General features: G+C 40.6%; 1 protein-coding gene across 1 annotated transcript; it reads right to left on the reverse strand.

The window, feature by feature from the left end:
- Positions 1-61,011: 61,011 nt before the first annotated feature.
- LOC122807269 (kelch-like protein 25) lies at positions 61,012-486,737 on the reverse strand. The gene is made up of 3 exons (XM_044078371.1): positions 486,539-486,737; positions 225,759-227,601; positions 61,012-68,553 (listed from the first exon to the last, which is right to left on the reverse strand). Exon 2 carries the CDS (start codon positions 227,563-227,565, stop codon positions 225,799-225,801), a length of 1,767 nt encoding a protein of 588 aa, XP_043934306.1. The 5' UTR covers positions 227,566-227,601; positions 486,539-486,737; the 3' UTR covers positions 61,012-68,553; positions 225,759-225,798.
- Positions 486,738-509,643: the final 22,906 nt, after the last annotated feature.

The following is a 509,643-nucleotide window of genomic DNA, read 5'->3' on the forward strand; positions in this document are numbered from 1 at the left end:
TATAACCTAGGTATACACTGATTTTTATAAATAATTTGATGAGCATGAAGCATCCTTTTTGTTTTCCTGTCTAATCTATCCAGCTTGTTTTGGGGCTAATAAATCACTCTAAAACTATAAGCTAGGACAGGAAAAGCAAATTGATATATACCTTGAACTTTGTTCTCAGCTGTCAATGCTGTTTTCAGAATTAATTTAAGTCTTCTAAAATATTCCTTACCGAGTTTTATTCACATTTGTTAATGTTTTATTATTGATCCTTCATCAATTTCAAAATACTTATACACTCCCTCTTGCTCAAGTTCTTTTATATCACATTCCTCTCCCAAATTGATGTTTTCTTGGTGCTGCAGCTTTCCTGGTTTAAATGTTGCTTTTGCACATTTATCAAGTCCAAATGACATTCTTATATCATCTGAAAAATGTTGACTACTTGCAGTTGTGCATTCAGTTCCTCAGCTGATTTGCTATACAGTTTAAATCATCGACAAAGAGAAGATGAAAAGTCTTTATACTTTGTTGCTTTCTGGAAGCAAAATTATAGCCTCGATCTAATCTGTTAAGCAGGCAGTTTAAAGGGTTAAAGGTAAGGCAAAAGAGCAGCGGTGACAGAGAGTCACCCTGGAATATCCCCCTTTGGATTTTTATCCCTGGAATAATAATGTTTCCTTTATCATGGCTTAACTGAAAAGTGGTTTGCCACTGTTTCTTTTTTTTTCTCAAAAATATCTTTATTGAATTATACAATGTAACATAACAACAAAAAACATCAATACATTGTAAATATAGTCATTTTAGGAGTTGATTAAAATTGTACAACATTGTGGTAGCAGATTGCAACCCATTAGGGTAAGAAAAAATAAAATACAACAGTATATACAATATAAACAAATGGTAACCAAGAAGAAAAAGAAGAAGTAAGATTATATTTATATGTAAGAATGAAGTATGAGAACAAATAAATCATATTTAAGTACTAAGACAGGAATAAAACTTTAAAAGCTATTAATCATTGTTAATAATAAGAAGGACCTTCTCAAAAGCTTTATTTTTTGAGCCATTTTTTTAGGGCTTTTTATCATAGTTTTTTGTGCTGCAATGTACGAGTAAGCCATTTTTCTAAAGGTATCCCAATTTAATTTAGTGCGGTCAAGCCAATTTTGGGTAATATAAAGTTTTACAAGAGAACAAATGAATATGAACACATGTGTATCTAATTTAGAAAGATGAAATATAGGTAAATGAAGAATTGCAGTTTCCCAGGACAAAGTAGATTTGTGATAACCCATTTTCTGTAACCTTACTTTCAAAGAAGTCCAAAGTTTATGTGAGTAATGGCAATACCAAAAAATATGCAAAAGGTCAGCTTGAGGAAAGGAACAACAAGGGCAAGAGGGAGACTTACTAGCATCAAATTTATTCAGTTTGAAAGGAGTATGGTAAGCATTATTATTTATCATCATTTGGGTATATACCAATTTCTTGAAAGGGGAGTGTTCCAAAGTATTTCGAATGGCCAAGAGTTTTTGTTCCTCAGTTATTTGAGAATTATGACTCAACCAGACATTGGAAAAAAGACACCACGTGTTTTGTATTATTTTGTTTAACAAATTATACGCTCTTGATAACATTTTCTCAGGTAATAATAGTGATTTGATTATCATGTCTAAATTATTTAGATCTTGTTCACTCGGTTTTATAAGATCGCATTTAGACATAACCACATCTCTTATTTGACGTAAGATTATAGTATAACTACAGTTAACTTTCAATGTAATCCGTAGATTAGCCAAAGTTAAATCCTTATATTTCAAGAGATCCCAAACATTCATATTTTTTATAAGGGGATAGTTAGTTAGATTAAATGGTGTATTATCCAGCATTAGGTTGGGATTCAGGTGGAGTGGTTGAAGTAAATGAAAAATATTGTCAAGATTGATAAGTTTCATTAACTCCTGAAAAGCTTTGATCTTATGTTTTAGGAAATTCGGGATTTTAAGAGTGTTCAGAATATCAATAGAAATGAATGGAATGGCCGCAGGATTTATGTTTTTGGATATAATGTATTGATACCATAACTTAACCCAAATCGGAGACTGATTATGGTGAATATTATTCATTTTAGAAATGGACCATAATTTGTTTGCCGAAACAATCAAATAATAAAGATAGAAATTTGGCAAACCTAAACCACCCCTATCTTTAAGAGTCAATAATCTAGAATAAGAAATCCTCACTGTTTTAGGAAACCATAAAAATTTACCTAATTCTTTATTAACTTTATCGAAGAAAGATTTAGGAATTATTTGGTCTGAAGAATTGAATGGAAAAAGAAATTTGGGAAGAATATTCATTTTAATTATTGCAGCTTTAGATAAAAGTGATACATTTAGAAGTTCCCATCTACGCATATCTGACATTATTGAAAACCATACTTTATTCAAGTTATTTTGAAATGAAGAATGGTTATTATGCTCTATATGAACACCCAAATATTTAACCCCAAAGGTAATTTGAAAATGAAAGTCAGAAAATAAGTAAGATTTATGTGCCAAATGGTTTAAAGGGAGAATATGGGTCTTTTGGGAATTAATGAGGTAATCTGACGCAAGTGAAAACCTCTCAAAAGAGTTAATTATTTTTTTAAAATATGTGATAGGAGTTTGAAAGTAAATTACTAGATCATCAGCAAAAGCAGAGAAAAATACTATAGTGTTGAAAATCCTAGGAATCCTATGGAATGTGTTTTGTGATATGTACAAGAGTAATGGTTCTAAGTATACATTAAAAAGAAAAGGAGATAAAGGACAGCCCTGTCTCATGCCTCTAGTAATCTTTATAGGGGAGGATGTGGAACCATTAATATAGAGTCTGGTAAAGGATTCATTGTATAGAGTGCTGATAAAATTTATAAATGAGTTGGGAAAATTAAAACAGGACATGGTTTGAAATAGAAAATCCCAACACACTCTATCAAATGCATTCGATGCATCAAGGATCAATGCGTATAATGGGTTATTATCATTTTTTGTAAGATGAACAATGGATTCCAAAGTCAGGGTGTTATCCCAAACATGTCTGTGAGACATAAACCCTGTTTGGTCTTGGGATATTATTGATGATAGAACCTTCTTCATTCTGTTGGCAAGAATAGATGACAAAATCTTGATGTCTTAATTGATTAATGAAATGGGTCTATAATTACAAGCGTCAGTTTTATCTTTATTATTTTTTAAAATTAGTATAGTTTTTGAAGTATTCCAATGTAAATCAGAAATGTCATTTAATTTTATATAATTATACACTTTAAGAAGAAAGGGAGCGATAACTGATTTAAAGGATTTAAAGAATTCCGGTGTAAATCCATCAGGACCTGGGGATTTACCAGCTTTGAGTCTATCAATTGACTCAGAAATCTCTTGGAGACTAAGAGGAGCTGAAAGAATGCTTTGTTGTTTTTCATTCAACTTAGGGAATATTAAAGAGCTTAGAAAACTATTTATATGGCCATTTACTATAGAATTGGAAGTTTTAGAATATAAATCTGTATAAAGTTGTGTAAAGAGATGCAAGATTTCCTTGTCCGTGTTGTATATTTGGTTTTTATATTGTATGGGTGATATTTTTGGCCTATCAAAATTTTGTTTTATAATCCTTGCCAAGGTTTTGGAAGGTACTTGAGCCCATTCCGAGTATGTGGCTAACAATCTTTGCTCTAGTATTGAAATATTATTTTGATGTAATAAAATTAATTCTTTTTGAGCCTCTAAAATTTGATTATAACATACGGAATTCGTGTTTAATCTATATTGATTTTCAAGAGACTGAATTTTAACTTTTAGAAGGGTTTCTTTATTATTAAATTGCTTTTTAATATATGAAGCCTTACTAATAAACATTCCCCTTAACCTCACCTTACAAGCAGCCCACTGTATATCATAGGGAATATCTGTTGAGTCTAAATTGTTTTCCATATCCTGAATTATTTCAGTACATAGTTTACAAATTTCTTTATTTGAGAGCAAGTTGTTATTCATTGTCCAACTATTTTGTTTGGATACATGCCCAGAGTTAAAATCTAGATTTAATTTTAAAAAAATTCTAGAGTGATCAGAGAGAAATCTGGGTTCAATAATAAAATCCAATAAAAATTGTGAAATAGAATTAGATATAAGAAAAAAATCCAACCTTGACCATGTATTATAGCATTTTGAGTAATAAGTATATATATCTTTTTTATTAGAATATTTAGTAAGTTGTAAAGGGTCTATGAGGTTATAGTCCAAGATTAAATCTTCCAGAGCCAGAGATGCTTGTTGATTATAAGAAGAGGAACAACTAGTGCGATCAATATCTGGGTTAATTACTGCGTTCCAGTCCCCCCTACAATAACATAGTGATCTTTATATGAGGAGAGTAAATTATATATCTGTAAAATAAAACAATGTTGATGAGTACAAGGACTGTATAGGTTTAATATCAGAAGAGGTTTATCAAGATTATGTATAGTAGAAGTAAAAAAACACCATCTACCCTCATTGTCATATTTTTCTTCAACAATAATCCCTTGAAATTTTTGTTTAATTATGATAGCCACTCCCCTGGAGTTAGAAGAATCCCCAGAAGCTATTATTTTTTTGATCCATTTTTTATGTTCTTCTTTGTACCAGTCTTCTCTGGGAATATGTGTTTCTTGTAGGAAGCATATATTGGCTTGCGATTTATATATTAAATGAAACAATAAAGATTTTTTGGTTTTATTTTGGATCCCTCTTATATTCCAGGAATCAATTATTAATAAATTTGTCATGTAATTATTAAAGGACTGTTAATAGAAATGTATGAAATTAGATTATTTGTATGTAAAGAAATGGTAAAAACTAAGAAAAAACATAACCTAGTCTTAGTAATACAGTTACTCTGTAAAAAGTTATAAATCTGGATAAAATTGACTTTAATATTACACACTTCCTTCTTCCCTACCCCAGTGCCTACCCACCTTATCCTATCTAAAGAAGGAAGATACAAATAACTAAATAAGGGACATATGTATTTGGTTACCAATAACATCATAATGTAAGAAAAAAATTTAAGTAAAGTCTTAAAAAGGACTATAACAAAGTTAACAAATTTAAACATATTTATACAACTATCATAACACAAGATGTCCGACATATACATTCCCCATACCACTGTATAATCAAATGCTCTTGTAAAAAAACTTAAACTGTCTGCGTTAAAGTAAATAACAATGTTAATCTAATATTATGAAAAGAATTTGTAAAAGAGAATGTTGGTGAGACTGAAATAAAATTAGTATAACCCAATATAGCTAGATACTTATATTCATTAATGTATGTGTATCAGCATAACTGTAAGTCTCAAACCATATAAATTAAAAGTTAGTAAAAATATAAGGCATACACATTAAAATGTGAGATATAGTATTTTTGTAGTAAACAACTATTTAAATAGTATGCCTCTAATTATACATCAATATTTTTATCTAAACTAATATGTGGGAGTCAAATATGTATGATGTCTATTAATAATGAGAACACTATCAAATCTAATGTAAAGTCACCCATCAATACTAGAACACATGACTCCCACCTTTGGTTAGACATAACAATATTATAACTAACATGTTAATTTAAATATGTGTGAAAAATATAAGTGGCATATAAATATAAAACCTAACCTGGGTAAACATTCAATTTTGATCTATGTAAGATGCTCACCAAGATGTTTATTAGGAACAACAGATTATCCTTGATAATCATGTTACACAATATTTAATCTCATATTGTCAAAAAATTATATAAACTACTAAACATGCCCAAACATACATCTGTAAGCATGAAATGGAAAAGCAGAAATCCACATAAGTCTCTCCATAAAGTATTATACAAAGAGCAGTTGCTCAACATTACTATTCATTAGGGACCAATAGTAAGCATGTCTGAACTGGTGCATAGCTTTGTCCATATCTGCAGGATGACTACAAACTACACTTTGGATAACATGCAGCAAAATCCTGAAACAATTAAAAAAAAAAAAAATAAAAACAGCATGTTAAAATATAATTTCAAAAGACAACAAGAAATAATTATGTGATTTCCAGTAAAACTGCTTCTGAATGTCAAAAGTGTACCTATTGTATAGAGATCATACCTTAGTGTTTACATGTAATAGAAGTTGGTGCACCATTAAACAGTACATACACAAGTAAAAAAAAAATTTACATTATGAAAAGTATAGAATAAAAAAAAATGTTAATTTGTCAGTGTGTAGCTACAAAAATATAACATCAAAAAATGAGCTGCCGATGTAAGAAAGCATCCATCACAAGAGACTACTGACACTCACAATTATAAAATGCTTTATGAAGAGATCCTTAAAACTATGCGATCCAGTTCAGCAGACTCAACCAGCACTAACCAAATAGCTAGAATTTCAGTGTATTTGTGAACAAGACAACATAAAGTTATTTTTCAATTACAACCCTATTTAAAAATAATACTGCTGGTTGCAAATCGACTTATTTGCAAATCTTAACATCACTCGGAAAAGTAGTTTCAAGGACTAATATTTGTTAGTTAAAAGACCTGACGGCTTATAAAAAGCCATACACACTATAGTAAATAAGGTCAAAGTCAAGATTGCAGATTCAGAGGCAGGACAGCCTCCGCATATACGCAAGCACTATCATGGGCGTTTGTGAAGCTTCATACAGCACGCAAAGTTACTGACCCACCGTGGGTTGGTAGAGTCACTTACGTGCACAGATACAGCTGATAAGGAAAAAAAATACAGTCTCCGACATTGGATATCTGCTGCATCTACTACAACGCGATTTCAGGAACCCAGGAAGACATATGAAAAATGAGCCTTAGATCTCGTTCAGGAACTTGACGTCATCGTAAAGCTGTAAATGAACAGAAAAGTTGTATGCCTGATCCAGACGCGAAATATAGAAAATCTGTCAAGGTTAGTAACACAGTACTGGCTCGAGAACCTGGCAATTTTCCCTCCACTTTGTTTCAGAATATTTTGTTGTTGAAAACAATGTCACTTCACAAACCAATTAATCTGGTGTCTGACAGATACTGTAAAAGCCTAATATTATGAGATACTAATAATTTGTTAGTGCCAACGCTAAATACCATCAAACATATATATTACATCTCATAAGACCATACCGATTTTTCTCTTGGTAAAGTTTGTCACAAGATCATTTTGAATAAAGAATAGATATTAATAGATATAACTTCACCAACTGAACATTAATTGTACTCACTTTAGTTAGAAGAGTTATTATTTTGTAACTGATTCAGGAAGAGTCTTAAATACTTTTATGAAGGTGTCCTTAGCTTCTTGTGAATCAGTAACCATAAATCTTCTGTCATTATGACTGAAAGAGAGAGTATTTGGGTAACGCATACGGAACTTTATCCCTCTTTTTATCAGATCCGCACAGTAAGGAGATCATTTTTGTCTGTTCATTTTTATTTGTGGAGGTAGATCCTGAGAAAAGGTCAACTTATGCTTATTCCAGATAAGATGTTTTTTGCTTTTGGCCGCTTCTAAAATACATTGAGTGTCTTGAAAATTAAGTAATCTTGTATAGATAATCCGAGGTGAAATGGTATCTTGTCTGGCACGCAGAGCTCTGTGCGCTCTTTCTACAGTTAATGTATTTGAAGAAGTCTCACAATTAAGTAATGCCTCAAATATTTGTTTAGTCACTGATATTAGGTTTTGATTTTCATAAGACTCTGGTAGTCCTCTGATTATTATATTGTTTCTACGGCTCCTTGCCTCTAAGTCCAGTAGTTTAGCTTGAATTTCATCAATGAGAGTGCCTTTGGATTTTAGATCTCTTTCAACTGAATCTACTTTGTTTTCCATAGCTATATTTTTGCTTTCAACTAAGTCCATTCTTTCATTAATCTGTTTTAGGGTTTTACCAAAATCAGTAAATTGTTCTGAAAAGCTCTGTATAGCACTTTGAATAGGTTGTAGTGCCATCTTCAAGTCATCTAAATGAAAGTTAGTATCATTTTTATCTTTAGTACTTACTTTAATGTTCTCAGGAGATTGTTTGGAGGTTCTTAATCTTTTAGACCCAGTATCTTTCTCTGGAGAAAGCATAGAGGAGAATTTGGCCTTGGTTGTCTGCGTCTCCATGGTGTCAGAGTTGCCAGCCATGCCCAGGATAGAGGTGTGAAAACAGGATAATTGCCTCAGAGATGAGCTTCCAGAGTGCACGTGTCCAAAGACTGTTGAGGCCAAAATAGTTCTGAAGTAAAAGAATTCAAAAATTGAACTTTTTCCAAAAATAAATAGACTTAATATGAAGGAATAGTCTCAGAGATAGTTTCTGTAGAAAAAACTGTGGAAAAATTTCGCTTAAAAGTTGTAAAAAATAGCCGGTAGTTATATATCAGTGAGGAGCACAGTGAATAGGGAGTAGTCTAGCCGGCAGCCATCTTGGAACGGTTTGCCACTGTTTCATGGTCACTGTGATGTAGCTTATCAGTGTAGGGTGTGTCTTAGACATTTTTAAGCACTCTTTTATCCATGAATGTGGGATACTGTCAAATGCTTTTTTTTGTAGTCTATTCATGCCATACTTAGATTCTTTCCCTTTGTTACAGTTTTCCACTATGACTTTATTTAATAAGAAATTATCCTTTTTTACATACAACTTTCCTTTATTACCCTTTTGTTCTATTGCCATAATTGAGTTTTCTTCTAAATGACTATAAAGTATGTTGGCATCAATTTCATTGTATAGTTTATACATCGTCGGAAGGCAAGTTATTGGTCTAGAGTTTTTAGGGTAGCTTGTAGGTTCACTCTTAAGTAGGAACATTGTTTTCCCTGTTGTTAGCCAGGCTGGTGTCTGTTCAAGGTGCGCATATAAATAGTTCTTACTCATAGCTATATCTTCATGTAAAGATGTTAATACTTTTAACCAGAAGTTAGGTCTACACCTGAGCCTGGGATTTTCCAGTTAGAGGCTTTTCTTAACTTTGTTTCAGTCTCTCTTGCCATTACTTTATCCCATTTCATATCCTGTACATTTCAAGTTCTTATTCTTTCTTTTACTTCTTCTATCCATTTAGCATCTTTATGTTCCACAGGCTCTTTGTGTCGTTGTGGATTTAGAGAAGGCATATGAGAGGGTGCCTAGAGAGGAGTTGTGGTATTGTATGAGGAAGTGGGGAGTGTCAGAGAAGTATGTAAGAGTGGTACAGGATATGTATGAGGGTAGTGTGACAGTGGTAAGGTCTGTGGTGGGAGTGGCGGATGCGTTTAAGGTGGAGGTGGGATTACATCAAGGATCAGCTCCGAGCCCTTTCTTATTTGCAATGGTGATGGACAGGTTGACAGACGAGATCAGACAGGAGTCCCCATGGACTATGATGTTTGCAGATGACATTGTGATCTGCAGTGAGAGTAGGGAACAGGTGGAGGAGACCCTGGAGAGGTGGAGATATCCTCTAGAGAGAAGAGGAATGAAGATTAGCAAGGCTAAGACAGAATATATGTATGTGAATGAGAGGGAGGATAGAGGAATGGTGAGGATGCAGGGAGTAGAGGTGGGGAAGGTGGATGAGTTTAAGTACTTGGGATCAACAGTTCAGAGTAATGGTGAGTGTGGAAGTGAGGTGAAGAAGAGAGTACAGGCAGGATGGAGTGGATGGAGAAGAGTGTCAGGAATGATTTGTGACAGAGTACCAGTAAGAGTGAAAGGGAAGGTCTACAAGAGGGTAGTGAGACCAGCTATGTTATATGGGTTGGAGGCAGTGGCAGAGTTGAAGATGTTAAGATTTGCACTGGGTGTGATGAGGATGGACAGGATTAGGAATAAGTATATTAGAGGGTCAGCCCAGGTTGGAAGGTTTGGAGACAAAGCCAGAGAGGCAAGATTACGTTGGTTTGGACATGTGCTGAGGAGGGATGCGGAGTATATTGGGGAAAAAGATGCTAAGGATGAAGCTGCCAGGTAACAGGAAAAGAGGGAGGCCTAAGATAAGGTTTATGGATGTGGTGAGAGATGACATGCAGATGGTTGTCGTGACAGAGCAAGATGCAGAGGACAGGAAGAAATGGAAACAGTTGACCTGCTGTGGCAACCCCTAATGGGAACAGCCAAAAGAAGAAGAAGAAGAAGATGCTCCAGGATCTTCATAAATATTTCTCCAAAATGTATATTTCTTCTTTTTGGTGGTCTTTCAATTCCTTTTACCTTGTTTTCCAATTCTGTACAAAACTTTTTTAGGTCATCAACAAATTGCTTATTTTGTACTTTTCCTTTATTTTTATCTGTGTATCTTCCAAATTTTTTTGCCTGTGCTATTTTTAGTTTATTATTTGCGATATTTCATAAACAAATCTTGATCCATTATAATACTGTGCATTACTTTTATCACAAATATCTTTCTGAGTATTTTTTGTTGATTTGTTCCCTCTTTTATACTCTTTTAACAGTGACACTTCTTGTCTTCATTGCTTTATAATTTTCTCTGTTTGATACTTCCATGATTGCATTCGATTTCCCTCATCCTTTCCCCTACTACCTTGTGTTCTTGTGGTAGGACTTTATCTGTTATTAATTTGGCTGCACATTAATGCATCCTATTTAATATGGACAGTCCTAATTACTGTGTTAATTTGTTTTATCAAACTTCTAACTTTTTGGGTTTCATTGACCTTCTGCAGTCTGTTCTTTCATTGACCTTAATATGTTTATCCATCTCTATTAAATCAAGCAACTCTTCTCTTAGATCATTTTCTTCTAAACTGAAGGCACATTCTTTATTTGCCATTTCTTGCTGGCATTCTATAGAAAGTTCCAGAGCTTCTTACTGTGCAATATTCTCTTCCATTTCACCCTGTGTCATCTGTTGCTCTTTCATATGGGGAATCATTGACCTATCACTCCCTGACATTGACATGTCAGAGCTTCCATAGTTTCCTATTCTTTCCCATGCTGTATAGCTCCAACTCAACCTTTGCACTGGTTTCCTAAGGGAGGCTCCAAATTATATTCATATGTCAACTGATTAGATGCTTCCTGCTCCACTAGTTTCGACTTAATTTGGGTGTCCATTGTTCTATCTTGTTATGTTGTTATCTGAGTTAAGTTTCTACATTAAATCCTTCACTTTGCAGGTAGTCTATAACCTCAGTTTCTATTTCTTTAACTTCTCAATTACTAATCCTCTTTTCTACTTTTTCTTTTTGTTTTCTAGTTTTTATATTATGAAATCTTCCATATCCAGATGTCTTTGCCAGTATTTCTCTTCTGATATATTTGGTGCTGCTCTTTTTGCATTGATAAGTTTTGCTTTCACTTTTGCATAAATATTGCATCATATTAAATCTGTTTCTCTTTCCCATGTCCATATTTCTTCTTCAGATGTCTCCTGCTCCTCTTGTTTCTCCTTAATTTGGGGACTAGTTACTCCATCATGCTGTGATATGGCTTGCATTAGACTTTCTACACTGAATCCTTCACTTTGTAAATATTCCATAACTTCATCTTCTATTTTTTAACTTCTACTTGGCTAATGTTCTGTTCTACATTCCTTCTTTATGATTTTATTTTTTATTGTGAAATTTTCCATATCGGGGTGCTTTTGCCTATATTTCTCTTCGAATATCTTTGGGGCTGCCTTTTTTGTGTTGATTAATTTGCCTTTCTCCTTTGCATAAATAATGCACCATATAAGATCTCTCTTTCTTTCCCATGTCCATATTTCTTTTTTATGGCCTTCAAATATCTCTAAATTTTGTTCTTAAAATTTTTGCACTTCCTCATTCACCTCTTTTGAAATGGCACAAGGTTTCTTGGTCGATATAGTCTTTTTCTTGGATCTGTGGTATTAATGAACACAAATTTTTATTTGAAGATTCTGACAGTTTTTCTTGTGGAAGTATTTTTCTTTCCTCTAATTTCTCTCTTAATCTTTTTGTATATGTTTTGTCTGGAAATTCTGGGCTTTATGCATAATAGCAACAATACATAATTTCTTTCTTCTCCTCAATAGTCCAGTCTATCATCTGTATAGCTCTTTTTTGGCCTATCAGTTCTTGTGATTTTTATGGACTGCTACTTTCTTCTACAACAGGAGGTCCATCGTCCCCCTGGGCCTGGCCTAAACCCATGGTAGGAATATTTCTGTGTATTGAGGATTCAACACTGTTATCATTTCCAGTCCTGGTACCAATGCACCTATGAGTATTGGGCACTTTTTTATCCTGGGATTTGGACCCAGCTATCTTCTTTATTTTTAACCTACTTCTGTCCATGATATATGCTATATAAAATACAGTCTATATATCAGTGTCATCTTGGTGAGATTTTGTGAAAAACAGAGCCCGTCTCAAGAAGGTACTCACTAAAACTTGAGGATGAATTCAGTTTCAGCAATGCTTCTCTCCTTTTGCTGAGTTTATCATCTCTCCATTCAGACCCCTTTCCTTGTTCTTTACTTTGTAGATTTTCTGATTGTGTAACAGTCTGGACTGTTTTTGAACTAAAGCAGCTTATTATTGAAGAAGGCAAGAGACATAAGAGATTAACTAGGCACTGCTCAAAATTTTAGTTGCTACAAGATGAAAGGCAGGTGTGTAATTTACAGAACATTTACATATGAGAATTTTTTTATAGGGACTAGATAGAGTGGTGGGTTGATTACAAAAGAAAATATAAGACTGTATTTTAATGTAGAATGTTTGTGGCATAACAGTAAAAAAGAAAGTTATAAGAAAGAATGTCAGAAATTAGAGGATGTTATAGGAGGTAATAATAAGAAGACAATGGTACAGCAAAAATAATATTCATGTTGAATGAAACAAATATAAGAGATATGTTATTAAGTCAAAACCATGTTGCTAAATGTAGAAAAGAGGAAATTAATCCTTTCTAAAGTAGATAAAGTATGACGAATATTTGCTAAAGGATTGAATGAGAAAGATGTCATAGTTCATAAGTAAGAAAAATAATTAAAGCTGTGGAATGTTTTTTTGTTTTACTGAAGCTAGGTCTACACAGAAACAGATTAGGCAGGATACAGACTGGAGTTAAACACATTTCTAAAGAAAGAATGGATATATATATATATATATATATATATATATATATATATATATATATATATATATATATAAGCAGTGAAATTACAATTGAGTAAGTGCAAAAAAAAAGCATACAGAGTGAGGAAGAATTGAGTTTGTACAAGGGGTAGATGGCACTTATGGTGTATATGGGATGAAAAGATAGGATAGTATATATATATATATATATATATATATATATATATATATATATATATATATATATATATATATATGGTTATAGTTAAGGAGGTAATAGATTAAATTGCGCAAACTCAAACAGAAAGTAAATGGATTCCATGTGACATTAAAAGGCATATGATAATACATGTCATAGTCAATTATGGAATACTTTAAAACAGTATAATATTTCAGATACAGTTATTGTTTTTGAAAGTTATTTATGAAAATGCAACTACACAGATATTAGCAAATGGTTGGCTAAGCAGAGTGATTGAAGTTAAATTTGTCAGTGATGTTCAATAAGGATGACACTTTTCTGTTTTGTAATAAATACTGTTAAAGAAAAAATACAAAGAATAGGTGTGAGGCAAATTTAATTTACAGGGAGTTAGTGAATTACCTACAATGACGTGTTATGCCAATGATATTGCTATAATAGCTAAAAACAAGATATAGTTAAATGTTATGAAGAATTTGTGTTTTCTTCTGAGGATGGCTGGATTACATTTGAGGAGAAAAAATTAAAGGGTTTGGAGAAATGAATAAAATAGCTGGCATATATTTTACTAGGCATGATACTGATATGTAGATTATACCAAAGCAATGGGACGACTTAATACAAGAAATAAAGGAATTCATTTTTTAATGACATCATCTGACTTATGTTTCCAGAAAAAAAGTGTTTACTTAATACATTCAGTAATATTAGGAAAGCTAAGCTACCCAGATAATGTATTGATGTTTCTAAGAGGACTTGAAAAGGATCCATTAGACATTGGGCCAGATGCCAAAAGGGGGTTGCAGAGAGCACAGCATGCCAAACTAAGATGTCAGCACACCAGCTGCAGACATAATTTCAGAAGATGGGCTGCAAACAGTCTGATTACTTAACTATTCAGTGTAGGTTAATTAAGAATGCCACACAAGCCCATCAGATTCCAAAAGATATTGTGTGCACTCAAAGCAGCTTAAATGTGACAAACTGCAATGCCAACTCTATTAATGAAATCCGTAGTGAACACTATACTATAATGCAAGGAATGGAAGCTATTCCCATGGAATCCCAAAGAATTTGTAACAATAATGAAAAACAATGTTACCTGCTGTGAATGAATTGTACCAGGCTGTGGTACTGCAAGCTTTGGAGGAGGATATGGCTATGAGTCCTACAAGGCAGCTAGTTAGACAGAGATAAGGTTGCAACTAAGCCAAATGTCATATCTAGAAATCATTGACAGGTACTGCCTAGACAGACAGCTGGTACAAGCTGTGTGCAACATGTGTGCCCCACACATGTCTGTGTGGACATTGTGAGGCAACCTCATCACTCATGAAACAAAAGTGTGTCTGAGCCTAGGTGTACTGGCATCTGGAACATACGAATACACATCAGGATGCTGTAGGAGTGTCACAGAGGGGCCAGTCATATCCTGTCAAAATTCCTGACAGCAATGTGCAACAAGATAGATGAATATATACACATTCCATCCACCCCAATGTAGCAGATAACTGTTATGCACCAGTTCTATAACCTTGTAAACTTCCCACAAGTCCTTAGTGCAATAGACTGCACCCACCACCCTATTAAGACCCCCAATGCACCCAGAAGCAAATAGATACATCAACAGAAAGGAGTGGCCATCCCTGAACTGCCAGGTTATGTGTGCAGCAGATGGCAGCATAACAAACATAATGGCAACATACCCTGGAAGAGTCCAGGATGCTGTTATATAGAGGGAAAGTGGCCTGAGAGCTGCATTTCACAAGGTGAAATACCTGACAAAATACTACTGGGTAAGTACAGAAAGACAGTTAGGATGCAAGCTAAGGACATCCCTGTCAACATTATCCATGATGACAACATATATCTTCACTCCCCACAACAGGTGATTGTAGTTATGCATGCAAGCCATGGCTAATGACCCCATACAGAGAACCATCAACCCTGCAGATGAGGCCTACAATAGAGCTCATGAAACAACAAGAAATACCACTGAGCTAAATTCAGATGCCCAAACACATCTGGGGTTGGACTGCAATACACACCTGAAAAGGCAGCACAGATAATAACTTTGAGCACTACCTGTACAATATGCTAGCACATAGCAGTCTTCCAGCTGCAGGTGTGGATGAACTACCCCAAGAACCCCAGATATCTGAAGATGACATCCTGCAGCTATCAGAGGAGGACCAGGACGACACATGGGGCAGAAGAAACAAGCATGGATGATGGAAGGTGCAACCATAAGTCCATGTCCAGGTAACACAGTGTCTGTCACACACCTTTGAGTCATGACAGGCCATTCGTACATGAGTACACAGAGTAAACATTGATGTTCAGGTATTGGCTTACCACAGAGGCAGAGACTGCATCTAATGGCAATTACCCAGTAGATGCACAAACTGAGCATCATGGATAATATAATTCTAACATATAGCAGTATAAACATATAGAAATCTATAACAATATGGATTATCAACTCAGGCCACAAGTGACACAGGTATGCATACAGACTCATAGTGGTGTCAGAGCTGGATCCATCACTAGGCAGTCATCTAGGGACTGCTGGCTGGGGGGTTGCCAGAAAACTTACACTTTTTCTTTAAAGATGCACTCTGCATATGCCTTTAGTAGCACCTGTGCCACTGGAGCAAGTGAACACTGAGAACAGGTGTGTGTGCTTGTGAAATGTCCTAGTTAGGAATGGCAGGTTAGTTAACTTATTCTGGTTCAAACCTTGCACCTTGAATATAGGACTCTAGAGCCTGAATCCTTTACACCAACTAACAAACTGTCATTAGCAGGTGCATTTTCAAGGACTGTTGGCTTTTGGTGCATTTTTAAAGAATGATGACTCCCAGTACATTTTCAGGGACTGTTGAGTTTCTGTGCATTTTTAAAGAATGTCGAATTTCTACATTTTCAAAGAATGTTATGTTTCTGTGCATTTTCAAGGGATGTTGAGTTTCAAGGGAAGAAAAGTTTACTGTTTCTCATACTAAGTCAATCAAGTTTTCAATATATAACTGTTTTGTTTAGTAAATGGCCATCATCAGTGTTTGTGCTATAAATTTTGAAAGTAGTGTTAGTAGCACAGCATGTAGCAAATGTACCTTTCATGCGGAAGACTGTGGGTACTACTCCTACACCATGGAGGTGGAGTGTTGATATTGTAGCCCCCTTTAAGGGGGATGGAGGGTACTAGACACCTCAGTGTGTCTTCCTTTGAGTAAGACACCTAGTAACTATAAACCTGTTGATGGTTTGATAGGCATGCAATATTACCAGTTTACCATTTTTTTTAATGTAACATGAGCAATTTATTCTTCAATGGCAGCAGCACTTAATTTGTATACAAAAGTCATTTGCTAGAAGCAACCTTTTCATTAGTTATACATTGCTTTAATGTGGGATTATTCAGATGACTTTTACTTCTGCAGAGATTGTGTATATTGACTGATAGTGGATTGTAATGACAGAAGTTTGACTGGCCTTTTGTGGTTGAAATGTTTTGTAATGGGTAGTTTTGCCATTATTGGTTCATACATTTTGTTTCATTACTTACTGGAAAAAATGTTCAAAACCTACAAATTTAAAACAAACTGTAACAAATGGTGCTGTATTATACAAGGAATATAATTTAATACAATCAGGATGGTGCATCAAAGAACACATGCATGTATGCATGGTCCTAAAAATGTGTACAAGGGTCCTGTGGTTAGAAAGCCCAAAGGTAAACTTAATCCACCACTGGCCAGATGCATTTAACTTGAATGTGAGTTTCAATGCCATTTAAATAAATGTGAGTTTCAAGGGCAGAGAAGCTTACTGTACATCCTAAGTCTGTTTTCATTCTGACACTGCATTGTTTTGTTGAGCAAATGGCTATCAGTGTTTCTGCTATAAGATTTTAAATAAAAGTTTTAAATATCTCTAATCATTGTAGAAGTAAAAAAGAAAATAGTATGTACACTGACCAGTTTGAACAATGTTTATGGTAAATGGGGAGAAATAGCCAAGTAAACGAAAAATAAGCACCAGAGGTCCAACCAGTTCCAACAAAACTCTCTTTTATTAATGAAATCCATAAAGGCACATTAACAATTCATTAGGATAGCCCCTAGCCTAAAATAATTTTATTAGAAATTCACACTCAGTTTCAAAATCACTATCATCTGAAGTCATTCTACTTGCATGAACCAGTTGCCCTTTCACTACCCCTCTTTTCCGAAATGGGGAGGTGGGCACTGGTATAGTGCAAATGTGAATTTGAAAAGGTCATTTTCCTATATATTTTGGATCTAAAAGTATTGTTAACCTTTTGTATGTTCACGTGTAAATAATTGAATTCTGTAATGTTGAATTCATAAGTGAATTTAAAAAAAATGGTGGTACTCAATAAATAATCTAAAAATTCTCTAAATGTATTCTCTGTACTAACCCATAACAAACATATGCCATCTAAAAAATGCCCATTAAAAACTGCAATATTGCCTGTAATCTGAGTTAAAAACATATTTGCCTTCCCAGTATGAAAGAATAAGTAACAGACCCTTCAGCTGGAACAATAGGTCTCAACGAGGGGTTGATTATATCTTTGTGGAGCTTCGGAATACTGAAAATGGAGGGAACTCTTGGCTTGTCTACATATAAAAAAAATTGTATGTCTGCCTGTCAATGAGTCCGTCCAGTAATAAATCATTTAAGCACACAGAAATCTTTTTATAGGCGATATTGGCTTCATTTAGTGAAACTCTAGTGTACTTACTATCATCACTGAGTATGTCCAGCATTTTGCCTTCATAGGTAGTGTGGTCCATCAATACAACCCCCCCACCCTTGTCAGGCTTCATAATCCTTAAGTTTTTGTTATGCTTGCATTCTTGTAAAATATCTCTTTCTTCCTTAGTCATGTTAGGAATAACCTTATTGTTCTTAAGAACTTCTCTCAACTCATTTTCTACCATAACCTCAAAATCTTTGAGTTGAGGGTGCAAAGGTGGCTTTAAAATACTTTTCTTGACTAATTCATTATTAGTGTATCTTTTTTCTTTCACACAAAAAAAATTCTAGATTCTTCTTTGTGATAAAAAGTTTAAAATAGTAAGTACACTAGAGTTTCACTAAATTAAATCAATATTGCCAATAAAAAGATTTCTGTGTGCTTAAATGATTTATTACTGGAGGGACTCATTGAGGGGGAGAGATATAATTTTTTATATGTAGACAAGCCAAGAGTTTCTTCCATTTTTGGTATTCCGAAGGTCCACAAAGATATAATCAACCCCCCGTTGAGACTCTTTGTCTCAGCTGAAGGGTCTGTTACAGCACCTTTAGCCAAATATATAGACCACAAACTAAAAAAATCTAGTTTTAAAAAGTACAAATATATTAAAGGACTCATGGGATTTTCTAAGACAACTCAGTAACACACTGTATTCTGAAGAATTAAATTTTATTACGTTGGATGTGGTAGATTTAATTATATGTATACCACACAATGTTGGTTTAACATGGTTTGAAGAATCTTTAGTAGGTTCTAAGGACATTGCTTATAATGAATTTCACACATGTTTAATTTTAATGGACCTAGTATTAAAGAACAATTTTATCTTTTTTGAAGGAGCGTACTACAGACAACTCTGAGGAGTAGCAATGAGTGCACATTGTGCCCCCACTTATGCCAATATTATTATTTCATACTGGGAAGGCAAATATGTTTTTAACTCACATTACAAGCAATATTGGAGTTTTTATGGGTGTTTTTTAGATGACATGGGTTAGTACAGAGAATAAATTTAGAGAATTTTTAGATTTATTGAGTATCACCCATTTTTTTTTTAAATTCACTTATGAGTTCAACATTACAGAATTAAATTATTTAGACATCAACATACAAAAGGTTAACAATAGTTTCAGATCCAAAATATATAGGAAAAAGACCTTTTAAAATTCATATTTACAAAATGCCAGCGCCCACCCCCATTTCAGAAAAGAGGGGTAGTGAAGGGGCAACTAGTTAGTGCAAGTACAATGACTTTGGATGATAGTGATTTTGAAATTGAGTGTGAATTTCTAATGAAATTATTTAAGCTAGGGACTATCCTAGTGAATTGTTAATGTGTCTTTATAGATTTCATTAATAAAAGAGAGTGTTGTTGGAACTGGTTGGACCTCTGGTGCCTATTTTTCATTTATTTGTCTACTTTGGGGCACTTTTACCACTTTCTGGCTTATTAGAAATAGCCAAGTAATTGGACACTGGAATGGCTGTGGGGTGGAATACTGCAGGCATACCTCTCAATCGTACTGAACTCCTTGGTAAATACCAGTTTTGAGGGCAAAATTTTGGGATGCAAAGAATTCCCTAGTCGCCACTTTAATTTCTGAATTTCCCAGGTTTTGTTTTTTTGAATGCCATCACATGCAGGGCGTGCGGGATGACGTGCAGACAGACAGCCTGTCAGAATGCCCGAGCCATTACTTAATTTAATTTAACTTTGTCCACGTGTTATACAGTGCTTCATCTTCTCTGGTTCCTCCAGTTAAGGGCTTAAAATTCTGTTTACCTGGTCTTTTTGCTACTTATTGTAGTACTTCAAAGAAACAGCAGTCTGCTGGCAGCACTGTTTACTCACTATATTTGAAGGGAGAAATCTATTAAGTGCGTACCTTTCCAAAGGCAGTGCTCAAACGGCAGTTTTACATTCTGCATTCTAGTCTCTGTTAAGCTGTTTTGCTGTGAGAAGAAATCTGTGAACCGGTAACTGTTCATGTGCATTTCCAAAGGCAGTGCTGTACACTTATATTCTGCATGGGCTCTACTGTAAGTACTCAAATGGCAGTTTTATATTCTGGTCTCTGTTAAGCTATTTTTTGCTGCAAGATGTAAAGCAGTGCTCTACCTTTGTTTACATTACATTCTGGTCTACGTTGTTGCTTATTTCGCCACATTTGAAAGAAGAGATCTGTAAGGCAGGTTTACATAGATTTGTTTTATGCTTACAGTTTAAGTGTGTGTGTGTGTGTGTGTGTGTGTGTGTGTGTGTGTGTGTGTGTGTGTGTGTATAAAATGCCCCACTTAGGTATAACTGGTGATTACGAGAGTTACTCAGCCTCAAACCCTGTACCTAAGGTACATGGTGCAAGAGCCTAAATTCTCTACCCAAACCACCACCACTTGCAATTCAAGGAAGTCCATATGTTTGGCTCATACTTTGGTCTAGTCCTCTAAAATATGTGGTTTCCTGGCAAATCAGTGAGAACTGAATTCACTAAATAGTGATAGAACTTTAAGCTTCAGTCTATCTTTCAAGAAACATATTGTAACACAAAACATTTTATTCGAGCAACTTTTCTAAGATTATACAAGCAATTTTTAAAATGTGTCCCTGGTTTTGGGCCCCCAATACATTTTGGCTTTTTTCAGATTTCTTGTGCTACATAATTCTTCAGGGGAAGAGAAGTTTAGTGCTGCTTCTACTAAGTCTGCTCATGTTGTTGTTAGCACAACACGTAGAATACTTGCTTTTGATGCAGAAGGCTGTGGGTTCTACTCCCACAGTATGTAGATGGATTGCTGATACTGTACTGTGTTGTATTTTTAAAGGGGGTGGATGCTGCAGTCCTTAGAATGTCCTCTTTGGTGGAGATTCCTAGCAATTATGAACCTGTCTTCAGTTTGCCATCCATTCCCTAATGCAATATTACTAGCTTATCTTTTTATGTAACATAGGCAAATTATTCCTCAAGGGCAACAGGTACTTTATTTGTAGATGAAACAATGGAATATAAAGTCTTTATTAGTTACAGATCTCTTTAGTGTGGAATTATTTAGATGACTTTACTTCTGCAGCGATTGTACATATTTACTAATACTGGTGGATTATAGAAGATAGAGTAGACTTTTTTGATTGAAATGTTCTGAATTGGGCTGTTTTGTCATTATTGGTTCATGCATTTTGTTTCATTGCTTACTGGAAATATGTTCAAAACAATAAACTTAAAATATGCTCTAAGTGTGCTGTATTATACAAGGAATATAATTTAATACAATCAGGAAGGTGTTATCAAAGAACACATGTATGTTTCATGTGCAAGCGGCCTATGATTTGAAAACAGCCCAAAGGTAATCTTTAACCACCACTGGCCAGATGCATTTTCTATGAATGTGGGTTTCAATCCTGTTTCAATTAATGTGAGTTTCAAGGGTAGTGAAGTTTTAATACTAAGTCTATTTTCATTGTGAGACTGTATTGCTTTGTTTAGCAGATGTCTATTACTGTTTGTGTTATAAAACGTAAAATAAAATTTTTAAATGAAATCCAGATATTGTAGAAGTAAAGCAGTAAGTACATTACAGTGTTTATGGTAAATGGGGTGAAATAGCCAAGTAATGGGACATTGGACTGGCTGCAGGAGGGCCCATTTGACCATGATTTTGTGAGGGTGGAAGAGTGGCAAACTCAGAAAGCCCCAGGCAGAACAAACTCTAGCTACGCCACTGATCAGTAGGTCATGGAGAATGATTTTTCTAGGAAACTATAACATTCTTTTGCTAAGATTAGAACATTGCCTACCATTAAACGCCCTACTTTTACTACAAGACCCACATACTGCAAGTCACCAAAAACAAAATCCTAAGGTTACTCATCTTCTCCCTTCCCAGTGAACATCATTGCTACACATTAAAGAAATGGTTACCATTTACTATAGGGTCTGGGCCCTGAGCCATATTTTTGTTGTCTGTTCTTCAGTCTGCATTTGAAAGCTGGTATCCCACAATTCCACTGGAGTGGGTGGGGTTACATAATGATGTATGCACATTTTATGTTAATCAGTGTACAGATTTGTACCAATTTTTCATGAGCATTTATCCAGATTTTTGCTGGGGGGCCGGATATATTACCCTGCCTAGGGCCCCATTTGACCATGATCCAGCTGTAAGTAGTATATGTGTGCATGGCAGACAGCAAGGGGCATACCTGTGTGAAACACATTCCTATCGGTCTACTATCAAAACACGAAAACAACTCATGACATAATGTAGAAATATTATCAATTTCACAAGCAACATATATCAATGTAATGTATGGATAAAGTGTAATGTACTAAATGGAGTCACCTATGGTTAGTAAAAATATTATACTCCTGTGGCATTAGACTTCACAACAACTACAGACAGATGACATTGTCAGTGGTCTGCAAAGCAATCATCGCCTCAAGGTAAGACTGGCACTATAGGTCATAGTGAGTAAACTGTCACTGTTACTCTAATGCAGTCTAGAGTGTCCATGCTGACAGCTCACATGGCGAACAAGTCTGTCCCTACTATGTATGGAAACACTTGACCCAAGTTGCTCCACAGATTAGTATAATGAGGTGATGCCAGCATGTGGAGACACTGTGGGAATGAGCATGAGTGCGAACTGACTGGTTGAGACTGCCATACGCACATTAGATGAACCAGCAGTAGAAGTGCTTGCATGTTTTTCTGTGAGGAGAAATTGTTGCCTCAAGGCCTGTTTGCCATCTTTAAGACAGTTATATGCACATGGTTAGATTAGTGTGGAGGCCCACATATGGAGATGATTATGTGGATAGCTTATGCCGATTTAACCCCTCTGCACACCTGTGCAATACCAAAATCTAGGAAATAGTCCCTGTGCCTTATAATATTGTAACACACACAAGTCACACAATCTCCATGCATTTCAATTTAATATACTACAGATAACATATGTGTAAAACAGAAATGTGTGATGGCTATAACTGTAATGCAGTTTGAGCTTAAATAAATGACCTGTGTGAAAAAAAGCAGTCATATTAACATGTAATATTATACATGATGAGCTTATATCAACACAATAAGTACTGAGCAATGAATGTGATCCACATTAGCAGAGAGTATGTGAAAATTATCAATTGAGCAACTTATGGAAAGCATCAGAAAACTTCTGCATCCCTAAGCAGGCCACATACAGTACATGGTAAGCAGACATAAACATGGCTCTTTTTGTATTGAGTCAGTACTTCTAGTATTTGTTGAAATTAAACTTCTTATGGGATAGTGTGAGAGCTTGGATTGTAACAGAAAAGAGAAACTGAAGTACGTAAGGGCACAGTTTGACTTCCGCACTTCTACTTTGGCTTTTCAAACACAGACACATGCACATACAGACACATGCGCACACACACACACACACACACACACACACACACACACACACACACACACACACACACACACACACACACACACAGTGAGAGTGAAGAGTGTGAGTAGAAGAGTGAGAGCGAGCGATACCTGGCAGTTACACACACACACACACACACACACACACACACACACACACACACACACACACACACACACACACACACACACACACACACATTCAAACATGGGAATAAATGCAGCCTGCTGTGCTGTCACTTTCAGTTCTTCTTTCCATCTCCCTAAATGACAAACACACACACACACACACACACACACACACACACACACACACACACACACACACACACACACACACACACACACAGTCCATACCTCTCAATATCTTAGCTCAAGAATTTTTTTTTGGCTTTGTCCCTGAGATCTATAACTACTGTACTGATACCAATCCCACTGGACTACATCTGTCAGAGAACATTGTAAACTGGTTACCTTTATTGTCTTTGTATAACCCACTGTATCCTCCTATCTCAGTATTAGCTCTAGATTGACTGACCACAAGTGATAGCAGAATCAGTGTGAACTAAAACAGTTTACTGTAATTTATTTGGTTATTTGTTTATGTAACGGAGTAGTGAATTGGTCCATATGCATACACTTCTTTTCAATTGCAGTCTGGGAACAAAACAATATGGAGTATCATAATAGGCACCAATAACAGAAACGGACAAATTATAATGATAATTTAGTGTATGAAAAATGAATGTCATTATTTTAGTCTGCATATATTTGTCTGCTGTACCCCAAGGAAGAATTTGGGAACAAGGCTTGTCCCTTCTGCTGTATATTCACAAGACATTTAGCAGGTGCACTCATGTCATTACATTTTAGCACTTCTGCACTCTGCAATCCATCTAGGCCATAGACCATTTCTGTTTAGGCTGGTTTCAAAACCATTTAGAGACATCCTCAAACAGAAATCCCTTCTCATTCTATCAGTTTTGAGAACAGCAAAAGGTTCTGGTCTTTTTGTTTCTGAGATTATGTTATGTTATATGTTATGTTATGTTTGGGCTTCTCCATGTTTGGGCTTTTCCATGAATGGATTTTTAACTGATAGAGGTGGAGACTTATAACTAACATTAAAATATCATCCTCGCCCCCAAGTTGTCCTCCTAGACAACGGCCTTCTTCTGGACCCTTGGAATGGCATCATCTCAAGGCCAATATCACTGTACATTAACGTGCAAGAAACCAGTTGAGAGCACAATAGTCACTTGTGGAAATCTTTGCAAGATTAAAAAAGTCTAGCATTCAGATATTACCACCTTCAAAATGTTCCAATATCTCATAAACATCCATTTCTTTATATAGATCTGTGCCATACCTCTCACTCTGGACACCTAAAATAATGGGGGGGTGAGCAAAGCCCTCCAAATAAGGAACGATCTTAAATGTTTCTCTTAAAATTAGGAAGATCCTAGAGTAACACATTTAGCAATAATATGCATTTTCTGAAGGATATGAAGTCTGAAACTCAAATGTGTCATTATTTACTGAAGCAAAAGTCTAGACAACTGAGAACACACACGCACACACACACACACACACACACACACACACACACACACACACACACACACACACACACACACACACACACACACACTTTTCCAAATAAGTACATTATTGCACTTCATTTCATGGTGGCTGTAGCTCAGAGTGTATGATATACCTTTAAGAAGCATTCCAGTTAGTGGGCACGTGCATATAAGTACTGAGCACATGCAAGCAAGAGTGCCATTTTGAGTGAGCAGCCAGAGTAATAGCATGCAAGTATGTAGTCAGTCAGTTAATTCTTTTAAGTTTAATGTTCCTGCCATTCATCCTGATGTGTTTGTATGTACTAAACTACTTAAACGAACACCCAAGCCTCATTGTCTTATTCTGATGTACAAGACGAGTGACAGCGGCCATGCATATATATATATATATATATTTTTTTTTTTTTAAGAAGTATCAATGAATTCCATAGCAGCAATATGAATGCATACTACATAGCAACCTATGGATATTGTCAGAATCTGTAGTTTTCTGTACATATACCACAGAGTGTATCAAGTCACCAGCAATATATATCTAGAAAATCTGTGAATATATCTTTATGTACCATTCACTTGTGCTGTTAAAATGTGTCTGTACAACTGCATATGGGAAAGTATTACTTGTTAGTGATGCAGGTGTACCCACCTGTATGCATACAGGTCAATCCCACATCCATCCAGTAAGTCACAAACATTTTTCATAAGGCACAAAGTTTTTGATAAATGCATTAGTCTAACCATCTACACATACTTTTTTAAGAAGAAGTGATAACATATGTCTATAAGGAAGGAAGCATTTCCCAATACAGCAATGATAGCAAGTGCAAAAATTACCTTTGCAGCTACCTGTGTCAGGTATAACTGAAAGTAAGGCCAGCTATGTGCATACATCTTTTAAGTCCCATTTTCCCCATGCATAATTAATGAGGATCATTAAATTTCAAGGTTTTGGAATTCCATTAGCACATGTCCATGTATGTTCTCAAAATAAGACACATTAAACCAATAGTGCAGTGTAATGGGAAGATTCTCCTCACAGCTACCCAATAGGTATCTTTAAATCTTCCAATGATCTGATAACATGCCATAAGAGCCACTTTTAAATAGTGATTTTAATACTTTGAAAAGATCAGATCATTGCTGCCTGCTGAGTGGGACCTCAGTAAGCAGTTTATTAAACTGTAACTTATTCAACTTATCTACATTATCATCAAGATGGCTACTTCCAGGAGGCTTCAATGTGTCTGGGCACTGACTTGGATCAAGGAGGAGACCACCCAGATGTTGCTAACTATGTTGGAGTGGAGCATCACATGACAACCAGACCAAGGAACTATGCACTGATCGATATATAGAACCAGACTGTGAAGGGGGCATCAATAACAAACAGAAATATACCAGACTGGAGTGCAAGTTTGTCACAATGACCTGCACTGGAGGGATGCTTCACTGGAAGGTCACGGAGGTGCAGAGGCAGCCAGTGGATGCCTACAGCAAGTGTCACAATCCTACGTATACCTGAACGTTCTAAGGAATTCAAAGATATAGCTGTGTCCCACATATCAGATATACACCTTTTAAAACCATTATGTACTTGTTTAGACAATTAGCTCATCTGGATAATTAACAAGGCAAGGTGACTGTTCTCCCTTAATTATGGGTTTGATTCCCACAGAGTTTATTTATTCAGTAATGTTTTTCACGTACATAATAATGAACATTTTAGATGTTTCTGTTTTCCAAAATATAAGGACATCATTTCACACGTTCAGTATGATCAAGTATCACTGACGCCTATAGCACCTCTAGGCTGCTGCTAACTACAAATTTCTCCATTACTGGTAATACTTCAAAAGTATCGCCCAGTCAACCTGTCCATGTGTGAGCACTAACTCATAAATAACTTCATTAGTCTGTTCTGCTTTACAAAGTGAACAGAAGTATTAGTCCCTTTTGTTTAACACAAGAGCACTGCATGTCCAACTGTCTAAACATATCTTCTGCATTGTAAGACTTGATATCTGGCCATTTTGTGCAGCATAAGGGCATTTAGTGTTTATGGGTTGGTTGTTTTTGTATTCATTCATTATCTGCAGGCATACAGATACACACACGCAATAGTAGTTTGTTCTGAAGAAAAGTCTGATGTTAGTGCAGCCTGTAAAGCAACAGGCCAGCATGTACATATCTTGCCCTAAGTATGGTTTCAAATTCATGTAGGGGAGAGCTCTTATATTGTGACCATTGCGGCTGTCTAAAGGTTTTCAAAATGCTGCTATACATACTACTTATTGCTATACTTACGACTACCTCATTTATTCATTGAATTTCTACAAATATCTCCATAATCCATAATGGTCCACCAAAAGCACTTATTTTACTACATTTTTATATGTAAAGCTTTGAACATACTTGTATAGTTATGCAAAAAGAATGTGGAATATGCTAACATTTGCAAATTGAATTTCATATATAACTGACTCGTTTATTAATTTGACTTCAATACCTTTCTCATACTTATATTTGGAGGGAATGAGATGGTCAGATGTATATTTGTATGGAAAAAAAGAGATCTCCTGATATCAGGGGATAATATGTACGTTGATAATAAATATCTGTACATATGTTATGTCCTCCCACATGGAATACATTACTGTGCATATGATGTACCACAATTTGTAGATGTCAGTTAACAGCAGCTATGTGTTACATGACTGTTCCACTGTCTGAGGAGGTATGAAAAGTTTATAGCTGTGTTTTTGTGTTGTGACCACTATGCTGACATGCATACATGCTTGCAAATTTATTGTAAAGCATAAGCCATAATCCCTATTAGTACACTATCCTTACAAATTCATATCTCCAATTCTTTTAACTGCATTTCCACCATACAAACTCAGGCAAGATGGATTAGCTAGGCAGGTAGGTTTCAGGATTAGAGTGTGGATATAGCTTAGAGTTGCAGGCTTGAAACTCAAGTTCCCCCAAACCGTGTTCAATTATGTTCCAATATGTAAAGGACTGTGTCTGAAACATCACAAAGTGTGTATGGAGATTCTGTAATGTTCTTCAATTTAAAATGTAGACAACCCAAGCTGAGCAATATATATCAATGTTATTACCAATATCATTCATATTTATATTTTTTACTTTTTGAATGTGATGAGTGGACTCAAATTCATGCCCTGGGTGTCAAGCAGATGCACATGCTGGTGGAACAGTGCAGGGAGAAAGGCATGTTGATTACTTTATCTGATGGTATAAATAAAAGAGGGACTCAGGCACCTAGGCAGCAAAACCTTTCTCTGTGGGACATTTGGTTGGGGACACATGGCTAAAGTGACAGCTGCAGAGAAATATGGCTGTTTGCAAATTTCCTGTGGGCAAAGAGAAGAATGTGGTGCCATGCCCACAACTTCAATAACCAAAGGCACAGGGGAGAAAATAATGTCCATAGCCCCAAGGCAACATGAGACAGCAGGCAGTACTGCAGGCATCAGCAACAGGCTGGCCAGTGGGCATGTCAGTTGCAGTAAGAATGCAGGGTACAATGGGCAGTCCCTTTATAATTGGTGTGTGTGGACCACTATCCCCTTCACAGTGTCTAGAGAACATTACCTAAAATGCATACTGGAACATAAATGTGACTACAGTAGCATGGAGGATTTTATCCATGCTGTAGCACACTTTTATATGTTTCAGTAACATAAGCATGTACTGTACAGTGAGCGCAAGACTTGTTACTTCTTCTGCCCCAATGCACTTGGTTACTAAAGCTGTGGGTATGGTAGTATGTGCTTCTCTTTGCCCACAGGGAGCTTGCAAACAGCCATACTTCTCTGCAGCTGAATGTCACTTCAGCCACGTCCCCAGCTAAATGTACCACAGGGAAATGTCTCACTGCCTAGGTGCCTGTACCCATAAAAGAGATGTGATCATTGTTATAGGCTGATATTTTTGCCCTTACCATGTATACTGCTCATAATGCAGGAATACCAATCATGCATCCTTAATGTAAGTGCAATAGTCAGACAATACTTGTGATTACAAGTATGAATTATCTAAAACTATGTTTGCATATCATTTAACAGCAATCCATGCTTGCTGAAGATAATGTTGATGTGTAGGCCACAACCTAGATGATAGTCATTTATTTGTAAAGGATACAGTGCTTGTCACTGTGATGTTTCTCATACAAGCTAATGGTGCTTTGCTTGCTGTTTGTAATGCATGTGCTGGCACACTTATATGTGTGGGTATGATTGTCAGTGATCCACCAGTTGTGAATAGTCTGCCTATTCACATAGTGAATGGGTGTCTGCTGGTCAATGTAAACACTGTTGTTGGTGGACTGTCTGACATGCACTTCAGTTCAACATGGGTATTGCATCTCCCTCCAAAACCTTTGCGGGTTTGGGTAAAATGTACTTTTTTTCCTCTGTTTACAGATACTTGTGCACATAGGCATTCCTGTTCAACATTTTGAACTCTCTGTTACATAATCCGCAAGCAGCATCATGCTGTTTGTGTTTTTCAGGATAGTGATTGCTAGAAATGTATGTAGGGCACTGATACATTTGTAGACAGACAAAACTGTTTGTACAACACATACGATATTTTATGTGTCACAGGCTATCACTGTGTTTACAATTGAGAATTTCTAGTGTGTTGTGTTGCATTCCAAAGACTAATGTTGGGTCAGGTAATAATCATGTTGTCTTGCTCGTTTCTTTTACATATGGCTTTTATACTTCCCACTGGATTGTAATCTCACTATATCTTCATTATTTCAATATGTTCATTGGTGGCTGGCCATATGACTCATTATAAGCACAGACACCTGGAATACAGTTGAGATTCAAACAGCAACACAAATGTGCCGGGCACTGGGCACACATAACAGGACAGGAAACATAGAAGTAGTGATATTCTCTCAGTCAGCTGGCCAATTTACTGAGGCATACATCCCAAGTACTAAATAGTGCAGGTTATGCTATTGGTGTTATGTTGTATCTTCCCAGTGTTGCTTTGTAAGGTAGACTCGTGAGTGTTGCATAACACAGTATTCTGACTCGTGAGTGTTGCATAACACAGTATTCTGACTCGTGAGTGTTGCATAACACAGTATTCTGACTCGTGAGTGTTGCATAACACAGTATTCTGACTCGTGAGTGTTGCATAACACAGTATTCTTGCGTGCTTCTCTTCATATTTCAGATGTAAATGTGACGACTTTGCATATGCTTGTCATGCATAATGATGGCTGATAAACAAGTGTTCAGGTAATGTCAGGATTTCCACTGGTAAGCTGTGTTATGCATGCCATGGCATGGCCTGGAGTAAGCTGCTCATTTTGTGTGATGGATACAGTGGCCCTGACATGGTCCGTATTGAGATCATCCATAAGTATAGATAATAGGACACAAGAAATGTGTTGTGTGCATGAAGAGCCATCCACTAGCAGCAAATCTGTTTAGTACACTTATCCTATATAATAATTTCAGGCCATTTCAGCTGAGAATGTATTTTTAATGATTCCTGTAATGTATGCTGATACACCTTTATACTCATATGCAGATGTTGTGTGATATTTAGTATTATGTTGCAGTTGGTGCCTGACATGCATTATCACATTAGACTTGTATTCAACATTCAACTGTGCATGAGTTTTGGTAGTTAGCATGCTGCTATTGTTGCAACAATTTCAATGTATATGCATATGTGATGTGTGGTACTGACAGCAATGCACAAGCAACATGTTGCCCATATTCCACAAATACCACATTGGTATAGGTATGACTGGATTGCCATGTCATGTATATCCAGTGGAAGGACATGTCTATGCCGTGTTTGACACTTCTCATGCTGTCACATAGGCATTGTGTTTGGTGTGTGTTTGCAATACTAATGCCATATTGTGTCATATGAATGTATCTGATACATATAGACAGTCCTCCTTTTTACTGAATGCATAGACCACAAATGTAATGTTCACGTATACATTGTGGTAATGATAATTTATTCAGTAACAGTATAGCATGCCTTATTTGGCCTATGTTACATTTCCACATCAATTCTTTATTCACATAAATTCACACATTTTGGCACATGGTGTACATATGAAGTGATTTATGTATGTCTCTGAACATATTCGATCAATATAGAAAAAACACTGCAGCTCGGAAGTGTGAGCAGTCACTGACTTCATGTTAATGTGCTGTAATGTTGCTCACATGGCTGTCCTTTGCTCAGTCATAACTAGGGTCAGTGACATATAATTGCAGATATTTATACTGTTGTTTCACATGGGCATGACAGAATATATGCATATGCCTGTTGTTGTGATATGATTACACAACACTATGTGTGATTTATACATGCCCATTTCTGGTGACTATGCAGTCTGCCCATGTGACATACATTGGTTATTTGCTTCAATGTAGTGTGGGCTGAGTTCACCACCACCCTATGTAGTGTACACATGTATTTGCAATGAGCCACCTTGCATATTGTTCTACTTTATCATTTGCCTAAGGAGCTTCGATGACATCTCTTCCTTGAGGTGGGCCCATATTGGCCATCTCCTTCCACCTTTGTAATTATGTCATATATGTTGCTGCACATATGTATGGTAAATGTTCAACTTTGCTGGAATCCTTCTCCATTTTCATGTAGTTGTTTTGTTACAAGGTCAAATCCCAACTATATAGCCATTATACAGATTCAGGACATATTCAATCAAGTTGATGGCTACTGCTTGCAATACATCCTTGTTGTTATACTTGTGTGTCATATTAATCAGTGTACATTGTTGAAAGTCGTGTACAGAACCTAATATTGCTTATATAGCATTAATCAGATTTGTGACCATACATTAGTCATTGGTGTGTGTGTGTGTGTGTGTGTGTGTGTGTGTTTTATTTGCATTGCATTCAAATAATTTTGTTAGGCCAATGAAGGTTATATATATATACACCTACACCTGTGGGTTGTCTTTGACATGGCATACATGTAACAAATGCATTCCATTACACGCCTGGGTTGTGTACATACTTGCATAGGTAGCAGTCAGTTTGCTTCTTACAGTGTTGCTGTTTGGCACTGTGCTTGGTTGTTTCCACATGCATGGTCAGAGGTTCTGTTCTATCCTCTGCTGGTATTCTCTACCATTCCAGGGGCTGCCTTTGCTTATCTGTGATGTTGCTTGGCTTACACTTGCATAGCTGACAGACTAGTTGGATATTAGATTATTTATCCAATGCTTACTGTGATCCCTATTCACATAGTGAATGGGTGTCTGCTGGTCAATGTAAACACTGTTGTTGGTGGACTGTCTGACATGCACTTCAGTTCAACATGGGTATTGCATCTCCTCCAAAACCTTTTGCGGTTTGGGTAAAATGTACTTTTTCCTCTGTTTACAGATACTTGTGCACATAGGCATTCCTGTTCAACATTTTGAACTCTCTGTTACATAATCCCAAGCAGCATCATGCTGTTTGTGTTTTTCAGGATAGTGATTGCTAGAAATGTATGTAGGGCACTGATACATTTGTAGACAGACAAAACTGTTTGTACAACACATACGATATTTTATGTGTCACAGGCTATCACTGTGTTTACAATTGAGAATTTCTAGTGTGTTGTGTTGCATTCCAAAGACTAATGTTGGGTCAGGTAATAATCATGTTGTCTTGCTCGTTTCTTTTACATATGGCTTTTATACTTCCCACTGGATTGTAATCTCACTATATCTTCATTATTTCAATATGTTCATTGGTGGCTGGCCATATGACTCATTATAAGCACAGACACCTGGAATACAGTTGAGATTCAAACAGCAACACAAATGTGCCGGGCACTGGGCACACATAACAGGACAGGAAACATAGAAGTAGTGATATTCTCTCAGTCAGCTGGCCAATTTACTGAGGCATACATCCCAAGTACTAAATAGTGCAGGTTATGCTATTGGTGTTATGTTGTATCTTCCCAGTGTTGCTTTGTAAGGTAGACTCGTGAGTGTTGCATAACACAGTATTCTGACTCGTGAGTGTTGCATAACACAGTATTCTGACTCGTGAGTGTTGCATAACACAGTATTCTGACTCGTGAGTGTTGCATAACACAGTATTCTGACTCGTGAGTGTTGCATAACACAGTATTCTTGCGTGCTTCTCTTCATATTTCAGATGTAAATGTGACGACTTTGCATATGCTTGTCATGCATAATGATGGCTGATAAACAAGTGTTCAGGTAATGTCAGGATTTCCACTGGTAAGCTGTGTTATGCATGCCATGGCATGGCCTGGAGTAAGCTGCTCATTTTGTGTGATGGATACAGTGGCCCTGACATGGTCCGGTATTGAGATCATCCATAAGTATAGATAATAGGACACAAGAAATGTGTTGTGTGCATGAAGAGCCATCCACTAGCAGCAAATCTGTTTAGTACACTTATCCTATATAATAATTTCAGGCCATTTCAGCTGAGAATGTATTTTTAATGATTCCTGTAATGTATGCTGATACACCTTTATAGTCATATGCAGACATCATGTCAACGGGATGTTGCTTAATGTCTGTTAGATTGCAAATATACATATCAGTTTCAGTTTAATGTCAGCTATGATTTTCACAGGAATGTGCAGCCTGATAGACATTTGGTTTTCATTTTTATGGTTACTCACATGCATCACATATGGTGGTACAGTCGACTACAGCTATAACATATTCTAAGGTTACACAATGATTGTTTTCTACCTGATCCTTATGTCACAGTGAGTATGTTATGTAGTCATGTAGTAGCAGGCATGCATATGTACTTTCTGTCTTGTGTTGTGATTCACCTTGACAGAGCACGAGACTTGTGGATACTCACCCATCAGACTTCAGAGACAAGCACATGCCAGACCTTTGCCAGAGTGCTTAGAAGATGATGATGATGAGGATGATGATGAGGAAGTTGGACCTGCATGTGCCATCTTTCCTGATGCACCCCAGAGGAGATGAAGCTAGGCACCCCAACAAGATGATTATTGGTAGTAGATCCAGGAAGTGGTGACTGATGTCTTTTAGACACAGATTAGTGATATGATGGGGAATTTCTTAAGATGTGGGACTCATTCATGGGAAATAGCCTGGGGGATCCTTCATGATTTCTTCCCCATCAGGGTGGTTCCTCAACAACGTAGGTATTGTCTGTGTGATCCACTGTTGTAATGTTGCCAGTATTGTGTTTGCCACATCAGTGACTGGACTGTATATGCACATTTGTGCATGCGTAGTAGCACAGTATTTTGCTTCCATGTTTATGTGATACATGTCCAAACATACTCTGCAGATGTTGTGTGATATTTAGTATTATGTTGCAGTTGGTGCCTGACATGCATTATCACATTAGACTTGTATTCAACATTCAACTGTGCATGAGTTTTGGTAGTTAGCATGCTGCTATTGTTGCAACAATTTCAATGTATATGCATATGTGATGTGTGGTACTGACAGCAATGCACAAGCAACATGTTGCCCATATTCCACAAATACCACATTTGCTAAGGTAGCTTGGGATGACATCTCTTCCTTGAGGTGGGCCCATATTGGCCATCTCCTTCCACCTTTGTAATTATGTCATATATGTTGCTGCACATATGTATGGTAAATGTTCAACTTTGCTGGAATCCTTCTCCATTTTCATGTAGTTGTTTTGTTACAAGGTCAAATCCCAACTATATAGCCATTATACAGATTCAGGACATATTCAATCAAGTTGATGGCTACTGCTTGCAATACATCCTTGTTGTTATACTTGTGTGTCATATTAATCAGTGTACATTGTTGAAAGTGTACAGAACCTAATATTGCTTATATAGCATTAATCAGATTTGTGACCATACATTAGTCATTGGTGTGTGTGTGTGTGTGTGTGTGTGTGTGTGTTTTTTTGCATTGCATTCAAATAATTTGTTAGGCCAATGAAGGTTATATATATATACACCTACACCTGTGGGTTGTCTTTGACATGGCATACATGTAACAAATGCATTCCATTACACGCCTGGTTGTGTACATACTTGCATAGGTAGCAGTCAGTTTGCTTCTTACAGTGTTGCTGTTTGGCACTGTGCTTGGTTGTTTCCACATGCATGGTCAGAGGTTCTGTTCTATCCTCTGCTGGTATTCTCTACCATTCCAGGGGCTGCCTTTGCTTATCTGTGATGTTGCTTGGCTTACACTTGCATAGCTGACAGACTAGTTGGATATTAGATTATTTATCCAATGCTTACTGTGATCCCTATTACCCTATAACACACAACTACTATTGGTCATACACATCAGGTATGACTGCCACACAGCCTGCAACATATAACAAAATAGTGCATAGTTACATATGTATTTCTGCATTTCACCATGGCTAATATGCATCCACACCCTATTTGTCAACTTTCCATTGCCCACCTTGTCATAGCCGGTTTTAGGCACCGAACCGGGCCCTGGGCCCAACCACAGCAAGTTATCTTATCTTGATATTTTGTAACATGTCTGTCAAACCAACAAAAGCTAGTACAGCAATCTTGTATACTTAATAAAGCAGGTAAGTAATAATAACTCATATTTATCTCCTACAAAATTCAAACATCTTTAGTTATAGTATTTTGTTAAGTAACAAGCTTTACAATTTCATTAAATATTTTACCAATGACATAATGCCCCAGCCTAGGTTAAGCCCTGATGGTGGACATCCTCTTCACTAAAATTAACAACATAGCCAGTTTTAGGTACCTGCAATAACTGTGGCTGGAGGGGGCCCCTTAATCATCAATGACTGTGCGGGGCCCCACAAAACCACTGTTGGTTGGGGAAAAATGAGGAGAAAAAATGTATTAAGTTTCAATTATACTCTTTAACCTGAACAGGACTGTGATATGACCCTGTTAGGACAAAGCTGTAATGAACATAAGCAAAGTAAGCACTACAGAGATCAGCAGCCCAGGGTGACTGATCTCATTGCAAACTGTGGAGTTTAAGAAGAGCTGATGCTTGTAATCTTCAGAAATGGTTTCTCTTTCAAGGTTTTTATACATACTGGCAGAACAACTGATACTGTAACTCTCAACATTTTTGCTGAAGAATTCTGTTCAGTGATAAAAATAATAGAATAATAAAGTCTCATAATGAGGAACACATTTTATATATTACTCTAATTCATTTAAAAAGTTACTAGAATAACACATTTTGCACCAACATGCATTTTTAGACAATAAGTATAAAACTCTGATGGCTGGATTTATTGTGACAGAGCAAAATTATGAGACAATTTTCCATTGGCATGGCATGGCCTGGAGTAAGCTGCTCATTTTGTGTGATGGATACAGTGGCCCTGACATGGTCCGGTATTGAGATCATCCATAAGTATAGATAATAGGACACAAGAAATGTGTTGTGTGCATGAAGAGCCATCCACTAGCAGCAAATCTGTTTAGTACACTTATCCTATATAATAATTTCAGGCCATTTCAGCTGAGAATGTATTTTAATGATTCCTGTAATGTATGCTGATACACCTTTATAGTCATATGCAGACATCATGTCAACGGGATGTTGCTTAATGTCTGTTAGATTGCAAATATACATATCAGTTTCAGTTTAATGTCAGCTATGATTTTCACAGGAATGTGCAGCCTGATAGACATTTGGTTTTCATTTTTATGGTTACTCACATGCATCACATATGGTGGTACAGTCGACTACAGCTATAACATATTCTAAGGTTACACAATGATTGTTTTCTACCTGATCCTTATGTCACAGTGAGTATGTTATGTAGTCATGTAGTAGCAGGCATGCATATGTACTTTCTGTCTTGTGTTGTGATTCACCTTGACAGAGCACGAGACTTGTGGATACTCACCCATCAGACTTCAGAGACAAGCACATGCCAGACCTTTGCCAGAGTGCTTAGAAGATGATGATGATGAGGATGATGATGAGGAAGTTGGACCTGCATGTGCCATCTTTCCTGATGCACCCCAGAGGAGATGAAGCTAGGCACCCCAACAAGATGATTATTGGTAGTAGATCCAGGAAGTGGTGACTGATGTCTTTAGACACAGATTAGTGATATGATGGGAATTTCTTAAGATGTGGGACTCATTCATGGGAAATAGCCTGGGGATCCTTCATGATTTCTTCCCCATCAGGGTGGTTCCTCAACAACGAGGTATTGTCTGTGTGATCCACTGTTGTAATGTTGCCAGTATTGTGTTTGCCACATCAGTGACTGGACTGTATATGCACATTTGTGCATGCGTAGTAGCACAGTATTTTGCTTCCATGTTTATGTGATACATGTCCAAACATACTCTGCAGATGTTGTGTGATATTTAGTATTATGTTGCAGTTGGTGCCTGACATGCATTATCACATTAGACTTGTATTCAACATTCAACTGTGCATGAGTTTTGGTAGTTAGCATGCTGCTATTGTTGCAACAATTTCAATGTATATGCATATGTGATGTGTGGTACTGACAGCAATGCACAAGCAACATGTTGCCCATATTCCACAAATACCACATTGGTATAGGTATGACTTACGGATTGCCATGTCATGTATATCCAGTGGAAGGACATGTCTATGCCCTGTGTTTTGGATGACACTTCTCATGCTGTCACATAGGCATTGTGTTTGGTGTGTGTTTGCAATACTAATGCCATATTGTGTCATATGAATGTATCTGATACATATAGACAGTCCTCCTTTTTACTGAATGCATAGACCACAAATGTAATGTTCACGTATACATTGTGGTAATGATAATTTATTCAGTAACAGTATAGCATGCCTTATTTGGCCTATGTTACATTTCCACATCAATTCTTTATTCACATAAATTCACACATTTTGGCACATGGTGTACATATGAAGTGATTTATGTATGTGTCTCTGAACATATTCCGATCAATATAGAAAAAACACTGTACCTTGGAAGTGTGAGCAGTCACTGACTTCATGTTAATGTGCTGTAATGTTGCTCACATGGCTGTCCTTTGCTCAGTCATAACTAGGGTCAGTGACATATAATTGCAGATATTTATACTGCGTGTTGTTTCACATGGGCATGACAGAATATATGCATATGCCTGTTGTTGTGATATGATTACACAACACTATGTGTGTGATTTATACATGCCCATTTCTGGTGACGTCAGCTATGCAGTCTGCCCATGTGACATACATTGGTTATTTGCTTCAATGTAGTGTGGGCTGAGTTCACCACCACCCTATGTAGTGTACACATGTATTTGCAATGAGCCACCTTGCATATTGTTCTACTTTATCATTTGCCTAAGGAGCTTCGATGACATCTCTTCCTTGAGGTGGGCCCATATTGGCCATCTCCCTTCCACCTTTGTAATTATGTCATATATGTTGCTGCACATATGTATGGTAAATGTTCAACTTTGCTGGAATCCTTCTCCATTTTCATGTAGTTGTTTTGTTACAAGGTCAAATTCGGCCAACTATATAGCCATTATACAGATTCAGGACATATTCAATCAAGTTGATGGCTACTGCTTGCAATACATCCTTGTTGTTATACTTGTGTGTCGCATATTAATCAGTGTACATTGTTGAAAGTCGTGTACAGAACCTAATATTGCTTATATAGCATTAATCAGATTTGTGACCATACATTACGAGTCATTGGTGTGTGTGTGTGTGTGTGTGTGTGTGTGTGTGTGTGTATTTGCATTGCATTCAAATAATTTTTTGTTAGGCCAATGAAGGTTATATATATATACACCTACACCTGTGGGTTGTCTTTGACATGGCATACATGTGTAACAAATGCATTCCATTACACGTCTGTTTGGGTTGTGTACACCTACTTGCATAGGTAGCAGTCAGTTTGCTGCTTTCTTACAGTGTTGCTGTTTGGCACTGTGCTTGGTTGTTTTCCTTTCACATGCATGGTCAGAGGTTCTGTTCTATCCTCTGCTGGTATTCTCTACCATTCCAGGGGCTGCCTTTGCTTATCTGTGATGTTGCTTGGCTTACACTTGCATAGCTGACAGACTAGTTGGATATTAGATTATTTATCCAATGCTTACTGTGATCCCTATTACCCTATAACACACAACTACCATTGGTCATACACATCAGGTATGACTGCCACACAGCCTGCAACATATAACAAAATAGTGCATAGTTACATATGTATTTCTGCATTTCACCATGGCTAATATGCATCCACACCCTATTTGTCAACTTTCCATTGCCCACCTTGTCAATTGTGCCATCTGTGTAACTTCCCTCTCCTTGCTGTTTATTTCTGACCTTTGTCTGTCATGTATTGCGATATTTTTTTATATGGGTATACCTGGTGTGATGGCCTTTTCCTACTCTTTCCCTGTATTTACCTTTCCTTCTATTCTTAAAAGAAAAAGCCTATTCCCACAAAAAAAAAAAAAATTGCCACGCCCTTCTAACTGTCCCTCAGATTTTCTTTTTACAACATACCTGTTGCGTGTCCCTCTTCCTTACCTATACGCCATGTCTAACTTTCTATCTCCCTGTTTTCCTGGGTGTGTGCATTACATGTGTTCCCCACACATGTCCAGCACCCATTGTTAGCTACTGTTAGCTATGGCAATATGGCTGTGATTGCCTTTCACCATCATTAATTTTTTTTATTATAAATTTTACAGATTCCATTGGAATCCATAAGTGAGCACAAGTATATTTTATTAATAAATGACTTATGAAGATATCCTATAGTTGTCTCTAAGCTTACTGGAGAGATTTTATTGTAGACATGTTTTTATGGATGTCAGACAGCTTAGACTGTGATATATTTCCATAACTTTGTTAATGGACATCATGCTTTGTGAGAAAGTTTTCACGACTTACGGTGTAGTTGTGACCGATATGCAGTGCACTGTTGCTACTGAGAAACTCTGCTATCCACCAAAATATTTTAAGTTCACTGAGGTATATTTACATGCCACATGTTTATCCCAACTTTTTCATTGATATAGGTGGAATGCACCAGATTCCATTAGCTTTACAGAATCCAGCCCTTTGTTTTTCACACAGTTTGGGATTCTAGACTGAATCCTGTAAAAAAAAAAAAAAAAAAAAAAATATATATATATATATATATATAATATGCAATACAAAAGGTAGACAGGGGGTTGATTTAAGAAGTCCAGTATTTTTTCAGGAGGGAGGGTGGCCATTTATTTTGGGTATTGAATGTTATACAAAAAAGATGTTGTGACTAAAATATTGTGTAAAATATGAACACATTTTTAAATTGATACAATCCAGGAAGTGTAAGATGAAAAAACTGAAGGAGAAGCTGTAAAATATGGATAACATAAAAACATGGAAACAACATGTAACAGAAGTGATAAAAATAGGAAAAGTTGGTATGAAAACATTAATGATAAATGTTATAGAACTGAAGTTTGGCTGAGAATGGAAAGTGAAATTAAATAAGCTAGTATAAGTGGGAAAAAAAGATTTGGGTATACTAAAGAACTTGAAGATTTTCCTTTTTTGTGGAGACTAATAATCAATACACATCCAGTAAAGTCAGCCGTGAAGTGCAAGCAAATATCTGAAAGGTTATGTTAAAAAGTGTAAAATAAAGAACAAACAATTGAGCATGTATTTAGAATGTGAAATATAATACCCCAACAAGAAATGGGAAAGTTTAATCTTACTCATGGAGCAGGGTGTTTGGTCAAGAGTGTGCAACTCAAGTAGTCAAATTGTTAATGTGGAGTAAGCATATAATTTATAATTTACCCCAAACTACACCCTACTGTGTCTATAACAATGTTATTGACAAGTATTAGTAAAAAGCAGCAAATACAAGAATCTGTGTCTATACGTAGAACACAGCTGGGCAGTGTTAAGCAAGGAATTGCACTGCAATCAGGATAATTGAAAGAAGAATAAAAATAACATACTATTACTATAATTCAGCAATTTATTAATCTATATACAAAGAAGGAAAGAAAGAAAGAAAAAAACTATTAAAACGTCTCCATTTACAATGCTTCTTCGGCTCCCGTTGTTCGTTCAGTGTTCTGTTGTTGTTTTTGGTAATTGAACCTTTGTTTTTTCTGGGCACTGATGGTCGAGTGTAGAGAGGAGGTATCCGTGCTGTCAGTGAATCAGTGGATTGATTGGACGGTAGACTGTGGATTTGTGCAGGTGGCTTGGAGTGACTGGAGTGGTGGAATGTTGGACCTGGAAGTGGCTGTTCAGGCTTTTGTGTGTGGAGAGAGCTGGGTGGAGTGGATGGCAGAGACTGGGGGAAGGATGGTGTTGTGGAGGATCGAATGGTTTGTCAAAGTGGAATTGGATCACTGCTGCTGAAGATGAGGTTGGTAGAGTGGATGGTGGATGGAAACTGATCTTGAAGACCGTGGTTGTTGGCCTGGAAGAGGCCCGATGATGGTGACTGGTATCAGCTTGGATGTGTGCTGATTCAGACTTTGAATGTCTGTTTTATTGGACTGTTGGTACTGACTGGTCTTACCAGTGTGGAGATGAAACTTCAGTTGCTGGTACTCTGCATCATATGTGTGTATCTGTATGTGATTTCCGTGCTGTGTTTTTGTTGAAATGGCTTGTGATGTGCATTAATGAGCTAGAAGGAATGTAATTTCATTCAGCTGTTCACTTTTTGGTTGTACAGTGTGAATGACAATAAAGTTTTGCTTTGCTTACTTGTTTGAAAAATAAACATTTTTCTGCTAAAGGGTTAAAGAAGAAGGTAAAAATATAGGTAAAGTAACCAAATGTAATGAGGAACCACCATCTGTTGTTCAAAGGTACAAGGCTGTGATCCATTAGGAGGATGCAAACGCCAATAGATACTGGTATAGCAAAACCAAGAACCAATCCTGCCCCATGGCTGACCAAAACCACTAAGGATCTCATGCACCTCAGAGACAAAACCCTGAAGTCTTACAGAAAAAACAAAAATCAAGACTCCCTCTTGCTCTTTAAATGACTCCGAAAAAAAGTAAAGGAACTAGTCCATAAGGATAAAAGAACATACTACACTAAACTTCAATCCAGCCACAATCTAAACCCAAAAATATTCTGGAAGTCCATCTCCTCCCAACTTAGCCCAGGCACCAAAGAAAATCCATGCCCACATCCTTCCAGGACTCCCTCAAAATAGCATCTTATATTTCTTTATAAACTACATAGCTGACATCACTGCCACCTTAACTAATACTAGCAAAACAAATACTTCCTCACCCAACTCCCCCTCCCCAACTTAACAACACTCCCCTCCCTCCACTAACCCCCACCCCTCCCACCAACCTTACATTACAACCCATTCATACCTCTCAACTGTCCAGATTTGTTTCTGACTTCATATCTTTCAGAAAATATATGGTAACACAAGACATTTTATTCTAGCAATTTTCTAGGTTTATAAGAGCAATATTTAAAACCTGTTCCTATTTTTGAGGCTTTATCCCCCACTATATTTGACTTTGTCCAGATTTTTTGTGCTAAGAGGTTGAGAGCTGTGCAACTCATCTCCACCTCAACCATAAAAAGATTACTTTTAAAGCTTAAACCCTGCTCTAATCCTCCTGACACCCTAGCACCCACATTCCTAAAGGTAGCCACTGATGCCATCACTTACCCCATCAGTAACCTGATAAGCAGATCTATTCAGGAATCTTATGTACCCATTTTGTGGAAAAAGGCTTACATTTTCCCTCTACACAAAGGAGGTAAAAATCATGATATATCCAACTTTCAACCTATTGCCATCCTCTCCCCAATCTCCAAGATACTAGAAAAATGTATCCACTCCCAGATCATGCCCCATTTTACACATAATCACCTCTTATTTCCATCTCAACATGGCTTTTGACCAGCAAACAGAACTAGCACTGCCCTTATATCTTCCTCGACACAGTTAACAAGGCCTGTGACTCAGGAAAAACTGTTGCAACCATACTCCTAGACCTCTCAAAAACCTTCAGTACCATATCCCACCCTCTGCTACTGTCACAACTCTCTCACTTCTATCTCTATCCCACCACTATAAATTGGTTCTCTAGCTATTTTTCTGACAGGCAACAAGCAGTCAAATGGCAAAACTCCTCCTCATCCTACCTCAATGCCCCTACTGGAGTTCCACAAGGCTCAGTACTTGGCTCCCTATTATTCAACATCTTTATCAATAACTTACACACCTCTTTCTACAACGGCGGTGTAATTTAGTATGCAGACAACTCTCCAGTAATCTGCTCAGCTGACTCAGTCTCAGGTCTAGTACTCAAGACACAATCTGCATTCTCCACTACTGAAGATTGGATGACAATCAACCACTTAGTTCTCAACCCAAACAAAACTAAAATCACGATTTTTCACCCCATCAAAATCTACCTTATCACCCAAAGAAACTATCAAAATATATATAGTCAAAATCAATCTTTAATTGAAATTGACCCCCCACCCCCACAAAAACTCATTGGAGTAATCATGGACAAACAACTAAAATTCAATAACCACATTCGACAAAATATCAAAAAAAACATCAAAAGCTGGGATTGCTCTACAGACACAATAAATACCTAACCCCCTCATCTAGAAACAACACTACCATCCACCTACCTTTTCCCCTTTCTCATGTATGGGTCACCTACACTTGTCAAGCTCCAATCCTCCCTAAAAGCCAAACTGGAAGCCTGTTAAAAGATATCTAAATTTGCAACAATCTCCAGACACTCCTCCTACCATTGTAAGGCTCTTCACTCTCTAAATTGGCTAGAACTACCAAGTTATCTTGACAGCTTACAACTTACCACCACTCACAAACTCATCTTTCAAGCCTCTGACTGCCCATCCCTTAATTCCATCTTTAACTCCTACATTCCCAATAGGCCCCTTAGATCCGAGAACATAAATCTTCTACTAGTGCACAAGCCTAAGCGTTCACCTGGGGAACTTATCTTCTCTTTCTCCCTCACCAAAAAGTGGAATGTTCTCCCACCATCCCTCAGAACTATCCACAACCCTGTCACTTTCAAATCTTCTATACACTCTTACCTTACCTCTACCTGGGAATGCTCCTGCACCCAATCCTCTGCTAACTTCCCCCAATAAACTTTTTTTTTCTGACAATAGAAAAATGACAATGTTTACCATTAGCTAATATTTTATCGTTAAAACTTGGTGTAAAATGTCTATGTATGTTATGAATTGCTATATATGTCACATTATGATTTTAACTCTTTATTTTAATTGTAGAACTCTTTTGAAAATTGTAGTATTTCTGTAATGTGCAATCTTTTATTACTGTGGAGCTTTACTCCCCGGGCCTCCATTGAAAACAGGCTCAATATGGCCCAGTGGACTACCCCAGTTAACAAACTGCAAATAAATAAATAAATACATAAACTGACTTCTCAATTCACTGAGCAACTGGCACATTTTTTGAAGATAAGGATGCATTGACAGAATTATGCCAGCTGTCAGCGCACGTATAATTTACTTGAAGTGAAAAGCAAATAAGACAGCTGTTAATGCAATTCAGTATTCATATTGAAATGCAGCCTCTGTATTGCAAATAACTTCTTGGACTGCAACATGTTAATCATAGGTTATACTAGTAATAATCCTGGATGTTCAACATACTTTGCTAAGAGTTTCAGAATGCTGAACTGAATTCTGGAAATTATTTTCCTGGGAACATATTTACAAATATGAGATATCTTAACATCTGCAAGATTATTAATATTTATGGGACACTGTCTGAGTTAAAGGCATGGCTGTATGATCACATACTTAATTTTTAAAAATTTCCAAAAGTCTACTTTACGTAATCCCTAGGATTGTGTAAGGTATACAAATGTTGCAAAGGTGATATCTCCCTTAAACCTTTGTTGCTGTTCCATGTAATATAGAACGTTGTTGTACCAGTACTGCCAGTAAATTGTCTTCCTGCTACTTTTCAGTCTGGAATATTTCTAGTGAGTGCTGTGCCACTATAAATGTTCTCTAGCTGCAAGACTGTAGGTAAAGTGGACATCACTCTGCAAATTATAGAAAGAATCAGAGTACAAAGAATGTCCAGATAAAATCCCTTTTGATAGCAGATCTAGGAGACTTTCTCTCTCTCTCACTCTCTCTGATGCCCTCCTTGTGGGAGGAATAAAGATGCCTTGCTGAAGTTTCAAGAAGTTTATTCAGTTAAGTAGGTAGATGGACAGGAGTTCTTGTTCTAATACAATACATTTAACAAGTTAGTTATCTAACGCCCATTGCAGACAATGGTGGGAGGGTCCAGGGGAAATCAATGAAGGAATATTTGGGAGTTGGAAAAATAAGGAGCCAATCTCAAAGCTTAGAGCTTAGTCCTTTATTTGAATATTCCTGAAAGACCTGTGATGGTTTACCAGTTTAGCACCCTGTGGTACCTCATTCTTAGCTAAAAGATTTACATTTTTATTAAAAAAAATAAAACATCATGAGCTACCACTTTAGAGCTATATTTAAGAGAACACTTTAATCTGAGTATCATCAGGTCCATCAAATAGAGTGGTTTGTAAAATGATTTACAGCTTGATAATTGAAAATGACTGGTTTTATGAGGCTATCACCAAGCTTTCTTAAACTATGATTATCCACAGGGAGGGCAACAAAGCGAGTGTCTCCAAGATCTGCTAGCTAAAGTAATTTTATCTGGCCTAATCCTTTGTGCTCTGTTTCTTGTTAGCCCTGTCACTCTCTGGGCCACAGCTGGGATGTCAGACTTCACTGGAGCTTTCTGGATTACCTCTGTTTCAAGTTGCAAAAAGAGGATGCCATTTCTACAAATGTTGGAGGCAATTACAGATATAATGGACAGGAAGATGATAGGAAGAACTGCTAAAGAGGGAAATTCTTTGGTGACAAAATATAGGTTTTGTTTGCAGAACTCTGTGAAAAGCACAAACAGTAAATAAGTCTCCAGCAGCCAATGGTTTGAAATGTTTGTCTATCTTTTTATAATCCCAAATAAAAGCAGTACAGACATCATTCACTCATTCTCCAATACGCACGTTATCCAGTTCATGAAGAGTTGGAGCCTATCATTGCATTCTGTAGTCACAAAAGCACTGACGCTAATCCTAGACAGAAGTCCACTCTATCATAGGAAGTGTGTATGTCACCTGATTTTGCCTCATATATATAATTTTCTGATAAAATTATTGCACTGGGGATTACAGTCATTCAATAATATCAGACAATTAAGCTTCATAATTCTTACTGTTCACAAACTGCACATTGTTGAAAAACCTGGTTTATTGCTAATGTTTACACTGAATATATAGAATAGTGTTCCACAGACCTCAACCTCATTACCACAATCAATAGAATAAAACTGGAGGGACAGGTTCATAACCCAGAGATTGCCCATGCTATGGAATAGACTTCCTATACATATCAAGCGGAGTGCCTCACTGGCCCTCTTCAAGAGAAATCTTGATGAGTGGATGGGAAATAGAAAATTCACCCCAGGGATCACTCCAGTGGCTCTACTTGACAGAGGCAGTGGGAACAAAGGTCAGGTGGCATGATGCCAGGATAATCCTATGGGCTAGGCTTGTAAAGGCTCCAGGGCCATTAGCCTAGTACACACCTACGAACCTATAAGTGAATGGTTTGGGATTTTAAGAAATGTCCTTTCATAAGGGTTTGTATTTGACTTCTGGCATCTGTGTTGATAAATGATGCAAAAGCATGTCCCAAATGTTTAAGAAGCACATTTATTCAGAGAATGGAAAATTTACATTAAGGCTTGCACAAGTTTTGCTGTGAGATTAATGGGGAAAGATTCAATTTTACTGATATTAACACGGAGACCAAATGTTGCTCAGTATCAATTTTATTACTTAGAGCAGTCAAAACTAGGGTTGCATTTTAAAGTCATGCAGTTGATAAATGATGCAAAAGTATGTCTCAAATGTTTAAGAAGCACATTTATTCCGAGAATGGAAATTTTACATTAAGGCTTACACAAGTTTTTGCTGTGGGATTAATGGGGAAAGATTCAATTTTACTGATATTAACACTGAGACCAAATATTGCTCAGTATCAATTTTATTACTTAGAGCAGTCAAAACTAGGGTTGCATTTTAAAGTCATGCAGTCAACTGCAAATACTTTGAATTTAATCTCAGTATCTAATATCTGAAAACTTACCTGCGGTGGTGGTGCTGCAGTAGCATTGTCGCCTCACAGTAAGACGCTGTCCGGATCGATTCTCAGCTAGAGCGTCTTCTGCATGGAGACATGCATGAATGGGCGTACCATCGTTGAAGGTTGTGCATCAGGGCTGGTAACTCGGCACATAAAAATCAACTACCAATCATTAGTGGACCGGAGTTCCACTGTGGCGACCCCTAACCGGGAAAAGCCAAAAGACACAACAATCTAATATCTGAAAACTTGTGAGTAGCTCATAAAAACAGTGGGGGGAAAGAGGGAGCCTTTTCTTGGTACCTTTTTTGATAAGGAAGATATTTGTGACAGCTGAGTTTGTTAGGATTTTGGGAAAGGGTTGTTTATGCAGTGCTTGGAATAACTTGACAAAAACATGTGTGAGATTATAGCTGGACAGACAGAGACCTGTAATGGATATTCTGGCTATACAAAATTGAAGGCTTAAAAAAAAAAGCAATGATCATTGCAGCTGGGTTGGTCTGAAACTACACAGCTTGGATTATCGTGATAAGTATAACAAACACTTTCGATCTTTAGTAAATGACACTAGCTTAGACAGACTGAATTATTGTTATGTATATATGGTCATTACGATATCTATGGTTAACAAGTTTAGCTTAAGAGGGATATGCAAGACTGAGTCTGCTGCCTTCATCTTATAATGTCGATGTATATTTTGGATTCAGTAATTGCCAAGGAACTTTTAACTTCTAGATAGTGTGAGATCCTTGTTTCACTTAAGAAATACCATTATTTAATTACATCATGAATACATATTTAAAATTATTAGATAGAGCTGCATTTGAACTCTGTATCATCTGGGTTCAAAATAAAAACTCAGTGCTCTTACACCTACTGCCACAGAGTCAGCTAAGGAGCAGGTGCATTTGTTACAGTCAGTAATATCCAAAGTGCTGACTACCATGGCTCTCTGCCTATTATGTTTGCATGTAGGAAAGCAAACCGACAGAAATATCATACTGTTATCACTGAAGCAGAGGCCTGTGTTTGCTCATCACTTAACTATGCAAAAATGGGAAAAGTAGTATAAATACTTTTTAAAGTCAGACAATTTATGCACATTTCCGATAAGGACACCATAGTATAGCCTGCATGAATAAGTACTTCTGAAGTCCTTAAATGTGTAATTTACACTATAGTCATGTGTTACCTGCACCCATGCACTTGAAACTTGGTATCTCAGTACTTGTTCTCAAATATCAACCGCACTACAGAAATAAATGCCAAAAATGTTTTGCACATACCATGTACATCTTTATACTGACAATACACATTAAGATTGTCTAATACTTGCATTAATGTGGACAGAAATCACTCACAAATATGAACAATCAAATATGATCACAAAATATGTGTCTATATGTGACAATGTAAGTGTGCAATGTACACAACATACTGGGGAAAACATGTCTCATTTCTGTTAAATGCATCCGTGACAGCTGTTTGCATACAGCTCATAAAGCTGTCTCTTAAAGTATACCTGCACATTGGAAACAATGGGAAATATTACATCCACACTTTGCACACCACACTCATAACAGAATATGCCACCCAGATGATACAATGATGATGGCATCATCTACAAAGATAACTCTGACAAGGCAAATTCATACTTTAGTGGTGTTGCAGTCATCACATACTGTGTTTTGCAGCTGGGAACAAAACAATTACATGTGTGATAGATTAGCACAACACCCATATTTTGTTTCTCTCTTCACGTGTGTGTGTGTGTGTGCACACAGTCAGAGGAACATCTGTCTGTATCCTGTCATCATCAATCTGGCACCATGCAGAACTTCAATATCTTGACAGTCATACATAGCTACCCAACCATCTCATACAGGCCTCCCAATATCTTCTCCTAAACATCCAATGATGATGTCATCCACTATAAATTGTCCAGCAGCATTGTAAGTCAGACTTATACTGTGGCCCTTGTGTTAAATACAGAGTTCTCTAACTGGTGTGTGTTTAGTCAGAACAGTGTATCCTACAGTCAGCATTACAGTCCCATGGAGTAAAAATATTTTAACAGTCATCAAATGCCCACACATCCAATTCATTCAGGCCTCCCAACATCTTTTCTAAAGCATCCAGTGATGTCATCAACTATAAATTGTCCAGCAACAGTGTAAAAGTCAGACTTGTGCCATGGCACTGCCATTAAATACAGAGTTCTCTAGCTGGAGTACCTTGTTAGGTAGGGGTTCTAATCTCACTGCGGCTAACTGATATATGTGTGTGTGTGTGTGTGTGTGTGTGTGTGTGTGTTCAGTTGGTTGACATTCAATAGACCATTTTACACCAATATGTGAGACACTGCTATTACCATCCTCTTCTTACCAGATAATGCTGATGTCATCAGTTATAAAGTGTTGTCAGACACTATAAAATCCAGACTTGTGCTGTGGCACTTGCATTAAGTACTGTGTTTTGTAAATAGGTAGGGTTTCTATTCTGTCTGCAGTCAACTGTGAGTGCATTCAACAATTATTATAGTGACAATTTTAGAACAATATGCGAGTCCACAGCTATGTCAGAACCTCTTCTGAAGAACTTGCTGTAGCATACATGGATTATGTCATCCTGTACAACATGCACTCTGACAGTTTTCAAGACAAACCTGTGTGATGGCAGTAACATGAACTACTATTTGCAAACTAATTTACCTAAACATATAGGGGTTCTAATCTGACAGCAGGCAACTTGTGCGTATATACATACAACTATCACTTTTGAGACAAATATTACACAGGGATGTGACTACACATCCATGTCCTACACTCATCCCATATATTTTCAGCCTACAATGATGGTATCATACTCCATAAAATGCAATGTGACTGTTACAGGCGTATGTGCTATTGCTGCTGTGACATTGCATTGCATTTATCTCATATACCTATACAGGTGTAATGTTCACATCAGGCCCAGTCTACTGCTGTGTGTGTGTGTGTGGTTGCTGGTACAACATGGTCACTGTATGATCTTTGGAATCACTCTTCATTTCACTATCACTTGGGGAATCTTTGATGCAACTCCATGCACCCATCATCCTCCTTTTTCCTCTGGCCACATGACATCCATCCTGCAGAGGAGTGAAGGATGTCCTTATAACAAATATGTATACACACATCACGAAGCACAGCCCTTCCATTAGCCTCTGTAAGCCACCTCCAGACCACTTTGTGTGTGATTGCCAATTCTGTCATGGTGTGGTAGACATGTTCCCATATGGACAGTGTCAAGATGTAATGCAATACAACAAATATACACATATGCACAATGTAATGTTGACCATTAGCCTAATAACATCTTATAACCCTATGAACAGTTGAGATGTCAATGTTGCTGTCATTGATGTACTATATTGAGGTATGGTTGTGAAGTACAGTTACAAGAGAGTGTTACAATCTTTGATGTGAGCTAATGTATTCCTGGCCATTGCATTACATGCTCCTTCTACAAGAGCTGTAGTAATATGACTCCTGAGAACTGTTGGCATGGTATGGTATACTTTTATGTATACTGTTGGCATATTAGGACATGTGCTGCTGTAGTGAAGATAAACTGTCTACACAATTCACATTCCGCCAACATGATGACACTTGCAGTATGGCACAGCTGTGCATGTGTCTACATACCATCAATAAATGATCTGTGACAGACACCAATATAAATTCATATTGATTACATGGTCACATGTCTCATCTCACACAAGTTTTTATGCTGTGATATTCACAGCCAATGTATCACATGGTTTGATTCAATTGCAACCTTGTGGAATTCATTGAATGTGTAGTTGTGTTGCTATACCCAGGATTTTTTAAGTGGTCGACATCATCATTGTGTGACTATTAGAATTTGTGTCAGACAACGTTCTGCATGAGCCACAAATAACTGCTCTCTAATGTGTCCTCATATGGCATCAGGCCGCTCAAGCACAGCTTGCCCATGAAACACATATAGGCATATGTTGTGCAATTGATATAAGTGCATGACACTGGTGCAGCTGTACGACTGTGTGCATAGTACCAGTATGTGGAATGTGATGAATGACCAAGGTTCTATTTGAAGGTCCTTTCACAAATAATTTATTGCAATAAATGTGAAATGTTAAGGGAAATACACAACTAACCACAGATCTGTACATGGATGCCACCAGACATACCAACCAGAGGAAACAGACAATCCACTAGATGCCAGCTTGTCTCACACATCACTCCTCTGTCCCCACTGGATATCAGCAAAAGTACACATGCAAACATTACTCAGTTTTTATTCTAAGGAGGGCAGCTCATCTATGCGCTCTCTACAGCTAACATAGAAACAATGGGCCCTGACAACATCACAGATGCCTATAGCGTGACTCAAAACATGACCTACCAGACACAGTTGGATGCATACTTCAACACAGCCTACAGCCAGCTTATGTACCCATGGAAGGGAGTACCATCAACATGCATCCTTCTGACTGGGGGTGACCATCACCTGATGCATGGAGTTATCATGGACCTTCCCTAAAATAACACAGGTAATAGCCAAACTGTGTACAAAACCCATGTGTGATTTGTTCAGGCTACATCATGTTTGTTAAACTGTCACAAGTGGCCATAAACACCTACATCACCAAGTGGGTAGACCACTGGATCACATACATGACAGATAAATATGTTGGTGTGTAAAGTGACCTATAGCTAGATAACAGTGAGCAAGTCTGCAACTCAGGGCTCTGTGCTAGGCCCTTTTATGTTAAGACTGACTTAGTCCAACCAGCTTTGTGAAGGACTGCAGATTGTAGACCATCATTGAATCCAAGTGTGATACTGGTATAATACAGACAGTATCAACACACACAAAGGATTGCTGCCACAGCCATGGAGACACAGTAGATAAACAAAACTCACAGGGGGATCAGTTCCATTATAAAAGCAAATAAGCTAACTATAATATAGACAGCACACTCCTATGATCAGACCAAGTGCTATGTGACCTATATGTACACTGGTAGATGGTATGTGGAACAAACACTAGCATGTGCCCACAGTGGTGACTACTCCCTTGTATATAGCACAACTCCTGAGTATGTGAGGGACAACCACATCACTGGGCATTATAGTTCCATAGATCTCAGTCCTAAACACACCAGAAACTGAGTACAATACATCCTTTTTCATGTACCTCCCAACATATCTTCCAGGGATGACTTACTCAAGTGTACCACATTTCCCACAGTGAGGTCCCACACATCTTATCAGCCATACCTAAGTTTTCTTTTTTTACATAACCATTACTGGCTGTTGGTGTGGAACCCCCTTCAGGGTGTTACACAAGATGCATGTGTGATATGTGCTCCTAAACACATAGCTGATTGAAAATATTGATGGCATGGGTTACATTCATGACCGTGTGGATTGTGCCATATATATGCCATTCACATGTGTTAACTAGTCAGGATTGCTTGTAATTTATAATTTCAAATACAGGTTTAACAGTGTCCTTCCTAACACCTCCTGAAGATGTTAATTTTTTAGGAAGGTATGCTCGATTCCCCTCCTAGATTGCTGACAAATCATGGCAGTTGTACAAGTGTGTTCTTCAAAAACCATCTGTGATCACTTGCAATTATTTATTTATTTATTATTTTATTTTACATTTGTTGACCGGGCTAGTCTAGCTGGAGATATTTCCATTTTCAGTAGAGGCCCGGGGAGAAAAGCTCCACATACTTAATAATAATATAAAAAAAAAAAAAGCAATCAGAGGCAATGCCACATACATTAGGAAGGAATTAACGTAACATTTTAAAGTAAACCATTGGGTTAAAAATGTGGAAGATAACATTTACATAACATTTGTTGGCAGAGTAGTAATGTAAAGGAAGAGAGAGAAGATAGGTTATAGGCTAATAGTAGAATATTAGTCAGGGTTACAGCAAGGGCATAACCATTGTAGTTTTAGGTGATTTTTAAGATTAAGTTTGAAGAGGGGAAAAGAGGAAATAGAGGTTAGGTTGGGTGGCAGTATGTTCCATTGCTTACCTGTGGTGGTGGAGAATAAGGAGTCACCAGCTAAGTTGTTAGATTTGGGTATATAAGCTAAGAGTTTATTAGAGGAGCGTAGGGAATGAAGATTATTATAGGGTGTTATAAGATTGTTTAGTCAGCAGTTAGTTAGCAATCACATATGTTATGTCAAAGACATGGGATTAATGGTGGCATTATTCTAATACTGTTCATGATTGTGTGCGCTTATATCTACTGTTGTCCATAAGCCTGTTGCTTTGTGTGCCACTTGATTGAGACCTCTGCTGAAATTACTTTCATATTTAGGCAACTCACTTTGCACAGCTTCGCAGTATGCACTTACATTGTATATGGCATCCTTGATAAATGTCCTCTCAATTGTTCATGTCAAGATGCTTACATCACAAAGAATTCTCTCCACTGATATATCAACTTGATAATATACAATAACGGTGTCATGATATGGCTATACCCATACAGGTGTACACAGCAGTTATGTACTGCATCATGCAGATATGTGATTAGTGTTCAGGCTGCAACTGTCTTGTCTTTGTGGTATACTTGCATCGACATACCTTCATTTACTGTACATTACCATGTTTCATTGGTCCTCTTCCCATGTTCATTCCTACAATTCTTTCCTAGGGAAAGAATTCGGTTGGCCATTGTTGTGGCTTGGCTGTTTTCAGCTATGTGGTGGAAAGTTACAGGTTGGGTTAAGGTAAGTGTGCGATTGTGATGGACGTTAGGGTTAGGGGTGGGTTAAATGAGTTAGGGTTGGGGCACGGGTGAGGTGAGTGTGCGACAGTGACAGAATTTGGGGTTAGGGGCCGGTTAAGTGAGTTAGGGCTAGGGCGCAGATGAGGTGAGTGCGCAATAGTGAGAATTTGGGGTTAGAGGCGGGTTAAGTGAGTTTGGGTTAGGGCACGGGTGAGATGAGTGTGCGATAGTGACGGACATTAGGGTTAGGGTCTGGGTTAAGGTAAGTGGATAGATAGTAGTGTATGTGCAGTGTAGTGTAGGGTTAGATGTAGCTTTTAAGTGTATGTGTGTGGATTGCTTTTTTGTGTGCTTGTGGTGTGTGTGTATTTCTCTGAACAGTGAATTTTTTTCCCTGGGAAAAAAAATTGTTGTTTTGATATGGTTAGGGTTTGGGTTTTGCAGTTCTGTGTTACGGCATTCGATAATGAGCCATTTCGATGATCTAATATAGACCCCAGTCTATGTACCCTTGATCAGTTGCAAAACTTATTTCCACAGTTCTCTGCACTGTATACACGGTCATGTAATGTGTTGGAACTGCATACATTGCTTTATTAAATACCCTGGTAGTCATTGTGGCTTTCCGTGCAATCCTGCAGACCTAGTTTGCCCATAGGCAAACAGGTGCATATGTCTGCAGTTGTTCATGTTACTTTACACGGTTTCCTGGCTGGCAACACTGTTGCTGGTCACAAAACTGTGCTCGTTTACATTTAAGTGTGATGTGCAAGATACATATGCTATTAGCACTGCTGCTCATCGCACAAACACAAACTCCATGTAGGCTTTGCACCAAGCCTACACAAAGTTTACTGAATCTCTAGGTTAGTCTTGCCACCTCCTTGAAGTGAACATCAAGGAAATGTTTTAGCTTGCATAGGTTAGTGTCATGAACTGTCGTGTTTAAATGCCTGAAAACATACTCTTCTAAGCCTCCAAAGAAAATGTAGGTCTCTTCTTTGAATTTTGCAAATATGTAAAAAGAAAAGAGGGAATGGAAGGAATGCATAATGGATTCCGCTATGCCATAGCAAGCAAAACACATTTACCACTCAATTCGCACTTAACTGAGACAACTAAACTAGATTTTTAAATCCTCTGCCCCAGAACTAGGAATAAAGGTATGGTTTAGGGAATCCATCAACACACACACTTCTAAGATTGGAATGGCTGGGAATAATAATGACTGCATGATTCAATATGTCATGCAATGTCTCTGTGCATGAATATAAATGCATGAGGCACCCTGACTGCTTGCATACTACACCATGAACTAGTACTAATAAACAACTGGAATGAAAGAGACTCTGGTCTCATTTTCCCCTCCAGAGCTTTGAAGTTAAGTATCACATTGTAGCTTCACGTCAGTGAAATGCAGCCCAATACTCTGGAGTTCATTTCCCCAGAACCAAGAATGATCCAAGATAGGTTCACTACTCTGATAATGAGGCATCTTTCACTAAAACATATGGCAGGATCTGCTGTAGGAAGGGAAAAATCACAATGTGACAGAAAATATTCTATCACTCCAAAACTTGTGACAAGGATATGACAAAGGGAGAATAGCCATCAATAAGAATCCCTTTTGCAGCCAGCGACACCTCTCACAGGTCACTGCAATATTTATATTACCAGATGTAGTGAAGATGATCAACATTAATCACAAAAGGTATATAAAGGACCAAGTTTTAGCTCTTCACTGCATCCTCAGCCAGTCTGCTAAGGCCATAATCTCTTTTTGCCTTTTCTACAAACCGGAATGAGACACTGAAAAAATATGTTGCTATGCTACAATGAAGACAATCATTTAAGTGAGGGCCACAAAGCACTTAACTCAGTTCGAGACTTGCAAAGTCTATAATTGTGAAATTCCCAAGCCAGAAACACTACCAAGAGTTCCTCAGTTTGGAACATGACAATTCTGTCATCCTGATAAGGAACTGCATGGAAGCCCTTTACCTGAAAGGCCTCCCTACCACATGCCTAATACATTGGTAAGCACTCTCAGCAATCAGAAAAGACCAAATTGTAGCATTTACAGAAAAAGCATTGCCCACTTAGTAGAACAAAAAGACCTGATGCAAGGACCTAGACGTGGATGTGCAAGGTGGTGTACATCATATCATGCAGCCTTCAGTAGCAGGGCATAACCCCTCAGAAATTCACATCTGGAACTTAATGTACAAGATGCATTTGTTGAAGCTAACATCTATGATAGGTTGAAAGGTCCTAGCCTTCTGAATTAAAGAAGGGCAAGAGTGGAACCTCTGGTAGTTTTTCAAAGATACAAGCTGTAAGGGCCCTATCAGGCCTTGTGCAGAGAGCTCTGTGATTATTTAGTTTCTAAGAAAAGCTCTCTCTGACAGGACCAAGAATCTCTAAGAAGTGGCTTTGTGTGTCCTATCAAATATCCACTTGTCCACTATGGTGACTCTCTAGGCTGGGTTGAACCTGAAGAACTGCATCTTCCCATAGAGAGCATTAAACAATACTTATGACTGCAAATGCTGAGCCAGTACGGCTGTGGAACTCTAACTTAATTTTTGAAGATGTTTAGCTGTGGCAAATTAGGTTAACCTCAAAAAAAGCATCCATCACAATGAGGATCTCAAGGACCCTACAAAGTATTCAAGTCCTGGTTCGAGCTTTCCAATGCAGTCGGATAAAAGAAGACTAGCCATACCAAAGACATGGTCAAAACTAAAGAAAAAAAACAGCACAGCTGGGGGCTGCAGGACAGAAAACCCCAAATGTTAATACAATAAAGTAAATTCAAAACATTAGATCATGGGAGATCATTATCGCTTGTAAAGTATCCTTCAGACTTGCAATTTCCACCTACATAACAGCTGTCAGCATTACTGGCATAGACAACATATATGACCTAGGCTCAACTAGTTGCTCATGATTCTGCTGGAGCTACCATGGAGAGAATGGGTGTACCAATTCTGGGGAGGAAAAAAGTCACACCAGGTTAAATCAATGTCACAATCATTTGGAAGAATGCTGTAGATAAAAGAATGGCCATGGGGTGGGTGTTCAGCATACTTCTCAACCTGGAAACATCAAAAATCTGGACTAAGCCCCATGAAAAATAGGTACAAATCTGTATGCTGATTAACATAAAATTTGCATACATAACTATGCAACTCCACCCACACCAATGGAATTGTGGGATACCAACTTTCAAATGTAAGCTGAAGAACAGACAACCAAAATATGGCCCCGTCACAATCTCTGCAACAGTAAAAGTCATCTAAATAACACATTATGTAATATCTGTAACTAATCAAGAGGTTGCTGCTAGCAAACAACTTCATATTTCATTGTTTCATCTACAAATAAAGTGCCTGTTGTTGCCCTTGAGGAATAAATTGCCTATATTACTTTAAATAAAAATGATAAGCTACTAATATTTCAATAGGGAATGGATGACAAACTGATAACAGGTTCATAGTTACTAGGTATCTCCTCCAAAAAGGGCATTCTCAGGACTGCAGCATCTACCCCTTTAAAAGCAAAACACAGTACACCATCAGCAATCCATCTGCATATTGTGGGAGTAGAACCCACAGCCTTCTGCATTAAAAACAAGCATTCTACCTTTTATGCTACTAACAGCACAAGCCAACTTAACATAACTTAAGCAGCACTAAACTTCTCTCCCTCTGAAGGAGATATGCAGCACAAGAAATCTGGAAAAAGCCAACATTTATTGGCGGGGAAGGGGGCAGAAGACAAAGGCCCAAAAACAGAGACAAATTTTAAATGCTGCTTGTATAATAGAAAAGCTATTTTAATGTTTGGCGTTACCATACATTTCCTGAAAGATAGGAATGAAACTCATTATTTAGTGAATTCAGTTCTCATTGATTTGCCAGAAAACCACAAATTTTACGAGGAACAGTCCAAAACTATGAGCCAAACATTCTGCAAAACTTTGGACAGTTAAGAACTATGGTTAACTCCTTAAACCACAAGTGGTGGTGGGATGGGTAGCGAATCAAGGCTCTTGCTATCTGTACCCAAGGTACAGGGTTCTAACCACCAGTTGTACCTAACTGGGACATTTTACACAGACACATACACAGCTGCCATCAAATAAAGCTGCCTGCCAAAGTAAACCAACCTAGATGCCATTAAACAAAGCTGCCTGACAAAGTAAACCAACATACCTACCATTAAACAAACACACATCTACCTGCCATTAAACAAAGCTACCTGCCAAAGTAAACCAAGATGCCATTTACACATACAGCAAATGAAACGTTTCTGCAAGCTGCCATTAAACACACAGCGATGCCTGCATGGAAGGCTTCTGCAAGCTGCTGACAGTGAAAGCTCTTAAGTAAATAAACTCCAAAGCACATACACAGAGTAAAATCCAAAGTAAACCTAGCTGCTGTAACCACCATTAAGTGAAAAGCAAAATGTAAAACAAGCCTGCCGTTAACGTTGCCATTAACACACACAACAATGCATGCATGGAAAGCTTCTGCAAGTTGCTGTAGTAAATAACAGTGAAAATAAACATGAAGCTTGAGCTGCTGTTCAGTCTCCTTTTACACTGGATGATTCTCTCACTTTAGAGAGCTGAGCTGGGGAAAGAGGTGCTGTGCAAGGTCAGGTGCTATTAATGCGATGCGCATGCTAAGTTCTGACTTTGACAAGGCAGGGCAAAGCTTCCACATACACAAGCTGAAAGTAAAAGCCAAAGTAATTACATAGTGAAGCTGTGATGCCTGCACGGAAAGGCTGTTAAGTGAATAACACAGTGAAAGCAAGCTAGCTGCCAAGGAAACGAGTAAAGTGATGCCTGCATGGTGCACCGAAAGCTTCTGCAAGTGGCCGTTATTCCTGTTAAGTAAAAGCAGAATAAGACAATGAAAGTAAGCTGCCGTTAACAGTGAAGCTGCCATAAACAGTCTTTCCCCCTGAAACTGCCATTAAGTAAACATCCAGTCCAAAACAATCAATGAGAAAACAGCTAGACAAGAGTTGAAAGGAAAGCATATAATCATAACACAGTCACAAAGGAAAAATTCCTTCTGTCACACGTCCCTCTTCCTCACTCAGAATAAAATAAGAAATTGCCCAGCAAGTGCATCTAAAATCTGCATCCTGTCAGTTCACCCTGCTCTCGCCGAGATCCATAACAGAACTGCACTCACACATACACCTCTTATTCACTCAGAATAAAATAAGAAACATGTTTCCTACTTCTGTTCAACCTGCTCTCGCCAAGATCCATAACGTGCTTGCAATCCATAAAAACAGAATAGCGCTCACCGCTCGCTCGCAATCCATTTGAATAAAACCAACAGAATGGTGTTCGTAAGTGCAACTGCCAGCCAAAGATAGATCCATTTGAATGTTTCCCGCTTCTGTTACGGATGGTGTGAACAAGCCAGAAATGTGTGCAGTGAGCCCTTGAGCTCAATTCTGACAGGCTGGTAGCCCTGGCAGAGCTGACGTTATCTCGCACTGGATGACGTCAGCTCAAAAACGGGAAAAATGTAAAAATAAAAAAAGATGGGAAAAGTCAGAAATGAAGGGGTGCCACTCAAGAATCATGGCACCCCATTATTTGGACCCCAAAACTCAGTAAAAACCGATTAAATCGGTATGGTGTTCAGCCAACAAGGCACTCATATGGCAGCCCTTATCACGTGTACATGGAATGAGGTACTTGGAGGGGGAAAGGCATTGTGACCCTTTCAGTGATGCAGATAGTATGCCTCCAAACCCAGGGGTGGGGTTAAAGATATGCCCCCACTGCTGGGAAACCAATGATGGCAAAAAAGTCATACCCACAGCAGCCTGGAGGATAGTTACTCTGGACAACTCTTGCACCTATGCTGGGAATACCCTGTATGAGGAAATATATCAAGTCCAATTGGGGAGAGACTTACTTCTGTCTATTGTTCATTAACATCTGACACATACAACTCAACTGTACAGATTTTCACAGAATGTCCAGATTTTTGCCTCATAGTTTTGGTGCGTTCCTCCTAAAATCCGTACTTTTCTGGCAAATAGCTGAGGATTGAAATTGTTAAATAATGACAAACATTTGAGTTTAAGACTCCACATCCTTCAGAAAATTCATGCTAATGCAAAACCTATTTTTCAATCAACTTTCTAAGTTTATAAAAGCAATATTTAAAATCTGTCCCTATTTGTCCCCTGATCATTTCAGGCTTTGTCCAGATTTTTTGCTCTAAGAGGTTGAGAGGTATGTATCTGACATAATACATCAAACTTGTAAATGTTTCCAGTGCCTTATTTCAAAAACCAGTTTCAGGCACTAGTGCAGTAACACTTGGCATTATGCTTGCCATAATACATACTGACCAAGCAAACTGTAAATTGTGTTCTATGTCAATATAACTTCAGCGTCTGCTTAACGGAAACACTATTAATTTTGATTTGTGCAAAGGTTCAAGCTGGATCAGTATCTCTGTAATAAGGAGAACCACACCCTACTTGATCAGCTGTTTTTGAACTGCTATTCACTTCTGTAGGAATGTTTACCTGACAGTACCAGATCCAAAATGACTATTTCAAGAACAGGTTAACTGTTTCAGGCCTACTCTCTGCATGAAACCAAGATCGATCTTGGATTCAGAAATGTCATAGCCAAGGCATTCCAGTCTAACCTAAAGTTATATAAAATCAACACCTTTCTTTTTTACAGATCATCATTTTACATTTTCTTACCTATAAGGATTGTGCTGGCAGATCAAAAAGACTATAAAAATAAAGAAGAAAGATGAATGGCTGAATGCATTCTGAATGCTACCCATTTCTCAAGGTAACAAATGGAAAATAATCTCCAAACAAGTACATTTAGATTAAAAACAGCTTTATTTCAAGTCTAGAACATTCCATCAAAATTTATATGCAGGTTTGTCCTGTAGCATGCCACTGCATTCAGATACATGCTCACTCAAAATGACAATATTGATAACTACTGCCCATAATTCACAAAGCTCTGTTACGACTGAATCTTCAAACAGCATGGCCTGGCATTAGAATGCCCAGGATCCACTGCATCAGAATGTCCAGTGTAGCAAAGAACACAACTCCAAGGCACATTAGTGTAGTTATTCAGATCTAAAGGTCTTAAAACCAGCAAGCGCAGTACAGGTAAGAGCTTTTATAAAAAGGCAAATGTTAAGTTTTGTTTTAGGCATTTTCCTAATTTTTAATTAAAAGAGTTGCAGCACTACATCAAATATGACATGAAAGACACTTACTTCTCTGAAGATTAATGAATTTAACTTTTAGTTTTAGAAATGCCTTACAAGTGTTATTGTACAGACCATGTTCGCAGTCAACAGAGGAGTGATGTTCACTTGCTGCAATGAAACAATCTTTGTGTATCACATCTAATTGGCAGAAAAGAAGATCCAAATGGTCAAAAAATGTATAAAGCACTCCACACACACTAAGTTTCTTGTCCCCCCCCATAAATGTTGCCCTGCTGCTCGTCAGATTTGCAGTTGCAGGCTTAGGGCTGTATGGCTGTAATGGTGAGGATTACAGTTACACATAATGTTACTGATTTCTAAGGGACAATGGTCTAGTACAATTGTGGTTCAGTCATACTGAATGATTACACAGAATGGGTTGGACACTATTTAGGGAAGGGCAACCCATATGTGTGCTGTGCTGCACTGCACTTTCTTAATCAATATAATCTATACCAAGGTTGTATCTTAGGGTGAGTTACAAAACTTGTACAGTCAAACCTATCTGATGAAACAGGATTGTACACTCATGGTCTGCTTAAAAGTGACAATATCAGACACACAAAGTTCTTATTTATTTCTTTTTGTACATTACATAAAGCCCTTTGTTTATGTGCAGAATTTATCTTGATTATTTCTGAATCTTCTGACGCAAAAAATGTTTTATAACAAAACAAACTGCTGCCTTTTGGAGTACATCACTTTAGTGTGTATGTCTGTGTTCATCACAGTGCCTTCAGAGAAAAAAAAAGGCATTACATAAATATCAATGACAAACAATGCACCGTCACTTAGCCAGCCACCTCAAACCACTGTTTCTATGGACATTTAAAACAGAAGACAAAAAGGTGACATATCAAGTGATTTAGAAAGCTTGAGTATTTTTTTGCACTACAAAGCATTGAACTGCACACTAAGGAAAACAATCATCTGAAAGCAGCAGCTAGTACTTTAGAAAATTGTATATATGAACATTTTATATCACTAGTCAAAAGAGAATTTTCTGTTTTACTGACCGTGCTGCTTTAAAGTGCAGTTGTGTAAGAACTTAATATAACAGTAGATGTCCTATTCATCACTGCTGCAGTATTCATAACAGATTTTTTTTTTTTGTCACTGACGTCTGTCCAGGGTACCAAAGCTTTACTTTCTCGAGGATGTACATCTGACGTGACCTCAGATCATGTGTGTTGGGGTATAAAGGTGGATGTACGCACAAGATCCCAACACCATCTCAAAGCCAGTGGCCTGAAGACAACAGAGACTGAAAACTGCTCAGCGAGGAGGGGTGTATCGCAAACAAGTAGGAAACTCCCCCCAAGAAGGGATATGTGTGTAATCTGCAGGTATGAGAGTAGAGAGAAAAGAAAAAGGGAAGGAGTAATGCAACAGTATTCAGCACAGACATCTAATGTTATGGAAGTTCTTACAAAACTATACTAGGTCTTAACTGAAAATCACTGTTGCAGTATTCATGACAGATGGGTGATTCCCAGAGTAGAGAGAGAATGGAAAGGTGAGGTGAGTGGCTAAAGTGAAGAAGAACTGTCCAGGAAACCACAGAGGAATGATCTGTCAAAGGCAACCCTTAATCTGGAGAAAGCATAAATTTTATAGTGCTTCGTGAAGATGTGCACAAAGGACTAAGTGGCAGCTTCAAAGACATACCTGGCATCAGCACCCGTGTCGAGGAGGCAACTGCCCGAGTTGAACGTGCCTTAGGGAAGGAAGGCAAAGGTTTACCATGTTGTAAGTAGCAAAATGAGATGGCCTTCGATATCCAGGATGCAATAGTTTACTTCGAGACTGGTTAACCCAGCTTGGCAACCATGAAAGAAACAAATAATTGGCTAGTTTTTCTTATTTTGAAAAAAAAAAGTGTTGGTCCTAAGCATTATCCTTGTCCCTGTGGAAAATAAGAAAGTAATGAGTAGCTATGAGTGCCTGGAGTTTAGACACTCTGCACATTGAGTTAAGAGCCAGTAGGAGGACAGTTTTCCATATGCAGAATTTTAAGACAGCAGATGTGGCTGGCTCTAAAGGGAATAAAGTAAGTTCTTCCAGAACAAAAATTAAGAGCTCAAGGTGAAATAATTCATTTTCTTGAAGCTTAAGGTACAATATTCCTAGGTGGAGCTTGACCTTTCTCCTGGACATGAGAGGAAGATCAAGAGGCAAACAGGTATTGATGGCTGCCAAATGGGTTTTACTTGATTAGTAGGCCAACCTAGAATGCAGAAAAGTACAGTTGTGTACACTTACTATAAATGCAGATGTTCAAGAACATTCATTGTTGCAGTCTTGACTTGTGGGATTTCCCACTATGAAAGCCCTTGGCTGGCCTGACTACCAGAGTAAGAATTTTCCCTATTCCTACAACTGGCAGATGCCTTAACCTGATGTCAGTATGCTGGGTATAAGTGGAGTCAGCTGATGTCATGGCCTCAGTTATTTTCTTGCCCCTGGGAGTGAGGAGACAATTACGCAAAAGCAAGAGCCAAGAGGAGGAGTCCAAGGTAAATAGGAAATAGTAGAAGCCTACCCTGTAGGCTAGGGGGAAGGACAGAGGGAAATATGACTGCAACAGTGAATACACTCAAACATCTACATTTATGGTAAGTGTACACAACTAAACAATGTACTTCATGTTTCACTGTTGCAGTCCTGACTTGTGGGATGATTCCCAAAGCTGAAAAGAGGATAGGACGGTAAATTAAGGAGAGGAGAGGATGTTTTCTAGGGTAACAGAGGCAAACCCTGTTCCGGACTTGGAAAAGGCCGACAGTGGTAGTGTGTGGTGGAAGTGTGCACTGAAGACCAATTGGCAACCTCTAGTAGTCTTTAGTAGAAACACCTTTCAGGGAGGCAGTAGAGGACCTAGATACCCTAGTGGAATGAGCCCTTACAGCCTCAGGTGTGCTGCTTCCATGACTAACAAAAAGAGATACAGTGAAAGATCCATTTGGAAATGGTCTGCTTGCAGACAGGTTTTCCTTCAGTGCTGTTAGCAAAGGTTACAAATAGCTGATCAGATCTCCTGATGGCTTTGTTCTGTCCAGAGTGTAATGTAACTGCCTACCGACATCTGAAAAAAGCAGAATTCTCTGCCTCGTTTTGTGGGATTGGACAGAATATAGGCAGATGTATTACTTAATTTAAAGAGATTTCAATCACCACCTTGGGCATAAAAAGAAGGATTAGTCCTGAAAGAGAGAGAAAGAGACAGTCAGGGCAGAAGATGAGGAAAGGGTTCCACTGCCATGAGAGCATGGAGTTCAGAAACTCTCCTAGCTGAAGTGATAGCTAGTAGGAAGGCAGTCTTATGTCAGGAATATTATATCTGAAGGAGAGTCTGGTTCAAAAGGAGGAAGTGTAAGCCTTTTTAGGACAAAGGTTTGGATGCAGTGTGGTGTATGAGGTATCCCAGGAGGTCTGATGTAGATGACCCCTCTAAGGATCTGTTTGACATTAGTTAGAAAAAAAAAAAGAAAGAGATCCCCAATGGGGTACTTAGCTTTCTGGAGTTTCTCGCTGGTGTGGACTGACCGATGCATGTACGGGATGTCTGCTTGGGGCTCCGATGGCAAGAAAGAACTGAGGACATGCCACTGACAGACTCCACTTATACCCCAGTGTACTGATGTCAGGTTAAGGAGTCTGCCAGTTGTAGGAGGAGGGAACATTCTTACTCTGGTAGTTGGGCCAGCCAAGGGCTTCCACGGCGGAAAATCCCAAAAGTCAGGACTGCAACAGTGAAACATGAAGAACATCTCAGAGATAGTGAAGTACAATGGGAACACTTGAATGAGAGTGGTTCCAGTCTGCGTTTGTGGCACCAAACTGAGAATCTTGGCTCTGTATGATTTTCTTTTAGTAGTTTCCGGGATAGTCAGTTTTTTTGCATTCAAAGGAATGCCTCCCTGAAGAAGAATTCCTTCTGTGGTTTGTCAGAAAATCTTTTCCTAGATATTTTTCTAGGTTTGTGAGAGGGCCTAAGATTTCTTTTAGCAAAGGAAGTGGATTTGGCAGAATTTCAATGATATCTAGAGACTAGAGAGAGAAGAATCTGCCTGAATTCTTTTGTAGTCTTGCGTTATTCTTGCAGAATTTTGAAAAGACTGTTAACCTGTGGTCCAGGCAAATGTTCAGTGTCCAATGGGGAATCTAAGATTTTAGATTTGAATTCTTCAGGGATGCGCTGTCCCTGCAGCCATGTACACTGTCTGAACACTGAGCCTGCGGCAACAACTCTGGACACCCACCACATCACAGCTAAATTTCATGCTGTGCCTAGCTACTTATGTAGCTTGGATCAGGAGGGGCTGCATTTGCTGTTTAGGATCTGCTGTCTGAGGTTCTGTCATGAACTTATGCAGAGAAAGTAGGTAGTCATTTGTATTCAATAATTAATAGCTCTGAATGAAGAAGGTGTAGAGTTTGTTACCCCACCTATCCATGGCCCTGCTGTCCTTATCAGTGGGAAGGACATTAACAGTGGGAAGCAGCTTAGATTGTTTATCTGAGGTGAGAGAAAAGATCAGCCATGGGATTTTTATATGGGTATTTAATCTCGTTGGAGACCTTATAAAATCCATCTGGTCTTTAAGAGCAGGTGGCTGAGAATCAGATGTTAAGGAAGAAGGGTGAAAGGTGTCCTAATAAGCCCCCAGGACTGGAGGGACTAGTGAAGGGGGATGCAGCACCCATCTCCAGAAGACTGTAGTATCTTTTTCTTCTTTGGATCTCAGAGACTTGCCTTGTCTGCCATTCAAAAATGTCTCGTGTTATGAATGGTTTCTCCAAAGGAAGCCTCTTCCGGGAGTCCCCTTTGCATGAGCAGACCTGCTCAGGAAAGTGAAGTTGCAATTAGTAAACCACAGAATAATCATAGTTTGGCTTTGGATCCTCTTCTGAGGAGGAAGAGTTTAGAGCGTGCCTTTGTGCCGTGGCTGGAGTTAGCTGGGTCACAAAGGAGGAACCTTCAGGTCCATAATATCTCAAGGCTTAAGCCAAGTCCATCCATTATTTTTCTCTGGAAGGCACAGGAGAGGTCAAATGCTTGTTTTTTTTTTTTTTGGGGTGATGTCTGCCTGTAAGAGCCTTTGATGTTTGGTGCCATGTCTCATTTCATTCAATGTACCAGGGACATCTATCTATACAAGGAAGTGAGAGATTCCATGCAAGCCTTCTGAGATAAGACACAATTCATCCAAGGCATCTGCAATCTGCAAGGCCAGTTGGCCCTTGAGAGGCACTTTGATGTACCGAGGGTTTGACCACCTCAGCAGGTATGTCTGAGTCAGAGATGCTGGACTGCAAATCATCTCAGTCTCGTGTTTCTTTTTAGGGGGAAGGCTGATGTTGGAAGCCAGAGTCTCCACCATCTTGGATTGAGCTAAGTGTTTCAATTGCCGAGTTTCAAGGAAGGTATTAAGATTGGAAAATCTCGACCTTTGAGTCTTGGGGACAAATGACTGACACAGGGAACAGGATTTGTAATTGTGATCCAGGCCTAGGCAAAAACGTACTTAGTGCCCTTGTCCCTGTACAGAATCTGCCGGCAGCACTCACACCTACCCTTCATAGCGAACATCTAACAAACTTAAAACACAGTCTAAGAAACAAGGAAGGAAGGTTACCCAAAGGGGAAATTATATGGCAATGATTAATCAAAGCAGCAGTACAAATGACCAAATGTGGATCAGTCTGACAGGTGTGCAACCTGCATTTGGGCTGGTGGCAAGGTAGTCTGAGAATCTTATACATATGTCCACCTTTATACCCTAACGCACGTGTACTGAGGTCAAAGTCAGACATACGCCCTCGGGAAGGTAAAACATTGGCTCTCTGGCCAGACATCAGAGCCAAATCATATCGGTCACGAATACTGCAACAGCGAATTTGGTTAGGACATCATCAATTATAATAACATGAACAAATGTGCTTGAATTAAGAACTGTTCACATTTTAATAAACAGCTTATTCAGTGAACTACTTTACAACTTCTTTTATTTGCCTATATATGGAAAAGTTGTTTTAGGACTGCAGCTACAATATGCCAGTCAAGTCAGAGAAACAGTAACAGAGTTCATCTCTAGTGATATACAGATTGTATTCTTGCTTTAGTTATGTTTTTGTGCTTAGAAGCAAAGCAAAAACACAGTAATAATATTGTGTGAAGTAAGTAAATTTATTATGAAAAAAAATGTTCAAAGTATCCTTTTTGGGAAATGAAACATTCTATCATGTCAGAATGTGCAACATTAACATGAAAACTGAAAATCTGGAAAAATAACTTAAGATCTTCCAGCTGCATTACTTTTGTTACTAAAATATACAGTACTGTTCAAAGTCAGTATACTGCACATTTCAGTACAGAGGAAAAGTAGTCCACTTTATGAACATCAAGCCAAGGATCTGAAATAATCCACAGACCATTAAAAAATGCGAACTATCTAGCAGCAACACAATACAGTGAGTGCATGAACTAAATGCATGCTGTAGTACCACCTTTCTAACGACATTCTGCAATGCACAGCATTGTAAACAATCCAACAAGACTGTAAAACTGAAAAATAATCAGTTGCTATGTAACCACTATATCAAAGGAAAACTTTCAGCAAGAGCAATTCAAAACATTTTTTATACAGAAATGCCTATAAGTTTTTATACAGAAATGCCTACAAGTTTTATTCTCACTGCATTTTGCATTGCAGTATAAAATGACAATATCTACTGGAAACTCCAAATATAGCTCATTCTGAATCCCACTTCTACAACTGCACTCTGCAATGAATACCTGCAGAGCACCCCTTTGCTAATCAAGGGATGCCACCAAGGTAATTTTTATTTAAGAAGCTGTGGTACAGAAAGTCAGCTGGGACTAAGACTCTTAGTTTAGGACATTCCAAACTGCCTGTGAACAGCTTCCCATGCAATCCTCACTCCACTATTATACAGGAGTTGCAGAAAGTGTAATATAGTGTTTGTTGGCAGGATCTTTGCTCAGTGTAGCTTCTGAAAAGATGAAAGCTCAGACAGAGAGACCCAAAGACGTCTTTTGTGTCAGAATGGGAACACGGCCAGATTCAATCACATTGTAAACTCCGGCAAAATGGAAAATAAGAACACAGCCACCTGCGAAAAAAAAAATAAATAAAGGATGAATTAAAATCCGTTCACATCATTGATCTGAGTTTTATACATATATACATTTTAAAGATGTTTTGTACTCTGAACTTGGGTCTGAGCTACTTCTGTAACCATTAACAGTACATGAATGTTTTTTGGCTTCATATCTCCCAGCTCTCTGGCAATATATGCATAATCTTGGCATTAAAAATAGAAAAAGCACATGGCTGATGTGTTTTGTACTTTCTTTGTTAAGAACTACATACTTATATAGTATGTAGGTCCCATGTATTTTAAGGCCAGGGGCTTCTCTTATTAATGTGCACTATTAATTTATTATTTTGGTTTGACACTACCCTAAAGTTAGAAAGAGCATCTAAAACCTTTTACAGAGCACTATTCTGTCTAATAAAATGACAGCATCATCCATGAGATCTAACAAATATCTAACTCTATGTAAAAGCACAACTGTGGGGCCAGTAAATCATCTGAATGCATCTATCTTCAATACAACAAAACTAACAAGAAAGTTAAGATGGGTTTCCTTCAAATTCTGAAATGTTTTGTTTTCCATTGTTAAATATTTTATATTTTAAGTATTTTTCTGCTGCATTCATAGATAAAGAACACCAGCAAGCAGAAATGTCTTTTTTCAGATCCTTAAACAAAAGCAATAAAAATACAGTAAGACAGTCAGAAAACCAGCCCAGTTTGTTTGTATATCAGTCCAAAACAGAAGTTCCATTGCTTAGAATAAAGGGAAGATCAGCTAATTCAAAAACAAATTCACCTAGAATAACCTTTCTGATGAGGAATACTTTTATAATGAAAAATTTACACATCATGCAAGCGTCCATTAATTTTCTGATGCACACAATCCCAGCTAGGGTTGCTGGGGAGCCAAAGTTAGTCCAAGCAAACAATGCGCATCAGGCATAAAAAAAGCTGGAGTTCCAAAGTCTATGGCTCAGTTCTAACTTCTGGTCACTATATGCGTGACATCTGAATATTTTCCAGTGTCTGCATGAGCTCCCTCTTGGTAGTCTTGTTTCCTTTCGCCTCCCAAACATATATTGGTTGACTGATAACACTATACTTGTCCATACATACTACATGCATTCAGTCTTGCCCTTGTGGCTCAGACGTAGCTGAAAAGGTCCACGGACCAACTGACTTATCTGGTTAATAATCAAGATAACCCAAAGCATTTTCAGAGTAGAAGTATTCTATCCTTCCCAACCAATGATTAAAATATCCCATAAAGAAAAAAAAAACACACAAAGCCAGGAAAACGTTTAACATTCAATGTTACAGGCACAATATCACTGAATCGCAGAAATAATCATCCAGATTGGATTTAAAAGTTACCTGCCTGCCTGATAGTGAACAGAGTTCCGAATTCTGCCTGTTCTGTATGTAAAGCACCTGTACTGAATATTAAAATTACCTTCAGGTAATGCCATAAAACATTTCTTGTACCTCATATTCCTTACGACAAGGTGAATATGACCCTAATAGAAAATGACAAAATTTCACTGCTATAGCATTTATAAATCACAAGAATATCTCCCCTTAATAATCTATATTAGAGAATATCCCTTAACCTGTCTTAAGTAGCTTAACATTACACTATAAGAAACTTCTCTGTGTGGAAGATTTTCAGTCCATATATTTCTAGTTAATCACTGTATATTAATCAGAACAGACAATAATAGTAGAAGTAGCGAACGTAAACTTGTCTTAAGTCAAAACAAAACAAAAAGTAATAAGAGAAAATATATAATTGTACAGCATTGCTAAGTATTCGAAAGTAATCCAAGCAAGGCAGGCAGTCGGTTTCCAGTCGAAAATCCTTTACTAAGTACACAGACAAGCGATCCAAGTAAAACAAAAATAAAGTAATAATTTCCTCACAAGCTTTCTAAATATATATATACTTTTTATCAGGCATGGGAGTGGTTTATTGTGTTGTAAAACAAAGTGTTATCAGTTGAAATTTAAGTGTATATTTTGTTTCCATCATCATACATACATTTTTTCTTATTTTTATTTTTTTCTGGTTCTTTTTTCCACTTTATTCAAAATGATGTGTAATAATAATAACTAATTATACAATTATATAGGTTTTTAGGGTTCTTGTACACAGACCTGAAGAAGTCTAGAAGGACGAAAGCGATCTTTGTTAACAATAGGTTATGAAAATAGAAACTGATTTTTACATGTAAAATGTATATGTATATATTTATATATATATTTTTGATTGCCAAATGAACTAAGGTTGATATATTTCCAGCCATGTAGCATATTGTCTTGGATAAAATCACAGACTTAATAATCTACTTAATAATATGGTTAAATAAGAGGTACCACATTATTATAAGTACATAAGGGTTGCATATTATTATGACAGCTACTAGGGTAGGGCAAGACCAGCTCGAATGATGGGGGAAGGGATGTGAATTTAACATGGGTACCAATAACACTTTGTTTTACAGCACAATAAACCACTCCCATGCCTGATAAAAAGTATATATATATATATATATATATATATATATATATATATATATATATATATACACACACACACACACACACACACACAACTAAAATTAACCGCACTCAAAAAAATTGAACGAAGAGAAGAAATTTTAACTAAGAAATGAACTTCGTGACAATAAAAGCATTCAAAAAATAGTAAATCACACCAACAACTCTTGTAGAACTTTAGCGCTTTTGTCCATAGCTCTCAACTTTCCATCTCCAAAATGTAGAACACTCGCCTTCATAATGTGGAACAAATGGGCAAAATGTGGAACACATACTAATGACTTACTAACAACTTCAACTAGGAAGGTCATAGGATGGTTAAAAATGAATTAATATGATTAATTTCTATTTACCATGGATTTCACTTAAAAAAATTCCTAACACTGAATGTGTGACAGACTCTTTCAATGTGGAACTTTGAGGAACTTTGTGGAACATTAACTTTTTAAGACCTCAAATGAGGTACGTTCCTCGTAATGAGGTACACTTGAGAGGTATGCTTTTGTCTTATTTATTATTAAGACTTCTTCAGAAAGACATGTTTCATAAGTATGAGCAACCATTTTCACTTCCTTTATATACATTAGTTCTAGCAGGCCATTTAAATTAACAACAGTTCCTTTCCAATAGTAAAGTGTGAACAAGCAGGGTGTTGTGTGCATTTTCATTAACATTACAATTACAGTTACACAAGGTAAATTAGTCAGACAGTAATAGCCTTGTGGTGCCGTGTGCATACTAAAAGGGATTGTGTGCAAAAAGGGATCGTGTGCAAAAAAAGGGGACTGTGTGCAAAAAGGGACTGTGTGCAAAAAGGGATTGTGTAGGGGAAAAAAAAATTTGGGGGGGGGACGGGAAGGATGACAGTCATGCTGTGATGATTCTAATATAAACACGTAACTTATGAGTCTTTGCCTCTTTGCCTTTGTAAAGAAGGGAACGGAGGAAGGTGGAGGAGTCAGGTAGAGAGTCCTACTATGCTTTGGTATCGGTGTGTGTAGAGAAATGTGTGGGTATGCCACCTGATGGGGGAGTGGGAGGAATGCGGTGTGGACTTGAGGGGGGGCTGGTAGGGGGCCACCCATGACAAGGTGCATATGAATGACAGTGTGTCCCAGAAGACTGTCAGTGCAAATGGTACCAGCTGTGGGCTGGTTTGGATGGTATCACCCCTGGAATGGCTGCGTGAAATAGTGAGACCGGGGGGTATAGTTGGTGCGGTCAGCGGGGGTTAAGCCGGTGATTGGGAGCATGTGTGTAGGGGATATGGGGGAGTCAAAAGTCAGAGAGAGAGAGAGAGAGAGAGGAAACCCATTATATTCACTTGCACAGTTGTAAATCCATTAACACATTAAATCTACTTGCACAATTCTTCAAACCCTCTTGCACAGTTCTTCAAACCCTATCACATTTCAATCTCTATACCATTTAAGTGCACATTTAATGTTCAGTGTCTCGTTGAGACCTGGATAGACAGACATCAGCTCTCAGTTCTATCTGCCATTTTAATTCCCGGACTTGCAGGAATGTGTCCATGTCCCCTACAAATTCTGTTATTTTTTCCAGCACTGTGAATTTAAATCCTGTGAAGTTTGGGCAAATAGCACTGTGTTTAGCCAAGGCATTCAAACTGTCCTGTTTGTGTATTGCTGCAGTGTGTTCTTTAATACTGCTACTCAGCTTCCTGTTCATTTTGCCAATATAGAAATTCCCACTGTGTTCGCAGAAAGCACAGTAGACTACATTTTTTGTGTTGCAGTCATAGTGGTCATGTAGACTGACAGTTCTTTTGCAGTGCGGGAAGGTGACGTTGCTGTTTTTTCGTATGTGTACACAGGCAACACACTTGCCGCAGTCAGACATTCCAGGTTCTGTCGATACTTCGCTCTGTGGGGATGGGCTTTTATTCCTCTCGAATGCACCACCAAAAGAAGAGGTTCATTTGAAACAGAAGTTTGGGGATGTCCCAAGTAACTTTGTCAGACCTTTTTCTCCTCCCAAGATGTCCCAATTGTTGGTGAGGACCCCTCTGATTCCAAACATATTGGTGGAAATTGGAAGGGGGAAACTTGACACCCAGTCCTTTTTGTTCGGTCCGTTCTGTGCCCTTGCTGTGAATCCCTTTTCCAGGATTGGTGGGTACCTGGAGTGTCTGTTCTGTATGATCTCCTGGAACAGGTTGTCCACTAGATACTCTGGGTATTTTCTTTCTAGGAACAAGTTTCTGAGGTAAAAACCTTCCTTGATGAAAACCTCGTCCATAAAAATGAGTCTGGATAACCGGATGAATTGTCCTTTTACAATATTCTTTTTCATGAAATGGGGATGCTGGCTGCTGAACTCTAGATAGTTATTCCGGAAAGTGGGCTTGCAGTAGATGTTGGAGTCAAACTGTCCACTTTCTGGGTCTATAGTGAGGTGGATATCCAGGAATTGAGTGGTGGTTCCGATATGTTCTACTGTGAGGGTCAGGAAGTCCAGACTCTGGAAAAGGGTTTCCAGAAAATTGCTCAGAGAAAGTCGGTCCCCCTTCCAGACAAGAAAGACCATCAATATAACACCTGTACATTAGTGTTGTTGAACCTGGGCAGTGATTCAACCTTATCCATTTCCCAGGCACTGAGGACTAAGTTTGCATATGCTGGGGCCATTTTGGACCCCATGGCTACCCCTTTCTGTTGGTGGTAAATCTTCCCATTGAATTGAAAGAAGTTATTTCTTAATACTGCTTCTGTTAACCTGCATACAGTATTAATCTTAGTCCCACTTAGGTTGGAGTGCCTGTTCAGGTACTGTCTGGTGAGGGTCAGTCCTTTGGCGTGGGGGATGTTTGTGTAGAGTGCTTCTACATCTAGGGTGACCAGTAAATATTCCCCTCCATCCAGCCTTAGTTTGAAGATGTCATTTAGAAAAGCCCAGGAGTCCTTGGTGTAGTATTTGCTGTTCTGTACAATGGGGTTAAGGAAAAAACAACAACGTCACCTTCCCGCACTGCAACAGAACTGTCAGTCTACATGACCACTATGACTGCAACACAAAAAATGTAGTCTACTGTGCTTTCTGCGAACACTGCAGCAATACACAAACAGGACAGTTTGAATGCCTTGGCTAAACACAGTGCTATTTGCCCAAACTTCACAGGATTCAAATTCACAGTGCTGGAAAAAATAACATAATTTGTAGGGGACATGGACACATTCCTGCAAGTCCGGGAATTAAAATGGCAGATAGAACTGAGAGCTGATGTCTATCCAGGTCTCAACGAGACACTGAACATTAAATGTGCACTTAAATGGTATAGAGATTGAAATGTGATAGGGTTTGAAGAACTGTGCAAGAGGGTTTGAAGAATTGTGCAAGTAGATTTAATGTGTTAATGGATTTACAACTGTGCAAGTGAATATAATGGGTTTCCTCTCTCTCTCTGACTTTTGACTCCCCCATATCCCCTACACACATGCTCCCAATCACCGGGCTAGCCCCCGCTGACCGCACCAACTATACCCCCGGTCTCACTATTTCACGCAGCCATTCAAGGGGTGATACCATCCAAACCAGCCCACAGCTGGTACCATCTGCACTGACAGTCTTCTGGGACACTCTGTCATTCATATGCACCTTGTCATGGGTGGCCCCCTACCAGCCCCCCCTCAAGTCCACACCGCATTCCTCCCACTCCCCCATCAGGTGGCATACCCACACATTTCTCTACACACACACCGATACCAAAGCATAGTAGGACTCTCTACCTGACTCCTCCACCTTCCTCCGTTCCCTTCTTTACAAAGGCAAAGAGGCAAAGACTCATAAGTTACGTGTTTATATTAGAATCATCACAGCATGACTGTCATCCTTCCCGTTCCCCCCCCCAAAATTTTTTTTTTCCCCCACACAATCCCTTTTTGCACACAGTCCCCTTTTTTTGCACACGATCCCTTTTTGCACACAATCCCTTTTAGTATGCACACGGCACCACAAGGCTATTACTGTCTGACTAATTTACCTTATGTAACTGCAATTGTAATGTTAATGAAAATGCACACAACACCCTGCTTGTTCACACTTTACTATTGGAAAGGAACTGTTGTTAATTTAAATGGCCTGCTAGAACTAATGTATATAAAGGAAGTGAAAATGGTTGCTCATACTTATGAAACATGTCTTTCTGAAGAAGTCTTGATAATAAATAAGACGAAAGCGCTAAAGTTCTACAAGAGTTGTTGGTGTGATTTACTATTTTTTGAATGCTTTTATTGTCACGAAGTTCATTTCTTAGTTATATATATATATATATATATATATATATATATATATATATATATATATATATATATATATATATATATCTCTTTAGAAAGCTTGTGAGGAAATTATTACTCTATTTTTGTTTTACTTGGATCGCTTGTCTGTGCACTTAATAAAGGATTTTCGACTGGAAACAGACTGCCTGCCTTGCTTGGATTACTTTCGAAAACTTCGTAATGCTGTACAATTATATATTCTCTATTATTACTTTTTGTTTCGACTTAAGACGAGTTTGCATTCGCTACTTCTACTACTATTGTCTGATCCGATTAATATACAGTGATTAACTATAAATATATGGACTGAAAATCTTCCACACAGAGAAGTTTCTTACATGGTTTTGTTTTTGGACCCACTACACTTTAGTGGGTTATTTTGAGACTTCGGGATTACTTGTTTTGAGTAGCTTAACATTCTGATCTTAATTGCTTGCCTTGTGTAAGGTGCGACATCCCCACACTGGGCCAGTAATCAAGGAGCCTGAATCCTCACCACTGACACTGGAGAAGGACGTTCACTTGGAGCAAAAATGGATACACAATATTTCCAGATGCAAACCTCTCTGCATCAAGAACAATTTCTTTTAGGAGCACACAGGGAATACACACAGCCTGGGGTCTGGGTTTCTCTCTGTCTCTCCCCAGTTCCCCAATAAGGCTCCCCACTGGCACAGCTGTAGAGTTAAGTCCTCAGTCAAGTATCTAAGCCAAGTCCTCCAGTACTCTCTCTGTGAAACCAGTGCTTTGTGTCCTTGCTCCAAGTAGCTGACACACACACACTCAGATTTAATTTTCAAACAGACACACACCCAAGAAAGGTTGGCATAGCACTCTACCATCTTTGCCCAGACTATAAGGTAGACTCACTGCCACCAGCCAGTTACTATAAGGCTCTTAAAAGGGTATCCAATTATACTGACTGAAGTTAATACTAATACCAATGCTAATGTTGACCAAGCAGTAAGGCTTTCAGGAGCGGCCAGAGTGTCACAAATAAGTACTCTCAAAGGTTAAAATATTTTCCAAAGGACCAGCCATGGTGAGATATTTAAATATATCTATTTACAACAAACACCAGAGCTTCATCCACAGGAAATATCAAAACAATATAGATGAATAGATTCATACAGAAAAAAGTACTTAACTAATTTCACTATATTTTCCTGACTAATCTAGAGAGTTACTATTCCCTAGTTCACTTACTAGAGCAATGCAAAATGAAGTAGGTGAGGGATCCCTTCTATGTCAGGTTCCTAGAAACAGACCATATCTGAGACTTCAGTCTCATCTAGTATTAAAACATTATTTCTGTACAGAATGACATCACATCTGGTCATCTGACTTATGGTTTCCATGCAACCCCCCATTTCTAAAAGAGGTCAGGATTTATCACATAGGTATCAATAATGCATACACAGAGAGCCTTGCTAAGATCTGCTGCAGCTCCTGGAAGTCATAAAACAATTTCAAAGCTCCACCTTTTCAGAATGGCAGTTAGTTCACCCCAATGACAATGCAGGAAGCTTCCTAGTACAGTTTTTGTCTCTGGCAGCATTCAAATCTGTGAGATTAAATTACTATGCCTAGCCCATAAATATGTTATTTTCTTACTATTTCCCAAAGTCAGGTGGATTGAGATTAACCTCTTCTCTTCCAGTACCCTCTGTTACAATATATACATTTAAACAGTTACAATAATGCATGCACATTTCTTGATGCCCAGCAGGGAACACTGTTCATACATTTTAATACAAGCAGCTTTACCAATACATTTTTCAACGCAAGCATTTGTACAAATCAGTTTAAAATACAAATGACATATGATTCTTTACAAAATTCCAGTTAGCTGTGCTGGCATATGTACACATCCACTGCTCTACTTCTCCTGGGACAGCTGGCAGTGCCTCCCATCGTCACATAAGGTTTATGTATTCTTTCAAGCTTGTTATGCACCCTTATGTTGTAAATACAAAAAGGTTCCCAGAGTTCAGTTAATGGTCTGATAAGACTTAAATGAGCATAAATCAGTAATTTACACAGCCACAAAACAGCATTAGCAGAATGCAATTTTACTTGCATTTTGTGCGTGAAAAGTCAGTTTTTACAATATAAAAATGGTCATCTGCAACCTAGAGTGAGAGTATTCCATAAACAATGCTGGGAGCTTTTCAGTTACTATATATACTGTAGATGCCCATGGTAAAATCAATCTTACACATGTCAAAGGCAATTTTTTGAGGATTAAAACCATTAAAATGCAGTGACCAGTTGATAAGTCTAGGTGGTAAAATGAGTGTGGTGCTTTGAGTAAAGCTAGTGATGATTGCATTGCAATAAAGTAAGGTTTTTATTCACTCTCCTGTTACATTTTTACCATAAATCAGCACTGACATTACAACATTGGCAACTGCAAAGTAATGATTAAAGGCAGTGCACCCCATTTAATCCCTCCCTTTCACACCATTACAGGACACAGATAGTCAAACTGTATTCTGTTACTATGTCTGGTAATCATTTTTGTTCTTTTTTTCTTTTGCTATAACTATAGAGATCGGAATAAGTGAACGACAGAGTAAATCTAAACACATTGCTCTTGCTATTATAGTAATTGGTGTGGTGAGGCATGGCAGTGGATTAAAGCAACAAAGTGAAAAACATTACTGTTGCTACTAAAGTGATTGCAGTGAGTGGTGTCTAGGTGACAACAGAAAACTGAAATACATTACAGTTGCTGTTAGATTAATCAGGGAGGGGGGATATGAGTGAATCACAGCAGCAAACAAATGCATTACACTTCTAGCGAATACTGTAAGGATGTGTGAATGACAGCAGCAACCTGAAACAAAAACACTGATCAGGACTTGAGGGGCATGGCAGTGAATGACAGCAGCAACCTGAAATGCTCTACTGCAGCCATAACAGTGACTGGTATCAAGAGTGTCTGAATGACAGCAGCAAACAGAAATGTAATACTGTTGCCATTATAGTGATGTGTGTGTGTGTGTGTGTGTGTGTGTGTGTGTGGCATCAGCAAAATTAAATACATGTACTGTTCCCACTATAGTGATTGGTGTATGGTGGGCATGAGAGTCAATGAATACAGAAGGATGCCCACTAAATGCTGCCTGTTTTTTTGTTCCGGAGGAGGTGATTATCTGTACCACTCTAGAAGGCAAAGAATGATATTTAGCTACTAGTAGAAATGGAGAGACCAGCAGCTTGCCAAAGGGTATGACAATGAGATAAGGTTTGCCAGACAGATGGGACAGAAGGGTCTAGAGTGGATGCAATGGACGTGGCTACTCAAATGAGGTAGTAGCAAGGGAAAACATATTTGCAAGGCCAGAATGGGGCTACGGAAATGATGCTTCACTTGCGTTGTCTGGCTTTCTTTACCTTTATCAATTCAAGAAAAAGGGGGAAAAAAAGAATAAAGGAATCAAAGGTTCTATTTCTGGACCAGAAAATCCCTGTGGGCCCGCCCCCCCATTGGAGGGATTTGAGTACAGCTGCACTTGAAGGTGGCACTGGTTGGTAAAGTAAAAAAGTCATGGCAAGACTTTTCCCACTTACTGAAAAGCTCTCTGTGAAAAGGTTTAGTGGACCACTCAGAGCATTTGCAGACAATGGCTGAGACTATCCGCACATGAACTAGCTGCCATTGGGATGCAGTTGCCTATTTGAAAGCAACCAGCTGACAGCCCATTATCAAATCCTCATAGCTTCTCAGCTCAAAGGGTATAAACAGGTCCCCCCACTACTGTGGTTCCCTCTATGAGATCTGCTCTTGGGTAACACTAAAGAGTCTCCCAATGTATTCGTCCTTACTGTACTTGTCAATGAACTTGCCAAGAACAAAGATGAATATAGCAGGGTACAAACAAACTAGATGCTTCTTCTACAAAAAAATCTGTTTTTTTACACTGAAGAGGAATACATTGGGAATTTGTCTTTCAAAATCAGATTGTCTAAAGAGAGGAAATATAGAATACAGCCTCAACTCTACAACACTACATCAGCTGCTGGAGTTGCTACTGTTCACTTCAAGTGTGCGTAACAACAAATAATGTTTGTAAACAGCTGCAGAATGACATTTTTAATCAAATTCCTGGTTCTGCAATTTCCCTGGGAAGGCTGCTGTGTGAGTTCACATCCATTTTAGTGAAGGGGCATGTTTTCACATTACCACCGAGCCTCACTCTCAGTTTTCAACTTGTGCCTCTGTCCTTCCTTCACGGTTTCCTTTCCTTCATTTGCTGGCAGGCGTTGCCGTGATGATGACCTTTTTCATTCACTTGGCCCATGTGAATATTTTGGCAGGTTCTTGTTATCCTTGTAATGTCCAGATAGCAGTGTAGCCAGAAGCTTAGAATTTGTATACCAAGTTTACATATCATTGCCTTATTCATTCCAAGTTAAATGCCCTTTGCTCCATGGCATTCTTGAGGGTGTTTTATATCAAAGCCTCCTATCAGGATGCCCTGGATGTTTTTTTCATGAACTGCCTTAGGGAAACTTCCAAACCAATGGATCTGTATATAACCAAGCATATGTCAGTGTTGACTGCCACAATTTGTCATTATTTATTAAAGACTGTGCCTATTCAGGTTGCTGTGCTGACCTTTTGGTTGCATACAGAGTACAAACAATGCTCTTGAATGATCCTTTACTGATTGGAACAGAAGTGTAACTTGTGCAAGGACTTCTGCTGTACACAAACTTTTGTAACTGCACTCTGTCCTCTTAATGATGTTTATGATGAGAACCAGTAAAGCACACTATGTTACTATAAAGCTGTTTATAGCTATTTACACTGGGCACTCAACCACATACATTTATTTTGGTGCTGCAGCCATGACACATCTCCTAGTTTTGCTGCCGTGCCTCTTATAGTTACAGAGATATGGTCCTTAACTGCACAAATATTCTTATATGGCCAAGTCTGGTTATTTGGCATTTAGTTCACAACAAATCTGAGCATACAAGTCTTCTGCTTGAAGAAATGCAGTATGCATCTATTGGTGGGGCAGTCTGTGGATGAAAGCACAAGATAACTGATCACAACAAAGTGATTGTTGCCAAGGTGGACACTATATACAGCAAAAACCTTGAGAGTATTATATCCATTCAAGTGTGTTTTGTACAACAGTCTCAAATTAGTATTTCCTACTCTTTTTCTAGGAAGTGCTGTAGCGTGATGGACATATGACTACTTGTATACAGATTCATTGTTTCAGAGGTGTTGACTAATACACTGAACCCCACTGGGTTGTTGTGCTGAATTTCTAGTCAGCATGTACAGTACAATATGGATTTAAATGCTTTTTACTTATTTGTCATTAAACAGAAGGTTAATTCACATATAGACTTCTGCTGAATGTGAAGCTTGCCTGTAAATGCAATTATGTCCCACTATGCAAGTTAGACAGATATGCAAAAAAACTACATTATATGATGCTAAAAGATGTTCATGGCTATTTATATCAGTTAGTGAAGTAGCTAAATGCACTTTGTAAGAAATATTATAGTGAAACTAGCAGGGAATATATCATGGCTATTCCAACAGTTAGAGACAGTCATTTTTTTGCTATGTACCACCAAAATTGTTGGACAGCCATATGCATACTCTGACATTTGGTTTAATACACATATGCAAATTTTGCATTTTTTCAGGCATATGAACTCTGTATGCATCTGTATGGTGGGGCAGCCTGTGGATGACCACAAGTGATCATTGCTGAGGTGGGGAAAGTACACATTGTTTGACAGCAGCAAACTGAAATACATTGTTGTGATACAGTTTTCACATTTGCATTACTAATGACAAAAGGGAGAATTATCTTGCTAAGATGGTGGGCTATGTAAACCATGGGATGTACATGGCTCGAGTTTCTAAGCAGTTTTCAAAAGTTAAGAAAAATGTCTTTTTTTCCTATTTAACTTAATAAATAAAAAATGGAGAGCTGCTGTCATATATACACAATTCCAGTTATTGAGGACTTGTACATGTTTCTGAGGAAATATAAATATTTTTCATATCTGCCTTGTATCAAAAGGGAAGTGTGGTGCAGCCATGTAAAGGGAGACCTTTATAAGCAGTGGGTGTTGGGGAAAAAACAATACCATACACACACACTTGGGTAAGACAAACAGAGCAAGAAATGTAACTACTTGATGTACACTGCATTACTATTAACATTTTTAACATGGAATTTGACAGTAGCTTTTGCTTATGAATAATGGTGAGATCTGCAAGCTGACAAAAACAGTAGGCAAAAATTTTTTTAGTGTTACTGCGGTGGTGGTGCTGCAGTAGCATTGTCGTCTCACAGCAAGATGTTGTCCCGTTAGATTCTCAGCTAAAGTGTCTTCTGTGGAGACATGAGTGAATGGGTGTACCTATGTTGATGGTTGTATGTCAGGGCTGGCAACTCAGTATGTAAAAATCTGCTGCCAATCATTAGCGGACCGGAGTTCCGCTGTGGCGACCCCTAACCGGGAAAAGCCGAAAGATACAACAACAAAAGGTTAAAAAATATAAAATATTTCCATATTTGCACCAAGCCTGGGACTATGCATGCAGTGAGTATTAAATAAAAACTGGTACTAAAGAGACTTCCAAACTGGCTGCACCCTGATAAGCAACTTAATTTCGGCTCTCGAACAGAAAAAAGAAACAGAGATATAGGCCAGTAACTCGGCCAGATTTAGTAAATTCAGTTGCTGGCTACTAGGTACACTGCCTGGATGCCAGGAAAGAAAATCTGCTAGCAAAGGTGAAGAGAAAACTCTGACTAGGAAGAATCATGCAGCTGTTCAGCCAAAAAGCAGTTCAAGCTCTAGCTTTGGTGCAAGATGTGGTTTCCAGTCATCTAGAGGAAAAAATGAAATGTGCTCAGATCAGACTAAAACAAACAAAACATTAAAGGAGTGTAGCAACTCAAAGAAAAGGATGAAAAAATATAAGATGCTTTAAACAGCTATTCAGATGAACTGATGAAACTGCCAAAAATCACATACTGAAATGAAGAAAAGTCTCGCCGAGTACAAGAATGCTCAAGAAGAGGTGTTTCAAAAAATGATAAGAGGATATTGCATGCAAGGAAAACCTGAGAGTTTCTGCTGTACCAGGAAAACTGGAAGGAACAGACTGTATTAATTTTATGAAAGCATAAATAAGCAACTGGACTGGTATTCCACAGCAGGAATTGTAAATTGAAAAGGCACATCTTATGCATGCTCCAAACCAGGCCATGAAAAAGTAACCAAGACCTACATTAGTAAATATGTAATTGTACCAGCATAAAGAGTTGATCCTGACAAAACTATCAGAAGGATGATGCATTAAAATTGGACTGTGTTGTGGAAAATGGTTATTCACAGTAAATCAGGCAGAAGAGAAGCAAATTTATTCCAACAATCAGGGAATGTCGAGAGGTATGTATGAGAGTCAAGCTGTCATATCCAGCTATCTTCAGGACATTTTTCATGGAGGATCAAACTCATTTCTTGATGCAGAACAGGCTAAAGAGGAAATACAAAAGTTTGTCCAGCAAAAAGTGAGCCAACAAACAGAAGGGGACTCTGATTCTCATTCTTCTGATAGTAAAGTTCATAGAGAGACATAACCAGAGAAAGCTTTTCAAATGTTCCAAAGGAAAATGTCTGAGATGCAGAAAAATCCCAGAAGTTAAATTAGGAGAATAGTACAGTTGTGTACACTTACCATAAATGTAGATGTTCCAGTGTATTCACTGTTGCAGTCATCACATCTGGGTTATCCCTGCCAAGATAGCCCTCAGTCGACCCAAATACCAGAGGCTTAGTATTTCTGCTTCGGTTGCTGTTGCTTCAGGACTGAGGTCAGGTCGTCAGTAGTATAAAGAAATGCAGCCAATACCATTACATCAGTTTTTCTTGCCCTGTCAGGAGCCCCCAAGTGGGAGCCAGGATATGGTGGAAGAACCACACCAGTAGAAAGTAAAGTAAATACCAAAAAGTTCCTTGTAAGGAGAGACAGAGAGAAAAAAAGAGAGAAAAGGGGGATGGAGGGAGGGAAACCAGGACTGCAACAGTGAATACACCCAAACATCTACATTTATGGTAAGTGTACACAACTGTACTATGTTCTTCATGTTTCACTGTTGCAGTCATCACATTTGGGTTGATTCCCAAAGCTGAGGAAAGGGTGGAGGTAGTCAAGAAGACTAGGGGCTGGCTAGGAAGCATGCCCTGGATTTGGAGAAGATAGGCAGGTGGTAATGCTTGGTAAAGATGTGAACAGATGTCCATGTGGCAGCCTCCAGGATGTCCCTGGTGGGGACTCCTCTGAGGAAAGTTGCAGAGGTGGAGGCTGCTCTGGTAGAGTGAGTCCTGACCCCCTTAGGCAGAGGTTTCCCATGTTGCTTGTAACAGAAATGGATGTAGTGTGCTATATCCATTTGGAAATGGTTTGTTTGGATATGGCTTTGCCCTCTGCCCCCGCAACAAAGCTGACTAGCAATTGATCAGTATTTCTGAATGATTTAGTCCTGTCTAGGTAGAATCTGAGCGGTCTGTGCACATCTAGAGAGTGCAGGATCCTTTCCCCCTTGTTTTGTGGGTTAGGGAAAAAGGTGGGCAAATGAATGGATTGGTTGAGATCCACACTGGACACCACTTTGGGCATGAAGGATAGGTTAGTTTTGAGGGACACCCTGTCAGCATGGATGATGATGAAGGGCTCTACAGCCATGAGTGCTTGTAGCGCGGATACTCTGCTGGCTGAAGTGAAGGCCAGAAGCAAGGTTGGCTTCCAGGAGAGAAACTTTAACTCTGCTGAAGATGCTGGTTTGATGGGGGGGGGGGGGGTAGGCTGAGCTTTTCCAACACAAAGTTTAGGTCCCAAACTGGGGTAGGTGCTCTTCTGGGTGGCCTCAAGTTGCTAGCCCCTCTTGGGAACTGTTTGATGACAGGGTGCAAGAAAAGTGGGTGCTCAGTATTGAAATGAGCAGAGATAGCAGAGGCATGAATTTTAATAGAGGAAATGGAGAGACCACGGTGTAGCAGGTCAGCTAGGTAATTCAGGATGAGAGGTAGGGAGGGCTGTGCTGCATCATCTCCCTTAGCCTGAATCCAGTTGCAGAACCTTTTCCATTTGTCAGCATAGGACTTTCTAGTACTAGGGCATCTAGCCTCACGTATAACATCTAGAACCTGTTTACTGAGATCGGTAGCTTGGTCAGTGGTCAGGGAATAAGTCAGGCTGTCAAACTGAGGGTCTGCAGTTGGGGATGCATGAATTCTCCTTCCCTCTGGGTCAGGAGGGTTGGGGTCTGAGGGAGATGCCATGGTGGCAGTGGGGACGGGCTGCACAGCAGTGGGTACCAGTGCTGTTGGGGCCAGTCTGGAGCAATCAGAATTGTCCTCGGTTTTTCCTCCCTTATTTTGAGCAGTACCCTGGTAATGAGAGGTAGTGGGGGAAATGCACAGACCAAGAGGTTGACACAGGGGAAGGAGGGAGTGGGAAGCAAAGAGGTCGACCTTTGGCGCACCCCATTTCTGAGTTATTAGGGTGAAGGCTCTTTGGTCTAGCTGCCACTCGTGTGGGTCCAGAAGATTTCTGCTTAAGTTGTCTGCCAGAAAGTTTAGAGAGCCAGGCAGGAATTGTGCTAACAGGTGTAGATGCATGGCTGAGGCTGTGTGCCAAAGGGTCATGGTGAGCCTGCATAGAGGGTAGGAGTGAGTCCCCCCCCCCCTGCTTGTTGATATACCACATCACAGTGGTGGTGTTTGTTTTGATCAGTAAAGCCACTGGAGAGAGAAGGGGCCTGAAAGCTGTCAATGGGTGCTGGACAGCTAACATCTCTTTTTAGTTGATGTGCAGATGTATTTGCTGTGGGCTCCATTGGCCCTGTATGCACCTGCCATCCAGGTGTGCACCCCAGGCAGTCTGATGCATCTGGGGTCTGGTGGCTAGCTGAGAGAAACAGGCTGTCAGGTAAGTTTGCTTTTCTGGAGTAAGGAATGTCATCTGGAATGCTGTGTCCAGGCTTGCTCCCAAGAATATAATCCTTTGGGTGGGTACTAGTTTGGATTTTGTTTTCATTGATAATTTACCCTAGGGAGGTCAGTAGAGACTTTACAAAGGCCAGGTGTTTGAACAGCATTTCCTGACTGTCTGCCTGAATTAGGCAGTCATCTAATTATGGGTAAATTTGAATATTTCTTTGTCTGCACAAAGCAATGGCGGTAGACAAACATTTTGTGAAAACTCTGGGAGCAGTAGATAAGTCAAATGGAAGCGTAGAGAACTGAAAGTGCAGATATCCTGTCCTGAAACGTAGATATTTCCTGCATGATTCCCTGATTGGGATGTGGAGGTAGGCCTCTTAGGTCTAGGGTGGCTAGCCAAGCATTCTTGGAGAGCATAGGAAGTAGTTGCTGGAGGGTGAGCATTTTGAATTTTGGTATCACCAGGAAGGTGTTTAGAATGGACAGATCACAGATGGGGCACCAGGTGCCCTCTTTTCTGGGTACCAGGAAGAGCCTAGAGTAGAAACCTTAGCCTATTTCTTCTGCAGGCATGTGCTCTATTGCCCTCAGAGTGCAGGGAAAGGATTTGCTTTTTGGCCTCTGCCTACTGGTGGAGGAAGATCTGGGAACCCTTTTGGGGTTGGGAGAGTGTGGAAAGAAAATCTGTATCCCTGGGGCACTAAGTTGAGGACCAAGCGGTCGTTGGTAATGGTGGCCCAGGTGCTTGCATGGAAGGAGAGTTTTCCTCCTAGGGGCAAGTGCAGGTGGGCAGGGGGGGTGGAAGTGGGGAGTCATTGTGAGTTCTTACCATGCGGGTGTGGCTTTGTACTCCCTGGTTTTGAAGTGGAGGAACTCCGTTGCTTTGATCTCTGCATTCCCTGTGACTGTTGTCTGAGGGTCTGCTTCTCTAGGGTCTGGGCTGAACTGACCTGGAGGGGGCAAGAAAGGACCAGTGCTTGGAGGGGGCAATGCCTACTGAACCTGGGTGGCTGGGCCTGTAGGAAATCCTTAACTGTCTGCATAGAGTTTGCTTTTTCTTCCATCTTTTTTAAGACCTCCTCCGCCTTGGTGCCAAATACGTTGTCTTTGTGCAAGGGTGCATCCGATGATTTAGATTTGACATGGTCTGGCAAGGGCTGTTCCTTAAGCCAAGCAAGCCTCCCAAGGACAGAACTGGTGACTGCTGCCCTGCAAGATGGTTCTATGCATCAAAACCACAGTGTAAGGTGTGTTTAGTTACTTGACTTGCAGAATGCATTAACTCTTGTAACTATTTACTGCATAAGCAGGGAAGGATGACATTTTTTTGTTTGAGGAGTTCCATGGTATGTTGCTGAAATTTTAGCATATGGAACTGATAATTTAGTGCTCTGATAGCAAGTAAACAGAGGTGTATACTTTTTTACCCAATCTGTCTAGTGCTCGGGAATCCCTATCTGAGGGGGGGGGATTCTTAGCAGAAGTTGCTTTAATTCCTTTAGGCCCTTGAGAAATGACCCGAGGGTCAGCAGTAGGATTTTTGAAAAGAAATTTGTGTGAGTCAGGGACTCTGTAATAAGACTCAGGTTTCCTGGGAGCAGGAGGGAGGGTGTCAGGAGTCAAACTAGATTCCATGAAAACATCATCCACAACATCCAGGACAGGAGGAATGGCCAAGGGTCTGTGCTGTGGAAGATCTAAGAATTCCCCAAGTCTCTTTTTAGACTGAGGGTAGTCCTGACATGCTCCCTTAAAGTATGAGGGGTTTCTCCAAAAGAAAAGTCCTCGGGTGGAGAGGCTGAAGGAATAGATTGCTCTGCATCAGAATCCTCATAAGCAGGAAGGGGTTGCATGTCTTCATATTCAGATGCATCAGAGTCATCAGACTCCTGTTCAGATAAAACTACTGGGGACAAATCTCTTTCTTTTGGAAGGGGTAGACTGACTTCCTGATCAGCATTATAAGGCCATCTGCCATTTTAAGCATTTGAGACTGAGGCAAGGAAGTGTGTGCCTGATATTGGTTCAGTTTCTTGGGTGTGGTTCATACCCTGGGCCATAAAAACTCGGTAGTTTCTGAAAGAACGGTAGACGTGAAAGAAGTTGTCGGTTTGTGTCGAGAATCGGTAGTGCAAATTACTTCCTTGGAAGCTGGTGCCTGCTCAGCGGCTCTGGACCCATCCAAGACAGATAACCGCAGGATCCTTAGTAGATGAAGAGTTTTGCTTCATACTGGATCCCAAAAGGGTCTCAGTAGCCGCATGTAAATCCACATTAGCAGGTATCAGGGGTGGCGAAAGCACCTCACTGAGGACTGAAGAACTGACGACTAGCTTAATGGACGCGTCATCAGTAGGTATGGACCTGTGTGGTCTGTCTCTGCCTTTATCCTTACGTTTTTTTTTTGGAAAATCTGTCGGATGCCTTACTAAAGCCATATCAGAATTCGAGGACTGTGAGCGAAAATATCTAGCTACAATAAGGGCCCAAAGACATATAGTTCTGGCGCCGAACAAAGCACAAAAGCGATAGCAAGGGACGTCGTGGTCCGGGCCTAAGCAAGTGATGCAGTAAGAATGAAAGTCTTGGTGTGGTATTTGCTTTCTACAGGGGAGACCATTGTTAACTTTTTCTGACATCAGTTAGAGCAAGAAAAAAGGATCCCCAACAAAGTACTTAGCTTTAGAAGACTTCAGCTTCAATTCGGAAAATGAAAAGCAGGTAGCGGCTGACCTGCACTCGTGCGAACTGCTTCTGGCTCCTTGGCAAAAAAGACTGATGTAATGGCATCGGCTTTCTTACTTTATACTACTGACGACCGGACGTCAGTCCTGAAGCAACAGCAGCCGATGCAGAAATACTAAGCCTCTGGTATTCGGGCTGACTGAGGGCTACCCTGGCAGGGATAACCCAAAAGTGATGACTGCAACAGTGAAATGAAGAACATCGGGTGTTCCTTGGACTTTAACCAGAATCTGGGATTGGGAGACTGAGATGAACAGGAAGAAGACCAGCAGTACTGAAATTAGTGAATATATACATGACATTATAAAGCATCAAGCACATTTAGGAAATATGGCTTTGCAAGAAAAAGTGGAAATACTGGACTTTTGTGGACAAACATGTGGGTGACTGAAAAGTGTATACACCAGTTCATGCCATTAACATTTGGAAAGGCATTGGAGGGAAAGGGGAAAAAATAACCAAGACAATTTCTGTTCTTAACAGTATTTGTATAAAACTTTTCATGATATACACTGCATGTTATAGACTAAACCATTGCTGTATGTGATAAAGATACTAAAATAAGCAAGTGCCTTTTTTTCTTTTAGTTTTAAGAAATTAAGACATTACAATGCAAAAGAAGAAAAATGGCTAGGCAAAATCATGTTTAAGTTAATGTGATGTGATTTTGGATTGCTGAGGTGGGCAATGGGGCATAAAAGTATACAGAGTTGATATGTTTTCTCTTACTTTTGCAGAGGTGAATGTCTGAATTAAGGCTCTTGGCTTAATCTAATATTTTTTTGTAGGCAAATGAATTAGAGAGCATTGAATGTAATGAAAAGTTTTCCTTTAACAAATAAATATTCAGTTTGAGAGGTCTGTAGCTAAGGGCAGATATACATTTTACTCTTAGGTTTCCAAGGAAATGAGCTGACTGGTATGTAATAAAATCCAGAAAACTAAGACAAAAGTGTTTTCTGAAAACATCCAAGCTGTTTTTGATATTGTTGGGGGGGGGGGTAAAGGCAATAACAGACAACAATTAGTGTAAGAAGGAGCACAAGCTATAACATGCATCTTAACCTAGCCTAGATTTAAGGTTGTCTATGCTATGCCTGTGTGTGCAGCTGTTGATTAGGGACAATTGCTTCCATCAAGAGGGTTAAACTTCATTATTTAAAGACGTACAGAGTTTTTTTGTGTTTAAGTTAATAGGTTATGGGGGAGTTCTATATTCTCTGAGGGTTTTCATTAAAATAAGAGTGTCTTGTAAGCTGTGACAAATGTTCAAATGCAGATGACAAGAAATAACTCTATAAAATATCATCCTGGCAAACATTAGTGGGTGCATGTAATGCAAAGGCTGTAAATAGGCATTCAAAAAGTAGTCATATACAATAGGTGTGAATATTAACTTCTTATCATAATGCCAACACTAAACATACTATTTTGAAACATGAATCGTCTCAAAAGCATAGCAAAAAGGAAAGAGTACTGAATTACATTAAGAATTGCAGGGTGAAAATAAATAATTCTACAGGAGACACAAAGAAAGGATTTTAGGAGGGATATTCAGCAGAGTATCATTTAAGCCACGGTGGTACAGCAGTAGCATTGTTGTCTCACAGCAAGAGGCTCTGTTAGATTCTCAGCTGGAGTGCCTTCTGTGTGGAGTCTGCATGTCCTCCCTGCGGTCGAGTGGCATCCGAAAGACATGCATGAATGGGCGTGTCTTTGCTGAAGGTTGGGCATTGGGCTGGCAACTCGGCACCATAAAAATCTACTGCCAATCATTATCAGACTGGAGTTCTGCTCTGGTGACCCCTAACCGGAAAAAGCCAAAAAGACAAACATTCAGCAGAGTATCAGAGCCAAAGGAAATTGGGAAAACTGATATTAACTGTTAGAGGAACACCAATAGTGACAGAAGAAAAAATACAATAATGGTAGATTTGTGATAGTAAGGGGCTACTGGAAGGGGAGGAACATTAAGCTGGCATGTATTTATATTCCACCTACAACTGCTATTATGGAGCTTAAGAAAATTTTGGAAGAAACAATCATCTTTCAGCAGGGAATATTACTTTTAGGTGGGGGCTAGAATTTGATTTGCAACAGTAAGGATGTACTTTGGGGACAAAGGGAAAATATAACAAAAGAGGGTAGACCTGAAGAAATATAAGAACATATTTGGAATGGAAGACATGAATTCAGTAGTAAGAACTTAATTGTAGTAAGAACTTAATTGTACTTCAAAGGAATATGTTTATTAATTGGAAGCTTCAACATACATCGAACAGCTATTTCTGATCATGTGCTAATAATAACTGAGATAAGAATGCAGGGTAATGAGGTAAAAATGAGACACTGGGGCTTCCACACCTAACTGTTAAAAAAGAGGGAAATTTAAGGAATGGGTAGTGGAAATTATTTAGAAGTCATTAGGGAAGACAGAAATGTCTTCAGATGTGATAGCTAGTGAGTGGGATAAAATGAAAGTGGAGTTTGAAATATTGTAAAAATAAAGAGGCACAGTTAAGTAATAAGAATTATTTAGAGGGGCTAACAAAAGTTGAAGTATTGCAGAGTAAGGGGAATCTTGCAGAACAACAAGGGGCACAAATGCAGACAGCTAAATAAAAAATAAGGGCATATATTATGGATAATGAGTTTAGAAAGGGCTGTAGCTAAACTTAGAGAGTGTATAACAAGAAAAATAAGGAGACACATTAAATTTCAGAAATTTTATGAAAGTTTGTATAAAGCAGAGATATATGGAAATCAAGAATGAGCACAAATGAAATATTTATGGAAGACTTGAGTATTGTGAAGGTTAGAGGTAGATTAGGCTCAACAATTAACAGTTAAATTAGGAGAGGAGATAAAAGGGTGACTTGTAAATCAATCTTCTGTAAAGTCTCCAGGAACAGATGGTATTCCTAGGAAGTTTGGAAGCTAGGAGGAAAAAAAAAAAGGATCTGAAGGGTTTTGTTTAATGGTATTTTAAAAAGAAGGGAAGCACCAGCATCCTGGAAGAAAGCTGTGGTAGCTGTGATATGTAAAGAAAGTGAAAACCCATCAGCCCCAGCTTCATATAGGCCCATTTCAGTTTTAATGAGGGTTTAGGTCTATAATAGCTATAAAAAACTAGCAAAAGGTACTGCCAAAATTGATAGATATGGATCAATGTATTTTTCTGGAGGGGATGCAAACATTTGACAACATTAACAGAGCAATGATGATCCGAGGGAAACAAAGTGTAAGAAAATACACCTGTTTATGGGCGCGTTTCTGTACTCTTTCCCCTTATTTTCTTTGCCAGTGGTACTAAACAGAAGGCAAACAACAAAAGGAATCAAATTCAAGGATATTACCGGCATTGTAATTAACAAAAGTTGGCTTTATTTGCAGACAATATTATTTAGTACCTGATAAAATCAGAAAAGGACATATCAGTGTTGTGGAACATTTTGAGACAGTGTCAAGCCTTTTCAGGACACAAGAGTAATGAAGATAAAATAAAGGCTATAGCTATAAATTATGCACTCATGCATGAATTGGTCCAGCAATACCCATATTTACGGGGACACAATAAAATGAAGTACTTATGAGTATGGATTAAAAAGTACTCTGTATAGTAGCCACTGACATGTGGGAAGAGACTAAACAAAAGATAATACAAAAACTGAGAAACTGGAAGCTCTTGCTTAAAGATATGGATAGCAAGGTACAAGCAGTGAAAAGGTTTTAGGCCCTTTAGTTTTATATACAGGTCAGGTATTTACAAGGTCAGGTATTTTTTTTATCAAGTGGAGGAAAAATTGTGGACAGCAATTAATAAAGAGTTGAAGGATTTTATCTGGTAGAGGAAAATGGCAAGGATCAAGGGCGATATGCTGACCTTTCCAGCAGAACAAGGTGACTTACAATTAGCTGATTTGAATTAATATTTTAGAGCTACACAGTTAAGGTTCATTATCATAACACAAGCAGAAAGCTATAATTCAAAGTAGAAAGGGATGACAATGAAGCAAGGGGGAGTTCAAGAAATAAGGACAGAATTGCAATCTGGATGCAGAGCCTTATGAAATTAAAACAGGTGCGCTGTTACTTTATGAAGTATTCCAAGAACAATGCCAACACAAAACTGGAGAAAGGACATGTTGCCAATATAGAGATGACTGCAATTAGGGATACAGAGAATAAGTAATAAGGGACTGAAATTTACTGCAGAAAACTGGCAAAGGAACCAAGGTATTGGGAGCAAATATCTAGAGAGGGAAAGTTGAAGAAGACAAGGAGACATTTGGACTAAAGGATAGCTATTGTCCTCCCCATCAGGAATTGACATCGAAATATATGCAAAGGGAAGGGGATAGGGGGGATCCTAAGTGAAAGACGTGCTCTGGTAGAGTTTTCAACTGAATCTAGAACAGAAGCAGTTTAAAACTGGAAAAGTAGTAGGGCATATAAAATACTGCACAATAGCTATCCGAATTGGAGAGGGTTAGAAAACATTGAGAAGAGAGTCTGGATAAGCAAGTCACAGGGAAACAGGACATACACATGCTTCTAATATTCAAGCAAAGTTTAGAAGATTTAGGATGTGTGCTTGTGTTTGCATTGGTAGTTTTATACCCCAAGCAGACTCTAAAGAATATTTCCTCTGGAAGATGGCATAAGTTGGATGTGAGATGACAAAGAAAGCAGTAACTGGGAAAGTACAGTTGTGCAAGATCTTACCATAATAGCAGATGTCCTTCTCTTCACTGTTACAGTAATCTTTACAGTAGGGGATCCTCTAACAAGGGTGGACCAACATCTGGCCAGTATATCAAAGCCTTTAGGTTGCTTTAAGGTATGCCATATGTCACATGTATGATCCCTGCATATAGCGTAGGGCATAAAGGTGATGTCCGGATGTTCCATCCTCAGAACTGAGAATACCAGTAGGAATGTCATTCTAAGGAAAAAAGAGGTAACCAGTATATCCAGAAGAGAAAAGAACCAAGGGGAGGAGGGAGTGAATACAGCAATACCGAAGAGAATAACATCTACAGTTATGGTAAAAATGCACACTACACAACTGTACTATGTCCTTCCATTTCACTGTTGCAGTATTCTTTACAATAGAAAGAGTGCAAACTTCAGGAAGGGGATGGGCAGGAGGATGGACCAGCAGAGCTCTCGGAACCAATGAAGAATGGCCCTAGAAAAGCCAGCTCTATCTCTGGATATCACATCCAACTTACAGTGCTTGGTAAACATATGCACAGAAGTCCAGGTAGCTGCCTCAAGAATAGAGTTAGCATCCAAACCCTTACAAAAAGCACCAGAAGAAGCCACGAGCATACTAGAATAAGCCACAATAGAAAAAAGGCACTTGCCATAAAAGCATAACAAAAAGAAATGGATTTAGAAAGAAATAGTTTGCTTGGAAACAGCCAAACGTAAGGGTCTTGAATGAAAAGAAACAAAGAGGCATGCAGAGTTATGAAAAGTCTTAGTGTTATCCAAATAAAATCGGAGTTGTCTATGCACATCCAAACTCTGCAGCACCTTCTCAATAGCAGACTGTGGACAAGGGAAAAAAGTGTGCAAATGTACACATTAAGAGACCACTCATTCCCCCCTTTGAGCATAAAGTGTCAGTACGAAGGGACAACCTGTCCTTATGGCACACTAAAAAAGGAGGATAAGCTATAAGGGCATGAAGCTCAGACACCTGTCTGGCAGAAGTAAGGGCTAACAAAATTAGTCTTCAGAAAACAATGCTGTAAGGAAGATGAAGCTGTAGGCTCAAAAGGAGCCTCAATTAATTTTTCTAAAACAAATTAAGATCCCAGGAAGGAGGGGCAGGCTTCCTGGTAGGTCTAATATGAAGGATGCCTTTAAGAAAGTTTAGCCTCAAATCTAGAAGCTAAAGGAGGTGAAAAGGCAGACGAGCAGAAAGTGCTGATAAGTGGGCCTTAACAGAAAAATAAGCCAGCCCAGCATTGAGCAGTTCACACAGACAAGACAGAACATCCACAGAAAGTGTATCCAAGTTATGAGACAGACACCAAACAGAAAAACTCTTCCATTTGAACAAGTAGGGCTTCCTAGTTGTGGGCTTCCTAGCCTCCTGCAGGAACCTAAGCAAGTCTTCAGAAAAAAAGTTGTCTGTATGGAATCAAAATCCTATCACCCACAGTGTCAGTTGAAGAGTGGACAGGTGAGGATGGATGACAGATCCCTTTTCTTGCAACAAGTAGGTTTACCCTGTGAGGTAACTTGTGATGACTTCCCTTTGCTAAATGTAGAAGAAGAGGGAGCCAGTGCTGTTGGTGCCGAAAGAGAGTTACCAGCAAGACTTTAGGAGCATTCTGTTGTACTCTGAACAGGACTTTTAGAATGAGGGGAAGGGGAGGAAAGGCACAAAGAAATATCTCCTTCCAGAAAAGAGAGGGCATCCATCTTCCAGACCTGGGATTCTGGCATTAAAATAGGAAGTTGTGTGCTCAGAAGAGAGGCAAAAAGATCCACTTGGGGAGTACCCTACTGGTGGACAATGTCCAGAAACACATCCCTGTGAAGCATCCACTTGTGAGACTGTGTTATGGACCTACTCAGAGTCTGCTACAATGTTCTGACTGGAGGGAATATAAACTAAAGTGTCGCACAATACTGGATAGCTAGTTCCCACACTAGAAAAAACAACCGGCATATGAGACAAGACCTTCCCCTCTTGCTTGCGGACATACCACATCATTGTGGTATTGTCTGTAAATGTCTTTAGAGGCCCTGGGGAGAACAGAGGGTGAAATGCTTGAACAGCCAGCAGAAGAGCTCTCATTTCTGTGACATTGATGTGGTCTTTCCTTTGAGTCTACCAAGGTCCCTGAACCTTTAAAAAGCCAAAGGATGCTCCCGACTGCACATCTAAAGTGTCTGTGAACAGCTCCCGAGAGGTAAGAGGGGGCTGAAAAGTGTGCCCTGGATTGAGAGTCAACTGCTGAATCCACCACTGAAATTCCAGCTTGAGACATGGAAGAAGAGGAACCAAGAGGTCTGGGGAAATGAGAATGCTGATGCCAAACTGACTATAGAAACCAATGAAGTTTTCTCATATGGAGTTTGACAAAAGGGAGCATAGGAATGGTGGAGGCCATAAAACCTAGAGCTCTCAGAAATTCCCTTGTAGCGATTAAAGCCAGAGGAAGAAGAGATTGAAAGACACTGTGATTCAAGCCCTTGGGAGGAGGCAGGGATGCCTGTATTGGAATAGTCTAGATCCTGCACCCCAGAAAAACATGATCCTGTGAAGGAGTCAGAAAGGACTTTTGGAAATTTATAGTGAACCCCAGACTTTGCCAGAAGGAAATGACAAAGTGAAGATGCTACAGTAGAATCTCTGTAGAGGACGCCTGAAGCAGATCTAAGTAGAGAAAGACTTATATTCTCCCTTAGCCTGCAAAAAGCAATCACAGGAGCAAGGCATTTGGTGAATACCCTTGGGACAAGTAGAAAGACCAAAGGGCAAAGCAGAGAACTGAAAATGCCAGGAAGCAACAGAAAAATGTAAAAGCTTCCTGAAAAAGGGATTAATAGGAATGCAAAGATAAGCAGCAAAGTCCAGAGACACTAGAAAAGCCAGAGGAAGCAAGTAGAGGGAAAGTCTGAAGGGTCAATATCAGAAAGGAAGGGACCTTCAGAAAGGTGTTTAAATGAGAGAGGTCCAGAATGGGTCTCCAAGTGCCCTCTTTCTTGAGAACCATTGCTTGTTTCTCTCTAACATAAGATGACAAGCAGGTGAGGTACTTCATTTAGATGCTTTAATACACAGAAACACATCAGGATAGATAGCAGCATCATAAAATATGAACAAATTAGTTAACAGACTTACATACATACATGCTTATATCTCAACAACTTACTACAAAATAGCAGTCAGGCTCGCATGTATTCAGTATTTCTTTTGCAAGAACTTGGCTAGCTTCTTAAAGGTACATTCACACTGATGTACATCGTCCCTCTTAAAAAGATTGCCATTTGTAAAATCAATAGCAGAGTTATACATGCATTACTACAGACATTAGAAACAAAACACAATGTTCATAGGCTGGTACTAGGCTATCGGCTCTGAGGCCTATACAAGCCTAGCCATAACAATTCCCTGGCTATTTCTTCCCACAGTATTTACTTCCCTGGACCCCTGTCAAGCAGGGTGACTGAAGTGATCCCCGGGGTGAATTTCCTATCTCTCATACAATCATTAAGGTTCCTTTTGAAGAGGGCCAAAGAGGCACTCTGCTTGACATGTATGGGCAGTCTATTCCAGAGTATGGGGAGTCTCTGGGTCAGGAACCTATCCCTCCAGCATGTTTTGTTCATTGTGATAAGGTTTAGATCCCTGGAGCGTGCATCTCTGAGGGATTGGGGTTTCTTTAAGTGTAGCATGTCCAACAGCTCTGAGTTTGACATGGCTTTGTATGTTAAGCAGAGATGTCTAAGTTGCTTTATATCTGCGACAGGGTTTAGAGATGTGACCATATCTCGTAACACAACAGTCTGGACCAAATTTAGCAACAGGGACAGTCCACAGTGCACAACTCTTATCAGGAATTGGGACAATGGATAATTCACTCTGAAATAAAGAGTTTTTCACACAGGCTATTTGCTGTGGTATAGGCTCGTACACCGGTCTCAAATGTTTCCGATTCCATCTAAAGACTGCTCTTTGTGATTCCACATTGTATGATCTTGGCTCTGGAAAATATTCTTCAGAACACCAATCCGATCATAACCTTTGGACTTTTGCATCCTTACCACTTCTTCTTGTAAAGGATGAGCGGTTTGCTAGTTTTATTGTAGTAAGACTTCTGGGTTAAACTCTTCAACAGACCGGTTTTCACTGACCTGTTGTTCTTGACACATGGAACCAACAACTGACCACTGATTGGTAATATGGTTCTGGTTTGTCTCGACAGAAGTCTCTGAGCAGGTGAACCAAGATGTTTATCATGAGGAACATTTTCTGAGATTCAGAAAAACATCTCATTTTGACTTCTCTGGTAAATGTTTTTCACTTTGAACTGCACATTCTGCCAAACCATTTGACTGCAGGTACTCAGGGCTACTTGTGACAGAATAAAGTCTCATTCTTCAGCAAATCTTTCAAACTGTTGGCTTGTAAACTGTGTGCCATTATCGGAAATAACTTTATATGGACTACCATGTACTGCAAAATGAGGCTTCATCTTAGTAATGATAGTACTGGATGCTAGGTTGGGAAGTAAGTCAATCTCAAACCAATTATTAGTGTCTACTAACACCAAACAATGTTGACTATTTCAGTCGAAAATGTCTGTGGCTACTGTTGACCAAGGTAGTTCCGGAATCTGGTTTAGCGGAAGTGGTTCCTCCTGTTGATGTGGCTTTGTACTACTACACACAGAACAAGGCAAAAGTGCTCTCTCAGTATCTTGTGACATAGTAGGTCAAAATACTAGTCCTTTCACCCTTCTTTTGGTAGAATCGGTTCATGGATGATGACGATGCAAGACAGCAATGTACTCTGGTTGCAAGGACTTTGGAATAACTATTTTCGGACCTTTCATAATGATACGTTTATCAGACAAAATCTCATCTCTGTATGGAAAATAAGGTTGCATTTCTTGAGGGAAACTAGATTGCTTTGATAGCCATCCTTGACTGATAAAGTGGTTAAGCCTTTGTAAAACTGGATCTGTGACTGTGTGCTCTCTCAACTCATCAAGATGTGTGGAAGAAACATTTTTCACTTCCATGACTTCAAAATCAAGGTTTTCATTTTCATACTGTTCTGTGGTGTTTCTGGGTGATCTGGATAATGTACCAGCAAGATGAAGAAGTTTGCCTTTCTTGTAGACAAGAGTGAAATTATACTTTTGCAATTTCAGCATCACACATTGCAGTCGTTCTGGAGCTGAATGCATAGGATTTCTCAAGTTAGTGACTACAGGTTGGTGGTCTGTTTCGATCTGGATAGGTCTACCATAAACTTAATAATGGAACTTTCAACATGTAAACATAATTGCCAAAAGCTTTTTCTCAATCTGAGCATACTGCATCTCAGTTTGGGCAAGAGCTCTCTATGTGTAGGCAGCAGGTTGACCTTCTTGTAGAATGACTGCACCAATACCAAATTCCAAAGCATCACAGGAAAAAATAACTGGTTTGTGAACATCATAGTACCTGACAGTTGGTGGACATCAACTGCTCTTTGGTGTTGCTCTAACCAAGACCAGGATACATCTTTACATGTCAGCTCTCCGAGTGGTGCTGGAAGTTGGCTCAAGTCTGGAATGAACTTACCTAGGTAGTTAACCATGCCAAGAAAATATTTCAGGGCTTGAACATTGTCTGGAGCTAGCATCTCGAGAATGGCTGCTTGCTTAGAAGGGTTTGGTGGTAAGCCTGAACTAGTAAATAAATGACCAACACAAGAAATTTCTTGCACCCTGAATTTGCATTTGTGTGGATTGAGCTTAAGATTCACTTGATGTGCCGTTTTTAGAACTTTTCTGAGGTTTCTGTCATGCTCTGCTTCATCATGACCTCCTACCAATATGTCTACTACAACACAAGGATACCCAGAAAAAAAATTTGCTCCATTGCACAGTGAAAGACTATACTTGCAGAATTTATCCCAAATGGCATTCTCAAAAATCTGTACCTGCCAAACAAAGTACTGAAAGTAGTGAGCAATGAGGATTTTTTTGTCAAGCAAATTTTGCCAAAATGAACTCTGCATCTAAGAAAGAAAAATACCACCATTTGGCATCAAGGTAGAGACTTCGACTGTGCGCATTGGATGAGGAGGTGTTTTTAGAGTTTTGTTCAAATCTCGTGGATCAATACATATTTTGATGTCACCTGAGCTTTCCTTATGAGCTACCACCATGGAAGATACACATTCAGTTGGAGTTTCAACTGGACAAATTACACCTTGTCACACCATTTTATCTAACTCTGCTTTGACTCTGTCCTACATGGCTATGGAACTTTATGTGTTGGCCTGATAACTGGACTGACCTCAGGGTCTAACTTCATGGAGTACACAACTGGAAGTTTGCCTAGTTTGTCTTTGAAAAGATCAGCATAGGTGGAAAAAAATTACTGGACAAAATTATAGTGTGATTTTAAGCCATCTTGATGGACTTCCTTATTAAATGAAAGCAGTCCTATTTTCAAACTGTCTCTGAACTCTAATAATGACTGGCTGTGTCTCTTGACCACATAAAATAAGTCATAGCTTCTTCCAACAGAGTAAAAGGAAAGCACTACTGAGCCTTCGGTTTGAATTTCTTCACCTCCGTAAGCAACAAACTTTGCACACCTTGCCAAATCAAGCCTTTCACCATGACACACACTCTCAAATGTTTCTGCTGACATAACACTGTACTTGGAACCTGTGTCAGCTCTGAGCTCTATGGGTTTACCATTTATGCGAACAGTACAAAATACTTCATTCAGTGCTTCACTGCATTGACTGTTTAGTGAAGCACTGACACACCATCAACATAAAGAGTAGGGTTGCAGCTTTCGAATTGATCAACTTGTTTGTTAAAATGTTCCCTTTTAAAAAAATAATGTGGGCCTTTTGATTTATAAAACCTTTTAGAATTATTCCATTTACTGCATTTGTGGCATTGTTGACCAAAAGCTAAATATTTTTTCCTTTTCAGATTTATGACTTCCACCACAATTACGGCAGCTGGCAATGAAATTAGGTGGGGGACCATGCTTTGAGTTTGCTGACTCACTCCTATGCTTCACCAAGACTGTGCAAACTCTGGAATTTGCTAGAAAGTTCTGGGGTTACCAGTGACTTTTGCAGGAGCTACAGTTTCTGCCATGTGCTTGGGCCTGTTTCTTTTAACTATGTGCTGCATACTATCAATATGAGCTTTATCACTGTGCCTTCTAGAGCTGTTCTCGTTTGTAAGCATATTTGTGTGCTTTTCTCTGAGATCATATATCTGACAAATCTCAGTGGTCTTATTCAAAGTTAAATCACTTTCACAAAGCAAAATCTTTCTTACAGCATCATCTTTAATACCACACACAAGTCTATTTTTATTAACATATCCCTTAAAATCACCAAATCTGCACATTTTAGCTTGATTTCTCAGGTCAGTTGTATGCTGCAAAAGTTTCACCCAGCTTTAAGTGCCTTTCCATTGTAACATTTGTCTGAGGGTTACACATTTCTCTAAATTTACATTTTAAGCACTCTAGGTCCTCCTCCCTTGACTCAGCTGGTACAACAATATGATGGTTTCCCCCCTCTACTGCATAGATAGCAGGTGCATATATAAATGAATGTTCCCTTTCTACGGCTTTTGACCCAGCTAAATTAAGTAGAATAAATGCCTTTGTACAGTCACCTTTATCAGAAAATGCAGCCTGTATGAAAATATCATACTCTTGCTCAAACACTCTGACAGTAATATTGCTGAGAACTGGAAACATTTACTGTAACACTGCACAATCATGCAAACACTTTATACACTTCTGATAACTTGGATATCTTTGCTTAATACGAAAACACATGCTTTGTGAAAATACTGTTGTTTCCCTTTATTTAATTGGTTTTATGCAAGCTGGACTTTATTTCAAACATTTTCCATAGTAATTTCAATATTTTTATCACCAATGTACTTGCTGGTTTATGCAAATATCATTTAGAACATTCTGTATGCCCCATGTCATATTTTGCAAAAAAGAAATAGCGCTGAGTAAGTTTTAATACCTGAAATTTGTTTCTGACCGGTTTTGTGAAGAATGCACATTTTAGGGATGATTCACTGCTGTATATTTCTTCAGTCTCAACAAAGTGCTTTAAGTCGTTTTAGCCATGTTGCCTCTAACTTCATGCCCTTTGGCCATGTCGCTAGTCTCTCTCTAACAGATAAGCAGGTGAGGTATTTTGTTTAGATGCTTTAATACACAGAAACACAACAGGATGGATAGCAGCATCATAAAATATGTGCAAACTAGTTAACAGACCTTACATACATGCTTACATTGCAACAGCTTACAACAAAACGGCAGTCAGGCTTGCACATGCTCAGTATTTATACACTACAGGAACAAAAAACTAAATGCCAAGAAATGGATAATACCATCCTTTGGGAAGTCATCTATCCCTGGTAACTATCATATTTGACCCAGTAGTCAGGGACTTAGGGACACACACAGATAGTAATCTAGCCTTTGACCATCACGTGTCTACAGTGGTGAGGAAATCATTTTATGTTGCGCAACTTATAAACAAAAGTATGGCATCTAAGTCCAAGGAAGTCATTGTTTCACTGTATTCGGCATTCATCAGACCTATCATTGAGTACAATGCCCCCTTTGGTATGCACCTGACCAGGCATATCCAGTAACTGGAATGTCCACAGACATTCCTCACTAAAAGAATAAAGAGTGTAAATAAAATGCCCCATGCAGACCATCTCAAGGCCTTATCTCTGTATTCGGTCTCCTACAGGCTTTTGAGGGGAGATCTATGCCTGGCATACAGGGCATTATCAGACCCCACTCTGATGGACTTCCTGCATATCCACAAAACAAACAGCACCAGAATTACCCATTCTAAAGACTTAAACCTTGCCTGTGACATAAGTAAGACCTGCTGGAGAGAGAGAGAGAGGTCTGTATCCCAGGGACTACTCCATGTATGGAACAGGCTCCCCCAGCCATATGTGAAGCAGAGTTCCTCCCTAACCCAATTCAAGTGCAACTTGGACAATTGGATTGGAAACTGGAAATTCATCCCTGGTTTGGTGTCTATGTCTCTAATTGACACAGGTAACCTGTAAATGGTTCACCACCATACTTACACTTATCAAGGGTACCAGACTTCGTCAGAGATTTGGGATGCATGGCTAGGCTTAAAAAGGCCCTTGTGGTCATTAGCCTAGTAAACACCTATGAACCTATGTAAAACCCAGTTGCCTTTGAGAAACTGGAATTTCCTGAATAGTTCCCTGAGCCAAATGATACTGAAGCACCACTGGAAAGAAAACCAATTGTTCCTCAGGGGAACTGAGGAATGCCCATGAAAGGGTGAAGAGATTTCTTGACCATGTAATACCCTAGGCAGATAATGGACAAAACCCAGGAATCCTGAGTAAACTTTAAACAAAGTGGAAGGGATAGAGAAAGACAAAGAAAAAGAGGAATGTGGCTGAGACAAACAGGATAGCCAGACAGCACCCGTTTCTTTTTTTAGGAAAAGGAGATTACTATGTCACAGGGGCCTAGGTAGCTTTAACAGGAGGAACCTTTTTACCCTTGGCAGGAGGGGGAGACGGCTTACAAACAAAGGCCAGCTTATCGACAATAATGTCTTTGAAATTTAGGCACAGGAGAAACAACACATGTTTAAGCTCCTGTAAAGCCTTGCCCTTATCCTGAAGGGACTTAAATCAGCAGCAGCTGCACCAAATAAGTGTTTGTCATCCAAGAAAGCATCCATCATTGCCTTAATATCATCAGGCAAAGGCTGAAGCTGAAGCCAGGAATATCTCCTCATCACAGACCCAAAAGCAGCAGCTCTGGAAGAAGCATCTGCTGCATCATAACTGCACTGAATAGAATGATGAGCCACCTGAGAAGATGTCCCCAACAAGGAGAGAGCTGAAGTTTTCCCTTCAGAATCGGGAAGGTCAAAAATGACCTGACAGGCCTGAGAAAGAAAAGCCAAAAGAGACTGGACATAAAACAGTCCAGACAACTGACAGCCCTAAAAATCCAAGGTAGCAGAGATAAAAAAAAAAACCACCTTACCTACCCTTTCCATAGTCCTGCTGTCTTTATCATAAGAAAGCAGCTTTGTAGAAGGCAATAACAGATGGCTTGTCAGATGCCAGACATGGAAGGGGTCAGCTGAAGGACATCTACCTAGGTTTTTATAGGGTGCCTGAAGACGGCAAATTCCTATCAGTTTTTTTAGGGGCAGGGGGCTGGGAGTCTGGAGCTTGAGATGCAATGAAAAAGGTATCCAACAAGACAGCCAAAACAGAAGGGACAGAAGGGACAGCAGAAGTTCTGGGAGAGTCCACTTACAGAAGCTCATAATACCTCTTCTGCACTTCAAAAACCTGGGCACAATTCCATTTAAAAAATTTCATCATCCTGGAAATTGTGTCCCTGAAAGAAATCTCCTCAAAGGGAGTGTCAGGACTAGTGGACTCCTCCACAGAAAGTACAGTTGTATACACTTACCATAAATGTAGATGTCAGAGTGCATTCACTGTTGCAGTCATCACATTTAGGTTATCTGCCTGCAGGTAGCCCTCAGCCTGTCTGAATACCAGAGTCTTCAGATTTCTGTGTCAGATGCTGTCGCTTCTTCCTTGACGTCAGGTCGTCAGGGGTATAAAATATGCAGCCGATGCCATTACATCAGTTTTTTTTGACCCAGATGTCAGATGCCCCCACAATAGGAAGCAATTATATGGTATGGTACACCCCCATCAAAAAGCAAATACACAAGAAAAAATAAATATGCCAACAAGAAGGAAAGGTAGAACCAAGAGAAGTCAGGGGGCTGGAGGGAGGGTAACCAGGACTGCAACAGTGAATACACTTAAACATCTACACAACTGTACTATGTTCATTGTGTTTCACTGGTGCAGTCATCACATTTGGGTTGATTTCCAAAGCTAAGGAAGGGAGGAGGAAGTTAAAGAGCATTAGGACCAGCTATTAAGCCCTGCAAGACTGCAGTGGCAAATCCAGCTCTGAATTTAGAAAAAATAGGCATGTGGTAATGCTTGGTGAAGGTATGTACACAGCTCCAGGTAGCAGCTTCTAGAAGTCCCTGGTAGGGACACCTCTGAGAAATGCCATAGAGGTAGATGTAGCCCTGGTGGAATGTGATCTTATCCCCTGTAGGTAGGATTTCCATGGTACTTATAGCAGAAATTAATGCAATGGGATATCCATTTGAAAATGGTTTGCTTTGAAATGGCCTTTCCCTCTGCCCCTGCAGCAAAGCCAATTAGAAGTTGTTCAGATTTTCTGAGAGGCTTAGTCCTGTCCAAATATAATCTAAGTTGTCTGTGTACATCCAGGGAGTGCAGTATTCATTCCCCTTTGTTTTGTGGATTACGTAAAAAAATAGGCAAATGAATGGACTGATTTAGGGCCACACTAGACACCACCTTGGGCATAAAGGAAGGATTAGTCCTGATGGAAACCCTGTCTGCATGGAAGATAATAAAGGGTTCCACTGCCAATGAGGGCCTATAATTCAGACACTCTTCTTGCTGAAGTGATAGCTAGAAGGAAGGCTGTTTTCCAAGAAAGGAATTTCAACTCTGCTGTTGCAGTTGACTCAAAGCGGAGAAGAGTGAGCTTTTCCAATACAAAGTTAAGGTACCAGGCTGGAGTGGGGGCTCTCCTTGGGGGGGGGGGGTCTTAAATTTTTGGCCCCTCTAAGGAATTGTTTTAGCAAGGGGTGAGAGAAGAGGGGTGGGGCTCAGTATTATAATGTGCTGAAATGGCAGAGGCATGAACTTTAATCGACGAGAAGGATAGGCCCTTGTGGAGCATTTCTGTTAAGTACTGTAGAATATGAGGTAAGCTGGGCACCGTTGTGTCCATTCCCTGAGCCTGGCACCAGGAACAGTATCTTTTCCACTTTTCAGCATAGGATTTTCTAGTACTAGGCCTCCCTGCCTCCAGAATGACATCCAGCACCAGCTTACTGAGGGATGCTATCGGAGAGCTGAAGGAATTAGCCAGGCTGCAAGGTTCAGGGTTTGAAGCTGAGGGTGCAGAATCTGGCCTGCCTGCTGGGACAGCAAGGAAGGGGTCTAAGGCAGATGCCATGGTTGTAGCAGTGTCATACTGTGCAAGAGGGGGGTACCAGTCTGGTGCAATCAGTATTGTCCTTGGCTTGTCCTGTTTGATCTTTAGTAGAACCTTCGAGAGGAGAGGCAGAGGGGGAAAGGCATAAACCGAGAGGCTTTCCCAGGTAAAGGACAGGGCATCCACTTTCCAAGCTTGACTGTGGGGAGTTCTTGTGCAGAATTTGTTCAATTGGTAGTTCTGAGGGGAGGCAAACAGGTCTACCTCTGGAGTCCCCCATTTGTTCATCAAGAGGTGGACTGTTTTGGGTTCTAGTTTCCATTTGTGTGGGTCCATGAGATTTCTGCTTAAGTCTACCAGTGAATTTAGTTTGCCTGGCAGGAATTGTGCTTGTAGGTGTACTTGGGAGCTCAAGGCTGTGTTCCACAGAGCCATTGCTAGTCTGCAGAGAGGGTACGAGTGGGTTCCCCCCTGCTTGTGGTGTTGTCCGTCTTTACCAATAGTTGTCCTGGAAGAATACGGTCTTTGAAGGCTGTCAGAACATTCTGTACGGCTAACATTTCTTTTTGATTGATATGCAGGTGCATCCATCTCAGATTCCATTTACCCCGAATGCACTGCCCTGCCAGGTGAGCCCCCCATGCATAGTCTGATGCGTCTGTTGTTAGGGTATGGGCGGCAAGGGGTAGAGTGAAAGGGAGTCCCTTGTTGTGGTAGCAGGCCTCTGCTCACCAAAGGAACTCAGTCTTCATTCAAGGAATCATAGAAATCATTGTTTCCAGGTTCTGAGAATGTTTGACACCATAGGCTTTTTAGATACCACTGGAGTTCTCATATGCAGTCTTGCATATGGAATTAGTAGAATGCAAGAGGCCATGAACCCCAGAGCTTGCAGTATTTTCCTTGCAGATAGCGGAGGTTTTGTGGCCAATAGTTTGAAGTAGGCTGTCAAATAAACTTGTTTCTCCGGAGTGAGGAATGCCATCTAGGAAGTTGTGTTCAAGCTTGCTCCCAGGAATACAATCTGTTGGCAGGGTACTAGGTGAGATTTCTTTTCATTGATGGTGTACCCCAGTGAGGTTAGAAATTTCTTTATGAATGCCAGGTGTTGTAATAGCAAGTCCTGGCTTTCTGCCTGAATCAGACAATCATCCAAGTATGGGTAAATTTGAATATTTCTCTGTCTGCAAAATGCAATGGCTGGAGCTAGACACTTTCTGAACACCCTGGGTGCAGTAGATAAGCTAAAGGGAAGAGCAGAGAACTGAATGTATGGAGCCCACCCTGAAACGTAGGTATTGTCTGCAGGATCCTCTTATTGGGATGTACGGGTAAGCTTCCTTTAAGTCTAGGGTTGCTAGCCAGGCATCCTTGGCTGGCATAGGAAGAAGCTGTTGAAGAGTTAGCATTTTGAATTTTGGAACCACCAGAAAGGGTTTGAGAATAGAGAGGTCCAGGATATTATGCCAGGAGTTGTCTTTTCTGGGTACCAGAAAAAGTCTTGAATAAAAACCTTGTCCCCTTTGTTGAATATCCCTGATACTGAGAAGAGAGAGAACCTGCTGTTGGGGACTCCACCCACTGATTTGGGGGTAGGTCTGGGTGTGTGGAAGTGGAATCAGTATCCTTGGGAAACTATGTTCAAAACCCATTTGTCCTGGGTAATGAGTTCCCAGTTTTTTGCATGCAGGGCGAGCTTTCCTCCTAAGAGAGCCAGTAGTTGAACAGTGCTTGGAAGGGTTAAGGTTAAGTCATTGTGCCATTTTTCTGTAGGGGGGCGGCTTACTACTCCCTGTTTTAGAAGTGGGAGCCCCCCACTGCTTAGATCTGTGCATAGCTTGAGACTGTAGCTAGGTGGTCTGCTATTCCTGGGTTTGGACTGAGAAGATCTGGAAGGGACTGGAAAGGACCATTTCTTTGAAGGCTAATGCCTACTGAATTCTGGGAGGCTGTACTTGTAGGAAATCTTTAACAGTTTGCATAGATTTAGCTTTTTCCTCCATCCTTTTGAGGGACTACTTCTGCTTTGTTGCCAAAAAGGCGGTCTTGGTTTAAGGGAGCATCCAGTAATTTAGCTTTAACATGATCTGGCAAGTTTTGTTCCTTAAGCCAAGCATGCCTTCTAAGTACAGACTCAGTGACAGCAGCCCTGCAAGATGCTTCTAAAGCATCAAAACCACATTGCAAAGTATGTTTACCAACTTGTTCTTCAGAATGCATTAAATCTTGCAATTGTGTTCAGCACAGTCAGGAATCAACATCATTTTCTGTTTTAGTCCCATAATATGCTGATGATACTTTAACATATGAAACGGGCAATTTAAAGCCTTAATGGCCAAAGTAGCAGAAGTGTATACCTTCTTACCCCAGCTGTCTAAAGCTCTAGAATCTCTATCAGAAGGGGTAGGATTTTTGGCAGAAGTATCCCTAATGCCTTTTGGTCCTTGGGAAATGGTCTCTGGATCTTCAGAAGGATTCTTGAAGAGGAACTTGCGAGAGTCAGGTACTCTGTAGTACCTGTCAGGTTTTCTGGGAGCTGGAGGCAAGGTGTCTGGGGTAAGGCTAGATTCCAAGAAAGCATAATCTACAATGTCCAGAACAGGATGGATGGCTAATGGCCTGTGTTGAGGCAGGAGTAAGAATTCCCCAAGTCTCTTTTTGGACTCGGAGTAATCCTGGCTTTCCCAGTGGAAATGCTCCCTAAGACTATGCAAGGTTTCACCGAAAGAAAATTCTTCTAGAGGGGAAGCAGAGGGAATGGAATCCTCTGCATCAGAATCCTCATAAGTAGATAAGGGCAAATCCTGGTAATCAGAAGGAGCAGAAATATCAGATTCCTGATCAGAAGAATCAGAAAGAAAATCAGTTCTAGGTCTCTTAGAGGGGGAAGGCTGGCTTCCCCTAATTAAGGTAATAAGGTCTTCAGCCATTCTAAGAATTTGTTTTTGAGGCATATGGGCCTGAGCCTGTGGTTTGGTCATCTGTTTTCTAGGCATAGTGCAAATTTTTGGCCAGAGGAATTCAGAACTTCAGGATGGAAATGATGGAGTTTAAGATGAATGTCTGCAGACCTGAATACACCCCCCTCAGAAGCCAGTGCCTGCACACTGGCTCCGGACCCATCCAAGGTAGAGACATCCACAGGTTCCATAGTTAAAGCAGCATCTCATGGCATACCAGACTCCAAATGGGTCTAGGCCTGCAAATCTGAAGTAACGATTATCAAGGGCTGCAAAAGCGCCTGAGTACCAGTGGACTGGTGACTAGCTTAACGGAAGCGTCGCCGGCAGTTTTGGACCTATGCAGTCTGTCTCTGTCTTTATCCTTACATTTTTTTGGAAGATTGGTAGTTGGATGGCTTAACAAAGCCATTTTGGAGTATGGAGATCGAATACGAAAGTAACTGGCTGCAAAAATAGCCCAACGATGAATAGTTTGGGCAATGAACAAGGCACAAAACAGACAACGAGGGACATTGTGGTCTGGGGCTAAACAGAGGATGCAGCAAGAAAGAATGAAAATCCTTATGAGATATTTGCTTTCCACAGGTAAGACAATTGTTAACTTTTACTGACATCGGTTGGAGCAAGAAAAACAATCCCCAACGGGGTAATCTTTTTTGAAGACTTCGTGTCTGAAACTCTAAAACAAAAATTTCAGGAGATGGCCGACCAGCACTTGTGAACTGCTTCTGCTTCGGGCACCGCATGGCAAGAAAGAATGATGTAATGGCGTTGGCTGCATATTTTATACCCCTGACAACCTGACATCAGGGAAGAAGCGACAGCACCCGACGCAGAAATCCGAAGACTCTGGTATTCAGGCTGGCTGAGGGCTACCTGCAGGCAGATAACCTAAATGTGATGACTGCAACAGTGAAACACGAAGAACATCCACAGTCTGAAGAAGAAGGAATCTGAGATGAAAAAGCAAGGGATTCCTCATCCAACTCCACCTCTTCATCAGAGGAATCCTGTCACCTAGGCCTTTTAAGAGGCATACAGGACCAAGATGCAGCAGAAACAGAAACTTCTTGAGTAGGTTTCAAAGTCATAGGGGCATTAAACCCAGAGTGAAATTCTGCCATTCACTCTGAGGGTTCTTAGGAGTAGAAGAATCTGCCCTGTAAAACTTATAAGGCTCGGACACCGGATAACATTCCACAATCGTATCGGGAACTTCCTTTCCAACTAAAATTTGAGGAACACTCCAAGGTCCTTCAGTAATAGTCAGCCACAGTTCCCCCCTGAACATCCATAGTAGACATATGCAAAGTCTCCAGGGACTTGTGTGAGGTCTGATCCATGCTGGCCTAAGTGGTCACTGCAGAAGTATCCAACAGAGAATCTGGGTGATCCTCCAGGCTTTCACTAGCCTTGTGAGAGACGTCTGGTGGAGGCAGTACCGAGGAAGAATTGGACACAGACTTCTTGGCCCTCTTCATGGATGGCTGACTCTCAGAGCAGGAAGTTTCCTCCATAGTGTCTTTTGCTGAAAGCTTAAGATGTTGGTCCTCTAAACACAGGGCCAAAGAGGAAAGCCAACTATGGAGTGCCTTTGGGATGAAAGTCTGACGAATGGAACAGGACATATGGTCATGGGAAAAACAGAGACAAAATAAGCACTGCTTGTGACAGCCTTTATGGTGCATCTGTCTTCCGCACTGGCATTTACCCTTTCTGGATGACATGAACCCCACAAGCAACAAAAGGAAAAAAGATAATAGCAAAACCCCCAATGGGGCACTTATCTGAAATGGCTTGGTGAACCAGCAATTAAGAGGACATTCAGACAAACTATCAAAAGACAGGCATTTAGACTTGCAGCAAAGAAGTTCTGAGGATGGTACGTCCAGACATCACCTTTATGCCCCATGCTATATGAGAGGAGCATACGTGGGATGTACGACATACCTTAAAACAACCACAACCTAAAGGCTTAGGTATACTGGCTGGATGTTGGGCTGCTCTTGGCAGGGGATCCCTACTGTAAAGAATACTGCAACAGTAAAATGGAAGGACATCATATGATTTGTGAGTGTAGAGTGTAAGGAGTTAGCAGACTTTAAAAACTACCTATTAACATTGTAATATAGTATCCAATATCTAATGAGCACTATTGCATGCTGCATTAGGAAGCAGTTGTAAATTTTATTAAATCTTCTTGTGTGTTCTACCAGCCACATCTTTTTTGTTTTTTTACATTAGGAACCAAGGCAGCACTTACAAGTGACACAATACAGTACGTATGCACACAGCGAACATCACTGTTGGATGTACAGGGCTCTGTTTGCAAAGGGTAATAAAAATAATAAAATTTCTATACTTTGATCATAAATCAAAACTGAAGTAGGATATTGTCCCGTTTGTGGGGGCCTAGGCAAGCAAATAGTGTTTAGCATATTTATTTTAACACATTTGATAAGAGAAATGCAGCAAAAGATGCAATTTTATTTGAGGTCCACTGCACTAGTATGAACATTATTCTAACTCTGGCACTAACATCTCATAAAAAGTAAGGTCTGTGTTAGGAAACAAGACAGAATCCAAAAGCTGACAGGATATAGGAGGTGACCCTGGTATTAAACTTACTGAAGAAGGTTTGCAGAAGGTTATGAATTGTGAAATATAGGGGGGGGGTCTATGCAATCAGCTGGTATTAGAAAAATTAATGCTGCACACATTTGGCAATACAAACAAAAAATCTATTTGCTTGGGGCACAGTGTATTAAAATTAATATTCTAATATTGAACCCAGTATCTCAAGAACAGCATGTCATGTGACTGAGAAAGTTGCCAACTAAAAAATGGACATGATTTACTAGGCATGCACAGTAAAAGTCAATGGGGGCTGTAAAAGGTTGGAGTTGAGGACGGTTTTCAAAATGTCATAAAAATGACATTTTCCATATTTACCTTAGTTATGTAGAAATGCAGTATGATACTATTATACTGGGGGAGGCAGTGGCCCATGCAAGCTGAAAGTTACTTAAAAATGAACATTTAAACATGGTGGATAATGTGAAGGCTTGCAGAAGTAGGTTTACTTGCTAAAAGCTGTGAGACCAATGGGTAAACAAATGTAGTCATCTTACACAGAGCATTCATTGCTGAACTAACAGACTTTGAGTTTACAAATGTATCTCTCTCATTATATATATATATATATATATATATATATATATATATATATATATATATATATATATATATATATATATACATATACATAAATGATTCATGTCATTTGTGAGGCATTGCATTGCGTACAAAGTGTGCTCTTAATACAGAATTTGGGAGAATCTCTCAGCAAGTAGTATCCTAACTGAAAGACTTCGGTAAGCAACAGGATAATTAGCCTCTTTCTGTTCAGGACTGAATAAGTTAACTGGGAATTTGCAAGGTTAATTGTTATTCCTACAGAGCAGAACAGCTTTAGCAGACTTCCAAGTCAAGATCAGGATTTTAAAAGAAGTAGGAACTAGGCACCGGCCATCTAAGTTGGGAAATGTGATGGCTCCCTGCAGCTTTTGGCTGGCTATTACTACAGACATGCATTGATAAACACCCTGTGGGATAAGGACAGCACAAATGAACCAGTCCTGGACTGACTAGCACTGCCACCTTCCAAGAATTGAAAAAATGTCATGGACTCTTGATAATTCAAAAGGGTTCTTGGTGGTGCAGGGGATAAAATGGGTTTATGCCACATAAATTAATTTTGAAGTTGAGGTTCTTTGTTTTCACTGACATTAAAAAGTCACTGGAGTAACATGCTTACCCCTCTTGGGCTGGCAGGACCTCAGGGCTGGTGTTACTGGTTCCCAACATATAAATGGACTGTGGTCATCTTGATGACACAGAGAACCCTTTTCTCTGAAAGTTTGCCCCCTCATTAAGTTGCCCTGAGGACTGGGGGTTCTCCTAGACTTTCCTTCTGCTGTGCCTCATTCATGAACCACATGTCATGGGTTTATGCATCCTAGAGAACGAGAACTTGGGTGGCAGGAATTTGATACCAACAGCACCGATTATTTTGTCTTCTTTCTATTTGGGTTTTAGACAAGTCTTGATATCACTGATAAAAAACAATTCAATACGATCACACTGAGGTCTTCAGCAAAATTCAAAAGCTTGATGGCTGATACTAATGTTGGAACCTGTGGCTCCAGATGCATCTTCTGTGATACAAGCAAAAACTGATGAAACAATTGTCAAAAGGGACAACAATTTATCTTTAACTGGTCTGTCACCCAAGTTTAGAGATTTCAGTATGAAAATGGAGGACATGTAAACTGCTTCCCAAGGAGGTCCACTGCTCTGGACTACTTACCTGTGGGACTGGGTTCTTGGGAAGGCTGGAGGGGACTTTTTAAAACCCGCTGCAACAAGTGTTCACTTTGGGAGTTTCCAACCAAAAGTTCCATTCTTTGCATCTGCACAAGATCTGATCAGCCTGCCTGGGCACTACAGTCTCCATATCTGGATACCATGTTGCACTGGTAGCCACCTTCTGCATATCCACTAACAAAGGGACTTCCCAAATGGAATGTTAGGTGGACAAAAAGTTTTTTTGCAGAGTCCTTCTTCAGGGAGGTAATGGTTGGTGGTCATCAACCTCTCTGTCTTATTCTTTAGCATGTTCCCATACTTGAGGTCATCAGCTATCGAGATTAATTTCTTCAATACATTTTTTTTCAAACTCATTAATAGGAGGCTGACATAATGGTTAAGGTGTTTATCTTACAGACAAAATGCACAGGGTTTGATACTCACATGGGGTAATTGGCTAGGCTTAAAATGGCCCATAAGTGTAGTTAGCCTAGCTCTACTTTAAGAACTTATTAAACTGGTTATGACCAGTGATTGACTGGCTAATAATCTCCATGTTACAGTTATTCACTTATTTTTAATAAATGAAAGTTATGTACCCACTATAAAGTACAGTTTTGTACCTACCATAAATGTAGATGTTCGAGTGCTAATACAGCTGCAGTCATAACAGATGGGTTTTCCTGCCATCAGGCGGGTCCTTGGTCGGCCGAATTCCAAAGTCTAGGTCCGGCGTCGGTTGTCGTCACTTCCTCCCTGACGTCAGTGCGACAGGGGTATAAAAGATCCAGCCAACGCCATTTTCTTCAGTTTTTCTTGCCCCAGATGTCAGGTGCCCCCAGAAGGAAGGCAATACATAAAATTATGTAATAATGCAATGCAATATAATCAAAAAACAGTAGTTGCAAGCAAATACACCATAAAAGAATACCCCAATCAGGTTGTATGAGGAGGTGTTAGCCGTTAGGCCTGTCCCAAGAGGGGAAGGAGGGAGGAAACCTGGACTGCAGCTGTATTAGCACTCGAACATCTACATTTATGGTAGGTACAAAACTGTACTATGTTCATCGTGCATACAGCTGCAGTCATAACAGATGGGTAGAATCCCAAAGCTAAAAAGGGGTGGTAGGCACTAGGTGGAACTAGGAGGAGCCAGGATGCCCTGCAAGACTGCAGTGGCAAAGCCTGCTCTAGATTTGGAGTATAATGGTAGGTGATAGTGCTTGGAGAAGGTATGTACGGAACTCCAAGTGGCTGCTTCCAAAATATCTTTGGTAGGAACCCCCCTGAGGAAAGCTGCAGAGGTAGCTGTGGCCCTTGTGGAGTGAGATCTGATGCCTGCAGGTACAGTTTTACCATGAAAAGAGTAACAAAAGCGTATGCAGTGGGCTATCCACTTTGAGATTGTCTGTTTGGAAATAGGCTTCCCTTGAGCTCCTGCAGCATATGACACAAAGAGTTGCTCTGATTTTCTGAAAGGCTTTGTTCTGTCCAAATAATAATGCAGCTATCTGTGAATGTCCAAGGAATGTAGTAGTCTTTCCCCTTTGTTTTGAGGATTAGGGTAAAAGGTAGGTAAGTGGATAGCCTGATTCAAGGCTACCCTGGATACTACCTTTGGCATAAAGGACGGATTGGTTCATAAGGTAACTCTGTCCTGATGGAAAAAGATGAAAGGCTGCACAGCCATGAGGGCTTGTAGTTCCGAAATCCTGCGAGCTGAGGTGATTGCCAGGAGGAAGGCTGTTTTCCAGGACAAGTATTGCAGTTCTGTTGAAGCAGCTGGCTCAAAGGGAGGCAAGGTCAGTTTTTCTAGAATTAAATTGGGGTCCCAAGCAGGTACTGGTTGTTTCCTTGGGGGTTTTATATTCTTAGCCCCTCTGAGGAACTGTCTTAAGAGGGGGTGAGAGAATAAAGGAGGATCAGTGTTGTATTCTGCAGAAATGGCTGAGGCATGGATTTTGATGGAGGAGAATGAAAGTCCATTGCTTAACATCTCAGTCAGGTACTGTAATATTTGAGGTAAATTCAGTATTCCAGGATTCTGACCCTTTTTCTCATTCCAGGCACAAAACAGTTTCCATTTTGCAGAGTAGGCTTTTCTAGTAGAAGGTCTTCTGGCCTCCAAAATGACATCCTGCACCTCCTTGGAGAGTAGGGTCGGTTGTGAATTTAAGGAATCTTCCATGCGGCTAGATTGAGTGTTTTCAGCTGACTGTGAAGAGTTTTGAAGTTGTGCTGAGTCAGTAGAAGAGGCATTAGAGGCAGGATCCATGGTGGGGAATGCGTCAGGCTTTTCAGGGTACCAGTGTTGTCTTGGCCAGTCTGGAGCAATGAGAATCATCTTTGGTCTGTCTGCTCTGGTTTTTAATAGAACTTTGGGCAGCAGAGGGAGAGGTGGAAAGGCATAAACTGTCATTGTTGTCCAACTGAAAGAGAGTGCGTCCACTTTCCAGGCCTGTGGATGAAAGGTCCTTGAGCAGAACTTTGCCAATTGGTGATTTCTGTGGGAGGCAAAGAGATCTATGTCTGGCCTTCCCCATGCATCAATTATTTTTTGTGAAAACTTGAGGATGCAACTTCCATTCATGTGGATCTGTCATATTTCTGCTTAGGTTGTCTGCCAGTGTGTTTTCCTTGCCTGGCAGGTACTGTGCTTGAAGCTCGATTTGTAATTCCAGAGCCATGTTCCAAAGAGACATGGCTTGCCTGCATAGGGAGTATGAATGGGTACCTCCCTGTTTTGTTTATGTACCACATTACTGTGGTGTTGTCCATCCTTATCAATAGCTGGCCTGGATGCAGTAGGTCTTTGAAAGCTATAATAGCATTTATTACTGCTAGCATTTCCTTTTGATTGATGTGTATTTATTACTACTAGCATTTCCTTTTGATTGATGTGTAGGTGCTTTTCTTTTTGGGACCATTTGCCCTGAATGTCATGTGCCCCCCTCAGGCGTAGTCCGAGGCGTCTGTTGTGATGACTTGATTTGCTTGAGGCTTGCAGAATGGGAGACCTGTGTTTCTTTGGCAAGCTTGAGCCCACCACAGAAATTCCTTTTGAAGACATGGAATTAGTGGTATTATTGTTTCCAAACTGTGGCTGTGCTGAGACCATAGGTTTTTTAGGTACCGTTGAAGTTTCCTCATATGCAGCTTTGCACATGGGATTAGTAGGATGCAAGATGCCATGAATCCCAGAGCCTGCAGGATTTTCCTTGCAGTCAGCCTGGTGAAAGTTGCCAGTTTTCTGAAGTATTGAGTTAGTTGCCCTTGTTTCTCTGGCGTGAGGTAGGCCATCTGGGTGTTTGTATCCAAGCTGGCACCCAGGAAAATTATTCTTTGAGAGGGTATTAGCCTTGATTTCTTTTTGTTGACTGTGTATCCCAGAGAATTTAACAACATTATTACAAATGCCAGATGTTTCATATGTGCTTGCTGTCCACTTGGATCAGGCAGTCGTCCAGATATGGGTATATTTGTATCCCTTGAAGTCTGCAGTAGGAGATTACTGATGCCAGGCATTTCGTGAACACACTGGGCACAGTAGATAAGCCAAAGGGCAATGCAGAGAATTGATAATGGGTTGAACCTGCAAGAATTCCGTGGCATCTTCTGCAATCTTGTCTGATTGGGACATGCAGGTATGCCTCCTTGAGGTCCAATGTTACCAGCCAAGACTCCTTGCCCAGCATGGGAAGAAGCTGCTGTAATGTGAGCATCTTGAATTTTGGCACGAGTAAAAATGTGTTTAGGATGGATAGGTCCAAAATAGGTCTCCAATCTTTTCCCTTCCTTGGTACCAGGAATAGTCTGGAATAAAAACCTTGACCCTGTTCTTGTACAGGTACCTCTTGAATAGATTTCATGTCCATGAGATCTGAAATTTGTTTTTGTGCCTCTGCCCTTTGATTGTGTGGCAGGTTTGGCATGCCTCTCATTTTTGGAAGGGTGTGAAAGTGGAATCTGTAGCCTCTGTCTATAATGTCCAGGCTCCATTTGTCTTTTGCGACAATATGCCAATTTTTCGAAAATAATTCCAGTTTTCCACCTAAAGGTGCTGCCATTTGAGCCTTGCTTGGCATGCAAAGGGGAAAGTCACTGGTTCTGCTTTCTGAATGGCTGTGAACTATCCTCACCACCTCTTTGTGTGGGTGCTTGCCATTGTCTGCCTCTAAATGATCCTTGAGATTGCCCTCTGCCCCTCGGGCGCCACCTCTTTGGGGTCTGTCCGTGGCTGGAAAGGACCAATTTTTGGACGGCCAATTTCTACTGAAACGTGGAGGTTGTACCTGTAGGAAATCTTTTACTGTTTGCATTGATTTTGCCTTTTCCTCCATTTTCTTTAATACCTCCTCAGCTTTAACACCAAACAATACATCTTTTTGCAGAGGGGCATCTAGTAATTTAGCTTTGACATGATCTGGTAAGGTTTGCTCTTTGAACCAGGCATGTCTACGTATGACTGATCCTGTAACAGCAGCTCTACATGAGGCCTCTAAAGCATCAAAACCACATTGCAAGGTATGTGTACCCACTTGTTCTGCACTATGTATCAAATCCTGCAACTCCTTCAAGTCTGGTTGTTCAGGTTGTGACATTTTGTTTCTCAACTGTGATAACAGAAATTGTTGGTACTTTAACATATGGAACTGACAGTTTAATGCCCTCATGGTTAAGGTGGCTGAGGTGTACACCTTTTTCCCCCACCTTTCTAAAGCTCTGGAATCTCTCTCTGAAGGTAATGGATTTTTAGCAGTGGAGGCCTTAATTCCCTTGGGACCCTGTGATATAGTTTCTGGGTCAGCCGCATGGCTTTTGTATAGGAATTGGTGTGAGTCAGGAACCCGGTAATACCGGTCAGGCTTGACTGGAGCTGGAGGTAAAGAATCTGGGTTAAGGCAGGCCTCCGAATACACATCATCTAGAATGTCTAAGACAGGAGGTATAGCCAGAGGCCTGTGCTGAGGGAGCAAAAGGAAATCCCTAAGCCATTTCTTGGAGTCTGAGTACTCTTGGCCTTCCCAGTGGAAGTGTTCCCTCAAGGTATGTAAGGTTTCCCCAAAAGAGTAATCCTCAGGGGAGACAGAGGGAATGGACTCCTCTGCATCAGAATCTTCAAAAGGGGAGTAAGAATGTTCCTGGTCTTCAGAATGTTCTGAAATAATGGAGGCCTGGTCCAAAGAGGGGGATTCTTCCTCCACTCTGGGTCTTTTGTCTGGGGGGGGGGGGGTTGAGAACCCCTAATAAGAGTAATCAAATCCTCAGCCATTTTGAGCATCTGCTTTTTAGGCATGGGGCCTTGAGAAGGGCCCTGTGGAGCTTGTCTTTTAGTATGCATGGCTGATTTAGACTTAGTGAAAGCCTTGATGGAAAAAGAAGAGGAAGGCCTGTAGACACCTTGAGAGGTGGCAGTTCTATCTAAACTCTGAGTTTCACTGCCAATAGTGGCTTTGGTATCTGTAGTCAGGGTGTGGGCCGAAGAGCCTGCAACCTCGGGCACAGAAGACACCGCCAATGAAGTGTCGTCGGTAGTCAGGGGCTACGTAGGTGCCTCACTGAGAACCGAACCACCTGTAGTCGACTTTGGCATGGTGTCGGTAGAAGTCGCAGACCTCATATGTCGGTCCTTATCTTTGCGTCTTTTACTCAAAACTGGAGTCGGAGTATCCGACGACATAATGTAATTAAATTTTTTGCCAAATTAGTGTTGGGCGAACTCCGCCCGACGCTTAATAGTGCGTCTGTTGAATGTAGCACAAAAACGACAGGCCGAGACATCGTGGTCTGGGCCTAGGCAAGGAATGCAGAGGGAATGAAAATCCTTATGCGGTATTTGCTTCCCACAAGAAATGCAATTATTAAGTTTGTCTGACATCGGTCTGAGGCAAGAAAAGTTTCCCCAACGAGGTACTTAGCTTTCAAGAAGACTTCGGTTGAAAAATATTCGTAATCTCAGGAGCTGGACGACCGGCACTTGCGAACTGCTTCTGCTTCGGGCACCGCGCGGCAAGAAAGACTGGAGAAAATGGCGTCGGCTGGATCTTTTATACCCCTGTCACACTGACGTCAGGGAGGAAGCGACGATAACCGACGCCGGACCTAGACTTTGGAATTCGGCCGACCGAGGACCCGCCTGATGGCAGGAAAACCCATCTGTTATGACTGCAGCTGTATGCACGATAAACATCAACAGATCTGTGTTGTTTGCTTCTGTACTTCCTCAACAGACGAGTCTTCAGATTCAAATCAGACCAGACTTTGCCCACTCTCAAGTTTCAGATTCAGTGCTCAGGCTCCTCCTTTACCCATAACTCCCTTGTAATGAGCAAATTACTTCAAATCAGGTTTGCCCACAATACCAGAAAAAAAGGGTAGACTTCCCTAAATGTAATAGGAGAACTAACAGAAAACCAGGCACCAGGCTAGAAAGAAAAGAAGAAAGCAGCTGTTATGCATAGGCTTCAAAGCAAGACCTGTGTTAACTAAAGCACTCCAGGAAGGAATAAAGGGAATAATAACAAGGATGGGGCAGGAGGATGGACAAAAACAGACAACATAGATCTGTCGTTACAGTGAGCTCTTAACTTTCTATCTGATGTCTCTTCCGTCCATTCCTCAATGGATGATGTTGCTCGTCTGGTCAGGATAAAACAGACTAACAGTTGCGGGTTCGGTTCAAGCAGCTTTATTACACACAAACACAATGGCAATAAAGCTTAGTAACAAACTTATAAACAGAAGGGCTACCACACTCGTACATGTTAACACTCCGGCTGTTCTCTTAAAATAGCACTGCTGCCTGCACATGCTCACTACTTATATGCACATGCCTACATCTAGAAATATTTCTTAAAGTTACATACACATGCTCTGTTCTTCATCCTCCCTCCTTGAGAAACAGATCTTATACCAAATGACAGTATTCAATGACATACAATTACACAGAAATGATCTTTTGACATGCAATTATACAAAACTAATTCTCTGACATGCAATCATACAACATTAAACACTTTAAAACAGTCAAGTCTGGGTTGCTGTGTATTTCACACTAGATCTAGAAATATGAACGGGACTGCCTTCAAGGAATGTTCAACTTTAGGGACATCATCAGGAATGGGAATGGATACTGAGACATGTTCTTCAGTATGAACATTGTCAGGGTTGCTCTGAGATCTAGAGCTTGTATCACAGGTACAATGCTGCAATTTTGTTTCAGACGCAGGAAGATGCCTGCAGTTTCTCCTGTATTCTATACCCTCAGATTCCACTAGGTAGGATCTCAGCTCGGCAACCATGCCTCTCACTTGACCAATTCGATCAAAGCCTTTCACCATTTGCATCCTCAGTGTCTCTCCTTTTAATGGACAAACAAATCTGCTCATTTTATCATAGCTAGACTTCTGAAAGGAATGCTTCTTAAGAGTTGGGCCTTGATTGCTCTGTTGTTTTTAGCAGTAGGCACCAACAAACAAACTAATAGGCAAGGTTATTTTGGTTTGCCTAGACAAAAGTCACTGAGCAGGTGAGCCAATTAGGTTTGTCATGGGGTATATTTATGAGATTAAGTAAATTCAGGAAGATATTGGTATTGTCACGCTTTGACCTCCCTAGTGACTGCTTTGCATTCTGTACTGCATGTTCAGCAAGGCCGTTTGACTGTGGGTATTCCAGACTACTAGTAACATGGATAAAGTTCCACTCTTTTGCAAATTTCTGGAACAATTGTCTGGTAAACTGGGTATCATTGTCAGGGATAAATTTGCACAAATAGTTAACCATACCAAGGAAACACTGTAGGGCTTAGACAATGTCTGGAGCCTGCAGTTTTATATGGACTACTATGGACTGAGAAATGACATTTCTTCATAGTAATAACAGCATCAGATGTTGGGTTAGGTAGCAAATCGATTTCAAACCAGTTTGAATAAGAGCTAAACCAACACTAAGTAATGCTGATTGTTCCACTCAAACATGTCAGTGGCTACTGTTGACCAAGGTAGTTCAGGAATCTGGCTTAGCTGAAGTGGCTCTTTTTGCAAATGCTGTTTAGTACCATTGCATACTGAACAAGAAGAAAGCACTTTATTAAATGTCCTTTGATAGAAAAGGCCAAAAATACTAGTCCTTTCGCTCTTCTTTTGTTAGAATTGGAACCTGGGTGGCCATGGTGCAAAATCTGAATGTATTCCTGTTGTAAGGAAGTAGTAACAATAACTTTTGAACCTTTGAAAATGATACCATCTTTCATCAGCATCACATCTCTGTATGGAAAAAAAGGTTGTACTTCTGGCAAACACAAGATTGCTTTGATGGCCATCCAACATTGATGAAGAGGTTGAGCTTCTGCATAATTGAATCAGTCTTTGTATGATCTCTTAGCTCATCAAGTCTTGTGACAGAAAATTATGTGCTTCCATGGCAAAGTCAAAATTCACTGCCTCAAGCTGTTCTGTGGTATTTCTGGGCGATCACGACAAGGCATCAGACAGAAAGAAGCCTGCCTTCCATGTAGACCACCTTAAATTTATACTTTTGTAATCGGAGCATCATTCTTTGTCATCTTGCTGGAGCAATATATATAGGCTTCTTTAAAATAGTGGCAAGACGTTGATCAGTTTTGATTTGGATAGCTCGGACATAAATATAATCATGGAACTTCGAACATGTGAACACAATTGCCAAAGGTTCGTTCTCAATTTGCACATACTACATCTCAGTTTGGGGAAGACTTCTAGATGCACAGGCAACAGGTCTGCCCTCTTGAAGAATAACTGCACCAAGACCGAACTTTGGAACATCACAGGAAAGAACTGCTCATTTCTGGACATCATAGTATCTTAATGTAGGCGGGATGGCAATTTGCTGCTTGAGGTTATCAAATGCTTTCTGGTGTTGTTCTAACCATGACCAGGCAACATTTTTGCATGTCAGCTCTCTTAAAGGCACTGATAACGCACTAACATCAGGGATAAATTTGCCCAAATAGTTAACCATACCAAAGAAATGCTGTAGGGCTTAGACATTGTCTGGAGTCTGCATCTCATGAATGGCTGCTTGTTTAGAAGGGTATGGTTTTAAGCCTGTACTGGTAAATAAATGACCCGCATAAGTAACCTCTGGTAGTTTGAATTTACATTTTAGAGGACTGAGCTTCAATTTCACTTTACATACTCTGTCCAGAACTTTCATGAGGTTCACCATTACCTCCAACCAATAAATCAACTATTATAGCACACGGATAACCAGAAAAATTTGCTCCATTGCATGCTGAAAGACTTCACTGGCAGAATTTATTCCAAAAGGCATCCTGAGGAATCTGTATCTACAAAAGAGCGTGCTGAATGTAGTCAGTAATGAAGATTAGTGATTAAGCATTCCTTGCCAAAATGAACTTTTTGCATCCAAGACAGAAAAAACAGTGGCATTTGGCATGAGGGCGGCGACCTCCTCGACTATACGCACCGGATGAAGAGGTCTCTTTGAAGCCTTGTTCAAGTCTCTTGGGTCAATGCATATTCTGATTTCATCTGAACTTTTCTTGTGAGCAGCTACCATGGAAGACACCCAACTCAGTTGGTTCTGTGACTGGACAAATCACATCTTGCTGCACTATTTTAACTGGATCTTGACTTTGTCCTGCACAGACACTGGAACTCTCCTCACTGGTCTGACCACTGGACTGACCTCTGGGTCCATTTTCATGGAGTACACAACTGGAAATTTGTCTAGCTTGTCATTGAAAACATCAGCACACTCTCAGAAAACAGCATCACTGAAGCTGGAACTAGGACATGTGCTTACATGATGTACTTCTATGGTAAAAGAAAGCAGTTTCATTCTCAAACCTAATAAATGACTGCACAGGTCTTCTGACTACATAAAATTGCAAACTGCAATTGTTCCCAGATGAATAGAATGAAAGCACTACTGAGCCATCAGTCTGAATCTCTTCACCTCCATAAGCAACAAGCCTCGCACAATTGGCCACATTAAGTTGCTCATGAGCTTTCACTCTAGCAAATGTTTCTGCTGACATCACATTACACTTTTAACCAGTGGCTACTTTGAGCTCTGTGGGTTTACCACTGATCAGGACAGTACAAAATACTTCGTTCTTTTCCAACAAATCTACTGCATTAACCTTTTCACTGGTCACTGATACACCATCTAAACAGAAAGTAGGATTGTAGCTTTCCACATAATCAACTTGCTTTTTTGAATGACCTTTCTTTATAATTAAATGAAGCTTGCTTGATTTACAGAACTTTTGCAAGTGACAACAGTTAACAATAAGACTTTTGGGTTTTGCTGATTCACCCTTATACTGCACTGAACATGTCAGTTTTGCTGAGCTAGAAAGTTAGGGTCCTTCCTGGGAATCCTGAAGGGGTTGCAGCTGCCATGTGCTTAGGCTTGATTCTGCTTGCCATGTGCTGCATGCTGCAACGCTTGCTCTACAGGCTGCTGAAACTAAGCTTTTATCACTTGCTAGCATCCTTTATGCCTTTTTGTGAGCTGATGGATTTTACACATCTCTATAGCTTTGCTCAACATTAAATCTCTGTCACAAAGCAAAATCTTTCTCACTGCAGCATTAACACCATACACAAGCCTGTCCTTTATTAACTAATCTTTCAAATCACCAAATCTGCAGGTTTTAGCCTTATTTCTGAAGTCAGTGATATAAGCTGCAAACGTTTCACCAGGCTTTTGCTCTCATGTAAAATAGGTGTCTCTCTAATGTAACATTTGTCTGGGGGTTGCAAACTTCTCTAAATTTACATTTACAAGCACTCAGAGTTCTCTCGATTCAGCTGGTACAACAATATGCCAGTTTTCCCCTTCTCCTGCATATACTGCTGGTGCATTCACAAATGAATGGTCTCTTTCAATGTTTTCTGACCCCACTAAGTTAAGCAAAATGAATGTCCTTGTATGTGCATCTTTGTCAGAAAAAGCTGCTTGTATGAAAATATTGTACTCCTGCTTAACTACTCTCCAATTCACTGCAATATTATGATAAAGCACAAGTGGACTGGATCTGGTAAATGCCTCTGTGATATCAATACACAGTAGTGAAGGTGCCTAAAATTATGTATGAACATACACACCCATATATATATGACATACCTTTATACCAGAACTTGTAATTATGCCCAGTAGCACAATAGACTTTCTGAAATAACTGCACTTTGCCAAATAAGTCTCCTTAGCAAAAAGAACACCAAGAAAAATTCTTCTAAATGGTTGTACTTTGACTGCACTTTGTAAAATGACTGTACTTTGCACACAGCAAACTCTGAAATAATTGTACCGTAATAAAGCACACACTTTGCAAACACTTTGCACACTCAGATACTTCTAACAACTCTAGTTATGCTTTGAATGGCTTTGGTCAATGCAAAATAGTAGTTTATGCCCAAAACACTGGGCAGGATTCACGAAGCCTCCGTGTAAGAGTTAAACGGTGTGACGTCAGCATGTCATGCATATGCATGAGGGCATGCTGAATCGCACCTAAGGCTAACATGGTCCGCGTAAGGCAGTAGGGGGCATGTCCGTAGGGCGAGCCCTGCAAACGGACATGCCCCCAGAAGAGTAAAAGTCCCGAAAGTAAATCCCCATGACAGAGTCCGTGTAAATGTGAACAAACACAACACAACACATGCCCCCACAGACTATGAACATAAAATGTATAAATGAACATCTTATATTTTTTTTTATAAGTTGTAAAGATGTTTGCCAGTGAGTGCGCTTGTTTGTGCGGGCGTGCCCGGCGCTTAGCCACAGTTAGCAGTCAGTGGAAAAGCATATAAGAACTAAATATACAAAGTAAGCCAAGAAGCAATAGCGTAGCGGTACAGACATCAGCTGAAGAGGAGGCAGTTGTGGTTCGAGCCCCCACAACATCAATTTTTATTTTTAGTGAAATAAGCACGAAACAAGTCCCGGACATATATGTACATATATAAAATTATATTTTCTGTAAAATGTAATGGAATGGGCCATGTATTTCGAATAAATGTGAGATAAAAATAAAATAAAAAATGGCAGATGTGCCTATAGCTGAGCTACTGCTTGTAGGTGAAAAGTGTTTTAACAGGTGTAAAATGAGTGCCTGTAAGTGAGCAGTGTTACAACAGGTGTAAAATGAGTGCTCGTAGGTGAGCAGTGGTTTAATAGGTGTAAAATGAGTGCCCGGGGTTGAGCAGCGTTTTCACATGCTGAAACTGTGTGCCTGTAGCTGAGTTGAGCGTAACATGCGTGCTGACAGCCAAACCACGCGTAAACCAGCATGATCTGTTTGCGCGGAGCTGCGCACCGCGCCAACAAGCTAACCAACAGGCAACGTTGAGCAAGCTGTATCAAAACTGCCTTTACACAGACACACCTCCTAGCCTGTGTAGACAGTCATAAAATATAAAAAGCAATGGCCAGGTTCGAACCCAGGATACCATGCACCATAGTCAAAGTACTGAACCACTAAGCCATGACAGTTGCACTTAGAAATGCAGTAATAGCATATATACAGGAAAGAATAGAATGAGGAGCATGACAAAGCAGGTTTTGTGAAGCTGATACAATTCCAAAATGGCCAATCACAGATAAGTGCAGGAAAAACGGCATATATAAGCCCCATAGGCGGGAATACACAGCATAACCGATTGTGGAACCGATTGTTGAAGAGCCAGGATGTCAGGTGTAGGAGAGGGTAGTTGCTTCCGAGCACAGAGGTGGGGCATTGAGGAGTCCAAATATATGGTTTGGCTCCTCGTCCATAATCATGAGGCCCAACTCATGCAGGGCCAGGTCCTGTGGGGAGCATATAGGGCTGAGGCGTGGGACCAGTTGGCACATGATCTCACCAGTGCCACAGGAATACCAAGGACTGTGAGCAGGTCCATCACCACCATGCGGACCTGAACAGACGGAAGCAGGACCAACTGAACCGTTGGATCCAGGAGGCCCGGCAAATGCCCAACGCCCCACTACTGAGCAAGTTACATGTAATTATTTATGTAAGAAATTAACCTAGCTGATATTATGGAGATGTGTATTCCAATATTACTTCATTTATGTTACAGCTGCAGGTGTCCGTTCTGCGAACCGTCGAGCCAATGGCGATAGGCTGGTGCAGTTGCGCCACCAGGCAGGTCAGTAATTCTCTCCATGTAACTAAATAAATATATAAGTATGACAGTTAGCAAAAGAGTGCAGCGTAGTCACTAATTAATAAAATGTGCAAGTAACAATGTAAGAGGGTTTGCAAGTATTGCTTGATTACAAAAGTGTGATGCAGCCTGTAATCCAAACATAAAAATGAAACAAGTCTGAAATAAAGATGTCCCACCTGTAATATAATAGTACATAACCTGCAGCAGGCTGAAAAGTACAGCTGCAGAAGCTGAGTAAAACACGTGTGAAATATATCCCTGTTGAAATTCTGAAACATGACATAAGTGAGACTGTTGGAAAGGATTGTTATAACTAAAGGTAAAACATGTCAATAAAGCCTAGAATTAAGTACCATCCTGAATTGTAAAAATAAAACAAGTGAGAGAGTGTGAGAAAGAGGTATGAATCCACTAATAAAGTAGTAATAACTCCTGAATAAAGTATACTGCAGTCAGTACAGAATGAAATGAATGTGACAGGCAGAACCAAACAGCAACATGTGTTGAAAACAGTACTGAAGCTGGAATGTGTGTCCCAAAATCTGGATATGTTGCTCTCAGTCTGCAATATGCAGATAGTATGGTTGTCTGAAATACCAAACATCCACAGTTGTCTATAGCTATATAAAGCAAATGTAGCAGGATGATGTAGCTGAACAGAGCCAGATATGAATGTGTATGAATAAATATAAAATGTATATTGATGTAGCAGTAACATTCATATCACCAACCTGAAGTAGTTATCACATAGGAAACTGTAGGCAGACCTATAGTGTGTATATATCTGCAGCTAGTAGAAATGTACAGCATATGTATAGGTATTTGAAGTTGTTAATTAAATATTTCTTCACCCTACCCTATAACCACAAATAATCCATTCCACATGAAATGGGTATGTGCATTCACAATTAACACCCCTGGACATTTGTCCTGTTGGTTCGTACATATTTGCATGTACGTTGTTGCATCTGCCCTGTTCAGACATCCAAACCTGATGGCCTGTTGCCATCAATCAACCCTGCATGTTGTTGGATTGTGTATTGCTATTCAAATTATGCATGTGTTATGCTTGCTGTTCAATGGCTTGAATTTATGGGTGTTTGGTTAATGGGAATACTAATGCATGCTGTTACAACTAATTGTGAATGGTATTGTATGTTACTAACCCAAACTGTCATAACATAATGCAAAACATAGGATGACAGGGAAGGCGGGTTCCAGTGGACCCACCTCTCCCACCTCAGCTGGCGAGTGCACCTGGCAGTAGTGCCCAGGCCGGACCCTCCTCCGGTGGCCCTGTGCCACCTACGGGTGGAAGCGCTGCAGGAGATGGGGCTCGTCCCCCCCCTGCAAGCATGGCCAGAGGAGAACATCCACTCACCCTCCGTAGCGTCCGGACTGTGGTGCGTAGGGAGATCTGGCACGCTGTGCTTAGGCCCCTACGCCAGCTTGAGGCACGGGTGGCACAACTCACAGGCGTGCCTGCTGCCCGGCCTACACAGCCCCCAGCACAGCCCCGTCCTGGGCAGTGAAGACACAGTGGCAACTGCCCATGGGTGGGGATCTCAGTTCCACTGTTGCCATCTGTGGGCTCATGGGCTCAAGATATCCAAACATCCGTCCCAGTCAATTGTGTAACCCCCCCACATGTGTCATACACCGCCCCTGTATGCATCTAGTTTGTCTTGTCTGCTAACCTCCTCTACCTACCTCCCCAGCTATACCGACTTCCTGTACCTGACATAGTACTCTCACCTGAAAAAAAAAAAAAAAAAAGGGCACTCTGTACCCACAAAAAAAATTATGCCCCATACATAGCTGCCCATTTTGCTCACATCTGCTGGACATGTAAACTGGCAATTACAATTGGCTGTACAACAAATATTGTTGTCCTCACACCTCTCTCAGGGGTGGAAGGTTTCAAATTTCACACCAAATTACAAACATATGCACAGCTGTTGCTGACGAAGAAATGGGCAGCTTGGAAACACTAGTCTGCATGACTTACCACTAAGCCACGAGTGCTATACAAGAACATTGTGCTGAAAGAAATATATCATAAAATAGTAGGAATTAATGTAAAGGGAATATACAAGTGTAGTACACAAAGCATGTCATGTATATTTACTGTCAAATCTAGTGGATTTGTAAAATAGTACTGTGTGCTGAGAAACAGTCATGCTAGTTGGTAGCTACTAGGTAATAATGTCACAGTAGCATGTGGCAAGCCACACACATACTCAGAGCAGGATAAACACTGCCATAGTTGAATAGTTAAGAGTACAGACATAGCAACTGTGACTGAGTTACAAGGATGTCCCTGATGTGAAAACAAAGGTCAACTGTGCCCCACTGACACCCTGTCAAATGTACTAACAGTAGGCAGAAAGGTGTAACTACACATGCAATGGTAACTATGACTGACTGAAGGTATGCACCACCTGCACGGCACAAATGGTGTACTAATACATATGCTTGAAATAACCCACAGTCACAACTGCAGAGTATCAGAATATGTCACTGGTGTAACCCACTGCTATGTACCATTCCATGAGGCTGATAAAAGATGCACCGGACAGTATCTGAGGCCTGCTCAGCAGCATGATCAAATGCCTCTGTAAGTTGTCAAGGCCCACACCATGGCCAGACCATACTGCATGCAGTAACACCCTACCACAACAAACACGTAGGGAATTGCTGGAAAATAGATTTAGCAAGCATTACAAGCTGTGAATGTAAATGGAAAACAGGAAAGCCATAGCAACACATTACAGGAAATACACCTAGCAGGCATACAAGGAGTGAATGTAAAGGCCAAATATTGAAGCCATAGCAACAGATTGCAAGAGCCACTGCTATATACCAGTTACACCACAATCCCCACAGGAAAGCACACACACTCATATACACAGTATTACTAGTGGTAGGTGTCAGTTTACATGCACATGGAGAACAGGACACTGGAGGAAGGAATACTCAGCTTACAGAACAACATGCATTGCAGTGTCTACAACACAGCCTGAAATAGGAGAGACATACCAACCCTTACACTCACAGAACAGTATCCACAGTAAACCAGCATGGTCCCCACCCTGATAATCTGAAAGGCCTATGCCTACCCAACAGACCTTTTTATAGCACAGGCCTGTAATCACAGTGAGAACTGCAATCACTACACAACAGGCTGCATGCAATTAGTAAATGCTGGCTAACAATTGGTGCAGAGGCCATCACATGGACATGTGCAGATGCCTACAAAAGCATCCTGTACTCCCAGTCCACACATGCAATACTGTCATTGCACCCGCTGGAGGTAGAGAGGGAGAGAGAGAGAGAGAAAATAAAAAGAAAAGAAAGAAAGACAGAAAGAAAGGAGAAAAAAAAACCTGAAACAACAAAGCAAAGAGGCTGACAGCAGGCCAAGCAACTGCAAGCCTACACAAACAGCTGCAACAAACACAGGTAATGTAAAGTACTACTATAATACTCTACATACTGTGAACCCTCCAGATGTGTTATTGGTCTGTATCTATGTATATGAGGATGTGCATAGGGACGGGGACATACTGAAACTGTCACTGAAGGCTCCACATACATATGTATGTGACGGTAGCTATGTGCACATAGCAATGTAGGTTGTAGTGCAATGTACAAATAGGTTGTACAGTAATGGGTGTTCAGCAGTATGTTACTGTGTGTGTATACATATGTGGAACTAAAAAGGAGTATATATATATATATATATATATATATATATATATATATATATATATATATATATATATATATATATATATATATATATATGTATATATATATATATATATGTATATGTATATATATATATATATATATATATATATATATATAATATGCATATGTGTATACATAGATAGAGAGAGATGTAGAAATACATAGACAGATATATAGTTTCACAGTGGCATAGTTTAGTACTAGGCTATCTGCAGACAGTGTATAGAATAGATTTAGAAACTTGCGCCTCTGTATAGTAGCGACACAGTGAAGACCCCCCTACATAATAGCAGTAGTTTACTGTGCCTCTGTCTAGTAGTGACACAGAGAAGACCCCTGCTGTAAACCTATGATCTCCCATCCACTTGTCAAGAATGCACATGAAGAGCGTCAGTGAGGGTCTCTGCCTAACATGAACTGGGATCCTGTTCCACAGTATGGGAAGCCTCTTGGTGATGGATCTGTCCCTACAGTATGTCCTATTCATATGTGTGCTGAGGTTTAAATCCATAGCTGTCGTGCTTCTGATGGATTTGGATTGTATGAGGTGGAACATGTCCATCACTACCAGATTGGACATGGCCTACTACATCAGGCACAAGATCACCCCTACGTAGGCAGTATGCTATGGAATAGAGCATGAGTTACGTAACTCTGGCAGCATGTGACAGTTGTTCCAGACCCTTGATCCTCCTGGTGATGTACTCATGGGGTCCACCTAGCTGTTGCAAGTGCCAGGTGAGGTACATACCAAATGGGGCATAGTACACAGTCATGGGCCTGATAAGGGAGGAGTATAGGGGTACAATGACCCCTTTTGATCTGGATGTGAATCCCTTCATGATAAGGTGGGCAAGGTAGGAAGTCCATCCAACCACTTTGGCAATGTGGGTGTCAAATGAGAGGTCAGCATTGCACAGTGTCACCAGGTGTCCGATTACTTTGTCTGTACTCAGTGGGTTATTGTCTATGTGATAATATGTAGGTACCTTGTCCGTCCAAAAGGGTATTAGTATACATTACGTGGCATGCAGTGTCAGGCCATGACTCCGCCACCAGTTGTTGGTGTCTGTGAGGCCCATCAGTAGGATGTATGTGTCAGCAGGTGTATCGCCTATGGCGCCTAGTATGCAGTCATCTTTGAACATTGTCAGCCACTACCCTCCCATGTCTGCTTCCACATCTGAGAATGGTATGCCGAACATGAGCAGTCCCAGGACAGAGCCCTGTGGGACACCACATGTGACTGGCTCCGAGTCTGACATGGCACCAGTGAGGTTGACTATAGGGTTTCTATCTGTTAGCTGGTTTGCAACCCATCATGTGACATATGGATTTACATGTCAGCTGTTGATCATGTCTATGATGGCAGAGTGCGGTATTGTGTCGAATGCTGTAGGCAAGTCCAGGTAGGCTGTATGGACCACTGTGCCCTCAGCAATGGCTGTAGTGACCGATTTGAAAAGGCCAACCAGGTTCATAAGGCAGGATCTGCCCTCTACAAAGCCAAACCGAGTGGGATCAAGTGTCTAAGTCCCCAATGTCTCTGTGTATGGGTACCATAATGATCCTTTCCATAGTGTTGCAGAACAGGCTGGTTAAGCTTATGGGGCGGTAGTTACCAGGGTCTGTAGAGGTGCCTCCTGTGTGGAGTGGGACTACTGTTGCTGTATGCCAGTGTCCAGGTACATATGCTGTAGTAAGGCTACAGCTGAATAGCATGTAATGTGCATGTGTAGCTCCTCTTGCAGTTCACGTAGCATGCAACCTGCAATACCATTTGGTCCCATTGATGCTGTGTTTACAGCTCCGCTGAGGGTGGTTCCCAGCTGGACATCTGAGATGACAGGGAGGTTACAGTCAGCTGGGATAAGTAATTCCACATGTGTGGGTGAGGGAGGGGAGAAACCTGCACTGAACCTGTCTGCCAGACTGTTGGCATTATCTGTGTGTTCAGTGTAGCGTATGTCACTGTGAACTAACTGTGAACACAACTGAGGGTTCCCACCCAGGTGTGTAACACAGCAGAGGAAGGCCTTGTGGTTAGCTGTAGTGACAATAGCGATGTCCCTCTCATTGTTGGCCTTGCATGTTTGTACGACAAAACTTATCTTTCTACTACTGTTGATGAGAGATGTCATAGCTCTATGGAAGTATGCTCTGCCGTGCAGTAGCTACCATCTGTTGTTATACAATTTGTTCAATGCTGGGGTCCACCAGACAGGACGCCTGCCCTTGGTGGAGAGGGTCATGGTTTCATTTGTGATTGCATGCTCCATGCATTCTTGGAGATGTCTGTAGAAGCATTTGTGAAGGTGTCTGCATTGTGGGAAGTGGATTACACTGGCCCAGTGGGCATTAAGGATACCAACTCAGTTATAAGACGTGTAAAGTCGGCATGTGAGAGGTTTCCCACTGTAGTCTTTTGTGTTGTGGGGGAGGTGGGATATGTATATCCAGGGGGATTAGTCTGTGGTCAGATGTGACTAGTGAGGGGTATACTTCCAGTGTGTAGCACATTGGCCCCATGTTTGTGATGATCAGGTCTACTATATTATCGCCTGTTGTGGGAGAGGTGACTAGCTGTTCCACTGCATTTGACATAGTGAATTCTGGGAACCTTTGGGCTAGGGTGATTGGGGTAGAATAATGCACCCAGTGTATGTTAGGGTAGTCGCACTATCCCAATATGATGGTGTGTGGTGGGACATTCATATCCTCCAATGTCTACAGGAAGGCTGACTGTGGTCCCTGAGATTGGGAGGGTGGTCTGTAACATGCTACCAGTTGTATAGCAGGTTTGCCTACTGTTATCTGCACCTGGATGGTCTGTGATGCTTCATGTGTTGCTACTAACCTGGAGGTGTGTGTGTCCTCCATGAATATGGACACACTCCCTCCCTTTTTGTTTTGTCCAGAGTCCTGGGGCCAAAACGCATGATACAGGGTATAGCCTGCTACCGCTGGTGTGCTCTCAGGAGCCTTGAACCAGGTTCTCACTTACTGCACAGACATCGAGATTGGTAGAATATGTACGTACAGATATATGTAATACACACATACATATATAGACAGCTGTAGAGACTTATACATTTACAGATAGATCTGACTGACAACAGATATGTCTGTATATGACTCTCTCTCACTCTCTGTCCCACCCCCTCACACTCACACTCACCCTGTGTCTCTCTCTCACTTTCTCCCCCTCTCTCCCCACATCTATATGTATATATATACACATCTATATATACATATTATATATGCATATATACAAACAGATATATATCCATATACAGATATAAATATATCAATACATATATATATATATATATATATATATATATATATATATATATATATATATATGTATAGACTGTGTGAGGCACATGTGTGCAGATGTCTTGCTACAGGTGCCTGGTGTCACAGGCATGGAGTGAACACCAGTGTGGATACTGGAGTACCATACCCCATTCAAAAACACTGACACCAGTAACCACCACATATGTACATGCCTGCCCACCACTGCATGTGTCAGGGGGGAACAGGGTCAACAAGTGTACAATAGGCTCCACATCGATATACACAGTGGCACACTAGTCCTGTAATACCTGTACATGGAATGTGTCAGTGGACATGGTGTGTCAGCTATGGTCATGAAGGTCACTGTACCCCTCCACACCCCACAATGTCCTACACGGTATGTACCTCCCATGACAGCTACAGATATGGTGAAGGACACAGACATATGCAAGTAACTGTGTCAATGCACTCAAACACCACAGAGCACACACAGACTACCTACACAGAGGTTACCACTGCTGGATATACATAGTTCGGTCACACCCATGACCGTTGTCTACCAACCATGGTAACACCTCCAACATCCACAACACAAATTACCTATGTCTGTTGTCCTTGTCACTGCAGTATAGAGCACATGGTGGAGGTACGGGACCCTACCCACAGATATGACATACCCTGTAGTAGACCACATAGAATTAAGAAGCAAGGCTCCCCATGAGTAGATGTCAGATATACCCCTGCTGAATGTTATGCTGATAGGTAATATGCCATACGAGCCACCCTGTTTAACTGTTTGTAAGGAGCAGGTATGATCATAACACATGTGTCACAAGGGGCAGGGTAGCATAACAGCATGCTGCTGTAGGCCCAGGGCCAAAAGCACACTACCTACCTAGGACACAATGCACACCCATGAACACATTGCAAACAGAATATGTGAGGTGGAATGAGTGTGCTAGTGACTGGATGCATGTTGTGTACTGGTGTGATTGCTCACCATGACTGTCTGTCTGTCATGGTAGTGTGTGTCCTCGGTGTGAGGCCAGAGACAGGTGTGTGGGGTATTGCGATCAACACATACTACATTGCCATATGTTGTGCTGTGTTACCCTGTATGTCACTGTGGTGTAGGTAGGGTTATGGCAAGTAAGAGTAGCGTGCATTACCAGTGAAATATGTAACGTGCATTGTGTGCAGTGCATGGGCTGATGATGTTCCCCATACAGTACCTTGATTCAAACCCCCAGTGTGAGGTTGTGTATTGTACCTGAAACAGTGCGTTGACTGCTGCAGTATACTAGTCTGTTGTATGGAGTGTGCCAGGTACTGTTGCACAGTTGTCGGATGAGCACTGATATCTGGTCATGTACATGTGTATCCCCCAATAGACAGACAGATGCTATATATGGTGCCTAAGTTATATCACTGCAGTCAAGTATAATGTGTATTATGTGTGCTATAGTCTGCTGACAGATATTGCTGACATATTTCCCTTCTCCTTTTCAGGGCCATTGTTCACCAGCGGACCCCAGTCTACTCTGCTGCAGAGGAGGAGGAGATACACCAGAGCCTGGTGTGGGATTTCGCAGGAGAGGGCTGCACTGTGGCAAGACCTGGTCCATCTGGTAAATGACATAGGCACACATAACCAGACATATGAGCAGGTACGCCATCACTGCAGTGATTTAATTAGAAATGTCCATCAGCGTGCGTCTGATATCCACAGGCAGCAGCTTGCCACAGGTGGTGGGGTGGCTAGACATCCCCCCTCACCAGACTGGAGGGACTACTCCTGAGTGTTGTGGCTCCAGCACAGCAGCAACAACAGCAGCATACATGTGTAATGATGGAGGCTGGAGCCACACAGCAGCAGGACACAGAGCGTGCAGGTAACATGCCATGTGTATAGTTGACCATTCTGTACACTGTTAGGTTATGCATGTGTGTGGTGTGTCCTCGATTTGTAGCTGTAATCTTGGTAATTATTGTGCAGTACTGATAGCTTCCACAGGTGTACTGCAGATAATGAGGTTAACTGTTGCACTACTGAACTGTATCATGTCTACAGTATCAATGGCACAGTTGTGCCCACTGACGATAAATGTCTCTTTTCCGCAGGTCCCTCTGGTGTAACAGCAAGGCAGCCTTATCCATGCTGGCGAGTGTGTAATACCATTACCTTCACTACTCTGTATACTAATAGTAATAATAGGCTGAAGCAGTAGTGCTATGTGTTTGATTGAAGGTGTGTTTGTGTCTGTGGGTTGATATCTCACATACTGAGGTGTGTGCATGTGCGCATGTGCCCATGTGTGCATGTGCATGTGTGCATCAGTGGTGGCATTGTGTACACATTGTAAACTTGTGTTTCCTGTCTTACTCCCACAGGTTCTGGTGCTGCTCTGGTGTCGTGCAGCAGGGAACCTGAATCAGCTGCTGTGGATAGTAATGATGATACCTGTGTAATGGCACAGGTAGGTGTGCCAGGGTCCGTCATTGGTCAGCCAATTGACAATACACAGCTGTCAACCCCATCAATGTGCACAGTCATCCTGCCAATACATCCTTTGTCACAAATGTCCCTAGGTGATGGACAGGATACAGTGGGCATTGACCAGGGTAATGTGGTACTGGTGGCACATGCATCCCCACACTGCAGCCATGGCCAGGGCCCTGACACGGTACCACACAGGCAGATGTCCATGGGTTCTCGTGGGAGCATCCGTGGGCGTACCGCCCCTGTCAGACGTGCCCACAGAGGTCTTTCAACCCCAGCTATGTTTCGGGCTGTAATGCAGGCACAGTCATGTATGGAACGGTACACGAGACAGGGTCTGAGGGAGCTGAGAGCATGTCGCACAGCCATGACTGACGGTATGCGTGATGTTGCAGCTGCCATCTGCAACTTCACTGAGGTCATGGACAGACGGGGGGACACATTAGATCTGTTCCACAACTATATGTCCATGAGCCAGGGCAATGGTGGACGGTTAAGGCGTCGACGTGGCCATATGCCAGCAACAGCAGCAGCTGGCAGCCGTCGCGGACGACAACAGGGCCGCGGCCGCTCACATAGTGCCAGCAGCAGCCACAGCAATGCTGGGTCGGTGCTGTCATCGGACTGCCCCAGGAGACCATGTGCACGTGGCACTAGACAGTCCCAACAGGGACCTGTCTCCAGTCAACAAACACCTGCTTCTGATGACAGTACCCAAGTCTGGCTTGGTACCTGATATGGTCCGTAGCACCCCTGTCAGGCACAGGTACTGTGTCCGTGGCCACAGACAGTGATCTGTATGACCTGGCAGGTACAGTCGGTGGCTGTCCACAAACACCTGTATATGGCAGCCATGAGGTGGGACTGTGTGCATTCATACACACATGCAAAGTGATAACACCTAAGGCTACCGCATACACGCACACACTGCATCAACATTGCCCCATCTTGTACTGCTGTCCCTCACCAACACACACACACAGACATGTCAATTGGTTGTATCAGTGGCAGACTCAGGCATACCAGGTACACACCCTGTGCATATGATGAAACTGTGCCACCTCCTGCAATCTGTAAAATCGGTGCAGTAACAGGTTAACATGGTGCTGATGTACAGGGTGACTACATAGACGTATTGTAATAGTATGATGTTGACAACAGTACAGTGTAATTATAGCATTGTGGGTATATACCAGCATGCCTGATGCAGTTACATTATGAATGTCATTGTATTGTTTTGTACACCCATAGTAATTACCACAGTGTTCTGTCTGCACATATTTGCATACTGGTGGTGAGGCTGTGAAGGGATGGCCACCTACACAGGTAGCACAGGGGATACAACAATGTACACAGTGATACTCAATGATGGCCATGTCAAATGTGAGTTGCATGCTGTCCACACACAACTCTGCAATGCAGAGGCTTCAGGATGTTGATATCTGTGCAGTACTACACAACAGGTTCAGGGCTCACAAGAGCACACTAGCACTACAAGATCACACCTCATACCATGCATAACAGCACCAAAACACAGAACTAAGTAGGACAGGAGGGAGAGTGTCCATACATGTTAAGGATACTGTGGTGCCAGGACAGGTAGCATACATCATACTAAGTCTGGAACTACTGAGTGAGGGCTCAGTGTCTGTTATTTGACTTGTATTATTACAGGTATGAACACTTTGGTATCAGGCCAGTTATTCAACATTACGAAGGTACGTGGTCTATACACTTGTGGGGTGTGAATAGCATGTAATGTGCATGTGTAGCCCGTCTGACCTGGGAATGTCTGGGTAATGGCTTAGAGTGCCTGCATATATGCACTGTTACATACTGGAAGTCGTACACCTTGTTTGTTGTAGCATAGTCTACATACAGGCCTGCTGACTGTAACTTTGTTTGTATGCATGTTTGCCTGTTATGTTCCTGAAACACTGATTCCACCTGCAGTGCAGATATACAGTGCCTCTGTGGATCCCTAGTGACATCTGTGTTGCTTACTGTACTGATGTCCATGTGTCACTTGACAGAACGTCACTGTTTGTCCCGTTTGCATGTAGCTTGCCTGTAACACATTGCATATGACTTACCTCACATTTGCTCAAGACAGCATTCATATATGCCAGCACTAACAAATCAGGAGCACTACACCATCACAGTCACCTTGAGTACCTTGTTCCCCATTGGCCCTATGTGTTGTTACTTAGTATGGGAGTCACAATGCTATGGTAGCATGTGCAAAGTTCACCTGTCTATCTACTCTCAGGTCCAGTTGGTGAATCTGTGAGTCATGTGGCAATGTTACAGCTGCCCCATGCACACAGGCAACCCTCTCCCCTTCCCATACATGTACAACACATGTGAGAGATGCAACCACATAGCCAAACTGGGGGCTAAGCTCTGTTTACACAGCACTGGCTTTCCCTGTCAGGTGGAGTGGGATACTACAGTGAATACAGTACCAGTCTCCCATAGACCTGCCACGACCACAATCCAAACACAGACACACACAGGTACGTTATTGGGCTCTCAGAATAGCATCCTGCCTGAGCAGCTGACACCTGCAAAGCTGACACACAAGCAAACATTACGCCAGAGCAGAGCACATGCAACACATAGCTCACAAAGTCTGTGTGCCAAACAGTGTCAGGCCATATGGCTAGACAACACACCTGCTACGGTTGTATGAGGTACCTCTATTGTCACGTACACGGTGGTCCTGCTCCCAGGCTGCACAAGGTGACGGTCACGCTGAGCTGCCCGTCGGGCACTATGATCCACCACATAACACAAGCAAAGCAGTCACTCCAAGACATGTAGAAGTATGACTCAGTCATTGTCTGTGCCAGTGTGTATGACCTCTGACGCACCTCCCTGGACTACATGTTAGGGGACAGAGGGGCTCTCTGAGCCTGTGGCACAGGCTGGTATGACCCTGGCCTTGAGTAGCATCTCACCCTCACCATGAATGCTGCCACAATATGTAGACAGGATCATCGGTTTCTGCACTTAACGTATCTTTCAGTGACATCCAAAGGGGATCCAATGCCTGTCAGTGTGGGATTACATGCTGGACATGCCACATTGCTTTGCTTGGGACAGCTTGCACCTGTCACCCATGGGCCGTTGTATATTGGCAGAGGCTGTTGCTACACACATAGTGCCTTTGTATGCAAAGCTGACATTACATAGCCACCTACACAGGTATCACACGGGATGGGACACTAATAGCAATGCTACTCAACAGCAGCAGTGTAAACCTCAAGATGCATGCAGTGGAAACTGTCCTTAGCATGGGGTACAGCAATATCCATGCAGTAACAGACTCCTGGTACAAGGCTCCCAGGTGCACACCATCAGTGCCAGGTCATTCCCGATACCATGCTTGTCATCCCCTACACATGCACCAAAACAGAACAGGGGGGATGTATCCAAAGGTACCTCAGATACACACACCCCTAGGTTGGTGGCACTGCACAAAGCATCAGAGCCTCTCCATGTGCAACACACAATGGGTTAAGACTGCCTTCAGGTTCATAGACTGGCACACACCACACTCCCATACCCAGGAAACCCACTTGGCCTTCCTGACAACACTGGGAATATGACTGTCTCTACACACACCATTATATGGTTGCACTGCAACTACCCAAACATACAGTGTGAGCATTATTCTAGCTGCAAGACCCTATCTGAAGGTTTCTTATCATTCATTCCCTGCATTGCTATGGAACAACTTGTTACCACTCCCACAAGTGGTGACAACATGCTGCACCTGTTCATCACCAACATGTGGACTATATGCTACAGACCAATCATGTATCCCTCGCTGGTGGGATGACACCATCTACAACCCACACTGTATAGTCACATACCACATGCAGCCCCTGCACAGAACACCCCAGTCATACAGTTGTCTGATGCATATTCCATGTATTCACATGAGGCAGGCTTCAGACATGGGAACTCTTGCAGTTCACAGGTACATATGTGTAGGTGGCACACACAAACATCATGTGTGCATTGACATTGCTGATATAATGTATGTCGTGCAATATTGGGAACAATACCCCACACACATGGACAAACTGTGTGACAAAAATACACATGGCATTTGTAGGATACAAACCCCTACCTAACTATGTTAGATCACTTGTGAGAGTCGCAGTAGCAGAGTGTACTATTTGCATTAGTGGGAGGATTGCTTTCTCCTGCTGTACTTATAGGGTGCTGACATCATCAGTGTTTAGACAGTGGGATATGCAGGATGTTTTGTGTAGTAATAGCTGCCAAAAGGGACATTTCTCATACACATGGAATTGCACACACTACTCCCCCACACACAGTCACACACACACTGGGCACTTGCAGGATTCAAACCCCTACCTAACTATGTTATGAAACTAGTGAGAGACGCATTAGCAGAGCGTGCTATTTGCATTACTGGGGGGATTGTTTTCTCCTGCTGTACTTATAGGGTGCTGACATCATCAGTGTTTAGACAGTGGAATATGCAGCATGTTTTGTGTAGTAATAGCTGCCAAAAGGGACATTTCTCATACACATGGAATTGCACACACTACTCCCCCCCACACAGTCACACACACACTGGGCACTTGCAGGATTCAAACCCCTACCTAACTATGTTATGACACTAGTGAGAGACGCATTAGCAGAGCGCTATTTGCATTACTGGGGGGATTGCTTTCTCCTGCTGTACTTATAGGGTGCTGACATCATCAGTGTTTAGACAGTGGAATATGCAGCATGTTTTGTGTAGTAATAGTTGCCAAAAGGGACATTTCTCATACACATGGAATTGCACACACTACTCCCCCACACAGTCACACACACACTGAGCACTTGCAGAATTGAAACCCCTACCTAACTATGTTATGACACTTGTTAGAGATGCAGTAGCGGAGCGCGCTATTCACATTACTGGGTATAATTTCTGCTCTTGACATATGTATAGTGTGCTGACATCATTATGGATGAAGAGGTATGTACATCTGTTACTATCCATCAGTAAGGGGGATAGCATATCTATGCATTAACTTTGCACAGGCACAGTGGCCTACTGTACTGTGGAGGCAGATGCCAAACACACTGTGGATAGCCTTCTGTATTCCCTAGGGACAACAGTCAGGTATTGCACTCTATGGCCATATGTTTACCTGTCAGATGCAAGTATCTGTTGCACATATACTGTTTGTGGGTCTTTATTGCCATAGCCTTCCCTATCTCTATAAACAATGTGTGTACTGTGGGAGATGTTTGCATATGAGTGGGATCCAGTACTTTACTTATGTCTCTGTTGTAACTTCACTGTGTGCACTGGGCAGATGTCTGTATTGTGGGAGGTTCCTGTGTTAACACATTGAAATGCCAGATATGTGTGTGCAACTGCTGAACTGTGACATGGCCTAAGTGTGTGAGCATGCCCAGTTCACAGTTTGTATGGCTTTTTGACTGTCGCATCTCATTTATCTAAGTGTGCGAGCATGCCCAGTGTGACCTTTCCTTATGTTTGGATCTGTGGACCACCACATTTCTGTTTGTGTGTGTGGATGCCATCTATATATCACATGTACAGTTGAGTGTTGGACATCAGGTTGTGTTCTTACTGCCCAACTGCTGTGTGTCTGAACCTAACAGGCATTATGCTGTGCCTGCAGGGTCGCCATGGCATAGTTTGCATACAGTTGTCATCATCCTTTCCTGCTGACCAAACAGTTGTATTGTTGTATAGTGTACTGGTGCAAAACTTTCACTGTGGTGGACAGTATAATCGGTTTCAGTCCTATCACTGCTTGTAATGTTTATAGTGAGCACACCAAACTGGTTGAGGGCCAGTTGTGCAGATATGACCATGTTGCATTTTGTTCAGATATGGACAGCTTAGTACATGATTGTCCGACATTGTTAATGTATTCCACAACTTGTGTGGACAGTGACAAACAATGGCCATGTGCCCTAGTCCATTTGTAATGCTAGTCAGAGAGTGTTTGTCCTTCAACACACATTTACTGGTGTTTGCCATGACATATGTCACAGTTAGTGTGCTGTGCCTCTGTCTACCCATGACATACAGGTGATATCCAGGGTACACCTACCATCTCCCATCCAGTCATCATGATTCCTCTGGATGACAGTCACTGAGGGACTCCCTGGATATCCTGTAGTGGGAGTTTAGTCGTGAGTGGAGTGAGTTTCTGGGTTATGGACCAATCAGTGCAGCATGTCCTGTTTATGTCTGTGCTGGGGTTCAGGCCTGTCAGCTGCATAGGTCACCAGCATTCAGTGTTTACATGGTGCCAAATGTCCATTGATACCAGGTTGGTCATGGCTCTATACATCAGGCACAGTTCACCTCCAGCCAGGCAGTATGGCACTGTGTGGAGCTGCAGTTTCTTTACTCAGGTGACACATGGCATCTGTTACAGCTCTGTGATCCTCCTGGTGGGGTATTTGTGTGGTCATTCCAGTTGCTGCAGGTGTCTGCTACAGTACATCCCTGAAGGGCCATTGTACACAATTGTGAGGCTGCTGATGGATGACTGGAGAGGCAACACTGACCTAACCCTAACCAAGCTGTGCTTACCTTCATGATTAGGTGGGTATATGGTATGTTTCTGTAACCACTACAGACACATGGTTGTCACATGCAGGATATCTATCACCTTGTGTCCCCAGGTCTCTTATTGCTCCTGATGTACTTACTGGGTTAACACCTATGTGGCAATTTCTGGCTATGTACTGTTTCCACAGGGGTCGACTATAACCTATTCTGCATTTAACTTGTTGACATGGCTGTGGCACCACTTGTGTGTTTCTATGTGTGCCTTTTGTAGGTTGCTTGTGTCAGCTGGAGGGTCCAATATGGTGCCCAGTTTGTAGTCCTCTGCAAACCTGTTCAGACAGAGTCCTTCCATGTTGGCCTGTACCTATGTGACATATATAGCATACAAGAGGGGTCCCAGGACCATGCCTTGTGGGATGCCAGTTGTACCTGGTTTGCAGTCTGCCATGGCTACAGCATGTCTGCCAGGTCAGTTCTGTCCTTGAGCTGATTTGCAACCCATCTACTTGCATAGGGGTTTATAGTTAAGGCTGTTGAGCTTATCTGTACCGCCAACTAGGGTATTGTATGGAAGGGTTTAGCAAGGTCCAGATAGGCTGTGTGATCAACATTCCCCACATCACTGGGCTTGGTGCATGTTTCACGAGTCAGACATGTGTACGGGGCAGGATCTGCCCTATGACAGCCACACTGGGTAGGTACCCAATCTAGTTATTCATGGGATCCATGATCATCCTCTCCATTACTTTGCCAACCTAGATATTCGGGGTTGAGGGGTGATAATTTGCAGTATCCATTCAGGCACCCCCTTTGTGGTGTGGGACCACTGTTGCTGTACACCGCTCTTTGGGTACATATCCTGTGGTCGGACTAATTGTGCACAGTAATGCTATTTGCTGTTCCATTCTTCTTACAGCACTTGTTGGACACAACCCAGGACACCATCTGGTACCATTGATGCTGTGGGATGTGCTTTGTGGATGCTGGCTGTTACCTCAGCATCTGCAATGTCAGGGGGCCAGCACTCTCCTGGGATAGATATTTGGCAGTTAGGTGCTGGTGGGGAGTTTGCAAAGAATCTGTTAGGTAGGATGTTGGCAATGTGTGTGGGTTTGGTGTATTGTTTGTGATATTAGAGTGCTGCAGAGCAGATCTGTGGATTATCACCATGGTTCCTACCATCAGGTAGGACAGCTGTGTAATAATCCTTTGTGTCCTGCACAATTTGTATCATCATAGGTTCATAGGTTCATACTAGGCTATCTGCCCTGGCCTTGTTTGTGCACGGACAGACTGTGTGTGGGTCTCAACACCCCTTGCAATGTGCATATTATGCCCACATAGGGTTTACTTTCCTAGATGTGACACAGGGATGGCCCCCAGTGTACACCTATCTCCCATGCACTTCAACGGATTTCTCTTGTTGAGTTTGTGTGTGGAGCACAGCCTATCATGGACTGGGATTCTGTTAGAGTGTCCTGAGCCTCTGGGTTATGGATCTGTCCCTCCAGCACATCCTATTAATCTATGTGTAGATTTTCAGATATCTCACTGTGGTGTGTCTGCTGGATTTGGGGTTTCTGCAGTGGAGCATGTCCATTCATTCTGGATTGGACATGGCCTTGTACATCAGGCATACATCACCTCTGACTGTGCAGTATGCTTCTGAATTGGGCTGTGGTTTCTTCAGCCAGGCTGCAGATGTCCAATGTTTGGACCCTTTATCCTTTTGGTGGGGTACATTTGGGGTCTTTCTGACTGCTGCATGTGTAAGGTAAGGTACATGCGAACTGGGGCATAGTTGTCACGTATGGGCCTGATAAGGGAAGGGTATGGGGCACAGTGACCTCTGTAGCTCTACATGTGCATCCTTTCATATTAAGGTTGGCAATATAGCAGGTCTTCCTGGCCACCTTGGCAATGTGTGTGTCACATGACAGGTTACCGTCCACTTGTGTCCCTAGGTCCATGATTACTTCTTCCATACATAATGGATTGCCACCTATGTCATACTTTGTGTGTGCCTTCTTTGGTATTTGTTGGGACATTCATACTCTGAAGTGTCTTCAGGAAGGCTGGCTGGGGTACCTGGGTTTGTGTGTGGGGTCTGTAGCAGGCTTCAAACAGGTACACAGTTTGAGACAGTGTTACTTGCCCATGGATCGTCCATGCTGCTTCTTGCTGTGGTACCAACCTGGGGGTGTGGTTATTCTTGATAATTACTGGTAGCCACACTCCTATTGTCGTGTGTTCCATGTTTTGGAGCTGTAGAGCATGGTATGAGGCATAACCTGGTAGTATTAGGGTGCTCTTCTGGGCCTTGCCCAGGTTTCTGTTACAGAACACATATTACCATTCTCCATGCTGTGGTGGGTTTGGTCTGCATGCACCTTGCAGGTTAGACTTCTGGCATTGGGTAGCATTACATCCAGGTTATTATCCCTTGTGCTACCTATGTTGGTGGGTTTGTGTTTCCAGACTTACCTATTCCAGGCACAATGGGGGTAACAGCAGCCTTTGCCAGTATCTACACAGCCAGGTGTGCTGGGTGCGTGCCATCCCTAGCAGGTGGGGCATCATGTCTTGCTCAGCATGTCAGCCCAGGCTGTCAGCCATGTGTTCCCCCTGGTTAACAGCAATACCTCAGCCAATTATTGTACTTGATCTTGTTGTCTTCATAGTGTGGCATCATGCTTGGTGAGGGTGAGATGTTAGGTTGGGTCTTCATGTTTGCATATACTAGATGGTGTTACATTGCTTAACACATGGCGATCATGCCTCAGGTGGTACTGCAGGGCTGCCTCTGTCGGATGCACATACTACACTCCCTGTACATGTTTGAGAGCAGGTTATGTCATGTTAGGCATCCCTGTTACTATATGAGTGAGTCAGAGAGGGGCATCATTTCCAGGGTTACTACTGAGCCAGTGTATGTGCTATGCGTTGCCTCTGCCAAGGCCAGGGCATACTGGGCATGCCTCCTTCTGCCTACTGGGGCAGGCTCAGGTTGTTCCTCCTCCAAGTCACGCTCTGCCTGTGATGGCCTTGGCAATGGTGGGGGGCTGTTTGTCCCGGCCCTATGCTGGTCCTGCTGCAGCTGCTTCCGCAGGATCATATTATGTAGCATAGCACATACCATGACAATTTGGGTACATGTAGTTGGTGAGTACTGCATGGCTCCACCAGATGTGTCCAGACACCGGAACCATGACTTGAGCAGCCCAAACACATGCTCTATTACATTACGTGTTTGTGCGTGTGCCTCATTATGGCGTTCCTGTTCAGGTGTGTGTGCGTTTCTGATGGGTGTCATCAGCCATGGCTCCAGTGCATAACCTGCATCCCCCACTAGGTGTCCATGTGGGATGTCCCCACTGGCAAATGTCTGGTACAGCTGCGTCAAATGCCAGATATGGGAATCATGGTAGCTCCCAGGGCAGCCAGTGCACACATTCATTATTATACCCTGGGCATCACACACAACCTGGCAGTTGATAGAGGGGAAGCCCTTGCAGTTAATGTAGGCCCTACCCCACTCACCGGCTGGTGCTTTGATGTGTATGTGAATGCAGTCTATTGCACCCACTACCTCAGGGTATTCCGCTATTTGCTGGAAGAGACGCATATTGCTGGCCAATACCTCACGGGCATTGGGGAAATATACATGATCACCGACATGTGCTGACATGGCATCCAGGAACTGGTGCAGTACCCTGGAGGCTGATGCCTGTGATATCCCCATCATATCACCAGTTGGTCTCTGGAAGGTACCTGTTGCTAGTATTCTTAGGCCAACACATACCTTGGTTTCCACTGGGATGGGTTCCCGTCTGTTGGTTCTGTGTGTGAGGCATGGCCTGCACAGCTCAACAATTTGCTGCAGGAGGTCTCTGTCCACTCTATAGCACTCCACTATCTCCAGCTCATGTAACCCCTGGTAGGTGACCCTGGGCCTGTACACTCTTCTCAGTCTCCTCACTGTGGGTTGTCTGGCAGCATTTCCATTGTCACCACCCTCAGCAAGTCTCCTATGTCTCCTTATGACAGATATGGCAGCCCCTAGCATGTTTGGTCTGAGTGCAGCTTTTTCAGTTTTCACTTCTGCTAGCTTACTCCTGTCTTGCAGTGTTTTGAGAGAAACATACTGCAATGCTGTTTGCAGTGTTTTAAGTGCTGGGCTGGGCTTGTATTCTGCCTGTGTAATTGCCTGCTTCTAATTGTTTTCACCTGCTACCTCTACAGGTATTCCCTGCTAGTTTCCTACTATTTCTTCTGCTTCCTTTTCCTCTCTGTTTCCTCAGGGGGAGCAGCGCGCATACCAGCGAAAACACGCTCACAGTGGCTACCATGCATGCACACATGCTTACACGGACTAGAATCTGCTTATTCGGGTTAAAACGCACGCACACCAGTGCATACGGGTTTATAGATCTTTAAACAGGCTCCTACATGCTTACTCTGTCTTACACGTGCGCACTCTGTCTTACTCGCGGAACCCAGTGCGCGCATGCATGTACAGCAAGAAACTTTGGTGTTGGCCACAGTGTACACCTTCCATTTCTTGACTTTCCCATGCTTATCTGTTGACACTCCTCTTTTTCTCCTGTGTGATTGATACGTTTCACATACCACTTTGCTCCAATGAGCTTGATTTCTTCCTGACATTCCCCCCTGTGATGTCACCTATCTCCTACTCTGTTACTCCACCTATCTCCTACTCTGTTACTCCCCCTTATCTAACTCTTACACTACACGGAATGTGCTCATTTGCTATGTGACAGTGTGATTCACTATCCTACCATTCATTTACATAGGATTGCCTACTAATGCTTAGTTACATGTCTTACACTCAGCTTCCCCCCTTAGTAACCACTAGACGGTGGCCATGTTTTTGGTCTGCTAGTCCCTGCATTGCAAATCCATGCATTACATAAAACCTGCGTTTGTGGGTTTCAAACCTTCATTTTTCAGTTTTATATAGCGCAGCCCATTTGCTCGGGGCTGCACTGCATTTAAACATCGCCGATCTCTGAAAAAAAACCCCTCTTTTTTCATGTTTGCATCTGTTTACCATGCCAATGGCCACATATTTGGCCATTGGCATGCTGTCTGTAACATTTGCACAGTTTATTTGGAGCTGTCATAGCTCCATTGTGTTATTTGCAGTAACGTACTCAGTTGTCAACTGAGTACATTTCTGCAACTAACACGACTCTTACACGGGCTGGTTTCAGCTTCGTGGATCGCTTAATCTACTTCATTTGCATGCCTTTTGGCTGCAAGTGGGGTGATTAGCATATCCACGCCCTGCCCGTGTAAGAGTCGTTTTAGCTTTCTCTTAAACGGGATTTCGGGCTGTTCCTGGATCGCGATGGCTGCATGGAGTCTTACACGGCTCTTAGACTCCGTGCAAGCCATCGTGAATCCTGCCCACTGTCTTTTACTAAAAAACATGCAGTCGCCTTGCTCTAAGCTTATTTTGCCCTTTTATTGTACTTATGCCCATTTTAATCTCTGATCACGCTCATTATACTTTTTTGTGCTTGTTTTACTTTAAACATGCTCGTTGTGCAGACCAAAGCTAATTCTGAGCCCCATATAAATATTGCTGACAGATTTATCAAATATAGTGGCTTTGAATGCTTCATTTAATAATACATTTTTTGCTTTTCATTTGATTAATAATGTGCTTTGTGCCTTATGAATGCTCAACTTCATTTCCTTTTCAAAATAAATCAGTTGTGCAAGTTTTGGTTACCGGAAGTTTGTTTCTTGCCCTTTCTGATTGTTTGAGCAATGTTATCACCCAACCTGCTCAATATACCTGCACTGTCAACTTTGCACCTTGTGGCTTGAAGAAGTTGTGCTCTCAGTCCCGGTTCTGACATGTCACTTGTCCGGTCAGGATAAAACAGACGAGTTGTGGGTTCAGTTCAAGCAGCTTTATTGCACACACACATCAGGAATGAGGCTTAGTAACAAACAATTAACTTATAACAGATTTGACTACCACACTCACACAGGTTAACAGCCTGGCTGTTCTCTCAAAATGGCACTGCTGCCTGCACGTGTTCACTATTTACATGCATGTGCCTACATCTGGAAATGCTACATACACATGCTCAGTTCTACAGATGAGACACAGTCTCCAGCTACCTAACACTTGGGAGATCTCACAGAAGGATATTCCAGAGCACAGCTGAACCAAAGGAAGATCCTGACTAAGAATGCAGGTCCAATTTATAATGTGAAATAAAGGCATGAACCTTGGACCGAGCAGCAGCAGCATATAGTTGCTCAATGGGCAACCTGGAGAAGAAGCTGTAGAATAAGCTACAGTCCTTGTGGAGTGAGTCTTAAGAGTTCTGGGTAAGGACAAACCCTTTTCTTTGTAGACATGAGAGATAATGTCCAAAGGCCATTGGGAGAGTGTGAGTTTGGACTCTCCCTTACCCATGTTAGCTGGAGGAAAACAATACAAGTAACTCATCAGTCTTCCTGATTGTCTTGGTTCTATGTAAATAAAATTGTAACTGATGGTGCACATCCATCAAGTGAAACATGTACTTGCTTTTGTTGGAGAACTTTGGAAAAAATACTGGAAGGCTGGTCAACTGATTGATGACTCAGAAGCCACTTTAGGAAGAAAAGATGGATAATTCTCAAAAATATTGCATCTCTGTGGAAGATCAGATAGGGAAGTTTTGAAGATGATGCACGGAGCTCAAATTTTTCTGGCAGAGGTGATGGCCACCAAAAATAGTTTTCCAAGATAAAAACTTTAAAAGCAATGTTGGCTGCAGCTTCAAAAGGAGGGCCAATCAAAGCATGCAACAGAATAATATCCCAAGGTAGAGACAATTTATTGAGTGTAGGGTGGAGAAGAAAGGCACCTCTGAGAAAGACTTTGGAAAGTCTGAGGGATGCAATGGGAATGTGGTATTTTCCAATATGAAAAAGAAATAGCAGTAAGCTGTATTTTGATAGTGGAACAGCTGCCCCCATCCTGAAAAAGAGATGCTAGTAACTCTTGAATAGCCAGGACAGGAGACGAAAAGGAATCTAAATGTTTGTTGGAAGTCCAAATGGACAACTTTTGTAGATCTTCCTGGTGAAAGGTCTTTGAGAAGTTGAAATATATGTGACAGAGGGAGAAAACATGGACAGCCTAGCCATCATCAGAATTGGAGAAACCATCTGATTAGTTTGAGAGATTGAATGTCTGGGTAAAGTGAACCCAAAGGATGCGACAAAAGATCTGGAGACAGGTCCAGTACCCAGGAAGGATGCACTAGATGAAGCCTGAGGAAGTGGAACCACACTTGTTGAGGACAGTAAGGGGCTATGAGGATGACTGTGACCTTCCTCACCAAAGTTTTCTGTAGGAATTTGGGTATTAGAGGGGCATGAGAAAAAGAGTAAATGAATCTGGAGGGCTAATTGTGGACCACAGCATCCCTTGGTGATTCCCTCTGCCTGGGGAACAAAACAAAATACTTGCTGCACTTGATACTTGTGGGTAAAGACAAAAAGGCCACAGCAAGGGTGGCCCCAATGCCTAATTGTGCTCAATGCTGTTACTGGATTAAGGGAATACTCATGAGGAAGGACAATAAACCTACTCAACATGTCCACTACAACACTAGACTTTCCTGGAATGTGCACGGATATCAGAAAGCAGTGGAAAGACATGGCGCATTGGCATACTCTCATGGCCTCTAGACTCTAGCAGTAGGATCGGGATCCTCCCTGTTTGCTGATGTACCAATCTGCTGACATGACTGTTTGGACAGATACTTCACCAAAGAGGAGTGTGTTCAGACATGCCTGCAACAAAAGAAGGACCACTCATCTAAAAATGTTGATATGAAGACAGGTCTCTGTCTGCGACCACGTGCCTTGGATGACCTTTCACAAGAAATGTCACCCCCCACACACCTTACCTCAGACAGGAATTATCCTTGGTCACCGTGGCATGGGATGAAGGTAGCATAAAAGGAAGTCCTTGAGATACAAATTATGACGTCAGCAACCACCTGATGTGTGATTTGTAAATCTCAAACCTCCAGAATAGGTATGTATACAGTGTGACTAACCAGCAGTGTGCAAAGAATAAGGTCCACGTAGTCCCAGGAAGCACAAGATGGAAAATCAAATTCTGGATAAATAGTGAAGTAAACATGAAAAGTAAAATCAATCCATCTCTGGTCTGATGGCAGCTTGGATGACCACAGCATCCCTTGGTGACTCCCTCTCCCAGGGGATCAAAGCAAGCGGCTGCTTCCCTTTGTGAGGGTGGAACATAAGTTCCTTTTAGCTCTGATGATGTCTTAAATGAAAGGGCTTAACCTGTATTAAATTAACCAAGTATTTTATTTTAAGTTTAGTTTACAGTTTCAGGGTTTTCTCTGCATGGAATACATTTGGTTATTAGTTTGGAATTATTCATACAGTTGGGTCATGCTTTCATGGTTACAAGTTTCTTTGTAGGCATGGAATGAGATAGCCTCTGGTTATTATCCTCTACTGCCATACATCTTGGGTGATGGACATCCAGATTGTTGGGTGCAAGGTTAAGCTGCACCCCCCATCCTGACTGCCAGAGAGTGGCAATCCAGCAAATGCTGAGGAATATTGGTAAAGCCTCTCAGTGAAGGGATCCTGAAAGCCCTGGCTTTTAAGACCACCTCTGCCCTGGGGCAATGTCCACTACTAGAGTTCCCCTCTCTGCCATAGGGGGCTTTGTCTCCAGAAGTATTAGGAAAGATACCATGCAACTGACAGAACCAAAGCTTTTTCCCACCCTTTCAATTCACTGAGAAAGTCCTCTGAAGGGCTGAAAACTTGATCATATGGCAGACAGGGTCTTACCATCTTGTCCACTTCTGGAAAGTATTTCGTTCACTTTTGACTGAAGAGAGTGTCAATTCATTATAAGGAGCATTGAAGCATGCTTTGAAATGTTCTGCAAAATCACACCCGATCATGTCTACTAATGGTTATGCCAGTGCCCACTGCTCTTGAAGCACTTTCTGTAGTATTGGAAAATAAGATATACTGAGATGCTGGATAAGAACTGAAGTGTAGCCAAATGTGAGTCAACAGATTTACTCTACTCAGCAGAGAGGGAACCCGAGATGCATTTGGAGAGCTATTCGGTCAAAACTCTCTAAAAGCAAGTGACATATGCCAGATAGTTGATGGCGAACATCGCTGAAGATTAGACTCACTTCCTAAACCTGTCCAATGCACAAGACTCCCTATTTGGTGGATGGACAGAGGAATTCTCTTGCCAATTCCCTCTTGGTACCTGCCCACATCACTATACAGTTCACTGTAGGGCTCTTGCTCCAGTGCAGATGATCTTTGGGTGACACTAGAAATCTGTCAAGTTTACTAGGAACTGGTTCGGCTACATCCAGTTCCTTTTATGCTAGTTTGGAGAGGAGGTCTAGTGTCTCCTCTGTGGGAGAGACCACTCAAGTAGTAGATGGGCCAGCTTCAAAAGCCTCAAGAAATACTCACTTCTCTTGGGAAAGTGCTTCAGTGCTCCCCCTTTCTGTCTGTGGAATTCCAAAATTTCTCTGAATGTGACATCCTCAAGAGAGGATCTTTCCCCTTCAAAGTCAGCAACTTTTGCGAGACATTTCTGAGGGGAATCTGCAGGGTCTCCTTTTACACTTGTGCTTCCCACACACCACTTCAGTGAGATGTTCTAAAAAGGACTCTGAAGCAGATGTGGGTTCCTCGACAAGAAGGAGCTCAAGGCTTTTGGATGCTGGCTATTCCAATGGGACAAGATGAATAGGCTCAAGACCCAGGGAAATCTTGTGGGTAAGGGATGGATCTGAGCTCGAAAGACAAGACTGGTCTCCCGCTGCCGAGGGCCCTAAGGAAGGCTTGTCCCGAGAAACCTCTCAGCTCAGTTCTGAAGCCAATGTCAGAGCCCAGCTGTCCAACTCAGAAACCCCAAAGGAGAGTGACAGATCCAAAGGTATCCAAGTTAAACCAGCTCCTCAGACCACATGATGGCCATGCAGCTCAGAAATTCAGAAAGCTCAGAAATATTTTGAACTGACTGAATCAAAGAATCCATTGGAACCGAATAAGACCACATCTTCAGCTAAGGCGAAGACATACTCTGGAAGGAACTCCGATTAGACTGCTCTGATACCACAGGTTGGATTGAAAAAGAAGCTAGAACTTGGTGAGGTGAAGGAAAAAAAAGTCCCCCCAGATGTGGCATGGGCCGCAGCTGGGAGAAACCCATGCTGGATTTGGATTTTGAGGAGTTTCCTCATCATCTTGTCCACGCCAACCTTGGAAAGACACCTGGAGGACCTGATTGAGTGGAAAGAGGAGGTGGAGGAAGAAGGCCTTGAGATCCAGCGAAATAATATCACCTAGAGGATTGCAGTCCATAAAGCTGGTGGATACCAGTCCTGGGGAGAACAGAGGCTCTGGGAGAGTCAAAGAACCAGATCCGATGAGGATCAGTTCTAAAACCAGGACCAGGTCCAAGGATTTTGCTATTTTTGGAGCCAGAGAGAGAAAATGGTGTTATCTTCAAAAGTCTAGTTTTTTTCTTTTCTCTCTTTTCTTTCTCTTGCTGTTTTTCACTCCTAGCATGGTCAGCTGGCTTCTTGGAGAGCGGAGATACAGCAGAGGGCCTAGAGAAATGATAAGGGGTACTTTAGGGTTGCCAGCTGTCCGGTTTTTGACCGGACTATCCGGTTTTCAGTGAAATTGTCCGGTGGAAAAAAAATCATCAAAACCGGACTAATGAAGTCCGTTTTTTTTTTTTTTTTTTGCGCAGTCCGAGTCATCTTAAGGAGGACTGAAAAGTAAAAACTGCCATCGAATCGTAACTTTATAATGGTAAGGAAGTTGGGTTGTCTAGACCGCTTATTTTTAAGGCGGAATAAGGAAGTACTTTGTGGTGGAATCACGTGAAATGAACTGAGCATGTAAATATTAGAAGCTCAAGTTAAAATGGAAACGTTGAATTTTTATTTTTATGTTTTAGTTTTTATTTGTGTGTCTTCTTACAGCGATGACTTTATTCATGCATATGTAGTTCCTCATAGCCACATGGACGTTGGCTGGGTTTACACTGTGCAGGTAATTTCCGTTTAAAATTCTTGATCAGAAAATAGTTTTAATGTACAGAAAATTATTAGACTCCCACCCTGGGCCATGTTTAGTATAGATCTGCTGCCATTTACTTTTTTGTGTAAGACATTTGCGTGATTTATTGAGGAGACTGTCTCTATTTTCTGTCTTTACCATTGTATCGGAGTTCCTGCATATTGCATACAATTTTACAAATTGTATGATACAATTCGGTCATCTGCAGGAACTGATAAATAAAGCTAGGTTGGCAAGAAACCTACAAACGTTGATAAACTTCTATGAGTTCACATTTACAAATGTCTGATTCTGGAATATCTAGCTTTATGCATTGGTAAACTGAAAAAGAAACTTAAGTTTATTTTCTTATCTGGGTTAAACTTAGGGCAGCCCTTATAGTTGGTACACGGAGGTGGCGAGAGGACTCGTGTGAAGTGATCTGTCCACCGCCAGTGTAGAAGTCCAATACACAGTCATATACGACTGCCAATCTACACATCAGTCATAGATGTATCAGAAAAAGTTTTTTTTTTTACTCATAATAGACTGTGTTAGGTAGGGATCACGGTTGTAACCAGATTTTTCAGTTTGAACAGTCGATCTGATAAATGGCTTGATGGTTGGACCCACATATGGTTCACCAAGTCACAGGACCATATACAAAATACTAAACATACAGCTGGAAATACTGGTCCAATGGAACAGCGAAATAAAGCACGTAATGCATCTCAGACAATCCATGTGTGATTAATGGCATGGTTGCTGGAGGGACTGGGCAGGGAGGATGGGATACCATCTGTGGGGAGGGAGACTGTCTAGGCTTGCTACAGTAGTGGCCTTAATAGCCTGGCAAGCTCATGCTGCAAGTGATATACCATTTGGTCGGGTTGACCATGTGCAGAAATGCACATGTATCTTCAAGTCAGAGATTGTTGAGTTGGTAAAGCTACAGTGGTGTGGTGGGGAGTTAGGACACACTTCCTGGCAGCAGAATGACCTTGCATTATATCTGTTGGTATCTCAATGGTCCCATAAAAGGGTCAAGTTGAGTCCAAGGAAGGCTGGCTAAGGTAGGACCAGTAGCAAATTCAGCATGATATGATTGTGTAGTTTTGTTCCACTTGACCACTTTACTTCCTCTAAGTCATCACCGTTGTCAGTGTCACTCACGCAGCACGCTGTAACAGTTTTACACACCTGGCACCTTTTAATGAGAAACCAGTCCACTGGCACGCAGCAGAATGCTGGAGTAGGAGGAGTGTGTTTGACAGGCTGACAGGCTACAGCTCGGTCATGTAATGAATAGCTGGATAGTTTAAACTTGAAGACTATGTATATAAGTACAGTGTCTCGTTTACTTTGTTGTTGAGCGGATAGTTGGACGATGGTACTCATTCAAAAGTACTGAAATCCAGAAATAGTCAAGGACTTTTTTCCACCTATTCAGTTGCTTGCTTGCAATAGTGCCCTTAGTTAAGGTAAATTACCACTAAATATGTTATCAGTTCTAATGTTGGCTGTTTTTTGTTCTTAATCAGTTTATATTTGTAATTTTCGGTTGTGGGAGAGGAATAATGAATGCCTTTGTGCATCACTGAATGAGTCACAGAAAAATGTTAAGACTGGCTAGAACTGAGCTTTTAGCTGTTACCAGACTTGCAGCAATATTTTTGAAGGAATGAGGACCGCTTACCAACTGTGTAATTTTAGATCATTTTGAGGGGACCCGCATCTGACCTCTCATCACTAGAGTTACCACCTATTCAAATGCCCAAAGTGGGACAGTTGTGGCACAAACATCAGATTTTTCAGGCCAAAACATACCCACAGCCAGTACAAAGGACAGAACTTCACTTTTTTGCCTAAATAAAAGCGTATTCTTGTAGCATTTTAGTTGCTTGTTCTGTTTCTTATAACATTTAAGTGTTTCAGATACAGAATTCCTGTTTTATACAACTAGTCTATTGCATAAAATATAGGAAATAATTTTGCCCTAAAATCTCAGGACATTTTCCATTTTTACAATTTTTGCAGGACACAACTGCCAAAAGAGGGACTGTCCCTCACAAAGTGGAACAGGTGGTAAGTAACCCTGTCTACCACCCCACCTCTCCCTCCGCATGATGGCTTCTTGAGCTTAATAATATTTCATATTAGATATCAGAAATGTATGCTATTAATTAATATTAAAATAAAATAATATATTTGTTTATTAATTTGTATTTTGTCCTGATTATCCCTATCCAACATCTCCTATTGCTCATCTTGCAGGATTTGTTTAAATAACTCTGGCACACTGTAACAAGGTGTGTCACCAAATGGGTGCACACTGGCTTACCAGTAACCATGTCTCAAATTCTGTAGTACTGCTTGGATATCCGACCCTGGGTAGGAGTCAGCTGCAATTTTCCTCTTGTTCCCCAACACAATTTTTTCATTTTATTTTTTCAGTCTCCTTTCCTGTATTGCTTTCATTTGATTCATACCTTTCCATCCCATGCCCAACAATTGTGCATACTCAAATACTTTATTTTCTCCTTTGAAACATTATACTGTACAATGTTATGATGGTGAACAGGTACTCTTCTTACCTAGTTTACTACTTTTACTGATTAAAATCTAGTACTGCATCTACTTGATTGTGATCATTGATACTACATACTATCATGACTTATACTACATTACCACTGCACTATTGCATTGTTACTGATTAAAGTTTATTGTTTTGGTAGCTTTTTCTTTGTGTTACTGTTTTAATACCTTTAGTAAAGAAAATAATTTTCTATCCACCTCTGCCTCCCACTACTCAACTCTTCATGTTTCACTTCTCTGGGATTATGTTCATACCTGTGACAGCAACAAGCATTTATCTGCATACTGCAGATTTGGTAACATTCTGACTAAGACATCAAAGTACCTGCATTTCTAGTGTATGTTTTAGTGCTGCCTGAGACTAACTATTCCATATTTATTTCTTGTAACTGTTCATTAACAACCATCCATAAACTCCATACCAGTGAGAAGCAAAAGAAAATGTTACCTTGCAGTCTTCAAAATAAGAATGGTCTTATCTGGAACAGAAAATCAGCTGATGTCACCGTGATGTCATAAAATGGGTGTGGCATTGATGGGAGAGTGGGTGGGAATGGGTGGAGTTATGGGTGATGGCCACAAAGAAATCTGGCAACCCTAGGGTACTTTCCCCACAGAGACAAGGAAAATGTTCTTTTAAAGCTAGTTTCATTGCTCAACTATTTCCCTGTTTTGATCAAAATGAAGAACAGTCCCAACTACCATAGTACAAAGGATGCACTTTAATAAAAATAAAAACAAAAACAAAACAAAAAGTAATACAGGTAAGTGCTTTCAGGTAAAACCCTTCAGATCTAAAGAAGGGTTTTACCTGAAAGCACTTAACTGTATTATGTTTTTACTTTTTGTTTTATAAAAAAGTGCATGCTTCGTACTATGGTAGTTGAGCTGTTCTTCATTTTGATTGATTGTTACTGGTTGTATTAGAGTCTGACTTTTGGTAGCTGCAGTTGTATTTATCTGCTTAATATTTCCCTATGAACAAAGGCTTTGCAAATGCTATAACAGACATCCAGGTGTGCAGCTCCTAAACAACAGACACATTTCTGATGAGTGTTGGAGTTTGGTAACGTGTGGCAAACACTTTTTAAAATCTGAAGATTTTTTTGGACATTGTAACAGCAGCAGTTAAACAGGACATACTCTCACACATAATAAACGAGAAAAAAAAAAAAAACACTGTTGAAAGAGAGAGACAGAGAGAGAGAGTAAAGAAAAAGGTGCCAACAGGCATCCAAGGGACAGGAAAAGCCCAAAAAAGCCAATAGCTAACTTGTTTTTTCTTTACATTTTATATCAGGGGAGGAAAAAGACAGAACTTCTAACTAGCATGAAGACGAATAATGAGAAATAATAATGAGAAATTGACTTATCTCCTAAAAAAGTTGCCTGAACACCAAGGACAGTGTCTGCAGCTTTCAGTGGCAAATGAGATCTGAGGTAACTTGCTTGTTACAAGGGGATTAGGAGTAAGGGGAGGAGTCTGAGCACTGGAACCGAAGCTTGAGAGTGGCTGAAGATGAATCCAGTTTGTAATGAAAGACCATCTATTGAGGAATGGACAGAAGAGACATCGGATTCATTATTTTACTTCATGCTTGTTCACTGAGGAGGCATTTCAATGACATATCTGTGAGTGTGCATGCGTTGTGTGTGTGTGTGTGTGTGTGTATGTGTGTGTGTGTGTGTGTGTGTGTGTGTATGTGTGTGTGTGTGTGTGTGTATGTGTGCGCATGTGCACATTTGTGTATGTGTTACTGTTTAACCATTACAACCTAGGCTTCGGCTTGGAAATAAACGTCACTTAAACAGAAAATGAAAGCTGTGTTGTTCAAATTAAATTTGCACAAGTCTACTTGGCATTTAGAAATGCCTTTCCAAAAGAAGTCATTCCCAGTAACTAGACTGTTTGGATTTCCATCTAAAATAACTCTGCTATTAACTACTTTCCATTCAAGTTATCCAATATATAACCAGACATAGCTGGCCACACTAATTCTTGGCACGCTGCAGTATCATGGGAACATGATAAAAGAACTACTGAAATTCTGTGCCAGAACCAGGCAGCTTGTGTGATAAATAACTGTCTGTAGAAAGAGTTTAATACAAATCTGAAACATTTCTGTGAAGTGTCCGTTTACTAACTCAGCACTATAATAAGCTTACTTCTTGCTTTCTATCAAAACTGATTACGTACACTTCAGTCATGTATGAAAAATTACAGTAAAGGTTGAGGGCTAGAGACAAAACTGTTCTGTTGATAATGATGGCGGCATGCATTTGTTATCCACTGTTTCTAAAACAATTTCACTTGCAGATTTCAACAGAAATAGAAATGTGTGTACCCCAATTTACAAACTGCTGCATTCTACCAGCTAAAATGCTTTAACTGTATGCATAATTTTCTTCATTTTTTCAGATGTTTTAACGTGAAAAGCAAGCACAGAAAGCCCTATAGCCTGTTCGATGCACCTGACTGGAGTACAGCAAGACATGATGCATTCCTATCATTCATGCCCTACTTTTCCAGAGCCTTAAGCAGCTGCTGCTCTCTTCCATCTGTGCCAGACATCCACGAAGCTCTGACTTATACTCAAGCTACCTCCAAAAATGCATTAAAAGGGTTTTAAGAACACACCACCTTATCTGCAAAATATTATTTTCTTAAGTCAGTTATAAAAGGTGCCCTCATAGCTCTACTCTTTCACTCACTCCCTTTTTAGGTAAGAGACCACTGTACATCCTCCAACAGTCTAGATTCAGATTTGCTGAATCTAGGCTGTTTGGTATTACTTGAGCACTAAAACCAGCCATCCTACATTAAGACCCTCCTCCACACCTTGTTGCAGAAAAGTGTAGCCCACAGCTCATCTGAGTTGGGGATTGCTGGAAAGAGGCTCAGTTTTGGGCTTTCCTATTGGTTAATTTGTGTTAAAACTGTTAACTTTGCTTGTGTTTAAGCCCTGTGTTTGTGCATAGCTACACACTGTGGGGTTTAGCACTGCCATGTATAGATGGAAACTTTTACTAACACAATTTCCCCTTGATATCTACTAGAGAACCCTAATTAGCTTCACTGCCTCTCTGTGTGCAATACAGCTGTGCATCACTACATAGTGAGCAACTCAGTTGCACAATCTGAGGCATGGACACAGTCTTCCACCCTTAACCCTGCATGGAATTTCCCTTTGTTAGTCTCGCAAGCAAACCCTGGTCCATCTAGCCCATCCCCACTAGTTACTACAATATGTACTTGCCATAATGGATAGACAGTTTCCCACTATTTCTCTAGCCAACCTGATTGACATGGGCATTCTGAAGCAATGTAGTAATTGCCACATGTATACTGACCAAACAAACAGTACATGATAGATGTAACTAACCATAAAAATTGGAATCAGTCCTCTCACATAACATACAACAGGTTGTTAGCACAAACTGCTGCCTCTCACACAAGATAAGATTAAAGACACACAGATACACATGTGGAGGTACCCACTAAGAGCCTACCAAAAAAAGGAGACCTCCCAAGCACAAACATACACATACTGGTACACAAACAGAATCCATCACTACACATAATACACATACCAGTGTCTCAACAATTAAGCCTCTAAGGTAAAACACCTCAAAACCTAATGTTCTGGTCATAAGCGACTCAGTGAAACATACAGATGTCCCCTTCACCAGGTTGAACAACGATAAGGTTACGGTTAAGCTGGCTGTCAGGTGCTAGGATCTGCCAAGTCATGCACGCACTCATGTCACTCAGCAACAAGTACTATTAAGACTCTGTCATAGTACATGTTGTTGTGAATGACTTACGACGTACCTCTCTGGACTATATAGAGAGAAACATGACTGAACTCTCAGACTGTGTCCCAGGCAGGGGTGTCCCTAGCCCTAAGCAACATTCTGCCTTCACCTAGGATGATGCCACAATACAAATAAAAAAAATACTGAATTCAATAATTGGCTTAGCTTCTGGTGTCACTCCAAGGGGATCCAGTATCTGCCTGGAAAGACATGATTGACAGTCCACACAGCTTTGCCAGAGATGGCCTTCACCTGTCTCCTCAAGGCTTTCAGATACTGGCAAAGAAGCTTGCCTCCCACATAGCGCCTTTTTTAGGTAATGTCCAAACAACAAAACGTCCGATGTAAAGAAATCCACTAAGACAAACTCAAGGTCATGCTGCTTAATGCTAGGAGCTCAAACAGTAAACTGCACTTCCTGGAAGCACTCCTTCCCTTGGAAGATGCTGATATTTGTGCAGCCACTGAGACTTTGTTCAAGGATGCCGAGAGCACCCCAGCCGTTCAAGGCTACAATGCCTTTCATACATTCAGACCCCAAAATGAGTATGAAAGAATCAGAGGTGGAGGTGCATCCATCTTTATTAAATCCAAATACACCTCGAGACCAATGAAACAGTACAACTCTCTTGAGCTACTACAGGTCCAATTAACTATATGTAAAATATCCCTCCACATCATCGCTAGCTACAGGTCCCCTTCCATGAACCAGGAGAAGCACACTGCCTACCTGGACTGGCTAGAGTTGCTCAGTATACAGTTAAACACCTTGATCATGGGATAATTCAACTAGCCTTTCATCGACTGGACAACTTACATGAGCACACACACAATCACTACAAGGTTCCTGGACTTTTATTCAAATGCCCTGGAACAACTGGTCCACACACCCACAAGCGGCTCAAATATCCTAGACCTAATGCTCACCAACTTGAGGGATCAATGCACTACCTTCTTATGTGTTGCCCTCTCTGTTAATGTCAGAACATAAATCTGTCTTGTTTGAAGTAAAGATCAAACCTGACACCTTCACAGGAGCAAAAAAGAAAAACCTGAAAAATTTCCCCAAAGCAAACAATTGCCTACTAAGTGATGGCATGAAATGTTTCAAAGCCCCTGCCAACAAGGACTCCTATGCAGAAGAATACACAAATGCCCTATACAGCCACAAACAAATGCACTGACTCAGCTGTACCCAACAGGAACAAAAGCATGTCTTCCCAAAAAAAACAAGCTACTCTGTTGGACTGTAAGTATAAATAAGCAATACAACTAATGAAAGAAACTGATATCTAAAAACAGGAAGCAACTTACTAGAGGAAGAATGCCCTCCACAGCTTGAAAAAGCAAATGACATATCTTGCTAAGTCCTCTAAGGCTAGCCATGAGTCTAAATTAGCATCCCATCTAAAGACAACATAGCCATTCTTTAGCTACATCTGAAACTTAAAAAGAATGCCCAGCTGTGTACCGAAATTATAGTGGATGGTACCACTCACACTGAAGCTGAGGAAATTGCCAACCTGCTAGCTGACAGATTTGGCAATAACTTTGCCCCATCCTCACCTGACATACCTCAAAGCATTTTTCACACCAATCCTCTACAGAGTATCTCCAGAGAAGGAGATCATACAAGCACTCTCCAAGGCCAAAAACATGGTCTCTATGGGACCAGATAACATCCCAGCTGATTACTAAACAATGTAAAACAAGATCCAATGGGACCACTTGGCACTCTTTAACCACAGCCTGAAAACTGGCTTTGTCCCAGCAGAGTGGAGAACAGCAACAATAATCCCATTGCACAAAGGGGGTCCATCAAGTGACCATGGGAACTATCGACCCATACGTCTAACCAGCCTTACCTGCAAGGCCATGGAAAGAATCATCATGGACCTTATCCACAAGGACACAGGTGACCTTCAAACCCTAGACCTGACCCAGTTTAAATTTGTCAAGGGTAGATCTTGCTTATTAAGGCTAGTGGACTTCTTTGAGAATGTCACCAAAGCCCTGGATGAAAGCAAAACAGTACATGCTGCCTATCTTGATTTAGCTAAGGCCTTTGACATAATCCCCCATTCAGGTAAAATACAGAAATTCTTCAAGCTGTGGATTAACCCCTACATTACTAGAGGAGTACCAAACTGGCTCATAGATGAAGTTGGGCAGTTCACCTCTACCAGTAGACCAATAACCACTGGGGTACCACAAGAAACTGTGCTGGTCCCTCTACCACTTGGATTCGATTTCTCTAAAGTCCAGATGAAGGTAGATGGCCTCTGGCTTACCAAGTTTGCAGATGACTGTAAACTGGGTGCAATCATAGTCTCCCCCCACAATGTTAACATATTACAGAAAGGGCTGACACAAATGATTGGTGCCAAACTCACAGACTAAAACTTTAAGCAAAAAAAATGCCTTGTTGGGGTGGGGGGGTTAAAGTTACTTGCCCTTTCATTTGCTCAGCTTAAATTCTGCTATCAAGGCTGGCAAGTGAATATTTGTGTTAATAAACTGGAATGTTTTTATCCTTTTTTGAGGTGGGGGTTGGCCAGCTGTAGTGTGGATGAATGTAAATTGTCTTTTTCACTTGTCCAGTTTAAATTCCACCCTTAAGCTGCATTTGTGTGAATAAATATTAATATTTATGATTTTTGGGAGGGGACAGTAACTTTGTCCTTTTCATATTATTTTAAAGGCTGGCTAGTGTGCATTTGTGTGAATAAACTGATTTTTTTGGGGTGGGGGGGTAGCTTGCTGTGCTATGTGAAATATCCCATTTACTCAGTTTAAAGTCTGGTATTAAGGGCTGGCTAGTGCTCATGTATGAAATAAACTGGAATATTTATGCTTTTTCTTCTTGGGAGGGGGGGGCTAGCTGCATTAATGAAATAACCGGTACTCATTTTAAAGTCAGGCATTAATGGCAATTGTGCATTTGTAGGAAATAAACTGGAAGAGTGTATGAATCACATTTGAAACTGTCCCCAATTTTACTGAATGTTCTTGTGTTTGCTCTATACGTTTGGTCTGCATGTTATTCTCATACTGTTTGCTGAGTTTACAGTCTAAAAGTGTGCTGCAATCTCTCTCTCTCTCTGGGTGCTTATGCAACTGTTCCCGATTTTGCAGAAGTTTGCCTTCACCTTAATCTGTTCCTAACAGAATTTGGGGACAACTGTCCACATAAGTTACCAAATCCTGAACTACTGGGTCAGCTCTTAAGGGTGTGTTGTCAATGTCACACTAAACTTTCCAAAGGAGACAATAATGCATTTTTGACATTATGTTTTAATCCACAATTCTGGCAATAGTTATTTGTTTGGGACAAGCCTTCTCATAGGATGGCAGTCTTTTGGGGATTTGATCAATGCTCCTAGCCTACTCCTTGCTGGTCATTATTTTATTTTATACAGAGGAGAAGATGTTAGAAAAAAAATCTCAGTAAGGGCAGTGTTAAAAAAATTCTGCTCTTGGTGTCAAATATGCTAGGTATGGCAAGCAGAGGCAAAAAAACATGCAGAGTAAATTTAAAAAAATGTTACAAATCAAGTCTTACTGTGAGCAATCACACCCAGCAGTCCCTTCTACAGGATGTGCAGTTTTATGCTGCTTATTTCCTCCCTTCCATCAGTAAGCACAGAAGTTGTGTAGCAAGGAATGATACAAGACCTTTTCTGAAACTGTCACAGATGAGTGAAAACTGTATCCACCCAATAAAGCAAAGGATTTTTCTTTCACTAACTTTGTAATGCCTACTACACCACTCAGGGCCATGTGGGAGAAATTGCCTATCCCAGACCAGACGTCAACACCTACAAGACAGTCAAAAAATCCAGGATGGGTTGTGCTATTTCCTCCCAGGCTATAGAAAGATTACTTGTCTACAGGCTACTGCAAGAAAGCAGAGCACATGGAAACAAGCAGAACAAGTGGATTCTGCAGAGAAAACACCCATGTGGAAAATGGACCATAAATCCAAATCTCTCAGCAGCAATGATAACCACTGCACTATTGTACCACCTAAGCCTCCCCTAACCCTCATCCTGACAAAACACATGAGGAATGAGGAAACTGCCTCCATATTTAACAACTACTTTATAGACTCAATATCCAAATTACTAAATCAAGACACAAACCATCCCACCAACAATAATAGACCTAATAGCTCAAACTCTTCCATCAGTAGTAACCCTACCACTACCTTCTCCCTCAAACCTGTCTCCACTAACTATATTAAAACTCTACTATCTAAATTAAAACCTTGCTCCACATCCGTAGACAACATTCCCTCCGCATTCCTTCAGGCTGCTGCTGATCTTCTTGCTTTCCCAGTTTCTATTCTAATAAACCGCTCTACTACAGAATCCACAGTCCCTTCCATCTGGAAGCAATTTTACACCCTTTCAAAAAACAAAGGAGGAAACTCCACAGATATAACTAATTTTAGACCCATAGCCATACTCTTACCACTCTCAATAATTCTGGAACAATGTATACACAATCAAGTCTTATACTACCTTCTGCAAGAAAATCTACTCACACCTACCCAACATGGCTTTCATCCCATGCACAGCACTACAACAGCTCTCCTGTCTTTCCTAAACTCTATCACTAGCTAGAGACAGTAACAAACTTATTTCCTGTCTCTTCATTGACCTCTCTAAAGCCTTTGATATAGTCTCTCAAACTTCTTCTCCTTAAACTAGCAAACCTATATCTCTCCATCCACCATATCTTGGTTTAATAGCTCTCTCTCTGATAGACTCATCAGTCAAATGGCTCTCAGCTTTCTCCCCTCTTCTTCCTGTTAAAATGGGTGTTCCACAAGGCCCCATCCTTGGCCCACTTCCTTTTTAACATCTTTACCAACATTCTCTACTCTTCCTGTTTGGATCCTCACTGATACAATACGCAGATGATTCTACACTTATCACTATTGATGGATCACCAACTCAACTAAAATCAGACACACAGTCCTCTGACTCTGTAGAAAACTGGCTATCTGAAAACCAACTTAGCCTTAATCCAAAGAAAACCAAATTACTACTCTTTCTCCCTAAAAACCTTAACCACATAGAGGCTTCCTTCTCCATACCATCACAAAATACTCAAATACAGGTGGACACCAATACAAAACTCTTAGGTGTTACTATTGATGATAGACTAACCTTTGATTTACACATCAATAATTGTATCGAAAAACATCTCAAGCTAGGTCTCCTCTATAGAAACAAAAAATATCTTACCAAACAGCAAAACTAACACTTTCAAATGCCTACCTCTTACCCACTTTACTTTATAGCTCCCAAATTCTCACCAGCCTAAACACTGGGCTACTAAACAAGTTAGAAACAGGATTGCCAGATTTGCTGCCCAAAATTCTTACAAATCCCATCACTGTCTCTCACTAAAATAACTAAATTGGCTAGAATTACCTAACCTGCTTCGGTATAATCAGTTTCAGTTTATTCATTCCATTCTCTACAAACCTCTTTCTGTCCAACTATCTCATCTCTAATCTCTCATTACCTACCCACTAGATTACTCCGCAGTTTTGAACAAGGCCTACTAAAATCTACAAACAAAGGACCAAAATGGGTCGCCTAGTCTATAACTTTAACCCTTCCAAGGCCTGGAATAGCCTACCACTAGATATAAGATCCCTTGAACATCCCAATCAACTCAAAAATGCTACAAAAAATACCTTCATAAAAAATGGACTTGCCAATGTAATTATCCCCCGTAAACACTCCCCTATAACCTTTGACTTCTCTTTTTTCTTCCTTCCCTTATAACCTTTGACTTCTCTTCTTTCTTCCTTCCCTTCAATAAACAAACTTACTACTTTATCTTTTCCTCTTGGTACATCACTGTACAAACATAACTAGTTAAAATATTTCAGCTATGTAACTATTGCACTGTTATGGATATAATATGTAATTATGAACGTATCCCTCTGATGAATGTATTTCTATGTATTTCACTTGCCACAGTTTAATGTACAACACTGTAATGCAATAATGTGTGGTAATGATGAATGTAATATGTGACACTGTAATGCAGTAATCTGTGGTACTGCTGAATGTATTTCTATATGTATTCAATATGTAAAATTTCTATTTTCTGTTGGAGCTTTTCTCCTCGGGCCCCCGCTGAAAATGGGCATTTGTAGGCCAGTCAGACAAACCTGGTCAACAAATATAAAATTAATAAATAAATATGCTTACTTAAATTCAAAATTATTTGTTTGTTTGTGTCTTTCGGCTTTTTCCCTGTTAGGGGTTGCCACAGCGGAACTCCGGTCCGCTAATGATTGGCAGTTGATTTTTACATACTGGCTTGCCAGGCCTGATGCACAACCTTCAATGAAGGTACGCCCATTCACGCATGTCTCCACACAGAAGACGCTCTAGCTGAGAATCGAACCGGACAGCGTCTTACTGTGAGGCGACAACGCTAATCAAAATTATGGTGATGATAAATAGTCCACTTCTGATAACGCATCACATATTTTTTCTAAAAAATGCATATACATAAGGAATATGCATTAGAAGACTGCACACATGGCAGACTAGTGAAATGCACTTGTGTGCAAGACTAACCTTGAAAGATTCACAAGAAATCCTGTGTCCCAAAAAATGATTGCACCAAGTTCTACATGCACACACAGCCTTTATCTAACCGAATTTCTCTTTGGCACTTGACTATCAAGCACTGGCTTATAGCGGAGGTCTTTTGTAAGGAAGTTAAAGATGTACAGTAAAACTCAGCATGTTTGAATAAATATATGAAGTATAACGGCACAATTTCAAACATGTGGACTGCAGGGCTGCAATCAATCTGAATTTGCACAGAAAAGCTTCAATTGTATGGCCCATTTTCTACATAATCTACAGTCAAAACATTAAACGACCCCGTTTTGTGACTAATGAAAGGGAATTATGTTTGCACTGTCTGAATACTCCATAGCCACAGTGTTTTCACTGGCTTTTCTTACACGATTTGTAAGTTCTGCAAGACGTTGGACTTTGGATATTTACTCCCTCTGCTCTCAGATGGTATGGTCTGTGAACAACATACACTGGTTGATACTTTCTCCCTTTACTCTCAGGGGGTATGACACACTGGTTAATATTTTCCCCTCTATCCTTAAGTGGTACAGTCTGTGAACAACACTGATTTGCCAATGATGCTCTGGGAGCAGGTCCATAGCCTGGAAGCTGAACTACTGCAAGACTGTAAGCAAAGTAGTCATGGTTTCTGTAAGCAGGCTCTTAGCTTTGGACTTGCCTTCACATTGAACATTTCTTTAAGGAAGAAAATAAGTGCAGTCAGACTGACCCCCTGGATCTGAAGGATTCATATCTGGCATACTACACTTAGCAAGTACCCAGCATGCTGTCAAGAACCTGCCCTTTTCCACAGCATGCTGGGTACTTGCTAAGTGCAGTATGCCAGATATGAATCCTTCAGACTGACCCCCTGGATCTGAAGGATTCATATTTAGCATACTACACTTAGCAAGTACCCAGCATGCTGTCAAGAACCTGCCCTTTTCCACAATTCCCTGTCATCCTGCACACTAACCCATATTTTGGCAAAAAAATGATGACAGGAAGCAGTATGACAAAAGGAGCAATTAAACAATAGCATACAGAGTTCATTTAATGCACTTTTATTAACAATAAATTATTCTTAGGGGCATAATGACTACATTGTACAATGCAAGAACACACTTCAAACACAGAAAGGTACTACTCATCGAGCTGGAAGGTGTTTTTTTCTCTCTGCTTGAGTACTTTGAAGTTTAAATATATGATGACACTTGACAGAAAAGTGAGATGAATGTCTCAGTTTGGCAAAAATTGCTGCTGCTGGGAGGTAGGTAGGCCCTTCTAGCTAGATCATCAAATTTATATCCTTGTGTTAGAGACTCCAGAGTGGGCTTCACAACCAGATTTAGCACAGATAGTACTGTGTGAAATAATTGAAGGATGGAGAAGCACCTTAACAAAGGCAGAAAAGGGACTAATTGTGCTAGAATAGCACCTTTTAGGGAATTACAGCCTCTGAAAAGAGTTGCCACCAGTTTTAACAAATGCCTAGAAACTGCATACACATGCAATCATCTTGAATGTGCAACTACATAATTGCAAAATGAATAGGCCATGCCAGCATGATGAGAAGGCAGGCAAGATTTTTGCTTGTAATTTCCTTTTCTTTTAGTATAGTGCAGTTTATAGATGTTGATATTTTAAGAATAATAGACAACCTTATAAAGGTTCCTAAAGTTTTTGTATTGCATTTCACTACTGGGTGAATATTTCTATCTACATTTAGTAAGGAGTTCAAAACAGTGCAGGTTTTATTGTAACAATCCAGTTGATTTGTACCCTGCCAACAAGAAAACACACAGAAACTTGTCAAAGTCTTAGTTTGAGAAAATGTCTAAAGACAGGGATGGTGCAGATATCTAAAACTCTCAGCTTGAGCCAGATGATATGGGCACCTCAAAAGATCAATGTTTCTATCTTGTTGAGTTTATTTACCCATAAGAGCATATAATGACCATTTCTGAAGTTGCCTGCATTTCCATGATGCAAATTCTACACTACTCACACTTCCTGACAACAGCTTTCTTGGTCACACCACTACTGATATGATATGGCTAGCCACACCCCTAATGATATCATAAGGCCTGCTACATCCAAACTGATTTACCTTTAACATTTAAAAAGGTATCAGTGGACTATTACAGTAAGAGTAACATGGCATTGATAATGGCAATGCAGTGACAGTTAATTGAGGTTAGCAACCATTTTCTGTTTTCATGCCACTTGCTGCCGACTCCTGTGGAGAATGCCACACTGCTTGCAAAAGTAGTAGTATTTTTTTCATGTTAACATTTTTATTTTATTTATCCTTTGTTGACAGAGTTAGTTCCACTAGGCTAGTGGCCTTTTTTCAGGGGAGACCCAAGACAGTATTCCTACTGCTAAGGAAAATTTGGCCAGGTCTTCGGGGAACTTCCCCTACTTATCATTGTTGTGTGTGGGACCCATTTTGGTGTATGTTTCCATTCCCAGCACAGGGCAGCCTGGAGAAATAAGAAGGCATATAGAGAGAAAAGGAGATGGAGTGGTGAAAGAAATGGATTGACACCACAGAATGTGTGCAGAATTCTGAGGAAATATTTGAAAGAAACCGGTTTGATGGAGATGAGTCAGCAAATGTTGGATGTATAATTACAACACTGCAGTCAGGAGGGTTGTGGGATGATTTACTCAAAGAATCGGTGGTGCAGAGTGAGCCAGAAAATGAAAGAGATGTTTCCTGGGGAGGCACATTATGGAGAAAACACAAAAGGGTGATGCAGAGACAATCCTGAAGAATAGTGGTGAGAAGGAAAAGAAAATGTATGCAGTGAAAGAAAAATAAGGCAAAAGTGGAGTATCAGAAAAGAAGGCAGAAGAAAATGAAAAACGGAAGCACGTTGCAAAAAAGACAAAAGAAATTGACAGGTATGAAGTGTGGGACAATTTAATACCTCCTTTGGGTTTAAAATCACAAGAGGCAAGAGCATTTATTCTCATTAACAAAGAGATATTTTGTGACATTATATTTTAGACTTTTTTCAATGGAAAATTTTCCTGGATAATATGAAAAAAGAAAGACTAACCCATGGAATCTCTATGTAATAAAAGCATTTAACAGGGAAACAAAAAAAATTAATATACAATTTCGAACAGAGGTAGAAAGAGACTTTAAAAGGAAATCTGAAAACTTTATGTAAAGAAGTACTGGACATTGCAAAAGTTTATGACAAAGGGGGTTTTATGGACTGGCGACTGGGATTGCAATATTGTGTTAAAAATAGAAAGAGAAAAAAATATACATATTCCAAGCATGAGAAATGTGGAGTGGAATACGTGTTAAAAATAGAAAGAGAAAAAAATATACATATTCCAAGCATGAGAAATGTGGAGTGGAATACGTGTTAAAAATAGAAAGAGAAAAAAATATACATATTCCAAGCATGAGAAATGTGGAGTGGAATAGGGGTGTCTTAAAATACTGGGGGCAACTCATAATACATTTTTTTGTGGAAAAAACAAAAGAAAAAGTTGGGAAATGGGATATGATGCAAAAAATGTGAATTGACATGTTATAAATATAACAAAATTGGACATTTATGGATGGATTGCAAAAACGAAAAAAAAATGAACAAAAGAAATTTTACATTAGCAGAGAGAGAAGAAAAAAAATGATAAAGTTCCTAGAAGAAGGTTCTGGAATAAGTGAAGACAAACTGGGAGTCAGTAAAAGAAAAAATAAGTTTCAGTAAAAGGATAAAAGACAGAAAATGAAAATGTAAAGAGAGAAGTACAAAAGAGAAAAGAAAGGAAATGGTTGAAAAAAAGAACACACAGCAAATGCTTGGAGGTTGGTATGATTCACAAACACAAGGTACAGTCTAATTCATACTTTAGGAAGGAAATTGGCTAGGCTTACAATGGCCTATTAAGAAAGCTAGCCTAGTAATTAGCTATGAACTTATGAAACCATGATTCTAAGGAAAAAGAAAATTAACATTTTTGAGTGTTTTTTGTAAATATGAATAGTATTAAGAATATAGTGAGATTTTGGAGTAGTGTAATACATGTGATACATAATTAATTATATTAGAAAACACAAGATTTTTAACAGCTGAAGATTACAAGCAGAGAAACCATGGGGAGGAAAGATAATCTGGAATTTGGGAAATGAGAGAGGTTCTGGAATAGCCATATTCTGTAGACATACAGTAAAGATATTACAGTAAAATCCCTGTTATCTGGGAATCGAGGAACTGGCACTCTTAAGCAAATGGCATTTGATTGGCTCATATACCACCATAAAGCCAATCAAAAACCGTAAAGCTGAGCCACTTCTACTCGATGTGGAACAGCTCGCAGTTCCTCACTGAACAGAAGAGACTCCACTTTGCGATTTTTGATTGGCTTACCAATCAAAAAATCCCAAAGCATATCTCAAGCAACTGGAGAATACACTTAACCAGCATCTACAAATTCCCATGGGTGCTGATTATGTGAGACTTTACTGTAGATGTAACTTTATTAAAAATGGGAAGGCTAACCACTGTAGATTTAAAATGCAGTACATATAGAATTATAACATTATATGCTTATACTAATTGTAAAGAAGGGGAAAACTTATTTAATCAGACATTAGACTATGTAGAGATGAGTCTATATCACATCATCAAAGTTTACTTACCTGGAAAGACTATTCTTCGAACCGACATCAAATGGCCCTTCACTGAACATTCACATCAGCAAATGTTTTTTTCATGGTAAGAAATCACTTGTACAACATACAGACATTTGCCCTTCTCCCCACTGTAGTGTGATCTCAGAGTTGGTGTATATAAGTAGGGGGGTATGAGGGGTGCAGCCCCCCCCCCCCAAACTGGTGGGTTTGATGTAATGTGGTGTGTGTGTGTAGGTAGGTATGCTGGCCAAGTGATTTCTTACCATGAAAAAAACGTTCACTGATGTGAACATTCGATGATGTCAGTTTGATGAATAGCCGTTTGAGGTAGGTAGACTTTGATAAAGTGATACAGACCTGCAGAGATAAATATGAATATTATAATAAAAGGTGACTAATTGTGATTTAAGAGGCAAGCATAAAAAAGGAAATAACACAAGAAGAATGTTAGAACTTATAAGAGGTGGCAAGTTAAAACGTTGGGACAAAACTCATGGACTTACAAAGGGAGTATGTATAGAACTGAAATAGATTATTTTTACAGTATCAGTAGATTTAGTTATAGGAGAAGGGGAGGTAGTTGAAACAGGTTTTCTAATCATCTTGCAATATGGCTAGAGATAAAGGACAACAAGGAATATGTATAAAAAAAAAAAAAAAAACGCAAAAGAATAAAAAGGATAAATGAGAAAACAAATGCAACGAAGAAAGAGAGATTAGTAATACAGTTATGGTAAGATCATACTACTATGAGAACATGTTTTTTGAAAATTGGTCTGAAAGGTGGATAATATTTAATAAAAAATATAAAAAAATGTTTTTATAGGGGCAATATGATGTGAGAAAAGTAGAGAAAGAAAAATATAAAAGAACATAAACAATGCAATGGAAGATCTAGAACATAATGACAAAGTACTTGGACAAAAAAATTATGAGAGAGAAATCAAGATAAAATACAAGAACTGTTATATAAGCAAAGATATTTTTACAAGGAAAAAGAAGTACGGAGTTACTTAAGCAGATTAGTAAAGGAAGATGGTACTGTAATAAGAGAAAAAAAATGTAAAAGGAGAAACAAAGAATTCAGGAAAACATTATGAATACTGTAGTATAATATGTACAAGAAATGTTTACAGAAAAAAAAGGTAGTGAATAAAACATTTTTAACAGAAGAGAGAGAAGAGAGAATTGGAAAAGGATATTTCATTAAATAAGCTAGATAAAGTATTAGGACAAGTAAATATAGATTTGGCTGCAGCACCAGATGGAATAGGAAATGTATAAAAATTTAAGGGACTGACAAAAATATTTTTAAAGATTTAGAATGAATGGTTAAATGAAGGTTTTATGTATAAAGAATTATGTAGTGGAATACTTAAATTCATAAGGAAGAAGGAAGATAGAAGATGATTTAAAAAACGGACACAGTATTGAATAATAATGATTACAAGAGAGATTTGAAACTAAAATGGAAAACATTATGGAAGTTAGTATACATAGTATAAAGGGGAAGGATTGTCAAGAATTACTAATGACAGTTAGAGACATTGTGGATGATATTATGAATAAAAAAGAAGATAAAAAATCATGATAGGAGAGACCTTAGTAAAACATTCGATACAACTGGACATTAAATCTTATGGGTAATAATGAAGGAATAGAAGTGAGAAAGTTAAGAAATTATGTACATCATCGTACAGTAATAATAATAAAGTAAAAATACTTTAAATGGCTGGTGAAGCCAAGAGGAGCACATGAACAGTGGTGTATGACAGGGATTTCCAATGAGTTGTACACACTCTGCATTAGTTATGAATGTGACAGTATACGAAATAAATTACGAAATGAAGGTGGTGGGGATATACAACAAGTGAAGGGTTAAGAATTACAGCTCTGTTAACATAGGCAGATGACATAACTGCAAAAAAATTTGGATGAAAGGTAGTAATAATTTCCACAAATGATTGCCTAGAGGTGACAGAGAGGGTCTACATCTAATAATTGAAAGACCACTTACCTGAAGACGACTTTACCGAGATGACAACATTGAGCTGTTACATTATCAAATGATCACACTACTGAATGTTTTTTTAACATGGTAAGTATGCACTTGGCCAACATGGGAAATTTGCCCTTTTACCCACTGTAATACGATCCCAGAGTTGGTATGTTTAGTTGGGGAGGTGGGGGGGGCATGGGGGCCATAGTCTCCCACCTGTGTGGGTTTGACATACTGCAGTGTGTTTCTTCATTGTTTGCTGGCCAACTGCATACTTACCCTGTTAAAAGATTTGGTAATGGATCATTCGGTAAAGTAACAGTTCGGTGTTGTCTTGGTAAAGTTGTCTTGGGGTAAGTGCTCTTTCGATTATTAGAAGTAGACCTGAAAGAGATGGCTTTAAATAAAGAGAAAAGTAAAGGTTTAGGTGGATGCATTAAAGATTGTGGGTATGTATTTTACAATGAATGAAATTTCTGTGTTCGGTATACAATTTGGAAATAAAGATACAAGTAGAATTCAATGGGAATAAACAATAGAAGAAATAAAACAAACCTGTATTTTCTGGAGAACATAAAAAGGCTTATTTGATAAATTCAGTACTGATGGGAAAAATAGCACACTTGCAAGTGTATTAATGTTGCCAACAGTATTTGAAAAGGAACTATATGGAATTCTAGATTAAACCCAGTAAAAAAGAGGATTTTTTTATGTAAATGAAGAAAGTTTAGGGTTAATTAACCCAGTGGTATATGCTGCTTCATTAAATTTGTACAAAGTGTTAATGTGAATAAATGAAAAAAAAGAGATTAGTTATAAAACTGTATAAATACAAGTCTGATAAATTTGGGGTATGGTTAAAAAGAGTTAAATATAAAAAGAGTGCATAATTTGGCTTTTCCCAGTTAGGGGTCGCAACAGTGGATCACCTGTCCGCTCATGATTGGCAGTGGAGTTTTACAGTGTCGAGTTGCCAGTCCAGCACCCAACCTTCCACAGAAGGCACACACACTCACACCTAGTGCCAATTTAGAGTGTCCGATCCACCTACAGCATAGGTTCATAGGCTGGTACTAGGCTATCGGCCCTAGGGCCTATACAAACCTAGCCATAACAATTCCCTGGCTATTTCTTCCCACACTATTTACTTCCCTGGACCCCTGTCTAGCAGTGCAATTGACGTGATCCCCGGGGTGAATTTCCTTTCTCCCATCCAATCATCAAGGTTCCTTTTGAAAATGGCCAAAGAGGCATGCTGCTTGATATGTATGGCAGTCTACTCCAGAGTCTGGGGAGTCTCTGGGTCAGGAGCCTATCCCCCTCCAGCATGTTTTGTTTATTGTGATGACAAGGTTTAGATCCCTGGAGCGTGTGGCTCTGAGGGATTAGGATTTCTTTAAGTGTAGCATGTCCAACAGCTCTGGGTTTGACATGGCCTTGTATGTTGAGCAGAGATCATCTCTGAGTAGACAATATGCGACAGAGTATAGCTGGAGTTTTTTAAGGTGGTCAGCATAAGGCATCTGCTTCAGGCCTGTGATTCTTTTAGTGAGGTACTTCTGCAGACTTTCCAGTTGTTGCAGATGTCTTGAGAGGTACATACCAAATGAGGCGTTGTATTCTATAATGGGTCTAATGAGAGATGAGTACAGTGGGACAATGACCTCCTTTTTTCTGGATGAAAAGCCCTTAGTGAAGAGGTGTGCCACAAAGGATTTCCTGACTGTTGTGGCAATGTGTGTTGTGGCAATGTGGTTATCGAAGGTGAGACCACTGTCCACCTGTGTCCCCAAGTCTCTTATCACACTTTTGGTGTTTAGTGTACTGTCACCTATGTGGTAATTCATGGGTACATGTTTTTTTCCAAAGGGGATAACTATACATTTCTTGGCATTGAGTTTGAGCCCATGGCTCTGGCACCAAGCATCTGTTTCTGTAAGGCCCTTTTGTAGAGTATCCACATCATTTGGGGATTCAATAATTGCTCCCAATTTGCAGTCATCTGTGAACTTTGTTAGCCAGAGTCCCTTAGTGTTGGCCTGTACTTCAGAAAAGTAGATGCCAAACAAGAGCGGTCCAAGGACTGAGCCCTGAGGTACTCCACTTGTCACTAGTCTGGAGCTGGATTTGGAGTCAGCTACTTTTACAATGTGGGTTCTGTCAGTAAGCCAGTTGGCAACCCATCGAGTGAAGTAGGGATTAATGCCCAGCTTAGTGTCTTTGGGATGTGGGAGAAAACAGGAGCACCCTTAGGAAACCCACACGACCACAGGGAGGACATGCAGACTACACACAGAAGGCACCCCCAGCCAAGGATCGAACCGGAGAACCTCTTGCTGTGAGGCAGGAACGCTAACTACTGCACTACTGTGACTGCCCAAAAATAGTGCATAAATAAAGAAATAAAATGTTACTAAGAAAAATTTTTGTGGAAAATAACTGAGGATATAGAAAAAGATAGAAAAGTGTGGTATGAGAATGTAAAGACAAAACATTACTATGCAAAACCATGGGAAAATCTAATAGATGAAAAAATTAAAGCTATTTATAAAAGAAGCAAATGGTGTAATCAGAAAGCAGAATGTCAAGATTTTTGTGGAGAATGGTAATACATAAATTCCCAGTAAAAGGAAATATGCCATACAAAAAACAGAATATGTTTATATTGCCAAGAAGAAGAAACTACGGATTATGTGTTTTTGAAATTAAGACAGTAAAAAAGTTATGTGGAAACTATGTAAAGATTTGTTTGAAGATATAAAAGAAACAGATAACAAACATGGATATGATTATATATGGATGTTATAAAAAGTAGAAGTAAAGAATGTGTTAAAAAGAGAGATAAGTTATTCTATGTTATATAGAATGAAGGAATAAGTTAAATTACTTGTAAATTTATTTTAGCAACAATATTAAATAAAACAAGATGATGATGATGGACAAAGGACTGGGGGTCTAATATGGATGAAAATTTAGAATTACTGTAAAGGAAATTATGATTATTAGAGATTACTAGGCTATTGAGCCAGAGGTCATTTTAAGCCTAGCTGTTTCAACTCAATGTAACACCACAGACGTGCTGTATACAGATTTGTATATGTGTAAATGTGCACATATTTTGTAAATAATTATTTTTGTATGTAATGGACCCCACTTGAGCTACCACCAACTTGAGGAAATGGAACCATGGTTTAATGTCTCGTCTGATTTACAAGGTGACCAAAGCAAAATAAAGTGTTCTCTGAATCTCAAGTATTATTTTAATGAGTTTACATACTTCTTGAGCTAAGAAAATGGTTTCCAAGCATTATGTACCACAAAACATGGAAAATATTAGCAATGGGCTTTAATTATACATGTGTTTGACCCTTGTCAAAGTAAACTCAGAGGGTGAAGATGGTACAGGATGCTTTGACATATGTAAAAAAAATATTTTATGGCTATCATATGCATTATAATTATTTTAAGTTTTGCACTACTTGCACAGATCACAGCTGAAAAGGAGCCATAAAGACCAGGCCACCTATTTTATCATCAAATGAAGAAACAAATAAATACATTGTCCTAAAACACAACTGTCATTCTATGGAAAGGGAGGTCATGATATGCAAGTACATGGGTTTATTTTGCTATGCAACTGGGTACAAAATCAAACTAATTTCAGCAGGCAATCATTTCTAAGTACTGTCCATGGAAAAGTAAGTAATAATCACAAGTGCTTCGATAAGCGAAACACATTCACATGCAAGTCCTTTCTAAGCAAATACTTTTTCACCATCTACAAAATCAAAGACTTAGCCAGTGATGAAACAACTTTCAAAAATTAACCAGTGATGAAACAACTTTTAAAAATTAACCAGTGATAAACTTTCAAAAATGCCTTCAACCCAACAGGTATGCCAAATAAATGTGCAATAATCAGGAGAAAGTGGTCATTCTGTCCACAGAGACGTAAAATTGAGTGAGTGGTAGCCACTTATTTTCTCTTGGGAGAGTTACCAAAAGCAATACTTGAAAGTAATCACAGACCTGGTGTGCCCATCCTTTTTGGCTCTGGGCCACATATTGTACTCGATGCAGTTTCAGTAGGTCACATTACAATGATAAAGTATGAATCTACTTTGCAGGTACTCATGATACTTTGAGAATTGAATTAGATTGTGGTACCTTGAGAGTTTTCTCTGCAATCCAAGTATAGTGATCTCGGAGTTAACATATGTAGGATGGGTGTGGGAGATGTAAGCCAAAAGCTGGGGAGAAGAATGAAGGAGGAGCTTTGCTTTTTTTAAGCTTTTACAAAATCTGAATGCTGAAACTTGACTTCGCAGTTGTGTGATTTTTGGATGCTGCTGCGGGACTCACAGTAACAGGCAGGCACTTTGTATGTCTACTGCCTGATCAAAGTACCGTACACCAGCAATACAGTTGTGCAAGTAAACCTACCATAACAGTAGATGTCTGATTGATCATTGCTGCAGTAGCCTTAGCTGTATGGGTTATATCCTGCATCAGATATATCAGCCGGCCAGCTTAGAAAGCTTCAGGGTGCCTTCCACGGACCCAGTCAGCTCAAGCTGAGCTGACAAAAGAAGAAAAAGAGAGAGGTTTGGGACCTTCAGAGTTTTCATACCAAATGAGACAGGAAGTTCGAATCCAGAGAAGGCATAGCTAGGAATAACAAAAAGTAGATGCCCACATCATGGCATAAAAAAATGTAATAAAAAGCAAGAAGGATCAACTACTGCAGCAGTGCCATTTGAATATCTCCTGTTATGGTACATTTATGGCATTCATGTATGGTACACAGCTGTACTATGTTCTTCAAATGAATCACTGCTACTGTAGCCTAAGCTACAAGGATAGATTACCATAACTTAGAACTGGGAGGTGGCAGGAGAATGGCCTAGGAGCCCTTGGAGAATAGTCCTAGCAAAGCCCGATCTAGACCTGTTTAAGGAATCTAGCTTGTAATGCCTTGTGAAAGTAAGTACAGAGGACCAAAATGCTGTTGTTCAGTCCAACCCTTTACCAAAAAGGCCATAAATTAATCCAAATCTTAGTTGAAAGTGCACCCACACCCAGTCTGCCTGGAACAGTTTTGTTGTGGTGGGAATAACAAAAGGCAATAGCAGAGGCAACCATTTGCAACTATTCTACTTTGATACTGGTTGCCTCCTTCTTACCTTCACTAGAAATGAAGAGCTGATGGGAAACTCTGAAAGATTTCATTCTGTCAAGATAGTACCAGAGTTCCCTGTGGACATCTAAGGTATGAAGTACTCTCTCTTTCATTTTGGGACTCATGGAAGAACACCGGGAGATGGATACTGTGGCTTAAAGTAAACTTGGATAAGAATAAAGGATTACTTCAAAGAAACTCAGACTATGGAAATGAGATCCAATTGATCCACCATAAGATCTTGTGACTCAGGCACTCTTCTTGCAGAGGTCAGAGCTACCATTAAAACTGTTTTCCAGGTTAGGAAACTCTTAAGACAGTCAGATGATCTGGATCAAATGGAGCAAGTGCTTGTTTCTCCAACATAAAATTTAGATACAAGGAAAAAACACTGGTTTTCTTGGAGGTGTCTTATGTAAAAACCCCTTTCAAAAACATTTTGACACGGGTAAGGCTTGAAATAAAGGGATCCATGGGTAGACATGCTGAACTGGCCAACAAATGAATCTTGATAGAGGAGTAAGCCAGGCCATAGTAAAATAACTCCCACAAATATTGCAAAACCAGAGAAAAATCAGACAAAGAATGTGTGCTAGTTAAGTTACTGGCACCAACTGGAAAACCTTTTTCATTTGCTAATATATGATTTTTTGGTTGCAGGCTTTCTTGGCTCCATTAGTAACTGCTGTACATCCTCAGTAAACAGGCACCTAAAAGGTATTAAGATGCTATCATCCAGGCAGTCAACTGAAGCCATTTGAGGTCGGTATATATATTTGAGTAAATCCAATCTGTGGGGAAGGTTGTGGTAATTGCCTCTGACCATTTCCAAAAGAAGAGAGAACCACTGTTGTCTGGTTCAGAAGGGAGTCATCACAATGATCTGAGTGGGTAGGTGTGGATAAGTGTGGATTTCTTTCTCAACCTATACAAGTATTCGGGATATCAGTGGAAAGGGTGGAAAAGCATACAAGAAAATTTCTGTCCAAGGAAAATAAAAGGCATCTTCCAGACCTTCTTGAACAGAGTCTTGGAGCAGAATTTTGCCAGTTGATTTTTCAGTGAGGAAGCAAAAAGGTCTACTTGTGGAACTCCTGACAGATTAATCAAATCCTGGAAGACCTCCTGATCTAGTTTCCATCTGCGAGGGCCTGCCTTTGCCCTGCTCAGCCTGTCTGGCACAATTTTGCTCTGATGGGATTATAGGAAACCTGCAGAGTGACACTGTGCTGTGAGGCTATTTCCCATGCTAACATGGCTAGTCTGGATATGGGCTAAGACCGGATTCTTCCTCGTTTATGTACCACATCACTGTGGTATTGTTTGTATCAACACAAAGTGATCCTGGGGGCGAAAGCTGATTCAGAGAGTTGAACGCCTTGATAAGGACAAGTATGTCTTTTACATTTATATGCTTGTGTCTGTCTTTGTTGTCCCAAACACTCTGAACTTTTATCCCCCTTGATACTGCTCACCAAGCTATGTCTGAGGCATCTGTGTTGACCGACTGCGGAACATAAAGGGAGAAGGACAGAGATGGATTCAGTGATATCTGATGTCTCCACCAAGTGACTTCTCTCACAAATCCCAGAACTGGAATCTGGGAAGATAATGGGTGCTGGTGGTGGGACCAAAGAGATTTCAGATACCAATGCATCTTTCTCATGTGGCATCTTGCCAGAGGTATAATGAGAATCATAGATGGCATGAGACCCAGAATCCTGGGGTATTCCTTTGCAGTGACCAAAGACCAAGTGGAAAACCGTTGTAAGAGATATAAATACAGATCTATTTTTTCTGCATTAGAAAAGCTCTTTGTATTGAGGTATCTAGCTGACAGCACCAGGAACAACCAAGTAGTACAAATGAACTGAGAATAAAACAAAACCACACACCTGAAAATAAGGAACACGCCATTTACTGCAAAAAAAACTCAGTAAAAATCAGTGTTAGCGATTTCGTAAGGTACACAGACCAAACTTCATCAGACAAAGTAAATTAAATCACATTAAGCATTTATATACAAGACCACACCCCCAGTCATTAATTGATAAAATACTACTAACATATAAACTAGTCAATCAGCTTAAAAAAGTACTATAGCTTTGTTTAAACTACAAGAAAAAAATACATATTACCTTAAAAAGTTATATATGTCAAAAAAAATTATATATATATAAAAATACATAAATAATAAATGACAATAAAAAATGTTATATATTACATAAATCCACAATTTATAAGAAATATAAAAAAAGTTATATATATAAAAAAAATTTATATATATATATATATATATATATATATATATATATATATATATATATATATATATATATATATATAACATAGAAAATAATGTTATCTATCAAACACCCTGAGTTTTAATTTATGCCAGGGGGAACATGAGCATTAAGGAAAACTTGCCACCAAATCTCTATCTTCCAACCACAATTTCCAAGGGATCCCTCTGCTTAATCTGCTGTAACACCACAAATTTAAAATTGTGGTCAGGAAATTTTTTAATATGTCTGTAGAAAGCATTCCCCTTATCACAGCGATGGACCTCATACAAATATTCATATATAGGTTGATTCAACTTTCGTTGGGTCTTCCCAACATAAAAGCCCGGACATGAGGAACATATACTACTCCATATGTGGGACAGTTAAATTTTCCTTTGATATTGATCTCCTTACTATTTATCCTGACCTTAGTTGTAGACAGAATATACCTACACTGACTACACATACCACAGCATGACATTTTACCTAGTGACTTGGACTCCTTATTCTGTTCCAGCATGTTTTTTATATTCCTACATTTCCTACACAAACTCAGGGCGCTCGCCAAAGAAAGCCCCCATACCAGGATCACTCCTTAAGATGGTCCAATTTTTATTGGCTATATGTTGTATAGTTCAACTATCACTCGAAAAGGTGGATACAAAGGGGCAGGAAACACCCCCCTGTTTATCCAATCCTGACCCATCAAACACACCTCCCACCTCAAACACAGAGGGCCTCTCTTGATCTTCAGAATTAATGTTCACCTAGTTTTTGTTGTATTTTCATGTTTTTAAATGGTAATAGGTGCCCCCCACACCCCCCAACTATATATACCAACTCCAGGGTCACACAACATTGGTTAGGGGGAAAATCCCTGTTATGTGCCTTGAATACTGGTTTTCGACCAAATGAATGTCGATCAAATGGTCTGTCGATCTTCTGAGGTAGATCCATATATATATATATATATATATATATATATATATATATATATATACATTTTTTTTTTTTTTTTCATATTTATTATAGATGATGTGGATGTAATATATAAAATTTTTTTATTGTCATTTTTATATATATATATATATATATATATATATATATATATATATATAAATGACATCTATATATATATATATATATATATATATATATATATATATATATATATATATATATACATACATACACATTTGTGATATTGTTATATATATATATATATATATATATATATATATATATATATATATATTTGACATATATAACATTTTAGGGTAATATAAATTTTTTTCTTGTAGTTTAACAAAGCTATAGTACTTTTTAAAGCTGATTGACTAGTTTATATGTTAGTAGTATTTTATCAATTAATGACTGTGGGGGTGTGGTCTTGTATATAAATGCTTAATGTGATTTAATTTACTTTGTCTGATGAAGTTTGGTCTGTGTACCTTATGAAATCGCTAACACTGATTTTTACTGAGTTTTTTTGCAGTAAATGGCATGTTCCTTATTTTCAGCTGTGTGGTTGTGTTTTATTCTCAGTGTGTCTAGCTGACACCCTATTACATAATCCTGTGTGACAGAGTCAAAAAAAAAAAAAAAAGACTTGGAATGTTTTCTTGGAATCCAAGACCTCATAGGAGATCTCTCACCCAACTCAGAGATTCCGATACTTTGAAAAAGACTCTGCAAAGATAAGCAAATCATATGGAAAAATGTGGATCCCCTACAGTCTGCAATGTGTTACAACTGGAACTAGACACTTTGTGAACACTCTTGGGGGAAGTGGATAGCCCAAAGGGTAAGGCAAAGAACTGATAATACAATCAATACATAGACATTTAGTACTTTCATGTTTTTATTACTTATTATCAAATATATTTAAACTTTTCATTGTGGCTGGTCTTTTAGAGAATATTTTAACCATTGAAAGTACTTGTATTTATTTGGTGACACAGTGGCCTCTTCTGAAAGCCTTGCTGCATTGGTTGAACTACCATTTGAGAGACGAGAGAGACCAAGTGCATTCCCTGTGTGGTCTTAAGGAAAATTGTGCTTGGTGCAGATAGCTGCATCTGAAAATACTGTATCTATTTCTGTTCCAAGTGATTGTCCCTCACCAGTGTCCAGTGAAAGGATGGAGAATCATTGATTACTAACCCTGAGGATGGACATGACAGGTGGAATGATCGGAATAGTGCCCTGATCCAAGAGGAACTGTAGAATCTCTGGGAAATGAGGAAGCCATTATCAAGGCGATGGAGGTAGGCCTGAAAAGGGAGGAAGGGATTTCCAAACCATGAAATATCCCTGACAGATAATTGATAGAACCCAAGAATCTAAGGTAATCTGAAGCCAATATGGAAGAGATAAGGAAAGGGAGAGACAAGCGGACCTGACCGAGGGAGAGGGAAGGCCCAACATCAAATAGAACCAGGCTTATTCTGAAAAAAAGGTTTCTGGGAGGAAGGAGTCTGAGTAGACTTAGAGGATCATGCCTGTGACCCTTCTTACCCATAGGAGGGGGCAAGTCAGTATATGAACAAAGGCAAATTTGGAATGACAGTTCATCATAAACTTGAGAATAGGGGACCAAAAACATGTTTCAGCTCTTGTGAAGCCTTGCCCTCATCCTTGATGGACTTTAAGTTAGCAGCAGTGGTCCCAGAAAGACTTTTGTTATATAGAGGACCATCCAAAAGTTTGGCCTCTATGTCATCAGGCTATGAAGACATAGCCAAGAGCACCTTATGACCGAACTGAAGGCAGCAGTCCTGGAAGAAGCATCAGCTGAAACATAGCTTAGTTTTATTGTGTGGTGGGCAACCTCAGAAGTGGTGCCTAAGAAGAAAAGGACACAGGCCTTCCCCTCAGAATCACGAAGGTTAGAAACCACCTTAGAAACCTGGGAAAGGAAGGCCAAAACATACCTGGTCATAAGAGTCTGGCAGTTAATGGCCCTAAAGGACAAGGTGTCAACAGTGTAAATCTTCTTGCCCAACCATTCCATGGCCCTACTACCCTTATCAATAGGAAGCAGCTTAGTAGATGGCAACAACTTAGAAGGCTTAGCAGAAGAAACTGATACACTAAAGGATCAGAAGGGCACTTACAAAGAAATCTGCAGTCCTCAGGCACCTTGTAGAACCTACCAGGCTTCTTTGATGTAGGAGGCTGAGAGTGAGGGGCTACAGAAGCTGCAGAAAAGTACGCACAAGGGCAACCAAAACACTAGGAACAGCAGATGGTTTATGAGACTTCCATCTGTAGGAGCACAAAAGTACCTCTTTTCAAATAGAGACCCAGGAAAAGTCCCACTTAAAATAGTCCATCATAGAGGCAAAAATATCTTCAAATGACAACTCTTCCAAGGGGGAGTCTGGACTCAAGGGATCCTCTTCCTCCGAACCATAGTCTGGAGGAAGGAATTTGGGAAGAATAGTCCAGGGATTCTTCCCCAAAGTCCAAATCCTCATCTGAGGAATCCAATTCCCTAGGCTTCTTAAAAGGAATGGAAAACCCGGGGAACAGGAACAGAGACCCTTGACAAGTGTTCAAGGCCAAAGCATTAAATAAGTCCAGTGTGAAATCCTGCCATTCATGCTGGGGATCCCTTACAACAGGGTAAATATGCTTTGTCTTCAGTCTCTTTTCCACCAGGACATCTGCTCAAAAAATCCTCAGAGGGTCATACCCCTGACACGATTGTATAATAGTGGCAAGAATTTCCTCCCTCACTAAAATCTGAAGAATCCCTCTTGATCCCTTGGATATCATCAGCCGAGGCTCCCCTTCAGCATCAGGTGCAGACATTGGAAACACCTCAAAGGATGTGCAAGAACTGGGATTCACACTAGCTTTGGATGGGGGTCGCTGCAGAGAAATCCAAAACAAGCACTGTATGGTATTCAAGGATTTCATTAGCCTCTAAGCAGATGTCTGGGGGAGGCAGGACAGCAGCGCAGCTGGATCAGGACTGCCTTTTTTGGCCGCCTTGGCAGATGGCTGGCCCTTGGATGGGAAGGATCCTGCCAAAGCACCCTGAGCCAACAGCTTAAGTCATTGGTTCTCAAGATATATTGACAAGGAGGAGAAGCAACTACATAGGGTCTTGTGCACAAATACCTGGCAGACAGAACACTGTGTATGATTGTGGGAAGCAACCAAGGCAAAAAAAGACAGTGGTCATGGTGGTCTATATAAGGAATTTGCCTTCTACACTGACATTTTCCCCTTCTGGATGACATGGACACAATGCCAAACAACAATACAATGAAAAGAAAAGAAGAAAACCCAACAGGGCACTTACCTGTAAAAACAGACTGGTAACCAGCACAACAGAAAGGTGTTCAGGCTGATGAATAAATAATGGCAACCAGATTAGAGACAAAGGAGTTCCGAGTATGTGCATCCATATGTCACCTTTACGCCCCACACTTTGCGCATGCAGCATACATGTTATATATAGCACCTATAACAACTACAGGATTTGGCATACTGTCCAGATGTGTGGCTATCCTTGGCAGGAGATCCCTTAAGCAAATAATACCACAACAGTGGTATGGAAGGATATACTCAGTATTCTCTGAGGTTATTTAACTGCCACCAAAAATATTTTCCAAGCCAGAAATTTTAAATCCACCTTTGTTGAAGGTTCAAAAGGAGGTCTAGTTAAAGATACTATACTATTGATGTCCCAATGGGGGGTAGAGTCCTTTATGGGAGTCCTGAAAAAGAAAATGCCCCTTAGGAAAGCCTTAGATAATACAAGAAAAGTAATAGAAGCCTGATTTTCCCCAGAGCAGAAATCAGAAATAGCAGCTAACTGGACATTGACAGTGGAATATCTGGCACCAACAGCTGCCAAAAGGAGCCAAAAAAGGGGTCTCTATTTTTTTGAAAGGCCCAAATGACAAAATATTTCCAGACTTGATATTTTAATCCTTTCTGGTAGATGGTCTTTGGGATGAAGTAAGAAAATGGACAACTTGGGATAAAAGCCTGGACTGATTAGCCATCATTGGAAGTAAAGAAGTCAAGTGGTTAACTTGAGGGCTTGAATGTCTGGGTGAGGCATTCCAGATAGGCGAGGAAAGACTCATGCTGAGAATGAGCAACCAAAAGGGGTATATCAACTGAGGTCAGAGAAAGGGAAACCAAACTTGTCGAGGCTAGAAGGGGGCAATACGGATGATCATGACCTTCATCTTGGATGCTTTCGGTAGTAATTTTGATACAAGAGGAGTTGGAGGTAAGGTGTACAGGAGACCATGGGGCCAAATGTGGGTCGCAGCATCCCTCAGTGACTCCCCCTCCCATAGAATAAGGGTGAAGGACCAAAGTACCTGCTGCTGCATTTGGTGTTGTGAAAGAAGGCAAAGACTGCAGCATGGTTAACCATAGCAACAGAAAATCTGCTCTTCCACCTTCAGACTGAGGGTCTACTTGTGAGGCAAGAGGCTATACCTGATCAACCTGTCAGCAATAACATTGGATTTCTCCAGAATGTGAATTGCTATCAGAAAGCAGTTGGAAGATAGCATCCTTTATCAAACCTTCATTGCTTTTGGACATAATGGGTAGAAGCATGCTCCCCTTTGTTTGTATGTGCCAGACTACATATATGTTTATCCAAATTCACTATGATGCCTAGCCTTGAGCAAAGGTGGAACAAGGAGCCCCTGGCACAGATGAGAAGATTCTTGATAGGGGCAGAAATGAGCCAGTTGCCAAAATACAGAACACTCAGACGCCCTGTTGTCTGACATGAGCTGAGACCACAGCCATATACATGGGGAATACCCAAGGGATTGTGGTGAGACAAAAGGGCAAGGACCTGAACTGGAAATGACCAACTCCCTGAGGGAAATGGAGAAACCTCCTGAATCAGCTGTCCATAATGATGTGGTAGTGTGCATCCTGAAGCTCTGTTGAGCACATCCAGCTGTCCAACAATGGGGGACAGACTATACTGTACCTATCTGGAACTTCATCTGTCTGATATACTGATTGGCTGAGGTCCAAAACTGCCCTGAGGTCCCTGTTCTTTTTGGCATCAAAAAGAATTTTGAGTAAGCTTTGGATCTGCATTGGTCTGGTGGGACCTCTTGGATGACTTTTGTCCAGCAGCTTTTTTTTATTTCTAGAAATGCTGCTCATCTTTGGAAGGGTGGAACATTTGGTAGCTTTTTTGATAGTGGGAGATGAAAAAGAAACTGGATTGAGTAGCCTCTGGTTATCTTCTACAGCAATGTCTCTCAGGTGATGAATAGTACAGCTGTGTACACTTACCATAAATGTAGATGTTAGAGTGTATTCATTGTTGCAGTCATTACATTAGGGTAATCTGCTGGCAGGTTGCCCTCAGTCGGCCTGATTAACAAAGTCTGGGGTCCTGCGTCGTTTGCTGTCCCTTCTTCCATGACGTCAGGGGTATAAAACAAGCAGCCGATGCCATTACATCAGTTTTTCTTGCCCCAGATGTCAGATGCCCCCCAAATGATGTATATATATATATATATATATATATATATATATATATATATATATATATATATATATAATGTATATAATTTAAAACAAAAAATATACCTCCATACAAAAGCAAATACACCAAAAAGGCTTTTAAGCATAGCAAAAGAAAGGAGTGGTATAGTAAGAGGAAAAACAGTGGGCTGGAGGGTGGGTAACCAGGACTGCAACAGTGAATACACTCCAACATCTACATTTATGGTAAGTGTACACAACTGTACTATGTTCTTCGTGTTTCACTGTTGCAGTCATTACATTTGGGTAGAATCCCAAAGCTATGGTTGGGAGGATGGATTTATACAGCATTAGTAGCAGCTATAAGGCCCTGCAGGACAGCAGTGGCAAAGCCAGCTCTGGGTTTAGAAAAGAGAGGTAAATGGTAATGTTTGGTGAACGTATGAACTGAGCTCCAGGTAGCAGCTTCTAGAATGTCTCTGGTAGGAACCCCTCTGAGAAAGACTGTAAAAGTAGATGTAGCCCTGGTGGAATGAGATCTGATCCCCTTGGGGATAGGTTTACCATGGTGCATATAGCAGAAACGAATGCAATGGCTTATCCATTTGGAAATGGTGTGCTTTGAAATAGCCTCTTCTTCTGCAGCAAATGCCACCAATAGTTGTTCAGATTTTCTTAGAGATTTTGTCCTGTTTAAGTCAAATCTAAGTTGTTTGTGTACATCCAATGAATGCAGAATCCGCTCACCATTGTTCTGTGGATTGGGAAAGAAAGTTGGCAGATGTATGGTCTAATTAAGAGCCACACATACCACCTTAGGCATGAAAGATGTATTGGTCCTGAGAGGCACCCTGTCCGGATGAAAAATAATGAAAGGCTCCACTGCCATAAGAGCCTGTAATTCTGAAATCCTTCTAGCTGAAGTGACTGCTAAAAGGAAAGCTGTTTTCCATGAGAGAAATTTTAGGTCTGCAGTAGCAGCTAGCTCAAAAGGAGGAAGAGTGAGTTTTTCCAAAACAAAACGGAGGTCCATGCAGGAGCTGGCGCTCTCCTGGGAGGTCTTAAATTTTTGGCCCCTCTAAGATACTGATTTAACAGAGGATGGGAGAAGAGGAAAGGTTCTGTGTTGTAATGAGCTGAAATGGCTGAGGCATGGATTTTTATGGAAGAAAAAGATAGGCCCTTGTGAAGCATCTCAGTTAAGTATTGCAGAATCTGAGGAATACTGGGCATTGCTGTGCTTATTCCTTGTGACTGGTTCCAGGCACAGAATCTTTTCCATTTGTCAGCATAAGATTTTCTAGTACTAGACCTTCTAACCTCCAAAATGACATCCATCACAGGTTTGCTGAGGGATGACAAGGGTGAAATTAGTTGATTAGCCACGCTGCAAGATTCAAAGTTTGGAGCAGAGTGTGCTGAATTTGATAGTTCTGCTGAGACAGTAGGTAAGGTATCTGAGGAAGGTGCCACGGACGAAGGTGTGACACACTGCATAGGAGTGGGTACCAGTGTTGGTGAGGCCAGTCTGGAGCAATCAGAATCATTTTTGGTTTGCCCTGTCTGACCTTTAGTAGAACTTTGGAGAGCAGAGGGGGAAAAGCATAGAGCGATAGGTTTTTCCAGCTGAATGATGGAGCATCCATTTTCCAAGCTTTTTTGTGATGCATTCTTGTGCAGAATTTGTCCAACTGATAGATCTTTTTGCCTCACCCCAGAACTATGTCTGGACTCCCCCATTTGCGTGTCAACATGCTGAAAACTTGTGGTTCCAATTTCCATGCGTGTGGGTCCATAAGATTTCTGCTTAGTTCGTCTGCCAGAGTATTTAGCTTTCCTGGCAGGGATTGAGCTTATAGTTGTATGTGGTAGGTCAAGGCCATATTCCACAATGCCATGGCTTGTCTGCAAAGGGGGTAGGAATGTGTACCCTCCTGCTTGTTTATGTACCACATAACTGTGGTGTTGTCTGCCTTTATCATTAGTTGTACTGGATGAAGGTAGTCCTTGAAGGCTGTCGATGCATTCTGTACAGTTAGTATCTCTTTCAGATTGATTTGTAAGTGCATTTGATTTGGGCTCCATTTGTCCCGAATGCACTTTCCTGCCAGATGAGCCCCCCAAGCATAGTCTGATGCATCTGTAGTTACGGTTTGGGTGGCAGGGGGTGGAGTGAATGGCAGTCCCTTGTTTTGGTGGCAGGCCTCTGCCCACCAACTCTAGTTGCAGGCAAGGTATGATAGGAATCATTGTTTCCAGGCTGTGACAATGTTGACACTATAAACTTTTTAACTACCACTGAAGTTTCCTCATATGCAGTCTTGCATATGGAATTAGAAGAATGCAGGAGGCTATGAACCCCAAGGCTTGCAGAATTTGTCTTGCAGATAAGCAGGGTTTTTGTGACCACCTGTTTGAAGTAAGTCACCAACTGAATTTGCTTTTCTGGCATAAGGTAAGTCATCTGGGCAGTTGTATTCAAGCTTGCACCCAGGAATGTAATTTTTTTGAGAGGGTACCAGTTGTGATTTCTTTTCATTTATGGTGTACCCTAGACAAGTTAGAACCCTTTTTACAAACGCCAGGTGCTTTAGAAAAATGTCCTTGTTTTCTTTTTCTGCCTGAATTAGACAATCGTCCTGGTATGGATATATTTGAATATTTCTTTGCCTGCAAAATGCAATTACTGGAGCCAGGCACTTTGTGAAGACCCTGGGCACAGTAGATAAGCCAAAGGGCAGTACAGAGAACTGCTAATGCAAGTAGTCTGCTTTGAAGCAGAGGCATCTTCTGCAAGATTCCCTGATTGGGATATGCAGGTAAGCCTCTTTTAAGTCTGGAGTTACCAACCAGGCATATTTGCCTAGCATAAGTAGTAACTGTTGAAGAGTCAGCATCTTGAATTTTGGAATGTCCAGAAATGTGTTTAGAGTGGATAAGTCCAGAATTGGATGCCATGATTCGTCTTTTCTGGGTACCAGGAAAAGTTTTGAATAGAAACCTTGTCCCTTTTCCTCTTCTGGTACTGGTTGAATAGCCCCCATGTTCATGAGGGACAGAACTTGTTTCTGGGCCTCTGCCCACTGATTTGGGGGCAGATCTGGCCATCCATTTGGGATTGGCAATGTGTGGAAATGAAATCTGTATCCCTGGGATACTATATTTAAAACCCATTTGTCCTGAGTAATAAGTTGACAGTTTTGTGCATGAAGTGCTAGTTTTCCCCCCAAAGGGGCGGCTAAAAGGTAAGTGCTTGGTGATTGTAGGGGGAAGTCATTGAGACTGTTTACCATAGGGAGGTGCCTTGTTGTTTCCAGATTTGAAGGTGGAGGCACCCCATTGTTTTGTTCTAAAAGTTCCTTGTGACTGAAACCTGGATCCTTTGGAATGTCTGGATTTGACTTGAGTGGCTCTCGAAGGGACTGGAAAGGCCAGTTCTTAGTAGGCCAGTGCCTACTAAATCTTGGAGGTTGCACTTGTAAGAAATCTTTCACAGTTTGCATAGATTTAGCTTTATCTTCCATCTTTAACACTTCTCCAGCATTATTACCAAAGAGACCATCCTTTTGTAAAGGAGTATCCAACAATTTTGCTTTAACATGGTCAGGCAGAGTTTCTTTGAGCCAAGCATGCCTTCTTAGCACAGATCCAGTTACAGCAGCCCTGCAAGAGGCCTCCAAGGAATCAAAACCACATTGCAAAGTATGTTTTCCAACTTGTTCAGCTGAATGTAATAAATCCTGCAAATCTTTATTTTCCACACAGTCAGAGATTAACATCATTTTCTGTTTAAGTAGTCCCATGATATGCTGTTGATATTTAAGCATATGAAATTGACAGTTTAAAGCCCTGATTGCCAAGGTTGCAGACATGTAAACCTTCTTACCCCATCTATCCAGCGCCCTGGAATCTCTATCAGAAGGGGTAGGATTTTTATCAGTAGAGGCCTTAATGCCCTTGGGACCCTGAGAAATGGTTTCAGGATCAGCAATAGGATTTTTGAAAAGGAATTTGTGGGAGTCAGGAACCCTGTAGTATCTGTCTGGCTTACTAGGAGCCAGAGGTAGAGAATCAGGAATCATACTAGATTCTGAAAAAAAATCATCAACAATGTCTAGAACAGGGGGTATAGCCAAAGGCCTATGCTGAGGAAGAAGAAGAAGAAAATCCCTAAGTCTCTTTTTAGATTCAGAGAAATCCTGACTTTCCCAGTGGAAATGTTCCCTTAAGGTATGTAAAGTTTCTCCAAAAGAGAAATCCTCAGGGGGAGAAGCAGAAGGAATGGAATCTTCTGCTTCAGAGTCCTCATAAGTAGGTATAGATAAATCCTGTTCAGTAGAAGAATCAGAAGATAGAAGAATCAGAAGAAATAGAATCCTGATCAGAAGATTCATAATCAATGTCTTGCCTAGGCCTCTTAGCAGGAGGGGGCTGACTACCCCTGATCAAGGTAATTAAATCTTCAGCCATTTTGATCATTTGCTTTTTAGGAATAGGGGCCTGCACACATGGCCCAAGCGTTGTATTTTTAGACATAAAAGTAGATTTTGGCCTTAGTTTTGAAGATGGCGTCTGTTTAATATACAAATCTTTAGGTCTTAAAACACCCTCAGAAGCTGGTGCCTGCACAGCGGCTCTGGACCCATCTAAGGTAGAGACATCCACGGGTTCAATACTTAAAGCATCTTGTGACATACTGGACTCTGAATGGGTCTCAGTAGAGGCCTGTCAATCAAAAGTAGCGGGCATCAGGGGCTGCGAAAGCACCTCACAGAGTACCGGCGAACTAGCGACTGGCTTAGAAGCATTGTCGTCAGTTTTGGACCTCGACGGCCTGTCCTTGTCTTTTTCTTTGCGTTTTTTAGATATTCCAGTAGTCGGATTGCTAACAGATGTCATTTCTGGATAGTTAAATGTGAGCCAAAATATTTAGAAGCAAAAATGTACTGACGTTTAAAAGTGCATTGATTAAATCTAGCACAAAACCGACAGCAACTTACGTTATGATCAGGGCCTAGGCAAGGAATACAGTACAAATGAAAATCCTTATGAGGTATTTGCTTCCCACAAGTAATGCAATTATTAACTTTTACTGACATCGGTAAGGAGCAAGAAAAAGTTTCCCCAATGGTGTACTTAGCTTTTAGTTGACCGTGCGGCAAGAAAGACTGATGTAATGGCGTCAGCTGCATGTTTTATACCCCTGATGACCTGACATCATGGAAGAAGGGACAGCAACTGACACAGGACCCAAGACTTTGTTAATCAGGCCAACTGAGGGCAACCTGCCAGCAGATTACCCTAATGTAATGACTGCAACAGTGAAACACGAAGAACATGTTCAGGTTTTGGAGTGTAGAGATAAGTGCTCCCTGACCGACTCCAGAATGCAGTCAGGCAACTGTTCAAGAGTGCTGGTAGATCCCTAGAAGAAAGGCCCCCAGAAGCCTAGTTTTGCGTCCCATCTCTGCAGCACGGGGTGATGTCCACCATTACAATTCCCCGCTCTGTTGTGGGGGATCCATCCTGAGAAGTTTTGGGGCAGAGTCCTTGAGATTTCTGAAACCACAGTTTCTTACCTCCTTTTTGGTTTCTAGAAATGACCTGGGGGTAGAGAACCATATTCCTATGGCAGAAAGGGTCTTCCTGTCTTGTTTGCTTCTACAGTGTGTGTTTCCTTGACTTTAGGCCCAAAGAGTGTTGAGCCATTATAAGTGGCATTAACAAAGAATGTCAAACTGTTCTACAAAGTCACACAAGAACAGCAAGGCATATCTCCTTATGGAATTCCCAGTACCTGCAGCTCTCAAAGTGCCCTCTTTTGTGCTGGATGTCAGGCACATCATCACATTGGAAAGGGAGTGAAGGGTGGCCAACTGCAAGTCCAAGGTTTTCCTGCCTCTGCAAGAATGTACCCAGAGAGAGATTTAGAGAGTTTCTTAGTCAGATCCATCTGGAATCTCATGATGTGTTCCAAATAATTCAGTGCCTTCAATGTGAAGGTAGCTGAGGCCTACACCCACTTCCCAAACCTGTTCAATGCCCTGAACTTTATGTTGGGGCTGGGTGAACAGAAGTGCTTTCTGCAGCCAGTTATATCTTGATGGTGACCATCCCAAGCATAGAATCAACAGTGAGGCCCTTGCTCTAGAGCCAACAGTCCTCAGGAGAAACTAGATACTTATCTGGTTTGCAGGGGAATGGTTCTGCTACAGCCATTTCCTTCCATGCTTGCTTAGAGAGGAGGTCAATAATCTCAGGAGGAGGTACCACCTAAGAAATAGCTGGGCCAGACTCAAAGGCCTCAAGCAACATCCACAAGGGGGAGATCTGTGGGACCCCCACCGTCATCGAACTCAGTGTTCACAACTAACGATTCCTGGGGAGAGTCATCATGCATCCATTTACACATGTACTTCTCAGGAGCCTCTACAATGGGATGCACTGGACAGGACTCAGAAGATAAGTGGGGGTCCCCCAATATGGGCTGTCTCAAGACTTTATGTACCCAACTAAGTGAGAGAGAGTAGTGCATTCATCGGATAGGGAGAGAGCTCTCTCAACAGCCTTGCATGCTAAAGCCAACAGAGACTCCAAAATTAATCAAGATGGAGCAAAAGCAACAGCTCCAGGCATATTCCTGAGATTCTCTTGACTCAGTTCAGAGGCCAGTACTGGAGCTGAGCTAACTTGGAGGCTCAGAGAGGGAAGGACTGCTCTGAAAACATTAGAATTGATACTTAAACCCCCCCCCCCCAATCTGCTGTTGGCATTTAGCTCCAATAATTTTCTGGATCAGAGCCCACCAGTGAATATTACATCACAGAATGTGACAGAGTGGAAGACAGCCAAGTCTTGAAGGCATACTCTGGGTGACACTGATTAGTAGTACCTAAATCTGAAACACAAATCGGGCAAGAGCCAAGATAGGATGAGCAGAATGACCCAAGTTCACAGATCTGGCATTAGCCAGAGTCGGGAGATCTCCAAATAAATATGAGTTCTGAGAAACTTCATCATCTGATTCATATCAGCTTCAAATAGGATCCTGGATGACTGAACTGATCGCAAGGAAGAGGCTATAGATGGTGGTCTAGAAGACTATTGTGAAAACCTCTCCTGGAAAAAAGGTGAATGGAGCCTAGGTGAGATGGGCCCTAGAGAAAATCTCATCTACAGGAGCAGAGGTGTGTTGGAGTCACCCACAAGAGGATCTGAAAGAGGCAGTGGGATCCAAAGGTTTAGGAACTTTTGGAGCAGGAGCTGAGGAGGCAACAGAAGTGGAAGAGTGGTCTACAAAATGCTTTCTGGACTCCTCAGATGTCTCTCTCTAGAAGGATTCTTGGCAGAAGGGAAAGCTCCAGCAGCAGAAGACAGAGATTGGGACAAATCTCCTGTGGGGTCTCTTCAGAACCAGTTTATTTCTTTGTTCAGCAATGACCCTGGAACCAAAGGCACTACACATGGCACACTGTTTGTCCAAATGGGCAGCACTGTGTGCCTAAGAGTTTGGGGTCTTATAGCCACAGGCCATACATTTTCTTTAAAAAACATTTTTTTTCTGAAAACTCAGCAAAAACAATACTAAAATAAACAAAAAATAAATAAAAATAAAAGTAGAAACAAAAGTAGCAACCACAATTCTTACTACAGCAAAACATTAAAAAAAAAGTATGCAACCATCATGAGGCACAGACAACACTGAAGAATCCCTTAACAGAAACCGGCAAAGAACATACACTAAGGCAGCATGAGAAGAGAAGGGGGAGAGAGAGAGAGAGAGAGATGCTCTACACACAGTAAACTAAACTTTTTTTGTATTCGCATAAATGCAGGAAAGACACTGAAAAAAAGAGGAAGAACCATATCCAAGGAGATACAACTATTGAATACAATAAAAAAATCTTTCTATTAACTCACGCCTAAGCAGTGGAGATCTACGTATGTAGTAAACAAGATCTGTGGAAGGGTTGGAACAGGAGGGGATTACAGGTAAGGGGAAGAGCCTGAACTTTGGATCCAAAGTCAAGAGCAGCTGTAGTCTGATCTGAAGACACATCCATTAAAGAATGGATGGAAGAAATATAAGATCACAGGGTCTGGGCTGGTGGATGTGGCATAATTCCTTGGAAAGGACTGATTTCTTCCCACTGCTATTTGTACCCCTGCTGAATCAGTTTCAGAGCCCATTTGTCTGAATCAATATATTGCCAAAGAGAGAACTGGAGATTCACACTTTCTGGGAGGGATAATGGAATACAAGGGTGGGGATAGGGGGACAAGATCCCTTACACATTCTGACTTATTTAATTGTTTGTTTTAGGGGAGGGTCATTCTTTCTTCGCCATTGTTTTTTTTAAAGTCTGCTTATCAGCAATTTGCTAAGACTACTTGTTTTATTTCTGGAATACAAGGGTGGGGATAGGGGGACAAGATCCCTTACACATTCTGACTTTTTTAATTGTTTGTTTTAGGGGAGGGTCATTCTTTCTTTGCTATTGTTTTTTTTAAAGTCTGCTTATCAGCAATTTGCTAAGACTACTTGTTTTATTTCTTGTCAAAATTGGATGAGGGAGCAGAAAAACCCTTGGAAAAATTAGAGATGGAGAGCTGAAAAACCTGAGAGACTCCCTGTACAAGCTAACTCCTCTCATCCCATTTTTGATAACCTCTGCAGCAGATGGACTAAAACCAAGTCTCATTCCAAGGGTAAATTTAAAATCTCATCCTTTGGGAAGTTTTCAGAATGCCAGACAAACCTTCTGAACACAGTACCAATGGAACCAGCCCTGCATGTAGTACCTACAGAGTCAAACTCGCTTTAAACTATGAGTAGGGACCTCTGAAATAGAAGAAACCAAACCACACAAAGCAGACTTTTCCTCACAGGAAGAAACTACAGATGAAACGATCATTATATGCTTTCCAACTAGTGAGAATAAACTTTAACATATTAGCCTGACAACAAATAAAGTTGCAGAAGCATACACTTTTCCCATAAATGTATAAATTGTTTTACCATCCTTGTCAAAAGGAGAGTTAAAATGTTTGGCAGGTGCTGGATTGACTAGAGCTATTGCCACCAGATCAGGACTGAGAGGAGTACATGCATACAAATTTGACAGACTGTGGAACTTTGTACATTCTATCTGCTTTCTTAGGTGCAGAAGGCTGTGACAAACACATTGTGTAATGCTGGCACTGGAAGCATGGGGGGGGGGGGGTCCAGGGAATTAAAGTTGTACCATTTTATGGTATCTTCTGACGGACTAAAACACCAGTTTTTTTCTGAATTGATTGAAAAACAGTGGCACATTCTATAAACGGTCTCAAGGAAACAGAATCCCCGATTGGGGAGAGTATGTTATCTAAATGACCCAGAGTCTGAATCAGTATTCTGAAGAGTCCCATCACATTTCTCCCCAGATTCAATTTCTTGAATCTCTTCAGGAAAAGAGGAATCTCTTTTTTTCTCCTGCCAGAAACCACCAGATAAGAAGGGTCAATAACTTGTACAAGACCCTGAAGCAGATTTAATTACTACTACTCAGAGAAATTGGAGAAGAGCAAAATATATATTTAGGGCAGCAGGATTTTTTAATGGCAGCAACAGCTTCCCCAGGTATGGACACAACATTCTGGTTAAGGAGGCATACCATCCTTGCCCCTTCTGCAAAAACATACAAGTGTCCTTCTCCCTTGCCCACTAAGGAGACCCCAACAGTTGCACAGGATGTGTCTAAACCCATGGTTCATAGTAGCTGTATGGACACCAGAGGATCTGGGAAACCAGATTTGGCCACAGCAAAGTCACCCACCCAGAGCTGAGGCATACTGCTAGCCTGCTGTGGTGAAAAAGGCAGTATAGTTAACTTTCTTTTTGTGGCTGGAAGGAGGACAGACCATGGGACATGTAGTCTGTTCCATGGTCAAGCCAAATTACAGTGCCTTATCTTGCGGAAACTAAGCAGCACAGACTGGTAAAAATTCAGTACTAACTCACCCCCCCCCCCCCAAAAAAAAAAAAAAAAAAAAACAGTAGAAAGCACTGTAACGCACTTTACTAGTCCCCACAAAAGTAATTTATATGCAGTTTCTCCACAGAAAACAGTTTTAGAATGTTTAAATCAAAGTTTAAACTGCCAAACAGAAAAGTGTGCTTAGCAAATATTCCTAGCTGAAAAAGTACTTTTCCACATAGCAAAATTGATTTATTTATTGACATTTTTGACCAGGAAATTCCGATTGGGTCAGAAACCCATTTTCAACAGAGACCAGGGGAGGAAAGCTCCAAAAAATACAAAGACAAATATACAATACACTACACCGATATATAAACAGATTTGTTGACATGATACAATGATTACATCATCTGAAAGGAAGACAAACGAATGTAGTTTGTGCAGATTAGCTAGTGGCAAAAATCAAATCATTACAGCTGTGAGAGCAAAATCATATATAAAATTAATATAAAGAAGAGACCGATTAAGAAGAGGAAAAGGGAGAGAACATGATAGTGCTGCTGGCTGTGTTCTTCATGGTGCTGCAAAGCATATAACCAGCATATTCAAGAATATGGCATGTGGATTCTCATCTACTGCAGGGTGTAGTGGTAGGGATACACTGTAGCACCAATGCACAGTGCTATGCTGCATAACATATGATCCGCAAACGTACATCCATGTACATTAGGCTACTGTTCTGATTCTCAAGTGGCCATGGCTACTTCAGGCTTTGTGAAATGCAACTCTTGAGCATTGTGCATCAGGCTACTTCAGGCTTTGTGAAATACAACTCTTGAGCATTGTGCATCAGGCTACTTCAAGCTTTGTGAAATACAACTCGAGCATTGTGCATCAGGCTACTTCAGGCTTTGTGAAATACAACTCTTGAGCATTGTGCATCAGGCTACTTTCAGGCTTTGTGAAATACAACTCTTGAGCATTGTGCATCAGACTACTTCAGGCTTTGTGAAATACAACCCTTGAGCATTGTGCATCAGGCTACTTCAGGCTTTGTGAAATACAACTCTTGAGCATTGTGCATCAGGCTACTTCAGGCTTTGTGAAACACAACTCTTGAGCATTGTGCAACAGGCTACTTCAGGCTTTGTGAAACACAACTCTTGAGCATTGTGCATCAGGCTACTTCAGGCTTTGTGAAATACAACTCTTGAGCATTGTGCATCAGGCTACTTCAGGCTTTGTGAAACACAACTCTTGAGCATTGTGCATCAGGGAGAGTATGCCTTTCCTTTTCTAATTTGCAAAGGAACTTAAAAGAGCTGCTGTGGGGTATGATGGCCCAATGTGGAAGGTAGAAGGTTGGCATGAGCCTGCTAGAATGGTGAGCGAGGTAAATGGCATCTCTATTCTGGTAAGCAATGCCAGCACAGGTGGAGTGATCTGAGCTGGCTCCAGCCTGACCTATTTCAACAATGAGCCACAGGTTCATTACAGACAGTCTAATATGTAATGTCTGCATTGTTGTAAATTTTATTTTTCAGTGGTGGACTGCTGAACATGGGTGTTGTATAAGGTGGGAGTTCCCTTCCAGCAATGGATGGTGTAAGACAACCGTGCCAGCCAGCAGTACAACTGCATTGTGTTTCAACCATGTGCATGTGATTATTGTTCCCTTTGGGTCTTCCTTCTGCGGGTCAAGTTGAGAAAGAAATCCAAAATGCATCATGTTAAGGATAGCATAAAATATAACTAAAAACTTGAAAAATACTACTAGGTCTACTAAAGGTACCCATGAATCATGTTAGCATCGGAAGCCAAGGACAATAAAGAATTTTTCTTTAACAATGTCAAGAAACTAACGAATAACATCTGACAATGCTCTGAACTTACTCAATATGGCACAAACTATTCAGACCTAAATGCACTGCCAACAAATTCAGCACTAACTTTACCCCAGGACATTCATTCAAACTCCACATATCGTCTAAGGTTTCACTTCTCCGATAAAATCACAAAGGAAATGCCCTGCAAATGATATTTAAGCTCAAAAATATTTCTTCCATGGAGTCTGACATAAAAAAGATTTTGGGTTATGTGAAGACATTCTGAGATGCAATTTTTTTTTTTTGGTAAAGCAGTTATGACTTTTAGCGGTATTTTTTCATAACTGCATTCATTTCATAAAAACTATGTGACCTACAGGTGAACAAATGATGCTACCATATGCAAAATATTAAGGCATATATTATGCAAAATATTAGTTGCACACAATGTTGTCACAGATACCTAGCATCTAACATATATGTTTTTACAGATTGCTTTGAAATACTGTGAAATTATTATATGCATAATTTGCAAATATTCTGGAATATCACAAAACAGCAGTACGTTACCAGCTCTTGTCATATACAATTCTCTCATTGAAATTGTAGACTTATCTTTTACACTTCCATGGGTATAACAATTTGACTATACAACAAATTTTTTTGCCATATAAAATATGTACTTTTTTTACAACTACAATATGAAACCAGCATCTGGAGAGAGAGATTTAAATTGTATAGCCCACTGTCTACTGAACAGCTTTCGTATTTCACATTTTTTGTAATTCATATCATTTAACACATATTGCAAATCTTACGAAGTGTGCATTCAGTAGAAGATTTTAGTGAAGATTCAGGAAACAAGCGGTTTCCTGGTTTAGAAAAATCAGGAAGCAAGGGGGATTAACCAGACTCCTGCTTTACAGTGTTGAATGAGTTAATAAATGGCTCCAAGCATGCAGATGCAGAATAACTTTTCACCCAAGTTTAGCTGCATGCTTTCTCCCTAAAGTTTGGCAATCTGCAGTGGTGATGCCACCATACAAGGGTGGCCCTACCACTGACCCAAGAAATTATACACCCATCAGTCTGACAAGTCTCATATGTTAAGCCATGTAATGCATTACAGTTATCCTTATAAAGTGCAGTATCAAAGATCTTATTAGACATGATCCACAGCAGTTTAGCTTTGTCAAGGGAAGACCCTGTCTAAGTTACTTAGAGTTACACAGGCTGTTGATAGTGGTTATGCATATCCGGACCTGAACAAGTTGTTCATCACTATACCCCCATTGTAAGTAAGCTAAACTGTTTTAGAAATAGATCCCTATGTGGTTAGGTGGACAGCAAACTGGTTAAAAGCCAAAACTCACAAAGTGTGAATTGTAAGTACCTTTTCAGATATGAAAAGATACAAGTAAAAGTCCTTCAGGGATAAGTGTTGGGATCCCAGTTTTATTGCATTTCCTTTTCAATCTCTAGAGCACTAATCATGACCTTTAAGTTTGCAAATGACTGCAAACTGGGAGTTACCATCAAGGAACCCTGTGATAGCTGGTATATACCCTCTAATAAGAACTCAGAATAAATACTGGGTTTACTGAAAATGCGCTGAAAACAAATGTGAAGTAGAGCAGCATCATCATCTCATTTGGTACACAACCTTTTCCCTGGTGTTCTACCATGACTGTTAAACAGCTAGAGGATGTTACCTTTTCAGACAACATGCCCATGAGCAGGTAGGCGAGGCTATGGATGTGGCAAAGGAGTTTGATACTTGAGGTGCCATGCCATATCCATTTGGTACCTCTTGTCCCTACCCATGCCCCAGTAAAACTTCCAGTGTTACTGGAGTTTGTAATAATAAACTGTACTCTGAAATGCCCAAACTGTACAGAAATACAGACTACAGCTGTGACGTGGGATGGATCCAAATGGAACTGTGACATTCTGTGTTGCACTTCACAGCCACACAGAAGTAATACACAGCATTTTACACAGTTCCAGATGGCATCATTTGGCACTGTAGCACTTTTCTGACTGAAGCTGAGGTAACATGTTGCTTTGCATTTTACAAGATGAAACACACACTTGTCATAGTATTGTGCGATAATAAATGCTGTTCAGAAGTACTCAAACTGTACTTTACTGCTTTTGGAGCAGAGTCATGGGGTATCAGTTCTGACTGGAGTAGTGAAATTTTGTACTGCCCTTAAAAGTACTGAAAAAATAATGCACATAAAACAAGATACATCATTTTAAAAATGCTTGAAGAGAAAATTAAAACTGCTATTAAATTAAAAAAATATATGGTGTACATCATTAATAAAGCACTGCTGTATACAGATGATCCTTATTCTGAGATATATGACTTAGGGGATCTCAGTTGCAGCTGCAACGCTTTTCACTGCACTTTGTAGCAGTGGACAAGAAACAAATACACTTCAAGGGAATACAGGCTGCTAGTGTCACATTGCTATGTAGTGAAACTATACCATAAAGCAATACTGTCTGCTGAGACTCCGCATTTAACACTGTAATGCAGAATTTCTAAAAACAAGTGCATTGCTAACAGAATACTACTGTGTACTTTCAAAGCCTTACTCTATGATATCTAATGAATGGGGAATCTGATAGGAGCTGTGGCCTTTTTCACTACACATGACCGTGATTGAGGAGTAATATGGAGATCCCTACCTCACGGTGTAACATCAGTCGGTTTCTCTACCTTTCTTTCACTCTGCATCATTTTCACAGTGCAGCCTTAAATATTATATACAACCACATACAAAATTTACACACACACACACACACACACACACACACACACACACACACACACACACACACACACACACTTCCCTGTATCCCTATAATGTTTGCCAGAGTGGGCATTAAGGAATTTGGAAAATGCCTCTATTTTTGTTTGGTTACTGTAGGTTCAAAATTTTAATTATTTTTTTGTTTTGATAACTTTTAGGACATGACCTTTATTTATAGCGGATTATTTCATAAACTGTACTTTTAAAGCTGATAGATAATGGAATGCATGTATTTGACTGCAGACCTACAGGTTTGTGCATTAGGGTATGGGTGTGGTTGGGAGGGTGGCCTAATCGTTAAGGTGTTTGCCTTACAAACACAAGGTGCAGGGTTTGAGTCTCACAAGGAATAACTGGCTAAGCTTAAAATGGCTCGTAAGAGCAGTTAGCTTAGTACTAATCTATGAATCTATAAAAAAAAAAAAAACAAAAGCTGTCAGAAGTGTTAATGTGTAGATACATAACTACATAAACTGTTCATTAACAGCCTTCAAAATTTTACATGGGTCTGGGTCGGAAAACCAAAACTACTGGGCATGCTCTTTACTAAAGCAAATCATAAAGTGAAAGGTCCATGTCTCAAGCACCATTGCTATTATGGCATGCAGAACTATGAGGCCCCTCTGACAAACCCCACAATTAAAACTGCCCTCCACAGACCATTTATTCTCTACCTCAGCCCTTAAACTCTGGGATTCCATTCCCTTTCATATCAAAAACTCTACCTCCTACTCCACATTCGTGCCCTCCTGAAAGCTCATCTTCTACAGGAAGAATCATGCAACTGCAGTACAAAACAGCAGTGTGACCAGTACTACTGTATGGCTCAGAAACAGGAAGGCAGAAGAGTTGAGGAGTATATAGGAGATAAAGTGTCTGAGATGGGTGATAGGATGCACACAAACAAGGGCATAACAGCAGAAAGTCAAGTAGCTGCAATTGCAGAAAAGGTCAGAGAGAACAGATTACTATGGCTCAGGGATATGTGAAGAAAAACAGATGACAATCTGATGAAGACAATTTTGGACAGACAGGAAGAAGGCAAGAGAAAACAAGGGCATCCAGCAAAAAGATGAATGGATTATGTGAGAGAAGACCTGTGATAGTCAGGCATGACTGTCAAAAAATGGAGAGTAGCAAAGAATCAAGACAGATGGTGACAATTAACGTGACACCCCAACTATGTAGAAAAGTGGTGGGAAGGGGATAATGATGAAATACAACTGTAGTCTCTCGTCACATAACCTAATCCCCTCTATACCATCATCAACTCCTGTTAGTTATCCTCAACTCAGCTTTTCACATTATGCACATATCATAGCTACACATTTTCACATTATGCACATATCATAGCTACACATTTTCACATTATGCACATATCATAGCTACACATTTTCTCCTTCAGCAGCTCTTGCTTACCCTTGAACACCAATACTTGACACAACATCCAAGAACAGTTTCACTGTATACTTTTCATGTCTCTACATTTTCTTCTCCTGTCTGGACGCCCCTTACTTACACTTGTTTCAGTTCTCCGTTATACTTTTTCATAGGTTCATAGGTAGGTACTAGGCTATCTGCCTGAAGGCACTTATAAGCCTAGCCGGAATGTGTTGGCTTTCGCCACCCCCTTAGATTAGTTCCCTGTGCCTCTGTCCAGCAGAGCCACTGAAGTGATCCCAGGGGTAAACTTTCTGTTTCCCATCCACTCGTCAAGGTTGAGCTCTGCCTAATGTAGTTTGGAATCTTGTTCCAGAGCATGGGAAGTCTCTGGGACAGGAATCTATCCCTCCAGAATGTCCTATTTATTGCTGTGGTGAGGTTTGGATCCCTGGAGCGTGTGGCTCAAGGGGATATGGTTTTCTTTAGGTGGAGCATGTCTATCAGTTCTGGGTTGGACATGGCCTTGTATGTCAGGCAGAGATCACCTCTGTGTAGGCGGTATGCAACAGAGTACAGCTGGAGTTTCTTCCGTTGAGCTGAATAGGGCTTCTGCTTGAGGCCAGTGATCCTCTTGGTGAGGGACTTCTGTGGTCTTTCCAGTTGTTACAGGTGTCTTGTAAGGTACATCCCAAATGGGACATTGTACTCTAGGATGGGTCTGATGAGTGATGCATAGAGGGGCCCAATGACCTCTTTCCATCTGGATGCAAACCCTTTTGTGAGTAGGTGGGCCACATTGAAGGATTTTTCTAACCACTTTGGCAATGTGATTAACAAAGAAGAGGTTACTATCTACGTGGGTCCCCAGATCCCTTATTACGTCTTCCGTATTTAGGGGGCTACCACCTATGTGATAGTTTGTGGGTACTTTGTTTTTTCCAGAAGGGATGACTATGCACTTTTTGGCATTTAGCTTGAGGCCATGGTTTTGACATCAGGTATCTGTCTCAGTGAGACCCTTTTGGAAGATGTCTGTGTCAGCTGGAGAGTCAATTATAGCCCCTAGTTTGCAGTTGTCTGTGACCTTAGTCAGCCATAGTCCCCCTGTGCTTGCCTATACCTCTGTGAGGTATATGCCGAACAGGAGGAGTCCTAGGACTGAGCCCTGGGGAATGCCACTTGTAACCAGTTTAGATTCAGACCTAGCTCCCACAACTCTTACCATGTGGGTTTTGTCCATGAGCCAGTTGGCAACCCATCTCATGATGTAGGTTTTTATGTTCAGGCTGGTGAGCTTGTCTATAATACCAGAGTGGGGAATGGTGTCAAAGGCCTTTGTAAGGTCTTGGTAGGCTGTGTGGACCACCTTTCCCTCATCTATAGCCTTGGTAACTGTCTCAAAGAAGTCCACTAGGTTTAGGAGGCATGATCTGTCCTTAAAGTCAAACTGGCTAGGGTCCAGTGTTTGGAGGTTCCCAATGTCTCTGTTAATGAGATCCATGATGATGCGCTCCATAGCTTTGCAGACCAAGCTACTCAGGCTTACAGGGCGATAGTTCCCGGGGTCCGTTGTGGCTCCACCTTTGTGGAGCAGAATAACCGTTGCTGTGCACCACTCAGTGGCCACACAGTCTGTGGAGAGGCTGAGTTTAAACAGTGCGTTTAGGTGAGGGGTTAGTTCATCTTTGAGCTAGTGTAGGACGCAGCCTGGGACACCATCCAGTCTCATTGATGCTGTGTTTTTGGCTTTGGAGAGGTCCATTTTAACATGAGTGTCTGTAATTTCAGGGGCACTACATTCTTCTGGTATAGTTATGGGCCCTTTTGGGGGTGAGGGGGAGTGAAGTTTGCACTGAACCTGTCTGCCAGGATGTTGGCTATATCAGTCAGTTCGGTGTATTTTGTGCCATTCTGCACTAACTCCAAGCAGATCTGAGAATTACCACTTAGATTCTTGACATAGCTAAAGAATGCCTTGTGGCTATCTTTGGAGTCCATGGCAATTTTTCTTTCGAAGCTAGCCTTGGATGCTTTTATGAGGGAAAGTAGTTTCTTGCTGATACTGATAAGGGATGTCTTCCCTTCTTGGGATTTTACTCTTTTCTGTACTAGTTTCCTCCTCCTATTGTATAGCTTGTTTATGGCAGGGGTCCACCAAACTGGTTTCCTTTTCTTGGAGGAGTGAGTCTTGGTTTTGTTTGGGATAGCATGATCTATGCATTCTTGTAGGTGCTCATAGAGTGCATTAGTAAAGGATTTTGCAGCTTGGATAGCGTTATCCTTTAGCATGGGGGCTTTGAAACTTCCCACCTCTGTCTTAAGTAACATGAAGTTTGCTTTTGAAAAGTTTTTCACAGTAGTTTCTTTGACCAGGGGTAGTGGCGGAATGTGGATATCCAGAGTGATTAGTTTATGGTCAGATCTAACCAATGAAGGGTTGACATCTGGTGTGGAACACCGGTCACCCATGCTGGTGATGACCAGGTCCAATATGTTGTCACCTCTGGTGGGGGTGTTGACCAGTTGATCCAGGGCGTTTGAGTTTATAAATTCTAGGAAATGTTGGGCAAGGGAGTTTGTACTTGAGTTTTCCCAGTTAATGTTTGGGTAATTGAAATCACCCAATATCAGGGTGTTTGATAGGACCTTTATGTTTCTTAGTCTTTCCAGGAATGCAGAGTGGGGGTTCTGGGACATGGTGGGCGAGCTGTAGCAAGCTATAATTTGAATAGCAGTTTTGCCCGTTAGTTATACGTGGATGATCTCTGAAGCATTGTGCTGTGCGACTAACCTAGAGGTGTGGGTATCCTTGATGAATATGGATACTCCACTGCCTTTTGTATTTCGGTCCAGGTTTTGTGGCCGAAATGTATGGTACGAGTTGTAGCCTGGCAGTGCTGGGCTGCTCTCTGGAGCCTTAAACCAGGTTTCTGTTACTGCAGAGGAGTGCCTCAAGTGCGTGCATTTTGAGCTTTAGGCTTCTGGCACTGAGTAGCATTACCCTCAGTTTTTTGTTACTTGTGCTATTTACGCCGGTGGTTTTGTCTTTTGAGCCTTGCCTAAAAAAGGCACTATGGGGGTGGCAAGAGCCTTGGCCAGTATTCTAAAGCCTAAGGGTGACAGGTGCAAGCAGTCTCTAGCAAAGCAGCGTGGCTTGTCAAGCATGTCATCCCAGGCTGACAGACACTGGATCCCATTCATTTCTTTAGTTCACATATATATTATATTTAACATACATCAATGTATGCTATACGTTTTCATTTCTTTAGTTCACATATATATTTTATTTAACATGCACCAATGCATGCTATCTCATTTTAAGAATACGTTTTTTCTGTATGCAAGCATATATAGTGTTTATTGCATAACACTGTATTCTACCTCTCTGTTTAATTGTATGCTTCTCAAATGTTGTATATTTTTGTGTTTCTACAGGCCAAAACTGAAAATGTTCAGTAGTAATCAATGTTATTCCCGTTAACAAATTCAGCAACTAAGGTACTAACACAACTAAACATACCTGACCTAATCAGGAATTTCACCAACTTTACCTTAAAATTTTCTCCAAGTTCATTTTCTAGATTCTGTATTTGAAAAAATACATACTGCTTATACCATGCAGGAGTCTATGTACATTGTAATACAACAAAACATACTTGTCCTAACCAAAAAATTTCACTAACTTTACCTTAGGTTTTTCTCCAAGTTCATTTTCTGGATACTGTACTTGAACAAGAATGTTGCAGAGTGGAATCCTGTAAAGATACTTATAGAAGTGTGCAGATACACACAAGTGCACAGACACACCCACATTTCTAAAAACTGGCAGTGAAGAAATTATTCTACGTTGTGCAACTTGTAAAGAAAGTTATGACATCTAGATCCAAGGTTACTGTTCCACTGTATTTGGTATTCAAACCTATCATGGAGTCCAAAGCTCCCTTTGGTGTGTACCTAACCAAGCACATCCAAACAACTGGAATGTCCACAGAGGTTACTCACTAAAACAATACAGGGAGTAAATATAGCATTCCATATACTATCTGCCTCAAAGCCCTATCCCTGTATGCCGTCTACTACAGGCTGCCGAAGGGAGATCCATGCCTGGCATGCAAGGCATCACAGGACCCCACTTTGATGGACCTCCTGCACATATGCAAAACAAACAGCAGCAGAATGTCCACTTTAAAGACAAACCTTGCCTGTGATATAAACAGGATCTGCTGGAGAGAGGTATGTATACTTTCTCTGAATGGCTCCCCATCCACGTGAAGCAGATTTCCTCCCTAACCTAGTTCAAGTGTAACTTGAACAACTGGAAGAAGAACAGGAAATGCATCTCTGGTTTGGCACCTATGTTTCTAATAAACACAGGCAGCCTGTAAATGGTTCATCTCCCAGGCCTCTGCTTACACTTCGCAATGGTGCCAAAACTTGTCAGAGATTTGGGATGCATTGCTAAGCTTAAAATGGCCCCATTGATCATTAGCCTAGTACACACCTATGAATCTATAAAAGTGGCAGTACCAGCACCATCATTTTATCTACCATTTTCATATGGAGGTTAACTTTTAGGTGTCATTCAGAAACTGCATCTACATAATAGCAAAGGGACAGGTTTCCTATCATAACTGAGACTTCAAAGGGTGAATACTGACACTTCAGGCAGTGAACTGTAATACAAATAGGAATATTCCCACACTCTGTTACAACTTTTAAGTTTTATGTGGGGGTTGGGGGGATTCACCCCCTTGCAACCTCAAAATAGTGGCTATATCCGCCCCACTCTTACTTCTTGCATACAGTAACTCTGAAAATGCCACACCTTGGAGCAGGGGAAATACTCTTGAGATATTGGACTTTGTCTATATTCCCCTCCTTTGCACTTGCTGTTCTGGAGTTCCAAGGATGACAGCTACTTCCCTCAGACTTTCAACAGGTACCCACAGAGGATAATTGGAGCCTTAGAGTTCACAAAGTCTGGAGTGCAATTCAAGGAGAATCTCTCTGACGTCTGGAGCACTTAGTGCTCTGTAAACTAATTATACCCACCCATGGCAGCTGTTCAGCAGGGTACAGATTATAGCAACCTGTCCAAACTGGTATGTTTCAGAGATCCAGTGGTGGTAGCATAAAACAGAATAGTTAGGGGTATCTATGCATAGGTAGTGGTCACCAAAATGATGTAATGTAAGGGATCCCAACAAATGGCACCAACACCAGCAGCATACGCCAGCATTCTGTCAACACACAAAGCATACAAACTATCAGGCTGTCCTCCTACTTCCATGACTAATACTGCAAACATTATGCAACATGTACATGGTAGAGAAAGGGTTTGTGTCGAACAAAAGCAGTACTTAATGCTGTATTGTATGTGACCAAGATGTGTGGCACTGGGAGGCACATCATGACTCACACTGCAACTGCACACTTAAATTAGCCAAATATCTACACGCTCTGCCTGCACGGTACTTATGTGGCAAGCCTGCTCACACACCTCACTGCCACTATCATACTGGGAGTTTCTGCAGCATGGAGAGAAGACCTCTTCTTCAAAGCAGTATCACCACGTGCACTGCTCATTTCACTAGGGCTTCTTCAAAGCAGTATCACCACGTGCACTGCTCATTTTACTAGGGCTTCTTCAAAGCAGTATCACCACGTGCACTGCTCATTTCACTAGGGCTTCTTCAAAGCAGTATCACCACATGCACTGCTCATTTCACTAGGGCTTCTTCAAAGCTGTATCACCATGTGCACTGCTCATTTCACCAGGGCTTCTCAATGCTGTCTTTGAATTACATTCATACATTTTCCATACTATACCTACGCCGTGTGCACAATGTTGTTGAATCCCACCATTATTTTTTTTTGGACTTTATGCCAGGAATCCATCAACATTTCTGCAGAATGTTTTTAATGAAGGCTGGACAGGAAGGCCAGTTAGGTTTGCCTAGTTGCAGGATTTAAAACCTTGTCTTCTGAAATATCAAGACCTAGTATTTTTCAGTATTATTGTTTTTTTTTTGTTTTTGTCAAATGCTTGAAATCATGTTGTGCACAAATGCATCTGGTTTAATAAATGGACAGTGACTACCTGGTATATTAGCTACTTGGAGTTGCTTATGCTCGTGAACTACAACTCTTGTTTTAATGGAATAAAATGATAACCACCAGTTCATCTTCCAAAGAAATCTCAAGAGTTCTTTCCTTAAATTTAGTTCTGCCTGTAGGTAGATGTTTGCAACAAACAAATGGCTCTGTAAAAGAAGCTGACATGAAGCTCAACAAATGCAATGGATCCTTAAAACAAAGCAAACACAAAAAAAAAATCTCATTCAAAAAGATGAGAATTGGGATGGGTCAAGTCTGTATTATAAATAATTATTTGCATATGCCGCACATACATTTACACATATGTAACTATACAGTTTTCATATTTTTCATACCAATACTGGCATCTCCCTTCTACAATGTGATAGGGTTTCACAAATCCACAGAGATGTCACAGCAGCAATGCTAATCACAAAGTACATTAATACACAGAACAATGCATTACTTTTAAATATTATACGGCAACAAAACTCTTTAATACATCATCGTGCCTACAATTATAAGTTTGTAATCATGTTATATAGTGTGTGCATGTCCATTTTTAATTCATCAAACTGTCACAACACTTATATGTACATTTATTCATTTATTTTACATTTGTTAACCAAGATAGTCCATCTGGGTGTGAGCCCATTTTTAGCAGAGGCCTGATGAGAAACGTTCCATAAAACAATACTTACATAGGCAATAACATAAAAGGAACAAATACAGTAATATTTTGAAGCAAGTATAAATATACATGTACAGTGAGGTCCTTGGAAGGGGACTTCAAACAGGCCACCGTGGTGTTCAAGAAGCCAGTAAGGTACAGCTAGGAGTGTCAATACAATGCAATGCCAGACTCAGCTACTCCTGTATCACTTTCTGTTGCATTATGAAGGACACAGTCTCTACTGCTGTTACTGTTTGAAGAGGAAGTGGCCAAGGTTTTTAACTCATCTTTCAGTAATCCATTAGGTAACTACTATTTTACATGGTGTATTTCATCTGCCAGCCCCCTCTAAAAATTTGCTATAAAGTTCATTGTCCACAAGGATATGGTGACAGCTCAAATCTGTTCATTGCTATGGGTTTTCTGTCTGGTAGACAAATGGGCTCTGCGGAGTAGGATCTTTATGTAAAGCTGTTGCAGAACCTGAGGTAACTGGTTTGGGAGTATCTATCTAAATATAACTTTCCATTGGGGGCCAAAAGATTTCATCACCCCTCTCTGGTACAGGAGCTACTATGTCTGGGTTTTCTCCTGCAGTTTTAGTAGCGTCCTTAAGGATGTTTACTAAGGGTGGTATCAATCAACAGGACTGCAGGGGGTAAAGGTGGCAGGGCCTGTGTCATGTCATGGAGTCAAAAGGTCAACCTTCTTTTGCTGCATCAGGAAATACTCACCAAATCTGCAGCCTTCAGTGAGAAAAGGAGGAGAACTGGACCATTCCTCTTCAAAGGCTTTCTATGGACAATTGCAATGTGTTTTGTTTTATTAAATCCTACAAAGGACCTTGGTGAAATCTTTGGCAGGGGGCATTTATGGCAAAGCCTGCCACCAAGGGAGCTCCTGAAGAGAACTACCTTCTACTTGGATCTGAAATTCCATATGGAATACATGTAAAGATGATTCAGACTGTAAAATAATGCTTAGATCTGTGGAAGTGATGTTGGTGTAATTGGCATCAGTGTTCTAGTACAGTGAAGGGCTTGGTGCCAGAAATTATAGTGTTGGTTCTGATGCTAGAGTACACAACTGTGCAGTAAGCAATGCCAGGATCACCAGCATAAAACTACTGACACCAGTGCTGACAAGGGTTCCAGTATTACCAATGACTGAAAATATCAACCCGGAAAAGGGCATTAAATTCAAGAATATTTAGGGCCACAATAATGGAAATCCAGACACCAACAATTGCAAAACTAGAGTTTGATGAACAGAAATTGTTGCTACTGGTGCCAAAGATAAAGCAGCTCTCAGTGGGAAAAACTTCCATGGCATTCCACTTTTGATGGGAAACTATTTAAGGCAGGAGATCCGAAGTTTTCTCCAAATCTCTTCAGCCATTTGCTAACATCCAGACCATGGCAAAATGGAGAGCAAAGGGGCCTTGATTTACCTGGCTTGATATAAACTTAAGGGGACTGAATAGTACAGACTCCTGGATTGACAGACTCTACTATAAATTACTGTTAAATGTTGCACTGTTCTGTAGATGAGAAATTCCTGAACTAAGCAATTTGGACGAGACGGCTCTGTATTTCTCAGTCTTTATTTAACTATTCTGTTACAATAACGGCAAATGAGGGAAGAACCATTTTTATACTGGGTAGTTTTAAGCATTATTTTTTTAATAAGGTTACTAGCTATACAACCCTGCACTACTGATGAGCCTGAAGGCTGTTCAGAATGCTTTTCTGTCTGAACTGCAGACAATATTTTTGACACTAGAGAGCAAACAGGCAAGTGCATCCATCACATAGCTGGATTACTCCCCCAGGCAAATGGGGTAATAAAGATTGCAGCAGTAGCATAATGCATTCATCATGAAGCTGGATTAATCCCCAAGCAAATGGGGTTAGAAAGGTTGTGCAGTAGTACAAACAACGCGTGTGCCCATTGGTGGGTGGGACTGATCCAACTCAGGTACACTTTCTAAATACGGATTGAGATACCTCATGGAAAAATGGCCTAGGGCCAATGTTGAAGAAAGTAGTGTGTGACAAGAAAGTGAAAGCAAAATTGATTTAATGATTGAAAAGAAGAGAGATGAAACCAAAAACGAAAACTGTTAAATTCACACAGAGAAATGATCAGTCTGAGCAATAAATCAGCAGAGCGGCACAAGACCATTTTTCTCTGATCATTCCTGATGTGCAACAAGACAAAAGTGGAGAGTGAGATGGGTAATGCACTATGGGAAATATGAGGTTTCCTGCCCACCTAGGAAAGTTTTTATCTGACAAGCAATCCTAATGCCTGCACATCACATCAATCTTAAAGGTTACCAAAGATGGACCTCTTCTTGTTAAATCAAAAGTTTCCAAAAAGCCTTTCCTTAAATGCATAGTGTTCTTTGCAGCACCATGCCACTTAAAATATAAGGTAGAACAAACAAGTGGTATTACAATAATACTAGTGTACCTGATGTGGAGGACGGGTCTCACCCTGGAAGATGAAGAGGGATGTGTAACTATAGAAGCAAGCATCAATAAATGTTTCTGGTGTTTGGAATTAAACAATCTCCTCTATAACCCTCAGTTATGTTCAACCACTAGGTATCTTATGAAAGTATCTTAAAAGGATTAACACTGAGCCCTTCTTACATGCTTTACAGCTATGCAAATTGGAAAATTGTTACCAACAGTAGAAAGTACACTTACTACATAAAGTCTCATGCTTCTAATTAGCTTTGATTGTTACTGTTACACTCATGTCCCCCACCTATGCTTACAAACATGTGAAAATCACGCTACAGAAACTTTCATTCTCTCCAACATTTTTCCATACATTTCCTAAATATATACAACATGTATAGGATGACTGATCACATCAGTTTCAAGATAATCAGTTTTGCATCAAGAAGTTGGCAATATAGAACTTTAGTCTTAGGAATCTTAGGCCCCCACTAGATTAAGCAACATCTTTGACCTGGTTATTACTAACATGGGTGACCGTTGCTCTACAGCAATAGTCAGTCCCTCTCTGGTCAAATCTGACCATGAACTAATCGGCATGGAAATGCAAGTCTCACCCACACCCGCAGGCAAAGGTAACCACCTTGAAAAACTTCTCCAAACTGATTTTGGACTCCTAAAAACAGAAGTGGCTAACTACACAGCACCCATGCTAATGGAAAATAGCTGCAGGACTGCCAAATCATACACCAATGCACTGTACGAAGATGTACATAAAATGCAGGGAACTAGCCACACCCAACAGACCCAAGATGCTCTCCTCCAAAAAAAGGAAGCCAATCTGGTGGTCCCCAGCCATTAATAAACTCTACAACAGAAGGAAGAAACTGTTGCAGAAAAAGGTGAAGTCCCAAGACTGGAACAACTCTCTTATTAGCCTCAACAAAAAGTTAATATCCCTCATCAAATCCTCTAAAGCCAGCTATGAAGGCAGAATTGTGGCAGACACTAAAACAATCACAAAGTATTCTATAGCTATATCAAGAACCTCCAGGGCAATACCCAGATTTTCTCCAAATTACTACACAATGGTACCTCCTATACTGAGCCAACAGATATCGCCAACATACTAGCTGACAGATTCACTGCCAACTTTACCCCCCCCCTCCAAAGGGCCAATCACAATACTGGAAGAATGCCAGGTACCCCGCATTACTGCAGCACAGGTCAAAGTTGCATTGTTCAAGGCCAAGAATGCAGATTTCGATGGAACCTGATAATATCCCAGGCTGTGTTCATAGGTTCATAGATTAGTACTAGGCTATTTGCCCTTGTGGGCCATTTTAAGTCTAGCCAAGTACCCCATGTGAGAATCGATCCCTGCACCTTGTGTCTGCAAGGTAAACACCTCAACCATTCTGCCATCCTCCCACCCCTGAACTAGAAAGTGAACTGGCATCACATCTGTGTGCCCTGTTAAGTTACAGCCTCACCTCAGGCTTTGTCCCTACCAAATGGTGCACTGCTACAGCCATTGCTCTCCATAAAGGGGGAGAGACTACAAACCCTGGGAATTATCGCCCCATTAGCCTGACAAGTCTGATATGTAAAGCTATGGAGCACATCATCATGGACCTTATTAACAAAGCTATAGGAAATCTCCAAACTCTAGACTCCACGCAATTTGGCTTTGTAAAAGGGAGATCATGGCTGCTCAAACTGGTTTACTTCTTTGAGTCAGTCAAATGAAGTGTGGATGAAGGTAAGGCAGTGTATACAGCCTACCTCGATCTGGCCAAGGCCTTTGATACAATTCCTCACTCAGGAATTATTGATAAACTCCCCAAACTAGGCATCAATCCCTATATCACTAGGCGGGTTGCAAATTGGCTAACAAATAGAACACACAGTATGAAAGTAGCAGACTCCAAGTCAGACTGCCAACCAGTCACGAGTGGAGTCCCATAATTATCGGTCCTGGGTCCTCTCCAGTTCAACATCTACTTCTCAGAAGTCCAGGCCAACACAATGGGACTCTGGCTGACCAAGTTCACAGATGACTGCAAGCTGGGAGCCATTATTAACTCCCCAAGTGATGCAGACATCCTACAGAAAGGCCTCACTGAGACCAATGACTGCTGTTGAAACCATGGCCTTAAGCTTAACTCCAAAAAAATACATCGCCATCTCCTTTGGTAAAACGTAGTTCCCACTAATTACCGCATCAATGGGAGCCCACTGAACACTGAAGGTGTTATAAGAGATCTAAGGACGCAGGTTGATAGCAACCTCTCCTTCGATTATCATATTGCCACTTTGGTCAGAGTCCTTCTATGTGGTACATCTCACTACTAAGGGTTTTGCATCCAGGAAGAAAGAGGTCATAGTCTCTGTCTACTCTTCCCTCATTAGACCAATCATATAATATAATGCCCCATTTGGCATGTACCTCACTAGACAGCTGCAACAGCTGGACAGGCCACAGAAGTACCTCACAAAAAGGATCCTAGGCATTAAACACATGTCCTACATGGAAAGAGTCCAGCTATTCTCTGTCTCATATTGCCTACTTAGAGGCGATCACTGCTTGACTTACAAAGCCATGTCTGACCCAGCTCTGTTAGAAATGCTACATCTAAAGATATCTCAGTCCCCCGCACCACATGCAACAGAGACCTCAACCTCATTAGCACAATGAAGAGAACATACTGGAGGGACAGGTTCCTCACTCAGAGACTGCCCATGCTCTGGAATATACTTCCCATACACAGCACCTCACTGTCTCTCCAAGAGAAATCCTGATGAGTGGATGGGCAATAGAAAGTTCACCCTGGGGATTACTCCAGTGGCTCTACTTGATAGAGGCACTGGGAACTAACGTTGGGCGGTACAATGTCAGGGCACTTCTATGGGCTAGGCTTCTAAATGTTCCAGGGCCATTAGCCTAGTACACACCTATGAACCTATACATCAGGGTTTCAAGACACAAGGATTATGAAGGTATTAAGGCATGTTAGCAAGGTACAGTTTCTGCAATAGCATCTAACAGCTTAGGAAAAAATGCAAGTATACCTCTGTGGGTCGGTGTAATCCACTTTCTGAATCACGCAACAATCCATCCTTTGGATGAGATGTTAAGCAGAGGACTCGTCTGCCCCAGTTGGTGGTAGTGCTGGTGTATGGAAAAGATTCCAAAACCTTGTTGGCCTGGCCAAGATTCCTCTACTCAGTATGAATACCACCTCAGTTCTCCCCTAAAAGAGGCTAGTTACCTAGTGGGACTAAAATGGTCACCAAAGTGTAAATAATACTGATGGATTTACTGCACATCAGCAAATCAAATGGCATCAGAAATACTTGGTCTAGGGATCTAAACCCTCTTCTGCAACAGAATGGTTTGGAGAGGCAGGCATCTCCCGCCAAGGATACCACTACTGACTCCCCATCCACACAAAACAAAGTTCATCCCTGTCCATATTCAAGTTCATCTTGGATCTATGGATGGGAAACAGAAAATGTGCCCTAGGACTGCCCCCTGTACTACTTACAGACAGAGGCAGCTCCTAAATGCTTTATCCCATGCATGGATCCCCTGAAATTATCTACGGTATGATCTCAATTATTCTCATTAGGGGAAATATACATTTATTGACTATGAGATTGGTAAGGTCAGTCGCTAATCAAATGGGATAAATTCATTAGAGCACAAAAAGGGAAATTGGATAGGCTTAAAATAGTCTGCAAGGGCAGCTAGCCTAATACTACTTATAAATAAAATAAGTAAATAAAAAAATACAGGTGTGAGCTCACTGTACAAGTCAGTGAATTGCAACTGTATACATTTTGTCTTGCACTATCAACAATTTAGCCTCCTGAGGTAAGCAGTGAAAGAAGGTTGGGTAACCATCACAGATATGAAGTTTTGTTGTTTTTTTTTCTGCAAATAGTACACAAATACAAAAAAAACAGTTGCACTGTCTGGTTGGGATTCTATAACTTAACTATAAGTTTTACAATAAAACCACAGAATTGCATGCTAATTTGTGCATTAATATGTAATTAATAATTTGCAAGGAAGCCTATGCACACTAATTTGGTTTGAATCAATTAACTGTTGAAACAAGAGGCGGACTCCAACAGCAAGCTTATCTGAGCATACTATCACTGGAATAATAGGCTCAGTAAACTTTTTATTTATTTATTTATTGGAGGAGGTGTCTGCTTATTAATTACAATGCAAAACATTTCTGTGGACATCACAAAAACACTGACGTTATCACTTGCTTACATTACTAAGATAAGACCTATGCACCTTAGTGCAATTTTATGCAACTAAGGTGAAACATTTACTTTGCACACATTCTGAACTGCGGAAAAAAAAAAAAACACGCATAAGAGTGCTTGTACTCAAACACACAAGCATTAAGAAATAAAAAAAGTTTTTTTTTTCTTTTGTGATTTGAGAAACTATTGCATATTTGCTTCTGAATGTATTGGAACAACTGCAAAGATAAGTGAAGATTTTTTATCTCTGTTTTTAAGTTAAAATTAACAGTCTGTATCTGTTTTGGCCAAGGTCTTTAAGACACCATTAGAAAATCTAGAAAATAACTAACTATACTGCCTTTTATCATTTAAGTGGTCCAACAGTTTGTATAAATCCTAGTTTGTTTCTTAAGTGCTGCTGAGTAACAGTCAGACTAGCTCAAAACTTGCACTGAACTAAGTGGCTTATTTTTGCACTGTCCCTCACATCTGTAGTCACATTCTTAAACCCAGTGTAGCTGTTGTAGTTGGCCCCGTATGATAATCTGACAACATCATTCCCCTCCCTCTCCTTATTTACTGGTTGCTGTGAGCAAGTACTTCAATATTATTTTGTAAAGACTCTCCCCTTAAGCTACTTAAATACATTGTATCCCTTACAGGCAGAACAGAGAGCCTATTCTTTTTATCTTGGTGGCTCTTGTGTTGTCTCCCTTGCAATAAGTTTGTATTTGGTAGCCCCTTCAGTCTCATCTTATGCTTATACTAGAGGGACCTACAGGGCCAAAGTGGGAAGCTCCTCCCACTTTGATAACACTTTCTTTACTCCTCTAAATACCCAACTGGACAAAATGGAAGGTTGGCCTGCTAGTTTCACCAATGTCAGCCTGAGACAGGCTACAAACTACCCTATGCTCACAGATAATGCACTTGTACTAAACACCATTAATTCCATCTGCGAGAGGTGTACATACCTAATTAATCTGGTGGCTGCCCTCTCACCTACAAATGTAGTCTGTGCGCTACATACATCACCTCCACGATATTTCCATAATGACAGCAACAGGTCTTACACAGGCTTTAAAATAAATCACTTCCAGATCCTCCTAGAATAAGATCAGGTCTCAGAGCAAAATCAGGTCACTCATTCACTTCATGCATATAAAAGAGTCACATGGAACAAAAACATTCCAAACCTATCACTTTGAACAGCAGCTGCAAGAGAAATGCTTTAGTGATGGTGTGCCTGATAACAGCGCCACTTAACTCATCACTTACAAAGCTAGGCAATGACATGATTACCGGGAGTTGCCATGTCTCTTTATATAGCACTCAAGGATCTATGTCAATATATGGGGTTTTTAGGGTACTTGTAATGTCAAAGATCCTGGTGTTTGAAAAACAACACCCTGTAATCCTGTAAGTAAGTGGAGTACTTCTAGTACTGTAGGTACTAGAGTAATACTTACAGTAATAGAAAATACCAGACGTTAGTTCTGTAGTTGAGAAAGGCATATGGAGAAACACCATTTGTTTAAAATTTAACAGAGAAAAAATAACTTTGGTTCAAGTAGCACAAAAGTAGCTCCCAGAATGAATAGTCGTCAGTTAAATTCTTAACGGCAAGATGGAGAAGTGTCATGAAGAATCAGAGATGCAGTAGAAAGTGTTCATACAACTAACAAACTCTAAAGGTAGTATTAACTGGAAAAGAAGTCAGGCACATGAGAATAAACTGCATAAACCTGACTTTCAAATACCATTATGTTAGATGCTTGGATGGGTGACTATTAAATATGATAGTTTTAAGAAATATGAGCAGGAGGAGTAATTCCATTACTGCAAGGCATACTTGTGGATTATCTTCTCCAGAATCACAATCTTCAGTGAAAAAAATATACCCAAGGGATGGCTCTCTTATTAGCATGGTACTTTCCCAAAATGTATGTAATGTTCTATTGAGCCAGATGTAATCAAAAGGTTTACTACAAGGAAGGACTGTTGCACGTACAAATGTGTATATACCACAAAAAATGGAACTAGGGTGAGATTTTTTGGGGGAAGATATTTCTTTATCATTGTAGTAATAAGCGTGTTATTTTTTGAAGGTAAGTGTTTTATGTAAAACGTTATGCAATGCATATGAACCAGGGACAGCTGTTAAAATTAATCAGGAAAATGGCATGGCAGTGTGCTACATCATACAACGCAGGGCAGAAAGGGACTGCCTACAAAGTTGGACTTTTCATTTCCAAAACACATTACATGTGCATGTGCACACATATCAGTGTGCATCCTGCAATGGTCTAGTACCCCAGCCATGATTAGCTTCAAAGTTTTGCTCCCACTGAGTGGGAGGCTCTGGCACTCCTAATGCCATGGTATCAAGTAAGTGGAAAATCACAGAATGGATTCATTTTATGGAAAAAAAAAAACTGAACTAGTGCTGATACACAAATAGAAACATAATAAAAGGAAAACTATGACACATTCTTTTACAAGGTTTAATACAAGGTAGGTACATTAGACAACAGAATGGTGAAGGGAAAGAGGAGATGAAAAGAAATTCTACAAGTAGCATGAATGCTAAACCATAGCCATACATTCATTTAACATAGAAATTATCACTTTTGGCAGGTTTTGAAGAGTAGTTGTATTATCAAAGGTTCATACAAGAAGTAGGTTGCCTGCATAAACTAATATTTATGTGGTATAAGTGAAAGGCAGTTGATGTCCAGATGCAGGACCACTGCGACTATCTGTGCACACGTGTAAACAACCACAAATACCTATTTGGTGAAACTGAAGACTCAGGTGAGACCACAACTGACATGGATTGTCTCAGACTCAACATGCAGACACCTCCTGGACTCCTTTGCGATTTTCAAGCGGAGGTAGGCATCCTGGAGATTCAAAGTGTGCATACATCTTCTGCTAGTCAGTGAAAGATTGACTGCATAGAGATCACTGGAAAAAATCTTCATTTGAGATGAATGAGTTTAGGCAGCTAAGATCCAAAAAAAAAAAAAAAAAAAAAAAAAAGAGGCCTGAAGTCTGTTAACCTTTTCTAGCATTAGAAAAGAACCATGCAGGTCTGGCGGAACCTCATGGATTTTTTTTTTTAAGAAACTAAAGAGGTGGGACATCTGACTGAGGGATGTGGAAAGAGGGCAGAAAAAAGGGCATCTTGCAATCCCTACACATGTTTGTCCTCATCCATCTGCTTGTGGTTATTTTCCACACTGAAAGGTTCAGGGGAAATAACCCCATCTGTTTCAAGAGGGCAGCAGCTAAGCAAGCCGAAAAGGCTACTGCTGCTGGCCATGTGTACATGTGCCTAAGCTACCAAACAACTGCTGAAATACTTTGTCACAGGGATCACACCCCCATTGGAAATTGATTATTATGATTCTTTTCACAGTGGTTTCTATTTTGCTACAGCATATACCTGACCCACATTAGATTAGAACTGCTCTGCATTTTAGCAAATGTTGTTGTTGTGTCTTTCGGCTTTTCCCGGTTAGGGGTCGTCACAGCGGAACTCTGGTCTGCTAATGATTGGCAGTAGATTTTTACGTGCAGAGTTGCCAGCCCTGACGCACAACCTTCAATGAAGGTACGCCCATTCACGCATGTCTCCACACAGAAGATGCTCTAGCTGAGACTCGAACAGGACAACGTCTTACTGTGAGGAGACAACACTACCACAGCACCACCACCACCTCAGTTTGCATTTTAGCAAATGTCTTTGGCTGAAATTCCAGCCAACAGCAATGAGCACCTTACCCTCCTTTTCTATATTTAATATACATGGTTTCATCTGATCTCCAAACAAAACTGGTCTTCAAACACAGTGTTCCTGAAAGTTGCTTTGGCAACACTGGTCAAGAGGACCTACACGTGCAAGCAAAGAGCTCTGCCAGATCCATTAGCCCAGGTGGATATTTCAGGAGCATTACAGAGTACATATACCATAAGATTTGGTATGGCAAATAAGAATGCTGGCTTGGACTCAACACAGCCATAAATCCTGAGATGACTCTAGCCAGATTCCCAACCACTGAAACAAAAGGTTCTGCACGGACAGCAGGGGATTCAAGATCTGCACTCAAGTTTCAAGGCTGAGAACTAAAGGAGGAGGCTGCATCAGGGCTGACAGCATAAACATCAGAAAGGTTGTCAAGAGTCAGTGACATCAAAGTCAGCACGGTTTGTATAGAGACCACAAAAGACAAGCTCAACATAGAAATGCTGGCGATCACAGACAATCTTTGTTAGGAGTAACAGAAGGCCTTTATAAACGTATCATAATTAAAATAAAATTTTACAAGGTGGGACCTTGCCTTTTCACAGACAGTCTTAGCATTCAGGACTCCAGTATTATGACATCAACCTTAGCAAGTGTAGAATCAGCAACTACACAGGGAGTGACAGAAGTAGACTGTAAAATTACTGGGAAGGTAGAATTCTCCACAACCTTTGCAGCAAAAGGAGATGCAGATTTTTCAATTAAGTTAGAGGTTCCCATCAAATTATTCACTCTTACAGTGCCTTCTAATGTATTTATACTTGGCACCCATAGCTCCATATGGCATCCTTATATCGTCTGGTGCTGTCACCCTTAATCAAGTGACTATAACAAACAAAATGGCACAATCTAGAGTGCACTTCAGTGAAGATCTTAACCATTTTTTTTAATTATTTATTATGCTTTCATAGTTATGTCAACATGTACATAACTGTGTGAACTACCTGTTATTAAGCAGGGTAGTGTGAAATATCGGGTCTACCTGACAACACCAAAAGCTGACAACGCCCACGATGAAAACACAGACACCAGAAGATCGAAAACTGAGATGACCGACGGATGAAAACCCCGACGCTGAGAACACCGGCATGTGAAAAGGCTGTGTAAGTATGCGGTAGTGACGGACGTTAGGGTGCGAGTAAGGTAAGTGTGCAAAATTGATGGACTCTAGGGATAGGGGTGGGTTAAGTGAGTTAGGGTTAGGGTGTGGGTTAGGTGAGTGTGCGATAGTGAGTCTTGAGGGTTATTTTTTTTTATTTTTTTTTTATTTAACATTTGTTTACCGGGAATGTCCGACTAGGTTCCACAGAGCCTGTTTTCAGAGGAGGCCTGGGGAGAAATGCTCCAGATGCATGTCTTTGCGGGTTAAGTGAGTTAGGGTTAGGGCGCGGGTTAGGTGAGTGTGTGACAAGTGACAGAACTTAGGGTTAGGGTTAAGGTTATAGATAGTTGTGTATGTAAGGTTTAGTGTGGGTTTGTAAGGATTTTGGTGTGCTTGTGTTGTGTGTGTGCTTTTTGGACAGGGGATTTGTTTTGTTTGTTGATTGTCGGGATTGTGGTGTGTCGGGCATGTGAGGTTTCATGTTTGTGAACTTTCGGTTATGTGGTGTTGGTGATTTCGTTGTCTGTGTTGTAGTGCGTCAGTGTTGTCAGGTAGATCCGAAATATCATGGGGGATATAGAAAAGTGCTGCATCTCGATCAATGTACAAATTATACAGTAGAGAAACTGGTACTTTTAGTAACATTTACGAAATATTCATTATTTCTACAATTTCATCAATACTGCACAATTCAATTAACTTAATGAGCTGTTACAGGTGGACAGTTAGCATCATAGATGATGCGGAGGCAAACTCAGATGCCCAAGTCATACAGTCTGAGACATACAAAGTATTGTTTTGAGCAATAATTAATGAGTACACCAAATCCCTTTTTATACAACTTTAAATATCTCCAAAAAGCAGCCAGAAAGAAACTGCTTGCCATCATATACAAAGATTTAAGTACAGCTAGCAGAAGTGCTGCTGATACTATGGCTCTAGGGTGAATGGTTTCCGAGATATGAAAAGTTGTTTGTGAAAGTCTAGAGGAAAATGCCTGAATGTTTCGCATGACATTATACTAATGGACTGATGTGAAGTCTTTGATTGCATGGATTTGTAACTAAGATCATCAATTTTTACAGAATATTGCTGTTCATACTTTTTAAACTTCATAGGCAGTTTACTAGATATTTATATTTCTTTCTTTCATTCTTTAGTTCATGTTTTTAACCTGCCTTTCAAAAACTGTTCACTAATGTAAGGATGTCTGCAGGCTGCTGTGTGTCAATCCACATTTGATAGGTTTGAATGAATTAACTGCAGGTCCTACATTCTTCAACGCCACCTCAGACAGAGGATAGTAGATACAGCACAGTAGGTTTCACAGATGTCAGTAAAGATTCATCAGACTGTTTTGTAGGCTTCAGGGCAGATGGTATATTCCTAACTAAGAGGTCAGCTGTACCGAGTTAGTCACGACCTTTCAGGGTGGAGGTAATGGGCTGTCCAGGATTTCTTACTAAAATACAACTGTAACCTGTCCTTTCTGTGACGGAGTATGAAAATGGAAAGCTTTAAAACAATTTCACACATGGAAGGGATACGTCTCTCCTCTAGCCAAATTAGTTACACAGTTCTCTTCTCATGTTTGTCCTGCGGTGGATTTCCACTCCACAGGAACACCTACTGAATATCCATGGTCTGTAGTAATAAAGGTCGGCCACCCAGAAATAGTAAGAAATAGCAAACAACTTCAGCACTGGCAAACATGCAAGTTCCTCCAATACCAAGATGAAGGAATAACTTTAAACTTCAGAAACAGTTAAACACTTATAGGTTCATATGTAGGTACTAGGCTATCTGCCTAAGGGTATTTATAAGCCTAGCCAGAGTGTGTCAGCTTTTGCCGCCCCATTGATTAATTAACTGATCCTCTGTCAAGCAGAGCCAATGAAGTGATCCCAGGGGTGTATTTTCTGTTACCCATCCACTCGTCAAGGTTTCTCTTGAAGAGCATTAGTGAGGGGCTCTGCCTGATGTAATTTGGAGGAATCTATCCCTCCAGCATGTTCTATTTAGTGTTGTGGCGAGGTTTAGCTCACTAGAGCATGTGGCTCGCAGTGACTTGGATTTCTTTAGGTGGAGCATGTCCATCAATTCTGAGTTGGACGTGGCTTTGTAAGTCAGGCAGAGATCTCCTTTGAGTAAGCGATATGCCAGAGTTCAGCTGGAGTATTTTCAGTTGGGCTGCATTGGACATATGTTGGAGACCAGTAATCCTCTTGGTGAGGTACTTTTATGGTCTTTCCAGCTGTTGGAAGTGTCTTGTGAGGTACATCCCAAATGGGGCATTGTACTCTATGATGGGTCTAATGAGTGATGAGTAGAGGGGCACTATAACCTCTTTATTTCGAGATATGAACCCTTTAGTAATTAGATGGGCCACACAGAAGGATTTCCTGACTACTTTGGCAATATGATTGTCAAAGGAGAGATTGCCATTTACCTGGGTCCCCAGATCTCTTATTACCTCTTCTGTATTAAGGGGGCCACCACCTATGTGGTAATTCGTGGGTATTTTGTTTTTCCCAAATGGGATGACTATGCATTTTTTGGCATTTAGCTTGAGACCATGACTTTGACACCAGGTGTCCGTCTCAGTAAGGCCCTTTTGGAGAAAGGCCGGAGAGTCAATTATGGCTCCTAGTTTGCAGTCATTTGCGAACTTGGGTTAGCCATAGTCCTCTTGTGTTTGCCTGTACTTCTGAGAAGTATTTGCTGAACAATAGGGGTCCCTGGACCGAGCCTTGCGGGACACCACTTGTGACTGATTTAGAGTCTGACCTGGAAACTGCTATTCTTACCGTGCGAGTTCTGTCTGCAAGCGAGATGGCAACCCATCTAGTGATGTAGGGGTTTATGTTCAGGCTGGTGAGTTTTTCTGTAAAACCTGAGTGGGTAATGGTGTCAAAAGCCTTGGCGAGGTCAAGGTAGGCTGTTTGAACCACCTTTCCCTCATCTATGGTCTTGGTGACTGTCTCGAAGAGGTCAACCAGGTTTAGTAGGCATGATCTGCCCTTAAAGCCGAACTGGGTCGGGTCAAGTGTTTGGAGGTTCCCAATGTCTTTGTTAATGAGTTCCATGATGATGCGCTCCATAGCCTTGCAGACCAGGCTAGTCAGGCTTATGGGGTGATAGTTACCAGGGTGTTAGAAAAATATGTATTAGTAATATGCATGCTTAGTGCATTCGAGGTTTAAAAAGGTTAACACATTTATTCTGTTCACACTGCATGAATCTGCGCGAGCTACTCAAGACATTCCAGTCCTGTTATGTCATAAAAATATGTGCAGCTATGATCTGGTTATGCTTTGTAAATTAACAGGAAAGCATTTGATTTCTGCAACTATCATGAAAATAATAATAGAGGTTTCATTTCTACTAATGCCATGAGACTTAAACAAAGAGTTATTGATTTTCTGCTTATGCCGAGAGAAAGTACACAGCTGCAGAAGCTATTGATAATGAAAACAAAGGCTGCTTGAAACTATAAACCGTAGTCAGCATTACTTGTACCTAAGCTAGAAATGTACCTTGAAATGTAACACATATATATTAGAACTGCACAAGTGAAGAGAAAGTTTGTAGTGGGCTAAAAATAAGCCCCAAGGCCAGGTTGTTTTTCTCAAATGTTTTTCATAAATCCAGTCATGTCAGCAGGAAATCCAAGTAACATTTTCTATGTAACACATAGTGAGTTTTAAATCTGAACATGTCAGCAGGAAATCTAAGTAACATTTTCTGTAGAATAATACAGAAAGCTGTGTCTAACTAAGTCAACCATAGAAAAGTAGCATTTCATAGAACTGTATAAAAGAAGCATACTGCTTACTAGTAATTTAGACAAAAACCTGTATCTGCATGTTTTGTCTCCTTGCTGCAAGTAATAAAGGGTGCCATACTTGAACCTTACGTGAATTGGTCTTTTGAAGTTTTTTCCTTTGACACAGGGTCAGTTGTGCCCCCTCCTTTGTGGAGAGTAATAACCCTTGCTGTGCACCATTCTATGGGCACGTAGCCTTTGGAGAGGCTAAGGTTGAAGAGCCTGTTTAGGTAGGGGGTTAGTTTTTTCTGTAATTTGTGCAAGACACAGCCTGGGACACCATCTGGTCCCACGCTGTGTTTTTGGCTTTTGAAAGGATTCTGACTTCAGCAAAGACATAAATGTTATATAAATTCTGCTTAACAGGAAAAGGCAACAGTAACAATACAATTTTTTTCAGAAAAATTTTACATATGGCAAAAGTGAGTAACGGAAAACACTATTTTAAAGATAAACTGCAACTAATCTAAAAGAAAGCTTAAAGAAAAGAAAAAAAAAACAAAAGCAGCCGAAAAGTAGGCAAAATTTAATGTATTAAGGTGGGTCCAACACTCTAAATTTAAATTTTGAGAAGAAAACGTGAAAGTCACTAAACAAGACAACAGAAAAAGAAGATGATGCAGCTTTTCTGAAAACACAGACACAAGAAAAGAAATTACTCACAACCTTTTCAATATATGGATTTAGAAAAGTGCATCCAGGGGCCATCTAAAGATCGTTTGAGCACTTTACACAGCACCACAGACCTGGAAAGTATTGTGGTGCATTATGGGGTGGAGAAAATGTTTGGCAGCTTAGGAAAGTTTTGATTGCTGAGGGGTCCTAACGCCTGGGCCTTACAGATCATCAAATTGAAAGGTCTGTGTATTTTTTAAGTGTTGCAAATACATAACAACAAAAGGTGTTTGTTTATGCTTACATCTCTCCGTAGTTACATTAGTGTAATGAGTGAATTCATACAGACATGAAGGAAAACAAATCAAATTTTTGCATTAAAAATAGCTTTTCTCAAGCAGTAAATGAAGAAATTCTCTAACAGTATACTTCTAAGCACATTGTCCAGGTCTGCTACATCTAAACATAGTCCATTCTAAATGCATCCTGCAAACTTAAGATATCAGTGCATGTGACCCACTTACCTAGCTTAGCTTCTGTTTCTTGATATGAATAACGCACTCTTCATCCTGGTAAGTGCTTCCACGTACTGACAAAAGCTGTGGGTATGAGCGAGTAAGGCACTGTTGTTATACTGCTCCAGGAGTCTGAAATAGGATCATAGCAATCCAAAGTCTTGCATCTCTGGGTGCCAAAGTAACCTCCTACAACATAAAGTTTATTACCACATGCTACTGCATGGCAGCTCATTCGTTTGGAAGTCATATCCCCTACTCTAGTCCACTGGTTTGCTTCACAGTCATAGCGATAGGCTGATGCAGCTGTAAATTCGGTGTCTCCACCCATGATGAAAATCTGACTTCCTAAAGCTGCAGCAGCTGTATATCTCCAAGCCTGAGGACACTCTGCTTCAACAGTCCAACAGTTTTCCACTGGATTATAGCACTGAACTGATGCTTTGTCCTGATGCATTGTTGTGCCTCCAAACACGAACAGTTTCAGCTTTGCACTTACTACTGCGGCATTACTGACACCATCCCTTAAAGTGGCCATCATCATCCACTTGTTAGTCAAGGGATCATATTTTTCTACTTGTTTCAGGGACACAGAAGGAGATGCAGGAAAACCCCCTGCTAAAGAAGTGTGGCCCCCAACTACATACAGGCAGTTTTCTAGTTCAGCAGAGCCATGTCCAAATCTGGCAATCAGCATTGGTGCAGCCTTGGACCATTCCTCATGGACTGTGTCATAAACCCAGACATCTTTAGAAACACCATTTTCTGACCCTCGACCACCTGTTACATAAACTTTGCAGCCAATGGCGCAGGCACTGAACTCTTTTCTAGGGCTTGGAAGGTCAGTTTTAGGGATGATTTCTTTTGCTTTGTGGTCAACCTGGTAAATCTTATCACACATAAATGTACGACCACCCAAGATAAAAAGTGTGTGACCCGTTTTCCGGGGTCTCGCACAAGGGCTTGTGACTATACCATCATTTTGCAGGATCTTCTGTTTGCACTGAATTGCCTCATCTACAATAAGTTTGCTTGTTTCATTAGACATGATCAGATCCTCAGATGCCACAGCCTCTGTGAGACACTCAGACTGCAGTAGAGCTAGACGGATATTCTTTAGAAGTTCTGGGAGATGCATCACTCTTTTCTCCAAGTCAAATTTGACCCACTGGATGATTGCATTGTAAACTATTTGTTCATCCTCTATTTCTAGCTCATCACTGGAAATCAGCTCAATGAGTTTATCTTTGGAGATGTCATCAAAATCTTCATTTTTGCACAAGGTTTCAAAGTTTAGAAGGCACATCCTCCAGGACATCTCATGAAGTCTTCTACATTGATGAGCATCTGACAGCAACAACATACCCAGGCAGTTGGAAGAGGAAAGATTTTTTTCCAGAAACTCAGCTGTAGCATCCCGAACATCATGAAACTGAAGCATATCACTAGCTTCGAGCAAAGATTCAGCATTTTCTTCACTTATGATTACCTTTGATGTGTATGCAAAATCCAAGAGAAGTTCCAAAACTTCAGGATGTATGCTGTCATGAAAATTAACATCACTGTCCAGGCTCTCACGTAAACCATTGCTGAACATTGCTTCAAAATACCTACTGCAGGCAGCCAACACAGCTCGATGGCAAGAGAAGGACCTATTCCCAGCCCATAAGGTGACATCTGTAAACATGCACTGCTTTCTCAAATTATTGAGGTGTGTTAGGACAATGTCTGGATGGGAGATTTTGTGAAAGAGGGAAATGTTCATGGAATCTGTGCTAGTCCTGGATTTGCGGTTTTCGTGAACACTAACAGACATGATTTATGGTTAATAATTCACTTGTTTCAAGCTAAACTGTAGAAAAATGGGGGAAAAAAAGACAAAATGTTATCAAATGCAACTGAAAACATTAAAAAGCTTCACAGCAAGAAACAGTCAATCTAGAACTAAACTACTGACTAAAAATAAAAGTTGCACTGCACCTCAAACATAAAAGGCTCCGATGTAACATCATCTCAGTAAATGAATCATATGAGGTCTGAATGCCTTACATTCTAAATTTATGAAGCATGATTCAGAAAAATCAAAGGATAGCAGAGTGCAGTGCCTTTAAATCTTACCATAATGGATTCGGGAAGAAATGCTCACGTCTTGTTTCTAAGGTATGCTACAGTTTAACAATGTTGAAAGGGTACAACAATGTCGACAGATTTAGGGTCTATGTCAGTTAATCGCCAAATGACATTGTCGAAAAACACATGGTTGAGACCTCATGCTTGACCATGCAGTCTGTCAACTGTTTTGACAGAGAACACTGTACAGTAGAGATCAGGGAATTTATCATTTCCCCCACTGTACTGTGATCTTGGAGTTGGTATACATAATTAGCAGGGGGTGTAGGAGGGCTTGCCTGCTGATTTTACTCCATTTTGTTGAATTTTTGATTTCCTTTTTTTTTTTTTTTTTGCATAAGTGATGTTTTTCTCCCTGACTTTTTAGTGTATCTCATTTTTAAACACAAGTACAGAGAATGCAGTGTGCCACAACATTCTGAGATTGCCCATTAGAAAGAAAGAAATAACTGTCAAACTTGCCAAGGCTAGCTACAGAAAGCAAAGGAAGGGAGAGAGGAAGAATTGCTTTACAGAGTACCAAAATGCTATGGCTCAAGGTTTGTAGTGGGAGACCACGGCAGCAGACTGATGTAGATGTGTGAAATATGAAGTGTGCATCAAGAAATTATTCAAGGAGTTTATAGAGGCAACGGCAGGATTGTGGGAGAAGGTTGAGCCAGTAAAGGCACGCTGATAGGTAATCAAGTAAATGGTGGCATCAATGGACATCTGTAAAATAAAGTACAAGGAAGAAAGGCTCACAATTTACAGAGACTCAGCGAAGATGCACGTTTCAAAAAGAAAAGTGGGTAGAGTCATTGGAGGGCTTTGTGCTGCATTAGGAACAGGGCAATAACCAAGGTCAGGAAAGCTAATGTAAAAATGGTGTGTAGAAACACAAAAACTTATTTAAACTGCATTCTTGTAACAAGGTGAATCACCACTAGGAGTGACACACCTTTGCAGAGAAAGCATGAGACTCAAGTGATTTGATCAAGGCCATGTGATAGGCAAGCAGGAAATGTCAGATCTCTAATCAAGGTCTCCCATTTCCTTAGCTCAACACCTCTACCTCTGGGTGGGGACACAGGAGATGGGGCTGCAAAAATGCATGTTAAGGATAAAGATCAGACCAAAGTACTCAATGTTTTTTGCCTGGTAAAGAGCAGAGGAAGAAGTAACTAAGAATGTACAAGTTATTTAATGTAATGTTTCAGATTAGCTACTAAAGGACCCTCTTTGATGGGTTTCTTGGCCCAGTTTATCCTTTATGTCAAGTAACTTTTGGCAAATTCAGGGACAGCTCATGGCTGGGGTTTGTACACATGCTTCTTATGACATGTCATGAAATCTCAAACTGTTAATATAATTTCACTCATAATCAGTTCACCCTCTAACCACATATTAGTCCAACCATCCATGGTTATGAGTCACAGGTGACGCCTATAACAATCCTGTGAACAGTCACCCCTATTCACAGAATTCACCAGGCAAAGGAAGGAATGGAAGTAGGTTGCCAAGCCTTTCTTCTGCACTCCACGCTCATGCATGCACACCTAAGACAATTTAGAAATTAGCAATCTGCCTGACATGTCTTTACCTTCCTGCAAATCAAGAAAAGATGAAGGTGCGACAACTACATTGCTAACAAATAATAACACAAGTACACTCTGACATGGACAGTGGAAGCTAAAAAAAGAAATTCCCACACACAGTGTCAAAAAGAGGACATACCTAACCCATCAAAAACTTCTTATTGCTCAACAAACAAAAATGTTACTTTTTTATATCTAGCATCAAGGACCCTCATTGAAAGGTCCTTACCTAAAATGAATCCCATGTCATAACTACCAGGGTAGTTGATTTCAAAGGATCATAAAAAGCAAAGCAGATAAGGAAGAGTGCTGCAGTGCCATCCTACCTAAGGAAGCCAGAATCTCTTTGCAGCAGTCAAAACAACAATGTCTGGTAAATGCGTGCAGTTAAAAAAATGCCACGGCACAAGATACTTTTGAAGAAGGCACTGAAGGCAGTCTGTCCTCAAATGGAAAGGGCTTCAGTAGCACTATTTAGCCTGCAAGCTGCTTACTGTTTGCCTAACATATGAAATCTTTCTTCCTTTGCTCCTTCGTTCCAAGGAGTAAAGGAAATGAATGAATGGACAGTCTTCCAAAACTCACGCACCCAATTCAGGTCAATGAATGAATGGACAGTCTTCCAAAACTCACGCACCCAATTCAGGTCAACACTTGAAATGAAAGTGCACAACGAGGATGTGAAAGAATATTTCTCACCTGGTTTCCTTCCCTGCAAAAAACTAGGGGATGAATGTAGTCCAGGGTAATTCAGAAACCACCTTCAGGAATAAGTGTGCTCTTCCCAAGGGTCATCTGATACTTACGAAAGACAAGGTACATTTACCTGCACAAATGGACCTGAAGCTCCAAATTCCAATGCATAGGAGTGATGGCTACTACAAAGAGAAGAAATGAATCAAGAAGTGCACTTCAGTGGTGCCAGGTTAGAAAACTTGAATGGCAGATGAGAAACTACAGCCACCATGCACAAGTTCACATCCAGTGGAGCAGAGGGTCATTCACAAGAAGATAAATCTGTATGCTCAGCTAGTGCAGTTCCATAATCCTGCCTTCCACAAGGTCAAAATGTGCACAAAAAACAGTATGTGCCATGTGACTGTGGAAGAACAGTGACCCAAATTATCCAAGACCATGGCACAGGTCAGCAATAACATGAAATGTACACCAGATGGGTTGCAACATATACCTGCCTAAACTGAGAACCATTTCTTATTGAAGGCACATATGTGAGAAGTTTAAGACTCCAAAAAGCAGTCTTTGTAACTTCTAGCAGAATCATAGATAACCGCAGTAAGGCTCTAGAGATGGAGCTATCTTTCACTCACAAAGTGAGGGATATACTTTTTTTTTTTTTTTTTTTAATTTAAATGGTTAACTGAGGTGGTCCTGAGACCCTTCTCAACTACAGTCTGAACCAGAAGATACATTAACTGAATGCAGTCATTGTAACATAATAAACCACATAGCATCAATAAAGAACATTTACTATTATCTGTATGTAACAGAGAAGTATTTAAAATTAAATTAGCACAGGGAGAGTTTGCCATATTGCCAGAACCCAAGTGTATATGAAACCATTTCCTTAAAATGGATAATAAGAATGAGTTTGGTCTTTTTTAACCTTAGTGATGAGCTGTAGAAAGAAGGAAACCATGTGAATGTGCACAGAAAAGTCCTACTCCAAGTGATGGAAAAGGTATCCACCCCTGCCTCCCCACCCTGCACTGATACACGGAATAAAAGTGGGAGGGCAATGTTCTCCCAAGCTGATGAATAAATCACCTTCCAGAATTACCCACTTTCAGGGGACTTCTTTGACTGTGAGTACCTTATCTTTAGGGTAGTGTCACACAAGCATCATTTCCTTACACAAGGGATGTAACATTTTAGGTCTTCTTACTCGTTCAGATATCATACAATGGATTTATATGAATGGATGAAGTAAGGGTGCTTTGGTGGCATGTACCTAAAGTCCATTTGGGTTTGGAAATTTGCTTTTAGCTACAACTGAAAGATGTGAAGCACCCACTGCTGCCTCAAGCCTTGGGGGAACACAGCACAGCACAAGCAATGCAATCTTTTCATCAGAATCTGTGAAGAATATGACTGCTGAAAGAACAGACTTGCTAAGAAGTGGCAGGGATAGTCTTCTATTCCAGAGTCCTGTAACAAGAAGCATGTACCAAGAGAAAGTTTGTAGGCACTTAGTATCTCTGCAGTAACTGATTCAATGTTCACTGCAGCTATCCCATGAGAAGGTGCACCTTGCTCCATGATGACTGCTAAAATTAAACAACAAAAAACAAAGAAAGCTTGGGTCAAAGCCATTACCTCTTGGACCCCCTCCAAAGGGAGAAATAAGAATAGGTGGGTCCAGCTTGTGTGCCCATGATGGCTAACTTCTCAGCAGGAGTCTAAGAGAACTTCTAGTTTATACCAATGTCTGCAGCTGTGGGACTGCACATGGCAGAAACTATTTAAAAGAATTCCTGAATACTGCTATCTGGAGACAGACTTTTAGGAAGAAGAATGCAAAGAGATTCTTCTACTGCAAAGCTTTGGCCACTACAGACAAACTCTGCTGAAGGCTAGATGCAGGAAAAAGCCCAAATGGCAACACTTTGTATGGGAACAGAAGATCACCCACAGTGAAATGGAGAAATCAGTATTTGTGATCCACACTGGAGACATGGCAAAGGCATCACATCATGGTCACGGACACTATACAGGTGTGCTGCTGGAACTTCTGTGGGATGAAGTCAAGGAGGACTAAAATGGAACAGACAAAAACGTGGTCACCTTCAATACTAGTTAAAATAGGAGTAAAAATCTGTGATTCTCACCATCTTCACTCCCTCACTCACCATCCAACTCAATACCATATTCCTGGGGGGCTTTAATTACCCCACTATTAAATGAGAATCATATACAGGACATCAAATGTGAATGCACAGAGATTTCTGATTTTGTAAACACAAACCCCCTGCACCAAACTGTCATTACACAGACTAGGGTCGCAAACATACTGGATCTGGTCTTCATTAATATGGGACAGTGCTGCACACCCCCTAGTACAAGGTGTGAGATAAATAATGGTAGACATGGAGCAAATAGAACACATTTAGGAATAATGTGACTTGTCTGCAAAGATCATTAAACCCCTATGAATCAAGACAAGCAATCTGAGGATTCAGCAAATAAGGAAGAAAAAGAAGTCAGAAGACTGAATGCTGTAATTAAATCAAAAAGTGCTTCAACAAAGTATTAGTTTAAGGGTGTGCACACTTATGCAACCAGCTTATTGTAAGTTTATTTTTTTTATTTTTCCCCCAACATATTTGTTTGTTTTTCAATTGAATTGTATAGGTTATAGGTCACATTAAAGGTAGGAAAAGTTTTGAAATGATTTATTGTGGTCTAATTTTTTTATAATCACAAAACACTGGCATTTTAACAGAGGTGTGTACACTTTTTATATCCACTGTATATTCACACACACACACACACACACACACACACACACACACACACATCCTAGATCCACTCCCGTGGATACAGCATATAAGGCAATGAGCGCCCTTCAGCACTTATTTCTGTAGCAGGTACAGGTTTTATGGGATCAGTTTGCTAGCCCTAGGCCCAACTCACCCCAGAGGGTGCACCACACACTTGCCCACAGACACTCACACCTACGGCCAATTTAAAGAGTGTCTAATCCACCTACTGCATATCTTTGGCATGTGGGAGGAAACCGGAGGACCTGGAGGAAACCCAGACAAACACAGGAAGGACATGCAGACTCCACACAGAAGGCACTTCAGCAGAGAATCGAACCAGAGAATATATATAGATATACATGCACATGCGCACACACACACAGTTTACCTTATCTTCCCTTCATAAATCTTGTGATGATTGCCCTTGGCTAAATGCAGAAGAAGGGGGAACCAATGCTGTCTTGGACAAAAGGGTGTCACCAGCAAGATTTTTGGTTGGCCCTCTTGAATTTTTAAAAGAACTTTCTGAAGGCAGAGGAAGAGTGGAATGCATAGAGAAACATCCCCTTCCAAGAGAAGGCTAGGGCAACCATCTTCCATGCCTGAGGATTGGGAACTCTGGCACAAAACTTTGGAAAATGTCTGCCCAGAGCGGAGGGAAATAGACCTACCTGATCCGATGGATAATCCAATGGTCAAGGTTCCATTTGAGTAGGATTAGGGATGGACTGCTTCACATGGATGGGGAGCATACTCCAGAGTGTGGGGATCTTTAAGATGGATACATGTCTTGCCAGTATGTTCAATTTGAGTCTCAACCAAAGTTTAAATTCTTGGATCTACTGTTTCTGATGCCAGTCAATTTGCGGATGTGCAAAAGATCCATTAGAACTGGATTTGAGGGTGCCTTGTATACTATGCATAAATCACCACTCAGAAACCTATAGGAGATAGAGTAGAATGTGAGGACTTTAAGGCAATCAGTACAGGGCAATGTGTTAATATACTGGTTACTTCACCTCTGTGGGCATTCCAACTGTTGCAAATGCCTGGTTAGGTGCATGTCAGAGAGGGCACTGTACTCAATAATGGGCCTGATAAGGGCCGAGTAAAGTGGTACTATAACTTCCTTGGACCTGGGTGCCATATCCTTACTTATAAGTTGGGCAAAGCAGAACGATTTTCTTATTACACTAGCTATGCATTGGTCAAAGGCCAGATTACTGTCTATGTATGTTCCTGGATCCCTAACTACTGGGTCCACTCTTAATTACTTCATTGATAAGACACCCTTAACTTGTATGAATGTTTTCCCAAAAGGCACTATAATACATTCTTAGCACTGAAGTTTTATTCCATATCTTTGGCACCATTTGTCTGTTAGACCCTCCTGCAGGATGGTAGTTTTATGGGGGAATCTACGTCAGTTTGTAACCAATATTAATTTTACTATTGTATGCCTTTAAATGTAATGATTTTAGTTTTTATAGTTAGTGTGTGTGTTTCATGAACACTTTTGGCACGGTAAGATTTTAATTGGTTGACATATTTAAAACACGGAAGTTGCAACATAAATCTGCTTTGTTCTGAAGTCACTGCTAGTCATTAGGGGCCGAAAGCATTTTCTCAACGATATATTACTTATTAAAATTGGTTGTATTCACTTTTCTGTGGTTGCCATTAGTCTGTCATCCTTCAAACTCTGTTAAATCTTGGTCATTTAAACTATGATAGCTCTTAATTTGCATTGACTTCACAGTTGGTGAGCCACATGCCTTTGACATTAGCCTTAACTTCTGAGAAATACTTGTCAAAAAGGGATGGGCCCAGCTCTGAGCCCTGAGGTACTTCACTGTTGACCAGTGTCCTGGTGGAGGTAATCTCACAAATCTTGACTACTTGGGTCCTGTCAGCCAGCTAGCAATCCAATGAATTATACAAGGATTTATGCCTAGTTCTGTGAGTCTGTCAACGACACCTGGCTGGGATATTGTATCATATGACATTAGCCATGTCTGTGTTGGCAGTATACACATTTTGCAACTCATCCATTACCTTGATGATCATGTAAAAGAAGTTTACCAGGTTAAGTAGGCATGACCTTCATTTGACAAAACCAAATTGGGATGGGTCCAATGTCTGTAGATTGCGAATGTCTTTGCTGATCATTTCCATGAAAATGCATTCCATCATGGCTTTGCATATTAGCTTAGTCAAACTAATGGGTCTGTAGCTTCAGGGTTTGTTAATGGTCCACTGTTGTGAAGAGGGTAACAGTTGCAGTCCTCCATTCATATGGTATGTATGCTGTTTTGAGGTTTTAGTCTAAAAATGACTTAAATGGTCCTGAGAAGTCATGTTTCAAACTACGTAGAAGGCAATCTGGGATATTGTCAAGAGTCCTTTAAGGCTGATTTTTTGGCTTTAGTGAGCACTGCCATGACCTGTTCCCTGATAATAGCTGGTGGGGTTATGATAGCAGGAATTGCATGGGGTATGGTGGTGGTAGTGGGGTTGCAGCTAAAAACTGTCAACAAGGAAAGTTGCTACATAACTCTGATCAGTGAAGGTGGTAGCATTTACTACCAGTTCAGCATAAATTTGTGTTACCTTTAAGGACATAGCTGTAGAAGGCCTTGCAGTGGTCTTTAGCTTGGGAGGCTATCCTGACCTCGTAACTAGCCATCTTGGATTTAATTAGTCCTCTTAGTTTCCTGTTTAGTTTAATTAGTGAGCTCTTGTCATTTTGAGAGTTGCTCATTTTGATTTTGGCCATGGCTTTCCTCCTTTGGTTTTATACCCTTTTAAGGTTAGGATTCCACCAGTGTGATTTTGTTCTTGGGTTTTTTTTTGGGGGGGGGGGGGCTTACTTCTAGTGCCCTCAGGGACCCTAGTGTCCATGATCTCCTTTTTCTTGATGCATTACATAGTAGTGTCAACAGAAATCTCAGCTTACATCAGGTAATTAACAAACGGGGAAATGGGTTCATTGCCCAATGCCTCCCCTTGTTCTGTAATAGACTCTCCTTGCATGATAAACAATGTGACTCCATGCCATTCTTTAAACATGGCTAGACAGTTGGATAGTTGCCCTAAAATGCACTCTGGGACCTGTAGAGATTTAAAGGCTTTGCCTTCCTTGAAAAGGTCTGTAAAACCTGACTGTGAATACCGGCAAGGCACGCACAGCCTCTCTTCAATTAGCCTGGTATTTCCTATGAATCCTAAATTCCTAAACCAAAGCTTCAGTCTAAAGGAATCTGTGTCCTTGGAGAAAATTTGTAGATTGTCAATTGTACATAAAAAGCCTATAGGTCAGAATTTCTTCTGTTAAAAGCAAAATTCACGTATGATTCCAAAAACATTAGAAAATGAAGATTCTTCAAAGATACGTGATAGTAACATAGCTTCTCACTAAGATGAGAATATTTTTAAAGAGGCTTTAGAAACAAGATACATTTGTAAAGTATCATAGTATTTGCATGATAACCTATCTGGCAAAGTAGAAATGGTGAAAACAGATCAACTAAAACAAGACCAGAATTACACAGACTGACCATAGTACTGCAAACTGTAAGGTGAAGAGCACGAAAAAAAATGTTTTTACATTTTACTTAACAATGATTTTCTAGTAGCAGGAATCTGGGATTCCTTTAAGAGATAATACAGCTTCAGAAAATGTATTTAGGATTAGTTGTACATCATCCAAGCCATTAGTATGAGAGACTTCAAACTGGGACGAAAAGCCATGCCCTGCAGCAAAGCCAACAAATCCTGAAACACTGGCAGCAGAAACATTTGGCTGTGGGCCATTAACAGCAACACTGAAAATGCCAAGATTGTACTGGCTAATAAGGAACTACTGATATAAAATGTACTTGTTCTCTTTTGCTTTCAACATTATACACTGAATAAAAGGGATTGAGGAAAATGCAGAAAAGTAGATGTTTAGTCTTTCTTGTATAGCAAGGGCTTATAAAGTTAGAGACTTCATTGGGAATGAGTTTTAAAATACTAGAATAAATAAAGTGGAAAAGTGATTCTGCTTCGTGGTTCTAAGTTTTAAAATACTGGTAACCTGATTCTGCCAGAAAACAAGTTTGGGTCTGCCTTAGAAAAACTGCTTTAAAATGATTACTTTGGGTCTTAGACTGCAATTTCTGTAACTAACTTTCTGGCTGCCTGTTCCAAGTCTATAAAAAAGGGTTGAGCTTTATTTAAAAAAGGGCAGTATGTAAAAAAATGAATATGTATACACAATCTGTTCCCATTCCAGACAGAGCTTTTTTTTTAGTCATATCCCCAAATATTTTCTCATTACGCGAGTAAAAAATTATCTAAAAGTGAATCTGACGATGATTGTGTTACATGATGGAAAGAGTTTCCCAAGTCATGCCTTCTAAGCTACTATCAACAGGAAACAAGGCACTATACCATGTCTGTAGAACTACAGCTCTTTGCTCTTGTTAAAGAGTGGAAATAACAACATCAACAGTACACACACAATGTTTGTAAATAATAAAATAAAATTAAAAAGAATGCATTACCCAGTATTAAATTTAATAAGAAGAATATTTTGAGCACAAGCACTTTACTGGTGTCCCTGGGAAAAAAAAAAAAAAAAACTTAAAATGTATTAAAATAAAAAAATCTCATAATTATAAACTAATTAAGGCAGCAATAATTACCAAATTATACATTTTCTTTTTATGTACAGTTGCTACAATAAATGAATTACAGTCATTACATCAGAGTCCAAATGACATTTTCCACATGCACAATGAATGGTGGAAAGCCCCCAAACTCTCAAACCGGTTTAGCAACTTGTAAGGCCCAATATTTAAAACTACAGGGAGGGGACTACTCTTAATTCTTAAGCTTGATGTAAATAATGTCTTTGCTTACCAAATTGTTTAATTTGGTAACTATAGACATATAGGCATCAATTTACATTTTTACATCTTTTCTGCGCCCACTTATTTGGGATCCAAGTCCTTTTACCAAAAAGGTGCTGAACAATTATGTAAGGCTATACAGAATACAACATTCTTGTGTTTGGCACAACAGTTTGGAAACAGTCAACTTTGATACAGGTTACCTCTTCTTCTCTTCAGAAGAAATGAGCAACTGATCCAAAGACTTGAAAGATGTAGTTTTGTTGAGACAGTATCAGAGTAGTTTTGTTGAGACAGTATCAGAGTTGTCTGTGGACATCAAACGTAAGAAGTATCCTTTCTCCCTCACTTTTAGTTTCAGGAAAAACAGGGAGATGGATAGTTTGTCTTAAAGTAAACTCTGATACAACTTTGGGCATAAAACAAGGATTAGTGGTCAAAGAAACCCTATTGAAAATGAGATAGGTTGACTTGCCATAAGAACTTACAAATCAGATACCCTTCTCGCAGAGGTCAGAACAATAACAAACTGTTTTTCATGTTAAGAACCTTAAGTCAGCCATATTAGCTGGTTCAAATAGAGCAAGTGTTAGCTTCTCTAACAAAATAAAAATTCCAAGGAGGGGCTACAGGCTTTCCTGGAGGTCACTTATACAAACCCCCTTTCTTGGACCTTTGACATGAGACTGCATCGAAGGAGGTGGATCCTTGGGCAGACATGCTCAAATGGCCAAATAAATGAACCCAGACAGCGAAATAAAAAAGGCCGCAGGATAGTAACTCACAGAAATATTGTAGAACCAGGGAACAACTAGCTCTGAATGGGTGTTGTTTATGTTGTTGGGACCAACTAAAAAACCTTTTCATTTGCTAATACATGATTTTCTAGTAGTAGGCTTTCTTGCCTTTATTAGTACATGCTTAATACCCTCAGGAAACAGGTGCCTAAAAGGAATTAAAACCCCATCATCCAGGCAATCAACTGAAGTTGCTGAAGTTGATGGATTTCAGGGAATATCAAACATGTGTGTTCTTGTGTGTGCACAGCTATTCTTTGAGGATGCTTGTGATAATTGCCCATTTCTACAGGAAGGCTGAACCACAGTTGCTTGAGCCAGAAGGGAGTAGCCACAATGATCTTGAGGGATTCCTTTTGAACCTTCAGAAGTACCCGGGATATTAGTGGAAAGGGTGGAAGAGCATACACGAACATTCCTGTTCAAGGAAAAGAAAAGGCATCTGCCTTCCAGGCCTTCTTGCATAGAGTTTTGGAACATAATCTTGTCAGTTGATTGTTCAGAGAGGAAGCAGAGAGGTCTACACTGGAACTCCTCACAGATGTATCAAATTTTGGAAGACCCTTAAATCTTGGAAGCCCATCTGATCTAGTTTCCATTCATGAAGGTCTGCCCTAATCCTGCTCAGTTTGTCTGCCACCCAATTTTGCTCGGATAAAATGTAGGATACCTGTAAAATGAATTGTGCTGTGAAGCTATATCCAAGCTAACACAGCTAGTCTACAAAAGGGTTCATAAACAGTTTTCTCCCTGCTTGTTGATATACCACAAGACTGTGGTATTGTCTGCTACGACTTGAAGAGGTCCCGGGGAACAAACATAATTCAGTGAGTGTCTTGATCAGGGCAAGCATCTCCTTGATATACAACTCTTTCACACCTGGAAAGGAAGAATTGGTTCTTTGCTGTTTTGGATAACAGTGGAAATAATAAAGAGTCAGACCTGGAGAATGAGCATACATCTCAACTATCTAGATTGTTGCCTTATATTTTTTGGTCTGTTCTTCACAAAATGTGTGGCTTTCTGGCAAATCACTAAGGACTGATGTCACCAAATGATGACACATTTGGGGGTTCAGACTTTTTATTTCTATTTAACATTGTTGACTGTGAAAGTATGACTATTTTCAGAGGAAGCCTGGGGAAACACTCCACATGTCTTTGGAAATGTGGGAGGAAACCCAGGCGAACATAGGAAGGACATACAGACTCTGCACAGAAGGCATCCCAGCTGAGAATCGAACTGGGGAACCTCTTGTTGTGAGGAGAGGATGTTAACTGCTGCACCACTGCACTGCACTGCAATACTGTGACTTCAGATCAGAAAATGCATGCTAATACAAATCCTGTTAATCTAGTAACAGCAATATTTAAAACCTGTCCCTATTTTTGGGCCTTTGTTCCCCCATTATTCCAGTTTTGTCCAGATTTCTGAGGTTGGGAGGTATTGAGGATGAGGAATGACCTACTGGAAAGGACAAACTTCCTCCCCACTGCCATTCGTAGCCTTGATGAATAACTTCCAGAACCCACTTGTCCAAACTATCTGTTGCCAAACAGGAAAATGGAAATTCAGACTTGCTGCAAGAAAAAATGGGCCAGGGTGGAAGGGGTTCACAAGATCTGGAATAGTCAGACTTGTTGGACTGTCCTTGGTTGTGGGAGGTTCAAGACATTTTGGAATTCTCTTATCATTTCTTCTTAAGTGTCTGTTTACCTGTATTTTGTTGAGACTGTTTATTTTGTTTGTTGACAAAATTGGATGAGGAGATAGAAAAATTTTAGAAAATCTGGAAAAGGACGGCTGAAAAATCTTACAGATCCCTGGAACAGCTTGCCCCTTTCCTCACACTTTTTGATCACCTCAACAGCAGAGAGGCCAAACTCTAGTGAAGGGAGATTTTTAAATCTCCTTTTATCATCATCTGGGAGGTTCTGAGAATGCAGGCATGCAAAGTTTCTCAAAAACAGTGCCAGTGGCCACAGCCCTGTAAGAAGTATCAACAGCTATAATTACACACTGTAAATGAATAAGTGACCTGTGCAATAGAAGAAACTGAGCTATTTAAAGCAGATTTTTCTTCACAACAGAAAATTGCATATAAAACATTCCTCATACCTTCACAATTTGTCAGAACAAACTTTCATATATGAGCCCGACAATTCAAAATTCTGAAAATCAAAGTTGCAGAAGTATACACTTCATACCTCTCAACCAATTAGGGACAAACAGAATCAGGGACAAATCCAGAAAAAAAAAATCGGGGACAATCAGGGACACTTAAATTATTAGTTCTATTAACTTGAGACATTAACAGAATTAGAGAATGTGAATTAATATACATTTCCTGAAGTAAAATAAGTATTCAACTCATTATTGTCATTATTTATTAAGTATAATTCACCACCTTTTGTTCAAAAGGCACCAGTGTTAAGAGGGATTAAGAGGGACAAAGCTAAAATTTGAATCAAAATCAGGGACGTCCCTGAAAATCAGGGACAGTTGAGGGGTATGATACACTTCTCTCATACCCATCGATTTCTCCAACCTTATCAGGAAGAGTAGAACTGGAATTAACCATGCAACTAGCAGCAGTGGGATTAAGTAAAGCTACAGCTGCTGGGTCAGGTTTGGGAATAGTATATAAAAATGTAAAAGACTGTGGAACTTTATACATCATATCTGCCTTAATAGGAGCAGCTGGCTGGCTATCAGGAAAACTGCAGGTAGTAACACATACATCCGCTAAAGCAGACAAACAAGAGGAATGGATGTAGGTTCTGGAAAATCCTTCTGTAGCAAATTATAGTATTTTCTGAGGGACTGAGAAACCTCCATGTTTTCTTGCTGAAAACACAGTCACCTTCTATAGCAATAGTCTCAGTGAAAGAGAATCCCCCAGAGGAAGAATCAGAATCTGAACTCTCCCCAGAATCTGAATCAGAAATTTGACGGGAAAAAAAAAACACACTTTCCCTGCATCTTCCTGTTTAAATTCAGAATCGGAAACAAGGAATCTCCCTCTCTTTTATCAGAAACTACTTTATATGAAAGATCTATAGCCTGAATTAAACTCTAAGCCAGACACAGTAAATTTGTCCTATCCAAAGAAAATCAAGATGTATATACATGCTTGGTTTTTGGTTTCTTTTTGATAGTAACACTGTTGGCCCAATTTTTCCTAACATTAGCGGTAGCTTCCCCAGGGATGGGGAGAGAATGCTGACACAACAGAGTAATCTCCCGTGTTCCCTCACCCAGGACTGACAAGACCGCCTCTCCCTTGCCAATGACGGGACCCCAACAGCCATACAGGATGTGGTTTACCCCTGGTCCATAGTGGCTGTAGTGTCTACACTCGAGGGATCTGGGGCAAAAGATGAGTGGTCTGAAGTACAACAAATGGCCACAGCAGAATCACCTGCTTGTGACTGAAGCAAATTACTAGCCTGCTGTGGTAGCAAAGGTGCTTTGCTTTATTTTTGTTTTTTCTTTTTGTGGCTGGAAGAAGGACCTACAGTCTGTTTCATGGTCAAGATGAAAATGGTGCCGCTTTCCCAAAGACTAAAAGCAATTGCCAGTAAAAATCAATCAATAAATAAAAAAGTTAATTTTTTTGACAGAAAAAAAAAAACAGTACAAAGCACTTTCAAACAAAATGCCAGCCTCACAAATTTAAAACGAACACAATTTATCCACAGAAAAAAAATATGTTTACACCACTTTTAAAAGGACAGAAAAAAAAACACAGTGCTCCATTTAAAAGCATGTCACAGGCTTGAGACAGTCCGTTAAAAACACAACACTCCTTTAAAATAACTTTCCTGAAGAAGAGAGTAATAAATCAACAAAATTAAGAAAATATTTTTCTCCAAAGAGAATGCATCTGCCCCATCACAGGAAACCAAAGCAGATAGTCGATCCACAAAAACCTCAGAGGAGTGTACTCTTTGGCAACAGTAAAGCTTTGAAGGGCTTTGCACCCTAACTTGTGTTTTAGTCAGCTCAACTTGAGCTGCTTGACAATCTGGTGCCCTGAACCTACAGAAGCTGGCTGGCTGTTATATTTTTGGTACAATATAGCCCATATAGCCAAGAATATTGTGACTGTGATCAATATGATGAATATATAATGTTTACTTAAGCAATAACCCACACCTGGGTGTGGGTAATGCTGGATTTACCCATGGTTGGTGTGGTCTGGTCATGAGGGCAAAGCCTGAGTGGCCAAACAAAGACAACCGTGGGTAAATCCAGCATTACCCACACCCAGAAGTGGTTTATTGCTATTATACAATGACATTATTTAAGAAAAAAATACTTACTTTTCTTAAATAATGGCATTGTATAATGCCTCCGTGCTGCCCTTCTGCAGCTGTCTGGCATTCTGCAGCAGTTCTGATGTACTGCCCATGCGTATGCTTATGCAGTACATGAGAGCTGTGGGTGGAAGCAACGGAGAAAGCAAGATCTCCGTTGCTTTTTACAAAGTGACTCGCTATGTTAAAGGACTTTAACAAAGCTAGACAGCTTTAAAAAAAGCAACAGAGAATCTCCTTTGCTTTTTTAAAGCTATCTCGCTATGTTAAACCCATTTAGGGAAGGGGTCTGAGGCAGGTGCCATGGAGATAACTGCGACACACTGCGCAGGAGGGGGTACCAGTGTTGGTGCGGCCAGTCTGGAGCAATCAAAATTATCCTTGGTTTGTCCTGTTTGACTTTTAGTAGAACTTTGGAGAGCAGAGGCAGCAGGAGGAAGGCATAGACTGATGGATGCTCTGTCCTTCAGCTGGAAAACCTACTTTCCAGGCTTGTTTGTAGGGAGTCCTTTTTCCAGCTGAAGGAGCATCCACTTTCCAGGCTTGTTTGTGGGGAGTCCTTGTGTAAAACTTGTCCAATTGGTAGTTCTGGGGGGAAGCAAATAAGTCTATGTCTGGGCTCCCCCATTCGCTTGTCAACTTGTTGAAAATCCTTGGTTCCAGTTTCCACTCTTGTGTGGGACATGAGGTTTCTGCTTAGTCCGTCTGCCAGTGTATTTAATTTTCCTGGCAGGAATTGAGCTTGTAGGTGCACTTGGTAGCTCAAGGCTGTGTTCCACAATGCAATGGCTAGTCTGCAGTGGGGGTAGGAACGTGTACCCCCCTGCTTGTTTATGTACCACATAACCGTGGTGTTGTCCGTCTTTACCATTAGTTGTCCTAGAAGAATGTAGTCCTTGAAGGCCGTCAGAGCATTTTGCACAGCTAACATTTTTTTGACTGATATGTAAGTGCATTTGACTTGGGTTCCATTTGCCCTGAATGCACTTCCCTGCCAGGTGAGCCCTCCCATGCATAGTCTGATGCATCTGTTAGGATTTGGGCGGCAGGGGGTAGTGTGAATGGTAATCCCTTGTTTTGGTGGCAGGTCTCTGCCTACCAGAGGAACTCTAGGCATAGGCAAGGTATGATAAGAATCATTGTTTCTAGGCTGCGAGAATGTTGACTCCATAGGCTTTTTAGATATCACTGTAGTTTCCTTATATGCAGTCTTGCATATGGTTTTAGAAGAATGCAGGAGGGCATGAACCCCAAGGCTTGCAGTATTTGTCTTACAGATATAGCAGGGTTTTTGTGGCCACTTGTCTGAAATAGGTTATCAAATAAATTTGCTTTTCTGGTGTGAGGTAAGCCATCTGGGAAGTTGTATTCAAGCTTGCTCCCAGGAATGTAATTTGTTGACAGGGTACTAGCTGTGATTTATTTTCGTTTATGGTGTACCTCAGACAAGTTGAAACCCTTTTACAAATGCCAGATGATTCAAAAGTATGCCCTGGCTTTCTGCCTGAATTAGACAATTGTCCAGGTATGGGTATATTTGAATACTTCTTTGCCTGCAAAATGCAATAACGGGAGCCAGGCACTTTGTGAATATCCTCGGCGCAGTAGACAAGTCAAAGGGCAGTGTAGAGAACTGATCATGCGTGCAACCTGCTTTGAAGCGTAGGTATCTTCTGCAAGATTCCCTGATTGGGATGTGCAGGTATGCTTCTTTTAAATCTAGTGTTGGCAACCAGGCATCTTTACCTAGCATAGGAAGTAATTGGTGAAGAGTCAGCATCTTGAATTTTGGAATCTCAAGAAAGGTGATTAGAGTAGACAGATCCAGGATTGGACTCAATGATTTGTCTTTTCTGGGTACCAGGAAAAGTCTGGAGTAGAACCTTGTCCCTTTTCCTCTTCTGGTACCAGTTGAATAGCCCCCATGCTTAAGAGAGAAAGTACTTGTTTTTGAGCCTCTGCCCACTGCTTTGGGGGCAGGTCCGGCCACCCATTTGGTGTTGGCAATGTGTGGAAATGAAATCTGTATCCCTGGGACACTATATTTAAAACCCATTTGTCCTGGGTTAGGAGTTCCCAGTTCTTTGCATGAAGAGCAATCTTTCCGCCCAAAGGGGCGGTCAGAAGATAAGTGCTTGGAAATTTTAAAAGGAAGTCATTGAGACTGTTTGCCATGGGGGGGGGGGGTCTTGTTATTCCCAGATTTGGAAGTGGAGGCCCCCACTGCTTAGTTCTGAGAGTCCCCTGGGACTGAAACCTGGGGTTTTTGCTGTGTCTGGATTTGGCTTGAGAAGACCTGGAAGGGGCTGGAAAGGACCGATTCTTAGTAGGCTAGTGCCTACTAAATCTAGGAGGTTGCACTTGTAAAAAGCTAACAGCTTGCATAGATTTAGCTTTATCTTCCATCTTTTTAATTACGTCTTCAGTCTTGTTGCCAAACAGGTGGTCCCGATTTAAAGGAGCATCCAACAATTTAGCTTTAACATGATCAGGCAAAGATTGCTCCTTAAGCCAAGCATGTCTTCTAAGCACAGACCCAGTAACAACAGCCCTGCAAGAGGGCTCTAAAGAATCAAAACCACATTGCCAACTTGTTCAGCAGAAGGCATTAAGTCCTGTAAATCTTTATTTTCCACACAGTCAGGAATCAACATCATTTTCTGTTTAAGCAGTCCAATGACATGTTGCTGATATTTTAACATATGAAATTGGGAGTTTAAAGCTCTGATTGCCAAGGTTGCTGAAGTATAAACCGAAGTATAAACCTTTTTACCCCATCTATCCAGTGCCCTGGAATCTCTATCAGCCTTAATGCCCTTGGGCCCCTGAGAAATAGTCTGTGGATCTGCAACAGGATTTTTGAAAAGGAACTTGTGGGAATCAGGAACCCTGTAGTATCTGTCAGGTTTACTAGGAGCACGAGGCAGGGAATCAGGGGCCAAACTGGATTCCAAGAAAACATCATCAACAATGTCTAGTACAGGAGGTATATTTATTTATTTACATTTGTTGACCGGGAGTGTCTGACTGGACGTAGGTCCATTTTCAGTGGAGGCACGGGAAGAAAAGCTCCACAGTTAAAATATACAGACAGTTGCATTGGATTTACACAGCGATTAACAATTTGATTAACATAGCAATTAATTGCAAACATAGTTACAGATTAAGAACATAGTACATCAGTAGACAACTAGAATCTTTACCAGCGAAGTACATAACAGACATTAGCAAATGTTACAATAAGAAGTTCCTGCTGTATAATAAGTACCAGGCTTATGAGCATCCAAGCTTACTATAATCAAGGTAGTTAGTGGGATGGAAAGAAAGGTAGTGGTTGGATGGGGTGGGTGATATTAGAGAGGGAGTTGCAAGGGCATAGCCAGCATGTTTTTAGGTGTGCTTTTAGTAAAGGCCTATGCTGAGGTAGAAGAAGGAAATCCCCAAGCCTCTTTTTTAAATCAGAACATTCCTGGCTTTCCCAGTGAAATTGCTCCCTTAAAGTATGTAAGGTTTCCCCAAAAGAAAAATCCTCAGGAGGGGAAGCAGAGGGAATAGAATCCTCTGCATCAGAACCTCATAAGTAGGTAAGGACAAATCCAGGTCATCAGAAGAAACAGAATCCAGATCAGAAGATTCATAATCAAGCTCAGCCCTAGGCCTCTTAGAGGGGGGTGGTTGCCTACCCCTGATTAGAGTTATTAGATCTTCAGCCATTTTTATCATTTGTTTTTTAGGCATAGGGGCTTGAGCATCGTTTTTTTAGACATGGATCGAGATTTAGGCCTTAGTAATGAAGGAGGTGTCAACTTAACATGCAAGTCCGTAGGCCTGAATACAGCCTCAGAAGCTGGTGCCTGCACAGCAGCTCTGGACCCATCCAAGGTAGAGGCATCCACGGGTTCCATAGTTGAAGTATCTCCCAGCATACAAGATGCCAAATGAGTCTCAGTAGAGGCCTGCAAATCAGAAGTAGTGGGTATCAGGGGCTGCGAAAGCACCTCACCGAGTACCGGCAAACTGTCGACTGGCTTAGAAGTGTCGTCTGCAGTTTTGGACCTCGGCAGCCTGTCTCTGTCTATCTTTGCATTTTTTTCGGAATCCTGGTAGTCGGATGGCTAACAGACGACATTTCTGGATAAATAAACCAAAAAACGAAATATTTAGAGGCAAAAATATACTGGCGATGGATAGTGCACTGATTAAATAAAGCACAAAAACCAACAGCAAGGTACATCGTGGTCAGGGCCTAGGCAAGGAATACAGTACAAATGAAAATCTTTATGAGGTATTTGCTTTCCACAAGTAGTGCAATTATTAACTTTTACTGACATCGGTAAGGAGCAAGAAAAAGTTTCCCCAACGGGGTACTTAGCTTTAAGTTGAAGACTTCAGTTCTGAAACTTGAAAACAAAAATTTCAGGAGTCAGCCAACCGGCACTTGCGAACTGCTTCTGCTTCGGGCACCGCACGGCAAGAAAAGACTGATGTAATGGCGTCGGCTGCATATTTTATACCCCTGATGACCTGACATCATGGAAGATGGGACAGCAACCGACGCAGGACCCAAGACTTTGATAATCAGGCCGACTGAGGGCTACTGCAAGCAGATAACCCAAATGTGATGACTGCGTCAGTGATACACGAAGAACATCTAAAAGATATTTAAAATCATTTACATGAAATAGCCACCCCCTGCTTACATGTAGACAACAATCCACTATTTTTCTGGGGAGAGCCACTACCTCGGATTCAGAGTAGCACATTCTCTTGCCAATCTCTTCACTCCAGAATGAATTGCTCCAATGCATATCGGGGATCAATCGCTTGAAGCCAAGAGGATATCATCATCCCCTCTTTTCCCAGTTTCCAGACGGGATTGGGGTGATGCATCACCCATCACCATTTCTCACAATTCTGGTCACTCTCTTACATTCTTTGACAGTAATGCCAGGCCATCATAGTTCTTCTCTCATATAATACAACCATCTCTTGTCTTCTTCCTGCCCTCCCAAATCATCTTTTACTTTACTGCTCAAGTGTCCAAATTACTGTGACACATTCTCTTTGACCTTCTCTACAATTTGAGATTCTTTGGCTTCTGTTCTGGGGTCCTTATTTCTTATCTGTCCCACAGCGTACATTCTGCCACCCATCTCAGGCATTTAATTTCCATCACCTCTAACTTCAACTGCTCTGCTGGCTTCATTGTCTAGGTTTCTCTACGATATAGTTGTGCTGGTCACACCACTGTTTTGTACAACATACTTTTCAGCTTCTTTGTAATTCTTCTCTCAAAAACTCTGTGCCAATTGGCTGCAGCCCCTGTGATTCTAAATCTGACTGCCTTATCCAGCCTTTCCTTCTCCTCATCCACCCATCCCATACACATGAAACTGTGAACTTGTTATTTCCCTCCTATCTCAATTTTCAGCTTCTGCTGCTGCTTTCCATTTGCTGCCATGACAACTGCTTGTCTGTACCACGTTTCATCCCACGTACCTTCAATTTTGCATTCCATTCCCAAGCCACCAGAGCAACATTATCTGCAAGAAATTGAATTGCATCCCTCACATCTTCAGTCTGCATACTCTCCAGTCCACAGTTCTGATCTGAAATCCTGTCACTGATTACCATGAATTGGAGAAAAGACAAGAAACATCCTTGGTGGAGTCCTGTTCTTACCTTGAATATATCGGACTTGACATTAAGAATACAGATACAGGAAATGAATGGTACACAACAGCAGCCCTGGAACCCCATACTATTGCAGCACTTCCTACATTAGAGGTTTTGTGGTAATTTCCCTGTCTTGTCCATAGGTGTTTTGTGGTCTTTGAGTAGGCATTTGACAAAGTACAATGGAATCGCCCATTCCACGGTACTTGGTCAAATGCCTACTCAAAGACCACAAAACACCTATGGACAAGACAGGGAAATTACCATAAAACCTCCAATATCTGTGCAAGGGCAAAGAGCTAATGCAATATTATGGCTGAAAAGGAAATTTAATTGCTCCTCCTGAATCAAAGGCTAATCTATTGGATACAGTCTTCTTCCCAACACCAATGTATAGGCTTTCTAAGAACTGCGAGCCCTCTACAGTACTCCCCTCACATCCTTCTTTTTGAAAATGGGGATCACCATTCCAGTTTACCAGTAGAGAGGTACTATCACTGCCTTCAAAGAAGCACTGAAAAAGATGCATTAACCAGCCAGTCACAACATCCAGCTACTTTGGCATTTCCAACCAGAGTCAGAATTTCATCCACTCCTGCAGCCTTCCCACTGCAGAGCTGTTTAATCAGCATAGTGACCTCTTTTACAGAAATGCACCCATTCTTTTATTGATTTTTGCGCTGCATCCCCAGAAGGGGGGACATGCCCACTGGATTCAGGAATTCCTCAGAGTCACTTGTACAAGCAATTTTCACTAACCTAATAAAATATGGGGGGGGGGGGGGGGCAATGCAGACAAGATGGAGTTTAATATAGTACAACAAATGTGTTAACATCCAATTTAAGGGGCTGTACGACTGCTACTTTTCTGACTATATGTTAAGGACAATTGATAAAGTTGTTTAAACAGACCAGCTACATTCAACTTTGTATGTGCTCTGCATGCATCTAGCTTTCAATTTCAGCAAGTTATTAAAGGCATAACAAAGCAGCACTGGTTCTCTGGCAAACAGGGATAAAGCCCTGACTACGGCACAGAAACCACAAGTTCAGTAAGTAGCCTGGCTGCTGGAAAAGCTAGCCAGGGAGGGGTAAGAGTGCTAGGCTAATATGCTGGGCAGCCTATCCTGGTGGGTGGGAAGTGGTAAAGTCTGTTATATTACCGAGGCCTGGCAGATATCTGGTATTAAAAAAAGGAAGTACTTGTAACAAAACGTGTGCTCTGGAACACAAAGAAATCCATAGCCGAGTGGCAGATTTCAGCGTACATCAGTAGACTGGTATTGCAAGTCCCACTTCAGTTGTGTGCATGCATATCAGGCTGCAGAAAGTAGGAGAAGAACTCTGAAATGGAGCAGAACACCTCTGAGCTCTGCAGGGAGATGGAACAACCTCTGGTTCTTAGATGCGTGGATGGGGAGGGAAATAAATAGGCCAATGCAGGAAGGGGGGTCTCTCTTACTGCAGGAACACAGGACAAAAAAAAATACTTTTGTTTTTTCTAAAAAAAAAATTCTCAATTTGCAATTTCTGTTTGTGAAGCTACACACTTATGTGAAAGACAGCAGAAGAATGGATACTTGTGCAATGAGATTACACGGCAAAAAAATATAGTAATAATATTTTTGAATAAAGTTGCTAGATCAAACCTGTCTGAGGAAAAAACAAAAAAAAAGAGGTATATAGCAAAAATCCCCAGGGTCTTTACTGCAGACATAACCAACACAACAAAATATTGCTAATATTGTAAAACAAAACCGGGACATTCTTTCTTTAGTTTCTGAATTGGTTAGATAATGAGATTACCATTCAATAACCGCTTACAATAAAATATACTCCAGAACCACACATCACTGAACTGCCCCTAGCTTCACAATGCTGAATGACTACACAGAAACTAACAGACAGTCCACGTCTGACAAAACCTTCCCATAACAAGTAATGATTTACAACTCCCGAACTCTGGAGAGATGCATACATAAGGTACAGAGAATGCTCAGAAGTGCATTATGCCCATCAATCCAAATCAGAAACCACAACAGTTTTAAAATAAGGACAGACAGAAATATGAAAATCTACAAGAAATTACTACAAATGCAGAAGTTGTAAATGTTAACCTCTGTCAGTCAACCCCACCCACCCTGCAGAGACACTCAGTGATGTATAAAGAAATTGTTTTTCTCTAGCAAAAATTACCACACAGTTGTGATGACTGACATAGGCTTCAACAAAAATATTTGCTGCAGGGAGACCAGATATGTAGTGCAAAGGAAGACCCCATCACACTTTTTATCCTGCAGTTAGGACATCTTCCAGGCATGTGTTTCAACCTCTTACTGCAAGAAATATGGACCAATCCTGATGAAATGGGGGGACAAAAGCTTGTGTTAGGATTTGAAGTCTGAAACTCAAATGTATGCCATTATTTGGTGACTTTAATCCTCAAATCATTCTGGTGATTTGTCAGAAAACCACAAATTTTATGAGGAACACACCAAAAATATGAGGCAAAAATCTGGACAGTCTGTGAAAATCTGGACACTTGAGAGGTTCCAGGCCAAAGGTTAAACTGCCATGTTGTCCTAGTGGAAAAATAGAAAAAAAAAATCACCAAAGCGTACTGAATGCCCAGTAAATAAATCCAAAACTGCATACAAAAATGTAACTATTGGACAACCACGGTGAAATCTTCATGCACTTACAAAACTTTTATTCGACAAAAGGACAAGCACTTTCGCAATTTGCTTCTTCTGATCCTATACAACTAGATCACATTTTTAAAAACACATCATAACCAATAAAAACACACAAAAAAGGCACCAAAATGGCATCTCATTCAAAGACACAAGAACTCATTCTTCTTCTTTTGGCTTTTCCTGGTTAGGGGTCGCCACAGCGGATCATCTGTCTGCTCATGATTGTCAGTGGAGTTTTACGGTGTTGGGCTGCCAGCCCGGCACCCAACCTTCCACAGAAGGCACACACACACACACACACACACACACACACACACACACACACACACACACACACACACACACACACACACCTAGGGCCAATTTAGAGTGTCCAATCCACCTACAGCATGTCTTTGGGATGTGGGAGGAAAACGGAGCACCCGGAGGAAACCCAAGCGACCACAGGGAGGACATGCAGACTCCGCACAGAAGGCACCCCATCCAAGGATCGAACCAGAGAACCTCTTGCTGTGAGGCAGCAACGCTAACCGCTGCACCACCGTGGCCGCCCAGAGACACAAGACCTCATTACTTTTTGTATATCTTGAATCTCTGCCCCTTTAAAACAGATTTAATGCTTAACTGAGTATTAAGTCCTGGATATACATGTGCTTGCATTCTCAATATCCATTTTAGTTCTAACTGTTCTAAATAATTATTATGATCACCTCCTCTCTCATTTAAACTTAATTTTTTAACACCCTGAAGGAAAAGTGGTGGTTAGGAAAGTCTAACTGATGTTTAGCTAGGGCATTTTTAACATTACCCTTCCTCATGTCCGACATGTGTTTATACACCCTGTCCCTTAAACACTGCATGGTCTTGCCCATGTAAAAACATGGGCATAATGCACACGTGGCTAAATATACCACATGTGCTGTGGTGCAGTCTGCATAAAACCTAGGTGTAAACACAAAGTCCAAAACAGGATGTTTAAAAATCTGTTCTTTAGTTATAACTTTACATACCCCACAATGTCTGCATGAATTGGTACCTCACCTCTGACGTGATACTTCTTGACATCTTTTCACACTACATAACAGCTGTTTGAGTCTTAACTGTTCATATATACAATGGAGGGAGTATCACCAACTATATGCTTAGTTTTACTATCCAAGGACAAGATGGACCAATTTTTTTGGATAACATTTCTTACCAAATTATTGTTACTCGTACAATTTGTAACAAATGAGGTATACTGTTTCTTTCTGTGCCCCCTCTCAGCATGCAAAACTTCCCTTTGTCCAGATCTTATTGCATCCACCTGACTGGGTTCTATGGGCAAAACTTCTATCACTTATAAATTTTGTTGTTTATTAATAGATTGACTCTGTGTGATCCCTTCCCTAATTTTCTTAACATCTCTACCATTATAACCTCTATCCACAAACATTTGTTCTAATGCATCAAACTCCATTAATTCGTCTTGTGCTCTATTACAAATCCTGGAGACCCTTTTAAACTGACTTTTCACTATGCTGGGAAATACATGTCCAGGATGTATACGATCTCTACTCAACAAACTGTTATGCCAGCATGGCTTTCTATACAATGTTGTAACAATCCCTTTTTCTGGATTTTTCCTTAGAGATACACCCAGAAAGTCTACCTTTGTAGATGAATATGTAAAAATAAATCGAAGAAAGTCAGTTGTTGTCTCTAGATATTCAACATATGCAAGAAGGGAAGAATGACTACCTTCCCGAATGATAAATACATCATCCACAAAACATCTATACAATGTAATACATTGATGAAAGGAATTGTCATGTAAATTTTCATTTTCCCAAAAGTGCATAACAAGATTAGCGTAAGAATTTGCACAGGGGGTGCCTATGGCAACCCCCCATTTTTGTAGATATAATTGTTCTTTAAATCTGAATCTAAATCTGACCAGACACCTGCTGCAGCTTGAAAGGCCCCAAAAGTTCCTCACCAAAAGGATAAAGGGTCTCAAAAATATGTCTTATGCTGCCCGACTGAAAGAACTCCAGCTCTATTCAGTCTCATACCGCTTGCTCAGAGGTGACCTGTGCCTGACATATAAGGCCATGTCAAACCCAGATTTGATGAATATGCTTTACCTCAAAAAATCTAGATCCCTCAGAACCACAAGGGCGGGAGACTTAAACCTTGACACGATTATAAATAGAATGTGCTGGAGGGACAGATTCATCACCCAGAGACCCCCTATGCTGTGGAACAAAATCCCGGTACATGTGAGGCAGAGCACCTCGCTGGCCTTGTTCAAGAGGAATCTTGACCAATGGATGGGAGATCGCAGATATACCCCAGGGATTACTTCAGTGTCACTGCTTGACAGAGGCACAGAAAAATGATAGGCATAGTTTTTATTCAAACTAAAGGGGTGGCGAAAGCCACATAACTATGGGCTAGGCTTATAAATGCCCTTGGGCAGATAGCCTAGTATGAACCTAGGAACCTAAATAGAAACACATTATTATTAAGAATCAAATCATGAACCTATGAACCTAAATAGAAACACATTATTATTAAGAATCAACTCTAATAATGTGCCAATTAAATGCACATCACAGCTAGATGAACCCTCAGCATTTGTTAGAAGCTGTCTAACTGCCTCCATCCCATATTCATTAGGTATACAAGTAAATAGATTCTTCACATCCATTGTGACCAGTAGACAATCATCAATATTAAACTGTTGGACAAAATCATCCAAATCTTTTAGAAAACCCATCGTGTCTCTCAATATTGTACTTAGAGGAAACAAATCAGGTTTAACTTCCCTTCCACATATATTGATAGGGGCTCAGTCACCCAGCCCCTCCCAGCAACAATAGGTCTCATAAGTGGGGCTACCCTTGATTTATGAATTTTCGGTAGTCCCTTGATGTTTGGTACCAACGGAGATGACACCCAGATGAATTCATACAGTGTCGCATCAAAAGCTCTATTCAAAAATAAATCAAATACAATCATTAACATAACTAATGATAAATTTCACTCTAAGCCAATCTATTATGAGGTATGTCTCTCGATCACTTAACATATTAATCATAGCAAGTCGATAGTCACATGTATTCAAGAGAACAACAGCTCTTCCTTTGTCGGAGGGCCTGATGGTCACATTTTCATTATTCATAAGTTTATATAAAGCTTTTCACTCATCTGAAGTAAAGTTGTAAAAAGTACCTTTACATTGCCCAGTCAATGCCTGCAATAATTCCCATTCACACACTTGTACAAAAGTGTCAACATGTGCAGGTGTCACTGGAAGAAAAGTACTCAGTTTTCTATATGCAGTGGTTTGTTGTTCAGTAGAATCACCAAACAAAAGTTTCAACGTAATGTTTCTGGCAAAAAGCATTAAATCAATCATAACTTCACTTACTTTGGCAGAAGTGGCTGGCACGAAGGTCAGTCCCATGTAGGGTTGCCACCTTTCTATTTCCTGACAAACAAGCCCCGCCCTGTGCACAATCAAGCCACACCCATTCCCTTTAATAGCCAGGACCCATTACTCTAGCACCCTCCAGCACAAGTTTTTAATATCACATACAGTTACCACTAAGTAGAAAAATGTGCAACGAGTCAGAAGTAAATTAAAAAAACTTTACTTAGCAATACTTCATTCAAGGGTTCACTACATACAACAGTACATCACACACAAGCATGGGAAGGACTAAGCCCAAGTCTAATATCACATGTAGGTAAGTACTAAAATGGACATACAATTACTTGGACATTAAAAACACCAATTCATTCAAAGCAGTACATTAAGGGTTCACCACACACAATAGTAAAAGAAAAGCAACTGTGTAAAGTGTCTTCACAGTTTTGCTAGAATTCACTGCTTATACTTGAAGCTATATTTGGCATCTGATCTAGCAGCCTCAAGTAATGGCTGGTTATTTTTCACAAATGAATAAAATTGCGAACTCATGTTAAAGTTTAGCTTGACCTGCAACTTTACCTTCACAAGAGACACAAGCATTCTATTACTTGCATCAGCCCACGCATTCCCCATAAGTGAAAAAAACCCTTTCCACAAAGCTATTGCTGGGGGGGATTGAAAGGGCAAACTGCACCAGTCTGTAAAGTGGCTTGCAGTCTGGAGCTTTACTAAAAAAAGTCACCCAGCGATCACTTACAGATGCCTCGGTCATCTGTAACAGGGCTGGCAATGCAGCAGTTAAAGTGCAGTAGTCTGAGTAAAGTGCTTCAATGTTCACATCCAATTTGAAGAGGTCTGCAACTGTACGCAGTTGTGGCCAAGTTACAGGATGTTGGAGGCTGAGGACCTGCATAGCTTTAAAGGGACTATTATCATAGTCAAACCACTTCTGTAGATAACAAAGTGCTTTACTGTAAAAATCACAGAAGGTCCTACAGACCTGCTGTGCGACAGCTGGAGTAAAGTGCTGTAAGGCAGATGAAACTTTAGCACCAAAGAAGTGGTCATCTAGCCTTCTCTGCAACTCATCTTTAAGGCTTTTCATTACGGTATACAACTCTGGAGTGGAGAGAGTGCTACTTTCAAGTTTTGCTATAGACTTGTGGAATACCTGCAGGATGTAGTGCATGAAATGTATGTAGCACTCTGCCTCCGAAACATCCCCACTGATGCCAACCTCATCGGCCTCCACAAATTTCCAGATAAGGGGGTGACACTCCTCAGGCTCTTGACTAATAAAATAACTTTTAATAGCAGGCCAGCATTCTACCAGCCTCACCACAGCTGGGAACAAAGACAGCCACCTTGTTACAACATGCTGCATGATTTCTCTAAAGTCCTGGTCTAGGAAAGAATAGAAGCCTTTCAACAGTGCCATTTTTTTTAGCAGATGCTGAAAACTCACTAAGTACTTTCAAAACCAGAGTCTCCACATCAAACTTTGCAAGGGACTTGCTTGCATGCTTGGCACAGTTATGCATTACGTGGCATAAACAGTTTGCTGCAATGATGTGAGGCACCTCAGATTTCAAACTTTTAAAAAAAGACATGTGCTTTCCATAATTGACTGAGGCATTGTCTACAGCACAGCTAGCAATGTTTTGTACTTTGAGTCCTTTATGCACAAGGATGCCCTTTATTCTAGTAAAGATACATTCAGAACTTTCTTTATGATCCTTGTAGAAATCAAGGAGTTTCTGTTGTGTGCCATGGGTGTGAGTAAAGTACTGAATAACCAAAGGGAACATTTTTCTGTTCCCTTTATTGGATGCATCTGATACCACTGAGAAATAGGAATTGCTAAGTTCCTGCAGAAGGAGCTCCACTGAATGAGGTGCAAGTACATTCATGACAATACTCTCAGATTTCGTCTTCCCACAGCTGAATTTCAAAGCCAAAGTAGAATCAGGGAAGACTGTTGGTGCCAGCTTACCTCCATAATCTATGGATACATATGAGTGACCGTGTTTCACTCCATGGTACACTGCTGTCACTTCAGCTGCAGTCACTTTGGAGGCTTCACTGGTTGCACTACGTGGCTGAATAAACTAACTTTGTCATTACAAGGTTCTGCCTCTGGAGCTGAAGGCTTTGCTGATGTTTGCCTGACTTCTGATGGCTTTTCAATGCCTTTTCCCCATCCCATTTTACAGTGAAAATTGTTCCACAGGATGTGCACTTTGCCATGGCATCTGCATTTGGAACAGGTTGCACCCATGAGTAGCTTTGCACCCACACCTTATTATAACTGCAGAAAAACCTCTTGGGAGGCGCGCTTTCAGCCTCTTCTTGATGATCCATTGACCTTTTCCTGAACATGATTCATGCAGGATCCTTGCTCAACAACACTACAATAAACCAAAACAGCTATTAATACAAAATCAAAACACTTGTTACCAACACCAGTGCCTGGTGGGGCCTGTGTCAGTCAGTAACCACTAGCCAGAGTTGATCATATTCACATGTGAATCTCCAGACTTTCACACCCTAGTAATACCAAGTTGGTATAAGGGAAAAAAAAACATGAGAGACTCCACATGAAAAATTAACAGTGAAGCTCAATCAGTGAAAGGCAGAAGCAACTCCTGTCTGTGGGACTTTCTGCAGCTGTTTCACATGAACCTGGTGTGACAGCCGAATATGCACAGAAGGCATTCAACTGTGTGTAAAACACATGGGTCAGACACTACAACAATGCACCAAGTTAAGACCCGCTACTGTTATGTAGAACCCAATGCAAAAGTCATCCAGTGGAGTCTGAACACAAGAAAGCTCAGACATACTGTGGACTGACAAGATAAAGATAATGACAAAATACATGGTAGCTCAGCAATCATAACCTCTGGGTACAACCGTAATAACTTGCATAAAGACAAACTAGACAGTGTGGGCCGACACGACGATAAAGATGAAATATGTAGCTCAGCAATCATAATGCCCTCTGGCTGCAACCGTAATAACTTGCGTAACGATAAAATAGACCGTACGGGCAGACATGATAAAGATGAATTACATAGGCCCACAGTATTCCAGATGCAACACCCCATATTAAGTGCAATTTCTCTTAACAGCACAGAGACCAGTCAACTTGGGGCTGGTTTCTTCCCCTTTTTCCACTGCAGATCCCCACCACCACATCCCACTGGCACAGCTATAGAGTTGAGCATAGTGGCCAAGTGAAGACCCCCAGCACCCCATTTGTCCAGCCAGTGCTTTGAGCCCCTGCTCAAGCAGTTGAGACACAATGAGGTCTGATTTCTAGACACTCGGGAAAGGCTGGCACAAGTTTACTAACTATGCCCCCCTTTTCCCTAGACTACAAGGTAATCATTGCAACCTACTCATTATAAGCAACTTTAAGGCCCTAACAAAGTGTGTTCAGTCTTACTGTGCAATAGTAATATTAAACATTGGTAGTTTGACGAATGCCAAGGTAGAGTGGCCCACAGTGTCATAAATAAATATGCAAGTAGTCTCAAAACTTAAATATCTACACCACAACGAAACATTTAAACATATTTAATAAGAAAATATCCAGTATATATTCACTGTAACAAGCACAAAACCACATGAAATATTTCACATCGACAGTCCCAATGAAAAACAGCTACCTTAAGCCTTGCTATATACCAAGACAGTACACCTAGGAAGAAAAACAGGTCAAGTTAAACATCACGGTGATGACAGACTAGAAAAGAGAGTTCTACAGTCCAAGCATCTTATACAAATCATGTATCATATATCCACTGTAACAAAGTACAAAACCACATGAAAGATTTAAAATAACATTGCAGTAAAAGCAGCCAAACTAAGCCTTGGTATAGACAGTATACCCTAGAAACCGCAGATGAAGGTAAACAGTGATGACAAGCTAGACAAACAGCTACATTAAGCCTTGCTATATACTGAAGACAGTACACCCCAGAAAGAAAAACACAGGTCAAGGTAAACATCACGGTGATGACAGACTAGAAAAGACAGTTCTACAGTCCAAGCATCTTATACAAATCATGTAGTCATATATTCACTGTAACATCAAAGTACAAAACCACATGAAAGATTTAAAACATGGCAGTAAAAACAGCCAAACTAAGCCTTTGTATAGACTGTACACCCTAGAAAACACAGATAAACAGTGAGGACAAGCTGGACAAAAATCTACATTAAGCCTTGCTATATACCAAAGACAGTACACCCTAGACATAGACACCCTAGAAAGAAGAAAAACACAGGTCAAGGTAAACATCACGGTGATGACAGACTAGAAAAGACAGTTCTACAGTCCAAGCATCTTATACAAATCATGTAGTCATTACATATTCACTGTAACAAAGTACAAAACCACATGAAAGATTAAAACATTGCAGTAAAAACAGCCAAAGTAAGCCTTGGTATACCCTAGAAAATGCAGATCAAGGTAAACATAGCGGTGATGACAAACTAGAGAAATGATCATAGCAAGAACCCTATATAACTCACATAGTCAGTATACGTTCACTGTAACACCAAAGTGCACCCACATGAAAAATAAAAAATTACAACTGCAGTAAAAACAGCCAAACCAACCCTTGCTATATATCTTAGTCTGCAGACAGTATCCTAGAAACTGCAGATAAAGATAGATGTGGGGATTACAAACTAGAAATTGTTCTAGTTAATAATCACCACAACATGTTGAACATCTAGATACAGTTACAAGCATCTTATACAAATCATTTGTTGTCACTATCAATGAATGAGAGAGTGCCAGAACAGCTAGGGGATTAATATGTTTAATATTTAAAAAATTCATTAGTAGCAGTGCTGGCAGTATCTCATTACCCTTGCCACACTAAGCTTTGAAAATCTACCTGAATCCATCCATATTAAAAAATTTCCACTTACCCCCAGAAAAGCAGCAGCAGGGCTCCTTAAACAAGCTCTCAACCAGAACAGGACAGGCTGCTAACAAAGGCACAGCAAGCAAGCAGCAGGCAGGGGAAAACACCACCACCCGGTCCACAGCACTACTCTTCCCTTCCAGCAAGCAAGCAAGCAGCAGGACTAGGGCAATCCTTCCTTCTGATTCTAGGCTCCAGCAGCAAAAAACGACAGCAGACAAGGACACAGCCACGGACACAGCCACAAGAAGACCACACCAGGCAATCCACCGAACTGAAGATGTCCAGAACAGCCGAACCAGCAAAGAAAAGAAATTTCAGACCTTAAGTACCTCACCGACCTTTTACAAAAAGGCAACACATACCGGAGAGCACTGCTTTTTATGCCTTAATTTTCATAGACTTTTGCGGGCATTGACTAGCAAATGTAAGTGTTGATTGGCTGCTTGCTGCATGAGCCTCTTCTGCAGCAAGCAGCCAATCAATTGAGGCAGCAAAGCCATCTTTTTCGTTAGTGTACAGACGCGCTGACAAAGTGCTTTGTATTTCCGGAGTCTCAGAGCGAAAACCGGAGAACCGGAGTGCCCTACTGATTTCCAGACACTCCAGGAAAAAAACAGAGGGGTGGCAATGCTAGTCCCCTATCCAACGCAGAGCGTTCATATTTATCTAACAGATAGGATGATAAATTTACAACAAGACTATTCAGTGTCTCATCTTCCGTTGAACCGGAGCTTGCTCTGGAGAGTTCTTCCTTTTCTGTCTCCCTCTGCTGGTTGAGCAGGGATACTGCAATTCCCTCTGTTGTACTGGTAGAGGTAAAAATTATCCATGGTGATAGGGGCCAATACTTTCAGTTTCGCTCCTGCTCCAACCAAATTCCCATGGGATATTCTTAACCCTAATTGATTCAATGGAGGTGTACTCTCTATGCTTGAGTCATTTGCTAACTGTACTTTAGAGGGAGAGACCCTCATATTACCTCCAGGCTCCAAATGTTTATCAGTTACATCTCCCATAGAATTGGAAGTTCGCAGCATGGAAATAGTCTCTGTATGTACAGGTTCCAATGAAGCTACACACGAGCCTCGCTGTGTAGCTGTATGAGACTCAGACATTTGTTTACAAAGTCTCCTTGGCCATACAAATACATTGCCTTGTTGAAAATCGGAGAAGTCTCTTTGCATTTTCTTCTGTTTAGTTCGTCTGAGTCTCAGTTCATACAAGGAAACATTGGTATATAAATTATCAATATGACTTTCATAGATTTGTGCAGAGTACTTCTGCATTAAATTACACTGCCTACATTCTAAATCCAACATCAATTGTTCAAGTGGTTTAAAATATTAAATCATTAACTTGATGTAGTTAAAACTACATTCAAGATTAAGCTGTTGCCACTTGTTCAGGTAGGCATGCAAAGTACTCGCATACCCCTCAGTAGAATATGAAAGTGTAGGCACGCTTCTAAATGCAGGCGTTGCCAGGTGTAATGCTTCAATTTGAACAAATCGTTCTCTAGATCTCTAATAGTAGTGGAAAACAGTTTAAAGCTTACCCTCATCAATTGACACTGTAGAGGGTGTATTCTGGTCAAAGGAAAAGACCAATAGCGGATTTTCCTGGATTTTTGTAATATTTTCCCACTTCCTACTGGTGCATTCTCTTGATTCATTCATGGCGCCTTCTTCCAGACTAGCAGGTGTACCTTCAGCCATGTGCACACTCCAAAGAATAAAGCAATATGTAAAAATAGAAACAAAAATCACCAGAGCATGCTGAATGCCCAGTAAATAAATCCAAAACTGCATATAAAAACGTACTTACTGGACAACCACGGTGAAGTCTTCAGGCACTTATAAAACTTTTATTCAATAAAGGGACAAGCGCTTTCGCAACTTGCATCTTCTGATCCTATACAACTAGATAAAAAGTACAGTTTTGTACCTACCATAAATGTAGATGTTCGAAGATCCACATTGCTGCAGTCCTTACATATGGGTAGTCCGCTGTCCTCGGTCGGCCCGAATACCAAAGTATTAGGCTGACGTCGGTCAAGGCGCTTAATACTGACATCAGGACGTCAGGATACAAAAGCGCATGACCGACGTCATTTCCTCAGTCTTTTCTTGCCCCAGATGTCAGAAGGCCCTAACAAGAAAGGTCAAAGCCAAAAACTAGCAAAACCTAAACAACCACCCGTGCACTAACCATATTTACACTATGCACAACACAAACCACACCACCACCTTCAACAACAGAGGGGAAGGCGGGTAATTGGACTGCAGCAATGTGGATCTTCGAACATCTACATTTATGGTAGGTACAAAACTGTACTATGTTCTTCATCTCACATTGCTGCAGTCCTTACATATGGGTAGAATCCCAAAGCAGAGGTAAGGGAGGATGGCAAAACTATAAGGAATTAGGAGCTGCCAACATGCCTTGCAAAATTGCAGTTACAAATCCAGCCCTAGATTTAGAGTAAAGTGGAAGGTGGTAATGCTTAGAGAAAGTATGCACTGAACTCCAAGTAGCTGCTTCCAAAATATCTTTAGTAGCCACCCCCCTTAAAAAGGCTGTAGAAGTGGCAGTAGCCCTAGTGGAATGAGGCCTAATCCCAGCTGGAATCTCCTTACCATGATGAGAATAACAGAAGGCAATACAAAACCCAATCCACTTAGAAATAGTTTGTTTTGACACAGGTTTGCCCTGAGAACCCAAAGCAAAAGAAACAAACAACTGCTGAGACTGCCTGAACCCTTTAGTTCTGTTCAAATAATAACGCAACTGTCCGTGTATATCCAAAGTATGCAAAATCCTTTCCCCTTTATTTTGGGGGTTTGCATAAAAAGTAGGCAAATGAATAGTTTGGTTTAAAGCCACACTAGAAACCACTTTAGGCATAAAAGAAGGGTTAGTACCCAAAGACACCCTGTCCTTGTGGAAAATTAAGAAAGGCTCAACTGCCATAAGGGCCTGTAATTCAGAAACCCTTCTCGCAGAGGTAATGGCCAACAAAAAAGCAGTCTTCCAAGATAAATATTTCAACTCTGCCGATGCTGCAGGCTCAAAAGGTTGTAGAGTGAGTTTCTCCAACACAAAATTGAGATCCCAAGCAGGAGTAAGAGCTCTACGTGGGGGTCTTATATTTTTTGCCCCTCTAAGGAACTGCTTAAATAAAGGCTGAGAAAATAATGGTGGGTCACAGTCATAGTGAGCAGAAATTGCTGCAGCATGAACCTTTATAGAGGAGAAGGACAAACCCTTGTCCAATAACTCAGTAAGGTATTGAAGCGCAACACTTAAATTAGGTTTGGAAAAGTACAGTTTTGTACCTACCATAAATGTAGATGTTCGAAGATCTACATTGCTGCAGTCCTTACACTTGGGTAGTCCGCTGTCCTCGGTCAGCCCGAATATCAAAGTATTAGGCTGACGTCGGTCAAGGCGCTTAAGACTGACATCAGAACGTCAGGGTACAAATGCGCATGACCGACGTCATATCCTCAGTCTTTTCTTGCCCCAGATGTCAGAAGACCCTAAAAAGAAAGGCCAAAACCAAAAGACAGCAAAAAACAACCAACCACCCTTGCACTAATCATATGTACAATATATACAATATCCACAATATTTACAACCCAAACCACACCACCGCCTCTAACTACAGAGGGAAGGAGGGAGGAGTAAATTGGACTGCAGCAATGTAGATCTTGAACATCTACATTTATGGTAGGTACAAAACTGTACTATGTTCTTCATCTCACATTGCTGCAGTCCTTACACTTGGGTAGAATCCCAAAGCAGAGGTAAGGGAGGATGGCAAAACTATAAAGCATTAGGTGCTGCCAAAATGCCCTGTAAGATTGCAGTGGCAAAACCAGCCCTAGATTTAGAGTAAAGAGGAAGGTGGTAATGCTTAGAGAAAGTATGCACTGAACTCCAAGTAGCTGCCTCCAAAATATCTTTAGTTGCCACCCCCCTTAAAAAAGCTGTAGAAGTGGCAGTAGCCCTAGTGGAATGAGGCCTAATCCCAGCTGGAATCTCCTTACCATGATGGGAATAACAGAAAGCAATACAAAACCCAATCCACTTAGAAATAGTTTGTTTTGACACAGGCTTGCCCTGGGAACCCAAAGCAAATGAAACAAATAACTGCTGAGACTGCCTGAACCCTTTAGTTCTGCTCAAATAATATCGCAACTGCCTGTGTATATCCAAAGTGTGCAAAATCTTCTCCCCTTTATTTTGGGGTTTGCATAAAAGTAGGCAAATGAATAGTTTGGTTTAAAGCCACACTAGAAACCACTTTAGGCATAAAGGAAGGATTAGTACGTAAAGATACCCTATCCTTATGGAAAATTAAGAAAGGCTCAACCGCCATAAGGGCCTGTAATTCAGAAACCCTTCTTGCAGAGGTAATGGCCAACAAAAAAGCAGTCTTCCATGATAAATATTTCAACTCAGCAGAAGCTGCAGGCTCAAAAGGTTGTAGAGTGAGTTTCTCCAACACAAAATTGAGATCCCAAGCAGGAGTAGGAGCTCTACGTGGGGGTCTTATATTCTTTGCCCCTCTAAGGAATTGCTTAAACCAAGGATGAGAAAACAATGGTGGATCACAGTCATAGTGAGCAGAAATTGTTGCAGCATGAACCTTAATAGAAGAGAAGGACAAACCTTTGTCCAGTAACTCAGCCAGATATTGAAGAGCCACACTTAAATTAGGCTTAGAAACATCAAATTCCTTTGCTGCACTCCAAAACAAAAATCTCTTCCATTTGTCTGCGTACACTTTCCTTGTACTAGGCCTTCTGGCCTCCAAAATAACATTCAAAACTTGCTGTGGAAGCTGAGACCCTCCAGGGTTCAAAACAGAATATGCCAGGCTGTTAGGTGAAGAGAGTGAAGTTTGACATTGAGTAAATGACTGTTCTCCTGAGACAGCAGGTGTGGAATCAAAGGCAAAGGCCATGGAGACTCCCGTACCAGACTTCTCAGTAATGGGTACCAGTGCTGTCGAGGCCAATCTGGAGCTATTAAAATCATCTTTGGTTTGTCCTGTCTGGCCTTTAGAAGTACCTTTGGGAGGAGAGGCAGAGGTGGAAAGGCATACACATGAAGATTGCTCCAATTGAAAGAAAGAGCATCCACTTTCCAAGCTGTGGGATGAAACCTTTTTGTGCAAAACTTTGGCAGCTGGTAGTTTAGTGGAGAAGCGAACAGATCTATGTCTGGAGTTCCCCATGACACTGTCAATTTCTGAAACACATGAGGATCCAATTTCCACTCGTGGGGATCCATAATTGTCTGCTCAACACATCTGCTAAGGAGTTCTGTGCTCGGCAGAAACCTTGCCTGAAGATTTAGCTGTAAACTGAGAGCAGTCTCCCACAAAATCATTGCTTGTCTGCATAGAGGATAAGAATGTGTTCCCCCTTGCTTGTTGATGTACCACATGACAGTTGTGTTGTCTGTTAGAACCAACACCTGCCCTGGAAGAAGTAAATCCTTGAAAGCTATTAATGCAAATTGGACTGCTAACATCTCCTTCAAGTTGATATGTAGATGTTGTAGTCTGGCAGGCCACGTGTCTTGTATCCACTTTCCATTTAGATGAGCTCCCAAGCTTTGTCTGAGGCATCTGTCGTTAGAATCTGACTCGCCTCTGGCCGGGTCACAGAGAGTCCCTTGTTTAGGTGACATTCCTGAGCCCACCACAAAAATTCCTTTTGAATGCAAGGTATTATCTGAATGACAGTGTCCAAATCTTGGCAGTGCTGTGTCCATACATTTTTGAGATACCATTGTAGCTTCCTCATATGCAGTTTGGCATTGGGAAGCACCAGAATACAAGATGCCATGAACCCCAAGGCTTGAAGGACTGTCCTTGCAGTCAGCCTGGACTGATGAGACAATTGATGGAAGTAAAGGGAAAGATTCTTTTGTTTGTCCGGGGTCAAAAAGGCCATCTGGGATGCTGTATTCAGTCTCACACCCAGAAAGCACATATCCTGAGAGGGTACTAGACTGGACTTTATTTCGTTCACAGAATACCCCAGGCATCTTAGCACTGCTATCACATATTGCAGATGATGAAGAAGTTCGTCCTTTCCTTGGGCCAGAATCAGGCAATCGTCCAAATAAGGATAGATTTGTATTCCTTTTAGCCTGAAGAAAGCTATCACTGGAGCCAGAACCTTCGTGAACACTCTGGGCGCAGTAGATAAGCCAAAGGGCAATGCAGAGAACTGATAATGAGAAGTCCCAGCTCGAAAACGCAGATACTTCCTGCAACTTAGCCTGATAGGAACATGAAGGTAAGCCTCCTTGAGATCCAGAGTCACCATCCAGTGATCTTTGCCCAGCAGAGGTAAAAGCTGTTGTAGCATCAACATTTTGAACTTGGGAATGTCCAGATAAGTGTTGAGGATGGATAAATCCAAAATTGGTCTCCACGTGTTCCCCTTCTTTGGTACTAGGAACAGGCGAGAATAAAATCCTAGGCCCACTTCTGGCAGAGGGACCGGCTGTATGGCCCCTATTTGAAGCAGCAGAGAAATTTGTTTGTGAGCCTCTATTCTTTGCTGAGGAGGAACGTCTGGCATGCCTTTGAAAGGAGGCAAGGTATGGAAATAAAACTTGTAAAGTACAGTTTTGTACCTACCATAAATGTAGATGTCCGAACTGGATAGCATCTGCAGTCATAACAACTGGGTTGTCCTGTCGTCAGGCAGCCCTTCAGTCGGCCGGATTCCAAAGTCCGGGTCCGGCTTCGGCTGATGTCGCACTTCACCCGACGTCATCTCTGTTGGTCTTCGGGTATAAAAGCATCAGCCGACGCCATTTTCCTCAGTGTTTCTTGCCCCAGATGCCAGTAGCCCTCTTGAAGGCTAAAATTTGGATAGATGCCAATGTTTCCAAAAGATAGAGGTAAACACAAAAATAAGCATGTATGTACATATATACAAACAAATACACCATAAAAGACTCCCCCCCACCAGCTAGCTATTAGGAGGGTAAACACCCTAGGAGTACCACAGAGGGGAAGGAGGGAGGGTAATCCTGACTGCAGATGCTATCCAGTTCGGACATCTACATTTATGGTAGGTACAAAACTGTACTATGTCCTTCATGGATGCATCTGCAGTCATAACAACTGGGTAGAATACCATAGCCAACTAGGGGAGGAGGAGGATAAAAGTAGATTATGGTGTGTTTAGGATCCCTTGCAGTACAGCAGTGGCAAACCCTGCTCGGGATCTGGAATATAGAGGCAAATTATAATGCTTGGCAAATGTATGCACGGAGGTCCAAGTAGCCGCCTCAATAATGTCTTTGGTTGCCACTCGTAAGAAGGCTGTGGTAGTGGCTGTTGCCCTTGTAGAATGAGGTCTTATGTTCTGTGGAATTGGTTTTCCCATGGAAGGAGTAACAGAATCGTATGCAATTTCCTATCCATTTGGAGATTGTCTGTTTGGAAATAGCTTTTCCTTCCCTTCCTGTTGCATAGGCTACAAAAAGTTGGTCAGTCATTCTGCTATTTTTTGTTCTGTCCAAGTAGTAGCGTAGCTGTCTATGTACATCCAAGGTATGCAGTATTCTTTCCCGTCTGTTTTGTGGGTTGGGAAAGAAGGTAGGTAGGTGGATTGCCTGGTTTAAAGACACTCTGGATACCACCTTAGGCATAAATGTAGGATTAGTCCTCATGGACACTCTATCTTGGTGGAAGATTAGGAAGGGTTGCACTGCCATTAAGGCCTGTAGTTCTGAAACCCTCCTTGCTGAAGTAATTGCCAGTAGGAAAGCAGTTTTCCATGACAGGTGTTGTAGGTCTGCTGTTGCTGCTGGTTCAAAGGGTGATAGTGTCAACTTTTCTAGCACAAAGTTTAAGTCCCAAGCTGGTAATGGTGGTTTCCTTGGAGGTTTTACATTCTTGATTCCTCTGAGGAACTGCCTGAGCAAAGGGTGCGAAAAACAGGTGGATCAAAGCTGTATTCTGCTGAAATAGCTGATGCATGTATCTTGATGGAGGAGTAGGACAGGCCTGAATGAAGAAGTTCGCCAGATACTCCAGAATGTTAGGCATATCTATGTTTGACACATCTTTTCCTCTTTCCGTACTCCAAATGACAAACCTTTTCCATTTTCCAGCATAGTTCCTTCTTGTTGAAGGTCTGCGTGCTTCAAGAATAATGTCTTTAACTCTTTGGGAAAGTTCTGGATTAGCTGCTGCTATGTGATGTTCCATGCAGTCAGTTGCAACGTTTTTAGGTTTGGATGTATGATGCTGTAGTTGTTCTGAGTTAACATCATAGGCATCAGGGGTATTGGCCACATATTGTTCCGAGACATGCTCCTCAGCAGTGGGTACCAGTGTTGTCTTGGCCAGTTTGGAGCTATCAGGATTATCCTTGGACGTTCTTCCTTGATTTGTAGTAGTACTTTGTGTATCAAGGGAAGAGGTGGGAATGCATATGCTGTTAGGCCTTTCCAGCTGAAGGAGAGCGAATCCACTTTCCATGCTAGTGGGTGGAATGTCCTTGTGCAGAACTTTTTGAGCTGGTGATTGAGAGGTGATGCGAATAGATCTATCTGAGGCATTCCCCATTTCTTTGAGATGGTCTTGAAGATGTCCGCGTGCAGCTTCCATTCGTGGGCATCCGATGTGGTTCTGCTTAATATGTCTGCTCGAGTATTTTCTTTTCCGCGTACAAATATTGGCTGTAACTGGATCTTGTAGCTGAGTGCCAGGGTCCACACCTCCAAAGTCATTCTCCATAGGGGTATGAATGAGTGCCTCCCTGTTTGTTGATGTACCACATGACTGTGGTGTTGTCTGTCCTTATCATCAACTGGCCCTCTTGGAGAAATGGTTTGAACTTTTGGATTGCCAGTTTTACTGCCAGCATTTCTGTTAGGTTGATGTGCAGGTGAAGTTGATCCTGTGTCCACAATCCTTGCACGCATTTGTCCAGCATGTGGGCCCCATCCTAGGTCTGAAGCGTCTGTTGTGATGGTCTGGCTTGCTTGACATCTGCGAAAGGGTAGGCCTGGGTTTGACTGACATGCCTGAGCCCACCATAGGAACTCCTGCTTTAAGCATGGAATTAGTGGGATTTCTGTTTCTAGGCTGTGTCTGTGTTGGGACCATAAATTCTTTAGGTACCACTGTAGTTTTCTCATATGTAGTCTGGCAAATGGGACCAAGATTATGCATGATGCCATGAAGCCCAAGGCCTGCAGTACTTTTCTTGCTGTTAACTTGTTCAGTTTTGTTAGTGCCAAGAAGTAAAGAGGGAGTTCTTTTTGTTTTTCTGTAGTCAGGAATGCCATTTGTTTTACTGCGTCCAATTCCGGCCAAGAATGTCCTTGTTTGGGATGGTATCAGCCTTGACTTTTGTAAATTGACTGTGTATCCCAGTGCTTGTAGCAAGTAAATGACCCTTTGTAAATCTGTTGTCAGCTTGCTTTTGTTGTCCCCTTGTAGCAGGCAGTCGTCCAGGTATGGGTAAATTTGAATTCCCTGTAGTCTGCAATGGGCGATTACTGATGCCAGGCATTTTGTGAATACTCTGGGCGCAGTAGATAAGCCAAAGGGCAATGCTGAGAATTGATAGTGCTCTGATCCTGCAAGAAATCTGAGGTATCTTCTGCAGATTGGTCGAATGGGGACGTGCAGGTATGCCTCCTTGAGATCTAGAGTTACCAGCCAAGACTCCTTGCCCAGCATGGGAAGAAGTTGCTGTAGGGTCAGCATTTTGAATTTTGGGACAATGATGTATGTATTTAAGGTGGACAGGTCGAGAATTGGTCTCCAACTTTTTCCTTTCTTGGAACTAGGAATAGTCTGGAGTAGAACCCCTTTCCTTGCTCTGCTGTTGGCACTCTTTCCACAGCTCTCATGTTTGCTAACTCCATTATCTGTTGTAGTGCCTCTGTTTTTGATTTGAAGGTAGATTTGGCATTCCTCTTTGACTGGTAAAGTGTGGAAGTGAAACCGTAACCTTGATCTATGGTTTGTAAAATCCACTTGTCTTTTGTTATGTAGTGCCAGTTCTTTGAAAATAAGGTTAACTTTCCGCCTAGAGGAGCTGCTATTTGTTCCCTGGTAGGCGGATTTAGGTTAAGTCACTGTGGTTGTGCTGATGTAGTGGCAGTGGTTGTGTCTGTGCCTCTGTTGTTACCTTGCCACTGTCGCCTCTGTAGGCACCTCCTCTGGATTGGTTTCTGCCTCTGGAACGTCTATTCCTGCCCCTTTGAAATTTTGTGGAGTCAGGAAAGGACCAATTTTGGCAGGCCAGTTCCTGCTAAACCTTGGGGTTGAACCTGCAAGAAATCTTTAACCGTTTGAACAGATTTTGCCTTTTCTTCCATTTTCTTCATAACCTGCTGGGCAGGTGTACCAAACAAACTTGTCTTATCCATAGGAGCATCTAGCAACTTAGCTTTAACATGATCCGTAAAGCTTGCTCCTTTAGCCATGCATGCCTTCTTATCACTGTGCCAGTCATGGCTGATCTAAATGAAGCCTCCAGTGCATCATAGCCACATTTTAAGGAATGGTTGCTAACCTGTTGTATGTTATTTACCATTTCTAATACATATTTCTTATCAAGAGATTCATCAGTGGTTAGTTTTTAGTTAACTGATCAAGCATAAACTCTTGGTATTGTATCATGTGAAACTGACAGTTTAAAGCTCTAGCTGAGAGAGTAGCTGAAGTGTAGACCTTTTACCCCATCTGTCTAATGACCTTGCTTCCCTTTCAGAAGGAATAGGGTTTTTAGCTATGGTCGCTACTGCCTTGGGACCCTGGGATATAGTTTCGGGTCTGCAAGTGGGGCCTTGTAAAGGTGGTGATGAGTATCTGGCACCCTGTAAAATCTGTCTGGTTTGGCAGGGGCTGGGGGTAAAGAATCTGGGGCGGAGCAGACATCATTGAAAGCATCATCCACCACAGAGAGAACAGGAGGTATAGCTAAGGGCCTGTGCTGTGGGAGGTGCAGAAAGGTCCTAAGTCATTTTCTGGAGTCTGAAAAATCCTGTTGCTACCATTGGAACTGCTCTCGCATGGCATGTAAGGTTTCCCAAAAGGAGAATTCTTCTGGTGGGGAAGCAGCTGGAATGGATTCTTCAGCATCAGAATCTTCAAAATTGGAGAAAGGAGCCTCTGGCTGGTCAGTTATGTCTGATTCACAGCAGAATCATCAGAGGACACTGGCTCAGGGGCTCTGGCCTAGGTCTCTTCTCTGGGGGCTGAGAGGCCCTGTCTGGGTGAGATTGAGATCCTCTAATTAATGAAATTAAATCTTCTGCCAAAGTAAGCATTTGAGAACTAGAAGAGGGCCTGGTTGTGGGGGTTTAACAGGCACTGTCTTAGTAGTCTTGGCTGCTTTAGCCCTGGCGAAGGCCTTAATGGACATGGCTGCTGGAGGCCTAGCAGCACCACGTGCTGGGGTAGAGACATCCAAGGGAATGGTGTCTGATAAGTCAGTGGCAACCACAGTAGTGGATAAAATTTCTGAGGCCGATTCAAGAGTGGTAGCAGGGGCCTCAGTTGTAGAGATAGGTTCAGCTGTACTTTTTTTTTCCGGGCCAAAAACACCCAACCATGGTTTGGGGGCCGATGCGGTCTTTTTTTTGGTTTTTCAATTTTACGGACCGTGGGGTGAAAACAGCCAAAAAGCTGCCCCGCCCCCGCGTTTAAAAAAAAAAAGGGAAAGGTCACGGGGCCCCCCTAAAAAAGGCGAAAAGAGTAAACATGAGGGATTTTTTGGTTAAAAAAAAACTTTTTGACCGGGAGGAAAAAGAGTCCCCAAGGGATTTCGAAGTCTTTTTAACTGAATAATCCTGGCCGCCCCAAAAAATTTTGCCAAAAAAGTGGGAAAAAGGGTGATTTTTTTTTCCAAACCAACAAGATTTCCCTGAAGGCGGGGAAAAAAAAAACCCCCCTTTAACCGGGATAAGGGTCCTGAGAAGGGAAAAAAATTTTATGACCAATGAAGAAGGAATTTTGGGTTTTGATATCCAAACCCTCGTCCCAAAAAAATCCAATTTTTTTTGAAGGGCCCTCCCCCCAAACTCAAAAGGGGTTTGGAGCTAAAATTTAGGGTTTTAAAAAAATGGGCCCGCCCTCAAAAGATTGCAGGTAATCCCCGTTCTTCTGAAAAGCCCTGAGTCGACCAAGATCTTCCCAGACTTTCATAAGGTACCCCCCCCTTGAGGCCAAATTTTCTGGAGGGTAATTAAAAAACTTTGCCTCTAACGCCTTGCTTCCTTTTTTAAGCGTAAGGTAAAAAAAACCTCAATGAAAGGGCATCAAAATCCAGTTTAACTTGAAAATTTGCCCTGACTGAAGAACGACCCCCTGGAGCCCCCAACACCCGTCCCAAAAACATTTTAAAAAATCTTCCCCCCCCGAAAAATGTCCAAACTTGTAATTCTTTCCTCAACCTTCCGAGATTACCCTTTAAATTAAGAGGAAAAAAAATTTTTTTTTCCATTAAAGGAATTAAAGCCCCCTTTTGGGGGAAGAAAAGACTTTTTTCCCCTTATCCCAAACCTGGGCCCTTTAGGAGGAAATTTTTAAAAAACCTTTCCCTTGGCCCCGCTAACATTTTTTCCCCCCAATTTATAAAAATTTTAGGCCCGGCACCCTGTAAAACCCCCTTAAAAGGGGCAAGGGGTAGGATTGTAACCCCTGCCCCTTTTACAAATCCGAAAAGGGGGTTAGCCAAATTCTGGGGGAAAAAAAATTTAAGCCTTTTTCCAATCGGGTGCCTTCCACAAAATTTCCCCCTTTGGGAAAAGGTCCTAAAAAAAAATTTGGAGGGAAGAAAGGGGTAAAATCCAACAAAAGTAAGGGAAAAAATTTCCCGCAAGCTTAAAGATTGAAACATAAGGAAAATCCCCTCGGCCCCCCAAAGGGCCCATCGGAGGGGAAAAACCCCAACAAAAAAAAATTTCTGATTTTTAAAATTGCTTTTGGGGGCAGATCCAGAACTATGCACCAACGAAGTAAATGGCCTCCCCTTGGGGGAACCGGGAAAAAGGGTCCATAAAAAGGGGGGGCTAACCTGAAAGCCCTTAGCCGACCCCCCGGAACCCCTCCGAATACAAAGCCCCCCCGGGGCTAAAACCCGGGGGAAAAATTCCACTGGCCTTAAAAAAAACCCGGGGCCCCTTGGGTTTTTCTCTTTTTCTTTGCCGAGAAGGGGAAAATCCCCAAAAATTTAATTACCCCAAATGGAAATTTAACCAATGTTTAGCCCAAAAAAAACAAAAAATTTCCCGGCCCCCCGGAAAAAAAATTTTTCTTTTATTTTTAAAAATTTTTTTTTCCTTTTTTGAATCCGGAAACCAGAGGCAAAAAAAAAAAATTTCCCCGGGGGCCAATTTCTTGTCTGAAAACCCTTAAAACCAAATTAACCCTTCTCAGGCCTGCGGAAAAAAGGGGGGGGGGGTAGCATTTTTCCCCGTTTAGAGCTTGGCCCCCGCCCCCCAAAATTTTTAAGGGGCCGGGCGGGCCCCTGAAGGACTCAGCTTGGGAAAAACTATCAAAAACCTTTTTAGATCCCAAAAAAAAATCCCCCTTTTTCGGAAATTTTCCCTTTACTGGCCCCGGCCCCCAAAAAACTTAAAATTGGTTTTAACTAGCCCTCCATTTTAAAACGAAATTCCAGGTGAAAAAAATAAATTTTAAGAGTAAAACTGTTCTTGAAAAGGGGGAAAAAGGCAAAACCAGGAGACCCCGACCAGCCCCTAAGGGCCAGGGGTTTACCAACTGGAGTTTAAAACTGTTTGGCTTTCCACACCCTTGCATCCCTTTAAAGGGGGGTGGAAAAGGGATCCAAAAACTCAATTAAAGAGGTATTTCCCAACAAAGAAACCCTTTTTTAAAACTTTAGCTGGTAAAGTAGAACCAAACTATTTTAGTTCCCCCAAAAGAACCTTTACATGAGGCCTTTCCCCCTGGGGTATAATTTGTCGCCAAACTCTTAAGGGGTTTTGCCCCCAGAAAACCTTTAAATTTTCGTAAAAGGAGCAGCCCCCCAAAAAACAGTTGTTGCTGGGGGAAAAAACCCCCTTGGGTTACCAAGCTTTGTTTTTGGTTTAACAAACCCCCCTAAGGTTCCGAAAGATCTGAAATTACTTAAATCTCCTTTAAATTTAATTAAGGAATCTGGAGGACGGTTTTTATCCCTTTTCCCTTTTTATAGAAGGTCTGAGGCATCTGTCGTTAGAATCTGACTCGCCTCTGGCCGGGTCACAGAGAGTCCCTTGTTTAGGTGACATTCCTGAGCAGACCACAAAAATTCCTTTTGAATGCAAGGTATTATTTGAATGACAGTGTCCAAATCTTGGCAGTGCTGTGTCCACACATTCTTGAGATACCATTGTAGCTTCCTCATATGCAGTTTGGCATTGGGAAGTACTAGAATACAAGATGCCATGAACCCCAAGGCTTGAAGGACTGTCCTTGCAGTCAGCCTGGACTGATGAGACAACTGATGGAAGTAAAGAGAAAGATTCTTTTGTTTGTCCGGGGTCAAAAAGGCCATCTGGGATGCTGTATTCAGTCTCACACCCAGAAAGCACATGTCCTGAGAGGGTACTAGACTGGACTTTATTTCGTTCACAGAATACCCCAGGCATCTTAACACTGCCATCACATACTGTAAATGATGAAGAAGTTCGTCCTTTCCTTGGGCCAGTATCAGGCAATCGTCCAAATAAGGATAAATCTGTATTCCTCTTAGCCTGAAAAAAGCTACCACTGGAGCCAGAACCTTCGTGAACACTCTGGGCGCAGTAGATAAGCCAAAGGGCAATGCAGAGAACTGATAATGTGAAGTCCCAGCCCGGCAGATACTTCCTGCAACTGGGCCTGATAGGAACATGAAGGTAAGCCTCCTTGAGATCCAGGGTCACCATCCAGTGATCTTTGCCCAGCAGAGGTAAAAGCTGTTGTAACGTTAACATTTTGAACTTGGGAATGTCCAGATATGTGTTGAGGATGGATAAATCCAAAATTGGTCTCCACGTGTTTCCTTTCTTTGGTACTAGAAACAGGCGAGAATAAAATCCTAGGCCCACTTCTGGCAGAGGAACCGGTTGTATGGCCCCTATTTGAAGTAGTAGAGAAATTTGCTTGCGAGCCTCTAGTCTTTGCTGAGGAGGAACGTCCGGCATGCCTTTGAAAGGAGGCAAGGTATGGAAATAAAACTTGTAACCCTGGTGTATGATATCCAATACCCATTTGTCTTGGGTAACCAACATCCAATTTTCCCTGAAGAGTGCTAACCTTCCTCCCAAAGGTGCTGCCAGGCAAGAAGGATCTGGCAGCTGAAAAAGTAGGTCATTGGGCCTGTTTACGAAAGGACTGGCCCCTGCCCTCACCCGAAGATTGTGCAGGGGAACTCCCTGTTCTAGGCCTGAAAGAACTCTGAACTCTGCCCCTACCACGTCTAGATCTACCCCTAGACTGAGAATCATAGGAAGGATACGTCCACCCCTTAGCAGGCCAATTCCTACTAAACTTCGGAGGCTGAACTTGTAAAAAATCTTTAACAGTCTGCATAGACTTAGCCTTGTCTTCCATTTTCTTCAAGACTGACTCCACAGGTGAACCAAACAACACATCAGACTGCAAAGGAGCATCCAAAATTCTTGTCTTAACATGGTCAGATAAATTCTGATCCTTCAACCAGGCATGCCTACGAAGAACTGAGCCAGTGGCAGCCACCCTAGACGAGGCCTGCACAGCATCAAAACCACACTGCAAAGAATGCTTACCCACCTGCTCAGAGACATGCACCAAATCTTGCAATTCTTTACACTCAATGCCTTCCGCCAGAGCATCCACCTTAGACTTCAACTGAGATAGAAGAAAGTTTTGATATTTCAACATATGAAATTGGCAATTCAAAGCCCTCATAGCTAAGGTAGAAGACGTATAGACCTTTTTTCCCCATCTATCCATAGCTCTGGCTTCTTTATCTAAAGGAACCGGATTTTTTACAATAGAGGCCTTGACACCCTTAGGCCCTTGACTAATAGTTTCTGGGTCCGCCCTAGGACTCTTATAAAGATATTTGTGAGCCTCAGGCACCCTGTAATACCTATCCGGTTTAACAGGAGCAGGAGGCAGAGAATCAGGATTAAGTGAAGCCTCTGCAAACACATCTTCCACAACATCCAGAACAGGGGGTATAGCCAAAGGCCTATGCTGGGGTAACAGCAAAAACTCCCTAAGCCTTTTCCTAGAATCAGAGAAGTCCTGACCTTCCCACTTAAAATGCTCCCTCATAGAATGAAGTGTCTCTGAAAAAGAAAAATCCTCTGGAGGAGAAGCAGAAGGAGTGGAATCATCTGCATCAGAATCAGAATAAGGAGAGTACTCCTGCAAGTCTTCAGCCGAAGACTCTGAAACATCCGAAGCCTGTTCAAAACTTCCCAACTCTGGTTCCAGCCTAGGCGTCTTATCAGGAGGGCATAGAACCTCTAATCAGAGTAATCAAATCTTCTGCCATTTTAAGCATGTGCTTCTTAGGCACAGACCCTGCTGAACTAGGAGAGACCCCAACAGGAGCTAAAACTGGCCTGCCTCTGGGAGAAGCCTTGGAAACAGAAGGAGAAGGCCTAACCACCCTAGGAAGGGAGGGGAGTACAGTAACTTGAGAAGCCCCTTCGGCCTGACCTGCTTTCTGAGAGACTACCTCCTGCAAAATCAAAGTCTCCCCCTGAGACTCCAGAGAAGCCTCCGTCGGAACCACCGGTTCCACTGAAGCCTCTAAAGAACTGGCATCCGAAATGGATGACTCATCTTGCCTGGGTTTAGCTGCTTTGTCTTTGCGCTTCTTTGCAGAAGCGGGCGCCGGAGAATCCGACGGCATATTATAATTGCACCGCTTCCCAAAGACCAGCCTAGCACAATCTAACCTTCGCTTAATAGTGCGTTTATTGAACCTAGCACAAAAGCGACACCCAACAACGTCGTGCTCAGGCCCCAAATAAGGAATACACAAAGAATGATAATCCCTATGCGGTATCTGTTTCCCACAAGAAATACAGTTATTTACTTTTTCTGACATCCGGTAAAATACTGAGGCAAGAAAAAACCAAAATAATCCCCAACGGGGTACTTAGCCAACTTGGATTCGGTCTGAAACTCTGAATTCGAAAAATTTCAGAACGCCGAACGGCACTTGCAACGCTGCTTCTGCATCGGACCATGCGGCAAAAAAGACTGAGGAAATGACGTTGGTCATGCGCTTTTGTATCCTGACGTCCTGATGTCAGTATTAAGCGCCTTGACCGACGTCAGCCTAATACTTTGGTATTCGGGCCGACCGAGGACAGCGGACTACCCATATGTAAGGACTGCAGCAATGTGAGATGAAGAACATCCATCACATTTTTAAAACACATCATACCAATAAAAACACAAAAAAGGCGCCAAAATTATATCATCTCATTCAGACACAAGATCTCATTACTTTTTATATATCTTGAATCTCTGCCCCTTTAAAACAGATTTAATGCTTAACTGAGTATTAAGTCCTGGATATACATGTGCTTGCATTCTCAATATCCATTTTAGTTCTAACTGTTCTAAAATAATTATTATGATCACCTCCCCTCTCATTTAAACTTAATTTCTGTAACACCCTGAAGGAAAAGTGGTGGTTAGGAAAGTCTAACTGATGTTTAGCTAGGGCATTTTTAACATCACCCTTCCTCATGTCTGATGTGTTTATACACCCTGTCTCAAACACTGCATGGTCTTGCCCACGTAAAAACATGGGCATAAATGCACACATGGCTAAATATACCACATGTGCTGTGGTGCAGTCTGCATAAAACTTAGGTGTAAACACAAAGTCCAATACAGGATGTTTAAAAATCTGTTCTTTAGTTATAACTTTACATACCCCACAATGTCTGCAATGAATAGATACCTAACCTCTGACTTGATACTTCTTGACCTCTTTTCCCACTACATAACAGCTGTTTAAGTGTGTTACTGTTCTTGTATACAATGGAAGGAGTATCACCAACTATATGCTAAGTCTTACTATCCACGGACAAGATGGACATGGATTTGTCAGAAAACCACAAATTTTATGAAGAACACACCAAAAATAGGAGGCAAAAATCTGGACATTCTGTGAAAATCTGGACACTTGAGAGGTATACTTCCAGGCCAAAGGTTAAATTGCCATGTTGTCCTAGTGGTACAACAAGGGCAAGCATCAGTCGTGCATCTCTGCCATCTCACTTTGTTATCCTGCAGTTCATATTACAGACAAGTTCAGCAAAACTTTTTCCCATAATTATACATCTTTTTGTATCCCACTTTGCCATCAGTCTTCCTTACCTTTTCTAACCAGACCTCTTTTCAAAATGTTTGAGAAAATTAAATTTGGCATTTTTTTTTCGGGACATGAATGGAGTGCACAATACATGTGAGATGGGCATTAAAAGCACATTTTAATTCCGCCTTGCAAATGCCCCTTGTTATTTTTGAAAAGATTTGTGAATATGCCTTTAGAAAAATGGTTGATGCTTTCCCTACAGAAGTTAACTTTAATTTAACAAAAAGTGAAAGGGGCTTACTTAAGGAACTTTGTTCAGATATGAACATCAGGGTTATGAAGCCCGACAAGGGCAGGGGGATTGTGATGATGACAAAAACTGACTATGTTAACCGTATGAATGGTATGTTGTTAGACGATACTATGTATGATGAAGCATCTATCGATTTAGTTAATTTATCATATGTCCAGATAGATTATTTGCTTAAACATATGTTTGACCATGGTGCAATTACCCCAGAAGAATACAATTTTCTTAAGTGTGATTATCCTGTTGTACCTTCTATTTTTGGACTTCCCAAGATCCACAAGGATATTGTGGATCCCCCATTAAGGCCAATTGTCAATGCTTCTAAAGTTAAGATTCACACCTTTGCTAGATTTATTGATAAAAAAAAAAATGGTTTGAAAATGCACTCAGAAGTGTGTAAAGATTCTTGGGATTTCCTAAGAAAGGTTGGAAAACTGACATTTTTGGAAGATGCAAGATTTATAGCTATTGATGTGGTAAATCGTTTTAATGTCATTCCCCATGATATTGAGATGTCATGGTTCCATGACTATATTGTTGCTAGTCTGATGTTCTCCAACAATGACATTTATGTACTAACTACACTTATAGAAACTGTTTTGAACTGCAATTTTGTGTATTTTGAAGGCCAATATTATCAGCAGAAATGTGGGGTGGCAAAGGGGGCCTCTTGTGTCTCCATTTTTTTGAACATTGTTATGTTGGAGTGGGAAATAAGGTAACTTAATGATTCAGGTTACAAGCAATACTGGAAAATGTATTGTCACTTTTTGGATGTCATTTTCATTGCATGGATTGGGCCTGTCCATGAGATTATAGTACTCTATAAAGTTACTAATCAAACAGCAGCTTTCTTTAAATTCACTTACAAATGGCACTCCTGACACCATCCACCATTTAGATGCAGAGTTAAAAAAGGACTATGTTAGTAAAAGATACACCAGCAACATTTTCAGGAAACCAACCTACTCTAACAGTTTGCTTCACTTTACCAGTTGCCACCCGTACCATCAAAAGAAGTGACTGGTAAAGAGGCAATTTGTTAGATTGGCACGCATGGTTTCTGAGGACAATGTTTTTCAACAAGAAATTGAAAAATTGGTTAACATGCTTATGGCATGTAGTTACCCCAGCCTAATGGTACAGCAGATTTTTTCTGAGGTACACACTAAAAGGGATAATATGTTTTATAGACCCATTTTAAGAGAAAATAGTGAACGTTTTGGCTTGGGGAGCAACGAAGGGATTGAACACAAGTCCAATTTTCATAAGGCTTTTGTTACCACCTTTTCTAATGGCTTCTCGGACATTTCAAACATTTTGAAAAAGAACTGGAACATTTTTAAATGCTTTGATGGGATTCTGGAACATGTTGGGACAGAACCCAAGTTTGCATTTAGAAAGGGTAAGTCTATTAAGAATTTTCTTGAGACTGGCAACAACATTTCCCTACCACTGAGCTTTAGGAAACATGACACTTATAAATGTGGCTCTTGTCTACAATGCCTACACATTTTGCAAGGTGATAGTTTAATGGTTAACCACCAGATGATTAGACACAGTTTTCATTGTAATTGCAACACTAAAGGCATTTATGTGGCTCAGTGTAGTGTGTGGTGAGTGTACCAAAGGGTGAGAGACTAGTGATTGGAGCGGACTTCAATGGGCATTGTTGGTGAAGTGAACAAAGGGGATGAGGAAGTGATGGGTAGGTATGGTGTTAAGAAGTGGAATGCAGAAGGTCAGATGATTGTGGATTTTGTGAAAAGGATGGACATGGCTGTGGTGAATACATATTTTAAGAAGAGGGAGGAGCATAGGGTGACATACAAGAGTGGAGGAAGATGCACACAGGTGGATTATATCCTATGTAGGAGGGCCAGTCTGAAGGAGATTGGAGACTGTAAAGTGGTGACTGGGGAAAGTGTAGTTAAGCAGCATAGAATGGTGGGTGGTAGGATGACGTTGGTGATCAAGAAGCGGTGGAGGAGTGTGAAAGCAGTGCCAAGGATTAAACGGTGGAAGTTAAAAAAGGGTGATTGTGAGGTGGAGTTCAGGGAAGAGTTAAAACAGGCACTGGGGGGCAGTGAAGAGTTATCGAATAGCTGGGTAACTACAGCAGAGCTAGTAAGGGAGACTGCTAGGAAGGTGCTTGGTGTGACATCTGGACAGAGGAAGGAGGACAAGGAGACATGGTGGTGGAATGAAGAAGTACAGGAGAGTACACAGAGGAAGAGGCTGGCGAAGAAGAAGTGGGATTGTCAAAGAGATGAAGAAAGTAGACACGAGTATAATGAGATGAGGCGCATGGCAAAGAGAGAGGTGGCGAAGGCTAAGGATAAGGCATATAGAGAGTTGTATGAGAGATTGGACACTAAAGAGGGAGAAAAGGACCTATACCAATTGGCTAGACAGAGGGACAGAGCTGGGAAAGATGTGCAGCAGGTAAGGGTGATAAAGGACAGTGAGGGAAACGTACTCACAAGTGAGGAGAGTGTGTGTTGAGTAGATGGAAAGAGTACTTTGAAGGGCTGATGAATGAAGAGAATGAGAGAGAGAAGGTTGGATGGTGTGGGGATAGTGAATCAGGAAGTTAAGCAGATTAGCAAGGAGGAATTAAGGACAGCTATGAAGAGGATGAAGAATGGAAAGGCTGTTGGCCCAGATGACATACCAGTGGAAGCATGGAGGTGCTTAGGAGAAATGGCAGTGGAATTTTTAACCAGATTGTTTAATGCAATTTTGGTAAGTCAGAGGATGCCTGAGGAGTGGAGAAAAAGTGTTTTGGTACCTATCTTTAAGAATAAGGGTGATGTGCAGAGCTGCAGTAACTACAGAGGGATAAAATTGATCAGTCACAGCTTGAAGTTATAGGAAAGAGTAGTGGAAACTAGGTTAAGAAGGGAGGTGATGATTAGTGATCAGCAGTACTGTTTCATGCCAGGAAAGAGCAGTACAGATGCAATATTTGCTCCGAGAGTGCTGTTGAAGAAATACAGAGAAGGTCAGAAGGAGTTGCATTGTGTCTTTGTGGACTTAGAAAAAGCATATGACAGGGTGCCTAGAGAGGAGTTGTGGTATTGTATGAGGAAGTTGGGAGTGGCAGAGAAGTATGTAAGAGTGGGACAGGATATGTACAAGGGTAGTGTGACACTGGTGAGGACTGCGGTGGGAGTGACAGATATGTTTAAGGTGGAGGTGGGATTACATCAAGGATTAGCTCTGAGCCCTTTCTTATTTGCAGTGGTGATGGACAGGTTGACAGATGAGATTAGACAGGAGGCCCCATGGACTATGATGTTTGCAGAGGACATTGTGATATGTAGTGAGAGTAGGGAACAAGTTGATTAGACCCTGGAGAGGTGGAGATATGCTTTAGAGAGGAGAGGGAATGAAGGTCAGCAGGGCTAAAACAGAATATACGTGTGTAAATGAGAGGGAGGGTAGAGGAATGGTGAGGATGCAGGGAGTAGAGTTGATAAAGGTGGATGAATTTAAGTACTTGGGATCAACAGTTCAGAGTAATGGTGAGTGTGGAAGAGAGGTGAAGAGAGTACAGGCAGGGTGGAATGGGTGGAGAAGAGTGTCAGGAGTGATTTGTGACAGACTGGTACCAGTAAGAGTGAAAGGGAAGGTCTGCAAGAGGGTAGTGAGACCAGCTATGTTATATGGGTTGGAGACGGTAGCATTGACGAAAAGGCAGGAGTCAGAGCTGGATGTGGCAGAGTTAAAGATGTTAAGATTTGCACTGGGTGAGACTAGGATGGACAGGATTAGGAATCAGTATATTAGAGGGTCAGCTCAGGTTGGACAGTTTGGAGACAAAGCAAGAGAGGCGAGATTGCGTTGGTTTGGACATGTGCTGAGGAGGGATGCTGGGTATATTGGGAAAATGATGCTAAGGATGGAGCTGTCAGGTAAGAGGAAAAGAGGAAGGCCTAAGGTAAGGTTTATGGATGTGGTGAGAGAGGACATGCAGGCGGTTGGTGTGACAGAGCATGATGCAGAGGACAGGAAGAAATGGAAACAGATGATCCACTGTGGCGACCCTTTTTTGGCTGTTCCTGTTAGGGATGAGGAGTGTAGTGTGTGCCCCAAATTTTATGTGGGGAAAACACAAAGATGCTTTAGGGATTGCATGTATGAACACTCCTTGGACATTAGACAACACAAAAAAACCAATGCTCTGGCAAAACATATAGAACAGTTTTCTCATCACAATTTTTTTTATTTTTTGCAATAGAGCAGGTATGCCCAAACCCTTGGGGTGGGCCGTGGAAAGGTATCCTGGAGTTAAAAGAATTACTGTGGCAAATTAAGTTACAAGCACACATTTGCCCAGGGTTAAATGATTATTGTAGTATAAGTTGTGTTTTAAAGCTTGGGTCTTAAGGGAGGGGGGGGGGGGTTCACTGAAGGATTGCACTGTGTTTAATTTTTCAAAGTATGTCTCAATTGATTAATTGGTGGTGTATTTTGTAACTATTTAAGTTACCTTTCTCTATGCTTGAGTAGATTCTGATGAAGTCTTCAGCTACAAGCTGATGAAAGCGCTTAATCTACTGGTGAATAAAAGGAAGAATTTTACTTTGGTGTGGACCTGCTGTGTACACTTGGACTGCTTCATTTTTATCTGGCTTTGTGTTTCGTTCCTGGTTATACAAAGAATGATGTTCAGATTACAAGGTACAACTTCAAAATGGTCTATACAAAAGGCAGACTTTCATCTGGCTGATAACCTTATCCAGATCGCTCAGAGATACCACAGAAAAGCGTGATGCAGAGAACTTCAACTTTGATGTCATGGAAGTGTGTAATTTTTCTACCACAAAGCTTGATGAGCTAAGGGATCACACAAAGGCGGATCCCATTTTGAAAAAGCTCAACCACTTCATCCATGCTGGATGCCCGTCAGAGCAATCTTGTGTACCAACAGAAGTGCAACCTTATTTTCCTTACAGAGATGAAATGTTGATGCAAAATGGTATCATTTTCAAAGGTCTTAAAGTTATTCTTACTTCCTTACAACAGGAGTAAATCCACATTTTGCATCTTAGCCACCCAGGTTTTTAAGCTACCAAAAAAAAAGGGCAAGAGGACTAGAATTTTGGCCTTCTCTGTAAAAGATAATGATAAAGTACTTTCATCTTGTTCAGTACGCAATAGTACTAAACCACATTTTTTTTTTTTTTTTTTTTTTGCAAAAGAGCTACTTCAGCTAAACCAAATTCCTGAACTACCTTGGTCAACAGTAGCCACTGACATATTTGAGTGGAATATTCAACACTACTTGGTTCTTCTGTGTGGAGGCATGTATGAATGGGCGTGCCTTCATTGAAAGTTCTGAGTCAGGGCTGGTAACTCGGCACATAAAAATTCACTACCAAACATTAGCGGACCGGAGTTCTACTGTGGCGACCCCTAACCGGGATAAGCCGAAAAACACAACACAACATTCAACATTACTTAGTGTTGGTAGACTCTTATTCATATTGGTTTTGGGATTGATCTGCTACCTAACCTAACGTCCAGCACTGTCATTACTAAGCTGAAAGGTCATTTCTCAGTCCATGGTAGTCCACACAAAGTTATTTCTGACAACAGTACCCAGTTTGCCAGTCAGCTATTTCAGAAATTTGCAAAAGAGTGGGACTTTATCCATGTTACCAGTAGTCCTGAGTACCCACAGTCAAGAACATGCAGTACAAAGTGCAAAGCAATTGGAGAGAGGTCAAAGCCTGACGATACCAATGTTTTCTTGAACTTGCTTAATCTCAGAAATATACCCAGTGACAATTTACTTGGCTCACCTGCTCAGAGACTTCTGTCTAGGCAAACCAGTGCAACCTTCCCATCAGTTCCATTTTGTTGGTGCCTAATGCTAAAAACACCAAAACAATCAAAGCCCAACTATTCAAAAAGCGTTCATTCCAGAAGTCCAACTATAATAAAATGAGCAGACTAGAGATAGTGAGGATGCATACAGCAAAAGCTTTTGATCTAATTGGTCAAGTGAAAGGTGTATGTGCCGAGCAGAGATCTTACTTAGTAGAATCTGAGGGTATAGAATACAGAAGAAATTGCAGACATTTTCTTCAGTTGTCTGAATCAATATTACAGCATTGTACCTGTGATACAGACTCTAGATCTCAGAGCAAACCAGACGAGGTTCCTGTTGAAGGACATGCCTCAGTATCTTTTCCCTTTCCTGATGATGTCCCAGATGTCCCTGAAGTTGAACATTCATTAAAGACTGTCCCTGTTGCTAAACCCAGTCTTAATTTTTATGTCACATGATCAGGTCGTATTTCCAGACCTAGTGTAAAATACACAGCAACCTGGACATAACTGTTTCATTTGTAATTAGTTTTGTATAATTGCATGTCAAAGGATTATTTCTGTACAACTGCATATCGATGACTATTGTCATTATTACTGTGCACGACTTATTTCTCAAAGAGGGAGAATGTGAAGGAGGATTTAGAACAGAGCATGTGTTTGATTTTAAGAAGCATTTCAAAGTGAGGGTACGTGCATATAAACAGAGAGCACGTGCAGGCAGCAGTGCCATTTTGAGTGAACAGCCAAAGTGTTAACATGTATGAGTGCATTAGTCAGTCTGTTTTACAAGATTAAGTTACTAAGCCTCAATCCTGATGTGTTTGTATGTAACAATGATGCTTGAACCGAACCCACAACTGTTCGTCTGTTTTATCCTGACCGGAAGAGCAACACAGGTTTAGTTTTTTTTTTTTTTTTTTGTTCTTTTTTGACAGGAAATGTGGCCAAAAGTGCTATTAATAGCAGCAGGAGCTGATGTGTTTATATGTAATGAAGCTGCTTGAACCGAACCCACAACTGTGTCTGTTTTATCCTGACCGGAGGAGCAACACAGGTTTAGGTTTTTTTTTTGCTCTTTTTTGACAGGAAATGTGGCCAAAAGTGCTATTAATAGCAACAGGAGCTTCCCATGGGATGGGCACATGATTCTGACTTAAAAGATCTCTCTCTCAGTGACAGAAGCCTGAGAGGAAATCCTTAGAAATAGATCTACATATAGATCTATCTTTTTCCTGTAGAAGAAAAGGCTCTTTGAACTGCAGTGTTGATAACCTAGGAACACAATTCTACATGAGGTGTGAAAAAGACTTTCACTACAAAACAGGTCCTTAATGCTCTCTCCAAGGCCAAGAACACTGCATCAATGGGGTCCAGACAACATTCCAGGATGCCTTCTAAAAAACATGAAACCTGACCTATTAGGCCCTCTGGAACTGCTGTTTAACTGGCTTTGAGAACAGCAACAGTCATCAATCTGCACATAGCTGGGCCATCTACAGACCCATATGACTAAGTAGTTTTACATGTAAAGCCATGAAAAGAATCATCATGGAAATGATCAATAGTGATATAATAAACCTCCAGACACTGGACTCAACCCAGTTTTGTTTCATCAAGGGCATGTCATGCATACTCAATCTGGTGGACTTCTTTGTGAAAGTAAAGAAATCAATGGATGAGGGGAAAAATGGTTCACACTGCCTACCTTGACATGACAATACCCCCCGGGCAAACTCAAGAGGTTAGGTACAATCCATATGTCACCCAGTGGGTAGCCAACTGGCTCACAGACAGGACCCAGGAAGTTAAAATTGGGGAGTCCACCTCTACAAAGAGGCCAGTCACAAGTAGAGTCCCTCACGGATCAGTCCTTGGACTGCTCCTTTTTGGCATTTACTTCTCTGAGGTCAAGGCCAATGTCAATGGTCTCAGGATCACTAAATAGGCAGATGACTGCAAATTAGGAGCAGTCATTGAATCCCACACTGACAAACATTTTCTCCAGGAAGGGCTGACACAGAAACAACTGGTGTCAGAGCCATCAACTAAAGCTAAATGCCCAGAAATGCATAATGGTATCCTTCAGGAAGTCATCCACCCCTAGTAACTATCATACTGACAACACACCCCTTAGAGTTGACCCAGTACTCAGGGGCACACACAGACAGTAATCTAGCCTCTGACCATCACATGCTATGTTGCACAACTTGTAAAAAAAGGTATGGCATCCCAAGTCCAAGGAAGTCATTGTTCCACTGTATTCAGCATTCATCAGACCTATCAGTTAGTACAATGCCCCCTTTAGTATGTACCTAACCAGTCATATCCAACAACTGAACATCCACAGATGCTCTTCACTAAAAGAATACAGGGCATAAGTAACACATCCTATGTAGACAGCCTCAAGGCCCTATCCCCGTATTCTGTCTCCTACAGGCTTTTGATGGGAGAGCTATGCCTGGCACTTCAGGGTTTTGTCAGACCCCACTCTGACGGACTTCCTGCATATCCACAAAAGAAACATCACCAGAATTATCCATTCTAAAGACTTAAACCTTGTCTGTGATATAAATAGGACTTGTTGGAGAGACAGGTATGTACCAACAGGCTTCCCATCCATGTGAAGCAGAGTTCTTCCCTAACCCAATTCAAGTGCAAGTTGGATATCTGGATGGGGAACAGGAAATTCATCCCTGGTTTGGCATCTATGTCTCTTAATGGACACAGGTAACCCATAAATGGTTCATTTCCCAAGCCCCTGATTGCAAACATTTCATTTCCCAAGCCTCTTCTTACACTTATCAAGAATATCAGAACTTGTCAGAGATTTCGGATGCATGGCTAGGCTTAAAAAGGCTCTTGTATTCATCTGCCTACTAAACACCTAAGAACCTATATTCTCCTGGAACTCTAGTTTGTGTAAGCAATCTCAACCAAAAGAGCTCTTCCAAAGACTTTAAAGATTCTGGAAAGACAAACAAGTTGTTTTAATATGGAAAAATGTGGATACTCTGTAGCCTGCAATGAGTTATAACTGGAGCTAGACACCATGTAACACTGTTGGTGCACTGAACAGTATAAAGGGTAAGGGAGAGACAGACATTGTAATCCAGAGACACAAAACCTTATGAAATGCCTGAAACCTGGATAGATAGGGAGGTGATAAGCATCTTTTAAATCTAGTGTTATGAGGAAGCTTGAACAAGGAAGATCAGGCAATAGATGAAGTGACAATATTTTGAACTTGGGCACCATCACAAACAGGGTTAGGAAAGAAAGATCCAGAACTGGTATCCAAGCATTTTCTTTCTGTGGCACTAAAAACATTTTTGAATAAAAGCCTTTCCCAACTTAGGAATGGAGGAAAGTACAGTTGTGTACACTTACCATAAATGTAGATGTTCTAGTGTATTCACTGTTGCAGTCATCACCTGTGGGTTATCCCTGCTGTGGTAGCCCTCTGTCGGCCTGAATGCCAGAGTCAATATTTTTGTGAGCCAGCTGCTGTCACCTGTAGTCTGACATCAGGTTGTCAGTGCTATAAAGCAAGGCAGCTGATGTCATTACATTAGTTTTTCTTGCCTAACCAGTCAGAAGCACAAGTGAAGAGAGAGAAGTGGTCCTGGTGACTAAAAGCCACCTTGGGAAGCTTGTGTCCCCCTAGGAGAAGATGTTAAATGGGGGATGGAGGGAGGGAAAAGTACAGTTTTGTACCTACCATAAATGTAGATGTTAGAGTGCTTATACAGCTGCAGTCATAACAGATGGGTTCTCCTGCCGTCAGGTGGGTCCTCGGTCGGCCAAATTCCAAAGTCTAGGTCTGGCGTCAGTTGTCGTCGCTTCTTCCCTGACGTCAGTGCGACAGGGGTATAAAAGAACCAGCTGACGCCATTTTCTTCAGTTTTTCTTGCCCCAGATGTCAGGTGCCCCCAGAAGGAAGGCAATACATAAATTTGTGTAATAAAGCAATGCAATATAATCAAAATACAGTAGTTGCAAGCAAATACACCATAAATGAATACCCCAATCAGGTTGTATGAGGAGGTGTTAGCCAATATGCCTGTCCCAAGAGGGGAAGGAGGGAGGGAAACCTGGACTGCAGCTGTATAAGCACTCTAACATCTACATTTATGGTAGGTACAAAACTGTACTATGTTCATCGTGCATACAGCTGCAGTCATAACAGATGGGTAGAATCCCAAAGCTAAGAAAGGGGTGGTAGGCACTAGGTGGAACCAGGAGGAGCCAGTATGCCCTGCAAGACTGCAGTGGCAAAGCCTTCGCTAGTTTTGGAGTATAATGGTAGGTGGTAGTGCTTGGAGAAGGTATGCACATAACTCCAAGTGGCTGCTTCCAAAATATCTTTGGTAGGAACTCCTTTGAGGAAAGCTGCAGAGGTAGCTGTGGCCCTTGTGGAGTGAGATCTGATGCCAGTAGGTACAGTTTTGCCATGAAAAGAATAGCAAAAACGTATGCAGTGGGCTATCCATTTTGAGATTGTCTGTTTGGAAATTGGCTTTCCTTGAGCTCCTACAGCATATGACACAAAGAGCTGTTCTGATTTTCTGAAAGGCTTTGTTCTGTCTAAATAATAACGCAGTTGTCTGTGGATGTCCAAGGAATGTAGTAATCTCTCCCCTTTGTTTTGAGGATTAGAATAAAAGGTAGGTAAGTGTATGGCCTGATTCAAAGCTACCCTGGATACCACTTTAGGCATAAAGGATGGGTTGGTTCGTAAGGAAACTCTGCCCTGATGGAAGATGATAAAAGGCTGCACAGCCATGAGAGCTTGTAGTTCTGAAACTCTACGAGCTGAGGTAATAGCCAGAAGGAAAGCTGTTTTCCAGGACAAATATTGCAGATCTGATGAGGCAGCTGGCTCAAAGGGAGGCAAGGTCAGTTTTTCCAGAATTAAATTGAGATCCCAAGCAGGTATTGGTTGCTTCCTTGGGGGGTTTAGATTCTTAGCCCCTCTGAGGAACTGTCTTAAGAGAGGGTGAGAGAATAAGGGTGGATCAGTGTTGTATTCTGCAGAAATGGCTGAGGCATGGATTTTGATGGAGGAGAATGAAAGCCCACTGCTTAGCAACTCAGCTAGATACTGTAGTATTTGAGGTAAATCCAGTTTTCTAGGATCCTGGCCCTTTTTCTCATTCCAAACACAAAAAATTTCCATTTTGCGGAGTAAGCTTTTCTAGTTGACGGCCTTCTGGCCTCCAAAATGACATCCTGCACCTCCTTGGAGAGTAGGGTCTGTTGTGATGCTAAGGAATCTTCCATGCGGCTAGATTGAGTGTTTTTAGCTGGCTGTGAAGAGTTTTGAAGCTGTGCTGAGTCAGGAGAAGAGGCATTAGAGGCAGGGTCCATGGTGGGGAATGCGTCAGGCTCCTTAGGAGTGGGTACCAGTGTTGTCTTGGCCAGTCTGGAGCAATGAGAGTCATCTTTGGTCTGTCTGCTCTGGTTTTCAGTAGTACTTTGGGCAGCAGAGGAAGAGGTGGGAAGGCATAAACAGTCATTGATGTCCAACTGAAAGAGAGCGTCCACTCTCCAGGCCTTTGGATGGAAAATCCTTGAGCAGAATTTTGTCAATTGGTGATTTTTGTGGGAGGCAAAGAGATCTATGTCTGGCCTTCCCCATGCTTGGATTATTTCTGTAAAAACTTTTAGATGCAACTTCCATTCATGTGGATCGGTCATATTTCTGCTTAGGTTATCTGCCAGTGTGTTTTCCTTGCCTGGCAGGTACTGTGCTTGTAGTTCAATTTGTAAGTCCATGGCCCTGTTCCAAAGTGACATGGCCAGTCTGCATAGGGGGTATGAATGCGTTCCTCCCTGCTTGTTTATGTACCACATAACTGTGGTGTTGTCCATTCTTGTCAATAGTTGACCTGGTTGCAGAAGGTCTTTGAAAGCTATAATAGCATTTATTACTGCTAGCATTTCCTTTTGATTGATGTGAAGGTGCTTTTCTTTTTGGGACCATTTGCCCTGAATGCACCGATCTGTCATGTGCGCCCCCCCCCAGGTGTAGTCCGAGGCATCTGTTGTGATGACTTGATTTGCTTGAGGCTTGCTGAATGGAAGACCTGTGTTTGTTTGGCATGCTCGAGCCCACCACAGAAATTCCTTTTGTAGACATGGAATTAGTGGTACTATTGTTTCCAAACTGTGGCTGTGTTGAGACCATAGGTTTTTCAGGTACCATTGAAGTTTCCTCATATGCAGCTTTGCACATGGGATTAGTAAGATGCAAGATGCCATGAATCCCAGAGCCTGCAGGATTTTCCTTGCAGTCAGCCTGGTGCAATTTGCTAGTGCTCTGAAGTATTGAGTTAGTTGCCCCTGCTTCTCTGGCGTGAGGTAGGCCATCTGGGTGTTTGTGTCCAAGTTGGCACCCAGGAAAATTATCTTCCGAGAGAGTATTAGCCTAGATTTCTTTTTGTTGACTGTGTATCCCAGAGAGTTCAACAACATTATTACATAAGCCAGATGTTACAGAAGAATGTGCTTGCTGTCCGCTTGGATCAGGCAGTCATCCAAATAGGGGTATATTTGTATCCCTTGAAGTCTGCAGTAGGCAATTACTGATGCCAGGCATTTCGTGAATACTCTGGGCGCAGTAGATAAGCCAAAGGGCAATGCAGAGAATTGATAATGGGTTGAACCTGCAAGAAATCTGAGGTATTCTGCAATTTTGCCTGATTGGGACATGCAGGTATGCCTCCTTGAGGTCCAATGTTACCAGCCAAGACTCCTTGCCCAGCATGGGAAGAAGCTGCTGTAGAGTGAGCATCTTGAATTTTGGTACGAGTAGAAATGTGTTTAGGATGGATAGGTCCAAAATAGGTCTCCAATCTTTTCCCTTCCTTGGTACCAGGAATAGTCTGGAATAAAAACCTTGACCTTGTTCGTGTGTAGGTACCTCTTGAATCTCTTTCATGTTTATGAGAACTGTAATTTGCTTTTGTGCCTCTGCCCTTTGATTGTGTGGCAGGTTTGGCATGCCTCTCATTTTTGGAAGGGTGTGAAAATGGAATCTGTAGCCTCTGTTTATAATGTCCAGGATCCATTTGTCTTTTGTGACAATATGCCAATTGTTTGAAAATAATGCCAGTTTTCCTCCTAAGGGGGCTGCCATTTGAGTCTTGCTTGGCATGCAAAGGGGAAAGTCATTGGGTTTGCTTTCTGAATGATTGCAAGTTATCCTCGCCACCTCTTTGTGTAGGAGCTTGCCATTGTCTGCCTCTAAATGATCCTTGGGATTGTTCTCTACCCCTCAGGTGCCTGTATCTACCTCTTTGGGGTCTGTCCGTGGCTGTAAAGGACCAATTTTTGGAAGGACAATTTCTACTGAAACGTGGTGGTTGTACCTGTAGAAAATCTTTCACAGTTTGCATTGATTTAGCCTTTTCCTCCATTTTCCTTAATACCTCCTCAGCATTAGTAACCAAATAATACATCCTTTTGTAGAGGGGCATCTAGTAATTTAGCTTTGACATGATCAGGCAAGGTTTGTTCCTTGAGCCAGGCATGTCTACGTATGACCGATCCTGTAACAGCAGCTCTACATGAGGCCTCTAGAGCATCAAAATCACATTGTAAGGTATGCTTACCCACTTGTTCTGCACTATGCATCAAATCCTGCAACTCCTTCAAGTCTCGTTGTTCAGGTTGTGACATTTTACTTTTCAATTGTGATGACAACACTGTTGGTATTTTAGCATATGGAACTGACAGTTTAAGGCCCTCATGGTTAAGGTAGCTGAGGTATATACCTTTTTTCCCCACCTTTCTAAGGATCTGGAATCTCTCTTGGAAGGTAATGGATTTTTAGCAGTGGAGGCCTTAATTCCCTTGGGGCCCTGTGAGATGGTTTCTGGGTCGGCAGCATGGCTTTTGTATAGAAATTGGTGCAAGTCAGGAACCCTGTAGTACCAGTCAGGCTTGACTGGGGCTGGAGGCAGAGAATCCGGGTTAAGGCAGGCCTCCGAGTAAACATCATCTAGGATGTCCAAGACAGGAGGTATAGCCAGAGGCCTGTGCTGAGGTAGCAAGACAAATTCCCTAAGCCTTTTCTTGGAATCTGAATAATCTTGGCCTTCCCAGTGGAAGTGTACCCTTAAGGTATGCAAAGTTTCCCCAAATGAGTAATCCTCTGGGGGGGGATACAGAAGGAATGGACTCCTCTGCATCAGAGTCTTCAAAAGGGGAGTAAGAATGTTCCTGATCATCAGAGTGCTCTGAAATAATGGAGCCCTGATCAGAGGAGGGGGATTCTGCCTCCACTCTGGGCCTTTTGTCTGGTGGGGGCTGAGAACCCCTGATAAGAGTAATTAAATCCTCAGCCATTTTGAGCATCTGTTTTTTAGGCATGGGGCCTGAGGATGGGCCCTGTGTAGCTTGTCTCTTAGAATGCATGGCTGCTTTAGACTTAGTGAAAGCCTTGATGGAAAAAGAAGAGGAAGGTCTGAAGACACCTTGAGTGGAGGTAGACCTGTCCACATTGTGAGGTTCAATGCCAGGAGTGGCTTCGGTATCTGTAGTCGGGGTGTGGGCCGAGGAGAAGGCGACCTCGGGCACAGGAGACACCGCCAATGAAGTGTCGTCAGTAGTCAGGGGCTGCGTAGGCTCCTTGCTGAGAACCGGACCACGTGTAGTCGGCTTTGGCATGGTGTCGATAGAGGCCGTGGACCTCGTGTGTTGGTCCTTATCTTTGCGTTTTTTAGACAAAACTGGAGTCGGAGTATCCGATGACATAATATAGTTAAATGTTTTTCCAAAATAATGCTGGGTGAACTCCGCCCGACGCTTAATAGTGCATTTGTTGAATGTAGCACAAAAGCGACAGGCCGAGACGTCGTGGTCTGGGCCTAAACAAGGTATACAGAGGGAATGGAAATCCTTATGCGGTATTTGCTTCCCACATGAAATACAATTGTTAACTTTGTCTGACATCGGTCTGAGGCAAGAAAAGTTTCCCCAACGGGGTACTTAGCTTTCAAGAAGACTTCTGTTTCCAAATTTTCGTAATTTCAGGAGCTGGCCGACCGGCACTTGCGAACTGCTTCTGCTTCGGGCACTGCGCGGCAAGAAAGACTGAAGAAAATGGCGTTGGCTGGTTCTTTTATACCCCTGTTGCACTGACGTCAGGGAAGAAGCGACGACAACTGACGCCGGACCTAGACTTTGGAATTCGGCCGATCGAGGACCCGCCTGACGGCAGGAGAACCCATCTGTTATGACTGCAGCTGTATGCAGCTGTATGCACGATGAACATCCAAGACTGCAACAGTGAATACACTCTAACATCTACCTTTATGGTGGATGTACACAACTGCACTACGTTATTCGTGTTTCACTGCTGCAGTCATCAACTGTGGGAGGATTCCCAAAACTGAGGAAAAGGGAGGAAGGATAGGATGAGTCCTAGGTACGGGTCATGACGCCCTGCAAAATTGCAGAGGCAAACCCTGCCCTAGACTTAGAAAGGAGAGGCAGGTGGTAATGCTTCATAAAGGTATGGACAGAGGTCCAGGTGGCCGCTTCCAAGATGTCCCTGGTAGGTACTCCTCCAAGGAAGGCAGTGGAAGTGGAGGGTGCCCTAGTGGATATGGATATGAATAGACCTAGGGATGTGTTTCTCATGTAGTCTGTAGCAAAAATGGATACAGTGTGAAATCCATTTGGAAATGGTTTGTTTGGCGATGGGCTTCCCCTTTACCCCTGGGGCAAAGCTTAGAAGAAGCTGGTCTGTTTTTCTGAATGGCTTAGTACGGTCCAGATAGTATCAGAGTTGTCTGTGCATGTCTAGTGAGTGTAGAATTCTTTCCCCCTTGTTCTGTGGGTTGGAAATGAAGGTTGGAAGGTGTATGGCCTGGTTAAGGGTCACATCAGATACCACCTTTGGCAGAAAGGAGGGGTTAGTCCTCAGGGAGACTCTGCATGGAAAATTATGAAGGGCTCAACAGCCATGAGAGCTAAATGTTCCGAGACCCTTCTGGCTGAGTTGATAGCTAGTAGGAAGGCAGTCTTCCAAGAGAGGTATTTCAATTCTGTTGAAGTGCCAGGGTCGAAAGGAGATCAGGTTAGTTTCTCTAACACATAATTCAGGTCCCAGGGTGGCGTCAGAGGCCTTCTGGGAGGCCTGATATTAAAAGCCCCTCTGAGGAATTGCTTAATCAAAGGATAAGAGAAGAGGGGTGGGTCTGAATCACAATGGGCAGAGATGGCAGGGGCATGGATTTTAATAGAGGAGAAAGAGAGGCCACTATTGAGCAACTCTGCTAGGTAATCCAGGATGAGAGGGATGGAAGGTTGGGAGGTACTGCCTCCTTTTGACTGTTTCCAGGAGCAGAATCGTTTCCATTTTCCTGCATATGATTTTTTGTGCTGGGCATTCTGGCCTATGTGATGATGTCCAGGACCAGTTTGCTTAACAGGGAATCTTTGTTAGTTTTTAGTGTATAAGCCATGCTGAAAGTTTGAGTCTCTGTAGGTCTGGGTGCAGTACCTTTCCCCTCTCCTGGGTCAAGAGGTCTAATATCATGGGAAGCAGCTTTGGGGGCTGTAGGGTCAGACTGCGTAATAAGGGGTACCAATGCTGTCTGGGCCAATCTGAAGCAATGAGGATGACCTTTGGTCTCTCCTCTCTTATTTTGATCAGAACCTTGGGAATAAGGGGCAGAGGAGAGTATGTGTACACAAAGAGGGAGCTCCAGGGGAAGGTCAATGCATCTGCCTTCCATACTAGGGGGTGATACTCCCTGGTACAGAACTTGTTCAACTGGTGGTTGAGGTGCGAGGCAAAGATGTCCACTTCTGGGGTCCCCCACTCCTGGGGGATTTGCAGAAAGATTTCTCTGTGGAGCTGCCATTCATGGGGGTCCAGTAAGTTTCTGCTTAGGTGGTCTGCCAGTGTGTTGTTGATCCCTGGTAAGTATTGGGCAATTAGGTGCAGCTCCATGGAGGTGGCTGTAAGCCAGAGACTCCTGACTAAACTGCACAGGGGATAAGATTGGGTGCCCCCTGCTTGCTGATGTTCCACATTATTGTGGTGTTGTCTGTTTTTATAAGGAGGACCTCTGGTCTGAGATGGGGTTGGAAGGAAGTCAGAGACTTTTGCACTGCCATAATTTCTTTCTGGTTGATATGCAAGTGAAGTTGCTGGGCATTTAAAAGGCCATGGGTATACCTGCCTGCTAGGTGAGCGCCCCAAGCAATGTTTGAGGCGTTGGTGGTGATGGCTTGGCCAGAAGAGCAGAGGATGGAAGGGAAGACCCTTTTTCATGGCACAGGCCTCTACCTACCAGAGAAATAGTGCTGACACCAAAGATTCTTTGAGTACCACTGAAGTTTTCTCATGTGAAGCCTGGCAAGGGGGATGAGAAGGATGCAAGATGCCATGTATCTCAAGGCTTGCAGAAACTTCCTCACAGTGAAGCGACTTCTGGAAGCCAGCTAGGTGAAGTAGAGAGGCAGGAAGATCTACTTTTCTGGGGATAGGAAGGCAATTTGGGTTGCTGTGTCTAGCACAGCTCCCAGGAAAACAATTTTTCTGGTGGGGTTTTGCTTTGATTTTCTTCTCATTGATGGTGAACCCTAGGAAAGTTAGGAGAGATTTGACAAAAAGAAGGTCCTGGAGCAACTTTTCTTTGCAGTCTGCCTGAATGAGGCAGTCGTCCAGGTAAGGGTAAATCTGTATATTTCTCTGTCTGCAGAATGCTATAGCCAGGGCCAAGAATTTGGTGAATACTCTGGGAGCAGCAGATAAGCCAAAGGGTAGTGCAGAGAACTGAAAGTGTTGACAGCCTGCTTTGAAGCGCAGGAAGTTTCTGCACGATTTCCTGATGGGGATGTGGAGGTAGGCATCTTTTAGGTCTAGTGTCACAAGCCAGGAATTTTGTGTGAGCATAGGAAGGAGCTGCTGCAAGGTTAGCATTTTGAATCTGGGGACCACCAAGGAGGTGTTCAGTTTGGATAGATCCAGGATGGGGTGCCAAGTGTCCTCTTTTCTGGGTACAAGGAATAGTCTGGAGTAAAAAAAACTTTTCCTGTTTGATCTGGAGGGACAGGTTCTACTGCTCCCTGGAATATTAAATTTTTGACCTGTTTCATTGCATCTGCCCACTGGTTTGGGGGGAGGTCTGGGTACCCTCTTGGAAAAGGGAGTTCACTGAAGGAGAAACTGTATCCCTGAGAAATGATTTTTAAGACTCATTGGTCTTTGGTTATAGAGACCCAATTGTCCTTGAAGACAGTGAGCCTTCCTCCTAGTTTTTGATGAGTAAAAGGAGGGCGGGGGGGGGGGGGAGTCATTGTGAGTGCTTGCCATAGAAGCTTGGCTTAGAATTCCCTTAGAGATGGAAGTGGTCCATTATATGCTTCTTTGCCGACCCTGGGATAGGGGCCTGGAAGGCCCGTCCCTGTGGGGCTTACCCTGGCCCTGTCTGCTAGATGCAAGGAAGATCCAGTGCTTAGAGGGAAAGTTCATGCTGAATCTGGGATGTTAAGCTTGAAATAAATATTTTACTGTTTCCATAGATTTTGCTTTGTCTAACATCTTTTTAAGCACCTCTTCTGCTTTTTCCCCCAAACAAGCACTCCTAAATCCAGGGGTGCATCAATAGGTTTAGACTTGACATGATCAGGGAGAGGTTGTTCCTTCAGCCATGCATGTCTTCTAATAACATATACTGTCACTGATGCCCTGCTAGAGGCTTCTAGGGCATCATATCCACATTGTAATGGGTGTTTGGTCACTTGACAAGCAGAGTGTAGTAATTCTGCCAGCTCTGTTGAGTTGGAACCATAGGGAGAGGTACAAATCTTCTGTTTTAATTGTTCCAAAGTGTGCTGTTGATAGTTTAACATATGGAACTGGCAATGGAGTGCTCCGATAGCTAAGGTTGCAGAGGTGTATACTTTCTTACCTCATCTGTCCAGAGCTCTGGAGTCTTTGTCAGAAGGAAGAGGATTTTGGGCAGAACTAGTCTTCGCTCCTTTGGATCCCTGTGTAATGACCTCAGGGTCTGCAGAAGGGCTCCTCTACAGGTATTTGTGAGAATCTGGTACTCTGTAGTACCTGTCAGGTTTAGTTGGAGCAGCAGGCAGGGCATCAAGAGCTAAGGTGGATTCATGGAAAACATCATCCAAGACTTCCAAAATAGGTAGGGTGGCCAGGGATCTGTGCTGGGGCAGGTCCAGAAACTCTCTAAGTTTCTTCTTTGACTGTGGGAAGTCATGAGATTCTCATTGAAAATGTTCCCTGAGGGAGTGAAGGGTTTCCTCAAAGGTGAGGTCCTCTGGAGGGGAGACAGAAGGGATGGATTCCTCTCCATCTGGATCGTCAAACAGTTAAGGGATGTTGTTCCTCTTCAAAAGCAGAATAATCAGATTCCTCAGACTCTGTCATAATTTCTTGAGAAGGATGCCTTTTCCTTTTTGGAGTGGCGGCCTGAGTACCTCGTATAAGGGAGATGAGATCCTCTGCCATTTTAAGCATTTGAGCTTGGGGTGGTGGAGCAGTAGCAAGATGGTGGCTAGAAGCAGATTTCCTAGGAGTGGCCTGGCTTCTAGGCCTGAGAGAATCCGTTGATCTCTGAGAAGTGGTAATCAGATGCAAAGACGTAGTTTTTTGTTTAGAATCGGTATTGCAAAAGGCCTCTTCGGAAGACTATGCCTGCGTCGCAGCTCCAGACCCAACAGAGGGAGACACAGGCAAAGGCTTGGAAAATTAAGTGGATTTCTTGGCATACCAGACCAAAAGGGTCTCGGGCAGAGGTCTGCGTAGAAAGAGAGTCTGGCATCAGGGGCTGCGAAAGCACCTCATTGAATTTCGAAGAAGTGACGACTTGCTAGCGTAGGTAGCATCGTTGGAAGGCTTAGTCTTGTGTGGCCTGTCTCTATCTTTATCTCTGCATTTTTTCAGAAAATGTCAAGATTGTTGGCTGACAGACGCCATATCGGAATTCAAAGACGAAACATTGTCTACAAAAAGCGCTCTATGGCGAAGGGTTCTCACATTAAAGAGTGCACAGATCCGGCAACGAGGGACGTCGTGGTCTGGGCCTAAACAGGTGATGCAGTAAGAATGAAAGTCTCGGTGTGGGATCTGCTTTCCACAGGCGAGACAATTGTTCAGACATTGGTTGGAGCAAGAAAAAAGGGTCCCCCAATGGGGTACTTAACTTTAGACGTTTTCTGCTGAAATTCAACTTCTGCTAGTGACTGACCGGCACTCGGGCGAACTGCTTCTGCTACGGGCTCCACTGCAAGGAAGACTGATGTAATGACATCGGCTGCCATGCTTTATAACACTGATGACCTGATGTCAGACTACAGGCGATGGCAGCTGGTGCACAAAAACATTGGCTCTGGTATTCGGGCCGACCGAGGGCTACCACAGCAGGGATAACCCACAGGTGATGACTGCAACAGTGAAACACGAAGAACATCTGGTTCTAATCACTCCTTGGGACAGCATGTGATGAAGGACAAGTGGAAGTTAAAGAGGCTGGTCTGGTGCATGAGGAATTAACCCTGGAAAGAAGGAATTTCCTCCCACTCCCATCTGTAACCTTGATGAATGAGCTTCAGAATCCATTTGCCTGAAACTTGCCAAAGAGAAAAGCGGAGATTCAGACTTTCTGGATAGGAAATAGGGTGGGGGCAAGGTCCCTTAAAAAGTCATTCTGACTTGGACTATTCCATAGTTTTGGGAGATTCCAGAATTGCCGAATATGAATCGGAAATCTGAGGAGAAAATAATCTTCCTGTCTACATTCAGAATCTTAAATCTCTTTAGGAAAACAGGTATCCCTTTTTTCTTTTACCAGAAACTTTATCAGAAGGATCATGAGCCTGAATTAAAACCTTAGCCATATCCAGTAAACCACTCCGGTCTAAGGAAATTTGAGGAGAAGAAGACATGTTTAGTGTTCTACTTGACAGGAAAAATGGGGTCAGCAGAGTTAGCAATGGTAGCAGCAGCAGAAGCTTCTCCAGAGATGTGGAAACATTCTGACAAAACAGAGAATCCTGTCCCGTCTCCTCTCCCATGACTGACAAGAGGGGATCCGAGAGCCAAACAGCTACAGAAGATGTGGCTAAGCCCTGGTCCACAGTCGCTGTAGGTGCTACCCCGGAGTGATTTGAGGTAAAAGATGAGTGGTCTGGAGTACAATAATTGTTCAAAGCAGATTCATCTACCTGTGGCTGAGGCAAATTGCTAACTTGCTTTGGTGGCAAAGGTGGTTGCTTAATTTTGTTTCTTTTTGTGGCTGCTAGAAAGAGCGATCATGAGACCAGCAGTTTTGTTCCATGGTCAAGCTGGAAATACTGTTTCAGCCTTGGGGAAAACCAGTCTTTACCCATCTTTTGCTGCTTAAGTGTCACTATTTTCACATAAAAATACAGTAAAAAAACAGTTTAAACCGTGTACCAGCCCAAAAAGTAAAATAAACACAATTTCTTCACATCACAATCAATTTCAATTACTTTTAGCAACTTTTAAACTGACAGGGGAAAAAAAGAGCATCCTTGTGTAAAATTACAACACAGTCTTATGACAATCCATTAAAACAGACTCCTAGCTTTAAAATACTTTTCTGTTTTTTTCATAAAAATGGAAGGATTTTCCCCAAAGGGAACTTATCTGCTCGGCAAAGAAGCAAATAAGCTGGCATTTGATCCCTGAAAGTCTTAAAGGAACATGCTCTTGGTTGGCAGGAAAGGTCTTGGGTTTGAAACCTAAATCGATCCTGTTAGCTCAGTTCAATCTGACTGTCTGGGTGGGTGGAAGGTACCCTGAAGCTTTCTAAGCTGGCTGGTTTATTTTACCTTGGGTATGTTTTTGAGGAGTAGCCTGTGCAGACCCTAAAAAGGGAGGTTTCAAAGACACAGCAGCTTTGAACAATCCCTGTAAGAAATCTATCCACTCTTTTTTACTAGCTGCTGAAGAGAAGTCACATGCTTAGACTTCTGTTTTTTTTTTTTTTTTTCTTTTTAGCCATAATGTTCACCTGGATAAGATTAAAAAGTTCAGAACTCTGTCAAACCACTAGCCTGGGATCTCTACCCTTATGATTTGAGGGACACTGAGGTCCCTCAGAAATCCTGAGTCGTAGTTCATCAGAAGTATCAGCAGTCTGCAAGGCCTCAGGAGCTGTACCAGTTGCCAATAGGATCTCAGTGGCGGTTGACAGAGATAAGCTGGCATACAGTGGGCAGTCCCCAAAGATATTTGAAGAGAAATACAGGCAAAGGCATCCAGATATGGAAAACTTCACAATAAAAAAAAATAAGATCAAAAAGAGAGAACACAGAACAGAAGATTAGCGAAGTAGAAGTTAGAAAAAAAAACAGAAGCTGAAGTTGTGGGATACTAGCAAAGTGAAAGATTTACTGTAGAAAGTCTAACACGGGTTATATCACACTATGATGGAACAAGTTTGCAAAGTAAGGAGGAGAAGGAGACATCTGAAGAAGAAATATGGACATGGGAAAGAAAAAGAGATTTAATATGGTCCAATATTTATGCAAAGGACAAAGGAAAACTTATCAATACAAAAAGAGCCGCACCAAAGATATTTGAAGAGAAATACAGGCAAAGGCATCAGAACATGGAAAATTTTACAATACAAAAAAATAAGAAAATAGAGAGAAAAAGTAGAAATGAGGATTAATAATATAAAAGTTAAAGAAACAGAAACTGAGGTTATGGATTACCTGCGAAGTGAGGGATTTAGTGTACAAAATTTAACTTATAACATCACAGCAGGATAGAGTTATGGGAACCCAAATTAAGGAGAAATCAATGGAGCTGGAAGCATTGGATCAGTTGTCATATGAAGATACTTTTTAGCCTTCCACAGGAAGGTACGAGCACTCCGTTGGAGTTGGACAGCAAGGGAAGGAACAGGAAACTGTGGCAACACTCACGCAGTCAATGTTGTGGAGTGATAGGCCAGTGAGTTCCCATATGAAAGAGCAATGGATAACAGGATGAAACTGAAGAGTGTCACCGGAAGATGCTCTGGAAATTTCAATAGCATGCCCACAGGTAAAGGAGAACAAAGAATGTGCCCACAGTTTAGAAGAGAATGATCTAAGAGAAGAGTTTCTTGATTTAATAGAAATGGACAGACATATTAAGATCAATGAAAGTAGACTACAGAAGCTCCATAAAACCCAAACAAAAGTTTGATAAAACAAATTACCAGAGTAATTAGGACTGTCCACAGAGATACATCCTATTTACTTCTGTTATATTGCATGAATTATTGTGCAGCTAGATTAATAATAGATCGTCTTACCATAAGAACACAGGGTAGTAAAGGAAAGGAAGGGGAAATTTTAATGGCATTGTGGAAGTACTGAACAGAGAAAACTATAAAGACAAGAAGCATTACTGTTAGAATATAGAAAAGAACACAGGGCAGTAAAGGAAAGGAAGGGGGAATTTTAATGGCATTGTGGAAGTACTGAACAGAGAAAACTATAAAGACAAGAATCATTACTGTTAGAATATAGAAAAGGGAACAGATCAACAAAAATACACAGAAAGATAGATGTGATAAAAGCAACAAGCAGCATTACAACAGATCAGTATCTACTGTGCACTGTTACAGATAAAACTAAAAATATCAGCACAGGCAGAAAAACTTAGAAGATATGTAGATAAATATAAAGGAAAAGTACAAAATAAGCAATTTATTGATGACTCAAAAACATTTTATCCAGACTTGGGAAACGAGGCAAAAGGAATTGAAACCACCAATAAAGAAATAGATACATTTTGGAGAAATATGTAAAAGTTGTGTAAAATCTTACCATAACCATAGATGTCCTTCCCTTCCATGTTGCAGTATTCTACATATGGGTTTACTCTTCATGTCTTGCGTATGTACGGCCAGTATACAATTTTTTTCAGTCCCTCTGAGGTGCGTGTCATATCTGACATGGCCGAGGGAACGTGGGCCATAAAGGTGACGTCGGCACACACCAGCCCTCAGAACTGAAAGCCTCAGCTGGAGCCTGTCCTAATAAGGGCAATTCCAGTCCAGTGCCACCCAGATAGGGAAAGGTAGCCTAACCGAGGGGGAAGGTGGGTAGGAAGGAATACTGCAACATGGAAGAGAAGAACATCTATGGTTATGGTAATATTTTACAAAATTTCCTATGTCCTTCTACTCCCATGTTGCAGTATTTTGTACATATGGGCGAGTGCCAAAGCTCACTGTGATTGGGAGGGGGAGACTAGTGGCAGATTCCAGGAAACTGTGAAGGATAGCCCTGGCAAACCCTGCCCTGGATCTAGAAATGTGATCAAGTTCGTAGTGTTTGGTAAAGATGTGAACAGAAGACCAAGTAGCTGCCTCTAAAATAGTGAAGGTATCCAAGCCTTTAAACAAGGCTCCTGAGGAAGCCATGGCTCTGGTGGAATGTGCTTTAACTGCCCCTTGCAGGGATTTCCCATGGAATTGGTAGCAAAAGGTGATGGACGTGGAGATCCAAGCAGATATGGTCTGCTTGGACACTGCCATCTCCAGTGCTCTAGGGTTGAAGGATACAAAGAGTTGGTCCGTCTGTCTGATGGTCTTTGTTTTATGCAGGTAAAACTTAATCCATCTATGCACATCTAGGGAGTGCAATACTCTCTCACTGTCATCCTGTGGGTTGGGGAAAAAAAAAACAGATAAGTGTATGGCCTGGTTAAGTGACAGGTCATTCACCACTTTGGGCATGAAGGATGGGTTAGTTCTGACAGTAACCCTATCCTTGTGAAAAAGTAGAAGGGGGGGGGATAGCTATAAAGGCTTGTAGTTCTGATACTCTTCTAGCCGAGGTCAGGGCTACTAGCAGTACAGTTTTCCATGTGCAATGTTTTAAGTAGGCTTTGCCTACTAGTTGAAAGGGAGGGAGCATAAGCTTTTCAAGCATACAGTTAAGATCCCAAGGAGGAGGGCACATTTTCCTGGAAGGTCTGAGGTAGAGTACCACCTAAAGGAAAAGTTTAGAAGGAAGCCTAGAAGCGAAAGGGGGGTCCTGAGGAAGGCATGCTGAAATTACAGACAAATGAGCTTTGACGGAGGAGTAAGCAAACCCAGTCTGTAGTAACTCGCACAGGTAAGACAGGACTATAGGTGGTTCACTACAAAGTGTGTCCAATTGCCTTTTGTGACACCAAAAAGTGAATCTTTTCCACTTAAAAAGGTAGGATTTTCTTGTATTTGGTTTCCTGGCCTCCTGCAGGACATTGAGCACATCCTTGTTGTTAAGGTGTCGTAAGGGAATCAGAATCTTATCAGCCACAGGGTGAGGTGTAGAAGTTGCCACTGTGGATGAATCAGTGATCTCTTGTGTTGTGTGAGAAGTTCCACTCTTGGGAGTAACTTGTGGTGATTGCCCTTGGACAATTGCAGATGTAAGGGGAACCAATGCTGTCTTGGCAGAAGGAGATCACCAACAAGATTTTTGAAGTGTTCTGCTGTATTTTTAGTAGGATTTTCTGAATGAGTGGAAAGGGGGGAAAGGCATACAGATATTTACCTTTCCAAGAGACTGAGAGGGCATTTGTTGCCAGTACCTGGGGTTCTGGTGTTCCGGTGCAAAAGGCAGGAAATTGCCTATTGATGGAGGAGGCAAACAGGTCTACTTGAGGTGTACCCCACCTGTGGACCAGATACAAGAAGACATCGCTGTGAAGCATCCATTCATGGTTGTTTAGGATAGTTCTGTTAAGTAATCTGCCTATGCATTTGTGAAGAGAATGAATGTAAACCACCTGTAGGGTGATTCCCTGTGAGGTGGCAAATTCCCATACCAGAAGGGCTAGTTTGTACAACAGGTAAGACCTGGTCCCTCCCTGTTTGTTGAGATACCACAGCATAGTGGTGTTGTCTGTGTATATCTTTCAGAGGCCCCTGTTGGAGGAAAGGTTGAAAGGCCTGGAGGGCTAGAAGAATTGCCCTCATCTCGTGAGAGCTGATTCGTTCCAGTTTGTGAGTTTTTGGCCACAGGCCCTTTACCTTTTGATTGCCCAGAATTTCTCTCCAGCACAAGTCTGAAGCATCTGTGTGCATGACCTGTGTGGGCTGACGTGGTTGGAGAGGGAGACCTGGATTGCGGTTTACCTGTTCCAACCACCACTGTATTTCCTTCTTCAGGCAAGGGAGAAGAGGCACCTTGTGCTCCAAAGGGTGGGAGTGCTGTGTCCAGACTGACCGAAGATACCATTTCTCATATGCAGTCTTGCTAGGTGTAGCATGGGGATGGTGGCTGCCATGTAGCCCAGCAATCTGAGATACTGCCTTGCTGTCAACTCTGTGGAGTGAAGGACCAGAAGAAAATATTCTGTCAAGGAGCTCACTTTGGGGGGTGGTAGGTATGCTACCATGAGGTCTGAACGCATTCTGCACCTGAGGAAGACAATGTTTTGTGTTGGCTGTAGCTGGGATTTGGGAAAATGTTGTAGAAATCCCAGGGACTGTAGAAGGGCCACTACCATGTGGATGTGTAGCAGGAGGGTCTCTTGGCTGGTAGCCTGGATCAGCATGTTTTCCAGGTAAGGGAATGTTTATATTCCCTTTGTTCCATTGTTCTGCAAAAGGCAATTACTGGGGCCAAGCATTTTCTGAAGACTCTGGGTCCAGTGGAGATTCCAAAAGGCAAGGCAGAGAATTGTAAGTGTGAAGAACCCACCAAGAACCTCGGGTATTTCCTGTGGGTGGGTTTTATTGGGATGTGGAGGTAGGCATCCTTTACATCTAATGTTGCTATGAACCCTTGGGGGATCAGGAAGGGGAATAGGGCTGGGAGTGTCAGCATTCTGAAGATAGGGATTTTTAAGAAAGGGTTGAGGTGGGAGAGGTCTAATATAGGTCTCCAGGGTCCATCTTTCCTCGGGACCAGGAAGATCCTGGAATAGAATTCTCTTCATATTGCAGCTGGGGAAACTGTTTTGATGGTGCCCTGAGCTGTAAGATTCTGGAGGACTGATTGCATGAGATGCAACTGTTGAGAAGGTGGTTGTGGGATGTCTCTCCTTTTTGGAGATGAGATCCAAGACATGAAGTATCCATTTTGTAGTATGGACAGGACCCACTTGTCTGAGGTGAGCTTGGTCCATACAGGGAGGCAGTGAGAGTCGAGCTGACAGAGGTACAGAAGGAGCGAGTGGTGGCGGTAAGGGTGGCAGGTAGTCAGATGCTACCTGCCCTGTCTGGAAAGGACAGTCTCTGGCTAGAGGAGGAAGGTGCTCTAGCTGTAGGAGTTTGTTTTCATGTAGGCTTTCTAGGCCTGGAAGGAGCAGCAGGACGAGATGGTTTCCTGATGAACTGGGTTTTAGCAGGAGAGTTTCTTTGGGACTTGGGTATGGGAGAAACTAGCAAATGTTTCAGGTCTTGCATTTAATTTTCCTTTTTGCTGAAATGACTTGAAAAGGTCAGCTACTTTCATGCCAAATAATGCAGTATTGATCAGAGTAGCATCCATAAGCTTTGCACTGAAGTCATCAGGCAGTGGTTGTAGGCAAATTCAGGAGTATCTACGTAAGGCAGAAGCTGATGCTGCTGACCTGGATGAGGATTCAGCAGCATCATAAATGCACTTTATAGAAGGTCTGGTGACCTGGGAAGAGAGGGCCAGGAGGGAGAACAGTGATGCTTTGGCAGGGCAGTCTGGAATACCTGCCAGGTGTTAGGAGTCAGATTCCAGAAGGGATAAGGCATACTTGGCCATAGGAGTTTGATAGTTTGTAGCTCTGAAGTGAAGGACAAGGTAGCAGAGGTACACATCTTTTTACCCAGATGTTCTATCGTCTTGCTGTCTTTGTCAGCAGGGAGCATGGTGGTAGTGAGCGGGAGCTTAGATGCCTTGTCCGTAGATACAGAGTGGCTAGGTCAGCAGGTGGACACTTAAGCAGGTGCTTAGCGGTGTCAGGCACCTTGCAAAAAGTCTGTCTGGTCTGCATGGTGCAAGGGTTTGGGAGTCTGGGTTAAGAGATGCTGAGGAAAAGGCATCTAAAAAGGCAGGAAGGATGGGTGGAACAGCAGATGGGCTAGGTGTTTCCATCTGGATAAGGTTGTAGTATCTTTTTTGGACCTTAGTCATTTCTGAGGATTCCCATTTGAAGTGTTCCTTCATCTTGGCGATAGTTTCTCCAAAAGTTAAGTCTTCAGCTGGGGAGTCAGAGTCCACAGAATCTTCTTCTGGGGAGCCATACCCCCAAAGGAGATGGGAATCTGTGAAGTATAAGATAGTGATTCCTCTGAGGAATCTAAGGAATCCTCCCCTCCCCTTCCCTAGTGGTGTGGTCTGAGGCCTAGGGCATGTGGGAACACCCACAGTTGAGGTAGGCCTCAAGGACATGAAAACACTAAAAAGGCTTTGAATAAAAGCCTGCCAATCAGGCATGCTTTCAAGTGAAGGAGAGATATGCCAAGTCTTTTCCTTTCTTTTAAGGGGCCTAGCTGGCATCTGTTGAGGCCTGGGGTCTGGAGAGATTTTAAAGGATCTGAGGGATCAGGCAGCCCTTCGGAAAACACTGGTTCCCCCCTGGCAACAGAAGCCAATGGTGGTATAGCCTCAGCGGATGTGCTCTTGCCGAAGGATTGTGCAGCATCCGCATAGATACCTGCTCTATCTGATATGCTGGATCCAGTTCCGGATCCTTCTACCAGGCCGGAGTTGGCCATAGGCTGAGGACTGGATGGAAGAGGCTCAGAGGTTGAAGGCCATAGGGTTTTGGCCTCTTTTTGGGCCGTTCTGAAGGAACATCTGAGGAGCCCTCCATCCCTAAAATGATCTGCTTAAAGGCATTGGTTTTCTAGATAAAGGTTTAATGCATGCAAGCGGCTGCAGTGGGTCTTCAGTACAACCACCTGGCAAATAGGACAGGCCTTGTGGTCATGCGACCAACCCAGAGGCACTTATCGTGGGCGTCCTTGTGGGAGATCTGGAGGCTGCACTGACACTTCCCCTTTCTGGATGACATTAACAGGCAATACAAGTTTTTAAGAAGCCTGGCACTGTTCTATGTGAAAGCACTTAAATCTGTATTTGTACGTCTGGTTTGTTGTTATTTATTGAACTTCTGCCATTAAACATTTTGGATCTACTGTCCTGCTTGGCCTGGGATTTTATATTTTGATCATTTGTGTTGTTTGGACCAAGTTTAAAGAAGGACTGAAAAGGTCCCCAATGGGGGTACTTATCTGATTTTAGTAGAATCAGATGTCTGTGGTAGTGGTAACACCTGGCATATGACTGGCGGCTGAAAGGTTCCGAGGGCTGGTGCATGCCGACGTCACCTTTATGGCCCACATTCCCTTGGCCAAGTCAGATGTCACATGCACCACAGAAGGGCTGAAAACTTTTGTATACTGGCTGTATGTACACGAGACAATAAACCCATATATAGAATACTGCAACATGGAAATAGAAGGACTTCTAGGAAGCTCCTGTGGAACATAAAGATGCTAAATAGATAGAAGAAGTAAAAGAAAGAATACAAAGTTCAAATGTACAAGATGTGAAATGGGATGAAGTAACAGTCAAAGAGATTAAAACAAAGTTAAGAAAAACTCCTAAGTGGAAAACCCCAGGCTCAGAGGCAGTACCTAACTTCTAGCTAAAAGTCCAAACATCTTTGCAAGAAGATTTAGCAATGACTAAGAACTATTTATAAGCTCACCCTGAACAGACACCAGCCTGGTTAATAACAGGAAAAACAATGCTCCTACTTAAGAGCAAACCTGCAAGCTATTCTAAAAACTACAGATCAATAACTTGCCTTCCAATGACATATAAACTATACACTGGAAAATGACATATAAATTATACACTGGAATGGATGATGACAGTTTATAGTCATTTAGAAGAAAACAAAATAATAGCAGTAGAATAAAGGGGTAATAAAAGAAAGTCATATGGAACAAAGGATCATTTGTTGTTAAAAGTCCCAATGCACAGCTGTAAAAAGAGAAAGAATCTAAGAATCGTACGGATAGACTACAAAAAGCATTTGACAGTATCCCACATTCATAGAGAAAAGAGCGCTTCAAATTGTATAAGATACACCCCAACAGTGGCAAACTACTCTGCAGTTAAGCCACGGTAAAGGACAAACTATTATTCCAGGGATAAAAATTCAAAGGGGATATTCCAGGGTGACTGTCACTGCTGCTCTTTTGTCTTGCCCTTAACCCATTAAGCTGTCTGCTTAACAGATTAAGTTGTGACACTGCCAGCTCAGCTATCTGGAATTCTGTATCTTATGTACTGAGCTAAAATGTATCCACAGTGTACCCTGCTGGAACACAGATTAACTTGCAAAACTTCAAGAAAATAAGTTGAAATTAAGTTGTTTTACAATTGTGTTATAAAAGTTAGTTTCAATTCAGCAAGGAGACAAAATGTCTAGAACTAGGGTACCTTCTGCATTGTTTTGTAAGTGTTTTATTGCTTATGACTTTCAAGATCTGCAAACTTCTGAAGGCTATGTATTCTCACCGAGAGCTGCTAAATTCTGTTAAGTTTCTGTTTGGCCTGGGAACTGAAGTCAGGTGACAGAGTGATGTCATCCAAGCTATTCAAGCAGTAATATTTGATATTTGTTTAAGAACTCTCAGAGAGAGAATGTGCATTTTTGATTTTATTTTGGACCCAACAAGAACATCCACATCATCCTCTGCACCTGCCTTGTTAGGGTACAGTAATTTCTTTTAGGTATAGCTAGGAATATAGTAAAGATTAGTTTAGATGTTTTCTGTATTTATTTGAGACTATCCTGAAATGTTTTAAAACATCTCCTGTGATTTTGAACTCTGAAGTAACCGTGTTTGTTTTCTGAGTATTCTCCTCTTCTGTTATTATTTATTATTAAATATAATTTAAACCTATCTTTGTGGCTGATATTTGTGAGACGTATTTAAGCTCTTATAGCACTTGCATATGTACTTGGTGACACTGTACACATCACTCCTCAGAACTCATGGATCTATAATATATAACATTAAGTATCCTGTTTTTTTGCTTATTTTTTCAAGTTATTTGTAGCACTTTGTCTACTGTTTTTCTAGCTAGTTTCACTGTGTGTGAGGTATTATCTGGAAATTGTCCACTTTTATTAAGCATCTGTTGGGTTGTTTGACTCTGGTAACTCGTTTGCAGTTGAAAGCTTTCTCTAGAGGCTCCATTAGCTATTTAAAACTTTCATTTAAAAGGCTCACTGCTGCTTTTCTGCTGTGGGAAACATTTCTGCAGTTTGTTTCCTACTCTTCCTCCCTATTGGTATGCTGTTCTTATAGTCGATGACTTTGCAGTTGCCCGCCCCTAATGTAAATTTGATCTGGGACCCTCCTCCCAGTCTAGTGTCATTACCTCATTCTACCTAATACAGGGAGAACATTTCAGAAGGCCAATCAGCTTAGTTTCTGCTCCTCCTTTCTCTCTTTCCACTTAAAACATAAATACATTTCTAAGCTTGTTTTTTGCCTTTCCTGTGAATAATCTGGATACAGATTTGCTTTGTCCAGGACTATTTGTGGGCTTCTAAGCCCCCAAGCCTTTCTGTGTTGGAGGGAAGCCTTCTAGCTTAATTTTGTTTCTGCAGTCTTGGGTGAAGGTAAACACTTGCACCACACTACACTCAGCACATAGTCCCTCAAAACCTACACCACCAAAACACACACACAAAAACACACACCTACATTCACGGAGGCTCTCAGTAAAAACCTGCCTAAGCAACAAGGACCTTCAAAGCAGAAATGCAAGCAACCTCCAGCTCCCAACACAACCCAAATTACACATAGCCCACAAACTCACTCAGTGTGCCACTCAACCACAACCCATAAGGCACAACAACGTACCCAACACTCTAGTCATAGGTGACTCTATAGTCAGGCACACTGATGTTCCACTCACCAGGCTAAGCAAGGAGAAAGTTACTGTCAGCTACCTGCCGGATGCCAGGATCCGCCACATAACGCAAGCTCTCAGGTCACTCCACAACAAGTACAAATATGATTGTCATTGTCCATGTTGGTGTGAATGACCTGAGACGTACCTCCCTGGACTACATGAAAAGGGACATGAAGGAGCTGTCGGATCTTGTAGCCCAGGCAGGTATGACCCTAGCCCTGAGTAGCATCCTGCCATCACCCAAAATGATACCACAGTACAAGGACAAAATGATTGACTTCAACAATTGGCTAAGTTTCTGGGGTCATTCTAAGGGGATCCAATATCTGGTCTGCCTGGGATGACATTACAGACAAACCACGATGCTTTGCCAGTATCTGGTCTGCCTGGAATGACATGATAAACAAACCACGATGCCTTGCCAGAGATGGCCTGCACCTGTTGCCCTTGGGATTCCGGATACGGCTCTAGCCACCCCTACAGTGCCTTTTTTAGACAAGGTTCAAATGACAAATTCACCACCGTAACCGGTACAAGCAAGAAGAATCTGAGGGTATTGCTACTCAATGCTAAAAGTCTAAACCTCAAAATGCACTCACTCGAGGCACTCCTTAAAATGGAGAACATCGACATCTGTGCAGTGACAGAGACCTGGTTCAAGGCTCCAGAGAGTACCCCTGCATTACCAGGCTATAATTCCTACCGCACTTTTCATCCACCTAACCTGGACTGAAACACTAAAAGCGAAGGTGTGTCCATATTCATTAAGGATATCCACACCTCCAGGCTAGTTGCTCAGCATAATGCATCCGAGATTATCCAAGTGCAACTAACTCTGGGCAGGACCGCAATCCAAATTGTAACTTGCTACAGATCCCCCACCATGCCCCAGGATTCCCTCTCCTCATTTCTTGATACACTGGAAAATATTAGGGTACAACCCAACACCCTAATAATAGGCGATTTCAAATACCCCACCATTAACTGAGAAAACTACTCATGTACCAACTCTTGTGCTCAACGTTTTCTGGAATTCATAAATTCCAATGCCTTGGATCAACTTATCCACACCCCCACCAGGGGCAGCAATATCCTAGACCTAGTTATTACCAACATGGGCAATCAGTGCTGCACACCAGATGTCAATTCCTCGTTGGTCATATCAGACCACAAGCTAATCACCCTGGACATCCACATCCCTCCCCCACCCCCCATTAGGGAAACCACAGTAAAAACTTTCTCCAAAGCCAACTTCATGCTTCTTAAGACAGAAGTGGCAAACTTCAAGACACCCATGCTGACGGACAATAGAGGTATGACTGCTGAATCCTACACAAATGCACTTTATAAGCACTTATACGAGTGCATGGATCGTGCAATCCCTAACAGAACCAAGATGCTATCCTCCAAAAAAAGGAAGCCAATCTGGTAGTCCCCTGCCATAAACAAACTCTACAACAGAAGAAAGAAACTGTTGCAAAAGAGTAAAATTCCATGAGTGGAGAAAATCCCTGGTCAGCCTCAGTAAGAAGCCAAGATCCCTCATAAAATCCTCCAAAGCTAGTTACGAAAACAAAATCACCACTGACTTGAAAGAGAACCACAAAGCATTCTATAGCTATGTCAAGAATCTCAATGGCAACACTCAGATCTGCTCTGAGTTACAGCACAATGGCACTAAATATACAGAACCAACTGATATTGCCAACATCCTGGCAGATAGGTTCAGTGATATCTTTACCCCCGTGTCATCCCCTAAAGGGCCCATCTCTATACCAGAAGAATGCAAAGTTCCTGCAATCACAGCTGCACAGGTAAAAAACACACTATCCAAAGCCAAGAACACAGCATCCATGGGACCTGACAACATCCCAGGCTGTGTTCTACATGAACTACAGAACAAACTGGCACCTCACCCAAGTACCATGTTCAATCATAGCCTCACTTCAGGTTATGTGCCCACTAAATTCCGCACAGGGAGGGTTATCCCACTCCACAAAGGGGGAGCCACCACAGACCCCAGAAACTACTGCTCCATTAGCCTAACAAGCCTGGTCTGCAAGGCTATGGAATGTATCATCATGGAACTTATAAAAAATGACATTGGTAATCTCCAAACTCAGGACCCCACCCAGTTCGGGTTTGTAAAAGGCAAATCATGTCTCCTAAACCTGATACGACTTCTTTGAAGTCATCACCAAAGCTGTAGATGAGGGTAAGGTGGTTGACACAGTCTATCTAGATCTCGTCAAGGCTTTAGACACCATCACCCACTCTGGAATTATAGATAAACTCACTAAACTAGGTATAAATCCCTATGTCAAAAGATGGGTTGCCAGCTGGCTCACTGACAGAACCCACACTGTGACAGTATCAGACTCCAAATCCAACTTCAGACCAGTGACAAGTGGAGTACCACAGGGTTCAGTCCTGGGTCCTCTTCTATTTGGCATCTACCTCTCTGAATTTTCAGGCTAACACAGAAGGTCTTTGGCTAACCAAGTTCACAGATGACTGCAAACTAGGAGCCATAATCAAAACTCCAAAAGATGTGGACATCCTACAAAAGGGCCTCGCCGAGACAGATGCCTAGTGTCAAAGCCATGGCCTCAAGCTCAATGCCAAAAAGTGCATTGTCATCCCTTTTGGTAAAAACTCTGCACCCATGAACTACCACATAAGCGGTAGTCTACTTAACATCGGAAGTGTGATAAGAGACCTTGGGACACAGGTGGACAGTAGTCTCTCCTTTGATAATCATATCACCACAGTAGTCAGGAAATCCTTCTACATGGCACACCTCATCACAAAAGGTTTCTCATCCAGGAAAAGAGAGACCATTCTTCCCCTCTACTCGTCACTCATTAGACCCACTATAGAGTACAATGCCACTTTTGGTATGCGCCTCACAAGACATCTACAACAACTGGAAAGGCCACAGAAATACCTCACAAAAAGAGGATTACTGGCCTCAAACAGATGCCCTATGCAGACCGTCTCAAAAAACTGCAGCTTTACTGCATCACATACCGCCTACTCAGAGGCGATCTCTGCCTAACACACAAAGCTGTGTCAAACCCAGAGCTTTTAGACATGCTCCGCTTAAAGAAATCCCAATCCCTACGAGCTATACACTCTAGGGACCTAAACCTTGTCACCACAATAAATGGAACATGCTGGAGGGATAGATTCCTGTCTCAGAGACTTCCCATAGTCTGGAAGAAACTACCTATCTATATCAAACAAAGCTCCTCATTAGCATTCAAGAAAAATCTTGATGACTGGATGGGAGATATGAAATTCACCCTGGGGATCACTTCTGTGGCTCTGCTCGACAGTGGCACAGGAAAATTATTTTCTGGGCTGGCGAAAGCCAGGGTATCTTTTGGCTAGGCTTATATAGGCCCTAGGGCCAACAGCCTAGTACCTACCTATGAACTCCTAAATAGCCTTGCTCTTGGTCAAAACGACTATTTGGATAATAGTAACATTACACAGTAGGATTGGAAACCCTTTGTAAGGGCCTTATGCAAGCTAAGAAAGGGTTGGTGGCAGTGGAAACTCCCTTACAGTATGGGCAGAAGGGGACATAGTTATTAAACCTGTGACAGCCTTCCCCAAATGTGTGTGTGCGTGTGTGTGTTTGTATATAAATCAAAACTCAAGTGTGTTTTCCAGCTACTTGGGCAGGGACAAGAAGCACTGGTTGGACACAGAGGGTGCTGGAGGTCTTTGTGTGGCCATCAGCTGAGATCTTAACCCTATAGCTGAAAGAGAAACCAGACCCAGACTGACTGTGATCTCTGTGTGCTCTTAAGGGAAGTTGCACTTTACCGTGTGTGTATTTGTCATCCTCCCATTATGTACACCCCCTAGCTGTTGCCAGTGGTGAGGATTGAGGCTCCATGATTACTGGGCCAGTGCCGGGGTGCTGCATATTAATTGGTGGCAGTGGTGGGATATCCACATCACATATTAATTAGTTGACTGGGGAGATAGCCACATCACATATTAATTGGTCTGTAGTGGTGTGGATATTGAATTCCTGTAGCCTGTGTACAGTGGTCACTGAAGGTGTTTGAACTTTAAATCAACCACGCAGTGAACATTCAGAGTTTCACATCACAATTTTTTTTGTTAGCTTAGTTAGTCAGGGAGAGCAGGCAAGCATGTCAGCGAAAGAGTATGGCAAGTAGACAAGGAGCCAGTTGGCTGAGATGTGCCAGGCTAAAGGACTGGTGCATGACAACCAGACTAATGCAGAAATTATTGCAGCTGTAGTTACAGCTGCATCACAGGATAGCAACCAGCAGGACAATCAGACTGGCCTTGGAGGTGTACAACACTCAGAAAATGGACAACTCAACCTTTCCACAGAAGACTTAAAAATATGGCTGGAGTTAAACAGACTTGAGCTGGAGGGCAAGCATTTGGAAACAGAGGCCAGTAAATGTCTCCTACATAACTCCCCCATACCCTCTCATTACTATCGATACACCCCACTTTATAGTACTGGCAATTCTACTACTGCACCTTGGATGACCTTATTAGATGCCATTATATCAAGTTAAACTTAATTCTAGACATTATTAAATCATCCCATGGATTTAAATCCAAAAATTATCGTAAAAACACTTGGTGCAATAGTTATCTGCACTACACCAGTCACCATCCTCAACAAGTCTTAAGGGTCAAGCTGTAAGAGTAGCAAGAATGACCTCTTGAGTTTAGTGACTTGATTAGTGAGCTGATTTTCTTAGGAAAAAGATTTGTAGAAAGGGGGTATCCTGTGGATATGGTAAAGGAAGTATTAGAGGAAGTATACAAGGAGTGGAGGAATCAAATACAAGGCTTTGTTAGGGCAAACCTTATCTAAGACTATTGAAAAGAATATGGAAGGAAACAATTTCTATGGGGCTTGTGTTATGGAATACAATATGCTTTCCGAATTATTTACAAATATTAGTTAGAGCCAACTGGAACACACTTAAAATTAATAAAGATTTATACGATGTGGTAGGTTCCAAACCTCTGTTTACCTACAAAACAGGTAAAAATTTTAAAAGAATGTTTGAAAAGGTTGACAAAGTAACTAAAATCTATAAAGCTACCACTTCATGTGGCAACTGTAGTTTATTTCATGAGTGGGTAAGGTTAAACAATGGTTTGAATAGTGTAGTGATTTTGTAAGGGCAATTGTAAAACTAGGATGATAGTGTACATGGCCATGTGTGGAGGATGCCATGCATTTTATATAGGAAAAACAGAAAGAGCACTTAAAGATAGAATGTATGAGCATCAGTATGATATAAGAACTAGAAAAGAGACCATTGCCTTGTTTAAACAGTCTCTATTATGCCCTTCCTTTAACGGTTTTAAATTCGGCATTATGGATATTATTGCAAAAAACAATTTTAAAGGTGGGGATATTAAAAATTCTTTGTTGAATAGAGAATTAAAATGGCAGCTTAGGTTGAAATCTTTTATTTCACCTGGCCTAAATGAATATGTAACAATCAAACCAGTTTTAATAGCCAAAGCAGAAAATATTTAATTTATTGCAGTTTAACAGTGTTGATACATTCATTCATATAATTTTTATACACTTTCATAATATTTATGTTGAGTAAATTCTGGTACACCCTGAGATTTTTTTGTTAAAATACATTTAGTTATTTTAGTATGTATAGCATGTATTTTACATGTTTTGATTTAATCAATAAACATAGTTATGTGCAATATATGTTTTATATACATATGGTCTCTTTAAATACTAATTAGTATGTATTTATACAAAGGTATGCAAGTAATGAGTAGCACTTGTGTATTTATCTGAAGAAGTCTTGCTATTAGACACAAGCGCTCATCTGTGTTTGTTATAAAAGACTATTTTGCCTTAAACGGTGGCCTGGATTCTTTTTTATACTTTTCTTATTTGGCTTGTTTTTATTCTAGTGTGGTGTCCTTGATTACTGGGTCAGTGCAGGGGTGTTGCATATTAATTGGTGGCAGTGGTGGGAAATCCACATCACATATTAATTAGTTGACAGTGATGAGATAGCCACATCACATATTAATTGGCCTGTAGTGGTGTGGATATTGAATTCCTGTAGCCTGTGTACAGTGGTCACTGAAGGTGTTTGAACTCTAAATCAACCACGCAGTGAACATTCAGAGTGTCACATCACAATTTTATTTGTTAGCTTAGTTAGTCAGGGAGAGCAGGCAAGCATGTCAGCAGAGGAGTATGGCAAGTAGACAAGGAGCCAGTTGGCTGAGATGTGCCAGGCTAAAGGACTGGTGCATGACAACCAGACTAAAGCAGAAATGATTCCAGCTTTAGTTACAGTTGCATCACAGGATAGCAACAAGCAGGACAATCAGACTGGCCTTGAAGGTGTACAACTCTCAGAAAATGGACAGCTCAACCTTTCCACAGAAGACTTCTGTCTGGAGTTAAACAGACTTGAGCTGGAGGGCAAGCATTTGGAAATAGGGGCCAGTAAATGTCTCCTACATAAACTGCCTCATACCCTCTCATTACTATCAATACACCCCACTTTATAGTACTGGCAATTCTCCTATTGCACCTTGGATGACCTTATTAGATGTCATTATATCAAATTAAACTTATTTCTAGACATCCAACATCTCGCATCAACATTCCATTACCTGTATTTCTCCTTTCAAGACTGTTTATTCCCCTGACTGTATTATACTAGTTGCCCACCATAACAATTGTTACACTGCTCTGCATATCTTTATGCTGCATTATGCTGTTCTTTGTATGTATGTAATATATATATTTTTTTTTGCCTAACTTTAATGTAAATTCTAATTGTCTGTGCCATGTTACTGGAGCTTTTCTCCCTGTGCCTCCACTGAAAATGGGATCTTCTTGGCCCAGTGGACTTCCCCGGTCATCAAACTGAAATAAATACATACATTTCTTCTGCAATTTACAGAGGGGGATAATTTTGCTAGTTTCATTCATATGTTTGAGAGGGTATGTAAACAGTATAATGTTGACCAATGGCTCTGGGTATGGTTCCTGACCCCCTTACTCTATGGTAAAGCTGTAACTGCAATTTCTAAACTGTCTGATATGGATTGCTTAAATTATAACACAGTAAAAAATGGTTTGTTGGAATGCTTTAAGTTAACACCTGAAGCTTACAGAAAATTTGTGAGCAAAGATGTAAGGCAGATGAAAGTGTGTGCAACTATATTGCTGAACTAACCACTTATTTTCATAGGTGAGTGGGTGGATGTCAGGTGACCACTTCTGAAGGGCTGGCAGACCTTTTGGTGAGGAAACGAGCCCTTAGCACTTTACCTGAGGACATGATAATATGGTTAGCCGATGGGCAATACAATACTGCAGACGAGTTGGGGAAGAAGGGAGACCTATACCAAGCAAGCAGGGCATCACAGCACAGGAAAGGGATGCCCAATGCTGCTCATGGGTCTTAGGGAAGCTGTGGTGTGCAACCCAGACTACCCCCACAGAGTCCGCCAGTAGCAGGGGAAGCCACTAGTGCAGGTACACATCCAGGACCAAGGGTTAAATGTTTTAAATGTAACCAGTGGGGCCATGTAGCATATAGATGTCCACAGAAGCAAGGTGTGGAACAAAAGGTGAGAGAGCCAGCAAGTGGGAAATGCCAGCAGCAAGTTGTCTCGTGACAATAAGGGTACCAAACTACCACAAGAGGTTATATCCTATCTTAGTAAATGGGAAAGAGGCCATTGCTAAGACAGACACAGCCTCTGACCTAACTATTGTAAAGCCTAAAATGGTTAAAGAGGTGCAGTACTTGCTTGGGTAGTCTACTCCAGTCAGAGCTTTAGGAGGGACCCCATTCCAAATACCTTTGGCAAGGGTTTACCTGAACTGGGAGGCTGGAAAAGGAAACCAGCTTAGTAGGGGTGTTTGAGGATATCCCTGCAGATATCTTGATAGGGAATGATTTTGATAATGCAGTACCATGTGTGCATGCAGTTACACGCAGTCAGGCTTTGAGACAAGCATATGGGTCTGGTAGCCTGGGGGAGACCCATTCAGACTGCACATTTGCAGCCAGGACTGGTGAAGTGGTTACTTCAGGGATGGAGCTACCTTGTAGCAGTGAGACTGAAGGTGAGCCACAGCTGCTTGTGTTTACTGATTTTCCCTTGGAAACATCAAGGGCAGAGGTGAGTAGCAGTAGTAGTACACAGGCTGACAGTGAGGCACCACTGCCCGAGGATGACAGACTTCCTGTAGAAGGGAAGCTGGGAAGAGTTTCAAAGAAAGAGATGAGATAGGCTCAGCTCTCAGACCCTACATTGCAAGGCCAGACCCTACATTACAAGGCCTAGACCCTACATTACAAGGCCTGAGGGAGGTAGCTAGTGAAAAACCTGATTCTCAGGGAAGGGAAAATCTTGTACACTGGGACAAAGGGTTACTGTATAGAGTGTGGACCCCTAAAGGGAGGAACTAGAGGGTGAGAGTACAGCAGTTAGCAGAGCCCAGAGCCTACCATCTGGCACTTCTAGCCATAGCCCATGATATTCCCTTTGTAGGTCATATGGGCATATAACATACAAAGAGACGGATTATGTAGAACTTTTATTGGACTGGGATTTCTAGAGATGGAACAATGTACTGCAGGACCTGTGAAGAGTTCCAAAAGGTAGGCAAGGCAGGAAACAAGGTGAAAGCTTCTTTGATGCCTTTGCCTATGATTGAGGAGCCATTTCAGAGGGTAGCTCTGAGTACCCAAAGTTCCACAGGGAAAAAGTGTATCCTAGTGGTAGTAGATTATGCTACCAGATACCCTGAGGCAGTGGCTCTGTCCTCCATTGAGGCAGAAAACATGGCAAATGCTTTGATTTTCAGCAGGGTAGGTTTCCCAAAAGAAATACTGACTGACAGAGGTGCCAATTTCATGTCAGATCTGCTGGCTTGTCTGTGGATGTACTGTGGGGTGAAGCACCTAAAGACCACCACCTACCATCCCCAGACTAAAAACTCTACACTCAAGTCCATGCTATGGGAATTTGCAGATGAGTTTAAGAGGGACTGGGACAAATATTTTCCCCATCTGTTTGCTTACAGGGAGGTTCCCCAGGAATCCACAGATTTTTCACCCTTTGAGTTGCTGTATGGGCATAGGGTGAGGGGACCTCTAGATTTGATTTGAGATGAGTAGGAGGGCGAGTGTGAATCCCACACAGAGTCTGTTGTGGCATATGTCCTAAACCTCAGGACAAGGATCAGGGAACTCATGGGCTTGGCCCAGGAGAACTTGGCAGAAGCCCGACAGGAGAAAAAGGTCTGGTATGAAAGGAATGCTTGAGCTAGAGAGTATGCTGTAGGGCAGCAGGTAATGGTTCTCATTCCTGTCAGACACAAGAAAATGCAGGTAGTTTGGGAGGGACCCTTACAAGGTGGTAAGGAAGGTCATTGATGTTAACTACATGGTAGAACTGCAAGGCAGGAGACAGGGGCATAAATTGTACCATGTTAACATGATGGAACCTTACCATGATGATAGAGAGGCCTTTGTGCTGAGTATTTGCAGTGGATGGCATGAAGAGTCTGAGGGGAATCTGGTGACTTATCTCCTCAGCAAGTCTCGAACTGACACCTCAGTTGAAGGGGTAACAGTGTCCCAGCAGTTATCCCCTACCCAGGTTCGAGAAATCTGAGCAGTGTTACAGGAGTTTGGGGACATGCTCAGTGGAAGGAAGGGTGCACCCACCTGGTGCAGCACCATGTGGCTACAGGACCCCAAAGGCCTATCAAGCAGGCCCCTTCTAGGGTGCCTGAGAGAGTCAAAACAGACTCTGAGGGAAGAGATACAGGAAATGATGGAACTAGGGGTATTCCAGGAGTCCAGCAGTCCCTGGGCCTCCCCAGTGTTGCTGGTACTGAATAAGGATGGCAGTACCAGGTGTCGCACAGAATCAGATGCTTACCCCAATGCCTAGGACAGATGAAGTCCTAGAGCAGCTGGGTGGGGTAAGTATCTAACCACTATTGATCTTACCAAGGGTTACTGGTAGGTGTCCTTGAGTCCCAATGTTAGAGAGAGGTCAGCTTTTGCGACTCCTTTTGGCTTGTATGAGTTGATGAATATGTCATTTGGGATGAAAAATGCCCCAGCAACTTTCCAGAGGCTGGTAGATTGAATCCTAGCAGGAGATTTTGCCTTTGCTTACCTAGATGATATTGCCATCTACAGCCATTCCTGGCAACAGCACCTTCAGCATGTCACAACAAGGTTTTCATACCTCCCATAGTACTAATACTGCACTTCTAACCCTTATAGATACTGTCAATAAAGCTATAAATAACATACTAGTCTCTCCCTTATGTCTATATTTGTCTAAAGTTTTCAGTTTGTTGCAGCAAACTTCTACTTCAGAATGGACACATTAGGTGCATCACGGCCCACCCTTCTATGGTTCAAAAAGCTACTTAACTAATAGGCATCAGTTAGTAAAATGGCACTCCACCCTCTCTCTCCATACCTCCCAGTCACCACGTATATACCACAAGGCTCTATCCTTGGTCTCCTCCTCTTCAACATTCTCACCAACACCCTCCACACAACAGCCCTCCCAAATACAATACACTGATGACTCCATACTCATATGGACATCAGATAACCTGGCACATCTCGAGAAAATTACTCAGGAAACTGCAACAGCCACTGAAACATGGATTTTTAACTCACAACTCATGCTACTCCCTCCAAAAAACAAACTAATAACCCCCAGATCTCTCTGACATGAAAAACTAAAGTTAAAATCCTCTCACCTAATACAACATTTGAAGTCACTTCTAATAGCAAATAATAAAGGCTATGAGATCGTAAAAATAATGCTAACTAATAATAATGATAAAAGGTGATGACTAATTCTGCAAATGACTGCAAGCTAGGAGCAGTCATTGAATCCCCAAATGACTTGGTCATTCCCCAGGAAGGTTTACCTCAAATAAGTAACTGGTGCCAAAATCATGGTCTGAAACTAAATGTCAAAAAATGCATGACTATCTTTTGGGAAGTATCTACCCAAAGAAACTACCACATTGACAATACACCCCTAAGACTTGATCGAGTTGCTTAGGATTTGAGAACTTATGTGGACAGCGACCTAACTTTTGACCAACATCTGTCTAATTGTTATAAGAAAGTCCTTTTATATTGCACAGATTACAAAAAAAAGGGATTATGTCTCAGTCTAGGGATGTCATTGTTCCCCTTTACTCAGACCTCAATGGGCCAATCATTGCATATAATGCCCCCTTTGATGTACATCTGTTCAGACATATGCAACAGCTGGAAAGTCCACAGAAATAATTTCCAAAAAGTATACAAGGCATAAACAACATGTCCTACATGGACCGAGTGAACCCCTGCCACCATACTTGGTATACTACAGACTGCTAAGGAGTGACCTGTGTGTGATACAAAAGGCATCCTGCAATTGATCATCATTGATGGATTTACTCCAGATCAGTAAGTCAGATGGTCTCAGAAATTCTCAGTCTAGGGATCTAAACTTCATATTTCATGGAGGATACCACTGCTACGGAACATACTCCCCATTCACATAAAACAAAGTTTATCCCTGTCCCCTGTCCATAAAACAAAGTCTATCCCTGTCCCATTTTCTAAGTTCAACTGAAATGTATGATGGGAAACAGAAAATATACCCTAGGACTGCCCTCATACTAATAATGGACAATGCAGCACCTAAATGCTTTATCTTATGCATAGGTCCCCTCAAATTGTCTATGGTATGATCCTAGTTCGTCTCATTAGGGGTAATATATAAAACTACCAGCCATGGGACAGGCAAGGCCAATCAAAAAACAAATGGGATAGGTTATTAATAATGTAAAAGGGGAAATTGGCTAGAATTAAAATGGCTTGCAAGGGCAGCTATCCTAGTACTTACCTATGAACCTATAATTTTGATTTGATTTGATTTACATATACAAAACTGCATAAAAAAATCACCAAATACTTGGAATGCTTAAAAGATGCAAAAACTTTCTCACAAATACAACTAAAACTACCCTTGCCACTACTTACTCCCCTTACTACTTTATGGTGCTCACATTCTTACCAACATCCAGGCAGCACAAAAAGCAACATTTCAGCAGTGCTATAATCAAGTGGCTACATTTACAGCAAATGCCCCTTTCAGACATCAATACTGTATGGCACTAAAAGCCTAAATTGATTAGAACTATACCATCAACTAACACATACAAAGCTTATTTCCACATGTAAAATTGTCCAGCACACATCTGCTTGTCTGGCACCAAACACCATTACACACAGCTGTCTTTGGACTCGGTCATTATGATCCAGAGATGAAAAACTCCTCTCTGTCCACAAACAATCAAATCTGCTGGGCGTCGTCTACATTAATACCAGGTCGCTAAGGCCTGGAACTCCTTACCGATAGCCATTAGATCAATATCCTCCCTGCAGTCCTTTAAAATAATTCTGAAATAGTTCTTAGCCAAACCCGGTCTCTGTTCTTGCTCAACCCCAGGATAACAATATTCCTAAACATTAACAAGTTTTGATTCATACCTTACACCTCCTTACTCCCCCTTTTCACTCACTTCCTAACTTTAGATATGTAATGACTTTTTCCTTCAGTTTATATTGTAGTTCATGTATGTATTATACTAGCTTGCCTTTACCTTCTAAAAACGGTCTAAAATTTCTGTAATAATTCAGTTATTGTTACTGAAAGGAAAGAATACTGAACATCTTTACCACAGTGTTTTTTCTGCAGGCAAGATTTTACAGTTGGAACAACTGTATAGACATAATTGGTGATGTAAATACTTCACTGTATATAACTGTTTTTTAATTATGTTTGCTGTTTCATTGGAAATTTAACTGTTTTTTTTCTGAAAACAGTCGGAAATATTCACTTGTTAATATAAATGTACTGTAGTGGCACCTCTCTCCAGGTCTTCACTGAAAATGGGCTTTGTCCAGTCAAACTTTCATGATCAACAAATGAATCAATAAAACATCCAAATGGTATCAGTTTTTAACTAATGTAGCCACATTATGCTTAATTTGGTATAATTATTTAAACCATAGATGTTTTTGTGTTATTTTTGAAGCTTGTAAAACTACTGTTCTTAGAAATGTTTTTGTAATACTGTGGAACATTTCTCCCTCGGCCTCTAATGAAAATGGGCACCTACCCAGTTAGACCTTCCCAGTAATCCGATGTCAGTAAACAAATATCATGCTTGACCTTCTACCCAGTTAGACCTTCCCAGTAATCCGATGTCAGTAAACAAATATCATGCTTGACCTTGTCAGTACAAATGTTGCCTCTGCCTACACCCCACTAATATGCAATACTATACTACATTACACTTTAATATAATATAGCACACAAACAACTTGTGATTGCAACAACTACCCAAATAAAAACCCAACTCAAAGTAAACAAGAGAACTAAACCAAAACCTAAATCTCAATGTGGGAGCAAAAACACATTTTCACTTCAAACATAAAAATAACAAGGAAGTGCAGTATATAACAGTATACAAGATGTCTCTGATACAGCATAATATGCAACACTAATTCTCCCTGTCAGAATAAACTGGTTGCTCCCCTATTGCACTGGTTGCACAACTGTGTCTCACAGCCACTAAGGCCTAAACATAAACCCAGCATATTAGTCATAGGACACTCCATTGTGAGACACACAAATGTGCCCCTCACCAGGCTGGATAAGGAGGTGGTCACGGTTAGTTGTTTGTCAGGTGCCAGAATCTGCCGTATCACCCATGCACTTAAGTCTCTCAATAATGTTATGACCGTCATAGTCCATGTTGGTGTGAATAACTTGAGATGTATGTTCCTGAACTATATGAAGAAAGGCATGATCGAGCTCATGTCCCAGGCAGGTGTGTTCCTAGCCTTAGCAGCATTCTACTGTCACCCAGAATGATGCCTCAATACAAATAGAAAATGACTAACTAGCATAGTTTCTGGTGTCTTTCCATGGGGATCCAGTACCTAACAACTTAGGAAGACATGCCAGAGATGGCCTACATCTGTCTATCTTAGGCTTCACAGTTCGGGAAAAGGCCCTTGCCTCCACCATAGTGACTTTTTTAGGCAATGCCATGAAGTAAAAACTACCAACATGAAAATTTCATCAAAACGGAAATTAAAAAAGTCATGCTGCTAAATGCTAGGTGTCTAAACATGAAACTGCACTCACTGCAAGCATTCCTAACCTTGGAAGATGCTGACATCTGTGCAGTCACAGAAACCTGTTTTATAGCGGTGAAGAGCACCCTAGCCATACCAGGTTACTCATTCTTTCATACATTCAGACTCCAATCCGTGGGTAGCAAAGCAAAAGGAGATTGAGTTGCAATATGTATTAAAGACATACACATCTCCAGGCTGGTCAAACATTATGATGCACAGGAGACACTCCAGATACAGTTACCTATTGACAAGGCCCCCATTCAAATCATAGCAAGCTACAGGCCCCCAACTTTGACTTAAAATGCCCACTCCACCTATCTGGACCTCTTCGAATCTATCAAGATTCAACCTTTTACCCTGAACCCGAGCGACTAACTATCCAACCATAGACTGGAAGAACTACTCATGCCAAAACACAGATTCCCAGAGATTCCTTGATTTTGCCAATGAAAATGCCTTGGACCAGCTGGTCAACACCCCCACAAGAGATTTCTTGGACTTGGTATTAACCAACATGAGTAACTACTGCAGCATCATTACAGTATCATCCTCCCTGATAAGATCCTCCCTGATAAGATCCGACCACAAAGCGGTCACTTTCAAAGTCACCATCTCCCCAACCCAACCCCCCCAAGCTAGGGTCAAACAAAATTCTCCAGAGCGGATTACAACCTCCTGAGGGAAGGTATAAAACAGCTTCATAGCCCCCTCTCCCTCCATAGGAATTGGCTCATATATCCAAACCTGCACCAAAGTACTATACGAGAATTTATATACTTGCATGGAATCAGGAACACCTGACAGGACAAAATCATCGTCCTCAAGGAAGAGTCAACCTGCCTGGTGGATATCTGCAATAAAAAGACTCTACAATAAAAGGAAAACATTGCTGTGCAGGACCAAGAAGGAGCAGGTGCCTAACTGGAAGCAATCTCTCCTTAGCATGAATAAGCAAATAAGAGCACTAGTGAAATCCTCCAAAACAAACTTATTCAGTTCAGACTCGCCACATCTACTAAAGGCAATCATAAGGCCTTCTTCACATATGTCTGCAATCTCAAAAGAAGCACACAGATCTGCTCAGAACTGGTGGTCAAGGACACCACATACACAAAACTCTGTAGATATAGCCAACCTGTTGGTAGACAGGCTCAGTGAAAACTTTGCCCCTATTTCCCCCCAATCAGTAAATCAGGACATCCCCAGCACCTGCCCCCTCTCCTAATCTCTAGAGAGCAAGTCATCACTGCCCTCTCAAAAGCAAAAATACAGCCTCCATAGGACCCAATAACATCCTAGACTAAATCCTACATGAACTCAGGCAGGAACTTGCAGCACCATTAGGTACTCAACCAAAGCCTGAGTACTGGCTTTGTCCCAGCAGAGTGGAGGTCAGCCACCATCATCCCTTTGCACACCTATCCAGGAAATTACAGACCCATCAGCATATCTAGCCTGATCTGCAAGGTCATGGCACGGATTATCATGGACCTCATTAACAACCTCCAAACACTCAATCGCACACAGTTTGGTTTTGTCAAGGGGAGGTCATGCCTGTTAAATTTGGTCAACTTCTTCGAAACAGTCACCAAAACCATGGATGAGGGGAAGACTATGCACACCGCCTACCTTGTCCTGGCCAAAACCTTAGATACTATTCCCCACACATCAATTCCTATATTACCAGATGAGTAGCAAGCGGTCTCAGAACCCACCTACTCAAAATAAGGGAAACCACTTCAAGCACTATACCCGTAATGAGCAGTGAATGTCAAGGATCAGTCTTGGGGGCCTCTGTTGTTTGTGATCTACTTTTCTGAGGTGCAGGACAAAAAACAGTGGACTATGGTTGACCAAGTTTGCAGAGAACTACAAGCTGGGCACAGTCATCAATTCTCCTAGTGATGTGGACGTTCTCCAAGAGGATCTCGCCTAAAAATATGACTGGTGCCAGAAACAGGGCATCAAATTAAATGCCAAAAAATGCATCATCATCCCCTTTGGGGAGAGTGACGTTCCCACAAATTATCACATTAATAACAAGGTCCTAAGCAAGCAATCAGTCGTGAGGGACTTGGGCACCCAGGTTGATAGCAAACTGACTTTTGACCACCATACTGCATCCATTGTACAGAAAGCTTTCTACATGGCCCACCTCATTAGTAAGGGTATCTCATCCAGGGACAAGGAGGTCATAACATCCCTGTATTCTTCCCTTATAAGATCCATTATTGAGTACAGTGCCTTTTTCAGCATGTACCTCACAAAGCACATGCAGCAGCTGGAGAGACCACAAAGGTTCCTCACCAGGAGAATCCAGGGCTTCAAACATCTACCCTACACATATAGTAGAGGGACATGGCTTTTACCCCAAATCTCATACAGACTTCTCTGAGATGACCTCTGTCTGGCATACCACGCCTCGATGGAACTACTGCATATTCGTAAGTCAAGCTCCACTTGAATAACCTGTACGTGTGACCTCAACCTGGTCTCTGACATCAATAGGACCTGTTGGCGGGACAGATGCGTGTCCCAGAGACTCCCTCTTCTGTGGAATAGACTCCCTCTCCATATCAAGCAAAGTACCTCATTAACCCTTTTTAAGCACAACCTGGGTAATTAGATGGGAACAGAAAATACAACCCTGGGATTCCACCTGTGTCACTGCTGGACAGGAGCATTGGGAACTGACTTGTCGGAACATGGGCTAAATTCTTGGCTAGGCTTATAAGGGCCTCAGGGTCAATAACCTGATAACTTCCTATGATCATATAGTCTACCCAATTTACTTCACAAACTACAAAATACTAAGACAAAATTACACTCCGTTATCTGTGGAAATAACTGGCCACCCACATTGCAACAAAAATCATCAGATTGAAAGACACTGAAAGCAATATTACTGAGCATTGACTATTTTGTACTGCTTAGCTATGCCTGATTTTGCCTCATATTAGCACCTTTTCCTTTGTATCATGTTTGGATTTTCTGGTAAATCACAGACGTTAACAGTCAGTAAGTAATGTCAGACAGAGTTTCACACTTCTTAATCTTTAGGAAATCCGTGCTGATGAAAATCTTATTATCCTACTGGTAGGGCTACCACCTTTCATTGTGGCTAAAACCGGAGTAAAGTCATACCCCTCGTGTCACTAGTAACCCTGCCCATCCCACCCAGTCTCCCAACCACATTCCGCCCATTTTGTGACGACACTATGACATCACTCAGCGATCCTGCTGCCTGCTTTCGGCTGATTTACTATGCTTTTTTGTAAAAAAAAAAAAAAAGCATAGTAAATCAGCCGATTTACAAACTCCGACAGTCTTTCTTTTTTGAAACAGAATACCAGAGTTTGTACAGTGTTTTCCGGACTACCGGAGAATCAGTTTGACTTCCGGATAGTCCGGAAAAAAAAATGGAGAGGTGGCAACCCTACCTACTGGCAATGTTGTACTTTATTAGCTCACCTTCAGTTGTGCGCAGGAGTGGACATGGTCCAGATGATTGACTGACAAGCAAACCTGAATATGAAATAAGGCGCGACTGGAGTGCCATGCATATTAGTCACTGACATCATGCATAGAATCCAACAGCCAACAGGCTTGCTAACAATAATTAAAACAAGTTCATAAGAACGTTCCATACTAAAGGCTGCATAACTCGGCTGCTCATCTACATTCATTGTATGCATCATGCTAGGGATTAACATGCATAGCATGCCAATGTCTAAATATACCCTTCCTTTGGGCGAAGATTTAACCTTAGTGTCATGCAGCATTACACTACTCTTGCTGGTGCTAATGGAAGGCAGTGGGTCCTATGTCAGCTTGAGTAGGTATATCCAAGTGGTGGAGGGTGTGGTGGATGCAGGGGGCTTGCCCCCCATAAAAGCAAGGGGGAAAACATGTAATTGCTGTTTCTCCTATAAGAATGAATCTGGAAATAGTGTTAAATTATTCATGCCTTTGACGTTCTTTTCTGGCTGGAAAACCATGTTGTGTTGGTTATTCAACCAGCTGAGTGGAGTTTCGGCGGCGCTTGCTACTGCTCTTCTGGTGAGCCAGTCAAAGTAAAATATCGCCCTCCTACTAACTTTTAAGTGAAATAGGACAATATTTAAAATTATCCCTGATTTTGGACTAAGACCTTGGTGGTTGTCTAGTATGAACCTATTACTTATGCACAAAACATGGCACAAAATGCAATGAATGCATCATTCATACTTATTTCTTCCTACAACATATATACTCCAAATTCAAGAGTGGACATAAATAACTAAAGAGAATATAAATAATCTCTCAAAACATAAAAATGCACAATAACCTCTAGCATCCTTCAGCAGGTTTTAAGCATGTACCACAATGTCTTACTAGAGCCATGTTTTTGTGTGATGCAGACGTTATTTCAACTGAGCCAGCAGGAGCACCTACACAGTGTCTAAGCATTAAAACAGGTCCATAATCACTACCACATACTTCAGCAGGAAGTGAAGTCAGAACTCAGGTTTCACAACCCCTCAAGAAAACTAGTTCCAAACTTATTGCCAGTATCCACAAAAGGAAAACAAAACAAACATTGCATATTAAAAAAACACCTAATAAGACACACTAAAACCTTCAACAATTACCATTTCTTTAGAGCTGAACTAAAGTCCTGCAGAACAAAGCAAAGAGAACACAGTAAACCTCCTGGAAAACCAGACTCCCAACCAATCAGGGAAAAATAGCCAGTTTCCAATGTAAATAATACTCCTTCACACACATACCCGCACCCACGCACACAAAAATAACTGCATGCACAGAGGGTAGGAAAACTAGCAAACTGTAAAAATTAAACCTATAATACAAAAGCTTTATACCACATAAACCATACAACGTGGAAACAAGAAATACATCATATATACACACTTTCTACTTGGTTAACAAATAATTACATCAAACACAAAGATATTCCACCAATAATTCATAATTTAAATAAGAATCTCCCAAACATAAAAATGTTTACTTACATGTAAATGTATTCAGTTGGGGAGCAAGCTAGCAAGTACGACTGGTGCTCGGCAACTAAGCTTGTTTGACCAATACTGAAAAATAAAGCCAGCACCTCGAGTGGTTCCAATGCATAGAATTTATTGCACAAAAACTAGACTGGTTTCAGCTGTTTAAGCTTTCATCAGTAGTTGCAAAGACAAAATAAAAACTGCTCCTTATATACCCTATAAGAAAGCAATGACATCACTTCCTGTCAAGGAAGAAAAAATCATTAATTATATTACCAATGAAAATACTTATATATACCAATAATTCATAATTTAAATAAGAATCTCCCAAACATAAAAATGTTTACTTACATGTAAATGTATTCAGTTGGGGAGCAAGCTAGCAAGTACGACTGGTGCTCAGCAACCAAGCTTGTTTGACCAATACTGAAAAATAAAGCCAGCACCTCGAGTGGTTCCAATGCATAGAATTTATTGCACAAAAACTAGACTGGTTTCAGCTGTTTAAGCTTCCATCAGTAGTTGCAAAGACAAAATAAAAACTGCTCCTTATATACCCTATAAGAAAGCAATGACATCACTTCCTGTCAAGGAAGAAAAAATCATTAATTATATTACCAATGAAAATACTTATATATGCAGCATACAAATAAAGTATACAAAAATTGTTGTCCATCTGAGGCTGTACCAAACTATCATTGATATCAGTTGGTAGAAAAATAAAATAAAATATTACCTTGGTGTTGTGAAGGAGATATGTGCTGTATAAAATGAAAATGATTAGCACAATTATACATAGTTTACTATAATCATGTCAATAATTAATGTTGGGTGACACTGTAAGCATATATCAGTGTCAAGTGAGAGTGACTGAGAAAAGTAAATATAATGAATAAGCATTTTTGAAAAATCACATTTTGTCATTAAGCCCTGGTGGGAAAAGCCCACCAAGTTTGACTATCCATCTTTTCTCTTTTTTGTTGAGAATGTCATGCCATCCTGTTTTGAATGCCCTATTTCCAATAATGTTATCAATAATACAAAAGGAAAATTTGGCTGTGGGATGCTTGATGGTATGTCTGTATAATGCGTTTGTTGGTCTACAATTCCTGATATCTCCCAAATGTTCCGATATCCTGATGCGAAATTGTCTAGATGTTTGACCTACATAGAATGCCTGGCACGTGCATGTAGCTAGATAAATAATCCAGTCAGAACTGCAATTCCCAAAGATTTTAATATCATGTAACTGACCAGTATTTCTGCTTGTGAAGCTTTTAGTTTTGAGTTTTGCTCATCAGAACAGGATTTAAATATACATCACGAGGATCTAACCAATAGATTTTTGGCCAGAGGATATCATTGGGATACCATCAGTTCTGCTGTACAATGGAGTAACACGCAATCCAGGGATTCATTGCTAGTTTACAAGAAAAAAGCCAGATCCAATAATTCAGACATATGTAGATTCATCACCACATATGGAAGAAATAGTCACAATCTTATCAATATCATCAATACACATTGGAACATACTCAAATCTCACCCTCTTTTGGAGGGATATTTAGGAGAACGTTGTTATTTTTCTTACAGGAAGGGCAAAAAGTACAGTTTTGTACCTACCATAAATGTAGATGTTAGAGGATCCACATTGCTGCAGTCCTAACTATTGGGTAGTCCGCTGTCCAGTCGGCCCGAATATTCAAAACTAAAAGCTTCACGCAAAAATACTGGTCAGTTACGCATTAGAATCTGAATTGCAGTTCTGACAGGATTAGCGCATGACCAGGCTCTCAGTCTTTCTTGCCCCAGATGTCAGAATTTGGGAGATAAAAAGACCAACAAAATATACCTGCACCAAAATATGTACAATATATACAAAATTACCAGCATATAACCTCACCTACACAACCCCTAAACACAGAGGGAAGGAGGGAGTAAATTGGACTGCAGCAATGTGGATCCTCGAACATCTACATTTATGGTAGGTACAAAACTGTACTATGTTCTTCATCCCACATTGCTGCAGTCCTAACTATTGGGTAGAATCCCAAAGCAGAGGTAAGGGAGGCTGGCAAATCATAAAGAAGCAGGAGCTGACAATATGCCTTGCAAAATAGCTGTGGCAAAACCAGCCCTAGACTTAGAGAGGAAGGTGATAATGCTTAGAGAAAGTATGCACTGAACTCCAAGTAGCTGCCTCCAAAATATCCTTAGTTGCCACCCCCCTTAGAAATGCTGTTGAAGTGGCAGTAGCCCTAGTGGAATGAGGCCTTATCCCAGCTGGAATCTCCTTGCCATGATGGGAATAACAAAATGCAATGCAAAACCCAATCCACCTAGAAATAGTTTGTTTTGACACAGGCTTGCCCTGCGAACTCAAAGCAAAAGAAACAACTGCTGAGACTGCCTAAAATCCTTAGTCCTGCTTAAATAATAACGCAATTACCTGTGTACATCTAAAGTATGCAAAATCTTTTCCCCTTTATTTTGAGGATCTGCATAAAAAGTAGGCAAATGAATAGTTTGGTTTAAAGCCACACTAGAAACCACCTTAGGCATAAAGGAAGGATTAGTACGTAATGATACCCTGTCCTTATGAAAAATCAAAAAAGGCTCAACCGCCATAAGGGCCTGCAACTCAGAAACCCTTCTTGCAGAAGTAATGGCCAACAAAAAAGCAGTCTTCCATGACAAGTATTTCAGTTCAGCAGTAGCCGCAGGCTCAAAAGGTTGTAGAGTAAGTTTCTCCAACACAAAATTGAGATCCCAAGCAGGAGTAGGAGCTCACGTGGGGTCTTATATTCTTTGCCCCTCTAAGAAATTGCTTGAACAAAGGATGTGAAAACAATGGTGGGTCACAGTCATAGTGAGCTGAAATTGCTGCAGCATGAATCTTAATGGAAGAGAAAGACAAACCTTTGTCCAGTAACTCAGTAAGATATTGAAGAGCCACACTCAAATTAGGCTCAGAAATCTCCAAATTTTTTGCTGCAGTCCAAAACAAAAATCTCTTCCATTTTTCTGCGTACACTTTCCTTGTACTAGGTCTTCTGGCTTCCATAATCACATTTAAAACTTGTTGAGGAAGTTGAGACCTGCTGTCTTTCAAAACAGAATATGCCAGGCTGTTAGATGAAGAGAGTGAAGCTTGACATTGAGCAGGTGACCGTCCCTCTGAGACAACAGGTGTGGAATCAAGGGTAAAGGCCATGGAGGCTTCCTTACCAGACTCCTCAGTAATGGGTACCAGTGCTGCCGAGGCCAATCTGGAGCTATTAAAATCATCCTTGGCTTGTCTTGTCTGACCTTGAGAAGCACCTTTGGAAGAAGAGGCAGAGGTGGAAAAGCATACACATGAAGATTTTTCCAACTGAAAGAAAGAGCATCCACTTTCCAAGCTGTGTGATGAAACCTCTTTGTGCAAAACTTTGGCAGCTGTTGGTTTAGTGGAGAAGCGAACAGATCTATGTCTGGAGTTCCCCATGACACTGTCAATTTTGAAATACATGAAGATCCAGTTTCCACTGTGGGGATCCATGATTTGTCTGCTTAACACATCTGCTAAGGAGTTCTGTGCTCGGCAGAAACCTTGCCTGAAGAGTTATTTGCAAGCTGAGCGCAGTCTCCCATAAAATCATTGCTTGCCTGCACAATGGGTAAGAATGTGTTCCCCTTGTTTGTTGATGTACCACATGACAGTTGTGTTGTCTGTTAGAATCAACACCTGTCCAGGAAGAAGTAACTCCTTGAAAGCCATTAATGCAAACTGGACTGCTAACATCTCTTTCATGTTGATATGTAGATGCTGTAGTCTGGCAGGCCACTTGTCTTGTATCCACTTTCCATTTAGATGAGCTCCCAAGCAATGTCTGAGGCATCTGTCGTTAGAATCTGACTCGCCTCTGGCCGGGTCACAGAGAGTCCCTTGTTTAGGTGACATTCCTGAGCCCACCACAAAAATTCCTTTTGACTGCAAGGTATTATTTGAATGACAGTGTCCAAATCCTGGCAGTGCTGTGTCCATACATTTTTGAGATACCATTGCAGCTTCCTCATATGCAGTTTGGCATTGGGAAGCACCAGAATACAAGATGCCATGAACCCTAAGGCTTGAAGGACTGTCCTTGCAGTCAGCCCGGACTGAAGAGATAGTTGATGGAAGTAACTGGAAAGATTCATTTGTTTGTCCGGGGTTAAAAAGGCCATCTGGGCTGCTGTATTCAGTCTCACACCCAGAAAGCACGTGTCTTGAGAGGGTACTAGACTGGACTTTATTTCGTTCACAGAATACCCTAGGCATCTTAGCACTGCTATGACATATTTCAAATGCTGTAGAAGGTCTTCCTTTTCTTGAGCCAGAATCAGGCAGTCGTCCAAGTAAGGATAGATTTGAATTCCTTTTAGCCTGAAGTAAGCTATCACTGGAGCCAGAACCTTTGTGAATACTCTGGGCGCAGTAGATAAGCCAAAGGGCAATGCAGAGAACTGATAATGAGAATTTCCAGCTCGAAAACGCAGATACTTCCTGCAACTTAGTCTTATAGGCACATGAAGGTAAGCTTCCTTGAGATCTAAAGTTACCATCCAGTGATCTTTGCCCAGCAGAGGTAAAAGCTGTTGTAACGTCAACATTTTGAACTTGGGAATGTCCAGAAAAGTGTTGAGGATAGATAAATCCAAAATTGGTCTCCATGTGTTCCCCTTCTTTGGTACTAGGAACAGGCGAGAATAAAATCCTAGGCCCCTTTCTGGCACAGGAACTGGCTGAATGGCCCCTATTTCGAGCAACAGAGAAATTTGCTTGTGAGCCTCTGTCCTTTGTAAAGGAGGAATGTCTGGCATGCCTTTGAAAGGAGGCAAGGTATGGAAATAAAACCTGTAACCGTGGTGAATGATATCCAGAACCCATCTGTCTTGGGTAATTAAATCCCAATTTTCTTTGAAAAGAGACAGCCTTCCTCCCAAAGGTGCTGCCAGGCGAGAATGTACTGGCAGCTGAAAAGGCAGGTCATTGGGTCTGCTTACGAAAGGACTGACCCCTGCCCTCACCAGAAGTCTGAGCAGGGAACTCCCTGTCCTAGCCCTAAAAGAACCTTGAGCACTGCCCCTACCACGCCTAGACCTACACCTAGACAGAGAATCATAAGCAGGATAAGTCCATCCCTTAGAAGGCCAATTTCTACTAAACTGGAGGCTGTACCTGCAAAAAATCCTTAACAGTTTGCATAGACTTAGCCTTGTCCTCCATTTTCTTTAAAACTGCTTCTACAGGCGCACCAAACAACACATCAGACTGTAAAGGAGCATCCAAAATCCTTGTTTTAACATGCTCAGCTAAATTCTGATCCCTCAACCAGGCGTGCCTACGAAGAACAGAACCAGTGGCAGCCACCCTCGAGGAGGCCTGCACAGCATCAAAACCACACTGCAGGGAATGTTTACCCACCTGTTCAGACACATGAACTAAATCCTGCAACTCTTTACATTCAATACCTTCTGCCAGAGCATCCACCTTAGATTTCAATTGTGAAAGGAGATAATTCTGATATTTTAACATGTGAAACTGACAATTCAACGCCCTCATGGCTAAAGTGGAAGAAGTATACACTTTCTTTCCCCATCTATCCAAAGCCCTTGCCTCTTTATCAGGAGGAACAGGATTTTTAACAACAGAGGCCTTCACACCTTTAGGCCCCTGAGAGACAGTTTCGGGTCTGCCCTAGGACTCTTAAAAGATACTTATGAGCTTCAGGCACCCTATAGTACCTATCCGGTTTAACTGGAGCAGGAGGCAAAGAATCTGGATTCAGGAAGCCTCTGCAAAACATCTTCCACCACATTCAAACAGGAGGTATAGCTAAAGGCCTATGCTGGGGTAAAACAAGAATTCCCTAAGCCTCTTCCTGGAGTCAGAGAAATCTTGACCTTCCCATTTAAAATGCTCCCTCATGGAATGCAGAGTCTCTGAAAATGAAAAATCCTCAGGAGGAGAAGCTGAAGGAGTAGAATCATCCACATCAGAATCAGAATAAGGAGGATACTCCTGCAAGTCTTCAGCCAAGACTCAGAAGCCTCGAACATTGATCAAAACTCTCAAACTCAGGTTCCACCCTAGGCCTCTTATCAGGAGGTGTCATAGAACCCCTAATCATAGTAATTAAATCCTCTGCCATTTTAAGCATATGTTTCTTAGGCAAAGACCCTGAAGCACTAGGAGAAACCCCCACTGAAACTAAACTTGGCCTGCCTCTCAAAGAAGCCTTGGAAACAGAAGGGGAGGCCCTAACCACCTTAGGAAGAGAGGGAAGAACAGCCACCTGAGAAGCCCCCTCAGCCTGGCCTACTTCCTGAGAGGACACATCTTGTAACAGTAAAGTCTCTCCCTGAGACTCTAAAGAAACTCCTGGCAGAACCTCCGGCTCCACTGAGCCTTCTAGAGAACCGACGTCCGGGACATCGGTTCTTCAACTCTAGGTTTTGCTGCTTTGTCCTTGCGCTTTTTGGCCGAAGCGGGCGTCGGAGCATCCGACGGCATTTTATAATTACAACGCTTCCCAAAAACTAACCTGGCACAGTCTAACCTTCTCTTAATAGTGCGTTTGTTAAATCTAGCACAAGAGCGGCATCCAACAACGTCGTGCTCAGGCCCTAAACAAGGTATACACAAAGTATGGTAATCCCTATGAGGTATCTGTTTCCCACAAGAAATACAGTTATTCACTTTTTCTGACATCCGGTTAAATACTGAGGCAAGAAAAAACCAAAATATTCCCCAACGGGGTACTTAGCCAACTTTGATTCGGTCTGAAACTCTGACTTCAGAAACTTTCAAAACGCCAACCTGCACTCGCAAAATTGCTTCTGCATCGGACCATGCGGCAAAAAAGACTGAGGATATGACGTCGGTCATGCGCATTAGTACCCTGACGTACTGACGTCAGTCTAATGTGCCCTGACCGACGTCAGCCATAAACTTTGGTATTCGGGCCGACTGGACAGCGGACTACCCAATAGTTAGGACTGCAGCAATGTGGAATGAAGAACATCACTAGGTTCCCATTTTTCTTACTACAAAAGGAGTATCATGGATGACAACTTTTGTACGCAGAGAACATTAACAGGGGACAAATTAGTGGGTACATATCCCTGTGGCCACTGCAGTTTTTGTGGCTATATATTCAAAACTAAAAGCTTCACAAGCAAAAATACTGGTCAGTTACACGATATTAAAATCTTTGGGAATTGCAGTTCTGACTGGATTATTTATCTAGCTACATGCACGTGCCAGGCATTCTATGTAGGTCAAACATCTAGACAATTTCGCATCAGGATATCGGAACATTTGGGAGATATCAGGAATTGTAGACCAACAAACGCATTATACAGACATACCATCAAGCATCCCACAGCCAAATTTTCCTTTTGTATTATTGATAACATTATTGGAAATAGGGCATTCAAAACAGGATGGCATGACATTCTCAACAAAAAAGAGAAAAGATGGATAGTCAAACTTGGTGGGCTTTTCCCACCAGGGCTTAATGACAAAATGTGATTTTTCAAAAATGCTTATTCATTATATTTACTTTTCTCAGTCACTCTCGACACTGATATATGCTTACAGTGTCACCCAACATTAATTATTGACATGATTATAGTAAACTATGTATAATTGTGCTAACCATTTTCATTTTATACAGCACATATCTCCTTCACAACACCAAGGTAATATTTTATTTTATTTTTCTACCAACTGATATCAATGATAGTTTGGTACAGCCTCAGATGGACAACAATTTTTGTATACTTTATTTGTATGCTGCATATATAAGTATTTTCATTGGTAATATAATTAATGATTTTTTCTTCCTTGACAGGAAGTGATGTCATTGCTTTCTTATAGGGTATATAAGGAGCAGTTTTTATTTTGTCTTTGCAACTACTGATGAAAGCTTAAACAGCTGAAACCGGTATAGTTTTTGTGCAATAAATTCTATGCATTGGAACCACTCGAGGTGCTGGCTTTATTTTTCAGTATTGGTCTTACATGTAAATGTCCAAGTTTGTAGCATAAACAATCCCCATTAATTCTTCTGGCAGCTATCTCCTACAAAGCTGACTGCTTCTCCAAATGACTTTCACAAAATCTACATAACAGCATAAACACCAGAATACAGCCATAATCTGTAGAACCTACTCCAAAATTCAAGTCACTCATAGCAATGACAATCATTTTCACGGTCAGCAACCACAAGTAAAATTCTTAAAAAGTAGCAATTTATAAAAAAAAGGCTGCACTAACCTCTAGTCCAACCTTCCATTATGACCGAGTTCTGCAAATGAGCTGAATTCAGTAGAAAGTGACAAATGTATCATTTCATAACACACAGCATACCCACCTTAAACAATTAAGCCAAGCCTCGTCTCTCCACAGGGTGCACCCAGACAATGCCTGAATTTACTTCTTTGCAATGAATGCATGAATAGCTTACACTAGTTAACATATTCAAGTAAGTACATACAATGAAATGAATAAGACATTGTAAACAGCTCAGAATTTAATCCTCTTATTCAATGAAATGAGAATCACTACCAAGCCAGAAACAAATGCAGTTAGAACCTCATCAAGTTGAATATGGCCATTTTCACATGTGCTGGTACCCATTGTTTAAACCAGTATGTCCCAAGATCAAAAACACTTAACACATAGCCAAGGATGACTGCAGTAAAGCTGAGAATTATGTAACTATTTTTATAGTCAACGTTTTAGTTAATGTAGCAAATTAAAAAAAAAAAACCTGTAAATTTTCAGTGGAGATTGACATCTGCAAAAAATTATAAAAAAGTATACAGTTTTAAGTGCCCTATTTATTGGCATGTAACAGACTTGGAAGGACTAAGAAAAAATAATTTCTGAAAAAAATCTAGGGAACTACACGTGTCAGTTGCCCAAGAGGAGAGTTGTAGAAACAGAGGATGGCATGATAGGAAACGCATCCATTTTAATGATGCACATCCCCTACAAGAACAAAAGACTCTGAACATACGAGCTCTGGCTAAATTTACAAAAACAGGCATCTGAAGATGGTCTGAAACACAAAAGCAAAAAGAAAAGTACATTAAAGTATTTGATTGATATACCTGATATTTTTGTAGTGGCCATGGATGTAAAAATGTTATGGTCTTGCAATGTACTCACCAGTGCACATGCTGTCTATACAAATACCATGCATATACCTTTTGTCAAGCTGTTCTAGACACATTAAATGATCTCAGCCTTTGGCACTGACAAGGCAGCACATACTCCCCTTTCTCCTCTACTCCCACATATTGGAACTCTATGCAGGTCACCCAAAAGTCACCAGGAAAGCAGGCCTAAGCATGTAAGGCCCACTAACTCTGTTTCAATACAGGGATGTGGCTTAGTTATATATGTCATAGGTTCATAAGAGTTGAAAGTCAACTGAGATGCAAGGACATTTCAGCTTTGCTAGTACCCATCCTTAAGCCTTTCATCCTTTTTCAATGAGGGTCAGGCCAGTCATACTGGTGGATTTATGAATACCCAACCAGTTATCCACATTAATGCAGTATGTCACACTTTTTAACTTAGAGAGTTAGTTTGTTCCAGAGAAGTTGGTTAGCACTGTGTTATAAATCTATCCAGCCATCATTTTTTATTTATTGGTTGGAGTAGATTTAGATCTGTAGCCTTAGTATTAACTGGGCTATTTCATTTATGGATGTATAAGAGTTTTGGACTACTGGATCCATTATAGCTAGCAAGGCCTCCATGCTCTACTTTAATAATACGTGATAACACTGCCCTTAACTCTAACCTACATCTTAAATTTAAAAATTATGTACCCATTACAGTACCACTACATAAGACAGTTGGGACATTCAGGGCACACACACACACACACACACACACACACACACAGGTGCACACACACACACACACAGGTGCACACACACACACACACACAGGTGCACACACACACACAATCTCCTCATCTAACCCTAAACACTCACAATCGCACACATGTAATCCATCCCCTTACCTAACCCTTATGCTATCCTTAACCCACACACATTAGCAAAAACACACACACACACACACACACACACACACACACACACACACACACACACACACACACTGCACAACTCTCTTACCCGTTTCAGTTAGGCATACACCCGACAAAATGCCTGTTTGATAAACTGGACAGTTGACCTAAAAACACTGTACTTCTGCCTGTCGACCAAAGCAATAATCTGTAAATTGGAGCCCCTACAAAGTACAGAGCATATGAAGATGCAATAACCTTGGTCCAACTGGCAATGTGGTTATACACAACAGGTAAGAACAGCTGGATTCCTATCATCACTACAACCAATCACAAGTGGAGTCCCACAAGATTCTGTTCTGAGACCAGTCCTTTTTCGCATCTTTTTCTTGGATGTCAACAGTGTTGGCAACACTGAAAATATGCAGATGACTGCAAAAGTGGGAGCATTGTTCTTGATCTCTAATACTATTTGAACATCACAAAAAACAAACAAAAAAAATTCTGCACACCCCCTGCACCAGCGACTGGTGTATTAGTCATGATCTCAAACTGAATGCAAATAAATGCATTATCATTCCCTGAAGCACAAACAAACAATGTCTCTTCACACTATCAAATCAATAACAATACCCTAATACCCATGAAGTGGTAAGGGACCTGGGATCGCAGGTTGACTGTGACCTTAACTATGACCACGACATGTCTACTGTTGTAAGGAAAGCATTCCGCCTAGCTCACTTGATTAGTAAAGGGATCATCTCAAGAGCAAAAGGAGTTATAACCCCGCCCGATACATGGCACTTATCTGGCCCATAATTGAGTATAACGCCCATTCGGTATGTACCGTACTAGGCACCTACAGCAATTAGAGAGATTTCAGAGGTTTCGTACAAAGATCAAGGGCCTCCAGCATGGGCCTTACATGGACCGACTAAAGACCCTGTCACTATACTCAGTATTGTATAGGAGTCTTATGCCTGGCCTACAGAGCAACAGTAAACCGAACCCTAATGAAGTTATTGCATATCCAAAAATCAAAAGGGTCTAGGGCTACCCATTCCAGGAACTTAAATATAGCCTGTGACTTAAATAGGACATGCTGGAGGGACAGATGCATCTCCCAGTAACTGCCACATATTTGAAACAGGCTACCAATTTGTGTGAAAGAGAGCAAAGAGGAATCTGGATGAGTGGATGAGGCACCAAAAATTCTTACCAGGGATAGTGCCCACAACCCTCCTGGACATGGACAGTTATCACTAAATGCAGTCTTGGGTACTGACTAGTACGTCTACGGTATTACATTGCATTGAAACGGATAGGCTTAAAATGGCTTCTGGGTTATTAGCCTAGTAATCTCCTATGATCCTATGATCTCTAAGATTGCACTACAATGAAGAAAAGGGTAAATTTCCTGATCCTCGCTGTACTGCAACCTCCATTCAAAAGCTTTGGGTTTCTGAAATCTCGATCATATGGTATCAGCCATATGGACTTCAAGTTTCTGAAGAATCTAGCAACTGATAGATATATATGGATCTATCTCTCTCTATATTATATATATATATATATATATATATATATATATATACATACATATATACATACACACACACATTATATATGTGTGTGTATATATATATATATATATATATATATATATATATATATATATATATATATATATCTATACACACACACACACACACACACACACGTTTACATATACACATACATACATACATACATAACTATATATGTATGGAGTAAAATGCTGCTCCAAGAGGAAAAAGTGACCAATTTGAAAACATGGTCAGCTGTCCACTCCTATGGGAGTACTCACAGTGCAGTCAGGGGTGTGAGGGGTTGTTAGTATGTGAGTGGACATGTAGCTGTGTGTCTGCAATGGCATGAATGTGTATGTATGGGACCTCAATCTGGTCTGCAGCATTAATAGGACTTGTTGGCAGGACAGATTTGTGTCCCAGAGACCCCCCCCCTTTTGTGGAATAGACTCCCTCTCCACGTCAAGCAGAGTAACCCTTTTTAAGTCCAACCTGGATAACTGGATGGGGAACAGAAAATACACCCCTGGGATTCCAGCTGTGTCCCTGCTGGACAGTGGCATTGGGTGCTGACTTGTTGGAACATGGGCTAAATTATTGGCTAGGCTTGTAAGGGCCTCAGGGCCAGTAACCTCCTATGATCCCCGTTCCTATGATCCTATGTGTGGGAGGAGTGTATAAGAAGGTATTTCCATGACTGTGACAGGGGCTTGCTGATGGATTGACATGAGAAAGTATGTCTGTGTACATGCAGGCATGTATGTGTGGGGGTCTGAATGGATGTGTGTATGTAATGTGGTGCCTTTGCTAATACCATGGTCAGGCCTAACCGCTCTTATGTTCCATTCAAAGAAATGATAATGAGCTTATAAGGCTAATATCCTTTGCAAAAATTGATTTCCACATAAATCAACAAGGGTTACATTCAATGTTCAAAAGCAAAGTTTCATATTTCTTGTTCAGAAAATGAATGCTTATACAAAGCTGTTGTTGCACTACATTTTTAATTGAATTAGAATAATATGTGAAAATTGCCTATGATTCTGGGCCTTTGAGTAAAGAACCATAGATGCGCCTTTAGCCACTCTGTCACAATAAACATGCCCGCGCCACTCAAAAGTTAATATACATACATTGTATATTATGTACACAGGACACTCTCCTTTAACAGCAAGTTTTTTTGGCCGAAAGGGAAAATGTAGTACAGCTGACCAAAAATCAGAGGACTGAACTGTACTGGCTTTTTCTTGGGGAGGTCGAGGAACATGGGGGTTTGGGAAATTTGTCCTTTCGCCACTGTGGTGTGAAAGCATTGTTGGTATATATAATTAGTAGGAATAGGGTATGGTGGGAGCAGTCCCCCTGCATAGGGGATGCAAGGGGTGCACCTCCATGCAAAAAAAAAAAATTTTTATTTTCAATGTGAAGTTGTTTTGAACATTTTGATTCAATTATTCAAGGTTCAATGTTGTGACACTTCAGTGACATGTCATAAAGCCATACATGCACGCATGTGTTTTAAAGAAATGTACAAATACACAAATGTTTACTTAATCTGCATAAAAAAGCATATAAAAATGACTTGCTTTCAAATAACTATAAAGCCTAAGACAAAACACACACCAGAAAGAAATAGCCCAACCTAACACAGTCAACCAAGTAGTACAAAAAATAAGCAAAAGTGTGAGAAAATCTCAATACAAATACAAAAATAACCCCTTAGATGAACTGCAGTAAAAGTAGATATCTTTAAAAAGGAAAAAAAAAAAGATTACAGTGTTATATTACTTGAAGTATACAACATTATACCAAAAAGTACACCAAATACATACTCATATTTATCTCTCCTCCATTGGTTATGCTCAGTACATGAAATTACAATCAGTCATTCATTCAATTTAAGTCTGAATCTTCCACACATAAATTAATATACCTGTAATGCCCAGCTGTGTGATATATTCATGTCTTTCCTTCTACAAAGATAATTATTTCTCCAAATGACTTCTACAAAACCTATATACTACCAAAGCAATATAACCTAGCTATTAACCTGTAACACTTATCCCAACAGCATACAAACTCATAAATCCCTCTTTTACAAATTCCGAGTACAGTTCCAATCCCACTGTTACCAGCCACTAAAGTTACATTCTAAAATAATAAGTGAGGATAATTATTTAAAAAATATTCTCTAACCACTTATTGGTCCTTACACGGAGTCAGGTGCGAGTTCTCAAGTCAGCTGAAATCTCTAGACAGTAGCAGAAATGCATTGCCTCCAAAAAGTAACATTCCCAACTGTACCCCAGCATATCAAAAAAGGTTTCCCTGCAAGATGGACCCAGGAAATGTCTAAAATCTTTACTTTGTGATGACTGCAGTACCCAGTTAAAGTTGAATACACAAGTACATTTTAAACAGACCATTATTTAAGCTTCTGATTAGGGGAAGTAAAAATTAGGGTCAAACCAGAAAACAGTGTTGCTAGTGCCTCATTACTATGAGTACAGTCATTTTTACCTCTTTTGGCAACTAGTGTTTAACTTAGTGTCCAAGATTTGAAATGCTTAAACAGCCAAGGATGGTGGCAGCAAAAGTACAGTTTTGTACCTACCATAAATGTAGATGTCCGAACTGGATAGCATCTGCAGTCATAACAACTGGGTTGTCCTGTCGTCAGGCAGCCCTTCGGTCGGCCGGATTCCAAAGTCTGGGTCCGGCTTCGGCTGATGTCGCACTTCACCCGACGTCATCTCTGCTGGTCTTCAGGTATAAAGGCATCAGCTGACGCCATTTTCCTCAGTGTTTCTTGCCCCAGATGCCAGTTGCCCTCTTGGAAGGCTAAATTTTGGATAAATGCCAATGTTTCCAAAAAGATAGAAGGCAAACACAAGAAATAAGCATGTATGTACATATATACAAACAAATACACCATAAGAGACTCCCCCCACCAGCTAGCTATTGGGGGGTAAATACCCTAGGAGTACCACAGAGGGGAAGGAGGGAGGGTAATCCTGACTGCAGATGCTATCCAGTTCGGACATCTGCATTTATGGTAGGTACAAAACTGTACTATGTCCTTCATGGATGCATCTGCAGTCATAACAACTGGGTAGAATACCATAGCCAACTAGGGGAGGAGGAAGAAGAAATTATGGTGTGGTTAGGATCCCTTGCAGTACAGCAGTGGCAAACCCTGCTCGGGATCTGGAATACAGAGGTAAATTATAATGCTTGGCAAATGTATGCATGGAGGTCCAAGTAGCAGCCTCAATAATGTCCTTGGTTGCCACTCCTCGTAAGAAGGCTGTGGTAGTGGCTGTTGCCCTTGTAGAATGAGGTCTTATGTTCTGTGGAATTGGTTTTCCATGGAAGGAGTAACAGAATCGTATGCAGTTTCCTATCCATTTGGAGATTGTCTGTTTGGAAATTGCTTTTCCTTCTCTTCCTGTTGCATAGGCTACAAAAAGCTGGTCAGTTTTTCTGTTACTTTTGGTTCTGTCCAGGTAGTAGCGTAGCTGTCTATGTACATCCAAGGTATGCAGCATTCTTTCCCCTCTGTTTTGTGGGTTGGGAAAGAAGGTAGGTAGGTGGATTGCCTGGTTTAAAGACACTCTGGATACCACCTTAGGCATAAATGTAGGATTAGTTCTCATGGACACTCTATCTTGGTGGAAGATTAGGAAGGGTTGTACTGCCATTAGGGCCTGAAGTTCAGAAACCCTCCTTGCTGAGGTTATTGCCAGTAGGAAAGCAGTTTTCCATGATAGATGCTGTAGGTCTGCTGTTGCTGCTGGTTCAAAAGGCGGGAGTGTCAACTTTTCTAGCACAAAGTTCAAGTCCCAAGCTGGCAGTGGTGGTTTCCTAGGAGGTTTTACATTCTTGATCCCTCTGAGGAACTGCCTGAGTAGAGGATGTGAAAAGACCGGTGGATCAAAGCTGTATTCTGCTGAAATAGCTGATGCATGTATCTTGATGGAGGAATAGGACAGGCCTGTATGTAGAAGCTCTGCCAAATACTCCAGTATGTTAGCAATATCTATATTCGACATGTCTTTTCCTCTTTCAGCACTCCAAATGACAAACCTTTTCCATTTTCCTGCATAGTTCCTTCTTGTTGAAGGTCTGCGGGCTTCAAGGATAATGTCTTTAACCCTTTGGGAAAGATCTGGATTAGTTGCTGCTATGTGACGTTCCATGCAGTCAGTTGCAAGGTTTTTAGGTTTGGATGCATGATGCTGTAGTTGTTCTGAGTTAACATCAAAGGCATCAGGGGTATTGCCCACATTTTGTCCCGAGGCATGCTCCTCAGCAATGGGTACCAGTGTTGTCTTGGCCAGTTTGGAGCTATCAGGATTATCCTTGGACGTTCCTCCTTGATTTTTAGTAATACCTTGTGTATCAAGGGAAGAGGTGGGAATGCATATGCTGTCAGACCTTTCCAGCTGAAGGAGAGCGAATCCACCTTCCATGCAAGTGGGTGGAATGTCCTTGTGCAGAATTGTTTGAGCTGGTGATTGAGTGGGGAAGCGAATAGATCTGTCTGCGGCATTCCCATTTCTTTGTGATGGTCTTGAAGATGTCCGGGTGTAGCATCCATTCGTGAGCATCCGAGGTGGTTCTGCTTAATATGTCTGCTAGAGTGTTCTCCTTTCCCGGTACAAACATTGCCTGTAACTGGATGTTGTAGCTGAGTGCCAGGTTCCAAAGGTCCAAAGTCATTCTGCATAGGGGGTATGAATGAGTGCCTCCCTGTTTGTTGATGTACCACATGACTGTGGTGTTGTCTGTCCTTATCATCAAATGGCCTTCTTTGAGAAATGGGCTGAATTTTTGGATTGCCAGTTTTACTGCCAGCATTTCTTTTTGGTTGATGTGCAGGTGTAGCTGGTCCTGAGTCCACAATCCCTGTACACATTTGTCCAGCATGTGAGCCCTCCATCCTAGGTCTGAGGCGTCTGTTGCGATGGTTTGGCTTGCTCGAAGGTTGTGAAAGGGTAGGCCTGGATTTGTCTGGAATGCTTGAGCCCACCATAGGAACTCCTGTTTTAGGCATGGGATTAGTGGTATTTCTGCTTTTAGGCTGTGCCTGTGTTGGGACCATAAATTCTTTAGGTACCACTGTAGTTTTCTCATATGCAGTCTGGCATGTGGGACCAAGATTATGCATGATACCATGAAGCCCAAGGCCTGCAGAACTTTTCTTGCTGTTAGCTTGTTCTGTTTTGTTAGTGCCAAGAAGTAAAGAGGGAGTTCTTTTTGTTTTTCTGCAGTTAGGAATGCCATTTGTTTTACTGTGTCCAATTCCGCGCCCAAGAATGTCCTTGTTTGGGATGGTATCAGCCTTGACTTTTGAAAATTGACTGTGTATCCCAGGGCTTGTAGCAAGTAAATGACCCTTTGCAAATCTGTTGTCAGCTTGCTTTTGTTGTCTGCTTGTAGCAGGCAGTCGTCCAGGTATGGATAAATTTGGATTCCCTGTAGTCTGCAGTGGGCGATTACTGATGCCAGGCATTTTGTGAATACTCTGGGCAGTAGATAAGCCAAAGGGCAATGCTGAGAATTGATAATGCTCTGATCCTGCAAGAAATCTGAGGTATCTTCTGCAATTTGGTCGAATGGGGACGTGCAGGTATGCCTCCTTGAGATCTAGAGTTACCAGCCAACACTCCTTGCCCAGCATGGGAAGAAGTTGCTGAAGGGTCAGCATTTTGAATTTTGGGACAATGATGTATGTGTTTAAGATGGACAGGTCGAGAATAGGTCTCCAACTTTTTTCTTTTCTTGGAACTAAGAATAGTCTGGAGTAGAATCCTTTGCCTTGTTCTGTTATTGGTACTCTTTCCACAGCTCTCATCTTTGTTAATTGCATTATCTGCTGTAGAGCTTCTATTTTTTGATTTGGAGGCAGGTTTGGCATTCCTCTTTTGACTGGTAAAGTGTGGAAGTGGAACCGGTAACCTTGGTCTATGGTTTGCAAAATCCACTTGTCTTTTGTGACATAGTGCCAATTTTTCGAAAATAAGGCTAATTTTCCGCCTAATGGTGCTGCTATTTGTTCCCTGGTAGGCGGAGTTAGAGTCAAGTCATTGTGATTGTCCTGTTGCAGTGGTAGTGGCTGTGTCTGTGCTTCTGTTATTACCGTGCCATTGTCGTCCTCTGTAGGCACCCCCTCTGGATTGATTTCTGCCTCTGGAACGTCTATTTCTGCCCCTTTGGGATCTTGTGGAGTCAGGAAAGGACCAATTTTTGGCAGGCCAGTTCCTGCTAAACCTTGGGGGCTGAACCTGTAAGAAATCTTTCACCGTTTGTACAGATTTTGCCTTTTCTTCCATTTTCTTCATTACCTGCTGGGCAGGTGTACCAAACAAACTGGCCTTATCCATAGGAGCATCTAATAACTTAGCTTTAACATGATCCGGTAAGGCCTGTTCCTTCAACCATGCATGTCTTCTTATCACTGTGCCAGTCATGGCTGATCTAAATGAAGCCTCCAGTGCATCATAGCCACATTTTAAAGAATGGTTACTAACCTGTTGTATGTTATTTACCATTTCTAATACATATTTCTTATCTATAGAGTCATCAGAGGATAGCTTTTTAGTTAACTGATCAAGCATAAACTCTTGGTATTGTATCATGTGAAACTGACAGTTTAAAGCTCTAGCTGAGAGAGTAGCAGAGGTGTAAACTTTTTTGCCCCATCTGTCTAGAGACCTGGTTTCCCTTTCAGAAGGAATAGGATTTTTTGCTGTGGTCGAGACTACTGCCTTAGGCCCCTGGGATATAGTTTCGGGGTCTGCCAGTGGGGCCTTGTATAGGTGGTGATGAGTGTCTGGCACCCTGTAAAATCTATCTGGTTTGGCAGGGGCTGGAGGTAAGGAATCAGGTGCAGTGCAGACATCATTAAATGCATCGTCCACAACAGAAAGGACAGGAAGTATAGCTAAGGGCCTATGTTGTGGTAAGTGCAGAAAAGTCCTAAGTCTTTTTCTGGAATCTGAGAAATCCTGTTGTTGCCATTGGAATTGTTCTCTCATGGCATGTAAGGTTTCCCCAAAGGAGAATTCCTCTGGTGGAGAGGCAGCTGGAATGGATTCTTCAGCATCGGAGTCTTCATAATTGGAAAAAGGAGCCTCTGGCTGGTCTGTAATATCTGAGTCATCCGCAGAATCATCAGAGGAGACAGGCTCGGGGGGCTCTGCTCTAGGTCTCTTTTCTGGGGGTTGAGAGGCCCTGTCTGGGTGAGATTGAGATCCCCTAATTAAGGATATTAAATCTTGTGCCAGAGTAAGCATTTGTGAACTAGAAGTGGGCCTGGTTGAGGGGGGTTTAACAGGCACTGATGTAGTAGATTTGGCTGCTTTAGCCCTGGCAAAGGCCTTAATAGACATGGCTGCAGGAGGCCTAGCAGCACCACGTGCTGGGGTAGAGACATCCAAAGGGATGGTGTCTGATAAGTCACTAGTAACCACAGTTGTAGGTATAATTTCTGAGGCTGTTTCAAGTAAAGTGGCAGAAACCTCAGTAGTAGTCATTGATTCGGCTGTATTTTGATCAGTTTTCTCGGTTTCGGCCGAAACCGAGACACTCGCGGTCTGCTTAACCATGGTTTCGGCCGAAACCGCGGACCGCGAGTGTCGGTCTTTTTCTTTGCGTTTAACAATTTGGGTAGTCGGAGGATCCGACGGCATAATGTACGCAAAATCTGAGCCGAAAAACTGTTCTGCAAACTCCGACCGACGCCTAAGCGTTCGTCGGTTGAAGGAAGCACAGGCCGAACAGGCTGCTACATCGTGGTCTGGGCCTAAACAAGGCAAACAGTAAGAGTGGAAATCTTTATGAGGTATTTGTTTCCCACAAGTTAAACAGTTATTGACTTTTTCTGACATCGGCTGAGGCAAGAAAGAGTCCCCAACTGGGTACTTAGCTTTTAGAAGTCTTCGAAGTAGTATTCGGTAGTAGTAATATCTGGATCTGACCGACCGGCACTTGCGAACAGCTTCTGCTTCGGGTGCCACGCGGCAAGAAAGACTGAGGAAAATGGCGTCGGCTGATGCCTTTATACCCGAAGACCAGCAGAGATGACGTCGGGTGAAGTGCGACATCAGCCGAAGCCGGACCCAGACTTTGGAATCCGGCCGACCGAAGGGCTGCCTGACGACAGGACAACCCAGTTGTTATGACTGCAGATGCATCCATGAAGGACATCTTAAATAATTCATATGCAATCTGATTAAGTCAAGTTCCTCTTAGCACATACTGTGCCAGGGGGATAATAGAATATGTGCCTATTTTTATAGCTGTAATTCATTTAAGAGACTATGGATTTTGTGTACAACAAAGCTCACAAAGCAAGCAAACACACTGCACAGACCTCTTGTCATAGGGGATTCCATTGTATGACACACAGATGCCCCACTCATCAGACTGAACAAGGAGAAGTTAATGGTTAATTGCTTATCCAGAACCAGGATTTGCCAAGTTACATACGCACTCACGTCACTGCACCATAGGTACCACTATAATTCTATCATACTCAATGTGGGTGTCAGTGACCTGAGACGTACCTATGTGGACTATATGAGGGCAGATATTATTGATCTTGCTGAATATATATGTCTCAGGCAGGTATGTGACTTGTATTGAGCAGCATTCTACCTTTATCAAGAATGGTGCCACAGCACAAACAAAACATGATTGACTAGAGTAATTGGCTTAAATTATGCTGTCTTTTCAGGGAAATTCAATATTTGTCAGGGTCGGCCTTGGGTCAAGTGGTGCCCTAGGCAAAAGGGTTCCACAGCACCCTCCCAACCTGGTGCCTTATCCTGATCTATTTACATCATCTAGTTTACTGGAAAAGCATCCCTGATAGAGCGGTGTCCTAGGCGGCCGCCTAGTTGGCCTATGCCGAAGGCCGGCTAGGTTTGTCAGCATGGGAGGACATGGTTAAACCACACTGCTTCCCCCAGGATTCTAAATATTGGCTCAAATGTTCTCCACCCTTTAGAGCCTTTTTAGGAAATGCCAAAGTGGTAAACCTACCAACATAGCAAATAAAGCCCAAAGAAACCTAAAGGTGTTCCTACGTAATGCTAGGAGCCTTACCAAAAAATTACACAACCTACAAGTGATCCTCACTCTGGAGAGTATAGATCTCTGTGCCATTACTGAGACATGGTTTAAATCCACAGAATGTACTCTAGTAGTGTAAGGCTTCAGCGCCTTCCACACATTTAGACCAACAAGTGCACAGGCAGAAACTAAAGGTGGAACAGTCTTCCTCTATATTAGCAACAAGTACACTTCTAGGTTGGTCAAAAAGAAGTAAGCCCTGGAGTTTATCCATGTGCAAATCACCATAGACAAAGTTCCATACCATATCCTAGCAAAAAAACAGGTCGCCATTTGTATTCCAAGATTATCATAGATCATATCTAAACCTACTGGACACGCTCACCATTAAACAAAATATCCTGTTCATGAGAGACTAACTATCCCTGTATAGACTGGGAAACATAAACTGCCTCCAACTCATAGGCACCACAATTTCTGGACTTTATTAAGATAGATACCCTTGACCAGAGAATATGTACACCCACCAGAGGTTCAAACATACTGTACCTGGTACTTAAGCAATAAGAGATAGCGCTGCATACTTCCCAGTGTCACATCATCACTGGTGAGGCAGGACCACAAAGCTGTCTCCTTTTATAAAAATCATCTTAGTAATCCCAGCAAACCCTGTAACACTTAGGGACTTTTCCAAAGCAAATTACATCCTATTAAGTGATAACTTGTCAAAACTCATCATTCCCCCTAATCCCAAGTTCACAGTAACCTATGGGGAATTGTTCACAGAGACCATATGCAACCTTGTAAATGTCTGCGTAGAGGCTGCTATTCCTACTAGGCCCAAAACAAGCTCTGACAACAAACCACACTGGTGGAATCCAAACCACAATAGGGTATATAACAAAAGGAAAAAATTCATGGCTAAAATCAGGAAGTACAACTCCCATAATGATAATAGCTCTCTTAATTAATCCTCTTAGTTTCCCGTTTAGTTCAAGTCCAACAAGGCTAATTATGAGGGCAAGATAGCATTAAAGGCTAAAGGCAGCCACAAGGCCTTCCACAGCTACATATGTAACCTCAAAGGCAGCACACATCAGCATGGCAAATTGGTGGTCATGTTTCCATCTTCATTGAGCAGAGTGACATAATAAACCTGCTGGCTGATAGAGCACTTCACCCCCTGCTCCCCCATGAAATAACTACTAGCTTAACCCTATAACTATTAGCAGGGAGCAGATCTTGGCAGCACCCACTAAAGCCAAAAACACATAATCAATGGGTCCCAACAGTATCTCGGGCTGCCTCCTAAATAGCTTGAAACATAACCTATCAGGAATGGCTTAAGTCACTTTTCAACTAGAACTTCAAAATAGGCTTTGTACCATAAGAATGGAGGACTGAAATAGTTATCTCACTTCATAAAAGACACAGGGAACCTATGGATCCCTATCAAATAATTGGATGGACACACTGGCAAACATGATATGGTTGAACCCATATAATTGACAATTCAGTTCATCAAACTTTCCTGACAAACTGCGTTACAGTATGGATCATGGAATTTGCCCTTTTCTCCACTGTAGTGCAATCTTGGAAGTTGTATATATATATATATATATATATAAATATAAATAAAAATAAAAATTAAGAGGGGTTGTGGGGGCTACAGGGGACTTCCCCCTGCAAAAGTAGTTTTTGTGGTGTGTGTGCGGGTGTTGTCTTTGTGTTCAGTTTTGTTCAATGGACTGAACCGTCGATGATATGGGTTCGACAATATCATGTTCAACAATGTGTCTGCCCAATTCCATGATAGGGACCCACAACCTACAGACACTGGACTCAATCCAGTCTGGCATTAAGTGAAGGTCATGCCTACTGAACTTGGGCGATTTCTTTGAGAATGTCACTAAGGCAATGGATGAGGGGAAAATTGTGCATAATGTCTACCTGGGCCTGGCTAAGGCATTTGATACAATACCCCACTCATGTATAGTTGACAAACTCACCAAATTTAGCCTAAACCCCTATATAACTTGCCGGATTGCCAGCCAGGTCACAAACAGGACCCACAAAGTTAGAACTGGTGAGACCACCTTCACTAAGAGACTGGCCACCAGTAGGGTACCTCAGGGCTGTCCGCTGTGACTACTCTCATTTTGCATCTACTTCTCAGTGGAAAAGGCTAATGTCAAAGGCCTCTGCTTGACCAAGCTTGCAGATGAAAGCAAATTGGGAACCATCATAGAATCTTCCCATGACACAAGCATCTTACTAGAGGGTCTAACACGGTCAAATAACTGGTGGCAAAGTCACAAATTATAACTCAATGCCAAGAAATGCATTATTGTGGCTTTTGGGAAAGCAGCCACCCAAGCTAATTACTCATCGATAAGACACCCCTAAGAGTTGATCCAGTAATCTGGGATCTTGGAATATACATAGACAGTAATATGGCCTTCAACCAGCATGTGGCCAAGGAAGTAAGAAAATCAATCTATGTCACCAAACTTCTAAGTAAGGACATGGCATTCTGGTCCAAGGAAGTCATAGTGCCACTTTACTCAGCCCTTATCAGACCAATCATTGAGTATAATGCCCCCTTTGACATGTCCCTGACCAGTCATTTGCAATGGTTGTAATACCCACAAAGGCCCTGTCCCAGGAGTATCCAGCGTAAAAACATACTGTCATATACTGATCACCTTAAAGCTCAGTCACCTACAAGTTAGAGAGGCAATCTATTGTCTGGCATACAAGGCATCCTTGGATCCAGGTCCGGTGGATCTTTTGTACTTCTCCAAAAATGAATCAGAACTTCTAGATCTAAGGATTGAAATTTTGCTTGCAACATAAATAGGACATGTTGGGGATTTAGGTATGTGTCTCGAAGGATTCCCATGCTGTGGAACTGTTTCACATAGATGGGGAGCCTGAGTTCATCCCTAACCCTATTTAAGTGCAACGACCAATGGATGGGAAATCAGAAACTCACCCCGGCTCTGGCCACCATGTCTCTCATAGATGGGGGCAGACAGTAACTATTCTCAAACTAACATAACCACCCACATAACTTTTAGAAATTTCCTAGCTAACATATCTCCTCAAAATAAACATAGGGTCTATATCATTCAAATCGAGCACTTAATTGAGCAAATCGCTATTTGTCAAAATGACTTAAGTAAAAGCTTAATTAAGTGAACAATCGCTTAAGCAGAAACTTTCCTAGGTAAAAAAAAAAAAAAAAAAAAAAAAAAAAAAAAGTTGGCCACCCACCAATCGTAGCAAACAAAACAAAATTTAAAACTCTGCTGTGCCCCCCCACACCCCCTCCAACTAAATAGACCAACTCTAAGATTGTACTACAGTGGGGAAAATGGCAAATTACTGATGATGGCCGACCACGCTCTTCCCTGGGAAAAAATTCACTTAAACGATCATTCACTTAATTGAGCTTTCACTTAAGTCAGTTCGACAAATGGCGAAGTAAGCATTCAGTTAACTGACACAGACTCGATACACAGAGACACAATTGGGATGGCTTGTAAGACTAGGCAAAATATACCCATGAATCTATGACATTTTAATTTGCAGAAAATATTAAAAAGAGCTGTGTATACAATTTTAAGTGCCACATTTATGAGCCTGTAACAGACATGCAAAAGATATGCAGAAATATTATAGCGGTTAAAGTTGCCAAATTTAGAGTTGTATTCAATATTACCAGTTTATATAATATGGTAAAATACCAAATGAAATTCTCTGCATAGTACATTGCTATTTTGCATTACTTGCTACCTGAAATCTTTGTGTTTCTTGCCAATGTTCAGGCAAACAGCTGAATTTTAGATTTGTCAGAGTCATGTTTACAACATATGTAGGAAAACTAAATGCATTAGATTGAGCACTCTGAAGATGTATTTCTATAAATACAGATGGCAGAAATAGTGTATTGTCTTTACTACAGGGTGCACTTTTAAAATTATAATCCTAACTCCCCTGTGTTCACCTCCCAGCTCTCCGAGGTAAAAACACAAGTTCTATGTGGCCAACAATACCAGCATGTTTCCTTGCCAGTATGAAGCACGGTTTCTCAGATCTACTCTTAAAATATGTTCATCCTTAGCCTCTCAAATGGCTTCAATACAGACAAACAGGGAAGAGCATGGATTGTCCTCCTCCATAAAGGTGTATCCACTGTTAATCCTAGCATCTGCAGATTAATATGCTTCACTAGACTTGTCTGCAAGATAGTCAAATAACCACCCCAAATCTAGACTTGACCTGGATGTATAAAACGCAGCTCCCAACATTTGACCATCAAGCCTCAGGTCACTCCACTGAGTCTTTCATCCCCCTTATGGTAACAGCCATACTAGTCATTGCATTCCCTTGAGGTGAGAGTTGAGCTGCAGAAGTGGTGCTGTCATCCGAATGTTTTACAACTTAGGCCTACCCATGTCCCACTTACTCCCCACTAAGAAAACTGACTTATGGCAGCATCAGCTCCAAAGATGACATGGCAGGTATCTTCTTAAAGGAGCTCTATGTCCATTTTGATAAAGATATAGAGCTGTCATTTCCAATCAGAACAAATTATAAATCAGCAATTCAAAAACAAACTCAAGCCGACGGTCCTGCAACATAAACTTTACAATAAAAGAAAAATATTCCTTAAATTATTTGGCAGATCAAAAACCCCTCATGTTAATGACATTTACAGAAATATGACATTAAAATTTCAAAAATACTATTAGGTTTACTAAAACAGCTCATGAACACGACAACATTTGAAAATAAGGACAGTTATAAATTCTTCTTCAGGTATGTCAGGAAAACAAGCAACACCACCCAATATTGCTCTGAACTTATTTAAAACATTGCCACCTAATCAGACAAAACAGATATAATAGCAAACATTCACTTCTGATTTTTCCTCAGAGATTTCTTTCCAAAGTCCACATATGCCTCAGTACTCAACCACCTTTTATCACAGAAGAACTTGTGCTGAAGGTGCTTTCAAAGTCCAAAAATACTTCTTCCATGGGGCCTGACCGTATACATGGTTACTAAATAAACAGGACTAAGCAAGCCCTGCCAAAGACATGTCTCAAATTGTTTCACCTAAATTTAGTTACGGGTTTTGTCCCTGAAGTTTAGCACACTACAGTTATGATGCCACTCTACAAGGGAGTCTCTCTCATCAACCTTGGGAATTATAGACTCACTGGCTTAATGAGTCTCATCCACAAAGCATGGAATGTATTATAATAGAACTTGTACACAATGATATCAAGAATCTCATTAAACTTGATTTGAGCAGTTTGTCTTTGTTTAAGAGAATATCTGCATAATGAATTTGGTTAACTTTTTTGATAGGGTAACACAGGCTGTAGACAGTAGTGATGCTGTTTATATGGTATATCTCGACTTGGTCAAGGTGTTTGACACCATACACCATGGTGGCATTGTAAGTAAGCTTAACTCCTTAAAATAAATCCCTATGTTCCAAGATGGATAGCAAAATGGCTAAAATATAGAAGCACAGAACCCATGCAGTTCAAGTGGCATGTGCTACATCAAAAAGCAAAAAAATAATCAGTGATTTCTCCTAGGCTCAGCATTGGGACCACCTCTTCTCAGCATTTACATTTCTGATCTCCAGACTGGAAACCAACACTTCTGGATAATTGAATTTTCAGATTACTGCAAATTATGAGTTATTGTCAAGTCCCCCTTCTGATACTCTAACCCATCCACAAGAACTTACACACACACACACACACACACACACACACACACACACACACACACACACACACACACATATATATATATAACTGATAACTGGTGTAGTGAATATGGGCTCAAATTAAATGTACAAAAAAGTGCAATATTGTCACATTTGATAGGCAATGCTCTCCTCTTGCATATAGCATAAACACTCCACTTCAAAATAAAAATGTTGTTTGGGACCTTGGATCATGGGCTGAAACTTCCCCATCTTTCAGTCATCATACGATAATAGTACTCAGAAAATCCTACTTAGTGTTGTCAGTTTCCAAGGGAATATTATCCAGATCTAGAGAAGTCAGTGTTTCTATAGATTCATGATAAGTTCAACTATTCTGCATAATACTTCCTTTAAGAAGTATTTCACTCAGAGCTGGATCATGTTCAAATGGGCCCCTAGGCAGGATAATGGATCAGGGCCCTCATACAGCAACCCACAGCCCCTCACAGCCATTTCAGTGCCCCATTACTTGACTATTTATCCTCAGTTACCACAAACGCTGTTTAAAGCTTTCAGTGTGCATACTAAATTCTGCTTTACTTCTGCAATGATTATAGATATTTGGATTTAATTTAAAACTTTTACTTCAAATTTTATATAGCAAGCACTAATGGACATTTGCTAAACAAAACAATACAGTTTCACAATGAATCCAGACAGTATTAACAGTAAATTTCTCTAAGCCCCTGAAACTCACATTCATTGAAATGGCATTGAAACCCACCTTCAAAGTTTACTTTTAAGCTGTTTTCAAACCATAGCCCCCTTGCGCACATTTTAGAACTATGCATGCATGTGTTCTGCTCTTTGATTCACCTTCCTGATTGCATTAAATTTCTTGTATAATATAGTACAACTTGTTAGAGTATGGTTTAAATTTTTATTTCTTAAAATTTTCTAGTAAGCAATGAAACAAAATGTATTAACCAATAATGACAAAACTGCCCATTTCAGAAAATTTCAACCATAAAAGGCCACTCAAGCTTCTGTCATCATAGTCTACCAATATCAATCAATATGCACAATCTCTACAAAAATACAAGTTATCTGAATAATTCCACATTGAAGACATATGTAACAAATAAAGAGGTTAGGTTGCTGCTAGCAAACAAGTTTATAATCAGTGATGAAAAACCACAAACTGCAAGCCAGCAACTCCTCAGAAGGAATTTATTTGAAAACAAAGTTTATAATCAGTGTCTGCTGTCCTAGAGGAAAAATTGCCTATGTTGCATTAAAAAAAAAATAGTAAGCTGGTAGTTGCAAAAGGCAATGTAAGGCAAACTGACGACAGGTTCATAGTTACTTGGCATCTCATCCAACCCCACAAAGTACAACACAGTATTAGCAATCCATCTACATGCGGTGGGAATAGAAGCCACAGCTGTCTACATCAAAACCAAGTAAGCCACATGTTGTGCTACTAACACTGCTTTTAAATTCAACAGCACAATAGCATAATGCATCCAAGATACTTCAGTTAAAACTAACACTGGGTAAGACGGCGATACAAGTCATAGCCTGTAACAGAACACCAAATATGTCCCTAGACTCTCACTCCAACTTCCTAAGCACCCTGGAATCTATTAAGGTCCAACCCAATACTCCCATACTAGGCAACTTCCACTACCCCTCCATCAACTGGGAAAACTATTCAAGTATCAATGTATAGGCCCAACGTTTTCTGGAATTTATCACTTCCAATGCCCTGGACCAGCTCATTCTGACCCCCACTAGAGGAAGCAACATCCTCGACCTGGTTATTACCAACATGGGTGACCACTGCTTCACATCTATAGTCAATTCCTCCTTGGTTAAATCTGACCACAAACTGATCACCATGGAAATATCCATCTCACCTACTCCCCCCGCTAAGGTGACCACCCTGAAAAACTTTTCTAAAGCCGACTTTGGGCTCCTAAAAACAGAGGTGGCCAACTTCATGGCACCCATGCCAATGGAAAATAGCTGCATGACTGTCAAATCATACACCAATGAACTGTACGAGCATGTACACAAATGCATGGACCTTGCCACACCAAACAGAACTAAGATGCTCTCCTTCAAAAAAAGGAAGCCAATCTGGTGGTCCCCAGCCATCAATAAACTACAACAGAAGGAAGAAACTGCTGCAAAAAAAAAATAAAATAAAATAATGAAGTGATAAGACTGGAAAACCTCCCTTTATCAGTGTCAGCAAAACGCTGAGATCCCTTATCAAATCCACTGAAGCCAGCTATGAAAGCAGAATTGTGTCAGACACCAAAAACAACCACAAAGTTTTCTATAGCTATATCAAAAACCTCAAAGGCAAAACCCAGATTTGTCCGAGTTATTGCACAATGGCACCTCCTATACGGAGCCAACATACTGGCCGACAGATTCAGTGCCAACTTTATCCTCCCACAAGGGCCCTATCACAATACCAGGAGAAAGCCTGGTCTACACCATTTCTGTGGCAATGCTAAAAGTTGCATTGTCCAAAGCCAAGAATACAACATCCATGGGACCTGATAATATCCCTGGCTGCATCCTACATGAGCTACAAAAAGAACTGGCACCACATCTGTGTGCCCTGTTTAATCACAGCCTTACCTCAGGCTATGTCCCTAATGAATGTCTCACTGCTACAATCATCCTGCTGCATAAAGGGGGAGCTACTACAGACCCTGGGAACTATTGGCCCTTTAGCCTGATGAGTCTGGTATGCAAAGCTATGGAGCGCATCACCATGGACCTGCTTAACAAAGATATAGGCAATCTCCAAACTCTTGACCTCACACAGTTTGGCTTTGTCAAGGGCAGATCCTGCCTGCTGAACCTGGTTAACTTCTTTGAGGCAGTCACCAAGGCTGTGGATGAGGGTAAGGCAGTGCATGCAGCCTACCTCAACCTGGCCAAGGCCTTTGAAACCAATTCCCCACTCAGGTATCATTGATAAACTCACCAAACTAGGCATCAATCCTTACATCACTAGGTGGGTTCCAAATTGGCTCACAGATAGGACCCAAAAAGTGAAAGTTGTGGATTCCAAGTCAGACCATCAGTCATGAGTGGAGTCCCACAGGGCTCGGTCTTGGGCCCTCTCCTGTTTGGCAATTACCTCTCAAACGTCCAGACCAACACAGAAGGACTCTGCTGATGACTGCAAGCTAGGAGTTATCATCAACTCCCCAAGTGATGCAGACATACTACAAACGGGCTTCTCGGAGACCAATGACTGGTGTCGGAGCCATCGCCTGAAGCTTAATGCCAAAAAATGCGTTATCATCCCCTTTGGAAAAAACTCACTTCCCACAAATTACCACATTGATGGGAGCCCACTGAACACTGGCACCCAGGTCAATAGCCACCTCACCTTCGACCACCACTTTGCTACTGTGATCAGAAAGTCCTTCTTCATGGCACATCTCATAACCAAAGGTTTTGCATCCAGGAAGAGGTCATCATACCTCTCTACTCATCCCTCATTAGACCAATCATCAAATATAATGCCCCATTTGGCATGTACCTGACCAGACACCTACAACAGCTGGAGAGGTCACAAAAGTACCTCACAAGAAGGATCCTAGGCTTTAAACACATGTCCTACATGGACAGACTCAAGATACGTCAGCTGTTCTCAGTCTCTTATCGTCTACTTAGAGGGGAACTCTGCTTGACTTACAAAGCCATGTCTGACCCAGCCCTACTAGAAATGCTACACCTAAAGAAATCCCAATACCCCGGGTGCCACACGCTCCAGAGATCACAGCCTTATTACCACAATTAACAGAACATGCTGGAGGGGACAGGTTCATCTCCCAAAGACTGCCCATACTCTGGAATAAGCTTCCCATTAATGTCAAGCAGAGCACCTTGCTGGCCCTCTTCAAAAGAAATCTTGACGAGTGGATGGGTAACAGAAAGTTCACTCCAGGGATCATTCCAGTTGCCCTACTGGATATGGGCACTGTGAACTAACATCAGGTGGCACGGTGCCTGGGAAATATTTTTTTTTGGGCTAGGCTTGTAAAGTCTCCAAGGACATTAGCCTAGTACACACCTATGACCCTAAGAAAACAGTTGCAAATTGCAAACAGACTTGGCAAAAGCAGCAGTAAACTTCCCTTCACTTGAAGCTCACAATTTTTTGAAAATGCACTGAAACTCAAATATCTTTTTCCGTAGTTTGGTATTTGGTAATTGAAGTAACAGATTCAGGCTCTTGGCTTGAGCCTGAGCAAATTAACTAACCTATCATCCCCTAATTACACACTCCTTGTCTCTGTGCTTAATTTTGTGGAAGCAGGCAGCAAGTGTGTTTCTCCTTCTAGCCAGCAGCAGGAACATCAGACATTTTGTCAGAAATTCTGTACATAGAAAAGAAGCAGCAAGCAGCAGGAATACCTTGTACTTAAATTCCATGCATGGAAGGTGGCAAAAAAAGCAAACATGCAACAGGTGTGTGTGTGTGTGTGTGTGTGCCTGTGTGTGTGCCTGTGTGTGTGTGTGTGTGTGTGTGTGTGTGTCTGTGTGTGTGTCTGTGTGTGTCAACTCATGTAAGGATGCACAGACAGCCAGCATTCTTAAAGAATACCTTTAAAGAACACACGTAATTTTTTTTTGTTTTAAATTAAAAAAAAATGTTGTGGCAGACCCCTGGCCAGCATGCCCCCTCCCAGCCAACAGGCCATACGAGACTGCCTAGGTTGGCTAATGCTAGATCCACCTCTGATTTCACTACATATATCAAAGAATTGGGCTAATTTCTCTCTCTTTCATTTCCCTGCTATAAAAACCGCAATTATGTGGGTTTTTTTGCGCTTGTATTCAGCTCAGCAAGTGCCTGCCAGGTGTCCTGGAGAATTCTACAGCAGCAGAGAGACAAGAGAGACACTTTGGAGTGATTAAGTATCATTTTTATGCATTTTCTTGCTGTCTTTAATTCCGCCTAAAGCACCAATTTTTTTTAGCGTTTCTGTGATATAAAAAGCTTGTTTCTGCTACATATTGTACTTATTTGCTTCCTGCACTTGAACAAAGTAATTTTTGTGTTTAAATAATCTGTTTAACTGTTGTAGGTTACACACTAAATTGCGATAACCACTTATGTGCATTTAAAGTGTTTTTTTTTTTATAGTATCTGCTTTATTTTCTGGAAAAAACAAACAAAAACAGATAAAAAAAAATTATATATATATCTATATGGTATAGTCCAGTTTTCAGGTTAGTGCTGAATTCAGGGCTGTGTTACAAGTTTCTGTGTTGCCCGTGCCTTACTTGGATAGAAGGAAGTTTATCTGTTCACCTGAGAGAGATGGGAGCTTTGAGCAGCCTATCTGTCCCTGGAGGAGTGGTTTCAGCCCAGAAGTTAGTAGTTTACTGGCTGTTTTGGGCCAATTTCTATCTCTTTCATTTCCCTGCTATAAAAACCACATTTGCATGATTTTGAGAGCTGGGCAGCGATGGTTAGCTAAGGTTAAAATATTCCCGGCTCCACGAAGTCTACTCTTCAATTTTTCCCCTTGGAACTAGACATGCTTTCAAATTAAGCACTCAAACCATTCATTTTACAGCCCGGCACTTGTTCAAAACTTAGCAATAGACCCCCCTATACTGTCCAGAAGGACAAGGCTCTCTATTGGTCCCTACCAGCCAATCAGTAAACAGCTCACTTTACCTATTCAGGCATGTCCAAAGGGCAGTTTCAAGTATACTCTCCAGTCCAACTGGTGAATCTGGGCATTTTGAGGCAATGTTACAACTGCCTCTTGTACACAGACAACCCTCTCCTCCTTCCACCAAGCACTAATAAATGTGAGAGAAGCCATTATACAGCCAAACTGGAGGCAAAGCTCTTTCAACCCAAGACTGGAACTAACAGTCCAGAGGAGAAGGAAAATACTTGCAACAAACCATCAGTTTCACATAGACCTACTAAACCAACACTGGCAAATAACACACATAAATACACGAAAACATACTCAGAGGCTCTAAATAAAAATCTGCGAAAGCAACAGAGACCTCCAAAGCAGACAACCAAGCAACCTCCACACCCCATCACAAACCATGAAACACATACTTCACATAATCAGTGTGCCACGCAATCACAGCCCTTAAGGAAAAATAACATACCCAACACACTAGTAATAGGCGACTATAGTCAGGCACACTGATGTCCCACTAACTAGGCTGGACAAGGAGAAGGTTACAGTTAGCTGCCTGTTGGGCACCAGGATCCGCCACATAACACAAGCACTCAGGTCGCTCCAGAACAAGTACAAATACGACACTGTCGTTGTCCATGTTGGTGTGAATGACCTGAGACGTACCTCCCTGGACTACATGAAAACAGACATGGAAGAGCTGTCTGATCACATAGTCCAGGCTGGTATGACATCCTGCCCTCATCAAGAATGATGCCACAGTATAAAGAAAAAATGATCAATTTCAACAATCATTCAAAGGGGATCCAGTATCTGTCCAACTGGGATGACATGCTCGACATGCCATGTTGCTTTGTTCGAATACCGGCCAAGGCTTTTGCCGCCCCCAGTGCCTTTTTTAGGCAAGGCTCAAAAAAGACAAACCCACCATTGTAAATAGCACAAGTAACCAAAAACTGAGGGTAATGCTACTCAACACCAGAATTCTAAACCTGAAAATGCATGCACTCGAGGCCCTCCTCAGTATGGAGAACATCGATATCTGTGCAGTAACAGAAACCTGTTTAAGGCTCCAGAGAGCATCCCAGCACTACCAGGCTATAACTCGTACCATACTTTTTGGCCACAGGACCCAGACCAAAAAGTACAGTTGTGTACCTACCATAAATGTAGATGTTCGAGTGTATTCACTGTTTCAGTCATTACAATTGGGTTATCCTGCTGGCAGGCTACCCGCAGTCGGCCCGAGTTCCAAAGTCTAGGTCCGGCGTCGGTTGCTGTTGCCTCCTCCCTGACGTCAGTGTGCCAGGGGTATAAAAGATGCAGCAGATGCCACTTTCTTCAGTTTTTCTTGCCTCAGATGTCAGGTGCCCCTAAAAAGGTAGGCTAAATTATGCCAATAAGCATACATACAGAAAAAAACAACTTTTCCATAGAACAGAGAAGTACAGATAAGTCCCAGCAAGGAAAAGGGGGATGGTGGGAGGGTAACCTGGACTGCAACAGTGAATACACTCGAACATCTACATTTATGGTAGGTACACAACTGCACTATGTTCATCGTGTTTCACTGTTGCAGTCATTACAATTGGGTTGAATCCCAAAGCTAAGGTTGGCAGGCTGGTGCTAAATAGGATTATGAGAGACTATGAGGCCCTGCAGAACTGCAGTGGCAAAGCTTTTTCTGGATTTAGAATGGAGAGGTAGGTGATGGTGCTTTGTAAAGGTATGCACTGAACTCCAAGTTGCAGCCTCTAAGATGTCTTTGGTTGGTACTCCTCTGAGGAAGGCTGCTGAAGTGGCTGCTGCTCTGGCTGAATGTGGCCTAATGCCCTTAGGCACTGTTTTGCCATGCTGTGAATAGCAGAAACGAATGCAGTGGCCTATCCACTTTGAAATGGTCTGTTTTGAGATCGGCTTTCCTTCTGATCCTGCAGCAAGCCTTGTGATCCTGCAGCATATGCCACTAGCAGTTGTTCAGTCTTTCTGAAAACTTTGGTTCTGTCCAAGTAGAAGCGCAGCTGCCTGTGAATGTCCAAAGAATGTAGAAGTCTCTCACCCTTATTCTGTGGGTTTGGGTAAAAGGTAGGCAAATTAATTGTTTGGTTAAGAGCCACACTGGACACTAGCTTAGGCATAAATGTAGGGTTTGTCCTCAAAGAAACCCTGTCATGATGGAAAATGATAAAAGGCTCCACAGCCATGAGTTCCTGTGACTCTGAAACTCATCTAGCAGAGGTTATTGCTAGGAGCAGAGCTGTTTTCCAGGATAAGAATTTTATATCAGCTGCAGAAGCTGGCTCAAACGGAGGCATTGTGAGTTTTTCCAAGACATAGTTGAGGTCCCATGGAGGTATTGGGGCTCTCCTTGGAGGTCTTATGTTTTTGCCCCTCTGAGGTACTGCCTTAGTAATGGATGAGAAAAAATAGGTGGTTCTGTATTGTAATGAGCTGATATAGCAGAGGCATGAATTTTAATTGATGAAAAGGAAAGGCCTTTATCCAGCATCTCAGTTAAGTATTGCAAAATATGAGGAATATTTGGAACAATCGTGTCAATACCTTGTGCCTGGTTCCAAGCACAGAATCTCTTCCATTTTTCTGCATATGATTTTCTGGTGCTAGGCCTCCTGGCCTCCAAAATAACATCCATCACTGCTTTAGAGAGAGGTGTGTCTTGAATGGCTACATTATTCACCATGCTGCCAGGTTTAAGGTCCTGAGTTGGCTGTGCAGTATCTGACTGTCTTGTTGGGTCAATAAGTGAGGTATTTGAGGTAATGTCCAAACTGGTCACTGAGACGAGCTCTTTAGTATTGGGTACTAGTGCTGGCGGGGCCAGTCTGGGGTACTAGTGCTGGTGGGGCCAGTCTGGGGCAATCAGTATAATTTTTGGCTTCTCTTGTCTGACCTTGAGAAGTACCTTGGGGAGGAGAGGCAGAGGAGGAAAGGCATATACTGTTAGGTTTTTCCAGCTGAAAGACAGAGCATCCACTTTCCATGCTTGCTTGTGATAAGTCCTTGTGCAGAATCTCTTGGCAGTTGTGAGGAGAGGCAAATAAGTCTATGTCCGGGCATCCCCAGTTCTTTGTTATCATGCTGAAGACTTGTGGATCCAATTTCCACTCGTGGAGATCCATTAGGTTTCTGCTTAGTTCATCTGCCAGAGTATTTATCCTTCCTGGCAGGAATTGTGCTCACAGAAGTACTTTGTAAGTCAATGCTGTGTCCCAAAAGTTCATGGCTAGTCTGCAGAGGGGGTAGGAATGTATGCCCCCCAGCTTATGTACCACATGACTGTAGTGTTGTCACATCTCTAAATCAGTAGTTGTCCTGGATGAAGTAGATCCTTGAAGGCTGTCAGGGCATTCTGTACAGCTAGCATCTCTTTTTGATTGATATGTAGATGCATTTGACTTGTGGACCATGTGCCCTGAATACATCTTCCTGCCATATGGGCCCCCCAGGCATAATCTGATGCATCTGCTGTCAATGTCTGCCTGGCTGTGGGAATGGAGAATGGCTGTCCCGTGTTGAGGTGACAGGCTTTTGCCCACCATCGAAACTCCTGTTGCAGGCAGGGAATGAGTGTAATTATTGTTTCCAAGCTGTTGCAATGTTGAGTCCAAACACTTTTTAGATACCATTGTAGTTTCCTCATATGCAGTCTTGCATATGGAATTAGTAGAATGCAGGATGCCATGAAGCCCATATCCTGCAGAATTTTTCTTGCAGATAACTGGGTCTTTGTTGCCAACATTTTGAAATAAGTAGTCAGTTGTCTGTGCTGGTCTGGCATGAGATAAGCCATCTGGGCAGTTGTATTTAAGCTTGCACCCAGGAATATTATCTCCTGAGAGGGTACGAGTTTTGATTTCTTTCAGTTTACTGTGTACCTTAGACTTGTTAGCAACCTTTTTACAAACACCAGATGCTGTAGTACTTTTTACAAACACCAGATGCTGTAGTAGTGTCCTTGTTCTCTGCTTGAATCAGGCAGTCATCCAAGTAAGGATATATTTGTATTCCTCTTTGTGTGCAAAATGCAATCACTGGTGCCAGGCATTTTGTGAAGACCCTGGGCACAGTAGATAAGCCAAAGTGCAGCGCAGAGAATTGGTAGTGCATTGAGCCAGCTATAAATCTGAGGTATCTTCTGCATGATTGTCTGATTGGGACATGCAGGTATGCCTCCTTTAAGTCTAAAGTCACAAGCCAAGCCTTCCTGCCCAGTATGGGCAGAAGCTGTTGTAGAGTTAACATTTTGAATTTTGGAATATCCAGGAATGTGTTTAGGATAGACAGGTCCAGTACTGGTCTCCAGGCTTTGTCCTTTCTGGATACCAAGAATAGCCTTGAGTAAAATCCTAGTTCGTGCTCTTGCTGTGGTACTTGTTGAATGGCTCTCATGTCCATGAGGGATGAAACTTGTTTTTGTGCCTCTGCCCATTGATTGCGTGGCAGGTCTGGCATACTGTTTGGCCTTGGCAGGGTGTGAAAGTGGAACCTGTAGCCTTGAGATACGATATTTAAGACCCATTTGTCCTGGGTGATCATGTGCCAATTTTGTGAAAAAAGTGCTAGTTTTCCCCCCAAAGGAGCTGCCAGAAGATAAGTGTTTGGTATTGGTAGAGGAAAGTCATTGAGACTGTTTTGTTTCCTGTATGCCTGATTTTTCCTCTCCACTTTTGGAGGTAGAAGCACCCCATTGTTTAGGCCTGTATGAGCCTTGTGGCTGTGATCTGCCTCTGGGGAGTCTGTACCTGCCTCTTTGTGGCTTGTCTGACACTGGAAAGGACCAATTCTTTGCAGGCCAGTTCCTGCTAAATCGGAGGCTGTACCTGTAAGAAATCATTCACTGTTTGCACATATTTAGCTTGGTCCTCCATTTTCTTCAATACTTCTGCTTTAACACCAAACAAGGTATCATGTCGTAATGGAGCATCTAATAGTTTTGCTTTTAACATGATCAGGCAGATTCTGTTATTTTAACCAAGCATGCCTCCTAATGACAGGGCCTGTAACTGCAGCCCTGCAGGAGGCCTCTAGAGAATGAAAACCACATTGCAAAGTATGCTTTCCCACTTGTTCAGCTGCATGCAATAAATCACGCAATTCTTTGTTTTCTGCACACTCTGAATTTGTCAACATTTTCTGTTTAAGCAGTGAAATAAGATATTGCTGATATTTAAGCATATGAAACTGACAATTTAAAGCTCTTACAGCCAAGGTAGCAGAAGTATAAATATTTTTCCCCCATTTGTCCAGGGCCCTTGAATCCCTATCAGAGGGGACAGGGTTTTTTGCAGTAGAAGCCTTGACCCCCTTGGGACCGTGAGAAATGGTTTCTGGGTCAGCAGCAGGGTTTTTGTAAAGAAATTTATGTGAATCCGGAACCCTGTAGTATCTGCCTGGCTTAACAGGAGCTGGTGGTAAAGAGTCAGGAGATAGACCAGACTCTGTAAAAACATCATCTACAATGTCTAAAACAGAAGGAAAGTACAGTTTTGTACCTACCATAAATGTAGATGTTCGAAGATCCACATTGCTGCAGTCCTAACACTTGGGTAGTCCGCTGTCCCAGTCGGCCCGAATACCAAAGTATAAGGCTGACGTCGGTCAAGGCGCATTTGTCTGACATCAGGAAGTCAGGGTACAAATGCGCATGACCGACGTCATATCCTCAGTCTTTTCTTGCCCCAGATGTCAGAAGACCCTAAAAAGATAAGGCCAAAACCAAAAAACACCAAACACTCCTGTACCTAATATATGTACAATATATACAAATTTACAAAATAGAACCCCACCCACACAACCACCCCTAAACACAGAGGGAAGGAGGGAGGATTGGACTGCAGCAATGTGGATCTTCGAACATCTACATTTATGGTAGGTACAAAACTGTACTATGTTCTTCATCTCACATTGCTGCAGTCCTAACACTTGGGTAGAATCCCAAAGCAGAGGTAAGGGAGGATGGCTAAACTATAAAGAAGCAGGAGCTGCCAAAATGCCCTGCAACACAGCAGTGGCAAAACCAGCCCTGGATTTAGAATGGAGAGGAAGGTGGTAATGCTTGGAGAAAGTATGCACTGAACTTCAAGTAGCTGCTTCCAAAATATCCTTAGTTGCCACCCCCCTTAGAAATGCTGTCGACGTGGCAGTAGCCCTAGTGGAATGAGGCCTAATCCCAGCTGGAATCTCCTTGCCATGATGGGAATAACAGAATGCAATGCAAAACCCAATCCACTTAGATATAGTTTGTTTTGACACAGGCTTGCCCTGAGAACTCAAAGCAAAAGAAACAAACAACTGCTGAGACTGCCTAAAAAACCCTAGTGCTGCTTAAATAATAACGCAACTGCCTGTGTACATCTAAAGTGTGCAAAATCTTTTCCCCCCTATTTTGGGGATCTGCATAAAAAGTAGGCAAATGAATAGTTTGGTTTAAAGCCACACTAGAAACCACCTTAGGCATAAAGGAAGGATTAGTACGTAATGATACCCTATCCTTATGGAAAATCAAAAAAGGCTCAACCGCCATAAGGGCCTGCAATTCAGAAACCCTTCTTGCAGAAGTAATGGCCAACAAAAAAGCAGTCTTCCATGAAAAGTATTTCAATTCAGCAGTAGCCGAGGCTCAAAAGGTTGTAGAGTAAGTTTCTCCAACACAAAATTGAGGTCCCAAGCAGGAGTAGGAGCTCTACGTGGGGGTCTTATATTCTTTGCCCCTCTAAGAAATTGCTTGAACAAAGGATGAGAAAACAATGGTGGGTCACAATCATAGTGAGCTGAAATTGCTGCAGCATGAATCTTAATGGAAGAGAAAGACAAACCTTTGTCCAGTAACTCAGTAAGATATTGAAGAGCCACACTCAAATTAGGCTCAGAAACATCCAAATCCTTTGCTGCACTCCAAAATAAAAATCTCTTCCATTTTTCTGCATACACTTTACGTGTACTAGGTCTTCTGGCTTCCATAATCACATTCAAAACTTGTTGAGGAAGTTGAGACCTGCTGTGGTTCAAAACAGAATATGCCAGGCTGTTAGATGAAGAGAGTGAAGCTTGACATTGAGTAGATGACCGTCCCTCTGAGACAAAAGGTGTGGAATCAAAGGTAAAGGCCATGGAGGCTTCCTTACCAGATTCCTCAGTAATGGGTACCAGTGTTGCCGAGGCCAATCTGGAGCTATCAAAATCATCCTTGGCTTGTCTTGTCTGACCTTTAGGAGGGGAGGCAGAGGTGGAAAGGCATACACATGAAGATTTTCCCAACTGAACGAGAGAGCATCCACTTTCCAAGCTGTGTGATGAAACCTTTTCGTGCAAAACTTTGGCAGCTGGTGGTTTAGTGGAGAAGCGAACAGATCTATGTCTGGAGTTCCCCATGACACTGTCAATTTTCAAAATACATGAAGATCCATGATTTGCCTGCTCAACACATCTGCTAAGGAGTTCTGTGCTCCTGGCAGAAACCTTGCCTGAAGATTTAGCTGCAAGCTGAGCGCAGTCTCCCACAAAATCATTGCTTGCCTGCATAGAGGATAAGAATGTGTTCCCCCTTGCTTGTTGATGTACCACATGACAGTTGTGTTGTCTGTTAGAATCAACACCTGCCCTGGAAGAAGTAACTCCTTGAAAGCCATTAATGCAAACTGGACTGCTAACATCTCCTTCATGTTGATATGTAGATGCTGTAGTCTGGCAGGCCACTTGTCTTGTATCCACTTTCCATTCAGATGAGCTCCCCAAGCTATGTCTGAGGCATCTGTCGTTAGAATCTGATTCGCCTCTGGCCGGGTCACAGAGAGTCCCTTGTTTAGGTGACATTCCTGAGCCCACCACAAAAATTCCTTTTGAATGCAAGGTATTATTGGAATGACAGTGTCCAAATCCTGGCAGTGCTGTGTCCATACAGTTTTGAGATACCATTGCAGCTTCCTCATATGCAGTTTGGCATTGGGAAGCACCAGAATACAAGATGCCATGAACCCTAAGGCTTGAAGGACTGTCCTTGCAGTCAGCCCGGACTGAAGAGATAGTTGATGGAAGTAAAGGGAAAGATTCTTTTGTTTGTCCGGGGTTAAAAAGGCCATCTGGGCTGCTGTATTCAGTCTCACACCCAGAAAGCACATGTCTTGAGAGGGTACTAGACTGGACTTTATTTCGTTCACAGAATACCCCAGGCATCTTAGCACTGCTATCACATATTCCAGATGCTGAAGAAGCTCGTCCTTTTCTTGAGCCAGAATCAGACAGTCGTCCAAGTAAGGATAGATTTGTATTCCTTTTAGCCTGAAGAAAGCTATGACTGGAGCCAGAACTTTTGTGAATACTCTGGGCGCAGTAGATAAGCCAAAGGGCAATGCAGAGAACTGATAATAGGAATTCCCAGCTCGGAAATGCAGATACTTCCTGCAACTGAGTCTGATAGGCACATGAAGGTAAGCCTCCTTGAGATCTAAAGTTACCATCCAGTGATCTTTGCCCAGCAGAGGTAAAAGCTGTTGTAACGTTAACATCTTGAACTTGGGAATGTCCAGATAAGTGTTGAGGATAGACAAATCCAAAATTGGTCTCCACGTGTTCCCCTTTTTTGGTACTAGGAACAGGTGAGAATAAAATCCTAGGCCCCTTTCTGGCACAGGAACCGGCTGAATGGCCCCTATCTGGAGTAACAGAGAAATTTGCTTGTGAGCCTCTTTTCTTTGTATAGGAGGAATGTCTGGCATGCCTTTGAAAGGAGGCAAGGTATGGAAATAAAACCTGTAACCGTGGTGAACGATATCCAATACCCATCTGTCTTGGGTAATAAAACTCCAATTTTCTTTGAAAAGTGCCAGCCTTCCTCCCAAAGGTGCTGCCAGACGAGAAGGCTCTGGCAGCTGAAAAGGCAGGTCATTGGGTCTGCTTACGAAAGGACTGACCCCTGCCCTCACCAGAAGACTGGGCAGGTGAACTCCCTGTTCTAGGCCTAAAAGAACCTTGAGCTCTGCCCCTACCACGTCTAGATCTACCCCTAGACTGGGAATCAGAAGAAGGATAAGTCCACCCCTTAGTAGGCCAATTTCTACTAAACTTCAGAGGCTGAACCTGCAAAAAATCTTTAACAGTCTGCATAGACTTAGCCTTGTCCTCCATTTTCTTTAAAACTGCTTCCACAGGCGAACCAAATAACACATCAGATTGTAAAGGAGCATCTAAAATCCTTGTCTTTACATGCTCAGCTAAATTCTGATCCCTCAGCCAGGCGTGCCTGCGAAGAACAGAACCAGTGGCTGCAACCCTCGAAGAGGCCTGTACAGCATCAAAACCACATTGCAAGGAATGCTTACCCACCTGTTCAGAAACATGAACTAAATCCTGCAACTCTTTACACTCAATACCTTCCGCCAGAGCATCTACCTTAGACTTCAATTGTGAAAGGAGATAATTTTGGTATTTCAACATGTGAAACTGGCAATTCAAAGCCCTCATGGCTAAAGTGGAAGAAGTATACACCTTCTTTCCCCATCTATCCAAAGCCCTTGCCTCTTTATCAGAAGGAACAGGATTTTTAACAACAGAAGCCTTAACACCTTTAGGGCCCTGAGAAACAGTTTCTGGGTCTGCCCTAGGACTCTTAAAAAGATACTTATGAGCTTCAGGCACCCTATAATACCTATCCGGTTTAACTGGGGCAGGAGGCAAAGAATCAGGGTTCAGGGAAGCCTCTGCAAAAATATCTTCTACCACATCCAGAACAGGAGGTATAGCCAAAGGCCTATGCTGGGGTAGAAACAAAAATTCCCTAAGCCTTTTCCTGGAATCAGAGAAATCTTGACCTTCCCATTTAAAATGCTCCCTCATGGAATGAAGAGTCTCTGAAAAAGAAAAATCCTCAGGAGGAGAAGCCGGAGTAGAATCATCTACATCAGAATCAGAATAAGGAGGATACTCCTGCAAGTCTTCAGCCGAAGACTCAGAAGCCTCCGAACACTGCTCAAAACTCTCAAGCTCAGGTTCCACCCTAGGCCTCTTATCAGGGGGGGGGCATAGAACCTCTAATCATAGTAATCAAATCTTCTGCCATTTTAAGCATATGTTTCTTAGGCAGAGACCCTGAAGAACTAGGGGAGACCCCCACTGAAGTTAACCCTGGCCTGCCTCTAGAAGAAGCCTTGGAAACAGAAGGGGAGGGCCTAACTACCTTAGGAAGGGAGGGGAGAACAGCTACCTGAGAAGCCCCTTCAGCCTGGCCTACCTCCTGAGAGGACACATCTTGTAACAGTAAAGTCTCTCCCTGAGAATCCAAAGGAACTTCTGGTAGAACCACCGGCTCCACCGAGCCTTCTAAAGAACCGACGTCCGGGACAGACGGTTCTTCCAACCTAGGCTTTGCTGCTTTGTCCTTGCGCTTTTTAGACGAAGCGGGCGTCGGAGCATCCGACGGCATGTTGTAATTACAACGCTTCCCAAAACTAACCTGGCACAATCTAATCTTCTCTTAATAGTGCGTTTGTTAAATCTAGCACAAGAGCGACAGCCAACAACGTCGTGCTCAGGCCCTAAGCAAGGTATACACAAGGTATGGTAATCCCTATGAGGTATCTGTTTCCCACAAGAAATACAGTTGTTCACTTTTTCTGACATCCGGTTAAATACTGAGGCAAGAAAAAAACAAAATATTCCCAACGGGTACTTAGCCAACTTTGATTCGGTCTGAAACTCCGACTTCAGAAAATTTCAGAACGCCAACCTGCACTCGCAATACTGCTTCTGCATCGGACCATGCGGCAAAAAAGACTGAGGATATGACGTCGGTCATGCGCATTTGTACCCTGACGTCCTGATGTCAGACAAATGCGCCTTGACCGACATCAGCCTTATACTTTGGTATTCGGGCCGACTGGGACAGCGGACTACCCAAGTGTTAGGACTGCAGCAATGTGAGATGAAGAACATCAGCAAGGGGCCTGTGCTGGGGTAATAAAAGGAAGTCTCCAAGCCTTTGCTTGGATTCTGAGTAATCTTGGCTCTCCCAATGGAAATGCTCCCTCATAGTATGCAGGGTCTCCCCAAAAGAATAATCCTCAGGAGGAGAGGCTGAAGGGATAGATTCTTCAGCATCCGAATTCTCATAGGAAGGAAGGGAATATTCATGTTCAGAAGAGGAATCGGACGAAATGGAAACCTGATCTGAAGATTCATATTCTATCTCTTGCCTAGGCCTCTTATTAGGAGGGGGGGGGGGGTGGCAACCCCTGATCAAAGTAATTAGGTCTTCAGCCATTTTAAGCATATGTTTTTTAGGCATGGAGGCGTGTCCAGGAGAATGCTGTACTTGTTTCTTTGTCTTTAGAGCTGCTTTAGTCTTTGCCTTTGAAGTTGAGGTTGGCTTTATATACAACTGTGTAGGCCTGAAAACACCCTCAGAAGCCGATGCCTGCTCAGCGGCTCTGGACCCATCTGAGGGAATAGTTCACGAGTGTCCATTACCTCGAGTATCCAGCGGCCTAGTTGGCTCCACATGGGAGTCAGAAGCGGCCTGTGGCTCTGAGGTAACAGGCGTCAGGGGCTGCGAAAGAGACTCACTGAGAACCGGCGACAGGCCTAGCAGAAGCCTTGGTGTCTGTTTTGGACCTCGGATGCCTGTCCTTTTCATTTTCTTTGCGCTTTTTATAAACTCCAGTAGTAGGCTGTTCTGACAGCATTATATAATTGAATCTTTGGCCAAAGTAATGAAATGCAAAATCGTACAGACGCTTAATAGTGTGTTGGTTAAATCTAGCAGAAAACCGACAACTAGCAATGTCATGGTCAGGGCCTATGCAAGGAATACAGTAAGAATGAAAATCCTTATGAGGTATTTGCTTCCCACAAGAAATACAATTATTAAGTTTTTCTGACATTGGTCTGGAGCAAGAAAAAAATTTCCCCAATGGGGTACTTAGCTTTAATTAAGACTTCGGATCTGAAATTCGAATTTGAAACTCTCAGTAGTCGGCCGACCAGCACTTGTGAACTGCTTTTGCTTCGGGCACCACGCGGCAAGAAAGACTGAAGAAAATGGCATCGGCTGCATCTTTTATACTCCTGGTGCACTGACGTCAGGTTGGAGGCGACAGCAACCGATGCCGGACCTAGACTTTGGAACTCAGGCGGACTGCGGGTAGCCTGCCAGCAGGATAACCCAATTGTAATGACTGCAACTGTGAAACATGATGAACATCACAAAAGGCGGGGGTGTATCCTTATTCATCAAGGATACCCACACCTCTAGGTTAGTGGCACAGCACAATGCCTCAGAGATTATCCATGTACAACTAACAATGGGCAAAACTGCAATTCAAGTTGTAGCTTGCTACACACCACCCGTTATGACCCAGGACCCCCATTCCACATTTCTGGAGACACTGAAAAATATGAAGGTCCTACCAAATACCCTAATATTGGGTGATTTCAATTACCCAAACATTAATTGGGAGAACTACTCAAGTACTAACTCCCTTGCCCAGCGCTTCCTAGAATTTATAAACTCAAATGCTCTGGATCAGCCAGTCAACACCCCCACCAGAGGTGACAACATATTCGACCTGGTCATCACCAACAGGGGCAACCAGTGTTCTACACTGGAGGTCAACCCCTCGCTGGTTAGATCAGACCATAGACTAATCACTCTGGATATCCACAATCGGCCCCCACCCCTAATCAAGGAGACCACCGTGAAAAACTTTTCAAAAGCAAACTTCACATTACTTAAGATTGAGGTGGAAAGGTTCACAGCCCCCATGCTAAAGGACAATGCTGTCCAAGCTGCCGAATCCCTTACAGAGCACTCTTTGAGCACCTGCAAGAATGCATGGATTGTACTATCCCAAGCAAAACCAAGACTCACTTCTCCAAGAAAAGGAAACAGTCTGGTGGACCCCTGCCATAAACAAGCTATACAATAGGAGGAGGAAACTAGTGCAGAAGAGTAAAATCCCAAGAAGGAAAGACATCCATGATTAGTATCCACAAGAAACTACGATCCTTCATAAAAACATCCAAGGCTAGCTTCAAAAGAAAAACTGCCAAGGACTAATCACAAAGCGTTCTTTACCTATGTCAAGAACCTAAGTGGAAACTCTCAGATCTGCTCTGAGTTAGTGCAGAATGGCACAAAATACACTAAACTGACTGATATTGCCAACATTCTGGCAGACAGGTTAAGTGCAAACTTCACCCCCTCTCAACCCTAAAGGGCCCATATCCATACCAGAAAAATGTAGAGCCCCAGCAATCACAGACACACAGGTTAAAACAGTCCTATCCAAAGCCAAAAACACAGCTTTAATGGGACCGGATGGTGTCCCAGGCTGCGTCTTACATGAGCTCCAAAATGAACTAATCCCTCACCTAAACACACTGTTCAAACTCAGCCTCTCTACAGGCTACACACCCATAGAGTGGCACACAGCTTTTGAGCCTTGTGGAGCCACAATGAACCCCAGGAACTATCGCCTTATAAGCCTGACTAGTCTGGTTTGCAAGACTATGGAGTGCATCATCATGGAACTCATTAACAGAGACACTGGGAACCTCCAAACATTGGACCGTACCCAGTTTGGCTTTGTTAAGGGCAGATCATGCCTTCTAAACCTGGTGGACTACTTTGAGACAGTTATCAAGGCTTTACACGAGGGAAAGAAGGTCCACACAGCCTACCTAGACCTCGCAAAGGCTATCGACACCATTCCCCATTTTGGTATTATAGACAAGCTCACCAGCCTAAACATAAACCCCTATGGCACGAGATGGGTTGCCAATTGGCTCACAGATAGAACCCACACGGTGAGAGTTGCAGGCTCTAGGTCCAACTCTAAACTGGTTACAAGAGGTGACCCCAGGGCTCAGTCCTGGGACCCCTCCTGTTCGGTATAAATTCTCAGAGGTGCAGGAAAGCACAGCAGGACTATGGCTGACCAAGTTCGCAGACGACTGCAAACTGGGGGCCCATAATCATGGCCTCAAGCTAAATGCCAAAAAGTGCAATTCTCAGAGGTGCAGGAAAGCACAGCAGGACTATGGCTGACCAAGTTCACAGACGACTGCAAACTGGGGGCCATAATCATGGCCTCAAGCTAAATGCCAAAAAGTGCATAGTCATCCCCTTTGGAAAAAACAGAAGTACCCGTGAACTACCACATACATGGCAGTCCTGTAAATACAGAAAATGTAATAAGGGATCTGGGGACCCAAGTAGATGGTAATCTCTCCTTTGATGATCATATCCAAGGTGGTTAGAAAATCCTTCTATGTGGCCCATCTAATCACAAAAGGGTTCACATCTAGAACAAAAGAGGTTATTGTGCCCCTCTACTTATTGCTCATCAGACCCATCAGAGTACAACGCCTCATTTGGGATGTACCTTACAAGACACCTGCAACAGCTGGAAAGGCCACAGAAGTATCTCACTAAGAGGATTACTGGCCTCAAACAGATGCCCTATGCAGCCCGACTGAAAGAACTCCAGCTGTACTCTATTGCATACCACTTACTCAGAGGTGATCTCTGCCTGACATACAAGGCCACGTCCAACCAAGAATTGATGGACATGCTCCACCTAAAAAAACCCAAATCCCCTAGTGCCACAAGCTCCAGGGATCTAAACCTCACCACAACGATAAATAGGACGTGCTAGAGGGATAGATTCCCGTCCCAGAGACTCCCCATGCTTTGGAACAGGATTCCAATCTACATTAAGCAGAGCTCCTCACTAACACTCTTCAAGAGAAACCTTGACAAGTGGATGGGAAACAGAAAATTTACCCTGGGGATCACTGCAGTGGCTCTGCTGGACAGAGGCACAGGGAACTAATGGCTCTGCTGTACAGAGGCACAGAGAACTAATCTGAGGGGGTGGCGAAAGTCAACACATTCTGGCTAGGCTTATAGATGCCCTTGGGCAGATAGCCTAGTACTTGCCTAGTACTTGCCTATGAAGAACTAGAAAAAAAAAAACAGAGGTCCCTAATTAAACAGATCACAGACTTGAAGACCCTCTTTCTCATGATATTTAAGAATCTTGAGGGGAGATTTGTGCCTTGTCTTTTGTGCCATGACAGATCCAGTTATGTTACATCTCCAAAAGCAGATAAATAAAATGCAGTGGACAGACAAATTCATCACCTGTTATAATGATCATATGATACTAAAGCAAGTGAAAAGAAACAAGAACATGATGAAAATCAAATTATACAACACAAAAGTAAATTTATGCTGACCAGTAACTACCTTACAGGTAGTGTTCAAACTAGCTCAGCTGTCCCTGATGTTTGCCTAGCATTTTTCCTCCATCCCTAGTAAAAGCTGGGATTTGAAGGAACATATTTTGGCAATAAGCATACCTCACAACTGTCTGATTTTGTAGGACCTTCGTTTTGCCTCATATTTTTGCCCATGACATAGCAAAATGTTTGATTTACTGCCAATTGACATAACTCTTAACTTCTTGGTGCAAGAAATCTGAGCAGTCTAAAATAATGGGGGGAGGGCAAAGACCCAAAATAGGGACAGATTTTAAATATTGCTCTTTCAAACTTAGAAAGATGATAAGAATAACAGGATTTGTATTATCATATGTTTTCTGAAGGACATGAAGTCTGAAACACAAATGTATGTCATTATTTTTTGAGACTTCAATCCTTAGTGATTTTCCAGAAAACCACACATTTTATGTGGAACAGACCAAAAATAGGAGGCAAAAATCAGGACAGTTGAGACGTGCTAATAAATCAGGATTGCAGTCAGTCGACAATGCTACACATTAAAGATTTTCTTCTTGCTCAGAACAGGCACACTGATGGAAAGACTGCTGTTCAACTTTTGAAGAGAATTAGAATAGGTTTTGAATTTTGAGTCTTTCCACTATCAAGTTTCCCTCTGATTCTTGAGCAAAGAAGTTGAGACTTTAAGGAAGCAAGCAGTGCAGAACAGTACAGTACCAAAGTTGTATTGCCACTTCCCTTGTAAAAGCTGTGATTTAAAATTAGTGAGGACACTTTCCTTTTAAGTAGGGAAACTCTCAGCTCCTCCCACTAATTAGGTAGATCTAATTCCTATTCAATCAATGAGTGCAAAAGGAATGTTTACCAACTGCCCTAGCCAATAACTTTTAAGCCTCCAAGAAAAAACAAGCTTCTGCAATAAAACAAAAATTAAAATACAATTAACATTACCAAAATCAAAAGAAATGGAAATATCCAAACATCAGGACCATCTTCTCAGTTTACAGATATGCTGACCCACTAGGCTTATTTTTTTTCATCATAAATCACCCTTCCCCCTGCTTCTTCTCACCTAAAATGTACTCATTACTTTCTGCTGATGGCTTTCCAGACAAGTACCAGAAAATAGCATCCATTCTTAATTTAATTCTGGAGGCAAATGCTCCTGTCCTTGTAAACAGGCCTGTTTATTTCACTCCATAAAGACAGATCCTATGAGAATTTCACAAGATTTTGGCCAACAGCCATTCTTTATAGACTATTCACACCTGTCAACCAATGAACACACACACTTTTCTGCACTTAAAACGCAAAGGCAGCTCATGGTACTGGCTGCTGGGTTGCAAATCGGTCAGTCCCCACCCAAACCCACACAGAAAATAAAATAAAATTGTGCTAAATTCAGAAAGGTGAATACTTTTAAATTAAAATCAGTGATAATCTTTATGACTTTTTATTTTGTTTGGGATGATCATATATGGAGCTCCAATGAGATCTGAAGGAAAAACAAAAATAAATAAAATCATCTCAATTCTCTTAAAAACAGCTTAGTATGAATACATCATGTTACTTTTCTCAAATCAGAGTTACAAACATTATATGTAGAACAACACAAGTGTTCTAGAAATTAAAATTCCTACCTTCTCAAACCTCATTCCTCCTTTTTCTGCAAGTATTGTTCCCACAACTTCCATTTTTCTCTATGTAATTTACCTTTTCTAGGGATCCCACTTTAGATTTTTATTTTCATTTTCTAGTAACTCCTTTTGGCACCCACCAAAATTAAACTCAACAAGGTCTTACTATGTCAAAGCAATTCAGATACTGTATCCCAGCTAAAAAAAAAAAATCCCTTAGTTACACCCATTTGCTCACCCAGTATTCCTGACTAGAGTACTTTGTAGAGAATTTTAAAGTCTGCCAACACATTACACTCCCAAAACATACGTTCCCACACTTACTTCTTTCTTCCCCACCACACTTCCAACATTTGTCGTTTACCCGAGGAAAAATTCTTGGAGTTTTATTGGGATATAAAAGTGCCTATGCAATCACTTCCAGGTAAAAATTCTAAACCTTCACAATTTTGTTGCATATTTGGGAGCCATGCATATATATCCCCCCTTTACTTATCAGTCTTCCAATCTTCTCCGTCGTCTTTTGACGGATTCATAAAGTTTTGAGCAATATTTTATGTGCCCTAGTTATCATGCAATATTTTATACACCCTACTAATTATTCCTTTTTAACTGCAGCTTCCATTATAGCTTCAACTAAAACTCAACCAGAGCAGGTCTTTCATTTAGGAATCCCCTACCCTTTTCTCGTTGACTACACTCTAATTATTTGCTCCTAATACCTTGGTTCCTTAGCCATCTTAAGTTTCTATATACATTAATGGCAACAGCCATCCCCGACTTTGGTTCATGTCTAACATTTTGTTTAGCTTTCTCATCATTTATTCCAAGTTAACAGAGACTGAGGCATGTGGGTAGGAGGTTGCACACACAATTCTGAAAGTAGTGAAGCAGTTTTGCCATCATTTGTTTCACTTCCCTCACAATCAAACATAGGCTTAGAACTCAGTAAGTGACCATTTGTGGTGACCAGGGCGGGGCACGTGTGACAGCAACTGATTGTTGGCTAGAGTGAGTACTGTTTATGTGCAACAGTACATGGTTCTCAGATTTATTTTTGGCTGTGATTTCTCCTGTACAGAGTCTGCATGTACTCCGTTTCTGTATGGGTTACCATCCATGTGCTTTGGTTTCTTCTCTCAGATCCTTAGCTGTGTAACATATGCCTCTGACACGTGTACTTATAGTTTTGCCACATCTAACACCAGAGGGGGGTACACATAAGGTTACTCTCTCTCTCTTTGCAGGGCCAGAAAGGAAGGCACTATTACTGGATAGGATTTGTATACTTTTGCATTTGTCTTCATTTTTTTTTTGGGGGGGGGGGCTACTGTTTTGTTAACTTTGAATATCAAGCTTTAGACATAACTTATTTTTTCTTCAAAGAAGAAAAAAATCTCAATAGTTTCTATCTCTACTCTTGATATTTTTTGTTCAGCCATCATTAAATCAAGTTGTAGGGAAAAAAAATAAAAACCTCCAATGCACCTTCAAACCACTTGGAATCCTATGACTTCTGTGGATCTAGCAACCCCCAAACCCTGGTCTTAATTTATTTGCATCCTCTAGACTTACAACAGTAGAATCTTGGCCAGTTAGGGCTGTGTTCTATGCAAGGTGAGGCTAAAACATAAGGCAAGGCAAATTATGAAAAAGCAAGAAGTAATCTATATGGATTGTGTGGGGCCAGGCTGGCCTACATGCAGGATGTATATATCTAGTTGCTAAAGTGGATATAAATTAATGGACACATAATGAAGCAGTTTGGATAAAAATGAATGACCACATCTGTTGTTTGATCACATGTAAAGGTAATTGTCCTGGTGTAATACAGCCCCATCCCATTCCAATTAGCCCCACTGATTCTGATTTCTACAGACCACCATCCTTGCTTTGAAGCACTAGCCACTGCTGTTATGACATAATCTTCCCAAATGTGGGGTTTACCCGATCAAGAAACAGACGCTCCCTCCCTGGACTTTTATGAAATACCATTATGTCTAGAGCATGAAGGGTGCTGAGCTCTGGAAACCAGTCTGGGCCATCAGCAGATGAAGTCTCAGTAAAGACTACTGCATCTAAATAAAATGATCAAAAGTTGTTCCCCCCACATCTTCATGGAATACCTAGTGAATCTACTGGTACGGTCTACATACTGAAAGCCTTTGACACCATAAATCTTTAGGTATTCCATATCTTGGTATGTGCTTGGTAACAGGCTGCCTGTTACCAAGCACATACCAAGATATGGAATACCTAAAGATTTATATGTTCCATTTTATAGCTTCACTATTACTGACAATATTCCCTAGAAACAGTAGTCAAGTCAGTAATACTGCTTTAAATTACCTTAGACAATAACCAGAAATCTGAGCATCATACCTACTTATGCTGCCTTTACAACTTATCAAATGTTTGGTCTCCTACATCGGAAAAATATTTCATGACAAATCATCCAACACTTAAGTGCTGCAAGAATACATCATTCTAATACTCATACACCTCCAATTTTATTTTTTTATTTTTTTTACTTATTTGATTTTAAAACCAGACAATATTCATTTACACACTTATTAACAATCACATGAAACTATGTATACACTATTTACACTAATGTAATTAATGCTTTTCTAATAAGCTTTGTAATTTTTCACAAACAAAACTGTGTTGCATTTTAGTTCTCATTCTTATAGTAAGTGCTTTGTTATTGCATACTGATTTTGCTAAACAGATACATTAATTATCGAATGAGACAGTCTGTTTTCCAGTTTTTTTTTTTTTGTAATGATTTTTCTAGCTATTGCTAAAATACTCAAAAGAAGAGGTATTTGTGATACTGGAATAATTTCTGGCATGGGTGTGTTAAATAACATAAGAGAATCTGAGAGGTTACACTTATCTGACCATAATGTTCTACAAAGGTTTCAGAAGTCAGTCCAAAATGGAAGAACTATTTTACAACTAATTATCATATGTTGCCAATCAGCATTAAGGTCCATCACACATCTCCAACATTTTGTGTTTTCCAATTTATATACAACTGCTATCTTTTGAGGTATAAGAAAATTTCCATGTAAATATTTTCTAGTATGGGGAAGATGTTTTCGCTGCCGATTTCAATATCAGTTTTTATTATCCAAAAATACTTCTTTAATTTTAGTTGAGTATGACCAGAATGAGCCAGCAAATAAGGCAAATTCAATTATTAGGATTTTGTAAATGATTGATAATGTAGAAATATTATTAGATGGTTTGCTATTGATATTAGACAGAAGTTTTAGAATTTTGGGAATCTGAATATTGTGTATTAATTGTTACTTTGATTTCATCTTGTATAAATTCTTTACATGTTTGCAAGTCTAACCAACTATAATATTCTATGCTACATTTTGCAATTAAAAATAGTCTGTAGAATGTATTTTGTTTTCTTACAAGAATTTATGCCAATGTACAAACCCATTCTCATTCAAATCTATCAATTTCTTTGGTATTAAAAGATCACACATCCGCTCGTGTTCATAGGTGTGTACTAGGCTAATGGCCCTGGAGCCTTTACTAGCCTAGCCCATAGGATTACCCTGGCATTGTGCCACCCGACCTTGGTTCCCAGTGCCTCTGTCAAGTAGAGCCACTGGAGTGATCCCCAGGGTGAATATTCTATTTCCCATCCACTCATCAAGATTTCTCTTGAAGAGGGCCAGGGAGGCGCTCCGCTTGACATTTATGGGAAGTCTATTCCATAGCATGGGCAGTCTCTGGATTATGAACCTGTCCCTCCAGCTTGTTCTGTTGATTGTGGTAATGAGGTTGAGGTCTCTGGAGTGTGTAGTATAAGCTACTGTGTACATTATTGATCGTTGCATAAATAATTTGAGCTGACGAGTTTTTTTTAAATATTATCTAAATTTGATTTATAAACATAAAGAGGATATACTGGTATTTTTAACTCAATAAATAACCCTTTATAATCCATGTGAATACATTTCTATCAATATTTATAAATGGTTCAATTATATGTTTATTATTCTGTGTGATCAGTGTTTCATGAATTGATTTCCAGCACGAGGTAAAAGAAATGTAAACTGTACAATCACAGATGTAATATATAGTTCAATGATAAGAAAAGCTATACCTCCCTCTTTCCAACCTAAAATGTGTGCCAGTGTTGGAGAGATTCTAGGTTTTTTTTGAGTGCCACAACAACTTTATTAAAATGGAGTTTAACTTTTTTATGATGGCTTTTGATGGGGGAATTAATAATTGGCTGATGTATAAAATTTTCAGTAATACTATCATTTTAGAGTTTGACAGTCCTCAAAAGTAAATAGTTACATACTTCTGTTATGTTTGTTATAGTATTGATTACTTGCTGATAATTATTGGTGTTTGAGAATTTTCCCAGTTGAAAGTTTTAAATATAGTCAGCTTGTTTATTAGCAATGTCTTTGTTTATTGTTATTGAATTTTAGGCCTGATGGTTTCTCAAATTAGTCCATAGATTGCATTAAATGCTCTATAAATGTTTCAACATTTCCACTAGTGATTAAAATATCATCAGAAACAACTGGATTTTAGGGGAAAGATTTTCATTTAATTTACAACCCTTTATATTATGCCTTATAAAGTTAGAGTAGGTTTCTATTTCAAGTTCAAATAAAAGGAATAGTGGAGATCCTTGTTTTGTTCCTTTTAAAGGGACTAAATATGAAAGTGCCTTATTTTATACAAGATATTGAGTTAATCTTAAATTAGTTCCATGAATTCATTAGAAAAGTTAGATTCTTTGACTTTTCTTAACCGATAGGACCAGTTTACTGAATCAAATTCTTTATGTTTAGGCTTATTATAGACTATTCATTCTTGTTTTTATTTGCAATGTCAGACAAAGAAAATAACCCAAATAAATACGTTTGCCCGTTAATTATAAAGCCTGTTTAATCTTTCTTTATTAACAAAGTACTGAGTTTATAAGGTACTCATATCAATTACAGCCAAGAGATTAATCTGCATTTAAAAAGCACTACAGGATGATAAGATTAGCAAGAACTGTATCACAGTTTGCTTTTAATATAGGAGAAGTAAGGGAATTTTTCCAAGAGGGAGTTAACACTCTTGCTAAACACATTTGAAGAAGTTCTATCAGGTATTAGTTTATACAACTCTGGTATTATTCCGTCCAGTCCTGGTGCTTTCTTAAGTTTTATATTTTTAATTTGTTCTTTTAATTCTCCAAGGGCCTATCCATTTGAAGTATTTGTTCTTTTGAGAGCTTTTGCTGCATATTACCTTTTAAAAATCCATCTGAATGATTACTGCTGTTTAAACTTGGTTTTGATTTGTTGATTTCATCAAAACAAGTTTCTAAAGCATTTTAATATGTCACTCAGGTCTATAACTTTATATAATTTCCTTAATGTGGTTATTATTGTTCATGCATTTTGATATAATTACTTTATGTAAGCTTTTGGGATTTATCAAATATGATTGTAGATTAATTTTCTCCAAGTTAAATATAAATTTTGTGTTGAAGTACACCTCTATATTTCTTGTTTAATAACAGAGTATTTGCATTCCATTTGGAGGTTTGTTAGTTCATTTTCCCATTCTTTCCTTTTTGCTATATACCAGTTTTTAATCTTACCATATAAAACTTTTGTAATATATCCCAAAGAGAATCAGAAACTTCTCCATTTTTGTTAAAAGAAATAAATCAACTCACAACTCTTAAGCACCATTCATGAAAATCTTAATTTCATAATACAAGCACATATTCATTGACAATGAATCAAGTTGTTTTGTCTTATTGTTAATTTCAAAGATATGGCACTGTGGTCAGACACTGGACATGAGACAGTCAATGCCGCCACTTAGTATATATTGAATTTGTGACTAAAAGTTTGTCTATATTCATTTGAGTTTCAAATCTCTATGAATAACCTGTGAATTTCAAATAAATTGGCAGCTTTAGATTTGATATCTCTCAAATTCATAGAATTTATGTAATTATTCAAGTGTTTTGCTATTGAGGAATTTTTATTTTACTTGTAGTTTCATTGCCAAATATACAATTAAAGTCTCCAGCAAATAATAATTCACCTTTAGAGTATGTTGTGATAATGTCTAGGTGTTTTTTTTTAAGTATTCACACCCATACCTGGTATCCAGCATACATGTATGAGTGTGTAGTACTTTTACTCTAATTACATTATTTACTCAGACAAAAAATGGAATGTTGGGCACAGTAATATCTATAATTTTAGGTGTTCCCGATGTCTTCTCCATAATGTTAAAATACCTCTTCTTTTAGATTTGAGCAAAGATCCCACTAAAACAGTACAATCTTTTAATAAGAGTCTATTAACATCTTCAGATACTAAAGGTTCATAGATTAGAACTAGGCTAACTGCCCTTGTGAGCCATTTCAAGAACAGCCAATTACCCCATGTGAGAATCAAACCCTGCACCTTGTGTCTGGAAGGTAAACACCTTAACTATTATGTCATCCTCCCACAAAGGTTTCCATGCCGAAATCCAGGATTGAACCAGGGACATTTAGAGCTTCAGTCTAACGCTCTCCCGACTTGAGCTAATTTTAAACCATACAAAATATTTGTATGTGTTTGCTAATCATCTAACCCACTGAGCAAAGTACTCCTTTCTAAGGGGTGACCCGTGAGCACTAGCTGATTAAATGACTTTGTCAAAGTGATGGAGAAGACAAATGGAGTTTGAACGAACCAAACCCCCTACGTTGGGCAGCAGGAAGCAGCTAGTTAACATCCCAGATTCTTAATCCTCTGAGCTAATGTTGTGTTACCAGCATGCATTTCACTGCCAAGTCTTGAACCCAGGACAGTTAGAGCAACATACCACTATGTCAAATCAGTGGTTTCGTGTAAGAAAGATACATCAGATTTGTGTAGCGTTAAGTATTTCTTTAGACTACATCTCTTTATAGGATTGTTCAATCCATTTACATTCAAGAAAATACACAATACATTGTTTAGTGTATAATAATCGGAGTCTGTTTCTTGTGAATACTGAATGATAAATGTGAACAATATAAGTATCTGTTATGGAAAAGAAAAAAAAATCAAAAGAGAAACCATAGAATAATGAATATTTACACCCAACAAAGAGCATAACATTCTAAGTTTCATGAATTTTCCATTCCAGTCTCTTCCAAACCAAACCATGTCAAAAATTAGCACTATTTTGCTACTACAATCAAATAAACATCTAAATACTTAACAGATATTACATGCGAATAAAGAAGAATCATTTACCTAGAGAAATAAATACTATGCAATAGGCTTACTGTATAAGAATATTTCATTCATGGAAAAGGTGGTAACTACTAGTCAATATAAATGTAAATCAAGAATTAAACATAGCTTTATATGTTTATAGCCAAAGATAAACCTCTGAAATAATACTATTGTAATAAGTGTGATAACATTTGTTATTTGGCAGAAATATAAACAATTCAATATTGCATAGCTATCAGTCAAACAACCATTCATCGTACTCTTTACAAAATAAAAATGGAATAAACATTTTATATATAATAAATGTAATCCAATGGCACACACAACATGTGCTGTTATATTATAATGCAGGTGTATAACTTATTTGTAACACAATTTTACAAAATTAGCTTAATAATTCACTAACTTTTATGTACGAACCGAGTGCTGTTATTCCGTTTGGCTGCAACTTTAACTGATTTGCCACTGTAATATATTATGAAGTGGCTGTCACAAGCATTAAATAATTCAAACACAGCTAGCTATAATATTTCTTTTACCTCCTTTACTACTACAGTCTATTTAAAAAAAGAAGCATTAGAAACAGCTTTAATGTTAAAACTGCAGCATATAGCTAAAAAACTGCAAATTGCGTTGCAATGAAACATGTCCTATGTGTAACCTTACAAAGGTTTCCCCCTATTAATTTAACATAACAATTAAAGGACTTAAATTTTAGCTTTGAAAAATAAAACATGATTTACAATATTCTGTCATTTAAAAAAAAAATCTTTTTTTTTTAAAAGGAAAACACAAGTCAGTTTTGATTTTTCCTTCCTGTACTGTGCACCTCCTACTTTCCAGAGGTTGGAGGTTGCACCCCACCTCCTTTCGAACATGCAAGCATTTTCCAGTAAAGATGGAAGTTGTACAGGCTTTAGCTATGTATAAAAAATGTCTTGGAAGCACTAAGTATTCTAAGTGGGAAAACCAAATCAAAATGGAAGCTTTTAGTTCAAATAGCTCACAGATGCATTTAAAAAGCTGCAAATTAGTCAAGTCAAATTATTAGTTAAAGCAAAAAAAATGGCTGTGTCCTTTAAGCATGAAATTAAACATTTATGAAGAATACAACATTAAATTGCAGCTTTTGACATTTCCAAAGTTCAAGATGAGCTGTACCTTAAAGACTTTAAAGTGACGAGAAACACAATCATATTCATGACTATATTAAAATCAGCATTTTATAAATATAAAACACCCATTTTAGTAATTAAAATGTTAATATCTAAGCTGCTATGTTGTTGAACGCATTTTATTTGTGTCACTGTGTGTGTGGTGTAACTGAACTATTTTAGTAACAATTTATAAAAGACTTAAGATAAAAAAAAAATTAAATTACAATATACTATAACTGTTACTTAATACTGTGATGGTATAAAAATAGTTATTATTTAAGGAATGAAAGTGAAAAAAATACATTTCAGTTAATTTTCTATGAGTGGCAAAGCAACATTTTAGTAACAAACATGTACTGTTAATGAGAGATTTGTCTCTAGATTTTTTCTTCTCTGACAGTCCAATCACTTTGTTCCTTATCTCTAATAATATGGTGGTATCCATGGCTGCAGAAGAAGCAAATTTTTTTTCTTTTGGATGTACGACTGGGCATCCTCTAGATTATCAAAAGGTTTTGGTTCCTTCAGGTAGAGAAAGTCTAAGTTTAGCAGGGAAGACGAGGTGTTGTGATTCCTTCTTTTTTCAAAGATTTCACCAACGGTATGCAGGCTTTCGTTTTCTTCATTACCAATCATTGTCAAATCCGATGTACGATTTTTCAATGTTTATAGGTGCAGCAGACAACGCTGTTTTTAAAACCAAGTCTTTGCCCTGTGTCGATATGACTGACTATGATGGATCTTGGATGAATTTTTTTTCTTCTGTTTGTGGGAACAGTCAAAGATCTGTGCACCCTTTCAATTCCAAAGGAAAAGGCTTCTGGTCGATTTAAAATGTTTGGAATCTGGGCTGTTAGAAAATGCATCATGCTACTTCCTTCCATCTTCTGTGGTACTCCATATATTCTGACATAGTTTCTCTGTGCTGTATTTCCTAAATCATCTATCTTCTCCAACATCTTATGCTGTTGCAGAACGAAGTTGATATTGTTTTCTCCTTCTATATCTGTGAGATTCCTCCAAGCTTTTCATTTCTGATTTTTGTTTTTTTTTTCATTTCATTCGAGTTATATATGTTTAGAGCGTTCTTTATTTTGTCCATTTTTGTATCCAGGTTGTCAATTTTTGTACTTAATTCCTAGATGGTAGAAATAAGTGGTTGTATTTCCTTTTTTATGAAGCTCTCGTGTCACAGACTTCAAGTGACTCATTTTCTTTACTGTATGAAGATTTTGTTTTGATGAAATGAGAAGAAAAAGTCTGAAAAATGTGTAGATTTTACATCACAATATTCATTGTGCCGTCTGCTTCAATAATGTATTACTTTTGATAGAGTTCTGATGAGACTGACAAAATATTCCTGTCAGGAACAAGTGCAAACCGGCGCCCAGGGTGCAAAGGGTGCACTTTGCCCCCTGGAATCTGCTAAGCATTTCAAACAGTTTTCTTTAAGAAGATAACTAGACTAGATGGGCTGACATCATCGCTATGTGATATTTGAGGGAACGGAAGATGGATTATGCAGCCAGGAAGACAAGATGTTAAGATGGATTATGCAGCCAGGAACGGAAGATGGGACCCGTTCAGGTCAGACGGATTATGCAGCCAGGAACGGAAGATGGGACCCGTTCAGGTCAGACGGATTATGCAGGAAAGATGGGACTGTGTGTGTGTGTGTGTGTGTGTGTGTGTGTGTGTGTGTGTGTGTGTGTGTGTGTGTGTGTGTGTGTGTGTGTGTGTGTGTGTGTGTGTGTGTGTGTACATGGTGGTAGGTAGAGAATAAGGCTTGAACTCTGTACCTTGGGCCCAAGTGGCAAGAGCCTGAATTCCCTACCCACCACCATTTGTAAAAATATTTCAGGATTTTCCCTCATACCTTTTCTGTTCCTCATAAAATCTGTGGTTTCTGCATTTGTGTCCTTGTTGCCTGACAGCTAAGTGTTATTATTTGGTTATATTCTTGGCTGTCTGCAGTGTTTCTCCTGGGCCTCTGCTAAAAAAATTGCTTTTTTCTTTTCAAAGTCAGACTTTCCTGGTTAATAAATGTAAATGGACACATTTCAATATTGGACTTCTTTTCTTCAGAAAGTGTATGGTAACAAAAGCAAGCTTTTATTCTAGCAATTTTCTAAGTGTACAAGATGGATATTTGAAATGTATCCCTGTGTTTGGGACTGTATTCCCCATTATTGGCTTCATCCAGGTTTTGTGCTAGGGTTGAGAGTTATGGTAAGAATTGAATTCACTGAATATGTTTGGGGCTGTATTCACCCAGTATTGACTTTGTTCAGGTATTTATTGGCTTCATCCAGGTATTTATTGGCTTCATCCAGGTTTTGCTAATGTTGAGAGCTATGGTAAGAACTGATTTCACTGAAAATGTTTGTATATTCTCTCATTACTGGCTTTGTCCGGGTGTTATTTGCTAAGAGGTTGAGAGCTATGGTGAGAACTGAATTCACTGAATGTTTGGTGGTTGTAGTCACCCATTATTGGCTTTGTTCAGGTCTTTTTGTGCTAAGAGGTTGACAGCTGTGCTATGGTGAGAACTGAATTCACTAAATGGTAAAGTTTCAGTCTTCCTCTTTCACAAAACAGCTGATTGGTATGTTGCTTTGACTTTCCCTGGGTTCAAGTCGTGGCAGTGAAATGTATGGTGGTAATGCAGCATTTTATTCTAGCAATTTTGAACATTATACAAGCAATGTTTAAAATGTGTCCCTGTTGTTTGGCCTTTGCCCCCAATAACCAGATTTCTTGTGCTGCAAAGTTCAGAGATCAAGCTGAGTGTCGAGTAGATTTTACAAGGAGCTGAGAGCTGCAGGGGAGCAAAAGTTTAGTGCTGATTATGTTTAGTCTGCTTACATTAATAGCACAACAGATAGTGTACTTGCTTTAGATGCTGAAGGCTGTGGGTTCTACTCCAGTAGGTAAATGCATTGCTGATGCTGTATTGTGTTGTAAAGGGGTGGATGCTGCAGTCCTTTTGGCAAAGATACCTAGTAACTATGAACCTGTTAACAGTTTGCTATCCATTCTCTATCATTTTACTGCATGCAGCAAAGGCAATTTATTCTAGATTAAACAATGACATATAAAGTGTTCAACCTCTATTAGTTACAAATTTCTTCAATGTGGATTTTACTACAGAGATTGTGTATTTTTACTGATACTGGTGGACTTGAGTAGACTTTATGATGGAAATGTTCTGAATTGGGCAATTTTGTCATTGGTGGATGCTTTTGTTTCTTTGTTTACTGGAAAAATTTTCAAAACAATAAATTTAAAATGCCCTTTAACAACTGTATTGTACAAGGAATATAATGTAATACAGTCAGGAAGGTGTATCAAAGAGCATGTGTATGTTATGTTGAGGGGCCTATGATTTTGAAGACAGCCCAGAGTTAATATTTGCAATTGGCAAAATGTATTTTCTCTGAAAGTGGGTTTTGCTGTTTCAATGCATGTGAGTTTCAAGGGCAGAGAAGTATTAATGTTAGTCTATTTTCATTGAGACTGCATTGCTTTAACAGATGTGTATTAGGGTTTGTGCTGTAAAATGCAAAATAACTTTCAAATGAAATCCTAAATCCAGTATGCACATTAGTGTTTATGGTAAATGGGGCAAAATAACCAAGGAATGGGACATTGGAATGGCTGCAGGGGCTCCATTTGACCATGATTTTGTGAGGGGGATAGCAAACTCAGACAGCCCGGTTGAACTATACCTCTCAGTTGTCCATATCTTTGCAGAATTAATAGATATTTGCTGCTTATTTTTGGTTTGTTTCTCAAAATTTGTGGTTTTCTAGCAAATCATTTAGGAATGAAGCCATTAAATGACAGACATTGAGTTTCAGATGTCATAACCTTCAGAAAAATGCATGCTAATGCAAGACTAAGTTTATATAAGAGCAATTTTCAGTAGTGTTTCTATGTTCCCCAATATATTTGGCCTTGTTCAGATTTCCTGCATTAAGAGGTTGAATTAGGAATATCCAAACATCTCAATTGTCCCCAATTCTGGCTCAAAATGTTGCTCTTGCTCTCCCCTAATAATGCCTCCTCCAAAATGGCAATTTTGGAAGAAAATGTGGAGGGTTTACAATTATAACTGTAATGATCAGTTGTAGATTACCTTTATTTCAGAAATGCATGTGGATGCTCTTATTTTGTTAGCTGCTTCAAGTTAACTGTTAATAATAAAAGACAGGTATTTTGCATCACATTTTGGTCTGTTCATAAAATTGTGGTTTCTGGCAAATTAGTGGCAAGTCATTAAAGATTGAAGTTAGAAAATAATGGCAGACATTTGAGTTTCAGATTTTATACCCTTCAGAAAATTTGTACTAATGCAAGATCTACCTGTTCTATTAAGTTAATAAGAGCAATATTTAAAAATTGGCCTTAATTTTGGGCCTGTGTCCCACTTCTAGTTCTATGTATTTGTCCAGATTTCTTGCTCTGAAGTTGAGAGGTAGGAGTGTCAGAGCCTTCAAATTATGACATAGCCCCCATTGTAGTGGCTCGGGATGTGTCCAAGGAAGGCAAGAAGCAGTTATGCAGTATGTGCAGAGTATTCCCCCATCCAAGGTAGATCACAAATATGACCGTGGCTTTTCATCTGTCCTTGATTTTGCAAAATGTTCTGGTTTTCTATCAGATTTTTATACTGTTGATTTATGCTTCTTATTATTCAGGAACTGCATGCTATCACAGTGTCCTGTTGCTCTGTTTAAGTAGCCATGGTTTAATGAACATCAGGTTGTAAGATGCAAGTAAGCTTTAGTAAGCATATTGTTAAACCATGCAGAGAATATTTACATAGCTAGATAATGTATAAGCCTTGGGTATTGAAATGCATATGACAGTATTTGTAATAAGGACAGGATTACAGTATTTTCAGAAGCTCATTACATTTTATTGGAGACCAGTGTCTTATAGCAGTGTCTGTGTTAGTACACTTGTAGTTGGGTGGCTTTAATGGTATATGGTAAATAAGCATTGCTACCTTGCAACAACTAGCTCCACAATGAAGTCAAAACACAATAGCTCTGGTGGGTAAATGTACTCTGTAGTAATCAAAAAGGCAAATGTTTGAAATGACTACAGCTTATGTGCAAACACAATAGGTAGTGATGAAACAATGCTCTGCTAAAAATGCTTTAATGCTCCACATTGCTGAGCTGCAATCATTTCACCCACTTCAGATCAAACCTTCCCAGAACTAATTCAAGTCTGACCAGAATTATTTGGTGTGTGTATATTCCTCTTAAAAGGATTGAAGTTGCTAAATAATGAGACATTTCAGTTTTAGATGTCATGTCATTTAGAAAAATGCATACTAACACAAATCCTGTTACTCTTGCAATTTTCTGAGAGCCATATTTATAATTTGTCCCTATTTATTTTAGGCTTTGTCAAGATTTCTTGCACTAAGGGTGAAGCCTTGAGGGGTGTGGTATCTTTGTAAGAGAGAGAGAGAAAGTGAAATGCCCAAGTTAGAGTTAGCAGGTGGAATTTTCAAGTGCATTTTCAAGGAACTGTGAGTTTTAAGGAAGCAAAGTTCACTGCTGCTCATGCCAAGTCTATTTACAATGTGCAACCATTTGTATAAAGTTTTAAAGCTATGTTAGTAGCACCACAAGTAGAATACTTGCATCTTAATGTAAAGGCTTGAGGTTCTATTCCTACAGCATATACATTTGTATGCTGCAGTCCTCAGGATGTCCTCCTTTGGATGAGATGCCTAACTATGAACCTGTTTTCAGCTTGTCATCCATTTTCTATTGCAATATACCAGCTTACCATTTTTTAATTTAACATAGGCAATTTATTCTTTGATGGCAGCAGGCACTGAATTTGTAGATGAAACACTGAAATATACAAGAATTATATATTATAATTAATACAATCAGGTAAAGCAAATAACTTTTAAACAGTTCAAAGGTAAATAACCTGCCACTGGCCAGATGCATTTTCTTTGAATGTGGGTTTCAATGCCGTTTCATTGAATGTGAGTTTCAAAAGTAGAGAAGCTTTAATGCCAAGTCTGTTTTCATTGAAAGACTATTGCTTTGTTTAGGTTTAGTAAATGTCTCAGTGTTTGGGCTATAATGTTTGAAATAAAAGTTGTAAATTTAAATCCAACTGCCTGTAATCATTGTAGAACTAAAGCAGAACACAGTATGCACACATATTTGAATAGTGTCTACAGTAAATGGGGAGAAATAGCCAAGTAATGGGACACTGGAATGGCTGTGATGTGGGTGGGGCTCTGGGTTCTCCCTTGAACAAGTGCATGAAGCAGAGCAAAGAAACTGTACTGCATTCAATTAGCCATCTTGGCCATGTCACCCTCCAATTTTATTTCTAATAATCACACATGAACAAGCATTTCACAACTGCAAAATCGGTCTGAGAACACAAAGGATCTATCACTGCATTTTACTTAAGGCATAGTACTAGCAGGAATTTGATCAACGTCTAAAGATGGTGCTTCTTAAAAACAATACTGTCTATTTTATATCTCCCAAACACCAACTAGCTATCTGGAAGACATTAGACTTTACAAGTACACATCTCACCACGACTCCACCTTTCAACAATTTTGGGGCTTACATGGTGTCTGCACAATGGAATACATTCCCACTCTTATTTAAACTAATGCCAACCCTTTCCTTAAGGGTTCCTGTGTACTCTTCTTCATTCCTCATGGATGCTTAAATGCCAGATATAGGTTATCCACCAACTCTTCAGTGTCTATGCATATACACAAAAAATGTGAAATGCAAATTCAAATTTAGCGTCTTCCAGACGCTGCCATAAACTAAACTATATACAGTTATGTGTGAGATATAGTAATTACAACATGTATGAATGCATCTGTGCTTGTATTATCAGTAATATTTAGTCACTTAATATATACAACTAGTTTGCACCATCATCTTGGCTAATTTTGTGTAACATTACTATGGAGCTTTTCTTGGGCCTCCACTGAAAGCTGATCACACCCAGCTGGAACTTCCCAGGTAACAAATGTGAATAAAAGCCACCAATTTCTGCTACTTTTCTTTTCATACTCCTGCGAACATTCATGAGGATGTAAGTAAAAATGCAAGTGTAACTATAGCCCATTAATACGAACTGCACATATTCATGTTGTTTGCCATATACATTTGTATTAGCGGGTCCTATGTTGCTTACGTCTAATCTCTTTTTACAACATAACTATACTTCATTGTGCTAGGGTCATGAATCAAACTGGATACACAACTGCATGACACAAAAGCCATGCGCACTACACCAAATTCCACAAAACTGACAAGTGTTACACCAACACTGAAAAAGTAAGCAAAACATTTATTTAAAAATGGGAGGAAGAAGGGAATACCCTGCAACTCCTATAATGTTCTTATTCAAAGGTTGAAGGATCTTGGATAGGAGTGCAATAATCAGTGCCTGTGAAAGCATATACTGTACACCTCTCTCATGTTGCACAATAACAGAAGAAAGGTACAGTGGTACAGAGAGGAGACATGGTGCATGCCACCTGGGAAAAAAAACAATGGAATCATAGGTTTGCCCAATGTTTGTTTTATTTGGCATGTCATGCCTCTACAGTTGGTTTTATTCACATTGCTATGTGCACAGTGGTTTGGAACATAAAACTTTTGGAGCAAGTAGGGCTACTAACCCACAATATTTAAACACATTTTCAAAATTCTCATATTACTGCAGATACACCAATCTGCATTTGCCTTTAAAATATTCCTGCTCAATGAGAAATTAGGTAACTTGCCAGCAGACATTGAGGAATTTTATCCTCACTGCAAGGGTCTAATTTTAGATCCTGAGCAGCTTTGTCTGTCAATGGTCTAGGATTTCTCCTGATGTTATAGACACTAATATACACACGGAAACTGCAGGAAATGACCACATGAATGACTACAGCATTTATAATCATGCAGTTCTGCTGGCATAAATTATGACTACTGAAAATTTTGACCAATAATTGTGACTGAGCATACTTTTTATGACTGATATTAAAAGCCTAAGTTTTCACTAGTTATTCTATTACAACTGACAATTACTTTCCGAATCAACCAATATAGAATTCCTGTAGCCACAGTAAATAGAAAAGGTTGAGTTGACATAAGAGCACTGCATTACACATTCATACATATATCTACATACATACACACACATCCAAGCATAAAGGTGTGTGCATACCATTTTATATGTAGTACACACACACACACACACACACACACACACACACACACACACACACACACACACACACACACACACACACACACACCTTGTATTACACTTAAAACCTAAGCTTGAACAAGCCAGCAAGAGATTTTAAAGGTAAAGGAAAGGAAAAGGAATTCTGTATAAAAAAATGTACTTCTGTCAGTCCAAGACAGACATGCAATATACATGTTGAAAGGGGAAGGTTGTAAGACTTACAAAGTAGAAAGCAGATTAATGTAATTCTGATTTTAAAGGTACTTCTTGAGCCAGCAATGGTTATGTGGTTATGGTACAACCTACTTGTGAATGTCTATTTGCACCCCAATCCTACAGATCAGAAAATAAACACAGAAAAGGATGCAAAGAAGTGATACAGTGATGGCTACACTAACATACAGGACACAAATCAGCTGATCCTAACAGAACACATTTACTTACAATAGATTAATTTTACATGTACATCTTAGAGAGAAGCCCCAAGTACAATGCAATGAAAGAACTATACTTTTCCTAATGAAATACTGTTTTGTCAGCAGTTTCTGCAGTCTTATGAGCCTACTTTACATACAGCTGGTGATGCAGTCAAACTTCAGTAATTAATTCACTTTCATCACTATGGGAACAGAAGCAGATTTTGACTACATCACAGATATACATATGAATAGAAGAAAATGCATCAGTAAAAAAAAATAATAATAAAAAAAGGCTACAATACTCTTGTGTGCAAGAGTCTACATGTGTCAGTCCACATATGCATGCCTCAGTAAACAGATTAAAAGAGCACACTGCTACTGCTGATAGAGATTATATGCAAGTTAATTCCAATGCTGCAGCCTTGATTATAATATCAACTTGGAGTGGTGTCTTTCTCTTACAAAGAAAAAAATGTTTTATGTACATATACGGTAAGCACACAGAAAAGTTCATGTTAAACAGCTTTAAAGCACGTTTCCCCTCCAGCTTCACAAGAAGACTAGTTTATGAATGCAAAAGTTCAAGGGCATCAGTAGAATTGCTTCTTTATTGTACAGCCTTTAAAGCAAACACAGAGAAATATTTCCTTACCTCTCCCAAAATAATTTTAACAAGTTTATCAGCAAAGCATTAAAATATGTCTGCTGCAATGCATATGTGCTACACAGCAGATGATTACTTATTCAATTTTTGAAGCTCTAAATTTACTTCTGTCAAATCTTTTTAGAGAAGGTAAAGAACGGGATAGAAAACACGCAATCTGTTCAGTAACATTATTAACTCTAAGGATAGAAGAGTTAGCCATGTAATGAACAAAGCTGAAGTACTGAAGACGAACAGGCAGCCTAGATTATCTGGCTAAACCAGAATGAATAACACAATTTTTAATACTGTACGATGCAAAACATATCAACCAGGACGACAATCTGAGGGTGTGGCTACCTGCTGCAGTTTGCAATCAGCTAAGTAAATCTTTTACATTCTGTTACCATAGTGTGCTATCTTATTAATTTTATTTAAAAACTTTGTCAAGGCATTTCACATTGACATTAAAACAGAGGATGAGCTGTGAGGTAGTAGCCTATGTGAAGAGCTGGATATATGGATAAAAAAGTGAGCCTAGAATGGAGAAAGGGAAGTAATTACAGGGATCACACAGAGTCAGTGCTGAGAACAAATTTATTATTTATTCAATTGAAGTGCAGAGGCAAAGAATGGAAATAAACTTCTTTAGAAATGCAAGACGGTGCAGTTAGGATGAAACATTACTTTGCAAAACTACATGAATGGTCTATAGTAGCAATGATTTAATACAAAGCAATGAAGAAAGAAATCTAGAAAAATGCTACACAGTAGGAGAAGACTGACATTCATTTACCTAATATTCTGCTGCATGCGGCTGATATGTCCACAGCTTAATGTTTACAAATGTATTCCAGTGCGAGACATTCAAATACACAGACTGTGTAAATATACTCTCAATTTATGCAACCTTGATTGAAAGGGAAATATAAATTTATAAATACTGGGGCTTACCCTCCTCTGCAAAGAACTTTATTTTCAGCAATTTGCTGACAATCATGAGTATACCCAAACTCCAGCAACTGGAAAGGAGCACATGAAGCTTGAGGAGTTGGTGGTCACTTAAATCATACAACTCATCTGGGAATGTAAAAAAATGTTAGCAATAAGCATGGGAACACTCCTTGTTTTATGCATTTCATATTAAAGTACATGTAGAAAATCACCGAGATGTGATCAAGAGTATTTGAATATTAATTCCTTGCTACAGTCCTAACCTACAAACACTGTCTGTCTGTTATTTACGGAGCTCTGATTTGCAGTTGTGACTGCTTAAATGATTGGTGATACTGTTTGCAGAGTCCAGCAGACACCTCAGCTTGCACCCAGGAAAGCCACACCTTGCATGCATCATTAATGGAGTTGTTTTCTTGGCAAGTTTTTTTTCTTATAAGAATGTATACTCTGTACATACCATATTTAGACCATTCTATGCATTTATCTAAAATATGTTAATTTGTAAAATTATTATTTTCATTTAGCAAGCACCAGTCACGTGGTGGCTATTTACATATTTAAATGAATCTTTGTATTCAATCAGTGACATCAGAATTTATATGGCAGATGTGTTGTAATGCATTGACACAACCAGACATGTAGATGAAAGTGATAAATCCAGTTTGCGATTTTTGAATAAAAGTTGGTCTGTGTGGCATCCTGCTTATATATGCATCTACTTTGTGTCTTTCAGAAGAACTAGATGTTTTGTTTAATGAAAGTTGATCTGGAAGAATGTTAAAACTTATTTTCAATTGTTACAGTGTGCGTACAGCTTCTATTTTTGAGCATAAGGTAAAAACTGTGTTGCCGAAAGACAATTCACAGGATGTTACCTAAAACTTCTAAGCAAATGCCAGTGGAAAGCAGAGCCTACACTGCAATTGTACGCCATTTCAGAAACTACCCAACCCCCAAACAGGCAAGCTGTGCATGCATAGAAAAAAAGTGTAACAGTTTGAAGAAATATATGCTCTTACTTTTTCAAACTGCAAATATGAAATATTAGTACAGACGGATTAGATGTAATGACTCGTGACAATCTGTGCCCTACCATTTCCAGGTTTAATAAATGAAAGCATAATGCGGCGACCCCTAACCTGGGAAAGCCGAAAGAACAACAGCAACAACATATTTCAAAAATGAAAACAAGAAACACACATGTTAAGCAAGTGCAGGAATACTATTCGGTGTAGTCATAACAGAAATATTAAGGAACGAGTTTGAGACAGAGAAGCAATCATGTTTTATATGCTCTATATGAAGGAAATGGGAGTATAATTTAGCCCAGGAGACTGGAGAAGATGACCGAGGTTGCTTTTGAGTATTAACATTTTTTAGATGGGATTAAATAAAGTAATACATTTCTGTTAACTGACTTTGTTACTACAATTGCAAGAGTATTCTACTCGCAAACATAACAGGAGTAAAGTGCTTTTAAGAACAGTATTGCAGCCAAACCCATGCATCAAGCTAAAATTTCAAAATGTATTATCATTTGTAATGTTAAGCATATCTCATTAATATCAGTAGACTGCAAATGTAAAAATCATCACTACTTGCCAGTAATACTGATTATTCCGGAGTATCCTTAACCATTATTCAAATAAAAAAAAATTGGTGTAAAGACTTAATAAAAATAAAAATGCAACAATGATATACAACATTATTTGCAAAGTTGTCTGCACCCCTCCCCCCCATTTCTTATTGGTGAATTTGTCTGCATTTCTTCTCCTCCCCTTTTCTTATTTTAATTAAGCATTATTTTATCTTTATTTTCTCTCTCTCTCTCCTATTTCTATTTATTTTTCTACAGGTCCAGAATCCTTAAGAGCAGCCCCAATGTATGCCTCCCAGGTCAGGGAATGTTCACTCTCTGCCAGCCCAGGGATGCCCCTACAAGGCTGGGGTAGTGGCATCAGTCCTGTAGGCATCCTGGTCTAACAGTCTGCGAAGTCTCACTGACTCTGGGCTTCACAGATTTGTTGAGGACGTGGTACAGCAGTTGTGGAGAGTTGCCTTCAGCTGGTCCAGGATGCTCTTATAGACTCACTGCTCCAGTTGGTGCCGACCAACACAGGTTCCTGCCCTTTAGACTTCCTCCACTGCAGAACCATTAGTCAGTGGAAACATCCAAGTTCCTGTGCATCAAGGGTTTCTACTGGGCTGAACTCCTCACCCCCATCCTTCCCTTACCATCTCTCCCTCAACCCTCTTATCTACTCCTCTCATCCAAACTGCCCTCTTTTATGCATATAAAATTAACAAAAAGAGGGTCTATTTCCTGCCAAAAACAAAAGTAAGCCCTCCTCTCCTACTGCCTCTAGCACAACCCACTTGAAGTGTTCCCTCTTTTTCCCCTCCTTGTTGCACCATGCATTTTCAGTCTTTCCCATCTTCCCCTTTCCATTCTGTAAAACATACAGGGTGTATTAGGATAGCACTATACAAAACATATCAAATCCTTTTACTTCAATAACAGAAGCTGTGCTGTTTGCCACTTGCCTTAATGTGAATCCTGCTGCTTTTTTATGAAACCCCAGAGCACAAAATATTTTAGTACAACTGCTTAGGCAACAGAAAGTAGAAAGGACTGTTGCAAAGCTTAGGGAGCCTATAACAAGGATAATAACCAGAGATTCTGTAGCGATATTAGAAATATTTGGGAAATTTTATGAAAATGTGTATAAAGCAGAGAAATGTGGAAATTAAGAAAAAAGTACAAACGGAAATGTTTATGGAAGAATTAAATATGCCAAGGTTAGATGTAGAAGCTCAGTTATTAACAGGATTAGAGGAGATAAAAATGGTGGTATATAACCAACGATACTGAACATCTCCAGGAATAGATAGTATCCCTATGGAGGTTTGCAAGCCAGGAGGGAAGAAAGTGATAATGATCTGGAAGGTTTTGTTTAACAGTATTTTTAAAAGGAGAAGCACCAACATCCTAATAGAAAGCAGTAGTAGCTGTAATACCTAAAGACCCATCAGATCTAGCTTCAGAGACCCACTTTGATTCTAAACCATGGATTACGTGTTTGTGTCTAGAATGGCCAAAAGAATGGCAAAGGTGATGCGAAAATTGAAAATATGCATCAATGTGGTTTTTTGGAGAGGAGGCAAACATTTGACAAAATTAAAGGAACACTGGTGATCCAGAGGGAAGCAGAATGTAAGAAAAAAGTACTGTTGTGTCTTGATAAAAACATTCGACAGAGTAAGTTGGGATTTTAAGAGTAGGGCAATTGAACCTTATTGTTGTGTCACAGATTAGGATATATGAGGGATCGGAGGCAAAAATTAAAATGTGTGTGTGGGGCCTCTCTGATAAGCTCCATTTAAAAACAGGAACCAGGCAGGGGTGCCTTTTTTCCTCTGTAAATTGTGATATATTTACAACTCCTGGCAAAGAAATACAGGACTCAGAAATTCAAGGACATATTTCATAGGATCATAGGAGATTACTAGGCTAATGGCTCAAGAACCCTCACAAGGCTAGCCAGTTTTACCCAGATTTTACACAATTTTCTATCCTAGGGAAAAACAAGGATTAACAAACAGGGTTTTGAAATGAAAAAAAAAAAAAAAAAAAAAAATACAGACTGCCTCTGTCCATATGGGAAATGGATGCGACCCCAGGAGTGAATCTGCCATTTCCTATCCATTGTTCCAGACTGTGCTTGTACATAGGCAGGGAAGGAGTCTGCTTCGTGTGAAGAGGAGGCATACTTCCAGAGGAGTTGCAATCTCAGAGACAGCCGTCTGTCTCTCAGGCAAAATCTATGTCAGACATCAGGTTTCAATTCTTGGAGTGGAGAAGCCTCATGTAATTAGAAATGTTGCTTGTATGCAAAACTATCACTGTTGGGTCAGACATTACCTTGTAGGTCAGGCATAGATCATGCCACAGTAAAATGGTAAGAAAATGAATACAGTGATGGGGTTTTTAAAATCAGTCCACATATGATATGTTGGTAATACCCAGTGTTTTTTTTTTTTTTTTTTTTTTTGTGAGAGAGACTTCTGAGGATGCTCCAACTGTTGCAGGTGCCTGGAGAGGTACATGTGCCAAAGGGTGCAGTGTACTTTATTGTTCTGAAGAGGGCTGAGTACAGTGGTACTATGACATCCTTAGATCTGGATGCCATGCCCTTTCTTATAAACCTAAGCCACATAGAAGGATTTCTTCACCGTGGAAACATGGTGGTCAAAGTTCTGATTAGTATCCAGATCTCTCACAACTGGGACCACTATTAGCAGGATGATATATCAATGTAATTTCCAGGGTATTATGCATTTCTTGGTATTTAGTCTGAATATATGGCTTTGACACCAATTATTAGTCTGTGTCAGTTCTTTCTGTAGGATATCAACATTGTTTGGGGAATCAGTGATTGGCTGACCAAGTTTGCTGATGAATGGATGTTGGAGACAAAGGCCATCTACATTTGTCTGGACATCTAAGAAGTATATCCCAAACAGGAGGGGACCTAGCACTGAGCCCTGTGGTATTCCACTGGCGAGTGGCCTCTTCCTGGATGTGGATTCCCCCCCTCTAACAGCACGTGTCCTATCCATGAGCCATTTGGCTATCCATCTGGTGACAGAGGATTATGCCTAATTTTGTGAGTTTATCTAGAACACCAGAGTGGGGTACTGTTTCAAATGTCTCGGCCATGTCAAGGTAAGTGGTATACACGGTCTTACCCTCATCCATGGCCTTGCTGACCTTCTCAAAGAAGTTCACCAGACTGAGCAGGCAGGACCTGCCCTTGATGAAGGTGAACTGGGTTGGGTCTAGAGTCTGGAGATTTCCTATGTCATTATCATTCAGGTCCAAGATTATCTCTTCCATAGCCTTGCATATGAGGCTAGTCAGACTTGTGGGTCGGTAGTTTTCTTAGTCCATCGTTGGTCCTCTCTTGTGCAGAGGGATGACTGTTGCTGTCCTCCACTCTACTGGGAAAAAGCCTATTTTGAGACTATGGTTAGATATAGATCCAAGTGGGTCTACCAAGTTAAGTCACCCTGGGATTCCAACATTGGCCCATTGTTGCAGTGTTTCTAGCTTTAGAGAGAGTACAGTGATGACCCGTTCTTTTGTGATAAACGGGCAAAGGTAAGATGGGGGATTTCAGAGTGACTGGAGATGATAAGGGGGAAAAATATGAGCTGAATTTTAATTGGCCAGCAGGTTTGCCATTTTTTTCTGGCTGACTATAGGTAGTGCCATCTACAGCCAACTCAGGACATTGTCAAGTGTTTATGTTAAGATTTTGGACAAACTAAAAATGCTTTGTGGTTATCCTTTACTCAGCAGGCTCTTTTATAGTCTTGCATTTAGCTTTTGAGGACACGACTAGCTCCCTGATTTGTCTGTTGAGACTAAATAAGGGAATTTTTCTCTCTACTGTGACTCCTCCAATTTGCTTCCAGACAGGAATTTTTTCATTCTGTTGCACAATCTATTTAAGCCAGAGGTCCACCATGGTGACTTACTTTTCCAGCTAGATCTGGGTTTAGTTTGGTCAGGAACTGCCATTTCTATGCAATTGTTTTAAGTCATTGTATATAGGGGTCTTAGGGTTTGATGGGAGTTCTACCATTGCATTTTCTTCAAAGGAGACTGATTTATGACCCGATCTTAACAATAAGGACATTATGCTGGCTGGGGTGGAGGGTGCAACTCTCGCCTATATATGAGAGTACTACTTGAAAGACATTTGAGCCCATAGTGGGACTGCTGACCAACGGTTCCAAAGCATTTGCACTGACAAAGTCCAGGAATCTCTAAGCTTGCATGTATGTCGTCATGCATGTTTCACAGTTTATAAAGGGATAGTTAAAAATCACTCAAAAAGTAGTGCGTTGGGCTGAATAGTAATTAATTTTGGGCTGAATAGTAATTAATTCTAGTAACTTCAGGTATGCAGAGTGGTTTTCTTGGTTCATAGTTGGGGAACTGTAGTTAGTGATGATATGATGGAGGACTTTGCTTATGGTCAGATGGACACAGAGTAGCTGAAATGAGTCATCCTGCTTGACCAATCTTGCGGTGTGATTTTTTTTCTATGCAATGTTTTTTTTTTATGAGTGTGGTCAGTGTGGTCTGAATGCGTAATAGGCATTGTAGCCTTGTACTGCTGGGGTGCTTTCTGCAGCCTTGAACCACATCTCTGTAACTGCACAGATGTCAGCATTCTCCAGGGTGAGGACAGATTCCAGGGAGTGCAGTTTGTCAAGTCTCCTAGCACTGAGTAGTAGTACCTTCAGCTTGGCATTAGAAGAATTTGTTACATTGGTAGGTCTGTTGGTTTGGCACTGCCTAAAAAAGGCACTATAGGAGGGTGGTGGCTAATGCCTTTAGCAGTATTAAAGAGCTTAGATGTGACAGGTGCAGACCATTTTGGCAAAGCACTGTGGTCTGTGGATTATGTCGTCCCGGCAGACAAATACTGGCTCTCACTGGAATGACACCAGCAGCTAAGCCAATTATTCAAATCAATCATATTCTGTTTGTATCGTGATACAATTCTTTGTGAGGGTAGAATGCTGCTTAATGTGATGTTCATAGCCACCTGTGACACATATTCAGAGGGGAACATCTTTTCTCTTCATATATATATATATATATATATATATATATATATATATATATATATATATATATATATATATATATATATATATAAAATCAAGGGAGATGTGTCTCAGGTCACTCACACCCACATGGACTACAACAGTCAGACTGGCACTTGTGGTAAAATGTCCAGAGTGCCTGCATGATATAGGGAATCCTGGCCCCTGACAGGCAATGGACCATAACCCTCTCTTTGTCCAAACTGGTGATGGGATGTCTGTATGTCTCATGACTGAGTCTCCTAGGACTAATATGTTGGAATGTGTGGTGTTTCACTTTAGGGGTTTGCTTGTGGAGACACCGATACATATTTTTGTGTGTAGTGGTTGGTGTTTACTTGCAAGTTGTTTCTAAAGACAGAGTACAGGAGGCCTCTAAAGTTTTGCAAGTAGCAGATGTGTGTCGAGACCTTTAGTGAGGGAGATGTGCATGTGCCAATAACCTTTTTACCATTTGATTTGTCAGTATGTGAGAGTAATGTCTCAATTTTCATAGTGCAACTACATCTCTCATATACTGTTTGTTTATTTTAAGATTAAATGGTTGCCACTATACATGACATAATGGCTATACTACCTCAGGATGCCCATGTCCACCAGGCTGGCCACAGAGATAGCAGAAGAGGGCCTATCCATGGTTTCAGTTTTTTTTACTGTGGGTTTAACACATGAAGAATGGGTAGCTTTAACTGGACTGGAATGGTAGCACACAGATGAAGAATGGGTGCTATACTCATTGTGAACTGCAGTAATCCAACACGGTGATGCTGCTTCACGTGCAACTCAAAATGTTCATAGAGCAGCAGTAGGACTGAGGAAGGTTGCAAGGATAGTATTATTTTAAGGCAAATTTTAACTTGAAAGTGTGTGTGTCCATAAAGGGTTTATATATTGTCAGAAAAAAAAACACATTTTACAACAGCAAGGCCTGCAAACCCATTAGGAAATCATACAATAAGCTTTCAGCCAGTAGCTTCAAACTTGCTACAGCACACTTCTGCCACAAGAGTGCAGTCAGAAAACATTCAATGTAAAAATGCTGGTTTTATAGGTCAAGTGTAGGAAAACTACCCAATCTAGATTCTATAAAACTATAACTGGTATTCAAGAAAAGTTGGCTTTATATATTTAAAAGCATTTACTAGGCTAACGACTACAGGAGCATTTTTAAGCCTAGCCATGCATCCCAAATCTTTGACAAGTTCTGATACACTTGATAAATGTAAGCATGGGCCTGCTTCACATGAATGGAGAACTTGTTCCATATAGACAAGGTAGTCTCTGGGATATATACTTATCTCGCCAACAGGTCCTATTTATATCACAGGCAAGGTTTAAGTCTTTAGAATGGGTAATTCTGGTGCCATTTGTTTTGTGGATATGCAGGAGGTCCATCAGAGTGGGGTTTGACAAAGCCCTGTATGCCAGGCATAAATCTCTCCATTTGCAGACATTATTTAATACCTAATAAAACCAGAAAATGACATTTTGGTGTTGTGGAACATTCTGAGATTATCTTAAGTCTTTTCAGGATACAAAATTAACTAAGCTAAAGGAAAGGCAACAGATATAAACTACATACCCCACACAGGAATTGGTCCAGCAATACCCACATTTAAGGGCCATGATAAAATAAAGTATGGCAGCTAAGGATATGTAGGAAGAGACTAAAACAAAAGATAAAACAAAGGATAATACAAAAACTCAGAAACTGGAACGTCTAACCTACGGATATAGATAGCAAGATACAAGCAGTAAAAAGGCTTTTTAGTCCCGGTCGTTTTATACACAGGTCAGGCACATTTTTTTTTTTCCAACTAGAGAACAAGTTGTAGACAGTAATTAATAAAGAGTTGAAGGATTTCATTTGGGAAGGGCACAGGGCAAGAGTCAAGTGGACTAATTTGATCCTTCCAACAGGAAAAGGAGATTTAGGATTACCTGATTTGAAGGGATATTTCAGAGCTACACAGTTAAGGCTCACATACGTAACACAAGCAGAAAACTACAATTCATAGCCGAAAGGGATGATGATGGAGTAGGGGGCAATTCTAGAAATAAGGAAAAAGTGCGATTTTTGGATGCAAATCCCAAAGTCATACAGAATATTATATACATAAAGATCATACAGAATAGTATATTCATAAAGTAACAAAGTATGTGAAGAATTAAGTCAACATAGTAATGGAGAAAGGAGATTCTGCTGAGGAATCAAAAGAAGCCAGAAAAGAAATTAGATATTTCCAGTCATTGTTTCTTTGTGAACTGCATACATATGGCTCCCAGGCAAATATTCTATATCCTCTAGACTTTGTTGCATATTTAGAGGTATTTGCATAGATACTTTTATACCCCAAACAGACTCCAAAGAACTTTCCTCAGATAGACAAAGGCCAGAGGTGTGACGGGGAAAAAAGAGGTAACTGGCAGCATATGTTTTGGGAGTGTAATGACTTGGCACACTTAAAAATTCCCTACAGAGGACTCTCTCAGGAATACTAGGTGAGCAAATTGGTGAAGTTAAGGAAATTATTTTTTTGAGCTGTGATAAAGAATTGAAATTGCACAGACACAGTAAGGCCTTGCGCAGTTTAATTCTAGTGCCTGACAAAAAAGCAATTACTAAAGTCTAAAACAACTGTACTAGAAAGAGTGGATCTTCTTCTTTCGGCTTTTCCCAGTTAGGGGTCGCCACAGTGGATCATCTGTCCACTCATGATTGGCAGTGGAGTTTTACAGTGTTGAGTTGCCAGCCCAGCGCCCAACCTTCCACAGAAGGCACACACTCACACCTAGGGCCAATTGAGAGTGTCCAATCCACCTAATGCATGTCTTTGAGATGTGGGAGGAAACTCGCGCGACCACAGGGAGGACATGCAGACTCTGCACAGAAGGCACCCCAACCGAGAATTGAACCGGAGAACCTCTTGCTGTGAGATGACAATGCTAACCGCTGCACCACCGTGACTAGAAAGAGTGAATACAGTAACAAAAAATAAAATAACTGAAAGTGGAATCTTTAGAAAAGGGTGGGAGCAAATTACATAAAAAAGGGAAATGTTGGAACAATACATGCAGAATGTTTAGGAGGAATACAGTTTAAGGGAAAGCTGAAACTGAATATGCTATGTAATGTGACATTGACAATGACTGTATAGAAGATTATACATGATGTGTAACGTAAATGACATAGGCATTCAGTGAAGATGTTTTTTTTTTGCAAGAAACAAGTCACGTGCGCTTCCTCAGTTGCATTTATCCACAATATCAGAGTACTTACAAAACTATATGGACCAAAATGTTTTCATGAAGTACTTTGCCCTTAAGGACTTACTTTAGTTACATTGCACTTTTGTCACAAGTAGTTTATCTGCATACAGGTGCAGTGGCACTATTCACTGACAACAGCTACGCAAGTGCTAACCTCAGGACTATGAATACCACCCAATGTATATGCATCCTGCCAAGATCAAAATATCCAACTGGAGTTTGGCTCATTTTCTGTGGAGGTAGAGGAGAAAATCTATTCAAAAAACAGAGAAATCGTATACATAAAATGAAAATTGTAAGACAAATACAATGCCACAAACAAATTTAATAAACAGAAGAATATAAACCTCATACTTAATCATGTAAAAGAAAGCACAGTTGTACATGTTAAGCTCCCCATTACAGAAAATGTTTGAATGATCACTACTGCAGTAGCCTTGGGATGATACAACCTACACAGCCAAGGATATACAAGCTGGACAGCTTTCAAAGCTTCTGGGCACCTTCCACACACCTAAACTATAAGGCAGCTCAAGCTGAGCTGACTAAAAGACAAGTTTGGGCATTAAACCTTCACAGATTTCCTGCTAGCAGAGAGAGGAGGCTGAGCCCTGAAAGGACAAAGCCAGGAACAAAAAATAAAATAAACACATTTTCACACCCTGGCTTAAAGCTAAGGTAGAGAGTCCAGGAGCCTCTGGAGAATGGTACTAGCAACGCTTGATCTGGACCTTAGAGAAGGAATCAAGGTTATAGTGCTTTTGTAAAACTATGTACAGAGGACCAAGTAGCAGCTTCTAGAATAGTTCCAGAACCCAACCCTTTCCAAAAAGCCATAGATGAAGCCAAGAGTCTAGAAGACTGGGCTTTGACCCTGGTTGGAATGGTTTTGTTATGGGGAGTATAACAAAATAATAGATTTAGACAATCATTTGGAAATGGTCTATTTTGACACAGGTTGGCTCTTCTTACCTTCACAAAATAAATGAACAAATAATATGTAGTTCTGTCAAGGCAGTTACGGAGTTGTCTGTTGACATCCAAAGTATGCAGTATCATTTCTCCCTCATTTTTTGGTTCAGGAAAGAAAACGGGGAGATGGATACCACTTTAGGCATAAAGGTTACAGATTAGTTTTTAAGAAACCCTGTGTCTATGGAAAATGAGATAAGGTTCACTCACCATGAAAGCTTGCAGTTCAGACACCCTTCTTGCAGAAGTCAGAATAATCAGTAAAACTGTTTTCCATGTTAAAAACATCAAGTCAGCCAGATTAGCTTTTTCAAATAGATCAAGTGTTAGCCAGTCTAACACAAAATTAAGATTCCAAGAATGAGCCACTGGTTTTCTTGGAACCCTCAAGTAAATCCCCTTTCAATAATATTTTGACACAAGACTGCACTGAAAGAAGAGGATCTATGGGAAAACATGCTGAAGTGTCTGATAAATGGACTTTGATAGAGGAATAAGAAAGGTTATATGTGAGCCAGAGAAGAACTAGTTCTGACTGGGTGCTAGTTATGTTGTTGTTACAAACTAGAAAACTTTTTTCATTTGTTAATGTACGGCTTTCAAGCAGCAGGCCTTCTTTGCCTTGATTAATACCTGCTGCACATTTTCAGTAAACAGGTGCTTAAAAGGAATAAAGAACTCCATCATCCAGGCAATCAATTGAAGTGGACTGATTCTGGGGTGTATCAAACACCCCTGTTCTTGTGTGAGTAGATCCAGTCCATTACGAAGCTTGTGGTAATTGCCTCTGGCCATTTCCAAAAGAGGTGACTAACAGTTGCTTGGGCCAGAAGGAAGTCACCACAATAATCTTGGGGGATTCTTTCTGAATCTTCAGAAGTACCCTGATTATTAGTGGAAAGGGTGAAAGCATACAAGAACATTCCTGTCCAAGGAAAAGAAAAGGCATCCATCTTCCAGGCCTTCTTTCATGGAGTCCTGGAAAAGAATTTTGCCAGCTGAATGAGCAAAGAGGTCTACCTGAAGAACAATTCGCAGATCAATCAAATCCTGAAAGCCCCCCAATCTAGTTTGCATTCATCAGGGTCTGCTCTGGTCCTGCTCATCTTGTACTCCACAAAATTTTGATGCGATGGAAAGCAGAATATCTGCAGAAAGTGAGACTGCTATGAAGCTATATCCCAAGCAAATATGGCTAGTTTGTAAAGGGACCTGGTTCCCCCTTGTTGCTGATGTATCAAATGACTGTGGTATTGTCTAGAGGTCCTGGGGACTAATGATGATTAAGAGAGTTGAGTGCCTCAATCATGGTAAGTGTCTGCTTGAGATTTATGTGACTGCATCTACCCATGGGGCCCCACAACCCCTGCATTTCCTCTCTCCTGAAACTGCTCCTCAAGCAAAGTCTGAAGCATCTGCGGTGACTGACTGCTTTGGAGCAAGGAGGGAGAAGGAGAAAAGTACAGTTATGTACACTTACCATAAATGTAGATGTTAGAATGTATTCACTATTGCAGTAGATGTTAGAGCGTATTCACTATTGCAGTCATGACATTTGGGTTATCTGCTTGCAGTAGTCCTAGGTTGGCCTGATTAACAAAGTCTTGGGTCCTGCATTAGTTGCTGTCCCTTCTTCCATGACGTCAGGTCTTCAGGAGTATAAAAAATGCAGCCGACGTCATTACATCAGTTTTTCTTGCCCCAGATGTCAGGTGCCCCCCTAATGGGAAGCAATTAAATCTATAAATATACAAGGTTATACCTCCAACAAAAGAGCAAATACACCAAAAAGGTTTTAAGCATAGTAAAGGAGAGTACAGGTATAGCCAAAAGTAGTAAGGGGGCTGGAGGGAGGGTAACCAGGACTGCAACAGTGAATACACTCGAACATCTACATTTATAACTATGTTCTTCGTGTTTCACTGTAGCAGTCATCACATTTGGGTAGATTCTCAAAGCTAAGGGTGGGAGGAGGAATTTAGATAGCATTAGGACCAGCTATAAGGCCCTGCAAGACTGCAGTGGCAAAGCCATCTCTGGATTTAGAGAAAATTGGCAGATGGTAATGCTTGGTGAAAGTATGTACAGAACTCCAGGTAGCAGCTTCTAGGATGTCCCTGGTAGGGATGCCTCTGAGAAAGGCTGTAGAGGTAAATGCAGCCCTGGTTGAGTGGGGTCTAATCCCCATGGGGTTTGGGAGGGTGGCCTAATGGTTAAGTTGTTTGCCTTACAAACACAAGGTGCAGGGTTCGAGTCTCACGAGGGATAATTGGCTAGGCTTACAAATGGCTTGCAAGGGCATTTAGCCTAGTACTAACCTAGGAACCCTGTGGGATAGGTTTTCCATAGTGCTTGTAGCAGAAATGAATGCAATGGCCTATCCATTTGGAAATGGTCCGCTTTGAAATAGCCTTCTCCTCTGCCCCTGCAGCAAATGCCACCAGAAGTTGCTAAGACTTCCTTTGAGGTTTAGTCCTGTCCAAGTAGAATCTAAGCTGTCTGTGCACATCTAAGGAGTGCAGCATCCATTCCCCTTTGTTCTGTGGTTTAGGAAAGAAGGTTGGCAAATGAATGGACTGATTAAGGGCCACACTGGATACCACCTTGGGCATGAAGGAGAGATTGGTTCTGAGGGACACCCTGTCTGCATGAAAGATGATGAAAGGCTCCACAGCCATAACGCCCTGTAATTCAGATACCCTTCTTGCTGAAGTGATTGCTAAAAGGAAAGCAGTTTTCCAAATAATGAATTTTTTTAAGTCTGCAGTAGCAGCTGGCTCGAAAGGAGGAAGGGTGAGTTTCTCTATACAAAGAGAAGGTCCCAGGCTGGAGTTGGAGCTCTCCTGGGTGGTCGTAAATTTTTGGCCCCTCTGAGGAACTGCTTGAGCAGTGGATGAGGGAAGAGGGGAGGTTCTGTGTTATAATGAGCAGAAATGGCTGAGGCATGAATTTTGGAGGAGGTGAAAGACAGGCCCTTGTGAAGCATCTCAGTTAAATATTGTAAAATCAGAGGTAAACTGGGCACTGCTGTGCTCATCTCTTGAGATGGGTTCAAGGCACAGAATCTTTTCCATTTTTCAGCATAAGATTTTCTAGTACTAGGCCTCCTTGCCTCTAAAAGGATATCCATCACTGGTTTACGGAGGGATGGTAAAGGACAGATTAGGTAATTAGCCAGGCTGCTAGGTTCAGTGCTTGAAGCTGAGGATGCAGAATCTGGTACTCCTGCTGAGACAATAGGGTAGAGGTCTGATTCAGGTGCCATGGGGCCAACAGTGACAAACTGTGCAAGAGGGGGTACCAGTGTTGGTGTGGCCAGTCTGGTGCAATCAAAGTCATCCTTGGCTTGTCTTGTTTGATCTTTAGTAGTACTTGGAGAGCAGAGGCAGAGGAGGAAAGGCATAAATGGATAGGTTTTTCTGCTGAAGGACAGGATAGAACATCCACTTTCCAAGCTTGTTTGGGGGAGTCCTTGTGCAAAATTTGTCCAATTGATAGTTCTGGGGGGAGGCAAAAAGGTCTATATCTGGGCTCTCCCATTTGCTTGTCAACATGTTAAAAATCCTTGGTTCCAGTTTCCACTCGTGTGGGTCCATGAAGTTTCTGCTTAGTTCGTCTGCCAGTGTATTTAAGTTTTCCTTGTAGGAAGTGAGCTTGTAGATGCACTTGGTTGCTCAGGGCTGTGTTCCACAATGCATGGCTAGTCTGCAGAGGGAGTAAGAAAGTGTACCCACCTGCTTTTTTATGTACCACATAACAGTGGTGTTGTCCATCTTTACCATTAATTGTCCTGGAAGACTGTGGTCCTTGAAGGCTGTCAAAGCATTCTGTACAGCATTTCTTTTTGATTGATATGCAGGTGCATTTGACTTGGGCTCCATTTGCCCTGAATGCACTTCCCTGCCAGATGAGCCCCCCATGCATAGTCTGATGAGTCTGTTGTTAGGGTTTAGGCAGCAGGGGGTAGTGTGAATGATAGTCCCTTGCTTTGGAGGCAGGACTCTGCCCAAAGGAATTCTAGGCATAGGCAAGGTATGATAGGAATCATTGCTTCTAGATCATGAGAATGTTGACACCATAGGCTTTTTAGATACTATTGTAGTTTCCTCATATGCAGTCTTGCATATGGAATTAGAAGAATGCAGGAGGCCAGAAACCCCAAGGCTTGTAGTATTTGCCTTGTAGATAGCAGGGTTTTTGTGGCCACTTGTTTGAAGTAGGTTGTCAAATGAATTTGTTTCTCCGGCGTGAGGAAAGCCATCTGGGAAGTTGTATTCCAGCTTGCTCCCAGGAATATAATTTGTTGACAGGGTACCAGGTGTGATTTCATTTTGTTTACAGCGTACCCCAGACAAGTTAGTACCCTTTGTACAAAGGCCAGAGGATTCAAAAGTATGTCCTGGCTTTCTGCCTGAATTAGACAATTGTCCAGGTATGGGTATATTTGAATATTTCCTTGCCTGCAAAATGCAATGACTGGAGCTAGGCACTTTGTGAATACCCTGGGTGCAGTAGATAAGCCAAAGGGCAGTGCAAAGAACTGATGGTGCGTATAGCCTGCTTTGAAGTGTAGGTATCTTCTGCAAGATTCTCCGATTGGGATGTGCAGGTATGCTTCCTTTAAATCTAGTGTTGCCAACCAGGCGTCTTTGCCTAGCACAGGGATCAACTGGTGAAGAGTCAGCATCTTGAATTTTGGAATCACCAAAAAGGTGTTTAGAGTAGACAGGTCCAGGATAGGGCACCATGAATTGTCTTTTCTGGGTACCAGGAAAAGTCTCTAGTAGAAGCCTTGTCCCTTTTCCACTTCTGGTACCAAACCCATGCTTAAGAGAGAAAGTACTTGTTTTTGGGCCTCTGCCCACTGATTTGGGGGTAGATCTGGCCACCCACTTGGTGTTGGTAACATGTGGAAGTGAAATCTGTATCCCTGGGACACTATATTTAAAACCCATTTGCCCTGGGTAATGAGTTCCCAGTTCTTGGCATGAAGAGCGATCTTTCCCCCCAAAGGGGCGTTCAGTTGATAAGTGCTTGAAAGTTTTAAAGAAAGAAGTCATTGAGACAGTTTACCACAGGGGGGAGTTTTACTACTCCCAGATTTGGAAGTGGAGGCCCCCCACTTCTTAGTCCTGTGCGTACCCTGGGACTGAAGCCTGGGAGCTCTGCTGGATCTGGGTTTTGACTGAGAAGGTCTGGAAGAGGCAGGAAAGGACCAATTCTTGGAAGGCCAATGCCTACTAAACCTTGGAGGTTGTACTTGTAAAAATTCTTTAACGGTTTGCATAGATTTAGCTTTTTCCTCCATCTTTTTAAGAACTTCTTCGGCCTTGTTGCTAAAATAGATGATCCTAGTTTACAGGAGCATCCAGTAATTTTGCGTTAACATGATCTGGCAAGGATTGCTCCTTAAGCCAAGCATGCTAAGTATAGACCCAGTTACAGCAGCCCTGCAAGATGCCTCTAGTGAATCAAAACCACATTGCAAAGTATGTTTTCCAACTTGTTCAGCTGAATGCAGTAAATCCTGTAAATCCTTATTTTCAGCACAATCAGGAATAAACATAATTTTCTGTTTAAGCAATCCAATAATATGCTGCTGATACTTTAACATATGAAACTGGCAGTTTAATGCCCTAATGGCCAATGTTGCAGAAGTGTATACCTTCTTACCCCATCTATCCAGTGCCCTGCAGTCTCTATCAGAGGGGGTAGGATTTTTGGCAGTAGTAGCTTTAATGCCCTTGGGTCCCTGTGAAATGGTCTCAGGATCCACAGTAGGATTTTTAAAAAGGAACTTGAGAGTCAGGGACCCTGTATTATCTATCAGGTTTTCTGGGAGCAGGAGGTAAAGAGTCAGGGGCCAAGCTAGATTCTGAAAAGGCATGATCAACAATGTCTAGTACAGGAGGTATGGCTAAAGGCCTGTGCTGGGGCAGGAGTAAGAAATCTCTAAGCCTCTTTTTAGAATCAGAGAAATCCTGACTTTCCCAACAAAAATGCTCCCTGAGCATATGCAAGGTTTCACAAAAAAGAAAAATCCTCTGGGGGGAAGCATCAGAATCCTCATAGGTAGAGGAGGGTAAATACAGGTCACAAGAGGAAACAAATTCAGAATCCTGGTCAGAAGTATCATAAACAAACTCAGTCCTAGGTCTCTTAGAGGTGGAAGGTTGGCTTCCCCTATTTAAAGTAATAAGGTAGTCAGCCATTCTTATCATTTGTTTTTAATGTCGAGAGGCCGGACCATGCGTTCTGGGCATCAAGTTTTCTGGGCATGGTTCGAGTTTTAGGCCTTGAAGAAGAAGATGGTGTTGGTTTAATATGCAAGTCAGTAGGCCTGAATACACCCTCAGAAGCCGGTGCCTGCACAGCAGCTTTGGACCCATCCAAGGTAGGGACATCTGCAGGTACCCACAGTTGAAGCATCTTGTGGCATACCAGACTCCGAATGGGTCTCAGTAGAGGCCTGCGAATCTGAAGTAGTGGGTATCGGGGGCTGCAAAAGTGCCTGAGTACCGGCAAACTGGTGACTGGCTTAGGAGAAGTGTCGTCGGCAGCTTTGGACCTAGGCGGCTTGTCTCTGTCTTTATCCTTGCGTTTTTTCGGAATGTCGGTAGTCTGATGGCTTACTGAAGACATATCAGGATAATTGAACCGAGCACCAAAATATTTAGAAGCGAAAATATATCAATGATGGATAGTTTGTGGTTTAAATAAGGCACAAAACTGACAGCGAGGTACATCGTGGTCATGGCCTAGGCAAGGAATACAGTACAAATGAAAATCTTTGAGGTATTTGCTTCCCACAAGTAATGCAATTATTTACTTTTACTGACATCGGTTAAGAGCAAGAAAAAGTTTCCCTAATGGGGTACTTAGCTTTTAGTTGAAGACTTCGGTTCTGAAACTCGAAAACGAAAATTTCAGGAATCGGCCGACCGGCACTTGCGAACTGCTCCTGCTTCGGGCACCGCATGGCAAGAAAGACTAATGTAATGGCATCAGCTGCATTTTTATACTCCTAACATCACGGAAGAAGGGACAGCAACCGACGTAAGACCCAAGACTTTGTTAATCAGGCCGACTGAAGGCTACTGCAAGCAGATAACCTAAATGTGATGACTGCAACAGTGAAACACGAAGAACATCCCGGATTTAAAGATGTATGTTGTCACCACCAAAAGGACTTCTCTTCTGACAATCCCCAGCACTGGGATTTGAAAAGATAAAGAGTGTTGATGCTGGGACCAAAAAGGTTTCAAATATCACTATATCTTTTTAACATGAACTCTTGCCAGGGGTATCACGAGAATAATAGATGCCATGAAACCAACAATCCTGAGGTACTCTCTTGCAGTGACCAAAGTCCGAGTGAAAAACCTTAAAGATCTTTTTTTCTGATGGAAGAAAAGCTCTTTGAATTTGGTGTCTAGTTGATATCCCAGAAACACAATCCTGTGTGAAGGAATCAAGAAAGACGTCTGAATGTTCTCTTGAAATTCTGAGGAGAGAGAGAGGAGAGAGAGAGACAGCTCATGTAGAGAGAGAGAGAGAGAGAGAGAGAGAGACAGAGAGAGAGAGAGAGACAGAGAGACAGAGAGAGACAGAGAGACAGAGAGAGAGAGAGAGACAGAGAGAGAGAGAGAGACAGAGAGAGACAGAGAGAGACAGAGAGACAGAGAGAGACAGAGAGAGACAGAGAGACAGAGAGACAGAGAGACAGAGAGAGAGAGAGAGAGAGACAGAGAGACAGAGACAGAGAGAGAGACAGAGAGAGAGAGACAGAGAGAGAGAGAGACAGAGACAGAGAGAGAGACAGAGAGAGAGAGAGAGACAGAGAGAGACAGAGAGACAGAGAGAGAGAGAGAGAGACAGAGAGAGAGAGAGAGAGAGACAGAGAGAGACAGAGAGAGAGACAGAGAGAGACAGAGAGACAGAGAGAGACAGAGAGAGACAGAGAGAGACAGAGAGAGACAGAGAGACAGAGAGAGACAGAGAGAGACAGAGAGAGACAGATTCATGACACTGAAGAAAGACCAAATAATAGCAGTGTGAACCACCCGGCTGAAAAACAAAAAACTTTTCCACACAACAGGTTAGCGCTTTCGGGAAACAATCCCTTCATCAGACAAACCTTCAACAATTCTAACCACATTAAATACAAATAACTAACCAATGAAAAACTTAAAACAATCAAATAATTAAAAAGTTAAAATAAGGTCTACGCCTACTTAAAATGGGCTTTAAAGGTACCATGCCATTTAAACCAGGGGGACTGTTCACCCCCAGTTCTATAATCCATTTTACCTCATGGAATTCTGTGAGATTTTGTAACATCTCCCCCCCCCCTTGAATTGATTATAATTAACTGCAAGACCTGAAAGCAGAACCAATGCCCTTCATTTCCCTTAATATGTTGAAATAAAGCATTATGGTCCCTTTTCAACCTGACATCTGAAAGAGGTTTAAAAATCCTGTCCTTAAATTTACAATTTGTCTTACCCACATAAAACTATGCACAACACTGACATCTAGCTAAATAAATTATATTCTCTGTATTACGGTTAGCTATGTGATTCGGACTATACACTTTGTGTGTTACAGATGTGCAAAAACCTGTTCTTTACTTATAAACATACAGGCTTTACAATTCAAACAGGGGAACGTTCCTTTCCCATTACTAAATGGAAATATTCTACCATTTTGCTTAAAGGGATCTCTATCACTAGGTTTCCTTTTATATGTGAACCTTGGTTCATCACCTACCAGATCCCTCAGCCCATAGTCCGATTTTAAAATCCGCCAATTCCTCCTAATTACTTCAATAACTTGTCTGTTATTACTACCATATGTTAAACATAGATTCACTTTACCTCTAACCTTATTGTGTTGCTGCCCCTTATTTAACATCTTGCTTTTTCTTTCTTTATTACTCACCCCTAGCTTAGAAAACCAAGGTGGCCCCACATCCTTTCGTTGTTGAGCCACAGTAAATATATCTTGTTCTCTCTCCCTTTCCAACTCTTGATTTAAGTCTAACAGAGAAATTATTCATTTCAGTTTGGAATTCAGTTTCTTCAGTATACAATCTGGAAAGCCTAAGTGCTTGTTCCTTGATAATATTATTAGTAATGTGGCCAGGATGCATACTATCCTTAGTTAAAATAACATTTTCCAACACTCTTTATGGAATACTTTGGTCTTAAAAACTATCTGATGTGCATCCTAGACCAACATCTAAAAAATCTCTATATGAGATGTTGAAAAATTCAGGGTAAATCTAAGTAAATTTGTGGTAGATTCCAAAATACTTTTGGAACTCATATAAAGATTCTCTTGTACCCTTCCACAATAAAAAACGTCATCTACAAAACGACCATAAAAGATGACAGACTGCTTCCATAGACGTTCAGTTTTTATAAGCAGATCATCCTCCCACTGGGCCAATACTAAATTGGCATAAGAATTTACACAGAGGGTTCCCATGGCTAACCCCTGCTTCTGCCAGTAGTAACTTGAACCAAACATGAAGACGTTATTCTCCAGAATCAACTCTGACAAGCAAATAATCTGAAGAACAACCTCATTACCAAAGTAATTATTTATATTTAAAAACTTTTTTACTGCTCATGGCCCATAATTATTGGGTATCACAGTAAACAGGTTTTTCACATCCATAGTGACCATCAAGACCTATTCTGTAAATTGCAATAACTCGGAGAACTTAAACAATTGTCTTTTGACATCCCAGAAACACAATCCTGTGCGAAGGATCAAGAAAGAAGTCTGAATGTTCTCTTGAAATTCTAGCTCGTGTAACATCTCTCTTACATGAGACAGATTCATGACACTTTGAAGAAAGACTCTGCAAAAATAATAGAGTTGTTTAACTATGGAAAAATGTGGATACCCACTGCAGCCTGCAATGAACTATAAATGGGACCTTGACGTTTTGTGAACACACCTGGTGCAGTGGATAGTACAAAGGGAAAGGCAGAGAACTGATAAGGTGTGTGTGTGTGTGTGTGTGTGTGTGTGTGTGTGTGTGTGTGTGTGTGTGTGTGTGTGTGTGAATCACATTAAAAAATCTCTGAAGTCTGGATGAATACATATGTGATAAGCATATTTTAAGCCTACTGTTGCCAGGAAACTTGAAAGAGGAAGAAACAACAGGTTGTGAAGTGACAGCATTTTGAATTTGGGCATCATCATAAAAAGGTTTAGAAAAGAAAGATCCAGAACTGATCTCCAAGCATTTTCTTTCTTTGGTACCAGAAACATCCTTCAATCCTCACCTGGGAAGAAGGGACTGGTTTTATCATTGCTTGGGACAGCATGCCATGAAGAACCAGAGAGAACAAAATTGTAATCTGGAGGATAAGGAATGACCCCCTGGGAAGGAGGAATTTCCTCTCACTGCTATCTGTAACCCTGAAGAACGATTTTCAGTACCCATTTGTCAAACAATTCGTTGCGAAAGACAAAAAATGAAAATTCAGACTTTAAAAGAAAAAAGGGGTCAGGTGGGAAGGGAGGTCACATGGTCTCTTGAACAGTCAGACTTGTTGGACTGTCCTTGATTTTGGGAGGTTTGAGACTTTTTTTTTTTTAGGAACCCAAATGTCTGTTTGCCTGTAGTTTGTGGAGACTTTTGCCACAGAAAATCCCTTGGAAAATTTGGAAAAGGAAGCTGAACAATCTTAGAGATTCCCTGGATCAGGGTGCCTCTTTCATCACACTTTTTGATTACTTTGGCAGCAGATTGGCCAAGACTAAATCACTATCTCACAGAGAATTTAAAATATCATTATCTGGGAGGTTCTTAGAATGCACCCATGCAAACCTCCGCAAAACCATAACCACAGGCCTGGTAGTAGGACCAGAAGAGTCACTCACACACACACACACACACACACACACACACACACACACACACACACACACACACACACACACACACACACACACTGAGCAGTAACCTGTTCAACAGAAGACAAAGTTATTTGAAGCAGGACTTTCCCCTCAAGAAGAAACTGCATACAACAAACATTCATACTTTTCACAATTTTAGAACAAACTTTGACATACAAGCCTGATGATTCAAAATTTTAAAAATCAAATTTGCAGAAGAATACACCCCCACATCTATCAATAAATTTGCCATACCTATCAGAAAGGGTAGCTTTGGTATTTAAGTGGTTAGCAGCAGTGAGATTTATTTACTTACTTTATTTATCTCCATCTATTGGGGTAGTGCACTGAACTCAATCGAACATTTACAAGAACAGACTGGGTGTACAGGATCTCATAAGAAATTAACAAAGCAAATACAATGATATGCTGTAAAACAAATATATTGCACTGTGACGTCTTCACTCTGGGCCAGTAATCAAGGAGCCTGAATCCTCACCACTGACAGTGGAAAGGAATGTTCACTTGGAACAAAAATGGATACACCCATTATTTCCAGATGCAGTTCTCTGCATCAAGCACAATTTCCCTTAAGAACACACAGGGAATGCACTCAGTTCGGGGTCTGGGTTTCTCTGTCTCCCTCCAGGTCCCCAATAAGACCTCCACTGGCACAGCTATAGAGTTGAGACTTCAACTGCATGTCCAAGCAAAGGTCTCCATCACACTCTCTGTGAAACCAGTGCTTTGTGCCACTGCTCCAAGTAGCCGACACACACACTGAGATCTGATTTTCACACACACAGGGAAAGGCTGACACAGATTGCTATACCACCTTCTGCCCAGACTATAAGGTAGTTAACTGCCACCAGACACCCCAAAGCCAACTACTCTAAGGATCTTACAAGGGTACCTAATTATACCAAGTGAAATTAATATTAATACAAATGGTAATGTTGACCAAACGGCTAGACTTTCAGGAGTGACCAGAGTGTCAGTATTGCCAATAGATACTTTCAAAGCTTAAAATATTTTCTAAAGGAGCAGCCACGATGAAAAGTTTAAATACAAGAACAAGAAAATACTAAATATCCATTTACAATAAACACCAGCATTTCAATCACAGGAACTATTAAAAATAACACAGGTGGACAGGTTCACACAATTACAGAAAAACAATCTCACTGCAGTGTTAAACAAATTACAGATGGATTACAGAATGACATCACATACATCTGGTCATCTGACTTCCGCTTCCCATGTTGCCTCCCTTGGCTAGAAGCTGTCAGGATTTATCACGTGTCAATAATACACACACAAAACACACACACCGTGCCTTGCTAAGATCTGCTGCAGCTCCTGGAAGTGATAAAACAATTTCAAACCTCCATCCATTTGAGAGTAGCAATTAGTTCACCCCGATGAGACTTTTTGTCTCCGGATACATTGAGAATTGCAGGATACAATCTTTATGGCCTAAAGTAATTAAATTTATTATTATTTTCCCAAAGTCAGGTGCATTGAGATTAACCTCCTCTCTTCCAGTATCCTACACATTTCAACAATTACAATAATACATGAACATTTCTTCCTCTGTCCAGCAGGACACACTAATACATTTTTAAACACAAGCTACTTTACAAATACATTTTCAAACACAAACATCTGTACAAATCAGTTTGATATTCAAACAGCATACAATTCTTTACTAAATTCCAGTTAGCTGTGCTGGCATATGTTACACATCCACTGTCCTTTTCTTGGCATAGCTGGCTTGTCACATACACATATTTACAGATGTAAGAATATGATGCAACATTTAGTTCAAGCAGCAGTTTATAATGTCAAAACATGAATGGAAAAATGGAATTATGCTTAGCAGAGATTTACGGATAACATATAGCCATAATGACTGAGACGGCTTATGCTAGAAGGATAGCAGCATAATCGATTTGAAGACACAGACATGAAGACACTACAAGAACAAGTGAGAATATTTGCAAGAAAGGATACCACAGGGAGGAGAGTGAGAGAAAAGGTGAGACAGGCATTTAGAGGGAAGAGGAGTGGAAAGAAGTGTGAGAGAGATGCAAGAGAAGAGGAAAGTAAGAAAAATGAGAGGCAATAAGATGATGAGATGACAGACGGAAGGATGAAATAGGGATAAAGCAGTGTGAGAGCTGCAGGATTCATGTAAGGAGACCTGAGTGAGTGCAGCAGCACTTTTGAGTGCAGAGGAGGTGTTCCTTGAGCTGTTGTCTGAACTTTGAATACTTCTAATGTTTCAAATTGAGAGAGGAATGGAGTCCCATAGTTTAGGTGCGAAGATGGAGAATTCAATCAAATTTAGTTTTCTGGAGTTGGTAGGTTAGGCTGAGATTGAAAGATATCACTGAGATTATAAGTGGGGGTTTTGGTGAAAAGCGTACGGGTGAGAGGGGACGATGTCTCAAGAAAAAGGGCTTTATGAATTAATGATGTTATGTGCTGGGACCCATTTAGCTTTGGTGAGAATTAGGCAGTGGTATGCATTATTGGGGGAGTTAGTAATGAACTGGCAGATTTTACTGCAGATGGTTTGTAAGGTGGCAACATTTCTCTTTGAGGCTGCAGCTATAATGGGTGGTCCATGTTCTAGTTGAGACAGGATTATATAATTACCTGTAGCAGCGGTGGTTGGCCTTCATAGAATTGGTCTAGCCAGATGCCAGAATTGGGTCTAGCCAGATACCAATGTATTTAATGGATGTGGTAGTTTCTAAGGTGGTAACAAGTTTCTGGCTTATTAACCACTGATTGAGGCTTTAGTAGTCATCTTGGAGCAGAGTTTGAAAAACAACTTGCACATGTGAGTGAGAAGGTGGGAAATGAAGTCCTTACAATGGTGAATGAACCAAGGGGCTAGGTCAGGGGTCTGCAACCTGTGGCTCTTCTACCCTTCTGCAGTGGCGCCCTGTAGCTTTGAAAAATAATGGCCACTCTGACACACACACACACACACACACACACACACACACACACACACACACACACACACACACACACAATCTGAGTGATCCCAATATAAATCTCAAAAGAACACAAATAGGGATGGATATTAAACATTGCTCTTATAAACATTTTTTTTTACATATGGTATAATAACTATATAAAAAACTTTATATGTTGTGTTACCTTCATTTTAGGGGTCAAATAGGTTTTGTGGCTCCTGATGAACTTTATTTGGTGGGAGAGGGGCCGAAATGGCTCTTTTAATAGTGAAGGTTGCAGACCCCTGGGCTAGGTTATCTGAGCCTGGGGGAGTATCTACTGATATTTGGTCCAACTGTGCTTCAGTCTCTTTGGTTCTAATCTTTTTCAAATGGAACTGTGACATGCAAAGGGGGAAAGAAGGTGGCAATAGGGGTGATAAGTTTGTGTCGATGTATGTTAGGTTACTGAGCTCATTCAGAAGTCCGTGCATGACAGTTTACATGTGATTGTGTTAGAGGGGCACAGAGGAGTGGATTTATGTTGATTTTTTTTTAAACGAGTCAACAGGCTGATTTCTCTCCATAACCTTTTAGGTTTCATTACAAAAGTGAGATTTGTTCATTTTGGTAGTGAGTGTCTGTGGACTGATTGCTTGGCTAGGTTGCATAGTGAGGTATATTTGGGAGCTCTGGATAAGCGTATTGCATGTTTATAGTGAAGATGGTGGAGGTAGGTATATAATGGTTATAACAAGGGGCTTTTCACTGGTTAATGGAAATTTTAAAAGGATCCAGCTACAATTAGATTATAAACTGCTGTTAGCTTGAGCAATGATTGCGGGGTTAAGGTTGTCTTTGAAGGGAACTGATGCTCCTCCCCCAGGTTAGTTTGGTATGAGGTGGTGAAGACTCGTGGCGTCAGGTTTCAGCCACATTTCCATAATAGCTATAATGTCAAAATTATGTTGTATGGTAAAGGCATTGATTTGGTCAATTTTGTTTTTGATACTGTGGGTATTAGACAGCATAGAATATGGTGTTGTTTACCATCTAGAGTTGTGGCATTATTAAGTGGTCCTGGAATGGGCTCAACATTGCCTCTTACCACAACTATAAAGACAGCGAGACTGAATTTGTGTAGAGTTTTTGTAAAAAGTGTAGTTTTCGGTATACCTGCGGTTTTCTACCAAATTAAGACATGACCCGATATTGGGACCCTGATCTGTTTGGTGTGCGAGTTGGGTGCTGGCATTGGCGTGATGTGATGCAATGGGATATGAAAGCTCAGTGAGGTACAGGTAGGCAGTATGTGTGTAGGTATTCATGTAACCTGGTATATGGTGACTGTAGCAGTCAGGTAAATGATGTGAGTTTCTGCGACAGGGTTGAAGGAAAACAAAATTGAGATCAGCAGGAAAATGTAAATGCAGGTCATGGTTAAAGAAATGCCTACTGTAAAGTAACTGCAGTAGAGGCTGTAAGATCTAGAGAATATGGAGAATGGCATCAACTAAGGCTAAAGCTGCTAGGTCAGGTTTGGGAATACCGTATATAAATTTAAAAGATGAGATAGAGAAACTTTACACATCTTATCTGCTTTTTCAGGGGCAGCTGCCTGAATATCGGGAAAGCAGCAGGCAGAACACATGCATCCTCTAACGCAGACAGAACTGAAGAAATTTGTATAGGTTCTAGAAAATCCTTCTGTAACAACTCATATTTTCTGAGAGACTCCATCTTCTCCCAGTGAAAAGATGGGCACATTTTAGCAATAGTCTCAGAGAAACAAACCCCCACCACAGGGAGAAACAGAAACTGTACTCACCTCTTGCATCTGAATCAAAAATATGCAGAAAAAAAAAAACTTATCTGTCCCACATCTTCCTCAAAGAAAAGAGGAATCACACTTTCTGGTTTCAATAGCTTAAATCCTGAGCCAGAAGACCTAGTAAACAGTTCTTATCCAAACAATCCTGAGCAGGAGTAGATACACGCTTAGTTTTCAGTTTCTTTTCAACAGGAAAAGTGAAGCAAACTGTGTTACTAATGGCAGCCGCAGCTTCCTCAGGATGGGCACAGCATTCTAATTAAACAGGGAAACCTTCCCTGTTACCACTCTGAAGACTGACAAGACTGGCTCTCCCTTGCCACTGAAGGGACCACAACAGCCACAGAGGATGTGGCTAACCCTCAGTCCATAGTGTCTGTAGATGCCACACCAGAGGTATCTGGAGTAAAAGACAAGTGGTCTGAGGTACAACAAACAGCCACAGCAGTCACCCACTTGTGGTGTAAAAATTGCTAGCCTGTTGTGGTGGCAAATGTGATTTGCTTTTTTTTTTTTCTTTTTGTGGCTGGAAAAATGAGAGACAGATTATTCCATGGTCTAGCCAAAACGGTGCCTCTTTCCCAGGGAAAACAATATGAATGCTGTAATTCAAATAAAAATGGTGCTTCAACAAAGTATTAGATTAAGGGTGTGCAAACCTATGCAACCAGCATACTGTACATTTTTTTATTTTAACCCTAACAGATTTGCTTGCTTTTCAATTGAATTGTAGAGGTTATAGGTCACATTAAAGGTGGGAAAAGATTTGAAATGATTTATTGTGCTCTCATTTTTTATATCACGAAAACCTGGCATTTTAACAGGGGTGTGTGCACTTTTCATATCCACTGTAGGTAGAGCTACTGCAGTCGTGATCAGTATGATGAACATGCTACATATAATTTCCAGCCAAATGTCTCAAATTTGTCCTGTTCAGATTTTGACAACTGCACTGTCACAGCAATTAATTTTACTTTGTATGTTTAACTTTGATAGTGCACAATTAAAAAGTAATTTTAGCCACTGCACTATGAATAATATAAATATAATATATTTAGGCAGAAAATAATAGAAGACATTGGGGAAAAGGGGGTTGATGATAATGGTGATGTAGGCAAGGACAGTAGAAACTTTTGAAAACATCAGCTATATCTAAAATGCATTATGTTCTGCCCTCTGAATGCTGTAATTTGTGCAGATACTGTTTGTAAAAGTAATGTCTTTCGACTTTTCCCGGTTAGGGGTCGCCACAGTGGTACTCCGGTCCGCTAATGATTGGCAGTAGATTTTTATGATGCCGAGTTGCCAGCCCGACGCCAAACCTTCAAAGGAGGCATACTCATTAAACACACGCACCTACCTGCATGTCTTTATATGTCACTCAACCACAGGGAGGAAATAAAATACAGTACTGTTAACCACAGGGAGGAAATAAAATACAGTACTGTTTAAGTTATTGGTGGATAACTGAAGCCTGCATAGAACAATTTTAATACATATACTATGGGGGAATTGGAAGTTTCATGTAACTTGATAAAATTTTAGTAGTTGTGATGGAGGAATTTGTAGGCAATGACAAGCAACGTGGTCTCTCTAAAAATTAGCCAGGACAGACTTTGTAGGAGGGTACATTGGTGAGTTTGTGGCTTTTACCTAGGATGAACTTGCATGTCTTGTGGTAGTTTTGTTTTGAGTTAATAAAAGGGTGCCTGATGTGCTGGTGCAGACAAAAAAAGACCCAGAAAAGTCCTCCAAGGGGAGTGGGTTCAAAGAACTGGCTGGTATTGCTTAATCTACTGTGATGATGAATTTTTTAATAGTTACTCCCTATTAAGAATGTGTCACTAAGACGGATCCTAAGTATTTTATTTTGCTAGTACGGGGTATGAAATTATTAGCTGAGGTTTTGACTTCTAGTTTTGGGGAAGCAAATTTTACAGTACTTGTAATAAAACAGGATAGAGCTGCTCTTAGATGCATTCAGCACAAGACCAGTGCCATGTAGTGATGAAAATGACTGGAATTTTCCACTTCATTGTGTTGTTTAGCAGTACACAAGAACAGAAATAGTGGTGTATTTTAGAACTCAGACTTGGATACTACATTATGACACTAACATACAGACTGAAATACCAGGCCTTCTATATAGGGTTGCCAGCTGTCCGTTTTTTGACCGGACTGTCAGGTTTTCTGATAAAATGTCCAGTTACAAATTACATTCAAAACCGGACACATGAAGTCCGGGTTTTGTGCCACTGTAATAACGAGCAATTATAATTAACGGCATAGCTATTTACCCGAAAATGAAAAAAGGCCTGCAAGACAGGTAGGGATCAAGGAAAAGCAAAAATATGTTGCCTATAATGTTGCAGTATACTCAATAAAGCTTATCACACCGATATGGTGTTTATAGAGGTTTTACGTACCACCAGCCGCTGCCGCTGCACCCGTTGCATGGGACAAATATCTCCCTATTTGGAGATTGTTGGGAATCTCGCCATACCATTGGCTTACCGGTTCACTGCGCTGGACGCAAGTTCATGCGTAATGGAGCAGGTGGCTAAGGTGATGCTGACCAGTAGCTATTTTAGAGATGAGTGAGGTATTTCAGGTCACAAAACATAATTTTATAGCGAAGGAATAATGAAAGGTTGGGCGTTGTATGTGTTTAGGTGTTCTATACTGACACCGAGTTTAGGTAATTAAAGTAAAGTGATAACACGTATGTATTGTTTGTGTTACAGAGGTTAGCACAGTACTTGAGTGTTAAAAGGTGTGTGGTAAAGGTGTGCAGCTAAGATATTATTGCTCTATCGTATATATGTATGTGAAAGATTGTATAGTTCCTATGTTCTTTGGAAATGTAACATTTTGTTTATTTATTGGGGAGGCGATTTAATAATGGGAACTATGTAATAGTGTAGGTTAAAGTAGTGACCATACCCATCTGGTGGCTCAAAATTGATAGAAATCAGTATTTCAGGACCACTGAACTGTATTTATTTACTCATTGTTTGGGTACGTATTAGATTTGTCTTTCAAGTTATTATGAGGCTATTTACTAAAGATGTTAGTGGTATTTTTTAAAGCCAGTATTTCTCGTATTTGTCAGAGACGCAAGATTAAGACACGTTTACATTGGATTGTAATACGCAATACTTTGCGCCATTCTCCACTATCAGTATAACCGAAAATAGTGCATTTTTTGCTTTAAGAACGAAAACCAGCCAATCATAAAAGAAAACTTTCCATAATTGAGAAGTGAAAAAAGTAAATTTTAACTTGAGCATTTAAAATGGAAAGCAACAAATTCCTCAAAACAAAATTTACATATAACATACAAAGTTCACGTTCAGCTTTGAGTCATTTCATGTTTATTTGATGTTAACTTCTTGGTAATCCTTTCTAGTTAGTGATTTTTTTCCCCTTGAACTTGGGAGACCTCCTAAATGCATTTAATGCATGATTATGTAGGGAAAAATCTTTTGAAGGAAGTCTGTTGTACTCATGTATTTTGTTGTGTGTGTGTGTGTGTGTGTGTGTGTGTGTGTGTGTGTGTGTGTGTGTGTGTGTGTGTGTGTGTCTGGTAGGAAAAATTGTATCATCTGGTAATGTGCATTAATGATGAAGTAAGGATAACTTTGCTTACTGTGCCCCTATTCTTAATACACCAATAGGAGTGGATTATTCACCATATAGCTCTGGAGGCATCAGGAACAGAAAAAGAGGATGTTCCCACAGCTGATGTCATGGTGATGTCACAAAATGGGTGGAGCATGGATGTTAGAGGGGGTGGGAATGGGTGGAGTTATGGGTGATGCGAGGGGTGTGACCTTAGTCCAGTTTTAGCCACAAAGAAAGCTGGCAACCCTACTTCTATATTGAGCTAGGACTGACACCATTCTAACAGTAAATGCATTAGACAGCCCATTTCTCCATTTCACCCTACTTTCTCAAACAGATATACATTTCTGTAATGGAATTTACAATCTCAATCCTTTTTATAAGGCCTACATGACTTGGATAGGCCTAGCAATAATCCCAGTATTACTTCTCCTGTTTTCAGGCTCTCTCTGACAAATTGGTTACACTTGGCATTGCTCCATTAACAGAAGAACCTTTTCTAATTTTTTCTGTGTGCATAATAGGAAGCTATATTTGTTTAAAATATTCTGCTCACTCAAAACCAATACTATGTTAGTTCGGGCTACAGGATGGTAGATAATGGATTTGCTTAATGTTCTGCCTTTGTGGGGAGGTATAATATGGGCTTCCTTACACATCTGGGTATGCTACCTTCACACATTCATCTGCTTGTAAAGGTCTACGGCAATTGACAAAACTTCCAATTGAAGAATTTAGGTGGTAGATATCCTGCTGCATTGTCCTTTGATTTTTTGTAGGATTTTCTTAACAGTAAAAACAATGGCATATTTAAATTGTAATTTTCATTTACTGCTGCTCAACCTAAATGATCACTTTTTGTTTGAAATTTTGAATAAAAAGCCTATATAAGCTTTATAAAAACCTCCACATTCAAATAAACCAGTTACATAATTACTGCACCCTACTGAAAATCAAAGGGAAAAGGCAAACCAATATAGAAAAGAATATGGTTATTACTAGTTTGTGTTTTGATGTTTTTCCAGCAAGAAATCTACGATCGATCTAATATGCACATTTTTGGGCAAGTAGTGGCATAACCACGTTGCATTTATCAGCATCAGTGATGGGCAGTCCTATAGTATTGAGATTTTCTAGGCTGAATGTATAAGAAATGGAACAGAATCAATGAAGACCACATTCAGTGTACACATTTCCTATAAATAAATCCGTGGGAACCACTGTTTGAAGATACGCAGTAGGAGGTTTGCCTAAAGTTCAGTTTACCAAGTTGTATTCTAGTCTGACTGACGAAGGTTTGGACAATCTTTAAGTACTTCGTCTCGTTGTGTCATCCTGCACTAAGTGTTGATCACAGTGTAATGATGCCCGGATTCCAAAAGACTTGCACTGAAGTAAGTCACTTACACAGAGCAAGGCCCATCTATAAGAAAGCTTAAAACTGGGGGTGGGGGTGGCAGATTCCAACAGATCTGCTCTCAGTGCAAGTGGTCACAAACTGAGAGCAAGTAGGGCCTTTATCTTTTTGAGTTGGACAATGGTATTTGCAATTTGAAATTACAAGAACACGCCTTGACTTTTTTTTTTAGCACATGCTGCAATTAGTTTGGTTGAGAGAGTGCATGGGGTAAAACTAAGCTGAAGAAGAGAGGATAGAAAAGGTCATCAAGGAGAAGTAAAAATTCACAAAATAAAGTTGTGAAAAGCAGATGGGTGAGGTGGAGGAGTCACACTAAAGGGATGATAGAAGACTGATACCACGATTGATTAGAAGCATGTTTGGGGTAACAAATCACAGTAATGGTGGAAGTAAGAATCTAAGTAGTTTAGAATTACTTCCCTAACTAAGGTGTAAACAGGGCCTGGTAGGCAGGAAATTATGTCTGAATATGTGCTATGCTTGTACTTGCAAGTAGGTGGGACTACTTACCCGCTGGATGAGATTTGATGTTAAACGAGTTTCATAGAAGAACTGACCTACCCAGAAGCCAGTTACAGGTTCATAGGTGATTTTGAAGATAGTGATGGACAGGATTTGTTTTACAAAGATAGGAAGTTTATTCCCTAGACGTGGTAGCCCTTGGGATATGAATCTGTCTCGCCAGCAAGTTATGTTAGTCACAAATGAGGATCAGGTCCATGGAACGAGCAACCCTCTTACAATTTACTTGCAAATATGCAACATTTTCATTAGGACTGGATCAGAGAATGTCTTGTACCTCAGGCATAAGTCACCTCTCAATAAACCGATAGGACACGGAATAAAGGGATTGGGCCATTAGTTGATCTGCACAAGATTGGTGTAATTGCCTGGTCAGGTACATGCAGTAGGTAGCATTGTACTCGATTATAAGCCTGATAATGACCAAGTACAATGGGCACTAATGACTTCCTTTGATCTTTATGCCATGCCTTTACTTATAAAAGTTGAGCCACACAGAAGAATTTCCTCACTAACATAGCCACCTGGTGGTCAATGTTTAGGTTACTATCTACCCGTGTTCCCAAGTCCATCACCACTGGGTATACTTTTAGGGGTGTGCTATCAATATTATAAATTTGCATGGATATCTGGTTTACCAAAGGATGTGATTATGCATTTTTAGACTTCAGTCTGAGACCATGATTTTTGGCACCAGTCATTTGTCATTTTTAGGCCGGTCTGTAGATGTTAACATCATTTAGGGATGTAATGACTGCTCCCAGCTTAGAGTCATTGGCCAGAGGCTCCCAACATTGGCCTTCACTTCAGAAAAGTATATACCAAAAGGGAGAAGTCCCAACACTGAGCCCTGGGGGACACTGCCAGTAAAAGGGTTCTTATTAGAAGTGAATTCATCTATCTGGACGTGTCCTGTCAGTGAGCCAGTCTGCTATCCATCCGACAATGTAGGGGTTTATGTCAAACTCAGTCAATTTATCTATGATCCCCGAGTGGAGGACTTGACCTGAAACTTTTGACCACGTCTAGATAAGCAGTGTATACTGTTTTATCCCAATCCATGGCCCCGGTGATTTTCTCAAAGAAGTTAACCAGACTAAGCCAACAAAACCTCCCTTTAGCAAAGCCAAATTGGGTCTGGTCCAGTGTTTGGAGATTTTCTATGTTGTTACTGATAATTTTTTCCATGGCCTTGTAGAGAAGACTGGTCAAGCTTACGAGTCTGTAGTTCCCTGGGTTAGTTGATGGGCTCCCCTTGTGCAGAAGAAAAAGAAGTTATGTCTTTCCATAAAGTTCCATCTGTATTGTTGATCCTCATTCAGTCATTACGCATGGATATCAGTTCCGACCTCAGAACTGAGCCGGCCATTTTCCAAGCTTGCATAAGCTTCAAATTCTTGAGCTAAACTCTTACCCACAAGCCCCACTCTCCCTGTTACTTCAGATGGAGTTTGCAAGTCAAAAGAAGGTAGAGGCTACCTCTGGTCAAATAACCTAAGAGAACCGAATGGTGAGATCCACTAGAAGCCACAGGAGGGGGAAGGAGGGAGGGTCGTAATGACTGAACAAGGATCAACAATACAGATGGAATGTTCTGGTAAGACACAACTTCTTTATCCGGTATTGTTAATACTCGTTCATTCCTTATGCATGGGACAGACCCCCCCCAGCTATCTCTATTCCTGGGAGGCTCTCATGGAAGGACACTCCTGAGCACCATAGAACTGAAAGATGCTCTTCCCCTGGAGGCCAAATCTAATTTGTAATGATTGATGAAGGTAGGAGGTGTAGCTCAAGTTGCAGCTGCACAGATGTCATGTAAAGAAGCTCTGGCATGGAAGGCAGCAGAAGTTGCCACCGACCTTGTTGAATGAGCTTTCATGGTAGTAGGCAATGAGATATTACGTTGTGTATAAATGAAGGTCACACAGTCCTTCAAACATCTAGCTAATGTGACCTTAGCAACAACAGATCCTAATCTAGGTCTAGAAATGGCCAAAAATAACTGGTCAGATTTACGAAAGGATCTAGTCCTGTTCAAGTAAAAACGGATTTGCCTGTGGATATCTAGGGTATGTAGGCAATACTCTCCTCTGTTTGAATGATTTGGAAAGAAAACTGGCAAATCAATGGACATTTCAGAGATCACTTTTGGCAGAAAGGATGGATTAGTTATCAGAGACACTATCTCTATGAAAAATCAAGTATGGACTCTTAATACATAACGCTTGAAGCTCAGAAATATGTCTGGCAGAAGTAATGGCAACCAAAACAAGGTTTTCCATGACAAATGCTTGAGATTGCAAAAAGAGGCTGGTTCGAAGGGTGGCATTGTCAGAGCTTGTAGAACTAATGATAAATCCCATGGTTGAATAGGTCCTCTAAAAGGTGGCTTCAGATGATTCACACCTTTTATGAAGGTCTTGCACAATTTGTGGGACAAGAGAGAAATCATGGGCACCCTCATGAAAATTAGAAACTGCAGCCAAATGAACTCTAATGGTAGAGGCCGATAGACTATTTGGCCGACCTTTTCCAATTGGGTCTATCGACACTGGTGCTGAGAAGGGATCTACTGGCTTATCTTTCAGCCAACAGGTACATTTTTTCCACTTGCTCAGATAAGTAATTCTAGTGGAAGACTTGTGAGATGCAATGAGAATGTCACATACTGGTAAAGAAAGATCATTCTGCCTGGCAATCAAGGGAAATGGAGTAGCCAAGCTGTAAGCTTCAGGCTGTTCAAGTTGGGATGAATCAGGTCCTGTGGATGTGAGATCAACTCTGGGGTTGGATGGAGAATCCATGGTCGATCTAGTAGGAGAGGCCAAAGGAAGGGGAACCAGATCTGTCGAGGCCAATATGGTGCTATGAGGATCACCTTGCTCTTCAATCGATGGGCTTTCTTCAGAAACCGGGGAATGAGGGGAAAGGGTGGGAATGTGTAAAGAAGACCCGAGGGCCATTTGCGGCCTACAGCATCCCTGGGTGACTGTCCCAGAGGGGCAATCAGGATGAAGTAGTTGCTGCATTTGTAGTTGGTCAGGGATGCAAAGAGGTCACAGCAAGGACGGCCCCAGTGGTGGAAGATCTCCACCGCTATCAAGGGATTCAGGTACCACTTGTGAGGTTGAAGAATGCAGCTGCTGAGTCTGTCTGCTATCACGTTGGAACTCCCGGGAATGTGCTTGGCTAGAAAACAGTTGGTAGCCATCACCCATTGCCATATCCTCATTGCCTCTCGACAAAGGGGGTAAGATTTGGTTCCACCTTACTTGTTGATGTACCAGACCACCACCATGTTGTCCGATTGAATCGCAATTGTCCCAGACAGCAGCAGGGGATGGAATGCTTGCAATGCCAGAAGCATCGCTCTCAGCTCTAGAACATTTATATCCAGATGGGCCTCCAGTTCGGACCAAGTGCCTTGGACTGTCTGTCCTTGACATAACCCCCCACCCCATCAGGGAGGCATCTGTGGTCACTGTGGCCTTGGGTTGCTGGGGGGAGAAGGGGCTAGACCATTGTGACAGATTGTGTCATCCACCAATTTAAATCCTGTTTGCACCTGTAGGTTACTTGAATCATGGCTGAAAGAGGATGCTGAAAGGGATACCATTGGGTGAGCAGTAGTCATTGTAGAAGCCTCATGTGAAACCTGGCCAGGGGGGACAATGGTGATGGCGGCTGCCATGGAACCCAACAGCTATAGAACTGGGTGAACTGTGGATTTCTCCCTTGAAAGGATTGGAATCAGTTGTTGCTTTATCCTTAAAATTATGTGCTCTAGAATGGCAGCTCTGCAGGTTTTTGTGTCCAAGATAACCCCTATGAATTCTGTCAACTGAGATGGGGTGAGATTGGATTTTTGCCAGTTTATGGTTATGCCTAGCCTTTGTGCAGCGAGGAGAGAGTATACCAGGGCTTCTTCCAGTAGATGTTTGGTGGGGGCAGAAAAGAGCCAGTCTTCTAGATATGGAAACACCTGGAATCCTTGAAGTCGCAAGGGAGTGGTGATGACTGCCATGCACTTTGTAAACACTCTGGGGGCTGTAGAGAGTCTGAAGGGCAGTACTCTGAACTGGTAGTGACTGGCTCCTGCACAGAAGTGCAGAAATCTTCTCGATGGCCTGTCCACTTTTATGTGGTAGTACACATCTTGAAGATCTATCGAGCACATCCAATCATCTTTTTCCAAAAGTGAGAGGATAGACTGTATTGCGACCATTCGGAATTTTTGTACTCTCACAAACTTGTTCAATACACAGAGATCCAAAATTGGTCTCCAGTCCCTGGTTTTCTTTGGCACCAAATATAGTTTTGAGTAGAATCTGGATCCTATCTGGTCTGGAAGGACTATTTGGATGCCTCTCTTCCTTAGCAGCTTTTCTATCTCTAGTGCTGCTTCTTCCCTTTGGCTGGGTGGAACATCAGGAAAGTTTTCTGAAGGGACAGGAGAAATATTGAAGGGGATATAATAACCTCTGGTTATAATCCTTTGTACTCAAGAATCGGTGGTGATGGCTAGCCAGGCAGAAGGGTAAAAGGATAAACTACCCTCAACCACCTCCAGAGGAAAGGAGTTGGGCCACTCTTCAGGAGCGCTGGTAGGGTTGTCCAGGGAAAGAGTCCCTGGAACCCTGGTTACGTGGACCCCCTCTGCCCTGAAAGGACATCTTCCCTGTGAGTTTCCCCCTCTGCCTCTAGGAGAGAACTCAGCCTGTGTGTCACGGAAAGGACCCTGAAGTTTCTTGAACCATATCTTCCCACTTTTTTGGTTTCGGGAGAAAGCATGTTGAGGGGGAAGAATAATGGACACCTATGGCAGAAAGGGTCTTACCGTCCTGTTCACATCTGGCCAGTGTGCTTTTAACTTTGGGTCCAAATAACGAAGAGGCCTCAATGGGAGTGTTAAGAAAGGAAACCTTAAAAGGTTCCGCAAAATTGCACAAGTGCATCCAGGCATGTCATCTCAAGACCGCAGATGAAACTGCTGCTCTAGCTGCTCCTCCTGATGTGTGAGAGATCAGTCGCATAGAGGAGTTAGATATTGAAAAACTCAAAAATTAGCCAAAAACAACACTTAGACTGAGAAGCCCAAAGCTTGGTGGCTTGGTGTTGTTGCTGGCTAATGTTTGAGTTTGTAAGTGGTTCTTTTCCAGTGTTTAGTTTGTGAGTTCGATATTGACTCAATGGTGGCCAGCTGAGAGACCACTTTGTCATGGACCTTATCGGACACGGCACCAGCCAAGGTTTCAGAGAGCTCAGAAACCAGATCCCTTTGAAGCCTAGTAAAGTGTGCCATATAATTCAGGGACCTGATAGCAAAGGTCGCTGATGCAAAGGTGCGCTTCCCTATCCTGTCTAGGGCCCGGGACTCTTAGTTAGGCGGATGGACAGTCTTTCTTCTTCCAGATCCTTTTTTGTTGCGGCCACCACCACCACCAAAGCATCCACAGGAAGACCTTTTGACCAATGAGGATCCATAGCAGGAGGGGACAAAATCTTATCTGGCCTCCGAGGAATTGCTTCGATGGTGTCCCTTCAGCAACAACTTGTTTTTCCTTTCCAACAAAGTTCTATTTGAAAAATTTTCACAGATAGTACAGGGCGAGTCAACAGATAAGTGGGATGCCCCCAAACAATAAACACACAAAGTGTGCATCAGATGTAGATAGTGTGTGTCCACAATCAGAACACCGTTTAAACCATGGACTACCTTTATCATCTGCCATGACAGTAAAAATAGATAGTAGAAAAGGGTACCAGCAATGGTACAAAAGACTAACCGAAGGTATGAAAAAAGGGAAGATTACCAATGATGGTAAGGGGAGAAATACGAAGAAACCCACAAGAAAATATGGTCTCTAGATGCGATAGAGTAAGAGACAATGAAATAGAAACTTTTCTGACAGAAAAGTAATATAAATGACTATTAGACAACAATAACTGTACTTGGCACCAAATGGCAATAAATCTGGGGTAAGAGGGGGTTGTGGGTAAGAGTTTAGCTCGAGAGTTTGAAGCTGATGCGAGCTTGGAAAATGGCGCCATGGGTAAGGAATGAACAAGGATTAACAATAACAGATTGACTGTTGCAGTCCTCCATTCCTCCGGGACAAAGGCCATCAGGAGGCTGTGGTTAAACAGGATTTCTAGTGGCCCTGACAAATTCTAACTACTTAAACATCCTGGAATGTTGTTGGGACTCATGGAGGCTCTGCTTTTGGCTTTAGCAAGCAGGGTAAGACCTGTTCCCTTGTAAATGACTTGTACAGGGACACTTGCAGGTATTTTTTTTGAGTGTGGTAGGAGGTGATGGGGGGGGGGGGGTCAACTAAACTTGTTAGCCAGTAGGTTTACTACAGTTTCAGGCTGGGTATAAAAGTGTTGCCATTTATGATCAACTCAGCATATTGCTGAGCGTTTCCCCTGAGGTTATGAACACAATTTAAAAAAGCCTTATGGTTATTTTTCATCTGGGAGGCTATCTTTGCCTCATAGTTTGCTTTGGTAGATTTGACAAGCTCTCTAAAATTTGGTTTAGACTGACGAGTATCTTTTTACACTGTTTTGTCTGCTCCATCTTGACTTTGGACAGGACTTTTTTTCCTTTTGTTATATAGCCTATTTATTCTAGGGGTCCACCAGGGTGGTTTATTTTTGCCAGTAATCATAGGTTTTACTCCGTTAGATACTGCCCCCTCTATGCAGCTATGAATGCGGTTGCACAGTGCTTTGTACAGCTCAGAGTAGGTCTCCGTGTCAGAGTTTAGAGGGGCTTGGAAGTTTAATAAGCTGTCGCTCAGTTTGATGTAAGGGGCCTTAGCAAAGCTCTTCACAGGTTTGGGATTGGGGTCATGCCTCTCTACATGGAAACATCAAAAATCTGATTAACATAAAACTTGAATACATACTTGTGCAACCCCGCCCACTCCAATGGAATTGTGGGATACCAACTTTCAAACGCAAACTGAAAAACAGACAACCAAAATATGGCCTGGACCCTGTAGTAAATGGTAACCATTTTTTTTTTTTAAATGTGTAGCAATGATGTTTACTGGGAAGGGGAAGATGATGAACCTTAGGGTTTTGTTGTTGGTGACTTGGCAGTATGTGGCTTTTGTGGTACAAGTAGGGCATTTAATGGTAGGCAATATTCTAATCTTAGCAAACGAATTATTACAGTTTGCTAGGACCTCCAAGTCATTCTCTATGGCCTGACAGTGGCGTGGCTAGAGTTTGTGCCATGAGTTTTCTGCCATTCCCCCCTCACAAAAGTATGGTCGAATGGGGCCTCCCCATATACAGCCCCCCCCCTCCCCCTGCAGCCATGCTAATGTGCCATTACTTAGCTATTTTGCCCCATTTACCATAAACACTATAATGTGCATACTGCTTTACTTCTACAATGATTACTTGGAGTTGGATTTCATTTAAAACTTTATTTTACATTTTATACCACAAACGCCAATAAAATGTTTATTTTCACAATGAAAACAGATTTAGCATTAAAACTTATCTGCCCTTGAAACTCACATTAATTGAAATAGCATTGAAACCCACATTCAAAGAAAATGCATCTGGCCAGTAGTGGATAAAGATTACCTTTGGGCTGTTTTCAAATCATAGGCCCCTTGCACACAAAACAATACACGTGCTCTTTGATACACCTTTCTGATTGTATTAAATTATATTCCTTGTATTAAATTATATTCCTTGTATAATACAGCACACTTGTTAGAGTGCATTTTAAAATTTATTGTTTTGAACATTTTTCCAGTAAGCAATGAAACAAAATATATGAACCAATAATGACAAAACTGCTCAATTCAGAACATTTCCATCAGGAGTCTGCTCAAATGTCTGTCGTTACAATCCACCAGTATCAGTAAATATGCACAATATCTGCAGAAGTAAAAGTCATCTAAATAATTCCACATTAAAGAGATCTGTAACTAATTAAGAGGTTGCTGTTAGCAAACAACTTTATATTTCAAATAAAGTGCCTGTTGCCCCTGAAGAATAAAATGCCTATGTTGTTGTTGCTGTGCGTCTTTTGGCTTTTCCCGGTTAGGGGTCGCCACAGCAGAACTCCGGTCCGCCAATGATTGGCAGTAGATTTTTACGTGCCGAGTTGGCGGCCCTGACGCACAACCTTCAACGAAGGTACGCCCATTCACACGTCTCCACACAGAAGACCCTCTAGCTGAGAATCGAACAGGACGTCTTACTGTGAGGTGACAACGCTACTGCAGCACCACCACCACAGTAATAAAATGCCTATGTTACAGTAAGAAAATGAAGAGCTAGTAATACTGCAATAGGTAATGGATGGCAAACAGGTTCATAGTTACCAAAGGAGGACATTCTCAGAACTGCTGCAGCATCCATCCCCTTTAAAGTACAAGAGTACAGTATCAGCAATCCATCTACATACTGTGGGAGTAGAACCCACAGCCTTCTACATCAAAAGCAAATATACTACCTGTTGTGCTACTAACAATATAAACAGGCTTACCATAAATAGCACTATAAACTTCTCTTCCCCTAAAGCTCTCAGCTCCTTGTAAAAGCCAGTTGACACTCAACTATATCTCTCAACTTTGTAGCACAAGAAATCCAGAAAAAGCCAAAATGTATTAGTGGGAAGAAAGGCCCAAAACCAGGGACACATTTTAAACACTGCTTGCATAAGCTTAGAAAGTTGCTAAAATAAAATGTTTTGTGTTACCATGTGTTTTCTGAAAGACAAAGACTGAAACTTAAATGACTATCATCATTATTTAGTGAATTCAGTTTTCATTGATTTGCCACAAAACCACAACTTTTAAGAGGAAGAGATCAAATGTATGAGCTAAACAGCTAGACATTTGAATGCTATACACACACATGTGCACACAAACACCACAGGGGTCAGAACACTTACCAATGGATTTTGCCAGTTAAGGAAAGTGTTAAGACATAGAGACTCAAAAGTGAAGGAGTTGTGTTCTTTATTGATGCTGCAAGATGTTAGGAAATTAATGTTGCCTCTGTGTTTCATATGTCCATGGTTTTGCAGAATGTTGTTAACTTTGCCCCATAGTTTTGCCTTGCTCCTCAAAAAATTGTTGACTTTTGGGTAAATCACTTAGGATTACAAGGAGTATTAATGCCAGACATTCATTTCATACTCATTCCTAGAAAATGCATGATGATGTAAAACCTGTTGTTCTGTTAACTTTTAAGAGATTTAGACTAGAGCAGTATATTAAAAAGGGTCCCTGACTTTAGGTCTTTGTACTCAATTATTATTTTTTTTTTTATCTTGCTCGTAGTTTGAGTAAGCAGGTTAGCAGCTATATGTTTTGTGCCCCCCCACCCCACCCTACCCCACACCACACACACACACATATAATGTTGGCTTCCTGCTTTGCATAAGTTTAGACCACAAACGACCGATAAAATACTATATGCAAATTATTCATAGTTTCTAAAGTACTGAGTGAGTGTGCGCTTATATTTTCAACTTTACAATCTAACTTTTAAGGCAGTTTGTCAGGCAGCTAACTTCTTATCCTGTGTGGACACTGGCAAGCTTAACTCCTGCAGCACTGCTCTCTTGCCATCTGTAAAACTTGACATGCATGCGATAAAGCTGGCATTTATCTTGCTGACCATGAGCTTGTAGTTGCTGACCATGAGCTCATAGTTTGACACACAGTTATTTAATAAACGTACTTGCCTGGCTAAATAAATTAAATGTGCGGCCATGTGTGTATTATAGTCCAACCTTATACTAATTAGAGACAAAGCATTTATTGTAGTAATTCACCTAACCAATCAAAACTACTGACTGAACAGTACAAGCGAGGGTGTTCCTTTGTTATGCATTCATTCATTAATTCTCCGAATACCTACTCGGTCTAGTTAAGGGTCCACACACTGGCAGCAATAATAAGCAAAGTCCCCTTACTGAAGTGCAGCCCGTGAATGTATTTAAAAATCTGCACGAGCAGGAAGTCTAGGACTGCACTGGAAAGAACTACCTGGGGCGGTACCTTGCAGAGTCAATAAGAAGCTAAATAAGTACCCAAGTACCTTGCCACAGCACTAAGAGCGCACACACTAAATAAGACTGTACTTTGCTGTGGCAATGTAAATAAATAAATTAAATAAGAAGTTCAGTGGACTGTTCAGCTTCAGCCCTTGCAGAACTTGCAGCAATGTAACTCACTCGTTCACACACACACACACACACACACACACACACACACACACACACAATAAGAAGTTCAGCCTTACACACAAAATAAATTAAATAAAAAGTACCTTGCTGGCAGCAACACTTAAGAATGGGAATGGCTGAACACTCGTTCACACACAATAGATTGGCAGCAGTAATAAGCAAACTCCTGTATAACTTGTTGGCAATAATAAGCACATAAAGCAAACTCCCCTTACTGTAGTGTAGCCTGAGAATGTATTACACTGCACAGGCAGGAAGACCAGGACTGAGGTGGGCCATCCCATTACAAATTTTTCTTTTTACTTGCAGAGTCTGGAGTCTGCTCTGCCAAGTCCGTTCTGCTCCCTCGCTGCTAGCTGCTTTCAAATTACTGACACATTCTGACCGAGAGTCTCTGAACAACAGGCAGTCTTCTGCTTCATTAAGCTGATGTCACCACACATGCCTCTGCACACTGATGCTGCGATGTGTGGTGATGTTATCCATTATTAAACTAGCAAATAAAAATTTAAAGAAATCAGAACTGAAGGGGGCCACTCAGGAATTTATGGCACCCCATTAATTTTGACCTCAAAACCAGTAAAAACCAAGGAATTTGGTATGGTCGAGAGGTATGATTGGGGTTCTAGGTTAGTTTTAATACTAAAAGAGCTCATTTTTTTTGGTCAGATCTTACCAGGGAAGAGTTAATGCATGGGAGGGAGCAACATCCCTCCATGTTCATGAGTACCACGTCTAGGATATTTGCACCTCTAGTTGAGGAGCTAACCATTTGCTCCAGGGTTTGTGCGGATGAAGTCCTAAAATTTATGCACAAGGAAATTATGAGTTGTGCAAGTCTCACAGTTTACTTTCCCACGATGGCGCAGCGGTGGCGTTGTTGCTTCACAGCAAGAGGTTCTCCAGTTTGATTCTCGGCTTGGGTTGGGAGTGCCTTCTGTGTGGAGTCTGCATGTCCTCCCCGCGGTCGAGTGGGCGTTCGAAAGACATGCGTTGAATGGGCGTGCCTTCGTTGAAGGTTGGGCTGGCAACTCAACACCATAAAAAACAACTGCCAATCATTAGCAGACCGGAGTTCCGCTGTGGCGACCCCTAACCGTGAAAAGCCGAAAGACAAACAAGTCTCTCAGTTTACAGAGGGGTAGTTGAAATCACCCAGAAGTTTGGTGTTAGGCTGAATATTAACAGATTCACGTAGGTTTAGGAAGGAATTGTGGTTTTCCAGATTCATGTTAAGGGATCTGCAGCTAGCAAGGATATGATAGGAGGTGACACCTATGGTTAGCCGGGCATGGAGCAGTTCAAGGGAAATCATGCTGATGGACCAGTCTAGCAGTTTACCTGTCCTTTATGAACACTGACACACCTCCTCCCTTTGTTTAATCCTGAGCCGAGAGGGATCAAAATGTATAACATCTTTGTACCCTTTGATAGCTGGGGTGTTTTTCAGGATTCTGAACCATGTTTCCGTAACTGCACAAATGTCTGCATTCTTCAGGGTGAGGAGTGCTTCCAGGGAGTGCAGTTTTTTTTACTTAAACTCCTAGCATTGAGCAGCAGTACCTTTAGGTAGTCGTGAGTGATTTTTGTTATGTTGGGGGGGGGGGGTTAACAACTTGGCATGGCCTAAAAAAGGCACTTTGCAGATTAATGTTTTTGCCAGTATCCAGAAGCCAAATGGTGACAAGTGCAAACCATTTCTGGCAAAGCATCATGATTTGTCGATCATGTCTCCCCAGGCTGGCAGGCATTAGATCCTCTTGTTGTGACACCAGAAACTTAAGCCAATTGTTGAAGTCAATCATTTTTTGCTGATATTGTGGCATCATCATTGGTGAAGGTAGGATACTACTCACAGTTAGATTCATACCTACCTGGGACATATATTCAGACAGCTCCATGATGTCAAGTTTTCATACAGTCCAGTGAGGTATGTCTTAGGATGTTTAAACCACAAGTACCAGTATGACACAATCATAGTCCATGTGGGTATAAAGACCTAAGTGCATGTGTGATCTGGTGGATCCTGGTTCCAGACAAGCAGCTCACTGTGATCTTCTCCTTGTTTAGCCTGGTAAGGGGGAAATCAGTATGTCTTACAATGGAATCCCCAGTATCTAGAATGTTTGGCAGTGTGGTGTGTTGCCTTGACTTATAGGTTTGGAAGATGAGCTTCTATGATATTCAGAGTTGCTTCTATGATATTCAGAGTTATGTGTTGTGTGAGGTGCTGTCTTTGAGGGTGCACAGGGCCACTGAGATATGCTTTTAGGAGGTCCTGGAGGTTTGGGTAGATTACATGCTAGCACCTCTGTGTATGTGGGTTATAAGGAAGATAATCTACTTTTGTTAACTGGTGTAAATCTCCAACACACATGATTTACATGGACCTTTTCCAGATTACTTTCTGGAATACTATATGGTTAAGTCACTTGCTCAGAGTTGTTCAACAGGCACATGGTGGTTGATAGAATCAAACCTTGGACTACAAAAAGGAACTCGTTAAACAGCTCATAGCATTAATCATCTTCATTAAATGCCACACAGGGAAAATCTATTATTTTGACCTTTTAATAAAAGAGTCCACCTTTATATAAACTTCTTGCAGATAAGGGTCCTCCAAAGAATGATTCTGTATAACAATTTGCAGTAGATTTGGAAAATGAATTCTGACAGCCGGCAGCAGTTCTCGAAGCTCATTTTCCAGAGCCCACTGCTTCATCTCAATAGATTAGATTGCCAGTAACCATTCTGCCTTGCATTTATTTTTATATTCTCCTGTGCTCCGACAGTGTAATGGAAACTCTTGCTAAACGTTTACCTTAACATAAAAACGTTAATGGTTTTGCCAGGACTAAGAACTTTCAAGAACCCTTTTTATGAAATAACATTTCTGGACAAAAATGTGTTTCAAGCCTTCCATTCAATCAAGTCTCAAAGGACTTAATACTGCAGAAGAAATCAACACATGTTCATTTGTATCTGGTGTGGTGATTTTGTCAATTTCTTCATGCCAGTGACTTAAAATGAGTACATTTGAATCACTGCACATACTTGTTAATCTGAGTGACTTTGCTAGTCTCTTAAAAAAACACAGAAGTTACAAAAGATGATCCACTAGGCCTGCACTGTGACTTTACTCACACTGTGAAGAAGCTACGGTTTTAATCTTAGTTCTAGTTAGTATTATGCTGACCCTACATGCCACCTTGGATTATCCAGTGTTAGTTTATTGGAAAGTTCTTTCATACATCTGTAAGTTGATGATCCCTTTTGAATTTAAGCTTCCTTAAAATATCTGAAAAGCCTCTTATTTCTCCCTTGTGTTGTGTCCCCCCTCTTCCTTAAGGGTGCACATTTTTAAGCCCCATGTATTTTTTCCTCACAAGACTATAGTGCAGATTTGGGCAGAATCGGTCATGCTGAGCTTTGCAGAGACCAAATCAGAGAACAGAACACCATACTCAAAACTGGATTTCACCAATGTTTACAACAAGGAATGATACATTTATTTTTTTATACTGGAATAACCAGTAGAAAGAAGTCCCAGCATATATTACAGTTTACACATACATGTTCTGGTCTACAAGGGGCTAGTTAGTAGACATCTTTGCACATTAAAAAGCTCCCCTGCAGGCAAGTACAAATCCATAAATCTCAAAAAAGTGACAGTAGTTTAGCAATTTCAGACATGAAAACTACATTCTGTACTCTTAATGACTAGTAAGAAAACTGAGTCTCTGAATCAAACAAAACAGACAAGTCAGCAAAGATGAGAGAGACTTTAAAGGTCTTAAAAGAAGAAAAGCCTACCTTACAGAGTAAAACTTATTCCAGTGTCCTGTAATGTAAACCCTTGTCATTCCCTTGTACTGCAGCAGTGTCTCCTTTGACCTGACTGTAAAATGCTTCACAAATAAATACTGCTTACTTTTCAAAAGACTTGGACGGACACAAGATACAGTTTATGTGCTAAAAGAAGAAAGAACGCTGCTAGGTCGCAGTGAATGCCAATGTTACTAATTCTCCCACTATTTCAAAACAAGTTTAGAACAGCCCTTATGTGCTGAAACTAAAGACGTATAAACGTGCCAATTGTGAATGTGGACTTAAACTAGTCAGCCACTGCATCAGTACATGGGGGGGGGGGGGGGGGGGGGTAGTAAACCGACAAAATTAACTCTGCTGTACACAAAAAACTGCAGGAATTTCACAGATCAAAAGGATAACAGCCCATCTAATATGCACAGCCAAACCTGCATGCATACATTTCTAAAAGCAATTTAGGGATCATAGTTTGCTTGCATGCATTTGGTATGTGGAAGAAAATGGACTGATGAGATGGTACCCCAGCCAGAAATGAAAAACAAGCAACTGCTGCAGCCAATCGCTCAGAGGTGGCAACACTAACAAGTGGACCACTGTCCCATCCCTGTGTGTTAATTGACTGAAATAAGTCTCATCAGGCTCCTTGTACATCTAAATTCAAATCTATGACTACCATTTAAAACATAAAAACTATGCCACAAATAGCCAGCCTAACATCCCAATAGCCCATTATAAAACTACTCCTCGTATTTTTACATGCAGCACAACATATAGATTTCCTTTTTACAACCTATGACTGGCAGAGCACCCTGGTGCATGGCTGACTACACATATCTTCTGAATGCCTTCCTTTTTTGGACAAGTAACATACTCTTTACATTGCACAATAAACTGCTATACTGCAAGTGGCAGGATTCTGTAGCAAAAAAGATCTTAAAGGACATGTACCAGTTAACAAAAGGCACTATTATAAAATGTTTGCCGATTCTGCATAAAAATATTTTGTCTGGTAGTCAGTCCTTTTGTGCTCGACTACCATTCTCTAGTAAAACGGAAGTGGAGAATCTCTGTGCACTTTAGATTTAACATAAAAAAGGTGTAACTGATGGATGATCAATTGTGTAAAATGTATATGGAGGACTACGTAGACTCTTTTTAGCCACGACTCTGTCAGGAAAGGCAGGGACATAAGAAAAGACCATCAAAATACTAAAACCTCACAGTCAGCAGGTGAACATAAAGGTAGCAACTGCAGAGCATAGGCAAACAAACCCAATATGCTGGAGATGTGAGGCACTGGCATTAACCACTATGGCAAACTTTAAATGCTACACAATGAAGAGCAATTCAGAAGTGGGTAGGGTGACTCTAGAAAAGAAATGAGAACATGTGAATTCAAGAGGTAGGAGACTGACCCCTGACAAGTTTAAGATGGAATACAAATGCAGGTATAGGGGAGAATCTGGACGACAAATACAAACTTTAAATAACGTATGTGGGAAACAATGTAAAGACAGTGAAGCCCCATCAATGTCGGGTCAAGTGGCATGATGCAAGGGTAATCCTATGGGCTAGGCTTGTAAAAGCTTCAGGGCCATTAGCCTAGTACACACCTATGAACCTACGTCATATTACAAATCTGGTGTACAAATCTTGAACTTTATTTTTATGAGGAAGTTATTTTCCAAATTAAATGCAGACTTATACCATTGATCATTAGCAATATTTTGAAACAGAATTTTATGAAGGTTCTTATGGATATACGTAGAAAGAAAATATCCAGACTAGCCGGAAAACAACAGAACCAAAACCATAAAACAGAAGGCTCGGGCTTTGCGAAAAGATGACAAGCAAGTAAATGTAGTTGAGCGCTTTTTTCCACTTTATTTAAAAACATGGACTTCATCAGAAAAACGGGAACTCTCCCATGCTCCCGTTTTTATACACAAAACAGGAAGTGATGTAAAATGACAAATACATGAAATTAAATGTCTATGTTTTTTCAAACAAAAAATGAACTATTTTGACTTCATTAATATATTATAAAAACTTCATTAAAAACCGTTAGTTGTACTCTCTCTTTGTGACAGTGTACTGTGAGCATATTTTACTATGATTTGTTTACAAAATTTGGAATTTTTATATATATGTAAAAATCAAAACTTACAACACATTTATGAGAATGATTCATTTATCTTTAAGTGTTACGGAATTCTCCACGTAACCAAATTAGACTCGGGTCTATCTATTAAAAGTCTAAATGGAAGCAAATGTATTTATTTCTTGTTTGTTTAAATATTTAGAATAAATAGTTAAATATACAAAATCCCAAAATACATTCATTGTAGATGTATTGAACCTGTCAAATGTTCATATACCTAAATATGAACATTGTCTAATTGTCAAAACTTGAAAAATACACAAGCATATAATGAATTATATATGAATTATAAATTATGTAATGAATATAAATACATTATTGACTGATGTATTAAAAATTCATAACTCCAAATGGAGCTAACTAACCAACATCTGAACCTGATAGATAGTAAATATACTACTAACTGTACTACCTATATAGTAAAAAACATTTGATATTAATAGTGTCGTTTAGCCCTGGGGAAGAATCAGCCCCTAATAATAACTGCCACAAAGTCTCCTTCTGTTCTAATTTATTATTAGTGTCGCCATTCAACACTCCTTTGTCTGTTTGATCTAATACAAAAAATTCAAACTTCTTGAAATTGTCACAAGTCAGAGCATGTCTTGCTAAGGAATTGTTAATGTCCTTATTTTTTATTGCCAAGACGTGTTCGTAAATGTGTCTTTTCAGAAATCTTATTGTTTTGCCAATATAATAACTTCCACATGTGACACATGTCGCCAAATAGACAACATGGTCACTGTTGCAGTTATAATACTTGTGTGCCCAGAGTGTTCTATTCAGGTGTTTCAACGTCACAAAGGAAGTATTACTAATGTATCGACACTGCTTGCAATCTTTGCATGAAAAGGTTCCTTTTTTATTGCTTACTACTCTAGTCAATGTCTCTCTATTATAACTTTTGTATTCTAGCATCTTCTTAACATTTACCACATTTCTGTAAGTAAATGTTGTTGTTGTCCCCAAAACTGTCGTGAGGTCTCTATTTCCTAAAATTATCCTCCAATTTGTCTCTACAATACCCCTGATATACAACATTTCGTTAGACAGGGGTAATGGAAACATTGTACTACAATCCTTTGTTTCTAGGATTGATGTATTATGTACAGTGTTCCCTACTAGAAACTCATTCTTCTTAATGGACAAGATTGGTTTTGCCACACCTTGTCTTAAATTGGCTACCTCTCTTTCCAATTTTTTCAACAATTTCAATTGATATCCTCTCTCCATAAATAATTTCCTTAATGATAGTAACTCTGTGTGATATATGTCATTGTCAGATGTTAGTCTACTCAATCTTATAATTTGCCCTTTTATGACATTTCTCTTCATGTGCTCAGGGTGTAGACTTTCCTTATGCAGATACTGATTTGTAAAACAAGGTTTCCTATATATTTTGCTTTGCAAAGTATGATCATCACAATCAAAATATAGTGTGACATCTAAAAAATCTATTTCCTTCCCAAAACCACTGATTTTAAATGTTAGGAAGCTTGTTGTTTTATTTAGATCATTCACCATATTTTCAAATTCATTTCTTTCTCCTCCCCATACGAAAAACAAGTCATCTATGTATCTGACATAAAGTAGAACTTTGCTATAACTATTATGTACTTTCAGATGTTCATGTTCCCAGTTTGACATGACTATATTTGCGAATGCGGGAGCTTCTCTGGCTCCCATCGCCACTCCAGATGTTTGTTTATAATGTTCTTTATTGAAAACAAAAAAATTATTATCTAGAATTATGTCCATAAGTGAACAAATTGTATTAACCTTAGAAATGCACATATTGGACTTTGTGGCCAGATACAGTCTCAAACCCTCCACCCCTTCTTCTTGATTGATTGAAGTGTAGAGACTCTTTACATCCAATGTTGCAAAATAAACCTGATTATAGGAGAACTCACTTTTAGCTAAAATTTCTAATAGATGCCACGAGTCTCTTAAGAAGTGTTCTGCTTTTTGTGCAATTGGGTTCAAGATACTGTCTAACCAAATAGAAATATTCTCCGTTTTGGAGTTTTTCGCTGACACAATGGGTCTGAATGTTAAATCATCCAGGCCGTACTGTACCTTTGGTATTCCAAAAAAACTTCCTATATTTGGATGTTCAGTTAACATAAAATCATAATCTTCCTTTTCTAATTCATCTTGACAATACATGTCAAAAAGAGTAGTATTTACCCTCCTATAACATTTCAGAATATATTCAAGACTTACTCTACAATAATTATGCCCGTCTTCCAACAGTGTGTTTATAGCCTTGTTGTAATCAACTACGTTCATAATTATTATTTTACCCCCTTTGTCTGCTTTCATTACCCTAATATCTTTAGATTTTGACATGTCTTCTAGGGCCTCACGTTCCAAAGGTGTCAAATTATCTTCTTTATCTACGTTCACCATACTTCTAAATTCAGTCTCACAAACCTTCTGGAACACTTGAAGTGTATTGACTAAAGGGGGATTATAGGTACTGGATCTCCTGAATATATTTCCCTTACTAGAACAAGGCATATTGACATCCTTCATTATGTATTTAAGATTTAGTTTACGTAAAAAAATCCTAAATTCTACTAACAGTTTCCCTATTTCCACCCTGTTAGAGGGTATGAAGTTGAAACCCTTCTTTAACAAATTGATACAAGAAACAGAAAGATTAAAGTCACTTAAATTGACTATAGTCATTAAATAGTCATTATTCTCAGGGTGTGTTGTCACCACTTCTTCCTGTTCTTCCCTTTCTGTTTGCCCTTGTATTGGGTGGAATTGTACCACCTGGTAGTCTTTTTGGCTTGACCGTGGTTCATTTGAAAAGGGACATTGCTGTTGGAAACTAATACTTCTGCAAAACTAGTATTAGCTGTATTTCCCTAATTGTTGTTATCACCATTCAGGTTGTTCAAATTATTTTCCACAGTATGCCTTTCATTGTCACCTGAATTGGTGTTAGCTGTGGAATTCATTGTTGGACAATTGTCTTTGCCAATATTGACACCACTATTGTGTACTTCACCACCATTGGAACTCTTGAGGCTCTGATCACCTTCTCTTCTGTTAGTGTTTTCATTGTCATTGATGTCAATACGTTCACTGTGTGTGTTAATGTATGCCTCATTATTACTATAAGCATAGATGTTCCTTCTCATCTTGTTCTGCTTTCTGATAATTATTGTAGCCTTATGTCTATTTGATTTAACCTCTATACTGTTGTATAGGGGTAAAAACTGAGAAAAGCAAGGAAACTGTTTGATTTTTTCATCTAGCGTTTTTATCTCTTCAATAAGTTTGAGCAGTTCTGTCTCGTAATGGCTCACTAAGATTCGCATCATAGATATCCCAGCTTCATTGTATAAATTTATTAATGTATTACACAAGTCGTCACCTGGTACAACGCAATTCGGGAATTTGGCAGTCCTTAGACCCTGAGGTACAATATTGCGTGCAATGCACTCATTCAGGTAAGATACTTCTAAACGCAACGTGGTCAACCTAATTACCAGCCGTTCAAATTCAAAAACGGCTTTCTTACATGCCTGCGTTCTATCACTGTTTGTACTGTTTGTTGCGTTATAAATTGGCATCAGTTGAAAGTTCTTAAACGGGTTTTCCATTTCGGAACAAACATATCCCCAAACATTACCCGTGTATTTGCTTGAATCATTGTTAATAGCACCAGCAGTTGTAACTGTGTCTGTACCATCATGACTATTTAAACCAGTCCTTGTACTGTCATGATTATTCGGAACAGTCAATAAAATGTTTTCATTACCTTGTTTGTCTTGTGCGGTCGGATTTTTTACGCTTCCAGATGGTTTAGCAACATACGCACTTGATTCGTTAAACGTTCCTCACTATTTCAGTAATCTTGGCAAGTAGATCTTGATCACACCCCTTGGACTGCTTGGTCTTAAGAGACTCGTGGCATCTATTAGAAATTTTAGCTAAAAGTGAGTTCTCCTATAATCAGGTTTATTTTGCAACATTGGATGTAAAGAGTCTCTACACTTCAATCAATCAAGAAGAAGGGGTGGAGGGTTTGAGACTGTATCTGGCCACAAAGTCCAATATGTGCAGTTCTAAGGTTAATACAATTTGTTCACTTATGGACATAATTCTAGATAATAATTTTTTTGTTTTCAATAAAGAACATTATAAACAAACATCTGGAGTGGCGATGGGAGCCAGAGTAGCTCCCGCATTCGCAAATATATAGTCATGTCAAACTGGGAACATGAACATTTGAAAGTACATAATAGTTATAGCAAAGTTCTACTTTATGTCAGATACATAGATGATTTATTTTTTGTATGGGGAGGAGAAAGAAATGAATTTGAAAATATGGTGAATGATCTAAATAAAACAACAAGTTTCCTAACATTCAAAATCAGTGGTTTTGGGAAGGAAATAGATTTTTTAGATGTAACACTATATTTTGATTGTGACGATCATACCTTGCAAAGCAAAATATATAGGAAACCTTGTTTTACAAATCAGTATCTGCATAAGGAAAGTCTACACCCTGAGCACATGAAGAGAAATGTCATAAAAGGGCAAATGATAAGATTGAGTAGACTAACATCTGACAATGACATATATCACACAGAGTTACTATCATTAAGGAAATTATTTATGGAGAGAGGATATCAATTGAAATTGTTGAAAAAATTGGAAAGAGAGGTAGCCAATTTAAGACAAGGTGTGGCAAAACCAATCTTGTCCATTAAGAAGAATGAGTTTCTAGTAGGGAACACTGCACATAATACATCAATCCTAGAAACAAAGGATTGTAGTACAATGTTTCCATTACCCCTGTCTAACGAAATGTTGTATATCAGGGGTATTGTAGAGACAAATTGGAGGATAATTTTAGGAAATAGAGACCTCACGACAGTTTTGGGGACAACACCAACATTTACTTACAGAAATGTGGTAAATGTTAAGAAGATGCTAGAATACAAAAGTTATAATAGAGAGACATTGACTAGAGTAGTAAGCAATAAAAAATGAACCTTTTCATGCAAAGATTGCAAGCAGTGTCGATACATTAGTAATACTTCCTTTGTGACGTTGAAACACCTGAATAGAACACTCTGGGCACACAAGTATTATAACTGCAACAGTGACCATGTTGTCTATTTGGCGACGTGTCACATGTGGAAGTTATTATATTGGCAAAACAATAAGATTTCTGAAAAGACGCATTTACGAACACGTCTTGGCAATAAAAAATAAGGACATTAACAATTCCTTAGCAAGACATGCTCTGACTTGTGATAATTTCAAGAAGTTTGAATTTTTTGTACTAGATCAAACAGACAAAGGAGTGTTGAATGGCGACACTAATAATAAATTAGAACAGAAGAAGACTTTGTGGCAGTTATTATTAGGGGCTGATTCTTCCCCAGGGCTAAACGACACTATCAATATCAAATGTTTTTTATTATATAGGTAGTACAGTTACTAGTATATTTACTATCTATTAGGTTTAGATGTTGGTTAGTTAGCTCCACTTGGAGTTATGAATTTTCAATACATCAGTTAATAATGTATTTATATTTATTATATATTTCATAATTCGTATATAACACATTATATGTTTGTGTATTTTTCAAGTTTTGACAATGTTCATATTTAGGTATATGAACATTTGACAGGTTCAACACATCTACAATGAATGTATTTTGGGATTTTGTATATTTAACTATTTAAACAAACAAGAATCAAATACACTTGCTTCTATTTAGAGTTTTAACAGATAGACCCGAGTTCAATTGGGTTACGTGGAGAATTTTGTAACATTTAAAGATAAATGAATTATTCTCATAAATGTGTTATAAGTTTCGATTTTTACATATATATAAAAATTCCAAATTTTGTAAACAAATCATAGTAAAATATGCTCACAGTATATTGTCACAAAGATAGAGTATAAATAACGGTTTTAATGATGTTTTTATAATAACTTAATGAAGTCAAAATAGTTCATTTTTTGTTTGAAAAAACAGACATTTAATTTCATGTATTTGTCATTTTACATCACTTCCTGTTTTGTGTATAAAAACGGGAGCATGGGAGAGTTCCCGTTTTTCTGATGAAGTCCATGTTTTTAAATAAAGTGGAAGAAAGCACTCAACTACATTTACTTGCTTGTCATCTTTTCGCAAAGCCCGAGCCTTCTGTTTTATGGTTTTGGTTCTTATGGATATACGTCATATGAAAAGTGTCATAGCATAATTGCATCTTAAAAAATTGATTTCACAACCACTGTGCAAAATGGCGACATGATGAGAAATACATTCTGAGAAAGAAATGTTATGGACAATGCAGCATTTAATGGCAAGAGGAGCCACAGACAACATTTTGAAAATCTGGTAAAACACTCAACTTTAGTAAAGTTGCAAGGAAAAATTTGCCAAATTAAATACAGTCTCATAAAACTTTATCCTTGGTGATGCTAAACTTAAGAGTTACTGTGCAATTCAATTTTCTAGAAGGCGAGTTGCAAATACGTTGCTGAAATAGCATTACATGACACGATGCATGATGGCAGGGAGACTTCATAAGGATGACCCGTAAAAACTAAACTCAACGTTTTGGCTCAAAACACGACTTGCTCAGAGAGTCACAAAAAGGAATATGAAAAACTAAGTGGTTCAGTAAACAGTCATCTGCTAAGGAATAAGCATGGTCTCTGGTCCAAGAAAGAAGTTGCTATTTTAAGCAATGTAAAAAAAAAAAAAAAAAAAAAAGGCAAGGAGCTACTTCTCTGCAAGGGAAGAATGCATGCGAGAGAAAAAAACGGACCAGTTAGGAAAAAAAATGTTTGGTTCTCCTAGCATGGATCATGCGACTATCATGAAGAAACCAAATTTATTGACATACAGTATGACAAAATGGTATTGGTGGATGAGGGTGGTTAAATGCAAGGTTTCTTTTGGTAGGTAGAGACAATTCAGTGTAGTTGACATAAGACAGCTGCTTATTGCCATTAGCTGCAAAACTCCTACAAAAGGTAATACCTGAACTTTAAGAGCTCACTGTTGAACAATTATGTTGGCACAAACTGGTAAAAAGCACTTCAGCATGCAAAGGAAATCGCAATCGTGTATACAAGGACTGCCACAAAGTTATTCATGCTGCAAAATAATTATCAACGTAATACCACAATTTTTGAGCTACAGATTTCATGTAGTGCTTAATACAAGTAAATTCAGAACATTACAGATTTTATAAACATAAAAAGGTATTCCAAGTTGAAACTTGACAGTGTATATGGCAATGCAATAGAATTACACACAGAGTTTAAATGATGGATTGATGAAAATACAAAGAAACTTACAAAAAAAAGAGGTCACCAGACTCCTGTGAGCAAGTTCAAAGAGCAACAGTTTGGCCCTTTTATCATCTATTTATTGAGCTGCATTAGTAGAGCATTTACTTGTGCTTGATATCCCTGGAAGAGGTCACCAGTAAGTGTTCCTGCAGAAAGCAAATCCCACCAAGACTATATCTACAGTGTTTCATCTGCTTGAGCCAGAATCACAAAGCCACACCTTATGGACAGTGTAAACTATCCATCAAGAAACTCTGTTCCATACAGCTTACAATACTATGCCTTTGTGGAGAACAAAGATATCCCTTGCCCATTGTAAGGCGATTTCATCAACTTTAAGAATAAGAATAATTTACAGTGCGTCTTCCAAAGCACAGGCATCAAGAAATTGAATAAAATTCAGGAAACCACGCATTACAGAATGGGGGGGGGGGGGGTGGCATGTGAATTTATAGATTCTGCAAGTCCCACATACTCAAGAAAGTGTCACCCCAGGAGAGCTGCAGCTTCATATGTATTTAGCTGAAGCCTCAGATTTGATACCATCATCACTTATGAAGACCCAGCAGAGGAAGACAATGAATCATGCCACTGAAATTGAATCAGGCCTCTATTGTAACACAGTTTGATGCCAGTGCCTAGCAGTACTCAGCAACCTTCCATCCATCTAGCATGGCATGTATATTTCAGGAAGAGAAGAAAGCTAACATTTCAGTGAATCAGATTTTTGAGACTGGCCCAGACCCACATTTTAAAAGCTTTGGCGAATGACTTCTTCTCCAACAACTAGGAAAAGCAGCAGGTAGCCAGATTTGCAAAAATGTCTACTGCTCTACCACCCTAGAGATCAGGACCATGAACTGTCTAACATGCGATATGGGGAACACATTCCATTGCTGTGTCATCAGTCTGCTTAAAATGAGAGAATGCCCTTATGGACAAGATCAACTTTGTCTGACATCAGCTGAGGCAAGAAAGAGTCCCCAACGGGGTACTTAGCTTTTTAGAAGTCTTCGGTAGTAGAAATCTCTGGATCTGACCGACCGGCACTTGCGAACAGCTTCTGCTTCGGGCACCGCGTGGCAAGAAAGACTGGGGAAAATGGCGTCGGCTGATGCCTTTATAACCAATAAACAGCAGCTATGACGTCGGGTGAAGTGCGACATCAGCCGAGGCCAGACCCAGACTTTGGAATCCGGCCGACCGAGGGGCTGCCTGAGGCAGGACAACCCATATGTTAGGACTGCAGATGCATCCTTGAAGGACATCTCTAGAAGAGAAGCATGCTCTCAAACAAGTATGACATGATGGTGCTGGGGCGTAGTTATGGGCATGATGATTAGAAGTCACAAATCTGTGTGAATTTATCTGATAAAGAACCAGGTTTGGTTTAATTTTAAAAGTACTAATGTGGAAACAAAGAGAAAGATGCAGACAAAGGAGATGAAAACATGTTAAGAAGATACAGTTCATGTTATCATCCCATCCTATTGTCATATTTTGGGTATCAAGATAGAACTTAAAAGGTGAATTCTGAGTGAAAAAATATTTTTAGAATAGACCCATAAAGGGATGATTCCCCCCAGAGAAAAAGTACACATGAGAGTGGCCAAATACCCCCATGTGCTAGTTTTAAGGCACGGGAGAACATATGTGCCAGTGGTGGGACCAGGCCAAGTGATGAGCCATCATACTGCAGCTGGAGTTGTTCTTTAAGAGCTAACTCTCACGGCCATGCAAGGTTGACATCATTAGATGGACATGCAATCATGCCAGAAGGATAAGGTCTACATCTGCATGGTGATACATCCATGTATGCCAGCTCACCTGTAGGAGCAATGACTCCCATTTAGCCCAATCTGAAAGTAAAGATGAATTGCCTGTGTTGTAGTCAAGGTTTTAAACCCTCTGTAATGGAAGGAGATACTACCAGCCCAGCTATATGGAATTTTTTGTAAAATTATACATGTTATTTGTGAGCATCAACAGGATTCATATAAGAAGCTTGTGTCACAAAAGTATTAGAACTGTATGTCATGTATATATCGAACTAGGTTTGTATAACAGTGGGTGGAAAAGATATTTTATATAAAGTGCTTAAGCTTAAAATGTAACTACAACATGCACTACTGTATTGTTTAAATGTATACATTTTAATAGTGGAAACGAACACAGGAGGTTAACTTCAGAAAAATAGCTGAAATTAAATTACTTTATGGCGTTATGCAATAAAAGGGGATATCTTTCAGTTTCCATGCAGCAAGGAGACACAATGTTTGTATTAGGGAGTTTTCTGTATTGTCTTTAAAGTGAACTAATTACTAGTTTTGAAGTGTGAAGGAATCCAGTTGTTTTTATGACTTCCCAAATCTGCAAAAGATCTGAGGTCTATGTATTTTCACAGGCAGATGCTAAATACGATTAGCTTCTAGCATTGGGGGTTTCACCTGGGATAGATTCAGATGACAAGAAATGATGTCATTCTGCAAGCTATCCCAGCAATAATATTTGAGGTATTAATTTGAGAGGTCTCTGAGTGAGATGTAACATTCTGTATTCCATCTTGGACAGGACAACGACAATGACAACAACTCACCACGTTTGCCTTGCTCTGCAATTAAGTTTCTAGGGCATATCAACTCTCAGATATAGTCAGGAATATAGCAAAGCTTAGTTTAGACATTTTTTGAGACTATCCTGCACTGTTTTAAATATTTCCTGTGATTACGAACTCTTGATGTCACTGTAAATATATAATTTAATATTGTCTTGCTCTTTATTATTAAATATATTTAAACCTTTCACTGTGGCCGATCTGTATAGAGATATTTAAGTTCCGAGAGTACTTGCACATTTATTTGATGACACTGTGGGCCACTCCTATAGCCTTGCTCCAACTCCCTTGCTCTTGGTCAAACTCCCATTTGTATTAATAGTAACATTAAGACTGGACTGGATACCCTTTAAGGACTTACAGTAGCTGACAAGGGGTTCTGGTGTCAGTGATAACTACTATTAAACCTGTGCCAGCCTTTCACAGGTGTGTGTGTGTGTGTGTGTGTGTGTGTGTGTGTGTGTGTGTGTGTGTATAAAACAAATCTCCAAGATTGTGCGTGTCAGCTACTTGGGCAGGGACATGAAGCATGGGTTGGATAGGCAGAGTGTTGGGAGGATACCCAGTGTTGTACATGGGTCTGATGGAACCCATGGTGGGCAGCCTAAATCAACCCAGCAGAGTCCACCATTAACAAGGGAAGCCATTAGTTCAGATACATGGCCAGGACGGGTCTATATTTAGAAGACCAAACGTTTAAAATTGCGACTGCTCTAAACAGCGAAAATGCCGGATCTCAAAATCATTACTGTGGGGGGCTGCACCCCCACAAAGTATATATTCCGGCACCAAGATCGCACTACAGTGAGGAAAGGACAAATATTTTGATCTTCACTGTACTGCGATCTCAAAAAAAAAAAAGCATGTTGAGGTCCGGCATGTTCTCTCTTTAGAGCTTTCGTGATTTTAAACTTTTGGTCTTCTAATATAGACCCGGCCAGAGTCAAGGGTTAAATGTTTTAAATGTAACCAATGGGGCCATGTACCACAGACAGTAGATGTTGATGAGGCAAGGTAGCCAACAAAAGGTAGGTGAGCCAGTAAGTGGGAATGACAAGAATGCCAGCAGTAAGTTGTCTGGAGACAAGGGTACCAAACTACCACAAGAGATTATATCCTATCTTAGTAGATGGGAAAACAAGCCACTGCTCAGAGAGAGACCGCTTCTAACCTAACCATTGTGAAGCCTGCAATGGTTAAAGAGGAGCAATACTTGCTTGGGCAGTCACAGCTTTTAAGAGGGACCCCATTCCAAATACCTTTGGCTAGGGTTCACCTTGACTAGGAGGGTGGAAAAGGAAGCAAGCAAGTAGGTGTGTTTGAGGATATCCCTACAGATGTCCTGATAGCGAATGATTTTGATAATACAGTACCTTGTGTGCATGCAGTGACACACAGTCAGGCTTGGATACAAGCATGTGGGTCTGGTAGCCTGTGGGGAACCCAAACAGACCACACACTTGAAGCCACGACTGGTGAAGTGGCTACTTCAGGGAGGGAGCTACCCTGTAGCAGTAAGGCAATGTGAGCCACAGATGCTGGAGAGTACTGATGTTCTCTTGGACAGAGTGACTGCCATGACAGAGGTGAGTAGTAGTACCCAACTCTAAACTAAAGGCCATGCATGGGCATTTGCAGACCAGTTTAAGAGTGGGACAAATATTTGCCCCATCTGTTTGCTTATAGGGAGGTGCTCCTGGAATCTACAGGTTCTTCACCTTTTGAGTTGCTGTATGGGCATAGAGTAAAAGGATCTCTAGGTTTGATATGTGATGAGTGGGAGGGTGAGTGTGGATTCCACAAGGAGTCTGTTGTGGCATATGTCCTAAACCTGCAGACAAGGCTTAGGAAACTCATGGGCTTGGCCCGGGAGAACATGGCAGAAGTCCAACAGCAGAAAAAAGTTCCGGTATGACAGGAATGCTTGAGCTAGAGTGTGCTGTGGGGCAGCAGATTATGGTTTTCATTCCTGTCAGACACAACAAGCTTCAGGCAGCTTGGGAGGGACCCTTCAAAGTGGTAAGGAAGGTCAGCAACGTTAACTACATGGTAGAACTGCTAGACAGGAGGCAGGTGCACAAACTGTACCAAAGTCAAAGTAAACTTTGTCATTCAGAAATCACATAAGTGCAAAAACTGAATGAAATTCCATGTCTCCAGACTCAATGTGCAGACAACATAGACTATTTTCAGACATTTACACATATAACATGCAGCTATTACATCAAGGACATGCACATAATTAGAAATATTTTAACACTTTTTGATGCAACCACTTACTTGCATGAGACTTTAGTATTGCATAGGTACTTTGTTAAGACCCTGCATTGATCCTTGCACAGAAAGAGACTTGAGTATTGCACTGTAAAACATTACAGTATTGCACTATGGACCATAGAGTATTGCACTATGTTTAATTTATGAATTCACAACATGTATTGCACTGAAAAGAAAGATATTTTACTGCATTGCTACTGCTCTAGATGGCCTATAAGTTAGTCAAGGTGAATACTGCACCAAGTATTAGATGAGACTGGTAACCAGGTTAATGCACAATTTTGAGACATGCTTCTACAGTTTCTATGGACCAGATGACCATCATGGAATGCAGTGGTTACTAGAGTTCACAGTCTGATATTATTAGGGAAGAAGCTGTTCCCGAATCTCGTAGCCCTGCAACATTAACATGATAAACCTTACCACAATAGAGAGGCCCCGGTACTAGGTATTCGCAGTAGAAGGTAGGAGGAGTCTGAAGGGGGATCTATGGCTAGAGGGAGTCAGCCAGCAAAATCCCAAATTACTATGGTGGAGTCTAAGGTTGCAGGCACATGATATGACAGTGCAACACTGTACTGAGGTCAGTAATGCCAAGGCAGCTGGAATCTCAAGACAGGGGAATGGAGTAATGTATTCCCAGATAGGCTCAACCCTCTCAAACAATGTTTCTTAAGGGTCCCTTGAAAAACTAGCTTGAGTTTTTGAGAGGGGAAGAAGTGTGATGAAAAGAGAGAGATACTGCCAGCCCAGCTCTCTGGAAGTTTGTAAATAAATTATATGTCATTTGTGACTATCAACATGATTCATACAAGATGCTAGTGTTACAAATATATTAGAACTGTATTTCATGTATGTATCAAAGTAGGTTTTCACAGGCATGTGTGTTGAAAAGATATTTCATAAAGTGCTTGTGCTTAAAAATGTAACCACAACATACCCTACCGGAGTAGAACAGAAATGTACATGCACTACTGCAACTATTTAAATGTATGTATTTTAATAGTGAAAACTGGAACACAGGAGGTTGACTTTGGTTCAGTAAAACTTCAAAAAAATAGCTGAAATTACTTTATGGTGTTACACAATAAAAGATGATATTTTTCAGTTTTCATGCAGCAAGGAGACACAATGTCTGTATGAGGGTGTTTTCTGTATTGTCTTTAAAGTGCAATAATTACTAGTTTTGAAATGTGAAGGAATGTGATTGTTTTAGGACTTCCCACATTTGCCAAAGATCTGAGGTCTATATATTTTACTTCCCATATCTGCCAAAGATCTGAGGTCTATATATTTTCACAGGTAGATGCTAAATAACTTCCAGCAGTGGGGATTTCACCTGGGATAGAGTCAGATGACAAGAAATTAGGTCATTCTGCAAGCTATCCCAGCAGTAATATTTGAGACATTCATTTTAGAGGTCTCCGAGTGAGACACAGCATTCTGTATTCCGTCTTGGACCAGACGACGACACAACAAAAGCCACCACAACCACTCACTACATCTGCCTCGTTCTGTAAGTAAGCTTCTAGGGCACAGCAATGGTCTTAGATATAGTCAGGAATATAGCAAAGCTTAGACGACACAACAAAAGCCACCACAACCACTCACTACATCTGCCTCGTTCTGTAAGTAAGCTTCTAGGGCACAGCAACGGTCTTAGATATAGTCAGGAATATAGCAAAGCTTAGTTTAGATATTTTTATGGTACTTGCGTATTGTAGCAACCCCACACTGTTAGCATTCAAGGCATTCTCGGCAACATTCCATTCTCTGTTAACTAACGTGCTGCCGAGAATGCAATGAATGCTGACAGTACGTGGTTGTTATAATACGTTAATAGTTTTCACTCCCTCATCTTTCAGAAGTTTACTCGCTGCATGTTTAGATAACACATAAAAAGAAAACTGCAAGTGGTTTTAATAAGCATTATTTTGCTGTGATTCTGACTTTTTTTTTTTACTTTAAAATACAGAGTACGTTCTATATATAGTTATTCATTGCGGTAAAATGCATACCAATTCCCATTCCCTTATTCTGACAATGTCTCAAAGTAATGATACCAACATTTTAAAACTGTCCCCAACTATTTTTGGCTTGTCCACTGAAAATGTCCATGTATCCAGTCGGACTATATCGGTCAACAAATGTATGTAAATTTCTCCCTGATTGGGTTGGGTGAAAGCTATCTGTAAGATTGCAAAAGGTAGTATTAAACACTTTTTGGAGAAGGAAACTTGATGTTATGCAAAAAACTGACCATTCACTTGTATCCAATGACTGTTTTGTGCCGTTGCCTGTACTGGGGAAAACTGCATTCTCGGCAGCACATTATTTCACTGCAAATGGAATGTTGCCGAGAATGCCTTGAATGTTGTTAATGTGTGGTTGTGATAATACGCAAGTACCATTTTTATTTGAGATTGTCCTGCAATGTTGTTTTAAATATTTCCTGCGATTTTGAACTCTGTCACTGTAAATATATATTGGATATAGGAACAAACCACTCGCTGACAAACAGGATAAACGCCCAGTGCTCCAGAAAAACTTAAATAATATTGAAGAAACCAAAAGGAGCAACTAGGCTGATGCAGAGACACAAGTATAAATGAAAAGCAAAATCCTCAGGTTAAAATCCAAATGAAAGGCAAAATCCTCAGGTTAAAATCCAACTTTAATTCCACTGCAGGTCAGATAAGCGCTTTCACTCATTCATTTGAGCTTCATCAGATCATGTAACAAAGACCTTCAAGTACATAGGCTATTTATACAGTTAAAACATCTCCTATTGGCCAAAAGCTGCTTCTTGTTTACATATTCATGAGTTAATCTAAGCTTAAAAATATATGCACATATAAACATGCTGAGATGTATAAAATGACAAAGTAAATATAAAAAACATATAAAAACTCTCCATGAACACTCAAGATGCTCTAATAAATATGTATATATATGTCAAAAGAAATATATTTCAAGGGGTAAAATCATATATGTTCCATCATTTATTATAAAATCTACAAACATTCCTCCATTTGTTTAACATAGGTTTAATGGAGGCTCTCTCATTGAGACCTAAACCCCTATCTGCTCTCAATCTAACTATCCACATACTCTCCTAGCTCTCAGTATGGTTCCTGATGTCACCTCCTCGTATACTGGGTTTAATATTCTCAAGAGCTCTAAATAAGAAATAATGTTCAGGACCTGCTTGGGCTTAGCTAAGGCATTGTGAGGTGAAGCCTTCCTAATGTGGTAAAGATGTTCTCTTATCCTGTCTTTAAAACGACGATTGGTTTTGCCAACATAAAATGCATCACATATTTGGCACACTGCCAAATAAACTATACGAGTAGTATCACAGGTAGCTACAGCACGTATGCTAAAGTTAGTGTGCATGTCAGGATGTTCAAAAAATGGACTGGGGTCAAGAGAATTACAATAATTACAGCGTCCACATGGTTTTGTGTGTTCAAGAGGCATTGACCATTCATCCCTTTTTGAATAGCATAGCATTCTCCTTAAATTTAATTTATTCCTATATAAAAAAGAGGGTTTAGTCCCCACAAGTTTACCGATGGTGTCATCAGTACAGAGAATAGGCCAGTGTTTCGTAATAATATTCTTGATTGCTGGAAAATCAGTACTATATGGTAAAGAAACCCTTATATGAGTTGGTCTATCATCTCTACCATTGTCTATTGTAATGGGTCCACCAGTAATAACTGGTCCAAAATAAGGGGCTGCTCTGTTCAGTCTAAGTTTGACATCTAAGAGGTTGGACTCAATCTCTTGTGAGCTATAGCCCCGTTCTTCTAGCCTTATTTTGAGGTCACTCACTTCCATTAGGAAGCCTTCATCTGTGGCATTTAGCCTACCTTCATCTGTGGCATTTAGCCTAGAGGTTCTCATCTCCTGGCCTCTAATGATATTCTTAAAAATATGCTGTGGGTGCATACTATCACGCTGTAATAGAGTATTAAAATAGCAAGGTTTCCTATAGACACCTGTATTAATCAAACCACATGCTAACTTTTCTATATACAAGTCAAGAAATTCTATCTTCTCTCGAGTGATTCATACTGAAGGTTAAATAGCCAGTGAGGTTGTTCAATGTAGTATGGAACACAAACAAATCATCAACACTGCCTCTCCATAAAACAAAAACATCATCCACGAAATGTCTATAAATTACATGTTGTTTAAACATTTCTAAATTAAAGAGACTCTCAAATTCCCAAAATGCCAAAAACATGTTTGCATAGCTGTTGGCACAAGGTGTGCCCATGGCTGCTGTTGGTAAAACTTGTTGTCATAGGTGAAAAGATTGTTATTCAAAATGAGTTCAAGGAAATGTACAATGAGGTCTACTTTAACTGATGTATATTCGCTATGTAAGAGTAGATACTCAGTGATATAAATCAGGCCTATGTTATTTGGTAACACAGTAAACAAGGACTTGATGTCAAACGTTACAAAAATCAAGTTATCAACATCACAAATGCCACCTAAACAGTCATACAAATCTGTTAAAAACTGTTTGGAATCTTTCAGTACAACTTTGTTCTTATTCAATATAGGTCGCAAATGTTTCTCAACATAGACAGAAAGGTTTTCAGTGATCCAACCCTGACCAGACACTATGGGTCTCATTGGTGGGTCAATGGAGTCTTTGTGAATCTTAGGTAACCCATGTATTGTTGGTACAAGTGGATTCTTAACAAAGAGATAGTCAAACAATTCTTGATCCAAGATATCACCTTTCAACATATCTAATAACAATATTGTTTACGTGACTAATAGTGGCTTGCACTATTTGTTCATTAACTTGTAAATAGAAATCATCTTCCAAGAGTTTAATCATAGCATCATGATATTTGCTAGTGTCCATAACTACTATCCGACCACCTTTATCAGCTGGTTTGATGGTTATGGACTGTAATGACTGGAGTTTAAGTAAGCTAGTCTGCTCCCCTCTAGTCAAATTACCATTCTTCCTATATTTCTTTAGAGAAAAATATTCATACAAATCATCCTCAGTTAGTTTCAAATATGCCTCATCTAACGGATGATTAGGTGGGACAAAGTTGCTAAGCTTCTTAAACATTGGTGGTCTAGTAACGTTATTGTCTGTCAATTCACTATCAGTTTTATCATGAAATAGCAGTTTAAGCATAAGGTTTCGACAGAAAAGTCTCATGTCTACTACAGTGTCCGTAAAATTACTGTGTGCACTTGGTATAAAGTTTAGGCCTTTACATAATAATTTCTCATCACATTCAGTCAACAAATATCCTGAGATGTTATGTATCATAGAATCTGCTGGTATCAAAATTTCAGCTGTATCTAATTTACTTTGTTCTTCCACATCTTTATTGTCTGATGTGGTACATACTCTTCTGATAATTTGTGTTTCTGTCTCCCCCTGTTCATAGAGCGTCCCCTTGTTATATTCTTGTCCTTTCGGACTGGGAGGGGAAAAGGGAGCTCACTTACTACTCCTGTAGTGATGGTGGTATGTACTTTGTGAGGTAACTTAGATCTCACTATGCCATCATCTACTGACAACCTCTTATTGATCGGTCCCTTCACAACATGTACTGCTGGATATAAGTTAGTTCTGTCTGCAATATTATTCACAGTAATAGGCTGACTAACTTCTTTAGTATTTGTATTAATAGAGCTAGATCCACTCTCACTATGTAAAATAGTAATTACATCATCAGTATCATTGGAAGTAGTAGTGTTATTAATGTTAGCTATATTTTGTACCCTATTACTAATACATTGTTATGTACACAGTTAGTAATATCCACAGCTTCACAAGCATTACTAACAACATTAACATTTTCAGAACCAGTACTAGGTTCGGAACTCAGTTGTCTAACACTATTATAGTCATTAGGTTTAATGGTAGCACTATAATGTCCATGTTTAGGCCAAACGAAGACTTGTCCTAAATTAAAATCTCTGTGATCTCTAATTATCTTGCTTCTCTTCTGTTGGAGAAGTTCTAAGGCTGATATTCCATCCAACAGGCTTTCAAATAGTGGTTCTATTACAGTACTTGGGAAACAAGAAAAATTCTCTTCTGTTGTTTCTTAATGTTATTAATGAGTTTTTCCTCTTCAGAGGCAAAAAGTCAATAAGTAACTCCATGTACTGTTTGCTTACCTCCAAGTTCAGGCTGCCACCTTGAAAGCAACTCTGGATAATGTTCCCCTGATTGGGCATGTTTAATATCGTAATCCTCTCGGTACAATTTTTGTGTCCAAACAATAACGAAAATGCAAATGCTGTGTTTGCAAGCTTCAAATGTGCAAAGTCTTTCTCTAGACTGTCTAACAGGCGTTGTAGCTCATCCAAGTCGGGTGTAAAGCTCCAAAGCCGAATTGCCAGGAAGTGACTGTTGAACAGATGAGATTCTGTTCAAACCTCTTCTGTAGATGAGCGACTGAGCCCAGGTCTACACCTCGGAGCTCAATATCTACAGTTTCACTCTGACTCTGCATAATAGAAAAAATAGTGCAAAGGCACAGTAACAAATAAAATAGCCAAAAATGGCTGTATGCAGGGTAAAAATACAAACAAAAGTTATGTGCTAAACAAGCGCTATTCACTGGTAGTAGACTCTGCTCCAAAATCAGCGAGAAAAAATGAAACTAATAAAACAGGAACAAACCACTCGCTGACAAACAGGATAAACGCCCAGTGCTCCAGAAAAACTTAAATAATATTGAAGAAACCAAAAGGAGCAACTAGGCTGATGCAGAGACACAAGTATAAATGAAAAGCAAAATCCTCAGGTTAAAATCCAAATGAAAGGCAAAATCCTCAGGTTAAAATCCAACTTTAATTCCACTGCAGGTCAGATAAGCGCTTTCACTCATTCATTTGAGCTTCATCAGATCATGTAACAAAGACCTTCAAGTACATAGGCTACATTTATACAGTTAAAACATCTCCTATTGGCCTATCAAAAGCTGCTGGTGGCTAAGGTGGTCGGATAGTAGTTATGGACACTAGCAAATATCATGATGCTATGATTAAACTCTTGGAAGATGATTTCTATTTACAAGTTAATGAACAAATAGTGCAAGCCACTATTAGCCACGTAAACAATATGTTATTAGATATGTTGAAAGGTGATATCTTGGATCAAGAATTGTTTGACTATCTCTTTGTTAAGAATCCACTTGTACCAACAATACATGGGTTACCCAAGATTCACAAAGACTCCATTGACCCACCAATGAGACCCATAGTGTCTGGTCAGGGTTGGATCACTGAAAACCTTTCTGTCTATGTTGAGAAACATTTGCGACCTATATTGAATAAGAACAAAGTTGTACTGAAAGATTCCAAACAGTTTTTAACAGATTTGTATGACTGTTTAGGTGGCATTTGTGACATTGATAACTTGATTTTTGTAACGTTTGACATCAAGTCCTTGTTTACTGTGTTACCAAATAACATACTCAGTGATATAAATCAGGCCTATCTACTCTTACATAGCGAATATACATCAGCTAAAGTAGACCTCATTGTACATTTCCTTGAACTCATTTTGATTTTCACCTATGACAACAAGTTTTACCAACAGCACCTTGTGCCAACAGCTATGCAAACATGTTTTTGGCATTTTGGGAATTTGAGAGTCTCTTTAAATTTAGAAATGTTTAAACAACATGTAACTTTTTATAGACGTTTCATGGATGATGTTTTTGTTTTATGGAGAGGCAGTGTTGATGATTTGTTTGTGTTCCATACTACATTGAACAACCTCACTGGCTATTTAACCTTCAGTATGAATCACTCTAGAGAGAAGATAGAATTTCTTGACTTGTATATAGAAAAGTTAGCATGTGGTTTGATTAATACAGGTGTCTATAGGAAACCTTGCTATTTTAATACTATATTACAGCGTGATAGTATGCACCCACAGCATATTTTTAAGAATATCATTAGAGGCCAGGGGATGAGAACCTCTAGGCTAAATGCCACAGATGAAGGCTTCCTAATGGAAGTGAGTGACCTCAAGATAAGGCTAGAAGAACGGGGCTATAGCTCACAAGAGATTGAGTCCAACCTCTTAGATGTCAATAAACTTAGACTGAACAGAGCAGCCCCTTATTTTGGACCAGTTATTACTGGTGGACCCATTACAATAGACAATGGTAGAGATGACCAACTCATGTAAGGGTTTCTTTACCATATAGTACTGATTGTCCAGCAATCAAGAATATTATTACGAAACACTGGCCTATTCTCTGTACTGATGACACCATCGGTAAACTTGTGGGGACTACACCCTCTTTTTTATATAGGAATAAAATTAAATTTAAGGAGAATGCTATGCTATTCAAAAAGGGATGAATGGTCAATGCCTCTTGAACACACAAAACCACGTGGACGCTGTAATTATTGTAATTCTCTTGACCCCAGTCCATTTTTTGAACATCCTGACATGCACACTAACTTTAGCATACGTGCTGTAGCTACCTGTGATACTACTCATATAGTTTATTTGGCAGTGTGCCAAATATGTGATGCATTTTATGTTGGCAAAACCAATCATCGTTTTAAAGACAGGATAAGAGAACATCTTTACCACATTAGGAAGGCTTCACCTCACAATGCCTTAGCTAAGCACGTAGCCCAAGCAGGTCCTGAACATTATTTCTTATTTAGAGCTCTTGAGAATATTAAACCCAGTATACGAGGAGGTGACATCAGGAACCATACTGAGAGCAAGGAGAGTATGTGGATAGTTAGAGAGAGAGCAGATAGGGGTTTAGGTCTCAATGAGAGAGCCTCCATTAAACCTATGTTAAACAAACGGAGGAATGTTTGTAGATTTTATAATAAATGATGGAACATATATGTTTTTACCCCTTGAAATATATTTCTTTTGACATATATATCTATATATACATATTTATTAGAGCATCTTGAGTGTTCATGGAGAGTTTTTATATGTTTTTTATATTTACTTTGTCATTTTATACATCTCAGCATGTTTATATGTGCATATATTTTTAAGCTTAGATTAACTCATGAATATGTAAACAAGAAGCAGCTTTTGATAGGCTACATTTATACAGTTAAAACATCTTGGCCTATGTACTTGAAGGTCTTTGTTACATGATCTGATGAAGCTCAAATGAATGAGTGAAAGCGCTTATCTGACCTGCAGTGGAATTAAAGTTGGATTTTAACCTGAGGATTTTGCCTTTCATTTGGATTTTAACCTGAGGATTTTGCTTTTCATTTATACTTGTGTCTCTGCATCAGCCTAGTTGCTCCTTTTGGTTTCTTCAATATATTGAATATAGTTTTGTTCTTTTATTATTAAATATATTTAAACCTTTCACTGTGGCTGATCTGTGTAGAAATATTTAAGTTCTGAGAATATTTATATGGCGACACTGTGGGCCACTCCCAATAGCCTTGCTCTTGGTCAAACTACCAGCAAGATTGGACACCCTTTGTTAAGGGCCTTCAAGTAGCTGATAAGGGGTTCTGGTGGCAGTGATAACTAACTTATAGTCTGGGCAGAAGGGAGCATAGCTAGTAAACCTGTGCCAGCCTTTCGCAGGTGCGTCTGTGTGCGTGTGTGTCAGCTACTTGGGCAGGGACATGAAGCACTGGTTGGACAGACACAGTGTTGGAGGACTTGGCTTGAAACTCTGGCTAAGTCAGTGGGGAATTAAGGGAAACTGCCCTTGATGCAGAGAGCTGCATCTGGAATTACTGTGCGTACTTGTCATCCTCTCAGTGCATGTCCCCCACTGTTGCCAGTGGTGAGGATTGAGGCTCCTTAATTACTGGTCCAGTGGTGGGGTGTCACCTCCTCTACGCTACAGAACTGGCAAACGTCTAACTACTTAAGGACTGTTTCACATCAGTAATAGTACTTCAGTTGTTCAAGGTTTGTGTCAGACTACATTTACTATTATTTTATAAAAATTATGCTTTCATTCTAAAAAATGTATTCTCTTTTGTGATTCCTGGACTGAATGTTTTGGTGGAATTTGTGAATTTATAATGTAACTAAAAATGTTAAGAAGCAATTGTTAAATCCACCGTTAAGTGTGTGTGTGTGTCAATCTTGGAAGGGCAGAGAGGATCAGGACAAACAAGAGGATGTTAGTTGATCAGGGGCTAGCTCTCCTCCTAATAAATGTTAAAAAGTTGCAGTACTGGATTACTTAGCTCCTTCTATTCTTTCCCATCCACTTCCTGTTATCTTTTGTATAGGAGCCACTTACTCTATTTCAAAATCTGATTCTGTCAGGTATTTAAACCTTGAGCGAGGGAGATGGTCTTTTTTTTTTATAAACTGAAAACTGTGTGCAAGGAGTTTACAGTAACAAAACAGAGTTAGAGAGTTTCCACCATTTTACATACAACTCTTTCGCTTAAAACAAACTCTGTTAGCTGCTTTTGACAGAAGCTTCTTATAAAAATCACGTCAAACAATTAGTCCATCTGTGAAACAGAAATGTAATAACTTGTATGCAAGACTGCATTTTTATTAAAGCAGGGTGACTGAGAATGTCCATATTACATCTGTTCCTGAGGAGCAGATTCATTTCCACCAAAAAATTAAATCACCAAACAAGACAAATTTTGAATGCTGATCAAGGGCATCATCATCAAGCAGTCCCATAGACATATCCCTATCCATACTGCAGTAGAAGCCACCCACTGCCAGTTTACCCATTTGCCTTCTGGCATCTTCATGGCAACCAAAGTACTTGTCTCCAATTTGAGGACAAGTGGCACCCATGCTCTTCCTCTAGGCTGAATACATGATTCAAGCGATCTCACAGAAGGAAGCACTCAGAAGGGCTCTTACCAGCCATCACATACTCAACATGGAATTTCCCTCAGCACAGCCTTACTGCATGGATAGGGGTCCGAATGGAGAGATGAAAAAGTCAGCAAGCAAAAGGAAAGTAATAGTGCTGAAACTGATCCTCAGGTCTTGGTGAGTACCTTCAGGAGGTGAACCCTGTTTTCGCAAAATCTCACCAAGGCAACACTGACATATAGACTGTATTTATATAGCATGCATCATGGATAGAAGCAATTCAAAAACAAAACAAAACAAAAAAAGTTAGCTGGGTGTACAAGACCCAGGATAAAAAAGTGCCCAATCCTGGTAGGCGCACTGGTGCCAGAATTGGAAAAGATGACAATGCAGAATCCTCAAAACACAGAAACAGTACTACAGTGGGGCCAGGCTAGACCTATTGAGGACAAGAAAGAAATCATTATCATTATGGTTCACTTTATGTATTGTTACTACTATGGAAAAAGCCCAGAATTTCCAGACACAAGATATACAAAAAACAATTGAGAGAAATTAGAGGAAAGATACTTGAATATGTTCAATACAACAGATTTGTGAAAAACAGTATATAGATCAAGAAACCCTGATCTGTTTGGGAAAAAAAAGCATTTGAGGAAAATATAAACAGCAAAACCAAGAGACAAGTATAAAAAAAGAAATATGGACATGGGAAAAATAGATAGCTGATATAGTGCAATATTTATGCAAAGGAGAAAGAGAAAGCCAAATGTAAAAAAGGCAGCCCCAGATATTTGAAGAGAAACAGAGGCAAAGGCATCCGGATATGGAAAATTTCACAATAAAAAATATATAATCACAAAGACGGAGCGTAGAAAAGAAGATTGGTAAAGCAGAAGTTAACAAAAAAAAAAAAAAAAATAGAAATTGGAGTGCCTCTGAAGTGAAAGATTTGATGCAAAAGGTCTAACACGTTACATCACATCAGGATGGAGCGAGTCCCCAAAAGCAGGGAGAAACAGGAAGAAGAAACAAGGACATGGGAAAGAAAAAGATTTAATATGGTGTAATAATTTATGCAAAGGAGAAAGCAAAACTAACCAGTACAAAAGATCAGCACCAAAGATATTTGAAGAGAAATACAGGCAAAGGAATCTGGACATGGAAAACTTTACAATACAAAAATAAGACAAAGAGGAAAAGTAGAAAAGGAGATTTGTAATGGAGAAGTTAAAGAAATAGAAACTGAGGTTATGGAGTACCTACAAAGTGAATTGAATTCACAAAGCACCACAATAGGATAGAGTAATGGATATCCAAATTAAGTGGAAACCAGTAGAACAGGAAGTGTCATTTGCCATATGAAGATAATTTGGAGCCTTCCACAGGAAACCAATACAAATGTTCACTTAAAGCTAGAGAGCAAGGGAAGGAACAGGAAACTGTGATGCAGTCAGTGTTGAGGAGTGACAGAGCAATAGACGGCACAGGATGAAATTGATGAGACTGTGTCACAGGAAGATGCTATAGAACCTTCTATAGAATTCCCGCAGGAATTGGAAAACAAGGGATGTGCCCTCAGTTTGGAAGAAAATGAGCTAAAAGAAGAATTTCTTGCCTTAATAGACATGGAGAGCTATATCAAGATCAATGAAAGAAATATAGACTGCAGAAGGTTCATAAAACCCCAAAAGTTAGAAATCTGATAAAACAAATGAACTAGAGACCCATGTGATATAAAAGAAGTAAACAGGATATATTACCATGCAGCTAAATTAATAACTGAAAAGTTTTACCACAAGAACGCAGGGTAGTGAGGGAAAGGAAGGAGAGAAATTGAATACCATCATGGAAATATCGAATAGAGAAAATAAAGCAATTAAGACAAGAAGTGTCACTGTTAGAAGACTATAGAAGAGGGAATAGATCAACAAAAATACTAAGAAAGACAGATGTGATGAAAGCAATGCGCAATATTATAACAGATCAGGATCCATCATGTACTAATCGCAAATAAACTAAAAATTTCAGCACAAGTGGAAAAATACAAAGACGAATATAAAAGGAAAAGTGCAAAATAAGCAATTTATTGATAACCCAAAAAGGTTTTATAGAGAACTGGGAAGAAGATGCATTTTGGAGAAGTATCTATGAAGATCCTGTGGAACATAAAGATGCTAAACTGATAGAATTAAAGAAGTTTAAAGGTACAGAATATGAAATGGGATGAAGTAACAGCTAGAGAGATTGAAACAAAGTTAAGGAAAGCCTCTAATTAGAAAACCTCAGGCCCAGATATGCAGTATCTAACTTCTGGTTAAAAGTATTAACATCTTTGCATGAAGATTTAGCCACGAGTAAGAACTATTTATATGTGCACCCTGAACAGACACCAACCTGGCTAACAGGAAAAACAATGCTCCTACTTAAGAGTGAACCTGCAAGCTGCTCTAAAAATAATAATAGACCAATAACGTGCCTTCCAATGACATATAAATGGGAATCGATACCGACAGAGTTTATAGTCATTTAGAAGAAAACTCAATTATGGCAGTAGCACAAAACAGCAATAAAAGAAAGTCATATGGAACAAAGGATCATTTGTTGTTAAAGTCATAGGGGAGAACTGTAGAAAGGGGAAGAATCCAGGTATGGCACGGATTGACTACAAAAAAAAAAAAATTTGATAGTATCCCTTATTCGTGGATAAAAGATTGCTTAAAAATATATAAGATACATCCCACACTGATCAGCTACATTACAGTGACCATGAAATAGTGGCAGACCACTCTGCAATTAAACCATGATAAAAGAACAAATTGTTATCCCAGGGATAAAAATTCAAAGGGGGATATTCCAGGGTGACTGTCACAGTTACTATTCTGCCTTGCCCTTAATCCATTAAACTGTTTACTTAACAGCTTAGGTTAGGCCACAGCTATAATCTGGCTCCTAGAAATAAAGTGTAAAAGACTTCTCACCCTCTCTTTGTTGATGATTTAAAAAACTGTATAGCTCATAATACTGAACTGAAAGCACAACTGCAAGCTGTCAAAACTTTTTCAGATGATACAAGAATGTCATTTGGTCTTGATAAATGTGTAAAAGCAACCTTTAAAGCAGGAAAACTGCAACACCAGGAAAACATTAGTTTGGGACAAGAAAGAATGTGATATAAAAGAACGAGTGTATAAATATTTGGGAACTGATGAAGGATCAACAATAAAACATGAACATATGCAAATACAACTTAGTAAGGTATACTTCAGAAGACAAATTAATCCTGAAAAACAGCAATGACATCTAGGAACAAAATCCAAGCTATAAACCAATTTGATCTTCCCGTCCTAACTTACAGTTTTGGACTGGCCCCAAAACGTGTTGGATAGATTAGATAGGAAAACAAACAGGATGCTTCATGCTCACCAAATGATTTATAAAAAAAATCAGTGCATACCAAGATTATATATTCCCCATTCTGAAGAAGGGATGGGCCTTCTTGAAATTGATTATATGTATAAATCTGCAGTCGTAGGACTCCACACATCTGCTGACCTCACAAGACCCAAACATAGTGAAAGTTTTGAAACATGAGGAGAATAAATCTATGACTCCTCTGCTTAATCTAGCAGAAGCTGGTCATCAAGCAGGAAGGTTTACCTTCATATGGGTGTGATGCACACGGGCGATTGCAAGAAGGTCGAAAGGAGGTTCCCAAATTTCCACAACATCGAAAGAAATTGTCCAGATGTGCAATGAGCGAATGCACATTGGCATTCTCCCATTGCAGATTTGATATTTTGGGTGCAGATTGCACTATAGCGGGGATAGGGAAATGGTCCCTTTCCCCACTATAGTGCGATCTAGGGAGTTAGTATAATAAAGTAGGGGGTGTGGGGGGCACAGCCCCCCACATGGGGGGGTGTATAATGATGTGTATTCGACTTTCTAGTTTGAAAATCAGTGAATCTGCTTTTCGAGATTCTGATTTTTGAACTACAGAGAATTTTGAGGCGCTTCTGAGTCACACAAAAGAGCAATCGTCATTTTGATTTCTGACTGTATGAAGGTAAACCAGCAGGAATGGAAATCAAACCAAAAATAGATAAAAATCAGGCAGCAACTGAATGTGCCAGAAAACAAAAGAATACAAGGTAGGATCAGATAAGAAGGCAAGAAATGTGGAAAAAGCATAAATACAGTTGCAAGTATAGAAAACTTCTGGAAGAACCTCATGCTGATTAGGAATGAACACAGGAATGGTTAAGTGGTTAAGGAGAGGCAAATTCAAACCAAGAGATAAAAGGTTAATATTGGTGGCCCAAGATAGTGGGCTGCGTACACGTTGGTTGGTTTATAAAGTCCATTGAACACATGGGAGAAACAGACAAACACAGGTTTTGTAAAACAGAATTGGAAATGATTGCACACCTCACTGCTGGTCGCAACATACTAATGGCAGAAGGATTCTGAGAGGCATAACAATGTGGCGAGACTGTTGCACTGGGGACTGTGCAAACATTATGGTATTGAAGTGGCCGAAAAACACTGGAAACATGAGCCACAACGCATCATAGAAAAGGAAGAAGTCTACATCACATGGGATTATCCATTACCAACAGTTCAAAAGATAGATGCTAGAAAACCGGATATGGGTATAGTGGTCCGAAAAGAAGACAAGAGTAGCAATGATCATTGAAATTGCCACACCCAGTGACTACAGTGTCTTTGAGTACAAAGAGACACAGTCAAAATATTAGGATCTGAAGGCAGAAATGACAACTTGCTATAAAAATGAGTCTGACTGACTCGCAAAGTCCTGGAACTCAAACTGCGCATGCTCAGCAAGTTCAGAGTTTTTTTTTTTTTTTTTTTTATTTTCCCTGAAGCTGCTGCCTGCTGGACTGTCTCAGACTGCTGTAAAGGCAGTCCAGACTATCAAGAGTTCTGCATCAGTGTGCGACACCCAGAAGTCTGTGCAGTAACCACACAATAAAGTGGAAGGAGGGTGGATTGCCATGTTCGCAGACACGTACGTGACGTGAATGGTAGGATGAGTACTGATTGGTTCTTGCTCTCTTTCTGAAAAAGAGCGAGAAATTATCAGCATTTAGCAGGTAGTGCAACTTAGACAGGACAGGTACTTTGAACTTTGCTTTGGTAACTTACTTCTGTAGTTGCTACGGTACGCGGGTACTAGACTAGTGCTGCTTACTGTTTATTTAAATTAATCATCATACGATCTTCTAAATAAAAATCTGTCTCTATCTGACTTTTTGGGTGCTTGCAATGGACTGGAGGAAAGGAAGATTCTGCCTGGATTCCCAAGTCCTTCACTAGCAGCCAGCCAGCTACTTAAAAAAAAAAAAGTCTTTACTCGTGACGGTTGAAAACGTTCCCAATCACTCATTCATTTTTTTGAGGTAAGTGTGTCTCTGTGAAACTACTGAATTCAACATTTATTTAATACTGACTGTGTAGTGTCTACTAGTGTGTAAGTACTTGAGGGCTCAACAACTTTTCTATAAATTTAAATGATCAATTATGACAAATAACTTGATTGCAACCAACCATAACAGCTACTGGATCCCTTGATGTATTACAGTATTAGAAGAAAAGCGTGGCTTTTTTTAGTTGCAAACAGTTAATTTACTTGAAGTTGAACCATTTTCTTGTGGACCTGGTAAAACAGCAGCAGCTTTTCGTAAACTGGATTTTGAGAGTCAGAGCCTTATGTTTGAGTTGAGGTATAGAGAACATATTTAAATTTCAGTTTGATGTGTAACTAGCTAGCTTGTTCTATGCATGTATGACTTGATAAGAGGCCATACCATGTTATGTTAGACTTTGAAATGAGTAAATGTAAAGGATTCCTTGTAGGGTTTGTTAGAGGGGGTCGTTTGGTAGTACCACATGTCAGAACAGTAGTTTTGTTTGAAGAGTTGTTGTAAATTTCTGTTAGTAAACCAGTTATTATATTCTAAAGATATTTTTATAGTAGTTTAGGTTTACGGAAACTAGTAGCATTTATTAGAATTACATCTGTACTGGTGTTTCTTGGGGTCTTTTCAGCAATGGCACAAGTCACAAGAAAAATACAATAGTAATACTTAGGAAAAGTTTAGCAAAAAAAAAAAAAAAAAAAGCAAAAAAAAAAAAGTCTTTATAAAATAAATTCATAAATTTGTGTGTGTGGCTTTTGTTTCTGTAGGTTTTAAATGTAGCTCCGTAGCTGATGTTTTAGTTCTTCCTGTGTGACAAAGTGGACCATGCAAAATGTCTGAAGCTGAACCTGCCACACTGATAGATTCTTCCCCAGTTACAAAAATTCATACTACATCTCTTTCTTGGCAGTTTTCTCATCATTGGTTCCCACATGCAGAGTGAGTTGAAAACATGTTGCCGTCATTTTTCAGTAGGGTGATAGGTTCTGAGATTGAGATGTCATTAATCTTGCCCAAGACAGGCACATGGAGATTGGATGATGACCGCTGAATTTAGAAATCTCTGCTGCTGTTCTCCTGCAGGCATCTGCACAATCTGTATCAGCAGTTCTTATGTCTGTTTGTTTCTTTTGTTATACCACTGTTTTTTTTCCATAAATCTAACCAGCTGATCAACTGAGCTCAACATTTTACTGTGTTTAATGTATTGTCATAAATGATTACTGAATGGCATATTAAATGTTTAACTGCGCTGTCAGTTGCTCTTGTAAGGTTTTTTTTTCTCTAGTTTGGGGGTGTGTTAAATAGGATCATAGGAGGTTACTAGGCTAATGCCCCTGAGGCCCTTACAAGCCTAGCCAAGAATTTATCCCCAAAAAGAAACCTCAGTCAGTACTTGTCACCACTGTTAATGAGGGATACTGGTGGAAGCTGGAAAGCAAAATGTGCATGACTGTTAAGTGACATCTAATTAAAGACTGAAGTTAGAAAGTATGACAGAAAATTGAGTTTCAGACTTCATATACCATTCAGAAAATTCATGCTAATGTAAAACCTGTTATTCTATCAACTTTCTAAGTTTGTAAGAAGAGCAATATTTAAAAATTGTTCCTATTTTTGGTCCTTTGTCCCACTTTTATATGGTTTTGTCCAGATTTCTTGCTGTAAGAGGTATGCTGCAAGATGTATATTGTTGAATATGACCTAGGCTAAAATGTGCTCATCGTAAGTAACCTTAAATAAATGCGCACAAGCCCGAGAGATGTTTTATGCTGGCTAATACAGCTTGAAATACACAGAAGGTGTAACTGGGCTAGGTATACATACAAATATAAAGAATGAAACTGTGTAATGTGATTGCAATGTGAAAGCATATGTGTGCATTGCAAGTATGTATGGCAATGTAGATTTTATGCTGGCTAATGCAGCTTGAAATACACAGAAGGTATAACTGGGCTAGGTATACATACAAACATACAGAATGAAACTGTGTAATGTGACTGCAGTGTGAAAGCATGTGTGCATTGCAAGTATGTATGGCAATGTGGATTTTATTTTACTCCTTTTACCTTAGCATAGAAGTTCTCAGTATACTGTATATATATATATATATATATATATATATATATATATATATATATATATATATATATATATATATATATATATATATACATATATATATATATATATATATATATATATATATTAGATCTCTTCTCCTCCCTGGGCCTCACTGAAAAGGGGTTTTATTGCTCAGTCGGATTTTCCCAGTAATCAAATGCAATAAATAAAATTATAAAATTTCCATATAGCAGCAACCTACACTATATGTTGTCGCAGCTTACTCGTGTCTTGGAGTGGAATACAAATACTAAACAGACCATGGACAGGGTACACGGCAGAGCCAAGTTGGAATCTTAAAACTGTCCAATGGAAAGGAAGGGTAAATTACAAATGTGTAGCTTACCATGTTACACTGTAAGTAGGCAATAGGAGACAGAGAACAGTTGGGAGTTTTTTGAGTCTGTCCATCTAGAACAAGTGCTTAAGACTTAGGATTCTCTTTGTGAGGCTCTCTAGTTTTATGTACTCTATCTTCTGCCAGTTCCTTTTGCACTGCCTTCTTGGTTCTGCAAGAAACAGCTTCTTCATCAAGGATAATTGTAAACTGTTTTATTGATACTTAGCCCCATCTGTACTGGTTAGCACTGAATATTAAGCTAGTCCCAGTAATACTGGCATAACAAGGAATGTGTGTCCATTTTAGAATTAGATGATGTTGGGCCAATTAAGTGATCATCGTGAAGTCATCCACAGTATTTGTACGCCAGTGATGCGAGATTAGGTTGGTTTGGACATGTGCTGAGGAGGGACACTGGGTGTACTGGGGAAAAGGATGCCAAGGATGAAGCTGCCAGGTAACAGGAGGAAGGCCTAAGATAAGGTTTATGGATGTGGTAAGAGAGGACATGCAGGTGGCTGGTGTGACAGAGCAAGATGCAGAGGACAGGAAAAAATGGAAACTTATCCACTGTGGCAACCCCTAATGGGAACAGCCGAAAGAGAAGACTACAAGCACTTATTCAGAACCAGGTGGGATCACGTGAATACTGCTTGCTTGTGAAACTTTAAACTGTCCCTTTTGAGTCTCCATGAAAAATGGGGGGGGGGGGGGGATCCAGTATGACCTGATGTGTTCCACACCAGACCACAGCTTCTCATACGGTGCAGAAACCGAGTACGAAGTACTGTTTGCAGCATACGGCAGAGGTAAGTCTTTAAACCAACCTGTATATACATGTAACAATGTGTGCTGTGTAGAGTATTTAGCATGTGCCATAGTGACTGAGCATTTATTGCATGTAGATTAGTAAGCATGTCCAGCATTGATCCCACTGCACCATAGCTCCACCCCTTTATAGTTGGCCACTCCCATCCAGCTGTCTCCTGCAGCCCCCCCTTTGATTTGAAGTCACCAGCCGCGACTGAATGACAGCAATGTGGAAGAAAGATACCCAGACAGTTCCAATAGTAGTAGGAGTAACGGGTCTTATAAAAAAGAATTTACAATTGTATTTAGATATGTTACCTATACATGTAACTCCATGTGAACTGCAGGAGGAGTCATTACTGGGCACATTGTGGGTGCTGAGAAGAGCACTACTGGCTGACATCAAAGATTGAAACAATACTAATTTCATGAACTTTAATGTACTTCGACTTAGGAATGGGGCCCATTCCCTTCACAATATTAGAAACCCAAAAGACTTGGAGAAATTAAAAAAAAAAAAAAAAAACAGACTTGGAGAAATTAAAAAAAAAAACAGCATACAACAAAACCTTCCTTGGAGTAGGGCTGAACACAAAAGCAAGCAGGGCATCCCTCCCGCAGATAATGACTATGTCCCATTCTGGTTGTTACTCCTGAAAGTTTTGGATTACACATTCATACTAATGAATTCCCCAGGGCAAGCTCCATGTGTGAAATATTTATAGAGCTGCCTACCACATCTATGGAAGCAGCACAACTGACTGTGAAACAGAAATCCTTTCCCTTTCAAGACATCAGTAAAAGAGCTCCTTCGGATGAGTACAGCAGGCCAAAGGCAATCCAGAGCTGGTTCCTGTCATCACAGCACCTAAAAGAACCTCCTACAATAGATGCCTTTGAATCTGTATAGGGTTCTCTTCTACACATGGAGCCTTACTGCACAAGAAAGGTGTCCCAGGAAATTCAGAAATAAATGAGTCATCTTTTATGCTTTCCAGAGCTTCAAAACAGTCTTCCAAAACTATGGTCATCAACAAAAAAAGGGTAACCACTCCTACCTTCTTCAGAAACCAACCATGCTAACTTGGTTCTCATCACAGCTGGTTATTCATCTCCAGGCACTTTATATTTCCTGTTCAAAGGATGAAAGTAATAGACCATCACAACAGGTCCACGTGCTACATCCCAGTATACAGTAAAGTAATGGAATAACCCTCAGACAGATCCATTTGCATCCAGGACAGCAATCCACCAAGCAGATTTGCATCCATGTTAACTGCAAAAGGGACTGGGCACTGAATTCCTTCTCCAGCTAGTGTAACCAGGGGCTTTCATATGCCTTCCCCCACATCTCATCATCTTAAAGGTAATAAAAAAGCAAGAAGAGAAAGCAAGCCTCTTCTAGACAGTACCACACTGGCCAAGACATCCACGGTTATAGTACATTTGTCTCAAAGGCAGGAAAAGACAGTATATGTCTGTCTATTTAAGCTGCCCATTACATTAATTTAGTCCATTAAGTTCATGCTACACAATCCCTACCTGCCACTCTACCTTATCCACAGCCGTTTGTTCTAAGCCCTGTATATGGATTCCCTCTCCACCACTAATGTTTGCAACAGTTTACATGGGTATGGAATTTTCCCTGTGGAAAACAAATGACTTTTAGATATGCAATGATAACTTGATCACTAGAGTTTGCTATCTGTGCCCTCTGCTATCCCCATATCCTTCCTGTTCAGGATAACACCCCGTTACAGACTTTTGAAGAAGGGAGTTATGTACCAAGCTCCTCTAGTTCCTGGTCATGTCCCTTTCCCCTCATCCTGGAGATCTTTCCGATGGCTTTCTTCTAGCTCCCTTCCAATAGCCTGACATCCCTTTACTTACATGGCATCCAGACCTGTGAAAACTACTCAGGTTATACAGTCTCACCAACACCATGTAAACTGAAAGCTATATCTTTGCACCTTAATACACCTCAGCTTTCTTGTCTGCTGCTACCATGGCCCTTTCATTCTGCTCTCAGTTAACCAATTCAGGTGTCACTGCAACAAACAGAAAAAGGATCCACTTCTCCAAACTGATATAACTATAGTATAAAGTAACAATAACTTGCATCTGTTTACACTGAACCTCAACTGCCACCTTGCTACTCACTTGTTCAACCTTTCCAGCACATTCCCAAGATTCCTCCACTGTTGCACCTTTCCATTGTGTCAGCCACTAGGAAGCTCAGTCCATTTGTTATTCCTTTACATATTTATGACATAAGCATGCCTAAAAGGTAGCAGTCCCAGGACAGACCTTCAGGCTATATCCACATCTAAAAGTGCTTGGAAAAAAAAGTTGCACTACTTAGAACTCACTATATGCTCTTCACTGTCCCAAATACCTGGAAAAATAACTTGCATCAACAAGACTCCTCAAGACCACTGTACACTTCAAATATCTAACACCTTGGCTAGATCAGCATCTAAAACTTTCAATTCCACATCACTGAAAGAAGCTTAAAAATTAACAATTATTTTGGGCTAGGAAAATTTCCCCATTTTTTTCCTTCTTTCTCAAGAAGCTAGAACAACTACTGGTAAAGAAGTACTACTAATCCAACTAGAATATGGGCTCCCTCTCAAAACTCTAACCATATCCGACTAATATCTAGATGAACTGCCCTTTGACCAAAACAAAAATCACCACTACACTCACCTCAGAGCAAAACTGCTCCCAATCCAGCAATATTTTAAAATTACTTCCCAGAGTTCCAAATTAAAACTCTTTCAAATATTTCTATTAGAAAAACCATGCCAACTTATGTCTTCAAGATCTAGCCCTACAGGCTCCAAAAACAAAACTTAACTGCACTGAGTACAGCTTCTCACACACTGACACAAAACTGTGAGAATCTTTACCTACAAACTTTAAGGGGAAATCTAGTCACCATCAAAATGTCAAGCTCAGCTCAGGAGAAAAAAAAAAAAAAGTCCTCCAAAAATTAAAGCTGAATGCTCATGCTTCCAAAAATTTGGAATAACTGGAACACTCCCTCATCATCCCCTGTCTAACTCTACCATAGCCAAAGGTAACCTCCAACAACCTAAAGTAAAGTATTTTCTTGTATTCCTACAGACTCCCTTTCTCTCTGGTTCTTCAATGATTTACATTTCCTACCACGGTTATCCTCCAAATGCATACCCCACTAATTCTTACTTTCTCCAGTTACTCACATCTCCGTCACTCTTCTTACATGGTCTTTCCTGTTACAGTTCCTTGCAATACATTTTAAACATATGACATAATATAGTTACACTCATTGCATAAAAAAGTACAGTTAAATTATCGATAATCACTACAAAATTAGTCTCTCCCATTAAATCAATCATTCAACTGTATTTTTTTGCAACTTCATGAATATTATAACAGTGGACTGGCCTCAAAGTGGTCCATTTGAGTCATTACTTACAAATTATTATCAAAGTAGAGTAAACCAACCAACCAAGACAAAGCAAACCTAATGATGCCAAATGCCTAGTGTCAGAGGATATGCTGTCAGACTTAAGGTAATGCAGTTATTCCTTTTCAACCAAAGGATCTGCATGCAGAAGGTAGGGTCTTTTCAGTCTTGTGAGAAAGGTAAGTGATGTTAATATGTGGTGGAGCTGTGAGGCAGAACTCAAACCAAAAAAAATTTACTCCAATAATCACTTCCCTAATTCCTGGCACACATCCTTATCACAGCCTCCTGTGTCCTACTAACAATTTGAATATCCAGTTCCTCAGCTGTGGGTCTACATCCAACTCATCTAGTTTTCCTAGCAGCCTCTTTAGGAGACAAAGTGATAGGCCTTGCAGAAGTCCAGATAGACCATCTATTGATACTTCTCTGTCAGACTCACCAGAGATCCAGTGGTAAACCAAACAAACAGGCTTGACTGACAGCTCCTTATAGAGATAAGCCCATGTTGGTTGTGGTCTTTTAGAAATGCCACTAACCTCCTTATCAGGTATGACTACTCCTACTCCTCCTACTATGCTTAGCTGACAGTTTAGAATTTCCCAGATTTTTCCAAACACAACAGCATCACACCTGTTGTCCTCCAATTCACTGAGAGTTAAACACTGGGCAATGATCTGAAGAAAGTGTCTGTCAAGGGGTCCCTCCATAACAGCAGCAGTTTCCTACTTTACCCCCTCCATTCTCTATCAGGTGTCTGCCCACTATTTTCTCCACTCTGGTCTGTCTCCTTCATAACATGAGACTGTACCCTTGCTTGTGCCAAGTGTTAATTCAGTACCTCTGCCTTTCCACAGTCTTCTGTGATCTCCTCTCGCATCTTTGCTCAGCCTGGTCAGTTCTGTGCCTCCTGTCAAGTACCTAAAAGTCTTCCTTCTCAAATTGGACTCCCATTCAGCTTATGTCTTGGCTGACATTATCACATCTGTTGCCTTTCTACTATTCTCCTTGTACCTCAACTTACTTACCTTCTTGCCTTTCAACCTCTTTGCCCTAATCACTGTTCTCAGATTCCTATGTAGTCACAATAGCCTTTTCTTTTTGATCTTTTGCCTCCAACATCTTCATTTACATCCCCAGAGTACTTGGTCCTCCTCCATCGAGCTGTCTGGTCACTCACATTTCATTAACTCCCAGGGTCCTAAACCCAATCATCTGACCCCACCTTCTTCCTTACGCCATTCATGGTTTGAGGTTCTTTCTCCTAACATCAAAGCTTAAAATCCCTTTAGATTGCTACTTTATACCATATCTCATGTCTATACAATTCCAGCACAACCTACACTCCTTGCCCACCCCTTGTCACTTGCCCATGTTTCTGTAATACTAGCAATGTTCACAGTCTCCCCCTCGCAGCTCTTGCATCTTCCTATTCAGATGCCTTTCACTGTACAGTAACACTATCCAACCATGCTCCAAGCCACCCTTGTCTGCTCCTCTGCTTATAATCTCCATTTTTTCTACCTCTAAAATGCCTAGCCCCTCTCATCATTCTGCTACCCTCCATTTTTCCTGACACAATTCCACAATTGGATGTAAAACCAAAACAAACAACCAACTCCAAACAACCCTTTCTCAACAGATCATACACCTTCACCCTCTACCTTATAGACCCTTCATCCAAGTCACCCTGACAACCAGCTCATTCTCCAAAGCACCCCTCACCTTTGTCTTCCTTTTTATTGCTACTCAGCCATGTCAGCTCCCTTAGCAATGGTCCTGACAATAGCACTTCCATTCATTCTGCAATTTAGATATACTAAGTTTTATGTCTCTTATCCGCAGTCTACTAAGCAAATGTCAAGCACTAAAAAAGAAAGGCTATTAAGATATTAACACTAGTCACTTAAATTATAATAAAAGTCAAAGTTTACAATTTAATTGTGTGTTTGTTTTCTTTAAACATGTGATATTATGATTAAAACTGGCTAAAACTCTAGAAAGTCACACCTGAAAATACAGCAACACTACCAATGTTATAAAAAAAAAAAACATTTACTTGCACCCCCCCCAATGTGGAAGTAAGCCCATCACCATGTACATGCATTCAGACAGACACACACACAATTTAGGGTCACACAATCTTAAAAAGAAACAAGACAAAATATAACTCACTTTTCTAACACTGATTAAATCAAAACAGAAACATTATAAATTGCAAAGTTCTCAGTGTCCGTCAAATACATCCACCAATCACCTCCTCTTTCCCATTTCTGCACAATGGGCCAGGGTGTCACATTAACAGTGACCAACTCCCAAGGACATCAATATACAGTAGGCTTCCCTTAAAATTCCAATGGTGAGTTCTACAAAGGAGATTGGTGGCAAATTTGGCTAATTTTATTGTAGCACTAGGCAAGTCTCTTTGAATATTTAAATTTACAAAACAAGTGTGAAAGAGTAGTAAAATCTAAAACCATTATCTTAACTAAATGTACAGTTTATATTCAACGTGATCCTCATTAATCCATGAAATACACTGTTTTAAAGCATTTTCTAAAAATTATTATGCTGTACACGTCCTCAAAAGTTCTGTCAATTACGCACAACAGCAGTAGTGGCCAAATAAATATTATGCAGTTCTCCAGACTCGATCTAATAAAAGCTTACAAATTCCCTCGAGCCGCATGAAGTCTATCTGTAACATCAAAATCAACAATACACCAGCAAAATTTTAAAATAATTTAGCATAACATCAGATCAGATCCTTCTCTCCAAATAAAAATAAATATAGAATACATTACTTTAATATTAAAGTATCAATAGTAAGCAGGAAACAACTATTAACACTTACTGTTGGGGACAAAGCTCTGAAAGCTTTACATCACTGTCATCCATTAGACAGCACTGTCATCTGTAGTAGACAAAGTCAGCCAGGTCCTCAGTTTTGATCTAACATTTTGACAAGTTTTTTTCATTGCTAATGAGTGCTAGAACCAGCAACCTGGCATACGTCTAAAGGATTTCTCCCCAAGGCCAAGTTAAATGAGGATTGTATTAAGGTGTGTGTGTGTGTGTGGGGGGGGGGGTGGTGGTCTCTCTTCAGCAAGCCTCAGTGAACAGACAAGTGTAAATTGTGAGCAGTGTTTGAGATATAGCAGCTTAAACATAAAAGGAATTTTCAGATGTAACCAATAAGTTCAGAAACTGTCACCTTCCTTTTCCCTTTATATCTCTCAGGTGTTAAGTGTCATTCTTGCACTTTTGATCTGTTCTTTAATGTACTTATTTGTTAACAGGCAAGTGAACTGGTCATTAAGAACCTTTTTCAGTAATGATCCAGGCAGTCTCCACTCACACAGTGCCCCGAGATTAGGACAGAAAGTCAGACCCGTGAGGCACAGATCTTAACGACTGAGCCTCTATGCTGCCTTTCTACTCCATTAACTTCACTATGATATTCAATGGCACACATTACTTTCAGCAGCCTCAATCAAAAACAGCAGTAAACTGAATCACTAAAATAATCAGCCATGTAACAGCCTTCTCATCTGACTACAGTGAATAAATGAGGAGCAAGATACTGTCTCATATTCCAGTGTCCTTCTGATCACTAATTCACAAAAATATTTTAACCTGGTGTCAGAACAACAAAATATATACATATTTATTATTTTTTTTTAATAGCAATACCTCAAGATAACAAATAAGTACAGCATTATTTGTACAATTTATGGGAAAAATACAACTGGACAAAAAAAAAAAAAAAAAACACTGGAGGCTCAGAGATCTGAAAAGAACTGTTACATCAGAAGACAGAGAAATTTCACTGCATCCTAAAACAATGCATCAGAGCAAAGAAGCTAAAGAAAACAATGCTAAGCAGGAAATTGGCATATACACATGAAGAAGGGAAGCTCTCATGCAAATATCTGTATCGGACATGTATCTAAACAGCAATTTACTTGCTCACAAAAAGGATCAAAATATAAGCTTAAAATCCTCGAGTGGCTAGAATCTTTACAGATGGCCGCTCTGAGCATACCTACTTTTCAGACTGAAACATTGTAACTCCATCCACAAAGAAAGACTATCATCCCTAAACCCTAGTGTTAACAATACTCCCCATATATACCTACAAAGCTGACAACTTCAAGCACTCCCACTGCAATACATAGATAAATAACCTAGTAACAGTATCAACTGTAAAATGCACTGGGGGAAATCTCAGCCATTCAGATGCAAATCAAAAGGTCTTCTCAACTGAACATCTACACTACAAAATATTCTGAAAATTACTGAATGAATTTATAGTATATGATGAAAAGTTAATCCATAATCAGAAAATTCCAAAGAACCTAACCTCTACCTGAAATGGTACTTTCAAATCAATTTATTATTCTGTTTTTCAAGTAAAAATACCCATACTGCTATGTGAATATACAAATGTCACAATACCCAAGATTGTACCCTTCAGTTGTCTTGGACTTCGTTCCCCCTGGTAAATCAGGAAGTTTGCGTATAATGTCAGAATTGTCAGATATTAAGAGTTTCATGGTGCTTACTGTTCTAAAAATGCACACTGACGCAAAAATGTCATTCTATTAATTTAAGTGACACAGTGGAATATTACTGCTTGATGTTAAGCAATTGTTCTCCTCATTTTTTCCCTCTAAATCCACCCATCACCCCTTTTACCATTTTTACACACGGGGTCAGGGTGTGACTAACAGTGACAATCATCTACAGCCGAGTCTTACACCGCCAGGTGGCTAGCCCTGCCGCAGTAGTTCTTCCACACTGCACGTTCACACTTATGGCCAATTTAGAGGACCAAATCCACCTAAACAGAGCTTGAGAACACCAAAAAGCAAGCCCCAAAGTGTTGGGAAATCTTTATAGATGCTTGCTAATTATCACCTGTACAGGCGCGACAGACTTGCATAAATAAGTTGAGAAGTGCAGTATCCTACCTGCACTAAAGTCAATCAAGGATAATGGGCCACACTACTAATTTTACTTCTCATCAGGTTGTCATCAATTCTCAATTCCCAGATGCTGGAAGGAACCGATCAACATGTAAAACAATAAAAAAAAAAACATCCATAGCTATGAGATGGTTAAACTCGGCTACAAAAATGTAATCCGGTCCAAAAGGTACTGCTTTGAATAACAGCTCGAGTGAAAAAAAAAAAAAGAATCCTAACTTGTTCGGGAAAAAAATCATAACTTGGGCGTAACACAAACTGCGCCCAATGTCAGTTTTGGTTGGGATCAGATGCAAACATCTATGACTGCGGGATGCTTCTCTGGAGTGTGTATTCCAGTGTAATATTTTTGTACTCTGCAAATGATCCAACGTGATCGGTGTTCCACTCGGTAAACAAGATAAATAAATTAATAAAATGCTGTGGCAGTTCAGCGATATTTTACTTAATTCAATACTACAATAAGACAAGAAATGCACTTTAACTGAAGTTGCAGTCGCGCTTCTAATTAAAACAGTCAAATAACAGCGGAACTCACAGAATATCCATCCGAACTTGCAGTCGGGTTACAGAAAGAGCAGAGGTGAAGCTACAAAAAATAAACAAAACTACCGAACACGTTAACGTTTTAAAATAGTGCAACAGTTTAACAGCAAACTACATCCCTCCACCTAGTGACAGCCATCCGGATTGGGATGAATCTGCCAGAAGTGCAGTTAATGATACGGAGCTAAAACTATTGACAGACTGATGCACTTCTATATACACAGACTGCCTGCAACTTATATAGGACTCCACAATACTCACATTAATTATATTCCGTCTTTTACATGTGGAAAAACAAAGTTCGCAGTGTACTAAAAGCCATAGCCACTGAATTCTACGAACAACCACTTAGTATTCCAAACGCAACACGTACGACACCATCATAGTAAGAAACACATTGCTACACTGTATTAAGTAACTAGAAACAAATCCAAAGCTCCCTTTGAGGAGCAACTACAAGCATGTGACACAACTGTTGATATTAGCCAGTTAGAATAGTTGTTTTAGAATTGATGAACTAATAAAAACCAATAGAAACATTGTATTCCCGTTCAAGGGCGGGCGTTACTGGTGTTATGCAAATTAGGTAAACGTCAGATACGAGGGCGTTACTGTTCTGCGAATTAAATACTCGGGCAGGTGGAAGTAACATTTTATTGGTAGGCGTAGGGACAGTCCCCTGGGAAGTACCGAGGACATACCTTTCGACTATTCCTGAATTTTTTTTACTTCAGTTTTAGTTCTGTCCTTAAACCCACGTAGAACTGTTGACGTTTAGAGAAAATTAAGGGAATTACACGTAATCACAATAATTAGATTTATAGATGCTTTTTACTTCCCAAAATGTATATTGCTTCACACCTTCGTATTCTGTCACTATGTAACTCAAATTAATATTTCGATTTTTTAATGGCCGTGATCATACCTCTCAAACTCTTAGAGCAAAAAATTTGGACAAAGCCTAAAATGATGGGGGACAAACAGGGACAGATTTTAAACATCGCTCTTAAAAACTTAGAAAGTTAATACAATAATAGGTTTTCCATTAGCATGAATTTTCTGAAGGATGTGGAGTCTTAAACTCAAATGTTTGTCTTTATTTAATGACTTCGATCCTCGCCTATTTGCCAGAAAAGTACAGATTTTCGGAGGAACACACCAAAAATATGAGGCAAAAATCTGGACATTCTATGAAAATCTGTTCACTTGAGAGGTATGGCCGTGATTATTTCCTGATTTGTCTCTGATTTTGTTGAGATTTGTCCTAACTCAGTTGACTCTATCTCGGAACACTGTGCTTAGCTTAAGAGAATATAGAAGGTATTGTTTCAGAATAGCGAACCTTCTGTATGGTTTATTGCGCTCAGCTTTAGGGCTAAATTGGAGAAATAAGTCATGTCAAAGATGATTCTTTCTTTAAACGCCAGAACACCTTAACCTCCATAAATAAAACTTGAAAACGTAGTTTAGTTCTAAATGTATACATAATATGTGTGATATATATCTACACACGCACACACACACACACACACACGCACGCACGATAGAAAAATAAGACATAACTTGTCTTGGCTGCTGAGTTTACAATTTTTAATATAAATCAAAAAAGATCACAGGTGCCATAACCTGAGGTCACCTGGGTTAAATGGTCAAGTCTTAGCCCTAATATATATTTTGAAACATCTTCAGCAGATTATTGTTTTCATATATTTATTGCCAACGCCTGCATTTAGTGTTGTAGTTTTCTCTGGCACATACACCATCACAGTGGCCAAAGCCAAAATGTTCCTAAATACTCACAAAACATCTTATAAGTGAATTGCAGTTTAGGGACTCTAGCCACCACGGGTATTCTGTCTCGAACGCATATTTTATTTTTTATTTATTTATTTTACATTTGATGACCGGGAAAGTCCGACTGGACACAGGTCCATTTTCAGCGGAGGCCCAGGGAGATTAGCTCCACTTAAAACAATTTCTAAACAGATACATTTATAAGAAACAGCCCTGTATTCTTAATAGACACATAAAATAATATCTAACATTGCTTCAACATGCTTATGTACATCACATAGCTGTGTTTTTAAGGCAAACAACTAGCATATAGGAAAATATTTAGTAATTAGTTACATACATATAAGTCACTACCATTGGAATAAAGCATTTTTAGGAAAGAAAAGAAATCTAAAGGCTAGGCAGTACCGAGTCATCCTTGACAGTATCCTTGTATGACTGCAATATAGTGGATTAGCCTGAGGAGTCACATGGGCACAGCCAGTTGCTAAAATAGTGGGTTTTGAGTGGTTTCTTAAATTGTTGGGCAGAGCTTGTAGAAGTTATGTGATTTGGAAGTGAATTCCAGGTTTTTGCTATTGTAGAGGCAAAGAGAGTTTTACCAGCTTCATTTTTATGTTTGATGACATTTACGAGATTTTGGTCTGTTGATCTTAAGACTCGGGTGGTGATGTAGGGTTGTATTAGATTTTGTAGTATGGGGGTTTTGTCAGGGAGGTAGTACAGTTTGTGGGCTGTGGCTATTACCTTATCTACTACACTATAGTGGTAGCCATTTAGAATGCCAATTAGAATAAATACTGGCTAGAATAAAATGCCATTGCGGTGGTGGTGCTGCGGTAGCGTTGTCGCCTCACAGTAAGATGTTGTCCTGTTCGATTCTCAGCTAGAGCGTCTTCTGTGTGGAGACATGCGTGAATGGGCGTACCCTCGTTGAAGGTTGTGCGTCAGGGCCGGCAACTCGGCACGTAAAAATCTACTGCCAATCATTAGCGTACCGGAGTTTTGCTGTGGCGACCCCTAACCGGGAAAAGCCGAAAGACACAACAACAACAACAATGCCAGTTAATGTAAAAGAAAATAATCCATAAAAATAGTGAATCAGTAGATATGTGCAAATGGCAGGCTTTGGAAGAGAGTTCATTAAGCCAATATAACAATCGTCTTCTCATAAAATGAAGGAGCAGCCCCAAGAAATTATGCAGCTCAACTCATGTGGCAGAAATTACAACACAAGTCACAAAATAAGTCTCAAAAAACATGCGAGAGCTAGACCTTGGACTCAAGCTTGCCGCTATACCACAAAGCATACAAGGGCTCTACCTTTCTGCCAAGGGCCATTAAGCTGGAGGCTGCAGCCTGCCTGGGTGAAGGGGACCAAACTGTCTGAGCCTCTGTCCTCACTTGCATGCCCTCCAAATTTAGCTTTCCAAGATTGGCCTTCCTCCAAACAAGGATAACTTGGTCATCTTTCCCTTCTCCCAGTACATCTAGTAGGATCTCTAAAAGAGCACTGTGTGACTCCTAGACAAACAACAAATACTGATGTGCTTCATTCTGATAGGTGAACCCCATTCTGTATGTACATCTCAACTTTTTTCATACTGATGCCTGGATGCTGTGCTACTGTCCCACCTAATGACCTAACCAACTTATTCAAGAAGATTCTGACCTTTTCTATTGCTCTAACTGCACTAGCTGTCCCCATGTTTTCACTATATTATTTCTGATCATATGTATGTATGCATGTATTTATTTATTTATTTATGTATTTATATGTATGTATTTATTTTACATTTGTTGACCAGGGAAGCCTGGCTGAGCACAAAGGCCTCTTTTCAGCTTAGGCCTGGGGAGAAAAGCTCCAGTACTATTATCTATTATATCACTTTAACTTTAAGCCAGTTCTGTACAATATGCAGTAAAATGCCCTAAGTTTTCTTTTTAAACAACAGAAAGTGGCAAGCAGTAACCCTTCTCCCTATGTTGATTATTAAGATATCTGGCTCTGGCAGGCTCCTGGTGTGTCTCTCCATGATGCTTTATAACTGTTTCCATTATAGATATCTCATGCCTTACCACTGAATACATGCCACCTCTTGACTCAATCCCAGATTGTTCACACCCAACTTACAAACTCAGAATCCACAGATCTCCACTTGTTATAAGGTTCATAGGCAAGTACTATGTTAGCTGCCCCTGCTGACCATTTTAAGCCTGGCCAATTTCCTTTTTTGCATTCGAAATAACCTATCCCATTTGTTATAGATTGGCCTTACCCATCCCATGGTCAGTAATTATATATTACCCCTAATGAGAATATCTGGGATCATACCATAGATAATTTGAGGCCCATGCATGGGATAAAGCTTTAAGAACTGTCTCTGTCCATTAGTAGTACAGGGGGTAATCCTGGGGTAAATATTCTGCTTTCCATCCATCGATCTAAGTTCTGCTTGAATATGGACAGAGATGAACTTTGTTTTATGTGGACAGAGAGTTTGTTCCACAGCAGCAGTATCCTCTGTGAGATAAAACAATTCCCTCAAACTGTTCTGTTGAGGTTGCAGAAGAGGTTTAGATCCCTAGGCTGAGTATCTCTGACTCCATATGACTTGCTGATGTGCAGTAAATCCATCAGTTGTAGCACTCAAATCTGTTTCCTTGAGCTCAGCACTTGTTTAGAACTCATTGTAAGCACTAAATAAGCTACAAATTACTACAGCACTCAACTTTCCTCACTTGTCTAGACGAAAACAGGTTTTAGTACTTAATAAATATGCACCTATCCAGGCATGTCTAAGGGTCAGCTCCTGGTGTTTTCTCCTGTCTACTTGATGAATCTGGGTATCTTGGGTAAATGCAGCAATTGCCTCATGTACACAGACAACCCTCTCCCCCTATCACCCAACACTACAACCTGTGAGAGATGCACTTATATAGCCAAACTGGAAGCAAAGCTCTTTTCACCCAAGACTGGACTAGACAGTCAAGAGGAGAGGGTAAACAATTGCACCACACCACACTCATTACATAGTCCCGCAAAACGTACACCACCAAAACACACACATAGAAACACAAAACACACACCTACATTCACGGAGGCTCTCAATAAAAATCTGCCCAAGCAACAGGGACCTCCAAAGCAGAAACGCAAGCAACCTCCACCCCCCCCAACACAACCCAAATGACACATAGCCTACAAACTCAGTGTGCCACTCAACCACAGCCCATAAGGTACAACGTACTCAACACTCTAGTCATAGGTGACTCTATAGTCAGGCACACTGATGTTCTGCTAACCAGGCTAAACAAGGAGAAAGTTACTGTCAGCTGCCTGGCAGGTACCAGGATCTGCCACATAATGCATGCACTCAGGTCACTCCACAAAAAGTACAGATATGACTCTGTCATTGTCTATGTTGGTGTGAATGACCTGAAATGTACCTCCCTGGACTACATGAAAAGAGACATGAAGAAGCTGTCCGATCTTGTAGCCCATTCAGGTATGACCCTAGCCCTGAGTAGCATCCTGCCATCACCCAGAATGATACAAGGACAAAATGATTGATTTCAACAATTGGCTAAGCTACTGGTGTCATTCTAAGGGGATCCAGTATCTGTCTGCCTGGTATGACATGATCGACAGACCACAATGCTTTGCCAGAGATGGCCTGCACCTGTTGCCCTTGGGATTCGGATACTGGCTAAGGCTCTTGCTACCTCTATAGTGCCTTTTGTAGGCAAGGTTCAAATTAGAAAACTCACCACCATAACAAGTACAAGCAAGCAAAATCTGAGGGTAATGCTACTCAATGCTACAAGTCTAAACCTCAAAATGTACTCATTCGAGCCATTCCTTAAAATGGAGAACACTGACATATGTGCAGTGACAGAGACCTAGTTCAAGGCTCCAGAGAGCACCCCTGCATTACCAGGCTATAATTCATACCACACCTTTTGGCCGTCTAACCTGGACCGAAACACTAAAGGTGGAGGCATGTCCATATTCATTAAGGATATCCACACCTCCAGGCTAGTTGCTCAGCATAATGCATCCAAGATTATCCAAGTGCAACTAACTCTGGGCAAGACTGCAATCCAAATAGTAGCTTGCTACAGATCCCCCACCATGCCCCAGGATTCCCACACCTCATTTCTTGATACACTGGAAAATAATAGGGTACAACATAACACCACACCTCATTTCTTGATACACTGGAAAATAATAGGGTACAACATAACACCCTAATAATGGGTGATTTCAACTACCCCACCATTTACTGGGAAAACTACTCATGTACCAACTCTTTTGCTCAACGTTTTCTAGAATTCATTAATTCCAATGCCTTGGATCAACTTATACACACCCCTAGCAAGGGTAGCAATATCCTAGACCTGGTCATTACCAACATGGGCAACTGGTGTTCCACACCAGAGGTCAATTCCTCATTGTTCAGATCCGACCACAAGCCAATTACCCTAGACAGCCACATCCTGCCCCCACCCCCCCATTAGGGAAATCACCGTAAAAAATTTCTCCAAAGCCAACTTCATGCTCTTAAGACAGAAGTGGCAAACTTCACAACACCCATGCAGATGGACAATAGAGGTATGACTGCTGAATCCTACACAAATGAACTTTATAAGCACTTACACAAGTGCATGGATCGTGCAATCCCTAACAAAACCAAGATGCTATCTTCCAAAAAAAGGAAGCCAATCTGGTGGTCCCCTGCCATAAACAAACTCTACAACAGAAGGAAGAAGCTGTTTCAAAAAAGAGTAAATTTCCATGGTTGGAGGAACTCCCTGGTCAGCCTCAGTAAAAAGCTGAGATCCCCTCATAAAATCCTCCAAAGCTAGTTATGAAAACAAAATCGCCACTGACTCTAAAGACAACCACAAAGCATTCTATAGCTATATCAAGAATCCCAATGGCAACACTCAGATCTGCTCTGAGTTACAGCACAATGGCACTAAATATACAGGACCAACTGATATTGCCAAAATCCTGGCAGATAGGTTCAGTGCTAACTTTACCCCCCTCTCACCCCCTAAAGGGCCCATCTCTATACCGGAAGAATGCAAAGTTCCTGTAATCATGACTTCACAGGTAACAACCACACTCTCCAAAGCCAAGAACACAGCATCCATGGGACCTGACAACATCCCATGCTGCATTCTACATGAACTACAGAATGAACTGGCACCCCACCTAAGTACCATGTTCAGTCATAGCCTCACCTCAGGCTTTCTGCCCACTGAATGGTGCACAGCGACAGTTATCCCACTCCATAAAGGGGGAGCCACCACGGACCCTGGGAACTTCCGCCTCATTAGCCTGACGAGCCTGGTCTGCAAGGCTATGGAACGCATCATCATGGAACTTATAAACAATGACATTGGTAATCTCCAAACTCTGGACCCCACCCAGTTCAGGTTTGTAAAAAGCAGATCATGTCTCCTAAACCTGATAGACTTCTTTAAAGTGGTCACCAAAGCCATAGATGAGGGTAAGGTGGTTCACACAGCCTATCTAGATCTCGCCAATGCTTTCAACACCATCCCCCACTCTGGAATTATAGATAAACTCACTAAACTAGGTATAAATCCCTATGTCACAAGATGGGTTGCCAACTGGCTCACTGACAGAACCCACACTATGAAAGTAACAGACTCCAAATCTGACTTCAGACCAGTGACAAGTGGAGTACCACAGGGTTCAGTCCTGGGTCCTCTCTTGTTTGGTATCCACTTCTCAGAAGTACAGGCTAACACAGAAGGTCTTTGGATAATGAAGTTGGCAGATCACTGCAAGCTAGGAGCCATAATCAAAACTCCTAATGATGTGAACATCCTACAAAAGGGCCTCACTGAGACAGATGCCTGGTGTCAAAGCCATGGCCTCAAGCTCAATGACAAAAAGTGCATTGTCATCCCTTTTGGTAAAAACTCTGTACCCATGAACGTCCACATAGGCAGTAGTCTACTTTACACCGAAAGTGTGATAAGACACCTTGGGACACAGTTGGACAGTACTCCCTCCTTTGATAATCGCATTGCCACAGTAGTCAGGAAATCCTTCTACGTGGCACACCTCATCACAAAAGGTTTCTCATCCAGGAAAAAAGAGGTCCTTGTTCCCCTCTACTCATCACTCATTAGACCCATTATAGAGTACAACACCCCTTTTGGTATGTATCTACAACAACTAGAAAGGCCGCAGAAATACCTCCCAAAGAGGATTACTAGCCTCAAACAGATGCCCTACACAGACCGTCTCAGAAAACTTTACCTTTACTCCGTTGCATATCACCTACTCAGAGGCGATCTATGCCTAACATACAAAGCTATGTCAAACCCAGAGCTGTTGGACATGCTCCACTTAAAGAAATTCCAATCCCTCCAAGCTACATGCTTTAGGGACCTAAACCTTGTCACCACAATAAACAGAACATGCTGGAGGGATAGATTCCTGTCCCAAAGACTTCTCATACACTGGAACAAACTACCTATCGATAGGAAACAAAGCTCCTCATTAGCACTTTTCAAGAAAAATCTTGATGATTGGATGGGAGATAGGAAATTCACCCCAGGGATCACTTCTGTGGCTCTGCTTGACAGGGGCACAGGAAAATAATTTTCTTGGGTGGCAAAAGCCGGGGTAACTTTTTGGCTAGGCTTACATAGGCCCTAGGGCCAATAGCCTAGTACCTACCTATGAACCTATAATGAGTTGGAGAATGCCTTGTATGCCAGACATAGGTCACCTCTTAGCAGTCTGTAGGATGCAGAGTATAGCGACAGTGCTTTGAGTCAGTCCATGTAGGACATGTTGTTTAGGCCTTGTATCCTTTTAGTAAGGTGCTGTCCTGGCTTTAGCACCTGTAAAAGAAACTTTAGTTAGCACTTAGTGACTCTAGCATGTCTTTTATATGCCTATATGCTCTTAAACTCCTTTTGCCTAGCTGTGTTATTCCCCTTTCTGATACCCCTTTTAGATGTGCATCTAAGCCTGCTCTTGTCCTAATGCAATGGTATGTGATTCTCATACTAATTAGACCAAGGCTGGCCATACCTTTCGTAAAGGCTATCCTAAACTGATAATCAAATAAGGGAGAACCATCACTTGACACATGGATGGTCGTGGTGAATCAACTTATGTGCACAATGACTTCTATCAGCATTACTGTTCTCCATTCAGTGTCTGATGGAACCTCTAGCAATTGTTATCTACTTCTCCCCTTTCTGATCTATCTTGCACCGTTAAATGTGTGCCCATATGCTATACTTGTATTTCCTGCCCTCACCACTTCCCAACATTGAGACAGTTTTATATGTTTGTTTGGGTGCAATGTCTAATATCCTCTGTACCCCACAAAATGCCAATAAATACTATCTCCAAAACCAGCAAACCTCATATTTACAGATGCACATACCTGTCAATGCCTCCCACAGGTGCTTGAAATTGCTGGTTCCATGTGTAAATACCCTTTGAACTCCATCCTGCACCTCCTTTTCACCATCCTCCATACAGTGTAAGTCTGGGCTGAATCATGCCATTCCTGTGCCTTCCGGTACTATCTGATTGCTTCTATGTGGAACCCTGCAATACTCCAAGATTCCTCCATCTGCTTTCAGAGTTAGAGTAATCACTACCCCACTGACACTGGCCAAGGTAATGCCCACCCCTTGCTCAGCCTTTTCCTGTATATACATCGCTCTCATTCTTCGATATAAAGCCATTCTATAGTTACTCAAATTAATTTCCTCTTAATACCAACAGATGTTTCAAGATCTTATTTGGTTTTCTGTCCACATTTGGCACTAGCCTGCTGAACTTGCCCCACTGACAATAATGTCAACTGACAATATTATTTTCTATACCTTGAATGTACTGGACTCTGAACATGTTGTTATTCTGCCTGCAAGATAAGACAAAAAACATCACTAAACACCCAACATTGCCCATTCCCCTTAAATGAAATCAAACAATCCCCCCGCTATTTTCCTAAATAGTATGTGTCTGTTTTGCATCACCTTGACCCAAATGTGTTCTGAAACCACTAGTGGAAAGAATTGCACCTCCACAATGAATGGTTGTCTGCCTAGCTGTTTCCATTGTCTGGGTCACCTTTCTGCAAACCATTTTCTTTGGAAGCCATCACCACCACTACTAGCCAATACTTATATCTGCATATGTTAATAACTTACACTCCAAGTTGCTGGTCTTGTCCTGCCACAACTGTCTGCTAAACCCCTCAAGATGTTTTACCACACCCTCAAATCCTCTTGCATTTTTTTTGTGACTATCACCCCATGATGTGGCTTAGTGCAACCTTTACCCTTAGCTACCAGCCTGTACAAGAAAGATTTTCCTGTCAGAATGATAGTCTATGTGGAGTTCATCATCCTTACTAAACTCTGTAACTCTTTAGAGTTAAATTTCCTTGCCTGTTTTACTTCTATTATTACCTCTGGAGTTTATTTTTTTCAAAATGGACCACTACTTTTTTAAACCCATTTCAGTGCATGTTAAGCCAACAAAAATTTTGTTGACCCTTCTGCCTTGTCTCCAGCCAAGGGCACCCTAACTTGATTACAAATGCCACTAAACCTATCTAAACTTAGTACATAGATGTTTAACACTGCCATCATGACAAAGAAAAAAATCATACAGGTAGTGGGTAGCTTACTATATCTGTGGCCCTTGTCATACTACATATTCCAGGACTGAGATGAATTTCTCAAAAAGCAAAATAACAAAAAAAAAGCTGCACAGCCAACTGCACATCACATAGGCATGCAGCAGTCTACATGGCAGTGCCCCTCCACTTTAAAGCCCCAAAGTTCCTGATCTTATTACCTGATGTACAATAAGCAGAAGGCTGACTTGATGTCTGTCTTGCCATATATGCCTCTCTGCATTTTGGTCTCACCATATCAAGCACCTTGTCAAATGATATGTTGAAGATGGAGGTGTCGTCTTCCAGCAAGCCATCATTGACTAATGCCCATATGGGGAAAGAGAAATGATGATGAATAAGCCTAAACTCCTCTACTGTCTTTTGCAATGGTCCCAGCAGTGAAATGCTTAGGTTCTTATATTTCAGTATGAAAAATGACCATTCCTATGTGCAGCCCTCTGCCCACTTTCTCCCTCAAAACCCCAGATCAAGCTACAGTCTTCATCAGGCCAATAAAGTAAAACCTCAGAAACTTGACACCTACCATTGACACTGAGATTAGCAACAAGCAATCAATCTGCTATTTTATCTGAAGCACCCACTGCCTGTAACTGAAAAAAAGTATAATTTTTACTTCATCTGCACTTCTTGCATTGTATTTTACTGTGTACTGTTATTTTTGAACTGTATTGTACTGTATTTTTGGCAGTTTCCTGACATAGACATGGTTCAGATTTGCTGGATCCAGTCTGTTTCTACAGCTTCTGAACACTAATCGAGATTTCCTCCACAAAAGAGCACCTCCCCCTACACCATACTGAGAGTAGAGTATAGCAAAGGAGCTATCTGAATGGAGATTTTTGCATAGGGCCCAGTGTAGTGTAGTGTGCAGCTATTGGTTAGAGTGTTTGATCAGATTAATTTTGTTTACCAGAGCTGTACAGAAGTTAGCAGCAAGCAATCAGTCTCCTGTGGTATCTGAAGCATCTACTACCTGCTACTGAAAAATATGTATAATTTTTACTTGATCTGCAGTTTTTGTATTATATTTTACTGTGTGCTTTTATTTTTGAACTGCAATTTTCTGTATTTTTGCTGTTTCCTGCATTTTTAGCCTAGCAAGGACTTGGTACAGATTTGATTGACCCAGTCTGTTTTTACAGTTTCTAAGCACTAATCCAGTTTTCCTGCACAAAAGAGGGCCTCCCCCTACACCCTAATGAGGGTATAGTGTAGCTAAGGACCTATCTGAATGGTGATTGTAGGCCCAGGGCCCAGTCTAATGTGCTAATATTAGTTATAGTGTTTGATATCAGTTTAATTTTGTTGCTACTTGTTGCCCATGTTAGCTCAGGTTTGCATGCATAGCAGCACACTACCTCCCAGTGGAGGATACCATTGACTGTTATAGACACAAACTCTTAGATAGATAATTTTCCCTTAGTCAACTGCTTGCGCTCCATCGGAGGTTTCTTACTGTTGTGCTTAACTGCCTGGTTAGACACTTAGCTGAGCCTCTGAGGTTCCTCCACCTCCACAAGTCTTACCCATTAAGTCCCTTACAGTTTAGGGCTTTTTCTTGTCTGTTAGCCTTACCTGGTCCTTCTAGTCCCCTCCTTGTTACTGACTGCAATACTTCACCTAACATCATGAATGGACAATTTCTCACTATTTATCCAGCCAAACTGATTAACATGGGCATCTTAAGACAATGTAGCAATTGCCTCATGTACACTGGCAACCCACTTCTCCTAGTTCACACAAATTCAAAAGTGAGAGATGCATCTATATTAAGAATCTAGAATCTAGGCTTTCTCGCTCACAAATCAGTATATAAGATACTAAGCAGGTTATCAGCTCAAGCACTTCACTTACTGCACCATCCACACGTACAACACCTAAACCTACATATGCAGAGGTTCTCAGTAAAAGCCTATCTAAAGATCAGAGACCTCCCAAACATAAACACACTTCGCTTAATACATTCCCAGCAAATTACAGTACACATACAAATGCATGCACCAGTGTCTCACCAAACCTGCCCCTTACGCAAAACATAAAATCAAATGTTTTAATCATAGATGACTCCATTGTGAGACACACAGATGTCCCATTCACCAGGCTGGATAAGGAAAAGGTCACAATCAGCTGTCTATCAGGTGCTAGGATCGGCCACATCACACATGCACTCAAGTCTCTCAACAACAGGCACTGTTATGACTCTGTCATAGTCCATGTTGGTGTGAATGACTTGAGACATACCTCACTGGACTATATGAAAAGAGACATGGCTGAGCTCTCTGATTATGTGTCCCAAGCAGGTATGTCCCTAACCTTAAACAGCATTCTCCCTTCATGAAGGATTATGCCTCACTACAGAAAAAAAAATAAGATTGAGTTCAACAATTAGCTTAGTTTCTGGTGTCATTCTAAGGGGGCCATTACCTGTCAGCATGGGATGGTATGGTTGCTAGACCATGATGCTTTGGCATAGATGGACTCCACCTGTCACCTCTGGGCTTTCGGCTACTGGCTAAGGCTCTTGCCTCCCCCATAGTGCCTTTTTTCGGCAATGTCACAAAAACAAAATTCCCGAAGTAAAAATATCGTCAAAAAACAACCTTAAAGTTATTCTGCTAAATGCTAGGAGTCTAAATCTGAAACTTCACTCACTGGAAGCACTCTTCAGTGCTTAGACATCTGAATGCACGCACTAGTCCCAGGGGCCTGGCTACATAATAAGCCAATTTTTATTTATTTGTGCAATATATACTTACACATATTCCAAGTAAGTGCAATATTTATTTATTATATCCATAGTCAGTATTATTTAACTCACTCAAGTACAATATTAGACAAATAAGTTAGGCATTTCAATCTGTAGTGTGTTTTGTTTTACTTTAAATAGGGTAGTTAATTTAACTTAGGGGAGGGTATTCTTTTCATATATGAGTGCTGGTAAATGTCTCTACTCTTTCTCGAGTGTATTGGGAGTAGTATTGTATTTGTTAGTTTGATTTATTCCTCTACTTGTATGTGTTGTTTCACTTTCCTTTGTAATCTCTAGAATTGAGCTGATACATGAAATTTCATTTAGGCTACACGTGTGTAGTCCTAAATGAGAATAAAGTTTACTCTGACTTTGACTTTGTATTATTTTATATCATGTCATATTCTATTAGTGTTAATGCTGAGAACTACTAGCCCTCAAGGTTGTGGGTCTTCTTTATGCATATTGTTTTATCATAGTAATAAAACAAAAAAAGTGCTGTAAGCCTAACTGGAAAAAAAGTCTCTCTGACTTAAAGATGACTCTTTTATGATTAACACTCATGAGTGCAACCACAAAACATCTGAAAAATCAAAAGTAAAATGACTTTTGCAAATAACAAAAACACTTAAAAAAAGAGGCTTTGTGGGGGGGGGGGTCATGCCTTTCACCATCCTGCTACATATATATACATGGGTCTACTTCACATGACTTAAAACTCAAAATACTGAATTTCATTTGCCTAATTTTCAAAATACTGAAAACTCATTTGACTGAGTCTAATTATATTGAAAGCTTGCAATGCTGAATTTCAAAATACTGAATTTCAAAATACTGAATTTTAAGCCATAGACGTGATGTGTGTTTCCCTTCACCTGTGACTTGCTTGTGATAAAAAAAAAAAAAATACTGTAACTTAAACTGCCGACTGTCAGAATACCAATAGTAGTGTAGTAGAAAGTGATGCTGTAGTGTTTCTAAATGTGGGTATGTCTCTCTGCATTTTTGTGGGAAATGTTTAAAGTAATATGGTGGACGTTTCATGTGCTCCCAGCAGTAGTGGCAGTGTGTACAGCACTGTAAGGTAAGTAAAAGGTATATGCCCTTTTCCCCACTGTAGTGAGATCCTGGAGTTAGTATATATAGTTAGGAGTGTGTGTGGAGGCACAGCCCCCCAGATTGTGGGGTGTGGTGTGTGTAGTCCCCCACCTAGTTTGGTTTTATATCATCCAGTTTCTGTTAAGAGGGTAAGTAAGTAGTTTTTAAGTTTTGGAAAGAGTTAGTTGTTGGTGTTGTAAATGTGCATGTCTATGGCTTAAAAAATCAGTATTCTGAAATTCAGCATTATAAGCTTCCAGTATAATGAGACTTAGTCAAATGAGTTTTCAGTATTTTGAAAATTAGGTATTGTTGTCTCAGTCAAATGAAATTCAGTATTTTGAGTTTTCAGTCATGTGAAGTAGATTTATTTATATATATACATATATATATATATATATATATATATATATATATATATATATATGGGTATGTATCACTTCAACTAAAACTCATTTCACCAAGACCAAATCACCTAAAGTTCATTTCACCTAAAACTCATTTCACCGACAAGTAGTACAATAAGGCAAGTCAAAGGTATATGTCCTTTTCATCACTGTAGTGCGATCCTGGTGTTAGTATATATAATTAGGGGGTATGGGGGTGCAGCCCCCCACATTGGGGGTGTGGGGTGAGAAGCCCCCCACATACTTTGGTTTTTATGGTTCCTGATTTTGTTTTACATCATTTGGTAAAAGCCAACTAGGTGGGAGGCTAGGCCCCCACATCCCCAATGTGGGGGGCTGTGCCCCCCACTCTCCCCTTAATATATATACTAACACCAGGATCACACTACAGTGGAGAAAAGGACATATACCATTGACTTGCTTTAGAGTACTACTTGTCAGTGAAATGAGTTTTAGGTGAAATGAACTTTAGGTGATTTGGTCTTGGTGAAATGAGTTTAGGTGAAAAGAGTTTTAGGTGAAGTGATATGTATCTATATATATATATATATATATATATATATATATATATATATATATATCAACTCCAAACTCATTGCATCTGTGGGAAAAATCAGAAATCCTTGAGACAACTCAGTCTTTAAAATCTATAAAAACCAAACCCTGGAATCACATAATAGTGATAGCATATTAGAGTGTCAATCATCATTAGACTCTCATTCACAAGCTTGGCTCCCAAAATTTTTAGACATTATATTTCTGCAAGAGCAAACCAGTGGTTAGGATTCATAGACAAGCAGTGCATTCCTGTCTCATGCTAATTTTCTAAGGTACTGCTGCATGAAGAGCAGTACAGCTAATCAGATGTGTATTAGATATCGAACAGTTGCAGCAATCCAAACGATCACATATTTAACAGAAAGTGTAGTGCTAACAAGAGAAGCAACACCAGGTTGCCCTATGGCTGGAGTAGAGCTATTGTCAATCACATGACCGACTTAAAGTTATGTCACCAGAATGAAGGCAGACTGCATCCCACCCTCATCTAACACAAAAATAGCAGCAAAGCAGTCATCATATAGACCACTATGAATGCCTATAGCAAACTGCAAACCTGTTCATCATATAAATAGAGAGAACATAAGGAAGACAAGGAAGCAGAAGACAATGTACAGTTTTGCTGGTGCATCTCTCTCAGCATTCACCAACCCCCATAAGTGATGCCCAGAGAACAGGACAGACCTCTCTGGACCACTTTCAGAAGAGGAGCCTTGACCCTTCTCTTGTGAAATGGTCAAGTGATCCTTCCAGGTCACCACCAGTAAGGGTGCCATTGTCCCCCTGCTGAGAGGCAGAGATAGTGGACACTGCTGACCCAGCACCCGACACATTAGACTGTATAAACCAAGCTGGGTGTGACCTTACCTCCTCCTCTTCCACAACTAGAATTACAGAAGGATGACACAAATTTATCTTGGCAGCTGTTAAGAATGCAGGAACACATACATTCCATTCTGTGATCACAGCATAGCAAATGCACTACATGCTTCTGGATGTAAACTGTATTTTCTGTAAAAATGTTTGTAAGGAGGGGGCCAACCTCCCCTTAACCTCCAACCAGACATTAAGGGGGATTCAGATGTGCACCAGCCCCTTCACATAGCAAACAGTGTTATTTATAATATAGTTTGCAGAAAGGAAACTATTAAGAACATTAGTACAATGATATGCTTCTGTTTGCTGGTTTGTGGGATCCATGTCAACTACTGGATCAAGGTTAAACACAGACCTTAATTCTGCATGATTTTATACAAGTGAGTAGAGTAACCATTGCAAGTGGAACTGGGTTTCAAGATCATTATAAAATCAATATTTAAATGCTTTCACTATTAGCCTGAAGTTGCTTCACAGGCTACTAAGCAGTAAGGTACAATTATGTGGTTAATGTATCCTGACATCGGTTATGATGCAATATACTTAAGTTTAGTATTTTAACAGTTATCTTTCTCTGCAGGTCACAGTAATTTCTATTACCCATGCAGACAGCTACATTTTATTAAAATTCATCAAACCATAACTGATAATGACAAGAGCTGATAACTTGCAAAAAATTATATTTATCAGTATCTGTTAGGGAGGCTAATACATAAAGGCATCAGAAGAGTGGAATGTTCTTTACACACCTGACCATTTTGGTTATACTTTGTTTTATTTTAATGGACGTGTTGCTGTTACTACTTCAACGGCATAGCACAGAGCTGTAAACGTTTCTGTTATACTTTGTAAGGGACACTAGGACCTCCTTTATCCCAAAATATTTTTATCATAGTGACACACAATCAAAGTTGGGGTTAAGGGAGTATTATCTCTCTTTACAAAATTTAACAGAAAGCAGTTATGAAATGCTAATATACTGCTGTGTTGTTCTCATGTTGCAGTAACATTCCTAAAATGTATTTGCGTGGCTTTGCTATGAATGTCAACAAAATACACTTAAGCCCATTTTTTTCCTGTCTTTTTCATGCAGGATGAGCAATCAATGCAAGTCATAAGTCACAAAAAAGTATTTGCATGAGTATTTACCTTTTCTATAACAAACTATAAAAGTTCTGCAGGTGTCATCAGTGCAATTGTAAATTCAGCTACAGTCAAGTGTCAGCAACATAAGACTGGAAATTTTGCACAGACAAGGGAAACCACAGATCTCACAGATATAACAAAAGCAAAAGAGATCTGCAAATGCACATGAGAGAGGTGCCAGACAAAAAGGCATGCATTTATGAATAATACTCTAGAGGCTATGGCTAGCTTCAAAGTGTGAAATCCAATTTCATTTGCTGGGTTAAAAGAGTGATATTCACTTAATTGCATTGGTTAGACAGCTGTGTGACTGACTGTGTTGTTGTTTAGTTACTCAGTGAAATCCAATTCTTTCTGACCTTCATGACTTAATCACACCAGGCCTATCTGTCAACAGCTACTTCATTAAGTCCTTACAAATTCATATTTATTATTTCATTAATGCTGTCTACCAGTCTTAGCCTCTGCTGCATTCTTCTATTGCCTTCAATCTTTGCCAGCATCAGTCTTCTTTAGTGAATCATGTCTTCACATTCTTCAAATTATATAGTCAAAGTGTTGAATTTTAATTTTACTATCAAACATTCCAGTGAACAGTTCTATGTTTATTTTTTAATATTGACTGATTTGATCTTCTAAGATTCAACTGAATTTTCAAGTTTCTTCAACAATGTGGGTCAAAAGTATAAGTTTCAGGTGCAAACCTTATTTATAATATAATTCTCACAGTCACATGTTATTATTGGGAAAACCTTATTTTTACTTACATGAACCTTTCTTTGTTAACAATGGGAAACTTTTGCTATTTAAAATCATATCCAGATTTGCAATAGCTTTATATCCAGGAAGCAAGTGCCTTTTAATTTTATGTCTGTAATCACCATCTGCAGAGACCTTTGAGCCCAGAAAAATAAAATCCATGACCTCTACTTCTTCCCTAACTGTTAGGGCTAGATAACATAATTTTCTCTTTCTTTCTTTCTTTGTTTTTCTTTCCTTTTTTGAATGCTGAGTAACAAAACAGCTTTTGTGTTTTCTACTTTCACCTTCATCAACAGGCTTTTGAGCTTTTCCTATCAACCATCATAGTTTTATAGTTTCATAGTTTCATAGTTTAGTACTAGGCTATCTGCCCTGGGGCATTTATAAGCCTAGCCCTAGTGATGTGGCTTTCGCCACCCCATGTTGTGGTACTAGAGTGTACAGAATAGATTTAGAATACTGTGCCTTTGTCTAGTAGTGACACATTGAAGACCCCCTTACTTATTAAAATTAGTTTACTGTGCCTCTGTCTAGTAGTGACACAGGGATGACCCCCGGGGTAAACCTACGATCTCCCATCCACTCGTCAAGATTTCTCTTGAAGAGAGTCAGTGAGGGGCTCTGCCTAACATGAACTTGGATTCTGTTCCAGAGTATGGGAAGCCTCTGAGTTTTGAATCTGTCCTTCCAGCATGTCCTATTCATATTTGTGCTGAGGTTTAAATCTTTAGCTCTTGTGGTTCTAATGGATTTGGATTTTTTGAGGTGGAGCATGTCCATCAATTCCTGGTTGGACATGGCCTTGTACGTCAGGCACAGATCACCTCTGAGCAGGCGGTATGCTACTGAATAGAGCTGGAGTTTCTTTAGCCTAGCAGCATATGACATATGTTGGAGACCCTTGATCCTCTTGGTGAGATACTTCTGGGGTCTCTCCAGCTGTTGTAAGTGCCGGGTGAGGTACATACCAAATGGGGCATTGTACTCAATCATGGGCCTGATAAGGGAGGAGTATAGGGGTACAATGACCTCCTTTGATCTAGATGTGAACCCCTTCATGATAAGGTGGGCAAGGTAGAAAGTCTTTCTAACCACTTTGGCAATGTGGGTGTCGAATGAGAGGTCACTATCGACTTGGGTCCCCGGGTCTCTGAATCCTTTTTCCGTACTCAGTGGGTTACTGTCTATGTGATAATTTGTGGGTACTTTGTTTTTCCCAAAGGGGATGACTATACATTTCTTGGCATTCAGTTTAAGGCCATGATTCCGGCACCAGTTGTCCGTTTCGGTGAGGCCTTTCTGTAGGATGTAGGTGTCAGCTGGTGTATCGACTATGCCGCCTAGCTTGCAGTCATCTGCGAACTTTGTCAGCCACAACCCTCCCATGTTTGCTTTCACATCTGAGAAGTAAATGCCGAACAAGAGGGGTCCCAGGACAGAGCCCTGTGGGACACCACTTGTGACTGGCTTTGAGTCTGACATGGCTCCCGCAATTTTGACTTTATGGGTTCTGTTCTTTAGCCAGTTTGCAACCCATCTTGTGACATATGGATTTACATTTAAGCTGTTGAGCTTGTCTATGATGCCTGAGTGGGGTATTGTGTCGAAGGCTTTAGCCAAGTCCAGATAGGCTGTATGGACTGCTTTGCCCTCATCAATGGCTCTAGTGACTGTTTCGAAAAAGTCAACCAGGTTCAAAAGGCAGGATCTGCCCTTTACAAAGCCGAACTGGGTGGGATCAAGTGCCTGTAGGTCCCCAATGTCGCTGTTTATGAGTTCCATAATGATTCTTTCATAGCTTTGCAGACCAGGCTGGTTAAGCTTATGGGGCGGTAGTTCCCAGGGTCTGTAGCGGAGCCTCCTTTGTGGAGTGGGACCATAGTTGCTGTACGCCAGTGTTCAGGTACATATCCTGTAGTAAGGCTAAGGTTAAATAGCATTTTTATATGTGGGTTTAGCTCCTCTTGGAGTTCACGATCACGCAACCGGGATACCATCAGGTCCCATTGATGCTGTGTTTTTGCTTTGCTGAGGGCTCTCATCTGGACATCTGAGATGACAGGGAGGTTACATTCAGCTGGGATAAGTATTTCTTTTTTTGGGGGTGAGGGAGGGGAGAAATTTGCACTGAACCTGTCTGCCAGAATGTTGGCAATATCTGTGGGTTTGGTGAATTTTTTGTCATTGTGTACTAACTCTGAGCATATCTGAGGGTTTCCGCCCAGGTTTCTAACATAACTGAAGAATGCCTTGTGGTTATCTTTAGTGTCCTTGGCGATTTTTCTCTCAAAGTTGGCCTTGGATGTTTTTATGAGAGCACGTAGCTTTCTACTAGTGCTGATCAGAGATGCCTTCCCTTTATGGGATTTTGCTCTGTCTTGCAGTAGCTTCCTTCTTTTGTTATACAATTTGTTTATGGCTGGGGTCCCCCAGACAGGACGCTTTCCCTTGGCGGAGAGGGTCTTGGTTTTATTTGGGATTGCACGATCCATGCATTCTTGGAGATGTCCGTATAAAGCATTTGTGAAGGATTCTGCATTGTGGGATGTGGTTTCCATTGGCCCAGTGGGCTTAAATGATACCATCTCAGTCTTAAGAAGTGTAAAGTCGGCTTTTGAGAAGTGTTTCACTGTAGTCTTTTGTGCTGGGGGTGGAGGTGGAAACTAAGAAACTGCTTGCTTGCATAAGCAAGTCTAATAACCTGGCCGGAGACTCTCTTTTTTGTAACACAGTGGGAAAACACTGGAACCTACTGCCCAACGAACTAACATTACTTTCTTCCTTGCCTCTCTTTAAACATAACCTCAAAAAACACCTCCAAACACACTGGTTATGCCCCTGTAGCGTTTTTAAGCCTGACTATTTTTTCTTTACCAAGTATAGCTAAATTTAAAATTTTCCTACTTTTCTCACTTAAAACTTACACTCCTAATACTTTTTGTTACATACTAATTCCTAGTAAGATAGACTAACTGATACTCCCAAATTTATATGCCAATAAACTCTCTCTAGTAGATTGATTACTCTCAATTAACTAACTTTTTTCTATCTTATTAATACTGGTTGTACAGCATACTTTCTATCTCTAAGCACAAGTCCTTGTTGTATTTTTATTAAAACCTTTTCTGTAAATTTCTACTTTTAATTCTTTAAATTTTAAATTTTTAATTTTTAATGTTGTAATTTCTATAATCCCCGGGCCTCTACTGAAAATGGAAATATATCCAGTTAGACTAGCCCGGTTAACAAATGTAAAATAAATAAAAAAAAAAAATAAAAATAAATAAATGTATATCCAGGGTGATTAGTTTGTGGTCAGATCTCACTAGTGAGGGGAATACTTCCGGTGTGTAGCATTTTGTCCCCATGTTTGTGATGATCAGGTCTAGTATATTATCTCCCTTTGTGGGAGAGGTGACTAGCTGTTCCATTGCATTTGAGTTTATGAATTCCAGGAACCTTTGGGCTATGGTGTTAGGGTGTCAGATTCATATTATTTGCTTATCTGTGGTTGTCAACATTTCTCCTTTTGATTGCAGTAGCTGATTCCTCTGGCCCAGCATTCTGCATGATATATTTTGCATATAAATTAGGTAAGTGGGGTGACAATATGCAGCACCCCTTCCCAATCTTGACCCATACAGTTGTTCTATATTCAGTTATAACTGCTGCTCCTTGTTCTACATACAGATTTTTCATGCAGCAATGATAACACAGTATCCAAATTACTATGAGAACTTGCCACAATGTATTATGATGCACAAATTCAAATGCTTTAGTATCATAAATAAAGCAAAAGTAAATGTTTTCTGGAGTTTTTTTTTTTTGCTTTCTCTGTTATCCATCAGATAGTGGCAATTTGATCTCAGGAGCGTCTGACTCTTCTAAAACCATCATATACATATGCCAGTTCTCAGTTAGTATATTTTTGGAGTGCAGCTTGCCGGATCTTGAGTATCACTTTGCTAACATCTGAAACAAGTGCAATAGTTTGAAAATTAGAGCACTTTTTAGCCTTGTTGTTTCTAGGAATTATAATATAAATTGACATTTTCCAGTCCAACGGCCATTGCTGTATGTTCCAAAATTGCTTCCAAATTCCAAGCAAAACTATAAGAGCATCATTTTGCAGACTTTTAAACAATTTGGTTGGAATTCCATGACATCACGTAGCCTTGATATTAGCAAGGCTTTTTAGAGCTCATTTAATATCATTCTACAAGATGCCTTGCTGTAGATCAGAGGAAATAGCATTGTTGGTATTTGTGATGTTGGGTCCATATGTAGTTCTGTATATTCCTGCCATAACTTCTTAGTATCTTCTGCGAAGTACCTCACATTTTATCTTTTATCATACCATTTTTCCCCTGGAATTCTACTTTAATATTTCCAAGTGTCTTGGAAACATATGTTATCTTTCCCATTCTACTATTTTCTTCTTCTTCTTCCTCTAGGTCTTTGCACTGCTCAGTTAAATATGCCCCCTTAACTTTTTTGTTATTTCTCACACTCTGCATTCATTTTGAGATATTTTCTCTCTCTCTCTCTCTCCACTGCCTTTTACTCTCTCTCTCTCCACTGCCTTTTACTCTCTTTCTTGGTAACGTACAAAGCCTGCACAGACAGCAATTTTTTCTTTAATTATCTTCTTTTTAACTGGAATATTTTTGTCACTTTCTGAACATTATCACAAACTTCTGTCTGTTGTTCTTCGGGGGCTCCTTTCTTCTTCATCTGCACTACATATTTATTGGAAATATTGTTGCATTAGTATCTCATTAGACATAGAGAGTTTCCTTGTTTTCTTAAATCTAATTCTAAACTCGGTGATAAGAAACTAATTGACTGAAGCCACATTCAGCTCTGGATCATGTTGTTCTTGATTGTATTGATCTCTTCCATATCACACTGCAAAGTCTATAATCAGTTTGATTTTGGTGCTGTCATCATCTTTTAGGCTGTTGAATGAAAATGATTGCTATGATCAATGAGTTATCTTTGCAGACTTTTACTTGTCTATGTCCTGTTTCATTTCAATTTGTACTCCAAGGACAGACTTACCTGTTTTTCCAGTTGTACTTTGACTGCAAAGTTTGACATATATATATATATATATATATATATATATATATATATATATATATGTATGTATGTATAGAGTTGTCATTCATCTGGTTGAAAATTCTTTTGGTTGACAAGATTTTCTGGATGCACAAATGAATGACAGCACAAATGTGTGACTGCAGATTTGTGTGAATTACATTT

Source organism: Protopterus annectens, chromosome 7.part0 (genome assembly GCF_019279795.1).
Source record: "Protopterus annectens isolate FY-2018-M chromosome 7.part0, PAN1.0, whole genome shotgun sequence".
Lineage (NCBI taxonomy): Eukaryota > Metazoa > Chordata > Ceratodontiformes > Protopteridae > Protopterus > Protopterus annectens.

What these genes read in the sequence shown, in the direction of transcription:
- LOC122807269 (XM_044078371.1), bottom strand. Translation starts at nt 227,565, where the DNA reads ATGTCTGTTAGTGTTCACGAAAACCGCAAATCCAGGACTAGCACAGAT.